Source organism: Pinus tabuliformis, chromosome 6 (genome assembly GCF_031772625.1).
Source record: "Pinus tabuliformis cultivar Carrire ecotype Pingquan chromosome 6, CPIR1, whole genome shotgun sequence".
In the NCBI taxonomy this organism is placed as follows: Eukaryota; Viridiplantae; Streptophyta; class Pinopsida; order Pinales; family Pinaceae; genus Pinus; species Pinus tabuliformis.
Window position 1 is genome coordinate 117,335,154 of NC_142292.1, and position 576,716 is coordinate 117,911,869.

At 40.2% G+C, this 576,716-nt stretch overlaps 1 protein-coding gene across 1 annotated transcript; it reads left to right on the forward strand.

Annotated features, from left to right (window-relative positions):
• Window positions 1-497,012: 497,012 nt before the first annotated feature.
• Window positions 497,013-500,767, forward strand: LOC149257622 (serine/threonine-protein kinase Aurora-2-like). Its single transcript, XM_089369938.1, has 9 exons — window positions 497,013-497,297; window positions 497,387-497,518; window positions 498,882-499,028; window positions 499,130-499,225; window positions 499,338-499,433; window positions 499,516-499,612; window positions 499,730-499,847; window positions 500,012-500,084; window positions 500,196-500,767. The coding sequence occupies exons 1-9, from the start codon at window positions 497,247-497,249 to the stop codon at window positions 500,301-500,303; spliced, it is 918 nt and encodes a 305-aa protein (XP_089226064.1). The 5' UTR covers window positions 497,013-497,246; the 3' UTR covers window positions 500,304-500,767.
• The last annotated feature ends 75,949 nt before the right edge of the window (window positions 500,768-576,716 follow it).

A 576,716-nucleotide genomic window follows, 5' to 3' on the forward strand; every position in this document is an offset into this window, starting at 1 on the left:
TATGTGATTTTCTTGGCTTAACAATTACTTCAATTTCAAATTTTTGGAAAAGTAGTACTATCTACAAATTCATTCTCGATACATAAGCTCATTGCTTGAGTACTTCAAAGATTTGTGGTTTATAAAGAATATAAATGAATTGGCCAACACATAGTGTCTAATTTTTAGTAGAATAAAAGTCAACCCTAAGCCTTATCTATCCATTATTGAGCATTTTCTCACATCTTTAACTAATTTTTGATTGGCATAGCAATTTCGGTAATCAAAGTTATATTCTCTTAGTTTTACAGGGAAAACTCCTACTGCCATGTTTGATGCATTGACATAGACGTGTAATTTCTTTAACTAGTATCAAAGTATGAATATTGGAACCTTAACTAATTTCTTCTTCAGAAGCTAAAAGGACTCGTGATCGTCGATGGTCTATGAAAAATATATCATTTTTCAATAGTTCATTTGAAGGGATTTTTTTTGTGGTCTATAATTACATCACATACTACTTAGAAGCACTAAGGATCACCTTGGTATGCCAAAATAGAAACCATTCCAAAGGCTAAATCTTAGTCTTGAGCTAGAATATAGAAAAATAAACAGAAGGTGCATAGTATGTTTTCCAAAACATGACCAAAATCTAGGTTGCATGACTTGATAAGAAAGCAAAAGAATAGACACAAATCATAAGCCTGCAGGTTATAGTAAAACAAAATATCTAACTGATATAAACTAGTAAACTTCTCAATCTAGTTGGATCCCTATAGGACCAAAAATCAAAGTCTTCATATTGCATCGCAACCAAGACTGGATCAAAGAGCTCATTGTCCTTATTCCAATGGCATAAACGATGCCTCAATCATACTTCATATGCGCAAGTTTTTTCCAGTCAATTTTTTTTTGTCAAACTTGGCTTTGAGCTAAATTTCGTTGCCCTCCAGATAAATTTGGAGTGATGCTACTTTTGGTAGAGTTACAAAATATAAATAGACCCTGCTCAACTTAGTGGCAGTAGAAATAGCTAATAGGGTGCTACCATGTGGCCCAATAGGATGGTGCGACGTGGCACCCCAAGAATGGCCAAAATGGACCTTAGCCAAACTAAATTTGGCACATCGTTATTTGTATGGCAGATTATTTAAAATTTGCAGACTTTTCAAATTTGTCACAGCTAAAGAGGGTTTGTCGAGAGTCAAACCCGCACCCTCCATGCAACCCTAACAGTCCAATCCCAAATGATGGTGGAAAACTATATACCACAAAAACTACAATCAAGGGCCAATCGTGTTGACAAATAGTGATATTTTAATTTGGAAACAAATGTTAACATGTTGGGAAGTCAAACCCGACCATGGTGAAATCAATGCCTCCCATGACAATCAACGGGCAAAGTTCCGGTGAACAACGGTTAACTGTTTTAATGGTCGTCCAATGATCAGAACATGGTAAGCCAACAATTAAGTTAATTTTTACAGTGGTATTTATTTTTTCAGTGAACCAACAATCTTGAATTAACTCATATACTTAACAGGACCAACGGTAACTAAAATGGTTATGTGGAACCATTACCTGGTGACAACCTTGGCTGCAAACTCCAAAACGATGAAATGTGATCGATGGTGACAACAGCAGTCAACATGGTTATAATCGGTGGTTGCAATAACCATTGTTATATGCGGAGGCCTATTGAAACAACAAATGGCCAAGTTATTACGATGACAATCAACATAGTTACACCAAATATGACCTTGTGGTCTGGAAAAAACTCCAAAGTGGCGAATCCCGATGGATTCGGCGGTCACAATAACCATTTTTATATGCGGCGGTCTATTGAAGCAACCAATGGCCAAGTTATTACGATGACAATCAACACAGTTACACCAAATATGACCTTGTGGTCTGGAAAAAACTCCAAAGTGGCGAATCCCGATGGATTAGTAGGTCGATGCTTTGGTAACAGTTAATGACAACCAAAACTTGGTGATAGTTACAACAAATGGTCAACATGTTTTATATTCCCAACGAATAAGAACAAAATAGACAACAGTTATATGTTTGGCCCATGTTTATAATTGTTACAAAAGCGGTCATAAATAATACCAACCATGGCTAAATATATTTAATGGTTAATATTATACCACCCCGATGGTTCAACCATATGTTATTTTAAAACAAAACAAGAGAAAGTGGATACGATAGGTGGAGAAAGGTTTGACCTTGGGCCACCTTGTTGACAAACAACCTAGCTTGCCATTGGGCCACAGGGGTGGAAGTTTGACAAGTCCACCGCCCAAGAAATATATAAATCCATTTTATTGCCATGTGAAGGGGGATCGAGGGCCAAATAAGCGGAGCCATGGAACTTTGTAGAGCGGAGTTCAAAAAACCTCAAACATGGAACCATGCACTAGAGGCAAAATCCTAACCCTGTGGAACCCTGACACAGAGAATATTCCCTGATGTTGAGAGGAATTTAAAAGATTCCCCGGAGGCCCATATTTGACAATGTCAGATTGGGTCAAGTTTAAAATACTCAAATTTCATGATTTTTCGTAAGGATCACAACAGTGTAGTCCATTTCTTCATTTGAGTAGCCCATTTTCAGGTCATTTTTTTATTGTGAGGTATAATGATGCATTTTGGCCATTTCCTTGTTTTTCTTCCAGCGAAAGGATGGATGTATGCTGTAGTATTTGGTGATATTTGTATGTTGCAGCAGGGCAACAAGATGTAACTCTTTGCATGGAATTCATCATTTTATCCTTTGCACGAAATTAAGGTGGTGTAGTGTTGAAAAAGGGCCAAGTTGACACTTTGTCGGAAAATAGTCATGTTTATAGGCATTGGTTTCAGAATTGTGAGACAATTATGATGATGATGAGTATGATTTGAATCTGACCAACATATTCAAGAGGATCTATTTCCACTTATGTGAGAATATCTAATTTATGCTACTTTTATGAGAAGTCATTCCTTTGTCTTGTCAAAGGAGAATGACTTTTTTAGTGAGAGTTCTTTGTAGTAGAACGTCTCTTTGTAGGAAAGAATTTTCCACTTGAGATGAGAGTTCCATCCTTGTGTTGAGAGATATTTTTCTATGTACTAATATTCCTTTATTGATATCAAAGAAGAGGCCTCACCACTATTGACCCAGGGCCCAAAGACGTAGCCCACACTGGACGAACTCAATTATCAAACTTTTTTGTGCGTTGTCTCATGATCACTTTTATGTGTCTTCTTCTTGGAGTGTTTGCACATGTAGTTTTTCATGCAATTATGAATACATTTTAGAATAAAATATTTTGGTTAATGCCCATAACTAAAAGATCCCGTATCAAGTTTGGTATTAGAGCGGTCTTCTTACTAATGTGAATTGTGAGTGTGAACAATAACTAGAGATTGGACATGAAGGTCGAAGAAGGACATTGGAGAATAACAAAGATCTCTACAAGGCCTTCTACAGGATGGCATACATGGTATACATATTGTTTGCAAATTATGAGAAGAAATTGGCAAAGGAGGAACTAAGAAGAAAAAAGAGAGAGCAGAGGATGATGCTCCACCTTCATCTTCAAGTGAATATTCTTCTTTTTCATCTTATTCTTATCATTTAAATGAGGAGATAATTAGAGCATTCGAGTAGATAATGAGAAAGAATGATTGAAATAACACATATTTCACACAAATGTATGTATGCGTTAACACACATACACACAAATTACATTCAACCATTACTCTATAATATAGAGTTTCTCAGATCTAATTGATTCCTGATTTAGGAGGAGAGGTTGAGAAAATTTCTCAACCATCACCAACAACTCACAAATAAACATTTTAGATATAGAATCTAAGTATTAACTCGAAGCATTGATGTAGACTTATACATGAACACAACAAAACACATATACAAACATAAACACATAGACGCAACAAAAATAAAACTTGCATTTCATTAATATTAAAGAACTGAAATATGCTTACATACAGAATGGAAATAAACTAGCTCCAACGATGGTAGCTTATTTCTGAGAAGAGATGTGGTGGCTACATGCCTCTGAACTGTGTTACAATAAGGCTCAAGGTATTTTTTATTATTGAACATAAAGGGAAAACCCTAAACAACCAAAACCCTAACCCTAGGAGATGGAATGCCAAGAGTTTGTGGGCCCCATTGGGGTTAGTCAGGCAGCCAACTTCTCGGGGTCATAACTTGGTCATATGATCTTTGTTTGGCACGTGCAATAACTCATTGGAAAGATATCTCCAATTACTATAGGATTTGTGGTAGTTGTAGATCTCAAAAAAACGTCGTTTAGGGGTCAAAACATCTCCGTAATTTTAGGACCCGAAAAATTACTAAAAATAGTAAATACCACTATAATCAAGGAAACAACTGACACCGACCAGAAGTCTGGGTGGAATAGGTGGGTGGCCACCAATATCTACCTGGATCAGTCCTCCCCCCTTAGGAATAAATGGTCCCTATTACGTGAAGATCCTCCATGAGGTGAGGAAATTTCTGTTGAACGTAGTCCCTAGTGAAGGAGTTGGCCTTGCTTTGACAACTCGATATAGTTGGATCCTTTGCTGGCTAGTGTTATTGATATGTGTGTCCATCATCCTATCAGTTGTGGCCTGATCGATGCAAATTGGGTTGAGCTCTGTTGGTGTCAGCTGCTCAGAAAATTCAGATGTGTTTAACAATGGGGGAAAGTATGGTCATAGTTGGTCCACATTGAATATTGGGTGGAGGCTAAGGAATGATGGAATGCTGAGATTGAAGGCTTTATCCCTACAACCTTGGTGATGGTGTACGAACCATATCAGAGCAAGAAAATTTTGCAGTGGGGTTGAGCGAGGTGCTCCTTCTGCAAATGTAACCAAACTTTGTCACCCACCTGGAATCTATGTGGCACCCGATGTTGATCATGAAGCTGTTTGTACTTAGCGTTGGCTCAGTCCAATATGTCATGGACCTACTGGCGGATGTGCTGAATGCGATCAATGAGGCTATTAGCCCTGTTAGCTTTAGTATAGACATGAGATGAATCTACCTGAGTAGCTGCAAATGGTATGGCCACATCAATGGGACATAGTGGCTGGAATCCCAACCGCACCTGAAATGGACTATGGCCAGTTAAGATATGGATAGATCTGTTAGTGTCGGTATCTTCATCCCTCCGTCAGAGATCAAATCCTCTTGTTGCATTGCATATTAGGTGTCCCGCCCAGTCAGCTGCATTCCATTAGGAAGCATGGATCATCTGACGGTAGTGGCTTCTCCTACAGTTTCCCTCATGTCATTTACCTGCTGGCTCATGTTTACTCATCAATATCATGTACTGTCACTTTTTGTCTTTAAAGTTTGCAAAAGTCTTTTCTAGGGTTTCATTGTCATTAGGTCTAGGGTTTCATTAGGGTTTCATCAAAAAGGGTTTCAAAATGTCCAATAACAGTCAGCAGGCACATGAGGAGGTTCCAGTATCAATAAATTTCATAATCAAGTGCTCAGAGATGTATTTTTCCTCAAAACTCTGTTTTGAGGAAAAACAGAGTATTTCAGATTTTATTGTATAAATTCATGTAATTTTATTTCCTTCATATGTAAATCACTTCACCTGCAACCCTGGTCACTTTCCCTAGCCTCAGTAGCTCCAATCCCCTGCAAAGCAAACAAACCACAAGTCATTCAGTTCATCACAAGCTCAAATAAAGTGAAAAAGCTCAAAAACAGAGTTAAAAAATAAGGTCATATTCCAAACTTTGTAAAAGTGGGTTTGTATGAATCAAATATTTAAAGCTCCTTGTATATAAATTATGTTTTCAATTCAAAAGCTCATTTTCATTCAAAAGACAAAGTTTGAGCAAAGCAAAGCCGTGTTTGTGAGCAAACAAGAGAAATTGGGAAGAAATTGCCTGAATTCAGAGGCGCGGCGCACTAGGCAAGTGGCGCGGTGCATATGGCCGCGATTTCCAGTGTAAAACTGAATGGGTGCAGCACATACAAAGGGCGCAACATGTTGGGTTTGAGGCGTGGTGCATAGAGCTGCCAAGCCCGGAATCTTCAGCAACTTCCTCAAATCGCCCAAAACACCCAAAATCCTCCAGTGAGCAAGTGCAGCTCTCCTCTTGGCTAGTGAAGGAATTTGTCATCAAGTTTATGGTGGTTGTGTGAACAAAAATCAAACCCTACCTCTTGCATTTCCCAAAGAAAACAACGCTTAGGATTTCTAACTATCATTTTGCTGCCACAATTATTTCTGCCACTTCTTCATTTTGCCACACCCTCACTCATTTTCCCAATTTATTTCCCTATTCCATAAACTCACATATTCCTAAAAATCATCTATCCCTATGTCAATTCCCATTTCCCAACTCCTAAAATACAAATTCCCAAACCCTAGCTGTTATCCCTAAAACTCCCATATCACTCCCTAATCCCCTGTTTCCCTAAATAAACCCTATCCTAACAGTCCTAAAATCCCTCATTTTTCCCTCCCTCTACAGTCCCTCATATCAATTTTCCCTTGGTGGCAGAAAAGCAAGAAACACCATAATTTTCCTATTTTTCATCAAGAAAACTCACTTGCTAGCAGAGATGGGATCTGATCCGTCATATTATCATGAAGAAGAGACACACAGTGACTCTCTCACAAAGGTACATGCACCCAGGAGACCTCATAGAGGTGGAAAACACATTCGAGAAGAACCTAACACTCTTGCTGAATTACAGGCCTGCCCTCTCGCCATCACTTGTTTCCAACACCAGTCCTGCTATGAATTTTGTGAGATGGTTGCTAGAATCCAATTTCATCATGAGTTGGCCCGTTTGTTTGTGCTTCATTTACATGATGGTCAAGCCACTCTAGCTGGTGTCACATTCACTTTAACACCAAAATCTATTTCACTAGCAACTGGTATTCCTAACATTGGAGAACAATGGAACAAGAGGCAACAAATTGACAGGCAACATTATGAACCATACATCAAGCCCGGTTATTTGAGACAACTCAGTAGAGTATTTCCTTTTCGGTACCTCAAAGATTCATATGCTCCTTTAATGAAACTGATAATGAAGTATTTCAGCTGTGAGGGCCGGTTTTCCCGTTTATATGCCTATCATATCAGGTTGCTGATGCATTTTACCAGGGTGAGGATGATGAACCTCCCCTACTTCATGTGCTGAAATATTGAGAAAATGACCACCCTAGTGCAACACAAGACTCCTCAGCAGCAGTTCAACAATATTTACCATTTTGCTCTCATTAAGATTGTGGTCATCCATCAGCTTGGCTTGCAGGGCATCACTTGGGAGGACTTCATTTCTCGTGAGTTTTTCACAGCTCCTCAGGGACCTCCTGAGGTTTTGCATGAGACAGGTGAACCTTCATATCAGCATGAGGGTCATGAGACATAGACCGCTAGTATGCCAGTGTTTATCACTTATCAGAAGGGCACTAGACGGTTGTTTGCAGTAGCTAAGCAAGTATTATCTCCACCCGGGGTGGAAGGGGTCTCGCTTCCGTCATCAGCACAACAGGTTCAGGACAAAGGCAAGAGGCCACTACAGGATGAAGGACCATCAGGTGAGCGGGAGACTGATTTCATTCTCATTGAGGGTGATGATACTGATATGGGCCTGCAAAGCACAAATCTCAAAGAAGTCATTCAAGAGCAGCAGGCGGACATCAATGCCTTGTCCCTCAACTTGGAGAGGGCTAAATGGAAAATAAAGTACCTGGAGCAAAGAAATAAGCAGCTTGAATATCAGCAAGCGATTATGGAGTTGCAAAACATTCGGGAGAATCACCAAGCTGCCCAAAGGAGGAGGGTGGAGCTCACTTCACTTGAGCAAGAGATCAATGCCGATCGGGAGTCATGGCTTGAAAGAGCCAATATCCACTTAGAGAGGTTGTTGGAGAAGTACAACAAGGAGAAGACATTGTTGAGACATATGGCATATCATTACATGGCGAGAAACAAAGCCTGCAAGGCGAGAATTAGGAGCTTAAAGGCAAAATTGAAAAGGGCATCAAAGAGGTGAAAGGAGCATGATAGAATTTAGATATTGGCTGAGGCTTCCTTGGCCCAACATAATGCTTGATGGAGAAGACTCAGCCCAAATTTCAAAAAATTTGGGGCACTTTTTGCATTTTTGGCACAAAAAAAAGGATTTTCTGCTTTATGCGCTGCGCCACTTGGTGCTCGCTTTTGATAGAAGCCTCCAAATGACAAAAACTTAGCATTTTTGGATTTGGCATGGAAAAATATGCTTTCCTACCAATGGTCAAGAAATTTGGACAGGTTTTGAGCCCTCAAAAAGGTCAAAAACACTCAAAAAATGACCTTATTGCCCCTATTTTGACACACAGGAAGTAGTGTTGGGAGAAATGACTTTTGGAGGGGAAAATGGAGGCCAAATTGGAAAATTCCACTTCGGTTGGAAAGTAGACAAGCAAAAATTTCCAACAAGCACACTTGGAGCGAATTTGGACACCAGGAAGGCCTTCAAAAGTGGCTCCAAACAGGCGCTATGCATAGAGAATCAGGCGCGGCGCATAGAGGAAATTTTGCTCAGTTTGACCAAGTATACTCTGTTTTTCGCCTAGCTTTGGCCAGTTTGACTTTTTCACCTTCTTAGTGTCAAATTTGTGATGTAATTTAATGTACATTGATGGATCATGATGTAAATATGTCAAATTTTCACTTATGGAGGTAGATTAATTTGTTAAAAAGTTGCTTGAAACTGAATGAATCAGTTCCCTTGTTTCTAGAGGCATGCTATTCCACTACCTGATTTCAAGTTCTCAGTTTAGAATTAGTTGAAACAACTCCTAAACATGTGAGCTCGACCCCTAGAGGCTAGGATGAGCTATGGTTTGTCTATATTATGTGGTTTTTCAATCATTAGCACGGTTGGACTTTTGAGAAAGCAAGGAGCTTCATTGTACACCCATATCAACATTTTGGCTAAGGAATTGAGACCAGGGTTTGCCGCACTCTTTGCGATCCCTGTGGCATTTTGTTTTGGTACAGTGCTTTTTTTTGTATTTTTGAATTTACTTATGTGTTATGTGTGACATTATCTATCTTGTTTCTTCCTAACTAAATCAAACAAGAGTGAAAGTAGAATCCATTGAAATTGCAGTGCTCTACTTGAGGTTTGCTTTAGTTTCTTGATGTTTTCAGTTGTTTGGAGAGGATCCATGGCTTCTCTTGCCCTCTTCAACTCCTCACCTGTCTAATCCCTCCATCTCATTCGATTTGAAGTGCCAAAATCAGTTGCCTACCTTGCCCCATTGAGATCTCTGCAAGACTGAGCCTCATTCCCTGCACCCAAAATCTGCCTTTCCATTAGAACCAACAAACACATCATTTTATTCAATCAAACCCTTTGCACATATACCTAGCCTAAGATCAGTAGTTATATCAGTCATCTCAAGCCTTTAGTGATCATATTTTGCTGAGATTGACCCGGAGAGAGCCCTCTCCCGACCTGGTAGGGCTAGCTACTAAGTTAAGCGTGGTTTGATGTTGGTCTTGGATCCTACCTTTCTCAGCCTGAGGTAAATCTAGGCACTAACAAGATCTATTTTCATTATGCTAGGCATAGGGGAGGATTTCATCCCATGTGCATGGATGCTTCGAGTTGTACATGCACAAAATGTGCATGATCATCCTATTGATGACCTTTGCTTGGCCATCAGTTTGGGGGTGGAAGGTCATGGACTTAGTGAGGTTAGTATCCAACATCGTCCAGAGGCTTTACCAAAATGTACTCAGGAACTTGTTGTCCCGATCTGAGATAATAGACTGTGGGATCCCAAAGTCTACACACACTCATTCAAAGAAGAGCTTAGGAGTGGATTTTGTTGTGATACTATTCTTAAAGGTTGCCAAAATGGCCATCTTACAAAATTTGTCGATGATCATGAAAACACAATTGTTGCCATGCTTAGTAGAAGGAAGGCTCAACATGTAATCCGTGGAGATGGATTCCCAATGCTGTCTAGGAGTAGGTAGAGGAGTATATATGACTTCCTTCTTGATGGTCGATTTGGCAATGGTGCATGCAACACAGGATCTGATGTACATCCCAACATTTTGTCGAAGGTTCAACCAATAAAAATATTTCTGCAACACTGACACTATTTTCTCTATTCCAAAATGTCTAATTCCTGACTGCAGTGTGCCTCCTAAATGATCTGTTGTACATGTTTCCCATAGGCAGTCCTTGGTTGAAAAAACTGCACTAGGAAACCAACTCAACCAGCCTTTAGGTTCAAGCTGGCCCTTGAATCATAGGGGGCTCCCTCACTGGTTACGAGGCTTTGTTTAACATTGTTCACCTGTCACTAAACAAAAACCTTTGAAGCACAATGGGCAGATTTATGGTTTTAATTGGGGATGGTTGGCGATCAATGATAATCCCTAATCATGATTAAAGGCCTCTCTCACAAGGTCCCTTCTGAAAGTGTCAGCTTCCAGCCTGACAAAATGACTTAGCTTTTTCAAGAATTATGGTAGAAGAATATAAGGAGATTCTTAATAATTAAGCAGTCAGACAGACTAATTAACAACTAGGGAAATTTAGATGTGTGTAGAAGATTTCTACAACCCAACAAAACATATTCAGGTAAGATAGAAGTACAAACAATAAAATCAGTTCAAAGAGGAACTAACTCAGACAAATAGTCCAATATACTAATCTCTTTAAATGATTATTAATTTGAAGGGGATTTCAGGAAGATTGAAACTCAACCTATCCTTACCCAGATCTTCTATAATGCTTGGAACATGTGTAGAAAAAAAATCATGGAAAACTAGAAAGACATACGAGAAACACAAAATTCTGTCATAACTGGAGCGAGGAGGCTTTCATTAGAATTCTACAAAAGAAGCTATTACATAGTTTAAGAGCCTTGGCATCAAAATCCCACCCTTGTTTATTACAAATAAAACAATATATAGACTAAATATCCCCTAAACTGTTACAATAATCCTGGAATGAAATTATGAATTGTATATTAAAAATAAATAATATTTCCTTATTAGTTGCAGGAAATCTGGAACTGTTGCAAGTATCTGCCTTGAAATCTGGAGTTGGTTGAATGACTGCTGAAAATCTGGAGAATGATCCTCAATCTGTTGATCTTTTGATGTTCTGAATGCTGATATCTCCATGCCTTTAAAATCTAGAGCTATTGTTTCCGCCATTTTCCTTTCAATTGATATTTATGTGCCTTGAAATCTAGGGTTTGTGAAGCTGTTGCTGAATATCTGTTTGGAATGCTTTTATGTCACTTTTTGATAATGCTTCACTAATTTCAAAATCATAAATGTTTTCAAATATTCTGTGAATAAATTTGGTATTTTCATGAATTTACTAAATAAATTCAGAAAGTATCTCCTCAAATAATAAATTTATGGATAAATTCATCCACTTATTTGAAATTATGTCATGTTTTTATTTCTCATGTATTTACAAAACTATGTGTGGTTTTGTAAATCCATGTCTTGTTTCTCCTTCCCTGTAAAAACTCATTTACTTTCACACCTGTAACTTGATTTCACCATGCCTCTAAATTATTTTTACTTCTGTAACTCTGACTTCAATTTCACATGTATTGACGTAAATATCTTTTTGTTCTCCTATACATTAATTTCATCAATATATGATTTCAAAGCCTCCCTTTATTCATTTTCATGCACCGAGAATTTATTTTACCTGTAGTTGTAACACATTAACTTGTAATTCCATTTTACCCACTTTGCCTTCCATCGTGAAATAAATTTATTTCATAATAGTATTCCTGCCATATAAAATTCTAATTAATACTGGGTATGGTTTTCGGGCCCCCTCCTTAGTGGTAAATGGTTTTGGACTTGGGGGGTCCGAAATCATGAGATGGTGACACATAGGTTTTCGGGCCCCTCCTTAGTGGTAAATGGTTTTGGACTGGGGGGGTTCGAAATCATAAGATGGTGACACATAGGTTTGGGAGAGCCCCCCATGTAAACTGGAAATGGCCAAGGGGGGTCCGAAATCACTTTTTAAACGTTGGATTAAATTACCCATATCTCAAGGCATGAAAGATAAGGGGAGTTTAATTAGTTAAATGCAGGGTGGGCCATAGGCTTTGACCTTTAGCTTTGAGTGTGCTTATGATTTTAGCTTATGATTAGGATTAAATTTTATTTTTTATAATATAATTTTAATTTTAAATAAATATTTTCATAAAAATATATAATTATATTTTTATAAAAATAAAAATAATTTTTAAAATTAAAATTATTATATATAAAAAATAAATAAATCATTCAAAAGCATAAAATTTATATATGCCCTCAGTATTTAACTCAGAAGGAAATGACAATTTCACACTGAAATTTTTTAATTTTCAGTGTGCCGAAATATGTTACAACATGATGTTGGCACAATCGCTTGAAGGAACACATAGGTTCCCAGGTGTCATAATAGTGCACCCTGGAGGTGAAAATCAGTTGATTTCCTTCCAGAAGCATCTGGTATGTGTTGCCGAATTATGGACCGTTCTTGTAGAGATGCGACCACCTCAAAGGCTTGTGTCCATAAGTGTCAAGCACAGTGGTCAGCGCCATGAATGGCAGTTGGCTGAGGTAGTTTGCAACATTATTAGTGTTGCACTTCTTGTACTTAATGTTCAAATGGATATGTTGCAGGTATGTGGACCATTTATGATGCCAACCGTTCTGCAAATTTTTTTGTGTTTGTATGAACTATAAGGGCCGGTGGTTTGTGTGGATGACCATTTCCTTCCCCAGAATGTAATGCTTCAATTTTCAGCATGCCTGCATAATGGAATACATCTCTTTATCATAGGCGGGATACTTTCAGAAAATGTTTGAAAGTGTCTCACCGTGGTATGCCATTGGATTCCCTTGTTAAGTAAGAATTGCACCAATAACATAGTCATAGGCATCTGTCTCAATCTCAAACACTTCTGCAGACCTCGTAATGTGAGCACTGGTGTAGAGTAGAGGTGATGCTTCAACTTGGAAAATGGATTTTGTTGGGATTCAGACCAATAGAACTTTGCTTTCGCTCCACCAGTGGTGACTTGACTCAAAGGCCGAGTGATATGAGAGAACCCCAACATGAACCTACAGTAAAAATTGACAAGACCCAAAAAGCTACGGAGCATTTTTAGAGCGGTTGGGGCTGGCCAATCCTGGATAACTTGTATATTGGTTAGGTCCACATGCACACCCCACTCATCAATGATGTACCCCAGATATTGAACCTAGGTCATACCAAAAGTGCATTTCTCCAAATTGGCACACAATTTGTGTTCTCGCAGGGTTTGCAGGACCCGTCGAATATGGTGGAGGTGACCTTCCCAACTATGACTGAAGATTAGGATTTCGTCCAAATACACTACCATGAATGAGTTCATGAAGGGCCACAAGATGTTGTCCATCAGCCTCATGAAGGTTGTCGGGGTATTCATCAACCTGAAAGGCATGACTAACCATTCAAAAAGGCCCTCCTTAGATTTGAAGCTAGTCTTCCACACATTAGAGGGTTTGATTGGTACTTGGTGATAACCAGACTTCAAGTCAATCTTGTTGAAATATTTGGCCCCCTTGAGCTAGTCCAGAAGGTCATCAATCTATGGGATTGGATTCCTATTCTGGACAATGATCTTATTTAGTGCTTGATAGTCAATATAGAGTCTCTAGGGCCCATCTTTCTTCTGTACCAACACGATCGAGCTCCCACAAGGTGATGAACTTGGATCGATGTTCCTTTTTTGAAACAACTCCTGAATTTTCCTCTTGATTTAATCGTTCTATAGAACAAAGCATTGATAGATCATTCTGTTGGGTAGTGGCACGCCTAGGGTCAAATAGATAGAGTGTTTGACCTGACAGTGTAGTGGTACCCCTATGGGCGATGTGAATATGTCCCTATATTCCTCCGTGACCTCGTCCATATGCTGCTACCATGTAGAGGAGCCCTGTCTGGAGGCTATGGATGTGGCCACAATCTTCTTCTTGCCCTGAGGGTGAATCATAAGGAAGAAATTTTTTCTAGTATGGATAATGATCTTACTGCATTGCTTTGCAGATATCAAAGAGACAACAGTAGGCAGTGCTACCTCTAGTATCATGTATAACTTATTGCCAAAAGAAATAATAATAGTGCAAGGCCTAGAATCATACATAACATGATGCTTCCACAAGTATGGTTGGCCTAATAATACATCACAAACTTCAAGAGGAGCAACACCACACAATACCTCATCTGTGAAGGGCTAGATGTTGTAGGGAGGCAACACTGTTGGCTGACGCGAAGATCTCATCCTTGGTGAAGCCACTTGATGGTGTATGATTGTAGTTTTGGTGTGGTTTGTAGGCCCAAATGGTTCATGACCTTTGTTGAAATGAAGTTCTTTTGGCTTTTTCTATCGACAATGAACTGCAACGTAGAACCCTTTACCCACATCTCTGAGTGGAAGAACCACTCCCCTTCCTCTGGATCTTCAGGTTCAATATTCTGGATCTTAGTGGTGGCTACGATGGCACTAGGCTCTACATCAATAATTTGATTCCCTTTTTCGTTCCCCTTGTTGGGTTCTGACTCAGATTCAGAACATGCATCTGATTCGAAAGCCTTCAGCCCAACCATTAGTGACTGTTAGGATCGACACTCACTAGTGTTGTGAGTGGGGCTCTTATGGAACTCACACCATTTCCCTATGTCCTTATTTGTCTTCGTGGTGTTTTTATTTTCTTTCATCTTTGGTGGGTTGTCTTGGGTCGCCCCGCCTTGGATTTGTCCTTTGTTATGAAGTTTGTGGGTGACTTTCCCTTGCTTCAAATTCACATATCCAAAGTCTCGCTTCTTTTATTTAAATTTCTACTCAATCTTGACAATGTATCAATAGGTGGCGCCAAGTCAGGATATTTGCAGGAACTCTATCTCATCTTTGAGGTACTTGTGTATACAGTCACAATACTTGAGTACCAAATTCCGCTCAGAGTCCTTGATACCCAACTTCGTGTGAAGGGTATGAAAAATACTTGTGAACTCTAATACATCTTTGTCCCTTTTGTTAAAATTATGAAACTATGGTTAAATTCCACTTTATACAGCTCATATGATGAAGATAATAATTGCAATAGATTCCTCTCTTCGAGAGGACCAAAATTGACCTAAATATCGCCTTATTTGGACAAGCAGAAGTTGATTTGTGAATTTATTTATTTACTCATGTATGTTGGATGAGGTCGACCCTAAGCATATGTATAATTGGAGAGGTATGCCTCAACATCAAGTGGAACCTATGGAAGCCTATATATAGAAGATACCTTAAGCTCATTTAGACACAATCATCAAGCAATCTCTTCTCTCTTTTATTGTTTGGTTCGCACAGGTCTGACGAAGAAAATCTCGCGGAAGGGTCTTAAACTACAGGGTTGAAGCTCGCACGTGTCTAGGGTTTTTGAGTCTTGGACGCACACTCGTAACTAAGGATTTTTATCCCTATATGCTTGCACAATATGGTCAAGGAAGTTTCCGGGAAGTCTCAGATGCTCATACACAGTGTCTAAGTGAGCGTCCGAGAGGCTAGGGTTTCCGCAATCTAGTTTGGTCCCCAAACACACACATCTAGTTCTCTAAAGAGTATCCAGATTAGTCTCAGACATTTGCACACAAAGTTTGAGGGAGTGTTCGAGAGGCTAGGGTTTTTGCAGTTTAGTTTGGTCCCCAGACGCATGCATCCATTTCTCCAAAGAGTGTCCAGATCAATCTCAGACACACATACACAATGTCTAAGCATGCGTATGGGACCAAAAGATGAAGTATCAGTATTCAGAAGATTTTTCTTAGTGAAAACCATATTCAACAATTGACTACAGTCCGTGACATTGCATTACAATCCTCAAAATTAGGGTTTTGAGTACAAGCATGTTTAGGGTTTTGAGTACTCCTTTTTTCTAAATCATTTGAGGACAATCTAAGAAGAAGAAGAATTTGCAAGGGTTTTCCTAGTAGTGGGTTTTTCCTTGGTCTCCGACCAATCTTGGTGTCTCTATGTGTGCATGATTTTTTTCTATTGTTCTTTTATGTTCAGGTGCATTGATGATGATGATATCGTTCTTGCTACATAGTTGCATATGTTGATGAATAATAATGTAAATCTAAATAATGTTATAATGTTATGGGGTGAACTTAATGTGTTAATGAAGAAATTCAATTATCAAAGCAAAGAACAATGTATCCCTATGAAAAATTAACATGGTATTAGAGCTGGGCTAAAGAAAAGCCATGGAGATCACCCCGATAATGACACCTTTAATGGAAGCAAGAATATGATGGTGGATACCTAAAAGAATTCCATGGTTTGAAGAAAACCCTAGGAGACTTTATTATTAGGATTAGGGTTTAAGAGAAACCCTGGTTTATGGAAACGATATGAGATATGAAACCTAGTATGGTCAATGTGAAGATGCTCAAGCACATGTGGAAGATTTTATAATCCCTAGTAGTCTTGGTTGGTTGATTACAGGTAACAATGTTATGTGGACTATGGATGGTGATGGATGGTTCTAGAGGGAGAGGATCACCTCTCATTGAAGATAAATATTTATTGACTTATGATGCCGCTTACTTTTATTTATACTTATGGATCTAATTATTATGTTTATTGTTTATAATTCTTGCATATGTATTTGAGTATATGGATGTTTCTAACCTCCTTAATGAGATGTGATGGGTTGATCATTCTTGAGGATCATTTGAAATGTAAGAAAGATGGCTAGAGCTGGAAAAGGTTATGAGGCACTATATGATGAAAAAGTGCTACAAGTTGCCTATGTCTAATGAAACGGTGCACAAGTAATACCACAAGGTATGTGTGGTATCTTTTATTTCAGCAGTAACATTGATGGCTAGGTAATCCCAAAGGTATTATGAGAATGTATTTTTCTTTAATGGCTCATACATGCATATGAAAGTGACTTGGATCTATGTTTCCTATGATGAAATGATGGACCTGGTGTTGAACATTTTGATATTATTGAATTCTATAAAACTACCTAATGTTGATACATTGATATACTTGATGTTTGGCTAACATCTATCTGTTGGATATCTTGATCCTATAAATAAGGCTATCACCTTGACTCTAGTAGATGATACTCTTGATATTTGACATGCATAAGACATTGTTATCACCAAAAAATTGATCATCTAGCCTAATTTATTAGATGGATCGAAGTACACCATGTAAAGCCAATTTTACCATAGTAAAATTGCTTTCACTGTGAGAAGTTACTTAATAAACCACATTTGTTAAGTAATTTATAGTTAAACCCATGAAGAATAATTAAATAAATCACTATTTATTTGATTTTCTTCTAGGAACAATTAATTAAACCATTGTTTTATTATTATTCCTTGTTATATTTGACCCAATCATGAAAAATAAACAGATAAATCATTAATTATCTTATTTTTCCACAAGAATAATTAATTAATCACTAATTAATTATTTTTCTTTGTCAAATTTGACTAAATCCCTTAGGAATAATTAAATAAATCCTTATTTGTTTATTATTCCTTAACTAATTCCTTGAGATGATAAACAAATCATTTATTTATTTATTATTTCTAAATAAAAGTTTAAATACTTTTTCCCTCCTAACCAAATATAATAAAATATTCCAAGTGGTTATTCCAAGAATGGGATCAATAATATTTTATTATTGCTCATTATTCGAGGATAACTTAATATTTTGTTATAAATAGAAGGGTTTTCCATTCATTATTCACTTTTGATTATTTTCATTGTTGCACTCACTGTTGTAACTCTGATTATTTTCATTGTCGCACACCATATTTTTGTTGGGTTTACACATTATAGAGGAGAGAGACTCTACATAAGCTGAAGATGTTTGAGGATAGCCAAGAACCCATCCCATAGAGGGGGGCCGGTAACATCTATTTGTTCCCTTAACAGGTGTTATAATAAAATTATACTTTACATATCTAGTTTCCATTGGATGATTGGAGTTATTACTCTTTCTTTTTTATGTTTAACTATGATTGTGGCATAGATCCGAAATTTGGTAGGTTTTGTTTCTATCAGTTGTTGTAGATATACAATGTTTAGTAGCCATTTATATTGTTGAGACTATTTGTCATCCACAATCTTAAGTGGGATCTTTTCGTACATCGTTGAGAAGAAAACACTACAACAAAATTGGTGACTCCACTCGTGATTTTATGATTGTTTCCAATCACAAAATTGGTGACTCCATTGGGTTTTATACTTCAGATCCAGAAATCTGGGTGACCTTCAGTTTTCAACTTAATGTTTCTTCTTTTTTCAATTATATTAATGTTCCCTAGTTTTTTAACCCTAGATCTGTTAAATTTCTGACTTCCACAAGCTTTATGGTCGTTTTCGCAGGTCACAGGAACCAACTGCAACAAAGGCGTCACTTTTTTCCGAGATTTGCCGACCGGGATCCATGGAGAAGAAATCTAAAGGCCAGAACGCTCTAAATAGACCAAAAAGTGCGATCCCTATAGAGAAACAGGTCAGTACCTGTGATTTCCGGGTTTTAAGTTTTTCTCAGATCTGTTTCTGGGTTTTGTAGGGACCTATCTGACCTCTGTCTCATCCCGCTTAGGCCTTGATCCACTCTAATTTACTTATCGAAGTCAAATTTAGCCTCCCCTAGGGATTCTAGTACGCTTCCACCTTTCAAGGAGGAGTTTATCTGAGTGAGTAGCTTGAGTTTATACATCCCTTTCAACCATATTTTCTAGATTTGTACCCCTTTGTTGCAGATCTGTTAAGATAGGTTGTTACCATCCATAGTTTCACACTTAAACTTGTTTGGTCATTTGCCTTAGGGTCCCATCGGTTGCCCTAGGTAATCACCAATCTCCCTATCTTTTTGCAGTGATCTTCCCCTCTGGTTTTTTGCTGTTGTTGCACCACTTTTCAGCAACTTAGTGTCACTTGTTCCTAGTCACACCAACATTCAAATCTCTTGACAGTTTCAGTGTATTTTCCATTGGTTTAGCCACCAATCAGCACAGTGTTTGCAAACCCAGTTTGGGTGGGGTTTAGTTAATTATTTTTCTATTCATTTTCTGTTATTAATTTCAGTTTATTTTCAACAAGATTTTTTCTTTTTTACAAACATGATCTAGGCTTAATCAATTAATACACTTACATGCACAAGCACACCTTAAGCGAAGGGCGCTTGGTTTACACTGCCAAGCCAAGACTTAAGATAATAAATTTATCTCCTCGCATCGAGACAAAGATATATTGCTAATCTCCCTTCACCATTTCCAAGTTTTGTGTGTCCTACCATCATTTGCGCCACCAAGGCGTGTGTCGTGGAGACTGTTAGGCCTTCACCCCAAGTTTTTGCTTGGGTGTATTACCCCTCCCCGCTGGGTTCGAGTTCATAGCCCTCCAAGTCCTCACACTGAATCTTCTCCTGGTCCTTCTGATTCCTCATCTAATTCTGAGCCTCCTTCACTACATATCGTCACCATGTCTGGACCCACAGCTAGTGCAGGAACCCAACCTAGTGTTGGCTTTGGTTCTATCCCGGTGGTCACATCAAGCAGAATAGTCTCAGGAACCATTTCGGCAACCCCCATGCTCCCCTTTATGGTTGGGTTAGGTCTACCAGATTTTAACCAGTCGATAAACGACCCCATACAAAATGATGTTGGTTGGCCCTCTATGTCGACTGAGCTTCCCTCCTACATCCCAATGTTTGAGGGTAATGCTAGAGAGGATCCTACCAACCATGTCTAATCCTTTCACATGTGGTGTTCGTCCAATTCCATAACCGATGACTCCATTCGTCTTTGGCTCTTCCAACTCACTCTCATTGGAGATGTTGCAAAACGGTATGTAGACCATCCCTCTACATCTCATTCTGATTTCATGACACTTGCTAAAGCGTTCCTTTCATATTTCTAGTTACCTCTCTGGTATGAAATCGGTACGTAGCTATTGACCACATTCTGTTAGTCCTCCACCACTCGCCTTTCTGACCATGTTCAAGAGTGGCGTCGAAGGAGGAGCACATGTCGTGCCCCCCCTTTTGAAGACTATGTCTATCTAGATTGGTTTCTTAGGAGCCTTTTATCTCCCATTGGAAAAGATGTCGCGTCCCATTTTCCTCAGATTGAGGAAGAAGCTCTCCAAACCGCTCTGAGATATGATCTGATTTATGCACAATTTGGTTATGTCTATATTGTCATTCCAGACCTCCCTTGTCCTGGAAGTGCCAATGCACCGGGGGCATCTCACGCCGCTGATGGTATCATTGGATCCCTTTCACACTCTTCGTCATATACTCAGCAAAGTTATAGCTACCCACAGGGGGGCACCAGTTCCTCCAACACTTATGCCCCTCCTGTTAGCCACATGTTTTCAGGGCCCCAACTAGTCTATCAAATTGTTGCTCCTCCTTATGCACAACCGAGCACTCTAGCCTATCAAGCATTAGCACCATAGCCTCCCATGCATCCTCAGCCCCAGAAGCCACCGCCCCCTCAGGGCCAGGTGTTTGTGTAGTAGAGTGCTACCAATCCCCAACATTCGAATAAAAAGAATCAGGGGAATGGTAACAAGGGTAACTAGGGTAATCAAGGTAACCAACCTAGTGAACCCCAGGGGAACTAGCCTAACACCAACAACCAGCAACAAGGCATCCATCCCAAGCAGAACAAGGCTATTCATACAAACAAGCCTTGTTCTTATTGTGGTGTACATGGCCACTACACACAAGAGTGTCCCTTATTACCCCAGATGCACCAAATGTGGGAAGCTCAAGCAACTTTTAGAGGTAAACAATCACCTCAGAATCCTACGCCAACCCAACTGGAAGTGCTCACAAATCCTTTCCCTCAGTAAGGATTTGTTGCTGCTCAACCTTAGCCAGGTCAAGCAACCCATCCCCCCCAACCTTCTGGTTCTGGTGACTACCAGATCCTCATGATGGATTTTGACGAGGTCAATGCCTCTAATCAACAGCCAACTCCTCAACACTCTGTTTGTTACCATCTCAGCCGAGTCATCCGGATCCACCAACCTAGGACCTCCTCCGTTTGTGGGTGCCTGTCATATGTTCCCTGTTATACAACAAAATGACTTCCTCATCAACTCAAAGGTGAAGGACAACATGACTGAAGCAAAGACAACAATTGCAAGCCTTGATTCCACACTAACGCTGGTTGCACACTGAAAACCTGCTTTATAAAGCTTGTTACCAAGCCTAAAGGTGCGTTAGTGACCCTACTAACTCAAGTTGTTAGACCAGGGGTAGCGTTAGTGAAACTAAGGGAAGTTCCAAGGGTCAAACCAACGAATTGACTCACAAATATCTAGATATTTGTCCCTAAATTTACTCAAGAAAAACAAGGAAACATCCAAAAATCAAACTATTTGGAGAAATTCCAAACAAAAAGGAGGCAAATGGGAAAGCGCTGAAAAGTAGAGCAAGTTCATTTATTTTGCCCTAGTGAACTCTATGAGGAGCTTGGCAACCCTAACTCGATTGCTACATAAGCAGTGAGAGGGTCATTGTGAAAGGGGTCAGAGCATTTGAAAGGATAGCCTACTAAGTTGTTGAGATCTATCTCATATCTGAAGAAGTGAGCTAGAAGGGAGAGAGAGAGAGAAGCAGAAGGGGCAAAGGAAGACTGATACAATGGATGGTTGTAATCACTCTTCCGTTATTAATACAGAACTACAGTTGTGTTCCCTACTCCATAGTGTCGGTAACATTGTTCATTAAGTTGTTCATTCGATACTTGTGTGTATGAGTAGTTTAGTTGTATGCAAATATATGTTCATTGTGTATTCATATATCAGTTTTCAGGTTGTATGCGGTGATTGTGTTTGCCTTTCCTTTGTGCAGGAATTGATTTGGAGCTAGCTTTGAGGGAGTTCCTCTTGGTTGCATTGCGATCTCCAAACAAATCTAGAAGGAGACTTGAGGTAATACTCTTTACATACTTTGTTAATTGATATTTGTAGATGAACATGTGTATAACTTGGTAGCTTCTGCAGATAATCTTACAGTCTGTCGAAGGTCCCGGGAAGGCCTTTGAGGGTAGTTTTCATTCTCCATACACCGTGCATTTTACCCCATAGCAGAATTGGCGACTCCACTGGGGACTATACATCTAGTTCCCGGTTTACCCAGACTCTTCTCGGTTCTCTCCTCCTTCTAAGAGCTCCCTATACTTCTTCAAATCCTTTTTTGATCCACCAAGAATCTTGCTGCATCTTACTTGTATACATTCATCTTAGAAACTGATCTTGAAAGCCCTTTGTTTGACTGATTTCCCACACTAATGTAGGTTAGCAGGCTACACAGAGCTTTATAAAGCATTGTGCCTGTTCACAGGGAGCGTTAGTGGACCAACTAACTCTCTGTAGCCACTATTACAGAGCGTTAGTCTCCCAATACCTTGATTTTCAGTAGTGTTTGTGGACCAAAAGGGATGGAAAATCTTCTCATGGGCTGAAATAAGATCTGTAACTGTATTTTGTTAGCAAAATTGGTGTCCTAGAAATTTATTTTTAGGAAAAAGTTTTGGTTTTTCTCTCTTAAAAAACATTTTTTCTGAAAGAAAGACTCATCATTTTCATTCATCCTTCTGTTTAAATAGTTATAAGTTGCTTCATTTTGGTTATAAGTAGTTGTTACGAAACATTGGAAAAGAATCCCTTGGTTATGCATGTGTTGAAAGACTGAAGATGCATGGAAGAAACTATGAATATGTGAAAAAGATGAATATGTAGAATATAGCTTGTTTGCATTAAATTGATTTTTTTTTTTTCAAAGCATTGTTTTTGCATGATTTATTGAGTCAAGAGTCTCACCATATTTCATACATCAAATCCCCTACCGAAGACAATAATCAAGTACACATAAAATTTACATAAAAATCAATCAGTAACTCTTTTGAGCAAACCAACATTAGCTAGGCTAGGATCTTGGGATAAGCATGTGAGTGAATTGCCCAAGGTTGAAAACCAAAACTAGTGTCATTAACGAGTGAAAAATTCCTTCTGCACTCATACTACTGGGACCACTCCAGTAAAAGCGGAGTGAAATATGAGACAACATCAGACTGTAATTGAAGGTAGCCCACCTTCTCTTACAAATCCTTTGGGTATTCTATGTATTGGGGGTCCCTTCAGGGATTTCGGAACTGAGTCAGGGACTCAGGTATCCTGCCCACACAATGTGTTGTCTACAACTATGTCCCCCCTGGTGGTGTCTGTGATCTGAGGTATCTCTAGTGGCCAAACTTATAGGGACTTACACAAGGTGACTGGGATGGGCTGTCCTGGTACCTAACATGGATGGATCTACTCTGTCTTCAGTTTTTGGGAGGGTGCTCATCTTCACAAGAGTACTTGGCCCCTCAATCTGAGGTTTGGGCGAAGCTCTAGAGTAACCGTAACCATACATTTGGCCATCCTTCTCTGTTATTCATTGAGATACTGGGTTTCATCTCCGGTGATCGGTGCTTATCAGACAAGGCAATTTCCCTTTGTTTGCTGATTGATATATTTAGTGTATTTTTTATATTTTTAGGTACCTGAGTGCTATCATTTTGAGACTTTAAACGAATATCATGATAAAATTTATTTGATAAAAATTAACGGTCACCGTGGCTACATTCGGCCCTCGTCGTCACTCCAGACGATTGTTAGGACTTCCTCCACTCATTGTGGAAGATCCACCGAGTTCCACTAAACCGAATTCCCCATCTTCGGGGGATCAGTGTCCTAGATCTCACACGGGATCTATGTGGACAACCAACGATTCATGTTTGCCAGAGGATTTCTTTCTTGAAGGATTTCTTCCTCCCTTTAACCCTCCGCTCATGAATCTGTTGGAACCTATCTTGGCTCCCGTGGTACCTGTACTTCCTGCTTCAGTAGGTGGAACATTTCCATCTATCTCGTTGATGACTTACGGGTTGTGGGACTTTAGGGACACTTTTGGTCCTTCACCACTTCCCCAGTCGACAGTCTCCACAACACCGGTAATGGTGAATCCCTCTATCCCGTTTATCCCAGGTACAACCACTCACATGATTCCCTCTACGAGTGGAACCAAGCAGATGCCGGGTTCCACCCCTAAGGTGTCAAACTGCATACCTTCGAAAAGTGCCACATACAGTGCTCCCTATAACACCCAATGTGGCACTATGGGCGTGATTCTCGTTTACCAACAATATGGTCAACCGCCAATGTACAGTTCAAACCCCTAGATTCATATACCTGGGGGGGTTCCCAATATGCACATTCCAGTAGGGAATGTAACAGTTCCCCCTCTGTTCTCAGGCATGCATGGTTAGTTGCTAATTGACATGAGAATTCCCTTTGTCAATCAAGGACAAATGGTCAGTTCTATGTCAGGCAGGAATCCTCAAGGGATTCCCAACCAATCCATGGGGGCACCCTACTCACATATTAAAATGAGTCAAGGGGGCACCGCCTATACTGGGGGAAATTCTATACCACAGTATCAAAATCCTCATGGAAAACCACTCTACAACACCATACCTCAAAGCACCTGCTCCTCAAGTCATCCGTCATCACCATGGTCCGAGTCAGGGGCACCTAACTCTCTTCCTTTCTTGGCAACGTTAGATATACCCGACTTATACAAGCTTACAAATGACCCCATCTATCACAACTTACAATGGTCGCCGATCCCGCATAAAATACCAACGGACATCCCAAAGTTCAATGGAAAACAAGGGGAGGATCCGGGCACCCATATCACCACCTACCATCTCTAGTGTGTTTCAAACTCTATGGTGGATGATAGTGTCCAGTTACGTATTTTTCCCTGCACCCTCACTAGAAATGTAGCGAAATGGTATATTGAGTTACCACACGCGTCAGTAAACACCTTTGATACTTTAGCGGTGGAATTCCTAAAACACTTCCAGCTTCCTATCCGCTATGAGATGGGGACAAATCTCCTCACTTCATTTCGTTAGGATACCGCCACCCAAATCTCTGATCATATTCATGAATGGAGACGTAGGCGGAGGTTAGTCAAAGCTCCCCTCCTAGACTTTCTCGTAACGGACTGGTTCTACAGGTCCTTACTCTTGCAAATCGCTAGAGATGTCGCTCTAGGTGGTGCGGTCACAGAAGACCAATCCATACGTCGTGCCCAGCACTTAGATTTGATATATTCACAGTCTGGCACTCTTTACAACATAATCCCCCATGCCCCTGGTAACCCCAATGCTTCCGCCACTCAACACCCCAGAGTGCACACTGACAGGATTGTCGGCGCAACCTCTGGGGCTGCTGTAAAACAACTCAGTGGTCACATTGCCAAGATGGCAGTGGACCCCTCTACCAATACGACTGCTCTTCCTGCCACTACGATAAACTCTGTGCAGTCTACGTAAAAATCCAGTGGAAAAAACAAGAAGACTAAGAAAAATCATGCTCCTTCTGAAGAGTAGTCACCCAAGTAGCCAAACCCAAAACAGAAGGCCGCTGCGCCTACTGATGAGGAAAAGGATAAACCCACCAGATATCCATGCAAACTTTATGCTGAAGACCACATGACCTGGCGTTGTCCACGACTTCAGGAATGCACAGACTACCTTGCCAAAAGGGATTCTAGTAAGGCCCTCGTTGTCCTTAGAAATTATTTTCCCACTCAACAACAAAAAAATCTTATTGCAAACCATCCGCAACCCCCGCAAGGGGACAACGATGGTTTGCATCATCCTTCAGCTGGTGAAGGATCTTCTACCATTTTCACATTTGAAATGGTAGAACTCGCCACAAGAGCCAAATCTTATGGAGCTCCTGGCGCTCTTGTAGCAAAACCTTCCTCAAGTCCAAACCCACCACTGCCCAACGATTTGCATATTGAAAGGCTAGTTGCAGACCTTGTAATTCAACCCCCAAAAGGGGAATTTCAACGCACAACGCACAATACATCTGCACGTGCCGCCCAACACTACAACATTGTAGAAGAATTGGCGCAAGCACCGTTGGCTATGTTGACGCTCGAAGTATTACAAACATGCCCAACACAATGGAAAGATTTGCTTTCGGCTATTGGTGGTATCGACCCAGAGGATTCCATGCTTGCTATTTTTTACATGGACAAGTGTAAACATCCCCTTTCTCACCAGCTTGCATTTCAGGTGCATATAAATTCGAAAGGTAAAGGTATACATAGAACTGTCATCGACGAAGGTGCTTCTACCTGCGTCATGTCGGCTTCATGTTGGCTCGCCTTGGGTTCTCCAACCCTATCCCCACCGTCGAATTCCCTTAAAGCTTTCGATGGCCACACTTTCATCCCAAAAGGTTACCTAGCTAGCTATCCCATCACCTTGAGTGGGAAAACGGTAACGGTAGATATTGAAGTCGTGGATCATAAACTCGACTATAATCTGCTTTTGGGCCGCACTTGGACTTATGCCATGAAGGCCATTGTGTCTTCGATCTTCCATATCATCCTCTTTCCCTTGGATGGAAAGATAGTGACAGTCGACCAACTGTCCTTTTGCACCCCAGATTACTCTCTGTTACCTAGCAGCTCCGTACCCCTAGTAGGTGGTGTGCCTGACTCTTACGTCAGTATCGGTACCGGTCTACTGAAGGATTCTTCCCTCATGGGTTGTTTCCCTCTTCAGCCATCGAAGGTTTCACAGATGGTCAATATGCTTTCATTTATTCCTCCTGAACAGACTAATCCATGGATCCTACCGGCTCCTTCAGACATTGACACATACGGAGAGAAAATGCCGCTATCACTAGCTGAATCGGCCTACCAAGCCATTCAATTTGCATTTGAATCTCCAGTCACTTTGGTTTCGGCCAACGGTACCACTGCCCCTCCCATAACTGCTCCTTATTTCGACCCACTCAATCAAGTCCTACCTATGGACAAAGCTATTAGAGAGATCACGCGTTTAGAAGAGTGACCTTGGGAGAATTCGCACCATCATGTTTCGATATCTAATTCAGACATGATTCCTCTTCAAATCTTGTCACCTAACGCACATGAGATCGTTTCCTCACCCTATACGATCCTCCAAAATTTGGAGGCGGAAGGAAATAGGGGAAATATTTCAAAAACATTGCTCATCGATATTTCTGTCATGATAGGCATCATGGGAAACATACAGATTGGAGCCAATCACAATCCTGAGGAAATTGTGAGCTTCACCTATCCGTTTAGGGACTTCCGCGATTTTTTTCCTTGGTCTTATGAGGAAATGCATGGCATAGATCCTTCTAGTTTCAAGCATGAGATGAAGGAAGATCGAGCGTTCTTTTTATGGTATTTTTCTTTCTCGTTAATCCAAAAAATCCATGATTCTCCTTCTTCGGTCTTGTTAAACTACCACGAAGAAGATTGAGCATTAATTTTATGGTATTTTTCTTGCTCGTTAATCCAAAAAACCTCGAGTCTCCTTCTTTGGGCTTGTTAAACTACTACAACGAAGATATTAGAGCACTTTTTGAGACATTTTATTGCTCTTTAAAAAATAGAAACATCTCCGAGTTTTCATCGTTGCGCTTGTTAAATCCATACAACGATGCTCTGAGAAACTCTTTTTTGATCTTTTTCCAGCTCATTAAACTGAAAAAGACTAAAGGAGCATTCTTTTTAGGTGCTTTTTTCTCACTCTTTAAACTGAAAAAATCCCGAGCTTTGTCTTCAGGCTCGTTAAACTTTCTAAAGATGATCCGAGCATTCTTTTAGGTACTTTTCTCACTCGTTAAACTAAAAAATTCCGAGTTTTTGTTATCGTGCTCGTTAAAAATATACAACAGCAACAAGAGCACTTTCTTTTTTGGGACCGTTTCTTGCTCTTAAATGGAAAAATCTCGGAGTTTTTCCCCTCCTTCGAGCTCATTAAAACTCTGAAGAAGGGATGAGCCGTTCTTTTCCCTCTTTTTCTCACTCACTAAACTGAAAAAAGATACCCTGAGTTGTCTTCATTTGACTCATTAAAATTTTTGATGAAGGTATTGAGTTTGTTGTCGCGTGACTCATTAAAAATTCACGACGAAAAACAAGTTTAGTCCGTCGCCTCGTACTCGTAACAAAATGAGGTCAACATGTATTGAAAATAGGTTTCTCTTTATTCGAATTCAATAGAATAACTAACAAAAAAGTAACTGATCTGGGTATACTATTAAACTTTTGTCGCACCTAGTTAACAACTATGACAAAGGGACCACCATGGAGTTTCAATTTACGATATTTTTAGACTCTCTAAATATGAAAAGACAACTGATTTGTTTAGTCTGGACTCTTTAAATTACACAGACAAGATATAGAGTCGTTCTTTCTACGATACTTTTTAGACTCTTAAAACATGAAAAAATCGACAAGTTTGCCTATCTGGACTCATTAAAATAATCAGATAGGGCAAAGAGTCGTTCTTTTTGCGGTCCTTTTCAGACTCTTTAAACATGAAAAGATTGATGAGTTTACCTTCTGGACTCATTAAATTAATCAGATGGGGAAAGTGGAAAATACAACTGTATTCCGTATTAGAAAGCGTGGTTTGGCAGCAGTCGTTCCCTTGAACATGGCACTCCCTCAGATAAACCTCCTTTTGATGGCCTCTCAATATGAACCCTACCATCCTATGAGTTTAGCCTATATACCCTGATGTAATTGCGTCTCTGTATCCTAACACTTTGTAGTGTTCATGAGTCTAGTGTTGTCTGGTTAAAACCATTGTCGTGCCTTCTATTGTTCAAGGGTTACCCATTTGTTTCCTCCATCAACCCATCAAACATATCCTTTCATCATGCCCTCCATTGTTTAGACCCAAATGCTCAAAAGATTCCTCAAAAAACAAAATCATTCTTGTCCTGTTTCGTGTCGATTGATGTAGGACACATTATTGCCTACCTTTCGACAGGTTTCTTCCTATCGACTTCAACACTCTATCTAGGAAGATAACCCAGAAACACATTCAGTGCCTTGGTACTTGCAGACATTAGTGGCAAGTTACCTTGTGTTTGATCAGGGGTTCTCATTATTGGCTCCTGGTTAAGCGATTCTATGGGTGTTCGACGACAAAGACATCTTTCACACTTGTTAGATTGCACTGTGCATCTTGGAGACCATCACCATTATCGGTGGCCTTCCTTGCGTCTGTTAACAGTCTCCATTATTGACTAGTAATCAGATGATTTCGTGCATGTTCAACATCAATGCATATTTTTCACATGTATCGATCTATGCTGTTCGGTGAAGCAGAAATCAAGACCTTGGGTAGAGGCTTGCATCATTCAGCCTTGTTTCCTCTCCCAAGCTGCAGATATTGTTTTTTGGAGACAACTGTTTCAGGATGATCCTATTATGACACTGGACCCGCATTGTGCTTATCGGTGGCCAGCATGGTCATATCTCTGTAGAGAAAATCACTCTGACATAGCTACTGAGCATGGGTATACCCGACTCAGGACATGATTTTAGCAGTTTTATATATATGTGTTGTATCAGGTTTTCCTTGCCGCCCAAAGCTTCTCTCTCTCTCATTTCGACAGAAAAATTACAGTTTTAGTAAAGTATTTCGGCCATCGTCTCTGCCTCTAATCTCATACTTTAGGGGGCATCTGTTATACAACAAAATGACCTCCTCATCAACTCAGAGGTGAAGGACAGCATGACTGAAGCAAAGACCACAATTGCAGGCCTTGATTCCACACTAACGCTGGTTGCACACTGAAAACCTACTTTATAAAGCTTGTTACCAAGCCTAAGGGTGCGTTAGTGACCCTACTAACTCAAGTTGTTAGACCAGGGGCAACGTTAGTGAAACTAAGGGAAGTTCCAAGGGTCAAACCAACGAATTGACTCACAAATATCTAGATATTTGTCCCTAAATTTACTCAAGAAAAGCAAGGAAACATCCAAAAATCAAACTATTTGGAGAAATTCCAATCTGAAAAAGGAGGCAAATGGGAAAGAGCTGAAAAGCAGAGCAAGTTCATTGCTTTTGCCCTAGTGAACTCTATGAGGAGCTTGGCAACCCTAACTCGATTGCTACATAAGTAGTGAGAGGGTCATTGTGAAAGGGGTCAGAGCATTTGAAAGGATAGCCTACTAAGCTGTTGAGATCCATCTCATATATGAAGAAGTGAGCTAGAAGGGAGAGAGAGAGAAGCAGAAGGGGCAAAGGAAGACTGATACAACTAATGGTTGTAATCACTCTTCTGTTATTAATACAAAACTGTAGTTGTGTTCCCTACTCCATAGTGAGGGTAACATTGTTCATTAAGTTGTTCATTCGATACTTATGTGTATGAGTATTTTAGTTGTATGCAAATATATGTTCATTGTGTATTCATATATCAGTTTTCAGGTTGTATGTGGTGATTGTGTTTGCCTTTCCTTTGTGCAGGAATTGATTTGGAGCCAGCTTTGAGGGAGTTCCTCTTGGTTGCATTGCGATTTCCAAACAAATCTAGAAGGAGACTTGAGGTAAATACACTTTACATACTTTGTTAATTGATATTTGTAGATGAACATGTGTATAACTTGGTAGTTTCTGTAGATTATCTTACAGTCTGTCGAAGGTCCCGAGAAGGCCTTTGAGGGTAGTTTTCATTCTCCATACACTGTGCATTTTACCCCATAGCATTCCCACCAGGAATCGTTCCTCCAGGTCTTAACCATCTAGGAGCTGTTCCATAGGGACATTTCCCTGTCTTGTTTCCTCCTCTGGGAACATTTTCTGTTCCTGTCATGGCTTCGCTGGTCCTTCCTAACATGACTTTGGGGATCCTAGTCTGGTACATTGATCCCCCAATGAACATTCCGCCTGGTAAGCTCAGACCATATCATGCTTTAAACTTGGTTCAACCGGTCCCTATGACCCCTACCACTTCTTCAATTCCATCACGACCTCAACAGGAATCCACTCCTGTTGCGAAAGCATCCAGATAGGGGGGCAAAGCTAAAAGGAAAGAACCTAAGAACAAGGCTCCCTAATCTCCTCCAGTCCCTAAGCCCCCAAAGCCAACACCCCCATGCGCTTTGTGTCAAGTTGTTTGGCATGCCACCAACAATTGTCCTGAACTTCCTCAACTTAAACCTTTGGTTCATGAAATGTTCCCTGAGTCAAATATCCCGAAAGTCCATGTTAACTTATCAGTCCCACCTAAGAAACTCAAAACACTACACACAAACCACCCTTGTGCCTAGTGTGATCATTATGGTCACTGTTCCCATTATTTCCCTTGTCTCGGTGAATTTCACGATTTCCTTGGGGCGATTCACGAATACAAGGCCACTCGTAGCGGATCATCTACTCCTCTACCCATGGATTCTGGCACCACTAGTCAACCAGAACAAGGAGACTTTGGCCCCACTATTGTGATCCCTCCCCCCAATGTCGAGATGACGGACACCACAAGCCATATCCTATAACTGTCATCATCCTTGAGTTCCTTGTAGGCAAACCTTTATGAGGTTTTTGCGCTCTCTTCTATTGAACCTCTTTTGACAGAATCCTAGGTCTCAACATCTGTAGGTCCTCCATCTACTAGCATGTCATCTACCATTCCAGATGACGCATATGTGAACCTCCTTTCTCAGGTTGACGTACCAGGTAATGCCACCGCATCATGTAGTCAGTGTTCCTCCCATCCACCCATCACCCAGCTTGATGAGGACACCATGGAAGCTATGTCTACCCTTGATTACCCCTACACTTAAGTAAGGGGACATTTATTTAGAGGATTTTGAGGGCCATTTCCTTCCTAATTCTCCCAATGCGCTCTACCTCAAGAAATTTTTCTCATATCACATCCATTTTATTTGCATGTCTTTATTTCTGCCATGAAGTTAGGTAGATTGCATCATCTCATCCATTGTATTTTGCACTTTTTAGATGGATCCATCATCCACACCGTATATTGGTCATGCCGACGGTGCAAGTCGCTTCTCCCAGAATCTATCCCTCGACATCCTGGGCCATTTTTACCCCCTTGCATAAGTTAGTCCTTTCTAACGGCATGTGCAATTGGACCTGCCACCAATAATCAGGCCGAATATGATGTAGCGATAGGTTTTTTAGGCGATTCCCTCGCTCATCACATCCTTCATCTTCATGTTCATTTAGATTCCTTGCTACTTGTCATACAATTGAATGGTATGTATCATGTACATAACCAAGTCCTATTTAGAAAATATCTACGAGTTAAGTTGTTGGTATGTGAATTTGAAACTATTAATTTCAGTCATGTTGTTAGAGCCCCAAATCACTATGTAGATACCATTGCAAACAACATTCTAGATTGGAATTTATCACATGTATGCCACAGAAGATAACCAAACAAATGGCGAACCATCATCGTCATCTCAAATTCATAACCATATTATGTATCATATAATTGTATGGATCCCTTAAATCTAAATACATCCATTACACCCATAGCATACTGGGGGGCACATAGGCCCCTACATCTCCTTTGGAGTACCTCATTCCAAGTTGGGCCGAGATGCTTGAATCCCTTTTTTGAGCACTTGGAACACAATGGAGCTCCACAAACTCCTCATTGTAGGGGGCATCATTCCCACCTTTTCATACTAGATCAGTATCCCATGCTTGGGGGCATGATTTTTTTTCCCCTGGCCATATTCTCAATTGAGTCTCGGCCTAGATCCCACCAAATCTAGGTATGGTCGATTATCCTCCCATTCCTTGGATAATTTGTCCTATCGGCCTCTCTGGCGAGCCATATGCACATCACATATTGTAGATATTTGATACCATCTCTTTAAATATTCTACTCTATGTCCACAGAGTCCCCATGTTTGACTTAGTGGGTGAGGATGATTCTAGACCTCCTTTAGTAGTTCATTCTCGTTTTCCTTAATTCTTCACTAGGAACCATCATTCCAAGAAGCATTAAGGCCATCTTTAGACAAGTAAGGCCACTTTCCTGAAATTTGTAGATCTTGATTCCGATGGTTGGTTTGTCTGCTATGATCTCCACAAGTTTTAGGGACTTCTCCTCCTCCCAAATTGGAGAGAAAACACCCTTTCATAGAAAAATCCCCAATTTTTCTATCACCCAATGTGACTAGACCATAGATTAGTTTTATGAACTGTTAGGACCGTTGGAAATCTCTGACCGAGCTCTATAATGGGTCTTCCTTAGTTTTTTATGATTTGACACTTCACCAAGAAACCTTTTTCCAAGAAAGGTCACTTCGTCACCTCTCAAAATCAAATTTCTTCATAAAGCAACACTTGTACTTTGAGGTCCACCTCTCTTAATACTTGTCGTACCACATGTCAACTTTTGTCATGAGTAACCATCATTTACTCATGTTTTGAAGGTCCCCACTGGGCCTAGTCTGTGTGGCAGCATCATTGAGTCACCCTTGTTCAGAGCATTCACAATGAGTCACCCTTGCACTCTTGGAGTCTATTTCATGTCCCATTATATCATGTCACAATATTCCATCCATATTTTCATACTGTTCATCCTGTGTTGCCCATTTTGGCCTCCAGTCATAATGTCCCCATCCCCTCCAGAGTTGAGTTAGTTGCTGCCAGGTCAACCATGCACTTTATGCTCTGACAAGGGTAGTCGTCAGTTTTTCCCTCAGTCCCACTTTTCCCATTTATCACTGGTGCAAGTCCATCAATCACATTACTATTTTCCCTCATGCTTTAGTCGAGGATCCTTATTGCCTCATCTATCGCGGGCCCTATTCTATCGACATTAGCTCATTTATTCCAGAAGAATGGCCTAGAGGGCAGTGTATCTTGGTTCCAGCTTCCATTTTTGTTCTGTGTCTCGGATCGAGTAGAGGGTCTCATTATTTCCCTTTGAATTGGTCAATTCATGTTCGTGATTGATACACTTGATGGTCTAGTGATGCAGCAAATTGTACTAGTGATTCCCGGGTGTGTGTGAGATGTTTCAGACCTCATGAGGGGGTGGCCCTTCTGGTAGCCCCCCACATGCCCAGATGCATACCTATTATGCTACATCCTCATATGAAATTCCAAAGAGTTGATGGGTTCGTTGCTACCGATCATAGTGTTCATAGCATGCACGTCTCCTCTAAATGATCCATTCAGTTTTGCAGAGCCCTTCCTTGTTAAACAGGGCTTCTCCAGTTGTTCTACCCTCCCTCCCACCCATTTTTTGAGGGAAGGGCCTTTGTATCTCATGTACTCAGATATTATTATATTCAGTCCTGGATCATGTTCTTCTAGGTGCATTATGTATATGGGACACATTGTATTATTTTCTAGCTTTGTTATGCCAATATGTCATGTACCATTCAGCATGTACTTCATTGCTCAGTTTTATATTCTCGGTGAACCATTATTTTTGTACTAAGTTATCTCGACGGGTATGGGTATGCCTCCCCCACCTCATTGAGGTTTGGTACCACAACATAAAAGGAGACTTGCATTAGTCTCGCCCCCTCTATCCCTATCCTCTTTCAATTCAGCTTTATTGGTCTCTCTCTCTCTCTCTGACTCCCCTGTGTTGTCTAGTGATTGTGTCTTTACAACGTACTTCGGTCATACGTTTTTCTCCTAACACTCATACATTGGGGGGCAATCTGTTATCACCAAAAAATTGATCATCTAGCCTAATTTACTAGATGGATCGAAGTACACCATGTAAATCCAATTTTACCATAGTAAAATTGCTTTCCCTATGAGAAATTATTTAATAAACCACCTTTGTTAAGTAATTTATAGTTAAACCCATGAAGAATAATTAAATAAATCACTATTTATTTGATTTTCTTCTAGGAATAATTAATTAAACCATTGTTTTATTATTATTCCTTGTCATATTTCACCCAATCATGAAAAATAAACAGATAAATCATTAAATATCTTATTTTTCTACACAAATGATTAATTAATCACTAATTAATGATTATTCTTTGTCAAATTTGACTAAATCCCTTAGGAATAATTAAATAAATCATTATTTGTTTATTATTCCTTAATCAATTCCTTGAGATGATAAATAAATCATTTATTTATTTATTATTTCTAAATAAAAGTTTAAATACTTTTTCCCTCCTAACAAAATATAATAAAATATTCCAGGTGGTTATTCCAAGAATGGGATCAATAATAGATATCATTTTTTTGGGATTCAACTGTGTTAAGAAAGTCATTCATTTATGACCATTTCCATGAGAGGTAGTCGTAACTGATTAATTTCTCATGATTTTTGAATAGTCCACTTAGCACTCATTGCATTGGGTGATGCTCATAGAGGTGAAGAAGTGGGATTGAAACTAGTGAAATGAATCACATAGCGTCAATCATCACTTCCGGGGCTTGCACTTCGTAACCAGGACTTCCCGGGAGGTCACCCATCCCAGATCGCCTCTGGCTCAAGCATGCTTAACTGTGGAGTTTTCCCCACAATCAAGCCCACTTAGCTTGCTACCCCATTTGAAAAACCTTAGCAATTATTGTGCCTCATCAACCATTCAAGTAGAGCTCCCTTCACTCTTATGTAATTAAGTATTGAGGGTCTTTTGCAGTGCATTATATTATATATCATTTTTTTGGGATTGAACTGCATTAAGAAAGTCATTCATATATGACCATTTCCATGAGAGGTAGTCATAACTGACTAATTTCTCATTATTTTTGAATAGTCCACTTAGCACTCATTGCATCGGGTGATACTCATAGTCCACTTATTATTGCTCATTATTCGAGGATAACTCAATATTTTGTTATAAATAGAGGGATTTTCCATTCATTATTCACTTTTGATTATTTTCATTGTTTCACTCACTGTTGTATGTTGCACAACATATTTTTGCCAGGTTTACACATTATAGAGGAGAGAGACTCTACACAAGCTGAAGACATTTGAGGATAGCCAAGAACCCATCCCATAGAGGGGGACGAGTAACATCTATTTGTTCCCTTTGAGAAGAAAACACTACAATAGACATGATGGATTTTACATAGAAGGTTAGCTCATTAGACATGATACTATTAAAAATGCTTGTGATAAGCATGACAAAAGCTAATGGAAAGAGAGATTGAAACTCTTTTTGTTTTGGTAATGTTTAATTGAATGACCTAACTTGGTCCTATTGATAATGATAAGAATGGTAACCATGATGATAGAGGTATAACTATGATATTGATATTCTAGATCTCTTACTACCTATGGTCATGTCTTGATGGCATATGGTAAAATTGAATGCCCTAACTTGATGGAGTGACCCGATAGAAAAGTGTTATTATGTTCATGATATGATGTCACATATGTCTGCTTCCCTAATCTTTCAAGTCTAACCTTGATAAAATATTGATGACATGATGTTGATGACCATGATATATATATGTTTATGGTCTAATAAATCTGCTATTGCGTGACTTTTGTAGAGACAGGTTGATGACGTGAATGAAGATGAATGAAGTAGATTCCCAATCAGAGGGAGATTCTCTTCTCAATATTCGTACTCACATTACTATTTTCATTCTATACTATTGAAGTATGACTTATGTGCATTTGACATTATTGAACTGCAACAAAATATCATATCTGAAGCTCGTACAAAAATTAGGGTTTATGTTCTGGACGTAGGCACAAAACCGAGAGATTTCCTCCTTGGATGCACACATGCTAAGGCCAACATAATGTCCAGGAATCTAAAGACACTCCCATGCTAACTTGAAGGGAGCGTCTAGGGGTTTGAATATAATTGATCATCATCTGAAGTTTTTTGACTTTGTCTAAACTATTAATTAAGGTGTCTCTGACATACTCTTCCACTGTAAGTTGATTTCTGAAGTTGTTGGGTTAAATTGATGATCACACAAAAATGAAGTATTGTGCATGAAATCATATGTTCACCTGGAAGATGTCAATACTACAGATGTGTTGTAGATAACAATGAGATCTGACAGAATGAAAATCTTGAATGTTTTCCATATATGAACACGAAGACTGAACTTGTGTTTGCAGGTGACAGGGACATACATATAGATATGTCATTATGTTTGAAGTTTGTGCTACAAGAGTTTGACATGATTTGGATGATTGATATATATGAGAAGTATTTGAAGTTTTAACATGATGCTTGACAATGACTTAGAACTTTGAATTGATGATTGAGATATGCTTTGGACTATAGATCTCTCTATGATAGAAAATTTGGACTTGACTTGATGACTAATGATTTGATTTGATGATTGTTGATTTGCCCTGATATCAATGCTATGTGGGCATAGTAACCTTCAATGACTTATGTGAGTATTTAGAAAAATGGTTTTGTATTGGCCTCCTTGTTCCTAGCACAATGGTTGAAGTATTGATAGTTGTGATTCAGTATGAAGATGAAACTTGCATATGCCTTTGTATCTAGTGACATAAATGACTTGTATTATGATCATGAGAATGACTTGATGAAGTTTGGATTGGTATTGCATGATATATGACAACTTGTTGGCATAATAATAAATGAAGTCAAGACTTGATATGATCTATACCTATCACCTGGTTGAAAGAACTGATACTGTGATATTGATGACTTTGATAATAGTTTTGATGTAGCTACTAAAATTTGATGAGCTGGCTTTGTTGATGTGATGTTACAACATTGATTTATGTAAGGCTGATTATGTTGGCTTAGTAAGGCATTATTCTTGCAAAGAGAATTGTGTGAAGCAATCTCCCCAATCCAGATATGTCCATATTTGATAGTTATCTGATGTAGTCATACTTCATGTGCATAGAACTTGAATAAATTCATGATTGAGCTGCTTCATTCACATAGAGTTGCCACCAAACATCCTTTGAAATATTTGCATGAGATGTTCTATTTTTTAGGCTAAGATATTTCTCCTATGATATGTGACTACATGGATGTATTGTTGTTAATAGAGATTATTGTTGATGAGCACATATGAGTGTTGCCTTAATATGAGATATGCCATGATATTATTGATGAAATGTCCATAGATTTACACTCGACCGAGATTGAGTATGATGTTGCTAGCATGGCTAGCTGTGAGGCAGGATGTAGAAGCTCCTTAGAGATCCATTTGATTAGGATCTGAATATGACATGAACACACTGCTATGAAAGAGAATCCCATATATATAATTGGGATTGAGATACTTCCATATTTTGAGACAATGCAAGGTTAGGCTTGTGATTGATACCTCCTAGAGAGGGATGATGATTAGGGTATCCTTTTGTGATTTATATGATTATTTATGATCTAACATGATATTTGATTTGATTTCATATATGAACAAGAAATAACTGCTATTGAGATAAGAAGATACCAGATTTGAGTATGATAACAACAACGCTAATTAAGGACATTGAGCCAACTCTTCCTCCCTGTATGAGGTCCCAAGGTGAGGAATTGAGATAGAGGGCTCCTGGGGTTGAGGGAAATCTGGAAAATAGGGTATGACCCCTATCTGTTACCCATAGGGTCAGATATGCTTCTCCCCTATCTTCATAGGGTCGGAGAATGTTGATCCCATGTTTGGTCTTTACAGAGTATACCCCAGTTGGCATCATACCCACAAACAAGGCTTGTCGGGAATACCACTCCTCGTTTGGACAACGGTTTGAGAGTGTACTTGGGGTGTACAAACCAATTCGATTATGATTCATGTGTTCTACCACATTACTATTCAGGGTGATCGATGGGAAGATCAGTAGGCAATAGGATGGGTTGAGATAACCCTATGTGGTTCTAGGTTGAGATTGAGCTCCCTGATGTGATTCCAAGGTTGAGATGTGCCCCCATATTTTTTTTGATATCCTATTGCTTGATATGGGGTTGTATATGTATATCTCCCCCAAGAGATTCTGTGTTGAGATGTGCTCCCTGATGTGGTTCCAGGTTGAGATGTGATCCTTGATGATATTCTCTCCAATGATGATTGATGATGATATTCCAGGTAGTAGCCCATTGGCAAAGATTTCGAGTAGTATCCTGATGGGTAGATGTTCGTATCTTAAGCTCCCCTCTAGTAACAAATTCTTCTTCTTTTAGATTTGAGAATGTTCAACATACGAGCATAAACAATCAAGAGATAAGCAGGAATAAGCAAGGGATATATCGAGATGCACATTGATGATTTGTGATGATGAGACACTTGAGATAGCCATGGCATGATGACTACATGATAGAGTTGATACGTGATGACACTTAAAGATACCAGAATGGCAAATTGATCGATGAAAAAACACTGGTAGGTGGAATTCTCCCTAGTTGAGAGGGAGTGTTAAAATTATGCAACTGGGGTCAAATCCCACTTTGGAAAACTCATATGATGAAGATAATACTTTCAATAGATTTCTCTTTTCAAGAGGATCAAAATAAACCTAAATATACCTTATTTGGATAAGCAGAAGTTGGTTTTTGAATTTATTTATTTACTCATGTATACTGGATTAGGTCAGCCCTAAGCACATGTATAATTGGACAGGTCGACCTCAACATCAAGTGGACCCTCATGGAAGCCTATATATAGAAGAGACCTCAAGCTCATTTGGACACAATCATAAAGAACTATCTTCTCTCTTCTATTATTTGGTTCACACAATTTTGACGAAGGAAATCTTGTGCAAAGGGTCCAAAACTATAGGGTTGAAGCTCGCACGTGTCTAAGGTTTCTGAGTTTGAGACGCACGCTTGTGACTAAGGATTTTCATCCCTAGATGCTAACACAATGTGGTCAAGGGAGAATTTGGGAAGTCTCAGACACTCGCACACAATATCTAAGGGAAGTATTCAGGAGGCTAGGGTTTCCTCAGTCCAGTTTGGTCCCCAGACACATGCATCCAGTTCTCCAGTGAGAGTCTAGATAAGTCTTAGATGCTCGCACACAATGTTTAAAGGAGTGCCAGGGAGGCTAGGGTTTTCACAGTTTAGTTTGGTCCCCAGATGCACACATCCAGTTCTCCAGAGAGCATCTAGATCAGTCTCAGATGCATGCACACAATGTCTCAGCATGCATTCAGGACTAAAAAATGAAGTATTAGTATTCCAAAGATTCCACTCAGTGATATCCATATTCAATAGTTGATTATAGTCAGTGATAATGCATTGCAATGCTCAGAATCAGGGTTTTGAGTATGAGCATGTTTAGGGTCATGTCATGTATGCTTTATGCGAACCTTAAAAAAACGTTGTTTAGGAGGTCAAAACAACACCAGAAGTTTAGGACCCAAAAAAATGTTAAAAATAGTAAATGCTGCTATAATCAAGGAAATAGATGAAACCGGTTGGAGGTCTAGGTGGAATAAGCAGGTGGCCACAAATATCCGCCTGGATCAAGTCCCCCCCCCCGCCCCTTAATACTTACATTACAAAAAACTATTAAACCACCCATAGACAACAAAATTCATAATCATTCTTTAAATGGTTTACAACTTCTAGATCAGCATGGGCTCCATCAAGTTGCCTCATAATCGTTAGAAAGGTGTAGTCAACTCTCGAACTCCTGAATCATGGACCTTCCAAAGTTAATTACTGAACAACATCCCAAACTATCACATAACGTCATGATAAAATCACTCCCACTTCTTCAACAAATGAGGGATCCTTCCCTAGATCCAAAACTACCAAATTATCTGGACAACCATCCATATTGTGCCGTTCACTAAACTGTAGTTGAAATAAAAGAGTTTGAGAGGTTCAATTTATTCATTGAACTCATCATCATCATAATTCAATGAATAATCATTTGTGGCTATGTTTATTTATTCTTTTACCTTCCCTTTTAACAGATCGTTGGCACGACTTTCACAATTCCATGCTGTATGCCCAATTTTCATGTAGTAGTAGCATTTAGGTTCACTTTTATTTGAATTTTTATTTCTGATCCTTTTCTTTGAAAACAATGAATTTTATATTTGATATTTTCCGTCTTTATCCTCTGGTTTTAGCCTCTTTTCCTATGCCAAAACTGTTGCGATTGTCTCATCTAATGTATGTGAATACATTTTACTTAAGGTGAAGATGGCATTACTAAAAATTGTAGGTAAACTATACAATAATATGGCTTTTATATATTCGTCTTCCACCTTAACACTTGCTTTGGATAACTGTTTCAAAAGGGACATTAATTTAATTACATGACTGGACATAGATGTCTCCTCATTCATTTTAAGTCTAAATAATTGTAACTTTATGGAAAATTTTGCATTTGTAGCTTTAGCACCAAATAGTTGAATAAAGTGTTCCCATATTTCTTTAGATTATTTAGTAAGATCAATATGATGCAACTATGAATTTGAAAGAGAAATTCTGATTATGAACTTTGTGATCTGTAAAATACCGTGGATATTACACTAGACAATTTGTCACAACAAATCTAATAATATTATATTAAAACTCTGAAAATTATACACTATTACAGTTTATTAAACTTTAAGATCTGTGATTTTAACTGTAATTAGTGCATGCATGCGAATGGAAATTATGCAGAAAAATAGAGAACAACAAAATAAGCACACACATGCACAAGACACAAGATATGCTCTTTGGGAAACTCTTTCAGGAGAAAACCCAACTAGAAGGTGACGCTTCTTCGCTCTCTTTCTCTGTCTAGAAATATGGCTGTAGTACAAAGAAGTAATGCTTGTGGCCCATGGGCTGCTACAGTTACATCCTCTATGTGTGCTCTACCTCCTATCTCTCCTGGCTATCTTTACTATGCTATGGAACAAAATGTTCTCGAAAGAATGGAATGCCTCTTCCTCTTAGTGGCCCGGTTATAACGCAACCCGATAGCCTACTGGTGGTTAAGTTTCACTACATCAACTCTTAACTAGAGTTACAAAATAGACTCTTCTAGAGTCTTTTATATCACAAACACGTGGCTATTCCACTTTCCATGAATAATGGGGCTGACGCACCATCCTCCCAAACTATAGGTGTGAAAACAAGAAGGTCAACTTTTGAGTGGCATAACTTTTGCATACAGACTCTGATTGACGCGCTTCTTGCACCGTTGGAAAGGCCTTTATGTGTAGAATAGCATGAAAATTTGTTACACTAAAGAAACAAAGTTTTACCCCAAAAAAATGTCATTTGATGCCTCAAAACGCTCCCAGAAGGTTTCAGGCCCTGTTTCGCCAAATTGGGTCCCGCCGGTAAAAATAGTCACATGAGTTGATTCCTCCACTTTTTCCACTCCAAATGCTTGAGATGGATGATGAACAATATAATGATCCAATTTGGATGACTTTGTCATCTCTACTTTCCCATTCAAATAACAGTTTGGCATCTGTAGGTTCCACTTTTGTACCCTTCACTATGCCCCAACATTTTTTATTCATTAATTTCATTTCTACTTTTACTTTCCATGTGTGGAAATTTAGATTGTTAATTTTTTATAAAACCATGAATTCCATGATTAAAGGGGAAATTAAAAACCAAAAATTACAATTGCTCCCCTCTAAAACTAAAAATGCTTTCCAATGGAAGTATAAGTGTTTATGCACAAACTGAAAAAATTCAAGAAAATAGGTGCTTACATGAAACACAGAGTATAGTTTTAGTGTACACGTGGTCATCAAAATGTCACTACAACTCACAATGGTCACACAAGATTTATATACACCGCATCTCCACCACAAAATTTAAATGGTAGGATTTGACTCGGCGTTTTTTTTTGAAGCAATCCAATATTTTGTTAACCCTACTTTCATTACAATGGATTTTGATGTGATGCACCCACCACTTATAAATCCCGTGCGTTCACTCAAAATATGGCACCAACACTTATTGTTCGTATGACTAGCTAAGGGAATGAAATGCAATGCATTCAACTCGACACCAACGATGGACATAACAAAATTGACAAATGACCAGTACTTGCAGACAAAACCAATTGGCTAAAGACTACTCTTCACGTTGCATTCCACTAATCAATGTCGCAGCTCCATGCTCTTTCCTATGCAGTCGTCACAACCCATTCTAGTTGTCTCTTTGACTCACAATGTTGAATGATAGATTGAAATACCAGTTACCAATCATAGAAGGGTCGCCAATCTTCTTCGATTAAACAAACATGCTAGATCAGGTTCACTAGTCTTCTGCAGATTACATACGCGATAGACAGATCCTAGTTGGGGCTCCAGTTCTGGACAAATTGGAAACTGGGCCTTCTCCACCACGATAATAACAACATGTCACTTCACACCAACTAAGCCCTCATGACCCTCACTATGATACCAAGAAAGAATGATTGAAAGAACACATATATTTCACACAAGGTATGTATGCGTTAACATACACACACAAATTACATTCAACCATTAATCTATAATATAGAGTTTCTCACATCTAACTGATTCCTAATTTAGGAGGTGAGGTTGATGGAATTTCTAAACCATCACCAAAAACTCACAAACAAAAATTTCAGATAAAGAATGTAAGTATTAAATCCAAGTGAATTCTAAGTTGAGGACAATGTTGCAAGAAGCAAAAAAGGAGCAACAAAGACTGTAACTTCAATTACAATCCATAGAAGAGGCCTTCGAAAAGTTGAGATGCAAAGAAGATTTAGTGAAGCCATCATCACCTGCTTCAGAATCGACAATTGAGGTAAACAATGTCAGTGACTCTTTAGTTTCATGTTCTCATTATGATGATGATTTTGGTGCTTTTGAAAATCACACTATAGGTATTTTTTAGAAGCTCATGAAGAATATGGGATATGAAAGCAAGGGCCTAGGATTTTTTGGCTAAGGCTTTTTGAATCCCATCCAAATGGTAGAACTACCTTGATATGAAAGATTGGGCTATTTCAGAAAGGAAGAGACATGAGATTCTTTAAGTGACAAGTCCGAGACAATGAAAATCACATCACACCATTCCAGTGATCATGATTGTAGACCATCTCCAAAAGGAGCTAAACATTTCAAAGGAAGAGCTAAGGCAATCTCTCCTCATCAGACTTGCACTAGAGATGATCGTTCAAGGAAGGTTATGTTGACCAGGAAGGAATCATAACATAACGATCTCACTCCACATCAAGGAAGAAAGAAGGATAGGAAAGTCTAGAGGAAGAAGAACCATTACATCCATTGTAACAAGTGTGGACATCAAAGAGCCACATGTTGGGATCTCCATCTAGATTTGCATCCCAAGAATATCCATCCAGAGTTGGAAGGCGTTTTAAGTATTTTGGCATGGGAACCACTGTAAATCACATGTTGGGAAATTGTTTGTAAAAGTGATGAATGTATAACATCACTTGTAAATGAAACATAGTGATATTTTGGCCTTTCAGTTGGATAGCATGGGGCATGGTCACTGTTGTAAACTTGACCATAAGTGTTGATGGGTGTGTGTTATATTCTTTCCATGACTAGTAGCATGTGTAGGGGGGTCACAGGGGGGGCGATAGCCCCTCTTGTTGGGGGTTTCAGGAGGGTGGTAACCCCCCTACATGGTGTTTGGGGCAGCACCCTCAGAAATTTTTTTTGGACCCTATATTTGGTGGGTGGACCTACCTATGGTTTCTTGCATGGGTTCTGCACATGGTTTTGGGCATGATGGTTTTCTGCCCATGGTATTTTGTAGATCCCGTCAAAGGAACTACGATTATGTTCTAATCCAGGGTTAATGGATTGAGGTTTATCAATGCTTGAACATGTATATATACATATTGTAACATTGAAAGGAAAATAACGAAAAATCAATCTGGTAGTCCTGTTTTGGGATCAAGGGGAAAATATTTTTGTATTTTTTGTGCTTCTCACCATTGTATATTTTCTATTTTTTAAGAATTCATTTGCAGGTAATTTTTGTACAAGGTTTAAACCTACAAGTGTGTTATAAACTCTTGGAAAGTATGGCTTTGTTTTGGTCTTATAAGTTGTACATGTATTGACAGCTATAGGTTTGCATATGGATACAAGTGTTAGTTTCATCATTCCAAGTTTTGAATTACAAAGGTAAAGGAAAGGGAAGGTGGGCTATCAGAGGTATCTGTTATGAAGATTGAGATTGAAATAATGTTTATGCTTTTGGAGGACCAAAAGCTCCTCAGTGGGGAGGAATTATTCAAGTGGATCCATACAGGCCTGAAATCAAAGTATTCAAATTGCATCAAAACTAGGACCACATCGAATAGATCCTTATCCTGATTCCAATGGTGCAGATGATGCCTCAATCCGACTTCGTATGTGCAAGTTATTATCAATCAAATTCTTTTGGTCAAACTTGTCTCTAGGCTAAATTTCCTTGACCTCTAGATAAATTTGGAGTGACACTAACTTTGGCAAAGCCACAAAATATAGTGGGAGCCCACTAAACTTAGAGGTGGTAGAAATATCCAATAGGGTGTCACCATGTTTTCCATTGGGATGGTGCAACGTGGCACCCCAAGAATGGCCAAAATGGACCTTAACCGGACTGATCCAGGTTCGGGTGTGACGAAGGACCCTTCCAAGACCTTTTACTTTCATCATGTGTTAAATTTCATTTTAAAGGAACATTAATGAAAACATAAGCGTTGATAACGGAGTTCATCTAGGAGGGACTACGTCTCCGGGCCCCGGTGTCAAGATGGTGTAGGCCACTGCATTACGTGCTGTCAATAATGATGATGTACACAAGAGATGATGTCGCGATCATACAAGGAAAAATGCCCTCATGCAAGAGTGGCTCTAAGAGATATTCCACTACTGGAATTCTCAATCAAAAGACTCCTATCAGTATGGCACAAAAACATGCATGATGAACATCCTGCCAACATGGCATAAAAGGGGTTTCAAAAAACAAAACATGCATGACGACAACAAGAGTATTCCAACAACATACAACAAGTTATCTCAAAGCATAACATGATGAGTAGTGATAGCAAGTACATCACATAGAAGATTCCGCATCAAATCAAGCAAGGATTCATGACAACATGTAATAAACAAGATCCTGCATCACCATCAATCAAGGATGTATGAAGCATAGGGCATAAAGAAGAAATACATGAACAAATAATATACCTCACAACAAAGCCATATGAATAAGTGGATGTTCATATCTATAGCGAAAACAATCCACGGTGAATAGCACTATTCACATTGTCGATGCGCAAGCAGGGCCTATCACCGATCTGGACTTTGGCTTCCCTTGCATCGATCGTTTTCTAGCTTGTCACAATCCGGGCATCTGAAACAGAAGTTGTCAAAAGTGCTGAAGCTTGCTTTGATCTCACAACATCGATCATACAAGAAGAAGACTGCTCTGGCTATCTGCAACATAGCTCTCTGGCTATCTGGTTTTGCAGTGCTTTGGCTATGTCATTGCAGCTCTACGGCTCTGCCTGACCCTCTGGTTCTTTGGCTTACCTTCTCGCGCTACCTTGATCAAGCTCTGTGGCTCTCTGCGGCGTTCTGGCCTTAGCTTCTCCGAGTGACTTGCAGGCATTGTCTATTCATCTCTATCTTAGTCTAGACGTCTCATCTTGTGACCCTCCGTTGGGTGCAGCCTCCTCATTGGCTCTCTGGCACGCAGGCTCTCTGGCCCTCTCTCTAGCCTCGGCTCTCTGCATCCATCGTGTTTTATAACACGTTTTGGGACAAGGTCGCATAAAAATAGGGGTCTGTTTTGTTTATAATAGAAGTCGTTTGCATAGAAGGATCGACGGGCACAACAAAAAGCTCAGAATAGCCTTTTTTTGTTAAACAGAAATACACGCAGAAACACTAAAAAACTAAAAACCCCGGACTTCAAATTTCATGAAATTAGGTCTATAAATCTATTGGGTTCGCGCTATATCGTTGTCGGCATATCGTGCTATCAATGGCCCTATATATCAGGGGATCTCTGATCACCAATCGTCGATACGCTGATCCGCCGATTGCTGATACGTCGATTCGCTGATCACTGATATGCCGATGAGATCTAGACCGTTGATTTGTTCCTTGATCAGATGGTCTAGATTGCATCGCATGTCACTATCGCATCACCCCTTGGTATCTGGGATCGCTGATCTCCCGGCCGTCAATTTAATCCTGGTCGTTGATATGTTTTACGATCTGACGACTGAGATCATGCGTCGCTGATCGCTATCAGATATCGCAATCGCTGCGGCCCAAGGGTTCTTCCCTTGTTATTCGCGGACGACGATCACCGATCGGCCGATAGTTATGATCGCCAATATCGCAATCGCAAGTGGGCACTCTGTTGAGTCCCAAACCTGCATCTTCCCTATATACCTTTTCAGCCTTCTTTTCCATTTACTTGATCCACCAAGTTGTCAAATCATTGCATATTAGTCTAAAAAGAGCTTATAAAATGGTTTCCTAACTATGTTTTGGCTGCTGTTTGATTTAGATTTTTGTTCAATCAGCTGCGGAAACTTGTCACTTTCCGCAGCCAGCTCAAGTTTCCGCAGCCATTTTGTTAAAGACTATGTTACAGGTGTCCAATGGAGAATTCGGCCACATGGGTAAGCTGCAAATGACATGTACATGGAGTGTGTCCCCTTGGTTTAGCCAAATCACTCACAAACAACCATGGTCAAAGACGGTCAAAGGAGGGGTCAAACCAAGAGTTTTGTGGTGGCACGGCTCTATTTTGCCCACGTGAAGTTTTGTGTGGCAAGATCCTCAATTTCCGGAGGTGTGCTAACACCTATGGAGCAATCCGTGAACCAAATCGAGCAACCACCACTCCATGGATTTATCTGTCATGATTACCATACCGCTAGATCTCAGGCCGTGGAGATTTACATGTCTGTTTGGCAGCATAGAATCTAGGAATCAGTTATAGCGTTTTCACTTATAAATAACACGTTAGTATACGCTTGACAGTTAGCTTTTGATATGTAATCTTGACTGTGTTTACGAGCCACTGTACCGTGCTCTATTTCTATGTTTTTACTGCACTTTAATATATGAGAAGACAGCATTCTTGAGTTCCATTTGTGACTGAGTATTGATTGGCTGAGGTTGCAAAGGGCCCCTGTACACCAAAGCTCTGTATCTACTATATAATTTCTCGCCTTCTTTCATTATGTTACTGCTTTTATAATTAGTTGCTTGTATATAATTCCTGATATTTATACTAACTGCTGTTTATCTTTTCTTTTATGCTTTCTCATGGTTGCTAGCTGATCAGTCTTTGTCTTTCAGGTTCTTGTAGGCAACCCGGGCAAATTACATAGTTTTTATGACTACTGACATGAGATCATCTTGTCCTTTCTGCTAATTCATTTACTGAGTTTTAATTCCAGCATTGTCATTTCTTTCAGTTTTGCTTTGCTTATTTACTTTTCTGCCACTTAGATATCATATTACTCATCTGTTTATGATTTCCTTCCTATAGCCAAGCGACTCAATTAGTGAGGAATCAGAATATTATTTGATGTAGTATGATTTAGTTTGCTTTCCTGCAAGTTAGTGATTAAATTACTTATGTCATTTTCAAGAATTGAAATATGAATGAGTAGTTAAATCTTAGTTTCTTTTTATGCAATTTGATTTCCTGCAATTTAGATATCATATTACTCAGCTTGTTTATGATTACTTCCTATAGCCGGAGCGAGTCGAAAGGTGAAGGGTCAGAATGTGGGTTGAAGTAGTGTGATTTAGTTTGTTTTGCTTTCAGTCTTTGAGTTGCTTTGAGTTCAGTTTTTATTTTCTTTTCATATAGCAGTAAGGATACTGGGCCATTGTCACTAGTTCACTGTTTTGGTACATTTTTATTTTCTTTTGAGAATTGATTTCATCATAGTCAGTTTGAAACCTTCTTTTTGAGAACTTTAAAGTTTGGAAAATCATTGTAGAAATCACCATTACCATCCATACTTGACTTTCAATTTCGCCATCTCACACTAGGGAATCCACAGAAGATAAACCCAAAAACAAACCAAAAACTCAAAAACGACAAAGAACTAAGAAATCGGTTATCTTGCATATACAGTGCACTTCACTTCAGCGGTTTACGACTCCCGGAATGACATTTTAAATAGAAATTTAGGACACACTAAATTGACCAAACACTCTCCCTGGGTCCCGATATCGTGTGCCTATCTTCCTCCGATTTGATATATCGGAGATCACCAATTGGGGGTTCTAAAGGCTCGGCCTTAAGTCCGCCCTTTGGACTCCTTCCAATGTGATTTTCCTTACAAGGTTTTAAACCCATTTTTATGAGAAAAATCCTTCTTTTTTCAAAGGAACCAAGGCAACTCTTTTCACGATAACTTCATCATCCGGACTCAGATTGAAGTGTCGTTTGCACCATTGGAATCAGGATGATGAGATCTACGCTCTGTTCTTGGGTCAACATCATTCTAAACACTTTCATTTTCAAGCGTTCATAAACCCTTTGTCTTGTATGTCTCTCTGGAGCCACTTGGATCAATCCTCCCCACTGAGGACCTTTTGGTCCTCCAAAAGCATGAAAAATAATTTGCAACTCTCTCTGTACCCTGCCTGCATCACAAGCATCCTAAAAAGGTATCGCTTCCATCTCCTTCACTTTTGTTCTTCGGAGCCTTAAGCGATGAACCAACACCTGCTACTTCTGCATCCTGCAGTACATTGTTTTGCAAATTACATGCTTGAATGACATGACCAATTAAAGACCCAAACATCCCATACTTGCCATGAGTTTATAACACATACTCGGTGGTCAAGTTTACAACAAGATGGATGCAATACCCCAGCTATGACAACAAGGCCAACCATCATGGTTGCTTCAAAAAGTGATGGAAAACACATCATCACTGCAACACATGATTTACATACATAAGGCCAAACACTATTGTGTCGACAAGTGATGGAAACAACATCACTTTCAGAGTGTAAAATACGACTCAAAACATGACCAGATATCATTGTTGCTGACCAAGTGATGGAAACGCATCATCACATTTACATTTTAAAAGGCAACAAGTGATTTACAAAAGAATGACCATGAAACGACAACATGTCTAAAAACCATTTCTCACTGATCAATGTGAATGGGTCACCTCCTTGAGGTGATTTTGCTTGTCAAACAATTGCTCTTCTTGGTTCATGCACTGACGCTTTGTCTTTAAGGCGCTGCTCTGGATGGAGCCTCCAACAAGTGGCTCTTTGATGGCCATTTCTATCGCAATGACTGCAGTAGGTTTTCTTCCTCCATATCTTCTTAACTTGTTTCCTTTCATGCTGTTGAGAGGGTCTTTCACGCCTCATGAGTGCTTCCATTCTTTTCCAACACTTAGAAAAGTTATGGTTAAGTAAACCACAATAGGTACATGTTTTTCGATGCCTTGAAATTTGTTCATTATTAACAACATGATCATAATCAAAATGAACACTCGAAGATCAAAAATGGTTATACCTTCCCTTGCTATCTTTGATGTCAGTATGGCGATGAGAGCTTACATCAGCTCTCTCCCTGCAATGGGCACTGCCGTGGGATGATGGGGATGTTTTCCCATCATTCTATTTCCTCGACGATGTCTCAGACGAATTTAACACCTTCGAGCACTCTCCTTTAGTGTACCTCGAGCCTGCAAATCAATGTTCGGGCACAACCTCCAAAGGTTGAGTCATGTCTTGGTTATTAACACCAAGTTGTTCTTTCTCCTCATGCCTCATCCTTGTAAGGAGCCTCATGTTTGTCCCTGTAATTTGGATCTCCAAATCTCCAATAGACATCATACTATGAGAAGATGAAACCAAAAGGAAATCAACATCTTTTACCTTCTCTTTCAATTTGGAAAGATCTGATGAGGGCTTCTCATCATCTGTTGTTGGTGGTTCGCTTGCTGTCTCAGTGCATTCCCCAACTTCTTTCCTAACATACCCAAGTCCTGCTTGATGGGGTAATTCCTCTACTTTGATGGGATTGACAATGCCTTGGCCATTAACACCCAAGCCTTTTCCTTCATACCCCATTCTCTTCAACAGTTTGGAGCCAATTCATGTGGTATGATTTTCAAAAACAGCGAAATAATCACCAGGAAACATACATGAAGATGGAGAACTACTTTTTACCTCACATGGGTCATGTTGCAGCTTTTCCAAGGCCTCATCCTTTGCTTGCAGCTGTCGTAGCAAACTTTTTTTTTCCTCTTTCTCTTCATGTAGACGCATCTTCAATTCATCATTCTTTGTTTGAAGTGTATGTTTGTTTTGCTTCAGTTCTTCCATGGCCTCCTCTGTGGCTTGCAATTGAAGCTGCAATCGCTCCTTTTCCTCTGTCTCTTTCTGTAGAGTTTCATACACAATTTCCAGTTTCTTGGAAATGTCAAGCATGGTATCGTACATCGCTCTTTCATCGTCTGTCATTTTTCACACTAAAATTCACATACACGTAAAGACCACTCTGATACCACTTGATCCAGGTCCAGGTGTGACGAAGGACCCTTCCAAGACCTTTTACTTTCGTGATGTGTTAAATTGCATTTTAAAGGAACATTAATGAACACATCTGTATGTGGAAAGAAGAGGAACATATCAATCATCAACACATGAAAACATAAGCGTTGATAACAAATTTCATCCAGGAGGGACTACGTCTCTGGGCCCTGGTGTCAAGATGGTGTAGGCTGCTACATTAGGTGCTGTCAATAATGGTGATGTACACAAGAGATGATGTCGCGATCATACAAGGAAAAAGTCCCTCACGCAGGAGTGGCTCTAAGAGATATTCCACTATTGGAATTCTCAATCAAAAGACTCCTATCAGTATGACAAAAAAACATGCATGATGAACATCTGGCATAAAAGGGATTTCAAAAAACAAAACATGCATGATGACAACAAGAGTATCCCAACAAAATACAACAAGGGATCTCAAAGCATATCATGATGAGTTATGATAGCAAGTACATCACATAGAATATTCCGCATCAAATCAAGTAAGGAATCATGACAACATGTAAACAAGATCTTGCATCACCATCAATCAAGGATCTATGCACCATAGGGAATAAAGAAGAAATACATGAATAAATCATATACCTCAAAACAAAGCCATCTGAAGAAATGGAAGTTCATATTTGTAGTGAAAACAATCCATGGTGAATAATTCTGTTCAAATTGTTGATGCACAGGCAGGGCCCATTACCGATATGGACTTTGGTTTCCCTTGCATCGATCGTTTTCTGGCTTGTCGCAATCCACGCATTTGAAACAGAAGTTGTCAAAAGTGCTGAAGCTTGCTTCGATCTCACAGCATCGATCATACAAGAAGAAGACTTCTCTGGCTATCTGCAATGTAGCTCTCTAGCTATCTGGTTTTGCAGCACTCTGGCTATGTCACTACAGCTCTGTGGCTCTGCCTGACCCTCTGGTTCTTTGGCTTACCTTCTCGCGCTGCCTTGATCAAGCTCTGTGTCTCTCTGCGACTCTCTGTCTTTCAAGCACTCTGGCCTTAGCTTCTCTGAGTGACCCATGGGCATTGTCTAGTCATCTCTGTCTTAGTCTGGCCGTCTCATTCTATGAGCCTCCGTCGGGCGCAGCCTCCTCATTGGCTCTCTGGAACTCAAGCTCTTGCGCACTCTCCATGTAGGTTCTCGGGCTCTCTGGAACACAGGCTCTCTGGCCCTCTCTCTAGCCTCAGCTCTCTGAATCCATCGTGTTTTATAACACGTTTTGGGACAAGGTCGCATAAAAATAGGGGTCTATTTTGTTTATAATAGAAGCCATTTGCATAAAAGGATCGACGAGCGCAACAAAAACCTCGGAATAGACTTTTTTCTATTAAACAGAAATACACACGGAAACACTAAAAAAATAAAAACCTTGGACTTCAAATTTCATGAAATCAAGTCTATAAATCTATCGGGTCTGCGTTATATCACTGTCGGCATATCGCGCTGTCAATGGCCCTATATATCGGGGGATCTCCGATTGTCGATCGTTGATACGTCGATCCACCGATCACCGATATGCCGATTAGATCTGGACCGTTGATCTGTTCCTTGATCGGATGGTCCAGATTACATTGCATGTCACTATCGCATCACCCCTTGGTATCTGGGATCGCTGATCCCCCGACCGTCGATTTAATCCTAGCTGTTGATCTGTTTTCCGATTCGGCGACTAAGATCGTGCATCGCTAATCGCTATCGCATATCGCAATCACTGCGGCCCGGGGGTTCTTCCCTTGTCATACACCAATGTCGATCACCGATCGGCTGATCGTTCTGATCGCCGATATCGCAATCGCAAGTCGAATTTTCTCGGGTCCCAATATCGCGCGCCTGTCTTCCTCTGATCCGATATATCAGAGATCGCCGATCGAGGGTTCTAAAAGCCCAACCTTAAGTCCGCCCTTTGGACTCCTTCTGATGCGATTTGCCTTATAAGGCTTTAAACCCATTTTTATGAGAAAAAGCCTCCTTTTTTCAAAGGAACCAAGGCAACTCTTTTCGCGAAAACTTCATCATCTGGACTCGAATTGAAGTGTCGTTCACACCTTTGGAATCAGGATGATGAGATCTACGCTCTGGTCCTAGGTCGACATCATTCTGAACACTTTGATTTTTGAGTGTTCATAAACCCTTTGTCCTGTATGCCTCTCTGGAGCCACCTGGATCACGAACACACCATTATTTATATGGTGGATTATTTAAAATTTTCATACTTTTGAAATTGTCCACAGCTGAAGAGGGGTTGGTGGGAGTCGAATCTACACCCATCGGGTGACCCCAACCATCCAACCCCAAATGATGGTGACAAACCATATAACACAACAAATATAGTCAAGTGCCAACGATGTTGACAACTAGTGGCATTTCAATTTGGAAACAAATGTTAACACGCCGGGTAGTCAAACCCAACAATGACAGAATAAATGCCTCCCACGACAATCAACGGGTGGAGTTCTGGTTAATAGTGATTAGTTGTTGTAATAGTCGTTCGGCGGTTAGAACATGGTAAGCCAATGATTAGGTTTATTGTTACAGTGGAATTTGTTGTTTCGAAGAATCGATGGTCTTGACTTGGCTGATATAGTTAACATGCCCGATGGTAATATGAAAAATTATGTGGAACCATTACCTAGTAATAACCTCAGCTCCAAACTCCAAAATAGTGATATGTGACAGGCGGTGACAAAAATGGTAAAAACGGTTAAAAACAATGGTCACAACAAATATTGTTATATGCGGCGGTCTATTGAAACAACCAATGACCAAGTTATTACAGTGAACAGGTGTTGTGGGGTTTTAATCCTGGGCCACCTTGTTCACAAACAAACCATCTTGCCATTGGGCCATGCGGGTGGGAATTTGACAAGTTTTCCACTTGACAAATATATAAACCCATTTTATTGCCATGAAAAGGGGTACTGAGGGCCAAACAAGAAGAGCAATGGAACTTTGCAGAGCGGAGGTTGTAGAACCTTGACCACAAAACCATGCACCAAAGGTGGAACCCTAAGTGTGGAACACTGACGCAAAGAATATTCCCTGAGGCTAATAGGAATCTTAAAGATACCCTAGAGGCCTAGATTTGATAGTGTTAGAATGGGGTCAAGTTTATACTCAAATTTTATAATTTTTCGCAAGGATCACAACAGTGTAAGCCGTTTTTTCATTTTAACAACCCATTTTCAGGTCATCTTCAGATTTGGAGGTATAATGATGCATTTGGGCCATTTACTTGTTTTTATTTTGGCCAAAGGATGGATATTTGTTGTAGGATATGTTGATCTTTGTATGCTAAAGTAGGGCAGCAAAATATAAAACTTTGCTGGGAATTCATCGTTTTAGCCTTTGCACGAAAACCAAGGTGGTGCAGTGCTGAAAAAAGGTCATTTTGACCCTTTGTCAGAAAGTAGTCATGTTTACAGTCATTGGTTTCAAAATTGTGAGAAGATAATGATGACGATGAGTATGATTTGAATCTAACCAATGGATCCAAGAGGACCAGTTTCTACTTATGTGAGAATTTACATTTTATTCCACTTTTGTGAGAAGTCATTTCTTTGTCTTGTCAAAGGAGAACAACTCTATGAGTGAGATTTATTTGTAGGAGAGACATTGCCACTTGAGATGAGAGTTCCATCCTTGTGTTGATAGATATTTTTCCATTTACTCATCTTGTTTTTCTGAGATCAATGGAGAGGCATCGCCAACCTAGGGCCCAGAGACATAGTCCACATTGGATGAACTCTATTATCAAACTTTTGTTTGCATTGTCTCATGATATCTTTTATGTGTATTCTTCTTTAAGTGTTTTCACATGTGGTTTTTCATGCTCTTTTAAATGCAATTATGAATACATCATAGAAGAAAATATCTTAGTTAATGTCGGTAACTGAAATATCCCAGATCACTTGTAAGATAAAGCAAACCTGAATTATTCATGCCTATGTATTGGAGGAGTTGGTGTTGTTAGAGGAGGTTGGTCTTGATCTTGTAGATCTTGTAGGAGGATGCATTCAATTATTTGTAGGTGATGGTCCATGATCTCATATAATAGATGTTGTCCCTCCATTTGTAGCATAATTTCATCATGATTAGTGTTTATATCGATTAGGACCTTACCCAACATCTCCTTAAATAAACAATGCAACTCCACCATGAGCCAGTATTGGTTGAGTCACCCTCTTTATGACCTAGGGGCTATATATAGTTGGATATATAGTTGAAAACATTTGTATTAGAGATGTCCTATTTCTTCTTGAACACCTCCTATTAAATGTCATCAATTTATTATCAAACTGTCAGAGAAGTGTGAACCCGATACCTATTTTCTACTGCCTCCACTCTTTCTTGTATGTGTGCATTGTTGATCCCACGAAGGCCTCCTGAGCCTTGTTGAGAGCATGCTCTCTAGAAAGACATGTTTGGATAGGATGGATCTTCGTAGTGGATCAACAATTCCAAACAAAGTATGAATTCCCAGTAGGATAAGAAAGACTTATGGGGGAGTGAAAACACTAAGGAGGTAGAAGCCACTTCACTTAGGTATGGACTTGGCTTGGGCATGTTGATGTGTTATGGAGAGACAAATTGTGCATAATTGACTCTAAGGGAATGTATTGCAAGGTCGAGAATATAGAAATTCTTAACATGAAATCCTTTTGTGTGCAGAGAGAGAGACATGAAAAATTAACAAAGTGAAACCAAACCAATTTCCAAGAGCTTGATGTTATATGTGATAATCTTGAGGAAGAAACAAGAAATGTACCATGCCTGGATGGCACAGTCCTTTATCAAAATGAAAAATAGAAACTTGTGTAATGATAACCCACTATTCTTGGTAAATGCCAAGCCTAGGTAAAATCATTACTGCTCTTGAATCCAAAAACATTCCCTAGCTTGGGGTGAGTTTATCCTTATGAATTTTGGAATAAACAAAGCTTCCAATGGAAATAGTCATCTCGAAAAATTTGCATATTATAAATTCAATTTGCATGAGCTTGTTGCATAACAACATCTACTAAATACTGATCATTAGTACTAACCATATGTTGATCCCAAACTTTAGTGTGTTAGTATAATGGCTAAGATTCATCCCATATGTCGGCGAGTTCATGTGGAGGACTCGTGGAGGTCGATGGCCCCCCGCCTTGCCATCACCCCTATCATATCCAACTAAAATGGGTAAAATCTCCTATAATGCTCTTGTGGTCATCCCCATTGGGGATCATCTAAAGGGAATGTTATATCAAAGTAGTGTTTAATGAACTTTTTATAGTATTGAGTGTGATCGAACAAAATTATTTTATGTTGTGGGGTGGTTGGCGGTTCTAGATAATAAATAATTTATCTTTTCCATATCAACTTGATTTATTATTTGCATACTACATGTTCAAGCGATATGGATATGGTTGTAGAAATGATACTATTTTTTATTTCAAGGATGCCTTGATTTGTCTACATATTTCTAACATGATTCTTAGCTAATAAGCATGAGCCTTGGGCAAGCTATGAATAGTTCAGTCATAAAAAAATAAAACCATAGTCATGTGGATGGATTCTTGGAGTTCCTTCACAACTAATCTTGAAAAGGTAGTAGGGGCTTTCATTAATACAAAGACAATCACTATATATATAAAAATGAACCAAATTTAATACCATATTTTTCTTTATCCCAATGTTCTTTTGCTAGGAACTTGGTTATAGCTAGAGAATCCATAAGGAGTAGCTTTCATGCCCTACTATTTCATCTATGTGTCATTTTGAAAATTGTTAGAAATGACACCGACTGTTTCTTTATTGCACCCTCTAAAGCATACACAAATTCATATCTTATTTAGATCATGCTTATTAGGTTAGACCACCATAATGCTAGCCCACTCGAATTTTTCTAAGGGGTAAATCATCCATGTTGCAAGCATATTCTCAATCTCTTATTATAAAATTTATTTCTTTTTTATTGCAAGTTTGTAGGGATGTTTCTTCTTAAGCTTTTCTCCCATTATTTTTAAATTTTCATCCCCCCATCTCTTTGACTAATCCTTTTAGCTCCTCATCGTTTGAGTGCAAACACATCTTGATATTCCTTCAATAAGTCGACTACCTCCTTTGTTCACTTGTTGGACCAATAGTCCAATTCCTGCCATTTTGGGTCTATCATCATTAGAATATATAATTCCATTGTATTTATTTCAAAAATCACACAAGGAATTCAATCAATTGTTCTTATTTGAGATACTCTCTTTATTCTTTATTATGTAGATATATTTCACTATTTTGTGTATCTCTACATGATTCTTTTCCCATATGAATCGCTTACCAACAAAATTTTTAGTCTCCATTTGAAACTTATTGATTATAAGAATGTATCCCCTATCATTGCCTAACATTATTCTATTTCATATTTAAGTCAATCCCATATCAACCTCCGACCTACATTTGTCCTTCTTGCTAAGTATAATTGATTTTTCAATAAAATTTCTAATCTCCTAGATTATAGGTGCAAGCATTTCTTATGTAGGGAGGAAAGATGTTTAATAAAAAACATTTCTCGTCTTATTCCCACTTCATGTTTATTCTTTCACTTACTCCACCTTGTCCCATTTATAGTCTATGTCCTTAAATGTACTTGGGAATATATGTGAACAAATATTTCACCATAGTATCTGTTAGGTTCCTATACCAATAGGTTTCATTTTTCATGATTGACAGTAGAAGAGCCAAATATGTTCATCCTTACATGCTGCAAAGGTTCCATATTTGTAAAACAGATCAAGAAAATTAAAAAATGAAAAGAGGGTATGCCCTAAAAGAATAATCAAAGGGAAAAATGAGTAAATTGGTCAAAAAAAATGATGAAAATGAACCCCAAACCAAAAGACCAGGAAAGTGTGCTAGTTTAAAATGCCACTACTGTTCCATTGTTGCAGGACTTCATTGTGTATAGATGGTTGATTTTTGATACAGTTGATGAATAGCCAGATAGTTCAATCCTGGCTAGATCATGTTTGGATTTACTTGTCTTTAGAATAGAGAATAAGGATCTATCCAAACAGCTCAAGCTTGGCAAATGAGTGAATAGGTAGAGAAACAAAGGAGCCCAACTGCTTAATCTGGGCCCTTGGAAGAGATAAGGGTAGACTTAGATAGGAGGGCAGTCAAAAGAAAAAGAGAAAAATCAAGGTTTGCAAGTTCAAGTGCACCCAATCAAAAGGAAGAAAAAATGCTAGGTGTTTTTAGGCTGGGTAGGCAGTTTGAGGTTGCAGAAGTAAGTTTGTGATCATTTTGGTATTATCAAGAAAGACTCATCTCATCAAAGACACAAGTACCATGGCAGTTGTTAGATTGTAGAACAGTGGAAGCATGACTAATTTCCCCTATCATTCCCCCAGAAATCATTTACTAACATCCCCTCAAGGACCTTCGGATCTGCCCAATAGTCCTACTTCACTTCATTTTATGAGAAATGCTAAGTTGAACTCTGAGTTTACTTAGTGAAAAGAAGCCACATTTCTTGTGTAAAAGATCTTACCATGTTTTTTATTTCCCTAAAAACCTAAGTTATTACCTCATCAACTTAGCATTTCCTATCCATAATATCATATTGACACTAACTCTATTACTTAGCTCCTATATCATTCCCCATCCCTATTTTACAAAAAACTATATTAAAAAAAAACCAAAAAATACCTAAGTATCCCTACCCTTGGCAACTATAGCCATATAAAACAAGTTTGGGAAATATTAAGTTCATTTGGGACTTTATATTAACCCTTCCGCATTCATAAAACCTTGGGGTTTATTTAACCTCTGGTTAAATAAATAACCACGCTAAACCCCCCCCACATAAACCTTTTGCTAACCGCCGCGCCCATATATATATCGGATTTCATTAAACTTTTGGTTAAATGAATAACCGTTCCGCTGTAACCAAAGTTTAAACCCCGCCGAAACATTATAAAATGTTTAAGAAATGTTTATATAATATGCGGGGCCCCTACCATAACCACCTGCCATCTGTATTACTCGACGACCGTCCGATCCCGCGCCCAACATCCAACGGTTGGCGATGATATCAGAAGCCCTTACCTGCTGAGAGTTAGCGTCTAGGGGATGGGCGGTATTGCTGCCGTACCCCTGCCACGCGTCAATCTCCCGACGTGATCGGAGCCCCCCCCTGCAAAACCACCCTGGGCCAAAGGCGGTGCGGGGAAAACCGCTTACTGCCCGCCACCTGCCCCCTGACGTCAGGCCCAAGTCACCCGATGACGTCGTGTCCACGTCGCCCGCAGCTACTCTGCACCACTGCCACATCACCTACTGACATCACCACCCCGCCACCGTGTCTACCACCATGTCATCATACACGTCAGCTGCCACGTCATCCTCCATACCCGCTACATGACAAAAATACGTCATGATGACGTCATCATAAAAAAGTGCCAAAAAGCGCTAAAATGTCCAAATCTTGTTAAAAGTCGTGAAAACGACGGTTTTTGTCTATTTCTGTTTATGCGCTAGTGGAGACGCTTGCATGCGATTTTACGATCAATCCGCCACCAAACGTGCACAGTCCATCACCCTGCGAATTTGGCTCTGTAGCTCGACCTCGCAGCTCGAGTTGCCCCTGCTAATTGCCCTCTGCACCATCAAAAACAGGTATTTACCCATTTGACCCCGAACCCTCTGCATTTCTAGTTTTTCTCTGTCTCTAAACCTGTAAAACCAATAAAATTGCATTAATCAAATCGCCATCCCTTGCCAAATCTATTGTTGCCGTCCCTGCTTAATATCCTCTCCACAAAACGGCCAATTTTACCCGTTTTCACGGTAAACCACACTCTTAAAACAAAAACGCAGTCCCGCACCCAAACCTGTGCATTGTATCTGTTGTTTTCGACCTGTTTACCATAAGAGCTCCTCAAATTCCACTTCCCTCTGCAAAGTTTCGCTCATTTGGCTAAAATTCAATCCCATTCCCTATGCCTTTTATTCACAGAGCCTGTAAATCCAGCAAATTTAGTCAAAAACCCTGACTAAACTCTGCAAAATTTGCTCTTTTACCATAAAATTTACACAGTAAGGCCATATCTATATCAAATTCTAGTCTGCCAGCTCCCTGACAAAGCTTCAAAGGCAGTTTTTACTATTCAGTTGTTGCACAAATCTAAATTCCAGATTACAGACACAGTCAAAGATGGCCACTCCAGTAGCCTTGAATATTACTCCTCTCAATGCACCCCACAAGGAACTAGAAGCATTACCTTTGGCTGATAGGGATCACTTTATTCAAGACTTGGTTGGTGACAGAAACCACCTGCAGATCTTCTGTCAGCTGAGGAATAGTTATTTGAACAACAGTGACATTTATGGCATTTGGGAATCAAATTTGCCCATATACTTCCTCCCTTCTGTCAATGTCTTCCTGGAAATTATTTGCCTCTGCTGTGAAAACTATGACCCAACTCAAAGGGCAGTCAAGTCTCCATCTGGGAGCATCCTCTTCCATATAGCTCCTGACTCCATCAATCAAATGCTAAACTTCAAGAAAACTCAGCTTCTGGTCCCTCTTTCTATGAAATTCCTGCTTGATGAAGGTCCCAAACTCTCCAGCTCAGAGATAGCCTGAATTGCCAAAGTATTCATGAGAGCAGACCGCCAGCCTACAGGGCCAACTCCTTTTTTTATAGCTCTGATACCACTTGTTATAAATCTGACCCAGAAATATTATAGATTTGATATGAAAATATAAGATAATGCAAATAAACCCATAAATAATATGAGATGCTTCTTTATTGATCAAACCCTTAAGGTAGGGCAACACCATACATTCACTCCTTAAGGAAGGAGAATACTCCACAAGCCATATGCCTGTTCATACAATAATCCTTGACTATTCTTGACATGGAGTCTCTAGCCTCTATATAGGCCTCATACATACAATACCATGGGTCATTACCATGGTTCCCTCGTACCATCAACTAATACCATGGGCCCATTACATTATTATTAACTACTTGTGGTCCCTTACATGATATGGGTTAACCACCTTATTTATTACTATGGCCCATCCCATTATTACATTATTACCTTGGGTACCTCCCTTGGTACCCCATATTATCCCCCCTAGGTATATAACACCTTTTCTTTATGTATGTTTCAATGAAGTGGGAAAATTACTAGTAGATATGATATCCTATGTTCTAGGTTTCAAGACAAGTGAACATATTGATCAAACCATATTGGTCTTGCTGTCTGCATTTAGCCCAGGACAGCCCCCTGCTGTCAAATACAATTATGCCAAATTCATCTCCAATAAGATACATGACCAACTAGTAAAACTGGATAGGGAGGGAGTATTTAAATACTCATCCTACATTTATCATCTATTCATGTATTATCAGCCAGACTCTTTCCAATGCCCCATCAAAAGATTGGACTCCAAAGGAGAAAGGAGGTTTGTGATTTTTTGGACCTCAGTCTTTCATGAGTCCACAACTCCCCTTACTCTTACTGTGAGTTCATTGACCTATTTGTCTATCCAGTCTCTTGCCTCCTGATGAGAACTCCTCCTGCTAGGCTATCCTATGACATGCAGAAAATATTGCAGCTTTCAAAGAACTACAGAATAGGTGATTGGTACTTTTACCAGAATCACACTGTCATTAGGATATATGGCTGTGAGCTCTGTCCCTACAGGTTGCCAAGATATGTGCCAATGAGACTGTTTGCCTTAGAATATTACATGCAATTTATCAACTTTGATTTAACTCATTTTCATAGCACCAAGAAAAAGGCTCAGTTAAAATTCAAATACCAACTAGGCCCCTTTGTCATGAATAAAAAAGAGGGATGGCAAGATGCTGATCAAATATTGGGGGAGAAATTCAGGTTAAAAAGAAGTTTTTGGTGGGTACCTTATGACCCAAATGGATTTATCAATGCCAGAAAAATAAAATATAGGCTTTCAGCCTATGAACATTGCAAAATCCCACAGATTGAACAATTTTCCAACCAAGATGAGTGGGTGGCAGGGACACTAGTTGAAGAATTCACCCAAGAAGAAATAATGGAGCAAAATGTAAAATATTTGGAAAAGACTCTTGACTTGGATTCTTTTGAGCAGGTGACATTCAAATTGCCAAAGCAAGTTGGAGAAGGCACATCAGCTGCTGCTCCACAAGCTGCCCAAGAAAGGTCTACACCAGCAACAAGGACAGCAAAGGGCAAGGAGGTAATTGATGCAGAACAAGAGACAATGACAGAACCGCCAACTACTTCAACGGAACAGAGTCAAGGGCAAACCCCTCCACTGCAGACAGAGGCTCCACAGGTACCAGCTTTACAGACTCCTTTTAATGAGGAGAGAGGCAAGAAACGGGATAGGGAAGAAACTACACATGCTAGTGGCTCAACACAGCAGCCAGAGGCCAAGAGGCAAAGAATAGATCCTCAAATTGAAGAGGAAATTAGTGAAGAAGTCATAGAGAGCCCAAGGAGGGAGAGGGAAACTAGTTAGCAAGCATCCATCAGCTCTCAAAGACAGGAAACAGAGAGGCAACATGGTATGGAGGTACCCTCCTCAAGGCAGCAAGGTTCACAACCATCTGGCATTAAAGGAACCTTCATGGAAATCAAGGCCCAAAATGAGATATTAAGGATACAGTTGTATGATTAATTTCTCAAGACAACACCCTCCAAACAACAGAGATTAATGGCAGCCTATGACATTAAGGAGGAGAAAATGATCTTAGCTCATTTCAAGCCTAAGATACCATAGCCACAAATAGTTGCAGATTACATAAAGACAAACCTGGAGGTCCTCGCCAAGGACATACACCCAATGGACCAAACTGAGCTACACAAGCAGACAGGCGAAATGGTCTATGCTACTTTAGCAGATAAGGCAATGCTGGCACACTAATTGAAAGAATCATTGAAAAATACAAATACTCAATTGGATTTGGAGAGAATGTCTTCACTGGCCAAAGACAACAGAATAAAGACATTGGAGGAAATTATTGTGGAACTAGGGCATGATCCTAAGCCTAAGGATGCCCAGGGCATCAAAGCCCTCATAAGGAAAAAAGAAGAAGATATTGCTGCACTTAGAAAGCAGCTAAGGCTACCTGCAACCATGCACCCTCAAACTACAGAACTTGTGCAAGAGAAAGAAGGTGAAGACACAATGGATTTGCTCATGAGGATGAATCAAAGGATAATTCAAATGGAGGAAGAGTTGGGGAAAGCATTGCAAAGCAAGCAAGGAGAGTCGATCTCCAAGCTATCGGTAACAGCTCCAACAGTCCCCACTGCCCTTCCCATAGTAGCAGCAGCAATTCCTCCTGTCATTCCAGCATCAACAACAGCTACATCAACTACAGATGCTACAACAGCAGCAACAACAACAACACCAGAATCTAGCTTAAGTATGGAAGAAATGATGAAAGTAGTCAAAGAGCTAGAAGTCCAAATGACAGAGCTGAAAGAGGCCAAGGAAAAGTTGGCCAAACTTGAAGTAAGCTATGACAAGTCCAAGGTAACAGTGGCTGAGAAAACAAGGGAAATAAAGGCCCTGGACAATAAAATAAAGTCCTTAGAAAAGGAGCTTACTCTAGATAGAACTCTGGCTGAAATCAAGAAAATTTTGTGGGCCAAGATTGGCCAATCTATCACTGACCAATGGCAATCAATCCAGACTATACATGAGCAAATAGATTTGATAGGCCAAGCTCAACTTGATACTCAAAAGGCTAGAGCAGCATTGGGAAACATGCCTGAACAGGCCAACAGAATGATTCAATTTTTGAATACTCATACCAAGGAACAGCTGGCAGCACTAGATATCAGGAACAGGACAGATACCATTTTGATAGTGAAGAAGGTGCTGACCCTGAGAAATTTTGTGCAGACTCTAGAAAGAAAGTGCCAGGAAATGCAGGCAGAAATAAATGACTTCAAAATAAAGTTTGCAACATTGCAGAGCAAAGGACTGCCCAACTTATTAACTAGCAGTGGAAGGCTGCTAACACATGAACAGTATGCCAACAGGGTGAATAATTATGTTGCTAATCAAATCACAGCATCCTCCAGCACCTCAGAAGAAACAGGGCCTCCCTCTGGACAGAGTCTTTATGATAAATTAGAAAATCTGTTCTACATTGAACATGAGATAAATCACCTTTTTGAGGTTCAGCCCAACTTTTATAGATATACTAAAGCTGATGAGACACGGATAAAAATACAAAGACATCAATTGCCTACAGAAGACTGGTGGCAGAGAATGATGGAAATTTTGCCAAGGTAATTTTGTTTCTATTTCCTTTTTGGTCAGCTACAGATCAGCAAATTCAAAGGCACGGGCCACTTGCCAAAGCGTAAAAATAGCAGAAAAATGGAGTCAATTTGGGACTGCAACTCATTAAATGAAAAACCAAGCACTGATGACAAGGCTAGGAGAGCAGCACAGCAAGACATCAAGGCAGCAAACGCAGGAAACACAGAGTAAAGACGCAGTCACCAGCCGACTCATTCAGTCCAGAAAGTCAAATATTTCTGACAAATTGGACAGCTAGCACACCAACATTTACTGTGGCATTTATTTCTCTCATTTACTTCTTCTGAAGAGTTGGTGAAGGGAGTTATTGCATGAAGACTTATCTACAAGATATTTTGTGTCTCATTTTTTGTATAAATACCTCCCCATAAAATGTATTTTGGGTTGGTGATTTTCTCTCTAGACTGCGCTGTAAATTTTGAGACCATCTAATACAAATGGCTGTTGAAGTTCACTGTTGCTGGACCATCTGAATGTGGATTTGATGTTCTGGGAACTGCTACAAAATTCCTGTGTCTTTCTATGGACCAATAAGTTGCTCTAACCTGCGTTTATGTTTTCTATGTTTGCAAATTTCATACATGTTTCATGATCTTAGTAACAGAGAAAAAGAATAGCCCAGAATTTGTTTAAATACACTCTGTGTTCAATCTCTGCTATTAATTATGTTTTCTTTAGAGTTTGTCATAAACATGAATTCTTAGCTGCTCCTGTTTTCACTAATCCTTTCATTTTGAATACTATTTAGGAATTCTTAATTGCTCCTTGATAATATTCATGCACCTTCCCTCTGCTAGCATAATGGAGGATTCTTGACTGCCCTTCATCCATTGGCTTACATTCCATGAACTTCCAGATCTAAAAATTGTTCCAAGACTAATTATCTTGCTCTGTAGCATTGCCCTTTAGCAAAGAAACACTTTCAGCAGTACATCATCATTGACCCCATTGCCCATTGGTATAAACTGTTTTAGACTTGCATCCCAACTCTATTTGATATCACCTTCCAACAAACTAAAAACCAAACCCTGTGCATCATAACTATCCTAAAACACTTCAAAACAAAGTTAAATTACAAAGAGAGAGACCTCTCTGGTTGCAGATTGGCTAGAATCTGCAGCTAAAAGATTGGTTAGTGGTTACCTCGGCCGTATTCCCTTCTGGAGGCAGGGAACAACCTAAGTGATAACATCATTGGCAACTCCAATGGGGACCTAAATGACTATTTGTAACTGTTGTCTATTTTCTAAAGCTACAGATGGAGCCTAAAGTTAGCCAGATAGCCTCTGAAACTGTTCTTGCTGTGCATTTACAGGAGTAAGTAAAAACTGCTTCAGTCAATCTCCAACATAGTTTTATGGTTTAAACAGTTTTTCCAAAGATTTGATCAGTTTCCCTATTTTAACATATTCAAAGGAAAGCCCAAAGCCTCCTATATTTAAAAGAATTTCCTGTAGAATATTGTCAAAGACGGTGATCTTTAAAACATTTCCAGAAAATACCAAAAACAAATTTAGAAGCTGGCTCCAAAGAAGAAAAGTCGTTACACCAGGTCAAACCCTGACCCGGATCCTCCAGCTATTTTCGAAAATCCCAAATTGATCTCTAAGACCCGTAGAAAACAAGAAAAACTAGAAAATACTACTGATTTAAACCTTGAAACAGTTCATCAAAACTATATCCAAACTCCTGCTAAAGCGTCAGTCCATCCTCACATTACTGTTGCTTCTCCTAGTTCTTCATCCACCTCTCAAAGCACCTTCTCCACTCCCCCATCCACTGTACATATTTCCACTCTTGTCCCTGCTGTTCTAGCTGTCTTATTTCTTCCTGTTGTCCCTTTTATCCCTGCAAATATGGCAAACCGTTATGCTCCTCTTCAGTTACCTGATAATCTTGGGGCTATGCCTCAGGATTATCAGAGCAAAATCACATATTTTGATGGTACTGGCTCCTATACAGCCCAGCAACACACTAAGAAAATGAAAGATTATTTTGAGAACTGTGAAATTGATGATGATGATGTGAGAATAAATATCTTTGTCCAAAGTCTAACTGGTGATGTAAGGATTTGGTTTAGAGCACTTGCTGCAAATTCTATAGTTGATTCAGAAGCTCTGTATCAATCCTTTTTAAACATATGGGAAAAGAAGAAAGACCCTTTACACATTTTAACATAATATGACAATTTGAAAAGAGGCCCACAAGAAACTGTCCAAGACTATTGTGCTAGGTTCAACAATGTCTATAATGCTATTCCTCAAAACCTTAAACCTCCACCTGATTTAGCTTTGATCAAATTCCCTGATGGATTTGATTCTGACATGGCATATCAACTGAGGGAAAGAGCCCCTCCAAGTTTAGTAGACATGCAGAATATAGCAGTTAGTGTGGAGGCAAACCTGATTGCTAAACGAAATAGGGCAAGATCTGAAAGAAGAACAACGTTCAAAGAAGAGCCTTTAGCATTTGAACAAAAATTGGATGCAATCATCAAAGGTATGGACAGACTTGGAGATAGGGTGGAAACCATTGAAAGAAAATCATCTTGGGAAGGTCAACCAAGTAACCCTGCAAGAAACCCAAACTTTAGAAAAAACCAAAATCCAAATGTTGGAAGGGCTGGCCCTGACTAGAACATCAGACCTCCATTTCAAGAGAACTATGCCGAAGCCTCAACATCTAGTGAACCAACCGAGGACACCCAAATCAATCTAATGGGATTAAACAGTGAGCAACAAATCTTCCTAACCCAAGATGACCAAGAAGCTCATAATTTCAATCAATTTCAAACTAAGTCCGGAGAGTCATTTGATTTCAGGGAAGGGTATGATGCAGCAGTCTATGAGGTCCATAAACAATACAAATTAAGAAGCAGAACCATAGATGTGCCTGAACCTGCCAAGCTGAAGGATACCAAACAGTCAAAGAAAACAAAAGATAAAGCTGTCCTGACAGAACTCCCTGCTAAAACAGACCCAAACCCAAAGGAAGCCACTGTTGAGGACATATCAGAGGTACAACCCTCAAAAAATCAGCCATACACAGCCTCTCCTCCAAAAGAAAATGTAACCAGCCCTCCTGAAAATAATTTCAAAATAGATTTACCTCAAAACAACATTTACAATGAAGAGAAGGTTACTGAAAATTCAGCTGAAAAGGAAAAGTTTGTTGTCCATAACACAAAAATTCAGAGAGAAAAACCTTTTAACTTAGAAACAAAAATAGGCAAGCTGAAAATAGCTATTCCTCTCTTTGAATTGGCTAAACATGAAATTTATAGAGAGCAAATCAATAGGTCACTCCAAATATCAGAGAATAAGGATGCATTCAATGTTCTAGATGATCAACCAGAACTGATTTTCGGTCCTGAAGTCAATGGTAAAACAGTAGATGGAGGAGTTCCTCCATTCTATGTGAGTTTAAACATTCATGACAAAGTGCTGCATAATGCAATGTTTGATTCGGGAGATTCCCATAACCTAATGCCTAAGTCTGTGATGGAAAGACTGGACCTAGATATCACAAGGCCATATAAAGATTTGTTCTCATTTGATTCCAGCCAGGTCAGGTGTCTAGGCCTAATTAAAGATCTTTGTGTATCCTTAGTCCAATATTCGGCCAAAACAATCTTGATGGATGTGGTGGTAGCTGACATTCCACCTACGTATGGCATGCTCTTGTCCAGATCTTGGGGTGCAAAACTCCAAGGATCTTTGCAGTTAGACATGTCCTATGCCACTATTTCAGTCTTTGGCCAACCGAAGAGACTATATCGGGAAACATTAATGAAATATGTGGTGAACAATCAAGAGAAACCCCAAAACTTCCCCATCTATTCGATGCATTCCGATATGGATTCATTCATTTTATATAATGTTGGGATGTATCCCAAAACTGATGTCAAAATCTTGAAAACAGCACAAACAGAAAGCATAAATGAACAATCTAGTGCCCAAGATCAAAAAAATCTTGATGTGATTGATACAACAAAGAAAAATGACATATCATATGAGTTACAAGAGCCAAATCTGCCCACTAAACAAGCTTCCAAAACCACTAAGGCTAGTCATAACCAAGAAATCTTATGGTACTTAGAGTTTGATGGCTCAGTAAACAAATTAGGAGCAGGGGCAGGGGTTTGGATACACAACATGCAAAATGACCATGCTGAAGGTCATGCATATAGGCTAAATTTCAGGTGCACAAACAATATGGCTGAATATGAAGCCCTTTTGTTAGGTCTCAAACTCATCAAAGGTCTAGGTGCAACCAAGGTTTCAATTCTAGGGGATTCAGATTTGATTATCCAGCAAATGAAGGGAAATTTTGTTACAAATGATCTTAGGTTGAGAGCTTACAGAGGGGCAGCCATTGAAATACTTAACACCTTCTCAGAATCTCAACTCACCAAAATTCCTAGAAAGCACAATTTACATGCACATAGCTTGGAAACTTTTGCCAGCACTTGCAAGCTACCATTTGAGCCCAACCACCACTTCACTGCTGAAATCAAACACAGACCTGCTGTCCCAGATAATGTCAAAAATTGGCAGGTCTTTGAAAATGATACACAAATAAATAATTTCCTCACTTTGAAAGAGGAATTTTCAAGTATAAACATTGATACTAGCACCATTGATGATCAACATCAAATAGACAGAATTGAGCAAAGTATATCAGCTGAAGTAGAAAATCTAATTTTGCATCCAACAACCTTTGACTGTAAAAATTTACAAGAGCTGAAGCAATTAGACCTTGATGAAATGGCCGAGGGAGAATCTGAAGTAATTGAACTAAAGGATAATTTTCTGCCCACAGGCCTAACTCCATTGGAAGATATATTTGATTCAAATGACATTCCTAGAAAGCCAAAAATGCAACCACTGAATGCAGAAATTGAGGACTGCAACATTGGAACCACAGAGAATCCAAAAATGGTAAAACTGTCCAAAACATTGCCCCCTGATCAGAAGCTGAAATACATTGAGTTGTTTAAGGAGTTCCAAGATGTCTTTGCCTGGAGCTATGAGGACCTCAAGTCCTATGATACCTCTGTCATTCAACATACTATACCTTTGAAAGAGAATCAAAAACCTTTTAAACAAAAGCTTAGAAGGGTGAATCTTGTCCTCCTTCCCTTGATTGAAAAGGAAGTTAAACGAATGTATGAAGCTGGAATCATTGCACCTATCAGGTTCTGAGAGTGGATTTCAGATCTAGTGCCTACTAGGAAGAAAACCGGAGAGATAAGACTATGCGTTGACTTAAGAAATTTGAACAAAGTCTCTCTCAAAGACCACTACCCCTTACCAAAAATGGATCATATCCTACAAAGGGTAGTGGGGGCTTCTAGGATCTCATTGCTAGATGGATTCTCAGGATTCAATCAGATCTTAGTACACCCGAATGATCAAGACAAAACTGCCTTTACAACACCTTGGGGAACCTTCAAATATGTGAACATGCCTTTTGGACTCAAAAATGTAGGGGCCATATTTCAGAGAGCAATGGACATAGCCTTTGCCAAAGAGATCCGTGATTTCTTAGTCATATACCTTGATGATCTCACTGCTTTTTCAAAATCAGACCAAAAACATTTAGAACATTTGAGGCAAGTATTCCTGATTTGCAGAAAATATGGCATATCATTGAACCCAAAGAAATCACTGTTTGGCCTGGAAGAAGGCAAACTATTAGGCCACATAATTTCAAAAGATGGCATTAGAATTGACCCGGACATAATACAGGCTATCCTCCAAGTGCCTCACCCAAGAAACATCAAAGAGCTGCAAGATTTTTTAGGGAAGATCAATTTCCTAAGAAGATTCATTCCCAATTTGGCCGAGCTAATAAGACTGTTGAATAATATGCTGAAGAAAGATTCTAAATTCAAATGGACCATGGAAGCTAAACAAGCCTTTGAGGAATCAAAACAGCCTTAACAAAAGCACCAGCCCTCACCAGCCCCAAGTTTGATAGAGACTTTATGATTTTTTCCTTTGCATCTCAGCATACTATTGCTGCTATCCTATTGCAGAAATATGACCAAGGGTGTGAGAAGCCCATTTCTTTTTTCAGCAAAGCACTTAGAGACGCTCCACTAAAGTATCAGATCATGGAAAAACAAGCTTATGCCCTTGTAAAAGCCATCAAAGATTTCAGAGTTTATATTTTGTATTCTCATGTGATAGCTTATGTCCCTAATGCCGTGGTCAAAGATATTCTAACTCAAGAGGGAATTGAAGGTAAAAGGGGTAAATGGATAGCCAACATCTTAGAGTATGACATTGAAATCAAGCCTACAAAACTCATAAAAGGACAAGGGTTAGCTAAATTAATTACTGAAACCAATTTCCAAGCCCTTGACATCAATGAATTGGATAACGAACAGGAGATGGCGACTCCACAGATCAATCAGGCCTTTCTACAATCACCTTGGTACGCTGATATATGTTTTATATTGTTAAACCTGCAAGCTCCTCCAGGGTTATCCAGGACTAAAAAGAGATTTTTGAAAATGAAGGCATCAAAGTTTTTTATTATAGAAAATGTTTTATTTTGGAAAAGCCATGAAGGTATTTCGCTGAATTGCCTAATTCAAGATGAAACTGACAAAATACTCAGGGAATTTCATGCAGGGGACTGTGGTGGACACTTGTATTGGAAGTCAACAGCTGATAAGATTCTAAGAGCTGGTTTTTATTGGCCCTCCCTGTTTGCTGATGTGAAATTTTTTTTAGTTTCATGCCATGAATTCCAGATCTTTGAAGGCAAGAGAAAGCTGTTACCTTTGCCCCTCAGGCCCATTTCAACTGAAAGACCATTTCAATGATGGGGTCTAGACTTCATTGGAGAAATTCATCCTTCCTCTTCTGGCCAACACAAGTGGATTTTGACTGCCACAGACTATTTTACCAAATGGATAGAAGCCATCCCTTGTAGGTAAGAAAATGACTCAATCATCATGCAATTTCTAGAAACCAACATCTTGTCTAGATTTGGTTGTCCGGAAAAGATTATTACTGACAATGCTGCTGCTTTCAAATCCAAAAGAATGATCAATTTATATCATAAGTACCACATTACCTTGGGCCACTCCACAGCCTATTACCCTCAAGGTAATGGCCTAGCTGAGTCATCCAACAAAAGTCTCATCAACATCATCAAAAAGGTCTTGGAGGAGAATAAAAAGAATTGGTATAAGAAGCTTGTAAATGCACTGTGGGCAGACAGATTGACCACCAAAAGATCTATTGGAACAAGCCCATATGAACTGGTTTATGGCCTGGAGGCTATGTTCCCCTCCTCCTTAGGAATCCCTATGATCAAGTTACTGCAAGAAATACAAGCAGAACCTAATGATATTCAGAGAAGGATCAATCAAACTATTCACTTGCAGCAGACCAGAGAGGAAGTATATCAGAGAAGTCAGGTTCTACAGGAAAAACTGAAAAAGATGTTTGATAAGAGAACCAAAGCGGAGGATTTCTTCATTGGGGATAAAGTGTTAAAGTGGGATTCTAGAAGAGAGGATAAAGGGAAACATGGCAAATTTGATTTTCTTTGGAAAGGACCATTTCTTATTCAGACTGTGCAAGGAAATAACACCTATTTTCTGAAAAGCTTGGATGGTACAGAAGCTGAAGAAGGCCCAGTTAATGGGCGAATGCTCAAACATTATTTTGATCCCCTTGCTTAGAGATAGAGGGGAGGGGTAGTTTTGTATGTAAATAGTTGTTTTTTCTAGCAATTTTTATTACAGCAATTAGATAAGGGATAAGATGCAGCAGATTTTGAGCAAAAATCAGGGAATTATACCACCTTTGTGTACCTCTTGAATTTACCAGAAAAGAACAAAAAAGAAAGACTTGGGAACTATAAAGAAGATGACAAACACTCAGAGAAACCAGAAAAAAAACAGAGCTGTAATTTTGCATAGATCAGCTCATGAGAAAAGCACACATGCCACAAAAGTTCAGATTACTTCTCTCCAGCAAAGGAGGAATTTTAGATTACAGCAAGAGGTGAAAATAAGGCCATCTGACCTGCTGTTCTTGGATTTTCACTAGGAAATGCCATCCCCAAGTGGAGCCACTGTTAGGTTCCTATACCAATAGGTTTCATTTTTCATGATTGACAATAGAAGAGCCAAATATGTTCATCCTTGCATGCTGCAAAGGTTCCATATTTGTAAAACAGATCAAGAAAATTAAAAAATGAAAAGAGGGTATGCCCTAAAATAATAATCAAAGGGCAAAAGGAGTAAATTGGTCAGAAAAAATGATGAAAATGAACCCCAAACCAAAAGACCAGGAAAGTGTGCTAGTTTAAAATGCCACTACTGTTCCATTGTTGCAGGACTTCATTGTGTATAGATGGTTGATTTTGGATACAATTGATGAATAGCCAGACAGTTCAATCCTGGATAGATCATGTTTGAATTTACTTTTCTTTATAATAGAGAATAAAGATCGGTCCAAAAAGCTCAAGCTTGGTGGATGAGTGAACAGGTAGAGAAACAAAGGAGCCCAACTGCTTAATTTGGTCCCTTGGAAGAGATAAGGGTAGACTTATATAGGAGGGCAGTCAAAAGAAAAAGAGCAAAATCAGGGTTTGCAAGTTCAAGTGCACCCAATCAAAAGGAAGAAAAAATGTTAGGTGTTTTTAGGTTGGGTAGGCAGTTTGAGGTTGTAGAAGTAAGTTTGTGATCATTTTGGTATTATCAAGAAAGACTCATCTCATCAAAGACACAAGTACCATGGCAATTGTTAGATTGTAGAACAGTGGAAGCATGACTAATTTCCCCTATCATTCCCCCAGAAATCATTTACTAACATCCCCTCAAGGACCTTGGGATCTACCCAATAGTCCTACTTCACTTCATTTTATGAGAAATGCTAAGTTGAACTCTGAGTTTACTTAGTGAAAAGAAGCCACATTTCTTGTGTAAAAGATCTTACCATTTTTTTTATTTCCCTAAAAACCTAAGTTATTACCTCATCAACTTAGCGTTTCCTATCCATAATATCATATTGACACTAACTCTATTACTTAGCTCCTATATCATTCCCCATCCCTATTTTACAAAAAACTATATAAAAAAAAAACCAAAAAATACCTAAGTATCCCTACCCTTGGCAACTATAGCCATATAACACAAGTTCGGGAAATATTAAGTTCATTTGGGACTTTATATTAACCCTTCCGTGTTCATAAAACCTTGGGGTTTATTTAACCTCTGGTTAAATAAATAACCACGCTAAACCCCCCCAACATAAACCTTTTGTTAACCCTCGCATCCATATATATATCAGATTTCATTAAACTTTTGGTTAAATGAATAACCGTTCCGCTGTGACCAAAGTTTAAACCCCGCCGAAACATTATAAAATGTTTAAAAAATGTTTATGTAATATGCGGGGCCCCTACCATAACCACCTGCAATCTGTATTACCCGACGACCGTCCAATCCTGTGCCCAACATCCAACGGCTGGCAGCGATATCGGAAGCCCTTACCTGTCGAGAGTTAGCGTCTGGGGAATGGGCGGTATTGCTGCCGTACCCCTGCCACGCGTCAATCTCCCGGCGTGATCGGAGCCCCCCCCCCCCCCCCTGCAAAACCACCCTGGGCCAAAGGCGGTGCGGGGAAAACCGCTTACCGCCCGCCACCTGCCCCCTGATGTCAGGCCCACGTCACCCGATGACGTCGCGTCCACGTCGCCCGCCGCTGCTCTGCACCACTGCCACATCACCTGCTGACATCACCGCCCCGCCACCGTGTCGATCACCACGTCATCATACACGTCAGCTGCCATGTCATCCTCCGTACCTGCTACACGACAAAAATACGTCATGATGACATCATCATAAAAAAGCGCCAAAAAGCGCTAAAATGTCCAAATCTTGTTAAAAGTCGTGAAAACGACGGTTTTTGTCTATTTCTGTTTATGTGCTAGTAGAGACGCTTGCATGCGATTTTACGATCAATCCACCACCAAACGAGCACAGTCCATCACCCTGTGAATTTGGCTCCGTAGCTCGACCCGCAGCTCGAGTTGCCCCTGCTAATTGCCCTCTGCGCCATCAAAAAGCAGGTATTTACCCATTTGACCCCGAACCCTCTGCATTTCCAATTTTTCTCTGTCTCTGAACCTGTAAAACCAATAAAATTGCATTAATCAAACTCCATCCCTTGCCAAATCTATTTTTGCCATCCCTGCTTAATATCCTCTCCACAAAATGGCCAATTTTACCCAGTTTCACGGTAAACCGCACTCTTAAAACAAAAACGCAGTCCCGCACCCAAACCTGTGCACTATATCTGCTGTTTTTGACCTGTTTACCAAAAGAGCTCCTCAAATTCCACTTCCCTCTGCAAAGTTTCACTCATTTGGCTAAAACTCAATCCCATTTCCTCTGCATTTTACTCACAGAGCCTGTAAATCCAGAAAATTCAGTCAAAAACCCTGACTAAACTCTGCAAAATTTGCTCTTTCACCATAAAATTTACACAGTAAGGCCATACCTATATCAAAGTCTAGTCTGCTAGCTCCCTGACAAAGCTTCAGAGGCAGTTTTTACTATTCAGTTGTTGCACAAATCCAAATTCCAGATTACAGACACAGAGCATTTAAAGATGGCCACTCCAGCAGCCTTGAATATTACTCCTCTCAATGCACCCCACAAGGAACTAGAAGCATTACCTTTGGCTGACATGGATCACTTAATTCAAGACTTGGTTGGTGACAAAAACCACCTGCAGACCTTCTGTCAGCTGAGGAACAGTTATTTGAACAACAGTGACATTTATGGCATTTGGGAATCAAATTTGCCCATATGCTTCCTCCCTTCTGTCAATGTCTTCCCGGAAATTATTCGCCTCTACTGTGAAAACTATGACCCAACTCAAAGGGCAGTCAAGTCTCCATCTGGGAGCATCCTCTTCCATATAACTCCTGACTCCATCAATCAAATGCTAAACTTCAAGCAAACTCAGCTTCTGGTCCCTCTTTCTATGAAATTCCTGCTTGATGTGGTCCCAAACTCTCCAGCTTAGAGATAGCCCGAATTGCCAAAGTATTCATGAGAGCAGACCGCTAGCCTACAGGGCCACCTCCTTTTCTCTATGTATGTTTCAATGAAGTGGGCAAATTACTAGTAGATATGATATCCTATGTTCTAGGTTTCAAGACAAGTGAACATATTGATCAAACCATATTGGTCTTGCTGTCTGCATTTAGCCCAGGACAACCCCCTGCTGTCAAATACAATTATGCCAAATTCATCTCCAATAAGATACATGACCAACTAGTAAAATCGGATAGGGAGGGAGTATTTAAATACTCATCCTACATTTATCATCTATTCATGTATTATCAGCCAGACTCTTTCCAATGCCCCATCAAAAGATTGGATTCCAAAGGAGAAAGGAGGTCTGTGATTTTTTGGACCTTAGTCTTTCACGAAGTCCACAACTTCCCTTACTTTTACTGTGAGTTCATTGACCTGTTTGTCTATCCAGTCTCCTACCTCCTGAAGAGAACTCCTCCTGCTAGGCTATCCTATGACATGCAGAAAATATTGCAGCTTTCAAAGAACTACAAAATAGGTGATTGGTACTTTTACCAGAATCACACTGTCATTAGGATATATGGCTGTGAGCTCTGACCCTACAGGCTGCCAAGATATGTGCCAATGAGACTTTTGGCCTTAGAATATTAGATACAATTTATTAACTCTGATTTAACTCATTTTCATAGCACCAAGAAAAAGGCTCAGTTAAAATTCAAAGACCAACTAGGCCCCTTTGTCATGAATAAAAAAGAGGGATGGCAAGATGCTGATCAAATATTGGGGGAGAAATTCAGGTTAAAAAGAAGTTTTTGGTGGGTACCTTATGACCCAAATGGTTTTATCAATGCCAGAAAAATAAAATATAGGCTTTCAGCCTATGAACATTGCAAAATCCCATAGATTGAACAATTTGCCAACCAAGATGAGTGGGTGGCAGGGACACTAGTTGAAGAATTCACCCAAGAAGAAATAATGGAGCAAAATGTAAAAGATTTGGAAAAGACTCTTGACTTGGATTCTTTTGAGCAAGTGACATTCAAACTGCCAAAGCAAGTTGGAGAAGGCACATCAGCTGCTGCTCCACAAGCTGCCCAAGAAAGGTCTACACCAGCAACAGGGACAACAAAGGGCAAGGAGGTAATTGATGCAGAACAAGAGACAATGACAGAACCGCCAACTACTTCAACGGAACAGAGTCAAGGGCAAACCCCTCCACTACAGATAGAGGCTCCATAGGTACCAGCTTTACAGACTCCTCTCAATGAGGAGAGAGGTAGGAAATGGCATAGGGAAGAAACTACACCTGCTAGTGGCTCAACACAGCAGCCAGAGGCCAAGAGGCAAAGAATAGATCCTCAAATTGAAGAGGAAATTAGTGAAGAAGTCATAGAGAGCCCAAGGAGGGAGAGGGAAACCAGTCAGCAAGCGTCCATCAACTCTCAAAGACAGGAAACAGAGAGGCAACATGGTATGGAGGTATCCTCCTCAAGGCAGCAAGGTTCACAACCATCTGGCATTAAAGGAACTTTCATGGAAATCAAAGCCCAAAATGATATATTAAGGATACAGTTGTATGATCAATTTCTCAAGACAACACCCTCCAAACAGCAGAGATTAATGGCAACCTATGACATTAAGGAGGAGAAAATGATCTTAGCTCATTTCAAGCCTAAGATACCACAGCCACAAACAGCTACAGATTACATAAAGACAAACCTGGAGGTCCTCGCCAAGGACATACACCTAATGGACCAAATTGAGCTACACAAGAAGACAGGCGAAATGGTCTATGCTACTCTAGCAGATAAGGCAATGCTGGCACATCAATTGAAAGAATCATTGAAAAATACAAATACTCAATTGGATTTGGAGAGAATGTCTTCACTAGCCAAAGACAACAGAATAAAGACATTGGAGGAAATTATTGTGGAACTAGAGCATGATCCTAAGGCTAAGGATGCCCAGGGCATCAAAGCCCTCATAAGAAAAAAGGAAGAAGATATTGCTGCACTTAGAAAGCAGCTAAGGCTACCTACAACCATGCACCCTCAAACTACAGAACTTGTGCAAGAGAAAGAAGGTGAAGACACAATGGATTTGCTCATGAGGATGAATCAAAGAATAATTCAAATGGAGGAAGAGTTGGAGAAAGCATTGCAAAGCAAGCAGGGAGAGTCGACCTCCCAGCTACCGGTAACAACTCCAACAATCCCAACTGCCCTTCCCACAGTAGCAATAGCAATTCCTCCTATCATTATAGCATCAACAACAGCTACATCAACTACAAATGCTACAACAGCAGCAACAACAACAACACCAGAATCTAGCTTAAGTATGGAAGAAATGATGAAAGCAGTCAAAAAGCTAGAAGTCCAAATGACAGAGCTAAAAGAGGGCAAGGAAAAGTTGGCCAAACTTGAAGTAAGCTATGACAAGTCCAAGGTAATAGTGGTTGAGAAAACGAGGGAAATAAAGGCCCTGGACAATAAAATAAAGTCCTTAGAAAAGGAGCTTACTCTGGATAGAACTCTGGATGAAATCAAGAAAATTTTGTGGGCCAAGTTGGCCAATCTATCACTGACCAATGGAATTCAATCCAGACTATACATGAGCAAATAGATTTGATAGGCCAAGCTCAACTTGATACTCAAAAGGCTAGAGCAGCATTGGGAAACATGCCTGAACAGGCCAACAGAATGATTCAATTTTTGAATACTCATACCAAGGAACAGCTGGCAGCACTAGATATCAGGAATAGGACAGATACCGTTTTGATAGTGAAGAAGGTGCTGACCCTCAGAAATTTTGTGCAGACTCTAGAAAGAAAGTGCCAGGAAATGCAGGCAAAAATAAATGACTTCAAAATAAAGTTTGCAACGTTGCAGAGCAAAGGACTGCCCAGCTTATTAACTAGCAGTGGAAGGCTGCTAACACATGAACAATATGCCAATAGGGTGAATAATTATGTTGCTAATCAAATCGCAGCATCCTCCAGCACCTCAGAAGAAACATGGCCTCCCTTTGGGCAAAGTCTTTATGATAAATTAGAAAATCTGTTCTACATTGAACATGAGATAAATCACCATTTTGAGGTTCAGCCCAACTTTTATAGATATACTGAAGCTGATGAGACACGGATAAAAATACAAAGACATCAATTGCCTACAGAAGACTGGTGGCAGAGAATGCTGGAAATTTTTCCAAGGTAATTTTGTTTCTATTTCCTTTTTGGTCAGCTACAGATCAGCAAATTCAAAGGCACGGGCCACCTGTCAAAGCGTAAAAACAGTAGAAAAATGGAGTCAATTTGGCACTGCAGCTCATTAAATGAAAAACCAAGCACTGATGACAAGGCCAAGACAGCAGCACAGCAAGACATCAAGGCAGCAAATGCAGGAAACGTAGAGTAAAGACACAGTCACCAGCCGACTCATTCAGTCCAGAAAGTCAAATATTTCTGACAAATTGGATAGCTAGCACACCAACATTTACTATGACATTTATTTCTCTCATTTACTTCTTCTGAAGAGTTGGTGAAGGGAGTTATTGCATGAAGACTTATCTACAAGATATTTTGTGTCTCATTTTTTGTATAAATACCTCCCCATAAAATGTATTTGGGGTTGGTGATTTTCTCTCTGGACTGCGCTGTAAATTTTGAGACCGTCTAATACAAATGGCTGTTGAAGTTCACTATTGCTGGGCCGTCTGAATGTGTATTTGATGTTCTAGGAACTGCTACAAAATTCCTGTGTCTTTCTATGGACCAATAAGTTTCTCTAACCTGCGTTTATGCTTTCTGTGTTTGCAAATTTCATACATGTTTCATGATCTTAGTAACAGAGAAAAAGAATAGCCCAGAATTTGTTTAAATACACTCTGTGTTCAATCTCTGCTATTAATTATGTTTTCTTCAGAGTTAGTCATAAACAGGAATTCTTAGCTGCTCCTGTTTTCACTAATCCTTTCATTTTGAATTGTATTTAGGAATTCTTAGTTGCTCCTTGATAATATTCATGCACCTTCCCTTTGCCAGCATAATGGAGGATTCTTGACTGCCCTTCATCCACTGGCTTACATTCCATGAACTTCCAGATCTAAAAATTGTTCCAAGACTGATTATCTTGCTCTGTAGCATTGCCCTTTATCAAAGAAACACTTTTAGTAGTACATCATCATTGACCCCACTGCCCAATGGTATAAACTGTTTTAGACTTGCATCCCAACTCTATTTGATATCACCTTCCAACAAACTAAAAACCAAACCCTGTGCATCATAACTAGCCTAAAACACTTCAAAACAAAGTTAAATTACAAAGAGAGAGCCCTCTCTGGTTGTAGATTGGCTAGAATCTGCAGCTAAAAGATTGGTTAGTGGTTACCTCAGCTGTATTCCCTTCTGGAGGCAGGGAACAACCCGAGTGATAACAGTATCTAATCCTTCTCCATTATTTTTCACATTCTTTAATATGGTTGTCTACTAGAAATACTCGTCTAAACATGTTGATTATGCTACTATTGTCAAGTTATCTCTACTCAATATTTCTTTAAATAAAATTAAGGATGCTTTCCATGTCCACAATCAATTAGCATATGTGCTCCTCAAATTCAAAACCTAACATATATATATATATATATATATATATATATATAGATATATATATATATATATATATATCTTCTTTGTGCTCTTGCATTGAACATGATCTCCTACACTCTTACACACTTCCACATGAATAACACGTGATTCTCTTTCTTCGAATCTCAAAGGCAAGAATCAATTCAATTTCATCTATGTGAGGACTAGATTTGAATGCTATCTAATTTTTAGAATTCACGTTTCTGTTATGAACATGATATTTCTAATGCTATCCTTGGGGATAAATTTAATGTTCCAACATTCTTTAGCCTTTTCTTCATAATTTTCCATTTTTCATTTGTAGAGATCAACATATAAGTTTTGTCACACAAACATAAGAGATACCAAATGTACCTTGGAATTATGTTTTATACTTTCTTCATTTCGATGTGAGATCTAATAATTTTTTAAAATGTATGTTTCATCTTCTAGAGGATCTAGTCGGGGCTTTCCTTCCTTGGGGTAAACAATCTTCTAGGGATAATAATTTGCTTCCCATTTCCTTTTATCTTATCTCTATTCTTCTACGAGGTTATCAATCTTACATATGCATTTCTTCCTTCTATTGGGTCAATGACTTCAAAATTGACTATTGATGCCATTCTTAATATAATAGATATTGCACCTTTTAGTAATCCAATGGGTTTGACAAATATTTGATCAACTAGCTTCAAAATATTCTTGATCTCACTAGGTGATCTCTTCCCACTTTTATCAAGGTAAACTTAGATAGTATGTTTACTGGAGATCTAGATTCCAATACAGTTTAAGGGATAAAATATCATTGTATTTCCAAGTCAAAACTAGGATCATTACCTTCTAATAACATTCTACCCTTTATTTAGTTGATAAAGATCCTTTATTACTTTTTCAGTAACCTCCTTATTACAAATTTTCAAAATATTTAGTGATCACCATATAATTTTTCATTCATATACATGCTTTTAGAGTGGAAAAATGGGAGGAAGCAACTTACAAGAGTAGTTTTATCTACGAGGCCTAGTTTGGAAAATTGTGGTTTGAAACCTTCTAAAGTAAATTTGTGGAATCAAACAATATTATTTGGGGTACAAAAACTCTCACTTGTTCCAAACCCTTTGGTATTTTTCTACACACAAATATCTTTGCAATGGTGCAAAAAAGATGTCAATCAGAGTTTGTATGCAAAAGTTATGCTACTTGGAATTTGGCCTTCTTGTTTAGCAACCATAATTTAAGAGGATGCCATTTGAGCCCCTACTACTCATGGAAAATGGGCTAGGCATTGAATACTACGAATAAGACTCTATAAGGGTCAAATTTCTAAGCCTAGAATGAGAGTTGAAGGAGTCAAACTTAAGTCCTAGTTGCCTATCGGGGTATGTTATAACTAGGCCATTAGGGGGAAAAGAGGTTCCATTCAATTTCAATTGTATCTTGTTCCATAATAGAGAAGAACAACTTGGGAGTGGGAGTGAGAGGGAATAATAGAGTGGGTTTACTATTTGTAGTAGCCTATTAGGCCATAGGTCTCAGGTAACTCCATAGAGAGTGGCTTCTCCTTTTGTACTTGAATTATTTCCAAACAGACAAAAGCGAGAATAATAACCTGACCTTATAGTTAGGTCTTTTATCATAAGGGATTATTAGAGCATATATTTTGTTCATTGTGGTTGGTGTGTGAATATATTTTATTATTCTGTATTTTCCTTATTTTATTTATTATATGGATAAGTTAAAAATGTAAAATAATAAATAAGGAATCTAAGGAAATTAGCCTTGATAGTGTAGATTTCAATCTATTTTTATCATATATGTTGTAATGATGATGAACTATCTAGTTGAATATCCATGACAAATTGTGGATCATATTGGTATTAAAGCATGATTTTTTAAAATTTTTGTGAGAATTTGCAAGGGACCCATGAACCAATTTAAGTAAGAAGTTGTAAACCCCCGATAATGGGTGATGAATATGTTCATAATAACTCTTGAGATCTAGAAAAGGAGATTTTATCAAGGCTAGAAACATAGTTCATTGATATAAGCCACAATATGAACCTCATTATGGTGGCTCTAGAAAAAAATCTTAGAATTAGGGAAGATGGAGGTTACAACTTAGGGTTCAGATTGGAGGGAAATTTGGGGATGAGGAATATTAAGAGGAGTTAAGGAAAGAACTCAAAAAAGAGTAGCAGAGTTTGAGTGCCATGAACCATTAATAATCCCTCTTCAGCATGGAAGCAAAGGTATACATCAAGCTATATTGAGGTGATATCAATGTTTTAAAATTAAGTCATTGGTTGCAACAATTATAAGTTTATTTGATTGTTCATCACATAGATATGGAACATAAAATATCATTTATTATATTGAAGTTAATGGGTCATGCCCTAACGTGGTAGGAAATCCATATGGAGACACTTAGGCTAGAGGACGACCCCCTAGTAAATAAGTAAGATGACTTTAAACCCCTCATAAAGCCCCAGTTATACCCTACTGGGTATGTAGAGGACCAATAGATCTGATCAAACTACTTCATGGAGAGGCAGGGGAAAAGTTTACAAGAGTACACCATTGGGTTTAGGAAGACGGCCATTATGCTTGGTATCTCTCACAAGAGCCCAAATATACTCCTTAAATATTTTGGTGGTCGACACAACCGGATATCTAAGTAGGCAATTTTTTTCAAGCCAAGAATTATTGATGAGGCATTGTATAGGCATGGTGCCTAGAAAACATAGGCCAAAAGAAATGGCATTCAAGTGGTTCAAAATAGAAAGAGCACTAGGAAGCTTTCATGGAAGGGAAGAAGAAGTGGAAAGGGGAAAGGACAAGAATATAACAACCATTGCACACTAGTGCAAGGATCCCAACGATCATTACAATTATTGCAACATTCAAGGGAACATAGGGGAGAAGTGCTAGAAATTACATCTAGAGTTGAACCTAAAGAACCAATTGAAGGATGGGAAGAAAAATAATATTCTCGCTACACATTTGAGCAATTGGATGGAAAGTAGATTTGATGTGGATGCGAATCTTATCTGAACCTCAGTGAAAAAAGGAGGTGAATTTGAGTATACTTCGTCATAATCAAGATAAGGAGATTCCAATCTCCTCCACATTAATATATAGGTCAAGAAGACCAAGATATATTCCCCATTTTACTCAAGTTCACAAACCAATCTCATAGTAGCAGGTTTGGTCAAAAAACTTGGATTGGAGGTTCTAGATCATCCTAGCCCATATCCATGGGGTGGGTAAATAAGGATGCGAAAATCAAGGTAACAAAATATTGTAGAATAAAATTTTCTATCATTGATGATTTTATTGACGTCTTAGAATTGGTTGTAGTTCCACTTAACGTATGTCTAGTTTCATTTGAGAGCCCCTACATGTGTATGCAAGATGCAATCTTCATGCGAAGATTCAACCATTATCACCTCATCAAATATGGTAAATCATTCATCATCAACACACAAGGGCAAGTCCAAGATTTCATAGGTTAGTTCCAACCAAGCTAAGAAATTGATCAGTTCTATCAAGAAACATATTTTACTATTTTTAAGAGAAAATTAATCTATTAAGGAGAAAATAAGGGCAACAACATCCCTATAGGGGTGTACTAAAGAATATAGACACCAATTGGAAGTGTTGCTATAATCATATAGGGGAGTGTTCTATTAACTTAAAGGGAAACCACACAAGGGGTAAGTGTAACACAAGATCCAATTGTTGTCATTACCTCCATGTCCAAATATTGGGTTATATAGATAATCCATTCTATAAGTAAGTGAAGTGAAGAAGTAGTTGCTAAACAAGGGTGTCATTTAAGTACCTCATCTTGTGGGTTTCCCATCATAATTTTGCATTGATTATAGGGCATTAAACAATATTATGCTCAAGAACAAGTACCCTTTCCTAGGATTGATGATTTGTTATATTAGTTGTAGCAAGTGAAATATTTCACCAAGATGGATTTAAAATTAAGGTATCACTAGGTGAAATTCAAGGAAGAAGACACCTTGAAGATTTCCTTCAAAAATATACAAGGTTTGTGTGGGTGCTTAGTAATGCTATTTGATCTATGCAATGTACTAAATACATTCATCAAACTAATGAATGATATATAGTGGCCTTATCAAGATTCATTTGTTATTATATATTTGGATGATATATTCATTTAGAGTGCTACATGGGAGGAGCACAAAACACACTTGATGTAGGTGCTATAGGCTTTGAAGAATCACCAATCATTGTAAAATCTCAAGAAATGTGAATTTGCACAATATTCATTTGTGTATTTAGGCTATGTAATTAGTGGAAAGGACCTTAATATAGATATTGTAAATATGGAGGCCATTATGAAGTGACCTATGCCTACAAATGTTTTTGAAGTTAGGAGTTTCATTGGAGAAACACAATAATTGAGGAAATTCATAACTTCATTTTCAATAGTATCTACACCTCTTGATGCTATAACAACGAGTGGAAAGAGTGTCTAATGGGAGGAGGGTCAAAAGAAGGCCTATGAAGAATTGAGAAAAGAAAATTAGTCAAACACTGGTTCTTGCATTGTAAAACTTGTAGTGGCCCTTCAAAGTGGACACTAATGTGAGTGGATATACTATGGGAGTGGTCTTGATGCAAGGGGGAAGGCATGTTCTTGATGCAAGGAGGAAGGCATGTATATTACCATTCTAAATTATTTCATGGGGTGATTATCAACTACCCTACCTATGGAAATGAGTTCTGTTCTATGGTGTAAGCTTTCAAAAAACGAAAACACTATCGTCCACACATACTACTAGCCACTATAGTACATGTAGTGCCAGAGGAAGTTACAACAGACCAAACACAACAAGTGGATGGGGTTCTTACAAAAATTTCATTTAGTGATTGGGCATAAGAAGGGAAAAACAAGTTGGTCAACATGATTTCAAGACCACACACATCAAAACTTACAACATTGGGGACTATGATGCACGTAGATCCTTTCATCCATGATGCATACAAAAAGAAATACATAGAGGATGAGGACTTCAAGAAGGTATTTCAACAATTATAGAGCCAGAGTCAAGCAAAAAAGGGAGATAAGACAATTTATTATCATCTCCATAATGGGTTACTCTACAAGCTCGACAAGTGGTGTTCCTAAAAGTGAGTGACCACAACTAATTTGAGAGGCTCACACCTCCAAGGTTGTAGGGAATTTTGGTACGAGGAATACCATGACCAACCTATAAAGGTATGCGTACTAGCCAGAGATACAAGAAGATGTAGCTTGGTTGATTAGAGGATGTATGCTTTGTTTGACCAAAAATCCTAGTAACAAGAAATATGATATATACCATCCCTTTTCTATACCCACTCCTCCTTGGGGAAGCATTACCATGGCCTTTGTGGGAGAATTTCCCACAACCAAGAAGGACACAATTACCTGTTTTTGGTAGTTGATAGGTTCAACAACATGTTCATTCTCATGCCCTGTAAAATGACAGTGAGGGGGAAAGAGTCAACAAACTTATTTTTGGAATAGGTCTGGGTGTAATTTGGGATACCAAAGATCATTGTTTTAGATAGAAACTCTAAATTTATTACTACATTTTAGGATTATATCATGAGAAAGGATAGACGTAAAGTTAAATAGGTCTACATTCTTCCATTGATAGATAGATGGGAAAATGGAAGTAGGTAAGAGGACTTGGGTGCAACTTTTGGGGGTTTACAACCAAAATTATCCAAATACCTAGGATGAAAATATGGTATATATAAAACACTCTTAAAAAAAAGAAATCCACACTTCTACTAGAAAGTCCCTATTTGAGAATTGTTTTGGATATTTTTCACCTTCACATTTGGATGTTGTATATAGAAAAAAATGAGGAGTGAGGGAGGATCTCATAGGTGATGAATAAGAGAAAAAAAAAGTTGAGAAAGTTAGGCAGATCCATTTTCATTACATGACACACTAAAGAATTTACAGGAAAATTACAAGGCTAGGCATGATAAAAAATGAATAGAGAAGTCTTTTAGAATGGGAGGTAGTGTGATGCAAGAACATCTTACCTCCAAGTCATAACACATTTTGAATATACCTAGGGGTATTTCATTTACCAAGGGAGTGGTTCCCTTAAGTTTGATTAGATCTATTTTCCTATATTTTCCTATAATTCTAGAAGAGTTGTATATGAGTGAGATGTAATTGAATCTTCTCTTTGATTATATTTTGAGAATGTTTGAACGAGGTCAGAGAGATATGAGGGAATATTAGATTTCTTGAGATAAATGTGTGGGTCTAGCGGATCTTAGAGATACAGGTTTATTGGGGATTTTATGGATATGAACTAAGTATGGCTTTAGAGTCCATTGTATAATTATGTGAATGAGAAGCATCGAGAGAGGTAGAATGAGTTAGAATGAGTGGAGAAAGCCAAATAGGTCTGTATCATGTGAAAAAAATGCCAATGAATATAGATCAGGCCTAAGAATTCTCAGGAAGGCATAAAGGATTTGTCTATAAATATTATGTGCAATTGTGTGGGAATTTGTTTAATATAGAGAAGAGACACTTTTTTGTGTTAGTGGATCAAAGCCTCTTTTCATGATGTGAATTTTCTCTCTGTAATATATGATAGAATTGAACACGATACAAATGGGTTATAGTTAAACTTGGGAAGTATTGCTTTAGGAGAGAGTGAGTAAGAAATATACATGGAGATTGCTGAATTCATTAGATTAAACTCAAGAGGGAGAGAAATTCATGAACACCCGATTGAACCAATGCAGAGGAGGAAAAAATACTTCTGAAACAAAATTGAATCATTTTCTTTACAATCAGATCAATTAATATTATTGATCATTGATCAATTAGAGTGATCAATGATAAAAAAATTGGGAATGATCATGATAAATCACAAAGGAGGAGTGTGTGCATCAAAGTCTTGTATAGTCCCTCTAAAAGAAGTTGTGAGTAACATAACCATTTTCCTTGATAATAGGTCAAAACTTAGTTTTAATTAATTATGCAAGAGTTCATTTTTTTTTAACACGGTCGAATACTGTTATATTATAAAAACTTCAGAAAAGGGACAAGTCCCATTACAAGTGCTTGAGGTAGCTTGGTGGAATTGGTACAAAATGGGCACGCAGTCCCTTGATCCAATTCGCTGTTCTTGTTTTTTTAAAATTTGAAAGACATAATGGCTATATTGCTGTAAGAACTGACCTAGGAGCAAACAGTATTTACAATGCATGTGAAATTATCACCAGAACTGGTTGACCGAGTCATCAGGCGACTGTTCTTTTTTATCGTTGTTCTTGGTGGATGCCTCCCCTTGCAAGCTTTGATTCAACGATCTTATGTGGTTGATTGCTTCTTCCAAGTGATTGCATTTCTCTTTAAGGCCTTCGATTTCCGCCTTCTGTTTTTCAAGTTTTTTCTTCTTAGATTTGTTCTCTGACTGGACTTCTTCTTTGAGTTCATTGAAATGCTTTATGAAACGGGCTATCATGAAGCAGTGCGCCTTGCAGAGGGTGCAACTGTTGTTGGTAATGACACGGTCCAATGGGTTTTCTGACATTGTTGAAGTGTCTTGAGTATGCTTGTTGTTCTTGATGCGGATTTTGATTAACTTACTCCAGAAGAGAGAATGAAGGTTAACAGAGATTCTGGAAGATGAAGGCAGGCGGGCCAGAGAATTGATGACGGAGGGGCAGTTCAGGAGGGAGAAGAAAAGGAGCAGAGCTCCAGAAAATTGTAAGAGCGGGGAGCAAAGGATCAGAGGGGGGGAGGAAGCGGCTTCTGAGAGGAGGATAAGGAATAGAGGAGGGAGCGAGGGGATGAAAACAGAGTGGATGAGAGACAGTGTGCAGCGAGACGAAAGCCAGCAGAATCGGATGAGGCTGATTCACAACTACAGACCAAACGTTAGTGAAAAATAAGAAAACACAGTCCCAGCAAATGGAATCGATGTTGAGGTTGCAACAAGATGATGGAGCTTAGTGAAAAGAGTCGCCTTCACTAAGTGGGCCCGCAGACTATTTTTGGCGCAAGTCTATTTTTAGACTATGTCTATTTTTAGACATATGGATCATGTCTATGGATTGCAGGTTGTTGTTTATGGATGATTGATCAAGTTGGGAAAAAATAGATGGACTTCTATTTTATGAAAGTGTGAGTGATCACAGTGTGAGTGATCAAAGTCTATTTTTAGACTGGCTGTCAAAAATAGAAAAGTCAAATATTATTATCTCACAATAATATTTGGACTATAAACTTAATCTTATTCTCTTGGAGCACTTCAGTTTGAGCTACAGAAGTGGCACATGCAGCTGTCAGAAGGAAATACGCTTTTCTTATGAGTCAGTTGAGTTGTTGCATGCATGACTTCAGTTAGAACTCAATCAGTTGAGTTTGGTGGAGTTGATTGTGGAGTTGATGGAGTTGTGTTCAGTTTAGCTTTGTTAAACTGGTTGTATTTAGTCTAACTGGCAAATAGACTAGAGATGAGTTGGGTGAATTAGTTATTAATTAATTCACAAGTTATTAACTCATAATACAACTAATGAATACATCAGTTAACTCAGTTGCATGTCAGTGCATGTTCAGTTCAACAGGGACAGGTGGTAGAGAATCAGATTGCTATCAGTTGTGACTATAGTTGTGCACCAGATCTTGCACAATCAAGGGATTGAGTATGCCAATGAGTTTGCTCACGTATTTTCCCACATTATAGCTTGTGATCATGTCCAAAAAAGCATGAGTGACCATTTTGCAGGTGAAAAACGAGTTTGGTGAGCCATTCTCATCAGTTCTTGAGCAGGAATTGAGCAGTGGAGGCAGGCAAGCAGTGGAAGAGATTTGGAGATCAGATCTGAGCTGTATTGTGTGTAACAGAGGTGGAGATACTTGTGAGAAGTATTATGCTGTGTAATGTTACATGACTCAATCATTAATATACAGATAGTTTGGGTTTTTAGCGAGATGCTTTCCCCAGGATACATACTGTGTTAATGTGTGAATGCTCTTGATGTTTTATTGTTATTGATGCTGCTATATTGATGATCAACGTAGAGGAGCTTATGTATTGTGTATGTTTTCCGCAATAGTACATGATCAGGATAATCTCCATTGAATATGTGTTAAATTATTCAAAATTTATACATGGTATCAAAGCTGTTGATCATCAGATCTACTATTCAGGAAGTGTTTACATTCTATTTCTCTAGGCAGAGCCTGTAATCGGGCCAGGTAGCCTCTGGATTCATCCTTCCTTTGGAAGGTGAAATATCCAGTAAAAGCCCATACAGTCAATCTCTGTACGAGAAATATTTTGTTCTCACGAATTCTAGATTTGAAGCAGTTGAGTTGGTTGCTGGTGGAATTCGAATTTGCAGCAGTGTTTTCTTGGTGACAACGCAGCAATGTCTTTCAACAAATTGCGCTTGGAGTATTCTCTTGAGGGCAGCTCAAACTATATTGCATGGAAGGATAGGATGGAGGCAGTATTGGATGATAACGGGCTGAAGGAGTTCATAGATACGGATATCCCAAAGCCTACTGATGCTGCTGAGGCAGAAGTTTGGCAAAAGAAGACCGCAAAATGTCGAAGGATTCTGTTGGAGGGCGTGAAGGATCACATTGTGTCCAGCCTCCATGGAAAGGCTACTCCATATTTGATGTGGAAATCATTAACAGAATTATTCCAAAGCAAGAGAGATCAGAGGAAGCTGGCGCTCAAAGATAAACTCAGAAACATCAAATGCGAGAAGGGTGACAGTATTCCCAAGTATCTCACGAAGTTCACTCAGTGTCGAGATGAGCTGGGAAGTGTGGGGGTTACTGTCTATGATGAGGACTTGGTGAGCTTGGCTCTCCTTGGTCTTCTGAAGAGTTGGCATTCCTATCAGGACTCTGTCAATGGTCGGGAGAAGTTGCCAGGATGGGAAAGATTATGGTCAGATCTTGTGCAGGAGGAGATCAGGCGGAGTACCAGGGATGGATCTTCGTCAAAGGGAGCTGATGAAGAGAATTGTGCTTTGGCTGCCAAAGAAAAGAAAGGGAAGAGCAAGAAAGCTTCTCAGTCTGGTGCGAAAGGCAAGAAGCAGGATATGTCCAAGGTGAAGTGTTTTCACTGTCACCAGCACGGACACTATGCCACAAATTGTCCGCAGAAGAAGAAGAACAAGCAAGCTGCTGGATCTGCAGGGGGAGAGGCCTTAGCTTCTCAGTTTGAGCTTGATTTTTCATTGATCACATGCTTGGTTTCAAGTGTGATGGGATCAGTGTGGTTCTTGGACAGTGGTGCGCCTTTTCACATGACGGGAGATAGAGATTTGTTCTCTGATCTGGAGGACAAGGATCTTGGAGTGCACATCGAGATGGGCGATGATGGTAGATACAGTGCGACCGGTATCGGTACCATTTCCTTTGAGAGAGAGTCTGGTAAACCCTTTGTATTGAAGGAAGTCATGCATGTTCCAGGATTGAAGAAGAATCTCATCTCAGTGGCGATGTTAGAAGACAAGGGGTATGATGTTTTTTTCAGCAAGGGAAAGGCCTTCCTGCGCAGCAAGACAACTGGTGAGACCCGGAAGATAGGGGTTCGAGTGAGGAACCTTTATTAGTTGCATGTAGATGGATGCGCAGCAATGGTAGTCAAGGCATAAGGATTGGTGAGCCGGGATGATGGCGAGTTGTGGCACAGGAGATTGGGTCACCTTCACCATGGAGCCTTGAAGATACTGCAGCAGATCACTACAGGGCTTCCTAAAGGCACACTTGCGCAGTCAGATCAGTGCAAGGGGTGTACTTTGGGGAAGTTTGTGAAAGCCACCTTTCACGAGAAGGATAGTCACGCCACGACGATCCTTGAGAGAATTCACACAGACGTGTGTGGACCTTTCTCAGTTGCTTCGACAGCAAAACACAGGTAGTATGTGATTTTTGTTGATGATTTCTCTCGTAAGTGCTGGATCTTCTTCATGCAGAAGAAGAGCGAGACATATTCAAAGTTCTGTGAATTCAAAGCACTGGTCGAGAAGGAGTCGGGGAAGAAGGTGAAGGCTCTTAGGAGCGATAATGGTGGTGAATACATCTCGGACGAGTTCAAGGATTTCTGCAAGGCAGAAGGGATTCGTAGAGAGCTCATAGCTCCCCATAACCCACAGCAGAACGGGGTAGCTGAGCGGAAGAACAGAACGATTGTGGGTGCTGCACGGGCAATGTTGCATGATCAGGGCCTACCCCTTCACTTGTGGGCGGAAGCATGCAATACAGCAGTTTATGTGCAGAACCGTTGTCCTCATAGGATACTTGGCATGAGTACACCCGAGGAGGCTTATTCTGGTAAGAAGCCTGATCTTTCTCATTTGAGGATTTTTGGTGCTAACGTTTACATGCATGTGACGAAGGATGCCAGGAAGAAGTTGGAGCTGACCGCAGAGGTTGGGATATTTGTGGGGTACACTGATACGCCCCACAACTATCGTGTGTATTTGCCAGACAATGGTAAAACTGTTGTGCGACGGGATATAAAATTTCAGGAGGAGAAAGCCATGAAGTGTTCGCTTGAGAGGGAGCTACACTTGCATGTAGATGAGGAGCTATTAGTTCCTAAGGATGAGCTTCAGGATGTGGATCAGCCACAGGACGAGGTTCATGGAGTGGAAGAGACCACTCATGCAGTGCCAACCATCAGAGGGCGAAAGCGCTTGACAGAAGCTGAGCGACTGGCTCAAGATGCAGAGAAAGTTGTAGGACCACCTACAGCCCAACGCAGGCAGAGACAGTCACCTGATCGGTACACTGGATACATGGCTCTTATGAGCAAGTGTGTTGTGACTGAGCCATCCTCTTTCGAGGAAGCTGTGGAGGATCCCGCATGGGTAGACGCCATGGTGGAAGAGTATTATTCTATTGTTAGAAACAGTGCATGGGAGATTGTTCCTAGACCGGAAGGGAAATCAGTGGTGGGTTCGAGATGGATCTACAAAGTTAAGCAGGCAGCTGACGGGAGTGTGGAGAAGTACAAGGCAAGATTTGTTGCCCGAGGCTTTTCACAGATTGAGGGGATCGATTATGAGGAGACCTTTGCACCTGTCGCAAGGTATTCTTCCATACGGACGATTCTTGCTCTCCCAGCACAGATGGGATGGCACATTCATTAGATGGATGTGAAGACTGCGTTCCTCAACGGAGTCATTGAGGAGGAGGTGTACATTGAGCAACCCGAAGGCTTTGAAGTCTTCAGCAGCGAGTCGCATGTGTGCAGGCTCAAGAGAGCGTTGTATGGGTTGAAGCAAGCACCACGTGCTTGGTACACACGGATAGACAGCTATTTCACAGAACTTGGATTCTCCAAGAGCGAGGCGGATCCGAACCTATACCAGATTGTGGTGGAGGGTAAGTTGCTTATCATTGTACTGTATGTTGATGATTTGATTCTAACGGGTGATGAGCTGTTGATACTGTCATGCAAGAAGGATCTTGCTACAGAGTTTGAGATGAAGGATTTGGGCCTCCTTCACTATTTCCTGGGATTGGAAATATGGCAGCGCAGTGGTGGACTGTTTGTTTCTCAGGGCAAGTATGCTCGGGAGATACTGGAGAAGTTCAACATGCATGGCTGCAAGCCTATTGATACTCCTCTTCCTGGAGGTTGGAGGAAGGAGGATGCCACTTCGAGAGAAGAAGTGGATGCCACTGTTTATCGACAATTGGTGGGGTCGTTGATGTATTTGGTCAATACACGACCTGATATATGCTATGCAGTTAACCAACTTTCACAAGCTATGGTTAAGCCTACCAAGCTCTTCTGGAAGGCGGGCAAGCATGTATTGCGCTACTTGAGAGGCACATTGGGATATGGTTTGTGGTACAGACAGGAGGATGAGGTGAAGCTATGTGGCTTCACGGATGCAGATTGGGCAGGGAGCCCAACAGACAGAAAGAGCACATCAGGAGGGGTCTTCAGTATTGGATCGACAATAGTTTCTTGGTACAGCAGGAAACAGATATCCATGGCACTCAGTTCAGCGGAGGCTGAGTATATGGCAGCAAGTTTGGCTGCATGCGAGGCTATATGGATGAGGAAGATCCTAGTTGGTTTGTTCGGTTCTCATTTGGATCCTACTGTGATTTACTGTGATAACCAGAGTTGCATTAAACTCTCGGCTAATCCTGTATTTCATGATAGATCTAAACATATTGACATTAGGTACCATCATATCAGAGATTGTGTGCAGCGGAGGATCATGTTACTTTCGTACATTCCAACGGAGGATCAGGATGCTGATATTCTGACGAAGGCTCTCACCAGGAGTAAATTCGAGTACCACCGAGGCAGGATAGGGGTTGCTGATAATCCATATCTTGTCGAGAGGGAGTGTTGAGATTGCAACAAGATGATGGAGCTTAGTGAAAAGAGTCGCCTTCACTAAGTGGGCCCGCAGGCTATTTTTGGCGCAAGCCTATTTTTAGACTATGTCTATTTTTAGACATATGGATCATGTCTATGGATTGCAGGTTGCTGTTTATGGATGATTGATCAAGTTGGGAAAAAATAGATGGACTTCTATTTTATGAAAGTGTGAGTGATCACAGTGTGAGTGATCAAAGTCTATTTTTAGACTGGCTGTCAAAAATAGAAAAGTCAAATATTATTATCTCACAATAATATTTGGACTATAAACTTAATCTTATTCTCTTGGAGCACTTCAGTTTGAGCTACAGAAGTGGCACATGCAGCTGTCAGAAGGAAATACACTTTTCTTATGAGTCAGTTGAGTTGTTGCATGCATGACTTCAGTTAGAACTCAATCAGTTGAGTTTGGTGGAGTTGATTGTGGAGTTGATGGAGTTGTGTTCAGTTTAGCTTCGTTAAACTGGTTGTATTTAGTCTAACTAGCAAATAGACTAGAGATGAGTTGGGTGAATTAGTTATTAATTAATTCACAAGTTATTAACTCATAATACAACTAATGAATACCTCATATAACTCAGTTGCATGTCAGTGCATGTTCAGTTCAACAGGGACAGGTGGTAGAGAATCAGATTGCTATCAGTTGTGACTATAGTTGTGCACCAGATCTTGCACATTCAAGGGATTGAGTATAACAATGAGTTTGCTCACGTATTTGCCCACATTATAGCTTGTGCTCACGTCCAACAAAGCGTGAGTGACTATTTTGCAGGTGAAAAACGAGTTTGGTGAGCCATTCTCATCAGTTCTTGAGCAGGAATTGAGCAGTGGAGGCAGGCAAGCAGTGGAAGAGATTTGGAGATCAGATCTGAGCTGTATTGTGTGTAACAGAGGTGGAGATACTTGTGAGAAGTATTATGCTGTGTAATGTTACATGACTCAATCATTAATATACAGATAGTTGGGGTTTTTAGCGAGATGCTTTCCCCGGGATACATACTGTGTTAATGTGTGAATGCTCTTGATGTTTTATTGTTATTGATGCTGCTATATTGATGATCAACGTAGAGGAGCTTATGTATTGTGTATGTTTTCCGCAATAGTACATGATCAGGATAATCTCCATTGAATATGTGTTAAATTATTCAAAATTTCTACAATCGATACCTCGCATATTTGTCGATGAGGAGCACCAGCAACTGAAGCACACAGGAGGCGACCTGGAGCAGGAACGACAAGAACAAGAGCCTTCGCCAAATAAATAGAGCACTTTCACCATGCAGGCGAGGAGATTCTGGCTGGACCAATGTGCCCCGGGCTGCTTATAAGCCCGCTCTTTCCTCAGAGCCTCAAAAGGCGGATCGAACTGCTCTGAATTGCTCCTGACCCAAACGTCAAGTCGAATTTTTCTTGAGTAGCCTCTGTGGATTACGAAATGACTGTTGCCTAAACTCTGAGTATTCTTCCCACGAGACTCTTCAAGCTCCGTTATCCAATACAGATTTCCTTTATGCCTGCAGATTTTCCTGACTGTTCTAAGGATATGGAATAGGATAATGTCAGTGCTAAGGGGATCGGACATCCTGCTGCTTTGTCTGAGGGGAGAGGCGATCTTTTTGTTGAGATGACTGATGGAACCGTGGATCACGTGCCCAACTGTGAGGCGGGACGACTTAAGGAATTGGTTTTTCATATGAATTATTGTTCTCTTGAACCTGCCCAATAGGTCTGGTTACTGCGTTATTGGCTAGAGAGTCAGCCTTGGTATTATAATTTCTCATGACATGTTTAAATTGGATGATCCCCAACTGTTTTGTGTTTTCCACGATCCTTTGCTTGATTCTATTGAGGGCCTAGTTTTTGAAATCACCCCCTGATTCCAAAGCTGTGATCAATATTGCCGAGTCGCCTATTATAACTGGATTTTTAGCTTGAAGATTTTTTAGGATACAAGTACCTAGAAGAAGACTATAGGCCTCAGCCTTGTTATTAGTCATATTACCCAGTCCCCATTCGTAGGTAGTGATGACTTTCCCATTTTGATCAGAAATTGTTCCCCCTGCTCTTGCTTGTCCGAGGTTGTTTTTGGAAGCGCCATCGAAATGAAGAGTAAAGGACTTTTGATCTTGAATCCACTGTTCTATTTCTTTTTGGGTTCCCCTGAGTTTCAATTTTTTTTTCTTTGTCTTGTCTTTGTTGTAGCTTGTTTATTCATTGAATAAACCAACAGAAATTTGTTGAACCATTCCTCCTCATCTTTCTGCCAGTTGGTGTGATCGATTTTATTTACAGAGTTGGCGCTGATCATTTCCGCAATTAGTCCCAGAGTTTTGGCCAGAGTGAGTGCTGGGTTTGGCTTTTGGTTTTTGAAGATGCAACTATTCCTGGAGAGCCAAATTTGCCAGCAAAGAGCAGATGGAATGCATTTCCAGAGTCGAGTGATTATGGATTTACCTTTTCTTGCATGGGGGTAGCCTTTTTCCCAGTTTTTGTTTAGAGTTGTGAGCTGATCAAAGTTTTCCCAAGGTAACCTCAAAGGACTAATGATTTGATGCCAGCAGTGTTGGGCAAAGGAGCATTCAAGGAATAAATGTTGACTGCTCTCCTCCTCCTTGCAGCAAAGGCAACACCTTGAAGGACCTTGAATCCCTTTTTTTTTAGATTTTCAGCAGTGAGAATTTTCCCTTTTAAGAGGGTCCACGCGAATTTTTTTATCTTTGGGAGGCATTCATTCTTCCAAACCGCTGACCGAAGATTCCAGTTTTATAGGTTGTTGCTAGATTGTAGGAGCTGGTACCCATCTTTCACAGTAAACTTCCCTCCGCTTGGATCCCAGATAAAGCTGTCTTGAGAGGTTTTATTTGTTGGGGCGGCTCCCATCAGCGTTCTCTTCAGGTCTGCCCACTGATTTTTTAGGTGATTTGGGAGAGAAAGGTCCTTCCAGGCAGACCAGTGATTTTGCTCCCAAACCGAAATGTCATATAAGGAGTTAAGGCTTTTTGCCTCCATCCAGATTTTCAGGGTTCTGTACTGCTGATAATGGCTTCTTGGCTCCGAACCCATTATTCTGTCAGTCCAGAGATTAATATCTTTACCATTTCCAGGGGACTTTGAAATATGATTTTTGATTTGGGGAATGACCTTTTTGATGAGTCTCCATGCTGGAGTGCAAGGTATTTCCGCGATCAGATCAGTGAGTATCTTAGAGTGCTGCCCATTGAGGTATTTTTTTTAAGGGCCTCGACCCACCAGCTACCTTTTTCCATTAGCATTCTCCACACAAGTTTAAAGCCCATTGCTTTATTTGTTAAACTTGGAATTTTGATAGATATGCCTCCTTTTTCAAAGGGAAGGATCACCTGTTCCCAGCGGACCAGACTGAATTTTTTTGTGTCTTGTTTCCCTCCTTGCCAGAGAAAGCCTCTCATAATTAGCTCCATTTGTTTATGGATGCTAGCTGGAGCCAAAGTGACAACATACTGATAAATAGGAAGGGCTGAAAGGAGAGCTTTGATGAGGGTGGTCCTGCCCACTAGATTTAACCACAACAGCCCCCAGCTTTGAAGATTCCCTCTTATTTTTTCTATCTGCTTGTTCCAAATCTCAGACTTGACCACTTCCTTTGCCAAGGGAAGACCAAGATAGGAAAAATGACTCCAGTTCCTTTGGACCGGGATATCCATGATTAGAGAGATTCTTTGCATTACTTGTAGTGAGACATTCCAAGTATATATTCTGCACTTTTTATTATTAAGCAGTCCCCTTGAGACAACCAAGAAGGTGTCCAGAATTCTCTTGAATCTCCTAGCTATTAAGCTTGAGGCTCCTCCTATTAGGAGAGTGTCATCGGCAAAGAGCGAATGATTGATTTCTTTTATTCCTCTCGCTATACTTATGCCTGTTATCTCCCTTTGTTTCCTTTGATTTTCCAGATGTATGCTTAAAGTTTCCGCCATAATGATGAAAAGGAAAGGTGAGAGAGGGCAACCTTGTCTCAGTCCACGGGAGCTTCGAAAGTAGCGGCTAGGCCTTCCATTGATCAGGGGTGCTGTCTAGGGATTTGAAATGATGTTTATAAATTTGTTAGAGATTCCAAACTTCCGAAGAACAGTTGCTAGGAATTGATGGTTGACCCTGTCAAAGGCATTTGCCATGTCAAGTTTTATGACCATGCCTCTTTCTTTTCTGTGTAAACTGTTGTGTATTGCTTCTTGGACCAAAATAACATTATCCGTTATTTGTCTTTTAGGGACAAATCCTCCTTGATTCTCTGAGATGAGAGTGGGTAAGAGCTTTTTCAACCTGTTTGCCAAGATTTTTGTGACAATTTTATAGGAAACATTACAGAGAGAGATGGGTCTGAAGTGATCAAAGGAGAGTGGGTTTGGTTCCTTGGGGATAAGCGCCAGATGGGAAGTTTTTGTATTTTCTCCCATCTTGGTTTTTTTGAAAATATTTTTAACCATCCTGATAAAATCTTTCTTTATTATATCCCAGTGAGTCCTGTAAAAAGAAATTGTGAAGCCATCAGGCTCGGGAGCCTTGTCCGGCTGCATACTCCACACGGCTTCTCTAATTTCTTCCTCCGAGACTTCCTGTTCCAACTCGCTGTTTTGCTGCCCACTGATTTTACATTCCACTGGAAGGAGAAAATCCACGCTGTCCAAAGTCTGAGTGTCAGCAGTTAAGAGAGATTTGAAGTGGTTGTGGGCTGCTTCTTTGATTTCCTCTTGCTCTCTTATTTCTTTCCCCTCAGCAGTGATTTTGTCTATTTGATTTCCAGCTCTTCTGAGCTTGAGATTGTTGTGGAAGAAAGATGTGTTTTTGTCTCCTGCTTTGAGCTAGAGACACCTCGATTTTTGTCTCAGCTCCTCTTCCTCAGTTCTGTTCTGCCTGTATAATTCCATGAAGATTTCTTTTTCCTGGGTTTGCTCTTCCTCTGATGTTTGTTGGCTTTCCTTTTCCTGATTCCATTTTTCCAACTTTCTATGCAGCTTGATTTTTTTGTTTTTCTCTATTGTTGCATACTCTTTTGCCCAATTTTTTATTGTTGTTCTTAAGAATTTTAATTTGGATTCCCAAACATAGTGGGGGGATCCAATGACTTCCATCTCCCAGCTGTCTTTGATGATCTTGCGGAAATCCTCCTTGCTGTCCCAATTTTTATTATATTTGAATGGGATTGGGCCAAGATTTCCTATTCTATCTAGAATCAAAACCACTGGCTTGTGATCTGAAGCTGTGGCATGGACGATCTTGCTTTTTATGAAAGAGAAACCTGCTGCTATACTTTCATGGATTAGAATCCTGTCAAGTCTTTCTTTGATATTATGAGTTCCTGCTCTTTTATTGCTCCATGTAAATTTTCCATTACATGGTGGAATATCAATGAGTTTATGGGCTTCTATTATTTCTTCCAGTGCAGCTCTTGATGGGTCAGCGAAATATTTTCCTCCCATCTTTTCTTCAATGTTTCTTATTAAGTTCAAATCACCTCCCAAAACTGTCTTACTTCTTTGACATTCCTGCAACTCTGATTTAACGGAATCCCAACAGTGTGCTTTGTCCCTGTAATGATTTGGAGCATAAATGTTTAGCACGGTGAATTCTTCATTTGTGGTTTTGTTTTTAAGATCAGTTCTGACCCACTAGTAGTTTGATTTTTGACTGATGAGGTCCCATTTCCTCTTATTCCACAAAGTGCCTATTCCTCCTTAGGCACCCAATGAGTCTGTTGCTGTTCCTTCGAAGCTTTTGTGTCTTTTTATGAATTTTTGAAAGTCTTGGTTGGACATTTTGGTCTCTTGGATCAGAAAGATATCTGGCTGTTCTTGACTGATGATATCCCAGGCTGCGTTGGATTTTAGAGAGGAGCCCAAGCCCCTGCTATTCCAAGAGACCAAATTCATTACTTATTGGATTTTTGGTGAGCCCCGCTCTTCTCCTTTATCTTTTCCCCGCTTCCTCTTTACTTGGCCAAAAAAGAGTCCATTGGTTGTTGGGTACCTGTGGCCATTTCTTTAGCTGCTGTTTCATCTCTTATTTCTTTATTCGATTTCCTGCCTGCTTTTTTGGTGGCTCTGAGTTGTTGCTTGCTTCTTTGACTTTGTTTCTTGTTAGTATACGGTCTATGGTTGGGGGGGGGGGGGGGTGAAGGAAGGATCTGGGAAGGGGAATGAATAACAGCTAGAGCATTGTCTTGAGAAGGAGAGAGGGGGGATGAAGGATCTTCTTCCTCCAGGGATTCGAAGGGGTTTGATGTAGAGGGTAAAGGCTGGGTCAAGATGGGAGGGGGAGAGAAGGTTGCAGCTTGGATTTCTGGGGGATGCTTTGGTTTTGGGCCTGTTTGCTTGGGGTTTGTTTTCTTTTTTTCACTTGTTCCCATGTGTCTTCACTGGCTTCAGCATTTTCAGTCATTTCATTTTCTTTTAGTTTGCTACACCTATTAGCAAAATGACCATATTCATGGCATACCTTACATTTGAACGGGATTTGTTCGTAGTCCAGCTGCTGAATATGGGTCCATTGGTCCACTTTGATCTTGATTGCTTCCGGGAGGCCCTTTCCTAAGTCGACTTCAACACAGATCCTTGCACATGCGTGCATGTTGTCCTTTGGTTCGCATCTATCGATGTATTTTCCAACAGTGTTCCCTATGGCTTTAACCGATTCATCTCCCCAGCAATGAAGAGGGAGGTGAGGCAAACGAACCCAAACCGGGACTGCATTAGGTATATCCATTTCTGGGTCGAAGTCAGGTGACCATCTGTTCAGGTAGAGACCTCTCGAGTCCATGAAGTAGGGACCATTTCTGAAGATGAGATTCCGGTCTTCTTTGGTTTCAAAGAGGAATGTGTAGTAACCTCTTCCACAAAATCTGATTGTGATTTTCCCTTGAATGTTCGCATTCCAGTTGCGCTCCACCCATTTCTGAACAGCTCTGGGAGAGGGCCATAGACCAGTAAATTGACCAACCAGACCTCTCTCTGCAAGAGAGATCGCTGCTTTCCTTGGAAGACTAGGAGGAAGAGAGATTTCTGGAATATCTGCCAGTTTCTTAACGAACTTTGAAGCTGTGGGTTTATTTCGAGTGGTAGCATTTTCAGAGATAAGAGAGGCAAAGATCTCAGCCTGATCTTCATTGTCTTGCAACTGGGAGGGATCAGTCCTAGCCATGGGAGCTAGAGAGCCGAAAAAAAGCCAGCAGCAGCACTGGCCGGAGGAGGAGGGCAGAGCCCGATTGCGGGGATGTCGGGAAGGAAGACTAGGAGCCCAGCAGCGGGGGCTGCCAGGCAGGAGGCCTGCGGAGGGCCACAGGAGCCGAGGATGTAGGGGCGTGGGAGCTCCAGTTCAAAAACGTGCGCACAGTTTTTTACAAATTGCAAAATTCATTTGCCACTTAAAATAGAATATTCCTTAAAATATCCCTAGAATATTTCGTTTCAGTGACCAATGGCAGGGCACCATGTGGCAAGCCCGGAGGCCGCCATGTGGCCTCAAGGTAACGGTTTATGGCATAACAAAATTTTGTTTGGAGGCGCGGAGGATCGAACCCACGACATCCTAACAACTAACACTGCGCCTTACCGTTAGACCAACCAAGCGGAAGTTAATTCTGCAAGAGTTCATTAATAAAAGGATGTTGGGACATAAATTTATCATTGGGATAGAGTTTTAGTGTTGGGATAAAATCTTGGAGAGTGGCAAGTATGAGAAATATTTTCGTCTCAGAGTCTGTCTCCTTGAAAGTTTCGAAGGGAGGTAGATTTTGCTTCATATTAAAATGACGAGGTGCAGGATTAAGTACCATGGTCATACATGTCGTCACCTAACCTTTATTCCATTACAAATCGAGTGCTTTATTTGTTAAATAAGGGCCCTAAAATATGACAATGACGAGAGGATGATCTAATAGTGAATGAGAAGATTGCCATCCCTAAATTCAAAGCAGAAGAGAAGGTCAAAAGTCAGACAAAATTTTAGTACCAAGATCATCAATTGACATGGCAGAGATGAATTTCACCATTTTTCTTAAAGGACTATTTGTCCCAACTAAATCATTCATCAACTAATCTAAAGGCTTTTGATGGAAGAGGCTTCAAGCATTGTGGAATTCTGAATTCGTTACAAGTAGAATTCAACGACAAGACAATATCGATAGAATTCAAAGTTATTGATGGTCTGTTAGATGATAAACTTCTATTAGGTTGTACGTGGGTTTGCACTATGGTTGTTGTTGTTTTGATGTATTTCAGAATGATTTCTTACCCTCATAAGGGAGGTATAGTATCAATTGATCAACTCTCTCTCTTTGCCACCAATTCTCAAGTTACTGGAAGCGTCCCTCTTGTGGCAGAAACCCCACATCCATACTAGCATGTCAAGGTGGGATCGCTTAAGGATTATTTCCTCATGGGAACCTTTTTCATTCCTCCTCCTTCTCCCAATGACTCTGTTCTGGTTTCCCATGTCAACATGATTTCTTCTTGCACTACCCCATATGATCCTTGGATAGTGCCAGATGAATCTAATATTGACACTTTTGGTGACCACAAGTCACCTAGCCCCATTGAGCTTGATAATGAAGCCATTTATTTAGCTTGTGCGACACATTATACTCTCTCCTCTTTGATCAATTGGGTTGGTCATTCCTTAGATTACGACACATCCTCTGACCCCTTCTCTCGTACATTTTTTACTGATGAGAGCATCATGGAGATCTTGATGCTAGATGAAGCACCATGGGATGACCATCATCATCGTTCCTCCTTGCCAAATTTCTTCGAGGATAATATTAGTGAATTCTATTGGCCTAATGTAATTGAGATTCCTGTGAATTCGTATCCATCCATGGTAGCGATAATGAGAAGAATTTGTCAATAATTGAAAATACAATTCCTTTCGATATTTTGATCAAACACAGAATTGTCAAGAACGTACATATCGATGCATCTTGCTCTCCCAATGATATCAATACTTATAAAGCCCTTTTCCAGGAGTTTAGATACATTTTCGCCTGGTCTTATGAAGATATATGAGGTATTGACCCAAACATCATTAAACATCATTGTACATGAAATTAGGACATATCCCGATGCTAAGCCAGTTCGACAGTGCCTCCGTCCGGTCCATCCCAAGAAGGTGGCTCTATTAAAGCTGAAGTTGAAAAAATTATACACGCTAGTTTCATCTACCCCGTACCTCTAACTGATTGGGTGTTAAACATTGTTCCTATCATGAAGAAACAAGGAACAATTCGTGAGTGTGTTGATTATAAGAACATTAATCGTGCTTGTCCTAAGGAAAATTATCCTACCCTGTCCAACGACCATATTACTGACGATTATGCTGACTGTGAAATATTTTCATTTATGGATGGCTTTTCTAGCTTCAATAAGATAAACATTCTCCCAATGGACCAACACAAAACCAAATTTATTTGTCCATGGGGCACATTTACATATAGAAATCTCCCTTTCAGATTGAAAAATGTTGGGGCTATGTTTCATAGGGAAATGAATTATGCCTTCCATGACATCAAACACATTATACAACCATATTTGGATGACCTACCTGCTCACTCGAAACATCGTGTTGATCATCCAATGCATCTTAAAGCTATGTTTTTATGTTGTTGGCACTATAAAATTATGCTCAATTCGCACACGTGTGTGTTTTGTGTAAGCTTTGGGTGAATTCTTGGTTTCATTGTATCAAACCACATAATTCATATTGAACCATTGAAAGTCTAGGAGATCCTAGATCTTCTTGCTCCTTCCTCTCTTCTTCAACTTCAACTACTCCAAGGGAAGGCTAACTTTCTAAGCGATTCGTTCCCAACTACAATGAATTGACCAAAGGATTTACTTGCTTGTTAAAGAAAGGGGTTACCTTCCATTGGGATTGTTAGTGTCTGCCAGTCACCATTGATCAAATGTACTCTTTCAAAGTTGTTGATAGGGTCCTAGGTCAAATTTTTATAGTTTCAAATGAGTTTTTATATACAAATTTGATCATTGGTTAGTATGTCTAGGTATATTACTGTTCCCATCATTTCATGGTCGCAAAATTCCATCTTGGTCATGCCATCACTCCTTGTGATAGGTCATCAATAAAGAGTCTTGGTCATCATTTCATGGTCATTCATACGGCAAAGGTCTAAAGGTCCAAATCATGGTTTTAGGTATTCATTTGGTGTCATTATTAGGTCATATCATCATTGTCATATAGGGGTCATGTCATCACCTCATGTCACCATTATGGAGTAGTAATTAGGGAAAAGTGTTCAAAGATTTCTCTAAGGTACTTTCTCCTCCTTATGAAGACATAACACTGCATAATAAAGTGACAAGTTGCTGCACACCATCCTACCATTCGGTTTTCCAAAACGTTAGGTGATGTCATTGCATGACCTAAGAAAAAAAGTGATTTCAATCTTATAAGAAGACGATTAAAATATTTTTATTATTCATTCCACCTTTATTGATCTCCTATCCATCATCAAATTGCATCCTAGCCACCACAACATCAACTTTCATCCTCAAAATACATTTTTCACCTCATTTGTTGCGTTTCTGGTAGGCCACGCTGCACTTCTGGCAGATTGTCGTGCTTTGGGCATTAGAGGAAAAAAAATAATTTACAAAGGTTCCATTCATAAATTTCAAGTTCTAGCATCTCTTTGATAGGTAAGTGGACACCAGTGACCTCTCACATTCATCAGTTTCTTCAGAAATGTAGTGGAAATCCCTCTCCTAGGGTTTTGCTGCACTTTTGTCTTCTCAGTGATTTTACTTCATTGCATTGGTAAAAATATTAGTTTTCCTACTTTACTATAATAAACCACACTCTACACACCTCCTCTAAGCTTTCCCCACACCCACTCCCTTCATTTCCCTTTTTTTCCTAACAAACTCTAGCCTACGCTGCGCTTCTGGCAGTTTCTAGGTTAGGACTGTGTTTTATACATTCCCACCCCTTCCCCTCACTCTTTCTAATAATTTCCACCTTTCTACACTCCCTAACACTTATCCCTACCTCCCAAAGTTTTCCCATTAATTTACATATCCCCTAACCCCTCTATTCCCTCTCCTCACTAGAACAATCCCTTTTCCCCTCTTTCCCTAAAGCAAACCCTACCCTTCCTTCCTACCTAACTAGGATTTTACCATGAAAACTCACACCATGGATAATGAGAAGAAATAATACAACAACGGAGGCCAAGTTTCCATATTTGAGCCGACTCACACCCATGAAACCATGGCCTCATCTTTCATCAAGAAATCCTTTCAAGATGTGGGTTGCCTAGGTTTTTGTGAAAGGATTCAGGAGGTAGGTTGCCATGTCAAGTTGGCAAGTCTTTTTTCCACCAACTTCAGGAGTGATAAGGTCAACATAGTAGGGGTTGAGTTCACTATTTCAGTAGATTTTATAGCCTCAGCCATAGTAATCCCTAACCATGGAGAAATCTGGTTTAAAGGGGTGGATTTGGACATTGAGAATCACAAGGTTTTCTTAAAGTCACACTACAAAAACGCTCCAACACACATATTTACTTTCAGACATTGGCTTGATAGGTATGCTCCATTGATGAAGATGATTATGAAGTAATTTCCATGTGAAGGGAGGTTTTCTAGATTGTACCAATATCACATTAGGCTGTTGATGCATTTCACAACAAACAAACCTCTCAATCTACCTCACTACCTTTATAGAAGCCTTGTCAAGATGACATAGAAAGTAAAAAGAAAAGGGAGAAATCACCAAGCAAACCTATTTCATCATGGCTTCGTAAAAATTATTGTTTTGCATCAGTTGTCACAGGTCAACTTATCTTGGGAGGCATTCATGCAGTTAACTTCTCTTTTGCCTACTACTAGTTAATCTAGCAGTCAAAGATCATCATTAGAAAGATCACCAAGACCTTAAGAAGTTGGATCTACAAGAAAACCAGTGACAAGGAAACCTAGGTTATAGGTGAGAAAAAGATACAACAGATGTAATAAGATTATGTTTTCTCCTGATAGTGTAGAAAGAGTCCAATCTCCTATTTTTGGACATGAAGCATCATGATGCACCTTTACATGAAGAAGAATGGGTACATTTTGACACTCACATGGAAGACTTAGAAGGGAATGAGAAAGAAAAATCACCTAAGCAAATCATCCAAGAGAAAGAGGAAAAAATTAGAGAGCTTAAGGATGACTTGGCAAAAGCAAACTTCATGATTGCATTCTTACAACAGGAGAACATGTAACTTAAGGTAAATCAGTTTTTGATTTCTAAACCTAGGGTTGATTTGGTGGAAGATGATGATAAAGGTAAGAGTGTGATCGATGTTGAGAAATGTGAAGATAAGGAACCTCATATCAAGCCAAGGAGGCCAAATACCATAGGACTAAGGAAGCAAAAAGAACAATGAAGTGAGCCATCTCCCCCTTAGGTCAAATGGACATTGAAAACAACATTGCAGCTAAGATTGAAAAAGATAAAGAGTTGTGGCTTGGTAGGATTAATGAGCACTTGGAGAACCTCCCGAGGAAGGCAAAAAAAGCCAAAAACCTTCATAGACACATTTCAAGGCACTACTTCTTCGGGAACCGGATTTGCAAAATTAGGGTTAAGAGTATGAAAAAGAAGCTGAAGAAAACCCTAAAAGAGATTAAAAAGAGAGACAATATTGATTTTCTTACTGATGCATCACTGATTGTCTAATCTATCACTCAAAATCTTAAAGGATCAATATAGAACAATTTTGAAGAAATTTGGGAAAATTTTGAGTTTTTATGCATTTTTGCAATTTTTGGCAATTTCATACTGCCAGAAGCGCAGCGAGGTCACTCCGCGCTTCTTCCCAGTGGCACTAAATGATTAATGTCTTACATGTTTGGAGAGATATTCGCTTGTACATGCCATATATATGATTTGTTTTCCATGTCATCTTGCAGATTGAGAGCAAAAATCAAAATACATGCCAAAAAACATGTTTCTGCCTCATTTTTGACCCCCTCGCTGCGCTTCTGGAATAGTCTTGGGAAAAGTGATTTTTAGCTGCCTTGGAGAAGTGTTTTTGCATGCTTGAAGCTTCGAGGGACAACTAGACATCCAGGTATTTCCATATTTACCTTCATTTCAGCAAATGGATGAAGAAAAGTCCCTCAAAATTTCCCTCAAACTTCATGTCGTGCTTCTATCAAATTCGTTGCGCTTTTGAGGAAATTCATTGTGCTTCTATCAACAAGCCAAATTTTCGATTTTCTTTGGTCAAATTCAAAGTTTTTTGATGTAATTAATCATCTTGGGTATTATTGTGATGTAGTTAAATGCCATTGAGCTGGTAAATGTCAAATTCATGTAGATTCCTGCTCATCAAAGCTTGTAAAGTCGAAGTGAATAAGTTAGGTCTAAATTGGGAGTTTGTTCTTAACCTCCCTAGTCTTATGTATGGTTGGAGATATTCTTGTAAATAGTTCCTATGATGGTGGATTCAACCCCTGAGAGGGGGGAACTGGTTTTTGGTCTATATGTAGCCTGATCTAAGTCATAGAGAGGGTTGGATGTTTGAGAATCATAGCTTGGAGCTAGTGTACACTTTCTTGTAGTAATACAACGAGAAATCATAGCTATTATCTTGGGATTCTTGTGGTATTCTTTATTGACAATGTTTTTATTTTTTTATCATAAAATTGAATATATATATATATATATATATATAGATATATATCTATATATATATATATATATATATATATATATATATATATATATATATATATATATATATATATATATTCCTTACTACCATATCTATGCTTTCTTGTGACTATCTCATAGGGGTTTAAGCATAATTCATAAGTTATATGCTCTGTTTTGATGAGATTTTCATGCTGGTGTTCTTTTTCTTCTGATGAGAGAATTCATGGTTACATGCTCATGTTGTCATTATGATGCATGTGTTGTACTTGATGGAAATCCACTTGTAGCATAACAACTCACTTGTATATGGTAACTAGATGAATCTACAGAAGAGATATTAGATGTGATAGAATGCATGACAGTTGTGACAAAATGCAGGGCAGTTCAAAGGAATCAGTTCAGAAGTAATGTACAATGGCAACTCTCTCAAATGACAGTTCACAGTGCAATAGGTTAACACCAAAGAATTACAGATCAGACTACAAAGAATGAAGAAAGAGAGGTATACGCAGGTTCATCTTGACAAATATCTGTATACACGCAGGTTCACTGAACACAAGTAGTGTATACATACACATACAATTTCACATAAGGAAAAGCGCATATATCTTGGAAAACTAAGTTTTTGTTCCATGGTATTTTGATCCAAGGTATTTAGTTTGAGTTATTGACCCTAGGTATTTGATCCAAGGTATTGGTCCTAAGTGGTTTTGGTCCATGGTATTGAGAAAGGCCTAAAACTATATAAGGAGGAGAAGATCATTAGGCCAAGGGTGCAAGTATTGAATATCTGATGAAGTGTGAGATCCAGTATGCAGGTTATCAGCTTATGGTGCTTTGTTTGATCTGAACCAAGGATGAACCTTAGCGGTTGATGGAGGATAAGATCTAATGATGGATCGGGATCTTAAGGCTTGAAATGAATTATCTTTATATGGTTTGATCATGTTTATTCTAGATCTGAATACTGACACATGTGTTGTTCTGTAAATGTTATGATTTGGGTATGACTGAAGTCTGGAATAGCTGCAAAATTATGAATTAATATTTACAGACATATACGCTGGTTGGCTTTGATAAAAGCGCGTATACATGCTAGTTCAACACATCTAAGTAGCGTATACATTATGTAATATGATATTTGAAGTTACAGGTGGATCTGACTATTGTTGCAGAATTCTGGGTTCTGCTCTGTGTTCTGGTGACTGCAGTTTGATGATAGTATATTGAATGTTCAGATTGATTGATTGTGATTTGCTTCAGTGACGATGGGATTTCAGTGATTCAGTTATGGGTGATTCAGAGATTTATGATTGAATTTCAATGATTAGTTAATGCAGATGTATTTGATGGTTGTAGTGCAGTGGTGATTGATTTTGAGCTTCAATGTTGATAATGGGTATAGTATGAAAATTAGATGAAATGAGGCTTTCATGTGTATTGTTGTGTACTAGGAGCATTAAGTATGAAAATTTATGAAACGTGGTCCCTAGAGGAAGAGAGAAAGTTGTAGCCTTCTGTAGGTCGGCGCCTACATACTAGTAAACATATCAGCTAGTACAAGAGCTAGGGGGTTGTAGATCCCTTCCAGTAGAAGCTGGAGAATGAGAGAAGGTAGTAACCTTCTATAGGTAGAAGCCTGCGTACTAGTATGAGTCTGCACTAGTACAATGTTGTAAACAAATTTTCTTATTATTAAAAGAAGACAGAGATGACAGCAGCAGGTGGTTTTCACCCACATTGGGTTTCCACCTTAAATCTTGGTGTTCATGTGTGTTGCTTATGTGTGATGGTTCATTTTGTTATTAACTACTCATGGTCACTATTTAATGTTTAATAAAGTACTGATGCATAGATTAAAGATCAACATATGATTAATTAACTAAATCATTAGTTTGCTGGATATACGTTTGTTTCCTTAAACACAGTTATGTGTACACGTAGGTTACCTTCATTGAAGTAGCGTATATAAATTTGAGTATGAAAAGAAAAAGATTATTGACTTGACTAATACTGATTCACCCCCCCTCTTAGTATTATTTCCAACAATTGGTATCAGAGCAGGTCCTTTGGTAGAAGCTTGATCGCTTGAAGGAGATCCATAGAAAAATGGGAAAGAAGCTAAAGAAGAAAGCGTCTAAGAAGAAGAAGACATCTCAAAGGAACTATGATAGTGGGAGAGTCGATTGGGGATTATGTGGAAGCAACTCTTCAGATTTAGAATCACCTCAGAATGAAGATGAACAAACAAAAGAACTATCAGGTATGAATTTGTTATCCTCTGGTGATACATTTCTCTATCCATTTGAAGATGATGAAAGTGATAGCGAAACAACTGAATTTTCTCTTATGGGTGAGAGAGAAAGATATCAAATAGAGGAAGAATTTAAAAGGTTCACAGACAAAATTAGAGATCAATAAGATCTATTGGACAAAAGGGAGTGTGCCTTCAAAGAAGAAGCTACCAAACTAAAGGCTCAACTAGAGGAAGGAAACAAGGAAAAGGAAGATCAATGTCAAAAGCTGTAGGATGAAGTGACACCATTAAGAAATGAAGTAAGTAAAATGAGCACAACAATCAAGAAACTCAAAGATAGATCTAGTTACTATGAAAGTCTTGAAGCTAAGATCCTCTCTCTAAAAGAAGATCTTGAAAAATCAAATAAGCAGAATGAATAACTACTCCAAGCTCTTGAAGAACAAGAAAACGAAGTTCTTGAATTAAGGCAACAGATGGAAGAAGGAAGAAAAGCTGAAGAAATCATGAAGAAACAGTATCTTGAAAAGGAAGAGAAATACCAAGTTGAGGTAAATATCCTAAAAGGTAAAATAGGAGAAAGGATAAGCTTTTACAATTTCAAGATAGTACTAATATTTTAGATGATATTCTCAGTAGTCAAAGGTCTCCTGCCATCAAAACTGGTCTTTTTTTTCATAAATTTGTTGAAGGTGAATCTAGCTCACAAAGTGAGGCAAGGAACTCTAATGCAAAATCTGAAATGCTCAACATGGAGATGAGAGGTCAATCCCGTCAACAACCAAGGAAAGAAATTCTTCTAAGAAATTCTTTTACTCCTAACTATGGAAGTGATAGTCAGTTATTTCCTCAAATGAATAATGTTGAATGTTTTATATGTCATAATCTTGGACATGTTGCAATGAGATGCGGAAGTAGAATGGTTCAAGACCATCACACAGAAAGATCATCAGCTTCCAGGTACTTTAAGGGATATTGTTTTTCTTGCAATATGTTTGGTCACAAAGCCATTGACTGCTATAGAAGAAATATGAAACATGTAAGATGTTATGCATGTAACAAGTTTGGACATATAGCAAAGGAATGTAGGAGAAAATTTTGGGCACCATACCAAAAGGAGAAAACATCATCACACTCGAAGATATGGAAGAAGAAGGAAGTACAGTCAGAAAAATGTGGCATGGCACAGTGTACAGACATGACAGACTCAGGGGAAGCCGAAAGTATGAAACTTCAATGTTCTAAATCTCATACGCAAGTTTCATGAAGACAAGTCGCGTATATACGTGAGTTCGAAGTTGCATAGTCGCGTAAATGTAGTTTGAAAAAAAAATGTTGTGGGACAGTCTCTAAAAACCTGATGTGATATGATTCAGACAATTATTAGTTATCTTTTCTGTCATAGATGACTATAGTTTGTGGATGTTATTTAGAAGTGTTTTGATCCTCACAAGTTGTTGATAACTTGATGTATATCTGATTAATGATGATGCCTTGATACTTCTTACTAATATATGCAATGATCAGATCTGACAGTGAACAGGTGGAATAGGTTCAGGGGGAGAACATGTTATGCTTCTAACAAAGCGTTGTTGGCATTAGGTTTAGAATTATTTGGTACCTAATCAATGATGATGGTGCTTATGTGGCTAAAGTGTTTAATTGATACATCTTTCTATGTGACAGTTATGAGTTGCCCATGATGAAATCTCAGATGATACTTGTATTGATTGGGGTTACATAATTGTTATTCAGATCAGATTTATGGATAATTGTAAATGAATTTTGATGATGCATATAGTACATATATGTTTCTTAAATGATGATCTTCATAATGACAAGGAGAAGTACAAAGCTTGAGTACACAACTTCATTATTTGATGATGAGCCAATTATTTCCTTTATGCTGCTGACATCATGTCTTCAAAGATGCATAAAGTTCATATCGTGCAGGATTCCTATGGTTCTTGTCTCTCACATGGTTGAGGATTGTTGCTGTTGATGATATCAAGACAAATGACCATGAGCTCATGATTTATTAGATACATATTGCTATCTCTTTGATGGATATACAGTATGCTGGATACAAGGATGATTACTTAAGTTGCATATTTATAAATATTGTTGGTTGGCCAAGAGAATGGTGTTATCGTAGGTCACATGAAGACATAGCTATTTGAAGACATGGATATTCAAAGACGTGGCTTACCTAGACACATAATGATGATGAGTTCTTACCTAATGATGAAAGGTTGATACTGTTAGGCCCCTATACTACTAGTGTAACCCCTTATTGTTATTAGTACAACCCACTTATTATATTGATGTACCCATCTAGTGCCCATATTTTTACTCTTGTGCCCCATAGAAGCCCACTATTGTTATTATTGTGCCCTTACATTATTATTGTTATGTCAGCTCTGATTATGTTATGACCCCTTAGCATCCTATATATAGAAAGGAGGAATTTTCATTTGTATCATCAAAGAATTGTTCATTTATGTAATGTAAAGGAGGTTTCCCCCTCGAAGAGGCTAAATTCTAAGGCGTTGATCTATCTTTTCTATCTTTTCTTGAGCTGGTTTCATAACATTTGGTATCAGAGCTTTGGATTCTAGGGTTTCGCTGCTCCAAACAGGTCATAGTGGAATTTTCGCTATATCTTTTTTTTCTGTGACGTTTCAGAAGTCGAAAAAAAAACCCATTTGAGAAGAAATGACACTGAACCTTGAGTCCGAATTTCAAATCTTTTCGCGTTATATTTGCGGAGATATGATCTGAGGAAGTTGGTCCTTTTGCAGACTCCTGAATTACATTCAAAACAGGTGACCTGGGGAAAATCGTCATAACTTTCTTTCTGAGCATCGGATTGAAATTTCGTAAGAAGGTACAAAAAGAGGACAGACTGTAGCTTTTTTTTATATATTTTTCAAAGTCAAAGGTCGAAAAATTGACACGTGGCACTTCATACAAGTTCATTATTTTGGAAAGGTCTATAATCAGGTCATCTTGGGAGATTGTGCATAACTCTTTCTTGGAGAATCCAATTTGGATCAGACTGGTGGCATTGGAAAGAGGACACAGAGGGCTACTACAAGTAGCAATTTAAGAACTTAAATATCTGACAATAGAGAGTTACAGTCGTTTCAAGATCGAGGTCCTAAAATCAAGAAAAATCAAGATGAGGAAGTTTGATGGCAAGGATCCGGTAAATTGGATACTTCAGATGGAGCAATATTTTGATCTACATGGTGTACCACTATTACAAAAGGTATGTATTGCATCTTCATATGTAGAACCGGATCAATTTTTATGGTATAAAGGGCTTTGTTCTCGTAAACAACTTGTTATGTGGTCAATTCTCACGGAGGAAATGATAGCACATTATGAGGATACAAAGAGCAACACCTTCTTTAGAGCAATACCACAACAATTGGAAAGAGTAAAAAGGCTTTTTGACATATTTGAAATTAAAATTATGGCAACAAGGAAGTCTAATCCTCACAACTATAAAGATGGACATGTTGTTTCTCCTAGCCTTCCACAACCTACAAGGGTTACACCACAACAATTGGAAGAAAAAAGAGAAAAAGGGCTTTGTTACAATTGTGATAGCAAATGCACTAAAGGTCATAAGTGTGTTGAGAAGAAATTATTTTACATAGAGTATGAAGAGGAGGAAGAAAAGGATCAAGAAACATCAAAAGAAGAGGATATATGCCAGGACCCGACCTCAGAGAAAGAAGAAATGAATCAGAACATATCTTGTAAACTATTGGCAAGAATGACCACTCCTCAAACTCTCAAGATAGAAGGACATATCAAGAAGGAAAAGGTGCAAGAAGTGAAAGATCACATCAAGAAAGAAGAAATGAATCCAACCATATCTTGTAATTCACTGGTCGGAATTACCACTCCTCAAACTATCAAGATAGAAGGACATATCAAGAAGAAAAATGTTCAAGAAGAGAAAGATCGCATCGAGCGTCAAGAAATGAATCCGACCATATCTTGTAAAGGATTGGAAGAAATTACCACGCCTCAAACTCTAAAGATAGAAGGACATATCAAGAAGAAAAAGGTTCAAGCAGTAAAAGATCACATCAAGCATCAACAACAAGTTCTCCAACTTTTAAAGGATAATGCCACTTCGGTGCAAAATCAAATGAAACAACAGGTAGATCAACATCATAGTGAAAAATGTTTTGATGTAGGCAATTGGGTATTTTTACTGCTACATCTAAAGAAAGCTATTTATGAGAAGGAAATGTTGGCAATACTACATGCACTTAAAAAATGGCGACCTTACCGAATGGGAAGACTCTTCAAGGATGAGGATGTGGAAGCATTGTTTTGTGCTATTTCTATTATCCAACCAGATTGGATAAACGAAGCAAGGGATGAATGGAAGAAGGACAAAGAAGTATGGCCACTTATTCAAAAGTTGCAAAATATCCCAATTCAAACAATATTGCCAAAAATTGAAGAGGAAGGAAAAATCATATTGGAACCTGGAGTAGTCACAAAAACAAGAACCCGACATCTACGAAATCGATCAATTTCAGAGTATCTCATCAAGTGGAAGAACCTACCTGCTGAAGATTCCACATGGGAGGACAAGAATTTTATACAGAAGCATTAAGAACTACTCAAGCGTCGAGGACAACGCTTTTTGAAGGAGAGGGGCATGTTAGGCCCCTATACTACTAGTGTAACCCCTTATTGTTATTAGTACAACCCACTTATTATATTGATGTACCCATGTAGTGCCCATATTGTTACTCTTGTGCCCCATAGAAGCCCACTATTGTTATTATTGTGCCCTTACATTATTATTGTTATGTCGGCTCTGATTATGTTATGACCCCTTAGCCTCCTATATATAGAAAGGAGGTATTTTCATTTGTATCATCAAAGAATTGTTCATTTATGTAATGTAAAGGAGGTTGCCCCCTCGAAGAGGCTGAATTCTAAGGCGTTGATCTATCTTTTCTATCTTTTCTTGAGCTGGTTTCATAACATATACTCACATATGTTGATTATCATGGTTGATGCTTGTCAGATGTGGGATGTTCCTTAGTGATGACACACGGTAGATATTTTAAGGGTTCTTGTAAAAGATCATAATGTGATGACTATGGTGTTTTCACATATGATATGGTGTGAATGATTTTGTGTTACTGCTTGGAGATATGACATATGCTGAGTTGATTCATGGAAGGTTATGATAAGGCTCTTTCTACTAAGGAAACGAAGCAAGTTGATCTTGATGAGATCAAGAGGATGAGTTGATATCTATATGCAAACATACTTTGTCACAAGTTGATGATATTTACACTGTCATATCTTGGGAACTAATGATGGACATATATAGGTTGCTGGTCTGGATGCTATTGACAGATGCTTATGGAGCAGATCATACATGGTGTATGATAGTTGCTGATGACTATCATGGTCTTGTTTAGATATTTGGTCTCTGTTATAAATGTCATGTATATCATTCGATGTAAAGGTCATATAAAGACCCATGATGTAATAATTTGTCTCTGTCTGTTGTAGTCTTTTGATGAGTCCCTTTTGATCATATGATGTAATTTGTAACCCCACTATGCATGGGAAGGATGATGTAATAATTGATATATTTTAGTCATGTATATCCCCACTTGGTTGGGAGGATGAGTCAAATTCAGTATATCCCCACTTGGTTGGGATATTGATATTTGTATGAGTCTTTGATGATAAGAAGGTCAAAGTCACTTAGTCGAGTGATAGAGTCATGTTATTCTTTTGGAAAATATATGCAGACTCTGCATGTGCTCAGGAGGAGCATGGATGATATAGTGCATCTCAACATGTACAAATGGGGAGTTTAATAAGAAAATTCAGCATGTGCTTAGGGGGAGCATGATCAATGTTTATATTCAGCTGTTCAGATATGAAAATCTTCTTTTCCCTTGATATCAAAGGGGGAGAATATCCTGGTGCGCCCTTTGCCCTTGATGTCAAAGGGGGAGAGTATTTTGGTATTGCTTGTTATCTCTAACAATTTCTACAACTTGTGATAATCAACACCAACATGGTTTCCATCAAGTCCAAAGGGGGAGATTGTTGGAATTATGATGCATGTGTTGTACTTGATGGCAACCCACTTGTAGTAGAACAACTCACTTGTATATGGTAACTAGATGAATCTACAGAAGAGATATCAGATGTGACAGAATGCATGACAGTTGTGACAAAATACAGGGCAATTCAAAGGAATCAGTTCAGAAGTAATGTACAATGGCAACTCTCTCAGATGACAGTTCACAGTGCAGCATGTTAACAACAAAGAATTACAGATCAAACTACAAAGAATGAAGAAAGAGAGGTATACGCAGGTTCATCTTGACAAATTTGCATATACACATAGGTTCACTAAACACAAGTCTCGTATATGTACACACGCACTTTCACAGAAGGAAAAGTGCATATATCTTGGAAAACTAAGTTTTTGGTCCAAGGTATTTGGTCCATGGTATTTTGATCCAAGGTATTTAGTCCGAGGTATTGACCCTAGGTATTTGATCCAAGGTATTGGTCTTAAGTGGTTTTGGTCCATGGTATTGGGAAAGGCATAAAACTATATAAGGGGGAGAAGATCATTAGGCCAAGGGTGCAAGTATTGAATATCTGATGAAGTGTGAGATCTAGTATGCAGGTTATCGGCTTATGGTGCTTTGTTTGATTTGAACCAAGGATGAACCTTAGCGGTTGATGGAGGATAAGATCTAATGATGGGTCAGGATCTTAAGGCTTGAAATGAATTATATTTATATGGTTTGATCATGTTTATTCTAGATTTGAATACTGACGCATGTGTTGTTCTGCAAATGTTATGATCTAGATATGACTAGAGTCTGGAATAGCTACAAAATTATGAATTAATATTTACAGACATATACGCTGGTTGGATTTGATAAAAGCATGTATACACGCTAGTTCAACACATCTAAGTAGCGTATACATTATGTAATATGATATTTGAAGTTACAGGTGGATCTGACAGTTGTTGCTGAATTCTAGGTTTTGCTCTGTGTTATGGTGACTGCAGTTTGAGGACAATATACTGAATGTTCAGATTGATTGATTGTGATTTGCTTCAGTCACAATGGGCTTCCAGTGATTCAGTTATGGGTGATTCAGAGATTTATGATTGAGTTTCAATGATTGGTTAATGTAGATGTATTTGATGGTTGTAGTGCAGTGGTGATTGATTTTTAGATTCAATGTTGATAATGGGTCTAGTATGAAAATTAGATGAAATGAGACCTTCATGTGTATTGTTGTGTACCAGGAGCATCCAATCTAAAAATTTATGAAACATGTTCCCTGGAGGAAGAGAGAAGGTTGTAGCCTTCTGTAGGTCGGCGCCTATGTACTAGTAAACATATCAGCTAGTACAAGAGTTAGGGGGTTGTAGTTCCCTTCCAGTAGAAGCTGGAGAATGAGAGAAGGTAGTAACCTTCTGCAGATAGAAGCCTGCGTACTGTTATGAGTCTGCACCAGTACAATGTTGTAAATATATTTTATTATTATTTAAAGAAGACACAGACGATAACAACAGGTGGTTTTCACCCACATTGGGTTTCCACCTTAAATCTTGGTGTTCATGTGTGTTGCTTATGTGTGATGGTTCATTCTATTATTAACTGCACATGGTCACTGTTTAATGTTTAATAAAGTATTGATGTACAGATTAAAGATCAAAATATGATGAATTAACTGAATCATTAGTTTGTTGGATATATGCTTGTTTCCTTAAACATAGTTGCGTGTACACGTGGGTTACCTTCATTGAAGTAGCGTATATAAATTTGAGTATGAAAAGAAAAATATTATTGACTTGACTAATACTGATTCACCCCCCCTCTCAGTATTATTTCCAATAGCTCATTCTGATCCTCTATCTATTAATCCCTATACCACAATGAAAACCTACTTTTGTCACTATGCATACCTACCTTTCCCCATTATATCTCTGCAATTGATCATTTGAAACCCTAGCCTAGTTCCTAGACCTATGAGCTTCATCCAAGAAACCCTAAAATCAAAACCAAGTGAGCTTAATATCTAGCCTAACATTTGATTTCCTCTCCAGTCACTTCATTGGCTGTGAGATTCGTGAGAGAACCCTCTCTTATTTTGGTAGGGCTAGCTACTAGATCCAAAGTTGGTTTGAGGTTACCTCCATTGGTCTCCTTTCTCAACCTTGGGACATTGAGGAGTGCTAACATTTTTGGCGACCATACTAGGGAACGAAGTGTCAAATATTCCCCAGGAAGATCATCAAAATTTAGATCTGATTTGCTGATGGTGGACAATGATCATACACAGGAAGGCTGAAATCATTCACCTAGCGACTCCAACCTGATTCAAAGACTCCACTGGCATCAAGATCCATAAATCAGGGTTTTATTGGTGATTCCACTGGCAGAAGTATCAATAGCCTAAAGGATGCTTTAGTTCATCTATTGTTCTCAAGATGGATTCAATTGCTAGAAGGTATGCTCCTATGAATCGTGCTCACATTCTTGGTTTTCCAAATCAAATTCCTTGCATAGATTGGCAAACTATTTTTCCCAATTTCATCTAATAAAATTTCATTGGCATATACATAAGCTTGGGATTAGTTTTCATGAGGATTGTTTGATGAAAATGTTTATGGCTACCCTGGAAGGGAAAGCAAGATCATGGTATGAAGGGTTAAATCTAGGTAGCTTATTCTCTCTTAAATATTTCCACACAACATTCTTTGAGTTTTATGGAAAATCTCATCATTCATTTTTGTTGTTTGAAGATTGTTGTGAATCTTGTGAAGATTTCATTCAATACCTTGAAGAGGATTTTGGTGATGAAGAGTGTATGGATTATGAGATCATAGAGGCCCTTTATGAATTTTCTTCCCAACAGAAAATAACAGAGATTAGCTGCTTTGATACAAAGGATCATTCACAACACACATCAACTCCTTCTTTGCTTGAAGATGAAACAAATTTGCATCCTAACAGTTAAGAAGAAATTGGTCCAAGTCATAATTTTGAAATTGCATCTACATAAAACTTAAGTAGTGAATCATATTATGGTAATGATCATCTACTTTTGCAAGGAAATAGTGAACAAGAAGTTATTTTCCTTGATTCTTGTGACTTTCAAATTGATATTCTTCCTGTTGAAGCACATGAGGAATCAAATATACTTGAAGTGGTTGTTGCATTTAAAGTTTTCCATGAGCATCCAAAACCTTGTCTTTTGGATGAGAGGTATGAAGATAGTCATTCACTTGTTTTTTCAGATTGTTCTTTCTCTGAGTTTTTATTTCAAGATCAGGTTTGTGAAGACCAAGATGAGGTTTTTGATGAAATGTATGAACAAGGATCTCTAGACATTCACCACTCATATGTCTCTCTAGCTCATCCATTTTCTGAAGCATTATTTCAAGGGAAAATTCATGCAAATCATAATTTTGAATTGGCATGTGTGAAGGTTTCAAACAATGTAATTATGGCAGAGAATAATCATCAAACATTGCAAGAAGATTATGAAGAAGAGAGCAGTGATAAAGAAGAGGTTGTTTTAGATCCTCTTGCACATGATTATCTTCCTCCAGATTCAAAAAATGAAGAGTGTGCTTGTATTTCTGCTAACTTTCAAGATATAGTAATGTTCTAGATTATTATAGACCCTTTTGCCAATTTGTTGCAACCATATGGGAAGATAAGTTTAAATTATATTTATGGATCATGGGAACATGTTCAGTGGACACTTGGAGTTGCTTATCTTTTGCTTTTTCTGCTTTCTCAAGGAAAGTGTGAGCAGGATTCAAGTAAGTAGCCATTTGCTAGATTGGTTACACTGGAGGGTCATATCGCATGATTGTATATATATCTTCAGCAGGTGGGCGGTTATCATCAAGATTTTAAGCCCGAGGTGAAGGTCTTAAGAACCCAATGGTCCGCTGCCATATTTAAGTCAAGTCAGTTTTAGTTTTCCTAAAGTTTAGTCAGTCAGTCAGTGATTTTAGTATTGAGTTTGGCTTTTTATTTTTGACTCCATGCCCAATGGATGAGGCTACCTGGTCTATGGTGTTCTTGACACCTCCTAAAGGAGCTTCCATTCCTAGTTGGAGCCAACGTTAATGTTTTTCAGTCACCAGTGATCAAATGTACTCTTTCAAAGTTGTTGATAGGGTCCTAGGTCAATTTTTTTATAGTTTCACATGAGTTTTCAAACAAAATTTCGATCATTTGTTAGTATGTCTAAGTATATTACTGCTCCCATCATTTCATGGTCACAAATTCCATCTTGGTCATGCCATCACTCCTTGTGATAGGTCATTAGTAAAGAGTCTTGGTCATCATTTTGGTCATCATTTCATGGTCATTAATACTGCAATGGTCTAAAGGTCCAAATCATGGTTTTAGGTATTCATTTGGTGTCATTATTAGGTCATATCATCATTGTCATATAGGGGTCATGCCATCACTTCATGTCATCATTATTGGAGTAGTTCTCTAAGGTACTTTTTCCTCCTTATGAAGATGTAACATTGCATAATAAAGTGACAAGTTGCTGCACACCATCCTACCATTCAGTTTTCCAAAAATTCAGGTGATGTCACTGCATGAACTAAGAAAAAAAGTGATTTCAAGCTTATAAGAAGACCACTCAAACATTTTTATTGTTCATTCCACCTTTATTGAGCTCCTATCCATCATCAAACTGCATCCTAGCCACCACAACATTGAGTTTCATCCTCAAAATACATTTTTCACCTCCTTTGCTGTGTTTCTGGCAGCTCGCTGCGCTTGGGTATTGGAGGGAAAAAAAGAATTTACAAAGGTTCTCTTCAGAAATTTCAAGTTCCAACATCTCTTTGACAGGTAAGTGGACACCAATGACCTCTCACATTCATCAGTTTCTTTAGAAATGCAGTGGAAATCCCTCTCCTAGGGTTTCACTACGCTTTTGTCTTCTCAGTGATTTTACTTCGTTGCATTGGTAAAACTCTTAGTTTTCTAAATTACTACACTCACCCACACTCTACACACCTCCTCTAAGCTTTCCCCACACCCACTCCCTTAATTTCCCTTTTCTTCCTAACAAACTCTAGCTTATGCTGCGCTTTTGTTAGTTTCTAGGTTAGGACCGTGTTTTACACATTCCCACCCCTTCCCCTCACTCTTTCTAAGAATTTTCACCTCCCTACACTCCCTAACACTTATCCCTACCTCCAAAATTTTTCCCATTAATTTACATAGCCCCTAACCCTTCTATTCCCTCTCCTCACTAGAACATTCCCTTTCCCCTCTTTTCCTAAAGCAAACCCTACCCTTCCTTCCTACCTAACTAGGGTTTTACCATGAAAACTCACACGATGGATAATGAGAAGATATAATACAACAAAGGAGGCCAAGTGTCCAGATTTGAGCCAGCTCAGACTCATGAAATCATGGCCTCATCTTTCATCAAGAAATCCTTTCAAGATGTGGGTTGCCTAGGTTTTTTTGAAAGGATTCAAGAGGTATGTTTCCATGTCAAATTGACAAGCATTTTTCCACCAACTTTAGGAGCGATAAGGTCAACATAGCTGGGGTTGAGTTCACTATTTCAGCAAATGTTATAGCCTCAACCACAGGAATCCCTAACCATGGATAAATCCGGTTTAAACGAATGGATTTGGACATTGAGAATTACAAGTTTTCTTAAAGTCACACTACAAAAATTCTCCAACACACATCTTTCCTTTTAAACAATTACTTGACAGGTATGTACCATTGATGAAGATGATTATGAAGTACTTTACATGTGAAGGGAGGTTTTCTAGATTGTACCAATACCACATTAGGCTGTTGATGCATTTCACAACAATCAAACCTCTCAATCTACCTCACTACCTGTATAGAAGCCTTGTCAAGATGACAGAGAAAGTACAAAGCAAAGGGAGAGATCACCAAGAAAACCTATTTCATCATGGCTTTGTCAAAATTATTGTTTTGCATCAATTGTCACATGTCAACTTATCTTGGGAGGAATTCATGCAGTTAGCTTCTCTTTTGCCTACTACTAGTCAACCTAGCAGTCAAAGTTCACCATTGGAAAGATCACCAAGACCTCAAGAAGTTGGCTCTACAAGAAAACCAGTGACAAGGACACCTAGGGAATAGGTGAAAAAAACATATAGTAGAGGTAAGAGGCTTGTGTTTTCTCCTAACAATGTAGAAAGAGTTCAACCTCCTACTATTGGACAAGAAGCATCAAGACATCATCATGATGCACCTTTGCATGAAGAAGAACATGTACATTTTGATACTCACATGGAAGACCTAGAAGGGCATGAGAAAGACAAGTCACCTGAAAAAATCATCCAAGAGAAAGAGGAAGAAATCAGAGAGCTTAAGGATGACTTGGCAAAAGCAAACTTCATGATTGCATTCTTACAGCAGGAGAACATGCAACTTAAGGTAAATCAATTTTTTCTTTCTAAACCTAGGGTTGATTTGTTGGTAGATGATGATAAAGGTAACCATGTGATAGATGTTGAGAAACTTGAAGATAAGGAGCTTGTTGTAGTGGCTACAACCACCCTCCAAAATTTTGGCTTGCACCCAATTTCGGAGCCTCCCTTGAGAGTTTCACTTGATGACTACACACCCTCAGGTTCACTCCGTGAGCCCGTGTGAGTCTTTGCATCCGCCTTTCTTGTCCATTTCATCCAAGTTTTTGTATGTTGGTATCTAAGTTATGCTTGTGACCATCTTCTGGTTATGCTCAAAATCTTCGCTTTGTGTGTGAAAGCATCTGTCGCACTCACACACAGAGTCACATTCATTGTGACACAAGCATCCTCACGGTTAATCAACGATTAATCACAAGTATCGCGCTTATCGCTTGCACTGTCGGTCAGTCATGTTGAACATGTGGGTCTGGATGATTTGAGTCATCTCGTCATGGAGTCATCTGAGTGTGTGTTTGCATGATCACATATGCATCTTTCGATCATTCACACACTTAGTCATTTTGTTGAAGTTTTGATGACTGGACTCCCCTTTGATAGCCAGACCATGACCCCACCATTGAATTGATCGACTATCACCCAGAACAACACAGAAGCACTAAGCAAGTCTTTCCAAGCTACGCTGATCACAAGTGATCCAATCAACTTTCATGCTGGCCACCCGGAGAGTCAGACCCGACAGTTACCTCGAGACTGACTCCCCTCAAAAATTGCGTAGAGGCTGACCTTTCCTACTCTTCTGACTGCGGAAATTGCTCAGACAGGTTGGATAGACAGCAAGTGCCCATCCCTATCCCCCTCAGAAAATTGCACAGTTTTCCCAGTCAATCCTCCTGACAGTCAACCGACTGATCATCCAAGAAATTGTGTAGTTTTCATGAGAAGGCCTTTTGCTTCCCAGTAGTCCGCTTAGCTCAGAAATTGCACAGAGATGATTAGTAGGCTGACCTCCTGGCCTCAGTGCAATTTCCCTCACCAGCAGCTCCTAGCAGCAGACTACCAGTTCCCTCCAGGAATTGCGCAGTTTCTGCTGCCAAGCTCCCAGCAGCTGACTACCTGTTCCCCTTGGGAATTGCAAAGTTTCTACTTCCAGTTCTCTCTAGTAATTGCACAGTTTTGGATTCCAGGTTCCTCCAAAAAATTGCACAATTTCTACCTGCCGATCCTCCAGAAAATTGCACAAATTTTGCCTTCCAACCTTGGTACCCGCTCGTTCAGGAAAATGTGTAGATTCTATCTACCTTTCCTTCCTGCAACCCAGACTGTCCCTCCCAAAATTTGTGTAGTTTTTCCTTCCAACTGAGCCAGACCTCACGGATAGTCACTGTCGACTTGGATTTCCCATCTTCATCACCTAGTGACTCTTGCACAGTTTTCATCAGTAGTTCCTGGAGCCATCATCCTGCCTCGCAACCTTGCTGCCTCTCTCGGTCACCTACATCCGAAATGATCATGTGTCATGGTAGACTAGGAGGTTTTTGGATTTTATGTTGATTCGTCATGAGTGACTGCAGGTATAGTCCACCAACAAAGATAGCGTGACGATGAATGAGATGAATGAAGGGAGCACATGCATAAGGATAGGCTCTCCAATGGACAAACAAATGATGCATGCGAAGCGATGTGCTCGCAAACAGATGATCATGCAAAGATATGTTCACTAACAGACAGACGAGCAAACAGGAAAGATGTGCTCATGGACGAATGAATAGACGAACATGCACCTTTTGCAAAGAAACGAACTTGTCAAGCCTTCCAACATACAAGCAAGGAGCAATGTGCCAAAGCAACATCAAGTGAACCAATGACCATCGAAGACTCCGCGCACCTTGCCATGTGGAGGAGAAGCTATGATAAACCATGAAGACATCCATCACCTAGCAGCACTACAGCTCAACATGCACTCTAGCAGCAGCATGAATGTACCAGCACTATCATGTCGAGTCATGTCATGAGTCATGTGTCCACATCTCCACATTGGGCCATGTTGTCAAAACAATGTAATGTAACGTGGAAGTCTAAGAGACCCACTTGTTGTACAAAGAGTCATGTAAAGTCAAAAAGTCATGGAAGTCAAACAGTAATGAGGGTAGTCGAACATCCACAAGGGTCAATTTCACCCTTGGATATAAATACCCCCTCATTTGTACATGCAAAGGAATTTTCACCTCAGCTTCTCCCACATAGCCAAGAGAGTCTGTAATATTTTCTTTGAGGAGTAAGTAGTGGTTCCAACACCCCACACTCGGGGTTAGTGATGTATGGTGTAACGATTTGTCTTGGAACTTTCACTTAATTCAGAAGCTTGCTAATAGGCCAACACGTTCTCACACATGTATTGTAACTGTTGCAAGACTAATCTTGAACACTTGTAATGCATATTTCTTTAACCTGTGTTGAACACTTGAACTATTTCACTTGTTGTAATACATAATTTGTTAATGGAAATGTGTTGTATATGATGTTAACGCCGTCTCGCCCATGGTGGCTATCTCCCCTGAAATCAGACAAACCTTTTACATAAAGCTTGTTGTAATAATGATTGCACTTGTTCGGACTCATCTGTTGAGTGTTGTACGTGTTATCTTACCTTGTGTGTTGTGACTGTCGCATCCGTGTGAAATGCTCCTCCGGAAGCTGTGCATGTCCTGTTGTGTTGTGTCTTCCTAGTCAAGTTGGGACTTCATCCCAACCAACTTGGGACTCACTCTCACCCTGTCCCCTTACAGTGAAAGAGCCATTGACACAAGTACACTAGCATTCACCAAGCACATGACCCTAACTTCTCAAAGGAAAATAATACCACTCTCCTGTGTTGACAAACAAGAGTTGAGGAAAATCCTTAAGAAAATGGAAACCATGCCATCATATCAGATGGGATTCCCACACGAAATGGTGTGAGGTCTAGTTGGGACTTCATACCAGGGTGATCCCCTAAATGTTGGCGGGTCCAGCACCATCAACATTTATGGCACTAGAAGGAGGGAAGCCAGTTGTATATAGTTTAATATCCCCTCACACTCATTTGTCAACCATATGGTCAAGGCAGTAACTCACACTCCCTCTCACCTACATGCGACTCTACAGTTGGTTACTCCTCACCTCCTAAGATTGAACACGAGATTCCATATCAACACCTTCACTCTGTCTGTCCCATCACTCACAAGTTCATGAAATTCAGACTGATCCCAGACATACAACATCTTCCATACACATAAAAGAAGTCAAAAGCCACTCCCATAGGAGTTGTCATATCATAAGTGGAAGAAGCAGTCCTTGCCACACTTGAAGGCTTGGTAGAAGCTATTGAAGATGGAGAGAAACCTCTGGTCTTCTAGCAAGGCAAAAAATACAATCTTGTGATCAGAATCTGGTACAGGAAGCAGAGGGAAAGATAGTGGAGGAGGCAGAGGTGGAGACGAACCGATAGATTCAGAGCTGGAACCATCAGGCTCCAAAAGAGAGGAAGAGGATGAAGAATAAGAAGAGATGGCTGACCCAAATCTTGAATGGATGACTCAGGGACCATTGGCTCTCTTGACTGTTCTACACAAGATTCTAAAGCGAGCGGAGAGAATGAACATCAAGTTCAACCCTGATAGTATAGTGAAGGCAGAAGACCACTTAAACAACTTCAACCTAAAACTACATATCCTTGAGGTACGATATGAAGACATATCATGTAGATTTTTCCCATGTACCTTGGATGGTCATGCAACTGCATGGTATCACAACCTTCCACCGAACTCTATACATAACTGGGGTGCATTCAAACGCATGTTCCTTGAGAAGTTCGTTGATGACAAGACCTAAACCATGCTACTCAAAGAGTTGGGAAGCCTCAAGATGGAGGGAAAAGAGAAAGTAAAAGACTTCAATCAGAGTTTTACATGCATATTGAACAAATTTGCAGTGGATACTAAGCCTCATGACTCCATCAATGTTGATTAGTACACGTCCACACTGCCAACCAGTATTGCGCAGTTTTTCAAGTGAGCTACGAAACCAACACTCTTGGAAAGTTGCAAAGAGGCTATCACTGTCGAAAAAGACCTGGGTGCAATCGGAGTCATCAAGGATGACAAATCAACGAAGGATTCCAAGGATGCAAGTAGGAAGCCCCAAGAAATGGCAAGTAAGGGCAAAGACAAGGAAACCACTGATATTGAGACCCTCACTCACCTTGTCAAGAACTTGACTATGGAAGTTTCCGATCTCAAACAATGGAAAACTGACACATTTGCAAGCAACCATCTGCCCAGACAAAGATAGGCAAATAGATCATCGAGCGACTCATCAAGCAACAACTAGTTTGCTTCAAAAATTGCACAGAAGCCTGTGTTCCAAATCAAACAGTGCGCAAGCTCTTGTTCAAATTGGAAGCGAGTCGTTAGCTCTATCTGCAGTCATACACTCGATGTGGAACAAAATATGTAGAAGCAACCGAAAGACACTGGCGATGACGAAGAGGTTGCACCTAATGAAACATCAAGTTTTGGGCATGTGGTGAATGCATATTAGTGCTCGCAAGTAATGTCAAAGACAAACACCGAGAAGTAGCCCCAAAAGAAAAATGATTGTTACAATCTTAGGAGTAAAGGGGCTCCCCCTACACTTGGGGAAATGCAAGATAAGGTGAGACTACTAATGAAAAAGGTCGATCCACCAACCGCCCCAAAGCAGAAAACACAAAGCAAGTATGGGAAGATAGCGACGGATAAGAGTACATCCATGAGCAGCAAGTTGCAAAACACTCCGCTGGACAACATGAACATCCATTCCACCCCAGACACCTCGGTGAGTCTACCACCTCTAGACTACAACATTGTTGATGACATGAAGAAAACTCGAGCGAACATCAGTTTTTTCGAGTTAGCCAAGGTCCAAAGTCAACGAGATAACCTACTGTGTGCATTGGGATGGATAACAATGGACAACGTAACCTCTACAAGAAAAGGGGAAGCACACCCCTTGGATCACTCTCCAATGCGCTCAAGACACTCTGGATGGAAGAAGCAAACTCAGGTTACCCTCCATTCCTACTTTCATTTGAAGTTTTTAACTACAATGTTCACAATTGCTTGGTTGATTCTGGCACGACAGCCAACATCATGCCGCTCTCCATTGCTAAGAAGATCAATGCACAATGGAGCGAAACATCCGTGTGAATCATCCAACTTGATCGAACATCGATACCAGCCATTGGTGAACTGCGAGATGTGATCATCTGACTATCTCATGACAGTCGAGTCCACCAATGCATCAACATAGTTGTTGTGGACATACTAGAAACCTAAGGTCTGCTACTCAGTAGAGACTAGTCCAACAAGCTAGACGAATATTTTGCTATAGACTGGTCTCACATGTGGCTTCCGTACAAGGTAAAATGAAGCCAAATTTGGGTTTTCTTCGAGAGGTATATGAAGCACAATGTCACTCCCCTTAATGGCGAGAATGAATCGTTGGCCTTCGCAGAACTAATGTTTGGCAAATGCCTCCTGGAAACAACATTGGAGTGTTATCCTGCACGGCCAGCTCCAATACCATTAGACACATAGTTGAGACTCCTTCCTTGCTCAAATGATGGTAATGAAACTTGTACAGTTCATTGTATCGATAACAACGGTAGTAGTAGTAGTACTAGCACACCAAACAGTCCGTGTACATATAAGCTGTGGGCCATAGATTTTGACAAAGCAGAGACACGTGATGGCTCAAGGATCGGGTGTATCACAATCGCCCAAAACAATAGAAAATGCATGATTTCAAGCCACTTAGAGTTCGAGTGCATGAAAAACACTGTTGAGTACGAAGCACTCGTATTAAGCTTATAGAGGACCATTAGTCTCAATGCGACCACACTCAAAGTAATACTTTACCCCGCGAACAGTGTTGATGCCTTAAAGGATATAACAATTGATGAAGGTAAGCACGATCAACCCCCGAAAATTGCAGTTGAGGGCAAGAAAGGCAACCTCATTCCCAAGGGTGGGGCTTCCCTCAACAAGCTCTATGGTTTGCAGAATTTCTGTCAAGGGCCAAGAAACAGCAGAACCCGCAGGACCACCACTATGAATGAACAGAGCAACCTAGGAACCTATCATGATCCGAAGATAGTCAATCTCGGTATAAGCTACACACTGCAACATCGACAAGTCTTTGACTGCTTGACCAAACAGTACCGGGATGAGATTGCACGAGCAGATGATGACTTGAGTACAAATTATATGCGAGCAATTCAACATGGGATTCCAAGTAAAAGAGGAGACAATCCATTACATCAAAGACCAGGTAAAAAACATATGTTGTTTGCATTCCTTATGTAGAAAAAATCGACTAAGATTTTGGATGGTTGGATTACTTGCAAAGTTTGTCATTATACTTATTTTTCTAGTTTAAATTCTATATGTAAGAAATCCGGGAAAATCTGCTTATACATTTATTTCAGAAACTTGAACCGTTCCTGGAATAAAAACAACTACCCCGTGCCATCATCCGAGCCTATGTTGCATGCAGTACTTGAAGTAGTAGTGTTCTCTTCACTTAAAGGTCTTTTCAAATGCCACCAGGTTCCGGTAGCGGAGCCCGGTGGACTTACACTAGTCCACGAGAAGCTTGGCCCACGCACATATCATTTGTGATCACTTGATGGGAGGATTGAGAACCTTCCTATCAACGACCAAGTTATCAAGCATTACCTTCAGTAGGTTGGGTCACACTTGTGCCATGTACATAGTCTGCTTATGCTTGTTGCTTTTGTCTTGTTTTCTTTGCTTACTATATTTGTTTTTACTTTGTTTTTTCTGCTTACTATTTTTGTTTACATTTGTTTTGTTTGCTTGGTATATTAATATTTTTGTTTCCGGAAATAAGTGCTGCCAACTACTACGTTATGGATTTTGAATAAGAGTATGTGGATGAAATTGAAGAGACTTGTGACATTGCAACACTTAGCCAGTCTTGTGTCCATCTTCTTTGTGCTTGGTTATAACCTTCAATCGATGAAGTCTTGACAGAAAATACAAACCATCTGCAAGGGAAGTTTTGGTCCAACCATGAACCTGTGTCCACACTGGGAAGCCCCATGCCTGTACTCAACCTTCTGCTCTATGTGTTCAAGCTCATCCAACTAGTAGAAATGAAGAAGGGGAAAATCTAAACGAGCAAACCTATGTCAGAGGTATTACATGCTTCTCTGAAGGAACAACCTCTTCTTCTCTCAATAAGTCAGGATCCCTCTTCCGCCCCAAAAATAAATAAGTGCCTATGCACAGTCCTCTTGAAAAATACAAAGGTGAAAGAAGAGAAAGGCTTCCTACGTAGAGAGGTGAAGCATGAAACTCCACCGGGGTACTGACTAGGCTCGCTGGCAGTGGAGAAATGTGTGTGTTCCTACGTGACTCCACCGGGGTACTGTCTAGGTCTGCTAGCAACGGAGCAACACCAGAGATGAAAACTTATACTCTAAAAATCTTCAACTCGCGAGCTAAACTACCCTTCCTAGATTTAGAACACTGAGATCTAAGTTGAACTTTTGATTGTGTTTAATTGATTTGGAAAAGGGTGAACCATGTATGTCCATGGGGTAAGTGGGGAAGCCAAAGTAACCCACACAGTGATTCAATACTCCCCAAAGGACCAAGGTCCTCTGCTAGCAATGAACCAAAATAGAGATGTTGGAGTTCTACTAGTGTGTCGCCAAGTGTTGTAGCGGCTACAACCACACTCCAAAATTTTGGCTTGCACCCAATTTCAGAGCCTCTCTTTGAGAGTTTCACTTAATGAATACAAACCCTCAGGTTCACTCCGTGAGCCCGTGTGAGTCTTTACATCTGCCTGGCTTGTCCATTTCATCCAAGTTTTTACATGTTGGTATCTAAGTCATGCTTGCGACCATGTTCTGATTATGCTCAAAGTTTTCACCTTGTGTGTACTTGTTATGTTCACTATGAAAGAATCTATCACACTCACACACAAAGTCACATTCATTGTTGCACAAGCATCATCACAGTCAATCAATGATCAATCATGAGTATCACGCTTGTTGCTTGCACCTTCGGTTAGTCATGTTGAACTTGTGTGTCTAGATGGTTTGAGTCGTCTCGTCGTCGAGTCATGTGAGTGTGTGTTTGCATGATCACCTATGCATCTTTTGATCATTCACACACTTAGTCATTTTGTTGAAGTTCTGATGACCAGACTCCCCTCTGACAACCGGACCATCACCCCACCATCGACTCGATCGAATGTCACCCAGAACAGCGCAGAAGCACCAAGCAAGTCTTTCCAAGCTGCGCTGATCACAAGCGATCCAATCAAATTTCATGCTGGCCACCCGGGGAGTTGGACCCGACAGTCAACCTGGGACTGACTCCCCCCAAAAATTGCACAGAGGATGACCTTGCCTACTCTGTTAACCGAGGAAATTATGTAGAAAGTTCAGACAAACACCAAGTTCCTATCCCTATCTCCCTCAGAGAATTGTGTAGTTTTCCCAGTCAGTCCTCCCGACAGTCAATCGGCTGCTCATCCAAGAAATTGCGCAGTTTTCATGAGCAGTCCTTCTGCAGCCCAACAATCTGCTCAGCTCAAAAATTTTGTAGAGATGATCAGCAGGCCGACCTCCCAGCCTCAGTGTAGTTTCCCTTGCCAGTAGCTCCTAGCAGCAGACTACCAATTCCCTCCAGGAATTGCGCAGTTTCTGCTGCTAAGCTCCCAGCAGCTAACTGCCTATTCCCCTTATGAATTGCATAGTTTCTGCTGCCAGTGACCCAACAACCAACTGCTAGTTCCCTCTGGGAATTGTGCAGTTTTTGCTGCTAGGCTCCCTAGAAGTTCCTCCAAAAAACTACACAATTTCTACCTACTGATCCTCCATGTAGCCAGACCTGTTCCTCCAGAAAATTGCGCAAATTTTTCCTTCCAGCCTCGCTGCTCACTCATTCTGGAAAATGCATAGATTCCGTTTGCCTTGCCTTCCTACAGCATGGACTGTCCCTCCCAAAATTTGTGCAATTTTTCCTTCCAGCCGAGCCAGACCTCGTGGACAATCACTATTGACTTGGATTGCCCATCTTCATCACCGAGTGACACTTGCACAGTTTTCATCTGCAGTGCCTGGAGCCATCATCCCGCCTCGCAACCTTACTGTCTCTCTCAGTCACCTGCATCCCAAATGATCATGTGTCATGGTAGAATAGGATGTTTTTGGATTTGATGTCGTCTCGTCATGAGTGACGACTGGTATAGGTCCACCAAAAAACATGGCGTGACAATGAACGAGATGAACGAAGGGAGCACATGTAGAAGAACATGTTCTCTAATGGATGAATGAATGATGCATGTGAAGAGATGTGCTCGCGAATGGATGATCATGTGAAGATATGTTCATGGATGGACGAACGAGAAAACATGCAAGATGTGCTCATGGACGGATGAATGGATGAACATTCACCTTTTGCGAATAGACGAACTTGTCAATCCTTCCAACATACAAGCAAGGATAAATGTGCCAAAGCAACATCAAGAGAACTAATTACCATCGAAGTCTTTGCGCACCTTGCCATGCAGAGGTGAAGTTGTGATACACCATGAAGACATCCATCACCTAGCAACACTACAACTCGACATGCACTCCAGCAGCAACACGAATGTACCATCACTGTCATGTTGAGTCATGTCATGACTCATGTGTCCACATCTCCACTATGGGCCATGTTGTCAAAACAATGTAATGTAACGTGGGAGTCCAAGAGACCCACTTGTTGTACAAAGAGTCATGTAATGTTAAAAAGTTATGGAATTCAAACAGTCATGAGGGTAGTCGAACAACCACAAGGGTCAGTTTCACCCTTGGCTATAAATACCCCTTCATTTGTACATGCAAAGGAATTTTCACCTCACCTCCTCCCACATAGCAAAGAGAGTCTGTAATATTTTCTTTGAGGAGTAAGTAGTGGCTCCAACACTCCACACTCGGGGTTAGAGATGTATGGTGTAATGATGTGTCTTGGAACTTTCGCTTAATTCAGAAGCCTGTTAACAGGCCAAAACAAATTCACACATGTATTGTAACTGTTGTAGGACTAATTTTGAACAGTTGTAATGAATGTTGCTTTAACCTGTGTTGAACACTTGAACTATTTCACTTTTTGTAATACATAATTTGTTAATGGAAATGTGTTGTATACGTTGTTAAAGTTGTCTCACCTATGGTGGCTATCTCCCTGGACATCAGACAAACCTTTCACATAAAGCTTGTTGTAACAACCGTTGCACTTGTTCGAACTCATCCGTTGAGTGTTATACGTGTTATATTACCTTGTGTGTTGTGACTTCCACATCTGTGTGGACTGCTCCTCCGGACGCTATGTACATCTTGTTTTATTTTGTTTTCCTAGTCGAGTTGGGACTTCATACCAACCAACTTGGGACTCACTGTCACCTTCTTCCCTTACAGTGAAAGAGCCATTGATGCAAGTACACTAGCATTTTCTGGGCACACAAACCTCACTTCTCAAAGGCAAAGTAGACCACTCTCTTGTGTTGACAAACAAGAGTTGAGGCAAATCCTTAAGACAATGGCAACTGGGCCATCATACCGGATGGGACTCCCACACCAAACGGTGTGAGGTCTAGTTGGGACTTCATACCAAGGTGATCCCTTGAATGTTGGCGGGTCCAAGACCGTCAACAGAGTCTCAGATCAAGCCAAGGATGCCAAAGAACAGAGGACTAAAGAAGAAAAAATAACAAGGAAGTGAGCCATCTCCTCCCTTAGGTCAAATGGACATTGAAACACCATTGCAGTTGAGATTGAAAAAGATAAAGAGTTGTGGCATGGAAGGATTAATGAGCACTTGGAGAAGATCCTAAGGAAGGAAAACATAGCCACAAACCTTCAAATACACATGGTGAGTCACTACTTCATCAGGAACTAGATTTGCAAAATTAGTGTTATGAGTATGAAAAAGAAGCTAAAGAAAACCCTAAAAGAGATTAAAAAGAGAGGCAATCTTGATTTTCTTGCTGATGCATCATTTATTGTCTAATCTATCACTCACAAGCTTAAAGGAGAAATATAGAAACAACTTTGAAGAAATTTGGGAAATTTTTGAGTTTTTGTGCATTTTTGTAATTTTTGGCAATTTCATACTGCCAAAAGTGCAACGAGCTCACATTGCGCTTCTTCCTAGGGGCACTAAATGATGAATGTATTATATGGTTGGAGAGCTATTCAATTTCACATGTCATATATACCATTGATTTTCCATTTCAATTTTCATATTGAGAGAAAAAGTCAAAATACATGCCAAAAAACATGTTTCTGCCTCGTTTTTGACCCCCTCGTTGCACTTCTAGAGTAGTCTTGGGAAAAGTGATTTTTTTCCACCTTGGAGAAGTTTTTTTTACATGCTTGAAGATTCTAGGGACAAGTAGACATCTAGGGATTTCGATATCTACCTTCATTTTAGCAAATGGATGAAGAAAAATCCCCCAAATGACCCTCAAACTTCATGTTGCGCTTCTGTCAGCAAGCCAAATTTTCGATTTTCTTTGGTCAAGGTCAAAGTTTTGTGATGTAATTAATCCTCTTAGGTATTATTGTGATGTAGTTAAACATCATTGAGCTGGAAAATGTCAAATTTATGTAGATATTCTCATCAAAGCTTGTAAAGTCAAAGTGAATCAGTTAGGTCTAAATTGGGACTTTGTTCTTAATCTCCCTAGTCTTAGGTATGGTGGGATATATTCTTGGAAAAAATTCCTATGATGGTGGATTCGACCCCTGAGAGGGGGAAACTAGTTTTTTGTCTATATATAGCCTGCTATAAGTCTTAGAGAGGGTTGGATGTTTGAGAATCATAGCTTGGATCTAGTGTAAACTTTCTTGCAGTAATACAACAAGCAATTGCAACTATTATCTTGGGATTCTTGTGGTATGCTTTATTGACAATGTTTTTCTCTATTTATCATCAAATTGAATATATATTTTTCCTTACTACCATATCTATGCTTTCTTGTGATCATCTCATAGGTGTTTAAGCAGAATTCATAAGTTATATGCTCTATTTTGATGATATTTTCATGTTCGTGTTCTTTTTCTTCTGACGAGTGAATTCATGGTTACATGCTCATTCTGATCCTCTATCTGTTCATCTCTATACCACAATGACAACCTACTTCTGTCACTGATCATACCTACCTTTCCCCATTATATCTCTGCAATTGATCATTTGAAACCCTAGCCTAGTTCCTAGACCTATGAGCTTCATCCAACAAACCCTAAAATCAAAACCAAGTGAGCTTAATATCTAGCCTAACATCTGATTTCCTCTCCAGTCACTTCATTGGCTGTGAGATTCTTGAGAAAGCCCTCTCTAATTTGGTAGGGCTAGCTACCAGATCCAAAGTTGGTTTGAGGTTACCTTCACCGGTCTCCTTTCTCAACCTTGGGACACTGAGGAGTGCTAACGGGGATGACATTGCCCAAAAGGCATTCGATGCCTTGAAAGATGTTCTGATTTGGGCATTACTTTTGTATCCCACAGATTACCAACGTAATTACTTCTTATACCTCGTCGTTGCAATTACTACCATCACTATGGTATTAGTCTAAGAGGACCATGTAGGGATCGAGCATCTTATGTATTACTTGATAAATAATCTCAATGATAATGAGATCAAGTATACTCACATAAAAAAGTTAGTTTTGGTGGCTTTCCAGGCTATCCAAAGGTTTCGTCACTATATCCTGCTTCACAAAAATATGGTTGTTTTCAACTTAAACTTGTTAGGTACCTATAATACTAGTGATTACCCCATTACTATTGTAGTTTTATCCCTTATTAATATTGTTGTGCCCCTATTGTCCCCATATTGTTATTACTATGCCCCATAGAATCCCTCTATTGTTATTTTTGTGCCTTTATATTATTATTGTTAGGTCGGCTGGGTTATATTTTGACTCCTTAGACTCCTATATATAGAAAGGAGGTTTTGTCATTTGAATCATCGAAGAATTGTTCATTTATGTAATGTAAAGGAGGTTTCCCCTCGAAGAGGCTGAATTCTAAGGCGTTGATCTATCTTTTCTATCTTTTTGTGAGCTGGTTTCATAACATTTGGTATCAGAGCTTTGGATTCTAGGGTTTCGCTGATCCAAACAGGTCATCATGGAATTTGCGCTATAATTTATTTTTATTTTTATTTTTATTTTTATTTTATTTTTTTATTTTATTTTATTTTATTTTTATTTTTATTTTTATTTTTATTTTATTTTTATTTATTTTATTTTTATTTTTATTTTTATTTTTATTTTTTATTTATTTATATTTATTTTTTATTATTTATTTATTATTATTATTATTATTTTTTATTTATTTATTTATTTTTTGGCGATGTTTCAGATGCTAATAAAAAAACCCATTTGGGTTGAAATTGGTCTGAAGCTCGGGTCCGAATTTCAGAGCTTTTGGTGCTATATTTGCAGAGATATGATTTGAGGAAGTTGGCCTTTTTGCAGACTCCCGAATTACATTCCAAATAGGTGACCTGGGGAAAATAGTCATAATTTTTTTTTTGAGCATCATATTGAAATTTCATAAGAAGTTACAGAAAGAGGATGGACTGTAGTTTCTTGTATATATTTTTCAGATCCTAAGGTCGAAACAGTGACATGTGGCACTTCCTACAAGTTCGCTCTTCTGAAAAGGTCTATAATCAGGTCATCTTGGGAGATTGTGCATAACTTTGCCTTGGAGAATCTAAATTCAATCAGACTGGTGGCATTGGAAAGAGGACACAGAGGGCTACTGCAAGTCGCAATTTCAGAACTGGATGATTCGAAATTACAGAGATACATCAGAGGCAATATCGAGCTCCTACAAAGTGAAAAAAGGTGTGTAGATTTTTTTAAATTTTTGCTTAAGCTTGGTTTGAAAAATTATTTTGAAGGAATTCAAAGGGCATAGTAGAGCATTATTATCAGTAACTGATGCCCCGAGGAAAGAAAATGCAAACACCTAGTAAGCAACCTGAAAGCTCTAGCATGACTTATGAAGAAGAGGAAGAAATGCAACATGATATATCAAAATTACGAGACCAAGTGCAACAAATGTCACTCACACAAAAAGTAACAGAATCTAAGATGGATGGTTTAAAGAAAGATGTAGAAGCTAAGATGAATGACGTGGAAGCTAAGATGGATGATTTGAAGATAGATTTGAAGACAGATTTGAAGACATGCATGGCAGATTTGAAGATAGATTTGACAAATTTTCTACAAGAAATACTTATTAATGGTGAAAGGGTAGTAAAGGAAACTCATGTTGAGAACAAAAGAAATGTTAATCATGATTTCATAAACTCTAATGTTGGATCAAAGACCCACCATATTCTAAAAATCGATATGAGGAATTTTGATGGCAAGGATCCCACAACATGGATATTACAGATGGAGCAATATTTCGATCTCAATAATGTGCAAAACACACAAAAGGTACATATTGCAAATTTATATTTGGAACCAAATCAGTTTGTATGGTGTCAATGGCTTTGCTCTCGTAAACAAATTATCACTTGGGCAATTTTTACGGAAGAATTGACAGCACATTATGAGGATACAAAAAGCACCACTTTTTTCAGCCAATTGATAAGTATCAAACAAAAGGGTTCAATAATGGAGCACATTGAGGAGTTCCAATAATTGAACATAAGGGTAAAAAATATTCTAGAGGAGCATAGGATTGATGTGTTCATAGGGACTTTAAAGGATAATATCCAACATGATGTTCACCTTTTGGAACCTGATTCATTAGAGAAGGCATTCAGGTTAGCAAGAAAAATGGAAAGCAAAATTATGGCAACCAGGAAGCATACCACTCACAACTATAAAGATGGAAGTGTTGTTGCCCCTAGTCTTCCACAACCTATAAGGTTTACACCACAACAATTGGAAGAAAAAAGAGCAAAAGGGTTTTGTTACAGTTGTGATAGCAAATACACTAAAGGTCATAAGTGTGCTGAGAAGAAATTATTCTACATAGATTGTGAAGAGGAAGAAAAAAAGGAGTAAGAAAGGTCAAAAGAAGAGGATATATTACAGGAACAAAGCCTAGATAAAGAAGAAATGAATCCAACCATATCTTGTAATGCATTGGCTGAAATTACCACTCCTCAAACCATCAAGATAGAAGGACAAATCAAGAAGAAAAAGGTGATAGTGTTGATTGATTCAGGAAGTACCCACAATTTTATACATTGTAAGATAGCAAAAGAATTGAATTGCTTCCTATATCCAGCACCAGAGTGTCAAGTGATGGTTGCAAATGGAGGAACGATAAATTGCTCTGGAAAGTGCCATAATATCAAGCTATCCATGGGAGAATATGTATTGACTAGCCCAATGCTTTCCATTCCAATGGGAGGTGCTGATGTTGTACTAGGAGTCCAATGGCTACAATCCTTGGGTACAATAGCTTTTAATTTTCAAGAACTTTTCATGAAATTTTTTGCGAAAGGAAAGGAAGTTGAATTAAGGGTTATTGTAGGGAAACCAGGAAAGATAATCAACTCTAACGGTATGACAAAGCTTCTAAAAAAGGAATAAAGAGGTGTAATTGCACAATTATGTTCGCTAGATGTTTCCACATCGAAATCATCTATTTCTCCAAATCTCCAAAAGTCTTGGACAATCATTCCAAGGTATTTGAGACTCCCAAAGGTCTCCCACCTATTCATGATCATGATCATGCTATTCATCTGATTCCAGGAAGTGTTCCTCCAAACATCAGGACGTACAGATATCCCTATGCCCAAAAGAGTGAAATTGAACGTATGGTTGCAGAAATGCTAGAGGCTGGTATAATTCAACCTAGTCAAAGTTATTTCTCTACTCCAGTAGTATTGGTGCACAAGAAGGATGGATCATGGCGCATGTGTCCAGATTATAGGGAGCTCAACAAGCTCACTATTAAAGATAAGTTTCCCATTCCTATCATTGATGAATTATTGGATGAATTGCATGGATCAATTTACTTCACCAAGTTGGATCTTCGTTTAGGATATCATCAAATTAGAATGAAGACTGAAGACATTCCGAAAACAACATTTAGAACTCATGAGGGTCATTATGAATTTTTGGTCATGCCTTTTGGCCTTACCAATGCACCTTCTACATTTCAAGGTTTGATGAATTCCATTTTCAAACCCTTCCTTAGAAAATTTGTGTTAGTATTTTTTGATGATATACTAATCTACAACAAGTCTTGGAAGGATCATGTTGAACATGTTGACAAGGTGCTACAACTATTGGAGGAGAAACAATTATATGCAAAAAGATCCAAATGTTTCTTTGGAGTACAAGAGGTGGAATATCTGGGTCATATTGTATCTCATGAAGGAGTTAAGGTAGACCCTAGCAAAATTAAAGCCATTAAGAAATGGAAAATCCCCACATCCATAAAGCATCTGCAAGGATTTCTCGGGTTGACAGGGTATTATCGCAAGTTTGTTAAGAATTATGGGAGAATAGCAACACCTCTAACAACATTATTGAAGAAAGATGCATTTTCATGGACTCTAGAAGCAACAAAGGCCTTCGAACATCTTAAAGAGGCAATGTGCCAAGCACCGGTTTTAGCTACACTGGACTTCACAAAAACCTTTATTGTGGAATGTGATGCTTCAGGAAATGGAATTGGTGCTGTTTTAATGCAAGATGAAAGACCCATTGCTTTTGAAAGTCGTCCAATCAAGGGAAAGTTTTTACACAAAGCTATTTATGAGAAGGAAATGTTGGCAATACTACATGCACTTAAGAAATGGTGACCCTACCTAATGGGAAGACACTTCAAGGTAAAAACGGATCATGATAGCCTTAAATACTTTTTAGAACAAAGATTATCCTCTGAAGAGCAACAAAAGTGGGTCACAAAGATGTTGGGTTATGACTTTGAAATCATCTACAAAAAAGGGAAGCAAAATGTGGTGGCAGATGCACTCTCAAGAAAGGATGAGGATGTGGAAGCATTGTTGTGCGCCATTTCTATTATCCAACCAGATTGGATAAACGAAGCAAGGGAGGAATGGAAGAATGATTAAGAAGTGTGGGCACTTATTCGAAAGTTACAACAAGATTCCAGTACATCTGATACATTTAGCTGGAAAAATGATTCATTATGGTACAAAGATCGCTTATACCTCTGTAAGAATTCCCAACTCAAACAAAAGATTCTTATGGAATTGCACACTTCTCCCTTAGGAGGGCACTCAAGATTTTTAAAAACTTACCACAGGGTTAAGAAGGAATTTTTTTGGGATGGCCTTAAATCAGATATTCAAAAGTTTGTGGTGGAATGTTTGGTTTGCCAAAAAAATAAAGTTGAAACAATTAAGACCCCAGGTCTATTACAACCTTTATCCATTCCAAGCCAACGTTGGGAGGAGGTTTCAATGGATTTTATCACAAGTTTACCCAAGTCTGAGGGAAAGAGTGTCATCATGGTGGTAGTTGATAGACTTACCAAGTATGCACACTTTTGTGCATTATCACATCCATTTAAAGCCAGTACAGTTTCTATTGCATTTATGGAAACAATTCAAAAGCTACATGGAAACCCAAAGATTATTGTAAGTGACAGAGATCCCATTTTCACTGGAAATTTTTGGACATAATTATTTTCTTGTCTTGGTACTCAGTTAGCTCATAGCTCATCTTATCATCCTCAATCTAATGGTAAAATTGAGATAGTAAACAAATGTTTGGAAGGATATCTTTGTTGCTTTGTATCTGATAAATAGACACAATGGGTCAAATGGTTGCCTCTAGATGAATGGTGGTATAACACTTCCTTCCATACAGAAACAAAAATGACCCCATTTATGGCTCTTTATGGATATCAGCCACCATCCATCACATCATATTTAAGATAAAATTCTAAGGTTCAAGCAGTCACATCGAGCATCAACAACAAGTCCTCCAATGCTTAAAGGATAACCTCGTGTTGGCACAGAATAGAAAGAAACAATAGGCATATCAACATCGTAGGGAAAGAAGTTTTGATGTAGGTGATTGGGTATTCCTACTGCTACAACCATATAAACAAATGTCCCTCAAGCAAGCTAAGAAGGATAATAAATTATCACCAAAGTACTATGGTCCATACAAGGTGTTGCAAAAGATTGGTACTATGGCATACAAATTGGAGCTTCCTGCAGCTTCTCGAGTGCACCCAGTTTTCCATGTTTTATGTTTAAAGAAGGTTATAGGCGACAAGCTCCCAGTTCAAACAATATTGCTAGAACTTGATGAGGAAGGAAAAATTATATTGGAACCGGAAGCAGTCATAGAAATAAGAACTCGACAGCTACGAAATCGATCAATTTTGATGTATCTCATCAAGTGGAAGAACTTATCTGCTGAAGATTCCACATGGGAGGATGAGAATTTTATACAGAAGCATCCAAAACTACTCAAGCATTGATGACAACACTTTTTTGAAGGAGAGGGGCATGTTAGGTCCCTATAATACTAGTGATTACCCCATTACTATTGTAGTTGTATCCCTTATTAATATTGTTGTGCCCCTATTGTTCCCATATTGTTATTACTGTGCCCCATAGAATCCCTCTATTGTTAATTTTGTGCCTTTATGTTATTATTGTTAGGTCAGCTGGGTTATATTGTGACTCCTTAGACTCCTATATATAGAAAGGAGGTTTTGTCATTTGAATCATCGAAGAATTGTTCATTTATGTAATGTAAAGGAGGTTGCCCCCTCGAAGAGGCTGAATTCTAAGGTGTTGATCTATCTTTTCTATCTTTTTGTGAGCTGGTTTCATAACAAAACCCCATGACATACATCTTGTCACAAAAATTGTTGGGGGGCAAGTACTCCAAATGGATTGTCATCCTCCAAGAGTTTGATTTGGAGTTCATCAAATCCAAGTTGAAGAAATCCTTAGTTTTTGTTGAGCTGATCTGTGAACTTCCCACTACCGATGCTGAACTAATGTTTGAAAATTCTATTCTAGATGAGCCATTGTTCCTGATCGAGTCATCTAACCCATGGTATGGATACATTATCGTATATCTCTAAACCTAGACTTTTTGGTCTGATACCTCTCGCTTTGACCAATGACGTATCTGATATCAATTTAAAAATTATATTATAATTAGTGACACCCTTTATCGTCGTGGTACTAATATGATTTTTCGAAGGTGCCTCACCCATGAGGATGCTAAGAAAGTCCTAAATGAATGCCATCCTAGGTCATTTTATGGTCATATGTCTGGTTATTCCACCGCACAAAAGATTTTTCATGTTAGCTACTTTTGGACTAATATTTTTCATGACTGTATCCTTGCGGTAAAAACATGTCATGCCTGCTAGATACATGATCATAAAACCCATAATCCACCTGCTCCTTTTCACCCTATTTTTGCTTTGGCCCGTTCGTGAAATGGGTAATTGACTTCATGAGATGTAACCCTCACTCAGTTGGGGGGCATGGAAACATCATTTTTGCCGTAGATTATTTTACCAAGTGGGTTGAGGAAATGCCTACATACAATAACACCGAGGAAATGACTGTTATATTCCTTTTTAATCATGTTACTGCAAGGTTTGGTGTACCATAGACTATAGTTACATACCATGGGAAACATTTTTGTAACTACATGATGTCTGAATTGACTTCTAAGCTGGGTCTCTCCCATGAGAGTTCAACTCCCTACTATCCTCAGGAAAATGGGCAAGTTGAGGCCATAAACAAAGTTTTGAAAATAATGCTTCCGTGCATGATAGGGGTCCATAAATCGGACTGGAATCTTATCCTTTATGAAACCTTGTGGGCATATCAAACCTTTGTTTAGACTATTATCAGGTTCACACCATTCCAATTAGTATATGGTATGGAAGAAATCCTTCCTATTGAGTGTGAAATTCCATCTCTGAAACTTGTTGTTGAGCTCCTCCCTGCCACTTTTATAGAAGAAGAGTGTCTCTTACATCTGATGCACTTAGATGAAACCCGACGTGATGCCACAATGGCTAATGAAGCCCATAAGAAACACATTAAGGCGCAATATGACAAGAATTTCAAGCCTCGTGTCTTCTCAGAAGGTGACCTTGTCTTGTTATATGATCAAGAGTCTAAAAAGTTAGGATCGGGGAAGTTCAAGCCAATGTGGCTAGGCCCATACATTGTTAAACATGTTCTTGCTAAAGGGGCCTATGAGCTTGTTGATTTCGATGGAGTTCCATTGGCGCAACCTAGAAATGGGTTGTACCTTAAAAAATACTATGCTTAATTTATTTTTGCGTAGTTCACTATGTACATGTTGTATATAAGTGTGTTGAGTGTGTTCCCTTCAGAGTTTCTTATGTTTTCTGTTAATCTTGTTTAGATTTGGTTTGTAGATGTTGACATCCCTTCTACCATATGTTGGTTATGCTGATGGCCCTAGTCGTAGTAAGCATAACCTTTCTTCCACAACATGGGCTATATATGCTCTGAATGGAGAGTTAGTGAGTTTACAAGGGATTTGTATTAGTTTCTCTACAATTAATATCACTAGAGCATAACACGGTGATCGAGCTATTGTTTGATGCTATTTCTTGTGGTATCTACGATGTAGTTATCAGACTTGACTCACAACTTGTAGTACTACATTTGACTAATGTCTATTCAACTAGAAGTCCAACTATGATTCATATGTTCTTAAGGGTTCATCTTCTGGAAATATATTTTGATTATATCCAATATAAAAAAATTTATAGAAGTCGAAACACATTGACAGATGCATTAGAAAATCATGTTTTATATAGGCATTTGAGACATATGTAAATTAAATTAAATTAACATCACATGCATTGAAAGAGATAATATAACCCATAAGAAACATCGATAGGTGGATAACTATATATATATGTCAAAGTTTGGTTTTACAAAAAACTGTGCCCGAAACGCATATGGCCACATGACCTATTATATCAAAAAATATACATGCACTCAAAATGTGACAATATATAACCTCCTAGTAGACCAAACATGATTCTTATGATAACAAGCAACTATGTAAGACATCTTGCACAGTAGCCTATTGATACAATCGGACACACCAATAGTATGATGTTGTAGTCTCATAGGGATTTGGTCAACCCTAGTCTCGACTATGCCCTGGGTCAACCCCTCCATGTGACGCTCGACCTCTGCAAGAGTCTCGACCACATTGAGATCCTACAATACCTCTCATCCCCTTGCAACAACCTATACTCTTACTGGTGCCTATTGCGAGTCTCCTTCACACTGAAGATAGGAGGAACCCATAGGTTGAACGGATCCAATTTTTGCATGTAAAAATCAATAGTTTAGTCTCATATACATAATTTTTTTTTGTAAAACTTTAATCTAAAAAAAATGATAAAAAAAGTTTTTGTTTTACCTATGGCACCGCATCGATCGCCATTAGGAAGCACAAGCTCTGGGTCTTAGTGGAAATCCATCCTTGTGTATGGATAGTCGTCAATCATAATGATTTACATGCACAACCATTAGAAGAAGAATGGTGTGAAGCTCATAGATTATGGACCTGCATGTTTGGACATGAAATCCACCCATCTCATCATCGGTGGGACTCACAGATCTGTGGGCTTGAGCAAGATATTATATGTTCAGAGAAATGGAATATGATCTAAGGAAAATGAATCAAAGTCGAACCATACCCAAAGTTCTTCAACCATCCATCCTTTGCCTTAGTAAGTTGTTATTTCATATTTTTGTTGGGTGTGGAGCCTGATTATCTTCTTTATTAAGAGGTATCGCTGTATTGGACCCCATTTCGTAATGTGGTGACAACGTCGCCCGTTTATGTGCCCTGCCAAGGGGGTCCACGGGGGGGGGGGTGATGATGATTCTTTAGAGGCCCCCCCCCCCCCCCCCAAATTTCCTTGTAAAATGTTGTAATTTCGTAGTCAATCCGGGCCATTCATTAGGAGGAAATATGACGGTAGAAGTTATGTTTAGTTTATTGGTTTTTTTCCCTAGAAGGAAACCCCTCTCAATATATGAGGCAATTGTATTGCGGCTATGTAGATCTGTATTCTGAGCAAGAAAGAGAGAGGAGATTGTGTGAGAGTGAAGAGGAAATTACAATGGATCTTTTTTTGGCTGTATCTCTTCATTTTGATGGATAATATAAAGGGAAGGACTAGCTATTTCTCCATGGACATAGCCCAAATTGGGTGAACCACGTATATCTGTGTCTCTCTTGTTTTATGTGTTTTTTGTGTTTATATTTCTGCAATACTTTATGTGTTCCATTTCTCTGTAATATATAATTTTCTAACAATTGGTATCAGAGCCGAAGGTCTACTTGGCTGATAAACTTGCAGGACAGAATGGTTCCTAGTTCGAGTGGGAGCAATGGCGGAAGATGGTAGGTCTAGGGTCAAAAAATTTAATGACAAAAACTACCTACTATGGAAGATGCAGATGGAAGATTACTTGTACCAAAAATATCTGTACCTAACATTGAGCAGAAAGGAAAAGAAGACAACGAGTATGATAGACATAGAATGGGATATTCTCGACCGAAAGGCACTTGGGATAATACGACTGTGCCTAGCCTCGTTGGTAGCATTTAATATTTCAAAGGAAATGACAATAGAGGGTTTAATGTCGACATTGGCCAAACTATATGAAAAACCCTTAGCCTCAAATAAGGTATTTCTTATGAAGCTTTTATTTAATATGAAGATGTCAGAAGGTGGATCTGTTGCTGATCATTTAAATGAATTTAATAAAGCTACCAATCAATTAAGTTCTGTAGGGGTAACTTCTGATGATGAAGTTAGGGCTACGTTATTTTTGTGCTCATTGCCAGAAAGTTGGAATGGTTTAGTTATGGCCATTAGTAACTCTATCTCTGGATCTAGTACTTTAAAATTTGATGATGTTGTTGGTGCAATCCTTAGCGAGCAAATGCGACGGAAAAGCTCCACTAAGACATCAAGTAATTCTTTGACTGCAGAGACTAGGGGAAGAAAAATGGAAAGAGGAAAGAGCCCAGGATATTGCAATAAGTCAAGGAAAGGTAGATCGAAGTCCAGATCAGGGATAGTGTGCTGAAAATGTAGGAAGAAAGGATACTTGAAGAAAGACTGCAAGTCTCAGAAGGGAAAAGAAGGAGACACACACCAAGAAAACAATCATGAAGCAAATGTGACAAGTGATGTGTTGCAAGATAATTTGATTCTTTCATTAGAAAATATTATTTATGCATGAGTGGTATATTCAGGGGCCTAATTCCATGCCACACCTGATAGGAAACATTTTCATGATTATGTTCAAGGAGATACTGGACAGGTTCAATTGGGTGATGATAAACCTTGTAAAATCATTGGAATGGGTACAATTTTCATAAAAAAAGAGAATGGAAACCAATGGCTATTGAAAGAAGTAAGGCATGTTCCAAATCTGAAGAAAACTCTAATTTCAAAAGGGAATTTGGGAGGTGAAGGTTGTGTAACAACTTTTACAGATAAAACCTGGAAGGTCACTAAAGGAGCCCTGGTAATTAAAAAGAGAGAAAAGATTGGTACATTGTATTTATGCAATGGTATTTCTAATTTTGTTAATGCTTTAACCTCTACAGGAGAAGATACGACATTATGGCATCATAGGCTCGGGCACATTAGTGAGAAGGTGATGCAGATTCTTCACTCAAGAAATTTTTTGTCAGGTTTGAAGCATTTTGATTTGGAATTTTGTGAGAATTATGTTTATGGAAAACAGAAGAGAGTCAGATTCCTCAGAGTTGGGAAATAAAAGAAGAGCGAAAAATTAGTGCTTGTGCATACAGATGTATGGCGACCTGCTCAAGTATCATCTTTCAGTGGCTCTCGTTATTATGTTACTTTTATTGATGATGCAACTAGAAAAACCTGGATTTATTGTATTCAAAATAAATTTGATGTATTTGATACTTTCAATAAATGGAAAGCTTTGGTTGAAAATGAGATAGGAAAAAGGTTGAAATGTCTCAGATCAGACAATGGAGGTGAATATTGCAGCAAAGAGTTTGACAAGTACTGTTCAGAGAATGGAATTCATAGAGAGAAGACACTTCCAAGAACACCACAAGAATGGTGTGTCAGGAAGGATGAGTAGGACAATCATGGAGTGTGCAAGGTGCATGAGATTGCATGCAGGATTTCCTTTACAATTTTGGACAGATGCTGTAGATACTATTGTTTATCTAATAAACAGAGGGCCTTCAAGTTCCTTGGATGGTGGTATTCCAGAGGAGGAATGGAAAGGTAAAAAGGTAAACTACTCATTTTTAATGACTTTTGGTTGTGAAGCCTTTGTCCACATTAAAAAATAAAATATAACAAAGCTTGAGGAAAAATCAAAGAAATGTACCTTTATTGGATATGGTGTTAACGATTTTGGTTATCATTTTTATGATTATGAAAAACACAAAATCATTAGAAGCAAAGATTTCATATTCAATGAAAAGGTTTTGAATAAGGATCAGATGTAGGAAAAGAAACAGGAAAAAGAAAACAAGGAATACACAGTGCTTGATGAGATCACAAAAAAAGTGAAGGTGCCTGGAAATCATAATGATCAACAACAACCACAACAACAACAAGCACCTCAAACACTTCAAAGTGGTGTTAGAAGATCTACCAGGATAAGTAGACCCCCTGAACGATACTCTCCTTCATTATATTATGTATTGTTGACTGATTTTGGTGAAGCAGAGTATTATGGAGAAGCAATGCATGTACAAACCAGGAAGAAGTGGGAGCAAGACATCAAAGAAGAGATGGACTCCTTAGTACATAACTAGACTTGGGACTTAGTCAGGTTGCCTGAAGGTAAATCAACATTGCAGAATAAATGGGTTTATAGGTTGAAGGAAGAATATGGAGGTAGAAAAAGGTATAAATCTAGACTTTTGGTGAAGGGGTTTGCACAGAAAAAAGGGTATATATTTTGATGAGATATTTTCTCCTGTTGTTAAAATGACTTCAATCAGAAATATTTTAAGTCTAGTAGCAGCTGAAGATTTTCATCTTGAGCAGTTAGATGTAAAGACAACCTTTCTCCATGGGGATTTGGAGGAAGAGATATATATGCCGCAACCACAAGGATATGAGGTCAAAGGGAAGGAGAAACTAGTGTGCAGGTTGAAGAAGAGATTGTATGACTTAAAAAGGGCTCCAAGGTAGTGGTATCTAAAATTTGACAGGTTTATGTTTGAACAAGGTTATACTAGATGTCACTCTGATCATTGTGTTTATCTCAAAAGGAAAAATGATGGCATCTATATTATATTGTTATTGTATGTAGATGACATGCTTGTTGCAGGTTTTAACATGTAGGAAATAAATGTGTTCAAAAGAAAATTGGCAAACTCATTTGCAATGAAGGATTTGGGTGCTGCAAAACAAATTCTTGGTATGAGAATAACTAGAGACAGGAAGAATCAAAAACTAACATTGTCCCAGAGTGAGTACATACAAAAGGTGTTGAAAATATTTAATATGTAAAATGCAAAATTCGTTAGTATACCTTTGGCTAGCCATTTAAAACTAATTAAGGAGGTGTGTCCCAAGACTTAGGAAGAAATGGCTTATATGTCTAAAGTTCCATATGCATCAACAGTTGGAAGCTTAATGTATGCAATGGTATGCACAAGGCCTAATATTGCACATGTAGTGGGAGTTGTAAGCAGGTACATGAACAATCCAGGAAAAGAACAATGGATGGTGGTGAAGTGGATTGTCGAGTATTTGAGAGGTACCGCAAATCAGGCATTATGCTTTGGTGGTTCAAACATTGCTCTACAGGGATATGTTGATGCAGATATGGTGGGTGATAGAGATAATAGGAGGAGCACCACAGGGTATGTGTTTACTATAGTTGGAACAACTATCAGTTGGGTTTCAAAACTGCAAAGTGTTGTTGCACTCTCAATGACAGAAGTAGAGTATGTTGCTGCTACAGAGGCTAGTAAAGAAATTATTTGGTTACGAAGGTTTCTGGATGAATTGGGTAAGAAGTAGGAGTTGGGAAGGTTATAAAATGACAACCAGAGTGCCATAGATATTACAAATAGCTCTGCATTTCATTCCAATACTAAATATATACATCTCAAGTACCATTTCATACTGTCAGTGTTGTAAGATGGACAATTGAAGCTGGAAAAGATACATGCTAGCCAGAATCCTGCAGATATGTTAACAAAAGTTGTAACCAAGGAGAAACTGAGATTTTGCTTGGTTTCAATTGGTCTTCAAGTATGATTATGAAGATGAGAAACAACCAAGTCCAAAGTGGAGTCATTTTCTAGCAAATGAAGTAGTGATGGAGTTTCTATAATCAGTCTCCAAGTGGGAGATTATTGGGTGTGGAGCTTTATTATCTTCTTTATTCAGAGGTATCGCTGAATTGGACCCCATTTCGTAATGTGGCGGCAACGCCACCCATTTATGTGCACCGATAGGGGGATCCAGGGGGGCAACGATGATTTTTTAGAGCCCCCCCTGGCAGGGGTTCAGGGGCAGCACCCCCGTAGCCAAAAAATAGATGTAAAATTGCCTTGTAAAATGTTGTAATTTCGTAGTCAATCTGGGCCATTCATTAGGTGGAAATCTGACAGTAGAAGTTACATTTAGTTTAGGGTTTTTCTCCCTAGAAGGCAACCCCTCGCTATATATGAGGGAATTGTATTGTGGCTATGTAGATATTTATTCTGAGCAAGAAAGAGAGAGGATATTGTGTGAGAGCAAAGAGGAGATTACAACGGATCTGCGATTGGTTGTATCTCTTCATTTTGTTGGATAATATAAAAGGAAGGAATGGTTGTTTCTTCGTGGATGTAGCCTAAATTGGGTGAACCACATACATCTGTGTCTCTTGTTTTATTCTTTTTCTGTGTTTATATTTCTGCAATGTTTTATGTGTTCCATTGTTTTGTAATATATAAACTTCTAACAGTTTTCTAGTACTTCCTTACTCTAGTTGAATATTGTAGGTTCTATGCACTCTAGATCATATTTCATTTGGGACCTATTGTCTAAATATAGGGTAACAATGTCGTCTAATCTAGCAATGATAAATAGGATTTTCCTTGAAGGTAAAAGGACCAAATCCTTTATCTCGATTTTCCCATCCTTGGTTGGTTGGGATCGAGGTCTACAATGTGTACTGATATAATCCTTGACTGTCTCTCCACCCATCCATGAACCAGATAACGAGATGGGGACACCTATTCTCGATAAACCTGTTAGGAAATATATGTCTTACACCTGTATGGTAAGCATGTGTGCTCCAAGCCTAAAATCCTATGCCTGAACATCCCATGCTTGAACAAGATACTCTAACAACTCCATCTATTGCCTCATCCCAGGAAGCCAAAAGAATTTCAGAAGCCCACAATTTCTTAATGCCTGGATAGTGGTTGGATCATTAGCTGCATTCATATCTTGTTCCTCATGTTCTCTTTCTCACCATATCAGAGCCATTTTGTTCCGATGGAAACCTGAAACATGACAAGAAGAATGATTATGGTAAACCTCATGCAAAAAATTGAGAGAGTTTTGAGTGATAAAGGTAAACAAATTTGTGAAATTCACCCAATGCACCCTACTAAGGGGAGACAATGCACTGCAACACCCTTGAAAGTGCAAATTTTTCTTGCTGAGTCCACCTTTCGACACTATTTGGGGGCAGTAAGGCTAGGGCAAAAAATTGAATCCCTAGTTCACCCAAAACTAAAAAAAAAATTACATGAAATGTAAAAACATAACCGCATAAAGCAAGAGGAAGGTGTGATCTCCTACCTAGAAGTGATGACACTCGAAATGATCCACCGAATTGGCTGCCATCAACTACAAAATATCCAGGGAAAAGAGCACTTATAACTCACTCATCAAGAGGTAAAATGTAATGTGGTAAAATTGAATTAGTTTTTGGCCATTTATGGTAATTTTCACAATTATTTTATTAATATTTTAATATTTTGACCTAAAAATGGCTTAATTTTATCATGAATTAGGTATTTTTATTCTTTTGGTTGTGTTCTTAGCAGGTTACTAGTTTTTTAACACATTTGATGATGTTTGAATCAAAACAAATAATTTTAACCAAAGATCATACTTTTATCACTTTTTTCGGGATTTGTTACGAAAAAGGAAACCCCTGGAGTCCTCTTTCATCTCTTTTCAGACTCCCAAAATATAAAAAGATTGCTGAGCACTTGTATTTTCAAAATTGTTAAAGTAAATGAAAAGACATCTACTCAGTATAAGTTTAACCCTTTTCTAGACTGAGACAGGTTATTTATGAAAAAGGAATACCTTAGTAGAGCATGGCTAAGAGGTTCTCCTTAGTATCATTTTCTTCCTTTTTAGACTCAAGAGACAAATTTATGAAAATGAACCTTTGGTGTTTTCTTTTTTTCCTCTTTTTAAAACTCTCTAAAAATGAAAAAGGAGTTGAGTTAGACCTTCAATGTGTTAGTGTCAGTCTTTCCAGCCTTCCTCCAGTGATCAAACGTGCTCTTACAAAGTGATTTTGAAGTGTCAAGGTCAAATTTTGTCATTTCAGTGAGTCTTCAAGCAAAATTTGGTCACTAGGCATTAGGTCTAGGGTTTGATCTCACTCTTTTCAAAGTTGCCCAAATGCCAATCTATGTCACTATTCAGCTGAGTCTATCATCATTCATAGGATTTTCATTATCATCTCAGTGTCTAATGAGTCATTTTACACCTTGTCCATGCTTCAGTTGCGCCTAGGTAAGGTCATTTTCCTCTCCTAGGGTTTTGAAGCCAATTTCTCTTGGACGGTCAAATCATCGGCAAAACTTGTATCCTGATGTTCATACACCTTCCCCTATCCTTAAAGTACCTTATCAAATGCTTCCCATCCCTTAGATCCGCCAAATTCCTCATTTTCGCACAAACCCTAGTTTCTTGCTACAACCTGGCAATTTTCTAGGTTGGGCCTGTGTTTTGCCCTTTTGGACCCCTTCCCCTCACTCGATCTCCGCGATTCCACTTTCCCCTGCTTCCTAACATCCCTCCCTACTTCCAAAAATTTCCCCAAGAATTTAGAAGCCTCTTATCCCCTTCATTTCGCTTCATTTCGACAAAATCCCTTGTTCCACACATCGGGATAAGTTTCACTCAAAAGCCGTTTCAGAGCAATCAAAGATGAATTTTGGAAAACTGAGAGAGTTTTTTGTCCAGGTGTCATGGTTTTAGAGAAATGTCAAAATTACAATCGCCAGATCCAAGGAGGTTGGCCAAGGCACTAAAACGACGGAAAAGGCCCGATCCACTCCAAATTTTGGCCAAAGCCTTTTTGACTGAGCATGGTACTTGATTGGGGACTCCCAGCCCAAATTTCAAGAAATTTGGAGAAAATTTTGTCAATTGTGAATTTTTTGTGCCAAACACAGGTTTTTGCCCTCAACGCGTAGCGCGCCGCGCGCTACCCTGAAGATGGGCAACTCCTTTTCATGAAAACTCAGCATTTTTGGATTTTTCATGCAAAAATACACTTGCTCAGCAATTGCCAAGAGATTTCATCAAGTTTTGAGCCTCCAGAAGGTCAAAAAACATGCAAAAAATGACTTTCTGCCACTTTTTTGACACACAGGAAGCAGTCTTGGGAGATTGCAATTTTGAAGGGGCAAATGGTCACCAAATTCAGAAATTCAACTTGGGTTGGAAAGTAGACATCCAGAAATTTCCAAAAAGCCCACTTTTGCCTCATTTTGACTCCAGGAAGTGCCTCAAAATTTGGCTCAAATGCGCGCTACGCGTTCAGGATTGGGGCACTACGCATCAGCACATTTTCTCAATTTTTCATCTACAGCTCAGGAATTCGCCCAGGTTTGACCAGTTTTGACTTGTGATGGGATTTTTCACCCTCTTTGATGTAATTGATGTAATTTCATGTTGACATGACACTTATTTACCTATTCTAGAAGATTCATTCATAAAATAGCAAACATTTAAAGAATGAATTGGTTTCCTAGCTTATAGAGGCAAGTTGTTTTGACTGCCTAGATTATAGTGCTTTGTTTAGAATTGGTTGAAACAGCTCCTAGGATGATGAGCTTGACCCCTAGAGGCAAGGGAAGAGGTTGGCTTGCCTATATTATGTATTTTCTCAATCATTTTCAGGGGTTGGAGAGGTTGGACTCTTGAGGGAGAAAGCTTCTATTGTATTACTCATTGTATCTCTGCAATTTTGGCAAAGGAAGAAAGACCAGGGTTTTGCAGTCCTTTTTGGGATTCCTGTGGTTACATGTATTGATGGTGTGTTTCTCTTTGTACTTGTAAGTTTGTTATGTGAATCATCTTCTTACTTTTCCTTCTGCAAATTAGGCAAATGAAGTGTTAAAGTAGAATTCATGATTGCCATGCTCTGCTTTTAAATTTGCTTAATATCAATGTTTTCATTTGTTTAAGGAGAATTCAAGGTGATTGCTTGCTCTCCTTAGCTCCTCACCAGTCATTCTCACCCATCCAAATCTTTCAAAGGCATCAATACAGTCTCCTACCTTGCCCCAAAGAACCCCCTGCAAAAACTGTGTCCAATCCCTGCACCCAAAATTGCCCTTCCCAACTTTCCACCGAAACCCTAAAAATCGCAAATCAAACCTTTTTATCAGTTTACTAGCCTAAAATCAGTGTTCTTTATTGGTTATCTCTGCCCGTTGAAGATCTTTGCCGAGATAGACCGGAGAGAGCCCTCTCCTGCCCCGTAGGGCTAGCTACGAGGCTAAGTGGTTTGATGTTGCCTTGGAGTTTGCCTTTCTCAGCCTGAGGTGAAATTTCAAGCGCTAACATATTGGCGACCATACTGGGGAGAACAAACTTGTCTGTGGATTGATGTGTTTGTTTCATAAGTCTTAGACGGAGCTTGAAGTTATGCCAGGTAGCCTTCGAAACGCTTTTGCTTTGCATTAGCGGAAGTAGATAAACGCTGCTTCAGTCCATCTCCGTGAGCTTGTGAAATATAGCACTTCATTTGCATTCTACCCCAGTACATTTGTAAACTCTGAAACTTTTGATGATAAGTTGAGAGTTTTCAAGGCTGAAATCATTCACTGGCGACTCCTTCACTGAAAAATCCAGAGATCAATGCTTCATGGTGACTTCACTGCAGGAAGATTAGTAGCTTTGAGATTTTCAAGATGGATCGAATTGCAAGAAGATATGCTCCCTTGATTCGAGATCACATTCCAGGTTTTTCGAATAAAATTCCGAAGGTAGATTGGTCAAGGAATCTGCCTACATTTAAAGATGATGGTAAGAAGGATGCTGCTCTTCATCTAGTTAGATTTCATATGCATATTCGCAAGTTGAAGGTGGATTTTCCTGACGATTGCTTGATGAAGATATTCCTGGCCACTCTGGAAGATGAAGCCCAATCCTGGTATGAAAATTTTCCGCAGGCCTATATTTACTGTTTAAAGGATTTTCATGCCTTGTTCATTGAAAGATATCAAGCATCTTATCCATCATTAAATTTGGTTCATGACTGTTGCAAACATGCTTCTACTTTTATTGAAAGCCTTGAGAAATATTATGAAGATGATAATTTTATGGATGTTGAGATCATGGAGGCTCTGTATGAGAATCCATTTCAGCCGCATAAAGAAAACTTAGAGAATTCCCATCAAGGTGATCAAGACATTTTGCAGCAGAATCAAGATCAGCAGGTTGAAGATAATATGGCTGAAAATGATGAAAGAGAGGGTTCTATTTCAGATCTGCCCACAGAAGAAGACAGCGTGCAGGGTAGTCAAGATTCATGTGATGCAATCAAGTCAACTATTTCAGATCAACATTCAGATCATGATGACCAAGAATACCTTGTGCCGAATCCTATAAAGAAAAACTTGGCTGTTGAGATCATTTGGCATGAAGAAAACAAAGTTACAAATCTAAGTGCTCCCATTTCATCAGAACAGAGTCTTCATGAGGAGGTCATTCAGTCTGCTCATGAACAGCAAGATGACCTACCATATTGTCAGACTACAGAAGATCAGAGCATACAGGATTACCTTTCATATTCTTCATATGTTTCATGTGCTGAAATGTTTTTCCAAGAAGAGATCTGCTCATCCATTTGTTCGGCGTTTTTTGAAGCTTATGAGCATACTTTTACTGAAGCACATGATGAAGGCAGATCAGAATTTGAAGCAAAAGACACCTTGTTCTTTCAGCAGGAGGTGGTAGTGGCAAAACTTCATGTTTTTCAAGATCCAATGGCAGCCCTGTTGCAGTCAGCAGTGAAAGTGATTATTGTTGTGTTCAGTGATGAAGGAGATCATGGTCAGCTATGTTTTTGGATGCCCAGTTACTAGTATCTATTGTTGATCATGAGATCTGAGTAGGAGAATCAGTCAAGAAGGCATCTGCTTGATTGGTTGCATTGGCATTTTGATATAGTTTGATGTATATTGTCTTGTAAGAAACATAGGTGGTTGTCATCATGATTTCAAATCTTGATGGACTGTTACCCTTCAATAAGCTTTGTAAGTTCTTGTTTTTGTTAAGTCAGTCATGAGTCATTTGTGAGTCAGTTTTCAGTCATGTTGGTTTCATAATTGTGTCGGCTTGAGTCAGGTTTCAGTCAATAAATGAGTCAAAGTCTTGTCTTGTTTGTCAAATAATGACTCCATCGCCCAATGGATGAAGGCACTGTCTAGCTCTTACAGAGATCTGTGGTTCTTGGCACCTCCAAGGAGCTACCATCCCCATTGGAGCCAATGTTAGTGTCAGTCTTTCCAGCCTTCCTCCAGTGATCAAACGTGCTCTTACAAAGTGATTTTGAAGTGTCAAGGTCAAATTTTGTCTTTTCAGTGAGTCTTCAAGCAAAATTTGGTCACTAGGCATTAGGTCTAGGGTTTGGTCTCACTCTTTTCAAAGTTGCCCAAATGCCAATCTATGTCACTATTCAACTGAGTCTATCATCATTCATAGGATTTTCATTATCATCTTAGTGTCTAATGAGTCATTTTACACCTTGTCCATGCTTCAGTTGCGCCTAGGTAAGGTCATTTTCCTCTCCTAGGGTTTTGAAGCCAATTTCTCTTGGACGGTCAAATCATCAGCAAAACTTGTATCCTGATGTTCATACACCTTCCCCTATCCTTAAAGTACCTTATCAAATTCTTCCCATCCCTTAGATCCGCCAAATTCCTCATTTTCGCACAAACCCTAGTTTCTTGCTATAACCTGGCAATTTTCTAGGTTGGGCCTGTGTTTTGCCCTTTTGGACCCCTTCCCCTCACTCGATCTTTGTGATTCCACTTTCCCCTGCTTCCTAACATCCCTCCCTACTTCCAAAAATTTCCCCAAGAATTTAGAAGCCTCTTATCCCCTTCATTTTGCTTCATTTCGACAAAATCCCTTGTTCCACACATCGGGATAAGTTTCACTCAAAAGCTGTTTTAGAGCAATCAAAGATGAATTTTGAAAAACTGAGAGCGGTTTTTGTCCACAACAGGCCAAGGAAGAAAAACCTCCTTCACTTTTTGCACAGGTGTCATGGTTTTAGAGAAATGTCAAAATTACAATCGCCAGATCCAAGGAGGTTGGCCAAGGCACTAAAACGACGGAAAAGGCCCGATCCACTCCAAATTTTGGCCAAAGCCTTTTTGAATGAGCATGGTACTTGATTGGGGACTCCCAGCCCAAATTTCAATAAATTTGGAGAACATTTTGTCAATTGTGAATTTTTTGTGCCAAACACAGGTTTTTGCCCTCAACACGTAGCGCGCCGCGCACTACCCTGAAGATGGGCAACTCCTTTTCATGAAAACTCAGCATTTTTGGATTTTTCATGCAAAAATACACTTTCTCAGCAATTTCCAAGAGATTTCATCAAGTTTTGAGCCTCCAGAAGGTCAAAAAACATGCAAAAAATGACTTTCTGCCACTTTTTTGACACACAGGAAGTAGTCTTGGGAGATTGCAATTTTGAAGGGACAAATGGTCACCAAATTCCGAAATTCCACTTGGGTTGGAAAGTAGACATCCAGAACTTTCCAACAAGCCCACGTTTGCCTCATTTGGACTCCGGGAAGTGCCTCAAAAGTGGGCTCAAAGGCGCGCTACGCGTTCAGGATTGGGGCGCTACGCATCAGCACATTTTCTCAATTTTTCATCTACAGCTCAGGAATTCGCCCAGCTTTGACCAGTTTTGACTTGTGATGGGATTTTTCACCCTCTTTGATGTAATTGATGTAATTTCATGTTGACATGACACTTATTTACCTATTCTAGAAGATTCATTCATAAAATAGCAAACATTTAATGAATGAATTGGTTTCCTAGCTTATAGAGGCAAGTTGTTTTGACTGCCTAGATTATAGTGCTTTGTTTAGAATTGGTTGAAACAGCTCCTAGGATGATGAGCTCGACCCCTAGAGGCAAGGGAAGAGGTTGGCTTGCCTATATTATGTATTTTCTCAATCATTTTCAGGGGTTGGAGAGGTTGGACTCTTGAGGGAGAAAGCTTCTATTGTATTACTCATTGTATCTCTGCAATTTTGGCAAAGGAAGAAAGACCAGGGTTTTGCAGTCCTTTTTGGGATTCCTGTGGTTACATGTATTGATGGTGTGTTTATCTTTGTACTTGTAAGTTTGTTATGTGAATCATCTTCTTACTTTTCCTTCTGCAAATTAGGCAAATGAAGTGTTAAAGTAGAATTCATGATTGCCATGCTCTGCTTTTAAATTTGCTTAATATCAATGTTTTCATCTGTTTAAGGAGAATTCAAGGTGATTGCTTGCTCTCCTTAGCTCCTCACCAGTCATTCTCACCCATCCAAATCTTTCAAAGGCATCAATACAGTCTCCTACCTTGCCCCAAAGAACCCCCTGCGAAAACTGTGTCCAATCCCCGCACCCAAAATTGCCCTTCCCAACTTTCCACCGAAACCCTAAAAATCGCAAATCAAACCTTTTTATCAGTTTACTAGCCTAAAATCAGTGTTCTTTATTGGTTATCTCTGCCCGTTGAAGATATTTGCCGAGGTAGACCGGAGAGATCCCTCTCCTGCCCCGTAGGGCTAGCTACGAGGCTAAGTGGTTTGATGTTGCCTTGGAGTTTGCCTTTCTCAGCCTGAGGTGAAATTTCAAGCGCTAACACACTGGACTCATAAGAAAATAAAACAATGATGGACTCATCGAACATGATTGGACTGAACTAGTCCTTCTTAGGGTTCATTAAAGATACTCAGAGGGATTCATCCAAAGGATGAACTTACAGATCAAGCATATGTTATCCTCCTCGAGCTTGTTAAAAAATAAAGAGGTACTGACTAGACATGGTCGGGGAAATTTGGAAAACAAGATACTCTACCTATTAATGGAAGTGAGTTGCTCGTGAACATGAAACTCTTCCACTTCATCTCCATGGCTTTTAGGTTGGGAAATATGATTGTATTTGTGGTTCATCACACCATATCAAAGCCTCTACTTTCAGCTTTGGGTCATTCCAACTCCATTCAATGTCGCTGATATGCTCAAGAGAGGTCCTTCAGTTGATCTGTGCTAAGATACTCTTAAGCCTTAATTCATGTATGTTGTTCCTTAACCAGTTCCACATCAACATCATTTTGTCTCGAATCATGATACCTGTTTCATGTTGTTAATGAGAGATACATCAAGGTCCTCTTGCGATGGGTCAATTCCTATCGACATCAACTCATTATCCAGGAAGTTGACTTAAACACTCCATTTTGTACCTTGGGGCTTGCATACATCAATGGCAAGTTTTGTCACTCTCGATGACAAGTTTTCATCTTGAATTCAAATCATTCATTCACACCATATAGATTCTAATGTTGTACCTTGAGAGCCATTAACATCATTGGTGTTTTTTCTTGCGTCTGTTAACAATTTAGATTACTAGTCAGCAATTAGATGGTGTCTGCCATGTTCGACTCCAGCTCCTTTATTTGCATGGTTAGATTCGTACATTGGACGATTAATTGAATGAGATAGAAGACCCTGGATCTAGTTCCATCCACTCAGGCTGCGATTTAAGGATTAATACAAGATTATAAAAGTATGATGGCTATGATCATATAGACAGTCATCCAAAGATGGGTCCACTCTCTGTCATTAGTGGAAAAACTTCTTGATCATTGTAAATATAATGTTAGCTTATGTGTTTGTAGTGACCAACCTAGGGTGCTAGATTAGGCTAAATTTATTATCGACCAGGGTAAGTAAACTTTGAGGCATGCGTCTAAAATCTATATACATAAAGGATTCCTAACTAAGTGTTCATTATGGTAGGTTACAATACTTCTTTACGGAAGGTTAAGATATGTTCCCTATCACCTTGACACTCAGGTCACCTAACTCATCTAACTGTCCTAAAGACACTGTGTATTACTAGACTGAGATTTTAATCCCCTTACAAGGATGCTGTGCAGAAAAGCCCTGTCTAGTTAACACTCAGCATTCATGAAAGATCAAAAGCATACTACAAATTTAAATACATGTAAACAGAGTCTATGAGGATGCTTTAAAAATATAACGATGGATAAGATCTCTTACAAGATATGGTTCAATGATCTTAACGATAAATCCTTTAAGCTATCACCATAAACACCATTCATAAGGATTGCAACAAAATTATAAGCATAACTCTAATCACTATGCATGCTATTCAATATTCAAAATCTGCTAATGAAATGAAAATGACAGTATACCAGTCCACGCAGGGCCCGTCCGCGTTTCAATGGTACACTAGAATACGCTCAAGTAACTAAGGTATTAACACATGAACAATATTATAATAAAATCGTGACTGTAATCGAGTTCTGGTATTAAGTTCTGAAGATCATACAAAAGCTTTGTTCTCAAAATGATATACAGAGATCACCAACCATGTAACTGTAACTATATCCGTGTTTTTAAAACAATTAATACACAGCTTTCATTTGGATTGAATGTACATTCACTATGCAGCTGTTTCCGCTTTTACTATGGAATGATTTTTGGGTCATTTCCATTCTAAACCGATTTCCAAAAAGAAACAAAATGAAACCTGTTTGGGAAACCTATGGCTGTTGCTGCCTTTGTCACCAAAAGGCTGGGGCTTTGACCAGCGTTGACCGCATAACCAAGAGTGTTTGATTTGCTATAGGATTGATGTTTCTCCATGCTTGTACATTCTAGTTTTCGTTCCTATCCCTTGCTTTGGCTTGCCTGTCATGCCACGTGTCAGATGATGAACCATTTACAGGATGTTGTGACTTCCTGTAACCTTTTTATTAAAAATTCCTAATTTCTAACATAAAAACTCATAAATTAACTTTAATGCAAACTAACAACTATAATGCTATTAATTAATCAATTTCAAGGAATATAAGGGATCTATGGAGGAAAAAGGTAGACAAATGATGTGTTTCAAGAAGAAAAAGATGGTCATGGAATGGTACCAACATCTCCCCCAAGCTTAATGAATTAGCATGCCCTCATGCTAATCCTGATGTGCTGCCTCTAAACTCTGTCCCTGCCTGCACCTCTGCTGCTTTCAACAATGCATCCATGTTCTTCTTAGCTTGGGCATCTTTCTGACTGTGGAGCTCATGCTTTAAACTCTTGTACTTCTCCTTGAGGGCTTTCTTTTGGTTATACCATTTGGTTGCCCACTTGCAAATGTCAGTTTGTTCAGCCTCGAGTTCCTTGATTTGCTCCCTCAACTTCTCATTTTTCTGTTGAGTCTCTTTACTCTGTGCTCTTAGCATTTCATTCTCTTTCTTGATGACTTTCTTTAGCATGTTGGCCTCCATCAGTTCTTCTTTTAACTTTTCAATTTGCTTTTCCAGCCTCTGTTTCTTAATGGTGGGTGGTGACTCTTTCTCTTGCCTATTGTTGCTCTCAACCTCCATCTCAGCTTCTGGTCCAGGTTGTGAGTGAGCACTGCTCTCAATGTCCATCGGTGCAGGTGCATTGATTCTGGTTGCTCTTATTGTGGCAAGGTCTTTTGTGCTCTCCTAGATCTTCTTGTATAGGTAGTAAAAATTTTATCTTGCTCCGCTTTCTGGGCATCCTCTTGTCTCATTTTCCTCGTCCTCACACTACTAATGGGTGGAGGTACATTGCTTGATTTGTGCACAGGAATCTCTTCATCAATGTCATGCATAAATCCTGAGTGCTCTTGCTGTTCTTGCTCATCCTCTTCATCTTTGATTTGGTTGGCAGCCAAGAATTCCTTCCACGTTTTCCCCCTTCTTTGTAATTCATACTCAATAAGAATTTTAATTAGCCTGAAATGATATAAGCTCTTGTCCTCATTACCTTTTTGCTTTTGGATGGTTTTCGACATTTTGGTTAAGCTCTGCAAGAGGAAATATGGTAAGCTAATAGTGCACTGCCCTTTCAAATGTAACAGTAGTTTGATGTGGTATAAATAAACTATGCTGTAGCGGCCCTCACAAGTAACAAATTTTTGGATGATATACACCATTTCGTCCCATGGATGCATCAACCAGCTCCTAGGGACACCTTTCTTCCAGTTAACGGATGAAACCCTCGATCTGGACATGAATTGGGTCCATGACTTTTCTTTGAATTGTTTTGTCTTGAAGTATTTCTCCCCTTCTGGGCTGATCCCTAAGGACTGTGCTATGGTGTCTTCTGAGACCCTGAATGAAAAATTACCTATCAAGGCTTTCTCCCCATTGAATGTAAAGGAAAATTATTTAGTTACTTCCTCATTGCTTCCATTAAACTTCTCCAAGAAGGGTAGCCATTGTTTTTCTTTTAAAATTGCAATGCAGTCATCGTGGTACTGAGAACTGTCAAATGTGCTTGGCTCTACCCTATTAGTCATTTTGACAGAGAAATTTTTTTCTAACCCTCTTCGTTTATGCTTACGAATTTAACAAAGGTATTTTGGTTTGTTACCTTTGTCTTTCGCTCCACACTGCTGACCTGGGGGTGCCCTCTGTTCTTCGAAACTAGCTCCTTCAGTGGCTTAAGCGATGGCCAGATGACCGTCTTGTAATTATGGTGGAGGTCGAAACTTGTAAACCCAAATGACTGTGTTTTCCTTGTTGCTGTTGAAATCACAGATGTCGAATTGCTAATATAGAACAACTGAGAATGAATTTTTTTTAACAACCGACTCGACTCAATTCATAGCATATTCATATTTTATGACAGAGGAGTAGCTGTACTAGGTCATATGAATACCATCATGAGAACGCTGGAAACATGTATGGAGTACTGAAGTATGATATCAGATAGTTGTTTGCATCAGTCGACTTCGTCGGGTGGTCATGTTATAATTTGGCCGATTCAAACATAATGAACAAAACCGTATAACATTTGGCTTTCAAACAGTTCACCACCTGTCCCTCGTTCATTGGTACTTGGCCGAATAGGGAGATGTTGGACCAGCAGTAGGGTTTGATTGGCCGATAAAGAGTTAATAACAAAGGCTGGGAGGGTGATATAAGAGGGGATTGAGAAATTGTATGGAGAGTATGGGAATTTTAAAAATCGTATAAATATGGGATAGGCTAGAGTGTTGGGAGATGATAGGGATTAAGAATATGATAAGGGGCGATAGGTATGTAGGTGTTTTTGAAATTGATCATAGCAGTCATAGTCATCACATTTAACATTAAAAATAATCTAAGAATTTAAATGTTAAAAATAAAGAATACATTACACTTTTATTGGTTGATCAAGCATTGAATTGGCATGCTAGGTAGGACTAGTCTTTCTTGACTAATCTTTGTTGTTCATGACAGGTCCCTCTGAGATGAATTTGAATGCAACAGGTCCCTCTGAGATCTGGAAAATGTTTAGCTTAGCTTCTTTGAAATCTTGGAAAAGAACTATATGTGTGCAGGTTCCTTGATCTTTGGTGTTTGATGAAGCCTCGGTGACAAGCAACCTTTGAATCTCTATTGAAACTTTGTTGAAGCTTTGCTGAAGTAACTTGAGATAACAGTCTCTTAACAGGTCCCTTTTATGTATGTTGAACAGGTCCCACTACTGTTGGTGCTGGTAACATGGTCTTCTGAATAGAACAGGTCCCACTGCATAGTGTTTTTAAACAGGTCCCTCTGATTAGAACAAAGACAAAAACAACTTCTTTATTGAAATCTGGAGTGCTGAAACAAACTCTTTGGAAATTTACTGTGAGGAGATGAGATAAGAAATCTTTGAGAATTTACAATGAGGAGATGAGATAAAAAAAAAGCAAAATGATAATGTTTCTCCCCCACTAAAGCTTTGACTTGTCCTCAAGTCATTATTCAATTGATGAATCAAACAAGAAACAAAAGAAAAGGAATTCTTACCAGCCAAAGAATTGGTTTTCAAGTAAGAATTCTGGGTTAGAGTGTGCCAGAGTCTGGTTTTCACATCTAACCCATTATTATTATTATTATTATTATTTTTAATTTTAATTTTTTTTTTTTAATTTCTTTTGAATTTCTGAATTGAAATGAAATGAACTAAGGCAGAGATACTACAGCTGAAGGCTGCAATATCTCAACCTCTCTTTGTTGAGATACAGTTTGAAGAAAATTTTGCTTGCTGATGGGCTTATTGTAAAGTTTCAAGCGATGACCATTGACAGTAAAGGAGTGGCCTTCTCCATCAATAGTAATGAGCTTGACTGATCCATTGTCATAAACTTGAATGATTTCGTATGGGCCCATCCAATGTGTGGTAAACTTGGCTTTATGATCTCTGAATTTAGAATCAAAGAGTAAAGCCCAGTCTCCTTCTTTGAACTGCTTCTTCTTGATATGTGCATCATGCCACTGCTTCCTTTGTTTTTGCATGAGGATTGTTGTTTCCTCTGCTTGCTGCCTCATTTCATCCAGCTGGTTCAACTGCTGAATTCTTTCTTGTTGTGCTTCATTCAGATCAATTTCCAAATCTGCAGCCATCTTAAAAGTATGTATTTGAAACTCAATAGGAAGCATTACCTCTTTGCCATACACCAACTGATATGGTGTAAATCCTGTAGTATTCTTCCACGTGATTCTATAAGCCCAGAGTGCATCTTTGAGCTTCTCTTCCCAATTCTTTCTGTTCATTGCCACAGTCTTAGTGATAATTCCTTCCAAAGTTTTATTTGTGGATTCCACCTGGCCATTGGCCTATGGATGGTAAGGTGTACTTCTTCTGTGCTTGATTTGATATTTTTCTGTGATGTCCTTAACTAACTTTGAAGTAAACTGAGTACCTTGATCAGTCACTATCTCCCTTGGTACTCCATACCTTACAAAAATCTCTTCAAAAAGGAAGTTTACCACTGTTTGTTCAGTTGCTCGAACTAGTGCTTTTGCTTCAGCCCATTTTGTTACGTAATCAGTACATACTAAGATGTACTTCTTACCATTGGAGGTTGGATTAATGGGTCCTATGAAATCTAGAGCCCATTTTTCAAATGGCTCTAGGTGCACTTGGGGTTGAAGTGGCATCTCATCTGTAGCTGTTGGCCTACCCATTCTTTGGCAGCTATCACAACTCTTCACGTACTTTTTGGAATCCTTAAAAATAGATGGCCAGTAGTATCCAAGACTAAGAATCTTGAATGTTGTTCGCTTAGCTGCAAAATGCCCACCACACGGTTCATCATGGAAAGATTTTAAAATATCAATTATCTCATCATTTCTTACACATCGTCTAATAATCATATCATAACCAGTGTAAAATAAATCGCCATTAATCCATGAGTATCGAGCACTTTGTTTGACTAGCCTCTTCTTTTCCTTTGGAGTAAAGTATGGAGGTGTTCTTCCTGTAGACAAATAATTGGCCAAGTCAGCATACCAAGGATTCACTATTGAAATCGCAAATAGATTTTAATCTGGAAATTAATCTTCAACCGGAACAACCTCACCTTGATTTTGCAGTCTAGAAAGAAAATTTGCCACCTAATTCTCCTTACCTGGTCTATCTAACACTGTGATGTTAAATTCCTGTAACAATAATAACCATCTGGTAACTCTGCCACTAGTTACTGGTTTATTCATTAAATTCCTAATGGCAGAGTGGTCAGTATGTACAAAAACTTCATAACCAGTTATATAATGTCGGAATTTATTCACAGCATGTATAATGGCAAGCATTTCTTTTTCTGTGACTGTGTAGTTTAATTCTGCAGGTGTTATATTTTTGCTAATGAAATAGATAGCATAATGACAAGACTCCTCTTTCTGGCCTAATGAGGCACCTACTGCAGTATCAGATGCATCTGTAAAGATGTGAAATGGTAGGTTCCAGTTAGGTCCTTTTAAGACTGGTGTGGTTGACAACTTCTTCTTGAGTGTTTCAAATGCTTGCTGGCAATTCTCATTCCAGTTGAAAAGTACATCTTTGGCTAGAAGTTTGAACAAAGGTGAAGCTATTTTACTAAAATGTTCAATAAACCTTCTGTAATAGCTTTCATACCCAAGGAAACTTCTTACCTCTTTTTGAGTCTTCGGAATTGTCAAATTGACAATGATCTGGATTTTCGATGGATCAACTTTAATGCCTTGAAAAGAAATATAGTGGCCTAATACTATCCCCTCATTTAACATCATAAAACACTTTTCATTGCTCAAGGACAGATTAGCTTCAATACATCTCTTCAAAACTTTTTCAAGGTTCTCTAATGCATGCTCAAATGAATCGCCATACACTGAAAAATCATCCATGTAAACTTCAACGCAATCATGAACTAAATCAGCAAAAATAGCTAATATAGCTCTCTGAAATGTAGTTGGAGCATTGCAAAGTCCAAATGGCAAAACATTATAAGCATAAGTGCCCCAGGGACAAGTAAAAGTGGTTTTGTCCTGGTCCTCTAAGGCTATCCTGATCTGGTTGTAGCCACTGAAACCATCAAGAAAAGAGAATGATGATTTCCCAGCTAATGTGTCTAGCACTTGGTCAATAAATGGTAGTGGGAAATAATCTTTGAGCGTTGCTTTGTTCAATTGTCTGTAATCGACACAAATCCACCACTTACCATTTTTCTTGGGCACTACTACCAATGGGGATACCCACTGACTATCAGAGATAGGATAGATAAAATTAACTTTCAACAGTTTTTGTAATTCCTCTCTAACAATATCTTGGAGCATGGGGTTCATTCGTCTCTGCGGTTGCCTCACTGGTTTAATAGTACTATCGGTATAAATATGGTGAGTGCATGTTTCAGGGTGAATCCCGTGCATATCGGTGTAGTCCCAAGCAAATGATTTATGGTATTTTCTCAATAATTGAATCAATTTCTCTTACTGAGATGAGTCTAGGTGAGTGCCAATATTCAGAGTTTTTCCTGGACTAATCTCTATGGTCTTACTCTGTGTGTTTGTGATGGATTGAATGGGAAATATTGTGTGGAATGTTGTTTGCAAAGATTGAATGGTGCATGTTTCCTGAAAATTTTGGGCTAAAATTTCATCTGCAGCATGATATTGGTCATTTCTCAAATTTTTAGAAATATCAGGTTGAGAAAGGAACAATTCTACCAAATCATCATTATTATGTTCTTGAAAATCATAGATTTGGTTGATGCTAAAAACATATTGTACTTCTTATTTGTCATTGTATTTATCGTCAAGCCATAAATTGTGTGCTACTGCTGGTGATTATGCTGATGGGTAAAGAGTGAGTTGTTTTCTTTCAGTTCCTCGTGAAATGATCATATTACCCGATCGACATCCTATGAATGCATCAGCAGTTGCTAACCATGGTCTACCAAGGATGATAGGGTGCCCTCCTAAATTTGATTTGGGTTGAAGAACTAAAAAGTCCACTGGATACTCCCAAGAGTCCAGCGAAACAATTATGTCCTCCAAAATCCCTTCAGGAATCACTTTAGACCTATCAGTGAGTTCTAAAACAATTGTTGTGTGCTGCAAATTTGTGAGCTGGAGCGTTTTCATGGTTTCAAGAGTCATGACATTTATTGCGGCCCCAAGATCTATTAAGGTGTTTGGAATATGTATGTTGTTAATGATTGTAGTGACTCTGGGAATACCAGGATCAACATACTTTTCCATTGAGATGGTGTTTGTCATAAGGCCAGCTAAATTTCCAATAACATGAATGGTTTGTGGGTCAACCCTTTTCCTAGTGGGCTTCTTAAGGCACATTTCTTTGATTGCTTTAGTATATATGGGAATGTCTTTTATGGCTTGTAGTAGTGGAATTTTTATATAGACATTCTTGAGCTCATCTAAAACATCAAACTGTGGTATAGACATTGGAAGTTTTGTTTGGACCAATTTTTCTGGAAAAGGTGGTGGATGCAATGGTTGCATTTGTTTATTTTTGGTGTCATCGTTTTGTTTTCTTTGATTTGAAGTTTCATTTTCATTTTATTCATTTTCTTCATTTTCTTCTTGTTTATCAGCTGTTGGAGATTCTTTGTGAAGTACCTTACCAGACCTCAAATTGATATTTTGCAAGGGTAATGTGGGATATGAGGTTCCCTCATCTACATTGTAGGCTGGTCTCTCTGCTCTGTTATTTGGATTTGGTACAGGTTGAGCAGGGATTTGAGTAGGTCTGGGAGGTTGTGAGTTAGATGGAAGTTGTAATTGTGGTGGATTTATTGGTGGAGGAGTAGGCAATGCTTGTTGAGTGGGTTGAGGTTGATGTGGGTAAACAACTTGCTGCTGAGGATATTGCTGATATGATTGAGGATATGGCGAGTATGGCTGATGATATTGTTGATATGGCTGCGAATATGGTTGGTATGATTGAGGATATGAATGATATTGTTGAGAGTATTGTTGAGATGGTCTCCATTGTTGTTGTGGGTAATTTTGGTGTTGCCATGGCATGGGTACATTCCATGAATTTTGAGCATACATCTGATCATGTACAGGAAATTGCAAATTTTGGTTTGGGAACATACCTTGAGGTGCTGGTTTTGGCTGCCATGGTCTCTTTGCGCCAATGTAATACACATTTTCCATATCTGCATTAGCTGCCACATTACAATTCTACAAAACCTTGACTTTAGAGCAATGAAATATATCATGATTTTCAGTACAAAAGGCACAAACTTGAATGTTTTCTAATGGGCAGTATTTTAAGGCATGTTTCTTCCGGCATTTTGGGCAAAAGATAGCCATCATCTGATCTTCCTCTTCTTGTCTCTTCTTAGCTTTTAGAGTGTCAATTTGGGTTCCTAAGGTACTTAATAGATCTATTTTGAATTCCTCTAACAGGTTCCCTATTTCAGCCCTTGTGACACTTGTTGAAGCAGATTTTGTGGCTTTGGATGATATGGTTCTTTTTCCAATTTTAGCTTTGCTCCTTGAATACTTTTCACATAACTCAACAATTTCTTCAAAAGATAAAGTAGAAATATCACCTTTTCCCATCAAGTTAAGATCATCTAAGTATTCCTCTCGAATGCCTTTCAAGAATATTGTTCGAATCAAATCAAGTGGCATGGTTCGGTGTTTTGATTTTTGTAAATTGTAAACAATCTGTTCTAAGTATTCCTCTAAATTTTCATCCTCTTGTTGGTTCATCCTAAAGATATCATATTTGGAATCTTTCAATCTATAATAAGGTTGGTATTTCTTTAGGAATATTCTTCCCATGCCATCCCAATCAGTTATTGCATGTTCACCAAGCCCCATGAACCATCTTAATGCTGATTCTTTTAATGTTGTTGGGAGGAGTCTAAGCCTATGGGCATCATCTGTGTAATCATAAGTTTGACATACAATGTCAAACTCAAACAAGAATGAATCTGGGTCTTCTGAAGCCATGCCATAAAAGTTTGGTAGCACAAATGGAGGTATGTTTTGCATTTTTATTTCATCATCTTCTTGTGGTTCTTGAATGGGAAATTTAAAGGTTGACTCTTCCTCGTCTCTTCGACCTTGATTTGGTACTGATCCATCTCCTTCCTCAGCCATTTTGATAGGTTCCTCTGTTTCTTGTTCAGTGTCACTTGTTTCAAAGAGAAGATTAAAAAAAGATTGTTGAGTCACTATGCTACTTTCTCCTTGTATAGAGGATCCAGGGAAGTGTTTCTTCTGTGATTTGTGTGCTGATAGAATTTGCCTCTCGATGAGTGTGAGTCTTTGCCCTGATTTTTGTTTATCCTCTAATTCTTGTATGGTGACTTCCTCAGCTGGTGTTGTGTGTTCAATGTTTCCTAAAGGGTCTGCTCCTGATGGTAGGTTAGTTTTTGGATGGGGGGTTTTTATGAATCTACCTTTATTATCTCTAGATCTAGGCATAAGTAAACATGACTTCTAAATCTATGTTTTTGCTTTGTTTTTGTTTATTTAAATTTTTATTTTTTTGAAATCCTCTAACTACGCCTCCCCGGCAACGGCGCCAAAATGTAGTGACCAACCTAGGGTGCTAGATTAGGCTAAATTTATTATCGACCAGGGTAAGTAAACTTCGAGGCATGCGTCTAAAATCTATAGACATAAAGGATTCCTAACTAAGTGTTCATTGTGGTAGGTTACAGTACTTCTTTATGGAAGGTTAAGATATGTTCCCTATCACCTTGACACTCAGGTCACTCAACTCATCTAACTGTCCTAAAGACACTGTGTATTACTAGACTGAGATTTTAATCCCCTTACAAGGATGCTGTGCACAAAAGCCCTGTCTAGTTAACACTCAGCATTCATGAAAGATCAAAAGCATACTACAAATTTAAATACATGTAAACAGAGTCTATGAGGATGCTTTAAAAATATAACGATGGATCAGATCTCTTACAAGATATGGTTCAATGATCTTAACGATAAATCCTTTAAGCTATCACCATAAACACCATTCATAAGGATTGCAACAAAATTATAAGCATAACTCTAATCACTATGCATGCTATTCAATGGTCTAGATGGATGTTGTTGGCCACCCACCTATCCCATTTGGACCCCCACAACTGTCTCTTTCAGTTTTTCTGTTTCCTTAATTATAGCACAGTTTATTATTTTTAGTAGTTTTTCGGGTCCTAAACTTCCAGAGCTGTTTTGAGGCCCTAAACGACGTTTTTTGGGAAATCCACCGCCAATGATTTTTCTACCTAAAAATCGTATTTTTCTTCGTACTCCTCGAAGAGATCTTTCCAACGGGCTATCATGCGCGTCAAACGGAGATAGTATGACCAATTTGCGACCCCGGGAAGTTGATGTACCAACTTACCCAAAAACGGGGCCCATAATTTGGCGTTTCATCTTCTAGGGTTAGGCTTTGGAATGTGAAGGGTTTTCCATTGTTTCTCAACAATAAATAGGCCCTCGAGCCTCATTGTAATAGAGGTTTTGGAGAACAATTCAGAGGCATGTAGCCGACACATCTCTTCTCAGAGATAAGCTACCATCGCCCTAGCTGGGTTATTTCCATTTCTATTTGTAAGCATATTTCAGTATTTTACAGTAATGAAATGAAGTATTACTTCCGCTGCATATTTGTCTTTATGGTTATCTCTGTATTTTATTGCGTTCCTGTTTAAATCTGGATCAGTGGTATCAGAGCGGTCTGCTTTTTCTCTGTTTTTCTTTGCATGTCCCTAATGAGGTCGGGATATAAGGAGTTAGGTATGGAACTGGTCGAACCTTTGCAAGACCAACCTCGCAAATCTCGACGACCTCCCATGGCGGATGAGAAGAAAAATAAGGGGGCAGGAGATCCTATCAAAATCTTGCTCGAAGAAGCCCTCGAGCGACAAAGGAACGCGATGATGGACAACTTTGCCCAAATCCTTCAGCAGCTACCTAGAGGCGACGCATCGGCTTCCAACAGCTACTCTGGAAATGCCACACTGTTTAAGGTACAAGTTAATTTTGAAATCCCCATCTTCGAGGGTCAAATAGACGTAGATTCCGTAGATAAATGGTTAAATATGCTCGATGGGTATTTTTCTATTCATGAATTTTCAAGTCGGGAAAAAATTGTTTTCGCTCTTCTCAAAGTAGCCCCCCACGTCAAGGACTGGTGGGAAACCTACTGCGAACAGAAGGATGAAAGTACAGGCTCACTGTTTTCATCCGCACCCACTTGGAATGACTTCCGGGATGCCATCAAGGAGCAGTACTACCCTGTCACAAGCTATGAGGACAAATACATCAAATGGACCACACTGCGGCAGGGACGAGACCAAGATGTGCTGGAGTTAAAAAGCATTTTTCATACCATTCGCACACAATTGGGTATCAAAGATTCTGAGCTGCATCTGGTACTCAAATACTGCGATTGCCTACACAGATACATCCAGGAAGAGATGGAGTTCTTGAACATCTCCTCACTCGGCACAGCATACCAATACGCTGTCAAAATCGAGCAAAAGTTAAAACAGAAGAAGCGAGACTTTGGATCTGCAAATCCAAAGCCCAAAGGACAAAGCCAAGGCGGGGTGACCCAAGACAACCTGTCGAAGCCGCAAGAAAAGAACAACACCACGAAGTCGAAGAAGGACACATGAAAGTGGTGTGAGTTCCACAAGAGTCCCACTCATAACACAAGTGAGTGTCGGACCAAGCAGTCGTTGGTGGCCAAGTTGAAGGCTTCCGAATTAGATGCATGTTCCGACTCTGATTTAGAGCCTGACAAGGGGAATGGCAAAGGGAAGCAGATCATTGATGCGGATCCCAGCGCCACTATTGCTACTACCAAGATCCAGAAAAATGAGCCCGAAGATCCAGAGGAGGGGGAACATCTTTTCCACTCATAGATGTGGGTGAAGGGTTCGCCGCTGCAATTCATTGTCGACAGTGGCAGCCAAAAGAACCTCATTTCAGCAGAGGTCGTGAAGCGGTTGGGCCTACCAACTACACCACACCCACAGCCGTACAGTATCGGTTGGCTTCACGAAGGACGAGATCTCAAAGTTCGCCAGCAGTGCCGCCTTCCCTACAGCATCAAGCTCTTCACAGACGAGGTATTGTGTGATGTTACACCTCCGGATGTTTGTGATGTACTATTAGGCCAACCATACTTGTGGAGGCGACATGCTGTGTATGAGTCAAGGCCTGGCACTGTCATCATTTCTTTGGATAATTCATTATACAGGATACCGGAGGTAGCCCCACCTACCGCCACCTCTTTGATCACTACTAAGAAAGGCAGCAAGCTCATCTCACAGACTAGGAAATTTACTTTCTGTCTGGTTTGCTCCCAAAGTAAGGGGAAGATCGTTGCTACATCCATGACCCCCGCGAAGGGTTCCTCCACACAGCAGCAGCAACAGAGGGATATAGTTGTGACAGAACACAGGAATAACTTCTCCTTACCTGGAGGGGTACCACACAAGTTTCAGGTGGGCAACAAAGTTTGGTTACATTTGCAGAGGGAGCGCCTTACCAGAACCCATCAGAAACTCAGACCACTTCGACATGGTCCTTACACTAGTAACAAGGCTACGGGAAACAATGCTTTGAAGCACAACATTCCTCCATTCCTTCGCTTGCACCGAGTGTTCAATGTGGACCGTCGCCGACCATGCTCCCCACCATTTCTGGACACATCAGAGATTGCAGAACAGCTCACCAGAGACCCAGCTCAGCAGAAGCTTCCTCATCTCAGGGAGGAACTCAACGCAATGGGGACCATTGCTTCCTAAGGGGGGAGGAATGATCTAGGTGGATGTTGGTGGCCACCCACCTATCCCATTTGGACCCCCACAACTGTCTCTTTCAGTTTTTCTGTTTCCTTAATTATAGCACAGTTTACTATTTTTAGTAGTTTTTTGGGTCCTAAACTTCCGGAGCCGTTTTGAGGCCCTAAACGACGTTTTTTGGGAAATCCACCGCCAGCGATTTTTCTATCTAAAAATTGTCTTTTCCGTCGTAGTCCTTGGAGAGATCTTTCCAACGGGCTATCATGCACGTCAAACGGAGATAGTACGACCAATTCGCGACCCCGGGAAGTTGATGTACCAACTTACCCAAAAACGGGGCCCACAATTTGGCGTTTCATCTTCTAGGGTTAGGCTTTGGAATGTGAAGGGTTTTCCATTGTTTCTCAACAATAAATAGGCCCTCGAGCCTCATTGTAATAGAGGTTTTGGAGAACAGTTCAGAGGCATGTAGCCGACACATCTCTTTTCAGAGATAAGCTACCATCGCCCTAGCTGGGTTATTTCCATTTCTATTTGTAAGCATTTCAGTATTTTACAGTAATGAAATGAAGTATTATTTCCGCTGCATATTTGTCTTTATGGTTATCTCTGTATTTTATTGCGTTCCTGTTTAAATTTGGATCAGTGGTATCAGAGCGGTCTGCTTTTTCTCTGTTTTTCTTTGCATGTCCCCAATGAGGTCGGGATATAAGGAGTTAGGTCTGGAACTGGGCGAACCTTTGCAAGACCAACCTCGCAAATCTCGACGACCTCCCATGGCGGATGAGAAGAAAAACAAGGGGGCAGGAGATCCTATCAAAATCTTGCTCGAAGAAGCCCTCGAGCGACAAAGGAACGCGATGATGGACAACTTTGCCCAAATCCTTCAGCGGCTACCTAGAGGCGACACATCGGCTTCCAACAGCTACTCCGGAAATGCCACACCATTTAAGGTACAAGTTAATATTGAAATCACCATCTTCGAGGGTCAAATAGACGCAGATTCCATAGATAAATGGTTAAATCTGCTCGATGGGTATTTTTCTATTCATGAATTTTCAAGTCGGGAAAAGATTGTTTTCGCTCTTCTCAAAGCAGCCCCCCACATCAAGGACTAGTGGGAAACCTACTGCGAATAGAAGGATGAAAGTACAGGCTCACTGTTTTCATCCGCACCCACTTGGAATGACTTCTGGGATGCCATCAAGGAGCAGTACTACCCTGTCAAAAGCTATGAGGACAAATACATCAAATGGACCACACTGCGGCAGGGATGAGACCAAGATGTGCTGGAGTTCACAAACATTTTTCATACCCTTCGCACATAATTGGGTATCAATGATTCTGAGCTGCATCTGGTACTCAAATACTGTGGCTGCCTACACAGACACATCCAGGAAGAGATGGAGTTCTTGAACATCTCCTCACTCGGCACAGCATACCGATACGCTGTCAAAATCAAGCAAAAGTTAAAACAGAAGAAGCGAGACTTTGGATCTGCAAATCCAAAGCCCAAAGGACAAAGCCAAGGTGGGGTGACCCAAGACAACCCGTCGAAGCCGCAAGAAAAGAACAACACCACGAAGCCGAAGAAGGACACAGGAAAGTGGTGTGAGTTCCACAAGAGTCCCACTCATAACACAAGTGAGTGTCGGACCAAGCAGTCGTTGGTGGCCGAGTTGAAGGCTTCCGAATTCGATGCATGTTCCGATTCTGAGTCAGAACCTGACAAGGGGAATGGAAAAGGGAAGCAGATCATTGATGCGGATCCCAGCGCCACTGTTGCTACTGCCAAGATCCAAAAAAATGAGCCCAAAGATCCAGAGGAGGGGGAACGTCTTTTCCACTCACAGATGTGGGTGAAGGGTTCGCCGCTGCAATTCATTGTCGACAGTGGCAGCCAAAAGAACCTCATTTCAGCAGAGGTCGTGAAGCGGTTGGGCCTACCAACTACACCACACCCACAGCCGTACAGTATCGGTTGGCTTCACGAAGGACGAGATCTCAAAGTTCGCCAGCAGTGCCGCCTTCCCTACAGCATCAAGCCCTTCACATACGAGGTATTGTGTGATGTTACACCTCTGGATGTTTGTGATGTACTATTAGGCCAACCATACTTGTGGAGGCGACATGCTGTGTATGAGTCAAGGCCTCGCGCTGTCATCATTTATTTGGATAATTCATTATACATGATACCGAAGGTAGCCCCACCTACCACCACCTCTTTGATCACTGCTAAGAAAGGCAGCAAGCTCATCTCACAGACTAGGAAATTTATTTTCTATCTGGTTTGCTCCCAAAGTAAGGGGAAGATCGTTGCTACATCCAAGACCCCCGCGAAGGGTTCCTCCACACAGCAGCAGCAACAGAGGGATACAATCGTGACAAAACACAGGAATAACTTCTCCTTACCTGGAGGGGTACCACACAAGTTTCAGGTGGGCGACAAAGTTTGGTTACATTTGCAAAGGGAGCGCCTTACCAGAACCCATCAGAAACTCAGACCACTTCGACATGGTCCTTACACTAGTAACAAGGCTACGGGAAACAATGCTTTGAAGCACAACATTCCTCCATTCCTTCGCTTGCACCGAGTGTTCAATGTGGACCGTCGCCGACCATGCTCCCCACCATTTCTGGACACATCAGAGATTGCAGAACAGCTCACCAGAGACCCAGCTCAGCAGAAGCTTCCTCATCTCAGGGAGGAACTCAACGCAATGGGGACCATTGCTTCCTAAGGGGGGAGGAATGATCTAGGTGGATGTTGGTGGCCACCCACCTATCCCATTTGGACCCCCACAACTGTCTCTTTCAGTTTTTCTGTTTCCTTAATTATAGCACAGTTTACTATTTTTAGTAGTTTTTTGGGTCCTAAACTTCTGGAGCCGTTTTGAGGCCCTAAACGACGTTTTTTGGGAAATCCACCGCCAGCGTTTTTTCTATCTAAAAATTGTCTTTTCCGTCGTAGTCCTCGGAGAGATCTTTCCAACGGGCTATCATGCGCGTCAAACGGAGATAGTACGACCAATTCGCGACCCCGGGAAGTTGATGTACCAACTTACCCAAAAACGGGGCCCACAATTTGGCGTTTCATCTTCTAGGGTTAGGCTTTGGAATGTGAAGGGTTTTCCATTATTTCTCAACAATAAATAGGCCCTCGAGCCTCATTGTAATAGAGGTTTTGGAGAACAGTTCAGAGGCATGTAGCCGACACATCTCTTCTCAGAGATAAGCTACCATCGCCCTAGCTGGGTTATTTCCATTTCTATTTGTAAGCATATTTCAGTATTTTACAGTAATGAAATGAAGTATTATTTCCGCTGCATATTTGTCTTTATGGTTATCTCTGTATTTTATTGCGTTCCTGTTTAAATTTGGATCAGTGGTATCAGAGCGGTCTGCTTTTTCTCTGTTTTTCTTTGCATGTCCCCAATGAGGTCGGGATATAAGGAGTTAGGTCTGGAACTGGTCGAACCTTTGCAAGACCAACCTCGCAAATCTCGACGACCTCCCATGGCGGATGAGAAGAAAAACAAGGGGGCAGGAGATCCTATCAAAATCTTGCTCGAAGAAGCCCTCGAGCGACAAAGGAACGCGATGATGGACAACTTTGCCCAAATCCTTCAGCGGCTACCTAGAGGCGACACATCGGCTTCCAACAGCTACTCCGGAAATGCCACACCGTTTAAGGTACAAGTTAATATTGAAATCACCATCTTCGAGGGTCAAATAGACGCAGATTCCGTAGATAAATGGTTAAATCTGCTCGATGGGTATTTTTCTATTCATGAATTTTCAAGTCGGGAAAAGATTGTTTTCGCTCTTCTCAAAGCAGGCCCCCACATCAAGGACTAGTGGGAAACCTACTGCGAATAGAAGGATGAAAGTACAGGCTCACTGTTTTCATCCGCACCCACTTGGAATGACTTCTGGGATGCCATCAAGGAGCAGTACTACGCTGTCAAAAGCTATGAGGACAAATACATCAAATGGACCACACTGCGGCAGGGATGAGACCAAGATGTGCTGGAGTTCACAAACATTTTTCATACCCTTCGCACACAATTGGGTATCAATGATTCTGAGCTGCATCTGGTACTCAAATACTGTGGCTGCCTACACAGACACATCCAGGAAGAGATGGAGTTCTTGAACATCTCCTCACTCGGCACAGCATACCGATACGCTGTCAAAATCGAGCAAAAGTTAAAACAGAAGAAGCGAGACTTTGGATCTGCAAATCCAAAGCCCAAAGGACAAAGCCAAGGTGGGGTGACCCAAGACAACCCGTCGAAGCCGCAAGAAAAGAACAACACCACGAAGCCGAAGAAGGACACAGGAAAGTGGTGTGAGTTCCACAAGAGTCCCACTCATAACACAAGTGAGTGTCGGACCAAGCAGTCGTTGGTGGCCGAGTTGAAGGCTTCCGAATTCGATGCATGTTCCGATTCTGAGTCAGAACCTGACAAGGGGAATGGAAAAGGGAAGCAGATCATTGATGCGGATCCCAGCGCCACTGTTGCTACTGCCAAGATCCAAAAAAATGAGCCCAAAGATCCAGAGGAGGGGGAACGTCTTTTCCACTCACAGATGTGGGTGAAGGGTTCGCCGCTGCAATTCATTGTCGACAGTGGCAGCCAAAAGAACCTCATTTCAGCAGAGGTCGTGAAGCGGTTGGGCCTACCAACTACACCACACCCACAGCCGTACAGTATCGGTTGGCTTCACGAAGGACGAGATCTCAAAGTTCGCCAGCAGTGCCGCCTTCCCTACAGCATCAAGCCCTTCACATACGAGGTATTGTGTGATGTTACACCTCTGGATGTTTGTGATGTACTATTAGGCCAACCATACTTGTGGAGGCGACATGCTGTGTATGAGTCAAGGCCTCGCGCTGTCATCATTTATTTGGATAATTCATTATACATGATACCGAAGGTAGCCCCACCTACCACCACCTCTTTGATCACTGCTAAGAAAGGCAGCAAGCTCATCTCACAGACTAGGAAATTTATTTTCTATCTGGTTTGCTCCCAAAGTAAGGGGAAGATCGTTGCTACATCCAAGACCCCCGCGAAGGGTTCCTCCACACAGCAGCAACAACAGAGGGATACAATCGTGACAAAACACAGGAATAACTTCTCCTTACCTGGAGGGGTACCACACAAGTTTCAGGTGGGCGACAAAGTTTGGTTACATTTGCAGAGGGAGCGCCTTACCAGAACCCATCAGAAACTCAGACCACTTCGACATGGTCCTTACACTAGTAACAAGGCTACGGGAAACAATGCTTTGAAGCACAACATTCCTCCATTCCTTCGCTTGCACCGAGTGTTCAATGTGGACCGTCGCCGACCATGCTCCCCACCATTTCTGGACACATCAGAGATTGCAGAACAGCTCACCAGAGACCCAGCTCAGCGGAAGCTTCCTCATCTCAGGGAGGAACTCAATGCAATGGGGACCATTGCTTCCTAAGGGGGGAGGAATGATCTAGGTGGATGTTGGTGGCTACCCACCTATCCCATTTGGACCCCCACAACTGTCTCTTTTAGTTTTTCTGTTTCCTTAATTATAGCACAGTTTACTATTTTTAGTAGTTTTTCAGGTCCTAAACTTCCGGAGCCGTTTTGAGGCCCTAAAAGACGTTTTTTGGGAAATCCACCACCAACGATTTTTCTGTCTAAAAATCATCTTTTCCATCGTAGTCCTCGGAGAGATCTTTCCAACGGGCTATCATGCGCGTCAAACGGAGATAGTACGACCAATTCGCGACCCCGGGAAGTTGATGTACCAACTTACCCAAAAATGGGGCCCACAATTTGGCGTTTCATCTTCTAGGGTTAGGCTTTGGAATGTGAAGAGTTTTCCATTGTTTCTCAACAATAAATAGGCCCTCGAACCTCATTGTAACAGAGGTTTTGGAGAACAGTTCAGAGGCATGTAGCCGACACATCTCTTCTCAGAGATAAGCTACCATCGCCCTAGCTCGATTATTCCATTTCTATTTGTAAGCATATTTCAGTATTTTACAGTAATGAAATGAAGTATTATTTCCGCTGCATATTTGTCTTTATGGTTATCTCTGTATTTTATTGCGTTCTTGTTTAAATCTGGATCATTCAATATTCAAAAGATGCTAATGAAATGAAAATGACAGTATACCAGTCCACGCACGGCCCGTCCACGTTTCAATGGTACACTGGAATACGCCCAAGCAACTAAGGTATTAACGCATGAACAGTATTATAATAAAATCGTGACTGTAATCGAGTTTTGGTATTAAGTTTAGAAGATCATACAAAAGCTTTGTTCTCAAAACGATATACAGAGATCACCAACCATGTAACTCTAACTATATTTGTGTTTTCATAACAATTAATACACGGCTTTCATTTGGATTGAATGTACATTCACTATGCAGTTGTTTCCGCTTTTACTATGGAATGATTTTTGGGTCATTTCCATTCTAAACCGATTTCCAAAAAGAAACAAAACGAAACCGGTTTGGGAAACCTATGGTTGTTGCTGCCTTTGTCACCAAAAGGCTGGGGCTTTGACCAACGTTGACCGCATAACCAGGAGTGTTTGATTTGTTGTAGGATCGATGTTTCTCCATGCTTGTACATTCTAGTTTTCGTTCCTATCCCTTGCTTTGGCTTGCCTGTCATGCCACGTGTCAGATGATGAACCATTTACAGGATGTTGTGACTTCCTGTAACCTTTTTATTAAAAATTCCTAATTTCTAACATAAAAACTCATAAATTAACTTTAATGCAAACTAACAACTATAATGCTATTAATTAATCAATTTCAAGGAATATAAGGGATCTATGGAGGAAAAAGGTAGACAAATGATGTGTTTCAAGAAGAAAAAGATGGTCATGGAATGGTACCAACAATGTTTATCATAGGTATGCTGCGCTCAACAAAGATATCATGATGAAATGTATTATAACAAATTATAATCTTGACTATTTGTTCTTAATCCAAACTTGTCATAAGGTAAAGAACTTCAGTCATAAGTCATTTTTTTCTGACTTTGCGCTTTAGGGGCAATCTATTATAGGCCATTTTGTTGCATCTAGTTAATAAGCCTGCAAACCAGATTAATCCACATTTGTGAACATGTTTTCATCATCCCTACATAAATCCATAAGCATGAACATTCCAAAAAGATTGAGTTTTTATGTCTAACTGCTCAAACTAATATTTTAAGACCCAACACACCCTGCCCCTTTAGAGACTTGAATTTAGAGCTGGTTGCTCCCTTCTGCACCAACGCTGGTTAGCAACAACTTTCTCCTCGCTGGGGGTTCGCTAATTCTAGAAATTCGGGAAAATTGAAAATATTTTTGAAGCCTCATATTCCAGAAGCTTCCAGGGGTTGCTTTAACCATTTACCTTGGATAATAAGCTTGAGTCCTATCTGATCCTACCTTAGAGAATTAACCTATTATCCATTGAACTCATCCTCCCCTCATAAGTGGATCTTAAGATCATTATGGTAAATCCTAAAATAGCATCCCTCTCTTATAAATTTATTTCCATCTTCAACATTAGGGTTAGTTTTTAGAGACTAATCATGCCCTCATGCTGCTGCCTTGAATCCAAGAGAGTCATCATCTTCATGCATTAGGGTGACATTGAGGTGTGCTTTGTGACAAGGAAGGATAGGTCAGTTTGGGGAGATATCTACAATATCAACTACTATTTTTGGTTGTAATTTCTCTCCTATTTCTTTTAATATAAAGAGTATATTGTTTTCCTATATGCGTGTTGTTACATCTACATTCATGTATTTCAATGCCTTACTGATTCATTGAATATATTAATTGAATTATGTTACATAGATGTTGTGGATCCTTGGATTGTTTTGGTTGTATGTGTAGGTTCTAATTATAGTAATCAGAGCTATGATTGGAGCTTACAAGTTGGGATGAAAGTAAATATTCGATGGATTCCAAGTAAGATTCTTTCCCATTCTTCAATTTCTCTAAGGGAAACTCTATATTCTTTGCATTATGTTGTTTTAGACTAGTCCACTAGGTTTAGGGAAGATACTTTTGTCCGCAATTGTAAATTATGCATAACAATAAGAAGAATACCTACCTCGTGGTCATTGCAAGCTTTCTTCTTCTCTTCACCTGTTCACTCCAACTCTAGCTTTAACTCTTGAAAGTAGAAGTTGCAAATTAGCTAAGACAAGCAAAGAGATTGAGATATTCAACACAATATTTTCAAATAGATCTAAATAAGAGATCAAGGAACCTTATTCTACACATGTATAATCAAAGACATGATGTATGGGAAAAATAATGCACTTTGTATTAATGATAACAAAGAAAGATTACAACCCTTATTGAGGATTTGATGTTGTAAATCTATCCCAACCTTCTCGTCCTTTATTTTCCACAATGATAAAGCCTTCAATCTCACCAAATGCATAAGGATGGATTTTGGACCTCCAAACTCAAACTGATAACATAAAGGAAAAATTAGAGTCTCCAAAAGCCAACATAGACTCTATAGCAGGTATTGCTTTTATAGGGAAAATGAGGAAGTTTTAGATCCACCATACTAGGGATAGATCCACTTTGAAAGGGGGTAAGTTCCATGAGATAAGGAACAAAGCCTCATTAGTAGGAAACCAATATCATATTTAACAAAAAATGGATGAATCAACTCCCGAAGCTTCTAGAGAAGGATGCTTCAAAATTTTATTTTATTTTTCCTCATTTCCATGTGTCATTACACTTTTAGTAAAGGGAACCTACACCGACCAATGCAAGTTGAATTTATGCATCATGCACCATCACATATTTTCATGAGGCTAAGTGCGATGGAGTCTTAAATTAGGGTTTTGGGCCAATCAAACCTAGGATTCTTATAACTTTTGGGAATAGTTTTGCTTTTGGCCTTGTTAGTGTCAGTGTCTTCACACTGCCATCAGTGATCAAAATATACTCTTTTGCATTTCATAGTAGGAGTCCCCTACTGATGAGTTTGCATTCCATTAGGTCATGGATTCACTAATGGTAGGGTTTACTTCAATTTTCCCTCATGATCTGTACTTGCTGATCCTCTTTCATATATTTCAGTCATGGCTCATGTTCACTTTGCAATTCATTTCATTAGGTCTTAGGGTTTCCTCCATGGTCAAATTCAATGATTTTATGCTAATAATGATCAGCAAGGACATGAGGAAGCCAATAATGATTGGTAAAGTCATAATTTATCATTTTGAAAGCCCAAGGTAGTTCTCACCTCAAAACTTGTTTTGAGGTGAAAACATAGTATTTTGTTTTTATCTTCATTTCTTATGTAATTTTATGTTTCCATATGTAATATTGGTTCCCAGCTTCTCCTAAGCATCTAATGATGTTTCCAAGCACCTGCCACTACAAAAATCAAGTCATCTTGAGCACCAATTCACCTACAAAAGCAAAAGAGAAACAAGCACTAAAACCCTAAATTCCTCTCAACTGAGCTAGGGTTGGATATGGGATCAGAGATATATGAGCAGAGGATGCATAAGGGATATCAGAAGTATGAGGCCATTTCATATCATCAAGCATTAGGTCTTCATCATTTGTCAAGAAGTCATTCCAAGGAACAAGTCATTCACCACACATAAGGGACGGTTTTTCTTCAAACTGTGTTTTTGAGCAATAAAAGATGAATTTGACAAAAGTGAGAGAGGTTTTTGTCCATCATAGACTCAAGAAGAAAAAAATCCTTCAATTTTTACACAGGTTTCATGGTTTGGGAGAAATATCGAAAACATCATTTGCCTTAGGAGGGTTGATGCACCTCTACAGTGACCTTCGTAAAATCAATTTTTCTCCTGGATGGAATGACCAAATGACTTGTTTGATGAGTCAACTGATAAGTAGACACAAAGACATTTCCAATGAGATATCGTGAGCTCAATTTGGAGTTGAGGAAGACCTTAAAAAGTTGACTGCAACAGCACTCTGCATTTAGGCAGCCTCATTCTGCACATTTTGACCAATCTTGGGAGATTGGACTTTTTACAGGGAAAATGAACTCCAAATTGAAAAATTCAAGATGTTCTGGAAAGTAGACTTGACAAGATTTCTAACGAGCTATCACACGCCCAATTTGGACGCTAGGAAGGCCTCCAAAAGTTTCCTAAGAAAGGAGTTGTGCTTTGAGAGGGTGGCACTGTACTTTGAGGGAGGTGTTGTGCTTCTGTAGGGTGGCGCTGTGCTTTGGCCAGAAAAGCCAAAAATCACTCCAAACTTCAAATTTCACTCAAATTTCCTCCAATTTCATGTTTTGCAAGTAAGTACTCCCTCCTATACAGTGTCTAGATTGCACATCTCATGTTTTGAACCTCTCCTCCATTCTTATTGCTAAACCCTAATCCTCCTCCATAAAACCCTAATCTCTTTGTTCATTTCACTAAAACCCTAATCTCTTTGTTCATTTCACTAAAACCCTAATCTCTTTGTCCATTTCACTGTTTAGCCTCAAAACTCAAGCCTTTCACTTATCATTTCCTCCATCCTCACCTACTTTTCATCACTTATATTTCAGTCCCATAAACCCTCCTTTCACCCTTACAGTTTGTGTCCTAACCACATACATTCACTCATAAACCCTAGGGCATACCCTTCACACCATTTACATTGTCCCATCTACATTGTCAACATTTGTGCAATTAAACAGTTAGTTCAATGGATAGAGGAAGTGATTCTGACTATGATGAAGAGACAACTGGGCCTTCAACTCATGTGGAAATAGGAGATGAACACCGAGAGACAAAAAATGTTGAGATATCGGTGTTCTTGACATATCAAAGAGGGTCAAGGAAGTTGTTTCCAGCTGCCAGGCAGGTGTTTACTCCACAAGGTGTGGAAGGGGCTTTGCCTTCTTCGTCAGCAAAACAGGTACATGTTGAGTAGTTGAGCAAAGGCAAGGAGAAGATACTAGAGGATGACTTGGATGATGACCAAGAGAGGGAATTTTAGTTAGAAGAGCATGATGATGAGCCACAACACCATACCCATCATGGAGTAGAGATCATTGATTTAGAAAGCCAAGATGAAACTACAGCTCAAAACATGCTTATGATGGAAAAGGATGCACACATTCGAATGTTGATGGACACTATAGCAAGGGGTAGATATATCATCACATATTTAGAGTAGGAGAACAAACAGTTGAATGATAAGCAGGTCCTCATGGAACTTGAAATTCTGAAGATGAAGAGGCAAAGTGACAAAGAGGCTCATGTCACTTTGACTTCCATTGAGCAAGAGATTGAAAATGATAGGGAAACATGGCTTGAGAGGGTCAACATACATCTTGAAGGACTAATTGAGAAGGCCAACATGGATAAGAAGATGCTCTGACACATGGCCTACCATTACATGACCCGCAACAAAATCTACAATATGAGGATTAAGAAGCTAAAAGCTAGGTTGAGGAGAGCCTGAGCAAGATAGATTGAATATGTTCACTGAAGCATCCCTAGCCCATCAAAGCAGCTGATGGTGGTGTCCCATGCCAAATTTGGGCAAATTTTGGAAAGTTTTTGCATTTTTGCAATTTTGTAATTTTAAACACAGAAATTTTGCCCAGAAGCGCAGCGCCACCGGCACTGTGCTTTTCCCTGGAGCATTAGATGGAGAAAAAGTTTTCATATTTGGATTCAAGAGGATGAGGACATGCATCCTGGAAATTTTCAGAAGTTTTGGAGCAAATCTAGGTCACCAAAAGGTCCAAAAACTACCAAAAAATGACCTTTCTGCCTCTTTTTGGACACACATAAGCAGTCTTGGGAGATTTAAGATTTGAGGGGGGAAATGACCTCCAAATTCAAAAATTCAAGTTGTTCCAGAAACTAGAGTTGAATACCTGTCCAATGAGCTATCCTGGGCTCAATTTGGTGAAGGGGAAGTCCTCCAAAAGCAGGTGGAAAGCGGTGTTGCGCTTTTGGCCAGTGGCGCTATGCTTTTGACCATTTTGCTCAGAAAATCAAAATTTCGCCTGTTTTGACTGGAATCTGATTTCTCTCTCCTCATGGTTGTTTTTACTAATGTAATTGATGACATGGTATGTAATTGTAATGGTAAAATAGTGTTAGAGGGTAGATTCATTAGTTAGAGGTGGTTTTGGAGCAAATGAATCAGTTTCCCTACTTATAGAGGCAAGTTGTTTGACTGCCTATATTCCTGGTTCTTGTTTGGAAATGGTTGAAACAACCCCTCTTCTCATGGATTCGACCCCTGATGGTCAGGATGAGTGGTTTTGATGTCTATATTATGTATTTTCTTTCTCATTTACAAGGGTTGGATACACTTGGATGCTTTGAACAATATTGTACATCATTGTAAGCAGTTGGCAAGGAAATTAATAGGAGTTGCAGCTATTTTTATGGGATACCTGTGGTATGGTGCTTTTTCATAGTTTCTTTTTTTCTATCAGCTTTTCATATGTTTTATGTATGCCACAATCTATTTCACTGCTTCTAACTATATGATATCAAGATAGATAGGTAGAATTCATTGTTTACAGTGCTCTGCCTTGGGAAACCATCCAGTATTCTATGTTTTTTGCTGTTTGAGAAGGATACATGATCTTTACATGCCCTCCTCAACTCCTCACTAGTCTTAGACATCTCACCTCACTCAATTTCAAGGGTAAAAGCCTATACCTACCTTGCCCCATAGAACACCCTGCATCCCGACCTAATTTCCCAGACCCAAAGCTGCATGGCTCCATTTGATCCAGCAAAAACACAACAAAATCAATAAAAAACCCTAGAGCTACTATACATAGCCTAAAATCCATATCTAATCCAGTCATCTTGACTAAGATTCATAAGGAGAGAGCCCTCTCCTGACCTGGTAGGGCTAGCTACCAGGTTAAGCTTGGTTTGTGGTTATCCTAGGATTGACTTCTTTCAGCCTAAGGTCAATCTAGGCTCTAACAGGCCTTATAGGGGATTGATGTAAAATGTAATGAATGATGAGAGATCGAGGTTTGGGGCCTTTTTACTAAGTTCAAAAAAATTATTTGTAATAGATTGCCCCATAAAGTACAATGTTAGAAGCTGTGGATGAGGTCTGAAGTGATTTACCATGTGAAAAGTTTGTATTGAGAGTCGACTAGTTATGATCTAACAATCATCAATTAAATGTTACAATACATTATCACTGTGATATCATCGCTAAGGTAGGAATACCCATACTTACCATATAAGACATTTTACATGTATAATGATCAAATTCATGTCCACTTATTATGCATTATGGACCCATGCTTGGATGAATTTCTGTGTCACCATAGCCATCATAGTTCCTAGATTTGTATATGAATCCTGAAGTCGTAGCCCAGATGGATGAAATTACATCTAGGGTCTTCCATCTCATCACTCGACAATACTAATATAACCATGTGAATAAATGTGTTGAAGTCAATAGGAAGCAATCTGTCGTAGGAGGGCCTTGATGTATCCCCCATCAACGACATGAAACAGAAACCAATATTTGAGACAAAATGTGATGATGCAAAGTTGGTTCAAGGATGGCTGACATGAAAGAAGGCTATATGTATTGCAAAAGATGTCAACTGAGGGCAGACTTCCCTTGAACATATCAACAACGTTTATATGGAATTGGAAGCATTGAGTCAAAGAACTATTATGAAGACTTTCAATAAGATGCAATCAACAAGGAGGCAACCATATTTCCCAACCCAAAACAATCATGAAGGTGAAAGAGTGTCATGTTCAAGAGTGACTTACTACCAAAAATTAGGCCTGATGTCTTTTTTTCGAGTATTTTTAACGAACCACGAGAAGAAGTGGTTTGGTCTTGTCATGCTTGATGAATCCTACGTTGTTTATGTTTTATGAGTCAGGCAAAGGGGTACCTCAAATTCTTTTTCATATTTAGAGATTTTGAAAAATAGGCCAAAAAGAAAACTCCGAGAGGTTCCTTTTCATGAATTTAGTCCCCTGGTCCCGAAAAGGCGTAAAACAATATCCAGGAGAACCTTTTAGTCATGTTTGACTAAATTATTCCTTTTCATAAATAGTCAATCCAATCCGTAAAAGGGGTAAACTTATACTAGGAAGAAGTCCTTTCATTTACTTTAACGAGTGCAAAAGAGACAAGCTTGACAATATTTTCATGTTTTGGGAGTCTAAAAAAAGCTTAAAGAAGACTCTAGGGGTTCCTTTTTCTTAAGTGCTAATGAGCCCGAAAAAGTGATACAAGTGTGCTCATTTTCCAAATGACCTGCGGTAAAAATTTGATTCAAAACCTGTGTTATCACTCCAAAATTTCTTGTAAGTTGTTTAGAAAAAAATGATAGAGGTAACCACAAACCAACTTTGGAGCTGAAGATCTAGCCTTCCTGATCTCAGAGAGGGCTCTCTCTTTATGATTTAACTTTGTTTTAGTTAATTGTTTTTAGGCTAGTTATGATTGTGTTGGGGTTTTTGATTTGAATTTGGGTGGTGGGATCACTTACTTAGATGAAAAAGGATTGTCTTTTACCATTGGGCTATGGGGTCAAATGTTAGACAAACTGGACTGGATCAAGCTTTAAAAATAGTGTCTATAGGGCAAGATAGGTGAGTTATTACAAATCTCAAAGGTTGGATGGTGAAATGGTTTCTAATCAGATCCAAGGAGCAATTAAGGGTTCCTTAGGCCGGATTATGAAGAGAATGAAAGAGGTCAACTGGGATGGGAGAGAAATTAAGGGTTCTCAAATCCGGATATCAGAGGAAAACATATAAATGACTAACTATGCAAAATAGAGTGTACTTAAACAAGTTCTGAGTTATATTTCCAGTTAATTCATTCAAATTTGAATAACATTTAAGTTTATGAAACACATAAGAAAGTAACAAAATCAGACAAAGAAGATACTTCACTGCAATAGCTCATCTCATGAATCCTCTAGTGCAATCTTTTTATTACTTGCTCCAGTTTGTTGACTTGAAAATTGGTACAATCACCCTTAGGTTTAAGATCAAAATAACTCTACAAATGTATAGCAATCCACACTCAATACTTTGAATTATGAAGTATTTATACAAAAAGAATTTACAAAATATCTCAAACTACATTGAGAACTAATCTAGGAAAAGGAAATATCTTCATGCAAGAAGATAGAGACAGCTATTGAACTGTTGTTTGTTGTCCCTGTTATTTAGGTTCTGTTGTCTTTTAGTCTTTGATATTTTTCCCTTTAAGCTGCTTGGTTGTTTGGTCTTCATGCTGGATGTCATATTTACTTATGACCTTTCATCTGATACACTTTCATCTGATACTCTTTGACCTTGCTGACTTGTCAATATCCTTTTACTGTGCTCTTTTACTTTTTACTGTACATTTATATTTTTATTATGTTTTTCCTACAGTAAATCATTTAGTTTTTCCCATGTCTCAGCATCTGGTAATTGGATATTGAGCATTTTTCGGTATATCTCATCTACCTCTGTGTATTTGGCAAAAGTAGGCTTATTGACAAAAAGGTGTTTTACCTCATGCTGGAGGTAAAACAAGTTTTCAAAAGTTTGGTATAATACTTTTCCTGTTGGTATGCCCCTCATGGATGAAGTGTTTACTTGATCTTTGGCCACTTCCCTGATCTTCTTATTGTAATCTTCCTATGTCATTAGCTTATCATTTATAACTAAGGGATTTGGTAATCCCTTTTGCCTCAAAAGTTCGAACTTAACCATGAACCTGTCAATGGCCAGTTGCATGGTTTGACACTTATCCTCCAAGTTCAACATCAAATTTCTCTTAGTGAGGACTCTTTTGACTTCCAAAATTGTACCTGTCCTGTCAGGTATCTCTAGTTCTTGCAGCTCATACTTGTTCTTGGAGTTGAGGAAATGGATGATCCTTGCTACTTCCTCTGGCATATCTCCAAGTTCTACTTTAACTTTCTGAATGGCTTCTGTAGCCTGCTTTATCAAATCAATTTGTTAAAAAATGACCTGGATGGATGGCCAAATATCATTGACAGAGTCAATGATATTGGCCCACAGTTGTTCCTTAGCCTGACCTAGAGGTTCATTCAGTGTCAGCTCTTTCTCCAGGCTTTTGATTCTTTCATTCATCCTTGTGGCCTTTTGTTGTTCTTCTCTGTGCATGATTTGGGCCAATTTGTAATCTGTTTCTAGGCTAGTGACCTTTTCCTTAAGTCTATTCATCTCTGTGGTCTGAATGGACATTTCTTCCATTGCTTTGACCAACCTGTTTGCTTCATCACCTATAGAGCTTGTTGCTGATGTAGTTGGTGTAGATGCCGGTAGTGTAGTGGCCATTGGAGTACTGGGAGCTAAGGATGCTGCCAAAGTAGAAGGTACATCAGTGGTAACTGTTGGAATGACAGTTGCAGGAGCATCATTAAGACTAGCCTTTTTAAGATGCATCAAGTTATCCAGTTCTTTCTCCATCTCCTTCAATTGATCATTCAGTTGCAGCACTAGGTCCATCATCTCTTCATGGTTGCTCTGACTTTCCAAGACCTCCTTTGACGGTGGGCATTGTGAATGAGGCAGCTTAAGCTGTTTCTTGAGGGCTGCTATGTCCTGATTCTTCTTCTTGATCAGCTATTCAGTAGCCTTAATGTCACTTGGATCATGGTCGAGTTCAATGACCAAGTCCTCCAATGATTTTATCCTATTATCTTTGGCCTGTGAGGAGGCCTTCTCCAATTTCTATTGGGCTGTCACATTATCCAATGAATCCTGCAGCTTGTGGGCAACCATGGCCTTTCCTATGAGGGTGGAGTAAATAATTTCTCTAGCCTGCTTATGGAACTCTATCTGATCAATGGGATGAACATCCTTGGACAACACCTCAAAATTAGTTTTCTTGTATTTTGCCGAGGTCTTTGGTTGCTGAATAGTGGGCTGCAAAAATGACACCTGCATCTTGCTTGCTTTGATGTCAAATGCTGACATCAATCTGGTCTGGTTTGGTGGTGTAAGCTTGAGGTATTGGGCATATGTCTCTGCCTTCAAATTTTCATTCCTCATCTTTATTTCCTTGAATCTATCTTTGATATCCTTTTCCCTATCAGCTAGCCTGAAAAAGGAAGAAACCTCCATACTCTGTTGTCTCTCTATCATCTGTGTGTTGGAGGTTGATGGCTGTTGTGTTTCACCTGATGCAGTTGTTTCTTTACTTCTCTACCCCATTGTCTCAGTGTCAGTTATTTCCTCTGAAGCAATGTTTTCCTCCTGTTTAGACACAGGATTCAATTTGGGCCTCTTTCTTAGCTCAAACAACTCATCAGTAGTCTCCATGGCAGAGCTGGATGCCTCTTCCCTATTCCTTTTAGGATTCTTCTCCTCATTGACTGGGGTCTAAAGCACAGGATGAACATTCATTGTTTCTCCTATTTCTGGAACTTGTAGGAAAGAGCTCTGGTCAAATTGTTTTTCAAGGTCAATCAGTGTGTTCTCAACATCCACAATTGTGTTGTCCATATCAATCAATGTGTTCTCCACCCACTCAGATTGGTTGGAAAACTATTCAATGTCTGGTCTCGGGTGGTGGATGTATGGTCCCAACTTGACCTTAAGTCTCAACTTGTTTATGACCCCATGAGGGTCATACTGCCATATGAAGCTGTTTCTAAATTTCATCTGTTGTAGTAACCTGTCGGCCTCTGGTCCAACCTCTCTATTGTTGCAAATGAATGGGCCTAATTAGTTTTTCACCTTGAACTGGGTTTTCTTCCTAGCAGATAGGAAGTGGACCTCATCAGAATTGATGATTTGTCTGAAATATTCAAGGGAAAATATCCTCATAGGGAGGTATTTTGGAAATTTATAAGGGGCTAACTGGCAGCCATAAATTCTGATCTCAGTGTGGTTCTGGTAGAGGTACTAGTCTCCCACCTTGCTATTCTTTGCCAATTGCAGCACTCTCTTGATGTCTTGGCTGATTCTAGGCTGAGTATTAGAAGTCAACATGTTCATGACTGGGTACACAAAGGAGTCTATGAAGTCTTTGTAGGTGAATGTTGTGGAAAACTTCTGGACCAAGGGTGTCCAGTAGACCACTAATCTCTCCTTTCCCTTGGTGTCCAATTTCTAGATGCTCACAGGGAACTTATCTGTCTAGTAATACAAAAACATATAAAACAATACTGAAGAGTATTTGAAAACTCTTTCAGTGGGTAGTCTAGTGAATTATTCATGGATTCTATCTTCAATGAACTGAGCATAATCATACATGATAGCAGGAGGCTTGCCTGGAGTGAAAATGGGTAGGAAGGCTAGGATGACCTCATCCACATGCTCATCTGATGTGTATCCTAGGATGCATGAGAGCATGGTGATTATTTGTCTGCCAGTTTCTGAGAAAATGGTGGTAGCATAGGGTGGGGTATCTGTAGGAGTATGGTGGTCTTCAATGTTAAAGTTCTGGAAAATTTTCTTGATTTTCACCTGGTCTAATGTGATGTACAAGTCCAATGGTTTTCCAATGGATAGGGGGGTCTGATTAGGGCTACATTGGATTTATAGCATTTGGTTGATTGACTCAGGTGTAATAGTGAATAACAATTGTTGATTTGGGGCAACAATAGCCCTTTGGCTAGGGATATAACAAGCATGACAAAAATGTACAATATCTAGGAAAGGGTGAACTTCTGGGAATGTGTATTTGGGTAAATTGGATTCCCAAAGGTTGATGTCATCTGCATGGTTCAAAAATTTGTCCTTACTCCAATAATGGAGCTTCAGAAGGTGGGCTGGAGTTGTAGTGTCTTTTATTTGGAAATCCCTATCTGCTAGGGCCAAATGGTCAATGTCCAGGTGAGGGGTTGACACAGGTTTGACATCCAGAGAGGTCTGGGCAGCCATCTTTAGGATAAAATGTGAGAATTAGGCTTGCACAGACTGTAGAAATGAAGTCTGAATAGGTCTGGTACAGAGATAGGGTAATTTGCACTTTGCAAAAGAGGGGTTTAGGTATTCTAGGGGAAATACTCTCAATTTAAGGGAAAGATTAATTAAATTTAATTAATTACTGTTTGAATTGACTGTATGCTTTCAAATTGAGATGGTCGTTCTGGTTTTTTGTCCAAATACCTAGAAATGGTGGTATAGGCTGCAACTGGTTTCAATGGTGGCTGTAGAGGGTACTCTGGCTTTAGCTGTGCACTGGATGGTTGAATTGGGCGTCTGGAGCGTGTTCAGGAGGTAATCAACAGTTAAGTTTGGTTGTAGAGGCTCAGGGTGGCGCAAGAAGGCTTAGGAAGCTTTCACAGAGCAAATGAATGAAAAGGGTGAAATTGAGCATCTTCGGCCTTTTAACCGGCAACGATTAGAATTTGCTGCCAAATTTCATAATGAACAGTGGGTGGTTTTGGGGGTCATCGCACCATTTTTGGTAGTTGGGCGGTATTTCCCCGAGAGCACACAAGTTCACCTAGTGTTTCCACATAACTGAAAGGGGCCCGATAAAAACCGCGAATCTCACGTGCTCTTGGGCGGGTAAAGTTAGGCAAGGGAATCAGTGCAATATGGATGTGCGCCGTCAGATTTGGGGGTGCAAGATCTAACAGTTGTCAAACGGTGGAGCTGCATGGAGGGAACTAGAGCGGAGATTTGCGGGGCCTGGGGGGTTAATTACAAATAATTGTAATTATTTAATGAATAAAGCGGGGATTAAACATATAATGCACGGATTAATGAAGTGGGACCAGGGTTAAATGCGGCGGGATTTGTTAACCGCACCAGGGTGGTGGGTTAAAAGGTTTTATGTTGAGGAAAATGTGAATTTTCAGAGTTAATTAAATAAAGGGGGGGGGGAAACAAAACTTAGGATAAAGGGGTTTTATGGGTTTTTTAGGTGAAATAGGGAAATTAATAAAGGGAAAATGATTTTTTCAAAGGGGAATGGGTTTCACACTAGGGAAAAGGGGTTTTGGGTTGGGAAATGACTTTTGGAAGGTAATTTGCTAGGGAAATGTGTGAAACCAAGGGGCAAAGGATCAAAATGAAGGGAAAAGGGTATTTTAACAAGAAATGATGGGATAATGGGAAATTACTAAGTATGTAGTGGAGGATGAAATGAAAAGAGGGGAAGTTAATTAAATCAGCTTTTGAACATCCTTTCACTTTCATAACTATTCCTGCACACTGAAACATTGGATTAAGCATGATAAATGTGTTTATGCTTCAATCAAATTTGTACTTCTGTAACCTTTCTTCTACTTACCCTTTACTTACCCTAACATTTTTTCTTCACTTTATTGGGTGTATTTAAGCTAGGTGACCCTTTCTTTCCCTTTTCTTTTGTGAAAAAAGCTATCTAATTCTAACCTTATATCTTCCAATGGCTCAGATTAAGCTTATGAGCACATTTTATTTCTCTACCTAACTACCGTTTTGCCAAGATTTAGCAGTTTGGCTAGAGCTTTATTCTCTAACTATAAACATGAAATTTAAAGCATAAGTTAGCCAAGATTAAATTATTTGACTATCATGGGTTGTGGCATTTATGACAAGCTGCACACAACCATTATTTTGCACAGTAAAGTAAAAAGTAGTGGCACTTAGACTTGCACACTTTCATGATTTGTTTTTGTTTGGGGTTCATATATATTTTCGCTTTTTTTATCCTTTCTTATTCTTTTTGTCCTTTGATATTTCTTTTAGGACATACCCTCTTTACAATTTTTTTTTAAATTTTTAATATGGAAAACATTTTGCGGAAAGCAAAAGTATGTACAATATTACAAGATCAACCACAGCCAATTCAAAATTATGAATCCTATTATTATGGGACCCTAACAACCTGCACAATGTCCTTCACATGTTATTAAACCTACTCAAAAGACAATAAAATGATTAAAAATATATGATATATGACATTAAATAAGTAAAAAATATTAAAAAATGACTTTTTTTATATAAAAAGGGTAAAAGTGATTTCATTTTTACCATTTGTCATTTTATCATTTTGAGAGCTTTAATAGGGTTTTTGCCTTGATTCTTCAGGAGTTTATTGTGGCCATTGTCATGGATGGTTTTCAGTGCCTTGTTCCAGGTAAGGGTTCTTTCCTTCCTCTACATATTCACAGTTTCCATTTTCCATTTTATGCATTTTTCATAGATTTTTAAGAAAATTTACCCTCACCAATCGCAAGTTCCCTATAGTGGCTCATTCATTTCCTTTCCATTCCATATTAATCCCTAACCTCTGTGCACTTCTCTGTAGGTATTATCCTAATGATGAGTCTATCTTTAGACTCAAAACACTGATAATTTTAAATGGCCACTGTGGAATTAGATATGAACACTCAAGTAGATGGACATTTTAATTATTACCAACAAATGTGGCTCATCGCTCTTGCCAATAAGAGTAACTGCAATGGGACACACTGTCCTTAAGAAGGAAGCACGATGAGTGTAGAGGGGTTTAATTTTTTTTAAATTTTAGCTATATTTTCTCCAAAATTTTCATGCTTGTGATCTAATGCATTTCTCCTTTGACATTTGCAGGTGTTTGGTGAAACGAAAATGGTGCTATCTTGGAGGGAAAGAGAACATGAGCTCCAAGATGTGATTACAGCAAATGACCCAGGGACAATACAAGCATTGAGAAATTGTGGTCTCTTGAAATATTTCTAGATCCCAGGAACGAGAACCCAGATGGATTTATTACAACTTTGGTGAGGTACTATGATCTACAAGGACTTAGAATCGGTGAAAATATAGTCACCATAGATATTGAAGATATCTATTTCTTGATAAGACTCTCACGAAGAGGTGCTCATATTTCTTTGTTTGGATATCGAAGAGGCAAAGAGTCGATGAAATATTATGTGGCTACTCATTGTGACAACTCTCAACCTAGCAGTGATGGAAAGATTGAGATAAAGGACATTCATGACCTTTGTTTTAAACTTATTTTTATTCACTAACACACATTTTGACGGTAGTGATACTCCTCATTTGGCCACAAAATCCCAAATTCAATATGCATTGGAGTTTTTGGAACCTACAATTTTCAATTGGTGTAAAGAGTATTGGCCAAATTGAAGGAACAACTGAATAGGGCAAAAACTAGGTGGTTAAACAACTATGGATATGGTTCCATCGTAGTTTCATTCGCTCTTGAGAGGATTCCTATATTACGTCCTCATAGGATATCACATGAGTTGCTTAGACCTAGAGAGCTTCACATGAAGAAATGGGTGGATATGATGGCTCGCCATGGAGGGGGACCTCTGATGAGGTTCACTCCTACATTCTTCAGATGGATGTGAGAGTAGTTGTGTAACACCCTTCTCCCACATTTACCTAATCTAACTGGCCAACCAAGGTAAACATGTGACAAAGAGTTACTATGATATGATTCAACTCCCCATGTATAGTTAAGGAAGTGGAACTGACAAGACAAGATCAATCTTACCTTCCTAAGGAGCTATGAAACCTTCAGAAGACAACCAACCCTTCCAGGTGCCCAACCCTTGAGAAAGCTTGATGCTTTTTTGAACTAAGACCCCCAGTCGCTCCCATGAAAAGCCCTTCATGCAATTGAGTCCCTCCAGCCACTCTCACAACAAGGCATCCATGCGATTGTGACTCTTTCTAGGAAATTTTGTGCCAGCGACCCTAAGTTTTGAGGCACGTTTTTAGGGCTAGGACTCAGGCCTCTACCCAAAACTTCATGAAACTTCCAAAATTTATAAATAACAATGAAATAAGGCTACTAATGCAAACACTTGAACAAGGACTTGACCTGACCCCTACCAACCATGATAGGAATTTTGTCAAACATATCATAAACATGTAATCTACAGGTCATAACAACAGATCTGAACATAGGGATCTCATACTTATCTGAGAATCATCAAGGAGGATTGATGTCTCCTCCCAATAGTTGCATTTTTATCTATTAGGTCATTCATTCATTAATATTTTATCTACTAACCAAAACATGATGAGAGCCATTCATCAAGATTGTCATAAAACATGCTTATAACCAACAAATAACCATAGATATATCAATGATGAAACAACCATTAAAGCCACATAATGACAAGCACATTTACTCATGAAATACCAAATGAAAAGGATCTCTTATTAACATATTCAAATCCAACCAAGTCAGGGACTTCCATGTACCATCCGACCATAGATTGGGCTGAACTAAATCTCTCTTTCAGTCAATTACCCCCGTGCCATATTCCAAGAATGAATGTGGGATCTCATGGAATAACCAATCAAAACAAAACTAGGGCTTCCAGAGCATTTGTCCAACCAAGGCTCTAGGAAATAGTAACTCAGCCCACAACCAAGGAACATGAGCGCCAACCAGAAAACAAAGATAAATCCCACAACATCATGGCTATCCAGGAAATGGAAAGGATAGGTAAAACCATTGTCAATCCAGGCAATCCTCCATGCCAATGAAAGATCATAACCAAGAAACCACATGCACGTCCCATGCATGTCAAAACTAGCAAGGAAATCATACATGCCATTGGGTCCCCTGCAAGAAAAGCCCAATGTAGATATTGATCTCATTGTCTTCTTCTGCTTTCTTGCTTTTCCTTTGCTTCCTTGCTCCAAATCCCAAGTATGCCACACTCCTCCAAGAATGCTCTAAGAAAACTCGTGTCCATGAGTAAGAGAGAAAGAGAATAAAAGAGAGAGATCCAAGCTAAAACTGAAAAAAGGTTGTGAACTGATCGTCAAAATCCTTTTTATCATTGAGGCCTCTATTTTCTTCATTTTCCTCTTCACAGGCAATGTGTGACCTTTCACCTTCATTTTCTCCTATTTTACATTATTTTCATAAATAAAATGGAAATTAATGCCTCATACTTTTCCAAAGCCTTGCCATTTCCCTTGCCAATTTCCATAGCCATTAATTAATCACAAGTGATCCCCGTCACTATGTTTTTGCCCAACATTCAGCTTGGAATACATGTCCCATGAACTTGGTTATTATTTTTCTTTTATTAACTTTATTACATGGATTTTAACCCAAGGTTGTTACAAGTTGACTATGGTCAAGGAATATCCATATGCTGGAGTAGATTTCAGAGTCGATCTAAAGCTTGTCCTACCTAAGGGTGAACAGTGGGATGATGCAAGTAAAAAAACACTATCATTTTGGGTTTTTAAGTTTTACACTTATTATTATTATTATTATTCTTATTTTTTATTTTATTTTATGTGTCAGAGACTAACTATTGGTTTCTTCATGCATACATTGGATTAATATGACCAATAACATAGTTACCAATCAAATGTGAACTATTACCTCAAAACAGGTACTCTAGCGCAAAAACACCAAAAAAATGAAAAAACAACCCAAAAATGAAAATTGTGTGTTAGAATGATGTGTTTTTTAAGGGTAAATTTTCAACATTTTTTTTTAAATGGAAGTAAAAACCATTTTTTTTGCAAAATGGATGAAAAAACACACTCAAAAAATAAGTGTTGATGCTGGAACAAAAAAAAATGGGTTTCAATTTTGACACTTTTTAGCAATGAAATTAAAGATAAAATATCTGGAATTTGAAAATCTGTAAAATGTCAACAATTCTCGAACATGATGTTAAACATAAAATATCATCTCTCAAATCATGATAATTCCAACAATTTCTATCCATGTTGTTAAAGATAAAATATCGTGACTCTAAAAAACCTTGAAATTGTAATTGTTTTCAACCATAATTGTAAAGATAAAATATCATGACTTAGAAAAACATTAAAATATTGACAATTGTTCAACCATGCAATTAAAACCAAAGATTTTGACAAAAAAATATTAAGTTTTCAAAATACTTCAAGCATGACATTATAGAAAAAATTTATGACTAAAAAAACTTTAAAAATGAACACTTGAATGAAAGATTTATTATACCAAGAGTAATTTATTTTTTAAATGCTAAATATATAGCGCTTTTAAAATCACAGTCTAAGACAACTTGATACATTGCAATAAAAATCTAAAAGTCAACCATCAAATTGACACGCGGTGTAGGTGAACTTGACCAATTATAATGAAAACGTAAATACCAACCATGAAATTGACACATTGTGGGGGCATATTCGATTCGTTATAACGAAAAATTTAAAATCAACTATCAAATTGCACATAATGGGATCAGGTTGCTAGACGAATATAGACACCGATATATATATACAAAAGAAAACAAAAATTCAAATATTGAAAAAAAATTAAAAAAATACAATTTTTTTTAAATAATAAGTAAAAAAAATAAAATTAAAAACATGATTAAAAAAATCAAAAAAATGATTTTTTTCAAAAATAGACATAATCTAAGAAAATAAAATAAAATTAACTAAAAAAAACAATAATATATATATATATAACAAAAAAATTAAAAATTAAAACAATTAAAAATTAAAATTAAAAAAAAATAAAAAAATTAAAAAAAAAAACCTACCCAAGGGTGGCAGGGTCGATTATGTGCAGTTTCATTCCTGCCCACCCCATGGCCTAACCTGCTCAGGGGTGGCAAGGCTTATTTGCAGCTATTTCCTAACCTGCCTAGGGGTGGCAAGGCTGATTTGCAGCTGTTGCCTCCCCGCCCAAGCCCACGCCCCACCCCACGTAAGGGTCGCAGGGCCGATTCCCGGAATCGGCCTTGCCACACCTGGGTGGGTTGCGCTGTGGGCTAGGCGGGGAGGCAGCTGTGTGTTGGGCCGCAGGGTGGGTGGGGAGGGAGATGCACGTAGATTCCTCCCAGCCCAGTGCCCCCCCGCCGGCCTAACCAGAAACGACCCTTCCACCTCCTCCCTGCAACCTAACCAGAATTGGCCCTACCACCCCTACGCGGGTTAGGCTGCAGGGTGGGTGGGGAGGCAACTGTGTGTTGGGCCGTGGGGTGGGTGGGGAGGAAACTGCACATAGCTACCTCCCCGCCTGTCACACCCCTATCCTGGCAGTGGTCTTTCAACTGCTTATAGGCAGGTGCGACACCGCTACCCACTTTCTTTTCACCAATAATTATGAGTATAGGCTACGCCTAGCATTCATCATTTACACAATGTAATAACATTTACATCATCATCATTTATCAATATGCACAATGGAAATACTTTCTTTTAATGGGAGGGGAAACTCCCAGATTAGAGTTTGCCCAATAATAATAATAATAAATTTTTTTACAAGTACATCCTTTGCCAAGAACCCCAAATTCACCTTAGCAAATTTGCCAAATTTCAACAACTCAGCCTGCTCGTTCAGCAACACCCTCGTTCTTCGTTTAGGGTCACCCATACTCGTGTCTTGTCATGTAGCTCACCCTCGGGCAAAGGCACCCACCCCACCGGGTCGAGTCACCCTCTGCACAACTCGTCACAATCCGACGACTTGCCCGTAGCTCGTCGCACCACCAACTCACCCGCAACTCCTCGCACCGACGCTCTCCACAACTCGTCCACACTGTAGACCTGTCCACCGGGCAAGAGCGCCCACCCCGTTGGGTCACCTTTTGCAACTCGTCTGCCGGGCATGAGCGCCCACCTGCAACTCATCTGCTAGGTAGGAATGCCCACCTGCAACTCGCCCCAAACTTGTCGGCCCGGAACCTGCGTTTATTTATCCCTTGGTTTGGTACTGCAACTCTTGGTTCGCCTACACCTTTCCTTTATTTTTCACCTCTTGCTCTTGCTCACCCAAGTGTTGCTCAATTTTTGTTTGCTTGAACTTGCTTGATGCCTTTCTCCACCAAGTCGTCATCAATATATACGAACTCGTCATGTGTCAAGGTGGGTCGGCCTACCCAGGCTGACCACATGACCTGCCTATGAAACTACCAAATGCGTTGGCCCACCAACTCGTCCGCTCCGCACATTGGCCCACCAACTCATCGGCTTCGCATGTCGACCCACCAACTCGTCGATTTTTTGACACATCATATAAAATTGTCGCGTGCGCCCATACTTTGCCAATTTTCCCAACCTCGGTTTTTTTACTCTCCAAGTAACTTGTCGCACCATCTTAACTCATCGTCGCACAACTCACCATCGCACACTTGCCGGGGCACGTTTAACTAAACGCACCGAGTCGTCGTTGTAAACTCGGCTCGTCGCATTTAACTGAATTTCGTCTCCCACCGTCGCTCGTTGCACATGAGCACGCTCAGCTCGTGGTCATGACATACTCCCCCACTTTAAACGGTTGTCGTCCTCGACAACTCCATCATACAACATCGCAAAGTGTTGCTAGCTCCAACATCTGCAAAATGTCCATGCTACCCATCTCTGCTCCATCATTGCATAAACCACCAAGGTTCATGACTCCATGAACATGAAGTCTCCTCAATCCATGATCATCAATCCACATCTGTCGCAAATCCACATGCTGCCCCATCATGGAAGGTTGGTCCCTCCAACTCGACTACATGCCATCGCTACAACATATATCGTGTCTGACCTCATCATGTATCATCATCATGTGAATCACTGCATAATAATCCATCCAACACAACATCTCAGTCATAACCAAGACATCTATCTGACACAAACTTGGTGCACTACATGCCCCCATGTCATCGAACTAGTTGGGTAGCTAATCCAACTGTAGTGCTCAACCCATGAGAATGAACCTCCTCAGGTCACCGTTGGTTGTTTCTCAACATCCTATCACAATCTCAACTCGATCAAGAATCCATCTCCAAGTGTAAAATAAGCCATGCTCAGGTCCATGACATAGTCTGTTACACAGTAATTTGTCACCGTTTGTCACCGTCCCTGTTACCCCTCTCCTGCACACTAGAGGACTCATTCCGGGACCTGTGAGAAGTGACATGACCTGAAATCACTTGCATCATATTCCTCTAAGTATGAGCTTCATATGCCCTGAAGACATCTCCTGCAAAATACCCATGAAAACAGCTCTTTTTGCATTAGCGCGGGTCCACAGTTCACTGCCCGCGCCAATGAGGGAAATCCTCTAAAAAGGGCGCGCCATTGGCGCTCTGTCTCAGCGTCGCACTCGCGCCAACCGAATTGAGTAAAGTTTTTAACCAACAAGCTCCCGAAGGTTCTCTTCAACCCATTCACCAACTGAATCTATGTTGAGCTAGGATGGTTTGGCTTCGAATCTTCATAGAAGGGAAAGTGGTTTGCCACCTTTCATGGAAGTTTCCAAGTGATAAAGCCAATCCCATGAATAATGTGGTTGATCCTATCTCTTTCTTCTCTATCTATAAAAGCTTGCCTCTATGCCTTGAGCAAGCTAGTTACAGTAGTTCTAGCCAGTAATTCCAGCATAGTGATAGAGAGTTTGGAGCTGCAAGAGCCTTCTTTGCACCCATAAGGCCAAATCTAAGTAAGGAGATTCTTGTCACCCAAAGAGAGAGAGGCTTGTTCCTCATCCCTACAAGCTTTGCAAGACTTGTGTAGCTGACTACCCAGCCAAAGGAGGATTTGACGTCAGAACAATGGTTGTATTCTTCTTTGTTATTTATTAATAATAGATGACTATCATTATGGTTCCACTCTCATTATCTTATGTTTGATGTTGAGTTATATCTTTTTTGACTAATATATAATTGCATCTACTAGATTTTATGCTTGTATTTGTGTTGTTCTTTGCATGTGCAGGTGTCCAATCACGGAGATCGTGGGGATCGTGACCGACCGAGGCAAAGGAATGAGGGCGACATCTCTTCTACGAACACTAGCGTTGGAATCCAAGTAGGTTCTCACCATCCATTTTTTATTTGCAATTAGGAACTTGCGTGATAGCATTGTGTGATTGTTGCTAGACCCGGTCTGGGCTAGTAGGGATCGTCTCTGTCCGCAGAGAGGATTTACCTCCACAACAATTTGGCGACTCCACTGGGGAACCTTGTTGTTTGATTTGTAAACTTTAGACGGAGCCTGAAGCACGGCCAGGTAGCCTTCGAAACGCTATTGCTGTGCATTAGCGAAGTAGATCAACGCCACTTCAGTCAATCTCCGGTTTGGTTTACGGACTAAACAACTTGGAGTTTGTCTTGTCTCTTTGGTTTCTCTTGTTTTGATTGCTTAGATAGCTTTCTGGGTTGGATTTCTTGCTGTCTCTTGCTTCCTGGTTTGCCTAGATACTGTTTTCAAGCCCTGGGTTGCTTGTTTTTGTTTTTGACTTAGCAAACTCGATTAGCGCGCTTTTTAGCCTTACAGTCGCGCCAATTGGCGCAAGTTGCTCAAAGACAACCCGCGCCAATCCTATAAAAGCGTGAGTTGCAGCCTGACAGTCGCGCCAGGCCTGTCAACTTTTCCAGTTTGCTTGTTTTCAAGCCCTCTGAGCTTGGATTTTTATCTTGCCACGTCTTTTTCGATTACTGGAGTGTGTTTGATCCTTGTTTGACTGGTTTTAGACCTCCATCCTTTGGGTGTTTGCCTTTTTTCTATCGATTTCACATTTTAGCCCTAGGGCATCTAGTGGCTTTGTGCATCGAGCCTTCCGTAGGAGTCTTGGGTTCTTTGATTGTCCATTCGACTTTGTGATTACCCTTTTGCACTTGATCAGTAGTTGTCAAAGCCTTTTATTGATATTCAAGTGATTTTCTACTTTTCCACTTGGATGTCGCTTGACTTCGTTTGGGCTTAGATTACATAGCTCATAGAGGTCTTTGTGTTCTCTTCTTGATCTGAAGGACTATTTTGGTGTTTTGGGGATTCGATTGTGTTCTCATTGAGTGAAATTTGTCTCTTTTGCTCGGTGTTACTATCTCTCAAAATTTGTTTAGTGCACTTTGCCATTAAAAAGAAAACAAACAATCTCTTTTGCGTTGAATTAGTTAATTGAAATTAGAAGCTTTTCATTGATTAGTGATTTAGAGAAAAAAAAAAAAGTTTCGTTTATTTGTCATTAGCTGCATTAGAGTGGTTCTTGATTGTTTGTGGTCATTTTGTTTGAAAAATTCTCAACTCTCTTGTAGTTAGTATTCATCGAACGAAATGATATTCTTTGGCATATAGTTTGCATTTAGGGAATTGTGAGAGATTACATACGGTAGGACCTGGAAATTGAAACTTAACTAAAGATCAACCATAAAATGAACTGAATGAACTTAAAAACGCATTGGAACATAACGCTCACTGATTAGAGGTCTAGGCTAGAGACGTGTTCCGGCGTCGTTAAACCTAGTCACTGTTGTTTCACACTACGGTTGGGTGATTCCTCCTTTTGTGACTCGATAGTGGTCTAGCACGGACTTGAGATCCCACGTACCGTCGCGTATATAGGGGAGACCCCACTAGGTTATCATCCTTTATCCACAGGAAGCCGCATCTGCCGCCTTACAAGCCGTAACGCACCGAACACAGCATTCGGGAAGATTGACTGTCGTACGGGAAGTCCTTGGTTTTCATATGACTGCCAAGGTGTATATGCAGTTTTGTAGATTTGTTTGGTAAACCCTTTGCCTAGTCTCTCCAGAGTAGTCACTTTTGATCCTTTTCGGACTCCTTAAAAGAAAAGGCTCACTTGAGCAGTTTGTCACTTCGGGCTCACAAAACATTCGAAGGCGACTAGAGTCACCTTTTTGTCCTTTTCTCGACTCTTAAAACATGAAAAGGTCAAGTTGTGTCCTTGCGTCTTAAAATTTATTTGGCCACGATTAACATTACCTGGTTAGATCTTGTGTGCGTTAGTTTGAGTAGGGTCCTTTATCGTTAGATTCCCTTAGGTTTTGTTTGAAGTTTGTCATCCTGGCTGAACCGTCGACTCCCGTTCCAAGTGATCAAGGGTCTCCGTCTTCCGTTGCTCCTGAGGTACCGGTTGTAAGTGATACTCTTCCTGTCATCCCGAGTATCCAACCGATCAACTCTCGCGCCCCGGACGACGAAGGTTACGAAATTCATTGGAACCCCATCTGGGAGCCTGACGAGGACGATATTCCTGTTACCCCCCCTGGTGTTTCGTCTCCAATGTCTACCTCTCACATGGATGAGACATCTCCTAGAGTAAGCAAGACACCTGTGTTGTCGAATATCGACACTCCCATCCCAGCTACTTCTCTGCTCCCCCCACGCTACCAGTCGTTGAGGGATAGGGTAAATGCCAGGATCCCTGCTTCGAGTATGTGGGACCCCCACATCACTCCCACCACGGGATCTTTTGTTTCACAAGTCCACACTACACCTGTCACTTCAGTTCCGACAAATCCAACTGTTTGTATAGCACATTCAACTCCGGTTGTTAGTGCCATTACAGCATCTTCAGCTTTGAACACTGGTGCTGGTCCCCCTCATGGTCAAGTGAGTAGTGGCCAGCCAGCACACACACCTAAAGTTATCCATCCTGCACAAAGTGCACCACCCTCTTCTGGTCCCGTCCCAGGAGGGGGGCCATATGATGCCTATGGACAAGCTGTTCAGGATCCGAATGCACAAGGTCCATTCTATTATTACGATTCTGCTGGTCAATACCTTCAGCTTTCTCAACCCTTGCCTACTCAACCTATTGTTGAGGTTTCGGTACCATTATCCGTTACTTGGAACGCCACCACTTTCCATGGGGCCCAAGTAAGGCATGCGCAGCTTCAGGGACCGCCTAACCAAGGCCAGCCATCTTATGTGCAAACCCCCCAAGGGCAGCAATATTATGGCCAGTCTCACCCAGGACAACCTGGGGGCCTACAAGGACAACCCTATCAGGGACAACCTTTGGCCACTGGTGGTCCATCTTTTACTTATCTGACTCAACCTTCTGGTTACCCGTCTAGACAACCAGGACAACCTTATATCCAACAAGGCCAACCTGGTATCCAGCAGGGTTATCCCTCTGGACAAGCTGGACAAACTTATATTCCACAAGGTCAACCGGCAGTCCAACAGGGGTACCCTTCTGGGCAAGGGGGGCAGCCTTACGTACAGCAGGGTCAACCCACTGCCCAGTCTAGTCATCCTTCTGGGCAAGCGGGTCAACCTTCTGCACAGCAGGGCCAACCCACTGCCTAGCCTAGTCATCCCTCTGGACAGGCTGGCCAACCTCAAGGTCAACCGGCCGTCCAGCCCGCTCAACCATCTGTTCCGCAAGGAAAACCCTCGGTTGCTCAAGGACAACCTGGTACCCAGCAAGCTCATCCTTCTGGGCAATCGGGTCCATCCCAAACCCAACCAGGCCACCCTTCTGGCGAGATGATCCAAGCTCAACCTGTTCAAGGTCATCCTTCTGGGCCCCAGACTCAAATTGGTTATCAAATGCAAGGTGGGCCACGACCCCAACCTTCTTACCAAGTGCAGCCTTCTTATCAGGCTCAGTATGGAGCTCAGCAAATGTATGGCTACCAGCAACCCCAGGGGCAAACTCAATTTACCCCTTATCAGAATTATCAACAAATGCAGGTCACTCCTTATCAGAATTATCAGCAACAGTATGTTGCACCTGCAGGTCAAGTTGCTAATCCTTGGGGTGCTGGGGGGCTGACCCAGGGTCAACTGTCTGCTTATGGACAGAATCCTTATGGACAGAATCCATATGGACAGAACCCCTATGGGCAAAATCCCTATGGGCAGAACCCTTATGGGCCAGGCCCATCCGGACAAAGTCCATGGGGGCAACCACCACCTGGTTGGAACCCTGGTACTACCTCTCTTCCACAGCCACAAATGTCCTTTAATCCTCAGTTGCCTTTCTTAGTGACATTGGAACTCCCAGATGTGTCCAAGTTGACGAATGATCCCATTCTTCATAATCCATATTGGCCACCAGTTCCAACTAAGATACCCGGTGATTGCCCGAAATTCGATGGCAAAGCTGGTGAAGACCCTCAAGCCCATGTCATGACCTATCACCTTTGGTGCTCATCCAACTCATGGCTTGATGATTCTATCCGGCTCCGCCTCTTTCAAAGGACTCTCACCGGCTCGGCCGCTAAGTGGTATATTGAGTTGAATCGCGGAACATTTCAAGATTTCAACTCACTGGCTATGGCATTCCTAACTCATTTTTAGTTACCCATTCGGTATGAGACAGGGACACATCTCCTTACGTATATCAAACAGGACACGGCCACGCATATATCCGATCATATACATGAATGGAGACGACGTCGTCGCTTGATCAAATTTTGGATTCCTGATCAGCTCCTGACCGATTGGTTCACGACTTCCTTTGTCCCTGCAATCGCGCGAGACATCGCCATGGGAGCTTGTGTAACTGAAGAGCAAGCTATCGCGCATGCTCAGTACCTCGACTTAGTATATTCTCAATCAGGTACTTTATATGATTATTTGCCAGACGCCCCAAGACCCGGAACATCCAAAGCTCCGCCAAAACCATCTGTTGACGGTGTTATTGGCTCTGTAAACGCATCTTCAAAGAAATCATCCGCGAACCCTGGGAAGCAAAAACAGAATTCTTCTAATGGAAACACTTCTCAGGGTCAATCTAATTCTGGAAGTACTTCCGAGGTTAACGCCGTTTAGTCCACCACGGCGGATAAATCCTCGAAAAGGAAAAAGAAAGGGAAAGCTAAAAATAAATCCGAACAGCCCAAACAGGACTCCCCTAAACCTCCACCCGAGGAAGGAGCCAAGCATAAACCCAAGTATCCTTGTCTTATCTGTGATGAGGACCACTACACTAAAGACTGCCCCAGGCGGTCTGAAGTTAGTCGATTGTTGAAAGGTGCTCCTTGGACTCCTGTTGTGCTTAAAGAAACCTTCCCTTCACAGCAAACTCAAATGGTGGTAGATCCATCGCAACCCTCTTCCTCATTTGGATCCCAAGTATTTATGGCTGGGACGATTCCCATCCATGTCACTACTCGAGCAAAAGAATATCCATCTCATGCCGGGAAAGAGCCGGAGATCCCCTCCAGCGCTCCTTCGTCTAGTTCGGGTCCACTCCACATCGAAAGACCTAGCACTGAGACGACTATCCGACCCCCTCCAAAAGGTGTACTCCGGAAGTCTTCTTACAACCCTAATGCTCGTGCTGCCCAGCACTACAGCATTGTTGATGACTTAGCTCAGGCTCCGTCTACTATGTCTGCCTTAGAAATGCTCCAGAGTTGCCCCTCCCAGAGGAAGTCCTTGCTATCGGCCATCGGTGGCATAGACCCGGCTGACTCGGATCTGATTTCTTTTGATCTCGAGGGCTATACTCCGAGACTACCTCACCAAATCGCTTTCCTTATACAGGTCATCATCAATGGTAAAACGATTCATCGTACAGTCATTGATGAGGGTGCCTCAACTTGCATCATGTCTGTTGCCTGCTGGAAAGCTATTGGTTCTCCAACACTGAGCCAGTCTCCTACGACATTAGAAGCCTTTGACGGAATAGAGTCCCATCCTTATGGTATCCTCCAACAGTTGCCCATCTCCTTGGAAGGGAAGATGGTAGAAGTGGAGGTCGAAGTTGTCGACCCTAATCTTACCTACAACCTCCTCCTCGGACGTAGCTGGACATACGCCATGCAAGCCGTGGCTTCCTCCCCTTTCCGTGTCATTCATTTCCCTCATCAGGGGAAGATTGTCATGGTAGACCAGCTTTCCTTCTTCATCTCTTCTTCCGAAGGCAATGTGCCTTTCGTGGAGCATACCTCCAAATCATTCGAGAGTGTGGGAGCTGGACTCTTTAAGGATCCCGCCCTAATGGGTGTCTTTCCACTTCCACCTCCGAATCTCGCCCCTATTAACATGATTTTCGTGCGTTCTGATCCGTGGGTCCTTCCTCCCGCTAATCAGATAGAATCCTGGGGCGATATGATGCCGTTGAGTCCTGCCAAGCTCAACTACGTCGAAATCATTGCTGCATCGGCTCCCCCTCCCGAACCTGCTCTTCCGAGCGGTGTTCCCGACTCATATGTTCATTTCCCTTGGCTTGGAGATGATGCTACTTCGGATCCACTAAAGGAAACATTTCCTTCCGATGAAGCCATCATAGAGACCATGTCTCTTGAGGAACCCCCTTGGTCAGATCATCACCACCGTTCCTCGTTTCTCCCTGCCCATCAGGAAATGATCGCATGTCTCGAACGGTTTGCTTCGTGTATCCCATTCCAACCCTTTCAAACACCTATTCAGATTTACCAAGTGTCTTCTGAAGGCAATATGGGAAACATTACGCAGACCCAACCCATCGACATCTCTGTGGAACCAGGGATTGTCGAGCATATTCATATTGGAGTCACCTGCACTCCAGAGGAAGTTCAACTTTACACCAATCTATTTCACGAATTTCGTGATGTCTTCGCTTGGTCCTACGAAGAGATGCCCGGCATTGACCCTAGCATCGTGGTGCACGAGATACCTACGTATCCAGGTGCTAAGCCTGTTCGTCAACGCCTACACCCTGTGCACCCCCGAAAGTCTGCAGCCATTAAAGCAGAAGTCAAAAAGCTTCTCAAGGCTGGTTTCATTTACCCTATTCCACTCACGGATTGGGTTTCTAATATAGTTCCTGTGAACAAAAAGCAAGGTACTATTCGAGTCTGTGTTGATTATCGTGACATTAATCGCGCCTGTCCTAAGGATAACTTCCCCACACCTTTCATCGATCAGCTTATTGATGAGTGTGCAGGAAGCGAAATCTACTCGTTTATGGACGATTTTTCTGGATATAACTAGATCAATATCGCGCCCGCTGATCAACATAAGACGGCTTTTATCTGTCCTTGGGGCACTTTTGCCTATAAGAAGCTCCCTTTCAGTTTAAAGAATGCTGGTGCTACCTTCCAACGTGCAATGTCCTATGCCTTTCATGACATTCGTCACATTGTACAGCCATACCTGGATGATCTTCCAGCTCATTCAGTCAAGCGTCAGGACCATCCTTCCCATCTTCGCGAAATTTTTCTCCAATGTCGACACTACCGTATTAGGCTCAATCCTCATAAATGTGTCTTCTGCGTTGAATCAGGTCGACTACTCAGGTTTATCGTCTCCCGAGAGGGCATCCGTCTGGACCCCCTCAAAGTCGAAGCTATTTTAAACCTTCCTCCCCCTGCTTCTTTGCGGCAGTTGCAGAGTTTGCAGAGTAAAGCAAATTTATTAAGACGATTCATTCCGAACTATGCCGAGGTGGCTAAGGGTTTCACACGGTTATTTAAGCGAGACACACCCTTCCATTGGGATGCTATCGCTCAAGAGTCTTTCGAGCGACTAAAGGGCCTCCTTGTCTCTGCTCCATTATTGCAACCTCCGAACTACCACCGTGATTATACTATGTATCTAGCTGCCGCCGATACCACTATTGGCATGGTTCTCGTGCAAGACGATGATGATGGCAATGAACATGTCATATATTATCTCAGCCGCAACCTCCTGGATACGGAAACTCGCTACGCTTACGTCGAGAAGTTGGCATTGGCCACTGTTTGTGCCATCCAACGTTTCCGGCATTATATCTTGTTGCGTACCACGACCGTGATTTCTGACTGCAACCCGATGACGTACATTTTGTCACGTCAGTTGCTAGGGGGCAAATACTCAAAATGGATCGTAATCCTCCAAGAGTTTGACTTGGAATTTACTGCTGCCAAGTCTAAGAAGTCCCTAGTCTTTGCTGAGTTACTCTGTTCTTTGCCGTCTCCTTCTGCACCCTCTCTTTCAGAAGATCATATCCCGGACGAAACTCTTTTTCTGATCAGCACCCTCGATCCCTGGTACGGGGATATTATCGTTTATTTACAAACATCCTCTTTCCGCCCCGCTGTATCCAAAGATGCTCGGCGGCGGATCCGCCATCAGTCTCAACCCTATCGTATCATAGGGGACACCCTGTACCGTCTCGACGTTGACTCCGTTCTTCGCCGATGTCTTACCCTCGAGGAAGTTGATAGAGTCCTAAATGACTGCCACTCTGGCGCCTGTGGTGGCCACATGTCCGAATATGCCACAGCTCAAAAAATCCTTCGCGCTGGTTATTTTTGGCCATCCATTTTTAAGGATTGCATTCTTGCTGTCCGCTCATGTCATGCATGCCAGATTTACCAGCAGAAGATGCATGCGCCACCGGCCCCGGTGCACCCTGTAGTGACCGTAGGCCCTTTTGCAAAATGGGGCATTGATTATACAACTTGTAAGCCTCGCTCGGCCGGGGGGCATGGGTTTATCATCGTTGTCGTTGATTACTTTACAAAATGGGTCGAGGTGATGCCCACATTAACTGAAGATGGTCATACAACGGCGCAGTTTTTGTTCAATCATGTTATTATGTGGTTCGGAGTTCCACAGGCCATCGTCACAGATCACAGAAAGCATTTCCGTAATCACATGATGACCGAGCTGACAACCCAACTAGGCTTACGACATGATAGTTCAACCCCGTACTATCCTCAGTCTAACGGCCAGGTTGAAGCCGTTAACAAGATTTTGGTTACGATGCTTCAACGTACTGTTGACATGCATAAGTCTAATTGGCATCTGATGTTGTTTCCCGCCTTGTGGGCCTACCGAACCTCTGTGAAGGATGCCACCGGTTTCACTCCATTTCAACTAGTTTACAAACTGGAGGCTACCCTTCCTATAGAATGTGAAATTCCTTCGTTGAAAATAGTCATCGAGTTGCTTCCCAACACTACTCCGGTAGAGGAACGACTTCTTTATCTAGAACGGTTAGATGAGACCCGTCGCTTAGCCTCTCTAGCCATCGAAGCTCAAAAGAAGATAGTCAAAACTCATTTTGACCATACCATTCATCCTCGTTCCTTTGTTGAGGGAGATCTAGTCCTACTATACGACCAAGCAAATGACAAGCTGGGGCAGGCAAACTCGAGCCCATGTGGCTAGGCCCTTACATTGTAAAGAGAGTGTTGCAAAAAGGGGCATACGAGCTAGTTGACTACGAAGGTAATCCTCTTGATAAGCCCCGCAATGGGCTGTACTTTAAAAAGTACTATGCATGATTCATGCGCTTCGATTTGTACATGCGTGTGTGTGTGTGTGTGAGTTTTCATGTTTTCGGTTTGGTGTGAAAGCGTGATTGCCCCTTATTGTGTCTTTTTGCTTCTTGTGCAGATTTCGGGTGCACCTTACATTGGTTTCGCTGATGGTGCCTGCTGCAGCACTCGTAATTTGTCCTCTGCGGTGTGGGTGATCTACGATCCTCACGGTGAGTTGATAGATCTTCAAGGTGTGTGTTTAGGCTGTACTACAAACAATGTTGCTGAACATAGCACTGTTATTGAATTATTAGCCGAGGCAATTAATCTCGGTATTCGTACATTTCTTGTTAACCTAGACTCTCAACTTGTCGTCCATAAGCTCAATGGGCGATATTCCGTCAGAGACCGTCACATTTTAAGGTTGTACTTACGTGTTAAATTGCTAGAAAGGAATTTTGACTTTATCACATATCAGCATATTCCAAGACGATTAAACACATTATCTGATGCATTGGCTAATCATGTATTAGATAGACATTTGCGTAATTTATAATCAAAACATTATACAAGCAAGCACATAAAAGCACAATAATAAACCATAAGCATATGTATATATATATATGTGTATCACAAAGTTTTGCACCGCGTGCATTACATAATCCAAAAATAATACATGTTCATCCTGATACATCCTGGGACGACATGTCCCTCAAAAAATATGCATGAAAAAGCCTAGGAGTCTATTCGCGGTGGTGCTCATGATAGCACGTCACCGCGCGCACCAAGCGTCTCAACAGACGATGGATGCGGGTCGGCACCCCCACTGTGTGCCTCTGGTATGCAAAAGGCACGTCCGCCAATCTGGCATAACCCGGAATCCCTTGGGTAAGTCCCTCGAGATTCTGCACCAGCTCTTCCCCCACGGCACCCCTTGCCTGAGGATCAGCTGCGGGTTGGCCCCTCCGCGCTATAGGAGACAAGCCGGCTGGTCGCTCTGGGCCCACATCTGCATATACATACAACTGTCATCAAAACATGCATGTATTGACAAAAAAAAAATGAAAATACATAAAACATCAAAAAGAAGGAGATCGTACCTAACTCCTCTTCCCACTCCTCTCCCTCTGGCAGTGGGAGGTCTGGATCCCCCATGAAGTTGGTTCCCGCGTATGGCCAATCCTCTACCATGATGAGCTAGCGGCGAAGCCATATGAAGAACTCGGGCCGCCAAGACATCTGCTGGCCCCCTCCTCCTCTGGGCATCAATGCTGCCCAGCGAGCCATCCTAGGCTCTCATGGCAATGGGTCCGCCACTACAACTCCCTGATACTGGAAGAGAGGTAATCGTTCCAAGAAGAACGACACCACAATCGAGCCATACCCGAACTGTTTCACTCCCCCGCGCTTACACTTTGTAAGCTGCCTTTTGATATTTGTAGTCACCGCTGTAGCCCAGTCAAAAATGGTGGGGCTGAGGCATTCTGTCGCTAGTAACAGATGATTCTTGCTCGCCTCGTGGGGCACCTGTACCCCAGCTGCACGCGTGATAGTGAACAGTATCACCTTAAGAACCAAATCATGGATGGTGGCGATATCCACCTTGGCACTGTTTTTCCCAAATTGTGCCTCTGGACACACTCGGGCCTTCACTTCACCTATTTTCTCTCTGGAAGGCCTGCTTCCGGTCAAAATAGGGCTCGCCCCTCTCCGTGACAACCCAGTAATGAAGTACACATCAGATACATCCAGCTCTAAGGTTTGATCCCGTAAGCGAAATACTTGGTCATCAACATCCCAAGCATCCACTATGAACTGTAATAGCTCCGGTTGAGCTCGCAGATAAGAGGTGAGGAAGAACTTCTTGAGACCACAGTCTCTCAAAGCATTCATACATCCCTCATCCGCTATGGCCAAGGCATCTACGGCATCATGCTCCCGTTCTTTCCATTCCACCACCATTTTTGCTTGTTTCCTGCACCCACAAGGATGAATAGATCATTATTGAAACCCTGGTAGGCTTACAAACCGGACAAATTTCAAAAATGATGGGAAAATTCAAGTAAAAAGTTAGGTCGCGCCAATGGCGCGGCACCTTTGGGCAAATCACCCCATTGGCGCGGACCCGTGCCGGATACCCGCGCCAATGGGGCGCAACCCTAAATTTTAAAATCCCCCTTGCGGAGGCTCAATTAGGGAACAAAATGCATAAAAAGAGTATGAAAATGGAGCTAAAGGAAGCGCCTCTTACCTGGAACTGGCGGAATCTCAAATGGTTGCACGGATTGGTGGTAATCACTGCTCGAAGTTCGCTCCCAAAATGGACCACTACTACTATGCAAGAGTTAAAAAGTAAAAGTAATTTTATTTTTTACATTTTCACCATATTTATAGACTTTTTTGACTTGTAATTAAGTGGTTTTTTGAGTATTTTAATATACTTTTGGTCGAAAATGGATTTTACGCTTGCTTCTGGTGCTATGACAGGTCCTTTTTGCAACTTCGATGGTGAAACGAGTTGTATTTTATACTTTTTCGGACTCGGTAAATACACGAAAAAGTCACTGTGGAGTCATCTTTCAGCTCTTTTCTGACTCGCTAAAAATGAAAAGATCGCCGAGTTACCTCTCTTGACTCGTTAAACGTAAATAAGAGGAGGTCATCTTTAAACCCTTTTCCGACCGTGTAAAAACGAAAAGATCGTCGGACCCTTGTCGTTTCAGGTTCATTAATGGTTAACGAAACGACGTGATGTTGATCGCTTTTTCACTTTTTCAGATCGATGTCACTATAAATGAAAAGTACTCCTCGATCGTAATGGTCGGGCGGTTCTTTCGAGCATTGTTTTATACTTTTTCGGGCTCGGGAGACACAACTTTACGAAAAAGGACCCCCCTAGAGTTTTCTTTTCTGCCGTCTTTTCAGACTCTCTAAACAGGAAAAGACGTCGAGTTCTTCCTTTGTCAGACTCATTAAAACTTAATGACATTGGATTCCGTCGAAATGACGCTCACAAGCATATGCTATCCCCGTCAAGCTTGTTAAAAATAACTGGGGTACTCGCCAGAAATGGTGGGGAAAATGGACCCATAATTATTGTCGTGTCGGTAGTATGTCACTCTTGAACATGGCACTAGTCTGCATTCGTGTCTGGGTGGGGACATCTCATCTTGTTTTTACACTTGCCTCCATGGGTTTGGGTTATCCTATTTGACCTCTCATCTGCTCATTGCCTTGTCACCATGACTTCTGCTCATTTGATGTCAAATACTGCCAAGTCCACTGTCGTGTCGCCAATATGTTCAAGAGAAGTTGACCTCTGCAGAATTACAACCTCCCTCTAATACCTCACATAATTTTGATTCACCACAACATTCTTCCTCTGTCTCGTGTCAATGACGTGGGAAACATTATGGCCCACCTTTGATCAAGGTCACTTCCTTTCAACTTCAGCTCATTATCCAGGAAGCTGATCTAGAGACTCCCTTCCGGTGCCTTGGAGCCTGCATGCCTCAATGGCAGGTTCTTCGTGTTCGACAAGAGGTTTTCATCATTGGCCTCCGATCGAATGATTCTACGGGTGTTCGACGCCAGCTCACTTATTCGCACTCCGTAGATTGTACCTATAGTACCTTGAGGGCCATTGTCATTATTGGTGGTACCTCTCGCATCTGTTAACAGTTTTCACTATTGACTGGTAATCAAACGATGTTCATGCATGTTCGACTTCAACTCATGTATTCGCATGCCTGAACTTGTACTTTGTTCGGGTCGAGATGGAGCGCAAGACCCTGGATTTTGTTTGTTGGAATCTAGGATGCGATTTGTGGATTATTATGATCATTACATGACTCATTCACTGGATGGCTGCGACCATGCCTGAGTCTATTTATCGATCCTCTCTGGATGGCTGCGTCCATGCCTTGGATCTAGATTATTATGTACTCTGTTATGGATGGCTGCGCCCATACCGCCTATATCATGTACTTGAGATATCAGTTGTACTTCTTTACGCAGGTTCTCCGGCGGTCATGTTTTCAGTCACGCATGTTCTTGTAAAGCATTTCACCATTCTCTCTCTCGGGCCTCATGCTTTAGGGGGCATCTGTTACACAGTAATTTGTCACCGTTTGTCACCGTCCCTGTTACCCCTCTCCTGCACACTGGAGGACTCATTCCAGGACCTATGAGAAGTGACATGACCTGAAACCACTTGCATCATATTCCTCTAAGTATGAGCTTCATATGCCCTGAAGACATCTCCTGCAAAATACCCATGAAAACAGCTCTTTTTGCATTAGCGCGGGTCCACAGTTCACTGCCCGTGCCAATGAGGGAAATCCTCTAAAAAGGGCGTGCCATTGGCGCTCTGTCTCAGCGTCGCACTCGCGCCAACCGAATTGAGTAAATTTTTAACCAACAAGCTCCCAAAGGTTCTCTTCAACCCATTCACCAACTGAATCTATGTTGAGCTAGGATGGTTTGGCTTCGAATCTCCATAGAAGGGAAAGTGGTTTGCCACCTTTCATGGAAGTTTCCAAGTGATAAAGCCAATCCCATGAATAATGTGGTTGATCCTATCTCTTTCTTCTCTATCTATAAAAGCTTGCCTCTATGCCTTGAGCAAGCTAGTTACAGTAGTTCTAGCCAGTACTTCCAGCGTAGTGATAGAGAGTTTGGAGCTGCAAGAGCCTTCTTTGCACCCATAAGGCCAAATCTAAGTAAGGAGATTCTTGTCACCCAAAGAGAGAGAGGCTTGTTCCTCATCCCAACAAGCTTTGCAAGACTTGTGTAGCTGACTACCCAGCCAAAGGAGGATTTGACGTCAGAACAATGGTTGTATTCTTCTTTGTTATTTATTAATAATAGATGACTATCATTATGGTTCCACTCTCATTATCTTATGTTTGATGTTGAGTTATATCTTTTCTGACTGATATATAATTGCATCTACTAGATTTTATGCTTGTATTGGTGTTGTTCTTTGCATATGCAGGTGTCCAATCATGGAGATCGTGGGGATCGTGACCGGCCGAGGCAAAGGAACGAGGGCGACATCTCTTCTACGAACACTAGCGTTGGAATCCAAGTAGGTTCTCACCATCCATTTTTTATTTGCAATTAGGAACTTGCGTGATAGCATTGTGTGATTGTTGCTAGACCCGGTCTGGTCTGGTAGGGATCGTCTCTGTCCGCAGAGAGGATTTACCTCCACAACATAGTCCATCATCCCATCTGCAACATGCTACCCATGATGCTAATGCCAATGTGTTGTCATACAGTCGCATTCATCCAAGCATCATCAACCTGTCAAGAAAAGAAGCCTCATCTCCAAGGCCCCTTATAAGGGTGGTGTAGTCCTCCTAGATATCAAGGACCTACACACACCTATCCTCCAAGGTCTATCTAGAAAGAAGGGCCAGGAAGTTTCCTCCTTGACTCTCATCCACCCATGTATCCGATTGAAACCGCGTCTTCAAATACTCATGCACAACTTCAATATCCTCATGTGTACAACCAAGCCTCTCAATCTTGTCTTTCATCAACTGAAAGTCATATATGCCCATGTCATACCTACAAAAATCCACTATGCCAGCCGGATCTCTACTTGCATAATCTTCCCCAACCACTACCTTAGAAGAAGTACTCGAACTCCCTTCATCAGCAACTCCATGGTGAAGACCCCTTGTAGAAGATGCATCTGTCAAGTGTCTCAAGATGTGTGAAACTACCTTTCCACCTTCATCTTTCCTTCTATCTCTTACAACAAAGTCAATTATCTTCCTTTCCTTCATTGTTTGAGTCATACCTCCAAGTTACCTTTGCTCCACATAATCATGCTTCACATTTGGATCCTTTGGGTACAAAGCCATCAGACCAATTCTTAGTCTATATCCCAATGATCTGAAAATGGGGACTAAAGGCTTCTTGTCAAGCTTACAAGAACCTATCCCACTTGCAAAGCTTATATATTCCCAAGATCTAGTGATTAACCAATTGCAGAATTAAAAGTGCTTGAATATAGGTGTATGCTTATGTTTGTTTTAAAATTGTTTATGTGCCTTAAGTTTATTTGCTTGAACTGATATAAAACATATAACAGCAAATAAAGCAGCAATGAAATGCAGCAACAAGCAAACACACATAACAACAATATAATATGGAGTTCACCCAAAACTCTTAGGCTACATCTCCTTGAGCTCTAGTCAACTCGACTAGGCTCTCTGGGATTATGGCAAAGTCCTTTTACAAGCTCCACGCTCAACTCCATTGTATTACATAGAAACAATGGGCTTAGAACACCATCTCATCCCTAGCTCTAAAGCTCTCAGGCTTTCTCGCTCTGGCTCTCGGCTCTCGGCTCTGGCTCTTGGCTCTGGCTCATGGTTCTGGCTCTGGCTCTGGCTCTGTCTTTGTCTCTCGCTCTTGGCTCTTGGATCTGGCTTCTCTAAGCTCTCTGTCGGCCTCTGCGTGCCTCTGTAATTCGCTTGACTTCCAAGCGATTCTTCAGCAACAACTCACTGTTGTCAATGGAGCTCTTTGGTACAATCGACCTCCAAGTGACTCACAAAACTCTCTGCGTTGCCTCAGCAATCGTGCTCTCTGGCTTTTGTGAGGCCTCTTCTGGCTCTGCCTGCTCTCTCTCTGCCTTTAATTGTGCTCTCTAGCTTCTTTGAGGCATTCTTCCAGCTCTGTAGCTTCCTATCCATTTCTCTGCGTGTAATCATTCCTCTACAGCTTTGCAGCTTCTTCTGCTCCTTGTCTCTTCGACTGGCCATCTAGCTCTGTGGCTCTATGGCTCTCTCTGCGTTACAAATGCATCATTGCCTGTAAAATGCCCACTTTCAGCGTGGCACAATGATCAGGGGTAGTTACAAAGGAATCGGGCCCTTTCTTCATGCGAAAACCTGAAAATGGAACAAAATTCCAATACACAGAGATTTTCTGAAAATACACTATCGGGCACGAAATCCTAGACTTCAAATTCTCTGAAATCACACTTATAAACCCTTTTAGGTCCACCTTTTATGGCTATCGCAAGCCCACCGTTGATCTATGTGATCTCCAATCCAATGGCTGACAATCCGTTTTGGGTGGCTTATGTGCGCAGAGATTACCCACCCAAAAAAGTGGTTTTCTCTCTCCTGCACCATGCCACGTGTCAGCCAATGTATGGGTTCGGGCGGAGCCCATCCAATACCACTTACTGCTTGAGGCCTGCACGAAATCCCGCTTACCATGGAACTCAAATAACCCAAAGCCGCATCTTTAAACCTTTCGGGTCTGACTTTATCACTTCAGGTCATTTCCTTTGTATTTCGGTTTTTATAGTGGAAAGGTGCTAATACACAGAAAATTTGAAAATCCTGGATTTCAAATTTTATGCAATCAGATCCATAATCCCTATCGGGTTTGAGTCCTAATTGCTAATCGCAATCGCAACGACCTAGGGGTCTGCCCTTTGGGTATGCCGACCGCCGATCCACCGACCCGCCGATCGCCAATATCACACCTCACGTATCGTATCAGCGGGGTCTATGCCTTCTGCTCCTCCAATCGCTGATCTCCAATATCGCTCATCGCAATCGCATTGTCGCATATTGCCCAGTCGCATGTCGTTATGCTTGGGGTCCCGATATCGGGTGAAGACCTACCTCCAATCCAATATATTGGAGATCACTGATTGGGGGTCCTTCCTGTTATCGGGAAAAGCGTATATTCAGAACGACCCTATCCCACTGAGTTGTGACAGTGACCTCAGAAACAAATAGGGAAAACTACTCTTGTATTCTCCTTTATGAACTATAAACGAAGAGGAATAGGATGAACTAACGTGTGTCTTGTGATAGTCCTTTGATCCAATCTCTCTCCTCTTTGACAGCTTCCAGTTACCTGCTCCCTTACTTGCCCAGCGTCACCAAGTTCCTGCAAGATCACAGAAGAAGGAAACTACACAAAGACATAGATTTATGTTCATAAAAAGCTTAGGATCAGATTTAAGCTAAACATACAAATATAACAAACATCAATGATATACAAGCATGTAGGAGAAACTCAAATAGTTTTATTGATAAAACAAGAAGATCCAGGAGGAGTTACAACCGATGATTCCTGATCCAGCATCAACCTCCCAGCATAGAATCCCCTCTTCACCTCCAACAAAGCATAAATCACCCAATACTCTGATATCTATCTCAAAACCAACAACAATTCTCTGCAATGTACAAAATTCCAGCCTTTGGATCTCTTGGTGAGGGATCCATATATAGATGTATGCAAAGAGGATGAGTCAGCTCATGAATTGATTAGTGGCTTCTCTCTGTCAGTTCTTGCTTCCACTTGGAGACTGAGAGCCTCTTACTCATCACTGGTCGAATTCAGTGAGGCAAGTGTCATTGGGAAAGATTCTGGAAGCTTCCACTGTCTCTCCACCTCGTGGAATGACTTTTCCACTTGTCATTTCCCACTCAACGCACCCTGGTAGTGCATTCAAGTGCGTTGCAACGCAGCTAGCTAGTGGAGCAGCTGAAATGATCCTGATTTGACTAGTTCTGAGCAGTTTCTGGTGGAGAACTTCTGGGAGAAGCTGTAATTTGTTGACCTTGTTTCTTTAGGAGCTGGAACAACACTTTTAGGGACTTAGGATCCCTTGGTTTATGGACATTTCATGCTTAGAGCTGTAAGGCACAAAAATGTCTATAACAGTTGCCCCCTAAAGTATGAGGCCGTTTATCGGGTGAAATGCTTTATTAAGAGGATCCGAAGTTCTTTCAATGCTGGGAGGAGACCTGTAATAAGATACAATACAATACATTATCTTCATACTATTTTCATGATCTAGCTAAGGCAGGCATTCCCATGCTCAGCTTTATAAATTCATTTTCATGTACATAGGACAGACAATCGTCTGATGGTAGACTGATGATTCTGATGAAGTCATCATCCTTTTGGTAGGATGATTATCTGTGCTGCAAAGCTGTACATTTCAATGTCTTTATTTTTCCTGAATATATATCGCAGCCCGGATGGATGAAACTAGATCCAGGGTCTTCAATCTCGTCCGATCTTCACTCGAAGTACAAGTCGATCCATGTGAGAAATGTTTTGAAGTCGAACATGGAAAGACATCGCTTGATTACCAGTCAATGATGTAAACTGTTAACAAGCGCGAGAGGAATCACCGATAATGATAATGACCTTCAAGGTACTGCAGTACAATTCACGTGGTGTGAATAAAGGACTTGGCGTCGAACACCATGCAAAATCTTTCGGTCGAAGGTCATTGATGTATACCTGTCGCCGGAAGTGAGAAACTTGCCATTGAGGCATGCAAGCTTCAAAGTACTAAAGGGGTTGTTCCTAGATCAACTTCTTGGATAATGAGCTGATGTTGACAAGAAGTGATCCGTCAAAGGAGGGCCTTAATGAATCCCACATCAATGACACAGAAAGGAGCAAATGATTTTGATGGAGGTGAAAACGATTTGGTGATATATGGTTCAGGGTGGCGGTCATGAAAGAATGAAGTATAATGTATGGTAGTGGATGGGACACGGGTGACTTCTCTGGATGACTTCTCTTGAACATGTCGGCGACACTTATGTGATGGATTGGGAGCATTTACCCCAAATGTGGATGGTATGGCGTGACCATGGTGATGTGACCGGTGAATGAAACAACCCAACCCGACTCAGGCACGGAGTGGAAGTGTCATGTCAAGAGCGACTTGCTATCAATAAAGTTTCTGAGTTTTCTTCCCAATTTTTCCCCAGTCATTGCTAACTAGTACCTCTTTATTTTTGTCAAGCTTGAGGAGGATAACATATGCTTGTTCTATAATTTGCCCTTCGGGCATACCCATCGCTATGTTTTAACGAGCCTAGCGATAGTGAAACTCGTTCTCGCCTAAAGACAAGTTTGTCACTATTGATCTTTTTAACGAGTCTAACGACAAAGATAACTCGGTCCTTTTCATTTTTAGAGAGTCTGAAAAGGTACGTAAAGGTAACTCCAAAGTTCCTTTTTCGTCATCTAATCCCTTAAGTCCGAAAAAGTATAAAACAATACAGAAGGGATGAATTTTCGATTAGCTTTAACGAGCCGAACAAAACAAGCGCTCGATCTTTTTGTGCAATAATCCCTCAGGTCCAAAAAAGATTAAAATCTAGAGGAGGGATAGCACTTCCTGTCGCTTTAACGAGCTGGAAGGCCAAAACTCGGCAATCTTTTCATATTTTACGAGTCAGTTGAAAAGAGCTTAAAGAAGACTCGTCTTCTGAGGAACGAGTGATAAAATGGGTAGCAACTGATTCCAGGTAAGGTTTGGAATTTTCCAATCACGGCAGTGTCACAAGGATGGCTTAGTGAAATCACTCTTCGCAGCTGTTCCTCAAAATGGGTAAACCATCAAATGGAGGTGAATGATCGGCCAATGGAAAAGTGGAGGTGACAGTGCAAACACGACCAAGGCTTTAATGGCTGAAAATGCTTCATTCACGGTGGTTATTTACCAGGGGATAGTTCATTTTTTAAGGAGCTTAAACGCGGGTGGAAACACTTGCTCGGACTTATGTTTATTTTTTAACGAGCTTGAACTATGCGCTAAAACTGCTCGATTAATCCAGTCATATGATAAGAATGTCTCATATAAAAGCGGTAATCTTTCGAGTGTTGCCTCATATCCTTTCTTTATGCAAGTTAGGAAACGACCAATCCTACGAGTTTAAAGGGTTAGAGGTCCTATAAATTTAAAAAATAAATAGTCGCTCTTCGCTTGCATTCCAAAAGGTTTACATGCCCCCAGGTATAAAACAGAGTTTCAAGGCTACCTCTCAATTTGTAGAAAAAACATTTGTTCTATCAGGAGAGGCCTACCTCTTACAGGTTACCCAAAGATTGTTCTATTTACGGTGTAAACAAAACACTTCTTCGGCGATGTTGCTCGAAATAAACAAAGGTGAGTGACGATGCCTGCCAACTCACATAACTTTGACAAGAGAATCTTATTCTAGAATAACCCCTCTTCCACTGACGGACGGGGTACAGACTAGTCATATTCTCCCGCGGAAACCTACTCTATACCCGAAGTTTTCCTGCCGAAGCAGACCAGGGTGCATGCCCCCTGGGTTTTAGTCATATCCCTCCGAATTACTCATGCTCATCGGGAGGACGGACTGGGGGTTGAGACATTTCTTGAGCGAAGAGACCATTTAGGGACGGTATATGACTATTTGCTATGCGTGATCCGGGAAATGAAAGCTGGTCCACGAGCTTGACCACTCTTCCTTCGTGCGGAAAACACATTACTCTAAAGAGTGAGGAGACAATGGCTCCCATGCAATAAATATAGTCTCGTCCAAGGAGTAGGTTATAATCCAAGGGTCCTTGAACTACCATGACGTTCATGTGAACTGTCTTCCCTCTCAATGTTATGGGCACATCGGGAAGGATCCCTAAAGGTCGACTGGTTCCTTTATCAAAGCCTGTCAGATTTCTCATTTCAGGCAACAGCAATGGCGAACCAAGCGCTCTCCAAGCAATAGAGGAAAGGATACTCACAGAAGCCCCCTCATCTATGATGGTACCAGCCATGACCATTCTGTATATTTGAACGATAATTCGGAATGGCATGCTTGCCGGTAGGCGGGGTCTGCCTAGTTGATTCCAGTCGAATGAGACAACTAGGTTGCTTGGAGGTGGGACCGAGTAGACGGCCGGGTATAGCTCTGACAAACTTCCTTCCTGCGGTAAAGGAATGGGTAAATTGCCCCCATGTTCGTCGGAGTCTGTGTTGATGAAGAGAATTTGGATGGTGTCATCCTTGTTCTCTTCAGTGACTGTATCATCTGAAGATAAAACCTCTGAAGGCAAGACCGGGTCAACTGCCGCCTCGACCTTTTGACTTTCGTCTGGTATGGATTTAGTTGGTTTATCTTCAATGATAGACGCTTCAGCCGACCACTTGAGCAGGCCAGCTGGATTCTCAACTAGTGATGGACTCGGCAAGAGTTTTTTATATCCAGGAGGAAGTCGTAACGGTGAAACCGGACGATCATCCAAAACTCTTTTAGCTTCGTCTAAGAAGGGACAACGGTGGAGGGCATGGTCGCCTTCGCACAGTTTACAAGGAAATCTAGCTTTCCCTTTTTGTCCTGGGGCTTCACTTTCACTAGTTGACGGTGTGCTTTCAACATGATCTCCAGAGGTTGATGACACCGGATTGTGCAAACGAGGAGACCAGTCCCTTAGTATCCGGGGGATGCAAGGACAATCTCTGTGACAGTGGTCTCCTTTGCAAATGACACATGGCGATTTAGGCCTGGTCGGTGCTGTGTGTGGATTTTCGTTAGACGACACTCGTTTTCCCCCATTCGCCCTTGGCTCCTTCTTCTTTTTCTCTTTCTTCTTCTTTTCTTTCTTCTCCTTAGGAACTTGGCTTTTAGCTTTACCAGTCCCGTCAAGCAAAGAGGAAGGAGGAGAGGAAGAATTAGAGGAAGTAGAAGGCTGGTGGGTAACTTTGGACTCATCTAATTGCTGATTCGATTGTTCAGGAATAGTGGTGTTCTGAACGACATTGGTTGAGAAGAGCCATACTGGCAAGCCAATTGTCAGTCCTGGAAGCGACAATGTGGCCATATGGGGCGCACCAACATCTCCCCAAGAGGAGAAGGGACTAGGATTTCCACCAAGGGGAATTCCTTGGTTGGTAGGCTCCATTTTCTCAACCCAAAGATCAACGTAGGAAAAGGGGATGAATATTCCATTTAAAATAAATTTTAACATGCTTTGACACAACTTGTTTTTTCAGTTTTTAAGAGTCGAGAAAAAACAAAAGATGACTCTAGTCTCCTTCGATTTTTAATGAGCCTGAAGTGACAAGTGCTCAGATGGACCTTTTCCATTAAGGAGTCTGAAAAGGAACGAAAGGGACTGCTCTGGAGGTCTAGGTAGAGGGAGTACCAAACCAATCGCAAAACTGCAGAATACTTTTTATGGTACGGCAGTCAATCTTCCCGAATGCTGTGTTCGGTGCATTGCGATCAGTAGGGCGGCCGACACGGCTTCCTATGGATAAAGGTTTTATGCCTATATGGGTCTCCCAATATATACTCGACGGTACGTGGGAGCACAAGTCCGTACTGGCACTTATCGTCTCAAAGTGGAGGAATCACCCAACCATCAGTGAGGACAACAATTACCAGGCTTTACGACGCCGGAATACGTCTCTAGCCTAGACCTCTAAATGTTGTGTGTTAAGTTACAAAGCGTTGTTAAGTTCATTGAATTTATTTTAGGTTGATCTTTCTTATGAAGTTTGCCTTTTGGGTTCACCACAAGATGTAGATGTAATTCCTAAAATGCAATCTAAAGATGATAAGCAAGCTTTTATCTCTTTTCAGCAATGAAAATCCTAGCTACAAGGGGAAAAGAAAGACACAATCTTTTCTCAAAGAGCAAAGAGCACACTGTAAATGCACTTTTCCTAAATCAAGCCAAACAGACTGTCAATATGCAAATGCACATGTGCATGTATTTGTTTTTCACTTTCTTAATATTGATGCCTAAAAAGAAAGTTGTTGTACAAATTTGAATTCGTTTTCAAGTGAAAAACACAAACAAGCTTCTTTTCGAAATCAAAAGGTAGAGACGATTTCGACACTTTATGATTTTGAAATAAACACTTGTTTCGACACTAGAAATTCACAAATTCAAGCCAAAGGCAAAAGTAAAAGCATAATCGACTGTCAACACCAAATAAACTTTCTCCTAAGATCAAAATCGACACTTACGACAGATCTAAATCCAAGGACGACAGTATGACTAGTCTACTTTTGCAATGGGAAACTGTAAATGACGTAACAAACACACAAAAACAAATACAGTTTCTTTTATGCAACTGAGGCGGAATTAAGGCAAAGAAAAGGGGCTTTTAAACAGACACACACACTGATCACAGGCTGCAAAAATCAGAGGCAAAACTGGAAAAAATGAGCAAAGAACCTCAGCTGCACAGGGCTAAGCTGATCAACACACCCGGTACACAGAGAAATTGGATTGCAACGCAGGTTGCCCTCTCGGGAACTGCGCTGAAATGCAGAAACTCTTCACAACACCTGCGCTGGGGTAGAAACGAGAATTCTATCCAGGTTCTGGGTCACGATTTGCAGTTTAATCTATGGTTTTTGGCCGAGTAAAAGCAATCAGTAATGTACAATCAGAGGGTTGATTTAAAAGAGGTTTAAGAGCTATCACAAAGGGTAATCAGATCATTTGTGAATCAACTGTTCAGATCATAAACAGATCCAATGAATGGATTGAAGTAGCAGATGTCTACTTTGCATTTGTAAATGGCAAATGCAGTTCGATTCGCTACTTCTAAGTTTATGAGATGAACAACAAGAGAAACACAAACAAACTAACTAGACACGATCCCCAGTGGAGTCGCCATTTTGTTATCGGGAAAAGTGTCTATTCAGAACGACCCTATCCCACTGAGTTGTGACAGTGACCTCAGAAACAAACAGGGAAAACTACTCTTGTATTCTCCTTTATGAACTATAAACGAAGAGGAATAGGATGAACTAACCTGTGTCTTGCGCTAGTCCTTTGATCCAATCTCTCTCCTCTTTGACAGCTTCCAGTTACCTGCTCCCTTACTTGCCCAGCGTCACCAAGTTCCTGCAAGATCACAGAAGAAGGAAACTACACAAAGACATAGATTTATGTTCATAAAAAGCTTAGGATCAGATTTAAGCTAAACATACAAATATAACAAACATCAATGATATACAAGCATGTAGGAGAAACTCAAATAGTTTTATTGATAAAACAAGAAGATCCAGGAGGAGTTACAACTGATGATTCCTGATCCAGCATCAACCTCCCAGCATAGAATCCCCTCTTCACCTCCAACAAAGCATAAATCACCCAATACTCTGATATCTATCTCAAAACCAACAACAATTCTCTGCAATGTACAAAATTCCAGCCTCTGGATCTCTTCGTGAGGGATCCATATATAGATGTATGCAAAGAGGATGAGTCAGCTCATGAATTGATTAGTGGCTTCTCTCTGTCAGTTCTTGCTTCCACTTGGAGACTGAGAGCCTCTTACTCATCACTGGTCGAATTCAGTGAGGCAAGTGCCATTGGGAAAGATTCTGGAAGCTTCCATTGTCTCTCCACCTCGTGGAATGACTCTTCCACTTGTCATTTCCCGCTCAACGCACCCTGGTAGTGCATTCAAGTGCGTTGCAACGCACCTAGCCAGTGTATTTGGGTGCTTTGCAACGTAGCTAGCTAGTGGAGCAGCTGAAATGATCCTGATTTGACTAGTTCTGAGCAGTTTCTGGTGGAGAACTTTTGGGAGAAGCTGTAATTTTTTGACCTTGTTTCTTTAGGAGCTGGAACAACACTTTTAGGGACTTAGGATCCCTTGGTTTATGGACATTTCATGCTTAGAGCTGTAAGGCACAAAAATGTCTATAACACTTCTGCCTTTGCGTTAAGTCCATCCCTTTTCACATTTGTGATGCAATTCCCTTAGGGAGCCTTTTAGGCCATTTTTAGAAGAAATTCCTCCTTTTCCAAAGGACAAAGGCAATCTTCTTTCTGCGATAACTTCTTCATCCAAAGTCTATTTTATCCCATTCAAGTTGCAGTAGATTCAAAATGAGAAGATATATGCAATGGGACTATTTCCAAGAGCATCCTTAGACTTTCATTTTCCTCTGTGAGGAACACTTTAGACTTAGAATTCTATCTTAGATCCATTTTGGATCACCCAAGCAACTCCTCCTATTCATCGGAACCATAATAGTTTGTCCTCCAACTATAATGAAGAGAATATCTCAGTCCACCCTTGGTATGGCTTGTGCAGCCTTCAAAAAGTCCTACCCCAACACCATAGTATGATCATCCAAGTCGATCACCGTTAAGTCCAGCTTTCCAAACCATGAACCCACTCTTACCTGAGTGTCCTTCAAAACACTTGTCACAGCTTTCATGGTAGAGTTCACTGCTTTGAAAGCACTCAACTCTCTCCCCACTTTAGCTTTCTTCCCAAAAGATGTTGCTGCTTTCCTGCTAAGGAAGCTATGAGTAGCCCTCGTGTCCACCAATGCAACAAACTTCTTTCCATGTATGGTTACCTGCACAAAACTCAACCTTAAGGCATCGCCATCCTCTCTAGGCTTTGTCTTGTTTACCTCTGCAACCTTCTTCAATAGTTCAGCCTCAGAAGAGTCTTTCAACTTAGGTTTCGAACTGAATTCCTTCTTAAGGTATTTTAGTGCCCTATTCAGATCATCTAAGCAACTCGATCCTAGTGCAGCTTGAGCTTCATCAAGCTTCTCCTCCATCGCTTTTTGCTTAAGTGCACCTACTTGGCACACATTGACTTCTTCCGCTCAAAGTGACCCAATCATCTGAACATCTTCCTTCATGGTTCAGTGATAGTCCCCAAGTATATCAATGTAATTGATATCATCTTCCTCTATCACAATGGGCTTTCGATCAAGAAATTCCCTCTTGATTTCGTCCTCAATTCCCTTGACTTTCACCTGCAACATGGTGCTTTTCTCCCTTAGTCAAACTTGTTCATCCATGATTTCTTGGATTCTTCAATCACCCTGTCATATCTTCTTATCAAGTTCATCGATTTCTGCAGTCCTTCCATGAAGATTACCCAAGTCCTTCTGCATGTCCACTATCTTATCCCCCATGTGTATCAAGAGTTCCCACTCTTGCACAAGAGCTTCATAGCATTTTTGCGTCTCGTCTTTCCAATAATCTTTCATGTCTTCAAGTTTTTGAAATGCTCTTTCAACTATCTTCATCCATTTGGAAAATCTTCAATACTTTCTTTACCCTCAACAGTCATCAGCTTCAAAACCCAATACCAACTACTACCAACATATATCAACTGTCACGAAGTTTTCACTTCAGTCTGCAAATCATTCAAAGCCCGCGAAATCTAGACCACTCTGATACCAACTGTCATGCCCCTATCTTAGCGGTGGTATTTCAACCACACATAGGCAGGTGCGGCACCATTACCCACTTTATTTTCACCAATACTTATGAGTACGGGCTATGCCTAACATTCAACACTTAGTTATTTTTCTTCAATTCTACTAAGAATTCATCATTTACACAACAAAATAACATTTAGATCATCATCATGTATCAATATGCACATAAAAAATACTTTCTTTAATGGGAGGGGAAACTCCCAGATTAGAGTCTGCCCAATAATAATAAAATAATCTTTTACAAGTAGATCCTTTGCCAAGAACCCCAAAATTCACCTTAGAAAATCTACCAAATTTCAGCAACTCGAGTTGCTCGTTTAGTAGCACCCTCGTTCTTCATTCAAGGTGGCCCATGCCCGTGTCGTGTCGTGTAGCTCACCCTCGAGCAAATGTGCCCACCCCACTGGGTTGGATCGCCCTCCGCACAACCTGTCACACTTCGACAACTTGTTCGCAGATCATCGCACTGGTAGCTCGTCGGTGGCTCGTCATATAGATAACTCATCATATCGACGACTCATTGCATTGACGCTCTCCGTAACTCGTTTTCATCACAGACCTGTCCGTCGGGCAGGATCACCCACCCCGTCCGGTCATCTTCCGCAACTTTTCTGCCAGGCAGGAGTGCCCACCTATAACTTGTCCGCTAGGCAGGAGTGTCCACCTGCAACTCACCCTGAACTTGTCTGTTCGGAACCTATGTTTCTTTCTCCCTCAGCTTGGTACTGCAGCTCTTGGTCTCCCTACACCTCACCCTTACTTTTTCACCTCTTGCTCTTTCTCACCCAATTGTTTTTCAATGATTGTTCGCTTGAACTTGTTTGATGCCTTTCTCCACCAAGTCATCATCAATATACACAAACTCTTCATGTGTTAAGGTGGGTCGACCTACCCAATATGACCACATGATTCGCCCATGAAACTACCAAATGATGCATCATCCCACCAACTTGTCCACTCTGCACGTTGGCCCTCCAACTCGTCTGCTCTGCACTTCAGCCCACCAACTCATCAGTTTTTTGACACCTCATTAAAATCGTCACGTGCTCCCATACTTAGCCAATTTTCCTAATCTTGGTTTTTCGACTCTCTAAGTAACTCATCACATCGTCGAAACTCATCGTCGTATGAATCATCGTTGCACATTTGCTAGGGTGTGTTTAACCGAACACACCCACTCATATTCGCAAACACGGCCCATCACATTTAACCGAAGTTCGTCTCCCACCATCGCTTGTTGCACATGAGCACGCTCAACTCATGGTCATGACACCGCCTGTCACGACCACGAGATGAGCGCGCTCATATGTGCAACGAGCGACGATGGGAGATGAAATTTGGTTAAATGTGACGAGCCAAGTTGGCGATGATAAGCGAGTGCGTTCGGTTAAACATGCCCCAACAAGTTTGCGACGACGAGTTGTGACGGTGCGACGAGCTACTTGAAGAGTCGAAAAATTGAAATTGGGAAAATCGGCTAAGTATGGGGGAGCATGTGCAACAATTTTGATAGAGGTGTCGAAAAACCGAGGAGTTGGCAGGCTGATGTGCAGAGTGAATGAGTTGGTAGGCCGACACATATTTTGGCAGTTTTATGAACGATTTATGTGGTTGGCCTGCGCAGGCCAACCCACTTTAACTCTTGAAGGTCACGTATATATTGGAGGTGACAACTTTGCGGAAAGGGGGCATCGAATCACGCAAGTTCAATTGATAAAGAAACACTTGGGCGAGCAAGAGAAAGAGCAGAAAAGGAAGGGCAAGGTGTAGATGGATCGAGGGCCATAGTATCGAGCCAAGGCAAATGAAGTTGTAGGTTTCGGGTGGCTATTCTGGATGGATGAGCCGCAGGTGGGAAATCTAGCCCAACAGATGAGTCACAGGTGGGTGCTCCTGCATGACTTGATAGGAAAGATGCAGTGGTAGGTCCTGCCCGACCTAGTGAACGAGTTGCGGGGGATGACCTAAGGGTGGGCACCTCACCCATGGATGAAGTGTGGAAGGGAGACCTGATGGAGTGGGTGCTCCTGCCCAACGGCGAGCAGCGAAGGATGACATGGTGTGGGAGCTCCTGCTGAAAACAAGTTGCGGAGGATGACATGGTCGTGTGGGCACTCCTTCCTAGCGACGAGATGAGGAGGGCGACATGAGGTGGGAACCTCTGCTCAGACGAGCTACACAACATGATATAACGTTGACACTACTGAATGGAAGGGCGACCCGTCCCGGTGAGGTGGGCGACCTAACACGGGCAGGCCAAGTTGCTGAAATTTGGCATATTTGCTAAGGTGAATGTTGGAGAGGTAAATCCCCTCTACGGATAGAGGCGATCCCTACTAGCCCAGAATGGGTCTAGCAACAATCAATCAATGCGACTGTGCAAGTTCCTAATTGCAATTAAACAAGAGGCAAAGAACACCTACTTGGATTCCAACGCTATTGTTTGAAGAAGAGATGTCGCCCTCGCTCCTTCGCTCCAGCCGGTCACGATCTATCACGATCTCCGTGAATAGATACCTGCACACATGAAGAGACAGACAAACACAAGCGTGAAATCTAATAAAAGCAACTATACATCAGTCAGAAAGGATGTAATTCACATTTAACCATTGCATAGACAAATGAGAATGGAACCATAACAGTAGTCATCTATTATTAATCAATAATCAGAGAAAGATACAACCATTGTTCTGACGCTGAGTCCTTCTCAAGAGGGTCCAGCCAGCAAATCTCATAAGCATTCACCCAAGAGGTAGATCTCCCAAGTCAAGCAACTCTCTCTCACACAAAACTCTAAGACTTCACAACCTTTCTCTAGCTCTCTAGCAATCCACACTTTATCACACCAACTACCTACTAGCAGCAGCACACAAAAACACTATGAATTCCTTGATGTCAAAAACCATTCCCCAAAACTAGCTGCTCATGGCAATGGTAGAGGTTTATATAAGAGAAGGAGTCTCCATGAAGGGTGGAAGGATAAGCTTATCCCCAAGAAAGGTGGCCCATATGACGAACAGACATGCCATAGAAGGGAGGGCGATACTCACAAGGCCAACAACCAGGTCTGGAGTCATCTGGAAGGTTGGCTGTTAGAACAAATTCGCCCAAACAGGATCAGCGTGGATTATAACAGGACTAGCGCGCTGACGTCGCACCTCAATAACTGAGAAGGCCATGTCAGCACGACTCAATACAAAGGCAAGACGCGCTGGCTAATGAAATTCGATCAACGCGGAAAACAGGTGTACTTCCGTGCTGGCAGCGCATTTGGTCTGTTATGGAGCGCCCATCAGCGCGGTTATTTGGACAAAAGTCGCACTGATAGAAAAAACTTTGGCAAAGTGGGTTATTTGGCCAGTTTAGAGAGCATGAGCATGATGAATTTGATTTCATGACACAGTAGGGATACTGACAGGATGACAGTGACAAATTGCTGTGTAACAGATGCCCCCTAAAGCATGAAGCCCGAGAGAGTGGGAGGGGTGAAATGCTTTACAAAACTGCCGAACTGGAACACCACCAGGAAGGACCTGCACGTATGTACAACTGATAGCTTGATTACATGTAGTCTAGGCATGGGCGCAGCCATCCAAAAGACATATGAAGAAAGGTCTGTGGTATGGACGCAGCCACCCAGCTGAAGAGACCATGACGATAAAAAGGTATGGTCGCAGCCATCCTAAAAGACTCAGGTATGGTCGCAGCCATCCATCAACGAGTCATGTAATATGAATCCACAAAAATCGCAGCCTGGCTCACAACAGACTAGAACCAGGGTCTTGCGCTCCATCCCAATCTGAACAAAGTACAGGTTCAAGCATGTGAATACATGAGCTGAAATCGAACATGCATGAACATCGTCTGATTACCAGTCAATGAGGAAAACTGTTAACAGACGCGAGAGGGGCCACCAATAATGACAATGGTCCTCAAGGTACTATAGGTACAATCCACGGCATGTGAATCAATGAGCTGGCGTCGAACACCCGCGGAATCATTCGATCGGAGGCCAATGATGAAAACCTCGCGTCGAATACGAAGAACCTGCCATTGAGGCATGCAGGCTCTAAGGTACCTGGAAGGGGTCTCTAAGTCACCATCCTAGATAATGAGCTGAAGTTGACAGGAGGCAACCTTGATCGAAGGTGGGCAATAATATTTCCCACATCATCGACACGAGACAAAGTAAGATTGTTGTGATGAATCAGAAGTATGCGAGGCGTCAGGGATAGATTGTAACTCTGCAGAGGTCAACTTCTCTTGAACATATCGGCGGCACAACGACGGACTTGGCAGTATTTGACATCAAATGAGGAGAGGTCATGGTGACAAGGCAAATGAGCAGATGAGAGGTCAAATAGGATAACCCAAACCCACGGAGGCCAGTGAAAAAACAAGATGAGATGGTCCCACCCAGACACGAAGCAGAGGAGTGCCATGTTCAAGAGCGACATACTGCCGACACGACTACGATTACCATTCCATTTTCCCCACCATTTCTGGCAGGTACCCCGATTATTTTTGGATGACAAGCTTGACGGGGATAGCATATGCTTGAAGAGGTGTCATTTTGACAATGTCCAATGTCATTAAGTTTTAACGAGCTTGACAAAGGAGGAGCTCGGTGTCTTTTCCTGTTTAGAGAGTCTGAAAAGACAGCGAAAAAGAAAACTCCAGGGGGGGTCCTTTTTCGTAAAGTTGTGTCTCTCGAGCCCGAAAAAGTATAAAACAATACTCGAAAGAACCGCCCGACCAAAATGATCGAGGACTACTTTTCGTAAATAGTGACTTCGACCCAAAAAAGTAAAAAAGCGGTCAGAAGCACGTCGTTTTGGAGCCAATAACGAGTTCGAAACGACAAAAACCCGGCAATCTTTTTAGTTTAAACGGTCGAAAAAAGAGCTTTAAAGGCGACCGCCTCTCATTCCTTTTAACGAGTCAAGGGGAAACTCGGCAATCTTTTCATCTTTAAACGGTCGGAAAAGAGCTGAAAGCAGACCTCCATTTTTATTCTCTTTAACGAGTTAAAAAGGGAAAAATACTTGGCAATCTTTTCACATTTTACGAGTCAGAAAAGAGCTTAAAGGTGACTCGTCCTAGAGGAACGAGTGGTATAAAAGGTAGCAACTGGTTCCGGAAATGGTGGAACTGCTCAAAACATGTAATGTTCAAGAGGCTGGCTAATAAAACCACTCATCGCTGCGGTTCCTAGGAAAGGAAAAACAACCAAGTGAGAGCATATGATCAGCCAAAGAGATGGTAGCAATGGAATGAAACAACCAAGGCTCATCGAACAGAATTCAGCAGATAAAAATGGCAATCACGAGATGTAATTCGGGTATGGGTTCATTTTTACACAAGCTTGAACCATGGAGAACTCTGCTTGGATTTGTTTTCATGTTTACACAAGCTTGAAACGAAAAACTATGCTTGTTATAAGTTCGCATGCCCCTAGCATAATAACGCAAATCGAGGTACATGCCCCCCCAGCTTCATTGCATTCAACAAAGTGGATGGAATGAAGGTTTACTCTCGAGATCTAGGAAAGACTCGACTTGTATCTTACGAGATCTTAATCAAAAGACTCGATTTGGAAAGGGGGTTGTTTCATTTTTTAATGAGGTTGACATAGTAAAAGAACTATCCTCATAACCCTTGTTGCGTTTTTTAATGAGGTCGTCACAAGATCAAAACTATCCTCGGACTAAGCCTAGTTTCATGTTTTAAGGAGCTTGACACCGGAAAGGAACTATGCTCCAACGAGACCTAATTTCATTTTTTAGGGAGCTTGACATAGGAAAGTGAACTATGCTCCGCCCGAACTTCATCATAATGAACAGGAAGTCGGGGCTTCCAAGAGTGGCGCTCCCGGTGGGAGGTCAATATCTCGGAAGTCAGGACCCAATGCCCCCAGGACACTATGCACGACGGCGACATTGCTGGATATAGGCACGGGGGAGGTGGCCACGTAGTTGATCTGGGGTGAGACAGATGCAACAGGTGGATGAAAACCAGGAGGGAAGGACAATTGTGCCAGAGGGGCTTGTGGACGAACGAACGATAATTGATCGATCGTCACTATTCTTCCATCGTGTGGAAAGAAAACCACACGGAAAAGTGAAGAAACAAGGGCTCCCATGGCATACACATAGTCACGACCAAGGAGAAGACTGAAGTCTAAAGAACCTTGGGTAACCGAGACGTCTATATAGACGGTCTTGCCTCCCAAAGTAATAGGAAACTGTGGAAGGATCCCTAATGGTTGACTCGTTCCTTCGTCAAAGGCGGTGAGATTCGGTGCGACAGGTACAAGCGATGGGGAACCCAAAGCCTGCCAAGTAGTAACGGGCATAAGACTAACTGATGCGCCTTCATCCAACACAGTGCCAGGCAGCGCCATATGGGAGGCATAGGCGGTGACCCAGAAATGCACATGGGATGGAAGGGGAGGGGTAGTCAAACAACTCCAATCGAAGGAAATGACCGAACTACTTGGTGGGGGAACCATATGGGTGCCCCCCTGCTCGGAAGGAACCGAATCGGGATTCTCCGGAGAGGTTGGGACGGGCAAACCATTATCAAGCTTAGGAGAATTCGATGAGACGAGAAGAACATGGGAATTTTGCTCTTCCGAAACAGGGTGGTCGACAGGAGGTGGACTCCAGTCAACACTCTTTCCAACCAATGGTTGGTCTGGAACAGGCTGGACACAGCCAGGTTCGGGAAGAGGGGCCTGGACAAGAGAAGAATGTGAACCAATCTCATGGTCGGGAGGCGAATGATCTACAGCTGCAGAAAGACATTGATATTCAATGGGGAGTTGGGGTGAAGGAGCTGGGAGACTTTCCAAAACAGTGGAGGCTTTATCCATGAGTGGACAAAGGTGAAGGGGATGATTGCCTTCACAAAGTCTACAGGGAATTCGAATCTTCCCTTTTCCCTTGCCATTCCCAACTGATGAGGTAGCGTCGCCGTGAGCTTCAGAGGACGATGAGGGGCGGGCCGGATCGTGAGACCAAACTTCTAATACCCTGGGAATGCCAGGACAATCACGAAGCAGATGGTCCTCCCTGCATAATCGACAAGGAAACTTAACCTTCCGCGGAGGAGCAGAAGGTGACCCGACTTCAGGTGTACTGGAGTGGATAGCTGGACTTGAGAGGGGGACTGTGTGTGTAGGCTCTCCCTTAGGGGACTGCTGCTTCTTGGTCTTCCTCTTCTTCTTCTTAGCCACCTGGTTACTCACATGGAGAATTTCACCAGGCGAAGTAGAAGAGGACGACGTAGAAGTAGGCATCGAAGGGGAGAGATCCACCTTAGGATCAACATGATGTTGTTCAGGTGGAGGGACTGATGGACTAACAACCGATACAGTAGGGACCAAAGAGGTTGAAAACAACCACACAGGCAACTCGACAGTTAACCCTGGTAGGGACAACGTCGCCATATACAGAGCACCAACATTCCCAAGAGGAGGGAATTGTCCTGGATTCCCATCAGAGGGGGAACCTGGGTTAGTGAATCCTGGAAAAGTTGCCATAGCAAACGAAAACGAAACCTACTCAAGCTAACGCACACAAGATCTAACCAGGTGATGTTATCGTGGCCGAATAAACTTTTAAAACACAGGAACCAAACTTGACCTTTTCATGTTTCAAGAGTCGAGAAAAGGACGAAAAGATGACTCCAGTCTCCTTCGAATGTTTAATGAGCACGAAGTGACAAGACGCTCACAGGCACCTTTTCATTTAGGGAGTCCGAAAAGGATCAAAAGTGACTGCTCTGGAGACTCTAGGTATAGGGTTTACCAAGCGACCTGTAAAACTGCTTATACACCTTAGCAATCGTATGAGAGCCAAGGACTTTCCGTACTGCAGTCAATCTTCCCGAATGCTGTGTTCGATGTGTTACGGTTCACAAGGCGGCAGACTCGGCTTCCTATGGATAAAGGATAAAAGCCTAGTGGGGTCTCCCTATATACGCGACGGTACGTGGGAGCACAGTCCGTGTTAGACCACTATCGAGTCACAGAAGGAGGAATCACCCAACCATAATGTGAAACAATAGTGACTATGTTTAAAGACGCCGGAACACGTCTCTAACCTAGACCTCTAGATGTTTGCGTTTAGTTCCAATGCGTTTTTAGATTCATTCGGTTCATTTTATGGTTGATCTTGAATTAAGTTTCGATTTCAGGTCCTACCGTGTGTTCTCTCACAATTACTTAGATGCAAACTACATGCCAAAGAATACCATTCCGTTCGATGAATTCTAGCTATGAGAAGGTTGAGAGTTTTCGATCAAACAAAATGAACGCAAGTAATCAAACAATCTAATGCAGCTAAAGGCAAGGAAACGAAACTTTTCTTTTGAGAATGCAAATCAACGAAATGTTCTTTTCCTTTTCAATTATTGAATACAAAGATACTAGTTTGATTTTTTTTCAATGGCACAAAGCACCTAAAATGAATTTTGAGGAACAAGAACACCAAGCAAAAAAGGATAAAATCACTTAATGAAAGCACACAAAGTTCCCAAGACACCAAAACAGTTTCTCCAAATCAAAGGAAAAACAAAGGCTTGTACGAGCTATGTGATCTAAGTCCAACAAGGCAAAAAGGAATTCAAGCAAGAAGGAAGCAAGTGTGAACTGATCGATCCAAACAATCGTAATCTATGCTTGGTAGTGAAGAAATCGAATCAACATAAAAAAGTGGTTCAATAATCGACACTAAAAATCAACCAGCAACAAGCAGTGAAAAAGCCTCAAGCAAATCAATAAGAGGGTTGTGGATGAACCTTGAATAGACAAGTAACCCAAGCAAATGGTTTCTCGATGAAACTTCTAAAGGGCTAGGTCACATGGTCAAAAAAACACAAGACTCACTCGAATGAAATCAAAGAGAGAGTGCCCCTAACCAAAAGTAATCAAAACAAGCTAATGAGGGACAAGAAACAACAGGGGATAAGAAAGATTGGTGAATTCAGGGGATAAAGTTATAAAAACAACTTTTCAGGAGTCAGTGCAAGTTTTACACTGAGAACCCGAGATGATCAAGGGTCAGCGCAACTTTTACACAGACCACCCGCGCTGTCAGCGCGACTTTTGTCCAAAAAACCGAGCTGATCTCAGAAAAACACAGTCGTCGCGGGAATTAAGCTAGAAACCCAAGGTCAACGCGGGTAGAAAGCTAGCAAGTAGCGCTGACATCGCGACTATAAACGTCTTTTCCGCGCTGATCCGATTTTCCAGGATTGTCGCGACTGTTAGGCGTATTTACGCGATGAACAGGATGTTGCAAAAGGGTGAGCGCGATGTCAGCGCGACTGTTAAAATTAAATCCACGATGGAGCTCAAAAATAGTGACAGGCAAATCAAAACTCCCAAATCAAAACAGCCAATCTTTCAATCAAATAGGGGCATTTCCCAGATCAACCCAGGAAACGCAAAAGACTGATAATTAATCCCCAAAATTTCAAAAGAGACCAACAATCAAACTCAAGACAAAGATGAACAAAAAGGACAAGGGTTGGCTCCCCAGCAGAGTCGCCAAATTGTTGGAGAGGTAAATCCCCTCTACGGATAGAGGCGATCCCTACTAGCCCAGAACGGGTCTAGCAACAATCAATCAATGCTACTGTGCAAGTTCCTAATTGCAATTAAACAAGAGGCAAAGAACACCTACTTGGATTCCAACGCTATTGTTTGAAGAAGAGATGCCGCCCTCGCTCCTTCGCTCCAGCCAGTCACGATCTATCACGATCTCCGTGAATAGATACCTGCACACACGAAGAGACAGACAAACACAAGCGTGAAATCTAATAAAATCAACTATACATCAGTCAGAAAGGATGTAATTCACATTTAACCATTGCATAGACAAATGAGAATGGAACCATAACAGTAGTCATCTATTATTAATCAATAATCAGAGAAAGATACAACCATTGTTCTGACGCTGAGTCCTTCTCAAGAGGGTCCAGCCAGCAAATCTCATAAGCATTCACCCAAGAGGTAGATCTCCCAAGTCAAGCAACTCTCTCTCACACAAAACTCTAAGACTTCACAACCTTTCTCTAGCTCTCTAGCAATCCACACTTTATCACACAAACTACCTACTAGCAGCAGCACACAAAAACACTATGAATTCCTTGATGTCAAAAACCATTCCCCAAAACTAGCTACTCATGGCAATGGTAGAGGTTTATATAAGAGAAGGAGTCTCCATGAAGGGTGGAAGGATAAGCTTATCCCCAAGAAAGGTGGCCCATATGACGAACAGACATGCCATAGAAGGGAGGGCGATACTCACAAGGCCAACAACCAGGTCTGGAGTCATCTGGAAGGTTGGCTGTTAGAACAAATTCGCCCAAACAGGATCAGCGCGGATTATAACAGGACTGGCGCGCTGACGTCGCACCTCAATAACTGAGAAGGCCATGTCAGCGTGACTCAATACAAAGGCAAGACGCGCTGGCTAATGAAATTCGATCAGCGCGGAAAACAGGTGTACTTCCGTGCTGGCAGCGCATTTGGTCTGTTATGGAGCGCCCATCAGCGCGGTTATTTGGACAAAAGTCGCGCTGATAGCATAAACTTTGGCAAAGTGGGTTATTTGGCCAGTTTAGAGAGCATGAGCATGATGAATTTGATTTCATGACACAGTAGGGATACTGACAGGATGACAGTGACAAATTGTTGTGTAATAGTGAACTTTGGGGTTCTTGGCAAAGGTTGTACTTGTAAAAATATTTGTAAAATACTATTTTTTTATTATTGGGCAGACTCTAATCTGGGAGTTTCCCCTCCCATTAAAAGAAAGTATTTCTACTGTGCATATTGATAAATGATGATGATGATGTAAATTTTATTCCATTATGTAAATGATGAATGCTTAGTAGAATTGAAGAAAAATAACTAAGTGTTGAATGTTAGGCATAGCCCATACTCATAAGTATTGGTGAAAAGAAAGTGGGTAGCGGTGCCACACCTACCTATGTGCGGTTGAAAGACCACCGCCATGATAGAGGCGTGACAGTTGATATCAGAGCCCTAATTTATGGAAGTGAAGCATATATCTCTTGGTAACAGGGATCATAATTTCTACAGGGCTTTGGAAAGTTTAACAGAGACAAGTAAAGGGTCAAGTTGAACGATAAAATAAGTTTATGGTCTCAACAAGATCACAAGTGAAGATGATGGCGGATCAAGTGGAAGAACCTCAAGTTACGACGGGGGAATCTATCAAGGATGCTGAAAGAAGTTTCATGGATAGGATAGTGGATAAAATGGAGGAATTAACTTTTGATATAGCTTCGGTGAAGGCTGACTATGCTGAACATAAGGATATGACAACAAAGTTGCAGGAAGAGCATACAGAGTTGAAGGAAGATTTTGAAGACCTCAAAATTCGACACGAGTATACAAAATGGATGTATGCACAAACAGAGAAAGAAGTCAAGGACATTGGAGCTGCAAGGGATCAAGGTCTGGCATAAATCTCAAAGCTGCATAAGGAACTTGACGATGTTGGGAATGAGATAACTATTTTGAAGAAAGCAGTTGGGCAAGGATCTGTTGGAGGAGTTGCCCATGTGAAAGTCAAATAACCTAAATCTTATGATGGGATGAGGAGTGAGAAAACTCTTGGAAATTTCTTATGGGATATGGAGCAATACTTGGAACATTTGGGTAGACCTGATGATGAGGCCAAAGTAAAGGTATCTTCTCATTTATTGATGAAAGATGCTAATATGTGGTGGCAAAGAAAGATGGACCAGATTGCCACTGGTGAGGAAAATGAAATCTCTTCATGGGATGACATGAAGAAAGCTTTGGAGACTCATTTTAGCCCAAAATATGAGACTTGGGATGCAAGGACGAAGATAAAATATATGAAGCAAACAAGGAGCCTACAAGCATATCAACGAGAGTTCTTGAATGTAGTCTTGGAATTACCTAATATGGCAGAGAAAGACAAGGTATTTAATTTCATCATAGGATTGAAACCTTGGGCACACAATGAGGTGAAGAGGTAGAAGATCAAGACACTAGAGGAAGCGTTTGCAACAGTTGATTGCTTGGTAGAACATTATGATGAAGGAACCAAAGAACAAAAGAAGAAGAGAGATAAATTGAAAGAGAAGTCTACGAAAGAAGAGCCTTTGAGATCGAATGACAAGTCGAAGATGAAGAAGCCTCTGAAGTGTTGGACTTGTGAAGAACCACATACGGTGAAGAATTTTCCTTCAAGAACGAAAGTGGAAGCTGTAGCACAAGCCGATGCGAAGAAGAAGAAAGAAGAAACTTCCATTGGAGTGATGCAGATTTTGGGAGCTGCAGTAGCTATGGAAGTGGTCTCACGACGAGATCCTGAAAGGAACAAGTTGGAATATGTGGAGATGAAGATTGGGAATGACACTATTCTCACTATGGTAGATAGTGGTGCAACTCATAACTTCATGAGTGAAGATACTGTGAGGAAGATTGGGCTGAAGTTTATACTAGTTCAAGCATAGTTGAAAGCAATGAATTCTCCACTAGATTCAGTGATCGGTGTAGCAGAAAAAGTTGATGTGAGCATAGGTGAATGGACTGGGAAAGTCGACTTCACAATTGTGCAGATAGATGACTATGAAGTTGTACTGGGTATGGAATTTATGAAATAGTTTGAAGCTATGATAGTGCCTCACTTGAAGAAGTTGTACATTTATGACGGGCGTGATGATGATCCCATTGGTGTACCAACCATAGGAACTACAACAGCCAAATGTAAGTTGACAATGATGAATGTGAAGGAAGTCAAGTAAGATGAAGAAGTCTATAAGAGGTTGTCTTGTATAGAGGAAAAACTTATGGAGCAGTCACAGGTGATTAGAGCATTGTCTGATAGTATCTTGGATCTATCAAGCAGACTAGAGGCAGTGGAAGGAGTTGGAGATGCTAGACCTGAGATTCAGATGGAGAGTCGGGAAGCATACATGTAGATATTGGAGGAGGAAGATCCAGATAAGTGGATTGAGCTATTAGCTGAGGAAGAGGGAGAGCCTTCGGCCTCCACTTCCTCCCTCTCTTCTTAGACTGACATGGGGATGAGGCTCATTGTTAGCTGCTCATGGCAGTGAGTCTCCAATGTTTTGAGCAGACATCTGGGGTGAGATGGACATGATTGGTAGCAGTGTGCAGAGATGAGTCATGATGATGTAGGAGCATGCGTTCTTATGGAGGTGATGTACGGTTGGATTAGCTACCCAACTAGTCACCAACATGAGGGGTACCAACACATGATTTTCTTGCAGAGTTTGGCATATCGATGGCATGAGGCAGGTCAGAGGTGGACACATTTGGATACCCATATATATGGATTTGCAGTCTTAGCGATGGTGGTTGCTGAGATGGTGTTGTCGAGGATGACAACCGTTTAAAGTGGGGGAGTATGTCATGACCACGAGCTGAGCACACTCATATGTGTGACGAGCGATGGTGGGAGATGAACTTTGGTTAAATGTGACGAGCCGAGTTTGCGATGATGAGTGGGTGCATTTGGTTAAATGCGCCTTAGCAAGTGTGCGATGATGAATTCTGTGACAATGAGTTGCGACGATGCGACGAGCTACCTGGTGAGTCGAAAAACTGAGATTGGGAAAATTAGCTGAGTATGGGGGAGCACATGTAATGAGTTTATAGAGGTGTTGAAAAATTGACGAGTTAGTGGGTGGATGTGCGGAGCGGATGAGTTGGTGAGGCAACGCATCTTTTAGCAGTTTTATGAACGATTTGTGTGGTTGGCCTGCCCAGGCCAACCCACCTTAACTCTTGGAGGTCACATATATATTGGAGGTGACGACTTGGTGGAAAGGGGGCATCAAATCAAGCAAGTTCAAGTGATAAGGCAACACTCGGGTGAGCAAGAGAAAGAGCGAAAAAGGAAGGGCAAGGTGCAGTTGGACCGAGGGATTGTAGTACCGAGCCAAGGCGAACGAAGTTGCAGGTTTCAGGTGGCTATTATGGATGAGTGAGCCACAGGTGGGTGCTCCTGCTTGACGAAGGAGTCGCAGGTGGGCGCTCCTAGCCAGCGGACGAGTCATAGTTGGGTGCTCTTTCCCGATGGACGAGTCGCAAGTGGGTGCTCTTACCTAGCGGACGAGTCCTGGGTGGGTGCTCCTACCCGATCTGATAGGTGAGCTATAGTAGGTGACCCTACTCGGTGGACGAGTCCCAGGGGGCGCTGCTACCTGACCTGACAGGCGAGCTGCAGTGGGTGCCCCTGCCTGACCCAGTGAACAAAGGACGGAGGACGACCCGACATTGTGGGCACTCCTGCCCAGGGGCGAGCTATGGAGGATGACTCGAGGGTGGGCACCTTTGCCCACAGACGAAGTGCAGAAGGGAGACCCGGTGGAGTGGGTGCTCCTGCCTAGCGGTGATTTATGGAGGACGACACTGTGTGGGTGCTCCTACCTAAAATGAGTTGTGGAGGATGGCACGGTAGTGTGGGCGCTCCTAACATGCGACAAGTTGTGGAGGGAAAAACGAGGTGGGTGCCTCTACCTAGGCGAGTTGCATGATACGAGAAAATGTGGGCGTTGCTGAACGGAAGGGCGACTCGACTTGGTGAGGTGGGCGACCTAACACAGGGAGGCCGAGTTGCTGAAATTTGGCAGATTTTCTAAGGTGAATTTTGGGGTTCCTCGCAAAGGTTGTACTTGTAAAAATATTTGTAAAAGATTGTTTTATTATTGTTAGGTAGACTTTAATCTGGGAGTTGCCCCTCCCATTAAAATAAAGTATTTCCATTGTGCATATTGATAAATGATGATGATGTAAATGTTATTCTGTTGTGTAAATGATGAATGCTTAGTATAATTGAAGAAAAATAACTAAGTGTTGAATGTTAGGCATAGCCCGTACTCATAAGTATTGGTGAAAACAAGGTGGATAGCGGTGCCGCACCTACCTATGTGTGATTGAAAGACCGCCGCCAGGATAGGGGCGTGACATCACCCCACCCGCCCACGTCCTAACCCACCCAATGGTGGGGTTTTTTTTTTTTTTTTTTTTTTAATTTTATTTATTTATTTTAATTTTTTAACTTAATTGCCTTTTTTGTTTTAATTTATTTTATTTTTAATTTATAGTTTTTATAATTCTTTTTCGGCATTTTTTTTTTAATTTTAATTTTTTTATTAATTTTAATTTTTAATTTTATTTTTTTTGGTAATTTTTTTTATTATGCGGTTTTATTTTTATTTTTAACTTAAAAAATGTTATATGTTTTGTTTTTTTTAATGCTAAATTTCAATCTTTTTTCTTTAAATTATATGTTTTTTGAAATATTTTTATCTATTTATTGATATTTTTAATTTTTAATTTTTTGGTGAATTTTTTTATGTTTACAATTTTATTTTGTTTTTTTAACATTTTTCTTTTGAGTTTTCTTTGTCATGTTTCTTTTTTACCAACACAAAAATCACCAACATTTAAAAAAAAATCCACTTAATACATTAAAAAATTTAAAGTGTAAAAAATAAACCCTCTAAACAAAAAGGGTTGATGTTGCATTAACACTTTTCAAAATCAAGATGAAAATCACTAACATTTAAAAAAAATGTTCAATACTTGATACATAAAAAAATTTGAAGTGTAAAAAATAAGCCCTCTAAAAAAGGTGTTGATGCTACATCAAGACTTTTCAAAATCAGCATGAAAATCACTAACATTAAAAAAAAATGTTCATACTTGATACATAAGAAAGCTTAAAGTGCCAAAAATATGCTCCAAAAAAAGGGGTATTCTAAATCACCAATTTTTAAAATCGGGTGATTTTTTGCTACCTCAAAAAAACGGGTACTAGGTAATTTTCTTGTTTTATAGGTAAGTATGTTCAATGGGCATGTCACCAGTTCATCGATGGGCACAACCGCAGTTTTGACAGGGTGGAGCAGAAGTGACAGATCCAAATTTACCAAAGACATTCGTTGAATTCGAGGCTCATGTGGAGGGTTTGATCCATAACATTCTGAATGCAAGGATTGACGATATCCCAATCCGCCTACAAAGGTATACCATAGGGGTGTTGAAGAATCTAGGGAAAACTAGTTATGATAGAATTCTTCTATTGAATGATAAAAATTTGTGAAGCACTTTTACTTTTTCCTATTAGCTTGATCTTCTTCTTATTATTAGTGTATGTTCTTTAAATTCATCAAATTGCTACCAAATTACAAAATACAAGAACACATGATGTTGGCTCTCTGCCAGGGCAAAACCTCTCTCTCTTAGAGAGGAAAACCCTTTCTCAAATTTCTCTTATTGAAGCTTCTATTGAACAATGCCAAACCCTAGACCCTTGACAAGAATATCCTCCAAGCACAAGTCAAGCCCTTTGTTCTCCTTCTTCTGACACTTCTTCTTCTGACACTTCGTCCTCCTTCTTCTGGCACTTCGTTCTTCTTCTGAAAACTGATGATAGTCCTTGTTATGCTAGCTCTAGAAGAGATACTTCTCCTTGGTCCTTAGTGGACTCTTTCACATATGAGGAGAACCTTATCTCTTGCCCAACCAAGCTCTTTCTTGAGATATAGTTGCAGACTTGATATGACAGCAGTGCAGCCCTATTTCTTCGCACGTGTGAGAGGATTCCTTATGTGATTGTCCTCTTCCTTCTTCACTTGAGTGAGCTCCTTCTTCTCTTGAGTGAGAGGCCTTATAGGCCTAGTTATCTAGCCCAAACAATGAGATATGGATTACTGTAGTATAGGCCTTCTATGACAGTAGAGAGACCCTCTATATCTTCACATGTGTGGTTGTAGTAGGCCTTAGGACAGTCCTCTAAGGCTCGGTATATTTCCTTCTTCCTTTGTTGCAATAGAGGCTCTTTTCGATGCTTCTTTTCTACCATTAACTCGTCTTCTTATCTTACTAATTTCAGAGGTGAGTGAGTATGTTATAGTGGAGTGGACAACCTCTATATATAGAGGACTGTCCCTCCTTTTAGGCTGAATAGAAGGCTGACTTGTGGACAATTTGCAGGCCGACTTGTTATGCTTGCTTCAGATGGCTTCTTTGGTGGTGTAACATGCTTGAAGGAGCTTCTTTGATGGTGGCTTTGCATAGCAGGGGACTTGACTTTTATTGGAGGTATTCTATTGAACCTAATACATGGTGTAACATGCCCTTAAGTCTTTCAACATTTCTTTTTGACTATTTGAATCACTTATAACACTTAACATGTGCTAGAGCTATTTCAATGAGCAAGACTCATTGACATATATTATAAAAATAATATTTCTTTTCTTGAATAAGTACAAATATCAAAAGTACATTTATGAATATCAAACCTAGTTACACTTCCTTCAACACTCCCTTTTAACTAGGGAGGTATTCATACAACATTACAAGGTGTTTGGCTATTATCAATTTATGAAGAATTCACATAAGAGAAACCAATTTGCAATCCATCTGTTATAGCATCATATCAATCAACATTGTCATAGTGCAAGGCCTTGACTAACAACTCCATATCTTTCTTTATTTTCTTCTTCTTAGATAGATTGGTCAACCACCTTATGCTCCTTATGAGAGCACTTCATTTCTTACTTCTGGAACTAGTCAACATTCCTTCTACACTAGCTTCTTAGTCAGCAATCTTATACTCCTTATGTGAGTATTTCTTTTGTTGACCTTCATTTCATTGTAGTACATGCCTTCGAGCATGTTATTGGTGAAAGAGATTCTTTCCTATTTGATCATGTCATAGAACTATTCCCATGACTCAATAATATACAAATGATAACATGACTAAACTTTGATGCCTACATACCTCATCTTGATTCTCCTTTGATCATCTTAGCTTCATTTGCTTGCCCTTGGTGTAGCCCTTCTTACTTAATCTTAGCTTGCCTGCACATCATCCTTTTCTTGAATCCCATGAATGAGATTCACAATGAGACATCTGCTTTTGTTTATGAATCTTCTTTTGAAGATTCCATCATAGGATCTTAAAGACCCTTACCCTGCAAATGTTTCTTTCCTTTTAATGACTGTTACACATTATTTTGTTACACCTCCTACACTTCCTTGTGACATACCCCAAAGTTCCCGAGAAAATGACTATTATGCAGTGTACTCATTCGTATATGCATCTCAGATCCTCCCTAAGACATTGATTGGAAAATGCCTTGAGCTTCCCCTGAAGGAAAGAGCTCTTAAACCTTAATTTGAGAATCATTGCTCTTATGAGGCTAACAAAAATGATGATCTCCTGTTGCACTAGACTTGAGACGTGATGGTGTCACTCTGTTCACTTGTATACCTGCAATGATCCTAAAAAGGAAATTTTCCCAAAGAGGATGAGAAGCTTCCAAAACGACGAGATGAAGGTTGTTTCATGTAGATGAGGTCGAATTCTCCCAACTTGGCCTATTGGTCTTATCCCTATGAGATACCTCCTTGAGATGAGAGCCTACTCCTATCTTTGGAGAGATCCTAACTCCCTTTCCCATATATTGATCCTCTCCCATTCCCAAATGGTTGGTTAGGTTAAAGGTTGGTTGGTCTATGCCTATTTGTACCCTTATGCTAAGATTGTGCCTATATGCTACTCGTTTGGCTTAGAGAAGGAGTGCTTGGAGATATTAGCTTTGACTTGGATATTCATTCAAGGAGAGCCTATCAACATCAAGGCTTGGTTGTATGCTTTCCCTTATTTTATATTAATATACAACTACTGGTTCATTTTCCCTAAATGTGTATGCTCATGTATCATTTAGCTTTTCATGCCTTGTTGTGTCTTGATATCTTGTGCAGGTGCATAAATGCTGAGAGCAATAGGAACGGACCCGTGATGCAAGTGATTCAAGGTCTTCAACAAAGCAGATCGACATAGCATTAGAACGAGGTAGGTCTTCTTCTTCGTCTATCTTTTCAATTGCAACTTAGGAAACTATCTAGTAGATTGTCACTTCGGTTGCTAGACCCACTCATTGGGCTAGAGGGATCATCTCTATCCACATAGAGGATTTACCTAGACAAAAAAATGGCGACTCCACTGGGGAAGCTATAACCCTTTCCATTCAATCCTTCACCTTGAATTTGTGATGAGTTTGACCAACCGTTAGTTTTCTAGCTTGTTTGCTTTTCTGTAACTATTTTCACTTGCTGGTGATTGCTTGAGGACATTGATTTTTGTCTAGTCTTGAAGTCTTCTTATTTTTTCTTCATTTTTCTCGCCCATCGTGGGTTTGTCCCTGACAGTCATGATGGCATCGAGGATTTTCTAAGTACAGTAGCGATTATCGCTTTTTTGCCTATGACAGGTGCCATGATCCCAGAGTATAAGAGAAAATAGGGTTTCTTCTTCTTGTTTCCAATATTTGTGTCCTCTATCAGTGATTTTCCAGAGTGCCTATGGTGTTTTTGATTGTTTTCTTGATTAATTTGCAAAATTTGTCTCATTGGTTTTGAAGTGAAATCTGATTGATTTCTAGGTTTTCTAGTCAATTGGTCATCACTTGTTGCTTGTTGGTGTCATTGAGATGTTTGTTTTGCTGATTGATTGAAGGTTGTTTTATGTGGAAATCATTGAAAACATCATTTTGCATTTGTTTTAGCTTGTATTTCGAAATTTAATTTTCGTGAAAATGCATTATATTAGTTGCATTGAAAAGTTATTTTTTGAGATTCATCATTGAAAATAGATCACATTTTTCAGTGATTGAAAGCTAACAACTGTATTAGGTGCATCAAATCATTCAAAATGGAAAGAAAAGCATGATTCATATAAATGCATCTTAGTAAAGTCAAAATTATTTTGCTTTCGAAAAGTTGCATTTAGGATAGTTAGAAGACAATCATTTTTACTTTTGACATTGCATTTGGAAGACAAAAGTGAAAGGAAAGTGATTTTCGTTTCTTATAGGATCACATCTTGGCATTGCATTTAGTGAAATGAAAGATTAGATTTCGTTTTCACATTTTGCATTGTGAAAGTTAGTGGAAGGCATTTTTCATGATGCATTTTGTTTGATGCATTATTGGTTGAAATTTCTTCCCTTGATTAGTCTAGCTTTCATAGAAACAATTATTTTTCCTTTTCTCATATAGTTGCATCGTAGGTGTTTATGTGACTTTGTTTTGAGCCTTAAAACTGAAACGTAATTGAAGATTAACCTTAAAATCTATCAATTAATCTAAGGAGCATTTGAAACGTTAAATCTCATACTTATTGGTCTAGGTTAGAGACGTGTTCTGGCGTCTATAAAACTCAACAGCTATTGTTCACTCTTGCATTAGACAGCGCTAGCACAAACTTGTGCTCCCAATACAATTGAGTATATAAAGGGTTACCCTCATAGGTTGAAAACCTTTATCCATAGGAAGCTGAGTCTACCACCTTGTAAACATGATACACCGAACACAACATTCAGGGAGATTGCCTGCACGTACGTCAAGTCCTTGGTAAATTTATTTGCTGAGGTGTATATTGCAGTTCACGGTTACTTGGTAATCCTTTTTTTTCTAGAGTACTTGAGTAGTCATTTCGATCTTTTCTGACTCCTTAAATTTTAAAATTTCATTGAGCACTTGTCTTTTGAAGCTCACTAAACCAGCAAAAGCAACTAGAGTCACCTTTTTGTCCTTTTCTCGACTCTTAAAACATGAAAAGGCAAAGTTTTTGTTTCAAATTCTAAAATTAATTGACTGCGGAACAACATCATTCTTATGGAAATACTCCTTAGTAGATCTTAGGTTGATACCAATGGCACCATTTCCTGAGTCTACTAGTCAAGGAAACCCCTTTGACATGAATCCTAGTCCTTTTCATTCTTTTGGAAATATTGGTGCTCCCTATATGGAACTATTGTCCCTTCCTGGATTGACCATTGGTCTGCAAGTTTGGTTGTTTTTGACCTCGGTGGTTCCGAGTGTCCAAACTGATTTTCAACTGATTTCTCCACCACCTGAACAACATCAACCTCATGTTGATCCTAAAGTTAACCCCTTTCCTTCTTCGCCTATTTCTTCACCCCGTTCTTCCTCTTCGCCTGGTGAAAGTCTAGATTCTAGTAACCAAGAATCTATGAAGAAGAAGAAGAGGACGAAGAAGAAGAAGAAAAATAAGAAAGGTGGCAACCAAACAACTATTGTTACAGATGCAATTAATGAAGAAAAATATTCCAACCAATCTGAGAAAGTAAAATTTCCTTGCATGTTATGTAAGGGTGACCACCTTCTTCAGAATTTTCCTGGTATTCCCAAGGTCTTAGAAGTGTGGTCCATAGGTTCACATTGACCTTTTTCATCAGCCTATGGCAATCATGTTGATGACAAACCCTCAACTAGTAATAGTAAAGCCTATGGGAAAAAGGGAAAAGTCAAATTTCCTTGTAAGTTGTGTGAAGGTAATCATCCCATTCACCTTTGTCCTCTTATGGATGAAGCTTCCAAAGAGTTGGAAAACCTTACATCTTCTCAACCTCATCTTTTGACTAGGTATCGAAAGCTTTCCCCTGATCCTTCACTAGTTGATTTGATGATTAATCAAAGTTCATCTTTGTTCAACCCCACTCTCTCTGAAAGTGAGTCTCGTGAGTCCATTCTTGACCAACCATTGGTTGAGAAAATGGTAGACTTGGCTCCACCTTTAGTTAACCGTACCTTTCCGGTAGAGAGTGAACCTCGTACTGCTCAGGTTCTTTTGGTTTCTTCAGTTTTGAATGAACTGGAGGGAAATCCTCTCGTTCCCGAGGTGCATGAGAGAAATTCTCTTGTTCCCATAGAGCAAGAGAACAATTCTTCCATTCCTACGACACCCCCTCCAAGTAGTTTAGTGACTTCTTTTGATTGGAGTCGACTAACAGGATATTGCCTTCCGTCTTATGTGCCTTTCCATATTACAGTACAAGCTTACCATATGGCCATACCTGGCACAGTCATAGAGGAGAGTGCTTTTGTTAACATTCTATCCTCAGCTGCTTGGCAAGCTTTAGGTTCTCCTCAGCTTGTCCCCATCACCGAGAATCTGTTAAATTTTAACAGAGGAACCAGTCAACTGTTAGGGATCCTTCCTAAGTTACCTATTACTTTGGGAGGAAATATTGTCTATATAGACGTGATGGTTGTCCAAGGCATGTTAGATTTTAATCTACTCCTTGGTTGTGACTATGTTTATGTCATGGGAGCTCTTTTATCTTCTCTCTTTCGAGTGATGTGTTTCCCACATGAAGGAAACATTGTGATCATTGATCAACTTACATTCATTGGTCCTGGATCAGCTCCCACTTAACCATCATTCCTAAATGGTTCTTATGTGTAAGCGGTATCACCCCCGCCACAGGCTAATTACGTGGCCACATGTTCCATGCCCACATCTACCGGTGATCTAGTAGGTGATGTAGTACACCATGTACTGAGCGCATTGGAGCCCGAGTTTTCATTTGGATCCCTGGACATGTATTCCTTCCAGTGTGTTGTTCTTCCATCTAATGAGAACATCTTGGAATCCATGGCCTCTTTTGGTCTTTGATCAAAGGAATGGAGCAAAGTTCCTTGTCTTGTGTCAAGCTCCTTAAAAAATGAAACAAAGTAATGGAGCAAAGTTCCTTGTCTTGTGTCAAGCTCCTTAAAAAATGAAACAAAGGGTATGAGGATAATTCTTTTACTATGTCAACCTCGTTAAAAAATGAAATAGGTTCCCATGAGGATAGTTCTTTTACTCTGTCAACCTCTTTAAAAAATGAAACAAGGTGTTATGAGCATGGTTTTTTTACTTGTGTCAAGCTTGTTAAAAAATGAAACAAATCCCCTTCCAATTCAAGTCTTTGATTAGATCTCGTAAAATCCCATTCGAGTCTTTCACTTGATCTCGTAAGTGAACCTTCATTCCATCCACCTGTTAGTAACCAGTAGCCTACTTAGGTGCATGAGATAAAGCTTTGGGGGCATGTACCTCGAATTGAGTCATTAAGCTGGGGACATGCAAACTCATCTCAAGGATAGTTTATGTTTAGTCAATTTAGTGTTGTCTAAATTGCTATCATAAATTGTCAACCCGGGGCTCGTAAGCTGATGAAGTGAAGTGTACAGTATGTACTTAAGCAACCTTTCCTAGTTCTTTTTGTCGTTTTTAGATGATGTTTGTGGTTGATTTAACTTCCTAAGATGGAGTGATGGATTTATAAACAAATGAGTGCGAGTGTGTGCATATGGTGGTTTCTAAATGCTTCTAGAACTTTTTAAAGAGAAAACTTGAAAAGTGACTTGCAATGGAATTGAAACTTCAAATGAAAGCAAAGCATTAAACAAAGTGACTAATGGAACTAGTCCACTATCTATGCTACTGATAAGAACCAAAAATAGCATCTATGTTAACTCAATGGAAAGTGAAAGAAACTACTTTAACTGCAAAACTTAAATGACAAATCATAACACTTCATTCTTGCTTAACACTCTGCCTCTAGCTATAATTGTTCATGTGAAAAACAGTTAAGAAGAAATCAGTAATATGAGTCAAAAAGCTAATCAAACCAAGCTGCCACTCAATGATATTTTGGTCCAATAAAGGTTAGTCGATTATGATCCACTCAACCAGCTAAAGATCAGCTACGCAGAGATGAGCAAAAACAGTCTTCTTATATTAAACCAGCATGTCAAAATACAGTCAAAAAGTGTTGTAGAAACAGACTTTAAAACAGAGTTTGATAACCAAAACAATTACAGCAATTACAATATTGAAAAGCTAATCTCTAAGCATTGGCAAACGCTTTATTTATAGGCACAGGGACAAACTGTCCTCTGCGTAAACTAAGCAACTACAGTCTTAACTAATTAACTACGCAGCAACACGCAGGCAACTCCTTGCACGATTGGAGGAAACGGTCATCATGGGGAGTAAATCTATGGTTAGATCCTGTCCCTTGCTGTCTTCGTGGCGTGGAGGAAGTGCCAGCTGTGGTTCCGTGTCTCAGTTGCTCACGCAGAGCCGTGCCACCGTCTGGAACTTAACTGTTTGATCGTGGGTACTCCTGCGTTGACCGGGGGCATACGTGACTGATTTGGCCCAACCAATAGCATACGAACCATGTAGACATCCATACCAACGTGCCCATGTGGCCTGTTCCTGGAGAAGACACGTGGAGTATAGCAAACAACAAAAAGGCTGCGGAATCTCTGAACAGCTGTGGAATTGTTGAACATGTAGCAAAATTCTAAACAAACAGTCAATCATTAGCACAGTCAACAAATCATGTTAAAAAGACATATAATGCAATGAATTGAACAAGTTTATGGAGGAAATGATGTCAGAAGAGAGAAGTGAATAGGGAAAAGCTGTTGGGAGGATAGGTAAATGGGTGCAAGGTTGAGGCTCAACAGTTTATCTTTGTTTCAAGCTTGTGTAAAAATGAAACCAAATCTAACCATAGTTTGTTTCCATTTCAAGCTTGTGAAAATATGAAACCATCTTCAAGTATCCTCAATCATAGTTTCTCGTGTTTCAAGCTTGTGTAAAAATGAAACCATGCCCATTATACACATCGTGATTGTTGTTTTTATTAGTCGATTTTTGCTAGATGAGCCTTGGTTTGTTCATTCCATCGTCACCATATCTTTGGACGATCATTCACTTTCACTTGGTTGTTTTACCATTTCCTGAGGAACATCTACGATGAGTGGTCTTATTAGCCAGCCTCTTGACCATTACATGTTTTGAGCAGTTCCATCATTACTAAAACCAATTGCTATCCTTTTGTACCACTCGTTCCTTTAGGTAGAGTCCCCTTTCAGCTCTTTTCAGACTCCAAAAATATGAAAAGATTACCAAGTAATTTCCTTTTCAAACTCATTAAATTAAATGAAATGAGGTTGTCTCAGTGTAAGTTTAACCCTTTTCCGGACTAAGATAGACTATTTACGAAAAATGTACACCTTGGTCGATATGGCTAGGAGGTTCTATCGAATATTGTTTTCTACCTTTTCGGATTCAAGAGACAAATTACGAAAAGGGACATGATAGAGTTTTATTTTTCATCTCTTTTTCAAAATCTCTAAATAATAAAAATATATCGAGTTATTCTTTTGTCGGACTCGTTAAAAATTAAAAGACGAAAGACTTATCATCATGACATGCCCAAGTTTCTCCTTCCTAGGACTCGTAAAACTTACTAGGATGGATTCATCTAAAGGATGAACTTATACGACAAGCATATGGTATCCTCTTCAAGCTTGTGTAAAAATAAAGAGGTACTCACTAGAAATAGTGGGGAAAAAGTGAAAGTGAAACATCTCTTGTATAGGCAGCATGTCACTCTTGAACATGACACTCATTTGCATCTCGTGTCAGGTTTGGGATATCCTTGCTCAGTCACTTGTCTTTCTGGGTTTGGGTGATCCATTTTGCCTCTCATCTGACTATTCCACTTCGTCATTATGACCCTTGGTCCTATGTTGAGTCAAATGCTGCCACACTCTAGAGTCATGTCACCAATATGTTCAAGAGAAGTCCTATATGCAGTCTATTACCTATACATTGTTTGACTATTTGCTATAATCTTGGATCTTACTCATTTCATTCCACTTTATTCTTTGTTTCATGTCAATGATGAGGGACTCATTATGACCCTCCTTCGACTGGTCACTTCCTGTCAACTTTAGCTCATTATCCAGGAAGAGGACTTAGAAATTCCCTTTCAGTACCTTAGAGCTTGCATGCCTTAATGGAGAGTTCTTTGCATCCGATGATAGGTTTTCACTATTGACATTCGATCGGGTGATTCCATGAGTGTTCAACATCAACTTCATTTTCACATTCATGGATTGTACTATCATACCTTGAGGGCCATTGTCATTATGGGTGGTTCCTCTCGTGCCCATTAATGATCCACAACAATGGCTGGTAATCAGGTGGTTTACTAGCATGTTCGATTGTGACACATTCATTCGCATGTTATAATTTGTACTTTGATCGGGTTTGGATGGAGCGCAAGACCCCGAGTTTTGTATGATATAACTCAGGCTGCGTGGAGTTATGTATTGTTTATGATTGTACACATGTTTCTTCTATATAGATGATTGTGACCATACTGTGGGACTTTACATTTATGATGATCCTTCTATATCGGATGGTTGCGTCCATGCCTTGGATCTTAGATTACAGATGATCCTTTTGTATTGGATGGCTGTGTCCATACCGTGGATTCATGTTTTGACATCAAATATGTATATGTATATGCATCCTTGACTTACAGGTCTCTTGGAAGTGTTTTTCGTTGTCCTTGCAAAAGCTCGTAAATCATCTCAGCCATCACTCCCTGTTCTACCTTCATGCTTTAGGGGGCATCTGTTACACAGTATTTTGTCACGGCTCCTCTACTTCCTTGTGACATACCTCAAATTTCCTGAAAACATAACTATTATGCAATGTACTCATTCATATATGCAGCTCAGATCCTCCCTAATACATTGATTGGAAAATGCCTTGAGCTTCCCCTAAAGGAAAGAGCTCTTAAACCCTAATTTGAGAATCATCGCTCTTATGAGACTAAAATTAGAGATGATTGCTTGTTGCACTATACTCGACCCGTGATGGCATCGCTCTATTCACTTGTATACCTACGATGATCCTAAAAAGGTAATTTTCCTAATGAGGATGAGAAGCTTCGAGATCTAGAAGCTTCCAGACCGACAAGCTGGAGGTTGTTTAGTGTAGATGAGGTCGAATTATCCGAACTTGGCCTCTTGGTATTATCCCTATGAGATACCTCCTTGAGATGAGGGCCTAATCTTGTATTTTGAGATATCCTAACTCCCTTTCCTAGCCTATATATTCATCCTCTCCCATTCCCAAATGGTTGGTCAGGTTAGAGGCTAGTTGGTCTATGCCTATTTGCACCCTTATGCTAAGATTGTGCCTATATGCTACTCATTTGGCTTGGAGAAGGAGTGCTTGGAGAGATTAGCTTGGACTTGGATATTCATTCAAGGAGAGCCTATCAACATCAAGGCTTGGTTGTATGCTTCCCCTTATTTTATATTAATATACAACTACTGGTTCATTTTCCCTAAATGTGTATGCTCATGTATCATTTAACTTAACATTCCTTGATTAGTTAAGTAGGTTGCTTTTGAATATGCTATTTGTATTTTCATGCTTTGTTGTGTCTTGATCTCTTGTGTAGGTGCATAAATGCTAAGAGTAGTAGGAACGAGCTCGTGATGCAAGTGATTCAAGGTCTTTAACGAAGGAGATCGAGATAGCATCAAAATGAGGTAGGTCATCTTCTTTGTCTCTCTTTTCAATTGCAACTTAGGAAAGTGTCTAGTATATTTTCACTTCATTTGCTATACCCACTCATTAGGCTAGAGGGATCGTCTCTGTCCGCAGAGAGGATTTACCTAGACAATAATGATGGAGGTATTTCTAAGATTTTAATCATGATCAATTTTTCTTTCATTGTGAATGAGGTCTTATTCTAAGTATTCTCCTTCTACATGAATATCTTGAGCCATATCTACCATGCTCCTATATTTTAGAAGATATTTCTCACCATGCATTTTGTTCTCATTTATAAATTCTCTTCCTACATGGGTATCTAGAACTCCATGTACTCCTTGCCTCTATATTCTAGAAGATGTTTCTAGTCATGCAATTTTATTCTATTCTTACATGCTCCTATCCTAATCAAAACTTTGAAAGAAGATTTTAATTAAAGAGATTGACTTAGTCATAATAGAGATTAGAAGGATCTTCCTTCTTTTGATTCTTGTATTCTTCTTTCATTTCTTGAGTCACATGAGCTTCTTCCATTTTAATTTTTTTTTGTTGTTGTCCTTCTTAATCTTAGGACAATTCCTTTTTTAGTGTCCATATTCTTGATATCCATAGCATTGGACTTTGGACATATCTTTGTTGTTTGTTCTTCGTGGACCAAATTTGCTAAATTTACCCTTTCTTTTGGCCATGGTAGCAAATGCTTTCTCCTTTGATCTAACATCTTCCTTTGCTTTAAGTTTGGTTTCCTATGTCTTACATAGAGACCACATTTCACTGAGTGTGGTTGCTTCCTTCTTGGCATATACGCTTGATGTGAAGTTGCCTCAATGCTCAGGTAGAGCATTGAGTACTACAATTGTCATCTCTTTGTTAGACATGACTTCTCCGAGCTCTTGAAGTTGATCTCTCATTTCAGAGATTTTCATGAAGTAGGGAGCTATTCCTTCCTTTGTTATTTTCATCTTGTACAATTCATTCCTTAGAGGTCTTACTTCTCTAGTTGTGGATACCGAGAATAACTCTACTACATTATCATTAATTTCTTTTGATGTTTCAATTTGGAGACATAAGGAATGAGAGAGTCTTTGATTGATTCTATTAGAATCCTTTGAGCTCTTGTCTCATGCCTATTGTACTTAGCTAAAGCTTGAGTTTGTTCCTTAGCATAGATAGTGATATTCCCCTTGACATGTTCTAGGATTTCATTCTCCTTGAGAAGTAAATTAGTCCTCTTCTTCCATGCAAGAAAGTTATTGGTACCTACCAATTTGTTGCTTTCCTTGCAAAAAGACATTGATTGATCTGAGAATCACCCTATGAGTGACCTCAGTTAAAGACTTATTAAAAAAAAGGTATTATAGACTCATGTGTTGGTGTGTGTTCTGTGTTATTGAAACAACGGATCGATCAGATTGCCAATACACAGACATTTAAATGGAAAGACAGCAGAGAAATACAATAAGCAACACAAAGACACAAATAGTTTTAATAAGGAGTTCACCCTATTCTCCAGGGCTATGTCTCCGGTCCAGCTTCAGTGGTGGCCTTGTTTTATTGTGTCTTACAGCAGAGATATTACAATACAGGGACTCAATGTGAGTTCTCCTAAAGCATATTTTTGCTTGGTAGGGTGGTTCTTGGATTCCCCAAGCCACTCGGAGTACACAGACTCTTATTCTTCCTACCAGCTCTGTGATCCTTGGTCTACAGTGGAAAGAGCCAACTGTGATGCTCAATTCTGATAGATTCCTCTATGGGAAGGCTTGAATCTTCAAGCTCTCTGGTGCTCGACGCTGCCTGTGGTCAGCTCGGCCCTCTGTCTCCTCTGCTCGGATTTACTGTTCTATGTGTTCAGTCCTCCTCTCAAGGTTCACTATTCACTGTCTCTCTTGGTCGCTTGGACTCTTCTCAATTTTTCCTCTGAAATCTGAATTCGATTGTCTCTGTTCATGGTTTTAGTCATTCGATCCTCGGCCTGTTCGGTTCCTCTCCCGCCTACATCGATTCTGCTACCGCCTGCGTGCTTGGAGTTCCTTGTTCGCCGTCAGCATGAACACTCGGGGAGTAGCCACGTGTCCCCATTGGAATAGCACCAACATGTTCGTCGATTCGCTTCTTTCTCCACCGTGGCAGTCAACGGATTCCAAATCCCCTTAAATTGCGGCTTAATTCCCTGTCGATTCCACTTCCATCTATCGGGCGCAATCTCAGCCGTCCGATCTAGGCTCCTCAAGATCCGACGTCATTCGCACATCGAGCATGGTTGACTTGCTTGACCAATAACACGCGATCACGACAGTTTTTCTCTCACCTCCGCTGCCACGCGTCGATCACTGAGTGGGATCACTCCGTTCTCCTCGAAAACCTCTTACCGTTCAAGGGCGCCCCGATCAAACCGCTGTTTCCAGGTCGTGGGTCCCACCATCATACGTTGACGCTTTTCGTTTCTTCGCCCATGGTCCTCTGGCTCCCAACGTGACCGAGTGCTTAAGGCTCTCCATTTCAGCCCTATTTTCCCAGCGAATCGTGCATCAAAAATCAGCTCCTTTTCCCGTTCCAAGGCTCCTAGGGGCTACATCGACCTCCTGTGTAGTCTCCATGGGCCTCGGTCAGCGCGCTTTGACCGAGGTCCTTGTCGTTCCGCACCGGCTGCCATGGCCACTGGTTTGGGGTGTTTTCGATTGCTGTTTTGGATTCTTCAAGGATTTGTTTCAACCTGATACAGTCATGGTTCTTGACAGTCGTTTATGGATCCAATTCGGATCACGGCCTCCCTACTGAAAAGCTTTTGGACCACCAAAAGTTGGTTTTCTTCAAGCATCGACTAAGTGAGGAAACTGTTGTCTCACTTGTCCAATCTCAATCCACTTCGCACTGCTCAGCTTCGAACCTTTAAGCCCAATCCTGAGGTATTCCACCTATCCACTATGCGTCGTCCTTACCTTCCTATCCAGCATTGTATCTTCCTGCAACTCATTTAGATATTCAGGTAGTAGGTCATCAACAGAAGTCAATTGACTATGCTCTTCAAGGTCCTCAATCATTGAAGGTTCAAACAACCTCAAGCAATCTGCATTCACGACTGAGTAGATGTGCATGTAAGCTGGTAGATCAAGGCGAAAATCATTCTCACCAATCTTCTCAAGTATTTTGAAGGGTCCATACCTGATAGGTTTTAGCTTCTTGCCTTCACCTTGCATCCTGTCCTTGCTGATATACAGCCAGACTTGGTCTCCAACTTGAAAACTATGCTCCATCCGATGCTTATCATGCCTAGCCTTGTATTTGGCCTAGCTCTTTTCCAGCTGTTCCTATACTACCTGGTGGATCTCCTGGATCTGTTCAATGAACCTAGTTGCCCTATCCACATCACTTTGTCTATCAACCATGGTATCTTTACCAAAGACAAAATCCAAAGGAGACCTTGGTATGAAACCAAAGCAGGTCTCAAAAGGAGATCTTTCTGTAGAAGAGTGTTTGGCTCTATTGTAAGCATGTTGCACATAGCACAATTGCTCATCCCAAAGCTTAGGATGTTTGCTGCAATATCCTCTCAAACTGGATCACTGTCCTGTTAACTACTTCTATCTAGCCATCTATTTGTGGATGAAAAGTTGTGCTTTTCTTTAATTTGGTGTCCATTAGTTCCCACAGACTTGACCAAAACTTCCCCACAAATCGGGTGTCTCGATCAGATACAATAGAATTGGGTAATCCAAAATGAACCCATACATGTTCAAAGAATAATTTTGCAGTTTGTTCAGCTGTAATCTGTTTACTATAGGGTATCAAAATACACATTTTGCTGAACCTATCCACAACAACATATAGATAATCATGACCTTTCCTAGATTTGGGCAGTCCTCCAACAAAATCCATGGAAATGCTTTCCCAAGGGTGAGAAGGAACTGGAAATGGAATGTACAAGCCTAGTTTTCTGTTGTTGGGCTTGCTTTTAGCACACATAGCACACCCCTTTACATATCTAGAAATTGTCTCACTCATTTTTGGCCAATAACAGAACCTTTGCAGTTGTGCAACTGTTTTACTTACCCCTAAGTGACCTGATATCAGAGAAGTGTGTGCTTCCCTAATTATCTTTGCTCTCTCAGTTTGTGGAATGCAGAGTTTCCCACAATGATATAAGAGTCGGTCCTTCACATGATAGTCCAATTCTTCTACTCTTTTTCCTTGACTCAAAGTTTCATACACATCTTTAAAGTCCATATCTTGAGCATACTGTTCTATGTAGCTTTCATGCAACACAGAATTATTCTTAAGTATGGTAGATTCATTTATAATGGGTCTAGATAACATGTCTGCAACCTTGTTATGTATGCCCTTTTTATATCTGATGACTAAATGAAACTGTTGTAGAAAACCCATCCTTCTATAATGTCTTGATTGTTGCAACTTAGTTTGGGAGTGTAGATATTGGAGTGGCTGATGATCAGTATGTATTACTGTTTCTTTGCCCATTAAGTAATGTTTCCACTTTTTCACACTCTGAACTAATGCATACAATTCTTTATCATAGGTAGGATAGTTGACTACTGTAGGATTAAAAGTCTCAGAATGATAACATATGGGTTTACCGTGCTATGTCAACACTGCTTCCATGGCATAGTCACTAGCATCAGTTTGGATCTCAAATGGTCTTTGTAGATTTGGCAGTGCTAGTACAGGTGTTGTACTAATTTTTTCTTTCAAGGTGTCGAAGACTTTCTGCTATTTGCCTCCCCACTAAAACACTTTGTTCAATCCTGTCAAAGCATGTAAGGGAGTTGCAATTGAGGAAAAATTTGAAATGAACTTCCTCCAATACTGTGCTGCTCCTAAGAAGCTTCTCACTTCTATAGCAGACTTGGGTTTAGGCCAGTTTATGATGACTGGCACTTTAGAGGGATCTATTCTCAATTCACCTCCCCCTACTATATGACCCAAATAATTTAGAGAGGTTTTGCCAAATTCACATTTGGAGAGTTTAACATAAAGTTTTTCTCTTTTCAAAACATCTAATGTCTGCTTAACATGCTTTAAATGTTCTTCCCACGTTTTACTAAAAATCAGAATGTCATCCAGATACACAATAACAAAATCATCAAGAAAAGTTCTGAGCACATCATTCATTAATTTCATGAAAGTAGCAGGGGCATTGGTCAAGCCAAAAGGCATAACCAGCCATTCATACAATCCCTGCTTTGTTTTGAAAGCAGTCTTCCATGCATCTTGCTCTGCAACTCTGACCTGATGGTATCCACTGTGCAAATCCAGCTTGGTGAAATAAACAGCTTCCTTCAATTGATCTAAAAGATCATCTATGCGAGGAAGGGGATAACAATTTTTTATTGTTATCTTATTCAGTGCTCGATAATCAATGCACATTCTCCATGAGCCATATTTCTTTCTCACCAAGACGATCGGTAACCCACATGGTGATGTGCTAGGCCTGATGAACCCTTTCTCAAGCAACTCTTGCACCTGCTTCTTGATTTCAGCATTCTCTAAAGCATATAACCTGTACATCCCAATGTTAGGCAAAGGAACATCTTGCTGAAAAATAATATCATGTACTATTCCCTTTTTGGGTGGCAAACCTTGAGGTTCTTGAAACAAGAAATCATACTCTGAAACAATCTTTTCTATATCAGCTTGCTGATCAGAATTACAGCCCTCAAATACATTGGTTTTATCAATTTTCTTTTCCTTTACAACCATTAGTAAGAACTGTTTGCATGAATTTATCATTCTTTTCATCTGTCCTGAGTTTATGAGAGTATAATTATTCTTGAGCTTATGAGCTCTTACAAAGTATTTGATTCCATCTTTAACAATAGATACTTTTTCTCAGATATGTAGAAAATATCCTTTCTATCATACAAGTAAGGACTTCCTAAAACAATTCCACATATATCCAAAGGAATTATATCTAACTCAACCTCATCTACAAATGCTGACCCAAAAGAAAACTTGAGTTTGCACTGTCTAGTCACTTGTAGTTGTGCTTTATCATTCAACCATCCTAATGGGTTTGGATTCTTATGAGGTATAGTTGCTAATCCCAATTTCTTTACAATTGCTTCAGAAATTAGATTTACTTGTGAGCCACTATCAAACAAAGTATCAATCTTTTGATTTTTGGAAACAACTCGAATATGGAAAAGCTCGTGTCTTTTTCTCTCATGTTCTTCATCAATAACAGATTGAGCAGAATTACTTGTAGATGCTTCAGAATTCTTACCTTTTATACCTGTGGCTCCAATGATTGTTTCATCTCCCGAGTTTGACCCAAAATATTTCTGAATAGCTGCAGAAACTTTCTTCTTCTTGTCCTTGGGCTTCTTAGGCCTCAGCTCTAGATGCAGAATCCAACAGTGCTCATCATCATGCCCCTCCGTTTTACAGTGGGTGCATGAAGCTTTGCCTTTTTGTGCAGTGTTAGCCTTCCTTGCTTTCCACTTCTGCTTTCTTTTCTCCTTTCTCTTGCTTACAGTGGGTTGGGATGGTCCCCCAACTTCTGGATTTCCATTCTTTCCTCTAGCTTCTAGATGAGTAGCTTGTACAGATACCTCATCTATACTAGTGGGATTAAACATGAGGATGGTATGCCTCATGTAGCTGTGTAGACCACCATTGTACTTCAAAAGAGTTTCCGGTGAGTCTAATGAAATACCCAACATCAATGCTCTCTTTCTAAACTCTTGAGTATACCCTTGTACACTTTTCCCTTTCAACTGCCGAAGAGTTTGCCAACTCATCATGGCTTGTTGCATGTAGGCCAATGGATAGAACTGCTTTTTGATGGCAGAAACAAAGTCACTCCAGACAGAGATGGTCTTACCATGCTTCTTCATATCAGCTTGGGTTCTGCCTTCCCACCAAACCAAGGCAGTGCCTCCTAGGCGTAGGCTTGCCAGCTGAATCTTACTCTTGTCTGAGTCTATGTTTTGTACCCTGCAATACACATCAATTTGTCTTATCCAATTGTCCAATTTTTCAGCATTTAGCTCTCCATCATATATAGGAAAATCAAATTTAACATCTAACTTAATCAAAGATGCTTTCTTATTATGCACAGGGCTATTAGGAGGTGTGAGAAAGCTTTCCTCTTTCCCCTTTCCTTTGGAGTGGTCATGGGAATGAGATTCATCTTCTTCTTTATCTTGCTTAGAGCCTGATGAATCTTCACCCTTATTCTTTCTAAAGTCCCTATACATTTCTTCTACCATAGACTTTATATCTAGGAAACTTTCTATGAATTGAGGGTCTGGCCCTATAGAACCTTCTTCTTACATTGTCTTCCGAGAATAGACTCTCCCAATTTCAGGATTAGTTTCCACCAACTCTCCTTCTCCTAATTTGAGCTTTGATCTAGTGAGCATTCACAACTAAGCCAACGCAAGCTTGTCTAACCTTGCAGCCTAGAGCTCTGATACCACTTGATCTAATAATCACCCTATGAGTGACCTCAGTTAAAGACTTATTAAACAAAAAGGTATTACAGACTCATATGCTGGTGTGTGTTCTGTGTTATTGAAACAACGGATCGATCAGATTTCCAATACACAGACATTTAAATGGAAAGACAACAGAGAAATACAGTAAGCAACACAAAGACATAAACAGTTTTAATAAGGAGTTCACCCTATTCTCCAGGGCTACGTCTCCGGTCCAGCTTCAGTGGTGGCCTTGTTTTATTGTGTCTTACAGTAGATATATTACAATACAGGGACTCAATGTGAGTTCTCCTGAAGCAGATTTTTGCTTGGTAGGGTGGTTCTTGGATTCCCCAAGCCACTCGGAGTACACGGACTCTTATTCTTCCTACCAGCTTTGTGACCCTTGGTCTACAGTGGAAAGAGCCAACTGTGATGCTCAATCCGGACAGATTCCTCTATGGGAAGGCTTGAATCTTCAAGCTCTCTGGTGCTCGACGCTGCCTGTGGTCAGCTCGGCCCTTTGTCTCCTCTGCTCGGCTTTACTATTCTCTATGTTCAGTCCTCCTCTCAGGGTTCACTGTTCACTGTCTCTCTTGGTCGCTTGGACTCTTCTCAATTCTTCCTCTGAAATCTGAATTCGACTGTCTCTGTTCATGGCTTTAGTCATTCGATCCTCGGCCTGTTCGGTTCCTCTCCCGCCTATGTCGATTCACCTACCGCCTACGTGCTTGGAGTTCCCTGTTCACCGTCAGCATGAACGCTCGGGGAGTAGCCACGTATCCCCATTGGAATAGCGCCAGCCTATTCATCGATTCGCTTCTTTCTCCACCGTGGCGGTCAACAGATTCCAAATCCCCTTAAATCGCAACTTAATTCATTGTCAATTTCGCTTCCATCTATCGGGCGCAATCTCAGCCGTCCGATTTGGGCTCCTTAAGATCCGACGTCATTCGCACGTCGAGCGCGGTTGACTTGCTCGACTGATAATGCGCGATCATGGCGATTTTTCTCTCACCTTCGCTGCCATGCGTCGATCGCTAAGTGGGATCGCTCCGCTCTCCTCCAAAACCTCTTACCGTTCAAGGGCGCCCCAATCAAACTGGCGGTTTCTAGGTCATGGGTCCCACCGTCGTACGTTGGCGCTTTTCGTTTCTCCTCCCACGGTCCTCTGGCTCCCAACGTGACTGAGTGCTTAAGGCTCTCCATTTTGGCCCTGTTTTCCTGTTCTTGGGCTCCCAGGGGCTACATCGACCTCCTATGCAGTCTCCATGGGCCTCGGTCAATGCACTTTGACCGAGGTCCTCGTCGTTCCGCACCGGCTGCCATGGCCACTGGTTCGGGGTGTTTTCGATTGTTGTTTTGGATTCTTCAAGGATTTGTTTCATCCCGATACAGTCATGGTTCTTGACAGTCGTTTATGGATCCAATTCGGATCATTGATGTATATTCAAAAGGGGACATATACTTACTTAATAGATTTTGAGATGTAGTGGATTTGATTTCTCCTTGAGGACTTGATGGCTTGCTTTCCTAGGATCTTGATGTTCTTCAAGTTGCCTTCTCCAAGTGGACTTGCTTGATGATGAGACTTGTTTGATGATTTGTGGCTTGATGTAGGTCCCTCTTTGATCTACTCTTCTTTGTAGGTTCCTTTATATAAGGCTCTTCTTCTAGATTTGTAGTCTCCCGTGATGAATGATAGATGATAGACCTTCTTGTCCTTAATATTTAGAGACTTCTTGGCTTGATGGTTCAACTTTTGTAGATGTACTTCCTTGATGAGTGTTATTGAGATGCCCTTTCCTTGATGTGTCACCTTCCCTCTGATACCATGTTGAAGAATCTAGGGAAAAATAGTTATGATAGAATTCTTCTATTGAATGAGAACAATTTGTGAAGCACTTTTACTTTTTCATGTTAGCTTGATCTTCTTCTTGTTATTAGTGTATGCTCTTTTACTTCATCAAATTGCTACCAAAGTAAAAAAGACAAGAACACAAGATGTTGGCTCCTACAAGGGCAAAATCTCTCTCTCTTAGAGAGGAAAACCCTTCCTCAAATTTCTCTTATTGAATCTTATATTGAACAATGCCAGACCCCTGACCCTTAACAAGAATATCCTCCAAGCACAAGTCAAGCCCTTTGTGCTCCTTCTTCTGGCACTTCATCTTCCGGAACTTCGTCCTCCTTCCGACACTTCGTTCTTCTTCTGGCAACTGATGATAGTCCTTGTTATTCTATCTCTAGAAGAGGTACTTCTCCTTGGTTCTTAGTGGATGCTTTCACATATGAGGAGAATCTTATCTCTTTCCCAACCAAGCTCTTTCTTGAGATATAGTTGCACACTTGATATGACTATAGAGCAACCCTATTTCTTCACACGTGTGAGAGGATTCCTTATGTGATTGTCCTCTTTCTTCTTTGATTGAGTGAGCTCCTTCTTCGCTTGATTGAGAGGCCTTATAGGCCTAGTTATCTAGCCCAAACAATGACATATGGATGAATGCAGTAGAGGGTTTCTATGATAGCATAGAGACCCTCTATATCTTCTCACATGTGGTTATTTTAGACCTTAGGATAGTCCTCTAAGGCTCGGTATATTTCCTTCTTAGTTTGCTGCAATAGAGGCTCTTTTCGATGCTTCTTTTCCACCCTTAAATTGTCTTCTTATCTTGTTGATTTTAGAGGTGAGTGAGTACGTTATAGTGGAGTGGAAAACCTATATATATATATCTATATATATATATATATATATATATATATATATATATATATATATATATATATATATATATATATATATATATATATATATAGGACTATCCCTCCTTTTAGGTCGACTAGAAGGCCGACTTGAGGAAATTTTGCAGGCCGACTTGTTATGCTTTCTTTGGATGGCTTCCTTGGTAGTGTAACATGATTGAAGGAGCTTCTTTGATGGTGCCATTGCATAGGAGGGAACTTGACATTGCTTGGAGGTATTCTCTTGACCCTAATACATGGTGTAACATGCCCTTAAGGATTTCAACATTTCCTTTTGACTATTTGACTCACCTATAGCACTTAACATGTGCTAGACCTATTTCAACGAGCAAGAAACTCATTGACATATATTATAAAAATAATATTTATTTTCTTGAATAAGTACAAATATCAAAAGTACATTTATGAAGACCAAACCTAGTTACATTTCCTTCAACAAGGGGTGCCAACTCAGATTGGCTGACTGTTGCAATGGGTTTCCCATGTTGTCATTTGTTACCATGAACATCATGATTAGTGTCTAGGGCTTTTAGAGCCACATTTTGGTTTTTTGCATGTATTGGAATATTATAGGCTATGAGCGATATGTGTCTTAGACACAATTTTTGTAAAACTAAAAACACTATTTACAGTATCTATCTATGGATATTTTCTACTTATTTTGCTTTCCTGTATAATGTATGATGATTATTATATTTTTACAAATGTTGCAAATGTTTATCTAAAACATAATTAACTAATGTGCCTGTTAATGTATTTATACGTCTTGGAACATGTTGATATTTAATGTAATCAAAATATCTTTCCAAGAGGCGAACTCTAAAAAACATTCGTAACATACATTATTCAAATGTAGTACCACGAGTTTAAAATCAAGCCTGATAACCAAACAATGAATACCACGTGAAATACATCAGATATTAGCTTGATCACTGTGCTATACTCAACGATATTATTAGTTGTGTGACCGATACATATTCCTTGTAGACTTATCAACTCATCAGTAGGAGCATAAATTTCCCATGTTGCGGAAGAAAGATTCTGAGTACTATGGCTAGCACCATCAACATAACCAACATAGAGTTGAGGGAACACCGACATCTTCAAACCAAATGTAATACAAGATAAGCAAAAGTAGTAGAAAAACTCACAAGAAAACCACACTACAAACACACCAACAAATATGTACAATATGTACAAAGTAACTATGTAGAAGAAACTCTAGGCATAGTAATTTTTCAGGTACAACCCATTACGAGGTTGCGCCAAAGGAACTCCATCAAAATATACTAGCTTGTAGGCCCCTTTTGCAAGTACATGTTTGACTATGTATGGACCCAACCACATGGGCTCAAGCTTCCTAACTCCTAACTTGTTGCTTTCTTGGTCATATAGAAGGACCAAGTCACCTTCTGAGAAGACATGAGGTTTGAAATTCTGATTAAATTATGTTTTAATGCATTTTTTATGATCCTCGTTAGCTATCACAACATCCTGACGAGTCTCATCTAAATGTTCTAGGTGGAAAAAATGTTCCTCCTCAGTAGAGGCAACAGGAAGAAGCTTGATGGCTAATTTCAATGATGGGATTTCACATTCAATAGGAAGAACAACTTCCAAACCATACACTAATTGGAATGTTGTGAATCTAGTTGCAGTACGAATGGAGGTACGGTATTCCCACAAGGCCAAAAAAAGAATGGTGTGCCAATTCGATTTGTGAATCCCTAACATACATTGAAGCATCATTTTCAAAACTTTAATGATAAATTACACCTAACCATTGTTAGTTTTTGTAGCATCAGATAATGTTATAGTCTTGGAGAGATTAAAACACAGGAGTTCTCTAAAACCCATAAATCGTTTATGAAAATTCCACCTAGAGATAACTCAATTAAATTAATTGACAATCATTTAAATTTTTCTTAAGTCTAACTTAGGAGAACTGGTTAATTAATAGTAATTAATTGATAAAGGTGATAATTCTCTAGAAACTAACATGGATTTACTTGAAGATGATATCATCCATCGATTAAGTTTCAATCTTGGTCATTGGATTCCCAGTTGGAGATTATAAGAAGAGGTAATTGGGGAAATGGAGAGAGATACATCACAGCGAGTGAGAGCCAACATTAGGAGGTCCTTGGGTAGTTTGAGCTAGCTAGCATCAGAGTTAAAGCTAGAGAGAGGATGCAAGGCTAGAGAGGGGAAAATACAATGATCTGAAGGACTATTTTCTAGTTCCAGAGAGGCAATAGAGGAGGACGAATTATTTCTCCTGGAAGCAGTGTAGGGTCTGCACATTTGCTTTAATGAGCAATTCAATTTTGCTGGAGAGGAGGTCGTTTCAATTTCCAGAAGCTTGGAGGATTTTATCGGAGGCATGAGAGATACTTTCCTAGTTAACAGTAGGCAGGGAAACTTGATTAGCATTAGTTTCAGGTGGAGCATGTGATAGGATGCGTAGAGATGATGCAGAGCCTACATAAAGGGTTTGAATGACTAGCTTTTTAGTTGTCAGTTTGAACCAAGATTGCTTGGAGATGAGGGTAAATTCCCTTAAGGTGATTTTCCAGTATTTTTCTCAGGTTGGATAGCCAATTGGGCATCCAAAATTATTTTACTCATAATTCATTGTTGCATAATAATAAAACCCTTAGTTTCTACACCAATTTTCCCACATTGGTTTTTTCTAGGGACATTTGTCCAAAAATAATTGTGTCATTTTTATGTGTTTGTGTGTGTGCTGGCATTTTCCAGTTCCTATTTTTTCTTCTGCATTATTTTATTTGGTGAAGAAATTGTAGTGTGATTAATTGGATATGAATTCAAAAAATTAATAAATTGTTAATCAGTTAGGAGAATTAATTCCAGTTGCAAAATTTCAAGGAATTTTCACAGTCATTGGCCTGTGGGTAGTAGGGATTCGAGTTGTTATGATGTAATCCCAACTTGATGGTCAATATTGACATCATGTAGTTACAAAAATGTTTTCTATGGCCCATGACAATGGCTTGTGATACACCGAATCTCACAATAACAGGTTGAACACAAAAAATGCAGCAGTTTTTCTGCTATTGTCAAATGACCTCGACCCATTTAGTGAAATAATTGACTGCAATGATAATATAAACATGAACCTTGACCAAGAAAGGGCTACATGTCATAAATTAGATACCCCATTTAGAGAATGGGCCAATAGTGACAACTGGGTGTAACCGAACGGGTGGAGCATAAGCTTTTCCAATATAGATCTGGCATGCATGACACTTTTGTATGACCAATATACAGTATGTGAACATGGTAGGCCAAAAGTAACCAACATGTAGGATTTTATGTGCAGTGGCATAACCAGACATATGTTTGTTGCATGCTCAAGCGTGACAATCATTAAGGGCTTTTTCAACTTACTTATGTGTGAGACAATGTAGAAAAGTCGTGTCAACACCGCGATGATAAAGAGCATCACTGATTATAATATAGTGTCTAGCTTGATACCAAATACGACATCACTCAGAGCAAGTTAATTCAGGCAGAAAATTCTGGGTTTGGAGATAAATGATTATATCCCCATTCCACTAACCAAATGAGTTGATCATAAACAACATCTTGTTAGGAATAATATCTTCACCAATTGTTTCTACATTAGGGTGGGGAAAGCTACATATCAATTCGGCAAAGAGTAGCGATTTCTTAGATTTGAATTTGAAAAATTCCAAATAGAACTCATGGAGGATCATAATCCACTTCGATTACATGGGCCCAAGAAGTTCTCGTGATAGTATATAACTCATGGGGTTGCAATAAGAAACAACAGTAGTGTTGCAAAGCAATATATAATGGTGAAATATTTGAACAACATGTACAACTACTAAAGCCAACTTTTCTACATGTGAATACTTGATCTCGATATTTGTCAAATTTCGACTCAAGTAATAAATTACATGGTCATCACCCAAGTTGTCCTCCTGTACTAATACCATAGCGATAGTAGTATCAGATGCAGTGAGATATAAGAAGTAATACTGGTGGTAATTAGGGGGATGCAACAATGATGCATGAGCTATTACATTTTTCAAGGCATTAAACACTTTTTGGGCAGCATCATCCCAATGGAAGGGCACCCCTTTTTTCAATAGTCAGGTAAACCCCTTAGTAATTTCTACATACTTAGGGATGAACCAGTGTAGAAAGTTTTCTTTCCCTTGTAAACGTTGTATCTAAATGAGGTTTAAAAGAGCAGGAAAATCGAGGATTTGCTGAACCTTCAATGGAACGATGTAGATACCATTCTTAATCACAATGAAACCTAGGAATCAACCAAATTTAAAAAAACATAGACATTTATGTGAATTCAAACGTATTTTGTAATGTTTACATCGTAGGAGAATCACTCTATGATGCATAGGGTGATCTTGAAAATCTTTTCAATGGGTGGGAATATCATCAAGATACGACTGCACGATGTGCTTAATATCATGAAAATTGTAATTCATAGCTCGTTGAAAAGTTCCCCCAGCATTCTTTAGTCCAACGGGGAGTTTTGATAAGGAATGTTCCCCACGAATAGATGAACATGATTTTATGTTGGTTGGAAGGGAGTATATTTGTTTGATTGTAGTCAGAAAATCCATCCATAAATGAGAAGATTTCGCTTCCAGCACAATGATCAATAATCTTGTCTATAAAGGGTGTTGGATAATTGTCCTTAAGACAAGCTTCATTAATGTCCTTATAATCGACACATACTCGATTATATTTAAAACCTAATAAGTTAATGGAATAGGATATGTAAAACCAACATGTAGAAGGTTTTCAACTTTTTCTTTGATTAGGGAAACCTTCATCGGGTGTACTGGACATTATTGTTGTCTACCAAGCTTTGCATCTGGGTACGTCTTGATTTCATGTACCACAATGATCGAGTTTATTTTTGGAATCTCTTGATAGGTACACACGAATATATCATGAAATTCTTGAAATATGGCCTTATAAATTTGAATCTCATCAAGAGAACAAGAGGCTCTTTTGTGAACATTTTCAAGAATTATGGGCTTCACCGAGATGTTGAGTGGATTGGTTTCCTCGATATTCCCCAAATTATTTTCAGAAGTGATTTCATATATGGAAATTTAATTTTTAGGATGCTTGGTAATCTCAAGTGAAAATAATTCATCAAAACTATTCCCAAGGATTTCCAACTTAGGTAAAAAGGAGGAACGATGATTATTATTGTCCCACAATTTCTCATATGACAACATGATTTCCATGATGCTCTCATTAGTAGGAAAGACATATTTGAAAGGGTCAGAATGTGAAATAGAAATTTATCCTAAATCCTAAGAATGTTCATTAACCATGTTCACTTGGATGTTTGTTTGATTTATTGTTGGGCAGGCCAGGTGAATAACTTCGTAGGCTAATTCAATAGGGTTGAGCAGCACGTGGTCACTGAAAGAATCACTATTAGAGTCATTAGGTACTATCCATGGATCATATGGTTGTTGACATGGGGCAGTACTAGACATGATCATGTTGACAGGGGCGACCGTGGTAGAAATGTCAGGAGGTGGAAGGACAAAAGTCCCCATCAAAGATGAATCTTTTAATAACCCTTCCCAAACAATATCGTAAGAAAGTGACATTTTATCCACAAGTGGAATATTTCCAATGGTTTGGGAATCAAAAATGTAAAAAGCAAGTTTCTCAACAGTCACGATATTTCCTTGATGAGGGAAGAGGATCATTCAAAAATACGACGAGGGCACAAATGCCATAGCGTATGTCCAATTACAACCTAGTAGGAGGTTATAGTCTAATGGTACATCGATGACTTCTACCTCTATTGACACCATTTTACCTACTAATTTGATGGATAAAGATTTCATGATTCCATAAGGTTTGAATCCTCTCCCTTCAAAGGCTTTGAGGGTCGTTGGAGACTGATTGATCGGTGGAGAGCCCAAGGATTTCCAACACAATAGCAACGTGATGAAAGTGGAAGAAATTTCATCCATTACTATTTAAAACACGTTCTTGCCTCTGAAAACAACTTGAATCATGAACGCAAGTTGATGTGGAAGTTGTGGTGTATGGTTTTCTAAATTAAAATAATCAGGCCTGAATCCAAATTATCCACCCCTCGAATTGTTTTCAATAACAATTTCCTCTGTGCAAGAAAATTTTGGAAGACTTCAAGGGTCGACATAGCCAAAGGAGCCTGGGTTAGATCTTCGACTATGTTGTAGTTATGGGGAACTCTCACATGATGATTAAATGATGACTTATGAATAAATCCTTTAGGAGGAGGTTTAATTTTCATTTCAATAGTTGGTCTCTTAATTTGTAGAGGACTAAAACTAGTTGGAGTAGAAGTGGAAGGTTGATCAGTAATGTTTCCATTTGGGGAATTCAAGGAACCATAATTCTTATTCCAAGTAGCCACCAAGACATCTTCCTAACACATCAGTATGTTGGAATAATTTTGGGAAGAGGAGGATGGAGCTTGTGTAACCATTTTGGTCTCCTAATTCAGGAAAGGATCTGTTAACACTATAGGTGCAATAGCACAACCTTTAAGAATCACTTGATTTCTGCATGGTGCAAACATTCCTTGGTGAAATTATCCTCATTGCAAATGAGACAAGGATAATGTGGTTTGTGTTTCTCGTCAGGAGACTTGAGTTTTTTCTTTGCCCTGTGGAGGGTGTTCCTTTTTGGCTTTTCCTTTACCCTTCTTTTTACTTCTTGGTTGTTGATATTTTCCTTTAGTAGATTGAACGAAATTAATCTTGGAAGTATTCATAGGTGCAGGAGGAGAAGGGATTTGAGTGGTCATAAGAGAAAGCTTTATATTGGATTGAACGGAGGGCTTATTTGTTGTTTTATGGCCAATGGAACTAGTCATGCCATCAACGACATGCGATTGCGTCGAAGGAGTGGATGGAACAATGTAAGATGGTCGCGAGGTATCAGGTATTTTCTGGTAGAGCATGCCTGATTGGGTATAAACTAGGTCTAAATATTGAGCATGAGCAATAAATTGCTCTTCAGCAATGACTCATCCCTTGGTAACATCCTTAGTTATATCAAGTGATTTAACAAACTATTCTCCTAATAACTAATCTGGGATATATGTTTTAACCAAACAATGACAACGTCACCATTCATGTATATGATCATATATGTGAGTAGAGTCAGATTTTTTTAGAGAGGTTAAAATCTCTATACCCATTTCATGTTGTTGCTAATGCGTTGAAGTTATTAAATGAAGCTCTTGGTAATGTGACATACCATTTTTCTACCGAACCTGCAAGATTTCCTTGGAAAAGACAGAAACAAATAGAATCATTATTTAAGGCGTTCGGAGAAAACCATAAATGATAAGTCATAATATGGTTTGATGGGTCTTCCCTTAGGTTTTCGTTGAATTTGGGAATATCGCTTGACAACTTAGCTGGAATAGATGGCCACCAAGGAAAATGATATATTGGATCATTGGTAAGTCGAGAGAGGTTTGGTAACTCTAACATTGTGATAAATGGAAACTACCTATTAAAGTTCATTTGAGGGGGATGGTAACCTTGTGAAGAAAGATTAAATACTAGTGAAGGATATCCTGGGTAAGGTGGAATGGGTTGGGCCATCGAGATTTGCATTCCACTAGGTTAAGTAGTGGTTTGAAAAGCAGGATAACTCTGACCAAGTAGGCCTTGATAAGGTGGAAAATGCGGGCCTTGGATGTATTGTCCTTGATGAGGTGCCTGTAGTATAGTTGTCGGTTGTCCAACGGAGACTTGTGGTATACCTAGAAAAGGTTGTCCATATGGAATCTGTGGTATGCCCTGAACAAGTTGACTAACTTGTACATGAGGCATAATCTGACCAAGTTGACTAGACGGGGTCTATGGTATACCTTGAATAGGCTGGATATATGGTATTTGAGGTATCCCTGGTACTGGCTAACTTTTTTGTGCTTGAGGTATGGCCTGAATAGGTTGAATAGCTTGTACTTAAGGTATAACTTGGACATGTTGACTAGTAGGAATGTGAGTTGAAACTTGACCAGGTTGACCAAAAGAAACAAGAGAAACATTCCAAGGAGTGTTTTCCATTCCTGTAAATAGGGCACCAATAGATTAAGGAATCATAAAAGATGGAGCACCGACTTGTAATATTTTCTCAAGATATGGGAACATACCAACAACAGGTTTCCCCTCAGTTGGAGGATAAGGGTTATAAGAAGGCCATTTCCCCCCAGCGGGAGGATACCTATGGTAAGATAGAATGGATCTTGTGGGTTTCCTATTCCACTAAGGAACAAACCATATTTCTAATCCAAAGGATTTTGAGGCACAATAGATTGAAAAAGTTGTGTGGTACTTGATAAAGATGAACCAGATGGTATTCCATATGAAGAAGGTAGTTCAGAAGTCCAAGGACTACTTGAAACTATGGAAAACATTACTAACAACGATTGATATCCAGGTGGTAATTATGGACCACTGTAAATATAAGTTTCCAGTGAGGTGTTGAAGATAGAAATCGATGTAACTTCAATTGATTCACTCATAACAACAGACACAGGTTGGGTGGTTTTTGTTGACTCTGTCATGATTGGATTTTCCAAATGAGTGTGTGCGTGAATCCTCCTCTGAGAATTCATGAAAGAATTATACCAAGTATTTTGACGTCATGGAGAATTATATAGAGGATTCAGACATAATTGAGTATGAGGTGTATAACTAGGAAAATCCTCACAAAGGAGGAAAATCCTGACGCAAAGGTATTTGAATAGGAGATCGATGACTAAGAGAATATTTTTTAGTATTGTCATCTATACTCAATAAACTAGGTGGAATTACTTTTGTTTCACTACCCAAAGATGGAATTAGTGGATGAGATAAACGCAGAGGGGTAGAAGGATAAATTTCTGAAGTTACTTTCTCGATAACACTAGGTTCTTCTGGTTGAATTACTTTAGATTCCAAATTTTCCGACTCTACAGTTTCAAGTTCTACAACTTCAAGCTTAGTTGTTTTTAATTCAACTTCACAGGTTTCAAAAACTTCTAGTTGAATAGTTTTGTCTGCCTTAGACTCTAACTCACTAGTTTTAGAAGATGTAACTTCAGGTTTGGTAACATTAGGAAGTGATGATTCAAGTTGGGTAATTTCTGATGTAGTTTTAGATGGAGTAGCTTCTGATGTACCATATGTGGTAGATTGCAATTTCTTATGTTTACGATGTGTTGATTTACTGGGTGTTACCTCTGGGGGTAAACCTTGCATTCTACGTGAATAATGAGAATGGTCTTCCACGGTTAATTATCTAATTAAATAGTAAACTTAAAAAAGAAATGGGTATCTAGGCATAAAAGGATTACAGGTCATTGTGAATTGCAATATATAGTTAGGTACGTGCAGGCAATCTCCCTTAATGTCGTGTTCAGTGTATCACAAATGAAAAGGTTATCAACTCGGTTACCTAGGGATGGTTTGCAACCTAATGGGGACTTCCAATATATACCTGAGGGTATGTGGAAGAACATTCTGTGGTAGTGTTATCTAATGTGTAATCATACGATGGGAGCATTCCTATATACTCATCGTACATGGATCACCTTCATATATACCCAAAGGTACATGGAAGAATGATCCTATATACTTCAAAGTACGTGGAAATCGACCATCTCCAGAATGTAACACAAATGGTTAATGACAACTCCTATGTTTAGAGACATTGCTACACATCTTCTAGCCTAGACCAACTAAATGTGTTTTTGATGTTTCTTAGATTCATTGGTAAATTTCGAATGTTTCTCTTGATTAAGGTTTTTGTTTGATCGTAAAAAAAAAACATTCACCTGAATTCTAAAATGCAGCTAATATGAGAGAACTCTTTTCAATTCGATGAATATCTAACTAGAGGAAAGGAATAGGTTCCAATTCAACAATGCAGAAAACAAATATTCTAAAAAATACCTTCAAAGACACTATTCCAATTTCACAATTTCAAAGCCCTAATGAACAAGAAAACTAAATTATTTCCTTTTTTAATGTAAAGAGAATTGAAACTATGACTAGATTAATGAAACAAAAGAAATTCGGTCAAATAACTAATGTAACTAATGAATCAATAATAAAGCCATATGTGAAAAGCTTTAATGGACAAGAAAAAATAAATTTCCTAACAAAGAGAAATAAAACTCAAATTCCATACAAATTTTTGGATTAATAGAGAATAAGATAGACCAAAGACTCAAAAAACCACAGAAAAAAAGACAAATTGCAAAGCAAGGAAGGAAAGCATTAATTTGTACATTTTCCAAGAATCAACGCAGGTAATCAATAGGAACCAGTGCGATGGGTCGCACTTACTAAACCAAAAATTTGCAATGAAACACACTATAACAAAAAAGAAAGTGTGTTGGATCTGATTCACACAAAAAAGAGGAGAAAACCTTGATCAAGGTCAAAATTCAATTTTCTAAAGTCAAATTACATTCCGAACAAGACAAAAAATGTTGAATACAAAGGTATTAAAGGGCCATAGCAAAGAAACCCACTGAAGAACAACTATGTCCCAAATGGAGTCACCAAGTTGTTCTCCGAATCAATCCCTTAACCTAGAAACAACCAAAAAACCTACACTATCTTTCCCTAAAGATATTTGAAATATAAGAAGAAGACCTACCTAGTGTTCAATGCAATATTTCTTCTTCTCTTCACCCATTCACTCTAGCTCCAACTTTAACACCCGAAAGTAGAGCCTTCAAATTAGCCAATACAAGAAAACATATCGAGATATATAATATGATATATTCAAATAGGTCTAAATAAGATATGAAGGAACATGAATTACCTTGGATCTCTCGATATTCTGAAGGGTGGGACCTCCAACGAAGAGATCATATCCAGATTTGTCTGCCTTCCTCAAAACATAGGCACTAAGCCTATGAATGGGTCATTCTCAACCTATCTTCCTGATCCTTGCATAAAACAATGCTTTTGGATCCAAACCCTGCATCAGCTGTGTGATATCCTCCCCTTTAATGGCATTAGGCTTTAAGTTCGAGGATTCTTCTACGGATGTTCTGGTATCATAGTATATGTAAGGCAGTGGAAGGTGAAGGATGGATATGGTGTCATCTGTGTTTTGCAGAACACACTAAATGTAGGAGGAAAAAACAAACCATATGAGAATAATAAACGGACGGATCTCCAACAAAATTTTCCCCAAGGATCCCAGATCCAAATTTTTATCAGATCACTAAGTGGAAAAACTATTTGTATGAGGGTTTGGAACTGGGAGCAGGTACAAACTCTGAAACAAAATATTCAAGAGAAAATGGGTATCCCAACAAAACCTGATATATGCAGGGAAATCAATGCAAGAGGACTTCAAGGTGCAGGATTATGGCATTGGCCTTGATGTGACCATCATCCTTAACTTGAGACTTCTTGGAGGATGTCCTAGATCCAACTCAAAAGGCCCAGTTTCATTCAAATATATAGTCAACGGGAATAAAAAGCCACAAAAACAACCAAAGCAGTCCTCCACCCTTCCTGGTCCGTATATCGTGGAGCAGATGATCCAGGTACCAGTGTTGACGGTCAACTTGACTGAGGTAAACGAGATTTATGCATAATTCCATTCAAGAGTAGTTATATGTAGATTTAATGGCTTTTGACCCAAATCAGAGGCGTTACACCAATGGATCTACTCTACATGGACAAAAAACTATGATATACATCTATGTTCTAGGGGTTTTTTCATTGTAAAGTTTGATACAACAAAAGATAAGGATTATGCATTAAACGAGGGACCATGGTTTTGGGGCAATGCAGGCCTATTCATGACTCCTTGGTTTCCAGGTTTTGATGAAAATACCATGGTGGTTTCCAAAATTCCAGTATGGGTTAGGTTACATAATCTACCATTGCATTTCTGGCACCACAAAGTATTAGAAGGGATTGGGAATTCATTGGGAAGATTCTTAAAGGTGGATGCAAAATGAGTTTCAAAAGGCATCTTCACCTTTGCTAGAATCTGCGTAGAGGTAGACCTTAGTAAAGGTTTACCTGATCGCATCTTGTTGCTTCACAACAATCTGCAGTGGTCACAACCCCTTGACTATGAGAACACGACCTTTTGATGTTGCACATGTTTCCAAACCGGTCATCTTCAAAGTGCTTGTCCTCAAGTAAAAAAAGACCCCAAAAGGAAAAAGCGACAACCACAAAAGCCAAAAGGTTGGCAATTTTCAGAAAATCAGGAAGCAAAAATAGAAGGACTGGAAACTACAGAAAATACCTCAAACATAAATGATCAGAATTCTCAGGACACTCCACAGAAGGAAGAGGTCGAGAACAACTCTGCTTTAGTTCCAATATCTTCAGCTCAACAGAAGCAGATTACTTCTAAAAAAGAAGTAATTGGTACCAAACGAACTCATGTATCAGAAGGTTCGGACTCAGAAAAAGAAGTCCCAACAAATGTAAAATAAACTCAAATGACTATTGTATCATCCATGCCCAACTCTAGTGGTTGGTGGAAAGTGGAGAAAAAGAAAGGTATGAAAGAGTAGTCTAGTATAACTCTTCAATGAGTTTTTATTGATCTTGGATACCAAGATCTGTTGTTTTTATGCATATGCTTTTTAGCATCTACAATATGTAATTTTGTTCAAAATGAATAAAATTGCGATTTTTCATTGGGAAAAAAAGAGGCCAAGGAACCTTATTCTACACATCTATAATCAAAGACATGTATGGGGAAAAATGCAGTTTGTATTAATGATAACAAAGAAAGATTGCAACCCTTGTTGAGGCCTTGACATTACAAATCTCTCCTAGCCTTCTCATCCTTTCTTTGCCACAATGATAAAGCCTTCAATCTCATCAATGCATAAGGATGGATTATGGACCTCCAAACTCAAACTAATAGCATAAGAACATAATCAAAGTCTCCAAAATCCAACCCAAACTCTATAGCAGGTATTTCTTTTATAGGGAAAATGAGGAAGTTTTAGATCCACCATACTAGGGCTAGATCCACTTTGAAAGGAGGTAAGTTCCATGAGATAAGGGATAAAGCCTCATTAGTAGGAATTCAAGATCATATTCAATAGAAAATGGATGAATCAACTCCCGAAGCTTCTAGAGAAGGAAGCTTTAAAATTCTATTTTATTTTTCCTCATTTTCAGGCATCATCGCAATTTCAGTAAAGGCAACATGTTTTTATCTACGTAATTTCCACACAAGCAACATGCACCATCACAAATTGTCATGAGGCTAAGTGTGATGGAGTCTTAAATTAGGGTTTTGAGCCAATGTAATCCAGGATTCTTATAACTTTTGGGAATATTTTTTCTTTTGGCCTTGTAGGGGATTGATGCAAAGTGTAACGGATGATGAGAGATCCAAGTTTGGGGCCTTTAGAATAAGTGCGACAAAATGCCCTGTAACACTCACAATACATAATGTTCCTCTTACACCTATCAACACTATGAAATTGATTGAATGTTAGTGTGGTAAAATTTCATAATTATGGTTATGGATGCATGAAATTTCATACTTGAAATACTAATAATATTAATAATAAAATTAATTTCCATGATGGGGGTGGTCAACCATGTGGCAAATGAGATCGGGGGGGCGGGGGCGCCCACCACCACACTGGCGCTTAATGTTATTAAGAGGGGGTTGGCATGGCCTACCCCTCCATGCATGAAGCGTGTGAATGCCATTTCACTATTTTAATGGCTAGGCACGTTTTGGATCCTTCCTATACTTTTTATGTGTTATGAGGTGGTGTATGAGTTGTGTGTGTGTGTAATTCCCCTACCGTGGGTGGGATTTCCCTACCCCCTTCAAAGCTTGGAAGGATTGTATTTCCATGTCCGTCAGCTAAAGAAATGGATTGGGAAGTGGGAGTTTCTGGATTGAATTAGAATGTCATATGTTTCATTGCCATTGTGTCTCATTGGGGCTTTAATTCCTTACTTTTCTAGGTGGATTTGTAAGGTGAATACTAGACTGGAAATTGAGAAGTTGGTAGGACCATAATCCATGGCTATAAGTGGGTAATATCTTTCTCTTTTCCTAGTATACTAATTTCTTTGGATTTCATCTATTGCTAGTACGGTATGGGTTTTTATAAAGGACCTTTGTAGGGACCTACCATTGCTTTGTGTCCTTTGAAATTTGGGGTTATGCTATCTGCAGAGTTGGATTATATCCTTGGTATTTTTGTTGCTCAATAAAGTATTATGTGGAAGATATCTCCTGGCAACTTATTTATTAAGCAAGTTTGTTTCATAGTTTATTATTATTATCATTTCTCATACCTATTTGCATAGTTTGGGTAGGAATGGTGGTGGGTAGACGGTATCTGGTTAGAATTTGTATCAGGAAAGGGATGGGGGGTGTATACTCTCCCAATTATCTTGAAGCATTATTTATCCCAGATGGGTTATTACATGGTTGAAGTCTTTGGAATTGGTGGATTATCTACTTTTGGTATTGTGTTGGTTTATTACTTGTTTTAGTATGTTGTAACGATTGTAACACCCTCCAAAACATTGGCTTGCACTTAAATTTCGGAGCCTTCCTTAGTCTTTCCCTTTATTCTTGCAAACACTTGAACTCATTTCATGAGATTTCCTAGTCTTTTCACCCCTTTTGCTTGTTCGATCAACTGTCATCTTTTCGCATGTTTGATTGTTTTATCATGCTTGTGGTCATTTTCTGGTGATTTCGAAGGTTGGTCTCTGTGTATTCAAGTTGCCCTAGATATGTAAATATTTTTTGCAATCATACACACAATTTTAAGCATTGTCACACAAGTGTCATCACGATCATCCTAAAGTCTATCTCAATTGTTGCACTTGTCGCTTTTTGTTTAGAATAGTCACACAGCCTTTGTCTTGTTGTTTCGGTGGTCTATGTTGTCTTGTTGTCAAGGTATGCTAAGTGTGTGATCACAATTTCAAGTTCCTCACAATTTCTCTTTCCTCCCATACTTAGCCATTTCTCCGAAAATCCTCCTGACCGAACAACTCACTTTCACCAGACCCCGAATGAACTACGCACTGCACAGTCTCAGCCCTCAGTGATGCAACCTTGCTGCCTGGAAATATGCAGTGCGTAGTCACCATCCCACAGGGAATTTTCACTGTGCAATTCCGGAACTAAGAAACCTCCCTTCATCCCAAGAATTTCATAGTAACTTATCCCAGCCTAACCTGAACTACAAATTTCACAAGATCAATCATCAAGCTTCCTCCACACCTGTGGAACTCCACGATGTGTAAAGAGCTAAGTCTTCCTTACCTCCCATAATTGTGTAGAAGTGTCTCCCTAGTGTCCTCCCTTAGTCGAGACTCACCAAGTCCTTCTTTGCCTCTGAAAACTGCGCAGATTTGCCTCCTAGGATCCCATCCTACATCAGCCATTGATTGTCTCCAACTGTACAATATTGTTTACCAGTGGCCCTTACACAATTTTTCCTGGCAATGAGGACTGTGCTCAAGAGTTCCTCATCCAAGCCTGAGTTGTGCTCTACATAGTCTCAGTGACTAGCCTCCCTCCCTGTCACCTAGAACTGCACAATGCACAGTTACTAGGCCCTCTTTCCTAGCTTGTCACCTGTCTTGGGCCTAGTCCATGGATAAAAATGCATCATCTTAGACTAGGGAGTTTTTTGATTTGATGTCGTCCCATCATGAGTGAATTGCCGAAACAGGTACATTGTTAGATCATGGCGAGATGATGAAGAAGGAGCGAACATGCTATAAGACTCACTTACAACTGGATGGACAAAGAATCTTATCAAGTACAAGCAAAGGGAACACATGCATGTAACCACCTCTCAATACCAAAGATCATTGAAGACCCCACATCATCAAGCTATGTAGAGGAGAAGAGAAAGAACATCCAAGAACACATCTATCACTCATGAGCAAGGTTGACTTGACATTTCCACCTCAACAAGCTAGTCCATGTCAACAGTGTCATGTCAAGTCGTGTCATGAGTTCTCAAATTCCACATCACTATTATGAGAAATGTCTATTTCAAATTGAATGTAATGTAAAGTGGAAGTCCAAAGGAAACACATGAATACGAAAAGTCATGTTAGTTGAAAAGTCATAGGTAGTTGAACTGTCATGAGGGTAGTCAAAGATTCACAAGGGTCAAGCATCACCCCTTGGTTATATATACCCCCTCATTTGTATGAGCAAAGGGATTTTCACCTTGGATCCTATCACAAAGCATAGAGAGTTTCAGTTAGTTCTTTGAGGAGCAAGGAGTGGCTCCAATGTCCCACTACTAGGGCTAGTGATGTATGATGTAAATATGTGTCTTGGAAATTTTTCTTAATACATAAGCCTTTTCAGGCCAACATGTTTCCATGCATGACTTATGGATGTTTGTAAGACTATTATATGAGCATTTATAATTCATTTTTGTTTCACATGTACTAAGATAGTTGAACTATTTCGGTTGTTTTAGTGTGTATCTTGTTGGGAATGTGTTGTATTGGTTGTCACTGTTGTCTCATCCTTTTCGACTATTCCATGGGATACTAGACATACATTTCTTGCCACTTGTTTATAACAACCATCACATTCGTTGTGGGCTATTCCGGCTGATGGTAGACATATCTTTCCCTGTTCTTTGGTTTTAATGACTACCACATCTGTTGTGAACTATTCCGCTAGATGTTGGACAAACCTTCATGGTTCACATGTTTCTCTTCTTGGTTGGTACTATTATCTCTCACTTAGAGGCTCATTTTTCTCCCCCCTTTTGTAGTAAGAGAATCTAGACACAATTACATCACAACTCACCTTGCTTTTCGAAGGTACCATTACAACACTGTCATGTACTGATAGCTAGAGTTGAGGCAAATCTCTAAGTATGTGGAAACTAAGCCATCATACTAGATAAGACTCCTACATCAAATGGTGTGAGGTTTAATTAGGACCTCATATCAGGTAGATCCCTTGAATTTTGGTGGATCCAGTACTATCAACATTTTTGGCGCTAGAAGGAGGGCTGCTAGTATTTTATGGTTGCTTGTCCTACCGACCCAACTCATCCATCTTCTGGTCAAGGCAGTAACATTCACTCCCTCTACCCTACCCGTAACTCTGAAGTTGGTAATTCCTCACCTCCCGGGCCTAAACATGAAATCCCATACCATAAAATCTGGGCTCTCCATCCCATCACCTGTCAATTTTCAAAATCTATTGGACTAATTCCGACAGTGTACGCTCTTCAATATTCTCAAAAGAAGAACAAGACTACCCCCAAAAGAATAGTATTTACATATGTTCAAGAAGAGATCATTGCCACCCTTGAATAGCTTGTAGAAGTTGTGGAGAAAGAAGAAGAACCTCCACTCTTTCAAAGAGTAGAAGAAGGTAACACCTTACTCTCAGGTTCAAATTCCAGTGGAGGAGGTGGAGGGGAAGGAAATGAAGGAGGAGGAGAAGAGGAGGAACCAATAGATTTAGAAGAGAAACCATCATATTCAGATTCACAAGAGGAAGACAACGAAGAAGACAACATGGCAGATTAGAATATGGACTAGATGACTTAGGGCCCATTGGCACTTCCAGGTGTCCTGCACAAGATGCCAAGGAACACAGAGAAGCTCTTAAAAAAATATGACCCTGACAAGATAGTGAAGGCAGAAGATCACTTAGACAATTTCTACCTACATCTATAGACACTTGAGGTACGTTATGATGAAGTTTCATGTAGATTTTTTCCATGTACCTGGGATGGTAGAGCAGCTGTATGGTACCAAAACCTTCCTCCAAACTCCATCTAAAATTCGAGGGCATTCAAAAGGATATTTCTTGAGAAAGTTTCTAAAGATAAGACCCCTAACATGTTATTGAAGGAGTTGGGTAGTCTCAAGATTGAGAAGAAATAAAAGGTCAAACATTTCAATGATAGGTTCAACCGTATTTTGAACAAGTTCTTGGAAAACACAAAACCTCATGACTCCATCACTATTCACTACTATACTTCTGCCTTGCCAAGAAATATTGCACAATTCGTCAAGCGAGCTATGAAACCAACTTTAACATAAAATTATGAAGAGGCTATTGCTGTGGAGAAGGACCTGCGCGCTATTTAAGTAATTACAGACAATGAACCCACTAAGGACTCCAAAGAAATGGGTAAGAGGTCTCAGACCTCTGTGAGAAAGGCCAAGGAAAAGGAAACAAATTATATTGAGATCCTTAGTCATCTCTTCAAGTCCCTGACTACCGAAATGGCTGATCTTAAACAGAGGACAAGCGAGACTACCATGAGAAGTAGACCCTCGAGGTACCCGCAAAGGAAGAACGCAACTTCTAGCAGCAACAACAACCATCTAACCAAATTTGTGTAGAGCTCCAACATGGTTATGAACATTGAGAAAATCAACACGGATTCATACTTCAGGTTCCACCACATTCATCATTCGGAAAAAAAAACGTGCTCAAAATGGAACCATGGAATGAGTAGTATTGTTGTGCAGTTGTTTAACACAACTATGTTTGAGGAACAACTGAAGCGTAATGAAGAAGAAGATGCTACTACAACTTACGAAGCTCCAAGCACTAGGCATGTAGTAAACATGTATTAATATATGCTCACAGCCCAGAAAAGTACCACCGATAAGGAGCCTCCGAGTGACGGTTTGACCTAGAAGAAAAATAACTGATACAACTTGAGAAGTCAAGGGGCCACCACTATGATTAAGGTACCAAAGCAGAAATTCAGAGAAAAATTGTCAAGGGAAATTGGTCCTCCAGTTGACTCAACACAAAACAATTAGAGCAAGTCCAAAAAGACAGCTTCAACGAAAAGTGTTTCCACGAGCAGTAAAGACAAAACCATTCCACTGGAAACCATAAATTCAGTTCCACCCCTGGACACCTCGGTGAGTCTTCCCGCCATAGAGTATAACATTGTAGAAGACATGAAGAAGGTTCGTGCAAATATTTCTCTGTTTGAACTTACAAAAATCACAAACCAGCGGGACATTCTTCTGTGGGCACTTGGGAAAACTTCTACTGGTGATGCCACCTCTTCAAAGAAGGGATCTAGTAAGTCTCATGACACTCTCACATCTGTTCTTAATGCACTCTGCCTAGAGGCGAACTCACTCTGCCTGTCATTCTTGCTTTCATTTGAGATATTTAACTTCAATGTTCATAACTTCTTGGTTGATTATGGTTCATCAGTTAATGTCATGCCACTCTCTATGGCCAAGAAGATCAAAGCTCAATGGACTAAGAGAAATTCACAAATCATCCAACTAGACAAAACTTGTGTTCCATCAATTGGTGAACTCAAGGATGTGATCATCCAACTATCATATGATGAATGAGTTCATCAATGCATCAATATTGTAATTGTGGACATCCCAGAAGCATACAGGGTATTGCTGAGCAAAGACTGGTCAAGCAAGCTACAAGGATACTTTTCCACTGACTGGTCACACTTATGGCTTCTGTATAAGGGTAGGAAAAACCAGATCCAAGTACTATCAAAGAGATACATGAAGCACAATGTGACTCCCTTGAATGGACATAATGAGTTGTTGGATTTCGCAAAACCTTGTTTTCAATAATTATTTTCTAGAGACACAGTTGGGGTGCTATCTTGCAGAGCCATCCCCTATCCCACTAGACACATAGTTGGACCTCCTTCCATGTTCAACTAGCAGAAATGAAACTTGTACAATAAGTAGTGGTAGTAGTAGCAATAGTACTAGTGTGGTAAGTTGTCCCTGTACAAATGATATGTGGACCATGTACTTTGACAAATCCAAAACACAGGAGGGCTCTAGAGCTGGTTTTATTTTCATAGAACCACTACAGAGAAACCATTTAATATCTAATCACTTGGAATTAGAGTGCACTAATAACACCATGTTAAACAGTAATTTGTAACTAACCCTGCATTCCCTGATCCTGGACATTGTTGGTCCATGTTACTAACATCTGTTCTCTGTCATGTTGCCAATTATGTGTCAATACCTTCTTTGTGATCTCAAGAAGAATGTCTCTGTTCATTATCCCTGAAGCAGACCCTTTTTTACCTAAGTTCATGGGTCATCGTGGGTCAAAAGTTGTCCCACCCGCGAAGGTGGTCAAGTTTGCACTAGCCCTAGCGAAGTTTTCGCTCTATCCCTGTGTTGCACCCGTGATGAGCTACTTTTGGCAAGTTTTTTAACAACTCGTCGAAGCTTCGAGATGAAACTTCTTCATGGGTGGTCCTAGGACTGGTTGTTGGGTCAGTTGAGCTCGCCTCTCTCCTTTGGTATAGTTGTTCCACCTTTTGTGCAACCTCCTGTTGTGGCCATCAACAACCCCCCTCTTTGTTTAGTATTAGCAATAACACTAAGCAAATGGGGACCCTTAATAAAAAATCCAAAAAACATTTTTATAAAAAAAAAATTGTATTTAACTCCTTAAAACTATATCGCATCGCGAGAAGAGAATAAAGCATTTCCTTATGAGCATAATAAACTGCAAAGAAGCGACGCGAAATTCATCGCATCGCATACATTATGAAGCGCTCTTAAATGAAAATCTTAAGAAATCTCCGACGGCCGATGTGCGACGTCGCATAAGCAGCACACAATGATTGAATGACTAAACGCGATGCTGCGATTTGCGATAAATGCGATCTGCGATGCTGCGATCTGCGATGCCGCGATGCTGCGATTTGCGATAAATGTGATCTGCGCTAAGCTGATCATGAAGCTCTGCGATGACACATCTTGATAACGCGATCCGCGATGCTGCGATGCGAGTCGCAGAAATCACCCATCGCAAATTTTCCTCGGTGCAGTATTCAAGGAAAGCTGTCCGTAAACCAAAAATTGGGCGCGCGCCTTAAAAGAAATTAATGAATGTACGCCAAAGTATTCAAGAAGGACAGTTTTGTGTTTTTCGAAGAGTCAGTTCGCTATGGGTGTCATAATTTCATACATTTCTAGAGCTTAGAGCTTTCGTGTCAATATTTATTATCATTACTCTTTTCCTTTGTGTGAACTGCAGAAATGAAAAACAGGAAACAATATGAAGCAATGAGCAGGAAACATCTAAGGAAAAGGGGAAAGCGTCAATGCTCGGAGAACAGAGAAGAGATGCCTTCATAAACGGATGCCGCATGCAACAGAACCACAGATTCCAGAGTATCACTCAACAGATGCTGATGTCAATAGGTGATTCAACATTCAGGGTCAGAAAGCTCATAAAAGCAGCATGTTTATGAAAAATCCTGAAACTTCTACCCAGTGAAGGAAAAAGCGCTAAAGGCGGAAAATGCACCAGAAAATACCGGAACAAAGAACGGAGGCATTTTTCGATGCGCGATTAGCGCCTAGCACTAATCGCACATCGCTAAGAAAATTGTTCAGAAAGAAAAGTCCCTAACTTGCTTAGTCATTCGCAAGGCCGGAAACTGAGATAGCAAAAGCAGAAGCAGTTTGAGAGAAATTTGGGTTATTACCAAGTATACATGCAGTAAATCCACCTAGCCAAAGGAAGATTCTCAAAAATATCTTCTAGTTTACTAAAAAGTGGTGCCAGCACTTGCCATTTCTATTTTCATAGCTCAAACAAAAGCAGAAGACGACCAGCCGACTCTTCCCAGGCGAATGTTGCATGCTCGCAGCACTGAGGAGCAAATAGAGAAATAGTTAGGAATTAAATTCAATTTTTAGAAATAGTTTTGCTTAAGAAAAAGGGCGGTCATTTAAACCGTATCCGAAATTTATGTAATTAAGTTATTTTAGTTAGCAGTATTTAAACCCTTCTCATGCATTTGGAGAAGGGTCCAGAAATTTGTCAAAAAACTTGTCCTCAGAACATGCACTTTTGCACCCTCAGAGGGGGTTTTGATGAATGGATGGATCAAGGTTTAATAAATGTTTGCATTTGATATCTGCTACTGATGTTGCACTTCTGTACTCTTAGTAGATGTTAGAGCAAGGAGAGATAAATCATTGTTGTTGAAGCTTATGAGTAGAACCAGTCATAAATGGTACTTTTATCTCTTAACCATTTCTGCTTATATTCTTAAAGTGATATACAGTTTTTGTTGTTTATATGTTATTGCATGAATGTGTGAGTTACCATTTGCAACTTTTGTACGGTGGAGCCATTTATTTATGTCTGATATATGAATAACTTATTATGCGATATGTTGTTCACAACTGTTTTGCCTAACTTTTTATGCAAAGTGGTTTATCTTAATTGATTTCCATTCTTATGATAGTTGAATGATCTTTATTACCAGTTATTGTTTGAAATCTCTTTAGATCGCATAATAGAAGAAATACACCCCAGGTTAGCATAGATTAGATGTGTTGTTTTTCATTAGATTACAATAGCATAGAGTTAATTTAAAAGTTTGAATTAGATTAGCTTTAAGTATTCTTAGATCAGCAACATCCAACTCTGCACACACACACACACACCCTTAGATTGGGAAACTGGTCCCATTATCCCCAGTCGGACCTGCTATACCAAACGGATAAGGAGCTGCCAACCAAGGTCCGGACCGGGCGGGTATCCCCCTTGTTGTCGACTCGATTTTTGGGGCTTCAACATATTTGGCGCTAGAAGGAGGGCCTGAACTATGAATGGCACCTAAATAAAAATCTAAATACCATTCTGAGAGTAAATCGCCCTCACCAACTCCCCCGACTTCCCCACTACGCTTAAATCCAGAGTCAGAAGTCGCTCGAGTATTAACCGCTGCTACATACCCTAATATTTCAGACCGATCGACCATTCAGCCTCCTGAAGTTCAAACTCTGATTCACAAACTTCAGAGATTTTCCATTTCTACTCAGAAGTCTGATAAATCTCAAAGCAGCGTGACTTCGCAGTACAATCCTGCTCATCCCCTGACCAGATTAAAGAGTGAAAAATTTGGCATCCAGCCAACTGAATTCCCTCTCCCCACCAGGAAAAGAGCAAGGAAAACACCACAAGAGTCTGACAGTGAGACCCTTTCATCTACATCGTCCATTTCAACTCCCTCACCGTGAATTCAGCCACCCACACCTTCATTCCAAACCATCATCCATCCATCTTCCACAACCCCTCTTCTTCAATCATCTAAGATCATAGTATCCTCATCTTCCCAGCCACAGGGATCATCTTCTGCACTTTCATTCACTAGCAACTCAACGATGGCCCAGTCTCCATGGAACAATCCTGGGGCAGTTTTAATGCCTCCACCCTTGAGTCAAATACCGGCCCATCCTGAGAAATGGCTACCCAAATTCAATCCAGAAGCAGGCATGCTAGCAGAAGAACACATAAACAATTTCATGCTTTCTGTCAATCTCAACGGAGTTACTAACGAAGATGTTGTTGTTCGGCTTTTTCCCTATACAATGCAAGGAACAGCCAGGTCATGGTACTTTTCATTACCCTCCGGGTCTATCACAAGTTGGGACATTTTCCAAAGTCAATTCCTGACCAAGTTTGGTGATGACAGATCAACGGCAACGTTAATCAATGACCTATCCAATCTTAAAGCCGAGGCTAGAGAACCCATCAAAGATTTCAATTTACGGTTCAATAAGATCCTCAACAAAATTCCCACTGCTTCCCAACCCAGCGAAGAAGTACGATGTGAATGGTATATTACGGCCTTACCATCAAACTTAGCAATCTTCGTGGATAAGGCAAATAAAACAACCTTAGTTGAAAACTTGACAAAGGCAATAGCAGTAGAGAAACGCGTAATAGCCCTGGAAAAGAGATCTGCGATAGAGGAACGCAAGTCTAAAAAAGTCACCTTCAAGGAAGACTCCAAGAAGAAACAAATGAAAGACCCTTTCGATTTGGAAGGATTGCAAAAAGTATTAAAGACCATGTCCAATGAGATAATTGACATAAAAAAACAAGTAGCAGAAACTTCTTCAAAAAAGCCCTACAGAGCTTTTAAAAGAGGTCCTTCAATGGATGTGAAACCACCCAACGCTATTTCAAATGTCGAATCCGAAGAAGAGGAAGAAGAAGAAAGTACCATTGGAGGGCAGACTGATGACGAAGAAGTTGTGGAATTACAAGGAATGTGGGATTTCATCCTCCCACAAGAAGAAGATCAAGAAGCATTTCCGGTTAGCACACGAAGCAAAAATCAACTTGATCCTCCCCAAACTACCCCTAAGCAGAAGAGCGCAAGCTCTGCAATAAAAGATAAAGTCGCAACAAAAAAAACGACCACTAAAGTGACTCAACCTAGCCCGGTCCAATCAGATCAAACAACTCCATCAAGAACACTGATAGTGTCGGATGAAATGGAATACAATATTATTGACGACATGAAAAAGACTAGGGCTAATATTACCCTTTACGAATTGAGCAAATTGAAACATCAACAGAAGATAATGATGAAAGAATTACATGTCGTGCCTATTACATCTTTGCCTACAGTTGTAGCTTCCCACAACATGGGAAGACCTCCAACCAACATGATCAATAAGATTGATCCAAATGACATCGCCTTGATTGGAGGAAGATCAAGGTCTCACACTCCCCCTTTTCTTCTCACTTATGAAATTTTCAATAAAAATGTGCACAATTGTTTGGTAGATTCTGGTGCTTCAACGAATATTTTACCCAGATCAATATGTGCCAAGTTAAATGTTCAACCACAAAAATCCGCAGTGCGCATAGTTCAGCTTGATCGATCTCAAGTCGAAGTGATTGGTGAACTTAATCAAGTAACCATAAGATTGTCATCCAACCCGAAGGTATGTCAGGTTATTGACATTCTAGTGGCTGATATCCCAGAATTCTATGGCTTGATTCTTAGCAGGGATTGGTCCGAGAAACTCCATGGATACTTTTCAACCGACTGGTCACACATGTGGTTACCCTACAATGGTAAACCGAATCAAATAAAGGTTGAACGAGAGTTACACCAGAAGTACATAGTAACGGAATTGGAGGGAGAAAATGAAGCAATAGTGTATAACAGCAGTATCATAGGCAATTACTCGGTAGATTCTTTTCTCGGCAATTTCAATGCTCATACATCACCTTACTTAGAAAATTCAGTTTTATCCCAAGTCAAATTTTTTTCCCAAACTGATAATTCAAAGTGTGTTAATTTTGTAGATAAACCTGTAAATACATCTTTGTTTTGGAAATTATATTTTGATGGCTCTAAATCTAATGAAGGAGCAGGAGCAGGATGTGTTCTGATTAGTCTAGAAGGAAATAAGACCATGCTTACGTGCAGACTCAAATTCGATTGCACAAACAATACAGCAGAATATAAGGCCTTGGTGCAAGGCCTATACAAAGCAATCGGGTTGAATGTCAAGTATCTTCAAGTCTTCGGAGACTCTGAGATTGTCGTCAAACAGGTACGTAACACTATTCATTGCCTATCAAGTCATTTAAAACACTATCAATCTTTAGTACAAGATCTGACTGAGCATTTCATAGCATTCAATATTTCTTCAATCCCAAGACTCCAAAACGCAAGCGCAGACCTTTTGGCTAACGTAGCCTCTAGGCTTATTCCCTCCGAAGAGTTTAGTCCAGATAGATTCTCAATAGAATTAATCTTTAGACCATCCATCCCTGACAACATTACAAATTGGAGAGTATTCAATGATGATCTTGACATTGTAAATTTTCTCACTTCTAAAGGATCCTACTCCAATCAGATAATTGACGAAGACCATCACGATCGACAAATACAACAAAATGGCACTGATAATGCTATACCTAAATCGGTGGTTAAGTTAGAAGACTTATACGATTTGAAAAATCGGTTTAAAAGGTCTGCCAATTCAAAGCTCTACAGTTCGACTCTGAACTACGAATTAGTAAACCTAGGGACTGATGATAAACCACAAAACGTTACTCTAGGCATAGGCCTGGCCCCGGAAGAAAAACTAGCGTATATTCCTCTTTTGAGACAATATAAAAATTTCTTTGCCTGAAATTACGATGAGCTGAAGACGTACGACACTTCTATCATTCAGCACACTATTCCTATGATTGACAACGAAAAACCTGTCCAACAAAAATTGAGAAAGATCCACCCCAATTTAGAAAATCAGATAAAAACTGAGCTAAACAAGTTATTAAAAGCCAGAATAATTTTCCCCGTCAGACATTCCAAATGGGTTTCCAATATGGTACCCGTTAGAAAGAAAAACGGAGATATTAGAATCTGCATCGATTTTCGGAATCTCAACAAAGCCTGTCAAAAAGACAATTTTCGTCTCCCACCTATGGAGTAGATATTACAGGCAGTAGCAGGCTCAGAACTGATGTCTTTCATAGATGGATTTTCAGGATATAATCAAGTGCTGGTACATCCCGATGATCAGTTGAAAACCACATTCAGAACTAAATGGGGCACATACGCATATCGGAAGATGCCATTTGGTTTGATCAATGTCGGTGCTACATTTCAGAGAGCCATGGACATCACATTCAAGGGTTTAGTCAATAAATCCGTAGTAATTTATTTGGATGATATAACAGTGTATTCCAAGAAGCGAAGCGACCATCTCAGAGACTTAAAACAGATCTTTCAACGATGTTTAAGGTATGGGATTTCACTTAACCCAAAGAAATCTTTTTTCGCATTAAGTGAAGGAAAACTTCTAGGATTCATAGTGTCAAAATCTGGTATTCACATTGAGCCTGACAGAATCAAAGAAATTTCTGAAATATCCCTACCTCATAATAAAAAAGCCATGCAATCTTTCCTTGGTCAAATCAATTTTGTAAAGAGATTTGTCCCAGATTTTTCACGAATTGTGTCTCCTTTGCAAACCATGATTAAAAAGAATTCAAATTTTAAATGGGGTCAAGATGAACATGAAGCATTCAACCTGATCAAACAAGCTATTATTAATGCTCCATCTTTAGCAACCCCGAATTTTTCAGAATCTTTTATCTTATACACATTTGCTTCAGAGAAATCTTATGCTGCGATTCTAACTCAAGCAAATCAAGAAAAAGCGGAAGCTCCAATTGCGTTTTTTAGCTAAAATTTACAAGGTGCTGAACTCAATTATTCAGACGTGGAGAAACAGGCCTATGCTATTTTCAAAGCGGTCAAATATTTCAGACCTTTCTTACTTAAAACCCATACTAAGATCATAGTACCGTTTCCAGCAGTAAGAAATCTTCTAGTACAAAAGGATGTGGGTGAGAAAAGAGCAAATTGGATCACTGCTTTACAAGAATACGACCTTGAGATCAAACCAGCGAACATTGTAAGAGGTCAAGGCTTCTGCAAAATGTTGGCTGGAGCATCACAAATTCCTGAAGTCCCATCTGAAGAGGTACAAATGTATGAGGTAAGCCTAAACGATGCAGAATCATTATACGCTGATATCATTTATTATCTTAAGAACGGGTATGCTCCATCACACCTGGATCACACTAAGAAAAGAGCTCTGAGATTGAAAGCTAAACAATATCAGCTCATAAATGATGTTCTTTTTATAAAGAATTATGATTCTGTTCTTCTTAGATGTCTTGAGAAAACTGAAGCTGAAAAGGTTTTGCAGGAACTCCACGATGGACCAGCGGGCGAACACTACGCCGGAGATGCTACTGCACATAAGATCTTACGCGCAGGATATTACTGGCCTACGTTGTTCAAAGACTCACATAGTTACGTGAGGAAATGTCAAGTCTGCCAAACAACTGCTGGAAGACAAAAGAAGTCGTCCCTACCACTACAGCCGGTAAACATCGAGCAACCATTCAGTCAGTGGGGCTTGGACATAATAGGTGAGATCGTTCCTCACTCTTCTAAGCAACATAGATACATTCTCACGGCAACAGATTATTTTACTAAATGGGTAGAAGCAGTTCCTCTCAAGATAGCTAATTCTGAAAATATCATTGAATTCATAGATCAATTTATAATCACTAGGTTTGGATTGCCAACGGCTTTAATGTTTGATAATGCATCATACTTTTCTGGAAATGCAATGACTGAGTTTGCACTTAAAAGAGGATTCAAACTAAAATATTCGGCCAATTACTATCCGCAAGGTAATGGGCTAGCTGAGTCAACAAATAAAAACCTAATCAGGATTATTAAGAGAACAGTTGACCAGAACCAAAAGAATTGGCACAAAGCTTTGGTAAATTCTCTATGGGCAGATAGAATAACAAAAAAAGCTTCAATCGGCACTTCTCCCTTTAATTTAGTTTATGGGAAAGAAGTGGTTCTTCCAACTCACTTAGTCGTCCCCTCTTTGTCTTTAGTACAATACATCGATGAAGTATCTACTTCCTCCATACAACTAAGACAAATGGAAATAATTAAATTAGAAGAACAGCGAGAACAAGCTAAGAAAACCCATGCTCATCACCAAGCGCTGATAAAATCCTCTTTTGATTCAAGCATAATGACCAGAATTTTTTTTCAGATGGGAGACTTAGTTTTGAAATGGGATAAGGCTCATGAAGAAAAGGGCAAACATACGAAATTTCAAAAGATGTGGCTTGGTCCTTTTCAGATTATTGAAGTCATAGGTCCATCAACGTTTGTGTTGCAGGATTTAGCAGGTAGAAGGGATTCTTTGCCTGTTAATGGACAAATCCTTAAAATATATTTTCCATAGAAGATTATTCTTCTATTTTGTAGAATAGTTTTGTTTTTTTTTTTCTTTTTCATAATAAAACCAGTTGTAAATGGTTACTACAGGTATTCATGGAAAAGACACCAATTCTCTTTCAAATTTTGAGCTTTTCGCTTGTATAAATAACAAAAATTTTCATAAATCTGATCTTTATTATAGACAGATAGAGTTAAAAACTTTGGCCTAGATATGATACTAGTTTCAGCTTCAAAAATTTGATGAAAGCAACCTTTGGTGAAAAATTGTTTTATATCAGCACAATGAAAGGTATCAATAATAATATAAAGATTCTCTGTAAAACTGCTGTTTTCAAACTCTATTATTGTCGTCCAGAGCTTTCTTAAGGAAAACAATGATTTCCTCCCTGTTAAAGAAAATCGCAGCATTCAGAGGAACAATCCAAGAAGCACTATATCTCAAAGAATAAGAGGTCTCATCACGAGCCGGCTTATCATGATCATAGATATTATAACTCACTAACTTTGCCAAACACTGTCCATCAAAATAGGGCAATGACTCAAGATCATTGAAATCAAAAGGCAAGGGGTCTCGTCACAAGCTAGCTTGTTCAGCGAAAGTGTAAATCAAGTGAATGACTGTGTCATAATTTGGCTACCAAACCAAGACATTGTTCTTTGAGAATAAAAAAGGAAAAAGTGTCAATGTGGATTTTTCTTCGAAGGTTGTAGATAGCCTTAAGCAAGATAAAGGATCATCGCTGGGTAATAGGTAACCCTGTCGAGGCTATGGACGCCTGCTGGCAGCAGAGGCTCTACCTACGACAAACGAGCATATTTTAAAGCCGGCACACAGAGAAGGCTTTATTTTATCTTTAAAAGACCAAGTAATGGCTGATGTAAATACAAGGACAAAGCCTGAGGAAGCAAACATTTAGAATAGAAAAAGGTTGAAACAAAATATCATTAATAGGATAAGGCATAATGTACTCTATCTGTCCATAACGAAATTTAGACTTATGAAAATTTTTCTATTTTGGAAGTTAAAATTCAATAGAAAAACAGAGATAACTGGTTCTTCTAGGTGAATCGCCATTGTTGTGGCCATCAACAACCCCCCTCTTTTTTTAGTATTAGCAATAACACTAAGCAAATGGGGAACCTTAATAAAAAATCCAAAAAACATTTTTATAAAAAAAAAATTGTATTTAACTCCCTAAAACTATATCGCATCGCGAGAAGAGAATAAAGCATTTCCTTATGAGCATAATAAACTGCAAAGAAGCGACACGAAATTCATCGCATCGCATACATTATGAAGCGCTCTTAAATGAAAATCTTAAGAAATCTCCGACGGCCGATGTGCGACGTCGCATATTGCAACGTCGCATAAGCAGCACACAATGATTGAATGACTAAACGTGATGCTGCGATTTGCGATAAATGTGATCTGCGATGCCGCGATGCTCCGATTTGCGATAAATGCGATCTGCGCTAAGCTAATCATGAAGCTCTGCAATGACACATCTTGATAACGTGATCCGCGATGCTGCGATGCGAGTCGCAGAAATCACCCATCGCAAATTTTCCTCGGCGCAGTATTCAAGGAAAGTTGTCTGTAAACCAAAAATTGGGCGCGCGCCTTAAAAGAAATTAATGAATGTACGCCAAAGTATTCAAGAAGGACAGTTTTGTGTTTTTCGAAGAGTCAGTTCGCTATGGGTGTCATAATTTCATACATTTCTAGAGCTTAGAGCTTTCGTGTCAATATTTATTATCATTACTCTTTTCCTTTGTGTGAACTGCAGAAATGAAAAACAGGAAACAATATGAAGCAATGAGCAGGAAACATCTAAGGAAAAGGGGAAAGCGTCAATGCTCGGAGAACAGAGAAGAGATGCCTTCATAAACGGATGTCGCATGCAACAAAACCGCAGATTCCAGAGTATCACTCAACAGATGCTGATGTCAATAGGTGATTCAACATTCAGGGTCAGAAAGCTCACAAAAGCAGCATGTTTATGAAAAATCCTGAAACTTCTACCCGGTGAAGGAAAAAGCGCTAAAGGCGGAAAATGCACCAGAAAAGCCCGGAACAAAGAACGGAGGCAGTTTTCGATGCGCGATTAGTGCCTAGCGCTAATCGCGCATCGCTAAGAAAATTGTTCAGAAAGCAAAGTCCCTAACTTGCTTAGTCATTCGCAAGGCCGGAAACCGAAATAGCAAAAGCAGAAGCAGTTTGAGAGAAATTTGGGTTATTACCAAGTATACACGTAGTAAATCCACCCAGCCAAAGGAAGATTCTCAAAAATATCTTCTAGTTTACTAAAAAGTGGTGCCAGCGCTTGCCATTTCTATTTTCATAGCTCAAACAAAAGCAGAAGACGACCAGCCGACTCTTCCCAGGCGAATGTTGCATGCTCACAGCACTGAGGAGCAAATACAGAAATAGTTAGGAATTAGATTCAATTTTTAGAAATAGTTTTGCTTAAGAAAAAGGGCAGTCATTTAAACCGTATCCGAAATTTATGTAATTAAGTTATTTTAGTTAGCAGTATTTAAACCCTTCTCATGCATTTGGAGAAGGGTCCAAAAATTTGTCAAAAAACCTGTCCTCAGAACATGCACTTTTGCACCCTCGGAGGGGGTTTTGATGAATGGATGGATAAAGGTTTATTAATGTTTGCATTCGATATCTGCTACTGATGTTGCACTTCTGTACTCTTAGTAGATGTTAGAGCAAGGAGAGATAAATCATTGTTGCTTGAAGCTTATGAGTAGAACCAGTCATAAATGGTACTTTTATCTCTTGACCATTTCTGCTTATATTCTTAAAGTGATATATAGTTTTTGTTGTTTATATGTTATTGCATGAATGTGTGAGTTACCATTTGGCACTTTTGTACGGTGGAGCCATTTATTTATGTCTGATATATGAATAACTTATTATGCGATATGATGTTCACAACTGTTTTGCCTAACTTTTTATGCAAAGTGGTTTATCTTAATTGATTTCCATTCTTATGATAGCTAAATGATCTTTATTACCAGTTATTGTTTGAAATCTCTTTAGATCGCATAATAGAAGAAATACACCTCGGGTTAGCATAGATTAGATGTGCTGTTTTTCATTAGATTATAATAGCATAGAGTTAATTTAAAAGTTTGAATTAGATTAGCTTTAAGTATTCTTAGATCAGCAACATCCAACTCTGCACACACACACACACCCTTAGATTGGGAAACTAGTCCCATTATCCCCAGTCGGACCCGCTATACCAAACGGATAAGGAGCTGCCAACCAAGGTTCGGACCAGGCGGGTATCCCCCTTGTTGTCGACCTGATTTTCAGGGCTTCAACACCTCCCTAAGGGATAAGATCTTCCTCCCATCTCTTATGGAACCTCTCCCTCCTATAAATGTCTCCTGCATGAACGAGATCAGCTAGCTTGGATGTAACTTGATGATAGCTAGATGCAATTTGGTAGCTTCAGGTTCCTAAGAGAGGAGTAGAGGTATAGAGTGTTATTAGAGTGTGGAAGTAGCCTCACATGTAATTTTTCTTGAGATATGTTTGAGTAGAGTTGGCTTGAGAATTTTCTAGCATCAACCTTTTGAATGAAAGAGAGAGTCATTTGTTCCCTTGGGAGATGGTTCACAAGTGAATGCTTACGGAGACATGCCGACAGGACCCTTCGAGGAGACTTATGACGTCAAGGCTCGGTTGTAAGTTTTACTTTGATTTATATTAATACAAATCAATAACTTGTTTGATATATCGTATGTTGAATTGTATGTCGATAGCTTGAGGCTCCTTGACTCTTCAAGTAGATTGTTTGGTCATTTTCTATTGCATTTGTGGTGTTTCTCTACATGTTATTTTCAGGTATAAGTGACTAGAAGAATAATAGTTGTATCAACACGACGAGGACATCATCAAACGACGGACTAAAGGTAGGCCTTCATAAGACTAACTTTCTAAGAAAATTTGCTTTTGTATTGTCTTTGCGGTGACTAGACCCACTCTAGGGCTAGAGGGGTTGCCTCTGTCCGTAGAGGGAACTTGCCTGTGTCACAAGTTGGTGACCATACTGGGGAGCCTTCATATTTTGTCTTTTGTGTTGATTGGTTTTGTTTGTTTATTGTCTCCCTTATTATTTGGGTAGCATGATCTATTCTGGAAGTTATTAGACTATGCTTGTAGCCTTCCCACTCTCATGAGTGATAGATCTGGCCTTGCTCCAGCCAAACTTTCATTTTTTTCCTTTGATCTAAGGTCGTCGCTATTTATTTTTCGACAGTTGTGAAGTAGTCACGTCTGTGCTATTTCCTAGGTTGCACCTTTGACTGTCTGGTGTAGTTAAATGTCCTAACAGTCGCAACGAGTCCTAAAATCGGCTCGGCGTAGCTAACTGGTGTACTTTCGTGACGATGTCGCAAAGTGCTTCGTTAGAGGGGTGCGGTGATTTATTGTTGGCGCATGTTGTTAGTTTTATACTCGTGACGGTTCCTTTATGTTTCAAATATTGAATTTGGTTGGTTGATTGGCCAGTGTGTTCTATCCTTTGAGATCGTTTTTTGCCTTTTTATTGCATCAAAAGTGTTGGTTGTTATGATTTTCGATTCCAGATTTCAAGTTTTTTGAAATCCTTCCTCTTGAGTCATGTGACCTAAATACCTTAGTTTTTCTTGAATGATTGGTTTGCTTAGGTCGCTCATTCATTGGGATCTTTAGACTCTGCTTGGCATAATATTTGACTTTGATTGAGGCTTCTCCCTATTCATTGTTTATCATCTTCCTGATTGGTATGTGACGTTCTGTTACCAAAATTTCACATCTTTCTCGTGCAGTTTCCATCCTTCACTTGGCATAAATCACATTGCTTCCCCGTCACTGAGACAACTTTCTAGTTTTGCAAAAAGAAATATCTCCTTAGCTTTGAGTCTTTGCTTCATTTTGCATTTAGTTGCTTATCATTTATTTGAAAAAATAAAAAATTTCATTCATCTTGTATTAAGATTTGAAAGACGATTTTTTTCATTAGTAGATTCTTGAGATTAAGACATTGAAAAGCAAAAAGTGTGTTTTCCATTTTCTTGTTTGGATTTCTTGCAAGTTTGAGTAAACGGTAGAAGTATTCCTTTTCCTTGATTGGTTTTCTTTCTTTCCATTCAGTTGTTGTGCATTGAGCCTCTCACTCTTCCTTAGCTAGTTGTTCATCCAACGAGAATGGTCTTTTTGCTGATTTAGTTGCATTCTAGGAGTTTTGAAGATACATTCGATAGGGCATTAAACCGAGACTTAATTCAAGATTAACTATTAAAATTTATTGAATAAACTTAAAAATGAATTGGAACCTAACACTCACATATCTAGAGGTCTAGGCTAGAGACATGTTCCAACGTCGTTAAACCTAGTTGCTATTGTTTTCACTAAGGTTGGGTGATTCCTCCTTTTGTGATTCAATAGATACCAGTACAGATTTGTTCACCCTGTACCGTCACGTATATATTGGTAGATCCCACTAGGTTATCATCCTATTATCCATAGGAAGCTGAGTCTACTGCCTTACGAATCGTAACGCACCGAACACAGCATTCAAGAAGATTGACTGTCGTACGGGAAGTCCTTGGTCATTTCTCTTTCATTTTATTACCAAGGTGTATATGCAGTTTTACGATTTGTCTGGTAAACCTTTTGCCTAGAATTCTAGAGTAGTCACTTTCATTCCTTTTTGACTCTTTAAAAGTAAAAGGATCATCTGAGCACTTGTCCTTTCAGGCTCATTAAACTTCGAAGGAGACTAGAGTCATCTTTTGTCCTTTTTCTCGACTCTTTAAACATGAAAAGGCAAAGTTTCGTTCTGATGTCATAAAATTTATTTGTCCACGATAACATCTTACTTGTTAATCTTGGTCACATCGTGGATAATATCTTGAAAGGTTTTTGCAACACTATTGATTATATCTTTTCTCCCGCACCTTTGAGTTTAGGCCATCCTGGCGGACTCACTGAATTCATCATCCTTACCAAGTGACAGAGAGCCCCTTTCTTCTGTCTCTTCTGAGGTATCATCTGTTATTGGTACTCTTCCTATTATTCTGATTGTTCATCCCCTTGCCTCTCGAGCTCCGGGTGAGGAACCTTTTGATATCAATTGGAATCGTCCTAACGTTTTGGAATTTTTAGACAAGGATCTTCTATCTACTCCTCTTAATGCTTCGGTCCCTATGGCTTCTTCTGACATGGACGAGTCAAGTCCCGTTTGCAGTCAATAGAGCCTTTTGTCGATCGGGGAACATCAGTTTCTTTCGGAAGGTTTCCCTTTCCACACCACTCCAAATGTTTCATTACCCCTTTGCTATCGTGCTTTGGCTGACCTAATTGGTTCTACATCTCTACATCGGAGCTCTGTATGGTCTCATACTACCATTCTAACTTTAGGACCTTTCATGTCTACTGAGTCGGCTTTGACTTCCATTACTCATACATAGTTTACATCAAATATGTCCATTCCATTGATGCCCACTGTTTGTATGGCATCTTCAGCTCCTTCAGTTAGTGCGATTACCACATCTTCAATGGCCACTACTATTACTGGGATATCTTACGGACCCATGGATGATGGTCCTTCACCTCTAGCCTCCAGAGTTAGCCAACCTATGGGTAGTGTGCCTATCTCCTCGAATTCCATTCCGAGGGGATTGTCTTATGATCAATATCGGTTTTTTCTTCAAAATCCAACTTATAACCCTCTAGGTTCTCAGCAGATGTCTATTCCACATAACCCTCTGCACTATTTCAATCACCACAGATCCCATATATATTATGCTGGACCTCTTCCTCAGACGACTCCAGTTGATAGTCAAATTCCATTGTCGGTTTCCTGGAATCACACTACTTACCATGGCTCGCAAGGAAAACCCGTTCAGGGACAACCTTATGCCTCGGTAGGGAAACCTTTGGGTCCGCAAGGACAACCCTTTCAGGGACAACCTTTAGCCCAAACAGGTTCATCTTCGGTGTATTCGGGACAACCTCTATTATCCCAAGGCAAACCTTTTGGTCAAGCAGGTCAGCCTTAGTTCCAACAAGGCCAGCCTGCTGCTCAGCAAGGGCAACCTTTTGGTCAGATCAATCCAGCTAGTGGTTAACCTGGTGTTAAAATGAAAACTAGACCTCATGCTCAAGCTGGTCCCCAACCTCAACCTGGTCCCCAGACTCAATTTGGATTCCAAACCCAACCCGTCTATCAGATGCAACTTGGGCCCCAAGCACAGTTTGGGCCTCAGTTTTAGTACGGTCCTCAAGTACCTCAGAAACCCCAAGGGCAACCTCAGGGTACTCCATATAAGAACTATCAACAACCTCAAGTTAATCCTTATCAGAATTTTCAACAGCGCTATGCTTCCCCTATTGGTCAAGATAGTCATCAATGGTTCGCTTGGAGGTCAAAATCCAGGTCAACAACCAGGGTATGATTTTAATCCACCAAACTATAACCCTTATGGAAAAAATCGTCCGGGAAAAAATCCATGGGGGCAACATGGCCCTGGTTGGAACCCTAATGCTGGTCCTTATCAAAGACCTACAATGTCTTTCAATCCTTAGTTACCATTTCTTGCAACTTTGGAGCTGCCCAATGTGTCGAAGTTAACCAATGATCCTTGTTACACAGTAATTTGTCACCGTTTGTCACCGTCCCTATTACCCCTCACCTGCACACTGGAGGACTCATTCCGGGACCTGTGAGAAGTGGCATGACCTGAAACCACTTGCATCATATTCATCTAAGTATGAGCTTCATATGCCCTGAAGACATCTCCTGCAAAATACCCATGAAAACAGCTCTTTTTGCATTAGCGCGGGTCCACAGTTCATTGCTCGCGCCAATGAGGGAAATACTCTAAAGAGGGCACGCCATTGGCGCTCTGTCTCAGAGTCGCACTCGCACCAACCGAATTGAGTAAAGTTTTTAACCAACAAGCTCCCGAAGGTTCTCTTCAACCCATTCTCCAACTGAATCTATGTTGAGCTAGGATGGTTTGGCTTCGAATCTCCATAGAAGGGAAAGTAGTTCGCCACCTTTCATGGAAGTTTCCAAGTGATAAAGCCAATCCCATGAATAATGTTGTTGATCCTATCTCTTTCTTCTCTATCTATAAAAGCTTGCCTCTATGCCTTGAGCAAGCTAGTTACAACAGTTCTAGTCAGTAATTCCAGCATAGTGATAGAGAGTTTGAAGCTGCAAGAGCCTTCTTTGCACCCATAAGGCCAAATCTAAGTAAGGAGATTCTTGTCACCCAAAGAGAGAGAGGCTTGTTCCTCATCCCAACAAGCTTTGCAAGACTTGTGTAGCTGACTACCCAGCCAAAGGAGGATTTGAAGTCAAAACAATGGTTGTATTCTTCTTTGTTATTTATTAATAATAGATGAGTATCATTATGGTTCCACTCTCATTATCTTATGTTTGATGTTGAGTTATATCTTTTCTGACTGATATATAATTGCATCTACTAGAGTTTATGCTTGTATTCGTGTTGTTCTTTGCATGTGCAGGTGTCCAATCACGGAGATCGTGGGGATCATGACCGGCCGAGGCAAAGGAACAAGGGCGACATCTCTTCTACGAACACTAGCGTTGGAATCCAAGTAGGTTCTCACCATCCATTTTTTATTTGCAATTAGGAACTTGCGTGATTGTTGCTAGACCTGGTCTAGGCTAGTAGGGATCGTCTCTGTCCGCAGAGAGGATTTACCTCCACAACAATTTGGCAACTCCACTAGGGAACCTTGTTGTTTGATTTGTAAACTTTAGACGAAGCCTAAAGCACGGCCAGGTAGCCTTCGAAACGCTATTGCTCTGCATTAGCGAAGTAGATCAACGCCACTTCAGTCAATCTCCGGTTTGGTTTACGGACTAAACAACCTGGAGTTTGTCTTGTCTCTTTGGTTTCTCTTGTTTTGAATGCTTAGATAGCTTTCTGGGTTGGATTTCTTGCTGTCTCTTGCTTCCTGGTTTGACTAGATATTGTTTTCAAGCCCTGGGTTGCTTGTTTTTGTTTTTGACTTAGCAAACTCGATTAGCGCGCCTTTTAGCCTTACAGTCGCGCCAATTGGTGCAAGTTGCTCAAAGACAACCCGCGCCAATCCCATAAAAGCGCGAGTTGCAGCCTGACAGTCACGCCAGGCCTGTCAACTTTTCTAGTTTGCTTGTTTTCAAGCCCTCTGAGCTTGGATTTTTATCTTGCCACATCTTTTTCGATTACTGGAGTGTGTTTGATCCTTGTTTGACTGGTTTTAGACCTCCATCCTTCGGGTGTTTGCCTTTTTCTATCGATTTCACATTTTAGCCCTAGGGCATCTAGTGGCTTTGTGCATCGAGCCTTCCGTAGGAGTCTTGGGTTCTTTGATCATCCAGTCGACTTTGTGATTACCTTTTTGCGCTTGATCAGTAGTTGTCAAAGCCTTTTATTGATATTCAAGTGATTTGCTCCTTTTCCGCTTGGATGTCGCTTGACTTCGTTTGGGCTTAGATTACATAGCTCGTAGAGGTCTTTGTGTTCTCTTCTTGATCTGAAGGACTGTTTTGGTGTTTTGGGGATTCGATTGTGTTCTCATTGAGTGAAATTTGTCTCTTTTGCTCGGTGTTACTATCTCTCAAAATTTGTTTAGTGCACTTTGCCATTGAAAAGAAAACAAACAATCTCTTTTGCGTTGAATTAGTTAATTGAAATTAGAAGCTTTTCATTGATTAGTGATTTAAAAAAAAAAAAGTTTCGTTTATTTGTCATTAGCTGCATTAGAGTGGTTCTTGATTGTTTGTGGTCATTTTGTTTGAAAATTTCTCAACTCTCTCGTAGTTAGTATTCATCAAACGAAATGATATTCTTTGGCATATAGTTTGCATTTAGGGAATTGTGAGAGATTACATATGGTAGGACCTGGAAATTGAAACCATAAAATGAACTGAATGAACTTAAAAACGCATTGGAACATAACGCTCACTGATTAGAGGTCTAGGCTAGAGACGTGCTCCGGCGTCGTTAAACCTTGTCACTGTTGTTTCACACTATGGTTGGGTGATTCCTCCTTTTGTGACTCGATAGTGGTCTAGCACGGACTTGAGCTCCCACGTACCGTCACGTATATAGGGGAGACCCCACTAGGTTATCATCCTTTATCCACAGGAAGCTGCGTCTACCGCCTTACAAGCCGTAACACACCGAACATAGCATTCGGGAAGATTGACTGTCGTACGGGAAGTCCTTGGTTTTCATATGACTGCCAAGGTGTATATGCAGTTTTACGAATTTGTTTGGTAAACCCTTTGCCTAGTCTCTCCAGAGTAGTCACTTTTGATCCTTTTCGGACTCCTTAAAAGAAAAGGCTCACTTGAGCAGTTTGTCACTTCGGGCTCACAAAACATTCGAAGGCGACTAGAGTCACCTTTTTGTCCTTTTCTCGACTCTTAAAACATGAAAAGGTCAAGTTGTGTCCTTGCGTCTTAAAATTTATTTGGCCACGATTAACATTACCTGGTTAGATCTTGTGTGCGTTAGTTTGAGTAGGGTCCTTTATCGTTAGATTCCCTTAGGTTTTGTTTGAATTTTGTCATCCTGGCTGAACCATCGACTCCCGTTCCAAGTGATCAAGGGTCTCCGTCTTCCGTTGCTCCTGAGGTACCGGTTGTAAGTGATACTCTTCCTGTCATCCCGAGTATCCAACCGATCAACTCTCGCGCCCCGGACGACGAAGGTTACGAAATTCATTGGAACCCCATCTGGGAGCCTGACGAGGACGATATTCCGGTTACCCCCCCGGTGTTTTGTCTCCAATGTCTACCTCTCACATGGATGAGACATCTCCTAGAGTAAGCAAGACACCTGTGTTTTCGAATATCGACACTCCCATCCTAGCTACTTCTCCGCTCCCCCATGCTACTAGTCGTTGAGGGATAGGGTAAATGCCAGGATCCCTGCTTCGAGTATGTGGGACCCCCACATCACTTCCACCATGGGATCTTTTGTTTCACAAGTCCACACTACACCTATCACTTCAGTTCCGACAAATCCAACTGTTTGTATAGCACATTCAACTCCAGTTGTCAGTGCCATTACAACGTCTTCAGGTTTGGACACTGGTGCTGGTCCCCCTCACGGTCAAGTGAGTAGTGGCCAGCCGGCACACACACCTAAAGTTATCCATCCTGCACAAAGTGCACCATCCTCTTCTGGTCCCGTCCCAGGAGGGGGACCATATGATTCATATGGACAAGCTGTTTAGGATCCGAATGCGCAAGGTCCATTCTATTATTACGATTCTGCTGGTCAATACCTTCAGCTTTCTCAACCCTTGCCTACTCAACCTATTGTTGAGGTTTCGATACCATTATCCGTTACTTGGAATGCCACCACTTTCCATGGGGGCCAAGTAAGGCCTGCGCAGCTTCAGGGACCGCCTAACCAAGGCCAGCCATCTTATGTGCAAACCCCCCAAGGGCAGCAATATTATGGCCAGTCTCACCCAGGACAACCTAGGGGCCTACAAGGACAATCCTATCAGGGACAACCTTTGGCCGCTGGTGGTCCATCTTTTACTTATCTGACTCAACCTTCTGGTTACTCGGGGAAACCTGGTACCCAGCAAGGTTACCCGTCTGGACAACCAGGACAACCTTATATCCAACAAGGCCAACCTGGTATCCAGCAGGGTTATCCCTCTGGACAAGCTGGACAAACTTATATTCCACAAGGTCAACCGACAGTCCAACAGGGGTACCCTTCTGGGCAAGGGGGGCAGCCTTACGTATAGCAGGGTCAACCCACTGCCCAGTCTAGTCATCCTTCTGGGCAAGCGGGTCAGCCTTCTGCACAGCAGGGCCAACCCACTGCCCAGCCTAGTCATCCCTCTAGACAGGCTGGCCAACCTCAAGGTCAACCGGCCGTCCAGCCCGCTCAACCATCTGTTCCGCAAGGACAACCCTCGGTTGCTCAAGGACAACCTGGTACCCAGCAAGCTCATCCTTTTGGGCAAACGGGTCTGTCCCAAACCCAACTAGGCCAACCTTCCGGCCAGATGATCCAAGCTCAACCTGTTCAAGGACATCCTTCTGGGCCCCAGAATCAAATTGGTTATCAAATGCAAGGTGGGTCACGACCCCAACCTTCTTACCAAGCGCAGCCTTCTTATTAGGCTCACTATGGAGCTCAACAAACGTATGGCTACCAGCAACCCCAAGGGCAAACTCAATTTACCCCTTATCAAAATTATCAACAAATGCAGGTCACTCCTTACTAGAATTATCAGCAACAGTATGTTGCACCTGCAGGTCAAGTTGCTAATCCTTGGGGTGCTGGGGGGTAGACCCAGGGTCAACTGTCTGCTTATGGACAGAATCCTTATGGATAGAATCCATATGGACAGAACCCCTATGGGCAAAATCCCTATGGGCAGAACCCTTATGGGCCATGCCCATCTGGACAAAGTCCATGGGGGCAACCACCACCTGGTTGGAACCCTGGTACTACCTCTCTTCCATAGCCACAAATGTCCTTTAATCCTCAGTTGCCTTTCTTAGCGACATTGGAACTCCCAGATGTGTCTAAGTTGACGAATGATCCCATTCTTCATAATCCATATTGGCCACCAGTTCCAACTAAGATACCCGATGATTGCCCGAAATTCGATGGCAAAGCTGGTGAAGACCCTCAAGCCCATGTCATGACCTATCACCTTTGGTGCTCATCCAACTCATGGCTTGATGATTCTATCCGGCTCCGCCTCTTTCAAAGGACTCTCATCGGCTCAGCCGCTAAGTGGTATATTGAGTTGAATCGCGGAACATTTCAAGATTTCAACTTGCTGGCTATGGCATTCCTAACTCATTTTCAGTTACCCATTCGGTATGAGACAGGGACACATCTCCTTACGTCTCTCAAACAGGACACAGCCACGCATATATCTGATCATATACATGAATGGAGATGGCGTCGCCGCTTGATCAAATTTTAGATTCCTGATCAACTCCTGACTGATTGGTTCACGACTTCCTTTGTCCCTGCAATCGCGCGAGACATCGCCATGGGAGCTTGTGTAACTGAAGAGCAAGCTATCGCGCGTGCTCAGTACCTCGACTTAGTATATTCTCAGTCAGGTACTTTATATGATTATTTGCCAGACGCCCCGAGACCCGGAACATCCAAAGCTCCGCCAAAACCATCTGTTGACGGTGTTATTGGCTCTGTAAACGCATCTTCAAAGAAATCATCCGTGAACCCTGGGAAGCAAAAACAGAATGCTTCTAATGGAAACACTTCTCAGGTTCAATCTAATTCTGGAAGTACTTCCGAGGTTAATGCCGTTCAGTCCACCACGGCGGATAAATCCTCGAAAGGGAAAAAGAAAGGGAAAGCTAAAAATAAATCCGAACAGCCCAAACAGGACTCCCCTAAACCTCCACCCGAGGAAGGAGACAAACGTAAACCTAAATATCCTTGTCTTATCCGTGATGAGGACCACTACACTAAAGACTACCCCAGCCGGTCCGAAGTTAGTCGATTGTTGAAAGGTGCTCCTGGGACTCCTGTTGTGCTTAAAGAACCCTTCCCTTCACAACAAACTCAAATGGTGGCAGATCCATCGCAACCCTCTTCTTCATTTGGCTCCCAAGTATTTATGGCTGGGATGATTCCCATCCATGTCACTACTCGAGCAAAATAATATCCATCTCATGCTGGGAAAGAGCCGGAGGTCCCCTCCAGCGCTCCTCCATCCAGTTCGGGTCCACTCCACATCGAAAGACCTAGCACTGAGACGACTATCTGACCCCCTCCAAAAGGTGTACTCCGGAAGTCTTCTTACAACCCTAATGCTTGTGCTACCCAGCACTACAGCATTGTTGAGGACTTAGCTCAGGCTCCGTCTGTTATGTCCACTTTAGAAGTGCTCCAGAGTTGCCCCTCCCAGAGGAAGTCCTTGCTATCGGCCATCGGTGGCATAGACCCAGCTGACTCGGATCTGATTTCTTTTGATCTCGAGGGCTATACGCCGAGACTGCCTCACCAAATCGCTTTCCTTATACAGGTCATCATCAATGGTAAAACGATTCATCGTACAGTCATTGATGAGGGTGCCTCAACTTGCATCATGTCTGTTGCCTACTGGAAAGCTATTGGTTCTCCAACACTGAGCCAGTCTCCTACGACATTAGAAGCCTTTGATGGAAGAGAGTCCCGTCCTTATGGTATCCTCCAACGGTTGCCCATCTCCTTGGAAGGGAAGACGGTAGAAGTGGAGGTCGAAGTTGTCGACGCTAATCTTACCTACAACCTCCTCCTCGGACGTAGCTGGACATACGCCATGCAAGCCGTGGCTTCCTCCCTTTTCCGTGTCATTTGTTTCCATCATCAGGGGAAGATTGTCACGGTAGACCATCTCTCCTTCTTCACCTCTTCTTCCGAAGGCAATGTGTCTTTCGTGGAGCATACCTCCAAATTATTCGAGAGTGTGGGAGCCGGACTCTTTAAGGATCCCGCCCTAATGGGTGTCTTTCCACTTCCACCTCCGAATCTCACCCCTATTAACATGATTTCCGTGCGTTATGATCTGTGGGTCCTTCCTCCTGCTAATCAGATAGAATCCTGGGGCGATATGATGCCGTTGAGTCCTGCCGAGCTCAACTACGTCGAAATCGTTGCTACATCGGCTCCCCCTCTCGAACCTGCTCTTCCGAGCGGTGTTCCCGACTCATATGTTCATTTCCCTTGGCTTCAAGATGATGCTACTTCGGATCCACTAAAGGAAACATTTCCTTCCGATGAAGCCATCATAGAGACCATGTCTCTTGAGGAACCCCCTTGGTCAGATCATCACCACCATTCCTCGTTTCTCCCTGCCCATCAGGAAATGATCGCATGTCTCGAATAGTTTGCTTCGTGTATCCCATTCCAGCCCTTTCAAACACCTATTCAGATTTACCAAGTGTCTTCTGAAGGCAATATGGGAAACATTACGCAGACCCAACCCATCGACATCTCTGTGGAACCAGGGATTGTCGAGCATATTCATATTGGAGTCACCTGCACTCCAGAGGAAGTTCAACTTTACACCAATCTATTTCGCGAATTTCGTGATGTCTTCGCTTGGTCCTACGAAGAGATGCCCGGCATCGACCCTAGCATAGTGGTGCACGAGATACCTACGTATCTAGGTGCTAAGCCTGTTCATCAACGCCTACGCCCTGTGCACCCTCGAAAGGCCGTAGCCATTAAAGCAGAAGTTGAAAAGCTTCTCAAGGCTGGTTTCATTTACCCCATTCCACTCACGGATTGGGTTTCTAATATAGTCCTTGTGAAAAAAAAGCAAGGTACTATTCGAGTCTGTGTTGATTATCATGACATTAACCGCGCCTATCCTAAGGATAACTTCCCCACACATTTCATCGATCAGCTTATTGATGAGTGTGCAGGAAGCGAAATCTACTCGTTTATGGACGGTTTTTCTGGATATAACCAGATCAATATCACGCCCGCTGACCAACATAAGACGGCTTTTATCTGTCCTTGGGGCACTTTTGCCTATAAGAAGCTCCCTTTCGGTTTAAAGAATGTCGGCGCTACCTTCCAACGTGCAATGTCCTATGCCTTTCATGGCATTCATCACATTGTACAGCCATACTTGGATGATTTTCCAGCTCATTCAGTCAAGCGTTAGGACCATCCTTCCCATCTTCGCGAAATTTTTCTCCGCTATCGACACTACCGTATTAGGCTCAATCCTCATAATTGTGTCTTCTACGTTGAATCAGGCCGACTACTCGGGTTTATCGTCTCCAGAGAGGGCATCCGTCTAGACCCCCTCAAAGTCGAATCTATTTTGAACCTTCCTCCCCCTGCTTCTTTACAGCAGTTGCAGAGTTTGCAAGGCAAAGCAAATTTCTTAAGACGATTCATTCTGAACTATGCCGAGGTGGCTAAGGGTTTTACACGGTTATTGAAGCGAGATACACCCTTCCATTGGGATGCTATCGCTCAGGAGTCTTTCGAGCGACTCAAGGGTCTCCTTGTCTCTGCTCCATTATTGCGACCTCCGAACTACCACCGTGATTATACTCTGTATCTAGCCGCCGTCGATACCACTATCGGCATGGTTCTCATGCAAGACGATGATGATGGCAATGAACATGTCATATATTATCTCAGCCGCAACCTCCTGGATACGGAAATTCGCTACGCTTACGTCGAGAAGTTGGCATTGGCCACTGTTTGTGCCATCCAACGTTTCCGACATTATATCTTGTTGCATACCACGACCGTGATTTCTGACTGCAACCCGATGACGTACATTTTGTCACGTCAGTTGCTGGGGGGCAAATACTCAAAATGGATCGTAATCCTCCAAGAGTTTGACTTGGAATTTACTGCTGCCAAGTCTAAGAAGTCCCTGGTCTTTGCTGAGTTACTCTGTTCTTTTCCGTCTCCTTCTGCACCCTCTCTTTCAGAAGATCATATCCCGGACGAAACTCTTTTTCTGATCAGCACCCTCGATCCCTGGTACGGGGATATTATCGTTTATTTACAAACGTCCTCTTTCCGCCCTGCTGTATCCAAAGATGCTCGGCGGCGGATCCGCCATCAGTCTCAACCCTATCGTATCATAGGGGACACCCTGTACCGTCTCGGCGTTGACTCCGTTCTCCGCCGATGTCTTACCCTCGAGGAAGCTGAGAGAGTCCTGAATGACTGCCACTCTGGCGCCTGTGGTGGCCACATGTCCGGATATGCCACAGCTCAAAAAATCCTTCGCGCTGGTTATTTCTGGCCATCCATTTTTAAGGATTGCATTCTTGCTGTTCGCTCATGTCATGCATGCCAGATTTACCAGCGGAAGATGTGTGCGCCACCGACCCCGCTACACCCTGTAGTGACCGTAGGCCCTTTTGCAAAATGGGGCATTGATTATACAACCTGTAAGCCTCGCTCAGCCGGGGGACATGGGTTTATCATCGTTGCCGTCGATTACTTTACAAAATGGGCCGAGGCGATGCCCACATTAAATGAAGACGGTCATACAGCGGCGTAGTTTTTGTTCAATCATGTTATTACGCGGTTCAGAGTTCCACAGGCCATCGTCACAGATCACGGAAAGCATTTCCGTAATCACATGATGACTGAGCTGACAACCTAACTAGGCTTACAGCATGATAGTTCAACCCCGTACTATCCTCAGTCTAACGGCTAGGTTGAAGCCGTTAACAAGATTTCGGTTACGATGCTTCAACGTACTGTTGACATGCATAAGTCTAAATGGCAACTGATGTTGTTTCCCGCCTTGTGGGCCTACCGAACCTCTGTGAAGGATGCCACCGGTTTCACTCCATTTCAACTAGTTTATGGACTGGAGGCTACCCTTCCTATAGAATGTGAAATTCCTTCGTTGAAAATAGCCGTCGAGTTGCTTCCCAACACTACTCCGGTAGAGGAACAACTTCTTTATCTAGAACGGTTAGACGAGACCCGTCGCTTAGCCTCTCTAGCCATCGAAGCTCAAAAGAAGAGAGTCAAAACTCATTTTGACCATACCATTCATCCTCGTTCCTTTGTTGAGGGAGATCTAGTCCTCCTATACGACCAAGCAAATGACAAGCTGGGGGTAGGCAAACTCGAGCCCATGTGGCTAGGCCCTTACATTGTAAAGAGAGTGTTGCAAAAAGGGGCATATGAGCTAGTTGACTACGAAGGTAATCCTCTTGATAAGCCCCGTAATGGGCTGTACTTGAAAAAGTACTATGCATGATTCATGCGCTTCGATTTGTACATGTGTGTGTGTGTGTGTGTGAGTTTTCATGTTTTCGGCTTGGTGTGTGTTAGTGTCGGTCTTGAAAGCCCTCCATCAGTGATCAAAAAGCTCTTTGCATTTGCATTAGTAGGTGTCTCATCAGTGTCAAATCTTGCATTCCGTTAGGCATGCCATAAACCTGATGGAGGAGTTGGTCCATTATACCCCTCTTGGCTTTGCTGGATCAGGTCATATCAATTGTTAAGTTTTTTCAAGCTTGTCTTGATGTGTCTTAATGTCAAAATCCTAGGTCTAGGGTTTTGGTCATTTGTCTCTGCAAGGTCATGTCTCTGAAAATCCATGAGTGCTCAGCAAGCCAGAGGGAGGATATTTTTATCTTGTACAGTGAATTTTCACCTTGGATTTAAAAACTCTGTTTTTAAAGCCAAGGTCATTTTTTCGGTTTTTGTAAATAAGTGATGAAATTTCAAAAATCTTCAGTGGACAAAATGCAACCCTGGTCCCCTTGTCAAGGTCCCTCAGATGATCTACCTGCAAAAAGAATCAAGTCAAAGCACTCAATGAGTTAAATTCAGGATAAAGGAAACCAAAGAATCAGTGTTTTAAAAAGTGTCAAAAATAAACTTTATAAAGTGGGTTTATGGATGAAATTTTTTCAAATGGAGTTTATAAAGGTTCAACTTCCCTCCTTTTACTCTCATTGTGCATCCCAACGCTTGAAAGAGAGGGTTGAGAGAGTGATTGGAGAAAGGAGCAAAATTACAGTGATTTCGGGCAGCAGAGTGGTGCGCGACCCGTCGAAGGAGGTGCGCGACCTGTTGGGCAGTGCGCGACCCGTCCAGAACTCCTCCGCAGTTCAGAATTACTACGGGCGCGACCCGTTGGGAGGTGCGCGACTCGTTGGGAGGCCTGCGCGACCCGTTGAACCGCTTGCCTGCAAACTTCAACAAAATTCCTCAATCTCCCTTCAAATCATCTAAATTGGTCGAGGTAGGCTCTTTACACATGGTTTTTGAGGATGGTGATGAATATAAGGCTTTATGCTATGATTTTAATCTCAAATCATGCAAATGAAAAGACTTATATGGCTGCAATATTCATGTGCAAACTGTGCTAGGGTTTATGGTGTTTCAAGCTGCTTTTCCTTTGGTTTGTTTCCCTCTCTTCCCTCTTGCTCACATTCATATGTACATCTCATTTTCCCCCATGTCATTTTATAAATGAAATGAAAATCTTTCCCCATCCCTAATCACTAAAAATAAAAAAATCCTACCCCTCTCCCAAAGAATCAAAAAACAAAAATTCAAAACCCTAATTCCCTTCTACCATATGCATGTGCAAAATAACAGAAACTGTTGGTAAATATGTCAGCATATTTTGTGCATGGTTTCCCTTTTTTCCCCTATTAAACATGTATACATATATTCCCATGTTCACTTTTATGCATGTTTTTCCCATATGCAATAATCTTTGTAAATGATTTCCCTATTACAAATATGTCTTCCAAAATGCATAAGGATTTGCAAACTTTCCCTTGAAATTCCCTATTATTTTTATATATTCCCATTCCTGGTTAAAAAGTTCCCTCCCCTAACATTCCCCTCATGTCTTTTTCCCCTTGAAACAGCATAGAGTTCAGCACTTTTTGCAGGCAGAGACAGCAGTTCAGTTTGTCCACTTTGCTCCAAAACCATGTCAGAAACTGAAACTTATGAGCAAAGTGATGACCATTCATCATCTATAGAGGCTGAGGTACAGAGGAGGCCTCGTAGAGGAGGAAAGGGAGGACATCATAAGCGGGAGGAGCCTACTTCTTTGGCAGAATTACAGGCTTGTCCTATGGCAGTGACTTGCTTTCAGTACATGTCTTGCTATCAGTTTTGTGAGAGGATCTCTTGGATTCAGCACCATAGAGAGTTGGCCCACCTCTTTGTTTTACAGTTGCATAATGGACATGTCAACCTGGCAGGGGTAGATTTTACATTGACTCCCGAGGTGATCTCACAGGCTACAGGGATACCGAATGTGGGTGAGGTGTGGCCTAAACGCAGATTGCTAGATTTTGTTCACTTTGAGCCCTATGTCCGGCCATCATTCATGAGACATATGTCGGGTGTTTTTCCATTCAGATTTCTCCGGAGCGAGTATGCTCCCATCATGAGGCTTATTATGCACTATTTTACCTGTGAGGGCAGATTTTCACAGGTGTACTCTTATCACATTCGCCTTTTGATGCATTTCACCCAAGTGAGGATGATGAACATCTCGGTCTTCTTCTTTCATAACATTCAGAGGATGGTGCCCATGTTGCAGAAGAAGACCCCGGCCCAGCAGTACAGGAGCTTATGTCATTATGGTTTGATTCAGCTCATAGTTTTGCATCAGTTGACTCAGCAGGGCATCTCATGGGAGGAGTTCATTTCCCGTGAGATTTTCACAGCATCATCCCAGCCACATCCTGAGGTCATTCGGGAGGAGGGAGGACCATCTCAGCAGCCCGATATTCCGGTCACTCGACATGTCAGTTCTTCACCTCAGCTTACCTATCAGAAAGGCCCGAGGGCCTTATTTGCAGCAGCCAGGCGAGTACTATCTCCACAGCAGGTGGAAGGGGTCTCGCCTTCATCGTCAGCACAGCGAGTGTTATCTCCACATCAGGTGGAAGGGGCCTCGCTTTCTTCACCAACACAGGTACCAGAGAGGGGCAAGCAGCCCATGATTCATGAGGGTCCATCAGGAGTTCCGGACACCGAGGTGATTGATCTTGAGGCCAGTTCTCCTAGCCGAGAGGCAAAGGAGATCATTCAGCATCTCAGGGCCGAGAATGATGTTTTGCAGAGGAGACTTGAGGGTGCCCAATGGACCATCACCTACCTGGAGTAGCGGAACAAACAGCTAGAGGAGGAGAAAGTTCTTGATGAGCTATGGAGGATTCGTAGTGACCGAGTCCTAAACCGAAGGAGGCCCGGTGATCCTTTGCCTGCTGACCGTGAGTCTATGCTTATCCAGGTCAATGCACATTTAGAGAGGCTGTTGGCTAAGGCCAACCAAGAGAAGAAGCTGCTGAGAAACATGAAAAATCACTATTGGGCAAGGATGCATGTCTGCAAGGCAAAAATGAAAGTTTTTCAAAGGAGGTTGACCGAGGCACTAAAACGGAGAAGAAGGCCAAATCCCCTCCGTATCTTGGCTGAGGCTTCACTCAAGGATCATGGCACCCACTAGCCTAGCCACAGCTCAAATCCCAAAAAATTCTGAAAATTTTGGGTAATTTTGATGATTTTTGGAAATTTACAGGTTTTGCCTCCTCAACGGGTCTCACCCCGCGCGCGACCCTTCATCAAGGCAACTTCATTTTGCAAAAACTTAGAATTTTTGGATTTTTCATGCAAAGTTACATATGCCTGTGGATGGACTTGAGTTTTTATGGAGTTTTAGGCCTCCAAAAGGTCAAAATACATGCAAAATTTGACTTTCTGCCCCCTTTTTGAGTTGCAGAAACCAGTCTTGGGAGAATTAAGTTTTGACAGGGAAAATGACCTCCAAATTCAAAAATTCTAGTTGGGTTGGAAAGTAGACTCACAGACCTTTCCAACAAGCCGACGTTTGCTCAATTCTGATACCAGGAAGGCCTCCAAATAGAGCTGCCAATGTGCGCGACCCGTTGAGAAAATGTGCGCGACCTGTTGAGGAAATTTTGCCAGATTTGACCAGTTCAGCCCAGAAAACGCAGTTTGGCTCCAGTTTGACTTTTTGAGGTTGATGGTGGTCCTCTTGGATGTAATTGTGACACTTTTTGGATACTTTTACTCTTGTTTAACTCTTCTAGAAGATTCTCTCATGTAAAGGGTAAAAATTGAATGTATGAACTGGTTTCCAAGTTTATAGAGGCAAGTTGTTTTGACTGCCTATTTTGTAGTGCTTAGTTTAGAAGTGGTTCAAACAGCTCCTAGGATAGTGAGCTCGACCCATAGAGGCAGGGAAAGAGGTTAGATCATCTATATTATGTACTTTCTTGCTCATTTTCATGGTTGGACTCTTGAGGGAGCAGCAGCTCATTGTATTATTTCATTGTATCTCTGCAATTTTTGGCAAGGAAGACCAGGGTTTTGCAGTCATCTTTGGGATTCTTGTGGACTCATGTGCTGATGGTGTGCTTCTCCATGTTATTGTAAGCTTTGTTATGTGATTCATTTCCTTTCTATACTTCTACATATTAAACAAATGAAGTGTTAAAGTAAGAATTCATGCTTGCCATGCTCTGCTTTTAAGTTTGTTTAATTTTGATGTTTTCTACTATCTAAAGAGAATTCAAAGTCGTTGTTTGCTCTCTTTAGCTTTCTCTCTTTCACTCTTGACCATCCACTTCAGTCAAAAGCATCAACACGGTCTCCTACCTCGCCCCAAAGACTCCCCTGCAGAAACTGTGTCCCATCCCCGCACCCAAAATTGCAATTCCTCAATTTGCCACCAAAAACCCAAAAAAACCCCAAATCAACCTTTTTAATCAGTTTACTAGCCTAAAATCAGTGTTACCTTGTTGGTCATCTCATCCCATTGAAGATCTACCGAGATTGACCGGAGAGAGCCTTCTCCTGCCCCGTAGGGCTAGCTACGAGGCTAAATGGTTTGATGTAGCCTTGAGGTTTACCTTTCTCAGCCTGAGGTGAAATTTCAAGCGCTAACATACTGGCGACCATACTGGGGAGAACATCTAATCGTTTGCTCATTGACGTGTTATTTCATAAGTCTTAGACGGAGCCTGAAGTTACGCCAGGTAGCCTTCGAAAACGCTCTTGTTTTACATCAGCGCAAGTAGATAAACGCTGCTTCAGTCAATCTCCGTGAGCTTGTGAACATAGCACTTCATTGACATCCTACCCCAGTATAATTGTTAACTCTAAACCGTGGGTGATAGGTTGAGAGTTTTCACAGGCTGAATGCTTTTTCTTTCCTAGTATTTTTGAGAAAACAAGCTGGCTACAGATCCTAGACCCATTTTCAGATTTCATTCATGCCCAGCTATCTTTGATTATCTTGAAGATTTAGATTTTGACGAAAATTTTGAGTTATCTCTGTTTAAAGCTAAGTCTGAAAGTGCTCTCGATTCTCTAGTTCTTGACCCTGATTTTGCAGCTGCTATTGAGCTTGAGAGACATAATAAATTGGTTGATAATTTCATCTTAAGACATCTTCAGTCAAGTGTTCATGCTGCTACCCTTGCAGATTTTGTTGAGAATATCTCTGATCACATTGGATCTACTATCACGGCTCACGAAGAATCTTACCCTCCATATGTTTCAGTTTCACCTATAATTACCTATCCCGAATCAACAGTTGGTTCTCCTCCTTCTTCTCCTACACCTCCGACCCCTCCAACTCCACAAACTACACCTCCTCTTGTTATAATCCCTGCTATCACAGCTCCTCCACTTCATACTCATCCTACTCCCCCACCTAGAGCAATGGCTGCCCGGTTTGCCCCATTGGTTTTACCTGCAAATCTTCATGATATGCCAGCTGATTACCAAAGTAAAATTCCCATGTTTGATGGCACTCCACAAAGTATTACCGCTCAGCAGCATATTGACAAGATGACCACATTCTTTGATCTATATGAGTTGGATGAAGAAGATGTTACCATGCGGCTGTTTGTGCAAACATTTGCAGGAGAAGTTAGAAAATGGTTCAGAGGGTTGACAACCAACAGCATTACTACTTTGGAAGCACTTCAGAATCAGTTTTTGGATCGGTGGGAAATCAGAAAGGATCCGCTTCAAATCAATTCCGAATACAACAATCTCAAGCGTAGTCCGGGTGAGTCTGTTCAAGATTACATAATCAGGTTCAATACAGTTTATAATGCTATTCCCGATGATTTGAGGCCATCTAGAAAGTCAGCACTTCTTAAGTTCCCGGATGGTTTTGATCCGGAGATGGCCTATTCATTGAGAGACAGAGATCCGCCTACCTTGGAGGAGATGCAGAAAATTGCTGTCAGCGTTGAGGCAAATTTGAATGACAAAAGAGCAAGGATGAAGGCAGAAAAGCGAGTCACAATCAAGGAGGAAGTATCCACATCAAATCAGGTTCTTCAGCAGGTTGAGCAGATAAAGAGGGCACTTGAAAAGATGACTATTGACAAGCCGGAGCCGCAGATTCATAATCCCAATTTCAGAGGTCAACAGCAGCAACAATATAGGATCAAGCAGCGCGAAACAAAGGCACAAGACACAGCATCTCAGCAGCAAATGAAACCACCTTTTCAGCAGAATTTTGTTAGTCAAGAATCTGAGGATGAAGGTGATAATGTTGGAGAGGAAAATCACTTCTTCACTCCTGATGATATGCCCACATATATCACGGAAGAAGATGAGTTGGTGAGTAATTCTGTCTTTCCCCAAGATGAGCATTATATTTTGTCAAGCGATACGATACTTGAAGAAGAATCTGAAGAATATCAAAGAGGATACTTAAATGCTTTATCAGCTCAGCAAGGACAGCAAAGGCAATTGAGAAACCGAGCTATTCCCATAAATCCTGTGCAGAAAAAGAAAGACATGGCAGCAAAGAATGATTCGGTTTCCTCAAAAGGAAAAGACATAGTTGGTCCTTCAACAACTCCATCATCATCAGCAGCTAAGATAGATCAGCCATCAAATGCACCAAAGGATAAAGCTGAGAAAAGAGATAGTCCGGCAAAAGAAGGTGAGAAGCTTCCAGTTTTCAGTTTGGAGAATGAGATTGCAAAGGTGAAGATATCTATTCCTTTGACGGAGGTCATGAAGAACGCCACTTACCAAGGCCAAATTTCCAAGTTGCTGAATTTTGATCCAACGCTAGACATGGTGAATGTACAAGATGATCAGCCGGAGTTGATCTTTGGGCCAGCTTTGAATGGTGAGTCTCCCGAGAGTGATGTTCCTCCATTTTATATCAGTTTGCGATTGCATGAGTTTGTGCTGCACAATGCTATGTTTGACTCGGGAGCTTCACATAATTTGATGCCGAAAACAATCATGGAGAAGCTGGGACTTGACATCACAAGGAAGTATCATGATTTGTATTCGTTTGATTCCAGCCGGGTAAGATGTATTGGCTTGATCAAAGACTTGGTGGTGAGTCTAGATCAAATTCCAGCGAAAAATGTTTTGATGGATGTGGTGGTGGCGGATATTCCTCCGCGGTTTGGCATGTTGCTGTCGAGATCATGGGGAGCCAAACTCAAAGGTACACTTCAGCTAGATTTCTCATATGCTACAATTCCAATTTTCGGTCAAATGAGGAAGTTATATCGGGAGCAAAAGATGAAATACATGATCACTAGTAAGGAAAAGCCCGTCAATCATCCTGTAAATTATGTACAGACCGATTTAGAATCTTTTGTTTTGTTTGCAGAAAATTTCAATGAGGTAGATAGTCAGTTAGTTCAAGTAGAAGATATACCAGATATTTCAGAAAATTTCAAGGAAGTTTTGAGAAAGGAAAGTGAAGAAAGGTCTGTTGTCATAAGGCCAATTGCAGAAATAAATGGGCAGCAAGCAGAACATGAATCAAAATCAAATTTTCAGCACTTAGAAGATGATGAGGATGGTCTTTGAACCATGGATTTTGACGGTGCAGTAGGCAGCGATGGTGCTGGTATAGGTGTGTGGATTCGAAGCCCATTCTCAGCCCAAAATCAAGTTCCAAGCAAGGTATGGGTATGTTCTTATAAATTGGCATTTGATTGTTCAAATAATGAGGCGGAATATGAAGCTCTTATTGCTGGTCTGAAAATCCTTCTGAAGTTGAAGGCAAAGAAGATAGCGGTATATGGCGACTCCGAATTAGTTATCAAGCAAGTGAAAGGTGAATTTCAGACCAAACATCCTCGCATGAGAGCATATAGGAATGTTGTTTTGGATATTTTAAAGAGGTTTTCTGAACATACTTTGACATGTGTGCCCCGGATTCAAAATGGTGTTGCGGATGCATTGGCTAAGGCAGCGAGTAATCTGAAAATTCCCATGAATTCCAGCAATAAGTTTGAAATATATGTGAAGCATCGTCCTACAGTTCCAGATAATCAAAGGTGTTGGCAAGTTTTCGAAGATGATGAGGAGATCAAAGATTTTCTGCAAGTTGAGGGTAAATTTGAAGACATTTCAATAGATACGGAAGCTGAAGGAGTGAATCAGCTGGATGTATTGCAGCTCAAGGACAATCACATTCCAAAAGGATTGATTCCTTTGGAAGAATTGTTTGATCAGGATGATGTGGCCCGCAAGCCAACTTTGAGGCCTACGGATGAAGGAGTTGAAGATGTAAATCTTGGGACAGCTGCAAATCCAAAGTTGGTGAAGCTTTCAAAAGCCTTGCCGCCTAAGGTAAAGCAAGAGTATATCAGATTATTGTCTTTGTATTCTAATGTTTTTGCATGGGACTATTCAGATTTGAAAACTTATGACACAAGCATTATTCAGCATACCATCCCCATAAAGCCAAATCAAAAGCCTTTCCGGCAAAAGTTGAGAAGAATTAATCCTAAATTGTTGCCATTGATTGAGAAGGAAGTCAACAGGTTGTATAAGTCTGGAATTATAGTGCCAATCCGGTTTTCTGATTGGATTTCCAACTTGGTGCCCGTGAGAAAGAAAACCGGTGAGATTCGCTTGTGCATAGACTTCAGAAATCTGAACAAGGTGTCATTAAAGGACAATTATCCGCTGCCCAAGATGGATCACATATTGCAGCGGGTAGTGGGGGCATCTAGGATGTCATTGCTTGATGGTTACTCCGGGTACAATCAGATTTTGGTGCACGAAGATGACCGTGACAAGACAGCGTTTACTACTCCATGGGGTACATTCCATTATGCCAAGATGCCGTTTGGATTGAAGAACGCGGGTGCCACATTTCAGCGGGCAATGGACATGGCCTTTGCAAATGAGAAGGATGTCTTTTTAGTTGTTTATCTTGATGATTTGACCGTGTTTTCTAAATCAGATGAAGAGCATTTGTTTCATTTGACTAAGGTGTTTGAAAAGTGCAGAAAATATGGTATCTCATTGAATCCGAAGAAGAGTCTTTTTGCTATGAGTGAAGGCAAGCTGCTGGGCCATATCATTTCTAAAGATGGCATTCGTATAGACCCTGCACGAGTGGAAGCAATTCAGCAATTGGAGCAGCCCCGTAGCAAGAAAGAGATTCAGTCTTTCAATGGTAAATTAAATTTTCTGCGTCGTTTCATTCCTAATCTTGCTGAACATCTTAGAGAGATAACCAATATGCTCAAGAAGGACAGCGATGTTAAATGGACCGAAGAGGCGGTGAAGTCTTTTAATTTGATAAAGGTAATCTTATCTTCAGCCCCAACTTTGATTAGCCCAGATTATACACAGGATTTCATTTTGTTTTCATTTGCTTCCGAGCATACATTGGCAGCCGTGTTAATGCAAAAGAGAGATGGAGTTGAGAGGCCCATAGCTTTTTTCAGCCGCATCATAAGAGACGGAGCACTGAATTATAATATCATTGAGAAGCAAGCATTGGCACTGATCAAAGCATTGAAAGATTTCCGAGTTTACATATTGAATTCACATATTTTAGCATATGTTCCTAATGCAGCTGTGAAGGATGTTTTAGTGCAAACGGAACCGGAAGGAAGAAGGGGTAAGTGGATCGCTGCACTCTTAGAGTATGATGTAGAAATTAAGCCTACTAAATTGATTAAAGGTCAAGGTCTAGCTAAGTTGATGGCTGAAACAAATCTTCACGTCCTTGATATCAATTTGATTGCTGCCTTGTCCGATGAAGATGAAGAAAATTCAGTTCTACCAGTGTCCGATATCTTTGTGTCTTCTCCTTGGTATGCTGATATAGTTTATGTACTTCAAAATTTATCTTCACCTCCTGGAATGCCTAGAAACAAAGCTAGAACATTGAAACTAAAGGCTGCCAAATTTTGCATTATCAAATCTGCACTTTATTGGAAAGATCCCGGTGGCATCTTGCTGAACTGTTTGGTCGAAGAGGAAGCTAAGACAATAGTTGATGATTTCCATAAAGGTGACTGTGGGGGTCACTTATTTTGGAAGACCATGGCTAATAAGATTTTGAGAGCTGGTTTCTATTGGCCTTCTTTATTTTCTGATGTGTATAAAGCAGTAAAGAGTTGTCATGAATGTCAAATTTTTCAAGGAAAACAGAAATTACAGCCTTTGCCTCTCAAGCCGGTTGAAATCAGCGCACCATTTCAGCAATGGGGCTTGGATTTTATTGGCGAAATCCACCCAGCATCTTCCGGGCAGCATCGATGGATCTTGACCGCTACAGATTACTTCACAAAATGGATTGAGGCCATTCCCACTCGGCAAGCTACGGACTTGGTAATTATCTCCTTTCTTGAGAATAACATCTTGTCACGTTTTGGTTGTCCACATAAGTTAATTACAGATAACGCAGCGGCATTCAAATCGAAGAAGTTGGTTGATTTTTGTTATAAATATAACATCATCTTGGGGCATTCAACCGCCTACCATCCGCAAGGTAATGGGCTGGCCGAGTCTTCAAACAAATCTCTAGTGAACATCATAAAGAAATTGCTGGAAATAAATAAGAAGAGCTGGCACAAGAAGTTAATAAATGCATTATGGGCTGATCGGGTAAGTCAAAAGAAGTCAATTGGTATGTCACCTTTTGAACTTGTTTATGGAGTAGATGCAGTGTTTCCTACTTCACTTAGTGTTCCAGTAGCAAAGTTGTTTCAAGAAGCTAGTGGTGAGGAGGATCCTATGCAACAGCGGATCAGTCAAATGATTCATTTACAGCAGACACGAGATGAGGTTCATCAGAATTCCCTTAAGTTGCAGGAGCGCATAAAGAAAATCTATGATAAAAAGGCCAAAGCTGATGATTTTCAGATTGATGATGTTGTGTTGAAATGGGATGCCCGCAATGAAGACAAAGGGAAGCATGGAAAATTCGATAACTTATGGAAGGTTCCTTATAAAATTGCAGCATACCGTGGTCCAAATGCTTTTCTTCTCAAAGAAATGAACGGTGAGGAATGTATTGGTGGGTCGGTGAATGGCCGGCTGCTCAAAAAGTATCATGCTTGAGCATTTTCTGCTCTAATCACTCTCATTGTAAGTACCATTTTATTTTCATTCTGCAGCAAGTGTGAAACTGATCTCTCATCTTCAGTTTGGGGCCCGCGGTGAAGGCTATAATTTTGAAAATGGTGATTGGTTGGTGTGAGTTTTACAAGTTGTTTCAGTCAGTTCATTTTCTGCATAAAGTAAGTGAGTTAGTGTCAAAGTCAGTCTAGGATTTCAGTCAATTGTCCAAGTCAAATAAAGTTGTTTTTAAATTCGGTCATATGTGAATAAGTTGACTCCATTGCCCAATAGATAAGGCACTGGTCTGCTCTCCCAGAGGTCTAAGGTTCTTGGTACCTCCAAGGAGCTACCATCCCCATTGGAGCCAATGTTAGTGTCGATCTTGAAAGCCCTCCATCAGTGATCAAAAAGCTCTTTGCATTTGCATTAGTAGGTGTCTCATCAGTGTCAAATCTTGCATTCCGTTAGGCATGCCATAAACCTAATGGAGGAGTTGGTCCATTATACCCCTCTTGGCTTTGCTGGATCAGGTCATATCAATTGTTAAGTTTTTTCAAGCTTGTCTTGATGTGTCTTAATGTCAAAATCTTAGGTCTAGGGTTTTGGTCATTTGTCTCTGCAAGGTCATGTCTCTGAAAATCCATGAGTGCTCAGCAAGCCAGAGGGAGGATATTTTTATCTTGTACAGTGAATTTTCACCTTGGATTTAAAAACTCTGTTTTTAAAGCCAAGGTCATTTTTTCGGTTTTTGTAAATAAGTGATGAAATTTCAAAAATCTTCAGTGGACAAAATGTAACCCTAGTCCCCTTGTCAAGGTCCCTCAGATGATCTACCTGCAAAAAGAATCAAGTCAAAGCACTCAATGAGTTAAATTCAGGATAAAGGAAACCAAAGAATCAGTGTTTTAAAAAGTGTCAAAAATAAACTTTATAAAGTGGGTTTATGGATGAAATTTTTTCAAATGGAGTTTATAAAGGTTCAAATTCCCTCCTTTTACTCTCATCGTGCATCCCAATGCTTGAAAGAGAGGGTTGAGAGAGTGATTGGAGAAAGGAGCAAAATTACAGTGATTTCGGGCAGCAGAGTGGTGCGCGACCCGTCGAAGGAGGTGCGCGACCTATTGGGCAGTGCGCGACCCGTCCAGAACTCCTCCGCAGTTCAGAATTACTACGGGTGTGACCCGTTGGGAGGTGCGCGACTCGTTGGGAGGCCTGCGCGACCCGTTGAACCGCTTGCCTGCAAACTTCAACAAAATTCCTCAATCTCCCTTCAAATCATCTAAATTGGTCGAGGTAGGCTCTTTACACATGGTTTTTGAGGATGGTGATGAATATAAGGCTTTATGCTATGATTTTAATCTCAAATCATGCAAATGAAAAGACTTATATGGCTGCAATATTCATGTGCAAACTGTGCTAGGGTTTATGGTGTTTCAAGCTGTTTTTCCTTTGGTTTGTTTCCCTCTCTTCCCTCTTGCTCACATTCATATGTACATCTCATTTTCCCCCATGTCATTTTATAAATGAAATGAAAATCTTTCCCCATCCCTAATCACTAAAAATAAAAAAATCCTACCCCTCTCCCAAAGAATCAAAAAACAAAAATTCAAAACCCTAATTCCCTTCTACCATATGCATGTGCAAAATAACAGAAACTATTGGTAAATATGTCAGCATATTTTGTGCATGGTTTCCCTTTTTTCCCCTATTAAACATGTATACATATATTCCCATGTTCACCTTTATGCATGTTTTTCCCATATGCAATAATCTTTGTAAATGATTTCCCTATTACAAATATGTCTTCCAAAATGCATAAGGATTTGCAAACTTTCCCTTGAAATTCCCTGTTATTTTTATATATTCCCATTCCTGGTTAAAAATTTCCCTCCCCTAACATTCCCCTCATGTCTTTTTCCCCTTGAAACAGCATAGAGTTCAGCACTTTTTGCAGGCAGAGACAGCAGTTCAGTTTGTCCACTTTGCTCCAAAACCATGTCAGAAACCAAAACTTATGAGCAAAGTGATGACCATTCATCATCTACAGAGGCTGAGGTACAGAGGAGGCCTCGTAGAGGAGGAAAGGGAGGACATCATAAGCGGGAGGAGCCTACTTCTTTGGCAGAATTACAGGCCTGTCCTATGGCAGTGACTTGCTTTCAGTACATGTCTTGCTATCAGTTTTGTGAGAGGATCTCTCGGATTCAGCACCATAGAGAGTTGGCCCGCCTCTTTGTTTTACAGTTGCATAATGGACATGTCAACCTGGCAGGGGTAGATTTTACATTGACTCCCGAGGTGATCTCACAGGCTACAGGGATACCGAATGTGGGTGAGGTGTGGCCTAAACGCAGATTGCTAGATTTTGTTCACTTTGAGCCCTATGTCCGGCCATCATTCATGAGACATGTGTCGGGTGTTTTTCCATTCAGATTTCTCCAGAGCGAATATGATCCCATCATGAGGCTTATTATGCACTATTTTACCTGTGAGGGCAGATTTTCACAGGTGTACTCTTATCACATTCGCCTTTTGATGCATTTCACCCGAGTGAGGATGATGAACATCTCGGTCTTCTTCTTTCATAACATTCAGAGGATGGTGCCCATGTTGCAGAAGAAGACCCCGGCCCAGCAGTACAGGAGCTTATGTCATTATGGTTTGATTCAGCTCATAGTTTTGCATCAGTTGACTCAGCAGGGCATCTCATGGGAGGAGTTCATTTCCCGTGATATTTTCACAGCATCATCCCAGCCACATCCTGAGCTCATTCGGGAGGAGGGAGGACCATCTCAGCAGCCTGATATTCCGGTCACTCGACATGTCAGTTCTTCACCTTAGCTTAGCTATCAGAAAGGCCCGAGGGCCTTATTTGCAGCAGCCAGGCAAGTACTATCTCCACAGCAGGTGGAAGGGGTCTCGCCTTCATCGTCAGCACAGCGAGTGTTATCTCCACATCAGGTGGAAGGGGCCTCGCTTTCTTCACCAGCACAGGTACCAAAGAGGGGCAAGCAGCCCATGATTCATGAGGGTCCATCAGGAGTTCCGGACACCGAGGTGATTGATCTTGAGGCCAGTTCTCTTAGCCGAGAGGCAAAGGAGATCATTCAGCATCTCAGGGCCGAGAATGATGTTTTGCAGAGGATATTTGAGGGTGCCCAATGGACCATCACCTACCTGGAGCAGCGGAACAAACAGCTAGAGGAGGAGAAAGTTCTTGATGAGCTATGGAGGATTCGTAGTGACCGAGTCCTAAACCGAAGGAGGCTCGGTGATCCTTTGCCTGCTGACCGTGAGTCTATGCTTATCCAGGTCAATGCACATTTAGAGAGGCTGTTGGCTAAGGCCAACCAAGAGAAGAAGCTGCTGAGAAACATGAAAAATCACTATTGGGCAAGGATGCATGTCTGCAAGGCAAAAATGAAAGTTTTTCAAAGGAGGTTGACCGAGGCACTAAAACGGAGAAGAAGGCCAAATCCCCTCCGTATCTTGGCTGAGGCTTCACTCAAGGATCATGGCACCCACTAGCCTAGCCACAGCTCAAATCCCAAAAAATTCTGAAAATTTTGGGTAATTTTGATGATTTTTGGAAATTTACAGGTTTTGCCTCCTCAACGGGTCTCACCCCGCGCGCGACCCTTCATCAAGGCAACTTCATTTTGCAAAAACTAAGCATTTTTGGATTTTTCATGCAAAGTTACAGATGCCTGTGGATGGACTTGAGTTTTTATGGAGTTTTGGGCCTCCAAAAGGTCAAAATACATGCAAAATTTGACTTTCTGCCCCCTTTTTGAGTTGCAGAAACCAGTCTTGGGAGAATTACGTTTTGATAGGGAAAATGACCTCCAAATTCAAAAATGCTAGTTGGGTTCGAAAGTAGACTCACAGACCTTTCCAACAAGCCCACTTTTGCTCAATTTTGATACCGGGAAGGCCTCCAAACAGAGCTGCCAATGTGCGCGACCCGTTGAGAAAATGTGCGCGACCTGTTGAGGAAATTTTGCCAGATTTGACCAGTTCAGCCCAAAAAACGCAGTTTGGCTCCAGTTTGACTTTTTGAGGTTGATGGTGGTCCTCTTGGATGTAATTGTGACACTTTTTGGATACTTTTACTCTTGTTTAACTCTTCTAGAAGATTCTCTCATGTAAAGGGTAAAAATTGAATGTATGAACTGGTTTCCAAGTTTATAGAGGCAAGTTGTTTTGACTGCCTATTTTGTAGTGCTTAGTTTAGAAGTGGTTCAAACAGCTCCTAGGATAGTGAGCTCGACCCATAGAGGCAGGTAAAGAGGTTAGATCATCTATATTATGTACTTTCTTGCTCATTTTCATGGTTGGACTCTTGAGGGAGCAGCAGCTCATTGTATTATTTCATTGTATCTCTGCAATTTTTGGCAAGGAAGACCAGGGTTTTGCAGTCATCTTTGGGATTCTTGTGGACTCATGTGTTGATGGTGTGCTTCTCCATGTTATTGTAAGCTTTGTTATGTGATTCATTTCCTTTCTATACTTCTGCATATTAAACAAATGAAGTGTTAAAGTAAGAATTCATGCTTGCCATGCTCTGCTTTTAAGTTTGTTTAATTTTGATGTTTTCTACTGTCTAAAGAGAATTAAAAGTTGTTGTTTGCTCTCTTTAGCTTTCTCTCTTTCACTCTTGACCATCCACTTCAGTCAAAAGCATCAACACGGTCTCCTACCTCGCCCCAAAGACTCCCCTGCAGAAACTGTGTCCCATCCCCGCACCCAAAATTGCAATTCCTCAATTTGCCACCAAAAACCCAAAAAAACACCAAATCAACCTTTTTAATCAGTTTACTAGCCTAATATCAGTGTTACCTTGTTGGTCATCTCATCCCATTGAAGATCTACCGAGATTGACCAGAGAGAGCCTTCTCCTGCCCCGTAGGGCTAGCTACAAGGCTAAATGGTTTGATGTAGCCTTGAGGTTTACCTTTCTCAGCCTGAGGTGAAATTTCAAGCGCTAACAGTGTGAAAGTGTGATTGCGCCTTATTGTGTCTTTTTGCTTCTTGTGCAGATCTCGGGTGCACCTTACATTGGTTTCGCTGATGGTGCCTGTCGCAGCACTCGTAATTTGTCCTCTGCGGCGTGGGTGATCTACGATCCTCACGGTGAGTTGATAGATCTTCAAGGTGTGTGTTTAGGCTGTACTACAAACAATGTTGTTGAATATAGCGCTGTTATTGAATTATTAGCCGAGGCAATTAATCTCGGTATTTGTACATTGCTTGTTAACCTAGACTCTCAACTTCTCGTCCATCAGCTCAATGGGCGATATTCTGTCAGAGACCGTCACATTTTAAGGTTGTACTTACGTGTTAAATTGTTAGAAAGAAATTTTGACTTTATCAAATATCAGCATATTCCAAGACGATTAAACACATTATCTGACGCATTAGCTAATCATGTATTAGATAGACATTTGCGTAATTTATAATCAAAACATTATACAAGCAAGCACATAAAAGCACAATAATAAACCATAAGCATATGTATATATATATGTGTGTCGCAAAGTTTTGCACCGCGTGCATTACATAATCCAAAAATAATACATGTTCATCCTGATACATCCTGGGACGACATGTCCCTCAAAAAATATGCATGAAAAAGCCTAGGAGTCTATTCGCGGTGGTGCTCATGATAGCACGTCACCGCGCGCACCAAGCGTCTCAACAGATGATGGATGCGGGTCGACACCCCCACTGTGTGCCTCTGGTATGCAAAAGGCACGTCCGCCAATCTGGCATAACCCGGAATCCCTTGGGTAAGTCCCTCGAGATTCTGCACCAGCTCTTCCCCCACGGCACCCCTTGCCTGAGGATCAGCTGTGGGTTGGCCCCTCCGCACTATAGGAGACAAGCCGGATGGTCGCTCTGGGCCCACATCTGCATATACATACAACTGTCATCAGAACATGCATGTATTGACAAAAAAATGAAAATACATAAAACATCAAAAAGAAGGAGATCGTACCTAACTCCTCTTCCCACTCCTCTCCCTCTGGCAGTGGGAGGTCTGGATCCCTCATGAAGTTGGTTCCCGCGTATGGCCAATCCTCTACCATGATCAGCTAGCGGCGAAGCCATACGAAGAACACGGGCCGCCAAGACATCTGCTGGCCCCCTCCTCCTCTGGGCATCAATGCTGCCCAGCGAGCCATCCTAGGCTCTCGTGGCAATGGGTCTGCCACTACAGCTCCCTGATACTGGAAGAGGGGTAATCATTCCAAGAAGAATGACACCACAATCGAGCCATACCCAAACTGTTTCACTCCCCCACGCTTACACTTTGTAAGCTGCCTTTTGATATTTGTAGTCTCCGCTGTAGCCCAGTCAAAATGGTGGGGCTGAGGCATTCTGTCGCTAGTAACAGATGATTCTTGCTCGCCTCGTGGGGCGCCTGTACCCCAGCTGCACGCGTGATAGTGAACAGTATCACCTTAAGAACCAAATCATGGATGGTGGCGATATCCACCTTGGCACTGTTTTTCCCAAATTGTGCCTCTGGACACACTCGGGCCTTCACTTCACCTATTTTCTCTCCGGAAGGCCTGCTTCCGGTCAAAATAGGGCTCGCCCCTCTCCATGACAGCCCAGTAATGAAGTACACATCAGATACATCCAGCTCTAAGGTTTGATCCCGTAAGCGAAATACTTGGTCATCAACATCCCAAGCATCCACTATGAACTATAATAGCTCTGGTTGAGCTCGCAGATAAGAGGTGAGCAAGAACTTCTTGAGACCACAGTCTCTCAAAGCATTCATACATCCCTCATCCGCTATGGCCAAGGAATCTATGGCATCATGCTCCCGTTCTTTCCATTCCACCACCATTTTTGCCTGTTTCCTGCACCCACAAGGATGAATAGATCATTATTGAAACCCTGGTAGGCTTACAAACCGGACAAATTTCAAAAATGATGGGAAAATTCAAGTAAAAAGTTAGGTCGCGCGGTTGGCGCGACTGTTTCTAAAACAGTCGCGCCAATGGCGCGACACCTTTGGGCAAATCACCCCATTGGCGCGGACCCGTGCTGGATACCTGCGCCAATGGGGCGCAACCCTAAATTTTAAAATCCCCCTTGCGGAGGCTCAATTAGGGAACAAAATGCATAAAAAGAGTATGAAAATGGAGCTAAGGGAAGCGCCTCTTACCTGGAACTGGCGGAATCTCAAATGGTTGCACGGATTGGCGGTAATCACTGCTCGAAGTTCGCTCCCCAAATGGACCACTACTACTATGCAAGAGGTAAAAAGTAAAAGTAATTTTATTTTTTACATTTTCACCATATTTATAGACTTTTTGACTTGTAATTAGGTTTACAAAGTGGTTTTTTGAGTATTTTAATATACTTTTGGTCGAAAATGGATTTTACGCTTGCTTCTGGTGCTATGACAGGTCCTTTTTGCAACTTCGATGGTGAAACGAGTTGTATTTTATACTTTTTCGGACTCGGTAAATACATGAAAAAGTCACTATGGAGTCATCTTTCAGCTCTTTTCTGACTCGCTAAAAATGAAAAGATCGCCGAGCTACCCCTCTTGACTCGTTAAACGTAAATAAGAGGCGGTCGTCTTTAAACCCTTTTCCGACCGTGTAAAAACGAAAAGATCGTCAGACCCTTGTCGTTTCAGGTTCGTTAATGGTTATGAAACGACGTGATGTTGATCGCTTTTTTACTTTTTTAGGTCAATGTCACTATAAATGAAAAGTACTCCTCGATCGTAATGGTCGGGCGGTTTTTTCGAGCATTGTTTTATACTTTTTCGAGCTCGGGAGACACAACTTTACGAAAAAGGACCCCCCTGGAGTTTTCTTTTCTGCTGTCTTTTCATACTCTCTAAACAGGAAAAGATGTCGAGTTCTTCCTTTGTCAGACTCATTAAAACTTAATGACATCGGATTCTGTCGCAATGATGCTCACAAGCATATGCTATCCCCGTCAAGCTTGTTAAAAATAACTGGGGTACTCACCAGAAATGGTGGGGAAAATGGACCCATAATTATTGTCGTGTCGGCAGTATGTCGCTCTTGAACATGGCACTAGTCTGCATTCGTGTCTAGGTGGGGACATCTCATCTTGTTTTTACACTTGCCTCCATGGGTTTGGGTTATCCTATTTGACCTCTCATCTGCTCATTGCCTTGTCACCATGACCTCTGCTCATTTGATGTCAAATACTGCCAAGTCCACTGTCGTGCCACCGATATGTTCAAGAGAAGTTGACCTCTGCAGAATTACAACCTCCCTCTGATACCTCACATAATTTTGATTCACCACAACATTCTTCCTCTATCTCGTGTCGATGATGTGGGAAACATTATGGCCCACCTTTGATCAAGGTCACTTCCTGTCGACTTCAGCTCATTATCCAGGAAGCTGATCTAGAGACTCCCTTCCGGTGCCTTGGAGCCTGCATGCCTCAATGGCAGGTTCTTCGTGTTCGACGAGAGGTTTTCATCATTGGCCTCCGATCGAATGATTCTACGGGTGTTCGACGCCAGCTCACTTATTCGCATGCCGTAGATTGTACCTATAGTACCTTGAGGGCCATTGTCATTATTGGTGGTACCTCTCACGTCTGTTAACAGTTTTCATCATTGGCTGGTAATCAGACGATGTTCATGCATGTTCGACTTCAACTCATATATTCGCATGCCTGAACTTGTACTCTGTTCGGGTCGAGATGGAGCACAAGACCCTGGATTTTGTCTGTTGGAATCCAGGCTGCGATTTGCGGATTATTATGATCATTACATGACTCATTCACTGGATGGCTGCGACCATGCCTGAGTCTATTTATCGATCCTCTCTGGATGGCTGCGTCCATGCCTTGGATCTAGATTATTATGTACCCTGTTATGGATGGCTGTGCCCATACCACATATATCATGTACTTGAGATATCAGTTGTACTTATTTACGCAGGTTCTCCGGTGGTCGTGTTTTCAGTCACGCATGTTCTTGTAAAGCATTTCACCCCTCTCTCTCTCGGGCCTCATGCTTTAGGGGGCATCTGTTACACAGTAATTTGTCACCGTTTGTCACCGTCCCTATTACCCCTCACCCGCACACTGGAGGACTCATTCCGGGACTTGTGAGAAGTGGCATGACCTGAAACCACTTGCATCATATTCCTCTAAGTATGAGCTTCATATGCCCTGAAGACATCTCCTGCAAAATACCCATGAAAATAGCTCTTTTTGCATTAGCACGGATCCACAGTTCACTGCCCGCGCCAATGAGGGAAATCCTCTAAAGAGGGTGCGCCATTGGTGCTCTGTCTCAGAGTCGCACTCGCGCCAACCGAATTGAGTAAAGTTTTTAACCAACAAGCTCCCGAAGGTTCTCTTCAACCCATTATCCAACTGAATCTATGTTGAGCTAGGATGGTTTGGCTTCGAATCTCCATAGAAGGGAAAGTGGTTTGCCACCTTTCATGGAAGTTTCCAAGTGATAAAGCCAATCCCATGAATAATGTGGTTGATCCTATCTCTTTCTTCTCTATCTATAAAAGCTTGCCTCTATGCCTTGAGCAAGCTAGTTACAGTAGTTCTAGTCAGTAATTCCAGCATAGTGATAGAGAGTTTGAAGCTGCAAGAGCCTTCTTTGCACCCATAAGGCCAAATCTAAGTAAGGAGATTCTTGTCACCCAAAGAGAGAGAGGCTTGTTCCTCATCCCAACAAGCTTTGCAAGACTTGTGTAGCTGACTACCAAGCCAAAGGAGGATTTGACGTCAGAACAATGGTTGTATTCTTCTTTGTTATTTATTAATAATAGATGACTATCATTATGGTTCCACTCTCATTATCTTATGTTTGATGTTGAGTTATAGCTTTTCTGACTGATATATAATTGCATCTACTAGATTTTATGCTTGTATTCGTGTTGTTCTTTACATGTGCAGGTGTCCAATCACGGAGATCGTGGGGATCGTGACCGGCCAAGGCAAAGGAACGAGGGCGACATCTCTTCTACGAACACTAGCGTTGGAATCCAAGTAGGTTCTCACCATCCATTTTTTATTTTCAATTAGGAACTTGCGTGATAGCATTGCGTGATTGTTGCTAGACCTGGTCTAGGATAGTAGGGATTGTCTCTGTCCACAGAGAGGATTTACCTCCACAACAATCCTATACTTCATAATCGATATTGGCCGCCTGTTCCAACCAATACCCCTGGTGACTGTCCTAAATTCGAAGGCAAGTCCGGCGAAGACCCCCAGGCTCACGTCATGACTCATCATCTTTGGTGTTCGTCTAATTCCTGGCTTGACGATTCTATTCGTCTCTGTCTTTTCCAACGAACCCTCACTAGTTCCGCTGCAAAGTGGTCATTGAGCTCACTCGTGGGACTTTCCAAGATTTCCATTCTCTTGCGATGGCATTCCTTACACATTTTCAGTTACCGATTCACTATGAAATAGGAACGCATCTTCTCACGTCTCTCAAACAGGACACAACTACTCACATCTATGATCATATTCACGAATGGAGAAGGCGTCGTCATTCGATCAAGTTTTGGATCCCTGATCAACTATTGACCGATTGGTTCACTACCTCTTTTTTCGGTCCAATAGTTAGAGATATTGCAATGGGGGCATGCGTTACTGAAGAGCAAGCCATCACGCGTGCTCAATATCTTGACTTGGTGTATTCCCAATCTGGCACATTGTATGACATCTTGCCTAATGCTCTGCGACCTGGGACTTCAAAACCTCCATCGACACCTTCTGTCAATGGTGTTATTGGTTTCGTTGCTCAGTCTTCTCGAAAGTCTTCCATGACTCCTGCAAAGCAGAAATCCATTGCTCCTACTGAAACTACTTCTCAATCCCCATCCAATCTTGGGAAAACCTCAGAAGTTAACGCCGTCCAGTCCACAGCGACAGAAAAAACTTCGAAGGGTAAGAAGAAATGGAAAGGTAAAAATAAACTTGACATGCCCAAGCAAGAACCTCCTAAGACTCCTACTGATGATGGCTCTAAACGCAAACCTAAGTATCCTTGTCTTATCTGTGATGAGGATCACTTCACTAAGGACTGTCCCTGATGGTCTGAAGTAAGTCATTTGCTTAAGGGGACTTCAGGGATTCCTGCTGTACTTAAAGAACCTTTTCCTTCCCAACAAACTCAAATGGTGGACCAACCCCAGTCCTCTTCCTCTTTTGGCTCCCAACTTTTTATGGCTAGGACTATCCCTAATCATGTGAGTACTCGATCAAAAGATTATGCTTCATCCGTTGGGAAGGAACCTGAAGTACCTTCTAATGTTCCTTCATCCAGTTCTGGCCCTCTTCATATTGAATGGCCCAACACTGAGTCTGTCATTAGACTGCCTACTAAGGGAGTTCTCTAGAAATCTTCCTATAACCCCAATGCTCATGCCGCACAACACTATAGTATTTTCAAAGACCTAGCCCAAGCTCCTTCGGCTATGTCCGCATTGGAGGTTCTCTAGAGTTTTCCTCCCCAACGGAAGTCCCTACTATCTGCCATTGGTGGCATTGATCCGGCTGATTCTGAGTTAATTACATTCGATCTTGAAAATCATGTGCCACATTTGCCTCATCAAATCACTTTTCTCATCCAAGTCATCATTAACTCGAAGAATATTCATCGCACTGTTATTGATGAAGGCACCTCAACTTGCATCATGTCTGTTGCTTGTTAGAAGGCCATCAGTTCCCCATCTTTGAGTCAATCTCCCAATACCTTGGAAGCATTTGATGGAAGAGATTCTAGTCCATTTGGTATTCTCCCGTGCTTGCCTATTGTTATGCTCCTATACCAATAGGTGTCATATTTCATGATTGACTGGTTAAAATCCCTAATATGTTCATCCTTTCCCTACTGCAAAGGTTTTCCATATTTTGAAAAAATCAAAAAATTAAAAAATTAAAAGAGGGTATGCCCTAAAAGAAAGATCAAAGGGCAAAAAGAAAGAAATGGTCAAAAAAGAAAAGAAAGGAACCCCAAATAAAAAGGACCAGGAAAGTTTGCAAGTCCAAATGCCACTACTACTTCACTTTTTGTAAATAAAGTATCATGTGCAGTTTGTTGAACTTCATGCTGCAGTTGATGAATGGCCAAACAGCTTAATCTTGGCCAGTTCATGTTTCAATTTCTTGTTTTAGTGATAGAGAATAAAATCTGTCCAAAATGTTTAATCTTGGCAGATAAATAGTTAGGTAGAGAAGCAAAGGAGCTCAACAGTTAAATCTGAGCCCTTGGAAGTTACAAGTGTTGATTTAGATAGGTTTGTCATGCCGAGAAAAGAAGATTGTTTAGGGTTTACCAATTCAAGTGCACCCAAAGAAAAGGAAGGAAAAATTTTAGGTATAATAGGCTGGGTAGGTAGTTTTGATGTTGCAGAAGCATGCTTATGATTAATTTTGTCTCTCAAAGATGTTCATCTTATTGATATCATAAGTACCATGGCAACTGTTTGGTTACAAATCAAGTGAGGCATGACTAACTTCCCTTCACACTTCTCCCAAATCACTTACTAATTTTCCCTAGGGTGTTGAGAGCTGCTTAATATCCCTCTTAAATCACTTCATCTCATTGCATAAAAGGCTTAAGCAAAATCACATTTTTGCTTAGGCACAAAGCAACATTTCTTGTGTAAAACCCTTTTCATCGCCTTAGCCTAAGTTTCTTAACATTAGACTTAGTGCTTATTTTTTCATCATTACTCATATTAACTGTTAACATGATAAGTATTAAATCCCTTATAAATTCCCCTTCCCCCGTATTAATATATCTATACAATAAAAACCCCAAATTTTATTATCCCCACCCCCGGCTAAATTATAGCCATATGTCAATGTTTTACAGGGGATTCAAGGTTTATCCGAAACCTTGTGAATAACCCTATCGGCGCGACCTCGGGATTAATTAACCACCCGGGTTAATTAATAACCTAACTAAACCCTCCCCGCGTGCAAATGTTGAAAGTTAATTAACATCTGGTTAATTAACAGTCTAATCACCCCGTAGCCAATCAAACTTCCCCCGATATATTTAAATCAACGTTTATTATATATTGGGCCCCGCGCCGTAACCCTGAGCCACCTCCGACCTCCGCCAACCGTTAGATCTAGGCCCGCTCATCCAACGGCCCACGATCATATCGCGACGCTCTCCGCCACCGAAGTTTACCACCCAGGGAGTCGGCGGTATTGCCGCTGTACCAGGGACACGTGGCGCCCTCCTGCCATGCTCGCGGCCCCTCCGCCCGAAACTGCCTTAGCTCATAAGCAGTGCGGGCCAATACCGCTTACCGCCCTCCCGCTGACGCCATCGCCACTCACCGCCACATCATCCTACCGTACCCCCGCGTCATGAAAAGACATCATATCCCGATGATGTCATCCGACCAAAAAGCGCCAAAAGCCCTACGAAAGCCAAATTTTGTTAAAAAGTCGTGAAAATGTCATTTTCGCCCATTTTCATTCGTTTTTATCTACGAAATTGTTTCATGCAAACTACGTCCAAGCAACTGCTCGAGCATACAGTCCACCACTCAGCCAAACAGAATCCAGCATCCTACTCCCTAGCTCGTCGGTCAACCTGCAATTGTACTGTTCGCCTCTAAAAAACAGGTATTTATGCCAATTTTCCTCCCAAACCTGCAATTTCATTTTTTTCCCTGTGAATTTTACCTATAAGAGCTAAATTCAAGCTAACAATAATTCATAGTTGCCATACAAGGACACCAGAACCACTGTTGCTTTTCCCATTTCCCTACAGAAGCCTGACCATCAGTTTAAAGATACAAAAACCAAAAATGGAAGCTCCTGTGGCCCTCAATGTGGCACCCCTCAATGCACCTCACAAAGACCTAGATTGGTTGCCCTTGGCTGACAGAGATTTTCAAATTAAAGAGTTATCTGGTGATATGAACCATCTCCAAGCATTCTACCAAATTAGGAATAGTCATCTGAGTAACTCTGATATCCTTGGAATATGGGAATCTAATCTCCCCAGGTATTACCTTCCCTCAGTCAATGTGTTCCCAGATATTATTCACCATTGTTGTGCAAACTATGACCTTGTCAGTAAAGCAGTTATGACCCCTTCCCAAACTTTTCTCTTCTACATAACTGTTGAATCTATCAATGAGATGTTACACTTCCATCCCACTCAGCCCCTTGCTCCTCTTTCCATGGGATTTTTTCTTGAGCAAGGCTCTCAATTGCCCAATTCAGAAATAACCCGAATTGCTAAAATATTCATGAAACCTGATTGCCAGCCCCAAGGCCCACCTCCCTATGTGCATTCCTAGTTTACTGAAATAGGCAAGCTTATCCTTGACATGATATCCTATATCTTGGGATTCAAAACCAGTGAATTTGTTGATGAGAACAACTTAGTTATGTTGTCAATGATTACTCCAGGATAGCCCCCTGCTGTCAAATATGATTATGCCTCTTTCATTGCCAATAAAATCAATGAGCAATTCATAAATCTGGAAAGAGAAGGAGTCTTCAAGTACACCTCTTTCATATATCACCTTCTGCTATATTATCAGCCAGACAGTTTTTCATTTCCCATTAGGAAATTGGATTCCAAAGGAGAGAGGAGGTCTGTGATCTTTTGGACCTCAATCTTCCACAATGTTTGTGAATCCCCTTATACCTACTGTGAATTCATTGACTGGTTTATACATCCAGCCTCCACTCTATTGATAGGAGCTCCTCCTCCTAGGCTCTCTGGGGATATAAAGAATATTTTACAGCTCTCAAAAAACTACAGAATAGGTGACTGGTACCTCTACCAGAATCATACTGAAATCAGAATATATGGTTGTGAACTGTGCCCTTATAAGCTGCCCAAATATGTGCCTATGAGACTGTTTTCACTGGAGTATTTCAGGCAACTTATCAATGCAGATTTAACTCACTTTTGCAATGTAAAGAAAAAGGCTCAGCTGAGAATAAGAAACCAATTAGGCCCTTTTATCATTAACAAGAGGGAGGAATGGGAAGATGGGGAAGATCTTAAATTGAAGAAAAGTTTCTGGTGGGTGCCATATGACCCAAATAGCTTTATAAGTGATAGAAAAGTAAAAAACAGGCTATCGGCCTATAAACATCATAGGATCCCTGAAATAGAGCAATTTGCTAATCAGGATGAGTGGGTAGAGGGTACATTAATAGAAGAACTTACTCAGCAAGAAATGATGGAACAAGCTATGAAAGAACTTGCAAAGACCCTTGACCTGGACTCTTTTGGACAGGTATATTTCAAACTGCCTCAACAAACCGGAGTGGGTACATCCTCTGCTGGAACTTCGTAGCAACCTGTACAAGAAACCAGTGCACCAGTTATAGGGTCTTCTAAGGAAGTGGCAGACATAGAGCAGCAAGTAATGGCTGATCAGCAGGGGCGAATCCCCGCAGTCCAAACCAAAGCAACAGAGATTCCTGCATTATAAACTCCTATAAATGAGGGAAAAGGCAAGAAAAGAGATAGAGAAGAGGACACACCCATCAGTGGACCTCCAGAACAGCCAGGTGCAAAAAGGCAAAGATTGGATCCTCTATCTGAAGATGAAATCATTGAAGAAACAATAGAAAGTTTAAGAGGTGAGAGGATTACCCAGGAGACTTCCCCAGTGGTGGACACATCAACCAGCTCACACAGGTAGGAGCTACAAAGGCAGCATAGTGTGGAAGTTTCATCCACTAGGCCACCAAGCAAGCAAACCTCTGACATCAAAAGAACATTCACAGAGATAAAGGCTAGAAATGATCCGCTGAGGCTGCAGATTTACAATCAATATCTTAAGATGACCCCCACAAAACAGCAAAGATTGATGTCAGCATATGACATAAAGGAGGGCAAAATGATCATGAGTTATTTCAAGCCCAAGGTGCAGCAACCACAATCAGCAGCTGACTACATCAGGACAAATCTGGAGGTCTTGGCCAAGGACATTCATCCAATAGACCAGATTGAGCTGCACAAACAAACTGGAGAGATGGTATACTCCACACTAGCTGATAAAGCTATGCTGGCTCATAAATTGCAAAATTCCTTGAATAATACCTCTGCTCAATTAGACTTAGAGAAAGCTTCTTCTCTAGCAAAGGACAACAAGATCAAATCCTTGGAAGATATCATCATTGAACTGGGACATGATCCCAAAAATGCCAAAGGCATAAAGGCACTGATGAAGAAGAAAGAAGAGGACATTGCTGCCCTCAGAAAACAACTTAAAATGCCTCCTTCTATGCATCCACAGACTACAGATGTTGTGCAGTAGAAATCTGAAGAGGACATGATGGACCTGCTCATGAGGCTGAATGAAAGATTGAGCGAGACAGAGCAGGCATTGGAGAAAGCTCTACAAGAAAAGAAGAGAGAGTCGACCTCTCAGCCACCTGAAGTAGCTCCAACAGGCACTACTGCCTCCTCCAAACTTATAACAACATTGCCTCCCACTGTCCCGGCATCAACAATAGAGGTCATCACAGGAGCAACATCAACAACAACAGCACCTGGTAGTAGTACTACTATGACTACAGAACAATTAACAAAATCCATGGAGGAATTGAAACTCAAAGTGTCTGAACTGAAGCAAGTCAAAGAAAAATTCGCAAAAGTAGAACAAAGTTATAATAAATCCAAGATTAATGTGGCAGAGAAAACAAGAGAGATCAAAACATTGGAGAACAAGGTAAAAGCCTTAGAAAAGGATCTCTCTCTGGATAAACCTCTGGCAGAAATCAGAGGAATTTTGCGAACCAACATCACCCAATCCCTTAGTGATGTATGGAGGTCTATTCAAACTATTTATGAGCAGATTGACTTGATAAGAGTGGCCCAAGTGGAAATTCAGAAAACAAGAGCCTTATTGGGACAGATGCCTGAGAAAGCTAACAGGATAATACATTTTTTGAACACCAAGACCAGTGAAGAACTGGAAGCACTGGACATTAGAGATAGAACGGGCACCATTCTAGACATCAAGAGAGTTCTAACTATGAGAACTCTAATGCAAAATTTGGACAGAAGATGTCAGGACATGCAAGTAGAGATTGATTCTTTCACAGAAAAGTTTACAGTCCTGCATCAAAAAGGTTTGCCAAGTCCTTTGGGAAGTAATGATCGTCTGATGAAACATAAAGACTATGTATATAAATTAAATACATATGCTATTGACCAAATTAATGCATCTTCAAGTACTTCAGGAGAGAAGTCACTTCCATCTAGCCAGCCCCTCTATGACAGCCTGGAAAAATTGTTCTACATAGAACACGAGGTGAAGCATCTATTCACCATCCCACCTAATTTCTTCAGGTACACAGGGACTGACGAAACTTTGAGGAAGCTGTAGAGACATAAATTACCAGGACCGGAGTGGTGGCAAAGCATGTTATAAATCCTATAAACTTATCTTTGGTCAATTGAAAATTTCGGACCATCCACTATAACGCAGAAGACAGGAATGAATCACACTCATGCAGGTCAAAGCGCATCACAACAGGGTCAAATAAAGTTTGGCCAAAGCAGAGTAACCAGTACGGAGTATCAGCGGAAAACAACTGGGAGCCAACTTGCAGCACCTACCTCCAGTACATCTCATAAAGGCGGAACAACCAGCGCAGCATGAATTTATTGCATCTATTTATTGTCTCCCTGTCTTCGAGACTGTCTGTCTCTATCTGTGTAAAAGAAGAATTAATTGTCAGCAGATATTACTTCTATCACATATTATGTAAGATATTTTTATGTTTTTTGTATAAAGACCCCGCTAGACGAAGTATTAGGGGCTGGTTGGTTGATTGGGGAGAATTCTCAAACTTTGCTGTAATTCTGAAGTTTTTGGAATAAAAAAGGCTGTTGGAACCATTTTTGTCTGGCTTACTGAATGAGGAATTGAGGCTGAGGACCATTTTACATAATTCTTGAATCATCTTATGGATCAATAAGTCTCTTCTAACTTGTATTTTACAGTTTCTGTGTTTACTATATCATCTATGTTTCATGATCTAAATAATAGAGAAAAATAATAACTCAGAATTTGCTTGATTGCACTATGTGTTCAGTCTTTGTTATTATTAATGTTTTCTGCAGAATTAGCATAAACAGTGAATTCTCAATTGCTCTTGTTTCCCCTGATTCTTTCATCTTGAATATTTTCTAAGGAATTCTTAAATTGCTCCTTAGCAGTAATCATCCATTTTCCCTCTATCAACATGATGAAGGATTCTTAATTGCCCTTCACCCATTAACTCCATTCCATCTGATTCCAGCCTATAAATTGTTCCATATTTGAGTACCTTGCTCTATGATACCTCCTCTAATAAGAAACCTAACCCAGGAAGCTATCCTTATTTGACTCCATCATGCCCAATGGACTGAAATGCTTTAGTTTTACCTCATTGTTCTATTGAATCCCCGTCCCTCCAACCAAAACTCAAAACGAAACCCTTGTACTTCATAACTAGCCTAACACATATCAAAACAAAGTTAAATCATAAAGAGAGAGCACTCTCTGGGTGCAGATTGGCTAGAATTTGTATCTAAAAGATTGGTCTGTGGTTACCTCGGCCGTATTCCCTTTCTTACAACTTTTGGGAACAACCTGAGTGATAACATCATTGGCGACTCCACTGGGGAACCTAAATAATTGTTTGTTACTATTGTTTATTTCTTAAAGCTACAGGTGGAGCCTCAAGTTAGCCAGGTAGACTTTGAAACTACTTTTGCTATGCAATTGCAGGAGTAAATAAAAGCTGCTTCAGTTTACCTCCAGTCTATTTTTAGGCTTTGAACAGTTGTCTCAAATACTTGATCAGTTCCCTGTTTCAATAGATCTTTAGGAAAATTCAAAACTCCCATATTTAAAACTTCCTAGAAAGATACTGTCAAAAGTTGTATCCTTCAAATATTTCAAGAAAAACCAAAAAATATATTCAGAAGCTGGCTCCAAGGAAGAATATCAGTTACACCAAATCAAATCCTGATCCAAATCCCCCACCTATCTTTGATAATCCTAATCTGATTCTTAAGAACCTTAGAAGCTAGCAGAGCCAAGAACATTTTGCTAGTCCACACTTTGACACACATCAGCAGAACCCTATCCAAACTAAGCTTACTTCTGGAAAATCACAAATCCATTCTGCCATTACTATTGCTTCTCCTAGTTCACCATCAGCACTTCAAACCACCTTTTCCACTCTTCCATCCACAACTTACATTTCCACTGTTATCCCTGCTCTTCCAACTGTCACACTTATCTCTGCAAACTTGGAAAAATGATATGCTCCCCTGCAATTACCTGCAAATCCAGGGGCTATGCCTCAAGATTATCAAAGCAAAATCACCTATTTTGATAGTACTGGCACTTACACAGCTCAACAACATACTAAGAAAATGACAGATTATTTTGAAAACTACGAAATTGATGATGATGATGTCAGAATGAAAGTATTTGTTCAAAGTTTAACAGGAGATGTTATAACATGGTTTAGAGCACTCCCTGCAAATACTATTGCTGACCCATAATCCCTTTATCAGGCCTTCTTGAACAGATGGGAAAAGAAGAAGGATCCCCTACACATTTTATCAGAATATGAAAACTTGAAAAGAGGCCCACAAGAAACTGTTCAAGATTACTGCACCAGATTTAACAACGTATACAATGTTATTCTTCAGAATCTCAGACCTCCACCAGACTTGGCCTTGATCAAATTCCCTGATGCATTTGACTCTGACATGGCATACCAGCTTAGGGAAAGAGCTCCTCGAAGCTTAGAAGACATGTAGAGTATAGCTGTCAGCGTTGAGGCCAACCTGATTTCTAAACGAGCTCGAGCTAGAGCTGAAAGGAGGATGCCCATCAAAGAATAACCTTCTGCCTTTGAACAAAAATTAGATGCCATTATTAAAGGAATGGATAGACTTGGTGATAGAGTAGAAACCATTGAGAGAAAATCCCCTTGGGGTGGTCAACCAAGCAATACTGGAAGAAACCCAAATTTTAGAAAAAATCAGAATCATAACACTGGAAAGGCTGGCCCTGACCAAAACATTAGACCTCCATTCCAAGAAAACTATGTTGAAGCTTCAACTTCTAGTGAACCAACAAAGGATACTCGAATTAACTTAATGGGGCTCAATAGTGAACAACAGATTTTCTTGACCCAAGAAGACCAAGAAGCTCATACTCTTAATCAATTCCAAATCCAATCAGGTGAATCATTTGATTTTAGGGAGGGATATGACACAGCCATCTATGAAGTCCACAAGCAATATAATCTGAGGAGCAGAAGGATAGATGTCCCTGAAAACAATAAACAGAAGGATACTAAGCAATCTAGCAAAGCTAAAATCAAGAATCCTCCTATACAAACCCCTCCTAAAACAATTCCTAACCCAAATCATCCAACAGTTGAAGATATATCAGATAATCAACCACCTTACACACAGCCTTCAACTTCCATTCCTTCCAAAGAAACTGTGGAAGAACTCCCATAAATTGATTTAGAAATAGCTTCGGCCCATAACAACACTCCTGAAAAATAAAAACACACAAAAAATACAGCAGAAAAAGAAAATTTCACTGCCCGAAATGAAAAAGTACAAACAGAAAAACCTTTCAGCCTTGAGACCGAAATAGGCAAATTAAATATAGAAATTCCATTATCAGAATTGGCTAAACACGATGTCTATAGAGAACAAATCAGCAGATCACTTCAAATTTCAGAAAACAAAGATGCAGTAAATGTCCTTGATGATCAACCAGAATTAATTTTTGGCCCTGAGGTAAATGGAAAATCAGTAGATGGAGGGGTTCCTCCTTTCTACGTGAGCCTGAATGTTCATGATAAGATACTCCATAATGCAATGTTTGATTCTAGTGCTTCTCATAATTTAATGCCTAAATCTGTAATGGAGAAGTTGGACCTAGATATTATCAGGCCATACAAAGACCTGTTCTCTTTTTATTCAAGCCAGGTCAGATGTCTAGGATTGATCAAAGATTTATGTGTATCATTAGTTCAATACCTTGCCAAGACAATTTTAATGGATGTAGTGGTAGCTGACATACCACCAAAATATGGCATGTTGTTATCTAGATCGTGGGGTGCAATGCTCCAGGGATCTTTACAATTGGACATGTCCTATGCCACCATTTTAGTATTTTGTCAGCCAAAGAGATTGTACCGAGAAACCCTAATGAAATATGTGGTCAGTAGCTAGGGGAAACCCCGGAATTTTCCCATCTACTTCATGCATTCTGACATGGACTCCTTCATCCTATACAATGCTGAACTTCATCCTTCAACTGATGTCAAGGCTTTAGCATTAGTACAAGAAAAAATCATAAATGAAAGACCTAGTGCTCAAACCCAAGAAATTTCTGAAATAATTGATATAACAGACACACAAAGGAAACCAGATGAAACCAAAGATCCAGTTTCCCTAGTAAACAAATTTCCAAGACTCCTGATACTAATAATGAACATGAGATCCTTTGGTATTTAGAATTTGATGGTTCAGTCAATAAACTAGGAGTAGGAGCAGGAATTTGAGTACATAATATGGAAAATGATCATGCTGAAGGACATGCATACAAGCTGAATTTTAGATGCACTAATAACATGGTTGAATATGAAGCCCTCTTGCTAGGACTCAAATTGATCAAAAGTTTAGGGGCAGTTAGGGTATCAATTTTGGGAGATTCTGATTTAGTCATTCAACAAATGGAAGGGAACTTCCTCACAAATGATCTCAGATTAAGATCTTACAGAGGAGCAGCAACTGAAATACTCAATACCTTTCTGGAAACACAATTTGCATGCTCACAGTTTGGCAACATTTGTCAGCACTTGTAAACTGCCATTTGAACCCAATCATCAGTTTATAGCTAAGATTAAACACAGGCCAACTGTACCTGACAATGTGAAAAACTGGCAAGTGTTTGACAATGACACTCAGATTAATAATTTCTTGACCTTAAAAGAAGAATTTTCCAGCACTAATATGGACACGGGCACTGTTGGAGAAGTTGATCAAATAGACAAAATTGAAACACACATTTCAGCTGAAACTGCAACACAAATACTACATCCAACAAAATTTACCAGTAAAGAGTTGCAAGATCTTAAAGAAATAGGCATTGGTGAGGCTATTGAAGGAGAATCTGAAGTTATTGATTTAAAGGACAATTATTTTCCCACAAGATTAACTCCTCTGGAAGATCTCTTTGATTCTAATGACATTCCAAGCAAGCCCAAAATGCAGCCTCTAAACGCAGACATTGAGGACTGTAACATAGGAACTGAACAAAATCCTAAAATGATAAAATTATCCAAAACTTTGCCTCCTGACCAAAAGCTTAAATATGTTGAACTCTTCAAGGAATTCCAGGATGTTTTTGCCTGGAGCTATGAAGATCTCAAATCTTACGATACTTCTGTTATTCAACATACAATACCCCTCAAAGAAAATCAGAAACCTTTCAAGCAAAAACTTAGAAGGGTCAATCCTGTACTACTTCATTTAATTGAAAAAGAAGTCAAAAGAATGTATGAAGCTGGGATAATTGCACCTATCAGATTTTCAGAATGGGTCTCTAATTTAGTGCCCACTAGGAAGAAAACAGGAGAAATCAGACTGTGTGTGGATTTAAGGAATCTAAATAAGGTTTCTTTGAAAGACCACTACCCCTTACCCAAGATGGACCACATTTTACAAAGGGTAGTAGGTGCCTCTAGAATTTCACTGCTGGATGGGTTCTCAGGCTTCAACCAGATTTTAGTTCACCCTGACGATCAGGAAAAAACTGCTTTTACAACCCCATGGGGAACTTTCAAATATGTGAAAATGCCATTTGGACTCAAGAATGCAGGGGCAACTTTCCAACGCGCAATGGACATAGCTTTTGCTAAAGAAATTCATGATTTCCTAGTCATATACCTAGATGATCTCACTGTGTTTTCCAAATCAGATCAGCAGCACTTAGATCATCTAAGACAAGTATTTTTAACATGCAGAAAGTATGGTATTTCCTTAAATCCTAAAAAATCCTTGTTTGGTTTAGAAGAGGGCAAACTGTTAGGTCACATAATCTCAAAAGATGGCATCAAAATTGATCCTGACAGAATACAAGCCATTTTACAAATACCCCACCCTAGAAATGTCAAAGAACTTCAAGCTTTCCTAGGGAAAATCAACTTTTTAATAAGATTCATACCCAACTTAGCTGAATTAATCAGATTGCTGAATAATATGCTGAAAAAAGATTCCAAGGTTAAATGGACATTAGAAGCTAAACAAGCATTTGAAGAAATCAAAATAGCTTTAACCAAAACACCAGTCCTTACAAGCCCAAAATTTGACAGAGACTTCATAATCTTCTCATTTGCATCAGAACATACTATTGCTGTAGTTTTGCTACAGAAAGATGATCAAGGATGTGAATAACCCATAGCCTTTTTCAGCAAGGCACTCAGAGATGCACCACTAAAATACCCAATCATGGAAAAACAGGCTTATGCACTTGTGAAAGCCATCAAAGATTTCAGAGTCTACATATTATACTCTCATATAATAGCTTATGTGCCAAGCACTGTTGTCAAAGATATCCTGACCCAAGAAGGGATTGAAGGCAAGAGAGGTAAATGGATTGCTACTATATTAGAATATGATATTGAAATAAAACCTACAAAGCTTATAAAAGGACAGGGATTGGCTAAACTCATGACTGAAACTAATTGCCAAGCCCTGGATATCAATGAACTAGATAATGAATAGGAGATGGCGACTCCACAAATCAACCAGGCCTTCCTAGAATCACCTTAGTATGCTAATATATGTTATGTATTATTAAACCTGCAGGCTCCTCCAGGGTTATCTAGAACAAAGAAAAGGTTTATAAAAATGAAAGCTTCAAAGTTTTGTATTTTAGATGGTGCTCTTTTTTGGAAAAATCATGAAGGTGTTCTATTAAATTGTCTAATAAAAGATGAAGCTGACAAGGTACTCAAAGAATTTCATGCAGGGGACTGTGGTGGACATTTGTACTGGAAATCAACTGCTGACAAAATTCTAAGGGCTGGATTTTACTGGCCCACCTTGTTTGCTGATGTCAAAAAGTTTGTTACTGCTTGCCATAAATGTCAAATTTTTGAAGGCAAGAGGAAACTTTTACCTCTACCCCCTAAACCAATTTCCATTGAAAGACCATTCCAACAATGGGGCTTAGACTTCATTGGGGAAATTCATCCTCCCTCTTCCGGACAGCATAAATGGATCCTGACTGCCACAGATTATTTCACCAAGTGTATAGAAGCCATCCCTTGTAGACAAGATAATGATTCAGTGATCATTCAATTCTTAGAAACCAACATCTTGTCTAGATTTGGTTGTCTTGAAAAAAATATAACTGATAATGCTGTTGCTTTTAAATCCAAGATAATGATCAGTTTCTGTCACAAATACCATATCACTCTAGGCCACTCCACAGCCTATTACCCTCAAGGTAATGGTTTAGCTGAGTCCTCCAATAAAAGCTTGATCAGTATTATTAAGAAAGTATTGGAAGAAAACAAGAAAAACTGGCATAAGAAGCTTATAAATGTATTATGGGCAGACATGTTAACTACCAAGAGATCCATTGGAACTAGTCCCTATCAGCTTGTCTATGGTATAGAGGTTGTATTTCCTTCATCTCTAGGGGTACCTGTAATGAAATTATTGCAAGAAGTTCAAGTACAGCCCAATGACATTCAAAGAAGGATAAATCAGACTATACATTTGCAGCAAACTAGGGAAGAAGTCTATCAAAGATCGCAAGTATTACAAGAGAAACTCAAGAAGATATTTGATAGAAGGACTAAGGCAGGGGATTTTTTCATAGGAGACAAAGTTCTAAAATGGGATTCCAGAAGAGAAGATAAAGGAAAACATGGGAAGTTTGACTTCCTATGGAAGGGACCTTTTATTATTCAGGCTTCACAAGGCAACAATACTTACTTTCTGAAAAGCTTAGATGGGACAAAAGCAGAAGATGGACCAATTAATGGTTGGATGCTGAAACACTATTTTGATCCAGTTTGTTGATACATCCTATCTCCGACCTGTACATAGTAAGTTCAGTTTCTGCAGACTATTACAACAATAAGAATAGGAAAGAATGTGCAGAAATTTTGAGGAACAGTCAGGGAATTTTATCACTTTTGTGTTTTGCCTCATTTTTAGTTTATCAGAAATTGTAGAAGGACACTTGGGAGCTAAAAACATAAGAACAAACATTCAAACAAACTATACAAAGTAGAGGTGCAATTGTTTGAATCAGCTCAAGAGAGATGTATATATTTTACATGGTCCTCTGTACAGTTTTGTTTACTTACAGCAAAGGAAGGTTTTAGAATGCAACAAGAATTATACATAAGGCCATCTGACCTGTTGTTCTTGACTTTTCACCAGGAAAATCCATCCCCAAGTGGAGCCAATGTTATGCTCCTATACCAATAGGTGTCATATTTCATGATTGACTGGTTAAAATCCCTAATATGTTCATCCTTTCCCTGCTGCAAAGGTTTTCCATATTTTGAAAAAATCAAAAAATTAAAAAATGAAAAGAGGGTATGCCCTAAAAGAAAGATCAAAGGGCAAAAAGAATGAAATGGTCAAAAAAGAAAAGAAATGAACCCCAAATAAAAAGGACCAGGAAAGTGTGCAAGTCCAAATGCCACTACTACTTCACTTCTTGTAAATAAAGTATCATGTGCAGTTTGTTGAACTTCATGTTGCAGTTGATGAATGGCCAAACACCTTAATCTTGGCCAGGTCATGTTTCAATTTCTTGTTTTAGTAATAGAGAATAAAATCTGTCCAAAATGTTTAATCTTGGCAGATAAATAGTTAGGTAGAGAAGCAAAGGAGTTCAACAATTAAATCTGAGCCCTTGGAATTTACAAGTGTTGATTTAGATAGGCTTGTCATGCCGAGAAAAGAAGATTGTTGAGGGTTTGCCAGTTCAAGTGCACCCAAAGAAAAGGAAGGAAAAATGTTAGGTACAATAGGCTGCGTAGGTAGTTTTGATGTTGCAGAAGCATGCTTATGATTAATTATGTCTCTCAAAGATGTTCATCTTATTGATATCATAAGTACAATGGCAACTGTTTGGTTATAAATCAAGTGAGTCATGACTAACTTCCCTTCACACTTCTCCCAAATCATTTACTAATTTTCCCTAGGGTGTTGAGAGCTGCTTAATATCCCTCTTAAATCACTTCATCTCATTGCATAAAAGGCTTAAGTAAAATCACATTTTTGCTTAGGCACAAAGCCACATTTCTTGTGTAAAACCATTTTCATCCCCTTAGCCTAAGTTTCTTAACATTAGACTTAACACTTATTTTTTCATCATTACTCATATTAATTGTTAACATGATAAGTATTAAATCCCTTATAAATTCCCCTTCCCCCGTATTAATATATCCATACAATAAAAACCCCAAATTTCATTATCCCCACCCCTGGCTAAATTATAGCCATATGTCAATATTTTACAGGGGATTTAAGGTTTATCCGAAACCTTGTGAATAACCCTATCAGCGCGACCTCAGGATTAATTAACCACCCAGGTTAATTAATAGCCTAGCTAAACCCTCCCCACGCACAAATGTTGAAAGTTAATTAACATCTGGTTAATTGGCAGTCTAATCACCCCGTACCCAATCAAACTGCCCCCGATATATTTAAATCAACGTTTATTATATATTGGGCCCCGCGCCGTAACCGTGAGCCACCTCCAACCTTCGCCAAATGTTAGATCTGGTCCCGCTCATCCGACGGCCCACGATCATATCGTGACGCTCTCCGCCGCCGAAGTTTACCGCCGTACCAAGGACACGCGGCGCCCTCCTACCATGCTCGCAGCCCCTCCGCTTGAAACCGCCTTAGTTCATAAGCGGTGCAGGCCAATACCGCTTACCGCCCTCCTGCTAACCCCGCCCTCTAACGCCATTGCCACGTCACCGCCACATCATCCTCCCGTACCCCCGCGTCACAATAAGACGTCATATCCCAATGACGTCATCCGACCAAAAAGCACCAAAAGCCCCGTGAAAGCCAAAGTTTGTTAAAAAGTCATGAAAATGTCATTTTCGCCCATTTTCATTCATTTTTCTCTACGAAACTGTTGCATGCAAACTACGTCCAAGCAACTGCTCGAGAATACAGTCCGCCACTCAGCCAAACAGAGTCCAGCGTCCTGCTCCCTAGCTCGTCGGTCAACCTGGAATTGCATTGTTCGCCTCTAAAAAATAGGTATTCACCCCAATTTTCCTCCCGAACCTGCAATTTCATTTTTTCCCCTTTGAATTTTACCTATAAGAGCTAAATTCAAGCTGAAAACAGTTCACAGTTGCCATACAAGGACACCATAACCACTGTTGTTTTGCCCATTTTCCTACAGAAGCCCGACCTTCAGTTTAAAGATACAAAAACCAAAAATGGAAGCTCCCGTGGCCCTCAATGTGGCACCCCTCAAGGCACCTCACAAAGACCTGGATTGGTTTCCCTTGGCTGATAGAGATTTTCAAATTAAAGAGTTATCTGGTGATATGAACCATCTCCAGGCATTCTACCGAATTAGGAATAGTCATCTGAGTAACTCTGGTATCCTTGGAATATGGGAATCTAATCTCCCCAGGTATTACCTTCCCTCAGTCAATGTGTTCCCAAATATTATTCACCATTGCTATGCAAACTATCACCCTGTCAGTAAAGCAGTTATGACCCCTTCCCAAACTGTTCTCTTCTACATAACTGTTGAATCTATCAATGAGATATTACACTTCCATCCCACTCAACCCCTTGCTCCTCTTTCCATGGGATTTTTGCTTGAGCAAGGCTCTCAATTGCCCAATTCAGAAATAACCCGAATTGCTAAAATATTCATGAAACCTGATTGCCAGCCCCAAGACCCACCACCCTATGTGCATTCTTGGTTTACTGAAATAGGCAAGCTTATCCTTGACATGATATCCTATATCTTGGGATTCAAAACCAGTGAATTTGTTGATGCGACCAACTTAGTTATGTTGTCAATGTTTACTCCAGGATAGCCCCCTGCTGTCAAATATGATTATGCCTCTTTCATTGCCAATAAAATCAGTGAGCAATTCATAAATCTGGAAAGAGAAGGAGTCTTCAAGTACACCTCTTTCATATATCACCTTCTGCTATATTATCAGCAGACAATTTTTCATTTCCCATTAGGAAATTGGATTCCAAAGGAGAGAGGAGGTCTGTGATCTTTTGGACCTCAATCTTCCACAATGTTTGTGAATCCCCTTATACCTACTGTGAATTCATTGACTGGTTTATACATCCAGCCTCCACTCTATTGATAGGAGCTCCTCCTCCTAGGATCTTTGGGGATATAAAGAAGATTTTACAGCTCTAAAAAAACTACAGAATAGGTGACTGGTACCTCTACCAGAATCATACTGAAATCAGAATATATGGTTGTGAACTGTGCCCTTATAAGCTGCCCAAATATGTGCCTATGAGACTATTTGCACTGGAGTATTTCAAGCAACTTATCAATGCAGATTTAACTCACTTTGGCAATGTAAAGAAAAAGTCTTAGCTGAGAATAAGAAACAAATTAGGCCCTTTTATCATTAACAAGAGGGAGGCATGGGAAGATGCTGATAAGATATTAGGGGAAGACCTTAAATTGAAGAAAGTTTCTAGTGGGTGCCATATGACCCAAATAGATTTATAAGTGACAGAAAAGTAAAAAACATGCTATCGGCTTATAAACATCATAGGATCCCTGAAATAGAGCAATTTGCTAATCAGAATGAGTGGGTAGAGGGTACATTGATAGAAGAACTTACTCAGCAAGAAATGATGGAACAAGCTATGAAGGATCTTGAAAAGACCCTTGACCTGGACTCTTTTAGACAGGTATCTTTCAAACTGCCTCAGCAAACCGGAGTGGGTACATCCTTTGCTGGAACTTCACAGCAACCTGTACAAGAAACCAGTGCACCAGTTACAGGGTCTTCTAAGGGCAAGGAAGTGGTAGACACAGAGCAGCAAGCAATGGCTGATCAGCAAGGGCGAATTCCACAGTCCAAACCAACGCAACAGAGATTCCTGCATTACAAACTCCTCTAAATGAAGAAAAAGGTAAGAAAAGAGACAGAGAAGAGGCCACACCCATCAGTGGACCTGCAGAACAGCCGGGTGCAAAAAGGCAAAGATTGGATCCTCTATCTAAAGATGAAATCATTGAAGAAAAAATAGAAAGTTTAAGAGGTGAGAAGGTTACCCAGCAGACTTCCCCAGTGGTGGACACATCAACCAGCTCACACAGGCAGGAGCTAGAAAGGCAGCATATTGTGGAAGTTTCATCCACTAGGCCACCAAGCAAGCAGACTTCTGACATCAAAAGAACATTCACAGAGATAAAGGCTAGAAATGATTCGTTGAGGCTACAGATTTACAATCAATATATTAAGATGGCCCCCACAAAACATCAAAGATTGATGTCAGCATATGACATAAAGGAGGGAAAAATTATCATGATTTATTTCAAGCCCAAGGTGCAGCGACTGCAATCAGCAGCTAACTACATCAGGACAAATCTGGAGGTCTTGGCCAGGGACATTCATCCAATAGACCAGATTGAGCTGCACAAACAGACTGGAGAGATGGTATACTCCACACTAGCTGATAAAGCTATGCTAGCTCATAAATTGCAAAATTCCTTGAATAATACCTCTGCTTAGTTAGACTTAGAGAAAGCTTCTTCTCTAGCAAAGGACAACAGGATCAAATCCTTGGAAGATATCATCATTGAACTGGGACATGATCCCAAAGATGCCAAAGGCATAAAGGCACTGATGAAGAAGAAAGAAGAGGACATTGTTGCCCTCAAAAAACAGCTTAAAATGCCTCCTTCTATGCATCCACAGACTGCAGATGTTGTGCAGCAAAAATCTGAAGAGGACATGATGGACCTGCTCATGAAACTGAATGAAAGATTGAGTGATACAGAGCAGGCATTGGAGAAAGCTCTACAAGAAAAGCAGGGAGAGCCGACCTCCCAGCCACCTGAAGTAGCTCCAACAGTCACTACTTCCCCCTCCACACTTATAACAACATTGCCTCCCACTGTCTCGACATCAACAATAGAGGTCATCACAGGAGCAACATCAACAGCAACAGCACCAGGCAGCAATACTACTATGACTACAGAATAATTAATAAAAGCCGTGGAGGAATTGAAACTCCAAGTGTCTGAACTGAAGCAAGTCAAAGAAAAATTGGCAAAAGTAGAACAAAGTTATGATAAATCCAAGATGAATGTGGCAGAGAAAACAAGAGAGATCAAAACATTGGAGAACAAGGTAAAAGCCTTAGAAAAGGATCTCTCACTAGATATACCTCTGGAAAAAATTAGAGGAATTTTGTGGACCAACATCACCCAATCCCTTAGTGATGTATGGAGGTCTATTCAAATTATTTATGAGCAGATTGACCTGATAAGAGTGGCCCAAGTGGAAATTCAAAAAACAAGAACCTTATTGGGACAGATGCTTGAGCAAGCTAATAGGCTAATACATTTTTTGAACACCAAGACCAGTGAAGAACTGGAAGCACTAGACATTAGAGACAGAACAAGCACCATTCTAGACATCAAGAGAGTTCTAACTATGAGAACTCTAATGAAAAATTTTGACAGAAGATGCCAGGACATGCAGGTAGAGATTGATTCTTTCACAGAAAAGTTTACAGTCCTGCATCAAAAAGGTTTGCCAAGTCCTTTGGGAAGTAATGATCGTCTGATGAAACGTAAAGACTATGTATATAAATTAAATACATATGATGTTGACCAAACTAATGCATCTTCAAGTACTTCACGAGTGAAGGCACTTCCATCTGGCCAGTCCCTCTATGACAGCCTGGAAAATTTGTTCTACATAGAACACGAGGTGAAGCATCTGTTCACCATCCCACCTAATTTCTTCAGGTACACAGAGACTGACGAAACTTTGCGGAAGTTGCAGAGACATAAATTACCAACACCGGAGTGGTGGCAAAGCATGTTAGAAATCATATAAACTTATCATTGGTCAATTGAAAATTTCGGACCATCCACTATAAAGCAGAAGACAGGAATGAATCACACTCATGCGGGTCAAAGCGCATCACAAAAGGGTCAAAGAAATTTCGGCCAAAGCAGAGTAACCAGTACGGAGTATCAGCGGAAAATAGCTGGGAGCTGACTTGCAGCACCTACCTCCAGTACATCTCATAAAGGCGGAACAACCAGCGCAGCATGAATTTATTGCATCTATTTATTGTCTCCCTGTTTTCGAGACTCTCTGTCTCTATCTGTGTAAAAGAAGCATTAATTGTCAGCAGATATTACTTCTATCACATATTATGTAAGATATTTTTATGTTTTTTGTATAAAGACCCCCCCAGATGAAGTATTAGGGGTTGGTTGGTTGATTGGGAAGCATTCTCAGACTTTGCTGTAATTCTGAAGTTTTTGGAATAAAAAAGGCTATTGGAACCATTTTTGTCTGGCTTACTGAATGAGGAATTGAGGTTGAGGACCATTTTACAAAATTCTTGAATCATCTTATGGATCAATAAGTCTCTTCTAACTTGTGTTTTACAGTTTCTGTGTTTACTATATCATCTATGTTTCATGATCTAAATAATAGAGAAAAATAATAACTCAGAATTTGCTTGATTGCACTCTGTGTTCAGTCTTTGTTATTATTAATGTTTTCAACAGAATTAGCATAAACGATGAATTCTCAATTGCTCCTATTTCCCCTGATTCTTTCATCTTGAATATTTTCTAAGGAATTCTTAATTTCTCCTTAGCAGTAATCATCCATTTTCCCTCTGTCAACATGATGAAGGATTCTTAATTGCCCTTCACCCATTGACTCCATTCCATCTGATTCCAGCCTATAAATTGTTCCATATTTGAGTACCTTGCTCTGTGATACCTCCTCTAATAAGAAACCTAACCCAGGAAGCTATCCTTCTTTGACTCCATCATGCCCAATGGACTGAAATGCTTCAGTTTTACCTCACTGTTCTATTGAATCCCCATCCCTCCAACCAAAACTCAAAACGAAACCCTTGTACTTCATAACTAGCCTAACACATATCAAAATAAAGTTAAATCATAAAGAGATGGCCCTCTCTGGGTGCAGATTGGCTAGAATCTGTATCTAAAAGATTGGTCTGTGGTTACCTCGTCGTATTCCCTTTCTTACAACTTTTGGGAACAACCTGAGTGATAACACCTATCACCTTGGAAGGGAAGACGGTTGACATCAAAGTCGAAGTTGTTGATTCTAATTTGACTAACAACCTTTTGTTGGGTCGAAGTTGGACCTATGCAATGTGTGTCGTGGCTTCATCACTATTCTGCGTGCTCCATTTTCCTCATCAGGGAAAGATTGTTATGTTCGATCAGTTTTCCTTCTTCTCTTCCTCTTCCTCGGACAACAATATTCCGTTTGTGGAGCATACCAGTATTCCCTATGAGAGTGTGGGTGCTGGAATTTTTAAAGATCATGACCTTATGGGTGCTTTTGCACTCCCACCTCCTAATGTCACCTCTATCAATATGATCTCTATCTATCCTGATCCCTGGGTGATTCTCCCCTTATATCAGGTGAACTCATTGGGTGATGTTATGCCATTGATCCTTGTGGAGCTTAACTATGTTGAAATCGTTTCGGCTTCAGTTTCATCTTCTGAATCTACCCCTTCGAATAGATCTCTTGAGATGTATGTGCAATCCCCTTGGCTTGGAGATATTGCTTCTCCTAGCCCTTTGCAAGAAACATTTCCTTCTGCTGAGGCTATTCTTGAAACTTTGTCTTTTGAGGATCCTCCTTGGATCGATAGTCATCATCACTTTTTTTTTCTTCCTGGCTTTGGGGCAATGATTTCCTGTCTAGATACTTTTTCTTCCCATAATCCTTCCCAACCACTTCAGATGCCCATCTTAACTCATAAGGTTTTTTCTGAGGGGAATATGGGAAATATTACGCAAACCATGCCCATCGACATCTCTGTTAAACCAAGGGTTGTTGAAAATATTCACATTGGCATGACTTGTTCTCCTGAGGAGATCCAAATTTACACCAATCTCTTCCAAGAGTTTCGCAACGTGTTCGCTTGGTCATATGAATAAATGCCCAGTATTGATCCAAGTATTGTGGTACATGAGGTACCTACATATTATCCAAATGTGAAACCAGTTTGCCAACATTTATGTCCCATGCACCCAAGAAAGTCAGCTGCCATTAAGGGAGAGGTTGAAAAACTTCTCAAGGCTGGGTTCATTTACCCTATTCCACTGACAGACTGGGTATCTAACATTGTCCCTATGACCAAAAAGCAAGGCACTATTAGGGTTTGTGTTGATTATCGTGACATCAATCACATATGTCCTAAAGATAACTATTCTGATCCCTTTATTGACCAACTTATCGAAAACTGTGCTGGGAGTGAGATATTCTCTTTTATGGATGGCTTTTCTGGCTACAACCAGATCAATATTTCGTTTGCCGATCAGCACAAAACTGCCTTTTCTATCCGTGGGGTATTTTTTCTTACAAAAAGATCCCTTTTGGTCTAAAGAATGCCGCACAACTTTCCAATGAGCAATTTCCTATGCTTTTCATGACATCAGACAAATTATTCAGCCTTATCTGGATGATCTTCCAGCTCATTCAGCTAAGTGTACAAACCATCCAAACCACCTCTACCAGATTTTTCTTCGTTGTAGATATTACTATATTCATCTCAATCTGCATAAATGTGTCTTCTGTGTCAAATCTGGCAGACTCCTTGGGTTTATCTTTTCTAACAAGGGTATTCATCTTGATCGACTCAAGGTCGAAGCTATTCTGAATCTCCTACCTCCTACTTCTTTGCATCAGTTACAGAGCTTGCAGGGGAAGGCTAATTTCCTACGTCATTTTATCCCTAACTATGCCGAGGTTGTTAAATCTTACACATGTCTCCTTAAGCATGACACTCCATTTATTTGGGATGACATCGCCCAAAGGTAATTTGACCAGCTCAAGACACTTCTTGTTTCTATTCCCTATTGCATCCACCCAACTATCATCATGATTATTCGCTTTATCTAGTTGTCGCTGATAGTACCATAGGTATGGTTCTAGTCCAAGACGACGACGATGGTTCTGGGCATGTCATATATTACCTTAACCGCAACCTTCTTGACACCGAGACTCGCTATGCTTATGTCAAGAAGTTAGCCTTGGTAGTTGTTCAGGCTGTTCAACGTTTTCGTCATTACATTTTGTTGTGCACTATGACCGTGATTTAAAATTACAACCCGATGACGTACATTCTGTCACATCAATTGATGGGGGGAAAATACTCAAAATGGATTTTTATCCTTCAAGAGTTTGATTTGGAGTTTACCACTACCATGTCTAAGAAGTCACTAGTCTTCGCTGAGTTGATTTGCTCATTACCGTCTACTTCCACTCCCTCTCTGATAGAGGACCGCATTTCGGATGACACCCTTTTCTTGATCAGTACCCTCGATCCCTGGTATAGTGACATTATTGTTTACCTCCAAACATCTTCATTCTGCCCTGATTTGTCCAAGGATGCTCAGCGATGCATTCGCCACCATTCTCAGCCCTATCAAATTGTTGGAGACACTTTATACTGTCTCGGTGTTGATTCAGTTCTTCGTCGCTGTTTGACTTTCGAGGAAGCTGAAAAATTCTTAAATGACTACCACTCTCGTGCCTATGGTGGTCATATGTCTAGTTATGCTACTGCCTAAAAGATTCTTCATTCTGGTTACTTTTGGCCATCCATTTTCAAAGATTGCATTCTGGCCATCCGCTCCTGTCACATGTGTCAAATTTACCAGCGGAAGATGCGAGCTCCACCTTCCCTTTTGCATCTTGTCATTATCGTCAACCCTTTTTCTAAATGGGGCATTGATTTTATGACCTATAACCCTCGCTCGGCTGAGGGGCATGGGTATATCATCGTTGCCGTCGATTATTTTACGAAATGGGCCGAAGCAATGCCTACATTGTCTAATGACGGTAAGATAGTTGCACAATTTCTGTCCAATCACATAATTACCCAATTCGGAGTCCCTCAAGCTATAGTCACTAATCATGGTTCCCATTTCCATGGTTATATGATGATTGAGTTGACAACCCAGTTAGGCTTGTGTCACGATAGTTCGACGCCATATTAACCTCAGGCCAATGGCCAAGTCGAGGCAGTAAACAAAGTGTTGGTTATTATGCTTCAGCGTACCATTGGAGTGCACAAGTCCAACTGGCATTTGATGTTGCTTTCCGCTCTATGGGTCTATCGTACTTCAGTTAAGGATGCACCTAGATTCACACCATTTCAACTTGTTTATGGTCTGGAAGCTACCCTTCCGATTGAATGCGAAATCCCTTCTCTCAAATTAGCTATCGAATTGCTACCAAATACTACTCCGATGGAAGAACACCTTCTTTATCTAGAACAGCTTGACGAGACTCATCGACTTTCTTCTTTAGTCATTAAAGCACAAAAGAAGAGAGTGAAAACTCACTTCGATCAGATAGTCAACCCACGTTCTTTCATGGAGGGGGATTTAGTCCTGCTATATGATCAAGCTAATGACAAGCTGGGGGTAGGAAAATTTGAACCCATGTGGCATGGGCCCTATATTGTCAAACGTGTTTTGAAAAAAGGGGCCTATGAGCTAATTGATTACGAAGGAAACCCTCTAGATAATCCTCGGAATGGGCTTTATCTCAAAAAATATTATGCATGAGTCTTTCATGCATTTTTGTGTACATAAGTGCGTTTTTCATTTTGTACATGTTTGGCTTGGTGTGTAAGTGTTTGCCGCTTATTATGTCCTTTTTGCTTCTTATGCAGATGTCTGTCGCACCTTATGTCGGTTTCGCTGATGGTGCCTGTCGCAGTACTCAGAATATTTCCTTCGTGGCATGGGTTATCTACGATCTTCACGGTGAGTTGGTAGATATTCAAGGTGTTTGTCTAGGATGTACTACGAATAATGTCACTGAATATAGTGCATTCATTGAATTACTGACTAAGGCTGTTTCCCTCCATATTCGTGCATTGATCGTGAATCTAGATTCACAGCTTGTTGTTCTTCAACTCAACGGGCGTTATTCCATCAGAAACCCTCAAATTTTAAGGTTGTATTTATGTGTTCGTTTACTGGAAAGGAATTTTGATTATATTACATATTGACATATTCCTAGAAGACTAAATACATTAACAGATGCATTGGAAAATCATGTATTAGATAGACATTTGCGACATTTATAAAAGCAAACCATGAGACATAGTAAGTTCATAAAACAAAACATAGGTATGAATATATATATCTTGTGTTGCACATCGCAGTGCTCAAAAAATATATGTTCGGGTTACATCGCAAGACAACATGTCTCTCAAAATTGCAAAAATTAAACCTAGGAGTCTAATCTGCATGGTGCTCTCTATAGCACACAACTGCTCGGACGACATGTCTGAGTAGTTGGTGAATCCTACCCGACACCCCTGTTGTGTGTCGTTGGTACCGTCGAGGGACATCCTCGAATCTCACTCAGTCTGGAATCCCCTCCGTTAACCCTTGCAGGTCACGGGAAATCTCGTCCTCTACATCTCCACCAGGGGGAGGGATCTCGAACTCTGCTCAACTCTTTAAGCAATCAGAGACAAAACTGTAGGCCTTTCCAACCCAACATCTGAAAAATTGAAACATAGTGATTAGAACATATGAAAAATGATAAAAATTACAAGATATTTAAAAAATCAACAAATGAATTTGTTACCTCTGTTATCCCAGTGTTCCCCAGAGGGGAGTACTAAATCTCGATCATCCCTGAAATCTATCCCGACATATGGCCAATCCTCGACAAAAAATAGTTGGCGATCTAGCCATTGGAAAAACTCAGGTCTCCAAGACATATGTTGACCGTCGCCTCCTCGGGGCATCAGCATCACCCACTGAGTCATCCGTGGCTTCAGCGGAGGTGGCCATGCCGTGACTTCTTCCTGTCTCTGGAAGATAGGAAAACGCTCGAGGATGAATGATATGAGAATAGACCCATACCAAAACTGTTTGACGTCCCCTCGTCGGCACTTTGTTAATTGTTGTTTTAAGTTATCTGCTGCAGCCTCGGCCTAGTTAAAAATGGTGGAATCCAAACAGTCGGCTACCAACCAGAGTTGAGTTTTGGTGGCCTCATGTGGAACATGTGAGCCAGCTACTCTAGTAATGGTAGAGAGGAGAACTCAAAGAGACAAGTCACTAACTATTGCGATCTTGTTTTTCCGCCCTTATCTGACTTCTTCGCCTTTGGACACACACTTCCGATAAGCATATCCATGGTTTCTCCAGTGATATGGGTCTCGGTCATGCGGGGCCTTTCCCCCCTCCGTGACAACCCTGTCAGGAAATAAATGTTTGCTACCTCAATTTCTAGCTCCTGCCCTCGAATGTTGAATTTCCCCTCATTCGGATCCCACTTTCCAACAAGATATTAGAGTAGGTCCAGTTGCACCCTCAGACAAGGCACCATGAAGAATTTTAGAAGCCCGCAATTCCAGAGCATGTCCAGGCAGTTTTGATCCCCCATGGCTAATTCATCATCACCGTTGTGCTCTCGTTCCTTCCACTCAATCACCATGGTTTTATCCTGCATACACACATAAGCGATTATAAGTGCTCCATTTGTGCTTAAAATCCCATGAAATTGCTTAGGTTTTGAGAAATATTGAAAATAGGTGCTCGTCGTGCCTATTTTTCTAATAGGTGTGCCGAGGCAAAATACACCGTTTTGAATATTCAAGATCTTCGCAGCTTTTCAGTGTATAGTCGCGAAGACCCTATTTTTTCCCTGTTGAAGATTTTGGGTCATCGCGGTCCTGAGCTGGCGACTTGCGACGACCGCCGCGCATATGTTTATCCTAAAATCCTCCTAAATGGCGGCTAATACCACCAAAAAATGAATCACAATCTATCTAAAAATGCAGGGAATCGTGTAGTGCCTACCTGGACCGGACGAATTTACCGATAAGGTTCTGATCTTCCTCTAGTCGACCGTCGAAATCACGAATGCGCAAGGGTAAAATTTTCACTCTGAGGTAAGCCTGTGAAAAGTAAATTGATTTTTACCTAATGACTCTTTTTATAATCCTTTTTTAAAATTAGGGTTTTTTATCTATTTTTTGAATCTTTCATGTATTTTTATATCGAAAACAGATCATACACTTGTTTTTGTGCAGCGACAAGCTTTCCCGAACTCTGGTGATGAATTTGCAAGTTATATTTTATACTTTTTCAGACTCAGTAAAACACGAAAAAGTCCCTTTTGGAGTCACCTTTAAGCTCTTTTCTGACTCTCGAAACATGAAAAGATCATCGATCTCTTATCACTTTGAACTTGTTAAAGGCTTCGAAGTGTCATCTACCCAGTATAAGTTTACCCCTTTTACGGGTTGGGATATATTACTTACAAAAAAGGTATATGTTGATCTCTCGCGGTCAATAGGTTCCCTTGGATATTGTTTTCTACATTTTTAAATTCAAGGGACAAATTTACGAAAGGGACTTTTGGAGTTTTCTTTTCTGTGTCTTTTTCAAACTCTCTAAATATGAAAGACTCTGATTTTTACCTATGTCGGACTCATTAAACCCTAATGACATTAGACTTGTCATTATGATGAGATCAAGATTCTCCTTCCTAGGGCTCGTTAAAAACTGACTAGGTCGGATTTTTCCGAAGGAAAAACTTACATTACAAGCATATGCTATCCCCTTCAAGCTTGTGTTTCAAAAAATAATTGGGGTACTCACCAGAAATGGTGGGGGGAAATTTGGAAACATTCTGTTTGTTGTGTTAGTTATTACGGCAGCTTGTCGCTCTTAGACATCGACACTCTTTCTGCTTCGTGTTGGGTTGGGATATCCTCATTCTATTGTTGGCCTTCCAGGTTTTGGGTTATTCATTTTGCCTCATTCCATCTGATCCTTGCTGCATCATCATGACCTTTGATCCCTTGGTACCAAAATGCTGCCAAATTCCGGAGTCGTGTCGCTGATATGTTCAAGAGCTTAATCCTTCTGCAGTTTGTAGCCTTACACACCTTCCTCAGGTTCTCTGTCTCATCCACATTCATCTTGTTCCTTTGTCTCGCGTCGATGATGTGGGAAACATTATGGCCCTCCTTCGACTGGTCGCTTCCTGTCGACTTCAGCTCATTATCCGGGAAGTTGATCTAGAGACTCCTTTTTGGTACCTTAGAGCTTGCATGCCTCAATGGCAAGTTCTTCGCATTCGACGACAGGCTTGCATCATTGGTCTTCAATCGAGTGATTTCACAAGTGTTCGACTTCAGATCATTCTTCACACTTTGTGGATTGTACTAGCAGTACCTTGAGAACCATTGACATTACTGGTGGTCTCTCTCGCACTTGTTAATAGTTTACATCATTGGCCGGTAATCAAGTGATTTTCTAGTATGCTCGAGTTCAGCACATTTATTCGCATATTAGAATTTGTACCATGATAAGGTTGGGATTCAAGACCCTGGGCACTGATTACACAAGTCCAGGTTATGTGGATTGATTTATACATGACTATTTTGATTCAATGGCTGCCACCATACCTGAGTCTCTTTTGTGGTCTTTCTAATTGGATGGTTGTGTCCATACCACAGACCATTTATGTTTATCTTCTGGATGATTGCACCCATGCCTTATACACATGTATTTCCTTTCAATATGTACTCATGTATTAGGGATATCAGTTGTACTTGCGTTGGAAGTTCTCCGCGAGGATGTTCTATTTCAGTTATGGATTCGTAAAGCATTTCACCCCTCCCACTCTCTTAGCCTTCATGCTTTAGGGGGCATCTAATACACAGTAATTTGTCAGCGACCTTGCATTCTCTGATCCCAGACACTGCCGGTCCATGTTATTGACATCTATTATGTGTCATGTTGCCAATTATGTGTCAATACCTTCTTTGTGATCTCAGGAAGAATTTCTCAGTTCATTATCCCTGAAGCAGACCCTTTTTTACCTAAGTTTCTGGGTCTTCACAGGTCATAAGTTGTCCCACCTGTGAAGATGGTCAAGTTTTCACTAGCCCTAGCGAATTCTTCGCTATGTCCCTGTGTTGCACCTGCAACAAGCTACTTTTGTCAAGTTTTTTAACAACTCATCAAAGCTTCGAGATGAAACTGCTTCATGGGCAGCCCTAGAGTGGGTCTAGTCACCGCAAAGACAATACCAAAGCAAATTTCCTTAGAAAGTTGGTGTTATGAAGGCCTACCTTCAGCCCTTCGTTCGATGAAGTCCTCGTCGTGTTGCTCCAGATCTTGTTCTTCTAGTCACTTCTACTTGAAAACAACATGTAAAGAAACACCACAAACGCAATAGAAAATGACCAAACAATCTACTTGAAGAGTCAAGGAGCCTCAAGCTATCGATGTACAATTCAACATACGATATAGGAAACAAGCTATTGATTTGTATTAATATAAATCAAAGTAAAACATATGACCGAGCCTTGATGTCGTAAGTCTCCTCGAAGGGTCCTGTCAGCATGTCTCCATAAGCATTCACTTGTGAACCATCTCCCAAGGGAACAAATGACTCTCTCTTTCATTCAAAAGGTTGATGTTAGAAAATTCTCAAGCCAACTCTACTCAAACATCTCTCAAGCCAAATTACATGTGAGGCTACTTCCACACTCTAATAACACTCTCTAGCTCTACTCCTCTCTTCGAAACCTGAAGCTATCAAATTGCATCTAGCTATCATCAAGTTACATCCAAGCTAGTTGATCTTTGTCGGTCCATGTTACTGACATCTATTACGTGTCATGTTGCCAATTATGTGTCAATACCTTCCTTGTGATCTTAGGAAGAATGTCTCAGTTCATTATCCCTGAAGCAGACCCTTTTTTACCTAAGTTTCTGGGTTGTCGCAGGTCAAAAGTTGTCCCACTCGCGAAGATGGTCAAGTTTGCACTAGCTCTAGCGAAGTCTTCGCTTTGTCCCTGTGTTGCACCCACGACGAGCTACTTTTGGCAAGTTTTTTAACAACTCGCCGAAGCTTTGAGATGAAACTGCTTCATGGGCAGTCCTAGGGTTGGTTGTTGGGTCAGTTGAGCTTGCCTCTCTCCTTTGGGATAGTTGTTCCACCTTTTGTGCAACCTCCCTAAGAGATAAGCTCTTCCTCCCATCTCTTATGGAACCTCTCCCTCCTATAAATGTCTCCTCCATGAATGAGATCATATAGCTTGGATGTAACTTGATGATAGCTAGATGCAATTTGGTAGCTTTAGGTTTCTAAGAGAGGAGTAGAGGTAGAGATTATTAGAGTGTGGAAGTAGCCTCACATGTAATTTGGCTTGAGAGATGTTTGAGTAGAGTTGGCTTGAGAATTTTCTAGCATCAACCTTTTGAACGAAAGAGAGAGTCATTTGTTCCCTTGGGAGATGGTTCACAAGTGAATGCTTACGGAGACATGCCGACAGGACCCTTCTAGGAGGCTTACGATGTCAAGGCTCGGTTGTAAGTTTTACATTGATTTATATTAATACAAATCATAGCTTGTTTCCTATATCGTATGTTGAATTTTACGTCGATAGCTTAAGGCTCCTTGACTCTTCAAGTAGATTGTTTGGTCATTTTCTATTACGTTTGTGGTGTTTCTCTACATGTTGTTTTCAGGTATAAGTGACTAGAAGAACAAGAGCTGGAGCAACACGATGAGGACTTCATCGAATGACGGACTGAAGGTAGGCCTTCATAACACCAACTTTCTAAGGAAATTTGCTTTGGTATTGTCTTTGCAGTGACTAGACCCACTCTAGGGCTAGAGGGGTTGCCTCTGTCCACAAAGGGAACTTGCCTATGTCACACACCAAAAAGTATAAAGCCATCAACCTCAATGTTGTTGTCTTGAAAGTGGTAAGTGACTTTGAAATCATGGTGCTTCAGGTACATAACACTATACACTATGTGTCACCTTGTCTTAAGAGTTATCAACAAGAGGTATGGCATCTCATTTCTCATTTCCAAGTTTTCAATATTATTTCAGTGCCAAGAATGCATAATGTAGTTGCAGATGCCTTGGCAAACGCAGCTACTAGGATGTTACCGTTAAGGGACAAATTTACTATTGAAATTTTGTACAAACCATCCATCCCAAGCAACATCACTAATTTATGCATTTTTTATGATGATCAATAAATACTGCATTTTATGGCCAACACTGACGTATTTAACAACACAACAATCGATGAGGACGAGCATGAGCAGACTTTGCAAGACACGGCTAGTACAAACAAAGGTAACCTCAACCCCAAGGGTGTGATATCATTGGAAAATTTTTATGACCTGTAGAACCATTTCCAGGGACCTATGAATGTTAAGACCCATAGCTCTACATTGTCGCATGAGCATATCAATCTGGGAACAGGAGAATATCCGAAGTATGTGAATCTCGATACTTATTGTACACCACAAGAGCAACAAGATTTTATCTGCCTATTCAAGCAGTACCGTGATGTATTCACGTGGATGTACGATGATCTTAAGACATATGGCACACAAATAATCTAACATGTGATACTGATCAAAGAAGGGACCAAGCCTTTTCAATAGAAACTAAGGAAAGCTCATCCAACACTTGAACCCCTCATACAAAAGGAATTGACAAAGTTGTTGGATGCTCGGATCATCTATAAAGAGTGACATTCATCTTGGGTATCTAATCTAGTCCCTATAAGGAAGAAGTCCGAGGAGAACTGCCTATGTGTAGATTTCTGCAATCTTAACCATGCCTCAGACAAGGACAATTACCTAGTGCCTTCCATGGAGCACATATTGCAGACAATATCTTGGGCAGATATGTTTTATTTGTTAGATGGTTTCTCAGGTTATAACCAGGTTCTGGTAGTAGAGCTTGACAAACTGAATACTGCATTCCATACCAAGTGGGGTACATTCACATTTCGCCAAATGTTGTTTGGGCTCGTTAATGCATGTGCAACATTTCAACGTGCAATGGAAATCACCTTCTGCAGGCTTATCAGATAGAGTGTAGTAGTTTACCTCAATGATGTAACAATGTTCTCAAGACAACAGTCAGACCACCTGTGCCACCTCAAGAAAAATTTTGAGCGATGCTGAAAATATAGGGTATCCTTGAATCCAAAGAAGAGCATCTTCATAGTGTCCTTGGGTAACCTACTTGGACACATCATTTCTAAAAGTGAGATCAAGGTAGATCCATACATGGTTTGGACCATCACACAGATTCCCCACCTCGTGAATAAGAAAGCCACACAATATTTCTTGGGGAATATCAACTTCCTTAGAAAATTCATCTCCGACTATGCTCAGATCATCAAACCCATACAAGAGATGATCAAGAAGGACACAATCTACAGTTGGGGAAAAAGGGAAAATGACGCGTTCACCTGTATAAAGCAATAAATAGCATAAGCACCATTGTTGTATAACCCAGACTTCAACAAATACTTCTTTCTCTACAGTTTGGCTTCCGACACTTCTCTCACTGTTGTTCTCACTCAGAAGAACGAGTTAAACAATGAGAAACCCATCTCCTTCATGAGCACGAGCCTGCAAGGACCAGAGCTCAACTATCCTATTGTGGGCAAACAAGGTTATGCAGTATACAAGGAGGTGGAGCATTTTAGACCCTACTTTTTGAAAAACCATTGTATTATATTTGTTCCACACCGAGTAGTTAGATCACTGCTTTTTCAGCAAGAACTGGATGAGAGAAGGGTGAACTGGATGACTGGATTACACGAATACGATCTTGACATAAAACCAGTTCACACCATTAAGGGTCATGGTCTTTGTAAGTTAACAGCAAAAGAATTCAATGCACAAGATGAAGAAGAAGAGTTCGCAGGCTGGGAGTAAGAAATAGAAATGTACAATGTTGAGCAAGCCTCTCCCACTTTGGACAGAAACTCTTTGTACACAGATGTGTGTCGGTACCTTGAGCATGGCACTATGCCCTCTCATTTTCTATGTGGTAGAAGAGGGAAATACAACTCAAAGAATTATCATATCAACTAGTGCATGGGGTTCTATATAGAAAGAACCACAATGGGATATTTCTCATGTGTCTGGAGGCACAAGATTCAGACAAGGTCTTACGTGATCTCCATGATGGGCTAGCCTGGGGACACTTCACGAGTAACACCACATCACACAAGGTCATGTGGGTTGGTTTCTACTGGCCTACCCATGCCTACACCCACAAGTGTCCAGTCTATCAAAGGTGTGCCAACAGAAATCAGAAGTCAGCAACCCCGTTGCAGCCGGTTGTAGTGGAAGAACCATTCCAACAGTGGGGCTTGGATATCATTGGGAAAATTTTCCCACATTCATTGAAGCAACACCACTATATTTTGACTGCTACATGTTACTGAAGGCGGTAAACAAAGGCAGTTCCACTAAAACAAGTGAATGATCAGGAAGCCATCAAATTTCTATAGCATAATATCATTTCCAGGTTCGGCATTCCTACGTCACTTGTTTTTGACAATGCAACATACTTTTATTCATTAAATATTTATGAGTTTTCATTGGAAAATGGTATTGTCTTGAAACATTTTGCTAACTATTATCCACAGGGGAATGGTCTTACTGAATCCACCAATAAGAACCTCATTCGTATCATCAAAAGGACCATATTCTCAAAGTAGTGAAACTGACACTCCACTTTCGTGAATGCTTTATGGGCTGACCGAGTCACACCTAAGCCTTCTTTGAATACTTTACCTTACTTCCTGGTGTATGGTAAGGAAGCCATCCTCCCACCGAACATCTAATTGACTACTTTCCAGTTGTCCCAAGAATCCTAAGGCAAGCCATGTCTCTTAGTTCATTGTAGGATGGACACTTTACACAAGCTACAGGAATAAAGGCTGAAAGCAAAAGAAAAAATTTCACTCCATCAGAACCATACCAAGAGATGGTTTGACATGTCATCCGAGGGGAAGACTAGATTTAGTGTGGGCGACTTAGTCTTGAAGTCAAAAAAATCCCATGAGGACAATGGCAAGCACACTAAGTTTCATTCCCTATGGATTGATCCTTACATAGCCCACGAAAATCTTGTCCAATACACGTATCATCTCCAATCACTTGACGAGAAGATTGACTTTCTCCTTGTCAATGGCCAAGACTTAAAATTTTACTTTCAATGAGATATGGGGTTGTGCCCCACACTATGTATATAGTCTTTTGATTGATGTTATGTTTTCTTTGGTTTTCTTTTGTTTTTCTTATGTAAATAAGTGTTGCGCCTTACTACGTTTTGGATTCCAAGTGTGTGTGTGGTTGAAGTTCAAAGAGTATTGTCACACTACAGCCATTGGCCAGTCCCATGTCCATCATCTTTGTATTGGTTGTAACCTCTAGTCGATGAAGTTCTACTGAAAAATATGATCCATCTGTAATTATAGTTTCGGTTTAACCATGAACCTATGTCCAACCTAGGAACCTCATGCCTATACTCAGTTTTTTGCTTTGGCGTTTTCAAGCTAATCCAACTAGTAGAAATGGAGAAGGGGAAAATCTAAATGAGAAAACCTAAATCAAAGGTATTTATATGCTTCTCTGAAGGAATAACCTATCATGCTTTCAATACATCTAGATTCCTCTTCTGCCCCAAAATAAATAAGTGTCAACACATAATTATCTTTTAAAAATTAAATAAAGGCGAAAGAAGAGAAAGGCTTCCTGCGCAGAGAGGTGAAGCAGGAAACTCCACTGGGGTACTTTCCAGGCTCGCTGGCAGTGGAGCAATGCTTATGTTCGTGCATGACTCCGTAAGGGTACTGTCCAAGCCAGATGGCAGCAGACCAACGCCAAAGATGAAGAACTTTTTTCTGAAAATCTTAAGATCACAAGCTAAACTACCCTTCCCAATTCAAAATATTGTGATTCGGTTGAATCTTATGTTTCGTTCAATTGAGAAGGTACAGAGGGAACCATGTCCACCCATGGGGTAAGTGTGGAATCCAAAGTAATCTGCACGATGAATGAATACTCCCTAAAGGACCAAGGCCTTGCACTAAAAAAATGAACCAAGACAGAGAAGTTGGTATTCAACCAATGTGTCGCGAAGTGTTGTAGTAGATGCAATACCCTCCAAAATTTTGTCTTGCACTTAAATCTCAGAGCCTTCCTTGGTATTTCCTTTTATTGTTGCAAACACTTGAACTCATTTCATGAGATTTCCTAGAGTCTTTTCACACCTTTTTCTTGTTCGATCAATTGTCATCTTTTGGCATGTTTGATTGTTTTATCATGCGTCTGATCCTTTTCTAGTGATTTCAAAGGTTGGTCTATGTGTATTTGAGTTGTCCTAGCTATGTAAACATTTGTTGCACTCATACACAAAGTTTTAAGCATTGTCGCAGACGTGTTGTCACTATCGTCCTAAAGTCTATCTCAAGTGTGACACTTATCGCTTTTTGTTTTAGAACAATCACACAGAGGGTAATGCTTTGTCTTGTTGCTCTAGTGGTCTATGTTGTCATGTCATCAATGTATGCTAAGTGTGTCATCACAATTTCAAGTTCTTCACAAGTTCACTTTCCTCCCACACTTAGCCATTTCTCCGAAAATCCTCACCAAACAACTCACTTTTAACGAACCCCGACTGAACTATGCATTGCGCAGTCTCAGCCCTCAGTGATGCAACCTTTCTTCTTGGAACTGTGCAGTGTGCAGTCACTATCCCCTAGGGCAGTTGCACTGCGTAATTCCAGAGCTGAGCAACCTCCCTTTATCCCCAGAATTGTGCAACAACTCCTCCCATCCTAACCTGAACTGCGCATATCACAAGATCAGTCTTCAAGCTTCCTCCATGCCTACTGGAACCCCACAATGCACAGAGAACCAAGCCTACCTTTCCTCCCAAAACTATGCAGAATTGTCTCCCCAGTGTCCTCCTTCAGCCAAGACTCACTGATCTCAAGAACTGCGCAGACCTGTCCTCCAGGCCTCTCTGCTGCACAATCCTACCTTGCCTCTGAAAACTATGCAACTCTACCTCCGAGGGTTCCATCCTGCATCAACCACTGACTGTCTCAACTACATAATCATGTCTCCCAGTGGTCCATGCATAATTTTTCCTGGTAGTAAGCATTGTGCTAAGGAGTTCCTCAGCCACGCCTGAGCTATGCTCTATGCAGTCTCAGTGACCAGCCTCCCTCCCTGTCACCTGGAACTACGCAATGTGCAATTACTGAGCCCTCTTTCCCATCTTGTCACCTATCCTAGACCTAGTCCATGGATAAAAATGCACCATCTTAGACTAAGGAGTTTTTGGATTTGATGTCGTCTCGTCATGAGTAAATTGCAGGAATAGGTGCACTTTTAGAGCATGGAAAGACAATGAAGAAGGAACGAACATGCTAGAAGACTCACTTATAGTTGGACGAACAAAGAAGCTTATCAAGTACAAGCAAAGGGAACACATGCATGCAACCACCTCTCAAGACCAAATATCATTGAAGACCCTGCATCATCAAGCTATGCAGAGGAGAAGAGAAGCACATTGCTAGGTTATGGTATGTTCTATGCTTATAACAATTTACTTATCTTTCTTATTTTTTATCCACAGATTAGCAATCACATGTACATAAAGTAAAGTGCAGATAGAACATTAAACAATCGACAGAAAACAAGCCAAGACAAGAGACACAAGATGTGGCTGCTAGCCAGGGACAAACTCCAATGTGGGGAAACCCTTTGATCAAATCGTCCTTTATCTTCAATAATACAGCAAAGAGAAATAGTACATAAATCTGATTTACATCAGCAGCAACAAACCCTAGATCAGTCCCAAACTAGGGCAAAAAATATCTCTCAAACCGACCGTTGGATCGGCTTGATTCCACCACCATAAATGCGGCCTTCATAGGAGATCCAGATGGACCTACAGCGTAGTTCTGAGGAGGGAGTCTTCTGGTCAACGCTAGTCAAACTTTGGTTCTGTAGTTGCTGCCCTAAAACTACGTCCTTCCTTCCACATGTGTGAGAGAGAGTCTCTTTTCTGCGCAGTAGAGAAGAGCCTCTTTTCTGCGCAGGAGAGAGAGAGAGATGTGATGAGATGAGTGAGTGAAAATGAGGAAAAGTCCTCCTGTATTTATACACAACTGTTGATGTTTGAATAGATGCGACTGTTGGGCTTCTGAGCCTACATGAGTTGTAGGTCGGCTTGATAATTATTCCATAATCAAAATAAATTCATATCTCCATAAATACTTATTGGAATCGGATGATATTTAGATCAATCCTACACCTCTTAACGAGAGGAATCTAATAAAAATATTATCAGCTAGGAATAAGATGACCCACATGGAGTTTGGCCCTAGTTGCCAATTTTAACACTCCCTCTCAACTAGGGAGAACTCCATCTACAATCTGTCTGTCGGTCACTACTATTCATCCATCAAATGCACTGTCATATACAACTTGACCCCTGCTTTGCTCTACTCTATCCTACCTGCTCTGGTATGTTCTGCCTACTCTGCTCTACTCTATCCTGCCTACTCTGGTATGTTCTACCTGCTCTGCTCTGTTTTGTTCTACCATGTTCTGATCTGCTTTTCTCTGCTCTGTTTTGCTTTGCTTTGCTTTGTCCAAATTATGAAGAGGAAGAAATGATCGAGGATGTATCATACTGACTCAAAGTCAATCTCAGAGTATGTACCACTAGTCCCAAACCAGTCTCAACCAACCCGAAGTTAGCGTCATAGTGGGTACAACTCCTACCACTGGTCCAAGACCAGTATCATCCTCCACTAACTCAAAGTCAGTCTCAGAGTGTGTACCACTAGTCCCAGACCAGTCTCAACCGACCCGAAGTCGGCGTCATAGTATGTACCACTCCTACCAGTGGTCCCAGACTTGTCCTTCACTGACCTGAAGTAAATCTCAGAGTATGTACCATTGGTCCCAGACCAGTCTCAACTAACCCGAAGTCAACGTCATAGTGGGTACAACTCATACCACTGGTCCCAAACCAGTATCATTGATCCCAGATAAATGGAGGTCATCCTAGCATAGGGAGTATGGTAGATACGGCGATGTGTCCATCGGTACTACTATGGTCCCTATCCTCATTTCCTTGCTCATTGATCAGATGAGAGGTACTTCCCATGAGTCCCAGACTGCATGGGTAGGATGCCTTGATAGGAGAACTTAATCAATCTTGTCCTCACAGGAGAACTAATCATCCTGCTACATAAATTCCATGGAGAACACATCATCCAGGCCTCACAGGAGAACTAATCATCCTGCTACATAGTTGTCATGGAGAACACATCATCCAGACCTCACAGGAGAACCAATCATCCTGCTACATAGTCGCCACGGGGTGTACATGTATACCACCAGGGGATGGTGAATCACCCTATGGTCATATGTCGCTCCAAGAAGTACCCCGCACCCCCCTGGAGCTCCCAGAGCTCAATGCATCATACAGGACCCTCATCAGAGGGTCTTTGAATGACACCAAGTCGTTCTCAAAAAGTCAAAAATTTGACCTTTCCTAGGGGCTTTGTCAGAATGTCGGCGACCTGTTCATCTGTATTGATATGTTGGAGCCTTATAGCTCCTTGCTACACCATATCTCGAATATAGTGGTACCTAATATCGATATTCTTGGAGCGATCATGAAATACGGGATTCTCTGACAAACGAATCCCACTCTGGTTGTCACATAGGATCACGGTGGTATCCAATGTAAATCCAAACAACTCACTGAAGAGCTTTCGCAACCAGACTACCTCACAGGAGGCCATGCTAGCAGCAATATACTCTGCTTCGGCGGTGCTCAAAGCCACTGACTTCTGCTTCCTGCTCATCCAGGATATCGAAGCAGATCCCAAGGAGAAACAACACCCGGAAGTGCTCTTACGATCCTCCACATTGCCTGCCCAATCAACATCAGTGTATCCAAGTAGTCTCACATCTCTGGCAATGTATCTTAACCCATAAGTGATTGTGCCATGAAGATATCTCAACAGATTCTTGGCACCAATCCAATGTATGTGGTGAGGTTCAACCATATGTTGACTCAATGTGTTGACTGAAAAGCATATGACTGAACAAGATTTCACTAAGAACATTAATGCTCCGACGAGTTGACGATACTTGGTGGCATTTCGCAAAAAAGGTCTAGTAGCACTACTGCTTAACTTTTTGAAGTCAAGCTCCATCGGGGTAGTTACGGGCTTGCAGTCCACCATATCGAATCTTTCCAGAATCTTCACCACATATTTTCCTTGATATAGGAAAATTTCCCCTGGCTTTTGCCACACTTCAAGTCCTAGGAAATAATGCATTAGTCCTAGGTCCTTCATTTCAAATTCAGAAGCCAACTCCCTCTTACATTTGTGAATGAGAGGGTTTGCACCTGTTAGGAAGAGGTCATCCACATACAGCACTAGTATGAGAGGTTTTTCATCTACAACCTTAAAGTAAAGGTTAGGATCGACTGCACTCCTAGTGAATCCCAACTTCATCAAGTAGCTATCAATCCTCTCATACCATGCTGGGGGTTCTTGCTTCAGCCCATAGAGAGATTTCTTCAACCTGCATACATGATATTTTTTATTATAAATCTCAAATCCTTCGAGTTGCTCCATGTAGACCTCTTCTTTGATGGAACCATGCAAGAACGCGGTCTTGACATCCATCTGATGTAGGTTCCATCCTTGTGAAGCCGCAAGGGCTATGATCGAGTGAATGATCGTATATCTGGCAACAGGTGCAAATATCTCATCATAGTCTATACCTTCCTTCTGGGAGAAACCAAGAGAAACAAAATGTGCCTTATACTTTTCCATACTTCCATCTGTTGCATGCTTTATCCTGTAAAGCCATTTAAAAGTGACAATTGTCTTGTCCTGGGGTCTGGGAACTACTTCCCATACATCATTCTTCATAATAGACTCATATTCTTCGGTTATAGCATCCTTCCATACTTGATGCTTGACAGCATCTCAGAATGATGAAGGCTCATTTTGTATGATCGTGCTCATGATGGTTAGGTATCCCTGATACTTGTTAGGTTTCTTACTTTCACGAAAGGTTCCTCGAGGTGCAACATGTCCTTTAGCATCATCAAGTATCCCCCTAAGCCATGAAGGCCTCTTCCTAGAAGAGGAAGGCTTAGGTGGATAAATAGGCTTCATGGGTTCCTCCACATCAGGCATTGTTACATCATCTGCCCATAGAAACTTCATAAGTCTTTGATCATGGAGCATGGCATGGATAGCTTCCACAATCGTACAGTTCTTCCTTCTCACCACACCATTCTACTCAAGAGTATATGATGTAGTAGTCTCCCTCTTAATGCCAGCCTCATATATGCCTGAGTGAACCAACTGTAATATATCGGAGGTCTTGCTTTGGCTTGAGGGGAATGGTCCCCTTTTGAGCTTTCCTTTAGCACATCCTGGACATACACCTTCTTTCTCTACTCAGAATTCGAGCATCCCTGTCACCATTTGTCTTACATCGGGTAGAGCTTTATAATGAAGGTGGGCAAACTTCTGATGCCAAAGTTCAAACTGAAGAGATGTGTTATAAGGCATGACACGTAGTGGACTTCCATCGACCTGATATAATGAATCAACATGAAACCCAAGAATAAAGGCATCTTTAACATTATTTTTCCATACATGTACCTTGCCATTGTTGAAGGTCACCTTGTAGCCTTTGTCTTCCATTTCCGAGATGGACACCAGGTTCTTTTTGAGGTCAGGTACATATAATACATCCTGTAAGTGGATCATATTACCTTGATTCAATTTTAGAGAGACATTGCCTACACCTTTCATGGGATATTTCATATTATCTCCAAGGAAAATTTCCAGGTTAGTTTCTTTCTCTATCAGATTATGGAGAACTTATTTGTAACCAGTGAAATGCCTTGAGGCACCACTATCAATGAGCCAAATTCCCATTAAGTCCGAAGGAGTAGAGGTAGATAGAGAAGTTGGTATATAATATTCATCCTGCTTATTTTCAACAATGTTGGATTCATTCCTGGAATTTCTAGCCTTCTTGAATGGTTTTCCTCTTCCTTAATTTCCAGCATTCCTTTTACCTTTGCTATTGAATTTTTCATTCCTTTGAATGCCATGAGAGGGATTTTGATCATCGTCCCGGTGTCCTTTCTATCAGGGCATTCCCTTGCATAGTGACCTGCTTTATCGCAAATGTAACATCATCCTTTTCTTCCACCCTTAGGTCCAGCCTTTCTTTTTGATTTAGTCCTGAAATTATTTCTATTCTTAGCATGAGAAGAAAAGGTAGCAGGAGGACCTTTAGGTATGGGCATTTCTTGCTCTTCTACCCTTTTTTCTTCTTGAATGCATCTAGCCATTAATTCCTTGAAACTAGGAATTACATTATTGTTCAGAAGAGTAGTCCTGAACACATACCATTCGAATGGTAATCCTCCAAGAGTCGTGAGTGCCATTTCCCTATCAGTAATAGTCTCCCTAATAGATAGGAGATTGTTCCTGATTTTGGTGATCCTTAATAATTATGCTTGCATACTCTCATATTTACCCTTCTTAATTTCCTTCATATTATTTCTAAGAAACAAAACTTGATTTGCATCATTAACTTTAAATAAAATCATCAGTCTAAAGTATATTTCCTTGGAGGTGTTCAAGTCAGAGATGTAGGCCACCAAGCGCTTATCGATAGAGTCCCAGATGATCTTCTATGTTTTGACTTCTCTGGTTTTCCATTTGTTCCTGGCAGAAGCGGATGCATTTGATGGAGGCTCAACAATATTTCCTCTCACATGGTCCAACACTCCTTGATCTTCTAAGGTTAGATCGATAGACATCTTCCATCCGTGATAGTCAGCTTTCTCATGGAGCTTGTCCTCGACAGGAAGGAGTGATGAGGACCCCATAGTTCTTTTAGGATAGCCTTGCCAATATTCTCTTCGGTGATTTCTCTTGCTCTTGCTCGGGCTTTGTCTTCACCTCAGCTCTGATTCCATGTTGGGTTATGGTATGTTCTATACTTATAATAGTTTACTTATCTTTCTTATTATTTATCCATAGATTAGCAATCGCATGTACATCAAGTAATGTGCAGATAGAACATTAAACGATCGACAGAAAACAAGCCAAGACAAGAGACACAAGATGTGGCGGCTAGCCAGGGACAAACCCCAATGTGGGGAGACCCTTTGATCAAATCTTCCTTTATATTCAATAATCCAACAGAGAGAAACAATACATAAATTTGATTTACATCAGCAGCAGCAAACCCTAGAGCAGTCCCAAACTAGGGTAAATAATATCTCGCAAACCGACTGTAGGATCAGCTTGATTCCACCACCATAAATGCGGCCTTTAGAGGAGATCCAGATGGACCTATAGCATAGTTTTGAGGAGGGAGTCTTCTGGTCAACGCTGGTCAAACTTTGGTTCTACAGTTGCTGCCCTAAAACTACATCCTTCCTTCCACATGTGTAAGAGAGAGTTTCTTTTCTGCACAGTAGAGAAGAGCCTCTTTTCTGCGCAGGAGAGAGAGAGAGATGCGATGAGATGAGTGAGTGAAAATGAGGAAAAGTCCTCCTGTATTTATACATAACTGTTGATGTTTGAATAGATGCGACTGTTGGGCTTCTGAGCCTACATGAGTTGTAGGTCAGCTTGATAATTATTCCATAATCAAAATAAATTCATATCTCCATAAATACTTATTGGAATTGGATGATCTTTAGATCAATCCTACACCTCTCGACGAGAGGAATCTAATAAAAATATTATCAGCCATGAATAAGATGACCCACATGGATTTTGGCCCTAGTTTCCAATTTTAACACACATCCAATAACACATCTATCACTCAACATTAATGACGTCTTGACATTGCCACCTCAGTAAGCTAGTCCATGTCAAGTTGTCTCATGAGTTGTCAAAGGCCACATCACTATTATGAGCCATGTCTATTGTAAATCAAATATAATGTAAAGTGGAATTCCAATTGGCACACATGAATACGAAGAGTCATGTCAGTTGAAAATTCATAGGAAGTTGAAAAATCATGAGGGTAGTCAAAGGGTCACAAGGGTCAAGCATCATCCCTTGGTTATATATACCCCCACATTTGTATGAGCAAAGGACTTTCACTTTGGATCCTCTTGCAAAGCATGGAGAGTTTTAGTCATTTCTTTGAGGAGAAAGGAGTGGCTCCAATGTCCCACTACTGGGGCTAGTGATGTATGATGTAAATGTGTCTTGGAACTTTTACTTAATACATAAACCTTTTCAGGCCAACACGTTTCCATGCATGACTTATGAATGTTTGTAAGGCTATTATGTGAGCATTTATAATTCATGTTTGTTTCACATGTACTAAGATAATTGAACTATTTCGATTGTTTTAGTGCTTATCTTGTTGGGAATGTGTTGTATTGGTTGTCACTATTGTCTCATCCTTGTGGACTATTCTACAGGAAACTAGACAAAACTTTCTCGCCCATTGGTTATAATGAATGTCACATCCATTGTGGACTATTCTGCTGGATGGTAAATATATTACCCTCTTCTTTGGTTTTAATGACTATCGCATCCGTTGTGGACTATTCCACTGGATATTGGACAAACCTTCCCAGTTCACGTTTGTCTCTTCCTGGGTGGTACTATTACCTCTTACTTAGAGGCTCACTTTTCTCCCCACTTTTGCAGTAAGAGAACCTCGACACAATTATGTTGCACACTCACCAGACACACTCACCTTGATTTTCGAAGGTATCATTGCAACACTCTCATGTGCTGATGGCCAGAGCCAAGGAAATTCTCTAAGTTTGTGGCAACTAGGCCATCATATCGGATGGGACTCCTACACCAAATGATGTGAGGTCTAATTGGGACCTCATACTGGGGATATCCCTTGAATGTTGGAAGATCTAGTACCGTCAACATAGTCATTATGCCATGTTAAGATATATGTGGTTGTCGTGGGGCTTGTGGATGTGGCCAAAAATCTAGTCGCATGCCTAGTCGCAGGTCGAAGAGGCAGTGACTACTTATCACCCTTTGACCTCTCATAGTACTCAAGAAAAGATTCAACGGCTTGAGAATCATATTTCTCAAGATTGGTAGGCTTATTCAGGCTCAAAAATATTAGAAGAGGTTTCTCGTTGGCTTCCTGACCCTAGTCACACTGGGGGAAGAAGGAATGAGTACATGAATTCTATTATTCTCCATTAGCAAGTAAAGGCCCTACTAAGACGAGTTTTAAAGGAGAAACATGAGGATAGGAATGCCATCATTTCCTTTTTGAATGATATTTAGTGGAATCGATGTAAATAAAAAACATGCCTTAATAATTTGAAATATTACTTAGCTCACATGGAGAAACACATCTAATGTGAGTTTAAGCCTTCAATAAAACCTGGTGTAACACCCTCCTCCCACATCTACCCAAGTAACCGACCAACCGGGGTAAAGTTGTGACGAGAGGCTACTATGATGGGATTCAAACTCCTATGTGACCTTAAGGAAGTGGAGTTGATGGAAACACAACATACATACCTTCCACATCAACAAGAGGACTCCCAGGAACCATCCCAACCTTTCTAGTAACTAGCCCCTAGGTCCCACTGAGTTTTTAGACCAATTAACTCCCAAAATCTCCCATGCTATGGGCATGCTAGTGTCTCGAGGGCTTTGGACGCTCCCATGACATGGCATGCCAGTGTCCAAGGACTATTTTTCTTAGTGTTGTTCTAGCCTCCCCGAGATTTGAGCCATTTTTTCAGACCTAAAGCCCAAGTCACTGCCCAGAATTAAATGACACCTTCAAAACAATAAGATAACGAGGGAATGATTCTATAAATGCAATTAATTGGACAAGGGCTTGATTGGGCGCCTACTAGCCATGACAGGCATTTCATCAAACATATCACAAATATGTAGTCTACAGGTGTAAACACAATATTTAAGCATAGGGGTCTCATACTTATCTGAGAATCACTAAGAAGCATTGTTCCCTTATATCATTAGCTGCATTATCATCTATTAGGTGATAGATACATTATTCATTCATTTACAAGTAAAAACATGATGAGATCCATACATAGCCACTATCATAAAACATATACACAACTAGCATAATAAAACATAAATACTAAGGAAATCACAACCATATGATCCACATATAAACCAATATAATACTCATAGAATAACAATGATAAATGGCCTCATATTGATGATGCAAAATCCAAACCTGATATGGTACTACCGCGTTCCACCTGACCATAGAATGGTTGAGCCAAATATCTCTTCAACCATTTGCCCCCGTGCCATATTCTAAGCATGAACGTGGGACTCAAACCGAAAGAACCAACTAGGGCATCCCGAGGCTAAACCACCTCACCCTCATCAATAGAAACTAATATTCATCATAATCCATCCTGGATCACTAAGCCAACACAATAAACATGTAATAAAAGGCTTTACCATGATCTCCACCAGATCACTAGGCCAAAAAAACCATGGATGCCACCATATTTCTGCACCTACACCGTGAGGAATTTTCCTGTCTCCTAGTCTCTAAAGCTTTACTACAATCCACATCGGATCACTAGGCCCTAAACCTTGACCCACTCTCCAGGATTTACCACATATCCCATCCTGGGATTACTAGGCATAGCACCCACCTCTTGGCTTTACCACATATCCCTTCATTCACTAACAAGGATTCCTAGGCCCACCGAGGCAACACACAATTTGGATTTACCGTAACCCACAGTCTGGTTCAGGGGTCACTAGGCCATGTGGTCTATCATTTAGAGATCCACCTCACTCAGATTTGAATCCATACGAAAATCTAGCTCGACCAAAACATGAGAACCCCATCACACCATGGTTATCCGAAAATGGAAAGGCTAGGATAAAAACAATGTCACACCTAGAAAAACCCATGCCATAACAACAAAAGAACCACATTCAAAACCATGCATGCCAAATCTAGCAAGGAAAACACACATTCAAATTGATACCTACAAAGAATATTGTTATAGCCTCTTGATCCTGCTCTTCCTTGCTTGCTCCTTCCTTCCTCTTGCCTTTTTTTCCTTTCTTGATCCAATGTAAAACCTAAATGCCTTGCCAACTGATCCTCATAAGCCTTTTTATCAATGAGGCCTCTATTTTCTTCTTTTTCAATTATTTTCCTCCTCACATGCAACCTGTGACCTTTCACCTTCATTTTCTCCTAATTTCCATTATTTTCATAAATAAATGTGCCAAAAATGTCATTTTCCTTTCCAAAGCCTTAACCATTGCTTTTGTCAATTTCCTTTAGCCATAATAACCAAAATGAACACCCACTAGGAGATTTTTTCCCACCATTTAGCTTGGAATACGTGTCCCATCAACCATGGTCTTATATTTTACATGAATTTTTAACAAGGGGTGTTATAGAACCCTCACCCTTGGGGGAACATCATCCTCAGTGTTCAATGACACCTATAAACCAACAAACCACTGAAAACAAATCATACTACCTATGGAGATTTATAACACAACTCATTGCAGTATTTACAATGACATCCTGTTGAAAACATGACATACATACAGTTTACTAGAGCTTTATAACACAACTCATTACAGTATTTACAATCCACATATATTATACACATTTTATTTAACCAATAAATAACCCTAATGTCTATGTAGCTTTATAAATCCAGCTCGATATAGTATTTACAATAATATATACATTTTCTCAACCAACAAATCAAAGGATATGATGTTTGCATTCTCAACAAGGGAATCCAAAGGCTCACACCTCCACCCTCAAAGTAGTACCAAGATTCACCTCCTTCCCAGGAAGTCCAGAATCCACTGCAAGATCAAATGTCCAACGTTATAATCCTGCACCGCTTGTCCTCTTAGCGAATAATTATCAGTTCATTGTTCCAGGGTGCACTCCCAATGTGCATATGATTCCATCTAGAAATGCTAATGACCAAAAAAATATATATCCCCGACCTTCCCTTCTCTGCTACACAATCCCTCGGGCAATCGGTCACTCCCTTCTGTGCAGTCACTCACCTTCCGAGTTCCCCGACATCCCCTATCCCGGGTAATCCATCCCTTCACAAGGCTTCCTCGCATCTGAAGGTCAAACAACCAAGGCATATACCTCCCTCAAAACCATCATACTGGTCATAACATGCTTATTGAAATCAATGGACACTATTTGGTACCAGTGTCCCATAATGGCCTTGCTACTAAATGCTTTACCATCATACTGCTACCCATTCCAATTTATTTCAATGCTACTACTAATTCTTGCAGTCGATTTCAACCACCCAACTGGGAATTTCCATGCTTTCATGTACCAAGCACATAATTTCCATTAGATTCAAAATAAATTGCAATAACTTCAAATCATACCTCATTAGTGGTCTGTCAACAAGGTACACTTGAAATTCCGTTCGCTTCCTGTCACAACAAGTAAAACTAGCATCTTTGACCAAATCATCATGTATAAACATATCACATCAGGTTAGCTCAAAACACAACTATCATAGATCAAAATCATAAATTACATGTAATCATCATAAATCAGAATCATAGATCACATGTAATCAACATAGACCATAATCATAAATCACATGCATAATAAAACTTAAATAAAATGTTGATACTTATCCTTTAATCAATCCTTAGCTTCTACCTTTTTCCTTATTCTGTATGCACACCATATCAGTTGGCACACCCAACAAACACCCAGTGCCTTCTCCTCAACCATTTGCACATAAACATAGTGTGCATCACACATATACAACCACACACAACATACAACACCATGCAATACATGCACCTACACATACACATACACCCAATGTACAACACAAAAAAATAAATACACCTACATCACGTGTACACCATTACATAAGACATACACCTACATCCGATGTACAACATAATACATATACATACATAGAGTACAACGCAATGAATACACATGTCATAATACCACGACTACACTTTGCACATATATAGTACCGCATGTACACAACACAAAATGTATGACATGCACACAATACCACATGTACACTAGTACCACCTATACAAAACACCACCTGCACAAAGTGTGCACAGCATCACATGTACATGACACCACCTACAAAACGTGTACACAACGCCATATGTACACCGCACCACCTGTATAATGTGTACACAATACCACATGTACACAACACCACATGCACGACATGTACACGACACCACATGTACACAATGCCACATGCACGATGTGCACACAACATCACCTGCACCCGACACCACATGTACAACATGTACAGTCATGCACACAACACCATATGTACATAGCACTACATATACAACATGTACATAACACCATATGTACATAGCACTACATATCCAACATGCGCACAACACCATATGCACACAACGCCACATATCCATCATGAGCACAGTATAATATGTACACAACACCACATATCTGACATTTGCATAGCACCATCTACATCTAACACTACATATGCAATACTCACACAACGCTATCTATACCACCCTGTGCATAACATTGCATAGAAAACATGCACACACACACTATATATATATATACAACATTGCATGTGCACAACATCACAAATGAAACATGTACAACATATACAACATATGCACAACACTAGTACAACACATTCAAAACCACACTGTCTCTGCCATCCATGCTTATCCCAACATCCCATAGACCATACTGATTTCATTTCATTGATGTATCCCTCGATATAGCCTGTCCATAACATAGAAATAATATAATCACATAATATCAATTCATAACCACATGATATTGACCTCGTATATTCGTCATGAATACTCTTCCACTTCATTCCTCATAATCCAAGAACCTCTTCATGTCATTCACCTTGTTACACAGCATTTTGTCACTGTCCCTGTACTCCCCATTCCATGATCCTGGAGGACCTCTACAGTGAACCCTACATGCTTCCCCTTCATGAAGAAACTCCCATTGTGCACCTCTTCATGAGCAAAACAATTCCCTTTTGCATCATTTCCCAGAAATCTTCTGTTTTTCCCAATTTACAAGACCGGGGCTAATGACCAATGTCCTCCTCGCACCGATATGCAGGGATTAACACTGTCCCTAGCGCTAACTGGAGCAACTAAGCCTTGTTCTAGTCACGCCGATCCTCTTTTGGAAAGTTTTTTAAATAAGGAGCCGAAGCTTCTAGCTCTAGAAGCTTCGTAACAAAAGTCTAGTAAATGGCTTGGCCGGATGGAGTCGAGGATGTTAGTTTGGGCTCCTTTCCCATATTAGGATGGAACTACCTCAAGAGATAAGACCTTCTCCCATGAGAAGAGGAACCATCTCCCATCCATTCATGCTATATAAACCTCCCTTTTTCCCAAGCACAAGCTAGTGTTAATGTTGGTGTGCTAGTTCTAATTAAGTTTGGAGTAATCAGTGAGTTATTCATAGTTGTAGCTCTCTAGTTGTGTGTGAGGAAGAAGTTTGAATTTGGTTTAGTGTGAAGACTAAAGGGAAGGGCCTTAAAACTATCATTGTGAGGCCACCATGGAATGCTAACGGAAGTGTGTGGGAACCTAGTTTTTTCGGAGGAGAACAAAAACATCAAGACAACGGTTGTAATCTCTTCTTGATTTAATATATATGCAACTATTGATTGATTTCCTACATAATGTGTCATCTCACATGTTTATGGCTTAATGCTTCTTGACTTGTCAAGTAGGTTTAATTACAATTTTTCTATTATCATAGTTGTTGTTTGCTTTTGTTTACTTGTTTCAGGTGTTCGAAGAAGGAAACGGGAGATAGCTAGAGTGAGCAAGCAAGGTCATCACCAAATGGGATAAGCATACTAAGAGGTAGGCCCTCTTAATTGGTTCTAACCTAAGGAAATATTCCATAGAATGTCTTGTTTATGGCTAGACCTGCTATCAAACTAGAGGAATTGTTTGTGTCTGCACTTAGAATTTTACTTCACCACAAACTGGCGACTCCGCTGGGGAACCAATCCTTCTGTTTGTTTGATTGAGAATTTCATGGTTTTGTGTGAAATTTTCTAGTTTTTCCATTTCCCTTTAGCTCTATCTATTTGCGTTGCTTATTACTCCAGGTTTGAAATTCACAGTAGCAAATTTGGTCCCAACTTTTGAAAATTTTTATTTTTTTCTTTGCATCCTCGCTTAGTGCACTTATTTTGCTGACAGTCATGCCGATCAACGCGATATGCTGAGAAACAGTCACATTGACCCCCTTCTGGTGCTTGTTGTCAATTAGGTAGTCGCACCGATGCTTGTAAGTGAAGATTAGGGTTCACCCTAGATCTTGGCCAGTGTGTCTTGCTCTCTTGATTTCTACCTTGTAAGTTGTTTAGACCATCTTCTCCTGACTGGAAAGCTGCTTTTCATTTGGTTTATTTGCTTGTTGATTTGCCTTCTTTTCGCTTGATTTCTTGAGTCATTGGATGGTTTGTGTCCCTAGGGCATCTAGGTTGTCATCCATTCAGTTGATTGTGAACTCAGTAAGTCAAGTTGTTGGTGCATTTACTCCTTGCATTTCGTTTATGGTCCTTCTATGGCTTTGACCTCCGTTACACAAGTTTGAAAAGTTTCGTTTGCTTGTCTAAATGTCTCTTTTCCGGCATAGATCACATTGCTTGTCTTTTTTTTGGTGAAGTCGTTGCATCATTAGTCTAAAAGAGATTCTCTTTTCATGTTTTTCATTTGCTTCAGAATCGATTTTCTTGAAACTTTTCATTGGAGTGTTTTATGAGAAATTCATCTGGTCATTTCATGAAAAGTATAAAATACTAGTTTGTTGCATCAATATGTTATGGTAGTTAGCATCATTGAAGACTAGGATTGCATTTGCATTTGAAAAGAAAAAGAATTCTCTTTACTTCTAAAAGGACTATTGGAGTGTACCTATTAGGAAATTAGGAATTGGAATGAATTTTTCATTAGTTTATTTTCTCGAAAAGTGAAGTGTAAAATCATTTTTCTTTCGGTTGCTTAGTTGTTTTCATTTGGTTTTGTTTTCTACCCTCTCTAGTGTAGACAATTCATCGAATTGAAAGGGTCTTATCTCATTTAGCTACACTTAGGGATTTTCGAGTCACATTGCTAAGGCCTGAAAACCGAGACATAATTCAAGATAAACCTTAAAATGAACTCAATTAACCTAAGGCGCATTTGAAACCTAATGATCACATCTAGAAGGTCTAGGCTAGATATGTGTTCCGACGCCTTTAAACCTAGCAGCTATCGTTAGCTTCTACACTAGACAACGCTAGTACGGACTTGTGCTCCCTGTACCGTTGAGTATATAAAGGGAGACCCCTCTAGGCTGAAATCCTTTATCCATAGGAAGCTAATTCTACCGCCTTGCAAATGTGATACACTGAACATAGCATTCGGGGAGATTGCCGATTCGTACTTCTCAGTTCCCTGGGAGGTATTCTGCAGTTCACGGTTACCTGGTAATCCTTTTTACCTAGATCATCCGGAGTAATCATTGGATATTTTTGACTCATTAAACTTAAAATATCATTCAAGCGCTTGTCCTTTCAAGCTTGTTTCCAATCGAAAGTGATAGAGTAATCTTTGCATCTCTCTCGACTCTTAAAACATGAAAGAGCACCAGTTTATTTATGCGTCATAAAAAATTGTTGCCCACGATCTTATAACATCATGTTAGTCTTTTCTAGACCAAATCATGAGTTTTCCCTAAAGTATATTTTAAAGCCTTGACCTTTTCTTGTTAACTAAGACAAGGTCATCGTGGCTAAACCATCTTGTTCACCTAGTTCCTCTTCCTCTACTTCGTATGAAATATTGTCTGAGGAACCTTTTCATAAATTACCAGAGTCACTCAAGGACCAAGGTGTTGAACTTAGAATCGTTATGAGCATTCAACCTTTGTCATCTCTTCCTCCGCGTGCTTCAGATACTGGGTCACCTACTGATATTGACCTGGAATCTCTGGACATTCCTGTCTAGACTCCTGAGAGTTCACCGACTATTAACGGTCAGCTTGGACTGGTTATATATCCTCTGAATCCTTTGTTCAACCCTGTTGTGATATCACTGTAGTGTCCGTACAGTCCGTACGATCAGCCGGGTGTTCCTTTGGAATTATCCCCTCATACATCTTCGGTTGTTCATCGTCATTTGTTCCCAGCTATGGAACCCAAAGGCGACGCTCAGGTTACCTCTCTGGATCAATCAGAAGTTTCTACTCCACACAGTGTTGAAGAGGAAGAACATCAATTCCCTCCTGAAGGTTTCCCCTTCACCGGGAGCATTCCCATCAGTGTGTATCATGATTTTTCACTTAATTATGTGACTTTAGCACAATTGGTCTCAGGTACACTGTTATAGGGAAAAGTGTCTATTTAGAACTACTCTATCCCACTAAGGTGTGACAGCTACCTTAGAAACAAACAGAGAAAAACTACTTTTGTATTTCCTTTATGAATTATAGATAGAGAGGAATAGAAAGAACCAACCTGTGTATTGCGCTAATCCTTTGATCCAATCCCTCTCTTCTTTGATGGTCTCCAGCTACCTGCTCCCTTGCATGCCCAGCTTCACAAAGTACCTGTAAGATCACAGAAGCAGAACACTATACAAAGACATGGATCTATATTCATAAACAACTTAGGATCATATTTAAGTTAACCATACAAATGTAACTAGCATTAATGATACAAAAGCATGGAGGAAAACTCAAATATTTTTTATTGATAAACAAGAAAAGATCCAGGAGGAGTTACAACCAGTGGTTCCGACCCAGCATCAACCTCCCAGCAAAGAAGCCCCTCTTCACCTCAAACAAAGCATAAATCACCCAACAATCTGATGTTTGTCTCTAGAAACCAACAGCAATTCCTTACAATATGCAAAATTCCAGCCTCTGGATCTCTGGGATGAGGGATCCATATATAGATATCTGTAAGGAGGATGAGTCAGCTTGTGATTTGATTAGTGTCTTCTCTCTGTCAGTTCTTGCTTCCACTTGGAGACTGAGGGCCTCTTACTCATCCTTGGTCGAATTCAGTGAGGCAAGTGTCACAGGAGAAGATTCTGGAAGCTTCCATTGCCTCTCCACCTCGCGGAATGACACTGCCATTTGTCATTTCTCGCCCATCGCACCCCACAGAAGGGAGTTTTGAAATGCAACGCACCCTCACAGTGTATTTAGGTGCAATGCAATGCACTTAGCCAGTGGAGCAGCTGAAATGATCCTGTTTTGACCAATTCTGAGTAGTTTCTGGTGGAGAACTTCTGGGAGAAGCAGTAATCTGTTGACCTTGTTCCTTTAGGGGTTAGAAAAAAACTTTTAGGGACTTAGGAGCCCTTGGTTTATGGACATTTCATGCTTGGTGTTGTAGGGCACAAAAATGTCTATAACAGTTTCCCCCTAAAGTATGAGGCCGTTAACCTTTTGGTGTCGGGTGAAATGCTTTATTATGAGGATCCGAAGTTCTTTCAATGTTGGGAGGAGACCCGTAATAAGATACAATACAATACATTATCTTCATAATATTTTCATGATCTAGCTGAGGCAGGCATTCCCATGCTCAACTTTATAAATTCATTTTCATGTACATAGGACAGACAATCGTCTAAGTGTAGACTAATGATTCTGATAGAGCCATCATCCTTTTGGTAGGATGATTATCTGTGCTGCAATGCTATACATTTAATGTCTTTATTTCCCTGAATATATATCGCAGCCCGGATGGATGAAACTAGATCCGGGGTCTTCAATCTCATCTGATCTTCACTCGAAGTACAAGTCGATCCATGTGAGAAATGTTCTGAAGTCGAACATGGAAAGACATCGCTTGATTACCAGTCAATGATGTAAACTGTTAACAAGCGTGAGAGGAATCACCGATAATGATAATGATCCTCAAGGTACTGCAGTACAATTCACGTGGTGTGAATAGAGGACTTGGCGTCGAACACCACGCAAAATCTTTCGGTCGAAGGCCATTGATGTAAACCTGTCACCGGAAGTGAGAAACTTGCCATTGAGGCATGCAAGCTTCAAAGTACTGAATGGGGTGTTCCTAGATCAACTTCTTGGATAATGAGCTGATGTCGAAAAGAAGTGATCCATCACAGGAGGGCCTTAATGAATCCCACGCCAATGACACGGAACGGAGCAAATGATTTTGATGGAGGTGAAAACGATCTGATGATATAAGGTTCAGGGTGGCAGTCATGAAAGAATGGAGTATAATGTATGGTAGTGGGTGAGACACGGGTGACTTCTCTGGATGACTTCTCTTGAACATATCGGCGACACTGATGTGATGGATTGGTAGCATTAACCCCAAATGTGGATGGTATGGCATGACCATGGTGATGTGACCGGTGAATGAAACAACCCAACCTGACTCGGACACGGAGTGGAAGTGTCATGTTCAAGAGCGACTTGCTACCAACAAAGTTTCTTTGAGTTTTCTTCCCAATTTTTCCCTAGTCATTGCTGACCAGTACCTCTTTATTTTTGTCAAGCTTGAGGAGGATAACATATGCTTGTTCTATAATTTTCCCTTCGGGCAAACCCATCGCTATGTTTTAACGAGCCTAGCGATAGTGAAACTCGTTCTCGTCTAAAGACAAGTTTGTCGCTATTAATCTTTTTAACGAGTTTAACAACAAAGATAACTCGGTCCTTTTCAATTTTAGAGAGTCTGAAAAGGAACATAAAGGTAACTCCAAAATTCCTTTTTCGTCATCTAATCCCTTAAGTCCGAAAAAGTATAAAACAATACAGAAGGGATGAATTTTCGATAGTTTTAACGAGCCGAACAAAACAAGCACTCGATCTTTTTGTGTAATAATCCCTCAGGTCCAAAAAGATTAAAATCTAGATGAGGGATAGCACTTCATGTCCCTTTAACGAGCTGGAGAGGCCAATGGCTCGGCAATCTTTTCATATTTTACGAGTCAGTTGAAAAGAGCTTAAAGGAGACTCGTCTTTTGAGGAACGAGTGATAAAACGGGTAGCAGTTGATTCCAGGTAAGGTTTGGAATTTTCCAATCACGGCAGTGTCACAAGGATGGCTAGTGAAATCACTCTTCGTAGTTGTTCCTCAAAACGGGTAAACAATCAAATGGAGGTGAATGATCGGCCAATGAAAAGTGGAGGTGATGGTGCAAACACGACCAAGGCTTTAACGGCTGAAGTGCTACATTCACGATGGTTATTTACCAGGGGAATAGTTCATTTTTTAACGAGCTTAAATGCGGGTGGAAACATTTGCTCATGTCTTATGTTTATTTTTTAACGAGCTTGAACTATGTGCTAAAATTGCTCGATTAGATGGCCTTGTTTTGATTTTACCATAAATAGCTTTGTCCTTTCAAAGATCGTACTGTATTTTCAGCTGCTTCATCAAACTAGTAAGAAATGAACAATATATGCTTGAAAACGAGTTAGAACACTAATATTTTACTTTGAACTACGTGAAAGTAATGAAAAAGTGTTTTTTTCCTCTCATTTTACCATTCATTTGAACTTGGTTTGTTGGAGCTTTGGAGGTGCTTTTCCCCCTCGATTTTCATCAGCTGATTTCGGGTGATTCTGTGGACGATTCTTGGCACCGTCTGGACCAGGTAGGAGCTAAACCTGAGCTCTTTCATTTCATGGTTTCCATTTTGCATTTTGAGCTTGATTCCTAGCTTTTCTGAGTCCCTGGGGTTTAAAGAACTCGTTCTGCCATCAGCGCACCCTCAGTGTATCGAAAACTGCATTGGATGTTGGCCTGTCTAAAGGCCATCTGACATTCAACGCACCTTGTTACACTAAAAAATGTCACCTTGACTACTTACAGTTAGTATGGCTCAAATCAACAGTCATGCTACCCTCTTAGGCAAGTCTCATGCCTCTGTTATCCATCTCAAACTCAAAGAAGAGAGAAAGTCTTGTAAAAACTATGTTTATCTCTGGGGTCGCAGGTTCTCTCTAGCCTTACCTGCGGGGACGCTGACCATGTTCACAAAATCTGCGTCCATGGACGCTCTGTATGTTAAGGGACAGGTGCGTCCCTCTGTAAAAGGCAAAATGCGCGAGTTTTATCTTGAAAAAGTTACTTGTGGTTACTTCTAGAACATTCTAGAGGTCGGTTTGATGAAATGGATGCGCCTCCAGTTGGTTCATGTATCTCTATTAAGGGGGAACTTATCCCATCAATAAGGGAGCTATCCCACCCAAAGAGGGGGATGATCCCATTGATAGTGGACCTGAATAACCTCTTTACAGCACTATAAATAAAGACATTGAGCCAGAGGGAGAGGAGGTTGGAGCTATACATTTTCTTTGGGTAAATGCTGCAGGATTTAGGTCTTCCATTAGAGCCTTTGTGAGGAGAGATTGTCTTCACTTGATTCTACTTGGGAGAGGGTGAGCTTTGTCAAAGTAGAGGAAAACACTTGATGGACCCTGGGAGGAACTTGCACAACACCAAGGCCAGGTTGTAAGAGTTTCTTTGTTTCGTTATTAATACAAACTGGTTTATTTTTCTCAATAGCTTGTGTTAATGAGTTATTTCATGTGTTCCTTGGTCTGCATGTTGAATATATGTTTTATTATATGAAATGCAAGTGCTTGGTAATTGTTTGATTGTTTGTGGTTGCAGGAATTGACTTGAAGGAGGAGCTCATCCGGATCGTCAAGAACGGACTTCAACAACAGCGTTTTGGAATAAGGTAAGCCTAAACACTTGTAGTTTTCATGTTGTAAAAGGTGTATTTAGAGAAAGATCACTCCATTTTGTCTTGTTTGTCATTAGAATGTCTTAGACTTCTAGGAAGGTCAGTTGTGTCCGCACCCTTGACCAATTCCGTGTGACAAATTGGCGACTCCACTGGGGATAGTTTCCATTAATGAGAAAAGTCTTTTCCTTTGAATGAACTTTGCTCTGAGAAAATTGGTTTATTTTTCTGGTTTTTGGCTGTGTGAACTTGTCTCTGGGTGGGTTAGCTTAGGATTAGTTTTATTTTGGTTTTTCTTGAGTTTTTCAGAAGGACGCACCCTCTGAGTGCTGCACAGTGCGTCCCTGGACGCACTTTTGCTGTGTGCACAGAGCGGGCCCGCACCTGTGCTAACAGGTTGCCTGCGTCCCCTGCCAAAATTTAAGAAAATTCCATTTTTTGCCCTTTTTGCTCTTAGATTTTGTTTTTTCTTAGTTTTTTCTGCCTAGATTCATCAGTCCCTTGTCCAGAATCTTCACCTAAGCTTGTTTCATTGGCATTCCTGCTTTAGCTTTCATCAATTGGGTGTTTTGAGTCTCTTTCTTGAGAAATTCTTGATTTGTTTTCCTTTGATCATTACTTGGAGGTTTCTCTCAGTCCTTTCACAATTTTGCATCTTTTTGCTTCTGTTTTTGCAAAAAAAAAATTCCCCCTCATTCGCCGGGGGGGGCTAAATTGTGTATGAGTGTTAATCGCCTTTAAGTGTTTTTATTTTTTGATCTTTGGAACTCTCACCCAATTTTCTCGACTTGCACTTGATTGGTTCTTAGATCACATTAGAATCATCTTGTGTTTGAGAATTCTCTTGCATAGATCACATTTGCATAATTAGAATTCTCCTTTTCGGAATATGAATGAAAAATGTGCATAGATTACATTTGCATACTTTTCAAGTGAATTGTGCATAGATTACAATTGCATAGTTTACATTCTGAAGAAATCAATTGTAGATTTAGATCAGCTTTCTTTGATTTGAATTTACACGAAAATAAAAATAAAAAAAGGGTTTGGAATTGATTTGCATTAGTTTTTCTTGATGAAATTAGTGCATTAGAGAATTTGTTATATTTTCTCTTAGTGATCAGTTTTTTGCATTGTTGGAAGTGAATGGAAACTCTCTCCTTACTTTAATTAGGATTCATCGAATTGAAAGGATTACATTATCATATTCGATTGCATTCAGTTGAGTCGGGTCATAACACCATTGGTTTCGCATCCATTTACCCATTTGAGTAATAACAGCCTTAATAACACAGCGCTTAATTAAAATTCATCTAGTAATTTTTACATTTCTAGGGCTCTGAAGCACCAACATAGCTTAGGCTAGTGTCTTGGAGTAGGTGAGTAATTAACTCTCCAAGACAGTAAAACCAAACAAGTAGTCGATCTTGTGATAGAATCAAATCCAATTGTTACATTTACACTCTGGGAAAGCTCCTCTTAAAGGAGAAGCACGAGCTCGTGTCCGAACCAGTGAGGGGATCATTCCCCCCTCGTTGGGAACGACGCCAGACAGTACGTATTACAAACGGTAAACCTCGGATTAACCATTGTCGAGGAGCCACGGGTCACTTATCGGTAAACCTTGGATTACTGTCAAGGAGCCGGTAAAGGGATTGAGCTTGCTACTCTGCCCTTGCGTGCTGTCGGAGTTTAGACTGTTCCCCCAGGTGTACTTGTGGCCGTTGGTAACCTTAGTGACCATAATCTTTAGGATTCTACCCAAGGTGACGGTGGAGGGAAGGTCCCACTGTACCTGGAGCAGACGTCGGCTATACTCACTTGGATTTTCTGGGGGGTTCACTTCACTCGAGACGGTTAAAGTGGAGGAACTTGGTCCAGTCTATTCATTAAGCATGTTGTCGGGGTAACTGTTCCACCCACTATTTCTGTACTGGATTCTGCGATGTTGGGCTTCATCACCAACTAGTGTTTTCGGTCCGGAAGGCTACTGTTTGTGTATGGTTTGACACCTAGATTTGATAGCATGTGTTAATTTGTTTGTTTTTACTTTTAGAGACCATAGGTGTGAATTGTGAATTTTAGTTGTTAAGTGTGAATTGTGAATTGTTAATTTTAGTTTAAAATTGTTAATAAAATTCACTGAAGTTGAATATAATGGCAAATGTTCCGGAATTTATCAACCTAGGAACCCCTCCTAATGAGAATCCTAGTACTTTTCCTTACTTTGGGAATGTTGGTCCTCCTTATATGGCTACTTTGTCATTACCTGGATTTACAATAGGTTTACCGATATGGTTATTTTCAACTTCGTTGGCCCAAAATACTCCAATTGTTCCATCTCAACCGGATGCTTCACCTCAACAGAGTTCACCATCTCAACATCACCAACCTTCTGTTGACCCTTTACCTTCTTCGCCTAATTTTTCTTCCTCCATTTCTTCCTCTTCGCCTGGTAAAAGCCTTGATGTTAGTAACCAGGAGGCTAAGAAGAAGAAGAAAGGGAAGAAGAAGAAGAAGAAGAAGAAGCAAGATAAGAAAGAAGTCAACCAACCAACCATGGTTGTAAGTGTTAGTTGTGTTGAGGAAAATTCCGACATGCATCGTAAACCCAAATACCCTTGCAGGCTTTGTAAGGGTGACCACTTCCTTGTCAATTGTCCTGGTATTCCAAAGGTCTTGGAAGTATGGTCAGAAAAATGTTGGAAATAATACTGAGAGGGGGGGTGAATCAGTATTATCAGATCAGATAAAACTTTTCAATTTCATACTCAGAAACATATACGCGACTTCAGTTAAGTGAACCCGCGTGTACACGCGACTGTGTCTAATGCAACTAGCGTATATCCAGAGATCTTATGATTCAGTTAATCTTATCTTCAGTAAATGCATCAGAACATTATTAAGCATATTAACAGTAAACAGGTGCAGTATAACAGAACAGATCATCACACAAAAGCCACACACATGAACACCATGATATAAGGTGGAAACCCAATGTGGGTGAAAACCACCTGCTGCAATTTGTCTCTTTCTTCTTTAATGAGAACTTCTTTTACAATGTACTGGTGCAGTCCTTTACCAGCACGCAGGCTACAACCTGCAGAGGGCTACAACCCTCTTAGCTCTTGTACTAGCCGATCCATTTACTAGTACGTAGGTGCCTACCTACAGAATGCTTCTTTACTCGTTTTCCAGCTGCTAGTGGAAGGGAGCTACAACCCCCTGCCTCTTGTACTGGCTGATATGTTTACCAGTACGTAGGTGCCGGCCTACGAGCTACCCGGGACCACGTTTCATACATTTTCATACTGGATCCATAAGACAATCATCATTGTAGTACAACCTGCATCATTAATCACTGAAACACCCAATTCTGAATCACTGTAACCCTATCAACAATAACCAGACAATCATAGCAACAACCAGATCCAGCTCCATATTCAAATATCATACTTCACATTGTATACGCTACTTGGATGAACCCAACCTGCGTGTATACACTCTTTTACCAAAACCAACTCGCGTACAGATCTATAAATTCAACCTTAAAACTCTGCAGCTATATCAGACATCAAAACATACCCAGATCATAATAATAAACATGCGTCAGTAGATCTAGTCTATCCAGAGTCAAACCATATGAAGATAATCATTCCATCATTCATCATCCTCCACATGGGTGAAACCTTGGTTCAGATCACCAACCCATAACCAGCACTTGGATCACACACTTTCTCAGATCTTCATCACTCACACTTGCTCTCTTTGGCCTAGTGATCTTCTCCTTATATAGCCTTAGGCCTTGCTCAATACCAAGAGCCAAAACCATAGTAACACAATACCATCAACCTCGAAACTAGGGATCGACACGTCCGTCGAGACACCATGGTCCAAAACCATAGGCACAACTTCCAAGGACTAACTGCCACTGACCAAAGGTACGTTTTCACATGTACGCGCTTTTACTGAAGCCAACCTGCGTGTACACGCTGATTCTCCTTGCTGAACCTGCGTATATCTCTTTCTTGTCCTGCTGTACTGAGATCTGTCCACTAGTTAAGTTGCCATCACCTGTACCAGTCTCTGAGCACCTGTACCAACTTCTGAGTGAGTTGCCATCACCTGTACCAGTCTCTGAGCACCTGTACCAACCTCTGAGTGAGTTGCCATCAAGGACAACACTTGAATCATAATGCCAACAATCTCCCCCTTTGGACTTGATGGCAACCACCACACCAAGTCACTCTCCCCCTTTGACATCAAGGGCAAAGGGTGGACCAAGATATTCTCTTCTTTGGTATACCTTCTACTGTCCATACTGCTGTCCATACTCCCCCTGAGTACATGCTGAAATCTCCAAATGTGCTCCCCCTTTGTGTATGCCAAAGTGTACCAATCTATCCATCCTGCTCTTGCTGAATTGTGCTGTTCATGCTCCCCTTGACTGTAGGCAAGATCTGCAAAAGATGTTCTTCAAGAAGAACAAAGACTTATACATTATAGAAGACCTTCCTATCACCAAAGACTCAATACATACATTCATCACCCAACCTAGTGGGGATTTGACTCATCCACCTAACCATGTGGAGATACATTAAGAGTTTACTCATGACAATACATAAACATTTCATCATTCATCCCAGGCATAGTGGGGAAACCAACATAGGCCGTTACATGACCTTGACATCATAAAAGAGATATCACAAAGAGATACATGACATAGTGATGAAATATCTAGACCAAGACTTATGAAAGCCACCAGCAGCATCATGATCTGTACCATAAGCATCAGCCTGCAATACCATTCCTAAACAGCAAGATGTATCATTTAGCTTCATAGACTTTATCAACAACTTCTAACCATAATGCCAACAATGAATTATTTGAAGAATCTGCTCCCCCTGAGTGTGAGCCAACCATGTCTGAACCATTTCCTGAGTCTGTTCTGCTGCCCTTTCTCCATATACGCGACTTTTCAGCCTGTAACTCGCGTATATACGCGGCTTTCCTTCATGAAACTTGCGTATGAGAATTAGAACACTGAAGTTTTACACCTTCAGCTCCCCCTGAGTTTGTTATGTCTGTGCTGTGCTGAGTACCCTGTGCTGTGCCATATTTTTCTGACTGAACTTCCTTTTTCTTCCATATCTTCAAGCATGTTGATGATTTCTTCTTATCATGAGCTTTGTTCCTGCAATCTCTTGCTTTATGTCCAAACTTGTTACATGCATAGCATCTTACATGTTTCATATTCCTCCTGTAGCAATCAGCAGCTTTGTGGCCAAGCATATTGCAAGAAAAACAATATCCATTAAAGTACCTCGAATGTGATGATCTTTCTGCATGATGGTCTTGAAACCTTCTTCTTCTACATATGGCTGCAACATGTCCAAGATTATGACATACATAACATTCAACATTATTCAGTGGAGGAAATAATCGTCTATCACGTCCATAGTTAGGAGTAAAGAATCTTCCTTGAGGAATTTCTTTCCTTGGTTGTTCCTTGTTGGGCATTTCAGATTTCTCATTAGAGTTTCTTGCCTCACCTTGTGAACTAGATTCACCTTCAACATATCCACGAAAACCAAGACCAGTCTTGATAGCAGGAGATCTTTGACTATGAAGAATATCATCCAAGACTTTAGTACTATCTTGAAATCGTAAAAGCTTATCCTTTTCTTCTATTTTACCTTTCAGGATATTTACCTCAACTTGATGTTGTTCTTCCTTTTCAAGACATTGCTTCTCCAAGGTCTCTTCAGCTTTCCTTCCTTCATCCAACTGATGCCTTAGTTTGAGGATCTCGTTTTCTTGCTCTTTATTCAGTGCTAGCAGCATTTCTCGAATTCTGGAGGCACATTCTAACTGATCTTCTAATCTGATGATTTCTTCCTTGAGGGCATTCTCCCTTTTGCTAGGTAGATCTTGTTGATCTATGATTTGATCTGATGCTTCATTTGCTTGTCCATCTTCAATCTGAGATGCTTCAGGATCTGAACACTTGCTTCCACTCAACGGCAGGTTGTCATTTTTCCTTTGAGCTGTCTTCTTCTTCTGACGTGCTTTCTTCCCCATTGTTCTACGAATCTCCTTCAAGCGATCAAGCTTCTCTGAAGGACCTGCTCCGATACCAATTGTTGGAAATAATACTGAGAGGGGGGGGTGAATCAGTATTATCAGATCAGATAAAACTTTTCAATTTCATACTCAGAAACATATACGCGACTTCAGTTAAGTGAACCCGCGTGTACACGCGACTGTGTCTAATGCAACTAGCGTATATCCAGAGATCTTATGATTCAGTTAATCTTATCTTCAGTAAATGCATCAGAACATTATTAAGCATATTAACAGTAAACAGGTGCAGTATAACAGAACAGATCATCACACAAAAGCCACACACATGAACACCATGATATAAGGTGGAAACCCAATGTGGGTGAAAACCACCTGCTGCAATTTGTCTCTTTCTTCTTTAATGAGAACTTCTTTTACAATGTACTGGTGCAGTCCTTTACCAGCACGCAGGCTACAACCTGCAGAGGGCTACAACCCTCTTAGCTCTTGTACTAGCCGATCCATTTACTAGTACGTAGGTGCCTACCTACAGAATGCTTCTTTACTCGTTTTCCAGCTGCTAGTGGAAGGGAGCTACAACCCCCTGCCTCTTGTACTGGCTGATATGTTTACCAGTACGTAGGTGCCGGCCTACGAGCTACCCGGGACCACGTTTCATACATTTTCATACTGGATCCATAAGACAATCATCATTGTAGTACAACCTGCATCATTAATCACTGAAACACCCAATTCTGAATCACTGTAACCCTATCAACAATAACCAGACAATCATAGCAACAACCAGATCCAGCTCCATATTCAAATATCATACTTCACATTGTATACGCTACTTGGATGAACCCAACCTGCGTGTATACGCTCTTTTACCAAAACCAACTCGCGTACAGATCTATAAATTCAACCTTAAAACTCTGCAGCTATATCAGACATCAAAACATACCCAGATCATAATAATAAACATGCGTCAGTAGATCTAGTCTATCCAGAGTCAAACCATATGAAGATAATCATTCCATCATTCATCATCCTCCACATGGGTGAAACCTTGGTTCAGATCACCAACCCATAACCAGCACTTGGATCACACACTTTCTCAGATCTTCATCACTCACACTTGCTCTCTTTGGCCTAGTGATCTTCTCCTTATATAGCCTTAGGCCTTGCTCAATACCAAGAGCCAAAACCATAGTAACACAATACCATCAACCTCGAAACTAGGGATCGACACGTCCGTCGAGACACCATGGTCCAAAACCATAGGCACAACTTCCAAGGACTAACTGCCACTGACCAAAGGTACGTTTTCACATGTACGCGCTTTTACTGAAGCCAACCTGCGTGTACACGCTGATTCTCCTTGCTGAACCTGCGTATATCTCTTTCTTGTCCTGCTGTACTGAGATCTGTCCACTAGTTAAGTTGCCATCACCTGTACCAGTCTCTGAGCACCTGTACCAACCTCTGAGTGAGTTGCCATCAAGGACAACACTTGAATCATAATGCCAACAAAAAATCCCATCAACTTTCCGTTGATCCATCAACCAGTGATAGTCAGGTTCCTGGGAAAAAAGGTAAAGTTAGGTTTCCTTGTAAGTTATACAAAGGGAGTCATCAAACTCACATTTGCCCTCACATGGATGAAGCCTCAGCATTATTGGAAAACCTTACTGTTCCACAGCAAGAATTTCCAACTGGTTACCATAAACTTTCTCCCAACCTACCGTCAACTGACGGAGTGATTGATCTAAATTCCAGTACAGTCGATCACACTCTCCCATTGGAGAGTGAAACTCATGTCACTCAGGTTGATGATCCATTAGTTGATCAAGTGGTCGATTCAATTTCACATTCGGTCGATCACACTCTCCTTTTCGAGAGTAAATTTCATACCGCTGATGTTCTTCTTGTTACATCGGATTCTTCTATGCCGGGGAGCATTTCACCTGTTTCTACAGAACCCCCTCCAAGTACTGAGGTCTTTTCCTTTGATTGGAATAGACTGATAGAACCTCGTCTTCCTTCCTCCATCCCTTTCCAAATCATTGTCAAGGCTGGTGGTAGGGACATACATCGTACTCAGGTAGATGAAGGTGCTTCTGTTAGTATTTTATCCTCAGCTGTTTGGAAAGCTTTGGGTTCCCCTCAGCTTGCGCCTATTATGCAGAATCTGAAAGCTTTTAACAGAACAATTAGTGAACCTTTAGGGATCCTTCCTAAGTTTTCTATTACCTTGGAAGGTAAAACTGTCTGTATTGATCTTATGGTAGTTCGAGGTCCCTTGGATTTCAATTTACTCCTTGGGCGAGACTATGTTTATGCAATGAAAGCTGTCGTATCGACACTCTTTCGCGTGATGTCTTTCCCTCACAATGGCAGTATTGTGACTGTAGACCAGCTTTCATTCCCTAGTCTTGTCTCAACTACCAATACTATGACACCCCTAAATGTTCCTGATTCTAAAGTGGTATCTACCCTGCCACGGGTTAATTATGTGGCAACTGGTCCCATGTTTTCAGTTACCGATGTAAGTGAGCCTCTCACTGTTGATTTAGATCCGGTAATTGACATGGAAAACTCTATGGGATTACTTGAACACGATGTTCTTATCCCTTTTGAGTCCCTTGACATGTGTTCCTTCCAAAGAATTGTTCTTCCTTCTGATGAAGATCTCTTGGAAGCCATGATCAAGGTGTGTCCATTGACATGTCTTTCTTCCAGTTAGAAGCCATGCTCAGTGTTTACGAGGATAGTTTGTTCCTCTCTCAACCTCGTTAAAAAATGAAATTGGATGTCGTGAGGAAAGTTCCTTTTACTGTGTCAACCTCATTAAAAAATGAATCAGTGTGTGTGAGGAAAGTTCCTTTTACTGAGTCAACCTCGTTAAACAATGAATCAGTGTGTCCGAGGAAAGTTCCTTTTACTGTGTCAACCTCGTTAAAAAATGAATCAGTTGGTCCGAGGAAAGTTCCTTTTACTGTGTCAACCTCGTTAAAAATGAATCAGTGCGTACGAGGATAGTTTTTTCTTGTATCAACCTCGTTAAAAAATGAAATGGGCTAGCATGAGGACAGTTCTTTTACTGAGTCAACCTCATTAAAAAATGAATCAGCTAGATTTTAGGATATGTAGGTAGATTGTAGAAAGTAGGGTCTTGAGGACAGTTCCTGTTACTGAGTCAACCTCATTAAAAAATGAATCAGGTTTGAGGATAGTTCCTGTTACTGAGTCAACCTCGTTAAAAAATGAATCAGGTATGAGGATAGTTCTTTTCTTGTGTCAACCTCTTTAAAAATGAAACAACTCCCTTTTCAAGTTAAATATTGAAATTAAACCTTCATTTCATCCAGCCGGTTGAATGCAATGAAGCCTGGGGGGCATGTACCTCATTTCGCATCATTATGCTGGGGGCATGCGAAATTTTTGAGCATAGTTCCTTGTCTTGTGTCAAGCTCGTTAAAAAATGAAACACGGGTAGGTTAAGTAGGTAGATTGTAGAGAGTAGTCATGAGCATAGTTCTTTGTCTTGTGTCAAGCTCGTTAAAAAATGAAACAAGGATTTTAGAGCATAGTTCCTTGTCTTGTGTCAAGCTCATTAAAAAATGAATCAAGGTTTTTTAGAGCACAGTTCCTTGTCTTGTGTCAAGCTCGTTAAACAATGAATCAAGGTTTTTTAGAGTATAGTTTTTTGTTAGGTAGATTGTAGAAAGTAGTTATGAGCATAGTTCCTCGTCTTGTGTCAAGCTCACTAAAAAATGAAACAACTCCCACAAGTCTTTCCAAAATCTTGAAAGTAAAGCTTCATTCCATCCACCTCATTGAATGCAATGAAGCTTGGGGGGCATGTACCTCGTTTTGCGTCATTATGCTGGGGGCATGTGAACTTATAACAAGCATAGTTTTTCGTTTCAAGCTTGCGTAAACATGAAACCGAATCCGAGCATAGTTCTTTTCCTGTGTCAAGCTCGTTAAAAAATGAAACAAATCCTCCTCTAATTAAGTCGAGAGTTTGACTAGATCTCATAAATGTTAAGTTGTATATTTAGGTTAGTTATTTCAGTTTTTTACGTAATTTTAGGTCGGGTCTTTCAAATGATCTCGTACTTGAACCTTCGTTTCATCCACCGTAGTTGAATGAAATGAAGCTAGGAGGGGCATGCGCTCTAGAAGTTACGCTTAGGGGGCATCAAGCACAGTTTTCTTTTTGTTTCAAGCTTGTGAAAAAATGAAACTACTTTGAAGCATAGTTTTTATCTGTTTCAAGCTTTTGTAAAAATGAAACCTATCTCGAGTCAATTTCAGTTATTTTCAAGACTCGTTAAACTCATGAAAATCTCGAGATTATTTTGCTATTTTTCATTCTCGTAAAACAAATGAAAATGCCGAGTTCTTTCCATCATTTCCTGCTCGTAAATTAAATTGAAAGTCGGCCATATGAGTACATTTTTATCATTTTTTCGAACTCGTTAAAACTTACGAAAAAGTGAAACCTCAGAGTCATCTTTTAAGTCCTTTTCTGACTCCTAAAACATGAAAAGATCGCCGAGCGTTTCTTTTACACTCGTTAAAACGGAATTAAAAGACGGTCCCCTTTTAGCTCTTTTCTGACCGCAAAATCAGGAAAAGATTGCCGGGTTTTTGTCGTTTCAAACTCGATAAGGAAATAAAACGACGTGTCCTTGATCGCTTTTTACTTTTCAGGTCAACGACACTATTATGAAAGTACTCCTTGGTCGCAAGATCAAGCGGTTCCCCCAGGTATTATTTTATACTTTTTCGGGCTTGAGGGACACAAATGTACGAAAAAGTTCAACGTGGAGTCTCCTTTAGTTTTTCAGACTCTCTAAAATTGAAAAACGTCGAGTTTCTCCTATACTGGGCTCGTTAAACATTTCACAGTAAAGGACCTGTTCAATTACAAACAGGAACGAACCACTCCTTCCTAGGGTTCGAATTTAAACTAGGTTGGACTCGTCCGAAGGATGAGCTTATAATCAAGCATATGTTATCCTCCTCAAGCTTGTTAAAAATAAAGAGGTACTTGCCAGAAATGGTGGGGGAAAAGAGAGAAGAATGAACCTGTTTGTCACCTTTTGTCTCAAAAGAAACTTTATTACCACTCTTGAACACGACACTTTTTCATTCACCTGGGTTGGGAAATCTTTTACCTCACAGTTGATCAAACCACTTTGAAAGTCTTTAACCGGGTTCCGGGGATTAACTTTGAGTTATTCGTCACCAAGCCATCTGTCGTGTCGTTATGTGTTCAAGAGGTCTGCAAGCAAAAAACTTTCATCTGCAAAATACTTGTCATCCATTTGACCATCCCTGAGTCAGTCCTTACAGCAACATTTCTTCAACTTGAACAATGATTTCGTGTTGCGGGCTTGCCTGCAACGGGTCGCTTTCTATCGACATCGACACATTATCTAGAAAGATGACTTAGGAATCGATAGTACCTTGAAGTCTGCATGCATCAATGGCAGGTTTCTCGCCTTTGACGTCAGTTTACATCATTGACTTTCGATCAAAGGATTCCGTGAAGTGTTCGACATCAAAACATCTATTCACATTTCACGGGTTGTACTTGGTACTTTGAGAACCATTGACATTACTGGTGGTTTCTCTCACGCTTGTTAACAGTTTACATCATCGACTGGTAATCAAGTGGTTTCTAACATGTTCGACATCAACTCATTTAATCACATGCTTAGAATCGTACCAATTCGGGAAGTAGAAGTGAAGACCCTGGATCTAGTTTCTACCATCCAGGCTGCGAGGAGTTTTGTATTCATTATCTATGTAGACTAATCATAAACAGATGGCTGCATCCATACTGTGTCTACAAAAGTCTATAAAAATGATGTACTGCAAGATCATTCCTCTATCAGAGTAGTTAGTCCTTTAGTTAAAGTTTTGAATCTGAGTATGGGAATGCCTACCTCAGTGATGATATAATCTTATACATGTATTTTGTGTTGAAAATTGCAGGTTCCAACCAGGTCATCCACAAGACAATCCTTGAAATGATAAAGCGCTTCACCCTTCCTAGAATTACAAAACCCTAATCTATTCCAGGCTTCGCACTTTAGGGGGCAATCTGTTACACTAAAAAATGTCACCTTGACTACTTACAGTTAGTATGGCTCAAATCAATAGTCATGCTACCCTCTTAGGCAAGTCTCATGCCTCTGTTATCCATCTCAAACTCAAAGAAGAGAGAAAGTCTTGTAAAAACTATGTTTATCTCTGGGGTCGCAGGTTCTCTCTAGCCTTACCTGCGGGGACGCTGACCATGTTCACAAAATCTGCGTCCATGGACGCTCTGTATGTTAAGGGACAGGTGCGTCCCTCTGTAAAAGGCAAAATGCGCGAGTTTTATCTTGAAAAAGTTACTTGTGGTTACTTCTAGAACATTCTAGAGGTCGGTTTGATGAAATGGATGCGCCTCCAGTTGGTTCATGTATCTCTATTAAGGGGGAACTTATCCCATCAATAAGGGAGCTATCCCACCCAAAGAGGGGGATGATCCCATTGATAGTGGACCTGAATAACCTCTTTACAGCACTATAAATAAAGACATTGAGCCAGAGGGAGAGGAGGTTGGAGCTATACATTTTCTTTGGGTAAATGCTGCAGGATTTAGGTCTTCCATTAGAGCCTTTGTGAGGAGAGATTGTCTTCACTTGATTCTACTTGGGAGAGGGTGAGCTTTGTCAAAGTAGAGGAAAACACTTGATGGACCCTGGGAGGAACTTGCACAACACCAAGGCCAGGTTGTAAGAGTTTCTTTGTTTCGTTATTAATACAAACTGGTTTATTTTTCTCAATAGCTTGTGTTAATGAGTTATTTCATGTGTTCCTTGGTCTGCATGTTGAATATATGTTTTATTATATGAAATGCAAGTGCTTGGTAATTGTTTGATTGTTTGTGGTTGCAGGAATTGACTTGAAGGAGGAGCTCATCCGGATCGTCAAGAACGGACTTCAACAACAGCGTTTTGGAATAAGGTAAGCCTAAACACTTGTAGTTTTCATGTTGTAAAAGGTGTATTTAGAGAAAGATCACTCCATTTTGTCTTGTTTGTCATTAGAATGTCTTAGACTTCTAGGAAGGTCAGCTGTGTCCGCACCCTTGACCAATTCCGTGTGACACACCTGGAACACTGCTGCAGGTGCGTTGGGCGCAAAAATGGAATTTGATGCACAATTTTTGATGGAAATTTTTGCCTGTTTCTCACCAAAATCAGGACCTAACTCCTCTCTTGTTTGTTTTTAAGAGATTTTTGGAGTAAGATGACTATTACATGGCGAGAACGTGAGCATGAAGAAGAGGACATGCTTGCCCTACATGATCCAGTTACAGTGAACGCGCTGCGGAACTGTGGCTTGCTGAAGTTCTTCCGCATTTCTAGCATGAGACAGCAGATCAACTTACTGCAGTATTTGCTCGATGCTTGGGATCCTACCAATCAGGTTTTCCAGATCAGGGGCAAATCTATCCCCTTGACTGTAGTAGACATCTATTTCTTGACTGGCTTGTCAAGGCGGGGTGCCCCCATCTCTTTGTCAGGTTCGGCTCGAGGAGGCGATTCTGTGAGAGATTATGTCCGCTGGTACTGCAGAGAAGGATCTCAGCCGAGTAAAGACGGCAAGATCATCATCCGTGATGTCACTGACAGGTCCCTCAGGACTATTCTGTTTACTTTTGGTAGGATGGCTGGTGGTGCGGCTCTTCATGTAGCCAACCGATCTTACATGCAGCATGCCTTGGAATGCCTCCAACTGAAGGTGTTCAACTGGTGCGACGCAGTACTTCTTGTGATGAAAGAACAGTTGACCAAGATAAAGAGCGGGAGGTTGAAGAACTTTGGGTATGGTTCTATTTTGACCACCTTTTCCTTGGAGAAGATACCACTGATGCAGCCGCAGTACATTGCACTCGATTTACCTTCTCCTACTGAACCATGTATGTAGAGATGGGTTGACCATATGTCTAGGCATGCTGGCCGGTCTCAAATTTCATTTTTTGATACCTTCTTCAGGTGGTTTGATCGTCAAGAGATGGTTTATTCTGAGTATCCATATGCTGGCATGGACTTCCGGGGTGATCCAGATTTTGTATTGTCGGACGGTGAGCAGTGGGGCGCCATTGGTAAAATCTTTGACCATATTCCTGTTTATCGTTTTTTTTTGTTTATAATGTCCTTGTGCTTTATTCTATCAAGACTTTAATCAAACTCATGTGTACATGCAGATGTTGGTCCCATTCGTCCAGTAGTTCGCCTGAGAGTACCAGCTGCTGCCCCAGCAGGAGAGGCCGTCGGAAGGGCTATTCTTCATGACCTCGATGTGGCCGAGACTCTCACAGCATTACAAGAGTAGGTTGAGGGCCTCACCCTCGGTATTTCAGATGTGAGGACCGACGAGCTACCTTTGCGGTTACAGTGGCATACTATTGGGGTGCCCAGACAATGGACTCGTCTCTTACGCATGATCGCACAGGCTGTCACTTGCTATCACGAGCATCATTAGACTAGGGTGCCCCCTAGCACTTTGAGTTTTTGGGTCATTTGACCGATTTTTTCTTGGTTACAGAACATTATGTGTAAACCATAAACAGTTATATATATTTTTGATTTTCGAAGTTTTACTTTGGTTAAGTTACATGATCCAAATGCAAACATTGATGGTATGTTTCTTTTTATAAATGTTGCAAATGTCTATCTAACACATAGTTTGCTAATGAGTTAGTTAATGTGTTTAAGTTTCTGGAAATATGTTGATATTGAATAAGATCAAATTGTCTTTCTAAAATCTTAACCCTTAGGAACATGCAATAAATAGCTGGGTTTCAGACGGAATATATACCATTGAGTTGTAGTATTACGAGTTGTGAGTCTAGCCTGACAATTAGTCGGCGTATACCATGTGTGATGGCATCAGAGAGAAGTTCTATCAACGCGCTATATTCAGCGATGTTATTCGTTGATCGACCAATACATACACCTCTGAAACTTACTAACTCGCCGCTTGGATCAAAAATGGCCCAGGCTGCAAAGGATAGGTTCCGCGAACTACGACTCGCTCCGTCGGCATATCCAACACATGACTCCAACAGATTTGACATCTGCAACAAATGTAAAAAGATGAATTACTTGACCAAAATAAACACTTTAGCGAAAACAAAACATAGCAAAAGCATATTGGTTACCATTACGCATAGTAACGCTTGAGGTACAACCCATTACGAGGTTGTGCCAGTGGAATTCCGTCATAATCCATTAACTCGTAGGCTCCTTTTGCTAACACTCGTTTAACAATATAGGGGCCCATCCATAAAGACTTAAATTTACCTGCTCCCAATTTATTGGATTCTTGGTCATAAAGCAAGACCAAGTCACCTTCTGATAAGACACGGGGTTTGACATTTTTGTCGAACTGCGCCTTGACTCGTTTCTTATGGGCTTCATTAGCCAAAGCGGCATCATGACGGGTTTCATCCAATTGGATTAATTCCAAGAAATGAGCTTCTTCTTCTGAAGTTCCGGGGAGGAGATCAATTGCGAGTTTGAGAGACGAGATTTCACACTGGATCGGTAAGACTGCTTCCAGGCCATATACCAGTTGGAAAGGTGTGAACCCGGTTGCATTCCTTACCGATGTTCGGTGAGCCCACAAAGCTGAGTACAGGATTAGGTGCCATTTTCTTTTATGAACTCCAATCATCCTTTGCAACATGCGTTTGAGGACCTTGTTGATTGCTTCAACTTGTCCGTTGGCTTGCGGATAATATGGAGTAGAGCTGTCGTGAGACAACCCTAGTTTGGCAGCTAATTCGACCATCATGTGATTGCGAAAATGCGATCCATGATCTGTGACTATAGCCTGTGGCACGCCGAATCTAGCGACTACATGATTGAAAAAGAAGAGGGCAGTTGTTTCACCAGTATTATCTAATGTAGGCATCGCCTCGGCCCATTTGGTAAAATAGTCAACTGCGACTATGATGTACCCATGCCCCCCGGTCGAGGTGGGGTTACATGTCATGAAATCGATGCCCCATTTGGCGAACGGCCCAACAGCAACTATTGGTTGCAGAGGCGCGGGTGGTCTTCTGGTTTTGCTATCGAAAATTTGACAAGCATGGCAACTTCTGACTGCGGTTATGCAATCTTTGAACATTATTGGCCAGAAGTATCCTGCTCGTAAGATTTTTTTTTGCACCGTAGCATATCCAGATTGATGCCCCCCGCATACGCCTGAATGACAATCATTCAGCACTTTTTTCGGCCCCCTCATGGGTGAGGCACCTTCTTAGAACTGTATCGATACCACGACGGTAAAGTGTATCACCGACGATCATGTAGTCTTTTGATTGGTATCGAATACGTTTTTGTTCGGAGTGGGAGGTGTTTGGCCTGTATTTTTGGGTTTGGAGATAAATGATTATATCCCCATACCACTCATTGCTTGCAGATATCAGAAACAAGCTTTCATCCACGATTTTTTCTTCTGATGTTTCATCGTTGGACGACGATGGGAGATCGCACAATAATTCTGCGAAAACTAGAGCTTTCTTTGACTTGGATTTTACAAATTCCAGATCAAACTCTTGTAGGATTGCTACCCATTTTGAATATTTGCCTCCCAGCAACTGTCGCGACAGTATATAAGTCATGGGGTTGCAATCTGACAGAATGGTAGTTTTCCGAAAGAGGACATAGTGTCGAAATCTCTGTATCGTTTGAACAGCTGCGAGTGCTAGCTTTTCAACGTAAGAATATTTGCTTTCTGTATCATTTAAGTTTTTACTTAAATAATATATAGCATGTTCAATTCCGTCGACTTCTTGAACCAAAACCATTGCGATGGTCGTATCTGTTGCAGCCAGATACAGGTTAAAATCTTTTTGATAATCAGGGGCGTACATTAATGATGCTTTCATTAGGGAATCTTTTAAAGCATCAAAGGAAGCTTGCGCAACCTGGTCCCAGACAAAGGGTACTTCCTTTTTCAAAAGACGTGTATAACCTTTAGCAAGTTCGGCGTAATTTGGAATGAACCTCCTCAGAAAGTTCGCTTTCCCTTGGAGTTTCTGAATCTGAAGCAAATTCGAAGGTGGAGGCAAATTTATGATTGCCTGGACCTTACATGGGTCGAGACGAATCCCGTCCTTTGAGACTACAAAGCCAAGTAAACGACCAGAACTGATGCAAAATACACATTTGTGTGGATTGAGTCGTATCTTGTAGTGTCGGCAACGTAGAAATATCGCTCTTAAATGCTGCGGGTGATCAGTCCACTTTCGCGAATGAGCCGGAAGGTCGTCGAGGTATGGTTGAACGATGTTTTTGATGTCATGGAAGGCATAATTCATTGCCCTCTGAAACGTCGCCCCTGTGTTCTTTAAACCAAAGGGTAATTTTCAATATGCGAATGTGCCCCACGGACAAATAAATGCAGTCTTTGACTGGTCCTGTGGGCGGATATTTATTTGATTATACCCGGAGAATCCATCCATGAATGAAAAGATTTCGCATCCGGCGCATTCATCAATTATCTGGTCAATGAAGGGTGTAGGGTAGTTAACTTTTGAACAAGCTTGATTTACATCCCTATAATCGACGCACACTCTAATTGTTCCTTGTTTTTTCATAACAGGGACAATATTCGATACCCAATCGGTTAGAGGAACCGGGTAGATGAAACCAGCATGGAGAAGTTTTTCAACTTCTGCCTTAATGGCAGCGGCTTTTTTGGGGTGCACCTGCCGTAGCCATTGTCGTACCGGTTTGACATCTCGATACATCTTAATTTCGTGTTCAACGATACTCGAGTCAATGCCCGGCATTTCATCATATGACCAAGCAAAGACATCTCTGAATTCGCGAAAAAGAGTGTTATATATCTCTAGTTCTGAAGGAGAACAACATTTGCTGACATAAATATTCTCTACAACATCTGTTTTGGTCGAGATATTTATGGCGATAGTCTCTTCAATATTGGACAAGTTTTGCTCAGAATCCACCGTGTTTACAGTATTTGATAGGAATTCAAAAACTGAAGGATGATACAGGTCATCTTGATTATCTTCTCCACAATCCGGAAGAAGGGAACGATGGTGGGAATCATTCCATGGTGTCCCTTCAATTACCGTAGATTGGACAATTCCTTCGTCGGTGACATGCACTCGCGACCAAGGATCTGAAGGGGTACCATATTCTCTAGACATATCTATCCAAACACTTGATGAGCGTTGATTTGGGTTTGCCTCCCATGCTAGGAACATTGATTTCTACAATATTTCCGTTGGGCTTGGGGGAAAAACCACTGCATGATCCATGTTGATATCGTTTTCTGAGATCTTTTTAGAAGATATCATGTTGCAGGTTCCTATCGACGCTACTTCCGCCAGATTGATTGGAGGTGGAAGGGCGAAAATTCCCATTAGTATAGGATCTTTTAGTAGGCCTACCCCGATATTCTGAAGCGAATGGGGGCTTCCATGGATCATGGGAAGGCTTCCAGCAACTTGAGAACCATTGGGGAGGAAGTTTTGTTGATCGACGATTGCAATCCCTCCTTGAAAGGGAAATGCAATCTTTCTAAAATAGGTCGACACAACAGCTGCCATGGCATATATCCATGGTCTTCCTAGTAGGATGTTGTAATCAAGATTCCCGTCGATGACTTCAACATCTATTTCTACCATTTTCCCTCCTAGTTCAACTTTCAAGTTACTTAGGATACCATATGGGGTATATGTCCTTCCGTCGAATGCTTTTAATGTCGTCGAAGATCGCGACAAGGTTGGAGATCCTAAAGTTTTCCAGCAACTCATCGACATAATGCATGTAGATGCTCCCTCATCAATAATTGTTCGATGAACAATTTTGTTGAGGGCTTTCACTTGAACAAGGAAAGCTAGTTGAGCTGGTAACTGAGGATCATATCCTTTATGATCGAAGGATACAAGATTGGAATCCTTTGGGTCTATCCCACCAATGGCTGATAATAAAGCCTGCCTTTGGGATGGGAAATTTTGTAGTACTTCAAGAGTCGACATAGCGGATGGCGATTGGGCCAAATCTTCCACTATATTATAATGCTATGCCGCTCTAGCGCGGGGATTAAATGTTGACTTGTGTACTACTCCCTTTGGCGGTTTTATCGTCAATTCAGGAATGGTAGGTGGTGCAACTTCTGTCGAAGTTGTTGTCGAACTACTAGGTTGATCTTTATCCTTGTTGTCCGATAGCTGTGGATTCCCGTAATATTTGTTCCTTGTCGATATCAAAGCATCATTTTGCTGTTTTGAAACCGACAACATTAGCACTTGAGATGGGGAAGCATTTCCGCTTTCAACCAGATTTGTTCCTGGATTTGGAAACGGATCAGTTAACACTGCTGAGGTTTTCGAATTCTTAAAGAATTTTTTAACCTCAGCTCTGTGTGGAAAATTTGCGGTCCAATGATCTTCATCGCATATCAAGCATGGATTTTTTGGTTTCCTATCTCCAGGAGGGTTTGAAGAAGATTTTTCAGGTGATGATTCCTCCTGTTTCTTCTTCTTCCCTTTGCCTTTTTTCTTGCTCCCTGGTTGTTTGGTTTCTTTGCCTTTATCTGTCGATACAGCATTTACTTCCAAAGCAAGAAGTTCGTCTTTTGCATTTTGACCTGAAATATTATGGGCCTTTTTGGATGTAGCCTTTGTCGATTTCGTGTCTGTTGTGCCAATCACGCCATCGCCGGCATGAGAGTCATTGTTCGATTTAGGAGGAGGAGGAATTGAGAATTCCGGTCTAGGGGCGTCAGGTATTTTATCATAGAGCGTGCCGGACTGAGTGTAAATCAAATCCAGATATTGTGCACGAGCGATAACTTGCTCTTCTGTTACGACTCCCCCCTTTGCCACATCTTCCATGATGGAAGGTAGTAATGACTTGATAAACCATTCAGCTAAGAGCTGATCGGGGACATACATTTTTACCATTCTACGACGACGTCGCCATTCATGTATATGATCAGATATGTGAGTGGCCATCGTCTGTTTGAAATTGGTAAGAAGTTCTGTTCCCGTTTCGTACCTTATTGGTAACTGAAAATGGGTTAAAAAGGTTGTGGCTAAGGTGCTGAAGTTGTCGAACGAAGCTCTAGGCAATTCGATGTACCATTTTGCCGCCGGACCTGTTAACGTCCTCTGAAAGAGGCGAAGTCTTATCGAATCATCATTTAAGGTGTTTGATGAACACCATAGATGAAAGGTCATCACATGATTCGATGGATCTTCACCCGGATTTCCATTAAATTTAGGAATATCTGATGGAAGTTTATGCGGAATCGCTGGCCACCAAGGGGCGTAAGCAATTGGATCGTTGGTTAACCGGTTTAAATCAGGTAACTCCAAAGTTTCCACAAAGGGTAACTGCTGATTCAGGTTAGGCGAAGCATACCCAAGATAAGATGGGATTGCCTGAGCAGTTGGTCTTTGCATACCGGCATAATGCATTTGATGCTAGTATGTTTGGTAAGGTTGGTGGACATGACCATTGTAAAATGGTTGATTTTGACCGTTTTGAATGTACGGCTGTCCACTGTTAGCAAAGATTTGTTGCTCAGAACCTTGGTATACTTGTTGGAATTGCGGTTGTTGGTATTGCACCAGCCATGGTTGTGAAGCCATGTGTTGTTGCCCTATACTAACAGTCTGACCAAGATGAGGGGTAATTGTACCCGTCTGAACCTGTGTCGTTCCCCTAGTCGGCGATTGTGGTTGAGTCGCAGGGTCAAAGGGCTGTTGCATTACAACCTGAGAAACCTGAGGTTGGCATACAACAGGCAGCGCTTGAACTTGCGACACCGTCACAATAGCTGGCGTAGTTGGGATATTCGACATAGGTACGCATTGTTGCATTGAGTATACAACTCTTGGTTGTTGAGGTAGTATAGGTACCCAACCACTTGAGGTAATTCCAGTATAACCTGAATGTTGTTGTGAACTCCCGTATGGATATCCTCCCGGAGGGGATAATGAAAGGGTATACTGCCCCCCATACAGTGGTAATCCAGAACTCAAGGGAATTGTTTGCCTTTGGGGGCCGGACTGCCCAAATTGACCTCGAAATGGATCAATTTGTTGAGACTCAACATATGAGTTTCCGGATATTATTCCAGATGAACAAACAGGAACGGACCATACTGTCGAAATGGCCCCTGAGTGGGCTCCTTCTAGCGGCTGAGAGCTAGTCGGGACAGATGGTATACCGGCGAACATTGTCAGAGTGATAGCAGGGAGTTCTGCCGTTGCTGTGTCAGACGACACAGTCCTAGATGTTGATGGTTGTTCAGACATTTGTAGTCTATCCAAAAGATTACCTAGCGATTCTATAGGAGCTTCCGCTGGTGGTAGACTAACTTCTAACGAAGAAGGATATAGAGGGATCCCGACTCCAAAGTGCGTTGGAGTACTTGTTTGAGGATCTTCTACAATTTCTTCTATGGAAATTAGACCAGGTGGAAGGGGAAGACCGTCAGGTCCGTAAAATATTTCTGGTGCCGAAGAAGGGGTGAAATCGGCAGCGACAGATGTTTGAAGAGCAAGACTCTCCGAACCGATTATAGATGGAACTGGTTCGGTAACACAAGTGTTTACTCTCAGACGAGGATCAGTATCACTGTCCTTCTATGGCTGCTGAACTTCTTCTGTAGAGGCAGGGATTCCAGAAATGTTTGGAGTAACCGGAGTCTCTGATGTCGTTGGAACACTTGTTCTAACTTTAATAAGAGATTTGGAACCGGTTAAACGAGTTCGCTTTGTCCGTACTGGCTTCGATTCCGGAGACAAAGACGGTTGACTCGTAAGCCTCCGCGAACGACGAGGTTTCAATTGACTTTCTTCCACGATTGCGGATTACTCGATCAACTAAAATAAATGGGAAGTATGTTTCCGAATTAAATGAATTTTAGACGCTTTGACACAACTTGTTTTTTCAGTTTTTAAGAGTCGAGAAAAAAACAAAAGATGACTCTAGTCTCCTTCGATTTTTAATGAGCCTGAAGTGACAAGTGCTCAGATGGACCTTTTCTGTTAAGGAGTCTGAAAAGGAACGAAAGGGACTGCTCTGGAGATCTAGGTAGAGGGAGTACCAAACCAATCGCAAAACTACAGAATACTTTTTACGGTACGGCAGTCAATCTTCCCGAATGCTGTGTTCAGTGCATTGCGATCGATAGGGCGGCAGACACAGCTTCCTAAGGATAAAGGATTTAAGCCTATAGGGGTCTCCCAAAATATACTCGACGGTACGTGGGAGCACAAGTCCGTACTGGCACTTATCGTCTCAAAGTGGAGGAATCACCCAACCATCAGTGAGGACAACAATTACCAGGCTTTACGACGCCAGAATACGTCTCTAGCCTAGACCTCTAAATGTTGTGCGTTAAGTTCCAAAGCGTTGTTAGATTCATTGAATTTATTTTAAGTTGATCTTGTTTATGAAGTTTGCCTTTCGGGTTCACCACGAGATGTAGATGTAATTCCTAAAATGCAATCTAAAGATGATAAACAAACTTTTATCTCTTTTGTGCAATGAAAATCCTAGCTACTAGGGGAAAAGAAAGACAGAATCTTTTCACAAAGAGCAAAGAGCACACTGTAAATGCACTTTCCTAAATCAAGCCAAACAGACTGTCTATATGCAAATGCACATGCATGTATTTGTTTTCGACTTTCTTAGTATTGATGCTAAAAAGAAAGCTGATGTACAAATCTGAATTTCTTTTCAAGCGACAAATATAAACAAGCTCTTTTTCGAAATCAAAAATAGAGATGATTATGACACCTTACGATTTTGAAATGAACACTCGTTCTTGACACTAGAAAATTACAAATTCAAACCAAAGGAAATAGTAACAGGATAATCGACCATCAACAGCAATCAAACTTTCTCCTATGATCGAAACCGACACTTGCGACAGATTCAAATCAAAGGATGACAGTACGACTATGCTAATTTTAGAAAGGAAAACTGTAAACGACTCAACAAACACACAAAAACATCTACAGTTCTTTTGTACAAAGGAGGCGAAATAACAGCAAGGAAAAGAGGTTTCAAACAGACATATACTGATCACAGGCAGCAAAATTCAGGGATAGAACTGGAACGAATGAAGCACAGGAACCACAGCTGCACAGAGCTAGTCTGATCAGCGCACCTGTAACACAAAGAATCTGAAATGCAGCGCAGGTTGCCCCTTCGGGAAGTGCGCTGAAATTCAGGATCTCTGAACAGTACCTGCGCTGGGCCAGAAACGAGACTCTGTCCGGGTTTCAGGTCACAGTTTGCAGTTCAGTCCTTGGTTTTTGGTCGGTTAAAAAGCAATCAGTAATACAACAATCAGGGGTAGATCTAAGGAGGATCTAAGAGCTATCACAAGGGCAATCAGACAGTTTGTGAATCAGTTGTTTAAACCATAAACAGATCCAGTGAATGGATTGAAGCAGCAGTTATCTACTTTGCATTTGTTATGGCAAATGCAGTTCGAAAGCTACTTATAAGTTTATGAAACAAACAACAAAGAATGATACACAAACAAACTAATTAGACTGTCCCCAGTGGAGTCGCCATTTTGTTACAGGGAAAAGTGTCTATTTAGAACTGCTCTATCCCACTAAGGTGTGACAGCTACCTTAGAAACAAACAGAGAAAAACTACTTTTGTATTTCCTTTATGAATTATAGATAGAGAGGAATAGAAAGAACCAACCTGTGTCTTGCGCTAATCCTTTGATCCAATCCCTCTCTTCTTTGATGGTCTCCATCTACCTGCTCCCTTGCATGCCCAACTTCACAAAGTACCTGTAAGATCACAGAAGCAGAACACTATACAAAGACATGGATCTATATTCATAAACAACTTAGGATCATATTTAAGTTAACCATACAAATGTAACTAGCATCAATGATACAAAAGCATGGATGAAAACTCAAATAGTTTTTATTGATAAACAAGAAAAGATCCAGGAGGAGTTACAACTAGTGGTTCCGACCCAGCATCAACCTCCCAGCAAAGAAGCCCCTCTTCACCTCAAACAAAGCATAAATCACCCAAAAATCTGATGTTTGTCTCTAGAAACCAACAGCAATTCCTTACAATATGCAAAATTCCAGCCTCTGGATCTCTGGGATGAGGGATCCATATATAGATATCTGTAAGGAGGATGAGTCAGCTTGTGATTTTATTAGTGTCTTCTCTCTGTCAGTTCTTGCTTCCACTTGGTGTTGAAAAGTGTGCAACAAGAAATGCTTGTTGAGATTGCAACAAGATGATGGAGCTTAGTGAAAAGAGTCGCCTTCACTAAGTGGGCCCGCAGGCTATTTTTGGCGCAAGTCTATTTTTAGACATATGGATCATGTCTATGGATTGCAGGTTAGACCTCAAGTGAGTTGAGTTTAGTGGACTGGAGGTACAGTTGATGGAGTTGTGTTTAGTTTAGCTTTGTTAAACTAGTTGTATTTAGTCTAACTGATCAATAGACTAGAGATGAGTTGGGTGAATTAGTTATTAATTAATTCACAAGTTATTAACTCATAATGCAACTATAGAATACATCAGTTAACTCAGTTGCATGTCAGTGCATGTTCAGTTCAACAAGGACAGGTGATAGAGAATCATATTGCTATCAGTTGTGACTATAGTTGTGCACCAGATCTTGCACAATCAAGGGATTGAGGATGCCAATGAGTTTGCTCACGTATTTGCCCAGTATTGTAGCCTTTGCTCACGTCCAACAAAGTGTGAGTGATTATTTTGAGGTGAAATACGAGTTTGGGAAGCCATTCTCATCAGTTCTTGAGGAGGTATTGAGCTGGAGAGGCAGGCAAGCAGTGGAATAGATTTGGAGATCAGATCTGAGCTGTATTGTGTGTAACAGGTGGAGCTGGTACTGGATTGCTTGTGATAAGCATTGTACTTTGTATTGTTACATGATTCAATCAATAATATACAGATAGTGTGGGGTTTTTAGCGAGATGCTTTCCCCGGGATACATACTGTGTTAATGAGTTTGATTGATGCTTCTATGTGTGCCTGTGAATGTTTCTGCTTCTGTAAATTGATGATCAACGTAGAGGAGATTATGTATTATACATGTTCTGCTTATAATTGTATGATCAGGATAATCTCTGTGAATATGTGTTAAATTATTCAAAATTTCTACACTTGGAGACTGAGGGCCTCTTACTCATCCTTGGTCGAATTCAGTGAGGCAAGTGTCACAGGAGAAGATTCTGGAAGCTTCCATTGCCTCTCCACCTCGCGGAATGACACTGCCATTTGTCATTTCTCGCCCATCGCACCCCACAGAAGGGAGTTTTGAAATGCAACGCACCCTCACAGTGTATTTAGGTGCAATGCAACGCACTAAGCCAGTGGAGCAGCTGAAATGATCCTGTTTTGACCAATTCTGAGTAGTTTATGGTGGAGAAATTCTGGGAGAAGCAGTAATCTGTTGACCTTGTTCCTTTAGGGGTTAGAACAACACTTTTAGGGACTTAGGAGCCCTTGGTTTATGGACATTTCATGCTTGGTGTTGTAGGGCACAAAAATGTCTATAACATACACCTAGTGCCTCATCACTTTATCACAACCCTGTTTGGGCATCTAGAGTCATGCCTACTATAGGTCCGTTCATTTAGAACCAGACCTCCCAACAGGTCGTCACCTCAGTCTCGGTGCAACCCACCATTCCAAACCCTCTTGTCTCGTCTGTCCCAGTCACCCGTCCAGTTCAGCCAACAGTCTTGAGGCATGTTACTCTCAATTCTTTGATCCCTCTAGTAAGTGGACAAGCTGTGCCACAGCCTGGGGGGCAGAATATGAGTGTTTCTATGATGTCAGGCACAACCAATGTGAATAGCTCACAAGTTCACATGGTTGGGATGAACCAACCTTCTTCTGGTGTTATCAAAAACCCTACTGGTCCTGCTAGATCAAGCAATGTCTAGTACCAACAGGTCAAAAATCCCATTCATCCGCCTAGGTCAAGCAATTTTCAGTATCAGTAGCCTTATGAGGCTCAGGTTCAGTACCAAACTCCTTATGTTCCATATGGTTCTCAAGGAATGGTTAATTTGCCTTACTTCCTTCAGTCTGGGCAGTATGTTTAGCCTGACCCATCCGCTTTTCAGGGTGGCTATGGCTAGATACAATTCACAAATTTCCCAGGAACTGTTCAAGTATCTCTGCAGTAGCAAGGACAGCCTCTGCAGAAACAAGGGAAACTTTTGTTGCAACAAGGGTTGTTCGCGCAACAGCAGGGGTAGGTAATTTTGTAGTAAGAACAGCTGCAACAACCGTAGGGGCAACCCTCGCAACAGTTGTAGCAAACCGTGTAGTAGCAGATGCAGTATGCTCTGCAAACCTCCCAGCCTATGTCTTCGCAAGGCCAACCTCTGTAGCCACAGGGACAACCTTTGCAGCCGCAAGGTCAATCCTTGTAGCAGCAGAGCCAACTCAGGCAGCAATAACCCTTACATACATATCAACAAGGTCAACCCTTGCAAGGACAAGGCCAAGGTCAAGTCCTGCAACAGCAGGCCAAAAATCCTAATGTCCTAGGGCAACAAGTACATAATCCTTTTTTCCAAGGGTAGCAGGTCCAAAATCCCTATGTCCAAGGATAGCAAGTGTAGAATCCTTATGTCCAAGGACAACAGGTCCAAAATCCTCTTGTTCAGGGGCAGCAAGTTCAAAACCCGTATGTTCAGGGACAACAGGTGCAATATCCATATGTCCAAGGTCAACAGGCTCAACAGCCTCTTAACCTGTATGTTTCTTATCAGCAACCTATGGCCAGACAGTTCCAAGGTGTTCAAGGTAAAAATCCTCCCTACGGCCAAGGTAACCTACAGTGGGGGCAGAATCAAATGCCATATGGCCAAAAGCCTCCACTATGGGGTAAAATCCTTACCAGCAGGGATGGGCTCCTCCAGTTGGACCTGCTTATCGACCTCCAATGCCTTTCAATACTCAATTGTCATTCCTGGCCACACTAGAGTTTCTAGATGTGTCTCGACTCATGAATGATGTAATTCTTCATTCGTCGTTTTGGCCTCTGATTTCCTCCAATATCCCTAGCGATTGTCCCAAGTTCGATGGGAAAGCCCAAGAAGATCCTCAAGCCCATTTGATGACATATCACCTCTGGTGCTCTTCAAATTCCTACGTTGATGATTCTATTCGTCTCTGTCTTTTCCAACAAACCCTTATAGGTGTTGTAGCCAAGTGGTACATCGAGCTCCCTCGAAGTACTTACCATGACTTCAACTCTTTAGCCATGGCCTTCCTCACGCATTTCTAGTTGCTGGTTCGCTATGAAACTGGCACCTATTTGCTCACATCACTTAAGCAAGATACTATGACACACATCTCCGATCACATCCATGAATGGAGATGTAGACATCGCCTGATCAAATTTGAGATTGTTGATCAGTTGCTCACCGAATGGTTTACCAAGTCATTCATCGCTCCAATTGCTCACAATATAGCTATGGGTGGATGCATTACCAAAGAACAAGCCATTGCTCGTGCCCAGTACTTAGACCTTGTTTATTCTCAATCTGGCACTTTATATGAGTTATTACCCGATGCTCCACGGCCATCATCCGACCCAATGACATCGAAGTCACATGCTACACCTCCTGTTGATGGAGTAATTGGTTCAGTGTCCTAGACCCCTGCAAAACCTTCTTCCAAATAGAAGTCGGTCTCGAACACTGCTTCCAATAGTTCCTCCTAGAATCCACCTGGCCCTGGTAAAACCTCAGAGGTCCACATTGTCCAGTCTACCACAGTGGACAAATCCTCAAAAGGTAAGAAGAAAGGAAAAGGCAAGGGTAAAGCCAATGCCCCAAAACAGGGTCCTCCCAAGTCATCTGCTGGTGATTCTTCCCAACGGAAGCCTAAGTATTCGTGCCTCATTTGCAAGGAGGACCACTATACTAAGGATTGTCCACAAAGGTCTGAAGTTAGTCATTTTCTCAAAGGGACCCCAGTTGTCCTGAAAGATCCATTTCCGTATCAGTAGACTCAAATGGTAGACCAACCTCAATCATTTGCTTCCTTAGGATCTCAAGTGTTCATGATGAGTACGCCTATTAATGTGGCTACTAGATCAAAAGATTATCAAACTCCTGCTCCGACAGACGGGAAGGAAAAAGAGGCCCCGCCTCCTTCTTCGGCCTCGAGTTTTGGCCCTTTTCATATCGAACACCCTAACCCTGATTCCACCAGTTGACCACTTTCTCGAGGTGTGCTAAGGAAGTCCTCATACAATCCCAACACTCAAGCTGCTTAGTGCTATAATATTGTTGAAGATTTGGCTAAGGCGCCATCAACTATGACTGCTTTCGAGGTACTCCAAAGCTGTGCGTCTCAACGAAAATCCTTGCTGTCGGATATTGGGGGCATTGATCCTACTGATTCAAATTTGATATGTTTTGATCTAGAAAACCACGTTCCACGCCTGCCTCATCAGATTGCCTTTCTCATTCAGGTAATCATCAATGAGAAAACCATTCATAGGACTGTCATCGATGAAGGTGCTTCCACCTGCATCATGTCAGTCACTTGCTGGAAGGCAATTGGTTCTCCTACTTTGAACCAATCCCCTAACACTTTGGAAGCTTTCGATGGGCATGATTCGCGACCCTTCAATGTCTTACCCAACCTTGCCATTACTTTGGAGGGCAAGACAGTACACGTCGAGGTAGATATTGTTGATGCTAATCTCAATTATAATCTTCTACTCGGATGGAGCTGGACCCATGCCATGCATGCTGTAGCCTCCTCCCTATTCCGCGTGATTTGTTTTCCTCATCAAGGGAGGATCGTCACAGTCGACCAATTGTCTTTCTTTGCCTCTTCCTCCTCGGATGGCAATGTTCCATATGTAAAGCACACTGGTGCTCCTTATGAGACTGTGGGGGCAAGACTTCTTAAAGATTCTACCTTTATGGGAATTTTTCCGCTCCCACCTTGTCATGTTGCCTCTGTCAACATGATCTAGGTCAAATCTGATCCTTGGGTCATACCTTCACAAGATCTTGTTGATACCTGAGGCGAGGTTATGCCACTTAGTCCTGCCAAAATCAATTATGTGGAAATCATTTTGGCCTCAAGTTCCATATCCTTTAATTTTCCTATTTCAAGGACTTCCCTCGATACGTATTCTCAATCCATGTGGCTTGGTGCTTCGAAATCTCCTGATCCCTTAGCTGAGACTTTTCTTGCTAACGAGAGTATCATGGAAGTAATGTCTCTGGAAGAAACACCTTGGAACGATACTCATCATTGTTACTCATTCCTGCCTCGCCCGACAGTCATGTCTACGTGTCTTGAGGCGTTCTCTTCTCTGCTGCCTATTGACATGTCAGTTTCTCCTGACATCACCAAGACCTTTCAACTAAGGGCACCTTTATCCCCTCATGGATTTAGGTTTTTTCTCTCTCCTCGATTTTTTTACCGATTTCCCATTATTTCAATGGGTTTGTCATCTGAATCGTAACCCTCCCTTGCCCAAGGGGCATGGGCTTAAAGCCTTATATGAGTTCTACTCTATTATTTGGCCAAGTCGATGCTTACTCGTCATGTCAGCGGTAAAACTCCGATTTTCATCTGTGTTTATTGATTACCCGAGTCCGAGCATGGACTCTCTCAAAAAGTACTATGCTTAGGTCATCTTGCATGGTTACTTGTGTACATTAGTGTGTCATTCATTTTTGTGTAGTGTGGTTTGGTGTGTTAGTTTTCAAACAACTTTCCTATTTACTATGTTTTTCCCTGCTTTGCATATGTCTGTGACTCCTCACATTGGTTTCGTTGATGGTGCTTGTTGTAGTACCCAGAATCTATCCTTCACGGCATGGGCCATTTATGACCCTCATGGTGAGTTGATTGATCTTCAAGGTATTTGTTTAGGTCGCACAACTAATAACATTGTTGAATACAACACAGTCATCGAATTGTTGTCAGAAGCCATCGCTCTTGACATTCGAGAATTGGTTGTCAACCTGGATTCACAGCTTGTTGTCCTTCAACTCAATGGGAAATATTCCGTCAGAAACCCTCAGATATTGAGAATGTATCTATGTATTCGTCTACTGGAAAGAAATTTTGATTACATTACATATCATCATATTCCTAGATGCATGAATACATTGACAAATGCATTAGCTAATTATGTGTTGGATAAACATTTACGGCACATGTGAAAAGCTAAAACAAATCATTTGTACCATAATTAGCAAGAAAATATAGTATATATATATATATATATATATATATATATATATATGGTGATAATGTTTGATACATCAAAACCCCAAAAAATAATATGTGTGTTCAAATAACATCAGTGGCTCGCAAGCCTCACATATCCCTAGCACGCAGGCCTAAAAAATATGAATGTTGGACCTAGGAACTAATCAGCATGGTGATCGTGGTAACATGAAACTGCTCATGCAACACAAGTCAGCAATCGACGGATCTGGTCCGATACCCCCACCGTATGCCTCAGGTACTTGCATGGGATGTCTCCCACCCAGGAATACTCTAGGATACCACGAGTCAACCCCTCAAGGTTCCTCGCGATCTCCTCCTCGTTGTCACTCCCCTCCTAATAAGGAGCGACATCAAACTAGCGAGCGATGCGCCTGGCTATCGGGGACATCCCGACAGGACGCTCTGGTCCAACATCTGCATTGATAAAACAAAATGTTATAAACACATATATATCAAAAAAAATTGAAAAATCAAAAAATTAAAAATTGATTTTTTACCTTCATCGTCAAAATCCTCCCCATCTGGTAGTGGCATGTTTGGATCTCCATGGAAGTTGGTACCGTTGTATGGCCAATCCTCCACTACGATCAGTTGTCATCATAGCCATGAAAAGAAGGCAGGCCTGTAGGACATATGTTGGCCCCTAGTGATCCTAGGCATCAAACGACTCCAACAGACCATCCGTGGGTCTCGTGGCATCGGCGGATCTACCTCAGTCAGCTGGTACTAGAACAACGGAACCTGTTCCAAGAAGCAATTCACAAGTACAGATCCGAAGAAAAAATTCTTTAGATTCCCCACCTTAGCTTTTGACAGCTAGTGTTTCATGTTGATCTTCATGGCTTCTGCCCAATTGAAGATCGTCAGTGTTGTACAGTCGATATCATATAGAAATTTTGACTTGTTAGTCTCGTGCTCTGCTTGGGACCTGGCCACTTTGTTGATAGTCAACAGTAGCACTCTCAGTGTCAGATCTCGCACAATGGCAATCTCAACCTTGCCGCTCTTGGATTTAATGGATTCTGGGAAATGTTCGACAAGTAGTTTGGATATGCTTGCCCCAATTGGCCATGACCCATATAGGTTGGATGGTTCCCCTCTTTGGGATAGTCTTGTGATGAAGTAGAAGTCTGAAGTTTCCAACTCCAGCTCCTAGTCACCAATGATGAATATTTCCTAGTTTATGTCCGAGAGACTAATCAGGTATTGAAGTAGCCTAGGTTGAGCCCGCATCCCTGGTGTGAGAAAGAACTTAAGGAGCCCACAGTTCCTCAAGGCATCCAAGTAATTTGGATCATTCATTGCCTAGGTGTCCACATCTTTGTGCTCACGTTCTTTCTAGTCTACCATTTTCGACGATTCTTTCCTGCAAAAACCATGTATTCAAGTCAATAATCATTTTTGGCAAGTAAAATTTGGATTCAAATGGTGGATTTGAGAGGAAAATGGTTTTTTCTTTGTTCATGGTGCCGACGCGCCTATTTTAAAAACAATTGTGCCAACGGCGCCGTTGGGCGTTTTAGCAACCCTCAGCCGGCGTGATTCCGTGCCCGAAAATCGTATCGACCGAGGGCGAATTATTTTTTCCAAAACCTCCCTCATAAATCCAAAAAATGGATAAAAACAGGAATAAATAGTATGGAAATGGAGCTTAGGGACTTGGCTCTTACCTGCAACTGGCGGCTCGGTGAATGACCTCCCGGATCTCCCGCAATCTGCTCCAGAAAAATTAGGGCAAAAGTGGGTAAAAAGTTTTTCACAACAAGGTAAAATGGTAAATGGTAAAAAATATTTACTTTTCCCTCCTTTTATTCAGTTTTTCATAAAATGTTCTGGTTTTTGAGTATTTTTTACCTATTTTGACTCAAGAATTGGATAATGCACTTTACCTTTTTTGCGCAACAACAGATGATGGATGTTCGACGATGGTGTTGAGTCACGTTTCAGCTCTTTTCTTGACTCGTAAAACTCAAATGAAAAGATTGTTGAGTATTTTTCCCTTTTGACTCGTAAAAGAGAATAAAATGGGGGGTCCGCTTTCAAGCTCTTTTCCGACCCTTTAAACACGAAAATATTGTCGAGCTCTTGTCATTTTGAACTTGTTAACGGATGTGAAACGTCATGCACCCAGTATACGTTTACCCCTTTTTCGGGCTGGGATGCACTATTTACGAAAAAGGTACTCCTTGACTAAAATGGTCAAGCGGTTCTCTCAAGTATCATTTTCTACCTTTTCGAGCTCGAGAGACACAAATATACGAAAATGGACCATGTGGAGTTTCCTTTTCCATGTCTTTTTCAAACTCTCTAAACATGAAAAGGATACCGAGTTGCACCTTTGTCAGACTCGTTAAAATATTAAACGACATCGGATTTGTCACCATGACGAACATGAGCTTCTCCTTCCTAGGGCTCGTTAAACTTACTAGGTCAGATTCATCTGAAGGATGAACTTACAATGCAAGCATATGCTACCCCTTCAAGATTGCGATTAAAAAATTAATTGGGGTACCTGCCAGAAATGGTGGGGGAAAATTTGGAAACCTAATTAGTTGTGTCGGCAACTCACTCTTGAACATGACACTTTCTGCTTCATGTCGGGTTGGGATATCCTCTTTTTTATTGTTGACCTTCATGGGTTGGGCCATTTATTTTTTCCTTCCATTTGATCTCTGCCACGTCATCATGACCACCAATCCTATGGATCCAAAAGCTACCAAACTTCTAGTCATGTCGCTAATATGTTCAAGAGTCGTCCTTCTGCAATTACACTTACCCTTGATTCTTTGTATCATCAAAAATAATTTGCATCCCTTTATCTCATGTCGATGATGTGGGATACATTATGGCCCTCCTTTGACACGATCGCTTCCTGTCGACTTCAACTCATTATCCAGGAAGTTGACCGAGAGGCTCCCTTCCAGTACCTTAGAGCCTGCATGCCCTAATGGCAAGTTCTTCACACTCGATGACAAGTTCACATCATTGGCTTTCGATCAGGTGATTCCATGGGTGTTCGACCACAGTTCCTTTATTCACATTCTATGAATTGTGCTGATAGTACCTTGAGGACCATAGTCATTATTGGTGGTTTCTCTCGCACTTGTTAACAGTTTACATCATTGGCTAGTAATTGTAGAATTTTGTAGAATTTTTCTACAAATCAGCTAGCTCTGATACCATGTAGAACTTTTTCTACAAATCAGCTAGCTTTGATACCATGTAGAAATTTCCCACCTGTAGATCACCTGGTAATGCAATGTACTAAAGCAAAACACTTGATCTACTTCTACAAACAATTTAGCGAAAGCTTAATCGAACATGAGCAACATCAATAAGAACACATATAACTGATAAGAAGGAATCAATCACACATAACACAGAAGAATTTACCCGGGGAAAGCCTCAGCCTAAAACCCCAACTCTGTATTATCATACAAGTGGAAATATAGTTCGGATTACACAAAGCCTTAGCTCGGAAGCTATCCAGCTCTCAGTACAATCCCTCTGCTGCTCATAGACAGTCAAAGGCTTCTCAGAAACCTTCTCCTCTACCCCCAAGCCTCCTATTTCCTTGTGCAGTTTTCCTTGGGGTCTAGTGCTGCCACCTGTGTGAATTGGCCTCTTCACACACTCAGTGACCTTTGATCTAACTACACAAACCTGAAGGAGATAAATCCTTCTCATGGATGAGCTTCCTTTATAAGAAAAAAAATTCATCCAACTGATAGTACATTGTCCCTTCTTTGATCTCAACTTGGTCTCTGTCTAAACTGAAATGCATGAGTTATTTAAGTTATAATATTCAGTTATCTAAAAATACCAGTTGTTACATGCATGCAAGCATTAACAAATTGAATCTCATTAATTTAACAACTTGTTAAATTAATCTAACTGGACTTGACTCAGTTAATTGAGCCAACTAATTACAACTCATCATCATCCTTTAACTGATGGTTGAATCCCTCAATCAAAGGAGAAACTGTTGCATATCCTCACATAGAATTCAAGTTCATAATTCCTTAACTAATTAACTCAAACTGAATTAATTAATTAATTTACAAACTATTGTTAATATCAAATTCGAATTTTACTTCCTATTTCTAGTCTAGGGACTTACTAAAATAGGAATCCACACTAAACTGCTAAAAATATAACTTCTATTTTTAGCACTTCCATTTTTCATTCCCTGTTGCCCAATCCAGCACTGGTACCCAAACTGCTATTTTTAGCAGTGCTATTTTTGACACTTTTATTTTTAGCAATTTCTTGTTGCCATTTTCAACAGTAATCAAGCAATTTTCTAGCATGTTCAACGTCAACACATCTATTCACATGTTAGAATATGTACTTTGGTCGGGTCGTGTTGGAGCGCAAGACCCTGGGCTCAAATTAAAAAAGTCCAGGTTGCAAGGCGATGTGACATGATCATATTGATATACATGTCTCTCTCATATGGATGGCTGCGACCATACCTTGGTTTTGATGTGATCCTCTTTATTGGATGGCTACACCCATACTTGGATCCATTTGCATGATCTTTCTCTGGATGGCTGCATCCATCCCACGATTCATGTATCATTTGACAGAGTTTTCAGTTATGTATATGTATCTGTACTTGCTTGCAGGTTTTTCGATGACAAACTCCGGTTCCCTGCACTGATTCATAAAGCATTTCATCCCTCACTCTAGTTCGGCCTTCACGCTTTAGGGGGCATCTATTAAACAACATTTTTTCATTATCCCTGTACTCCCCATTCCATGATCCTGGAGGACCTCTACAGTGAACCCTACATGCTTCCCCTTCATGAAGAAACTCCCATTGTGTCCCTCTTCATGAGAAGAACAATTCCCTTTTGCATCATTTCCCACAAATCTTCTGTTTTTCCCAGTTTACAAGACCAGCGCTAATAACCAGTATCCTCCTCATGCTGATATACAGGCATTAACACTGTCCCCAACGCCGACCGGAGCGACTAAGCCTTGTTCTAGTCGTGTTGATCCTCTTTTGGAAAGTCTTTTAAATAAGGAGCCGAAACTTCCAGATCTAGAAGCTTCATAACGAAAGTCTGGTAAATGGTTGGGCCGGATGGAGTCGAGGATGTCATTTTGGGCTCCTTTCCCCTATTAGGATGGAACTACCTCAAGAGATAAGACCTTCTCCCATGAGAAGAGGAACCATCTGCCATCCATTCATGCTATATAAACCTCCCTTTTTCCCAAGCACAAGCTAGTGTTAATGTTGGTGTGCTAGTGCTAATTAAGTTTGGAGTAATCAGCAAGTTATTCATAGTTGTAGCTCTCTAGTTGTGTGTGAGGGAGAAGTTTGAATTTGGTTTAGTGTGAAGACTAAAGGGAAGGGTCTTAAAACTATCATTGTGAGGCCACCATGGAATTCTAATGGAAGTGTGTGGGAACCTGGTTTTTTCAGAAGAGAACAGCAATGTCAAGACAACGATTGTAATCTCTTCTTGATTTAATATATATGCAACTATCGATTGATTTCCTACATAATGTGTCATCTCACATGTTTATGGCTTAATGCTTCTTGACTTGTTAAGTAGGTTGAATTACAATTTGTCTATTATCACGGTTGTTGTTTATTGTTTTTTACTTGTTTCAGGTGTTTGAAGAAGGAAACAAGAGATAGTTGGAGCAAGCAAGCAAGGTCATCACCAAACGGGATAAGCGTACTAAGAGGTAGGTCATCTTAATTGGTTCTAACCTAAGGAAATATTCCATAGAATGTCTTGTTTGTGGCTAGACCCGCTATCGGGCTAGAGGAATTGTTTGTGTCCGCACTTAGAATTTTACTTCACCACAAATTGGTGACTCTGTTGGGGAACCAATCCTTCTATTTGTTTGATTGAGAATTTCATGGTTTTGTGTGAACTTTTCTAGTTTCATGGTTTGAAATTCACAGTAGCAAGTCTAGTCCCAACTTTTGAAAATTTTTATTTTTTTTCTTTGCATCCTTGCTCAGCGCACTTATTTCGTTGAGTCGCGTCGATCAGAGTGATATGCTGAGAAAGCGTTGACCCCCTTCTAGTGCTTGTTGTCAATTAGGCAATCACATTGATGCCTGTAAGTGAAGATTAGGTTTCACCCCATATCTTGGCCAGTGTGTCTTGCTCTCTTGATTTCTGCCTTGTAAGTTGTTTAGACCGTCTTCTCCCTGACTGGAAATATGCTTTTCATTTGGTTTATTTTCTTGTTGATTTTCCTTCTTTTCACTTGATTTCTTGGGTCATTGGATGGTTTGTGGCCCTAGGGCATCTAGGTTGTCATCCATTCAGTTGATTGTGAACTCAGTAAGTCAAGTTGTTGGTGCATTTACTCCTTGCATTTTGTTTATGGTCCTTCTATGGCTTTGACCTCCATTACACAAGTTTGAAAAGTTTCGTTTTCTTGTCTAAACGTCTCTTTTCCAGCATAGATCACATTGCTTGTCTTGTTTTTGGTGAATTCGTTGCGTCATTAGTCTGAAAGAGATTCTCTTTTCGTGTTTTTCATTTTCTTGAGAATCAATTTTCTCGAAACTTTTCATTGGAGTGTTTTATGAGAAATTCATCTTGTCATTTCATGAAAAGTATAAAATTCTAGTTTGTTGCATCAATATGTTACAGTAGTTAGCATCATTGAAGACTAGGATTTCATTTGCATTTGAAAAGAAAAAAGAATTATCTTTACTTTTGAAAGGGCTATCGGAGTGTACCTGTTAGGAAATTAGGAATTGGAATGAATTTTTCATTATTTTATTTTATCGAAAAGTGAAGTAGTGAAAAATCATTTTGCTTTTGGTTGCTTGGTTGTTTACATTTGGTTGTGTTTTCTACCCTCTCTAGTGTAGACAATTCATCAAATTGAAAGGGTCTTGTCTCATTTAGCTGCATTTAGGGATTTTCGAGTCACATCATTAAGGCTTTAAAACCGAGACATAATTCAAGATAAACTTTAAAATGAACTCAATTAACTGAAGGCACATTTGAAACCTAACGATCACATCTAGAAGGTCTAGGCTAGAGACGTGTTCTGGTGTCTTTAAACCTAGCAGCTATCGTTAGCTTCTGCACTAGACAGCGCTAGTATGGACTTGTGCTCCCCGTACTGTCAAGTATATAAAGGGAGACCCCTCTAGGCTTAAATCCTTTATCCATAGGAAGTCGAGTCTGTCATCTTGCAAACGTGATACACCAAACATAGCATTCGGGGAGATCACCCTAACATGTCACAACAATGATTTGGGAAGCCCGTGTTCAATGAATTACAAATAAATAGAAAACATATCATTTTCTACCATGCTAACCAATTTCATGTTGATAGATCAATTTGATTGAGCATCCTCCTCTTCCACAAGTGAGAGCAATTGATTTGATTGAACATCCTCCTCCTCCATGATAGCTCGTGTGAGGCAAAGATGATGTTTTTAATCTTTTTTTTCATCGATGGGTCAAAACAATGGATATATATATATTTGGGATAGACTTTGGCTTCTATAAGGGTATTTTCTTTGGAGAGTTGAGTAACTCGAAGTACGTGGGTCATAAATTTTAAAATTATTTTAAAAAATTGGAAAAGTGGAAAATATGAAAACTAAATCTTAGTGTTATAGTTTAATAAATTAAAATAATATTTAAAGTTTAGGCATGTGATTTAGGATAGTTTTATATAGTGTTGTTTACCGAGGCTACAATTTTGTTTCGACAACAAATTTCTTATCAGAATCTAATGATTTTTTCTTCTTTATTTTTAAATTTAACTGTGGGGTGTTTAAATGATTTTTTTATGACAAAAATGGATTCAACATCATCACGAACCCCTGGGGGACCCAAAATCCTGAAGCTTGATAATTGTAACTAGGTTTTCAAAAAATTTCACTGGATTTTCTCGAAATTGTTTGGTCAATTTAGTATGTTCTAAATTGCTGATTAAAATGTCAATCCGGGATTCGTAAACTGACGAAGTGAAGTGTATTATATGTACAAGATAACCATTTTCTTAGTCTTTTGTCGTTTTTGAGTTTTTTTAGTTTGTTTTTGGATTTATATTTTATGGATTCCCTAGTGTGTGATGGTGAAAATGAAAGTTAAGTATGGATGGTAATGGTGATTTCTACAGTGATTTTCCAAACTTAAAAGTGTTCAAAAAGAAAGCTCTAAAATAACTGTAATGAAATCAATTCTTAAGAGGAAGTAAATGTATCAACCAGTGAACTAATGACAATGGCCCAGTATCCTTACTGTTGTATGAAAAAGAAAGTAAAAATTGAACTTAAAGCAACTCAAAGACTGAAAGCAAAGAAACTAATTCACACTACAACTCTTCTGATCCTTTACCCTTCAACTCAATCTCCCTTATGGGAAGAAATCATGAACAAGTTAAGCAATATGATATCTAAATTGCAGGAAATTAAATTGCATAAAGGAAACTAATCACACTACTTCAACTCTTCTGATCCTTTACCCTTCAACTCAATCTGTCTTATGGGAAGCAATCATGAACAAGTTAAGCAATATGATATCTAAATTGCAAGAAAGCAAACTAAATCACACTACAATAAGTAATATTCTAATTCCTTACTAATAGAGTCACTTGACTATAGAAAGAAACCATAAACAAATGAGTAGTATGATGTCTAAGTAGCAGAAAAATAAATAAGCAAAACATAATTTGAAAAATGACAGTGCTGGAATTAAACTTCAGAAAATGAAAATTAGCAGGAAGGACAAGATGATCTCATATGTCAGTAGTTATCTAAAAAAATATGTAAATCTGCCCGGGCTACCTACAACAAAACCTGTAAAAGAAGCATTGATCAGCTAACAATTAGAAAAGAAGCATAAAGGAAATATAGACAGCAATGATCATTAGAACAGCACACTATATATACAAGCAATGATTGAAAGAAAACAGTAAATGAAAGCAAGTAGAAACTATACAAGGCTCTGGTGTACAGGGGCCCTCTGCAACCTCGGCCAGTCAATGAACAGTCACAAAAACGAGCTCAGGAAAGTAGTCTTCTCATGTATTAAAGCAACAGCAAAACACGTAAAACAAAATACAGTGGGGTGATAACAACAGTCAAAATTACATCTCAAAAGCTTTTCTTTTTTTTTTCACACAACGTTTATCAACGCGTTATTTATAATGAAAAGTGTTGTAACTAACTCCTAAATCCTATGCTATTAACTGCGTTGCCAGAGACACGTAGATCTCCTCAGCCCGAGATCTAGCATAATGGTCATCATGTCCATTAAATCCTCGGAGTGGTAGCTGCTGGATTCAGGTTACGGGGTTGATCTCCAGGTGTGCCGATATCTCCATGAGCTGAGGACTGTGCCATGTAAACCTTCACGTGCTCAAAACAGAGACGTGCCACCGCTAAATTCCTTGGTTGGCTTTGCCTTTGACCCTTGTTGACCGTGACCGTTTATGGATGATTTGGCTGATCTGAAGGGACACGTTCCATGTACATGTCACCTGTAGCTTGCCCATGTGGCTCGTTTCTTCATAGGACACCTGTAGCATAGCCTTTAACAAAATGGCTGCGGAAACCTGTGTTGGCTGCGAAAACTGACAAGTTTCCGCAGCTGCCTGAACAAAAATCTAAACCAAACAACAGTCATAAGCATAGTTAGAAAACCATGTCAGAAGCTCTTTTTAGACTATAATGCAATGATTTAACAACTTGGTGGATGAAGTAAGTGGAAAAAGAAGGCTGAGAGGGTGTATAGGAAGGTGCAGGTTTGAGGCTCAACAGAAATCATGCCAGAATTTCTATTGTTTTTGGGGCAAAATTATGGCCTATTTAGACTACATGATTTTATATTTCAAAAAGATTTTTTCTTTAAATTTTGTTGCAAGGTTAATGAAATTAAGCGGTGTAAAAATATTTTAGAATTTTCGATAAATAAAAAATTTAAACAGTAAATAAATAGGTGATATTTATTTGATGTATGTTTCAAAATTGGTCAATTTGGATTTATTCAATTATATGAATATAAGAAAGATATATGTATGTGAAAATAAATAATTAATAAGTATGTCCTATTAATTTGATCTATGTTGAAAAATATTTGATTCTTTTATTTTTACTTAATTATGTTGATAGGTGTCTTTATTTTGGGAAAGGGCAAGCATTATTTTAATTTAATTAAAAATAATTATTAGGTGGATGGTAGGGATTTAACATCCATGGAATATTTTAGAATATTCATAGTAGTGTACACAAATCAATGGTTGAGATTTATCTCCAAAGTCATTATGTCCTTTTACTCTTTTAATTAAACTGATAGATTAAAAAAAAATGTCACATGAACAAGTGTCATATGAAGTGAGCTATGGTTTTTTGGGTATGTGGTATTGATAAGCCATGGTATTTTCCAATGGTACTGTAATAAATCATATTTATAGATTAAGAATCTCCATGGTAAAGTGAGGTTGAATTTCCATGGTTAAGAATCTTATTCCACACACATAAACACACACAGATATATACATAAAACTTTTATTTATAGATAATAAACAAAGGTTGCATAAGTATATGTCAAAATCATTCTAGTGGCCCAAGGCCCCGCTACAATACACAAGTTCTCTGTTAGTGTTCTTTACAAAATATTGTATCATCAACATTATTTGAATATTGATTTATGACCACCAAAATAAAATAAAATAAAAATAGTCCTCCACAAAAAGACAAGCAGCAAAGCTGCCTATACATGTTCATCAAGCATCCTAAATATCAAAGTAAAATATCTAATGCATAGAGAATACTAATCCATCAGATATATGCAATAAGAGAAGTGTAGAGTGCTGCGTTTTTTAGTAGTTTTCCATATCCAAGGGTCAAGAAAAAAACTATGTTTCCTATCATTCTTTAATTTGAGTGATTGAGCATGTGCCTTGGTTCATACCCAATCAAATTTCCGGAAGCCTATATGTTTCCTCACTCCTATGCTTGTAAATGTGATCAAAATTAACATGTCAGACAAAGGTAAGTTTTTGTTCGATTGTCTAAAAAATAGGAAGAAGAGTGTATTTCCTGATAGTTGTTGTTCCTTGCATCCATTTGATGACAACTTGAAATTCTACGTAGATACGAAGAGATAATACATCATGTAATTATGCCAGAAGAAGGGTAATATATAGTGCAAATAGCTCAACATAGTTATTTGAGGCATTTCCAATATTTGTTGAGAAAGAGAGACAACATGAAGCTGAAATATGCAATATGCACTTAGCCCCTCCTATATAAAGGGAGCCTTGTGCTACTCCATAAAAAAAAAAATCTCAAGGTAAATTTGTTTTGATGTCCACAGGTGCTGAAGGTACATAAGATTCAGTTAAACAATATCGAGAGTACGAGGAAGCAATGGCTAGACTTTGAGATGAAACTTTGAATGTGTTTGGAGCTCTGTTTTCAAATATAGTTGTGTTCCTTTCCAACTAGGTTTATAAACACTGCACATGGGTATCTATTTGAGATTTTTAGGGAGTTAATGAGAAGTCCAAGATAGAAGACTTTGACTTATCTCCTCTACTCCCCAGCTAGTAGATCTGTTACCAAGCTTTTTTATGTCCTCCCAAATTGTTGTTGTGAATGGGTAGGAAATGAAAAGGTGGAAAATGGACTCTAAATCCTTCCAACATAAGGGGTATATACTAGGACCTTGGAAGGCTCTTATTTTTAAGATATCCCAAGTGGGCACTCTTTTCCTTAGCATGAGCCACGCCAACAATTTCGCTTTGGGTGGGTATTTTAGTTTCCAAAGTCCCCCCCCCCCCAACCATGTGGGATTTTCTAGGCCTTGACATTGAGAGAGATATCCATATTTTGGAACATATCTACCATTTGGGTTGGGGGTTTATATTATCTAATCCTCTTAGTCTAATAGAAAAATATTGTAGAAATTTAGAGTTCTAAGATATTGATTCCATGATTTCGCTTCATCCCCTTCTGGGTGCAGATTATTGAAAGTCAACCAGGTATGAGGGCCCAAGTGAGTATGATTATGAGAGATTTGATTTAGAGTAAAAAATACTACTTTAAACGATTTTTGAATGATAAGGTCTGAGATATGAAACCAATGTTGGATTCTAATGAAGGGATCTTTCCCTAGTAGTACATTTTCGTTTTTTCGAATCTTCTAGCATAAGTGATCACCAATGATATGGAATTCCTTTGTAATTCCTTTCCATATGATGGAAACAACATTTTGAGTTTTTTGGAGGACCTTGTCTATGCTAGAATAAATTGAGGCCTACTATATTTTTGATACATTATATGAGACTAGAGGCCTTCACCTTGAAAGATTCTCCGTGCACCCTTTATTGCAAGTGCTTTGCAAATATAGGTAAACATTTTATACCCTGGCTACAAAATGATTTTGGGAGGCTAATGGAGTTCCATGCGGTTAATGCAAAGGCTATGTTATCTTCTTTTATAGACTAGAGGAAGTGTAGAGATAATTGTTTTATTCGATGTAAAATTCCCAAAGGAATCCAGGCCAAAGAATCCCAGTAGACTAGGATGGCTTCCACCATTTTATTACATAGCACTAGTCTCTCTACTCAAGAGAGCCATTTGTTAGTCCACATTCTGATTTGTTTTCCAAAATTTTCCAAAATCTAAGAACAACCATCTTTGTTATAGCTACACGACTTTAGAGTGAACTCCACATGTTTGAAACCTTGGATAATTCCTATGACTGGGGAGGAGAAAAGTCCTTCAATTGAGATTTTTTCATTTCTTGAAATTCCCCAACCATATATATAATACTTTTGATTATGTATAACCATACCCATAGATTGGATGAAGAGACCTAATAAGGATTGCAAGGCACAAATATGGTTGCCCAACTATCTAAGAAAATGAGGACATCATCCACGAATAACAGATGCATGAGGTGGCTATTTGGAGTGATGCTCTAGGGAGATGTTTGAGGATGGGATTTCCTTTAGTCTCATGGCAATAAGATTTGTGATGATAATCTAAACATAGTTGTAAATGGAGATAGGTCTAAACAGGTCAAAGGAGTCCACATTATTAGCTTTCAGAATCAAGGCAATGAGGGTGAAGTTAAAATGAGCAAGGATGTGTCGAGATGTCCTAGGATACTCAATAAATGATAAAAGATCATCTCCAATAAAGTCCAGACAATGTGAATATAATTCATTTTGGAGTCCATCCGACCCAAAACTTTTACCTTTTTGTAAGCTTTATAGGAATATTTCCAGCTCTAGTCTAGTGACCTATGCCCTAATGGCTTCATTTTCTTCTTCATAAACGAACCTAGGGAATAATCATACCACTATAATGATTTATTCAATAGTGGCTCTATGTTCTTGGTGGAAAATATATGTGAAATAAGAACATCCCTCTGTGAAAATACATGAGAAGGAAGTGGATAAAATACTATCAACTCCTTTGATCCCCCATATAGTATTAATGGATTTTCTGTTGTTGGCCACTTGATGAAAATGTTTTGTATTTTCATCCCTTTCTTGTAGCCAAAGGTATCGAATCTCTAATCACCATTCCTTCTTGCATTCAATGAGGGCCTTCCTTCTGAACCTTTCTAGGTCAAGAACTATGTCCTTTAGATCCTTTAGTCCCCTTGTTGAAGCATTAAGGCCAAATAAGCTTGTAATTGAGATTCAACATTAGAGAGAGATTTGGAGTTCGACACTCTTTTTTTCGTGGCCCATTAAATGATAATACCCTTTCATTTTTTTAAGTTTCACTAAAACTCGATTAAAGGAGATTCTCAAAGCCTTCGAGAGTAGCAAATTCAACTTTCTTTTAGAAGGTTTATCAAAGTTGAATCCTCTAACCAGGAAGGATTTAGTTTGAAGGGACTCGATGGATTAGCAGGAAAGGGTTCTAGTTCCAAAAGAATGGGAGAGTGGTCTAAGTCTCCTCCCACTGAAGTCCACTCCTTGATCTTAAGGCTAGATTCGAGCAAGGCATCGAAGATGAGGAAATAGTCCAATTTGCAATTCTACATAACCCTAATCTAATGTTGGTCCATCAATTGGGGTAGGATGTCACATGATACAAGGGGATCTATAAAAATTCAATTGACGAAGAAGGTCAAAACCTTTTTACTGGAGGAGTTGGTCCATCAATGTGTGGGATTGTTAGGATAAATTTTATTTTTATTTCCATGTAATCCATTAAATATAGCTATTTTTTGTATTTTCTTAAATATGTTCCCAGTTTGGCTTGTCTAATATTGTCCTTGTGGATTTGGAGTGATGTCGCATTATATTTATCATTGTTTGAAATTAATAACGACATAGAGAGGACAAGTTAAAATTGCAGAGTTCATTGTATCGATTTCTGTGAACCATGTGGATTGATTTGACTGGTTTTTTTTCTATTTCTTTTAATGATCAACACAATTAGAGTAGGGTCACAAGGGGTTTTGTGGATGTGTCTTAACCTCTATATAATCCTTATAATAAGCCTACAGTTAATATTTTATCAAAAGAGAGGGGAAGGGGTCGAGACTTAGTTTTTCTTTGAACACTTGACAAGAACAAAAATTTTATTAGAAGAGAGTGGAAGGGTTCGAGACAGTTTTTATTTGACAACTTGACAAGGGTTCTTAAGTTGACAAAGATGGAATTTGTTATATATTGGAGAATTCCTGTCCCAAGACAAATTCCCCAAAAGAAATCAACCTGGAAGATATTACAGGTGACTAGTTTTTAAATCGACAAGACAAATTTTGGAGGAATCGTAGTTGACGAGAAATTTCCCATCCTGAAGTTTGTCTCCTTGGTGATTTCAAAGGTATCCCTTTTGCGTTGATTTAAAAACGTTGGGGGTTATAGGGTCAATAGTTGATGGTAATTGGAAAAATGACAATTGACAGAGAAAAATCTCCTTCCCATAGGTTTAGTTCCCCTGGAAACACAAGCAGGGTTTCCTCGAGAAATACAAGTGGGAGACTCGAAACAATACCATCGGGGTGACTTAGTATTAATTCACCGGGGTTGAAATCTTGGTCACAGGGTTGTGGTCATATGGCTCTCCTTGTAAGTATAGGTGTTAAAGATTAATTCACCCACACATGCATATTGTATTGGTCTTGGCTTCGGTCGTTATAAGTTTTAGATATGGTGGTTCGTAAGGTATTCCTCCCTCTCCCTTAGTTTATATATATTATAATATACATACTCCTCCATCACATAGGTTGGGATTTTGGTGGGGTTTAACTCCATATTTGGTATGTGACACATATATATCAAAGTTTTTATCTCAGTGGTTTTATAAAGAATTCCTCCCATCCATATATCCCCTTGCCCTGCATCATTTGGTATCAGAGAATATTTTGCATCTTCTCCAAGAACAAATAATTGATTATGGCTCTTAGAGTTGACAGAGTTGGAAGAGGAGGATGTAGAGAAAAAAGTTATGTAGAAAATGTTGAGGTGATGCGAGTTATGCAACGATTGGAATAAATAATGGAGGCCATGGAAACACATAGACAAATAGATATTGAAGTTGGAGATGTATGTGAGGAAGAAGAAGAATCACAACAAGAAGAAGAAGTAGTTGAAGAACTAGCAGAATTTAAGGTATTAAATGAAATTTTGGGATTTGTTTCAAGGGCTAAGACTGAAGTATTTACCTATACTGGCAATATGAATCTAAAGGAGCTTGGGGATTGGATCACAAAGATGGACAAATTCTTTGAGTATGAGGAGATGGACGAGGAGAAGAAAGTCAAATTTGTTGTCACCAAATTGAAGGGACACACAACTCTATGATGGGATGGTGTGTAGGTTGAGAGGAAGAAGAAGAATAAGCAAAAGATCCAAAGCTAGGACAGTATGATTACAAAGCTCAAAGGTAATTTCTTTCCCAAATATTATCGAGTCACTTTATTTAGAAATATGTGAAATATTAGACATAGGTTAATGTTTGTAAGGGAGTATACATAGGAGTTTTAGAAGGTGATTATCATAGTTGGATATGTAGAAGAGTCTACGGAGAAGAAAACTAGATACATAAATGGTCTTCGATTAGATATCCAGGATGAAATCAATGTGTTATCTCCAAAAATTGTATAAGAGGCATATTAACTAGATTTGAAGGTTGAGGAGAAGCTTGCAAGAAAACAATCTGGTAGAGGGAATTTTTTTGCAACAGTAAGAGGACAACAATCAAATAGAGGAATATCTACAACACAAAAGAAAGGAGCTAGTAGCTCAATCTCACAACTACAGCTAGAATGAGACTCCAGAGGTTGGAGATCCCTTTCCAGAGGATGAGGAAGAGGTAGAGGAAGAGAAATTCAGTGCTATGGATGTGGATAAATTGGACATATGGCATATGAATGTCTCGAAAATAGAGACACAATCTAGAGAAGTATTTTTTTGCCCCAAAGAAAGAAGGGGACCCAAAGGTACAAGAGGCAAAAAATGTACCAGATACAAGAGAGTCTCTATTACTTAAGAAGGTGTTGTTAAAGCTAGAGAAAGAAGTTATTGAACCAACTCATAGGAAGGCCTTGTTTAGTACTTTTTGTAGGGTCCAAGGGAAATTCTACAAAGTGGTGATTGATAGAAACAACACAAGAAACATGGTGTCTACAAAAGTTGTGGAGAAGTTTAATTTGAATATGAAGCATCCAACACCCTATAACGTGTCATGGCTTCAAAAAAGTCATCAACTGTTGGTGAATGAACAATGTGAAGTGGAGTTACAGATAGGCAGCTATAAGGACAAAATCCTTTGTGATATCATGCCAATGGATGTGTGCCACATTATATTGGGAAGACCTTGGTAGTTTGACAAAAGTGTTATACATGATGGGAAAAATAACACTTACAAAATTCCAGAAGGATGGCATAAACCATACCTTGTTTCCATTGCAGGAAGAAGGGACATCAAAGAATAATGAACCAAAGGTAATGTTGCTGAGAGGGAAATAATTTTTGCAACAGATGGAGGACAATGAGGTAAAATTTTCTTTAGTTTGCAAGCCTAGAGTAATTCTTACTTCAACTACTATTACAAACTTTCCTTTTGAAATTCAAGACATGTTGAATGAATATAGTGACATTGTAGTAGATGACTTGCCTAATGAGTTTCCACCTATGAGAAGTATAAGTCATCATATTGACTTGATACTGGGAGAAAGTATACCAAATAAGGCTACATACAAAATGACCCCTTGAGATTATGAAGAAATTAGAAAGAAAGTGTAGGAGTTGCTAGATAAGGGACTGATTAGAGAAAGCCTTAGTCCATGTGTAGTGTCGATAGTGTTGAGCCCTAAGAAAGATGGTGGTTGGTGAATGTGCATAGACTCTCGGGAATTGAATAAGATTACAATCAAGTACATATTTCCTTTACCCCACATAGATGATTTGTTGGATTTTCTAAGTGGAGCTAGTTGTTTCTCTAAGATGGAGCTAAAGAGTGGATACCATCATATCAAAATTAGAGAAGGAGATGAGTGGAAAACAACGTTTAAAACAAATGATGGGTTTCATGAATGGCTGGTTATGTCACTTGGACTGTTTAATTCATCTAGTACCTTTATGAGATTATGAATGAAATGTTAAAGGAATTCATAGGAAAATTTGTGATTGTATACCTAGATAAAATTCTAGTGTATATTTGGCCTAATATGAACACTTGAGGCATTTGAGGTATGTTTTAGAAAAATTGCAGCAAGAGAAATTGTTAATCAATTTGAAGAAGTGTTCATTCTTTAAGACAGATCTTGTTTATTTGGGCTTTGTCATATCTAAAGATGGATTAAAAATGAACCCTGAGGAGGTAAGAGCTATTGTTGATTGGCCCTCTCCGAAAAAATCCTTTTTGAAGTTAGAGGTTTTCATGGTTTGGTTAGTTGTTACAGGAAGTTTATCAAGAATTTTAGCATGATGAGTGCTCCAATTGTAGAGACTATAAAGAAGGATAAACAACCATTCCAGTGGACTATTGAAGCTGAGAATGGATTCCAATTGTTGAAGAAGAAGATCATAGAACAACCTATTTTGGTGTTTCCAAATTTCAACAAACCTTTCCAAGTGAAGTCTGATGCAAGTGGAGAATCCATTGGTGTTGTACTAAGTTAGGAATATAAACCTATAACATATTTCAATGAGAATTTAAATGAGTCAAGGAAGAAGTGATCTTCCTATGACAAGGAGTTTTATGTTATAGTCCAAGCCTTGAAAAAGTGGAGGCATTACTTGATGTCTAAGGAGTTTTTTTTGTACACAAACAATCATGCTTTGCAATACATTATGCAATAGCCAAAATTAAGCCAAAAGCATGTTAAATGGATAGAGTATTTGCAAAGTTTCACTTTTGTTTTAAAGCATATTAGTGGCCAAGCTAATAGAATTGCAGATGCTTTGAGCAGGAAGAATTTAATAATGCAAGAGAGTCAAGTCCAGGTTATGGGGTTTGACTTCATGAAGGAGTTGTATGAGGTTGATGCAGACTTCAAGGAAGCCTACAAAGCCTATAAAAATTCAGCAACCTAAGATAGAAATCAGTGGCTTGATTATATGCTACAAGATAGCCTACTATTTGAGAATAATCAACTTTGCATTCCAAAGTGCTTAATGAGGGGAAAATTTATCAAAGAGAAGCATAGTGGAGGTCTTGGTGGACACTTTGGACATGAAAAAACATATGAGCAGTTGAAGCATTTCTATTTTTTTCCAAAGATGAGGATTGATGTGCATAAGTTTGTGAACAATTGCAAAATTTGTGAGCATGCAAAAGGGAAAAGCCAAAACACAAGGCTTTATACACCATTACGAATTCCAAATAGATCTTGGGATTAAGTGAGTATGGAATTTGTATTAGGGTTGACAAAGACCCAAAATGGTAATGATTCAATATTTGTAGTAGTGGATAGATATTCAAAGATGGCCCATCTCATTCCTTGTTTTAAAACTAGGAATGCCACCCATATCGCTAATATGTTTGTCAAATAAGTGGTAATATTGCATGGAGTGCCCAAGCATATTGTCTCTATAAAGACATGTGATTCTTGGGGCAGTTTTGAAGGAGTTTATGGAAAATGCTTGGGAAAGAGTTAAGTTTCAGTTCAACCTATCACCCTCAAACAGATGGAAAAACTAAGGTACTTAATAGGAGTTTGGAAAATATCTTAAGAACATTGTTTGGAGATAATCCCAAATAGTGGGATAAAGTGCTAGCCGAGGCTGAATTTTCCTACAATGATTCACCAAACAAAAGTTTGACCAAATTCCATTCCAGATTATGTATGGAATGCATCCAAGAGGAGTTCATGAGATTAGAAATTTGGGAAGAGTTGAACAAAGGATTGTAGCAGGTGAATATTCTTTCAAAGGCATGCAAGAGATCCATGACAACTGATGAGCCCCAAATTTGGTAACATTTTGGGCTCATTTGGCCTCACTACCCTTGCTCAACCCTTCATTTTTCATGACTTATGCATCATTTTTTAGTATATTTATGTTGTTTGTACGAATGAAGGGCAGTCACTATTCCTAGGTGGCTAATACATGTTTATTTCAGGTTTTTTGACATTAAATGGAGCAAAACCACACAAATGAAGGCAAGGAGACAGCCAAGGTGGCATTGAGGTTTTGTAGGAAGGTTGTCCACGGCATTGAATGGCCTTCCTCGTGATCTCCACCCACAACTCCGAGCTCCAACAGCTATCACCACCGAGCTAGAAGGTAGCCAACGGATTCTAAGGGAACAGCAGTTTACTTTTAGTTGGTCAGCCAAGCCCCACTAATTTAGGAGGCCAGCTTGGCCCTCATAATGTATAAATATTGAGGCTGTAGCCTTCGGGAAAAGACTTTTGAAACTTTGTTGCAGATTCCGAATTATGAGCTATAGCCCTGTTTTGCTCTTTGTAAGCCATTTTTGGCATGTTATCAGACTTTTGACTATTATCTTTTAATGAATAAGCAAGCAGATTTGAGGCAGCTCTGAGTTCTTAAAGGAGCTTAAGCTCTCAGGGTTGGGCCCAACCTGAGAGCCTAAGGCTTCCTTCCTTTGTATTGTTACCTTTCTTTCTTTCAGCATTATATTTCCTTTCCTTTACATGCACTTGGAAACACAGTTTGCTGATTCGAATTTCTTGGTGTGGTTACATAGGTTAGTTTTATGAACAAAGTTGCTTCAGTAGTTTAGATTAGAGTAGGGAGATTGAAGTTAATCTGAGTTCCAAAAAGGGTTGAATGCACACTCACTTTCACCTCTGTTTGGGGACTGGGAGTGCAGACCGTGCCAACTACCAAAAACACAGTTTTACATGTTCATGCAAGCTTTAACGTAATATTTCCGTTTGTAGAAGTGTCCATGCATTTAGATCTTGAGCAATAACTCTTTGTCTCAGCACCATGCACGATTTTCCATTAAAAACGACATTGTTGTTCTTTGGTTTCTAATAAAACAGTTAGAGTAGGTTGATGACATTTCGGTTATACGCAAGACAGGGGTGATTTGTTTCATTTACACTGCGCAGCACCACTCCATCATTTCCTTATCCTTCTAAGCCGTGCCTAGGCCATTTACTTATCTCCCAGTTAGATCATTTGCCTCTCAACTCTTCTATCATCCACGTTGTTTTATCTTTTCAGCCTTCCATTACCTCTACCCTCCTCTAGACCAACCAGCTTTACACACCCCCTCTCCATCTCATCTCTCTGTCCATAAGCCATCACAAGCTCCCCTCCTACCTCCCTATCCACCCATACAGCTCATTCACTCATCCATCACCCAAAACTCCGATTGCAGAACATCCTGTAGAAATTACGGGACTTCCTGTAGAAATCCTGAACTTCCTGTAGAACCCCCTGCAGACATCCTGTAGAAGCTTGCAAACACGGTTGCCAGGCATCTGAACTTTGTGAACTTCTGTGGAATGAAGTTAGGGATCCCTTGGACCCTCTCAGAGTCCTTCTGACCTTTTCCAAGCCTTCCTCCCCTTGATCTACCCCTGCACAGTCAAGATCCAGTAAGAAGCACAGTCATAATAACTCCAACAACTTGAGCAAAAATACAAAAACATGTTCTCTTCAAATGAAAGTAGCTTAGACACATGCATCTCATCTCAATAGAAGTAATGGCATCACTTTTAGAAGTTGCATTCCCACCATTGCATCATAAGGATTAAGCTGGTAGAATTAGGGTTTACTAGGGTTTCCATGTTTTGTTGGCTTTCAGTTCATTCTTGCAGAGTAGGTTAATTCCCTTTGAGATAGCTTTCGTTCATCACTTAAAAAGCTTCTTCTGAGAACATATAGAAGTTGGCTTGAGCCCTAGCGGACTTGTGCCAGCTGACCAAGTGACAGCTGCGACAAGAGCTAGTACTTGTGCATACAGCACCGCCGCTTCCAAGTTTGTTACGAACTACCGGGTTGATAAAATTAGAGAAGGAAGCTCCAAGAGTTGTAGCATTATTGCTACAATACTGGAGCCCGCCATCTTTTTGGCGCCGTTGCCGGGGAAGCGTCAGAGTATTAGTAATTGTTGCTTTTCTTCTATTTTCCTACTCTTGCCTTCTGCCAAGTAGTTTATTTCATTTCCTTTCTGCAAAAGTAGCATAGACATTTCCTGCTTTCATAGATTAATATTTCAATTCCGCAATTTCATTTTTGCAAGCATAGATTAGCATTTCCATTCCTGCAATTTCATTTGATCAAAGTAGATTAGTTCTTTCCTGCTTTCATTTCAATTCTACATTTTCATTTCAGCAAGATAGTTAGTTGTAGATCAATCTGTTTCAGTTTTTGCAGGTACCAGAGGAAAAAAAAACAAAAGCAATCAAAAGTCTTTCCATTTCATGCCTCGTAGGAACCGTGATAAAACAGGCAAATTCTTACCCAACACCCCCACCACATCACTGAGCCACCCTTCTCTCTTCTTTGGTGACAGTGATCCTGAAGAACCTATAGGCGAACCTCCTGAGATATACGAAGATCCTATAGCAGAAGAAGAGTTAGAGACCATCCCATCTGAAGCTATGGCTGACAATAGAGGAGAAGATGAGAGAATAGAAGGTGCCTTCCCCATCCGAGAGACCAATGGAGACATGAAAATGAAGAATATTAGCCCCTCCGCTTTACCCCACTTCCATGGACTGACTACTGAAGACCCTGATACCTTCCTGTTTGAGTTTGTTGTCCTTTGTCGAACCTATGACTATACTGAAGATGAGCAGAAGCTGAAACTCTTCCCTTCAACCCTTAAGGATGTAGCATTACGCTGGTTCATGGGCTTACCTGGGAACAGTATCACCACTTGGGCTCAGATGCAGCAAGCTTTCAATACCAAGTACCGGGACTACTGTAGGTCCAAGGAAACCAAGGGAGAAATCTTTCGGATGACCATGGGAAATGATGAGTCCTTAGAGGATTACGAGGAAAGGTTCCAACTTAGTTATAAACGGGCCAGGTGCACACTTGACCCTGAATCCCTCAAGTTGGTCCTGCTCCGAGGAGTCCCTGAAGACCTCTTAGATACCCTTCACATGTTAGCTGGAGGAGATATTTACCAACTGCCTTATGAGGACATAAAGACTGTGTTTAGAAACCACTCTAGGGCAGCCCGGAAACGAGGTAGAGGAAACCTCCTCTCAGCTGGTATTCCTTTCTCCAAACATGAGTTTGCAAATCAATTAGAGGATCTCAAAAGTGAGGTGAGACAGACCATTACCATGCAACTTGATACATTCAGGATCCAGCAGAAGAAGGAAGAAGCTGAGAGGGCCTTGGCTATCTTCTGCCCTAGGTGTACAAGGAGACATCCTAAGAACGAATGCCCATTACATTCGGTTGAAGTATGTTTCGTTTGTGAGGAGGACCATCCCACAAATCAATGTCCAACCCTACCTGGGCTTAAAGCCATGTATCAAGGGACAGAAGCCCCCACCGAACCTCTCTATTTCCTCAACCAAAGGAGGCCACAAGGACCTAGACCTTACCAGCAAGGGATGCAAGGGGCACCCCAAGCTTATTACAGCCCCAACCAATCTACTCCTATGCCTTCCTGGGGTCCCCCTGCTCATCCTTCCTGGTCTGTGCCCCCTCCATGGTCTTATCCACCTTAGTACCATACTCAACCCACTACTCATTCGTATCACTCACATGCCCAGCCACAGCCTCAGTGGAATGCACCTCAATCGGGGTGGAGGCCCCAGTACAACACTCCTCCCGCCATTTTGCCTCCACCACCAGTTCAACCTCAACCATTACCTCCTGCTCCTCCAAGGCAACCTCAAATGCCTGCTCAACCGAACCCGAACCCCAACAACAGACAGGCCCAGCAGGTATACACTGGGGAAACATCATGCCCTACCTATGCTGTGGAGATCCAGGAGATCAATCTGCGATCTGGAAAGACTCTTCCGGATCACCAACCTCCTCCCCCAGAGGACGAGGAAGACAAACAGGAAAGTGAGCCAAAGGCTATTCCACCCTTTCCTGAGAGACTAACAGCCACCACACAACCCAACCCAGAGGAGGATGAGCTTCTGGGAGAGCTCAAGCAGTTGTGTGTGAAAATACCACTTCTCCAAGCCATCAAAGATGTACCGATATACAACAAACTGGTTAAGGAAAAGTGTTTCAGACACCCAGGCAGGCGAAAGAGGGATGCTTCAACCATCAATGTCATAGGACAACTGTCTGACCTTATGATGGGACAAGTCATCTGCCCAAAGTACCTAGATCCTGGGAGTCATGTAGTAGATGTCCACATCAATGGCACCATCATACCTCACACCTTGATTGATCTGGGGGCTGCCATTAATGTGATGACCAGGGATACCATGCTCAAACTCAACCTTCAGGGTTCCTTGAGGAAGACCTCGACAGTCCTACAACTAGCAGATCGCTCCACCGTGACTCCCGAAGGGATTGTGGAGGATGTCTTGGTCTCTGTTGACTCTTGGGAATATCCTGCAGATTTCTTGGTGCTGCAACCAAAGGCAAAGCTCACTGGATATCCTCTTATTTTGGGAAGGCCTTGGTTAGCCACTGCAGATGCTTACATAAGTTGCCGTGCAGGAAACATGACCATCAAAAATGGTCCTATGTCCAAGCAGCTAGTCCTATACCCTCCTGCCCAACCCTCATTAGAGCATGACTTACCACTTTGGTTGGAGGAAGGAGAAGAGGATGAGGTGTACTCAGCACCTTTGTGCACCCTAGACACCACTAGAAGAGACCCCCCAACCGAGGATGACTTGATTGAGACCTTGATCCAGAATCCACCTCCCAGTGCACTATCCTTAGAGAAATTGGTGGAGGATGCCCAAGCCAGCGCCCTAGTGGATCTTTGTGTGACCAACCCTGTCACTCCCAGAATCAAAAATGTGGAGTTCGGCCCTGAGAGAACGTTAAAGATCAGCTCCTCCCTATCTCCTTCCCAGGAAAAGGAGCTGTGTAGCCTGTTGGACAATCATCTAGATGCTTTTGCTTGGAGCTATAAGGAGATGAAAGGAGTCCATCCTTCAGTCTGTACCCATCACATATACATCAAAGAGGACTGTAAACCGGTTAGGCAACCCCAGAGGAGAATGAATCCAGCCCTTAAGGACACTGTCAAGGAAGAACTGCAAAAACTGTTGGATGCCGGATTCATCTACCCCATCTCGGATAGCGAATGGGTGTCCCCTCTGGTGTTGGTTCCCAAGAAAAATGGGAAGTGGAGAATCTGTGTGGACTACCGAGAACTGAACAAAGCTACCAAGAAAGACCATTTCCCTCTACCTTTCATAGACCAAGTGTTGGATGGATTGGCAGGAAAGAAGTTTTTCTCTTTCCTAGATGGGTTTAGCGGGTACAACCAAATCCAAATCAGCCCGGAAGACCAAGATAAGACCACCTTCACTTGTCCTTGGGGTACCTTTGCCTACCGAGTTCTTCCCTTTGGGCTATGCAATGCTCCTGCTACCTTCCAAAGAGCCGTCTTGAGCATCTTTTCTGAACTGGTCCATGATGCGGTGGAAATCTATATGGATGACTTCACTCCTTATGGGTCCAACTTCCAGGAAGCATTGTCCAATCTGGGAAAAGTCCTAACCAAATGCATTGAGATGAACCTGTCCCTTAGTCCTGAAAAATGTGAATTCCTGATAACTGAAGGGACCGTGCTAGGCCATACCATTTCTTGCCAAGGGTTACAGGTGGATCCTAACAAAATTTCTCTCATCAAGAAGGTTCCACCTCCTCAAAAGGTAAGGGATGTTCGGAGTTTCTTAGGATTAGCAGGGTATTACAGGAAATTCATTAAAGACTTCAGCAAGCTAGCCTCACCATTGTTTGGCTTGTTGGCAAAAGATGTGGAGTTTAAATGGACTGACGATTTTCAGAGGGCTTTGAATGAATTAAAGGACAAGTTGGTGTCTGCCCCAATCTTGAGAGGTCCAAACTGGGCCCTACCTTTCCACATCCACACTGATGCCTCGAACAAAGCCATAGGGGCAGCCTTAGGACAAGTTGAACAAAAACTTCCGTATGCCATTTACTTTGTCAGCAAAAACTTATCCAAAGTAGAACTGAATTACACTGTAACCGAGAAAGAATTCTTGGCTGTGGTCCATGTACTGAACAAGTTCCGACATTATATCACTGGCTATCAAACATTTGTACATACTGATCATGCTGCAATTAGATATTTAATGAATAAACCAGATGTGAATGCCCGTATTATTAGATGGTTACTTTTGTTGCAGCAGTTTGATTTGACCATTGTTGACAAACCAGGTAAAGAAAATGTTGTTGCTGACTTTTTATCTAGATTGGACTTTTCTGCAGATGAGGATGGAACAGTGGATGACCAGATGCCCGATGAACATCTGTTTGCTATTTCAGTACTCTCTCCATGGTTTGCTAATATAGCGAACTACCTTGTTTCCGCACAGTTCCCTCCGTACCTGTCCTCAAGAGAGAAGAGCAGAATCGTCAGAAAAAGTGCCTCGTTCACTTGGATCGGGGGCAACCTGTTCAAGCTTGGCCCTGATCAGATCTTAAGGCGTTGTGTAAGGGAGGAGGAAGTCTTTGATATCCTCCTCACTTATCATGATGGACCTTGTGGAGGACATTTTGCAGCAAAGAGGACCGCCTTCAAAATCTTGCAGGCAGGCTATTATTGGCCCACACTTCATCAAGATGTCAGAAGGTATATCAGCCAATGTGACCAATGCCAAAGGATGGGGAAACCAACTCAAAGGGATGAAATGCCTCTCCAACCTCAAGTGACTCTTGAGCCATTTGAGAAGTGGGGTATGGATTTTGTGGGTCCCATCAACCCTCCTTCGAGGCAGAGATCTTACATCATTGTGTGCACCGACTACCTGACAAAGTGGGTAGAAACCAAGGCAATCAAAGCAGCAACAGAAGAAAAGGTGGTTGAGTTCTTAAGGGAAAACATCTTCTACAAGTTTGGCTACCCAAGAGAGCTAGTCACCGATCAAGGAAGCCAGTTCACATCCAACTTAATTGAAGACCTACTAGCTCATCACAAAATCAAGCATAGGACTTCCACCCCCTATCACCCTCAAGCAAATGGGTAGGTGGAAGTCACCAATAGAGCATTGGAAGGGATCTTGACTAAGGTGGTGAGCAGCAGCAGGAAGGATTGGGCAGATCGCCTAGTTTAGGCCACATGGGCTTACAACACCACTTGGAAGACCACAACCGGCTTCACACCTTATGAGCTGGTCTATGGGAAGAGAGCCTTGCTGTCTATCGAATTTGAATACAACACCTTGAGGATGGCAGCTCAGCTGGACCTAGACCTCAGCCATGCCCAACAAGAAAGGTTATTGCAGCTGAATGGATTGGATGAGCACCGAATGCAGGCCCTTCTTCACACAGAAGTGGTTCAACTTCAGAGGAAGGTGTGGCATGACCAACACTTCAATGACAAGCAATTTCAGCCAGGAGATTGGGCACTATTGTATGATTCCAGGCATAAAGATTTCAAGGGGAAGCTGAGAACCAGATGGCTGGGACCATATGCAATAGAGAAATGTCATGACAATGGATCTGTCCTCATTCGGACCATTGACGAGGAGGCCATCCCCATGCTTGTCAATGGGCATCGACTGAAAATCTACAGGAAACCTCTCTCAAGACAAGAATTCATTAAAACTGTGGAGAAATCAATGCTGGTCATAGAGAAGGGTTCTGCCTCTGTTTTGGGCATACCCTGAAGATCTTAAAAAAAAAAAAAAAAAAAAAGAGAGACAAAATAAAGATCCTTGGGTGAAAACCTCTCTGAGGCTCCCAAGGCAGATGGTAGGGGTGAAAACCTCATTGAGGCGCCCCTGTTGTCTTTCAAAAAAAAAGAGAAAAAATATGAAAAAGACCCTTGAGTGAAAACCTTTCCGAGGCGCTTGAGGCAGATGGCAAGGGTGAAAACCTCATTGAGGCACCCCTGCTGTCTTTCAAAAAAAAAAAAAAAAAACAGGGACAGCAAGTTCACAATATGGTAATGCATGCAGGTTGCAGGTTTATGAAGGAAGAAGAGGTCCCTCAATTTGAAGACAAGGGTCCATATCATGCTGCCAGAAGACCCTACCAGCACCTCCTCCGAGAACACTCATCTTCTCCAAGGTATGGGCACGATTTCATCACAGCTTAGCCTTCTACAGGAAGTTACAGACTTTCTACAGGAAGTTACAGACTTTCTACAGGAAGTTCTGTATTTCTACAGGAAACTTCCTGTAGAAGTTTTGGACAGCCCAGAACTAATTGTATGAGGAGATCTAACGACCAAGGTCTGGTATGGATGCATGCAAGCTACTATTTTCTCCCTCACACACTGCTGTCACCTCCTTCTACCACCCCTGTTGACATGCAATGAAGATACCTACACAATCAAAGCAGATCAGTGAATTATCAAGAGGAAGCAATTCTGAAATGAAAGAAGACGCTGAGATGCCATGCAATACTCAACCCAGCTATCCAAGGGCCCTGCGAGCGTGATCGTGATGCCACTGTCTTCATCGTTCATCATGCACCCAAGGAGGACAAACTACTACAGGACATCCTACAGGAATCCCGTAGCAGTTTAGCCAATTAGAGTGTACACCATTCGATCGCCTGCAACATGCAATAATAAAGCGGGCACATGCAGCAGAGTCATACGCTTCATCATCAGCAGCAGCAAGCAAATCCGGACCTGTGCAAATAGCAGCAGCAGCAAGCAAATCCGGACCTGTGCAAATAACAGCAGCAAGCAAATCTAGTCATCGTCGTCCTGAAGCCTGGAAAAGCATGTCGCGGCCGCACAGGTAAGTGCCTCGCCCTTTCTTTCGTCGAATTACATGAATATTACTTTGAAATGTTTGCAAGCATGAAATGAACGGGTTGAGCAGTTGCATGGCCATTCAACTGGCCACGTCGACCAGTCAGCTGGTCTAGTCGGATGTGTAGAATGGTGGCCGTGGAAAAAGAACGGGTAGTGGACACGTGAGAACCGTCCAGTCGGGGAGAAGCGCGTTTTAACAGAAATGGCAGTGGCAGATCTGCGGGGAATGATGCGGCAGTAAGGGAACTTACAGAAGAATGATTGAGTGACGTCGCCCAACAGTCCGGCAGGGACAGCTCACCCCCGCGCCACGAATTCCGCCGGATTCAAATCTAATCGGCTAGATTGCCACCCCACGCATTTATCATCAGCCGTTTGAAAGTCGAGTGAGAATCCGCATTCCTCTGAAGCTCGACACTCCAAGCCTTCAGCCGTTCGAACGTCTGATAGCAGCATAGAAGGCGCAGACCCACTGCAGTATCCTCCAGAATTCGTGCGCTGCTTCTACAGGAAAGCTACTTCTACAGGAAATTGGGTTCCTCACGTCAAAAGGTGGCGGATTAAAAAGGTAAGCCTGAACCTTCCATGCAATTGGTTTCAAGGGTGGCAGAGTCGATGTTCTACAGTCTGGTCGTAAAAAGAATTGCAAGTATTGTCTGTCGTTTGCATGAATTGTCGTCCTATAGGATGTGAGTTATAATTAAGCCGTGTTAAGGCTCATCGGGAGATAAGTTTTCGTGAATTGTATGTGTGGCAGAGGCGTAATTCTACGCTCTATCCCAGTAGGCCAATTTTCTTCCGCACTCGCCACCTCCAGCTAACGCAGCAGTTTTTCACCATGCCGGGTGGGTTCATCAGAAGGGAACCAATCGACTCAACAAAGCTAAGAGAGAATCCTGAGGTGGTGGAGCTGTTCACGCAAGCGCAATGGATGTCGTTCTGCGACAAATTGCAGGGCTATGACGATGAGGTGGCAGAGGAGTTCTTGCAAGCTCTGAAGCCGAAATCCAAAACATTGGCCACCGTCAACTTCAGGGGTTTGAGTCTCAGACTCACCCCACAATTCATCAGCCGAGTTACTGAGCTCCCAATGGGATTACCATGGGATAAAGAAGAGAGGAAATTGGGCCAGAAGGCTAAGAAGGAATTCTTCCCCCCAGAGGAGGAATTCTCAGAAGATAAAAACGGGGTTCGTAGAACCAGCTTACTGCCACTTTGGAGTGAAGTTAGCCTCCAGATTATGAAGTACATCACCTGCGAAGGTCGGTTTAGCATTATATATGGGTACCATTTTCGGTTACTCACGGAATTAAGGCATCAGATGGACCTACCTGTAGAAAACAAACTAAGTATCCCCTACTTTCTACTACAGTCTATGATTGAATGTGCCACCAAGTTGAAAGAACGCACACCAGACCAGGTAGCCCACCATGGCCTCATTAAACTCCTCGTTGGAGGATGCGCTCCACACATACAAGGTTCCTCTCTCATGGGAAGCCTTCAGGAATTTGACCAAGGATGGTGATATAAAGATGTTGACCGAAGAGCTCGGTTCATCCAGCAGTGAGGAGAAGGAGTCAGTGCCCGCAGGGAAGAAAGAAAAAGGCCAGAAGACCACGACCACGGAGCAGAAGAAAGAGCAAAAGAAGAAACAAGAGAAAAAGGGTGCCAAAGAGAAGGATGACACACCCATGTTGACGGCCAGAGAGAAAAGATTACAAAGAAGAGTGGACAAGGCTGAGCAGGTCCACGTCAGCAAAGGCACCTCGACAGCAGCCGCAACCAAGTCAAAAAGTAAAGCACATCCAGCAAAACAAACTAAAGCGGTGCCACCTGTTTCTACAGGAACACCAAAACCGGCTTCTACAGGAAGCCAGAAATCAACTGAAAAAAGGTCTTCTACAGGAAGCCTTGAGAAAGTGAAACCCAAGCAGAAGAAAGCTGACATTCTTGCAAGGGAGGCAGCAACCGTGCTGGCCGCACTCAGTACACCTCCTAAGCCAAAGGAGAAGAGAAAAAGGGAGACCCCTCTATATTTCAAAGCTAGGAGAAGTGTGAGAATAAAAACGGGCAAGCCACAGCCTCCATCCACCAGCCCAATCACTATAGAGGATGCCCCTACTTCGCCCAAGGAGAGGTCCCCCTCAAAGATATCAGTCACCTATGAGAGGGGGAGCCCGAAGAAAACTACTTGGAAGGATAGGTTGGACCAGTTGGCCTCAAAAGCCCGGCTACAGGATGCTGAGGATGCTCTACAAGAAACCTTAGCCCGGCTTAAGGAGACCGAGAGGATGGAAGGAGAAGCACCCTCATCACCACCGAGGGAGGGCAAAGTAGAGCCACCAAAAGAAGTAGAGAAAGAGCATATTCCAGAGCCTAGCCCTCAGCCAAGTCTGAGTTCATATTACAACTTCTTAGAGGCTGGCAAAATTATACCTCAGAAATTCACTGTGCCACTGTTCTTTGCATTGGAGGAAGAGCGAGTACGAACCCACACGTGGATGAAAATAGCCAAATCAAAAGGTGTGGCAGACATAGGCCCCTTGGAGGAACAACTCAAGGAGGCTAGAAAGGAATTGGCTATGGCTAAACACGTGGCAAATTGCCAGCGAGTGTTCCTACAGGAAGAAAACGAAAAGCTTAGATTGCAGCTACAGGAGCTGAGGACAGGAACAGGTACATCCTCCGGGGACACCACAGCAGAACAGCAAGGCAAAAAGGAACTGCAAACCGGTCTTGGGGAGCCAACCTTGCATCTACAGGAAACAGAACAGCAAGCACAAATTGAGGTGCAAGCTCTCAGACAACAGCTGCAGCAGAAAGAGGCACAATTGGCCTGCATGGCCAGTTGGGCCATGGATGCTATACAATGCAGAGAGCCGGCCAAATCCTATGGCCTGTACCTGAAAGACCAATGGCTACAATTTCAAATCAATACCTTGGCGCAAAGGGGTATCTCTCAGCTCCAAGACCCACAGCAATTCACTGAATTATGCAGTACCAGCTCATCAGAGGATAAGGCCAAATTAGCGGAGTTCTACCTCCATAATTTGGCCCTGCCTAATGTAATTTCATGGGATCCCAATACGGCCTTAGGAGATATGCAATTAATGGCATTTGCCTCATAGTTGAACCATGAGGACAAAAGAGCAGCAGAAGCCAAAGCGGTCATGAACCGAGAGATGAATGAGCCATTGCTAATTAGAGCAGAACCAGGGGATCCAGTTGCACTAATCTCGGCACACCAACACTTGTCCACCGACCCTCAAGCTTCATTGAGATATATGAATCAGCAGGCCCAGGCCATAGCGCATTTTGAGGACATGGAGAGACTGTTAGGAGACAACTCTATCAAAGCTTGCACCCGCCGATGGAATACATTGGCCCACAGTCTGAAAATCAGAGAGTATCATACCCCAACTCGGATGAGGGAAGCTCTAGTACGGGTGGCCCTCTATAAGAAATCCATGCAAAACCTCCAGGCCAGCTGGATTGGCCTCAAGCTAAGCCCACCAATGCTGCTAGGATTGATGGAAGGCAGCACAGAGAAAGATGATAATGAACAGTGGGAAGAGGTGAACAGAAAGGCTGGGTTCCATATCAGCAAGGAGGACACTACTACAGAGGCTTGGGATGTAAGGGTGGCAGTAAAGGCAATGAAGGATGAGGAGCTGGATTAGTTGCTCAAGGATGAGCAAATATTTTAGCTGGGGGGTGATGATGAGCCCCAAATTTGGTAACATTTTGGGCTCATTTGGCCTCACTACCCTTGCTCAACCCTTCATTTTTCATGACTTATGCATCATTTTTTAGTATATTTATGTTATTTGTACGAATGAAGGGCAGTCACTATTCCTAGGTAGCTAATACATGTTTATTTCAGGTTTTTTGACATTAAATGGAGCAAAACCACGCAGATGAAGGCAAGGAGACAGCCAAGGTGGCATTGAGGTTTTGTAGGAAGGTTGTCCACGGCATTGAATGGCCTTCCTCGTGATCTCCACCCACAACTCCGAGCTCCAACAGCTATCACCACCGAGCTAGAAGGCAGCCAACGGATTCTAAGGGAACAGCAGTTTACTTTTAGTTGGTTAGCCAAGCCCCACTAATTTAGGAGGCCAGCTTGGCCCTCATAATGTATAAATATTGAGGCTGTAGCCTTCGGGAAAAGACTTTTGAAACTTTGTTGCAGATTCTGAATTACGAGCTATAGCCCTGTTTTGCTCTTTGTAAGCCATTTTTGGCATGTTATCAAACTTTTGACTATTATCTTTTAATGAATAAGCAAGCAGATTTGAGGCAGCTCTGAGTTCTTAAAGGAGCTTAAGCTCTCAGGGTTGGGCCCAACCTGAGAGCCTAAGGCTTCCTTCCTTTGTATTGTTACCTTTCTTTCTTTCAGCATTATATTTCCTTTCCTTTACATGCACTTGGAAACACAGTTTGCTGATTCGAATTTCTTGGTGTGGTTGTTGGAAATAATACTGAGAGGGGGGGTGAATCAGTATTATCAGAACTATAAAACTTTTTCAATGCTCAGAAACATATACGCTACTTTTGTTAAGTGAACCAGCGTGTACACGCAACTGTGTCTAAGGAAAACAGCGTATAACCAGAAATCTTATAATTCAGTCAGTTTATCTTCAGTTAAGTGCATAAGGACATTATTCACCATATTAAGAGTAAACAGATGCAGTAGAACAGATCACACAAAAACCACACACATGAACACCATGATATAAGGTGGAAACCCAATGTGGGTGAAAACCACCTGCTGCAAGTCGTCTCTATCTTTCTTTAATATGAAACTTCAGTTTACAATCATTTTGTACTGGTGCAGCCTTATACTAGTATGCAGGCTACAACCTGCAGAAGGCTACAACCTTCTCTCGTTCTCCAAACTTCCTTGGAAGGGAGCTCCAACCCCCTTTGCTCTTGTACTAGCCAAGATACTAGTACGTAGGTGCTGGCCTACAATCTTCTTTCTTTCAGGTACCACCTTTCATACATTTTCAGACTGGATATTCCTGAAGCACAACATTACAATCTGAAGACCACAATTCATTCAACTTTCACAACAAATCATTGAAGCACAAAATATCCAATACTAGCATCATCAATCACTGAACCACTGAAACCCTGTCAAACACCAGTTACCAGAACACAGAGCAGACTACAGAACTCTGCAATAACAGTCAGACCCAACTGTAACTCAAAAAATCAAGCTCCAAAATATATACGCTACTTCAATGAGAGAAACCCGCGTATACACGCGCTTTTACCGAAGCCAACCTGCGTACAGATCTAAAAATAAATTCTCTCAACTTGCAGCTGTACCAGACATCAGTTAGACCCAGAACATAACATTGCGTCAGTATGCAGATCTAGAAATACGCATAATCAACCATATCATAATAGTGCATTTCAAATCATTAGATCCCGATCTATCCTTAGATCTAGTCTTCCATCAACCGAAGTGATCTCTCCTTAGCTTAGATCAAGCAACCCAGAACCTGCATACCAGATCTCTTTCTTCTTCAGATATTCAAGCCTTTTCAAGATGATTTGCCTAATGATCTTCTCCTCCTTATATAGCCTTAGGCCTTGCTCAATACCAAGGGCCAAACCATAGAAATCCAATACCATCAACTTAGAAACTAGGGATCAACACGTCTGTCGAGATACTTTGGTCCAAATACATAGGCTCAAGTACCGAGGACTAACTACCATGGACCAAAGGGAAGCTTCCCGACATATACGCTCTTTTATGTTCATATATCTGCGTGCATACGCGCCTCCGTATATATATAACCTGCGTATACGCGACTTAGTATGCATATAGACTGCGTGTATACGCAACTTGGACTTGATTAACCTGCGTATATGAGATTTCTCTTCATTCTGTAATCTGAACAGAGATCTGTCATCAAGGAGAGTTGCCATCAAGGACAACACCTGTATCAAAGCGCCACACCTGTGCCAAAATGCCAACAATCTCCCCCTTTGGACTTGATGGCAACCTCAAGATCCTTAGAATCATTCTCCCCCTTTGTCATCAAGGGCAAAGGGCTGTGCTCCCCCTGAGTACATGCTGATACCTCTGCTTGGCTGTGCTGAATCATGCTCCCCCTGACTGTAGGCCAGATCTGCAAAAGATGTTCTTCAACAAGAACCAAGACTTATACACCATAAGGGACCTTCCTATCACCAAAAGACTCAATACATACATCCATACTCCCTACCAAGAGGGGACACATCAGAAACAACCAATTATATTACATCATTCATCCCAGGCATAGTGGGGAAACCAACATAGGCCGTTACATGACCTTGACACCATAAAAGAGATATCACAAAAGAAATACATGACATAGAGACAACAGATCTAGACCAAGACTTATGAAAGTCACCAGCAGCATCTGATAAACATCTTTTAGATCAGCAACCAGGATTTCTTTCTGAGCTCCTTCTCCTGAAACCAATAACCAAAACATCTAAATGCCAACAATGCTTTATGAGACTTTTAAGCTGCTCCCCCTGAACCTGTGCCTGCTGCACCTCCTGAAACTGTGTCTGAAGGATTCTGACATACCCATCTCAGACCTTTTCAAACCAGAGTTTGCCCTTGCTGCTCAGAACTCCATATACGCGATTTATCCTGCACAAACCAGTGTATGGACGCGGATATACTCTCTGCAACAAGCGTACACCATACACGCGACTTTCCCAGCGTAAATCGGCGTGTATACGCGTATATACCTTACGTAACTTGCGTATACCAACTTTTCTGTAGAACAGACAAGCTTCAACAGCAGGATGAAGCATCAACTACTCCCAGCTTTTGTCTGAGATATTCAAAAGTTTCCCTGGGTAGTGGTTTTGTGAGAATATCAGCAACTTGTTCCTTAGAAAGAACATACTCCAACTTGACCTTCTGCTCAAGCACTTGTTCCCGGAGAAAATGGTACTTGATAGGTATGTGCTTGGTCTTTGAGTGCATGACTGGATTCTTTGAAATGCTGATTGCACTTGTATTATCACATAAGATAGAGACTGGTGGAGTGCAAGTGATTTGAAAGTCCTGCAAGGTCTGCATCATCCAAAGAAGTTGTGTGCAACAAGATGCCGCAGCCACATATTCTGCTTCAGCTGTAGATAAGGCAATCGAACTCTGTTTCTTGCTGAACCAAGATACTAATCTAGAACCCATGAAGAAAGCACCACCACTTGTGCTTTTCCTATCATCCACACTTCCAGCCCAATCTGCATCTGTGTAAGCATGAAGAGTGAGATCTGTATTTCTAGGATACCATAAGCCATAGTTTTGGGTCCCTTGAAGATACTTGAAGATTCTTTTGACTGCCTGAAGATGAGTTTCCTTTGGGTTGGCTTGAAATCTTCCAACAATTCCTACTGCATGTGTAATATCTGGTCGGGTACCTGTCAAATAGAGCAAACTCCCAATCATGGATCTATAAGTGGGTTGGTGAACTGCTGCTGATTCATCATTTGCACTGAGGCTGCATCCTGTAACCATGGGTGTACATACTGGCTTTGACTCTTCCATGCCATACTTCTTCAAGATCTGCTTGAGGTATTTGGTTTGAGACAAGAAGATACCTCCTTCATTTTGTTGAATTTGCAATCCAAGAAAATATGTCAATTCTCCAAGTAGTGACATTTCGAATTCTTTCTGCATAACCGAGGCAAAGTTTTGACTCATAGTCTCTTCATTGCTGCCAAAGATAATATCATCTACATAAACAACAAGAATTAGCAATTTGTTATTTTCAACTTTTATATAGATATTGCTATCTGCTGATCCTTTTGAAAAGCCTTGTTGGTGAAGATATTTGTCCAACCGATAGTACCAAGCCCTTGGAGCTTGTTTGAGTCCATAGAGAGCCTTTTTCAATCTGCATACAAGGTTTGGATCATTCCCAAGAATGAAACCATCTTGCTGCTCAATATATATTTCTTCTTCTAAGTCTCCATTCAGAAAGGCTGATTTCACATCCATTTGAAATACCTTGAAGTTTTGAAAGCTTGAGAGAGCAAGGAACATTCGGATAGCCTCAAGTCTTGCCACAGGAGCAAAGGTCTCTTCAAAATCTATTCCTTCTTGCTGTGCATACCCTTTACAAACAAGTCTGGCCTTGTTCCTAATTACTTCTCCATTTTCATTCAATTTATTCTTGAAGACCCATTTTGTTCCTATTACATTTTTATCTTTTGGTCTAGGAACTAATTCCCAAGTGTTGTTCTTTTCGATCTGCTCAAGTTCTTCATCCATTGCTTTGACCCAACATTCATCCTTGCATGTCTCTTTCACATTTTGTGGTTCAGTGGAGGAGAGTAATGCCAAATAGCTTGAAGCTTCTGCAAGTGTCCTTCTTGTTTGTACTCCTGCTTCTTTCTGCCCCACAATCTGAGATTCCGGATGATTCTTTTGAACATATCTGGATGGAGTCTTCTCTTCTATTCTTGTCTGCTCCTCTGGTTCTTCTTGAGGTTCTTCTTCTTCTTGAGGTTCTTCTTCTTCATCATTCCGTCTTTGAGGGTAGCCTTCATCTTCTTCAATGTCTTCATGATGAACTTGCCTAGGAATATATCCCTTCTCATCAACCACTACATCAATGTTGTCAACAATTTTGCCAAGTCTTTTATTGTAGCACTTGTATGCTTTGCTATGTGGAGAATAACCAAGAAGAATGCCCTCATCTGCTCTTGGTTCAAGTTTGCCAAGTTGCTCATCAGTATTTTTAATATAACATTTGCTCCCAAAGATTTTGAAGTGCTTCATCGAAGGAGTCTCACAACTCCAGAGCTCATGAGGTGTTTGAGTGCTGTTTACTCGGACATTTGTTTTGTTAAGAATAATAACCGCAGCATGTGCAGCTTCACCCCAGAAGGTTGCGGGAGTACCTGATTCATCAAGCATAGCACGAGCCATTTGTTGGATTGTTCTGTTCATTCTTTCCACAACCCCATTTTGCTGAGGAGTTCTAGCTGTAGAGAATTCTCTTCTTATCCCATGTTCTTCACAGAAATCGAAAAATTCGTTTGAGGTAAACTCCCCACCTCTGTCAGATCTGAGGCACTTAATTTTGTGTCCTGATTCATTTTCAACCAAGGCTTTGAAGGATTTGAATTTTTCGAATGCTTCATCTTTGTGCTTCATGAGCCCTAACCAAACAAATCTGGAGAAATCATCAATGAATAATATCAGATATTCTTCTCCTCGAGGTGTCCTCTTCCTAAATGGACCACATACATCTGTATGGACTAGCTTGAGAGGCATGCTAGCTGATCCTTCCTTCTCTGGAAAGTTAGTTCTGGTTTGCTTTCCAAATTGACAAGATTTGCATATGGTATTGTCTGGAATTTTGATATCTGGAAGACCACGAACTGCCTGATATTTGCATGCTTTCCTTATTTGTGAAAAGCTTAGATGCCCCAACCTCCGATGCCATAGCCAATGTTCATCATCCTTGCTTAAGTAGCATTGTTGTCTTTCCTCAAAGATATATAGATTATTTGGTGTCCTTCTTCCTTTGATCACTGTTTTACCTGTATCAAGATCGCGAACACAACATCCATTTGATCTAAATATTCCCTCAGTTCCTTGATCGCACATTTGACTGACACTGAGAAGATTATGCTTCAATCCATCAACATATAAAACATTTCCTGCTTTGACCTCCTCTTTCAACGGAGCAACACCTTTTCCTTTTATGGCTGCAAAGATATCGTTCCCGAAAGAAACTTTCTTCCCCTTTTCTAATGCGGTATATGACTCAAGCTTTTCTTTGTCCCCTGTCATATGCTTCGAACATCCGCTGTCAATGTACCATAGACTTTCTTGACCTTCTGCATAAAAGGCTATCCCACATCTTTCTGGTTGTGATTCTTTTATTCTCCATGTTCTAACATTTGAGGTTTGTTCCTTCTGAGTTGTCTTCCGGAACCTACTCCTGCATTCAGAGTCTTCATGACCAAAGTTATTACAAATAGAGCATTCAACTTCATTATCAAGAACCGAAAAGTTGTTATAAGTCCTTTTCATGGTTTCAGTCATTCTCCCTTGTTTTTGAGCTTCTCTAGTCATGATCGTTTTGTAGGCAACACATTGAGCTGCTTTGTGACTGAAGTTATGGCAAGAAAAGCATTGGCCATTAAAGAAACTTTTGCGATAATCAGATCTATCATCCAACCGATTGTAGCTTCTATTCATTCTTGGAGCAAATTGGGAAGATTTTACCTGTGGCTGATTGTAGCTTCTGTTTAAGGCAGTTTGTCCCTGAATTTCTTGATGGTCTTTATTTGTTCTTGAGGTAAACTGTCTCTGATTCACCTGATGACTTTTATTTGGCCTTTACTCGCTTCTCCTTGCTGCATCAAGATAACTTTTAGAAGTAGAGGCTTGCGATGTTTCTCCATTATATCCAAGACCTGTCTTGATCAGAGGAGATCGCTGCACATTGATAATCTCATCCAAGGTTTCAGATCCTTTAACAAACTTAAGATTAATTGCTTTGGTTTTCTCAATCTCCTTTCTAAGACAAACAATCTCACATTCCAATTTTTCAAGATGTTTTTCCTTTTCAGCTAGTTGACATTGTAGAGAATCAATAATAGCACTCTTCTCTTCTAAACAAACTTTGAGATCTTTCATTTCATCATAAAAGCCTTCTACATCTATAGCATCCATGTAGTCATCATCTTCAAAAGCCATTAAAAGTTTATATCTATTACCTTGTTCATCTTCATCACTATTTGAAAATCCATCACTATCTTCATGAGTGTAGTAGCTTTTCTTCTTTTCATATTGTTTCTTGTTCCATTTAACAGGTTCCTTTCCCTTGTCATTCTTATCTTTGTGAGGACATTTGGCAGCATAATGACCTACTCTTCCACAAGCAAAGCATTTAAAAGGTAACTTACCTCTGAACCTTCCAGAACCCCTTTGAAGATTTCTGACGAAATTTGATTCCTCTTCTTCATCTTCTGGCAGGTGACTTGCTTCATAATAATCTTCTTTGCCTGAAGCCTTGAAGGCAGCTTCTCTTCTGTCTGCTGGACCTCCCTTTCTCATTTCATAAGCAGTTAGAATTCCGTGAAGCTGAGACATAGTAAGAATTTGCAAATTTTCTTTTTCTTCTATGGCAGATACTTTAGATTTAAACTTGGGGGACAAAGATCTTAGAATCTTTTCAACCACAATAGCCTCTTTTATTTCTTCACCCAAGTTTTGCATGCAATTGACAATCTCATCTACCCTAAGGAAGTAGTTAGCCACACTTTCATCATTGTACATTTTGAGAGTCTCATACTTAATCCTGAGAGTTTGAAGTTTAGCACGCTTTACCTGATCGTCTCCTTCATAGCTCGTGACCATTTTGTCCCATATTTCTTTTGCAGATTTATAGTGCATTACCTTCATGAATTCTGATTGAGAGATGCATCCCAATAGAGTATTGACTGCTTTCACATTTGTTTCATATTTCTTTTTCTCGGCTGGATCTGTAGGAGTAGCTGAAGGAAAAGTGTAGCCTGTTTCTACGATGTTCCAAACTTCTGTACCAAGAGATTGAAGATATGCAGTAACTCTTACCTTCCAATAATTGAAGTTTGTCCCATCAAAAACCGGTGGCCTGATTGATGCTTCTTTCTCGTAGTTGCTCATGATGATCGATCTACCTTCAAGCGGTCAAGCTTCTCTGAAGGACCTGCTCTGATACCAATTGTTGGAAATAATACTGAGAGGGGGGGTGAATCAGTATTATCAGAACTATAAAACTTTTTCAATGCTCAGAAACATATATGCTACTTTTGTTAAGTGAACCAGCATGTACACGCAACTGTGTCTAAGGAAAACAGCGTATAACCAGAAATCTTATAATTCAGTCAGTTTATCTTCAGTTAAGTGCATAAGGACATTATTCACCATATTAAGAGTAAACAGATGCAGTAGAACAGATCACACAAAAACCACACACATGAACACCATGATATAAGGTGGAAACCCAATGTGGGTGAAAACCACCTACTGCAAGTCGTCTCTATCTTTCTTTAATATGAAACTTCAGTTTACAATCATTTTGTACTGGTGCAGCCTTATACCAGTACGCAGGCTACAACCTGCAGAAGGCTACAACCTTCTCTCATTCTCCAAACTTCCTTGGAAGGGAGCTCCAACCCCCTTTGCTCTTGTACTAGCCAAGATACTAGTACGTAGGTGCTGGCCTACAATCTTCTTTCTTTCAGGTACCACCTTTCATACATTTTCAGACTGGATATTCCTGAAGCACAACGTTACAATCTGAAGACCACAATTCATTCAACTTTCACAACAAATCATTGAAGCACAAAACATCCAATACTAGCATCATCAATCACTGAACCACTGAAACCCTGTCAAACACCAGTTACCAAAACACAGAGCAGACTACAGAACTCTGCAATAACAGTCAGACCCAACTGTAACTCAAAAAATCAAGCTCCAAAATATATACGCTACTTCAATGAGAGAAACCCGCGTATACACGCGCTTTTACCGAAGCCAACCTGCATACAGATCTAAAAATAAATTCTCTCAACTTGCAGCTGTACCAGACATCAGTTAGACCCAGAACATAACATTGCGTCAGTATGCAGATCTAGAAATACGCATAATCAACCATATCATAATAGTGCATTTCAAATCATTAGATCCCGATCTATCCTTAGATCTAGTCTTCCATCAACCGAAGTGATCTCTCCTTAGCTTAGATCAAGCAACCCAGAACCTGCATACCAGATCTCTTTCTTCTTCAGATATTCAATCCTTTTCAAGATGATTTGCCTAATGATCTTCTCCTCCTTATATAGCCTTAGGCCTTGCTCAATACCAAGGGCCAAACCATAGAAATCCAATACCATCAACTTAGAAACTAGGGATCAACACGTCTGTCGAGATACTTTGGTCCAAATACATAGGCTCAAGTACCGAGGACTAACTACCATGGACCAAAGGGAAGCTTCCCGACATATACGCTCTTTTATGTTCATATATCTGCGTGCACACGCACCTCCGTATATATATAACCTGTGTATACGCGACTTAGTATGCATATAGATTGCGTGTATACACAACTTGGACTTGATTAACCTGCGTATATGAGATTTCTCTTCATTCTGTAATCTGAACAGAGATCTGTCATCAAGGAGAGTTGCCATCAAGGACAACACCTGTATCAAAGCGCCACACCTGTGCCAAAATGCCAACAGTGGTTACATAGGTTAGTGTTATGAACAAAGTTGCTTCAGTAGTTTAGATTAGAGTAGGGAGATTGAAGTTAATCTGAGTTCCAAAAAGGGTTGAATGCACACTCACTTTCACCTCTGTTTGGGGACTGGGAGTGCAGACCGTGCCAACTACCAAAAACACAGTTTTACATGTTCATGCAAGCTTTAACGTAATATTTCCGTTTGTAGAAGTGTCCATGCATTTAGATCTTGAGCAATAACTCTTTGTCTCAGCACCATGCACGATTTTCCATTAAAAACGACATTGTTGTTCTTTGGTTTCTAATAAAACAGTTAGAGTAGGTTGATGACATTTCGGTTATACGCAAGACAGGGGTGATTTGTTTCATTTACACTGCGCAGCACCACTCCATCGTTTCCTTATCCTTCTAAGCCGTGCCTAGGCCATTTACTTATCTCCCAGTTAGATCATTTGCCTCCCAACTCTTCTATCATCCACGTTGTTTTATCTTTTCAGCCTTCCATTACCTCTACCCTCCTCTAGACCAACCAGCTTTACACACCCCCTCTCCATCTCATCTCTCTGTCCATAAGCCATCACAAGCTCCCCTCCTACCTCCCTATCCACCCATACAGCTCATTCACTCATCCATCACCCAAAACTCCGATTGCAGAACATCCTGTAGAAATTACGGGACTTCCTGTAGAAATCCTGAACTTCCCGTTGAACCCCCTGCAGACATCCTGTAGAAGCTTGCAAACACGGTTGCCAGGCATCTGAACTTTGTGAACTTCTGTGGAATGAAGTTAGGGATCCCTTGGACCCTCTCAGAGTCCTTCTGACCTTTTCCAAGCCTTCCTCCCCTTGATCTACCCCTGCACAGTCAAGATCCAGTAAGAAGCACAGTCATAATAACTCCAACAACTTGAGCAAAAATACAAAAACATGTTCTCTTCAAATGAAAGTAGCTTAGACACATGCATCTCATCTCAATAGAAGTAATGGCATCACTTTTAGAAGTTGCATTCCCACCATTGCATCATAAGGATTAAGCTGGTAGAATTAGGGTTTACTAGGGTTTCCATGTTTTGTTGGCTTTCAGTTCATTCTTGCAGAGTAGGTTAATTCCCTTTGACATAGCTTTCGTTCATCACTTAAAAAGCTTCTTCTGAGAACATATAGAAGTTGGCTTGAGCCCTAGCGGACTTGTGCCAGCTGACCAAGTGACAGCTGCGACAAGAGCTAGTACTTGTGCATACAGCACCGTCGCTTCCAAGTTTGTTACGAACTACCGGGTTGATAAAATTAGAGAAGGAAGCTCCAGGAGTTGTAGCATTATTGCTACAATACTGGAGCCCACCAACAACAACATCAAATAAAAAACCAAAGAAAACTTGAAGAGGAGAGAACAAAGTTTTGAAGTAAGCGGTTTAGTTTTAACACATATAAGGAAGGAGAGATTTCCTAGAGGAGAATATAATAAATTAAAATTAAAGAAAATTGGCCCTTGTAAAATCCTCAAGAAATTCTCAACTAATGCTTATGAAATAGAGTTGCCACCAGGGATTGGAATCTCTCCCATTTTCAATGTTGCAGATCTATAAAAGTATAAATTAGATAAAGTAGTACAAATAACAAATGATAGTGGCCAACAACAGATTCAATGGTGGAAGTAGTTACCAACAGCAAAGCCTTTACAGGAAGAGAGGATTTTAGGCAAAAGATTGATCAAGAAGACAAGGGGAAAGGAGTGCTACGAGTACCTAATCAAGTGGAAAGACCATATAGTTGATACTACTTGGATGATTGCCACATTACTATCAAAAGGTAGCAAATATGTTGAAGACCTCATGGGCAACAACCCATGAATTCTTTGTTCCTTAGGAGTATGATGCAGGTGCATCCGTAAAAACTCAATTGACCGAGAATTTCAGAACCTTTTTACTAGAGGAGTTGGTTCCTCAATGTGTGGTATTATTAGGCAAAATGTTCGTTTTATTTCCATGTAATCCATTAAATATAGCTATTTATTGTAATTTTTTAAATATATGCCATGTTTTGTTTGTTTGATCTTGTCCTCATGGATTTGGAGTGTGATGCATATGTATTTAGCATTGTTCGAAATTAATAAATACAAAGAGAGGACAAGAAGGCTTTTAAGTGTGTAAAATTGCAGAGTTCGTTGTAATGATTCCCTGTGAACTGTGTGGATTGATTCGACTGCTTTTTTTTGTTTATTTTTATGATCGATGCGATTAGAGAGGTGTCATAGGGGGTTCTGTGGATGTGTCTAAACCTTTGTATAATTCTTGTAATGTAATGTTGCCTAATAATAATAATAAATAATATAATATAATATAATATTAAAATATAAGTAAATAAATAATAAACAATAACAAAAAGATAATAATGGTAAATAAATAGTAAACAATAAAGAAAAGATAATAATAGTAAATAAATAATAAATAATAAAGAAAATATAATAATAGTAAATAATAATAAATAATGAAGAGCATATAATAATAATACATAAATAAAATAGTAAATAATAAACTGGAGTTCTAAATAAATATATATATAAGTAAACTATAAAAATAGTAAAAATAAGTAAAGTTAACAAAAAATAAAAAGGAATAAAATAAGAAAGAGTTAAATTAAGAGAAATATTAAATTAAGTAAAACTTAAAATAAAGAAATAAAAGTTGCATGTTGACACATAGAATGTGTGCATGTGGACACATTTCCATTTTTTGGTCTATTTAATGGACTATGAGGAGGATGAGATTCATCAATTCTCTTGGGAGAAAAGTGTTCCAAGACAAAGGATTCCCTTGCAGTATTACATTGATTGAGGGCTCGGGGCTGGCTAGATGTAGAAATATTATGCACAGTTGAGCCTATGGTTGGGTGGAGAGTCGTCCCCAAAACTTTGTTGCAGTTAGCAAGATTCAACAACGTTCAAATTTTAAATTATAAGTAAGCAATATTGTCGCTACAGGTAAGTCGTCTTTTCTCATGTTTTTCCAAAAATTCTATGCTAATTAGTTGAATAGTTTGTGTGTTGATTATTAATTGCATATTTGATATAATTAGTTGCATATTTAATTTTGGGGTTGTTACATATGGGTTGTTACATAGGGCTAATTTATGTGACGATACTAAAGAGTCTCTCTCTCAAGTGGCAATTTCTCTTAAGGATATTGATGAACATATTGAGCAACATGATTGGTATGGGACATGATGATGACCTATATCATTTTAAAAGGGTAAGATGGAAAATTATGAACCAGAACGCTTAAACAGGGTAAGTTGACAGGTGATAGACTAAGGAAATGTTTGAAGGTAAATATTAAAGATAATAATTGTCTATCATTGGCAAAGGAGATACATTTTGTGATAAGTTGAGGCTTAAAGACTAATGAGAAAACAATTAATGTGAAGAGTAAGAAGTTGGTATGCCATTGATGAGTTATGTATTTGGATTAAATGAGTCAATGTATTGGAAATGAAACAATGATTTAAGGAATGATGGTAAGGCTAGTAATAGCTTAACTAGAGATTAAGGCTCTAGATGGTGAAACTTACATGTAAAGAGACTATATAAAAAAAATATGGCATACAAATAGTGTGGTTATGCTTATCTTGTAAATTGTGAACTTTCCTAGTTTAAAGAACAACAAATGATTACTAAAAAGTAATTGGTATCTTAATGAAAACATGGCATTAATAGTATTGATGAGATAACCTAGATCCTAGATGGATGTTGAATAATTCTATTTCATAGTTGGTATTCATTGTTTATTGAAATAAACGAAATTGAATTTTTGATGAATCGTGAGTTTAAGAAAGTCAAAGTTCAGTGGGACCAATATAGCCCTAGGTCAGCTACCTCGGAGGATACATATGCTATTTTTCATGACTTTCCTTATCTATTTTATTAAACTGTATTGTGAACTAGATAGGATTTCATAACTTAGCTTGGATAGATACTTTTGTGAAACATCTAAATCAGGTCATATTGTTTAAATTTTTTGATACATAGAAATCATAGGATATGATTTCAGTTATGGTTTCAATTAATTGTTATGTCAACATAGGATTGTTGAAGTATAATGTTGGTATGAGGTTTCATTATATGATGGTATGAGAATAATGATGCACATGTGGTTCTTATTTATATGGTTGTTACGATAATGATGTTGTATGCTTATGATGAATATGATAAGCATAGGGATTATGATGTTATGTTGAGTTATATTGACATGTGGATCATTTATTATGTGATGATATGTCTTTGATGTTAAAGGTTTATGTTATAGCTGAGGAGGATATTATGATGTAAAGCACGTGGTAATTTTATGTGGATTTATAACATGCAAAATTTTCTAATAACAATGACGTTATGTTCTCATGATGGCATGCAAGACTTGGCATGTAGATTATTTTCTATGATACTATGATGTTATAGCTAATGCATTGGATGTATGTTGAGATGTGGTGATTGACAGGAAATCTACAAATTGGTAGAGAGGATCAATTTATTTTATTATCTTGTGGGAGCCCATACCCGCGAGGGAGAATATGTAACACCATATGGGTTGGGGACAAACTCAATCTGTTAGGTCCCTATAATACTAGTGTATTCCCTTATTATTATTGTCATTGTAGCCCCTTATTGTTATTTTTGTGCCCATGTTGTCCCCATATTGTTATTATTGTACCCCATAGAAGCCCACTATTATTATTGTTGCACCCTTACATTATTATTGTCATGTCGACTTTGATTATGTTATGACTCCTTAGACTCCTATATATAGAAAGGAGGTCTTGTCATTTGTATCATTCAAGAATTGTTCATTTGTGTAAAGTAAAGGAGATTTCCCCCTCAAAGAGGCTACTTTTGAAGTCATTGATCTATCACTTTCTTCTATTTTGTGAGCTGGTTGCATAACAATTGGTATCAGAGGTTTGGATTCTAGGGTTTCGCTGCTTCAAACAGGTCATCGTGGAATTTTCACTATAACTTGTTTTCTACAAAGCTTCAATGTTATCACTTAAGAAATGATCTCTAAATTCGGAGCATCAATTCTATCCCAAAGGATTGGTGTTAGTCTTGGTCTAGTCTTTCCATGGTTGATTTAGTGTCTAAGATCTAGAAAAGAGTCTTGTTGGTATGGTCAAATAGGGTCAACACTCCATTCTTGCCCATCACTGGTCCCACATCACACATTATTTCCATGTGTCAAGCTTGTGTCAAGGTTTACATTTTACATTTTTTCCTAAGTCATAATGTTAGATGGTGGTTAAGTCACTTTTATGGTTTTTATAGTCTAAGTCATAGGGTTATAGTCTCATTTCCATCATCAAATAAAGCTCAACAACCTTGTTTTACACTTTATGGATCTCATATCATGTTTTGAAAGTCATGTGTTTAGCCATTTTGGAAAATTTTTGAAACTTGCTACGAATCCACGTTTTCGTAGCGCAGACAGTGTAAAAAACCAGTTTTTCACTACGAAATCAATGAACTAGGAGTTTTCGTAGCGCGCTACGAAACCCCTGAAAAAGCTTGTTTCAGCATAAAAAACTCTGTTTTCTGTGTTTACTAGTCAACTTTCAGAAGGGGTCCTGAGCAGCTGAGAACTCAATTGTGAAAACTAAAAGAGGCTTTTCTTTCCAACATTCCAAACTACAAAAACCTCTTTCAGTTTCTTCAAATTCGTTCTGAGGTGGGAGGAATTTATGGTTAAACTTGCGCTACGAAACTGTTGAAAGTTAAGCTTTGTCTTCTAGTTTTAGCAGTCTTTTTCAAGATTATTTTTTGGTCACAGGAAAAGGTATTTTGTAATTCTGAAGGAGGTTTCTCTTCATCAACTCTCCAGATACAATAACCTATCTCACTTTCTTCATAAGTGTTTTCAGTTGGGAGATAATAAGCTTTATTTGAGACCCTAATTTCAAAGAACGGATTTTTCCTGTTTGACACGTGATTTTCAATGATAGATTTTGGACATTTGGAGAAGTGTTTTAAAAAACCAAGAGAGGTTTTTCTTCTAGACGGCATGGAATACAAAAAAATCCTTCAGTTTCATAAAATATGTCATGAGTGAGAAGATAAGGGCTCTGTCCCACGTGCCAGTTTCAAGGATCCTAAGCCTAAAAATAGGGAAACATGTTCCCTAATTTCTAGGGTTTGTCATCAGCAGTCAGGTGACAACGTGGGAGGCTTCATCAAATTAGACTTCATGAGGTTGCAACTGTCAAAGAATGCATTTAAATGTTTAGATAAGGTTGTTGTAATCATAATAAGGAGTTACACTCCTAGTTGTATTAGGCCTCTAAGACTGCTAGTTAGCTGTCAAATGCATTTAAAGGTTTGTTTTATGGTTAGAATAGGTGTCACTGATGGAAAATTCGAATTCTCTTGATGAGGGATGAAGTAATACATATTGTAAATGCTTTATATAGAGCAAGAGGTCGAATTCGCAAAGGGTTGGAGATTTTTTGGCTCAGCTGCTGCTCTATGTGCAGACTGTGTATATTTTTAACCTAATGCAGAATTTCTACTTAGACAACTCAAGATTCATGAAGAGTTCTTGTATGTTCTTGTTTTGATGGCATCTTCCAATAATTACATTGTAGTGAGGTTTACTTATGATACTCAGAATTCATCAATGATGCTCTGACTTCCTTCATAGATAAACTAACTGTGTTTCACTGTTTTATATTTGCATTTCTGCACTTGAACTCTATAATGCCTTGACTTCCATGCTAGGTAGAATGTTTTGGCTTCACTACTCAGGATTCAAAGAGAGTTTTTAATGTCCTATTGTCTCATGGCTTTCCTCTTTCAATTACTTGCAGTGGTATGAATACATGTTACTTAGAACTCATCAATGATGCTTTAACTTCCTTCATGTATTTATAAACTGTGTTTCCTTGCATTGTATCTTTGTTTTGTTGATGTATAAAAACTTTCTATGCCTTGACTTCATGTTAAGTTGATCTTGTTGTGGTACTGAACATACTTTGACTCCATAGCCCAATGGTAGCCAACCTTCATCTTTCAACCTATAAACATATACAATCACAAACCATAGAGTTAGTCATCTATCTTATTCTTTAATCAAAATCATTAACCCTTTGAGAGAGCCCTCTTAGGCTGAGGAGGCTAAGCCTCAGCCAAAAGTTTGGTTTGAAATAGTTACTCAAAGTCTTCCTGATCAGCAGCCTATCAGGGATGGGCTTTGTGATAACATTTTGGTGCGTCTGCCGAGAGTCTGAAGATTATTCATTCCCGAAATCAAGAAGCTGAACTTTTGAAGGTAGTAGGAGTTTAGAAAATTTTTGAGGCTGCAACTACCTTGGCGACTCCACACATCGAATAACAAATTGGAAGGTGACTCCACTGCTAAAAGATCAGTAGCTTGATGAAGTTTCAAGATGAGTTCCACTGCAAGAATGAATGCCAGGTATGCCCCTATGAATCTGTCTCATATCCCTGGCTTTCCAAATCCTATGCCAAAGTTTGATTGGTTAGATGATCTTCCAATATTCAAAGATGAAAAGAAGGAAAATGCTACTCTTCATTTGGTTAGGTTCCATATGCATGTATGCAATCTTAAGGTTCAGTTCCCTGAAGATTGTCTCATGAGGATGTTTATGACCACTTTAGAAGGAAAAGTGTGGTCTTGGTATAAAAGCTTAGAAAATGGTTCAATATATTCACTTGCTAATTTTCATGATGAATTCTATGAGATGTATAAAGAATGTCATCCTTCCTTATTGCTGCTCAAAGATTGCTGTAAACATTCTTTAAGTCTTATTCAGTATTTGGAGGATTTTTATGATGATGATGAATTTATGGATGAAGAAATTTTAGAGGCTCTTCATAACAATACATTTCAACACCAAAAAGAAAGGATAACATCCCATGAAATGCAGCATGAAAAGCAGTAGGGGTTTACTTATGAAAATCATATTACATCCTCCGAGATTGATGTAGAGATGCAGCAAACTTGCCAGTCTTTTGATCATAAAGAGTATGAAAATGATTACAAACACCAAGAAGAAATGCTGGAAGAAATTTTTTATAACCCTCAAGAAAAGGAAAAGGTTGTTCATTTTTGTAATTCCTTGCAGCAGCTTACATCAAAGAGTGATCATAATAATGACGAAAATTACATTGTTTGTGGGAATCATTCAGAAAAGCAGTTGGATAGCATATCAAATAAAGGTTGTGTGACTAAAGATCAGTTCTTAGAAGTAATAGGATGCTATGAGAATCATCAAACTAACCATGTGTTTTTTGACCCTATAGCTAACTACATGGAAAAGATTTACTGTTCAGGCTTCCAATTATATTTTCATCTTGAAGAACAGTTACACCTCATGCTTCCTTGGTTATTTCAATATCTGATTTATTTTTGCTTCAAGCATAGTCAAGAGATTCAAGTGTCAGATCAGATCGATGACTAGCTTCATTGGAAGTTTCATGTTCCTTGAGCTACAAGTGGAGATTGCAGCTGATAGGGTAGGTAGATGCAAATAAGCTCAGGGTAGGTTGACTGAGCATCTATTTCAGTAGGTGCAGTTTGAATTATTCTTGCAAAAAAATCATTAAAGGCTTGAGGAGCAGATTGGGTAGAAGTTCAGAGTTTTATTCTAGAGAATGGATAGCGGCACTGGAGCTACAAGTTCTTAGTGTACCACAGGGGCACACTATCCCAAGTGGAGCCACTGTTATCACTTAAGAAATGATTTCTAAATTCGGAGCATCAGTTCTATTCCAAAGGATTGGTGTTAGTCTTGGTCTAGTCTTTCCATGGTTGCTTTAGTGTCTAAGATCTAGAAAAGAGTCTTGTTGGTATGGTCAAATAGGGTCAACACTCCATTCTTGCCCATCACTGGTCCCACATCACACATTATTTCCATGTGTCAAGCTTGTGTCAAGGTTTACATTTTACATTTGTTCCTAAGTCATAATGTTAGATGGTGGTTAAGTCACTTTTATGGTTTTTAGAGTCTAAGTCATAGGGTTAGAGTCTCATTTCCATCATCAAATAAAGCTCAACAACCTTGTTTTACACTTTATGGATCTCATATCATGTTTTGAAAGTCATGTGTTTAGCCATTTTGGAAATTTTTTGAAACTTGCTACAAATCCACGTTTTTGTAATGCAGACAGTGTTAAAAACCAGTTTTGTGCTACGAAATCACTGAACTAGGAGTTTTCGTAGCGCGCTACAAAACCCCTGAAAAATCTTGTTTCAGCATAAAAAAATATGTTTTCTATGTTTACTAGTCAACTTCCAGAAGGGGTCCTGAGTAGCTGAGAACTCAATTTTGAAAAATGAAAGAGGCTTTTCTTCCTAACATACCAAACTACAAAAAGCGCTTTCAGTTTCTTCAAATTCGTTCTGAGGTGGGAGGAATTTATGGTTAAACTTGCGCTACGAAACTGCTGAAAGTCAAGCTTTGTCTTCTGGTTTTAGCAGTCTTTTTCAAGATCAGTTTCTGGTCACAGGAAATGGTATTTTGGAATTCTGAAGGAGGTTTATTTTCATAAAATCTCCAACTACAATAACCTATATCACTTTCTTCATAAGTGTTTTCAGTTGGCAGATAATAAGATTTCTTTGAGACCCTAATTTCAGAGAATGGATTTTTCTTGTTTAACACGTGTTTTTCAAGGACATATTCTGGACATCTGGAGAAGTGTTTTAAAAAACCAAGAGAGGCTTTTGTTCTAGATGGCATGGACTAAAAAAAACTCCTTTAGTTTCATAAAATATGTCATAAGTGAGAAGATAAGGGCTCTGTCCCACGTGCCAGTTTCAAGGATCCTAAGCCTAAAAACAGGGAAACATGTTCCCTAATTTCTAGGGTTTGTCATCAGCAGTCAGGTGACAATGTGGGAGGCTTCATAAAATTAGACTTCGTGAGGTTGCAGCTGTCAAAGAATGCATTTAAATGTTTAGATACGGTTGTTGTAATCATAATAAGGAGTTACACTCCTAGTTGTAGTAGGTCTCTAGGACTGCTAGTTAGCTGTCAAATGCATTTAAAGGTTTTTTTTATGGTTAGAATAGGTGTCACTGATGGAAAATTCGAATTCTCTTGATGAGGGATGAAGGAATACATATTTTAAATGCTTTATATAGAGCAAGAGGTCGAATTAGCAAAGGGTTGGAGACTTTTTGGCTCAGCTTCTGCTCTATGTGCAGACTGTGTATATTTTTAACCTAATGCAGAATTTCTACTTAGACAACTCAAGATTCATGAAGAGTTCTTGTATGTTCTTGTTTTGATGGCATCTTCCAATACTTACATTGCAGTGAGGTTTACTTATGATACTCAGAATTCATCAATGATGCTTTGACTTCCTTCATAGATAAACTAACTGTGTTTCACTATTTTATATTTGCATTTCTGCACTTGAACTCTATAATGCCTTGACTTCCATGCTAGGTAGAATGTTTTGGCTTTACTACTCAGGATTCAAAGAGAGTTTTTAATGTCTTATTGTCTCATGGCTTTCCTCTTTCACTTACTTGCAGTGGTATGAATACATGTTACTTAGAATTCATCAATGATGCTCTAACTTCCTTCATGTATTTATAAACTGTGTTTCCTTGCATTGTATCTTTGTTTTTTTGATGTATAAAAACTCTCTATGCCCTGACTTCATGTTAAGCTGATCTTGCTGTGGTACTGAACATACTTTGACTCCATAGCCCAATGGTAGCCAGCCTTCATCTTTCAACCTATAAACATATACAATCACAAACCATAGAGTTAGTCATCTATCTTATTCTTTAATCAAAATCATTAACCCTTTGACAGAGCCCTCTCAGGCTGAGGAGGCTAAGCCTCAACCAAAAGTTTGGTTTGAAATAGTTACTCAAAGTCTTCCTGATCAGCAGCCTATCAGGGATGGGTTTTGTGATAACACTTCAGAAGCTGAAATTAAAACTCATTTGAGCCAAAATAATGATAAATCTCGTGACCAAATTTCAAATCTTGGCTTCCTATATTTTCAGATATATGAACTGAGGAAGTTAGGGTTTTTGTAGGCTCCCGAATTCGATCTAAAAAAGGTCACCTTGAGAAAATCGTCATAACTTTCTCTCTCAGCATCGAATTCAAATTTCGTAAAAAGTGACAGAAAGAGGATGGATTTTAGTTTGTGGGGTACCATTTTCAGAGCCGAATATCAAAACAGTGAGACATGATACATCGTACAAGTTCACTCTACTAAACCAGTCTATAATTAGTTCATCACGGGAGATTGGGCATAACTCTTTCTTTGGGAATCAATTTGCGATCATACTTGTGGGGTTGGAAAGAGGATGCTGAGGGATATCACATGAAGAAATTTCAGAACTTGGAGATCCGAAATTACAGAGTTACAATCATTTCAATATCAAGCTCATACAAAGCGGAAAAACAAAAAAGGTGTGTAGTTTTTTTTTAATTTGCATAAGTTTTGTTTGTGAAAGTAGTTTGAAGTGATTCAAATGGAATTTTGAAGCATAATTATCATTCATTTATGACATGAATAAATAAAATGGAAACACCTAGTAAGAAACCTGAAATATCTACTATGACACATGAAGAAGAGGAAGAAATACAACATGATATATCAAAATTATGAGACCAAGTGCAACAAATTTCACTCTCACAAAAAGTAACTGAAGCTAGGATGGATGGTATATAAGAAAAACTTAAAGGCAACATGGAATATTTGAAGATATAATTGACAAAGTTGCTACAAGAAATGCTTACTAATGGTGAAAGGGTAGTAAAGGAAACTCATGATGAGAAAAAAAGAAATGTTAGTCATGATTTCATAGACTCTAAGGCTGGATTAAAGACCCACCATGTTCCAAAGATTGATATGAGGAAGTATGATAGCAAGGATCCTGTAACATGGATACTACAGATGGAGCAATATTTTGATCTCCATAATGTGCAAAACACACAAAAGGTGTGCATTGCAATTTTATATTTGGAACCCAATCAATTTGTATGGTATCGATGGCTTTGATCTCGTAAAAAAATGTCACTTGGGAAATTTTTACAGAAGAAATGATAGCACATTATGAGGATACAAAAAGCAACACATTGTTTAGCCAATTGATAAATCTCAAACAAAAGGATTCAATGGTGGAGCACAACTATAAAGATGGAAGTATTGTCTCTCCTAGCCTTCCACAACCTACAATGTTGACACCAGAACAATTGGAAGAAGAAAGAGCAAAAGGGATTTGTTACAATTGTGATAGAAAATACACTAAAGGCCATAAGTGTGCTAAGAAGAAATTATTTTACATAGATTGTGAAGAGGAGGAAGAAAAGGAACGAGAAACATCAAAAGAAGAGGATACACACCAGGAACAAACCCTAGAGAAAGAGGAGATGAATCTGACCATATCTTGTAATGCATTGGCTGAAATTACCACTCCTCAAACTATCAAGATAGAATAACATATCAAGAAGAAAAAGGTAATAGTGTTGATTGATTCAGGTAGTACCCATAATTTTATTCATTGTAAGATAGCCAAGGAATTGAATTGCTTCCTATATCCAGCACTAGAGTGTCAAGTGATGGTTGAAAATGGAGGAACCATAAATTTCTCTGGAAAGTGCCATAATATCAAGCTATCCATGGGAGAATATGTGTTGAATAGTCCAATGCTTTCCATTCCAATGGGTGGTGCTGATGTTGTACAAGGAGTCCAATGAATACAATCTTTGGGTACAATAGATTTTAATTTTCAAGAACTTTTCTTGAATTTTGTTTCGGAAGAAAAGGAAGTTGAATTAAGGGGCATCACAAGGAAACCAGGAAATATAAACAGTTCTGACAGCATGACAAAGCTTCTAAATAAAGAACAACAAGGCATAATTGCACAATTATGTTCGCTAGAGGTTCCCACATCAAAATCATCTATTTCTCTAGATCTCCAAAAAGTCTTGGACAATATTTCCAAGGTATTTGAGACTCCCAAATGCCTCCCACCTATTCGTGATCATGATCATGCTATTCATTTGATTCTAGGAAGTGTTCCTCCAAACATCATTCCTTAAAGATATCCCTATGCCCAAAAGAGTGAAATTGAACGTATGGTTGCAAAAATGCTAGAGGTTGGTATAATTCAACCTAGTCAAAGTTCTTTCTCTACTCTAATAGTATTGGTGCACAAGAAGGATGACCATGGTGCATGTGTCCAGATTATAGGGAACTCAACAAGTTCACTATTAAAGATAAATTTCCCATTCCTGTCATTGATGAATTATTGGATGAATTGCATAGAGAAATTTACTTCACCAAGTTGGACCTTCGTTCAAGATATCATCAAATTAGAATGAAGACTAAAGACACTTTGAAAACAACATTTAGAACCCATGAGGGTCATTATCAATTTTCGGTCATGCCTTTTGGCCTTACCAATGCACCTTCTACATTTCAAGGTTTGATGGATTCCATTTTCAAACCCTTCCTTAGAAAATTTGTGTTAGTATTTTTTGATGATATACCAATCTACAACAAGTCCTGGAAGGATCATGTTCAACATGTTGACAGAGTGCTCAAACTATTGGAGGAGAAACAATTATATGCAAAAACCTCCAAATGTTTCTTTGGAGTACAAAAGATGGAATATTTGGGTCATATTGTATCTCATGAAGGTGTTAAGGTAGACCCTAGAAAAATCAAAGCCATTAAGGAATGGAAAATCCCCACATCCATAAAGCATCTGTGAGGATTTCTCAGGTTGACATAATATTATCGTAAGTTTGTTAAGAATTATGGGAGAATAGCAACACCTCTAACAACATTACTGAAGAAATATGCATGTTCTTAGACTCCAGAAGAAACAAAGAACTTTGAACATCTTAAAGAGGCAATGTTCCAAGCATCGGTCTTAGTTACACAAAACTTCACAAAAACCTTTATTGTGGAAAGTGATGCCTTAGAATGTTGTTTTAATGCAAGAAGAAAGACCCATTGCTTTCGAAAGTTGTCCAATCAAAGGAAAATATTTACACAAAGCTATTTATGAGAATGAAATGTTGGCAATACTACATGCACTTAAGAAATGACGACCTTACCTAATGGGAAGACACTTCAAGGTAAAAATGGATCATGATAGTCTTAAATACTTTTTAGAACAAAGATTATCTTCAGAAGAGAAGAAAAAATGGATCACAAAGATGTTGGGTTATGACTTTGAAATCATCTACAAAAAAGGGAAGCAAAATGTTCTTGTAGATGCACTCTCAAGAAAGGATGAGGATGTGGAAGCATTTCTTTGTGCCATTTCTATTATCCAACCAGATTGGATAAATGAAGCAAGGGATGAATGGAAGAATGATGAAGAAGTGTGGGAACTCATTCAAAAGTTGTAGCAAGATCCCAGTACATCTGATACATTTAGCTAGAAAAATGATTCATTATGGTAGAAAGATCACGTATACCTCTGTAAGAATTCCCAACTCAAACAAAAGATTCTTTTGGAATTGTACACATCTCCCTTAGGAGGGCATTCAGTATTTTTAAAAACTAACCACAGGGTTAAGAAGGAATTTTTTTGGGATGGCCTTAAATCTGATATTCAAAAGTTTGTGGCAAAATGATTGGTTTTCCAACAAAATAAATTTGAGAAAATTAAGGCCCCAGGTCTATTACAACCTTTATTGATTCCAAGTTAATGTTGGGAGGAGGTTCCAATGGATTTTATCATAGGTTTACCCAAGTCTGAAGGAAAGAGTGTCATCATGGTGGTAGTTGATAGACTTACCAAGTATGCACACTTTTGTGCATTATCTCATCCATTTAAAGCCAATACAACTGCTATTGCATTTATGGAAAAAATTCAAAAGCTAAATGGAAACCTAAAGATTATTATAAGCGACAGAGATCCTATTTTCACTGGAAATTTTTGGACGTAATTATTTTCTTGTCTGGGTACTCAGTTAGCTCATAGCTCATCTTATCATCTTCAATCTAATGGGAAAACTGAGATAGTGAACAAATGCTTAGAAGGATATCTTCGTTGCTTTGTATCTGATAAACAAACACAATGGGTCAAATGGTTTCCTTTGGTTGAATGGTGGTATAACACTTCCTTCCATACTGTAGCAAAAATGACCCCATTTATGGCACTTTATGGATATCATCCACCGTCCATCACATCATATTTAAGAGAAAATTCTAAGGTTAAAGCAGTGGAAGATCACATTGAGCATCAACAAAAAGTTCTCCAACTCTTAAAGGATAACCTCACTTTGGCACATAATAGAATGAAACAACAGGCATATCAACATCACAGTGAAAGAAGTTTTGATGTAGGTAACTATGTATTTCTACGAATACAACCATACAAACAAATGTCCCTCAAGCAAGCTAAGAAGGATAATAAATTATCACCAAAGTATTATGGTCCCTACAAGGTGTTGCAAAAGACTGGTACTATGGCATACAAATTGGAACTTCCTGCATCTTCCCGAGTGCATCCAGTTTTCCATGTTTCATGCTTAAAGAAGGTTATAGGTGACAAGCTCCTAGTTCAAACAATATTGCTAGAACTTGATGAGGAATGAAAAATCATATTGGAACTTGAAGCAGTCACAAAAACAAGAACTCGACATCTACGAAATCGACCAATTTCATAGTATCTCATCAAGTGGAAGAACTTACCCACTAAAGATTCCACATGGGAGGATGAGAATTTTATACAGAAGCATCCAGAACTACTCAAGCATTGAGGAAAACACTTTTTTGAAGGAGAGGGGCATGTTAGGTCCCTATAATACTAGTGTATTCCCTTATTATTATTGTCATTATAGCCCCTTATTGATATTGTTGTCCCCATATTGTTATTATTGTGCCCCATAAAAGCCCATTATTATTATTATTGTTGTGCCCTTACATTATAATTGTTATGTCAGATATGATTATGTTGTGACCCCTTACACTCCTATATATAGAAAGGAGGTCTTTTCATTTGTATCATTCAATAACTTTTCATTTGTGTAATATAAAGGATGTTTCCCCCTCGAATAGGCTACTTTTGAAGTCGTTGATCTATCTCTTTTTCTATTTTGTGAGCTAGTTGCATAACACAATCAACACTACATATGTCAATGGTTCCTTTGGTTTGTATAAATCTTGATGGATAGCTCTTGAGGGGCTATGGGACCATCTTGAGGAGGCCAAGTGCTTGATATTGTAGGCCAAGTGTCTGATATTGGAATGGGATTTTGAAGACTAGTGAGGGTGTAAGGACTTTGATGCCTGGGGCAGTGCACCTTAATGAGTGTGGAGGGAGTGAGTCAGCCTTGCGAGATGCCCAGAGTCATTGAGTACTAGAACCGGATGCCTTCCTTGGGGCTTATGGGGTTTAAGCCTTGGGGCTAACCATAGGATATGGTATAAATTGATGAGTCTTATTGTTATATGGAATTTGTATCTATGGATAAACACATTTTCCCTAAGTGGGTAGCTACACTTAGAACAACAGAAAGAAAGTAGTTTAACCTTTTCCTATAGTAGGTAGATGAGATGAAGGAACTTACTTGTAATGTTTCTCTTCCTTGATCCCCTTTGAATTGCTCCTATCGCTCCCACATGAACTAAATCCACTCAATTGGTACCTATGTCAACAAAAACAGAAACGACAACGATCAAAGCATACATGATATATCTAATATAAATCAATTGAATCGACAACATTGAAACACATAATCATCATATATATGAACAAGAATATGAGAAAATGAATAAACAACTTTATTAATGTAGAAGGAAGAGTTTCACCCAATGCAATTCGATATCGTGTCACTCATCCAGCTTCAGTCCAACCCTCGTCACACTAAAAGCACACCAATCCAACAGCATAACATTACTTGACATGAACTCAAATCTCAAACCAACAGTATTTCCTTACAATCTTCAGATTCTAGCCCCCTAATCACTATGAAGAATGCTCAATTTATAGAGAAATTGAGGTGGTTTTGTCATAAATTGGGTATTGAATGGCCTTCCAAAATTGGAGTTAGTTTCCATGGAGCAAGAGATGAGAGGATAGGAGGTTAATTGATCCATAGCCTATCCAAATTCGAGCTCATAGGATGAGATAAAAGATTGGATCCTTCTAGAATGATCTAGAATCAAGGAATATTCCTAGAACCCTATGCAAATTTCGCTCATTCTTGCCTAGTGCAGGTGTAAGTGGGTCTAAGTGGACTGAAGTGCGGGCCTAAATGGGCCTACCTGCATTGCAGCGCAGTCACCCCTGACCAAGGTTGCGCTGGTGTCCAAGGAGGCATTTCAGCAAGGCTTCAAGCTAGGAAACTTTCATGGATGGAAGGATCCAATGTGATGACTTGTCTAGGACATGTAACAACTGAATTAGGGTTTGATGAGCCCTAATTGTACTGATCTAAATGTCGGGAGTGATGTGCCCAAATAAACCTATAACAGTTTCCCCCTAAAGCATGAAGTCGAAAATGATAATGTCGAGTGATATGCTCTACGATGTGATGAGGAGGATCTAAAGCGAACGGTGACTTGCATCGATTACAATACATAATATCATGATATCTTTGAATTTTTCATGAATTACTGAGGGAAGGCATACCCATACTCAACATATAAACTTTTCATTACATGTACATAGATCATATAGTCATCTATAGATATAGACCCATGATAGGATGGCCATCTGTGTAAAGCCATCGTACAGATGATTTAGTACTCTCCTGAAATCGCAGTCCGAATGGATGAAACTAGATCCGAGGTCTTCTATCTCATCCAATCGTTCACTCAAGTATGAGTCTAACCATGTGAATATGTGATCTGAAGTCGAACATGGGAAGACATTGTCTGATTACCAGCCAATGATGTAAGTTGTTAACAGATGCAAGAGAGATCACTGATAATGATAATGATTCTCAAGGTACTATAGTACATTCTGCATGGTGTGAATAGATGTTTTGACGTCGAACACCATGCAAAGTATTTCAGTCAAAGGCCAGTGATGTCCACCTGTCGCCAGAAGCGAGAAACTTTCCATTGATGTATACAAGCCTCAAGGTACTGGAAGGGTGTTTCTAAGTCAACTTCTTGGATAATGTGTTGATTTCAACAAGAAGCGACTCGTTGCAGGAGGGCCTTGATGTATCCCCCATCAATGACACGAAACAAGTGTAATGATTTTGAAGACAAAATTTGATTGACAACACAAGGTTTAGGAATGGCGATCATGAAAATGAAGGTTTATAAGTATTGCAAAGGATGAAGTTTACAGAGTGACTTCTCTTGAACATGTCAACGACACTGAATGAATTGGCAGCATTGAACCAAAACCGAAGTTATGGATGGTGTGATAGACCATAGGTATGATAACCATCAAGTAGATAACCCAATCCAAATAGTCACAGAGATGAAGTGAAAGTGTCATGTTCAAGAGCGACTTGCTACCATAAAGTGATTTATCCCTTTTCCCATTTTCTCGAGTCATTGCTGACCAATGCCTCTTTATTTTTTTAACAAGCTTGAGGAGGATAACATATGATTGTAGTATAATTCCACCCTTTGGGTGAATCCATCGCTATGTGATGTTTTAATGAGTCTAGAGAAGGTGAAACTCGGTCATGTCATGATGGACAAGTTTGTCGCTATTTGATGTTTTAACGAGTTTAAAGACAATGAGAACTCGGTCCTTTTCATGTTTAGAGAGTTTGAAAAGGGACAAAAAGAATACTCCACAAGTTATTTTTCGTAAATTTGTCTCTCAAGTCCGAAAAAGCGTAAAATAATACAAGAGAGAACCTATTTACCATGCTCGATCAGCATATTCATTTTTCGTAAGTAATATATCTCGGTCTGAAAAAGGGTTAAACTTATACTGAGTAGATGTCATTTCCAATCCATTAACGAGCTGAAAAGTACAAGCGCTCGGCAATCTTTTCATATTTCGAGAGTCTAAAAAGAGCTTAAAGAGGACTCCACTTAGAGGAACGATTGGTGTCTAGGATAACAACTAGTTCTGGTGATGTTCGAACTTCTCAAAACATGTTGATTTATGTGAAGAGGCTGGCTAATAAGACCACTCATTGCAATTGTTCCTCAAAAAGGGTAAAACAACCAAGTGAAAGTGTATGATCGGCCAAGCAAATAGTGACGATGGCAGGAGAAAAACCAAGGCTCATTGTTATAGACATTTTTGGGCACTACAACCCCAAGCATAAAATGTCCATAAACCAAGGGCTCTTAAGTCCCTAAAAGTGTTGTTCCAACCCCTAAAGGAACAAGGTCAACTAATTACAGCTTCTCCCAAAAGTTCTCCATGAAAAACTACTCAGAACTAGTCAAAACAGGATCATTTCACCTGCTCCATAGGCAAAGTACGTTGCATCTCACCTAAGTACACTCAGTAGGTTCATTGCATTTCAAAAAGCCCTTCTATGGGGTGCAATGGGCGAGAAGAGACAAATGGCAGTGTCAATCCGCGAGTTGGAAAAGCATGGAATCTTCCAGAAACTTCTCCTGTGACACTTGCCATTTTGAATTCGACCAAGGATGAGTAAGAGATCATCAATCTCCAAGTGGAAGCAAGAACTATCAGAGGGAAGACACTAATCAAATCACAAGCTGACTCATCTCCCTTACAGATATCTATATATGGATCCCTCATCCCAGAGATCCAGAGGCTGGAATTTTGCATCTTGTAAGGAATTGCTGTTGGTTTCTTGAGGCAACATCATAGTGTTGGGTGATCTAAGCTTTGCATGAGGTGAAGAAGGGCTTACTTGCTGAGAGGATGATGCTGGGTCAGAACAACTGGTTGTAACTCTCTTGGCTCTTTCTTGATTATCAATAAAGCTATTCAAGTTTTCCTCCATACTCTTGTGTCATTTATGTTTCATGCATTTGTATGGTCAATTTACATCTGATCCTAGATTGTTTATGATAATAGATCCATGTTCTTGTATAGTGTTATGCTGCTTTGATTCTACAGGTACTCTGTGAAGCTGGGTATACAAGGAAGCAAGTAGCAAAGGACTATCAGAAGAGAGAGGAATCGAGCAAGGAACCAAGCGCAAGACAGAGGTTGGTCTCCTTTATTCTTCTCTCATCTATCTTTCATAAAGGAAAACGAAAGTAGTTTTACTTTGTTTGTTTCTAAGGTAGCTACCACACCTTAGTGGGATTAGCAGTTCTGCATAGACACTTTTCCCTGTAACACTCATCTGACGGAAGAGGTTGATAGAATGTCAATCACAAGGGTTAAAATGGAGATGGGTTCATTTTTACACAAGCTTGAACCATAGGGAACTATGATTGGATTCAGTTTGATTTTTACACAAGCTTAAACCATGAAAAAACTATGCTTGAGATTGGTTTACATGCCCACAACATGATGACTCGATTCTAGGTGCATGCCCCCCGAGCTTCATTACATTAACCTAAGTAGACTACTCGTGGCTATCAGGTGGATGGAATGAAGGTTCATTTATGAGATCAAGTGAAAGACTCAATTGGGATTTTACGAGATCTAATCAAAGACTTGAATTGGAACTTTTCTCTAGGGGACCTTGTTTCATTTTTTAATGAGCTTGACATAAGACAATGAATTATGCTCAGATTCCTCGTTTCATTTTTTAACGAGCTTGACACAAGACAAGGAACTATGCTCTGAGACCTGTTTCATTTTTTAATGAGGTTGACACAGTAAAAGAACTGTCCTCATATTCCTTGTTTCAATTTTTAACGAGCTTGACACAAGACAAGGAACTATGCTCATACCCTTTGTTTCATTTTTTAACAAGCTTGACACAAGACAAGGAACTCTCCTCATATTCCTTGTTTAATTTTTTAACGAGCTTGACACAAGACAAGGAACTATGCTCATACCCTTTGTTTCATTTTTTAACAAGCTTGACACAAGACAAGGAACTCTCCTCATATTCCTTGTTTCATTTTTTAACGAGCTTGACACAAGACAAGGAACTATGCTCATATTCCTTGTTTCATTTTTTAACGAGGTTGACACAAGAAAAGGAACTATCCTCATATTACTTGTTTCATTTTTTAACGAGCTTTACACAAGACAAGGAACTATATGCTCATACCCTTTGTTTCATTTTTTAACGAGGTTGACACAAGACAAGGAACTCTCCTCATATTCCTTGTTTCATTTTTTAATGAGCTTGAAACAAGACAAGGAACTATGCTCATATTCCTTTATCATGACCCATAAGAGGTCATGAATTCCAAGAGGTTCTCATCAGATGGGAGAACAATCCTCTGGAAGGGATACATAGCAAGGAATCCATTAGAGAGATCCAGTTCTAATGCCCCCAATACATAATGCACAACATCATGGAATTGATCGTCAATTGATGTAGGAATGGAATGGGTTGCCACATAATTGACCCGTGGTGGGGAAGATACCATTGGGACAAAAGGACAATTTAGGGAAGATGGTTGACTGGAAGCCATATTTGGACCGGGAAATGAAAGCTGCTCAACAGTGACAATTCTACCTTCATGCGGGAAACACTTCACTCAAAAGAGTGTTGAAACAATAGCTTCCATGTCATAAATATAGTCACGCCCAAGAAGTAAATTATAATCTAAAGGGACTGGGACTACCATCACATTGAGATAACAATTTTTCTTCCCAAAGTAATAGGCAACTGAGGAAGGATCCCTAATGGTTGACTAGTTCCTTTGTTAAAAGGCAACAAATTCTGGGTAACAGACACAAGTGGCAGCTAACCAAGCGTTTACCAAGCAGTGGAGAAAAGGATACTCATAGATGCACCTTCATCTATAATAGTGCCATATACAATCATATTATAAACATGTACTATGATCTGGAAAGGCACATAAGAAGGAAGACGACATCCTGTCAGTCGATTCCAATCAAAGGAAGTGACCAGACTACTTAGAGGGGGTACCGTAAGAATGGGAGAATTACCCCCTTGAGTTATGAGAACAGGAGGATTTTCCTCCTGTCTTGATGGAATAGGAGGGTTGTCTCCAAGCTCATTGGAATCTGAAGAAACAAAAAGAACCTGAGTGGTATCATACTCACTCTCTACGGGAAAGGTACGATTAACTGAAGGTGAAATCAGGTCAACAGTTTCCTTGACTTGTGATCGGTTAGGTATAGACTCATGGGATTCACATTCAGAGAGAGTGGGTTTGATCGACGGTTGATTTGGGTCAGTCATTTCATCAACTAGTGAAGGATTAAGGGGGAGTCTCCTGTAACCAGATGGAAGTCACTGCGGAGAAGCAGGATAGTTATATAATACTTTTTGGGCTTCATCCAGATAGGGACAAAGGTGAATGGGGTGATTCCCTTCGCATAACCTACAAGTAAACTTAACTTTACCCTTCTTTCCAAGAACTTTAATACCACTAGTTGATGGTGTGTCACTAGCATGATCTCTAGAATTTTATGACACGGGATGATATAAACGAGAAGACCATTCTTCTAAGATATGAGGAATACCATAACAATTTCGAAGAAGATGGTCTCCCATACAAAGTTTGCAAGGATATCAAAGTTTGTGAGGCTTATCGGACAATTTCTCATTAGAAGTTGCATTCGAAGCAATGGTTGCTTGGTTGCCCCCTGCTGAATTTTATTCTTTTTCTTCTTCTTCCCTTTCTTCTTCTTCTTATCCACCTGGTTACTAGTGTCAATACTTTCACCAGGCGAAGAGGAAGAAGGGGAGGAAGAAACAACCGATGAAGAAGGTAAAGGGTCAACTTTAGGATCAACTGGAGGTTAATTTTGTCCAAGTGGAGTACTAAATTGCAGAGAAATCACAACATTTTGAACCAAGGAGGTTGAAAACAGCCATACTGGCAAGCCAATGGTAAATCCCGGAAGGGATAATGTAGCCATATATGGAGCACCAATATTTCTGAAAGGAGGAAAGGGACTAGGTTGAAAAGGAATTCCTTGATCGGTGGACTCTAGAGTTGTTTCCATATGTCTCAACCTAAGATCAACTAAGGAGTGACGTGGAAGATGTTATCTGTGGTCAATTAATTTTATTTTAATCAAAATAACATAATAAAACAAAATAGGGATAATCTAGGCAAAAGAATTACCAAGTAATTGTGAAATGCAATATACTGCCTCAATAAACCAAGGACTTAACATACGTGTAGGAAATCTCGCTGAATGTTGTGTTCGATGTATCACAGTGTACAAGGCGGCCGACTTGGTTACCTAAGGACAGATAGAAAACTAATGTAGTCCTCCCATATATACCCGAAAGTACGTGGAGGCCAATTCGTGTTAGTGCTGTCTACTGCAAAACCGCATAGTGAGAGCATTCCTTTATACTTTTTGTACTATAACACCGCCCGATATACCCGAAAGTACGTGGACGAGATACGATATACTTACGTATGTGGAGTGAGGTATCACACTCGGAATGTATCGCAGACCATTAGCAATAGCTGCTATGTTTAACGACGTTAGAACACGTCTCTAGCCTAGACCTCTAAATGTTATGTGTTAAGTTACAATGCTCCATTAGGTTAATTGAGATAACTTTTAAGTTGATCTTCTTAAGAATTTTCCTTTCAAGGTTCACCACGTGATGTTCTTGAAATTCCTAGAATGCAACTATGATGAGAAACATTCTTTTCATTTGATTTGAACAATGAAAACCTTAACTAAAAGGGATAGAGCAATCAGAATCTTTAATCAAAGAGCATAGAGCACATCTAATGCAACTTTCCCTATACTATTCCTACAAGCACACACAAACCTCTAAATGCATAATGCATGTTTTTCTTTTCATTTCCCTTAATGTTTAGATGAACAAAAGGAAACTAAATGCACAAACAATCAATCAATACTTTTCGCAAGAAACGAAGACTTTACGATAGTTTATTTTTCAAAGAAATGAAGACTTTACGACACTTCCTTTTCAGAAAATACTAATCGACATAAGCTAACTTTGACAATGAATTGATAATGATAAAGAAATCACTTAAGAAACACTAAACAATCAAGTCCAAAGTAGGGCTAGGAGAAGAAATACAAATTGATTTCAAAACCATAGAAAACATTGATCTTTCAGCAAACAAAATCAGAAGCAACTTTTGAAAAATCAAGCTAAAGGTGGGTTTTTCAGCCTAAGAGGGATTAGCGCAGCCCAAACGGGAGACAATGCGCTTCAGTGCACTGTCTCTAAGACAAGGGTGCTCTACAGCACACTGTGTCAATACCAAGACTGCGCTGGTGCCAGAGAGCCCAATCAAGAGACATCTAATCACAATTTTTTGACCAATCACTCCCACTTGAACTAAATCCGCTCAATTGGTGCATGTGTCAACAGAAACAGAAATGACAACGATCAAGGCATACATGATCTATCTACTATAAATTAATGGAATCGACAACATTGAAACACATAATCATCATAAATATGAACAAGAATATGAGAAAAGGAATAAACAACTTTATTAATGTAGAAGGAAGAGTTTCACCCAATGTGGTTCGATCTCGTGTCACTCATCCAGCTTTAGTCCAACCCTCGTCACACCAAAAGCACACCAATCCAACAGCATAACATTACTTGACATGAACTCAAATCTCAAACCAACAGTACTTCCTTACAATCTTCAGATTCTAGCCCCTAATCACTATGATGAGTGCTCAATTTTTAGGGAAATGGAGGTGGTTTTGTCATAAATTGGGTATTGAATGGCCTTCCAAAATTGGAGTTAGTTTCCATGGAGCAAGGGATGAGAGGATAGGAGGTTAATTGATCCATAGCCTATCCAAATTTAAGATCATAGGATGAGATAAGAGATGGGATCCTTCTATAATGATCTAGAATCAAGGAATATTCCTAGAACCCTATGCAAATTTTGCTCATTCTCGCCCAACGTAGGTGTAAGTGGGTCTAAGTGCACTGAAGTGCAGGCAGCTTGAATGGGCCTACCTGCATTGTAGCACAATTACCCCTGACCAAGGCTGCGCTAGTGTCCCAAGGAGGCATTTCAGCAAGGCTTCAAGCTAGGAAACTTTCATGGATGGAAGGATTCAATATGATGACTTGTCTAGGGCATGTAACAACTAAATTAGGGTTTAATGACCCCTAATTGTATTGATCTGAATGTCGGGAGTGATGTGCCCAAATAGACCTGTAACACTTATGCCCGGTTCCGAAAGTGGGAAAAATGACAAAGATTCTTTGGGATTTCCCAAGCATTGTGGAAACTTTTGACGTCTGCTGGTTATACTAGTTCATTAGAGAGTGTAGAGCAAACATGACGTAATAAATAAATAAATAAAATATTAAATGATTCAAATTAACTTCGAGATGAAATTCCTTAAAGAGGGGAAGTATGTAATGTCCCCTAACATTAATAATAATAATAAATAATATTAAAATAATATAATATTAAAATATAAGTAAATAAATAATAAACAATAAAGAAAAAATAATAATTGTAAATAAATAGGAAACAATAAAGAAAATATAATAATAGTAAATAAATAATAAAAAATATAAAAATAGTAAATAGCCCGAGTTGAAGGAGAAGAGGCTGAGATGGCTAGGGTTTCTGGACGCCTGAACACCGCTGCCACACTACAGGAGAAGGATGGGGGTGTGTTAGCAGCTAGCCCCTTCAGGAAATCGGCTGCAAGGCTGCCGAAATCAAATACTCGGACATGGAGTTGGTTCCGCGGCGGGCCGAATAACAAAGCCCCTGTGGCGGATCGATCCCCGGCGGCAGGTCGACCTTCATACAGGTCACGGACGCATCCACTGTCTTAGGGTTTATCCTCCCAAGTGTCGTCAAAACCCATCAAATCTCGACATGGCATGGGTGATGCAGCCCGTCTCGGACCAGATCTGCAAACCCACCCTGTTTCGGTTACGCTTAAAGACAACGGGGAAATGTCCAGGTTGGGAACGGCCATTCAAACAAAGGATGAACAGAACGACGCGCCATTACCTCCCAGTCGGCCAGATCCAGCAAAGCTAGGGTTCCACAAGATCGATTCACTTCGCAGGGACGCAGATCTGGTTCAGCAAGGGCTCCACAAGACCGACCTAATCCGCACGGATGCAGATCTGGTCCAGATTTTCATCAAATTGATTGAGGGCAAACACTTCTGCATGCGGCTCAGCAAGGCAATGAGCATCCATGCGCTAAAAAAGGAAATACAGGGTCGCCTTGGAACCCCAGCACGACTTCAAAACCTCATATACTCAGGGTACAGTATGCAGGACAACAAAACCCTCCAGCACTATGGCATTGCCAAAGATTCAACCATTATCCTAACTCTCCGACTGCGTGGCGGAAGCTCTGGAACCAGCTCTAAAAATACAGGTTCCTTTCGAGATGCAGTAAAAGGGAAGGAAAAAATGAAAAATAAAGCAGCAACACCATCAGAGTTACCAGGACCCTACATTGTTGAACAAAAGCCAGAATCACCAACTCTACAAGTATCTATGCCAGAGGTAACTAGCTTACACACCGATTTATCTAATAATGCAGTTATTTGTAGATTTAATGGTTTCTGGCCAAAATCAGATGCCCTGCACCAATGGATATTCTCAACATGGACACCTAACTGTGAAATTTACCTATGCCCCAAGGGGTTTTTCATAGTTAGATTTAACACAGAACAAGAAAGAGACAGCATTATCAATCAGGGGCCTTGGTTCTGGGGCAGTGCTGGCCTCTTCACCACCCCCTGGTTCTCTGATTTCGACGCTAATACAATGATAGTCTCAACAATGCCTGTATGGGTAAGGCTACATGGGCTCCCACTACACTTTTGGCATCAAAAAGTGTTAATAGCCATTGGGAATTCCCTAGGGAAATTCCTAAAAATGGATGAAGACAGAGCTATCAGGGGAATATTTACATTTGCCAGAATATGTGTAGAAGTGGACTTGAGTCAGGGGCTACCTGACCACATCACGTTGAACTTCAACAATACTCAATGGATACAACAACTTGACTACGAGAACACAGCATTCCGGTGCAGGAGCTGCATGCAAACAGGGCACCTTCAATATGACTGCCCATTTGCTCGAAAGGACCCCAGGAGAACCAAGAAACAACAAAAAAAGCCCAAAGGCTGGCAGCACACCGACCCATTGGAAGAAGAGGACATAAATGTGGAGCCCACAGAGAACCAGACAGAACCAGACTCTCAAATGAGACAGAAACAAACTCAGGAAGTGAATGCCCCAACTACTCATATGGGGCCGCACATTTCAGATCTGCATCAAGAGTTACAAATGGAAGTAAGTGGCATCAAACGAACCCATGGCTCAGAGGGCTCGGAATCAGACAAAGAACTTCAATTGATCCCAATGGAAAACCAGCTAGCTATTATTACACCCACACCTGACTCTGGAGGATGGCGTCGGGTGGAGAAGAAGAAGGGAAGAAAAGTTTAGGCTTGCTGGAACATATTATTTTTCTGTTATTCTATCTCTGTTGGTTCCTGTCATTACAGGAACAGTCATCTGCTAATTTGTGTTATTTCTCTGTTTGCTGCCTGTCATTACAGGAACAGCCATCTGTTTCACTGTTTGCTGCCTGTCATTACAGGAACAACCATCTGCATATGCCTCTTGGCATCTACAAAATGTAATTTTATCAATATGAATAAAATTACGACTTTTTTCTACGGGAAAAAAAGAATAGTAAATAGTAAATAAATAATGAAGAGAATATAATAATAAAAAATAAATAAAATAGTAAATAATAAACTGGAGTTATAAATAAATATATATAAAAGTAAACTATAAAATAGTAAAAATAAGTAAAGTTAACAAAAAATAAAAAGGAATAAAATAAGAAAGAGTTAAATTAAGAGAAATATTAAATTAAGTAAAACTTAAAATAAAGAAATAAAAGTTGCATGTTGACACATGGAATGTGTGCATGCATACCCCTTTCCATTTTTTGGTATATTTAATGAACAACGAGGATGATGAGATTCATTCATTCCTTCATCTATTCTCTTGGGAGAAAAGTGTTCTGAGACAAAGGATTCCCTGGCAGTAGTACTTTGATTGAGGGCTCGAGGGCAACCAGTTGTATAAAGAATATGTGCATCTAAGCCTATGGTTGGGTAGAGATTTGTCCCTAAAACTTTGTTGAGGTTAACAGAATTCAATAACATACAACTTTTAAATTACAAGTAAACAATATCCTCGCTACAGGTAAGTTGTCTCTGCTCGTGTTTTTCCAAAAATTCTATGCTAATTAGTTGAATAGTTTGTGTGTTGATTATTAATTTAATATTTGATATAATTAGTTGCATATTTAATTTTGTGGTTGTTACATGTAATAAGCCCGCAACAAAATTTTTCTCAAAACAGAGTGGAAGGGACCGAGACTTAGTTTTTCTTTGAAAACTTGATAGTGGCTTGTAAGTTGATGAAGACATAACTCGAGATCTGTTGAAGAATTGTTGTCCCGGGATAGATTCCTAGGAAGAAATCACCCTAGAAGATTCTACAAGTGACTAGGTTTTAAATCACTAGGGTACTCGGCTTCAAATCGTTGGGACAAATTTTGGAGGAACGACAGTTGACACGAACTTTCCCATCCCAAAGTTTGTCTCCCCACAGATTTTGAAGGCAAACCTTTTACACTAAGTTAAAAAATATCAGGGTTCTAGGGTCAACACTTGAAGGGAATTGGAAAAGCAACAACGGATAGAGACAAATCTTTGTCCCAGAGGTTTAGTTCCCCTAGAAGCACAAGTAAAGGTTCCCCAGAAATACCAATAAGGGACTCAAAACAATACCACCTAGGTGACTTAGTATTTCACTGGGGGTTGAAATCCTAGTCATATGGTTGTGGTCTTATGGCCCTCCTCATAAGTATAGGTGCTAAAGCTTAATTCGCTTGCATATGCATATTGTATTAGTATTGGCTTCGGTGGTTATAAGTTTTGGATCTCGTGGTCTGTAAGGTATTCCTCCCTCTCCCCTTGGTTTATATATATTATAATATGCATACTTCTTCGTTACATAGATTGGGACTTTGGCAGGGTTTAACTCCATATTTTGTCTGCGACACACACACACACACACACACATATCAAAGTTTTGAACTCGGTGGTTTTATAAAGAATTATTCCCATCCTTAGCCTATATTATAAATTTTTTGAATCCAATGATTATATATGTATATATATATATATCCCCTTAGTTTGCATTATCATTGAGTCCTAGACCATCCAATGGAGTGATAAGATAATCGCTTTAGCTGAAAGGACCCCAAAATTCAGAATTCCCCAAAATGAAGTTTAGGTATCCACCAAGAAGGACTTTTACAAAGTTAAAATTAGGGCACATAGAAAATTTTTCCCAAAATGATTTCTTGTCTACATAGGATCCACACAAGTTGATATAGATGAAGGATGTGTCAAGATCTAAAGAGATAAGAACTAGAACTTGCCTTTATTTTATATACCAAGCAATCGAGAGGCAACTGAGACAATAATTCCAACTAGAGATGAGATCTCTTGATTACCCACAACATTTGTGGCTAAGAAATCCTAATCAAGGAGCATAGATGAGCCTTTTGATTACGTATTTTCTCGCAAGGTTGGAAAGACCCTAGCAATTTAGTGAGATAATTTTCATTAGTGATCACAAGAGGGCTAGAAGCTCTAACTGCCCTTAAGATAGCAATTGATTTGTTGATTGGATTTCAAGGGAAGCATGATTTTGAGCCTTCGAGAGGAGGAATTTTCGACCTTGGGGATTAGATGAATGTAGGGGGTCCGCAAGGGTACCCAGCCCTCTAGTAGTATCAATAATCATCAAGTTAGAAGAGATAGAGGAAGGGGATGGGGAATATTTTAAGGAGGAATGAAGATCGTATTGTAGGAGAGGAGGAGGAGAAATAGGCCCGACTTCAAGAGAAGGGGGGTATCGAAGGGAGAGGGAGGTGATAAAATAAAGAGAGAGAAAAGATGGAGAGGAGGGGGCAAGGGAGAAAAGAGGATGAGAGAAAGGGGAGGAGATACCAGCACGAGGCTTGAGGTCTCCAACATGGAAATCATCCATCAAAGAGAAAGGAACATCACTTGAATGAAAGGAAAAAATTAAATGACATGCTAAAACTTCAAGGATCGAAAAAGACGTAGCATTCATACTTGTGTAGGGTGAGTCCTATAAAAGAGGAAGAGAACCACCTTTCACCAAAACATGCTATCCTAGAGGAGACATTGAAGCAACATTGACCTGATAGCCTGACGAGGGAGGGCTTTTCTAGGGTTCCTTGTCCTTATCTCATTCTAGTGGCTACACACCTTGAGGGGGAGCAAGATATTGGTGCCTATCATCTTCTTTAGAGGGGCTTGGAGGAGATCCAAGAGGCAAGATTGAGTACGACACACTTTTTCTCACCTATTTTTCCCCTGGATCTTCTCAATTTCACAATCCTTGTTGAGATGTCCATGGGCATGACAATGTGCACACTTAAAGGGGATACCTTCATAATGAGTATTCTGGTGGTGAGTGATGTCCCCCACGCTTATCAAAATAGACTCCAAAATCCCTTAGAAACGTTTAGGCTGACTAGGATGCGAGTAATTTCCATGTGCCTAGTTTGTAGGTAGGAGAAATCAAGATCATAATAAAAGTCCAAAGTATTAACAACCTCTTTAAATTCACTTTCAAACCAAAATATAAGCAATGAACTGAGGAGATGGACCTAAATATGGAAGATAATGAGCTTCTCCATGCGAGCATCAAAGTTTAATGACCATTTATTCATGGAAAGGGCTTGAGAGCCCCAGGATCATTTCCCATAAATTATTTTTTCTACAACTTCCTTCGACGAAGTGAGCCAGCCCATCCAACCTTTCATAAGAATCATGCACTAAGGCATGTACCCAAGGAGCTATTTGAAATTTTATTTTGTCCATGTCTATAGGACAACCATGGACATATGTTTGTTGGAAAAATAACCAACCACTACTGATATATCCATCTTATGGATGTTATTGAGTTGGACATCCTTCCTAAGTACAAGGCACATCTCCTTTGACTTCCTTTTTATGCATTTATGGTTGTGCTTCTGAGGATCGCCAATAACAAGTGCCTAAGGTGTTAGTTGTCTTTGAGGGAAACCACCACCACTAAACATTTCTAGGTTAGTAGACTATGTATGAAACCAAAATGCAGGGATGAGTCACATAGTGCCAAATAATCCACGTGATAATCTCAAGGTTGAAAACCTACCAACTTTGGTGATGGTCTCAAGATAGTAAAATTCAACAAAGATCACAAAGATAGAGAGGGGTCTAGGGAAGGTAACAATGGGTAGGTAGGTGGTACCGATGAGCACGAGGGAGAGAATTTAATGTAGGTATTAGGGTCTACAACTAAAACCACGATGAGGATTATTGGGGTATCTAATCCCATTTTCTCCCCTAGCTTTTGTCTCTCAGTGTCAGTGTCAGCCCAACACCATATCAGGAAGAGAGCCCTTAACCTAAGACATAGCCTGCAAGGAGTTATGTGGTGTAAAATCTAACAATATAGAGTATTGTACCACTATTCAAAGGCGGTGATCCAACTCAACTATGAGAGGAGCAAAGTGTTCAAAAGAGGTGACTGGATCAAACCAAATGATGGCTCCTTCCCAAGAATCTGATGAATAATTGAAGAGATCATTGTATACTTGGTCAGGCCTATGATGTGATGAGGAAGGGAAAGAGTACACAAAGAAGAAACCATGGCTATGGTCTTTCTACCCCCGATGTTGGCAAAACCCTAGGTTGCAAAATCCCTCCATCATTCCTCGTCAAACAATATACTATATATTTATGTATGTGTGTTTGTTTTGATTATAGAGAGAGAGAGAGAGAGAGAGAGAGAGAGAGAGAGATTTAGTTTTTATGCTTTTTTAGCAATATATCACGAAGTAAGTGTTTGATGCTTATTATTGATTGATGCCTATCAACATTTACCAACCATTTAATTTATATGGTTGTGCTAGTTGTATGAATATGATAATATTTAAATTCAAATATTTAAAATGCCACTTTAATAATAATGGAATCTCCTTTAATGTAAGATTAATAGATCATTGTCCATGGTAGAGTCAATAAGCATTAAGCTATCATTAAATCACTAGCAATGTGAAATTTTTCTAGTAATTGTAAATGTACATGCTATAATCATTGAATATATCAATTATTAAAAAGAAAAACACCTACAATTTGTGTATCTTCATAGTAAAATGTATTCTCATATTTTTAAGGGAAAACTTGTGAGAAACATTTTGGTAACATATAACTATGGACTTAATGAAGAAGTCATACAAAGTTTCGAGACTCATTTCTAACATGTTTAGTTAGCACAATTTTTGACTTTTATTATTATAAATTTCACAATTTCTTCAATAAACATCAGTGAAAAATACAATTGACTTCCTTTTCTAAGAATTCAAAAATATTGAATGCAACCCAACATCCTAAAAGGATTGCAATGTCTCCTTTTCCATAATCTATCTAATCTTAATTCCCTTGAGCAGTTTCTTCATCAGTTTTAGGGTAGGCTAGTTATTATGTATTTTATTATTATTTCTAGCATTGTTACTATTAGAATACATTATCATGATTTATGCACAACAAATATACATTATTTTTCTGCAAAATCAATTAAGGTCTATAATAGTGAATTGACTTAACCATAGGCATTATGGATCATTGGAATCTGAAGATTATTTTGTTTTCATATACTCACCATACTATGAGATTAGAAAGTGATAACTCTTTTCCTTTTTAAAAACTCACAAATTTAGAAATGTCTAGCCCATTTCTTTTGAGACATAATTACCCTATGCCATCATCTTACATAAAACAAATATTGAAAATTAACTCATATTAGATTAATTAATTTTTGCTTCTGACCCAAGTACCCATGACCAACTTACTAACACAATCAATAATTGTGTTAACTCACACAAATCCCTTCAACTCATGACCATACTTTAATTCATTTTCAACACCAAATTGTAGAAGAGATGTCCCAAGATATTGTGAATTAGTTGTGACTATGTAACTCTTCCTTGTACTTAATTCTTATTCAAAACTTTTTCTTTAAAGAGTTTTTGGTTATATTTTATTTTGTTGCAAGGTATTTGCATTTCGATACTTTTCTTTAATATATTTTATCTAATTTTATAATTCATTTTTAACATTCAAAATTAAAATAATATAAATAAGTGTAAAACTCTTTCATTTAATAAATATTTCGAAATTGATTTTAACATAAATCTAAATTTGGATGATTATAGAAATAAAAGAACTTTGGGGTTGGAAAACATTTTATACTTTTCAAAATACGTGTAGAGAGACAGAGTTATGGGACTGGAAAACTACTCTAATTCTTTTTGGTTTTTTTTAGTTCTGGTGATTCTCTACGGTTGTGAACTGTGGACCAACAGTGCATCAGACATGCAGTGGAAACAAATTGAGAAAATTCAGAAATGTCTAATTACAAACAAATTCAAAATTAAAAGTGCAGTTCTTTATGCTATCTTATTAAGTAAAACAAGGGTTGCTCTTATTGAAGCAATTGCTATGGTGCGAGTCATAAGGTATTTAAAAAAAATTGAGCAAATGGAAGAGGGCAGATGGCCTAAGGTTGTGTTTAATGACATATTGTGCAAAAGAAAGAAGACTTGGATGCGGCAAAATAACAAATGGTTTAGTAAATGGGGTATTTGCTTGAGCATGTGTCCCACAAACAGTAAAGAGATAAAAACTTTTGTTATGGATAAGTTCCACAAACGTACTTGGGAGAAGGAGCTAGGGAGAAAGAAAAAAGTACTATATTGAAGAGTTTAATCTCACTCATAATCATCAACAAAAAGCGTACATAGGGGCCAATATTTCTTGGAGAGCCAAAATTCTTATTGCTCAACTAAGGACTAATTCTTATCAACTCCGTTGTGAAACAGGGCGCTAGAAAAGGCCAAAAGAAGTGTGGAAGGAAAGAGTATGTATTTTTTGTTCTTCCGGAAAAGTGGAAATAGAAAAGCATTTCATTTTAGAATATGAGGCCTTTAAAGACAACAAGGAAAGTTATGCAGATATTCTAGCAGTTGGCACTTGGGATAATCTATTTAGTGAGGGTTTGTTGAGAAGTTGGGAGCATTTATTGTGAGACTTCACAAGTAAAGGGCTGAATACAAGAGCTAGATGGATAAACAATTTGTCCCATATACTATCTTTAACTTCTTAAACATTAAACTAATTTCTTTCTTCTTTTATTTCGTTAAATATATATATACAACTCATTACCTTTTCTTTAATATATTATTTTATCTAATCTTATAAATCAATTTTAACCTTTTACAAACATTATTAATAATAATAAATTCCCACAATTTACGAGTAAATAATATTGTTTCTAGTAAGTTATTATAATTTTATAACCTTCCGCTCTCTTAGTTTTATTATAATTTTAAAACCTTTCCTCCCACTTAGTTTTATTAAAATTGAACGTGATTTTTTTTAAATACTAAAAACGAATACACTCTTTTTTATTGTTAATCATTTTTAATTAAAAATCTCTTAACCGTTAACATAGTATATACAACATTTTTTCGAATTTATCACTTAAATAATATCCTTATAAAATTTGAATACAATTTTATTAAAAAATATAGAAACTTTCGCGTTAATGAAGTCAGTCACTCTCAAGTCTCCAAAAGTTCAATTAATAAACTTTAATTGATTTTATATGTAAATATTACTCCAATATAAATACCTTATAACAATGACCTTTATATGAAACTGTGCATTTCCTTGGTAAGAATGATAAGAATGATTAAGCAAACATTAAAATATATTTTAATGGTGGAAATTAATCTTCATAGGTTATTTAAAAGACGGATAGGTTTTACCACCTTCGGAAAAAAAAAAAAAAGACGGATGGAAAGCCCCTGCAAGGTACCCACATGAAGATGCTTTGACCATTGTCAGAAGCATAGACAAGGAATCTTGGAGCTGCATCCCACAGATTCCCCTTCTTTTTAGCGAGTCATAGTGGTGGGTTTTTTAACCGTTGGGAGATGGGTTCCACCATAGCTAAAGAGGAACGTCTTTTTAAAATGTTTAAACGTTTGTATTTGGCAAGTTGAATAAATCGGCAACCAGATTCCTGGGACGATGGAGTTTTAGTTGGATTGAATTTTTGTGGGTTTAGAATCAGAGAATTCGACCGTTAGCCTGGATCAACAGTCAGCCCTCTTGTTAGCCTCCCTTCCCTGATTTTCCTATTCTCATTTGATTGTTCTATTTATCCCCTCATCTGGGCTGATCTCAGATTGCCTTCCAACCAACCCATTCATTCACATTGGTAGGTATTCAAGAATGGTGATGGCTCCAGACGTCAATGCCAATGCCAACCCTGATGGAACAATGGTAGGGATTGATTTCTTTGAAGAATGAATGAATATAGCATTGGTTTATTATGGATTGGGTTTTTATTTTGATTGTGGATCGCATTGCAGGCTCAGGTTCCTCAGAAGAACGAGGAGGATGCTAAGAAGGATGAAAGACGCTGGACTCTCAACGATTTCGACATTGGGAAACCTCTGGGCCGCGGCAAATTTGGCAATGTATATCTTGCCAGAGAGAAGAAGGTTAGTTTTTTGTTCATATCCTTTTTCCTTTTCTTTCAGTCCTGGCAAGCACTGTCATTCTTTCCCATTCGTTTAAGGAGTCAAATATGACAATGTTGAGGTTTTGGAAAGAGGTTTTTTCATAGGTTTTAGGTGAATGGTGTAATGGGCTAAAGGAATAACTTCAGATCTCCCCTGGTCTTTTCAGTTTTTGTTATTATGCATTAGGATTACAACATACAGGCAACTTTGAGTTGTAAGCCTGGTGGATTCATGTACGAATCGTGATTGCGTTACCCAGGTTTACGAAATTTCAAGTATTGTATGCAAGCCAGGGCTTTAAACGCGTCTGCACCTGTGAAATTCAATAGGATATGGAGGATGGGATTGGATGCAGCCCAACAGAAGACACCCTGGACTCCTGATCCAAGGTGGTTTTAAGATGTGCTGTGGGATCGAAAGGGCCTTTTCTCCGTCAGAGCATGTAGATAGGTTTTACTACTGGTCTTTTACCATTAGCAATTTAGCAGGATGCTCTAGGGTCGCATCCACTAAACACCATAAGATGTTTGGAGTCGGGTTGGAGAATTTCTGTAGTTAATCCGGGATTATTCCTTGTCCTGTCAGACACCCCTATGTAGGCAAGCGAGGGCTTAAAATGCGTCCGCATCTGTGAAATTCAATAGGATATTTAATTAGTCTCAGTTAATGATGGGATGCAGCCCAACTGAAAAAACCCTGGAGTCCTGATCAATATGTGCTATGGGATCGAAAGGGCCTTTTTTCTCTCAGAGCATGTAGAGAGCTTTTACTACTGGTCTTTTATCATTAGCAGGATGTTCTAGGGTTGCATCCATCAAACACCATAAAATGTTTGGAGTCGATTTGGAGAATTTCTGCAGTCAATCTGGGATTATCCCTTGTCTTGTCAGGCCCCCTATGTATTCCGGGCCAAGGGGATGCCAAACAAGTGCAGCGCTTGCATTAGAACCGCAAGTCTCACCGTCACAAATTAAAAAATCAATGCGTAAACCCTGATGCTGTTAACCTCATCGTTAGATGGCAAGATTCCCAACCAGGTGTATCCTTCAAAAATGGGTGGGCTTTGTAGGAAATCTTGCAAATAGGACAGGTTAATCCCATTACTAATCTACCATCAACACACACACAAACAAACAGAAATACCCTGATAGAAAATAAAATTTGTAGGAAATCTTCCAAATAGGACAGGTTAATCCCATCACCAATCGACCATCAACACACACACAAACAAACAGAAATACCCTGACAGAAAATAAGAAATGTAGAATTTAAAGTTTGGTCCAAAAAAATTTCGTTCATGTCTTTGATCTTGCCTAACCTCCCCTGTATTTTGTGTAAACAGAGTAAGTATGTTGTGGCTTTGAAAGTTCTCTTCAAGAACCAACTCCAGCAATCTCAGGTAGAGCACCAGTTGCGAAGAGAAATTGAAATCCAGAGTCATCTTCGGCATCCCAATATACTCCGATTGTTTGGTTATTTTTATGATCAGGTTCGGCCTCTGTCACATACACGAATCTGCGGGATGTGATTCATGTGATGAAATTTTTTTGCTAATTTGTATTCATTTTTGTGATTTTTATTTCTGTTCAGAGTCGTGTCTATCTGATTCTTGAATACGCTGCAAAAGGTGAGCTGTACAAAGAGCTTCAACGCTGTAAATGCTTCAACGAAAAGCGGGCGGCCACTGTAAGTGCTGTAGTTTGTGGCATCTTATTTTCTTTGTTTCTATTTGGTAATTATTCTACTATTTGATCTAGTATTCTACTGTTGAATCTAGTAACTCTATTTTATTATGCAGTACATTGCCTCATTGGCACGAGCCCTGATCTATTGTCATGAAAAACATGTGATACACCGGGACATCAAGCCAGAGAACTTGTTGGTTGGCATACAGGTATTTGTCTAGTATACAATGAATTTAATATCCATATCGAATATGTAAGTGAGGATGTCTGATTCTGCAAATTACTCGTCAGGGTGAACTCAAAATTGCAGATTTTGGATGGTCTGTGCACACTTTTGATAGAAGGCGAACCATGTGTGGAACCTTGGATTACTTGCCTCCTGAAATGGGTATGTTCAAAATCCATGATCTTCATTTCATGATCTTACATAGCGTCCGTCTTTTAATTTATACACTATACATAATGAAGCTTAAGTTTGCCTCTTTCTGCGATGTGTCTATTCCAGTGGAGAACAAGGAGCATGATGCTGGGGTAGACATTTGGAGCTTGGGAGTTTTGTGTTATGAGTTTCTTTATGGGTTTCCTCCTTTTGAAGCTAAGGAGCATTCAGACACTTACAAAAGGTTTGCGAGAGCATTATACGTGCTTTTTTTCCTTGTTTGTTTTCCTGTTTTAAGCCTTATGAAACTTTCCTTGGTATTGAAGGTCTGCAGGATTTTTAAATTGGGTTCTTAGTTTGCTTATTTTGAATCCTGAAATGGATGTAATAGGAAAATTTTTTGTGCAGGATTGTCAAAGTTGATTTGAAATTTCCTCCCAGGCCTTTTGTCTCCGATGCAGCCAAAGACCTTATTCGTCAAGTTAGTGTACATTGCCTCTGGATTTATGTAAATGCATTTGTAAATATCTTATGATATCTTACTGATCATGGGTTTTTGATATCTTACTAATTATTATACTCTCTCCTGCAGCTTTTGGTGAAAGACTCTTCACAAAGATTGCCCCTACTTAAAGTTCTTCAACATCCCTGGATTTTTCAAAACGCTGATCCTGATGGCGTTTACAAGACAGGACATTGAAGAATGTAGTGATTGTTGCTTCATCTCTGGATTGTTCAAACTGCTGATCCTGACGGTATTTACAAGGCACCGCTGCATTGAATAACGTACTGATTGTTCTACATGAAGTTCTCCAACAGATCTGAGTTGTTCAAAATGCTCATCCCCATGATAGTGTTTACGAGGCACTGTATTGAAACAGAAGTGTTATTAAACCATTGAGGTAGTCATTAGCTTGCACTAGGTGGATGTTTAATCCCTCGTGTTGTTGAAGAGTGCTTCTAGTGGGTTACCGGGCATTCTGATACTATGTAAAGCCCTTTCTTGTATTTTATTCTTTTCAAATTCATTGAGCGATGTTTTTCCTTCACTGTCCTCCGAACTGGGAGACAGGAGGCTTCGATGTGTGAATAACACTTAGCAATTTTATTATTCTTTAAAAAATGCATACAGGAAGATCTTGCAATTTTAGTAATGTTGAGATGCCTTAATGCATGAGTGTATTCTGTATAATTCTTGCAATTTTAGTCTTGTACGTTGTTTGCTTGACCCTTCAATTGGAATCCAAAACTACTCGCTCTGCAAGCCATATGGACACTGGAATAGAGTTGTTCCCAAGTTTACAGAGTCTTTTCTTGTTGAAATATAATGTTCAAAGTAAAACATGAACTCCCTTCTATAATACAGAGGATGTGAATATCAGATGACCAATATTTGAACCTAAGAATCGGATTTCTTGGGTGGAGGCTAAATGTAGCGGTAACACCGCTAGTTGGACTGATGACGTTATTCTCCATGAAAATATATAAAATTTGACCAACTGTAGCACGTTTTGTCTGAATTTGGTCCGATGACATTCTTCTCCATCAAAATAAATAAAATTTGAACAATTCTAGTCTGAATTTGACAGATGATATTCAATGTTCAAATTCCATGCGCTGGGCTTATTGGACGCTCGCATGGCCCATTAAATACACTGATCATTATTTGCGAAGCACTTGTTAGATTCTATGTAAATGTGTTTCAGTGCTTACCTGGAATCCTATGTTACTTCGACCCAGCAGTTTTCCAAAAATCCTTTTGATGGGAAAGTGACTTAAGATGAAGAGGTTTTTCGAGTTTTTGAAGTAACGTTTGAAGAAAAAGTTTGCAAATACCATTTTAAGTTTTTAAAGGAATTTTGGGAGAAAATTTTTGTTAACACCATTTTGAAGCACTTTACCAAAATCTTTTTGATGGAGAGTGACTTACTTAGATAGATGGAGAGGGCATTTTGAGCTCAAGAAATCTTTCACTTAAAAAGTTTTACAAACCATTTTGAGCTTTTTAAAGGAATCTTTGAGAAAATAGTTTGAGAAACCATATTGAGTTTTTAAGGGAATTTTTGAGAAAAAAGTTTGGCAAATCATTTTGAGTTTTTAAAAGAATTTTTGAGTAAAATTTTTTTCAGCATACAATTATAATATAGAGAGATTTTATTTGGTAGGAGTAAATTAAGAATGATAAGGAGAATATATGAAACTGGATAAAGTTAGTTGTCAATTGTTTAAATATATGGTAAGAAAGTGAAACATCGATTTTGTTTTTAACTGTGTAATGTATTTGAATGTGCATATTTTCACAGTTAGAATTCATGTTGTCAATTTTTTTATTTTTATTTTTTTTTGGAGAAACTATGTAGTGAACAAACAAGGAATTTGTGAAGTTTTCTTTTTCAAAGCAAATTATTGATCACTTTGTTTGTTTGTTTGGTTTTTTTTTATATGAAGGATGTTCAAAAGATTGAAACAATATTGTCCCTAAACACAAACACAATCTAGAAAAATAGAAAAATGTTAGTTAAATAGATGATGTAATTAGCAATATCCTAACAATCTCCCACTAGGTATTGACCAAGGTTTAATCCCCACCTTGCCTTTACACTATTAGTTACCTCACCTAAAGTAGTGGAATTTCACCCTAACATGCTATGTCCATGGATGGAACTCAGGGGTTTTTTCTTTTCTTTTGCCAAAGCAATTGCACTCTAATTGTCACAAGAAATAGAATTAAAGATCCACTTCACATCTTGTGAACCCTTGTCCCTCAATATATTTCTCAAACCATTGGTACCATTGTCTTGGATATTGCTTCAAGCCATACAATGATCTCATCCATCAAGAGGCACATGTCTTCTCTCCCTTCTTATACCACAAATCCTTTTGGTTGCTTGTCAAGATTTCTTCTTTGAGGCCACAATGAAGAAAATATCTTCACATACATTTGCTTCACATCCTAATCATAAGCATTTGCCAACGACAACCTAGTAGCAGCCATCTTGGTCATTAGAAAGATAAGTAGTAGTTATGCCAACAACATAATAGAGGTCATCTTGGCCATTAGAGAGAAGGTATCCTCATAATCCACACCCTCTACTTGAGAGAAACCATTTGATACCAAATGAGTCATATATTGCTCCACAAAACCATATTCACTGTACTTGGCAAGGATAGGCAGAAAACATTGTCACACCTGCAAAAACCCATGCCATGACATAAAAGAACCACATGCAATACCATGCATGCCAAATCTAGCAAGGAAGCCACACATGCAAATTAATACTTGCAAAGAATCTTGTTGTAGGATCCTGCTCTTTCTTGCTTGCTTTTTCCTTCCTCTTTTCTTCTTTGTCTTTCTTTCTCCAATGCCAAAGTGCTCCAAGAAAACTCTAAGTGTCCAAGAGTGAGAGAGAGAGAGAATAATGAGAGAGCTCCAAAACTAAACTGACAAAAAGTACCAACTAATCCTCATAAGCCTTTTTATCAATTAGGCGTCTATTTTCTTCATTTTCCATTATTTTCCTTCAATTTCCTCCTCACATGCAACATGTATGTGACTTTTCCCCTTCCTTTTCTCCTAATTTTCATTATTTTCATAAATAATTGTGCTCTTAGCCATTGCCTTTGCCAATTTCCTTAGCCATAATAAACCAAATGAACACCCCCTAAGATGTTTTTCCCAACATTTAGCTTGGAATAAGTATCTCGTCAACTGTGGTTAGTATTTTTAACTTTTATTACATGGAGTTTTCACCAGGGTTGTTACAGAACCCCTCCCCCTTTGGGGGCACCGTCCTCGGTGTTCAATCACCATATAATTCAGCAAAACTGTTGGAAAGAAAACACATTGTTCATGGAGCTTTATAACATAGCTCAATGCGCAGTATTTAGAATGATCACCCCGCTAAAAGCAAACCAACATGACAACATAAAAACATGACAAATATAATGACATGACACTCTTACCGTTTATTGGAGCTTTATAACATAGTTCATGGCAGTTTTTACATCCACATACATATGTACATATATCAAAACATCACCCAAAACATGTACCAAAACATATTATACCAAGACATAGCCCAAAATTGCTTTGCCTCAACCGGCAAACAATGAAGGATACATAGCCCACATTTGATCCGCCATCTCCCATTTAGCTTCATCAGGCCCAAAGTGCTACCACTGCACTTTAACTTGCTCGATTGCTTGGTTCCAGAGCATAAGCACCTTTTTTATGCAATGTACACTGAGGTTTCGGCTGGAATTCTCCATTTGGTTCTACCTGTAATACAAACCAGTGCATCAAATGATCAGCATCTTTAACGCACTTCTTAAACAATGACACATGGAAAACATCACGGACTTTCACTGTCGGAGGCAGTGCAATTTGATAGGCTATTGGCCCAATTCTCTTAATAATATTGAAGCGTCCACAAAACCGTGGTGCCAGCTTAGCACATGATCCAATTCGCAAGGATCTCTTCTTTGGTTTGATGTGCAATTACACCTATTCCCCAACCTGGAACTCCTTGAACAACCTGTCCCAATTTGAATAGCTCTTTTGGCTATCTTGTGTTGCCTTTAGATTCTTCTTTATAACCTGCATCGCATGTTCTATGTCTGCCAACATGTCTAGTACAATCAACACCCTGTTAACTGGATCGCTCCAACTGATGGGACTATTGCAACTACGCCCATACAATGCCTCAAACAGACTCATCTTTAAATACTCTTGATGCTCATTGTTGTAAGCGAACTCTATCAGTGGGAGATACTCTTCCCACTTTCGTTGTTGATGCATTACGTACATCCTCAACATGTCCTCCAATATTTGGTTGACCTTCTCTATCTATCCATATGTCCATGGATGATAAGTTGTACTGAAGGCCAACTTTGTGCCCAAACCTGTAAACTTAGAATCGAACTTTGCATTCCTGTCTGACAAAATCTTCTTTGGAACTACATGCAACCTGACCACATCTCTAATGAATACATGTGCTACATTGCTAGTTGAGAAGGTAGACTTCATTGGAATGAAGTGTTCAACCTTTGTCAACTTGTCCACAACAATCGTGATGGAATCATGTTGTCTCACTGTCCTCGACAAACCTGTGATAAAGATGGAAATGACCTCCCATTTCCATTATGGAATCGCAATCAGATGTAACAATCCACTTCGATGCTTACACTTTTCCTTCACACGCTAACAATCGAAACACTTAGCCACAAACTCTACTACATCCTTCTTCAAATTCATCCAATAATAAATTTTCTTTACTTTGTTCAAAGTCTTCTAATAGCCTAGGTGACCTAAATATGGTTTCACATGAAACTCCCTCAAGATCACCTTCTTGAGCTCACTATTGTCTTGCACATAAATCCCGTCTTTGAAACTAACCAATCCATCTGTTGTAAGGCAATAGTCCCCATCTGGTGCACATGTATTTGTACCACTACCTGTTCTTGTACCTTCACTACCATTTGTACCTATACTCGTACTACCACATGTACCTATCCCTGTACCACCACATGTACATGTACTCTGCTACAACCTGTGCATAATATCCATGTACCTAACATCCTGTTGTCCTGCCTACAGGATCCTATCTTGTAAGTTCCATAGGAGCTCATAGCTACTAAGTGATTTACCTGCATCTGCCCGCTAAGAGCATTTGCCACCATGTTCTCCTTTCCTTTGATGTACCTAATCTCTAAGTCGAACTCACTGATCGTGGCCAACCATCTAGCCTGTCAGGCATTCAGATTTGGTTGGTCAAACAAATACCGCAACCCATTGATCACTCATTAGTACAAACTTCTAGCCAAGAAGATAATGCCTACACATTTCCAATGCATGTATGATCGGTGCTAACTCAAGATTACACACCGGGTAGTTTTTCTCATGCTTGTTTAGTTTTCATGACTCGTAGCATACCACTTGTCCATCTTGCATAAGGACCCCACCAAGTCCTCTCTTGCAAGTATCTATGCATACTACAAACTCCTTGTCTGAATATGAAATTTTTAACACTAGAGCTTGTGTCAACCACTGCTTAAGCTGCTCAAAACTAGTCTCACACTCTTCTGTCCATTCAAACTTCTTACCTTTCCTCTGCAATGATGTAACAGGATAAACAATATGTGAGAAGTTCCTGATGAATCTCCCGTAATAACCTGCCAACCCCATGAAGGATCTCACCACATCTACATTTCTAGGAGTTTCCCACTCCATGATGGCCCTTATCTTTTCTAGATCAATGCCCTCCTTGGAGACAACATGTCCCAAGTAATGTACCCCAGTCTGGAAGAAACTCCATTTGCTGAGCTTAGCATACAACTGAAGCTCTCTCAACAATCTCAACGTTGCTGTCAACTGCTCGATGTGCTCTTATTTTTAGAATATATCAATATGTCATCAATGAACACAATAACAAACTTGTCCAAATAAGGACACAACACATTGTTCATCAAACACATAAATGTAGTTGGGGCATTACTCAAACCAAAAGGAACTACAACAAACTCATAATGCTCATACCTTGTCCAGAATGTGGTCTTGTAGATGTCCTCTTCTTTTATGCATACTTGATGGTATCATGACCTCAAGTCAATCTTAGAGAACATTGTTGCTCCCTTCAATTGATCAAACAAATCATCAATCTTCAGTAATAGGTACTTGTTCTTGATGGCCGCTTTGTTCAACTTCCTATAATCAATGCATAATCTGATAGTACCATCTTTCTTCTTCACAAACAATATTGGTGTGCCCCAAGGTGATACGCTTGGCCTAATGTATCCCTTGTCCAATATTTCCTTCAACTACAGCTTAAACTCTACCAACTTAGGCGTTCTCATCTTGTAATGTGCTTTTGATGCTGGAGTTGTCTTTGGCACCAACTCAATAGAAAAGTCTACCTCCTTGTGAGGTGGAAACTCTGAAATGTCCTCAAGAAATACATCTTGGAACTGTTGTAGAATTGGGTACCTTCTCAACACATTTGCATCCTCAACTTCCTCACATTTGTCACTAGAAATGTGTACTGCAAATAACAACACCCTTTTCTGCAACTACGCTTGGCCTGCATAGTTGTTACCATCCTAACTGATGTAGCTTTCTTCTTTCCCTGTAAGAATCTTGGTTCCCCATTGTCATCTGGACACTTAATGACTTTGTCATAACAATCCACCTTGGTTATATGAAGGTACAACCAATCCATGTCCAAAAACAAACTGTATGATCCCAACGGTAATACATTCAAATGTGTTATAGTAGGCATACCCTTCAAATCAAATACACAAGCTCTTACCCAATGGTGAACTCACTTTTTGTACCTATAGCCAACTGCACTAACCAATATTCTACATGCAATTCCTTGCTCAAACCACACTTATCCACCAAGTCAGGACTAACATAGTTATAATCAGACCCAGGGTCAATCAAAATAGAAATAACTTGATCACAAAGCTTACCGTCCATCTCAATGATATATGTCTGGTTCTTTGCCTGTCTATTGTCCACAGCCGCATACATACAAGCAATACTTTGCCCCACATCCCCAACAGTCTGTGCCTCATGTGCATTGTATATCTTAGGCCTACCACCCTGATTATGCAAACACACTCTCCTAAGGTGTTCCTCACCACATGTCCAACACTCCAACCGTCCAATATCATTACCTTTTGTTAAATTATGCTATGTTCTATGCCTAGAGCAGTTTACTTATTTTTCTTCTTATTAGCCACAGATTAGCAATCACATATACATTAAGTAAAGTGCAGATAGAACATTAAACGATTAATAGAAAACAAGCCAAGACAAGAGACACAAGATGTAGCGGCTAGCTAGGGACAAACTCCAATGCGGGGAAACCCTTTGATCAAATCTTATTTTATCTTCAATTGTTCAGCAAAGAGAAATAGTATAAAATCAGAACTTTGTAATTTTATATCAGCAGCAGCAAACCCTAGATCAACAAAGTCAAACTTGGTCAAATGAGTTGAAATTGACCTCCAATATGCTTGGTCAATTTCCGATCAACTAGCCCTCGAACAGCCTTAAGAAATAGCCCTTGAACAACCCCAAAAACACAGTCAAACTGTAGTTGATTGAAGTCAACTTGTTGCCCCAAACTAGGGCAGTCAACATTGGTCAAACCAGAGGTCAGATCACCTCGGTTTGCATGCCAAAAGCTGCGGCCTGCCTAGGAGAGGCAGCCACACCAAAACCGCACTCCTAAATGGTCAACGCTAGTCAAAGAGATGACCTGCAGCCTCTGCGTCCTTCTTTCTACGTCTACCTTTCCCTGCTGCGTCCTCTTTTTCAGCCACACATGTGAGAGAGAGAGAGAGGCTCCTTTAATGCGTAGGAGAGAGAGAAGATGACTGATGAGATGAGTTCCAAATGACTCAACGTCTCTTGTATTTATATGAAACGCTGGGCATGTGTGCCACACACTTAGCTGCTGGCCAACCTTGACAATTTGTCAAGTAATTAGAAATAAATTCATATCTCCATAAATACTCATCGGAATCAGATGATCTTTAGATCAATCCTACACCTCTCAACAAGAGGAATCTAGGAAAATTATCAGCAGCCATAAATAAGGTGAACCACATGGAGTTTGGCCCTAGTTGCCAACTTTAACACTCCCTCTCAACTAGGGAGAACTCCATCTACAATCCGTCTGACCGTCGCTACTATCCCATCCATCAAATGCACTGCCCTGCACAGCTTGACCCCTGCTCTAATCTGCTCGAACTATGAAGAATAAGAAATGATCGAGGATGTATCATACCATCCTCCACTGACCTGAAGTCAGTGTCAGAGTGTGTCATACCACTCCCACTAATCCTAGATCAGTATCATTGATCCCAGATCAATGGAGGTCATCCTAGCATAAGGAGTACGGTAGATACAACGATGCATCCATCGATAGTACTACTATGGTCCCTAACCCCATTTCCCTGCTCATTGATCAGATGAGAGGTACTTCCCATGAGTCCCAGATTGCATGGGTAGGATGCCTCGACAGGAGAACTAATTATCCTGTCCATAGGAGAACGAATCATCCTGTCCAATAGACGCCATGAAGAACTAATCATCCAGGCCCACAGGAAAACGAATCATCCTGTTCCACAGTCGCCACGAAGAACTAATCATCCTGGCCCACAAGAGAACTAATCATCCTGTTCCACAGTCGCCACGGAGAATTAATCATCCTATTCCACAGTCGCCACGGGGTGTCATAGGGGAAGGTTGAACCTTTCCCGTGTACATAGTGCACCACCAGGGGATGGTGAATTGCCAAGTGGTCGCATGTCACTCCAAGAAGTACCCTATGCCCCCTGGAGCTCCCAGAGCTCAATACATCATACTCGACCCTCATAAGAGGGTCTCTGAATGACACCAAGTCATTCTCGGAAAGTCAAGAATTTAACCTTTCCCAGGGGCTTTGTCAAAATGTCGGCGACCTATTCATCTGTATCGATATGTTGGAGCCTTATTGCTCCCCGCTGCACCATATCTTGAATATAGTGGTACCTGATGTCGATATGCTTGGAGCGATCATGGAATACAGGATTCTCTGATAAACAAATCTTGCTCTGGTTGTTACACAGGATCACGGTGGTATCCAATGTAAATCCAAACGGCTCACTGAAGAGCTTTCGCAACCAGAGTGCCTCACAGGAGGCCATACTAGCAGCAATGTGTTCTGCCTCGGTAGTGCTCAAAGCCATCGACTTCTGCTTCCTACTCATCCAGGATATCGATGCAGATCCCAAAGAGAAACAACATCCTGAAGTGCTCTTTCGGTCCACCACACTACCTCCCCAGTCAGCATCAGTAGATCCAAGTAGTCTCACATCTCCGGCAGTGCATCTCAACCCATTAGTGATCGTGTCACGAAGATATCTCAACAGATTCTTGGCACCAATCCAATGTGTGTGGTGAGGCTCAACCATATGTTGACTCAACATGTTGACTGCAAAGCATATATCTGGATGGGAGTTCACCAAGGACATCAAAGCTCCGGCGAGTTGATGATACTCAGTAGCATTTCGTAAAACAGGTCCGACAGCACTACCGCTTAACTTCTTGAAGTCAAGCTCCATTGGGGTAGTCACAGGCTTGTAGTCCACCATACCAAATCTCTCCAATATTTTCACCACGTATTTTCCTTGAGATAGGAAAATTTCCCCTAGTTTCTACCAAACTTCCAGTCCTAGGAAATAGTGCATTAGTCCTAGGTCTTTCATCTCAAATTCAGAAGCCAACTCCCTCTTACATTTGAGAATGAGAGGGTCTGCACCTGTTAGAAAGAGGTTGTCAGCATATAGCACCGGTATGAGAGGTTTGTCATCTTCAACCTTAAAGTAAAGGCTAGGGTCGACTTCACTCCTAGTGAATCCCAACTTCATCAAGTAGCTATCGATCCTCTCATACCACGCTCAGGGTGCTTGCTTCAGCCCATAAAGGGCCTTCTTCAACCTGCACACACGAGATTCTCGATCATGAATCTCAAATCCTTCAGGTTGCTCCACATAGACCTCCTCTTTGATCGAACCATGTAAGAACGCAGTCTTGACATCCATCTGATGTAGGTTCCATCCTTGCGAAGCAGCAAGGGCTATGATCGAGTGGATGGTGGTATATCGGGAAACAAGTGCAAATATCTCATCATAGTCCATACCTTCCTTATGAGAGAAGCCACGAGCGACAAAACGAGCCTTATACTTTTCCATACTTCCATCAACTGCATGATTTATCTTGTAAATCCATTTCGAAGTGACAACTGCTTTGTCCTAGGGTCTGGGGACCACATCCCAAACATCATTTTTCATGATGGACTCATATTCCTCGGTCATAGCATCCTTCCATACTTGATGCTTGACAACATCTGTGAATGACGAAGGCTCATTTTGGATGATCGTGCTCATGATGGTCAGGTATCCCTGATACCTGTTCGACTTCTTACTTTCACGGAAGGTTCCTCTGGGTGCAATGTGTCCTTCAGCATCATCAAGTGTCCTCCTAAGACATGAAGGCCTCTTCCTAGAAGAGGAAGGCTCTTGCGGAGGAGGATCAATAGGATCCATAGGTTCTTCCACATCGGGCATCGTCTCATCTTCCTTTTCCTTCGGTTCCCTGGTGTCAGCTTCTTTAGATCCCCTTAGAGTAGGAAGATTGTCTACTTTGCTAATATCCATATCTTCATCAAAGGTGACATCATGACTAATCTCGACTTCCATTTGACCAGCCACATAGATTCTATAGCCCTTAGTATTTTCGCTATAACCCACGAAGATTCCTTTCTCTCCAGATGCAACCAATTTATTCCTTTTCTCCTTTGGCACATGAAAATATACAGGGCTTCCAAAAATTCTAAAATGAGATACGTCAGGTTTCTTACCAGTGAACATCTCTTTAGGTGTCTTGGAACCCAATGCTTGATGAGGGCATCGGTTTTGTACATATATGGCAATATTTGCAGCTTTGGCCCATAGAAACTTCGGAAGTATTTAATCATGGAGCATAGCACGGACAGCTTCCACAATCGCACAGTTCTTCCTTTCCACCACACCATTTTGCTCAGGAGTATATGGTGTAGTAGTATCCCTCTTAATGCCAGCCTCTTTGCAAAATTCATGAAACTCATTGGATTCATATTCAATCCCATTATCAGTCCTTAAGACCTTGATCTTCTTTTCGATTTGATTCTCGATCAAGGCTTTGAAGTGCCGAAACTAGGAGAACACTTCATCCTTCTTTTTCAAGAAGTATATCCAAGTCTTGCAAGAATAATCATCCGTAAAAGTGAGGTAATATAAATATCCTCCCAAGGAGTTCACAGGAATCATACCGGATATGTCTGAGTGAACCAACTGCAATATATAGGATGTCTTGCTTTTTTGGCTTGAGGGGAATGGTCCCCTTTTGAGCTTTCCTTCAACACATCCTAGACATACACCTTTTTTCTCTAATCTGAACTCAGGCATCCCGGTCACCATTTTTCTCACATCGGGTAGAGCTTTATAATGAAGGTGAGCAAACCTCTAATGCCATAGTTCGAACTGAAGAGATGTGTCACAAGACATGACACCTAGCGGACTTCCTTCGACCTGATATAATGAATCAACTTGAAACCCAAGAGTGAAAGCATCTTTAAAGTTCTTTTTCCATACACGCACCTTGCCATCGCTAAAGGCCACCTTGTAGCCTTTGTCTTCCATTGCTGAAATGGACACCAGGATCTTTTTGAGATCAAGTACATATAATACATCTTGTAAATGGATTGTATTTCCCTAATTCAATTGAAGAGTGACATTCCCTACGCCTTTCACGGGATATTTTGAATTGTCCCCAAGAACAATTTCCAAGTTGGTCTCCTTCTCTACCAAATTAGAGAGAGCTTCTTTGTAACCAGTGAAGTGCCTTGAGGCACCACTATCAATAAGCCAATTTCCTAGTGGGTCCAAAGGAGCAGTAGTAGAGAGAGCCACTGGTAGATAATATTCATCTTGCTTATTGTTAACAACGTTAAATTCATCCTGGAGTTTCTTGCCTTCTTGAAGGGTTGTCCTCTTCCTTGATTTCTGACATTTCTTTTACTTCTACCATTTGACCTGCCATTCCTTTGATTTCCTTGAGAGTGATTTTGATCATCATCTTGGTGTGAGTCCCTTTTATCAGGGCACTCCCTCGCATAGTGGCCCATTTTACTGCAATTTTAACATCGTCCTTTTCTTCCACCCTTTAGTCCAGCCTTTCCTTTGGATTTAGCCCCGGAATTGTTTCTTCTTTTAGCATGAGAAGAAAAGGTAGAGGGATGGCCTTTAAGTGTGGTCATTTCTTGTTCTTCCATCCTTGTCTCTTCTTGAATGCATCAGGCCATCAATTTCTCAAATCTAGGAATTACGTTATTGTTGAAAAGAGTAGTCCTGAATATATACCATTCAGGTGGCAGTCCTCCAAGAGTTGCGAGTGTCATTTCTCTGTCAGAAATTACTTCCTCAATATATAGGAGATCATTCTTGATCTCGGTGATCCTTAAGAAATATGCTTGTATACTCTCGTCTTTGCCCTTCTTAATTTCCTTCAGCTTATTTCTAAGGAACAAAACTTGATTTGCATCATTAACTTTAAATAAACTCACCAGTCTATCGTAGATCTCCTTGGAGGTGGTTAGCTCGGAAACATAGGCCACCAGGCACTTGTCGATAGAGTCCCGGATGATCTTCCTTTCTTTGACTTCTCCCTTGGTCCATTTGTTTCTAGCAGCAGCGGATGCATTTGATGGAGGCTCAACAATCTGGCCTCTCACATGGTCCAACACTTCCTGCTCTTCTAATGTTAGATCGAGAGACATCTTCCATCTGTGATAGTTAGACTTCTCACGGAGTTTGTCTTCAGCAGGGAAGTGTGCTGAGGACCCCATGACTTCTTTAAGATAGCTTTAACAGCCTTCGGTGATTGCTCTTGCTCTTGCTCTTGCTTGGGCTTTGTCTTCACCTCAACTCTGATACCATGTTAAATTATGGTATGTTCTATGCTTAGAGCAGTTTACTTATTTTTCTTCTTATTAGCCACATATTAACAATAACATATACATTAAGTAAAGTGCAGATAGAACATTAAACGATCAACAGAAAACAAGCCAAGACAAGAGACACAAGATGTGGCGGCTAGCCAGGGACAAACCCTAATGCGGGGAAACCCTTTGATCAAATTTTCTTTTATCTTCAATAGTTCAGCAGAGAGGAATAGTACAAAATTAGATTTTATATCAGCAACAACAAACCCTAGATCAGCAAAGTCAAACTTGGTCAAATGAGTTGAAATTGACCTCCAATATGCTTGGTCAATTTCTGGTCAACTAGCCCTTGAACAGCCTAAAGAAACAATGCTTGAACAACCCCAAAAACACAGTCAAACTGTAGTTGATTGAAGTCAACTTGCTACCCCAAACTAGGGCAGTCAACACTAGTCAAACTAGAGGTCATATCACCTTGGTTTGCGTGCCAAAATTTGCGGCCTGCCTAGGAGAAGCAGCCACACCAAAACCGCACTCCTAAATGGTCAACACTAAGTCAACACTGGTCAAAGAGATGACTTGCAACCTCTGCATCCTTCTTCCTGTGTCTACCTTGCCCTACAGTGTCTTCTTTTTCAGCCACACGTGTGAGAGAGAGAGGCTCCTTTAATGCGTAGGAGAGAGAGAAGATGAGTGATGATATGAGTTCCAAATGACTCAACCTCTCTTCTATTTATATGAAACGTTGGGCATGTTTGCCACACACTTAGTTGTTGGCCGACCTTGACAATTTGTCAAGTAATTAGAAATAAATTCATATCTCCATAAATACTCATTAGAATCAGATGATCTTTATATCAATCCTACACCTCTCGACGAGAGGAACCTAGGAAAAATATCAGCAGCCATGAATAAGGTGAACCACATAGAGTTTTGCCCTAGTTTCCAATTTTAACACCTTTGCTGCTATTGTGATCCATGTCCCTATCTAGCTGCATTAAACTTCTTTTGAGGTGCCACATTTTCTTTTTCCCCTGCATTTTGAGGTCTTGCTCTCTTAGGCTTCCATTTACCTTTACCTTCCTCTTTCCCTTTCCATCCTTGTAGAGATTCATTCTTACACTTTGATTATTCATAACAACGCTTCAATTTCCCAATGACTTCCTCAAGTGACCAAGGCTCATCATACTCAATCCAATCTCTAAATGCTAATGGAAAACCACTAACAAATCGTTGAACTTTAGCCTTCTCATCTTTAAGATACGGTGCATACCTCAATAGCTCCAAAAACTTGGTCATGTACTCTTCATCTGTCATTGACCCCATCTTTAGCTCATAAAATTCTTGGCCTTACTTTCGTAGTACCTTTTTGACAAGTATTTCTTCCTGAAAAGTCTCTTGAACTCATGCCAATTCAAGTCCTTCGTCCTGATGTCTTTGACCCGCTTCACGTCTTCCCACTAGATGTATGTTTTACCTTTCAAGCTAAAGATAGCAATTTTGGCCTTCATGTTATCTGTTTATTATGCAACTCAAAGAATTTGTTCATCCCAAGTATCCAAGCCTCTACATCTTGTGGCTTCTTCACATCTCCATCAAAAGTAGGTGGCTTTTGTTTCTTAAACTCATCTGGCAAGTATCCCATATCACTTCTCACGTATGGATGATAATGATGATGATCATGATGTCTATTCGAACCAGAACTAGAATAGTACTTGTACTCATCACCCCTCCTATGCAGTGTGTCCAATAACCTACCATCTCTCACCGTGTTATCTTTATCTGACCTGTGTCTACCAGGAGACCTACTGCCATATGTCCCATTAGTTTTGTCCTCGTGTCCATGGCTGATCCGAAGTGGCCCTTGTCATTGCAATTCTGACAAACTCTGAAGGAGTATTGCATGAAACTCTACTTGTTTCTCTTGTGCTTGTATGATCCTGTCATTTTCTGCCTTACAACTCCTTATTTCTTCAAGCTTCTCAATGTGTTTGTCAAATCAAAAGAGTGGTCACCACACTACTCATCTAATTCATAGGGAGAATCTTTGTAGTCTACCATCTTTCTATTCATTTTGATCTTTCTCCTGTAAGGCATAATATGTCAATGAAACCAAATCATAATAAACCAACGTACCTTAGTATAATTTTGGGAGGATACCTCATCTTCAAGATCATCCAAATCAGTGGGATACATGTATAGACATAATCATAACAACATATAAACTTATAACAACTAAGTGCGCCAACACATAAAATAATTCTATCTAGAGTCCAAACACTACTGCATGACCATATCACTACACATATTATGACTTCATGCATGATGACATCAACTAGATCAATGTACGTGGACAATACACAATCATAAACATAGACGATACACCAGCGTACATGCAGACAACACATCAGCATAAACATCTACAACACACGCACATAAACACATATAATCAAGCATAATGGAAAATACTTGTAACAACAAGTAGCAACATGTAACCAAGCATACAAGAATGATACATGTAAGCAACATATAACAACATGTATCCAATCATATACTCATGATGACATACTTCATAGCAATATCCTCTTTCAAATGGTGACATCACTACAACCATCACTGACACCATGCATGTGCAACAAGCAAATAGATCACAAGAATGATTAACACACAAGCGAACGACATGAATGCTTGGACAACACACCGCTTATCCAGTCCGAGAGGTGAACCATGCTATGATACCACTCTGTAACACCCTCCTCCCACATCTACCCAAGTAACCGATCAACCGAGGTAAACATGTGACGAGATGCTACTATGATTGGATTCAACCTCCTAGGTGATCTTAAGGAAATGGAATCGACGGAAACACATCATACATACCTTCCACATCACCTACAGGACCCCTAAGAACCATCCCTACACTTTTGGTAACCAACCATTGGGTCCCACTGAGGTTTTAGGCCAATTCACTTCTGGACGCTCCCATGATATGGGCCTAATAGCGTCAAGTAGGCTTTGGACGCTCCCATGACAAGGCATGCCAGCGTCCAGGGAGTATTTTGCTCAGTGTTGTGCCAACATCCCCAGGATTTGAGCCACTTTTTCAAGCCCAGAGCCCAAGTCATTGCACAGAATTGGATGACACCTTCAGAAAAAAAATATAACAAGGAAACAATGATGCAAATGCAAACAATTGAACAAGCCCTTAACCGAACCTCTACTAGCCATGACAGGCATTTCGTCAAACATGTCACAAATATGTAATTTACAGGTGTAAACAACAAATTTAAGCATAGGGGTCTCATACTTATCTGAGAATCATTATGAAGCATTGTTCCCTTATATCATTTGCTACATTATCATCTATTAGGTCATAGATACATTGTTCATTCATTTACAAGTAAAAACATGATGAGATCCATACATAGTTGTTGTCATAAAACATATACATAACCAACATAATAACAATAGAAATACCATGAATACATCAGCCATAGAATCCACATATAAGCCAATACATTTACACATGAAAAACCAAGGGAATAAATTTCTCATTAATGAATGCAAAAACCAACCGGGGATGAGACTACCACGTTCCACCTAACCATAGATTAGTTTAGCCAAACCTCTTTTCATCCAATCACCCCCGTGCCATATCCCAAGCATGAATGTGGGACTCATAACCAACCGAAAAGAACCAAACAGGCATGGATGCTACCAGAGTTCTACACCTACACCATGAGAAATTTTAGTGTCCCCTAGTCTCTCAGGCTTTACCGTAATCCACAGTCTAATCCAGGGATCACTAGGCCCTACATCGAGACCCACTCTCCAGGCTTTAACGTACATCCCATATTGGGACTACTAGGCCCAATTGAGAGAAATCCACCTCTTGGATTACCGTATATCCCACCATTCACCTGCAAGGATTCCTAGCCTCACCAAGCCACACAATCCTGGCTTTACCACAACCCATAGTCTGGCTCAGGGGTTACTAGGCCAGTGGCTTTACCATGATCCACAGTCCGATTCAGGGACCACTAAGCCATGTGTTTGTCATTTCGGAGATCCACCCCACTTAGCTTTGAATCCATCCAGCAATCCAGCTCAACCGAAGTATGAGAACCCATCTCATCAAGGCTATCTGGAAATGGCAAGGATAGGATGAAAACACTATCACACCTGGAAAAACCCATGTCATGACATAAAATAACCACATGCAATACTATGCATGCCAAATCTAGCAAGGAAATCACACATGCAAATTAATACTTGCAAAGAATCTTGTTAGCTATCATTTTTGGGATTCAACTGCGTTAAGTAAGTCATTCAAAGTATGACCATTTCCATGAGAGGTAGTCGTAAAGTGACTAATTTCTCATGATTTTTGAATAGTTCACTTAGCACTCATTGCATCGGGTGATGCTCACAGGGGTGAAGAAGTGGGATTGAAACTAGTGAAATGTGGAGAACGAATCACATAGCATCAATCATCACTTCCGGGGCTTGCACCCGGTAACCCGGACTTCCCAGGAGGTCACCCATCCCAGAACTCCTCTGGCTCAAGCGCGCTTAACTGTGGAGTTTTTCCCCACAATCAAGCCCACTTAGCTTGCTACCCCATTTGCAAAACCTTAGCAAGTATTGTGCCTCATGAACCATTCAGGTAGAGATCCCTTGACTCTTTTTGAATTTAAGTATGGGGGATTTACGCAGTGCATTATATTAGCTATCATTTTTGGGATTCAACTGCGTTAAGTAAGTCATTCAAAGTATGACCATTTCCATGAGAGGTAGTCGTAAAGTGACTAATTTCTCATGATTTTTGAATAGTTCACTTAGCACTCATTGCATCGGGTGATGCTCACAGGGGTGAAGAAGTGGGATTGAAACTAGTGAAATGTGGAGAACGAATCACATAGCATCAATCATCACTTCCGGGGCTTGCACCCGGTAACCAGGACTTCCCAGGAGGTCACCCATCCCAGAACTCCTCTGGCTCAAGCGCGCTTAACTGTGGAGTTTTTCCCCACAATCAAGCCCACTTAGCTTGCTACCCCATTTGCAAAACCTTAGCAAGTATTGTGCCTCATGAACCATTCAGGTAGAGATCCCTTGACTCTTTTTGAATTTAAGTATGGGGGATTTACGCAGTGCATTATATTAGCTATCATTTTTGGGATTCAACTGCGTTAAGTAAGTCATTCAAAGTTAAGAATCTTGTTGTAGTTGCTTGATCCTACTCTTCCTTGCTTGATTTTTCCTTCCTCTTTCCTTCTTTGTCTTTCTTTCTCCAATGCCAAAGTGCTCCAAGAAAACTTTGTGTCCAAGAGTGAGAGAGAGAGAGAGAGATAATAATGAGAGAGCTCCAAGGATGAACTGACAAAAGGCACCAATTGATCCTCATAAGCCTTTTTATCAATTAGGCCTCTATTTTCTTCATTTTCCATTATTTTCTTTCAATTTCCTCCTCACATGCAACTTGTGACATTTCCCCTTCCTTTTCTCCTAATTTCCATTATTTCCATAAATAATTGTGCCAAAAATGCCATTTTGCCTTTCCAAAGCCTTAGTCATTGCCATTGCCATTGCCAGTTTCCTTAGCCATAATAAACCAAATGAATACCCCCTAGGATGTTTTACCCAACATTCAACTTGGAATAATTGTCCCATCAACCTTGGTTATTATTTAACTTCATTACATGGAATTTTCACGAGGGTTGTTACAAACTAACCCATGTTTTCATACAATTTTAAATTATCTACCTTTGTAGCTCTTTAGAAATGGAAACTATCAGATTCTCCCAAGAATGTAGAAGAATACAAGGTAAGGCTATGTAGCATTTATTGTCCTTTACTTCGTCATAGATGGTCTAGAGCTTATTAAGATCGAAGGAATTAATATGACCTATAATCTTATAACCATGATCCTTCATCTTCAAAGTGTATCGCTTCACAAGATTACGACCAATCAAGGTGATTACCTTATCATTCTTCTTAAACCAATCCTCCCAATAGCTCTAAATGTCTAGATGTCATTTTTTCTACCACGAATATCTTCTCAACCCTTCATTGGCCTCAAAAATCACTATCAAACAACATAGTACTATATAGATTGAGAACCTTAATTTGGACAATCATATCTATCTAGCTTTCCAATCAAGGCCTCAACAACCAAATATTCCATGAATCAAATTTCCTCGGCATGGCAACAAAGGCATCCCTTTGAAGGTAATAATTGCTTTGATACTAATTTCTAAACCTTGTGAGAAACCTAGAACAACTAGAGAAGAGTCTACAACACAAAGATTTTCAAGAAAGTGAAATTCAAATTAATAAAATAAACATCACAAAGAAGCCCACACAACAACAAATTTGTATTCCTCTTCTTGGGCAAGAGGTTAAATTGTAATCACGGGTAGTATTTGAGTCCTAAGTATGTGGTCCAATGGTTAGGTGGGGAGGTTTGGTCCCCACAAGTCTTGTGGTCCAATCTTGGGCAGGACTATGTATGCCTGAGAGTTGCTCCAGACACGATTTCTTCAGTTGAAAAAAAAACAAGGGTAGTATTTTGTCTCATAAATGGGATTAAGGTTTGATGCTACTAGAAAGCACATGACTACACTAGAGGTGGCCTTAATAATGACCACAAGGGATAATGACTATCTTGCAAATACTATATAGGATGAAATTACCTTTTGGTCTTGGAATAAGACCTAGAGCTATTTACAATTGGCCATATCTTGCATTCCTCCGATGCAAGGAAACATGTTAACAACCTAAGATCTAGAGGCATATGATAAAAGTTAAAGTTTTTCCCCTTACAACCACCAATTGGTCATTTCAGGTGGCATGGTTTTTCTTGAATAATAATGATGAGTTAGCTCACATTCATAGATAATAGTTAGTGATGGTTCTCCTCACTGCTAGTTGATAATTGAGTTATGATAGGGTTTGCGACCTTAAAGAAAACAACAAATAACTTTTTATGTTCTAGGGACATCATTGTTTTCCTTGTTTTCTTTTCTTCTTATAAATTGTACAAAACATAGAAACACACAGCCCCTAAAATCATGAATATAATTTGGAAACAACTCTATTTTGAAAACACAAAAATGCAATTTGAAAATTTCTTTACATATTGTATGAATGAAAATTACTTATTGTATAGACATAACCAACAATATCCTAACAATTTAAGATCTTAACATCTCTTTTACCAATAAAAGTGAAAAATAACCATACCAATTGATTTACAAGGGCATAGCCTAGCTTATAGAAGAAATGGTTTTTTTCAAGGCATTTTTTCTGGTTAATTTTAACAAAAATCAAACGTAGATTTTTAAAAACTTGAGTTTAAGTTGTTTAATATATAGAATTTGAGTTCCCTAGGGATTTTTCAGAGTGTTGAATTCATTTATGCATTCAAAAAAATATTTTATACAACAAAAAATCACAATCTTATTTGAAATTGTATTGTCGGATTCCAATGAAAATGGTTACTTCATCTATAAGTTAGACTATGCCATTTACAAAACATTTTACACACATTTATGATGATACTCAATTGCAATAAAAAAATAGCTCACTAACAAACCTACAAAACACATTATATCCAACTCTCTCATCCATAAATAGACCACCAAAAAGCATACCCAATATCTTTTAAATCCTAATAGTACCTACATTACATACTATTATTAATCATATTTTAGGAAGCCTTCATTGAAAAGGAAAAAGAAGAAGAGAAAAAACCTCATATTTCAAATATTTTACAACCATTTAAGCCATCATCATTGGCATTCCACCTCTAACAAATGTGGTTTTAATGGAAGGTTTGAAATCATCTTCTTGCACAATTTTATTGTATAGGGAGAAAAGTGTCCCATAACTCTAGGTCCAAAGTTTAATCTTAAATCTTCCTTCACTAAAAAATCTTGTAAAACTAAAAAAAAACAAAGTTGCCACTTCGAAATAGCCTTTTGTGAAGGATGCCTAAAGAAGTAAATGTTGTTCAAATTAATAATGATATTTTTTTAATCTTCATTGAATCAAATATATTAGATTAATTTTTTGTATTGAGAAACAACAATTCCAGGGTATTTAAGCCATTAAAATGATTTAGAGATCATATTGAGTATGGGCCACATCAACTCTTAATATGATTAGATTTTTTATATCCACAAGACTGTGAACCAACAACCTTCACACAAATAGTGACTTAATAGAACACCCTATCATGGATTGTTCTATATCTCATAGGTACTTACACGAATAAATAAATAATTAACGTTGGTTTGACCCACAAAGGGTTTGAACATTGAATATCATGGGTTACATAGTACTTCATAGTAAGGTCATCACCAATTAAGCTAACCTTCATGGGCACTTACATGAATACAATTAAATACAATTACATAATATAAATTTATTTATTTATTTTCCAAAGAAAAAATCGTAAATTTATTCAAGGAACAAAATTACATTTTGCGACTGTGGTTAAGCATTCGATTATATAAACTTTTTAGCTAAGAAATAAAAATAAAACTGCAAATAAATAAATAAATTTGTTGGGGTTAAGTGTGATGAAAATCACAAAGTTCCCCTTTCTGCCCTTCTTTTTTGAACCTTTTTCCAGACCTCACAGTTGTGATCAACTATCACCACAACCAATTAATTTCCAACAACCGATAAAAGGACTTCTTTGTTTGAGTCTTAACTCTCAAATACATGGGTTTTTTTTATGCGCCCCGTGCCTTTTCATTGGGTGTTTCCTTGTTCTACTGCTCTGATGCTTTCATCTCTACTGATTTAGTGCCCTTATGGATGTGGGTTGTGGTTCCTGATCGATTCACAATTTCTCCCTTTGCTTGATTTCCATGTTGTGTCTATGCATCCATATTTGGATTGTTCTCGATAGTCTCTCCTTCTTCTTCATCTGGAAGGTGAGCTTCAAATACTTGTCATCCATTTGGTTTATGGGTCTGCCTCTTTTTCTTTTTTGAGATATTTTTTGTTAAGGGGCATGTATTCTGCAAATGTCTTGTTTGAAAACAAATTCAACATCTAAATGTCATGTTCTCGTAATCTAAAACCTAGGTCCACAGAAAGTTTTTATGTTTAAGATGGATGTTGTTGGAGAGGTAAATCCCCTCTACGGATAGAGGCGATCCCTACTAGCCCAGCAAGGGTCTAGCAACAATCAAACAATGCTGCTATGCATGTTCCTAATTACAATTAAACAAGAGGTAAAGAGCACCTACTTGGATTCCAGCGCTGTTGTTTGGCGAAGAGATGTTGCCTTCGCTCCTTCGCTTTGGCTGGTCACAATCCTCTGCGATCCCCGCGAATAGATACCTGCACACACGAAGAGGAAACAAACACAAGCGTGAAATCTAGTAAAAGCAACCATACATCAGTCAGAAAAGATGTAATTCACATTTAACCATTGCAAGTACAAATGGGAATGGAACAATAATAGCAGTCATCTATTATTAGTCAGAATAGAGAAGAGTACAACCAAATGTTCTGACGTCGGTAACCTTCTCAGGAGGGGCCAGTCAGCATGTATCTCAAGCATTCACCTTTGAGGATGATTCTCCCAAGACAAACAACTCTCTCTCTCACACAAGCAACACAAAACAACCTTCCCTAAGCAATCAATCACTTCCACTCCTAGCACACCAAATACCTATAGTAGCAGCAATCTGAGCACTATAAGCTCTATACAATCCAAGCTACGTCTAACTATCCAAAAACTCTCTGCCCATGGTAATGGTGAGATTTTATATAGGAGAAGGAGTCTCCTATAAGGGTGGAAGGATGAGCTTATCTTCAAGGGAAGTTGTTGGAAAGGGTCGAACGGACATGCCATAGAAGGGAGTCGACATTCACAAAGCTAACAACCAAGCCTGGAGTTATCTGGAAGGCTGGTTGTTTGAACAAATTCGCCTAAACTGGATCAGCGCGGATTATGAGGAAACTGACGCGATGTCGCCGCGTCCACATAACTAGGACAGTCATGTCAGCGCAGAAGAACACGGGAAAGGCGCGCTGGCGACCAGCGCGGAAAAGTGATGTCCTTCCGAGCTGGCAGCGTGCGGGATACACTATGGAGCGCCAGTCATCGCGAGTATTTTTCAAACAGATGCGCTGATGAACAAAACTTTAGGAAAAGTGGGTTTTAGGGCTAGTTCAAAAGGCATGAACTTGATTATTGTGAATTCTTGACACAGTAGGGTGACTGACAGGGAGACAGTGACAAATTACTGTGTAACAGATGCCCCCTAAAGCATGAAGACCGAGAGAGTGGGAGGGGTGAAATGCTTTAAAACACACGCCGAACTGGAACGCCACCAGGACGGACCGAAATATCTCTGATAATCAAGTACATGCAGTCTAGGCATGGGCGCAGCCATCCAAAAGACATGCGAAAAGGTCTGTGGAATGGACACAGCCACCCAGCTAAAGAGACCATAATAATGACAAGGTATGGTCGCAGCCATCCATGAAGACTCAGGTATGGGCGCAGCCATCCATCAGTGAGTCATGTAATGATCATCCACAAAGCGCAACCTGGACCATAACAGACAGGGATCCAGGGTCTTGCGCTCCATCTCGACCCGAACAAAGTACAAGTTCAGACATGTGAATACATGAGTTGAAGTCAAACATGTATGAACATCGTCTGATTACCAGTCAATGATGAAAACTGTTAACAGATGCGAGAGGTACCACCAATAATGAAAATGGCCCTCAAGGTACTATAGGTACAATCCGCGGCATGTGAATCAATGAGCTGGTGTCGAACACCCACAGAATCATTCGATCGGAGGCCAATGGTGTAAACCTCGCGTCGAACACGAAGAACCTGCCATTGAGGCATGCAGGCTCTAAGGCACCTGAAGGGAGTCTCTAAGTCACCTTCCCGAATAATGAGCTGGAGTCGACAGGAAGTGACCTTGATCGAAGGTGGGCCATAATGATTCCCACATCATCGACGCTAGACAGAGGAAAAATGATTTGTGTGAGATAGCAGATGAGGTTGTATTATTGCAGAGGTCAACTTCTCTTGAACATATCGGCGGCACTGTAGCGGGTTTGGCAGTGTTTGACATCAAAGGAGCAAAGGGGATCGTGATGATGGCAATGGGCAGATGAGAGGTCGAATAGGATAACCCAAACCCACGGGGGCCAGTGAAAAACAAGATGAGATGATCCCACCCAGACACGAAGCAGAAGAGTGCCATGTTCAAGAGCGACATACTGCCGACACGACTATGATTACTGTTCCATTTTCCCCACCATTTCTGGCAGGTACCCCGGTTATTTTTGGATGACAAGCTTGACGGGGATAGCATATGCTTGAAGAGTGTCATTTTGACAATGTCCGATGTCATCAAGTGTTTAACGAGCCTGACAAAGGAAAAACTCGGCGTCTTTTCTTGTTTAGAGAGTCTGAAAAGACAGCAGAAAAGGAGACTCCAGGGGGGTCCTTTTTCGTACAGTTGTGTCTCTCGAGCCCGAAAAAGTATAAAACAATGCTCGAAAGAACCGCCCGACCATTACGATCGAGGAGTACTTTTCGTAAGTAGTGCCTTCGACCCGAAAAAGTAAAAAAGCGGTCGGAAGTACGTCGTTTTGGAGCCAATAACGAGTTCGAAACGACAAAAACCCGGCAATCTTTTTGAGTTTAAACGGTCGAAAAAAGAGCTTTAAAGGCGACCGCCTCTCGTTCCTTTTAACGAGCTGAGAGGGGGACTCGGCAATCTTTTCGTTTTTAAAACGGTCAGAAAAGAGCTGAAAGCAGACCTCCATTTTTATTCTCTTTAACGAGTCAGAAAAGAGCTTAAAGGCGACTCATCCTAGAGGAACGAGTGGTATAAAAGGTAGCAACTGGTTCCGGAAATGGTGGAACTGCTCAAAACATGTAATGGTCAAGAGGCTGGCTAATCAAAACCACTCATAAATGCGGTCCCTCAGGAAAGGTAAAACAACCAAGTGAAAGCATATGATCGGCCAAAGAGATGGTGGCGATGGAATGGAAACAACCAAGGCTCATCTAACAGAATTCAGCGGATAAAAATGGCAATCACGAGATGTAAATCGGGTATGGGTTCATTTTTACACAAGCTTGAACCGTGGAGAACTTTGCTTGGATTCGGTTTCATGTTTACACAAGCTTGAAACGAAAAACTATGCTTGTTATAAGTTCGCATGCCCCCAGCATAATAATGCAAATCGAGGTACATGCCCCCCAAGCTTCATTGCATTCGACAACGTGGATGGAATGAAGGTTCACGCTCGAGATCGATGAAAGACTCGACTTGTATTTTATGAGATCTTAATCAAAAGACTCGATTTGGAAGGGGAGGTGTTTCATTTTTTAATGAGGTTGACACAGTAAAAGAACTATCCTCATGACCGTTGTTTCATTTTTTAACGAGGTCGCCACAAGATCAAAACTATCCTCGGACACCTAGTTGCATTTTTTAAGGAGCTTGACACAGGAAAGCGAACTATGCTCCGACCAGACCCAGTTTCATTTTTTAAGGAGCTTGACATAGGAAAAGAACTATGCTCCGTCCAGACTTCATCATAATGAACGGGAAGTGGAGGCCCCCAAGAAAGTGGCTCCGGAGGGAAGGCCGACATCTTGGAAATCAGGCCCTAATGCCCCCAGGACACTATGCACGATGGTGTCATCACTGGGTACGGGCACGGGGTAGGTGGCCACGTAGTTGATTTGTGGCGAGGCAAATGCAACTTGTGGATGAAAGCCAGGAGGGAAGGACGAGTGCACCGGAGGGGCTTGTGGACGAACGAACGATAATTGATCGAACGTCACGATTCTTCCATCGTGTGGAAAACAAACCACACGGAAAAGTGAAGAAACAAGGGCTCCCATGGCATACACATAATCACGACCAAGGAGAAGACTGAAGTCTAGAGAACCTGGGGTAACCGAGACGTCTATATAGACAGTCTTGCCTCCCAAAGTAATAGGAAACTTCGGGAGGATCCCTAATGGCTGACTCGTTCCTCCATCAAACGCGGTGAGATGCGGTGCGACAGGTACAAGCGATGGGGAACCCAAAGCTCGCCAAGTAGTAACGGGCATGAGACTAACCGATGCTCCTTCGTCTAACACAGTGCCGGGCAGCGCCTTATTGCAAGCATAGGCGGTGACCCAGAAAGGCACATGGGACGGAAGGGGAGGGGCAGTCAAACGACTCCAATCAAAGGAGATGACCGAACTACTTGGTGGGGGAACCATATGGTTGCCCCCCCGCTCGGAAAGAACCGAATCTAAATTCTCCGGAGAGGTTTCAGGAGAACCTTTATCAAGCTCAGGAGAATCTGAGGAGACGAGAAGAACATGAGAATTTTGCTCTTCCGAAACAGAGTGCTTGAGAGGAGGTGAACTCGAATCAACACCCTTTCCGACCAACGGCGGGTCTGGAACAGGCTGGGGACAGCCAGGGTCTGGAACCCTGGTAGGGACAACGTCGCCATATACGGAGTACCAACATTCCCAAGAGGAGGGAATTGTCCTGGGTTCCCATCAGAGGGGGAACCTGGGTTAGTGAATCCTGGAAAAGTTGCCATAGCAAACGAAAACGAAACCTACTCAAGCTAACGCACACAAGATCTAACCAGGTGATGTTATCGTGGCCGAATAAACTTTTAAGACACAGGAACCAAACTTGACCTTTTCATGTTTCAAGAGTCGAGAAAAGGACGAAAAGATGACTCCAGTCTCCTTCGAATGTTTAATGAGCACGAAGTGACAAGACGCTCACAGGCACCTTTTCATTTAGGGAGTCCGAAAAGGATCAAAAGTGACTGCTCTGGAGATTCTAGGTAAAAGGTGTGCCAGACTTTTCGCAAAACCACAGAATACTTTTTAGGGTACGGGTGGTCAATCTTCGTGAATGCTGTGTTCACTGCATTGCGAATCGTAAGGCGGCAGACTCGGCTTCCTATGGATCAAGGATAAAAGCCTAGTGGGGTCTCCCTATATACGCGACGGTACGTGGGAGCACAGTCCGTGTTAGACCACTATCGAGTCACAGAAGGAGGAATCACCCAACCGTAATGTGAAACAACAATGACTATGTTTAAAGACGCCGGAACACGTCTCTAACCTAGACCTCTAGATATTTGCGTTTAGTTCCAATGCGTTTTTAGATTTATTCGGTTCATTTTATAGTTGATCTTGAGATTAAGTTTCGATTTCAGGTCCTATCGTATGTTCTCTCACAATTACCTAGATGCAAACTACATGTCAAAGAGAATCATTTTGTTCGATGAATTCTAGCTATAGAAGGGTAAAGAGATTTCAATCAAACAAAACGAACACAATCAATCAAACAGCCTAATGCAGCTAAAAGCGAGGAAGGGAAACTTTTTCTTTTGAAAATGCAAATCAATGAAACATTCTTTTCCTTTTCAACCTTTTTTAAAAGCAAAGCTACTAGTTTGATTTTCTTTCAGTGACATAAAGCATCCAAAATAATTTGGAGGAACTAGAACACCAAGTAAACTACTTAATGAGAGCACACAAAGTTCCCGAAACACTCAACCAAAGTTTCCAAATCAAAAGAAACAAAGTAATGCACGAGCTATGTGATCTAAGCTCTGCAAAACAAGCAAAGATTGCAAGCAAGGAGGAAGCGAAAAGAGACCACTCGGAAACACAATCCAAAACACTCCAACAATCACTGGACAAATGCGAAAACAAGTCTAGAACCAGCTGGTCAAGCAAGCAAACAGAAATCCTACGGTAGGCTTGACACACACACGGCCTCTAGATGTCCTAGGGCTTAGAGTGCGAAATCAATAGAGAAAAGCAAACACCCGACGGACGAGAGTTACGACCAGTCAATTAGGGACTCAACACAATCCAGCAATTGCAAAAGTAAGGATGGCAACACGAACCAAGCAGCGAAAGCAAAAGAAGGGAAGGTATTTGCAAACTCAAGAACTGAGCAAAAACGAAACCCTATGAAGCCAGGCTCCGCAATCAAGCAGTTTAGAGTTCAGACAGTGAAGAGCAAGTCACAAAGCAGGTGGAGAGAAGAAGGGATAGTCAAAGCAAAAGGTTCAGGGGGCTAATTTGGTCAAAAATGAATTTTACAGGATCAGCGCGGGTAGCCTTCAGCAACTCAGCGCTGACAGGAGGAGCCCTTTAGCAACTTTGCGACGTCAGCGCGGAAGAACAGGAATAAAGCGCGCTGTCTCGGAAAAACGAGGTCAGCGCGGAAATAAAACAAACAGACGCGATGACGGGAAATACAAAGAAGCGGGGGCGCGATGTCAGCGCGGAAGGACACGAATAAAGTGCGTTGTCTCTGAAAACGAGGTCAGCGCGACTGTTAGACGTACAGGCGCGATGGAAAGAAAACCAAAGAACAGGGTCGCGATGTCAGCGCGACTGTTTGGAATTAAAACGCGCTGAAGATAAAAAACAAGCAAGGCCAAAGCAAAACTTCCCAAACCAAAAGCAACAAGCCTTCTAACAATCAAGACACTTCCCAGATGTACCCAGAAAGTTTATAAGCAGAGAGACAATCCCGAAATCTCGGAAAAAGACCAATCAAAGTCAAACACAAAAGTGGACTCAAGAGACAAAAAGGCTGTTCCCCAGCGGAGTCGCCAAAATTGTTGGAGAGGTAAATCCCCTCTACGGGTAGAGGCGATCCCTACTAGCCCAGCAAGGGTCTAGCAACAATCAAACAATGCTGCTATGCATGTTCCTAATTACAATTAAACAAGAGGTAAAGAGCACCTACTTGGATTCCAGCGCTGTTGTTTGGCGAAGAGATGTTGCCTTCGCTCCTTCGCTTTGGCTGGTCACAATCCTCCGCGATCCCCGCGAATGGATACCTGCACACACGAAGAGGAAACAAACACAAGCGTGAAATATAGTAAAAGCAACCATACATCGGTCAGAAAAGATGTAATTCACATTTAACCATTGCAAGTACAAATGGGAATGGAACAATAATAGCAGTCATCTATTATTAGTCAGAATAGAGAAGAGTACAACCAAATGTTCTGACGTCGGTAACCTTCTCAGGAGGGGCCAGTCAGCATGTATCTCAAGCATTCACCTTTGAGGATGATTCTCCCAAGACAAACAACTCTCTCTCTCACACAAGCAACACAAAACAACCTTCCCTAAGCAATCAATCACTTCCACTCCTAGCACACCAAATACCTATAGTAGCAGCAATCTGAGCACTAGAAGCTCTATACAATCCAAGCTACGTCTAACTATCCAAAAACTCTCTGCCCATGGTAATGGTGAGATTTTATATAGGAGAAGGAGTCTCCTATAAGGGTGGAAGGATGAGCTTATCTTCAAGGGAAGTTGTTGGAAAGGGTCGAACAGACATGCCATAGAAGGGAGTCGACATTCACAAAGCTAACAACCAAGCCTGGAGTTATCTGGAAGGCTGGTTGTTTGAACAAATTCGCCTAAACTGGATCAGCGCGGATTATGAGGAAACTGACGCGATGTCGCCGCGTCCACATAACTAGGACAGTCATGTCAGCGCGGAAGAACACGGGAAAGGCGCGCTGGCGACCAGCGCGGAAAAGTGATGTCCTTCCGAGCTGGCAGCGCGCGGGATACACTATGGAGCGCCAGTCATCGCGAGTATTTTTCAAACAGACGCGCTGATGAACAAAACTTTAGGAAAAGTGGGTTTTAGGGCTAGTTCAAAAGGCATGAACTTGATTATTGTGAATTCTTGACACAGTAGGGTGACTGACAGGGAGACAGTGACAAATTACTGTGTAACAGATGTGATCAAGTAGACATTTATTGAGGTATATATTGTGAAAATTCCCACACTATGAAAGAACCCCTATTGCAACAAATTTGAATCTACTTCACCTACTTAATTTCTTTAAATTACATTCGTCAAGTTATTCTTCTAAATACTGAATCAAATTCCTTTTGCAGCCTACACTAATTAAGTATTTGATCTCATGAAATAGAAAACAGAGAAAATAACAAGATACATAGGACACACTTATTTTTGGACACAATAGTCCCTGGAAAAACCGATGCAGCAGTTCTGAGGGTTTATTAGTATGCAAGAGAAACATCTAAATAAAAATCTAGGATGTTCATCTATCAATCCTTTACAGAGAAAATACTAGCAAAAAGTCTGAGTGAGTTTTACCTCACTTCACTCGGCAGAATTCTGACTGATTCGGCACAAGGCTGGCTAACCCTAGCTATTTCTTCCTTGGCTCTATGTCACCTTCTTTGCCCTCTGCGTCAGCTCTCCCAGTTGTTACGACAGTTCTCGACAGTAAGCTTTTCTGTGTCAGCTCTCCCGGCTACTGCATTGCCTCTCTGCAAGCTCTCTCCACCTCTTAGTTCTATATTTTCTAGAAAATCCTTCTCCCAGATTCTCTCTGCCCCTCAGCTACAAGATCTCCCCAATTTATTTTCCTCCCGAGAACTTCTCACCTCAGAAAATTGATTTCCTCAATCTCAGTGTGTGTGTTTTCAAATGAACCCCAAGCCTCTATTTTATACTTTTCATGTTGAGTCTTCAACGGATGAGATTAAGTCTCTAATCAATGGCTAAGATTAAAACATGACTTGATCTGCCTTCTAGATCATTCTCACCCATATTTTAATTAATATCCATTAATATTTTAATTTCCCTAAGTTTAGACTTAAGAACTCCATTAAAAATATTAATTATTTTAATAAAATACAATCCGGGAGGAATTTCACCAAACGGTTTATGGGTTCTCTAAAACTCATGTGCCTTAGCCTCTCCACCAATTTTCAAGGCTAGAGCATTTCTGATGCTAGAGGAAAGTGCTCTAGCAACAATGTCCACTTGCATGCTGCTCCGTTTGTGAAGCACCTCCTTTATGTATTACTCTTCCACCAACATTGTGCTACTTCTGCTACTGTATCGCTGCCCATGACACTTCCACTTCCACTGCTGCATCTGTACTACATCTCCCTCTCAAACGTTACATCTGATATGTTGTTAACACTGCATTTTCTATGCTGCTAACACTGCATCTGCTATGCTACTAACACTGCATGTGTACTACAACTCAGATGTTGAGAGAAGCAACTGAAAAAAAATCCAAAATTAAGTGAACTTAACTGTGTTCATCATAATACAATGAATGTTGGAATTTGTCTGCTGCTGATTCTGACCCTCTGAATCTTTTGCGCTGATGCTGACTCCTACACTATGCCAACTGCACTGCTTGCAACCTTGCTTTGAGTTGATCGGTCTCTAGTCCCCAGCTACTGCATCTGTCCTCCAAACAATCCACTGCATCATCTGACACTAAGTCTATCTCGCTACTGCTAAATCCTGGGCTCTCATAGAAAGGAATTGATCTAAGAGGTGGACTCCTCAAGGATCCTGCCCACATGTAGTCCTCCCAACTACAGCTCAATATCCCCCATCTCCCGCCTAGAAATGCATGGGCACTCATGGAAAACTCATCCTTGTCAATATTTGTTGAAGAAGCCTTAAGATCATGTTTCTCATCCTTATCCTTTTTCTTCAAAGGACACTGGGATGCATAGTGACCCATGTCGCCACAACTGAAACATTTTACCTTCGAAATGTCATTCTTTCGCTTTAGCTTCTGCTGTCCCTTTGATGCTAGAGTTGCATTCTCCTCCTCCTCCTTCGTCTTTGTGCCACTCCCACTACTGCCATTGAGGTTGACCTTCACTAGGTCCCTCCTTAACTCCTCCTGTTGAAGAGCCGCCCACATCTCCTCTCATGATGGACGAAAACTTGCCATTCATCAGAGACTCCATTCAGGGCTATCATCACCATCATGGTTGGCTGAAGAGTGGACCCTACTGCAGTAAGCTGGTCTCTAGTGTCCTGAAGATGTTGAAGATAGAGGTTCACATCTTCTCCTTTATGCATCGAAGTTCATTGCAACTTCTACTCTAAGTACATCTTCCGTTGTTCGAAAAAGCCCTCATACAGAGAAGCCAAGGATTCCCACATATCCCGGGCTATATCGTTACCCTGCAAGTGTGAGACCACATGATCTCGAACTCCATCGAGAATGAACCTCTTTGCCTTCCCATGCTCGGCTTTGTACTTCTTCTTTTGATCGGTTTCAGCAAGAACATCTACAACACTATTGACGTAGACCTTGAGATCATATTCCTCCAGAAAAGCTAAGATTCTGGTCTTCCATGTGACATAGTTGGAAGCTCCTTCCAACCTGTCCTAATCTCTGAGCCCATATGATGCCATCTCACCCAACTGTCGAATTGACTCCTCTAGTCACTTCTTAGCACTGCTCAGCTACTCAACAACTGAGAAATTCAAACTTTTTGGTGGAAAGTTCTCTGAGGAGAAAAATCCCCTTCTACATGTCTTCATTCTTTTCCAGTAGATTTTTGCCCCGACAAAAACTACACTCTTCAAGTACTACACTGAGGCTCTGTGTCACTCCCTCTGCCTCTGCAAAATCATGAATAGGAAATCGTACCTCTCTGTCGTCTCACTCACAGAGAGATTTCCTTGGATTTGCTTCTCGGCAAGGACTACACAATCCCTTCAAAGGGATTTGAATTCCTGCCAAGTGTAGCTTTCGACCTCACTGCTTAGCACCAGATCAACTCTTCCTGTTTCAAAATCAACGCTTTGATACCATGTGAAAATTCCTACACTCTGAAGGAACCCCTACTGCAACAAATACGAATCCACTTCACCGACTTGATTTCTTTAAATTACATTCATCAAGTTATTCTTCTTAATACTGAAGAAAAATACTTCTACAACCTACACTAATTAAATATTTGATCTCATGAAACAGAAAACAGAGCAAAGAACAAGATACATGGGACACACTTATTTTTGGACACAATAGTCCCCGGAAAAATCCAATGTGGGAAAACCAGTGCAGCAGTTCTGAGGGTTTATTATTATGCAAGAGAAATATTTGAATACAATCTAGGATGCTCATCTAACAATCCCTTACAAAGAAAATACTGGTGGAAAATCTGAGTGAGTTTTACCTCACTTCACCCAGTAGAATTATGGCTGATCTAGCACAAGACTGGCTGACCCCAACTATTTCTGCAATGGCTTTACGTCAGCCCTATGTCACCTTCTCTACCCTCTACGTTTGCTCTCCCGGCTATTTCAATAGTTCCTGACAGTTTCGGTTGTTCCGACAGTTCTGGATTCTGCGTGACAGACATCTTTTCTGCGTCAACTCTCCCGGTTGCTCACTGCCTCTTTGCAAGCTCTCTCCGCTTCTTTGTTCTGTATATTCCAGAAAGTCTTTCTCTCGGATTCTCTCTACCCCTCAGCTGCAAGGTCTCCCCAATTGATTTTCCTCCTGATAACTTCTCACCTCAAAAAATCGATTTCCTCAATCTCTCTATGTGTGTTTTCAAATGAACCCCAAACCCCCATTTTATACTTTTCCTGTTGAGTCTTCAACGACTGAAATTAAGTCTCTAATCAACAATTAAGATTAAAACATGACTTGATCCACCTTCTAAATCATTCTCACCCATATTTTGATTAATACCCATTAATAATTTAATTTCCTAAGTTTAGACTTAAATACTCCATTAAAAATATTAATTATTTTAATAAAATACAATCTGGGTGGAATTTCACCAAACAGTTTTTGAGTTCTTTAGAACTCATGTGCCTTAGTCTCTCCACCAATTTTCAAGGCTAGAGAACTTCCGATGCTACCAAAAACCAACATATATCAATGCAAATTCCGGCAAATGTAAAAATACATTTTTATTTTTATTTTCCTGTCAAAATCCATCTTGTTGAATTCTCCCACAGTTTTTTCAATATCCTTTATAACCTTATGGTGTTATAAAGGAAGAGGGAGATTTGGTAATCTCACCGAAACCGACATTGTTGTAACCACCATCCTTGTGGCATCAAAATCTGGTAACCATGGGGTAATGAAGAGCCCAACTCTACCTCAAAACCATGACCCTCCATTTTGGACTTTCTCCAGATCTTTCAATGTATCAAATTGGACTATGAAAAAACCCTTGGAACATAAGTAGATATCACAGTTGGGTGCCCAATAAGAGAAAACCCACTAGTGTAAGTCTTCAGAGCTTGCTTAGAAACCATTAAACCTGTATATTAATGTCTCAGATTGAAGGTCAACGAAAAGTGAGTTTACCTTTGGATGTTTAACTTCGATGGTTGGTGTTTGTTCCGTTTGTTCAACAATGTAGGGCCTTGGCATATCTTGGATTTGATTGGCAAGAATGGTAGCCTTCCCTTTCACTGCATCCTTGAAAGAGACAGATCCATTAGAGTTTCTAAATCCTATAGCTCCACCTCTCAGCCTCATATTTAATATAATGGTGGAATTCCTTACAATGTCATAATCTTGCAGCTAAAAAGAGTCCTATAAAAATTTCCCCTCATATAACAAACTTTGAAAAGTTACTGGTATACTCAATTTGTTTTGTTCTGAATGCTCTCAATCTGAGCCCAGGATCTAGAAGATAATTCTTATCATTTAAATGTTTTAAGAAGATTTGGTATTTTCCATTATCTACCTTTACTTTGACCCGATATTGACCAGATATGGGGGTAAAAGATAGAGAGGTGTCCCGTAGGAGGGCAAAACCCCTTTGTAAATCAAATCTGCTGCATTAGGCCGCTCTTTCGACATATGCAGATCCCACAGAACAAAACTCTACACACCTAAAACCACGAGTCGAGAACCCTTCATGGCTTTTACCGCCTCCATCCATCCCTCCGCAAGCCACAAAACCCTCTCGCCCCTGTCCACGGCCAAATCTGCCGAACATAAAGAGTGTGTCGTCGCAACTTTTCCATGCATGCAATATTTCTGACGGAGGTGCATTCCTCGAGGCACCTGTTGGATGGATAATCCTTGGATCCATAGTCACATAGACACTTGTAGTAGACAACCTCCACAGATTTATACCCACGCATATCTTCTATATTTTTAAGCACTGGTTGCCGGAGAGCTGCCATATCTCCAGAGACATAGACAATAATGAGCCCCTTCCATTATCATGTGGAGAAGTGATCTCAGCTTCCCCTTCCATGGATCTCTTTCGTCCCCTGAAACAGGCTCCAGGATAGTGGCTACATTAGTCAATAGTCTGCAGGAAAACCCCTAACTCTCGCCATCACTCCCAAAAAAAATATTTATGTAAATTTATTATCTCAACATTGTTTCCCACAAAGGCTATATAGTAACTATAGTTTAATGAAACAAAAAAATAACAAGGGAAAAAATTTCATCACAAAAATAAAACAACTAAATAAATATTATATTGTTAAATATCATTACAAAAATTAGAAATATGTTTAATTCATATATCTATGTGTGTGTTTTTTTTATTTTTTATTAATATATATATAATTGTATATAATAAAATCTATTAAAATAATAGAAAAAATAGAAAAAGAAAAAAATCAAAAAGTTAAATAAAAAGGAAATAAAACTTGAAACACAAAATTAGTAACTAATAGAAATAAAAGTTACTAAATAATCCATAATAAGATTTCAACAAATCACCTTACAAATAAATAAATTTCAATAATAATAAAAATTGGATTTCTTATGTTAAACTATGGACAAGCACAATAAATTTTTGGTCAAACACAAACTAATACCCAATGAAAAGTGAAAGGCAAAAGTGAATTTGTTAGTATCATAAAATAAGTATTTTTATGTTTAGGATGAAATTTGCTACTATTAGGATTGTGGGAAACTGAGTAACCTTAAATTGGGCCTCCATCCTTAATTACTCCCTATAAAACTTGAACTTAAAACCTAATGAATTTTAAATTCTACATAAACCAAACCAACTAATCTAAACCTCATAAAAATACTAAATAAATATGTAATAATCTGTCTTTGTCTTTTTTAGTTTTCAGTGTATTGCTAAAGAGTGTATTTAGATGAGCATGTACATAACGGCAGTAGTCTAACTAGGTTACAATTTCGCCTGGAAAACAATGGAAATTACAGTAGGATTGTTTAGAGCTGCCAGGATTTTGGGTGCCTTGGGATTGGTGCTGAATCCATTTCTACCATAAAAAAATATTCAAACACTCCCAAAATTAAATTTCATTTCACTAAATTTTGGTTGAAAACCATTCAAACACCCCCAAAATTAGATTTCTTGAATTTCTTTCTGTGAATTATTTTCTCTGAATTCCGATGAAAACGATATAAACACTCCCAAAATTAAATTTCTTAATTTTTTACTAAATTTCAGCCAGAATTCACAGTAAGGAAGAAATTGTCGCATGTTTATTTGCGTTAGGGGCAAAAATTTAACAGAGCAAATAACGTCTAAGATAGTGATGTAAGAATGACACAGATCAACAGAGATCAATTATATGGCGCCAATAATATGCTTGTGAATCCTCAATAACCCCTTCTGTTTCTCAGACGACTCTTCCCTGGCAAATGTAGAACAGCCTTTTTCTTATTGCTGTTATCTGTGAAATCAAGAAGTTCAGATGATGAAATACGTGTGTTTCCCCACGTTCAATCACAGAGTCAGGCGGCATAAATTGGTCAATCAGAGAACTCATGCGTATGACACAGTTGCCTGTTTTCTCATTTCTAGCCTCCCTCTCCTCCTTTGTCACTTTTAACTTTGGAGGCCGAACTGCTTCTGTTTCTTGAGGCTTAGCAAATGGAGGTGGAGGACGTACCCAATTTCTACCATTCAAATTATGCAGATTATTGCCTGGATCATTGACTGCGCCGGAGACAGGATTGCTAGAAGATTTTTCAGGCATACTGCATTTATCTCCTCATCACAAGATTCCGTTGAAGTTATCCTCACACTCATCTCAGGCTGAATTTTAAGTGGCTTAAATTCTGATTCATTCCTTCGTGGCCGCCAGGGGTTAGTCTTGTCCGATGCACTGACAGATACTGTAGTGGATTTAGTTTGCATAGAAGCGAAGCCATTACCCACCAATTGTGCTCCTTCACTGAGTCTCGAGGAGTTTACTGTTTTGAAATACTGAGCTGTGTATACTGTTCCTATTTTCTACTCGGAGGACTGCTTCCCAGGACTGTTAAAGTAGTCAGAGAAAATGCCTTGCGCTTAATTGTATACGGTTGCTAATTTCAACTTGGAATTGCTTCCCAGTGTTGTTAGCGTAGTTTGAGAAAATGCTTCGTGGATTGTAGATTTCTGAAAATATAACATAAAAATGTTTAAAAAAATAATTTAACAATTTGTTGAATTGTTGAATTGTTGAATTGAGGCTTCTGTGATCCATATCAAATTTACTAGAGATTTTTCGGCGTAAATCACAAGATATAGCATTTGTTTTGTGATTTAGGCCGAAAAGTAAATTTAACAACTTACTAAGAAACAGGGCATTCAAGAAAACATGCAAACCCTAAAAAATAATTTAACAACTTACTAAGAAACAGGGCATTCAAGAAGACATGCAAACCCTAATGTATAAATCTCAGAGTATGCCAGTGTTCAATATAAAACTGTTGCGGAAGTGATAGAAATAAGCAAGGTCAAAATGCAATCAACCTTTGGTCTTGGTTGTAATTTAGGATGGGATGCAGGTTGAATTGGACTTTGGAGGCTTGTCATTTACTTTCTGCATATTAATTCAATCAGGCAACTCGCTGTACTGAGCAAGACAGAGATAAAGACAAACAGGAGATGGAGAATCCAACCTGAATCCTTGGAGGCTTATCACCTTTCTCTACCATGGCCAAGACTTGCACACAGAGACACTCAAGTAGCTGCTTATACGCTTGCTAACATAGCAGTTAAGATGCATAATTCTATTAAAGAAGTCTACATTGGCCCAAAATGGTACAAAACTATGCCTAGAAAATGCACCGGTGATAGACAATCACCTTACTCTACCATGGCCAAGACCTGCACACAAAGACACTCAAGTAGTTGCTTATACGCCTGCTAACATAGTAGTTAAGATGCATAATTCTATTAAAGAAGTCCACATTGGCCCAAAATGGTACAAAACTGTGCCTAGAAAATGCACTGGTGACAGACAATCACCTTACTCTACTATGGCCAAGACCTGCACACAAAAAGACACTCAAGTAGCTGCTTATACGCCTGCTAACATAGCAGTTAAGATGCATAATTCTATTAAAGAAGTCCACATTGGCCCAAAATGGTACAAAATTGTGCCTAGAAAATGCACCGGCGACAGACAATCACCTTACTCTACCATGGCCAAGACCTGCACACAAAAAGACACTCAAGTCGCTGCTTATACGCCTGCTAACATAGCTATTAAGATGCATAATTCTATTAAAGTCCACATTGGCCCAAAATGGTACAAAACTGTGCCTAGAAAATGCATCGGCGATAGACAATCACCTTACTCTACCATGGCCAAGACCTGCACACAAAAAGACACTCAAGTAGCTACTTATACGCCTGCTAACATAGCAGTTAAGATGCATAATTCTATTAAAGAAGTCCACATTGGCCCAAAATGGTACATAACTGTGCCTAGAAAATGCACCAGTGACAGACAATCACCTTACTCTACCATGGCCAAGACATGCACACAAAAAGACACTCAAGTAGCTGCTTATACGCTTGCTAACATAACAGTTAAGATGCATAATTCTATTAAAGAAGTCCACATTGGCCCAAAATGGTACAAAACTGTGCCTAGAAAATGCACCGAGTTTGTCCAAATCACTCTGTAAAATTAAAAGATAAAGAGGTACCGGTGGAAATGAAAGAAAAATGAATAAGAATGGTGAACTAAGAAGATAAATATCTAAAATTCTTATTTTTATGATACAAAATGGATTTTAAAATTTTGGTTTAAAATAGAATTAGTAAAAGTAGATTTAAAAACGGATTAATCAAAAAATTGATTGATAAAAAAAATATATATAAAAAATATTTGGGTTTAAAAAATATGTGTGGGGTTTTTATGAATTTAAACTATTATACAAAATAGGTAGAGTTTACAATGTATATATTGAGTAAAACGGTATATAACCAAAAAAAACTATAAGTACAATATATTTTTGAAAAAAAATACATCAAGAAGAGGTTCTAAATGGCCTTTATAGGCCAAAAAGAAGAATAGTACTAATGAATAACTGTCATTTGGACACTAGAATTTGATTATATGGTAGAGTCATATGCATCTTCATCCTTTACATTCTCAACATGACTAGACTTTATAATGGGATTCCATTTTGATTCCCCTGGCTTTGAAGGTAGTGGTACTCGTATAAAGTTTAGATCCCCTTACCATGGAAGTGGGTTCAAGTCCATCCAAGGTTGGTTTTCATTGTTAAATGTTGGTGGTTGAGTCTTCAAACCCCACTTTAAGAAGGGATCAAAGATATCCAAGACTATGCTCCTTGATTTAGGAATCATGTTCAACAACTAGTTATGCCTCAACCTAAGGTTGCACTGAATATAGACCATATCATTCAAACATTTTTTTTCCAAATGATTTGCCTTTTTGGTTTCTATACACGCAAAAGACACTCCAATTGCATGACACCTAGAAGCACTACATGCATGGCCCAAATTGAAAACATTTGCAAATTATTGCTCCAGCAATGAAAGTGCCACCACCAATAGGGCTATAATAAGAGTTGAAGACAAATAAGCTTCAATGAATAATTTTGAAACTTTGACTCAACTTTTGCAATCAATAATAGAATTTGAAAACTTTGAAATTTCTTATCCAATGGATACCTTGATCTGCTTTGTATAACAATAAACATACCAAGGTACAAATATTCTCATTAAAATGTGAGAGCTTACTATGTATCTCATCTTGTATCTCAAGATTAGGACTATGCACTCAATGCATTTGTACAATAATTCTTTTACTGTAAAAATAAATTGAATTTTTTTGCTACAAAAGAAATCAAACTGAGATCAATGGACACAAATTTCTTCTACTCAATCTGCAGGAAGGAAAACATAAAATAGAAACACATGCAATCATTCACTCACAATGATCACAATATTTTCACTGGGGAGCCCAACTGGGAAACCCCCCACCCCCTCCCCCCTCCATTTGTATTAATTCAGATGAGAACAATGATCTATTACAATGACAGCTTCAATCCTTGAAGCTCAACCAGCACTGCAATACTGATCTCCTCCTCTTGAGTCTATTATGCCCAATACTTAGGCAAAATAGGCCTCTTACTTCCTCATATTTCCTTGCCCAAATCCTCCTCCTAAAAAATAGGGAAAGCTCCTATTTGCTTGCACAATTCCCAAGAGGAATGCCTCACCTACTACATGCAAACATTGTACACTCACTAGTATACAATAATAAATACAATTATGTGTTTTCCCTCCACTCAACTAGGCAATTTGAATTGCATGCATGATTAAAGTTGTTTTTAGTAAATTGATTAGTTAACTGAGAGATCAATGAGTTAACAATAGTTACAACTACTCAGCTAAATTCATACTGACTTTATTCATGACTAAAGCTCATAAAACTTAGTTTCACTAACTATAACTCCACTAGATTGCTAGATCTTAGCAATCAACTCATGCACAACTCTACTTCTTGCCCACAAACTCGAATTGACTGACTTAGCTAAGTGACTTGGCATGTCACTCTTACTAACTGCAACTCAAGTCATCTTGTTGATGTGGAAATTCAAATTTCTCCATTTGACTAAGGCACAAGTCAAATGAAGAATTTTCTTGTTACAATCATAACACTCCCTCTTAGCAAGAAAATGATTCTTGGAAGAACCTTGTCTGCTTGGGCCTGTCTTCAACTCTACCAAGTTCTCTGTTGATGCAGTTGCTCCCTCTCAACTAGAAGAATTTTATGCTTTCCTCTGCGGAACCTAATATGAAGGCCTGTTATTTCTCATAATGCTCTGTGATTCCATCACCTCTCTATTTTGTACAGACCCTGCATTTTTTATCAAAGTTGCTCCTCTGAAACTATTCATCTCTAGCTCCACAATATTCCAATATCAGCAATCACAACTCCTTTTTGTGTCACTAAACATTGGCTCACTTATCTTCCCACTAGCAGCCTTTTAGCTCCATTAAGAAGTTTTTACATAGGGTCTCTTGGATTTACCTTGAACTAAGGCTCCATCAGTTTTCCTCCTAACAGTCCATGGATCCTTTCATGCATATTGTACTTGAGGTCTTCAAGTTGTTGCATACTGCATACGAAAGTCACTGTCCACATGTTAAAATTGGAAACTAGGGACAAACTCCATGTGGGTCATCTTATTCATGGCTGATAATATTTTTATTAGATTCCTCTCGTCGAGAGGTGTAGGATTGATCTAAAGAGCATTCGATTCCGATAAGTATTTATGGAGATATGAATTTATTTTGATTACGGAATAATTATCAAGCCGACCAACAACTCATGTAGGCTCAGAAGCCCAACAGACGCATCTATTCATCATCAACATTTGTATATAAATACAGGAGGTCTTTTCCTCATTTTCACACTCACATCTCATCACATCTCTCTCTCTATCTCTCTCCTGTGCAGAAAAGAGGCTCTTCTCCTACTGCGCAAAAAGGGACTCTTCTCTCACATGTGTGAAAGGAAGACACAAAATTTAGGGCTGCAACTGCAGATCGGAAGTTTGACCAATGTTGACCATCAGACTCTTTCTCAGAACTGCTCTGTAGGTGGAATTGACTCTCCTCAGAAGGCCGCATTTTTTGGTAAAGGAATCAAGCCGATCCGACGGTCGGTTTGAAAGATATTGTCTACCCTAGTTTAGGGTTGATATAGGGTTTGCTGCTTCTGATGTAAATCACATTTATGTACTATTTCTCTCTGCTGAATTATTGAAGATAAAGGAAGATTTGATCAAAGGGTTTCCCCATATTGGAGTTTGTCCCTGGCTAGCCACCACATCTTGTGTCTCTTGTCTTGGCTTGTTTTCTATCGATCGTTTAATGTTCTATCTGCACTTAATGTACATGTGATTGCTAATCTGTGGATAATAATAATAAAAAGAAGTAAACTGCTCTAAGCATAAAACATACCATAACTTAACACCACAACTACGTTTGTGAATAGTGTTCAACTTTCCATATCTTCCATATGTTTATGACATATCAACTGTTATTGTCACTCTTCTTTGGGCTTTCAAATATGCCCACATATAATCACTCCTTGACTAATCTAGGGCTCCAAAGAACACTACCCTATTTTTGCAATTTTTTCCTCAAATTGCCCAGATCTAGGGCTCTTTAGGTCTTCCTTATTTTCTCTGATTTCACATACAAACTTATCTGTGTGTGTTGGTCCTTATTTTGCTCACTACTCTATCCTCAATCCATAAAATAACATGATTCTTGCACTGAAGAAATTCATGCACTCAAATTCCTGCACTTGTAGAATTCAAATTCCTGCACCACAAATCTGCTATTCAAAATTTCTAAGAGATGATCAGGAACCTAGTTTCTATGTAGTTTTCAATATCTCTGATACCATGTAGAAATAGCTTGAAATTTGCAACTGCTAATGCAATCAGAATGAGATCAATAGACACAAATTTCTTCCACTCAATCTGTCAAAAGGAAAACATGCAATAGAAACACATGCAATCATTCAATCACAATCAACACAGTGTTTTTACTCGAGAACCCAAATGGGGAAAACCCCTCCTTTGTTTGTATAAATTTAGATGAGAACAATTGATCCAGGTGGATATTAGTCTCTGTTTGTATAAATCTAGATGAGAACAATTGATCCAAGTGGATATTGGTGGACACCCACCTATTCCACTTTGACCCCGCCATTGTTTTTTTCAGTTTCCTTAATTGTAGCATAGTTTACTATTTTTGGCAATTTTTCAGGTCCTGAACTTCTTGAGCTGTTTTAAGGCCCTACACGACGTTTTTTGGGAAAATCATCGTTCTCAAAATGTAAAACTTAACTTGAAATTTAATGCCAGTAGTTGTAGTCCTCAGATAGATCTTTCTAACGAGGTATCATGTGCATCAAACGAAGATTGTATGCCAAAATAACGACCCCGGGAAGTTGATGTACTAATTTACCCCAACGGAGCCCATAGTTTGGCGTTTCATCTCCTAGGGTTAGCTTTTTGGATGTTTGGAGTTTTCCATTGTTTCTTAATAATAAATATGCCCACAAGCCTCATTGTAACACAGTTCAGAGGCATGTAGCAACCACATCTCTTCTCAAAGATAAACTACCATCGCCCGAGCTAGTCTTATTCCCATTCTGTTTGTAAGCATATTTCAGTTTTTGATATTAATGAAATGAAGTGTTATTTTTGCTTCATCTTTGTATTTATGGTTATATCTATAATTTGTTGCATTCTTGTTTAAATTCGGATCAGTGGTATCAGAGTAGTCTGCTCTTTCTTTGTTTTTCTTTGCATGTCCCCAACGAGGTCGAGATATAAGGAGTTAGGGCTTGAATTGGTCGAACCTTTCCAAGACCAACCTCACAAATCTTGATAGCCTCCCATGGGGGAAGAAAAGAAATATGAGGGGGTAGGAGATCATCTCAAAATCTTGCTTGAAGAATCCCTTGAGTGACAGAGGAACGCGATGATGGACAACTTTTCCCAGAACCTTCAGCGGCTACCCAAGGGCAACACATCTACCTCCAGCAGCTGCTCTGGAGTGCCACACCCTTTAAGGTACAAGTTAACTTTGACATCCCCATATTTGAGGGTCAGATAGATGCAAACACTGTAGATAAATGGTTAAATATGCTAGAAGGATATTTTTTTTGTTCATGATTTTTCCAGTCAGGAAAAGATTACTTTTTCTCTTCTCAAAGCCCCCCCCCACGTCAAGGACTAGTGGGAAACCTACTGTGAGCAGGAGGATGAGAGGGAACACTCACTTTTTTTAGCCACACCCACTTGGAATTCGTTCTGGGATGCCATCAAAGAGCAGTACTACCCTGTCGGGAGCTATGAGGATAAATACATAAAGTGGACCACACTGCGATAGGGAAGGGACCATGACATGCTAGAGTTTACCAATGTTTTTCATACCCTTGCACGAAGTTTGGTATCAAGGATTCTGAGAAACATTTGGTACTCAAGTACCGCGGTTGCCTACATAGGTACATCTAGCATGAGATGGATTTCCTGCCCAAGGACTTCTCCAATGGCTGTATCTGAGGCATCTGATGATATTTGAAATGGCAACTCCCAATTTGGTCCTTGAAGGACTGGGGTTGTGGACACAAGTTGTTATGAAACCAGCTCACAACAAGATAGAAAAGAGAGATCAACGTCTAGGGGCATGCCATGATCTGAAGTCATGCTAATCATTTTCCCTCATGTCCAACTCATGCTGGCCCAGGTCTTTTGTCAATAATCACCAAAGTCCAGGATAGTCAAGGTCTGGTCCTTACTAGACAAAGTCATTTTCTATGTTTGGGTCTAGGAATTCATCAATTTGGTCTTTGAAACATGTCCAGTAAAGCCATGCAAGCCAGAGGGAGGCCCTTACATAGGTATGGTTCAGAGAGCTTCATCGTCACATGGATAGACTTCGACTCTTCTTCAAAACTTTGTTTTGAAGAAAAGTCAAACAAGGTCATTTATGACAAAATTTTCCAAAAAATCGCCAGTTGACTTTTCAGATGCAGTCATGGCTTCCGTGGCCAAATGCTCTGTCATACAGTCCCTGCAAAGATGTGTTGAAAATTTCATCTTTTGAGCCAAAATGTCAAAGGGAAAGTGAAAATCAGTGTGTTCTAAAGTCAATGAAAAAGTGCAAAACACAACATTAGAAAAATGGGTTTTCAAGGAAGAAAAAATTAAACCCATCTCTTCCAAGCCTATATATACTTGTTTTTGCCCAAATCAAAGGCATTGTGCTCTTGCAAGACTTGGAGAAGGCATTGCAAAGGTGTGAGTGTGAGGTTGGAGAGTTTGAGTGAGCGGAAGCAGGTTTTGGAGGGCGCGGCGCACATACCCAAGGGCGCGACGCACTCACCGGGCGCGACGCTAAAATTCTAGAGCTCCAAATGAGGAATGGCTTGTAGATTTGGATTCAGCATGGAAAATTATGACTACTGGTGTCCGGGCAAGAAATTTTGGCAAGGTATGAGTGTCCTAAAGGTCGAAAAACACCCAAAAATGGCCTCTCTGCCACTTTTTTGACACACAGAAAGCAGTCTTGGGAGAATGGAGATTTGGAGGGGAAAATGAGCACCAAATTTGAAAATTCTAGTTGGGTTAGAAAGTAGACAGGACAGGCTTTCCAGCAAGCCCACTTGGGCACATTTTGGACACCTGAAAGTGCCCCAAAACAGGCCCCAAAGTAGCGCGACGCACAGAAAAAATGGCGTGACGCACAGAGGAAAAAATTGCCAATTTGCTTCCGTTTCGCGAAATTTCGGTTCGCGACTTCTCCAAGTGGGCCCGCTCATATACACTTCGGTTTTTTGGCACCAAAGGCGGCATTTAAAGAGTTTTTTCTCCAGATTGACTTCTACCCAAGTGGCGAAGGAAGGCAAACGGTCACCCAAAGCCAAATGTCATGTTTGCAACGCTGCACCTGTAGCTGATGGCTGGCTCTCCATCTCCATTTTGCAATGATTCGAGTAACTCCCAAACCATTGGGAATTCTATCTCTTCCTTACACATTCTATATATTGTATGCAAGTTATTTGCAAAAGGTTGGTTGGCTTGTAACTTCTGGGAGACTGTGGGAAAGAAACTTTGTTTCTTCACTGTGTATTTTTGGCAGAGAATTAATGAAAGGCAACGGCTCTGTTTCATGAGATTCTTGTGGTTGTGAGTGTAGCAAATGTGTCTCTTACGCTTTCATATGTATTTCGTTATGTGAAATTTTTTGAGTGAGATTAGGTAGAATTCAATTTTATTGCTCTGCCTGTCGGAAAATTTCATGTCCAGTGTTATTCTTCTGTTGAAAAGGATTCATGTCACTATGCCCTTTTCACTTTCTTCAGCAATTTATTCATGCCGCAGTACCTCAAACTAAGTTGTTACATTTTCCTCCTACCTTGCCTCACGGAATAATCTGTGCCTTTGTATTAAATTCTCTGTTCTTTGTTGAGCGCCGGTCCCATAACATCCCAGAAGCTCGGTCATTCATGAAAATTGTTTCCCGAATCCCTATTCACTTACTAGCCTAAGGTAAATATTTCATTGTAAGTCATCTCAGACCATTTTGCTTATATATTCACTGAGCGTGACTCGGAGAGATCCCTCTCCTGTTCTGGTAGGGCTATCTACCAGACTGAGCGTGGTTTGTGGTTACCCTAATTTTTGCCTTCCTTCAGCCTAGGGCAGATTTAGGTGCTAACATAGTGGCAACTCCACTGGGGAAAAAACTGAAAATCAAATCCCCTAGTTTCATAATAATTCTAAGCTTCTGGATGATGAGCTTAGGATTGGAAAGGCTGAGTAAGTTGGTTGTGTCCTGTGATTTTTCTCAATAGCACGCTGGCTTCGAGACGATATACCAGAGCAAATCCAGACCCGGATCCTCCTCATATCTACGAAAACCCCAATTTGATTCCGAGACTCCTTCGTCAAGAAAGCACCATAACTCCCGTGTTCAAATCCTATTCATGTCCCGACATTTTTAAGTATCTGGAAGAGCTTGAGTTTGACGAACGGTTTGAGATATAATTGTTTGAGTCTAAATCCGAAAGGGCCGTTGATTATACTGTCCCCAATCCCCAATTTCTTGTGGACCTTGAAACAGAAAGAGCTAATCGGTTAATTGATAATTATATTGCAACATGGCCCCAAACCCCAATTGCTAGCCCCTTGCAAACTATGCACACTCCTCCAACACCTCCAAGGCCAAATCCACCGAGAGTGATGGCTGCCCATTTCGCACCCTTTGTTCTGCCCCAAGTTCTATATGATATTCCTGCGGATTATCAAAGTAAAATCCCATTTTTTGATGGCACTCCTAACAACATTACTGCTCAGCAACATGTAGACAAAATGGCAGACTTCTATGAACTCCATGAGATCGATGAGGAGAATGTGGCAATGAGACTCTTTGTACAGACATTTGCAGGTGATGTGAGGAAATGGTTTAGAGGTTTGCCGGCAGCAAGTATCACTACCTTGGTTGAACTACAAAGACAATTTTTGAACCGGTGGGAAGTGAAAAAGAATCCTCTTCAAATTCTAGCTGAATATGAACAAATCAAACGAAACGCTGGTGAGTCGGTCCAAGACTATTGTGTTAGATTTAATGCAGTCTATAACGAAATTCCAGATCATCTAAAGCCACCTGTGGGACTAGAAATGATGAAGTTTCCAGATGGTTTTGATGCTGACATGGCGTACCAATTAAGAGAGAGAGAACCGGCCACAATGGAAGACATGCAGAAAATTGCGGTCAGCGTTGAAGCAAATCTGTTGTCCAAAAGAGCTAGAGCGAAAGCAGAGAAGAAAACCGCTGTGAAAGAAGAATCTTCTTCAATGGATCAACTTCTCAAAAAGGTAGAGCAGATGCTTGAAAGGGTAAAAATTGACAAGCCAGAGCCACAAGTTAGGAATCCCAACTTTCGTGGCCATCAGCAGCCACAATATAGAATAAGACAGAGAGATCAACGAACTCAAGAGCAGACAGCACAACAGCCGGTACAAACACCTTTGCAGCAGAATTTTGTGCATGGAACGGAGTTAGATGAGGACGGGAATGTAATAGGCGAAGAAAACCACCTTTTTACTCCAGATGAGATGCCTACTTACATTACCAAAGAGGAAGAATGTGCAGTGAATTCAGTTGCACACCAAGACACTGATTTTATTCTAGCTAGCGACACCGTTTTGGAAGAAGAATTAGAAGAATATCAAAGGGGATATATGAATGCTTTGTCCGCACAATAGCAGCGATATTCACTTAGAAATAGAGATGTGCCGGCCAAACCAATTCAGAAAAAGAAGGAGGTTGAAACAGCAAAAAATGATTCATCAGCTACACAAAGAAAAGGAAAGGAGGCGATTGGTCCGAAGAGCAGCAAATCAAAATCATCAGAACCGTCACAGCAGCAAGCAATATCAAAGGAAAAGGAAAGGAAAGAGATCCCAGTCAAAGAGGTAGAAAAGACCCCCGCTTTTAGTTTAGAGAATGAGATTTCTAAGTTAAAGGTATCCATCCCCTTGACTGAAATAATAAAGAACAACAGTTATAGAGGACAGATTTCTAAGATGTTGAATTTGGACCCAATGTCCGACATGGTAAATGTAGAAGATGATCAACCTGAAATTTTTGGACCAACAACGAATGGTGAGTCTCCTGATAGTGATGTGCCACCCTTCTATCTCAGTTTACGATTGCATGATTTTGTGTTACACAATGCCATGTTCGATTCCGGAGCTTCTCACAATCTCATGCCCAAGGCTATCATGGATAAGCTTGGTCTGGACATCACCCGGAAATATCATGATCTCTATTCATTCGATTCCAGCAGAGTAAGATGTATAGGACTCATCAAAGACTTGGTTGTGAGTTTGGATCAGCTTCCTATGAAAAATGTTTTGATGGATGTGGTGGTAGCAGACATTCCTCCAAGGTTTGGCATGCTTCTTTCCAGGTCTTGGGTAGCGAAATTGAAAGGGACACTACAGCTGGATTTCTCCTATGCAACAATCCCAGTGTTTGGACAAATGAGGAAATTATATCGGGAACAAAAAATGAAATATATGATCACAAGCAAGGAGAAACCTATAAATCATCCTATTAACTATGTACATACAGATTTAGAGTATTTTGTTTTGTTTTCAGATAGTTTAAATGATATAGATAGTCAGATAGTAGAAGAAGATGACATTCTAGAAATAACAGAAAATTTCAGAGAAATTTTGAAGAAAGAAGGACAAGAAAAGCAGCAAAATGTTGGGAAATCCGCTGAAAGTAATGGACAGCAAGTAGACAAGGCACGACAAACAGATTTCCAGCACTTACAAGAGGAGGAAGAAGGCTTGTGGACCATGGATTTTGATGGAGCAGTAGGAAATGATGGAGCTGGAATTGGTATTTGGGTACGCAGTCCTTTCTCCACCCCAAACAAAGTGCCTAGCAATGTGAGGGTTTTCTCTTACAAGCTCGCCTTTGAGTGTACAAACAATGAAGCTGAATATGAAGCTCTGATTGCTGGCCTGAAGATTATTAGAAAGCTGAATGCAAAAAGGATTTCGATAAATGGTGACTTCGAATTGGTAATAAAGCAGGTCAGAGGTGAGTATCAAGCAAAACATCCTAGGATGCGGGCCTATCGTAATGCAGTTTTAGACATCTTGAAGTTATTTTCAGAATACACCTTGACATGTGTGCCTCGTATACAAAATAGTATTGCTGATGCTCTTGCCAAGGCAGCGAGCAGCTTGAAGATCCCCATGAACTCCAACAATAAATTTGAAATCCATGTCAAGCATCGTCCAACCATTCCAGACAATCAGCGATATTGGCAAGTGTTTCAAGATGATGAGGAGATTAAGGATTTTCTGCTAAACAAAGGCAAGTTCAAAGAAACCTCAATTGATGTAGAAAGTGACGATGGTAAAGGGAATAGTACAGATGGAGTGCAGATCAATGAAATGGACGTATAACAGCTGAAGAATAACATCATTCCTAAAGGCTTGATACCTCTAGAAGAACTTTTTGATTAGGATGATGTAGCCCGCAATCCAACATTGCAGTCAACAGAGAAGGGTGTAGAAGAGGTCAACATCAGTACAGCTACCAATCCAAAGTTGGTGAAATTGTCTAAAGCATTACCGCCAAAGATCAAGGACAAATACATCAGTTTGATGGCTTCATTTGTAGATGTGTTTGCTTGGGACTATTATGATTTAAAGACCTATGATACAAATATTATGCAGCACACAATACCCATCAAGCCCAATCAAAAACCATTTAGACAGAAGCTGAGAAGGATAAATCCAAAGTTGCTGCCATCTATCGAAAAGGAGGTAAACAGGTTGTACAAGTCAGGTATCATTGAGCCCATCAGATTTTCAGATTAGATATCTAACTTAGTGCCTGTACAAAAGAAGACTGGTGAGATCCACTTGTGCATTGATTTTAGAAATCTAAATAAAGTCTCATTGAAGGACAACTATCCACTGCCCAAGATGGACCATATACTTCAGCGAGTAGTGGGGGCATCTCGTATGTCACTGCTTGATGGTTATTCTAGATATAACCAAATTTTTGTCCATGAAGATGATAGAGACAAGACAACATTCACCACTCCATGGGGAACCTTTCACTATGCCAAAATGCCCTTCGGTTTAAAGAATACAGGTGCCACATTTCAGCGAGCAATGGACTTGGATTTTGCAAATGAGAAGGATGTGTTTTTGGTGGTGTACTTGGATGATTTGACGGTATTTTCCAAATCTGATGAAGAGCACATGCATCACCTAAAAATTGTCTTTCAAAAGTGCAGGAAATATGGTCTATCGCTGAATCCTAAGAAGAGCTTGTTCACCATGGAGGAAGGCAAATTACTTGGGCACATCATTTCAAAGGATGGCATTTGTATAGACCCAGCACGTGTGCAAGCAATTCAGCAAATCGATCTGCCTAGGAGCAAACAGGAGATACAATCATTCAATGGTAAAATGAATTTTCTGCATCGCTTTGTGCCTAATCTTGCAGAACACTTAAGAGAAATGACCAACATGCTTAAGAAGGACAGCCAGGTGAAATGGACAGAGGAGGCTGTAAAATCTTTCAACTTGGTCAAATTGGCTCTTTCTTCAGCTCCAGTTCTAGTCAGCCCGGACTACACTCAGGATTTCATATTGTTTTCATTTGCTTCTGAGCACACTATGGCAGTGGTATTATTGCAGAAGAGAGATGATCATGAAAGACCCATTGCATTCTTCAGCAAGGCTATAAGGGATGCAGCTTTAAAGTACAACATCATTGAGAAGCAAGCCCTGGCATTGGTGAAGGCATTGAAGGATTTCCAGGTATATATCCTACATTCTCACATTCTGGCCTATGTTCCTAATACTGCTGTAAAAGATGTTTTAGTGCAGACCGATCCGGAAGGGAGAAGAGGCAAATGGATTGCAGCCTTGTTGGAATATGATGTGGAAATAAAGCCTACAAAGCTGGTCAAAGGACAGGGGTTGGCAAAGCTAATGGCCGAATCAAACTTGCATGCCTTGGACATAAATCTGATCGCTGCCATGTCCAATGAGAATGAGGAAATATCATCCGTTCAGGTATCCGAAATGTTTGCTTTGTCCCCATGGTATTCAGATATAATATATGTGCTGAAAAATCTGTCACCACCACCCGGCATGACTAGAAACAAAGCGAGAACACTCAAATTGAAGGCTGCCAAGTTTTGCATTTTGAATTCTGCACTGTATTGGAAGGATCCCGGTGGCATTTTGTTAAATTGTTTGGTGGAAGAGGAGGCAAAGAAAGTCATGGAGGATTTCCATGGAGGAGAGTGTGGTGGTCACCTTTTTTGGAAGTCAACAACGAACAAAATTTTGAGAGCAGGGTACTACTGGCCTACTTTGTTTGCTGATGTGTATAAGATGGTCAAGCGCTGTCATAAATGTCAGGTTTTCGAAGGAAAACAGAAGTTACAGCCTTTGCCACTTAAGCCTATTGAGGTGAGCGCTCCTCTTCCAGACAGCATAGATGGATACTTACAGCAACTGACTATTTCACAAAATGGATTGAGGCAGCTCCCACCAGACAAGCTACAGACACGGTAATCATTTCATTTCTTGAAAATAACATCTTGTCTCGCTTTGGTTGTCCAAACAAATTAATCACCGATAATGCAGCAGCTTTCAAATCAAAGAGGATGGCAGAATTTTGTCATAAGTATCACATCATTTTGGGTCATTCAACTGCCTATCATCCGCAAGGCAATGTATTGGCGGAATCTTCGAATAAATCATTGGTCAAAATCATCAAGAAGCTGCTGGAAATAAATAAAATGAGCTGGAATAAGAGGTTGGTCCATGCGCTTTGGGCATATCGGATCAGTCAGAAAAAGTCCATTGGTATGTCACCGTTTGAGCTCGTTTATGGAGTTGATACAGTATTTCCCACCTCTCTTGCTACCCTGGTGGTTAGACTTCTTCAGGAGGCCGGCAGCAATGAAGATCCCATGCAGAGAAGGTTGAATCAAATGATCCACTTGCAGCAAACAAGAGAAGAAGTTTTCAAGAACACATCCAAGTTGCAGGAGAAGATAAAGAAAATCTATGACAGAAAAGAAAAAGCAGATAAATTTCAGTTGGATGATGTGGTGCTGAAGTGGGATGCAAAGAATGAAGAGAAAGGCGAGCACGGAAAGTTCGAAAATCTTTGGAAAGGTCCTTTCAAGATTGCAACCTATAGGGGTCAGAATGCCTTTCTTCTGAAGGAAATGAACGGGAAAGATTGTCCTGAAGGGCCGATCAATGGTCGGCTGCTCAAGTGGTATCACTGCTGATCTACTAACGCTGCTTCCACTGTCATTGTAAATACCATTTTTATTTCAGTTTGGTTTCAGTTTGTAAAGTTAGTTTTTGAGTTATTTCAATGTCAAGTAGAGCCAATTTCTTGGTCATTTCAGTTTCATAAATAAGTCAGAGCCCTGCGTTGTTTATCGAAATGATGAATCCATAGACCAATGGACAAAAGGCACTGTCTAGCTCCTCCAGAGATCTGTTGTTCTTGGCACCTCCAAGGAGCTACCATCCCCCATTGGAGCCAATGTTAGAGTCGGTCTGGTCAGCCCTCCATCAGAGATCAAAACTCTTTGTGCATTTCAATTTTAGATGTCCCGCTCCATCCACCCAGCTACATTTCGCTAGGGGCATGCCATGATCTGACGGAGAAAGTCATGCTAATCATTTTCCCTCATGTCTTGCTCATGCTGGCCCAGGTCTTTTGTCAATAATCACCAAAGTCCATGACAGTCAAGGTCTGGTCCTTACTAGACAAAGTCATTTTCTATGTTTGGGTCTAGGAATTCATCAATTTGGTCTTTGAAACATGTCTAGTAAAGCCATGCAGGCTAGAGGGAGGCCCTTACATAGCTATGGTTCAGAGAGCTTCATCGTCACATGGATAGACTTCGACTCTTCTTCAAAACTCTGTTTTGAAGAAAAGTCAAACAAGGTCATTTATGACAAAATTTTCCAAAAAATTGCCAGTTGACTTTTCAGATGCAGTCATGGCTTCCGTGGCCAAATGCTCTGTCATACAGTCCCTGCAAAGATGTGCCGAAATTTTCATCTTTTGAGCCAAAATGTCAAAGGGACAGTGAAAATCAGTGTGTTCTAAAGTCAATGAAAAAGTGCAAAACACAACATTAGAAAAATGGGTTTTCAAGGAAGAAAAAATTAAACCCATCTCTTCCAAGCCTATATATACTTGTTTTTGCCCAAATCAAAGGCATTGTGCTCTTGCAAGACTTGGAGAAGGCATTGCAAAGGTGTGAGTGTGAGGTTGGAGAGTTTGAGTGAGAGGAAGCAGGTTTTGGAGGGCGCGACACACATACCCAAGGGCGCGGCGCACTCACTGGGCGCGACGCTAAAATTCTAGAGATCCAAATGAGGAATGGCTTGTAGATTCAGATTCAACATGGAAAATTACGACTACTGGTGTCCGGGCAAGAAATTTTGGCAAGGTATGAGTGTCCTAAAGGTCGAAAAACACCCAAAAATGGCCTCTCTGCCACTTTTTGGACACACAGAAAGCAGTCTTGGGAGAATGGAGATTTGGAGGGGCAAATGAGCACCAAATTTGAAAATTCCAGTTGGGTTAGAAAGTAGACAGGACAGGCTTTCCAGCAAGCCCACTTGGCCACATTTTGGACACCTTCAAGTGCCCCAAAACGGGCCCCAAAGTAGCGCAACACACAGAAAAAATGGCGCGGCGCACAGAGGAAAAAATTGCCAATTTGCTTCCGTTTCGCGAAATTTCGGTTCGCAACTTCTCCAAGTGGGCCCGCTTATCTACAATTCTGTTTTTTGGCACCAAAGGTGGCATTTAAAGAGTTTTTTCTCCAGATTGACTTCTATCCAAGTGGCGAAGGAAGGCGAATGGTCACCCAAAGCCAAATGTCATGTTTGCAACGCTGCACCTGCAGCTGATGGTTAGCTCTCCATCTCCATTTTGCAATGATTCGAGTAACTCCCCAACCCTTGGGCGTTCTATCTCTTCCTTACACATTCTATATATTGTATGCAATTTATTTGCAAAAGGTTGGTTGGCTTGTAACTTCTGGGACACTGTGGGAAAGAAACTTTGTTTCTTCACTATGTATTTTTGGCAGAGAATTAATGAAAGGCAGCGGCTCTGTTTCATGAGATTCTTGTGGTTGTGAGTGTAGCAAATGTGTCTCTTACGTTTTCATATGTATTTCGTTATGTGAAATTTTCTGAGTGAGATTAGGTAGAATTCAATTTTATTGCTCTACCTGTGGGAAAATTTCATGTCCAGTGTTATTCTTCTGTTGAAAAGGATTCATGTCACTATGCCCTTTTCACTTTCTTCAGCAATCTATTCATGTCGCAGTACCTCAAACTAAGTTGTTACATTTTCCACCTACCTTGCCTCACGGAATAATCTGTGCCTTTGTATTAAATTCTCTGTTCTTTGCTGAGCGCCGGTCCCATAACATCCCAGAAGCTCGGTCATTCATGAAAATTGTTTCCCGAATCCCTATTCACTTACTAGCCTAAGGTAAATATTTCATTGTAAGTCATCTCAGACCGTTTTGCTTATTTATTCACTGAGCGTGACTCTGAGAGAGCCCTCTCCTGTTCTGGTAGGGCTAGCTATCAGACTGAGCGTGGTTTGTGGTTACCCTAATTTTTGCCTTCCTTCAGCCTAGGGCAGATTTAGGTGCTAACAGAAACCAGCTCAAGAAAAGATAGAAAAGATAGATCAATGCCTTATAATTCAACCTCTTTGAGGGGGAAACCTCCTTTTCATTACATAAATGAACAATTCTTGGATGATACAAATGAAAAGACCTCCTTTCTATATATAGGAGTCTAAGGAGTCATAACATAATCAGAGCTGACATAACAATAATAATGTAAGGGCACAATAATAACAATAGTGGGCTTCTAAGGGGCACAATAGTAACAATATGGGCACTGCATGGGTACATCAATATAATAAGTGGGTTTTATTAATAACAATAAGGGGTTACACTAGTAGTATAGGGGCCTAATATGCCCCTCTCCTATAAAAAGTGTTGTCCTCAACGCTTGAGTAGTTCTCGATGCTTTTGTATAAAATTATTGTCCTCCCACGTGGAATATTTAGCGGGTAAGTTCTTCCACTTGATGAGATACTCTGAAATTGATCGATTTCATAGCTGTCAAGTTCTTGTTTCTGTGACTGCTCCAGGTTCCAATATGAGTTTTGCTTCCTCTTCAATTTCTGGCAATATTGTTTGAATTGGGATCTTTTGCAACTTTTGAATAAGTGGCCATACTTCTTCGTCCTTCTTCCATTCATCCCTTGCTTCTTTTATCCAATCTAGTTGGATAATAGAAATAAAACAAAACAATGCTTCCACATCCTCATCCTTTCTTGAGAGTGCATCTGCAACAAAATTTTGCTTCCATTTCTATAGATGATGTCAAAGTCATAACCCAACATATTTGTGACACATTTTTTCTTTGCTTCTAAAGATAATAGTTGTTCTGAAAAGTATTTAAGACTATCATGATCCATTTTTACCTTGAAGAGTCTTCCCATTCAGTAAGGTCGCCATTTTTTAAGTGCATGTAGTATTGCCAACATTTCCTTCTCATAAATAGCTTGCTTGAGACGTAGCAGTAAAAATACCCAATCACCTACATCAAAACATTTTTCACTACGATGTTGATCTACCTGTTGTTTCATTTGATTTTGCACCGCAGTGGCATTATCCTTTAAAAGTTGGAGAACTTGTTGATGCTTGATGTGATCTTTCACTACTTGAACCTTTTTCTTCTTGATATGTCCTTCTATCTCTAGAGTTTGAGGAGTGGTAATTTCTTCCAATCCTTTACAAGTTATGGTTGGATTCATTTCTTGATGCTCGATGTGATCTTTCACTTCTTGAACATTTTTCTTCTTGATATGCCCTTCTATCTTGATAGTTTGAGGAGTGGTAATTTCGACCAATGAATTACAAGATATCATTGGATTCATTTCTTCTTTCTCGATGTGATCTTTCACTTCTTGCACCTTTTTCTTCTTGATATATCCTTCTATCTTGAGAGTTTGAGGAGTGGTAATTCTTTCCAATGTTTTACAAGATATGGTCTGATTAATTTCTTCTTTCTCTAGGGTGGGGTCTTGGCATATATCCTCTTCATTTGATTTTTCTTGATCCTTTTCTTCCTCCTCTTCATATTCTATGTAAAATAATTTCTTCTCAGCACACTTATGACCTTTATTGCATTTGCTATCACAATTGTAACAAAGCCCTTTTTCTCTTTTTTCTTCCAATTGTTGTGGTGTAACCCTTGTAGGTTGTGGAAGGCTAGGAGAAACAACACTTCCATCTTTAGAGTTGTGAGGGGTATGCTTCCTAGTTTCCATAATTTTACTTTCCACTATGTCACAAAACCCTTTTACTCTTTCCAATTGTTGTGATGTTGCTCTAAAGAAGGTGTTGCTCTTTGTATCCTCATAATGTGCTATCATTTCTGTCACACGGAATGAGTCGTTCTTGCGGACAAGATCGACCTCCCTAGTATCTAAAGATATCTAGTGACAAGCAAGCCAATCAAATCCTATCTTTCTCTAAATATGCAATTTATAAACAAAGGCAAACAAGTGTTTTAGGCCTACCTTGGGTCCAATGCAAGTTTGTGGAAGCCTCGCTCCTTTGATCCAAATGAGCTCCCTTATCACGAATCTGCAAACACAAACAAGCACACAAATTAAATAGCACCTGAAAAGCCAATGTAATAAAGCATACTTAACACAATGATCAAGGAATTCATGAAACAAATGACATAAGACAACTTGTTGAGAAAAATGAATCCGATTGTATTAATTCAAATCAAAGAAGAACTTTACAACCTGTGCCTTGATGCTGTACAAGCTCCTCCCAAGGTCCAGCAAGAAGTCTCCTCTACTTTGACAAGTTTCACTCTCTTCCCAATGAAGCCAAAAAGGTATGTGATCTCTCCTCTCAAGCTTAACTAGGAAGTCTCAATTCCACCAGCATTTACCCTCAAAAATGTTCAGCTTCTAACCTCCCTAGCAACCAGCCCAATGCCTTAATTTATAGTGCAATGGAGGGAAGTTACTAGGTCCTCCTTCAAAGGGATAGCTCCTCTCATCAAGGGATTAGCTCCTTCTCTTTTGGGATGCATGAACCACCTAAGAGCGACCAATACACGTCAAAATTCCTTCTAGAATCATCTAGAATTAACCCAAAGTGAGTTTTTTAGAATAAACTTGCGCCTTTTTTACTTTCACAGGGGTCCGCACCCACTCCTTTAGGGACAAAGCGGGCAGGTCCGTAGTTTTTGTGAACAGGGGGTGCGGGACCGTAGGCAACAGTGAGAGAAAGTGCAGAACCAGAGATTTGTTGATTTTTAATGTCTTTCTCTCATTTTCAAAGCTTGACTTGAAGAGCTGAGGTCTGAGACTTGCTTAGGAGGACAGTACAAGTGATGATAGACCCATACTGACTGCAAATAGTCGTGGTGACAATATTTTTGTGTAACAGATTTCCCCCTAAAGTGCGAAGTTTGTAGTAGATGAGGATTTCATTTATCATTTAGGAAGAGTGAAGTACTTTATCATTTCAAGGATCATCTTGTGGAGAGCCCAGTTGGAACCTGTAAAAGCATTCAATGCAAAATATATATATGAGATCATATCATTGCTGAGGTAGGCATTCCCATACTCAGATCAAAACTGACTAGAAAACTAACTACTGCTCTGATATAGGAATGATCTTGTAATACATCACAAGTATAGACACATGTAGACATAGTATGGACGCAGCCATCTGTTTATGAATAGTCCACAATATAATGAATACAAAATTCCTCGCAGCCTGGATTGTGGAAACTAGATCCAGGGTCTTCATTTCTACTTCCCGAAATAGTACGATTCTAACCATGCGAATGAATGTGTTGAAGTCGAACATGGTAGAAACCACTTGATTACCAGTCAATGATGTAAACTGTTAACAAGTGTGAGAGAAACCACCAGTAATGTCAATGGCTCTCAAAGTACCCAGTACAATCCATGAGATGTGAATAGATGTGTTGATGTCGAACATGTCATGGAGTCCTTTGATCGAAGGTCAATGATGCAACCTATCATCGAAGGCGAGAAACCTGCCATTGAGGCATGCAGATCCCAAGGTACTGACGATTTCTAAATCATCTTTCTAGATAATGAGCTGAAGTCGATAGAAAGCGATCCGTCGTAGGCAAGCCCACAACACGAAATCATAGATCAAGTTGAAGAAATTTAGTTGCAAGGACTGACTCAGGGATGGTAAAGATGGATGACAGATTTTTTGCAGATGAATGGCTTATTGGCACTGACCTCTTGAACACATAAGGACACAACATATGGTTTGGTGACAATTGACCCAAAGTTAATACCCAGAAACCGGCTAAAGACTTTCAATGTGGTTTGATCAACTGTTAGGAAAAGGATTTCCCAACCCAGGTGAATGAAAGTGTCGTGTTCAAGAGTGATTACAAAGTATGACAAACAGGCTCATTTTTCTCTCTTTTCCCCCACCATTTCTGGCAAGTACCTCTTTATTTTTGACAAGCTTGAGGAGGATAACATTTGCTTGATTATAAGCTCATCCTTCGGATGAGTCCAACTTAGTTTAAATTCGAACCCTAAGAAGGAGTGGTCCGTTCCTGTTTGTAATTGAACAGGTCCTTTACTGTTAAATTTTAACGAGTCCAGTATAGGAGAAACTCGGCGTTTTTCAATTTTAGAGAGTCTGAAAAAACTTAAGAAGACTCCATGGTTGTCCTTTTTCGTGAATTTGTGTCTCCCAAGCCCGAAAAAGTATAAAATAATTCTTGAGAGAACCGCTTGATCATTACGACCAAGGAGTACTTTTCGTAATTAGTGCCTTTGATCCGAAAAAGTAAAAAAGCGATCAATGACACATCGTTTTATAACCAATATCGAATTTGAAACGACAAAAATTTGGTAATATTTTCATGTTTTTACGGTCAGAAAAGAGCTGTAAGTGGACCGTCTTTTTAGTTCCGTTTTAACGAGTTTAAAAAGAAAAACTCGCCGATCTGTTCATGTTTTAGGAGTCAGAAAAGAGCTTAAAGGTGACTCTAAGGTTTCACTTTTTCGTAATTTTTAACGAGTTCGAAAAAATGATAAAATGTACTCATATGGCCGACTTTCAATTTAATTTACGAGCAAGATAAGACGGAAATAACTCGGCATTTTCATTTGTTTTACGAGAATGAAAGATAGCAAAATAATCTCGAGATTTTCATGAGTTTAACGAGTCATGAAAATAACTGAAATTGACTCGAGATAGGTTTCATTTTTACAAAATCTTGAAACAGAGAAAAACTATGCTTCAAAGTAGTTTCATTTTTACACAAGCTTGAAACAGAGAGAAAACTATGCTTGATGCCCCCTAAGCATAACTGCTAGAGCGCATGCCCCCCCAACTTCATTTCATTCAACTAAGTACATTAATTAATAGCTGGATGGAATGAAGGTTCAGTTACAAGATCATTCGAAAGACTCGACCTAAAACTATAAGAAAATTATGCAAAAAACTGAAATAACTAACCTAAATATACAACTTAACATTTATGAGATCTAGTCAAACTCTCGACTCAATTAGAGGAGGATTTGTTTCATTTTTTAACGAGCTTGACATAGGAAAAGAACTATGCTCAGATTCAGTTTCATGTTTACGAAAGCTTGAAACGAAAAACTATGCTTGTTATAAGTTCGCATGCCCCCAGCATAATGACGCAAATCAAGGTACATGCCCCTCAAGCTTCATTGCATTCAACCAGGTGGATGAAATGAAGGTTTACTTTCGAAATCTTGGAAAGACTCGTGGGAGTTGTTTCATTTTTTAAACGAGCTTGACACAAGATAAGGAACTATGCTCATAACTACTCTCTACAATCTACCTAACAAGGAAGTATACTCTAAAAAACCTTGATTCATTTTTTAACGAGCTTGACACAAGACAAGGAACTATGCTCTTAAAAAAAACCTTGATTCATTTTTAACGAGCTTGACACAAGACAAGGAACTATGCTCTTAACTACTCTCTACAATCTAGCTAACAAGGAACTATACTCTAAAATCTACTTGATTCATTTTTTAATGAGGTTGACTCAGTAACAGGAACTATCCTCTAGCACCCTGTTTCATTTTTTAACGAGGTTGACACAGGAACAAAACTATCCTCGCACTCACTGATTCGTTTTTAACGAGGTCGACACAGTAAAAGGAACTTTCCTCGAACCAACTGATTCATTTTTTAATGAGGTTGAAACAGGAAAAGAACTGTCCTCACACTCACTGATTCATTTTTTAACGAGGTCGACACAGTAAAAGGAACTTTCCTCGACTTACTGGTTCATTTTTTAACGAGGTCGACATAGTAAAAGGAACTTTCCTCGAAACAACTGATTCATTTTTTAACGAGGTTGACACAGGAAAAGAACTATCCTCATACTCACTGATTCATTTTTAACGAGGTCGACACAGTAAAAGGAACTTTCCTCGAAACAACTGATTCATTTTTTAACGAGGTTGACACAGGAAAAGAACTGTCCTCATACTCACTGATTCATTTTTTAACGAGGTCGACATAGTAAAAGGAACTTTCCTCGAAACAACTGATTCATTTTTTAATGAGGTTGACACAGGAAAAGAATTGTCCTCACACTCACTAATTCATGTTTTAACGAGGTCGACACAGTAAAAGGAACTTTCCTCGAACCAACTGATTCATTTTTTAACGAGGTTGACACAGGAAAAGAACTATCCTCATACTCACTGATTCATTTTTTAACGAGGTCAACACAGTGAAAGGAACTTTCCTCGACTAACTGATTCATTTTTTAATGAGGTTGACACAGGAAAAGAACTGTCCTCACAACAGCCTGTTTCATTTTTTAACGAGGTTGATACAGGAAAAACTATCCTCACACTCACTGATCATGGCTTCCAACTGGAAGAACCACATGTCAATGGACACACCTTGATCATGGCTTCCAAGAGGTCTTCTTCAGAAGGAAGAATAGTTCTCTAGAAGGAACACATGTCAAGGGACTCAAAAGGGATAAGAACATCGCGTTCAAGTAATCCCATAGAGTTTTCCATGTTAATTACCGAATCTAAATCAAAGGAAGATGAGCAAACAGTGAGAGGCTCACTTACATCGGTAACTGAAAACATGGGACCAGTTGCCACATAATTAACCCATGGCGGGGTAGATACCACTTTAGAATCAGGAACATTTAGGGGTGTCATATTATTGGTAGTTGAAACAAGACTAGGGAATGAAAGTTGGTCTACAGTCACAATATTTCCATTGTGAGGGAAAGACATCACGCGAAAGAGTGTCGATACGACAGCTTTCATTGCATAAACATAGTCTCGCCCAAGGAGTAAATTGAAATCCAAGGGACCTCGAACTACCATAAGATCAATATAGATAGTTTTACCTTCCAAGGTAATAGAAAACTTAGGAAGGATCCCTAAATGTTCACTAATGGTTCTGTTAAAAGCTTTCAGATTCTGCGTAATAGGCGCAAGCTGAGGGGAACCCAAAGATTTCCAAGCAGTTGAGGATAAAATACTAACAGAAGCACCTTCATCTACCTGTGTGTGGTGCATGTCCCTACTACCAGACTTGACAATGATTTGGAAAGGGATGGAGGAAGGAAGACGAGGTTCTATCAGTCTATTCCAATCAAAGGAAACGACCTCAGTACTTGGAGTAGGTTCTGTAGAAACAGGTGAAATGCCCCCCGGCATAGAAGAATATGATGTAACAAGAAGAACCTTAGCGGTATGAAGTTCAGTCTCTAAAGGGAGAGTGGGATCGACCGAATGTGATATTGAATCGACCACTTGATCAACTAATGGATCATCAACTTGAGTGATATGAGTTTCACTCTCCAATGGAAGAGTGGGATCGACTGTTCTTGAAATTAGATCAATCACTCCATCAGTTGACGGTAGGTTGGGAGAAAGTTTACCATAACCAGTTGGAAATTCTTGCTGTGGAACAGTGAGGTTTTCCAACAATTTTGAGGCTTCATCCATGTGAGGGAAAATGTGAGTTTGATGACTCCCTTTGCATAACTTACAAGGAAACCTAACTTTACCCTTTTTCTCAGGAACCTGACTATCACTGGTTGATGGATCAATGGAAAGTTGATCAAATTTTTCTGACCCTACTTCCAAGACCTTTGGAATACCAGGACAATTGATAAGGAAGTGGTCACCCTTACAAAGCCCGCAAGGGTATTTGGTTTTACGATGCATATCAGAGTTTTCCTCAACACAACTAACACTTACAGTCGTAGTTGGTTGGTTGACGTCTTTCTTATCTTGCTTCTTCTTCTTCTTCTTCTTCTTCCCTTTCTTCTTCTTCTTAGCTACCTGGTTACTAGCGTTAAGGCTTTTACCAAGCGAAGAGGACGAAATGGAGGAAGAAAATTAGGCGAAGAAGGTAAAGGGTCAACAGAAGGTTGGTGATGTTGAGATGGTGAACTCTGTTGAGGTGAAGCATTCAGTTGAGGTGGAACAATTGGAGTATTTGGGGCCAACGAAGTTTAAAATAACCATATTGGTAAACCTATTGTAAATACAGGTAATGACAAAGTAGCCATATAAGGAGGACCAACATTTCCAAAGTAAGGAAAAGTACTAGGATTCTCGTTAAGAGGGGTTCCTTGGTTGGTAAATTCCAGAACAGTTGCCATTATATTCAACTTCAGTGAATTTTATTAACAATTTAAAACTAAAATTAACAATTCACAATTCACACCTAACAATTAAAATTCACAATTCACACCTATGGTCTCTAAAAGTAAAAACAAACAAATTAACACTCACTATCAAATCTAGGAGTCAAACCACACACAAACAATAACTTTCCGTACCGAAAACACTAGTTGGTGATGAAATCCAACATCGCAGAATTAAATACAGAAATGGTGGTTGGAACAGTTACCCCGACAACCTGCTTAATGAATAGACTGGCACAAGTTTCTCCACTAAACCGTCACGAGTGAAGAGAACCCCCCAGAAAATCCAAGTGAGTCTAGTCGACGTCTGCTCCAGGTACAATGGGATCTTCCCTCCACCGTCACCTTAGGAAAGAATCCTATGGATTATGGCCACTAAGGTTACCAATAGAAACAAATATACTTGGAGGAATAGTCTACAATCCGATACACACGCAAGGGCAGAGTAACAAAGCTCAATCCCCTTGAAGGCTCCTTGATATAATCCAAGGTTTACCAACAAGTGACCCCAGGCTCCTCGACAATGGTTAATCCGAGGTTTACTGTTTTTAATACGTGAATATCTTCTATCGTTCCCAATGAGGAAGGATTGATTCCCACACTGGTTCAGATATGATCTCGTGCTTCTCCTTTAAGAGGAACTTTCCCAGAGCATAGATGTAACAATTGGAATTTATCTCCTACCGCAAGATACAGCTACTTGTTTGTTTTACTGTCTTGGAGAGTTAACTAAAACCTATTCCAAGACACTAGCCTAAGCTAGATTGGTGGAAAGAGCCCTAAAAATGTAAAAATTACTAGATGAATTTTAATTAAGCGCTGTGTTATTTAGGCTGTTATTACTCAAAGGGGTAAATGGATACGAAACCAATGGTGTTATGACCCGACTCAAAACTGAATGCAATCGAATATGATAATGTAATCCTTTCAATTCGATGAATCCTAACTAAAGTAAGGAGAGAGTTTCCATTCACTTCCAACAATGCAAAAAATTGATCACTAAGAGAAAATATAACAAATTCTCTAATGCACTAATTTCATCAAGAAAAATTAATGCAAATCAATTCCCAAACAGTTTTTTTTTTTTTTTTGTATGTTAAAAACAAGCATAAAAATATGTAAATTCAAATCAAAGAAAACTGATCTAAATCTATGATTGATTTTTCAGAATGTAAACTATGCAATTGTAATCTATGCACAATTCACTTGAAAAGTATGCAAATGTAATCTATGCACATTTTTCATTCATATTCTGAAAATGAGAATCCTAATTATGCAAATGTGATCTATGCAAGAGAATTCTCAAACACAAGATGATTCTAATGTAATCAAAGAACCAATCAAGTGCAAGTCAAGAAAATTGGGTGAGAGTTCCAAAGATCAAAAAAATAAAAACACTCAAAGGCGATTAACACTCATACACAATTTAGTCCCCCGCCGGCGAATGAGGGGGAAATTTTTTTGCAAAAACAAAAGCAAAAAGATGGAAAATTGTGAAAAGACTGAGACACACCTCCAAGTAATGACCAAAGGAAATCAAATTAAGAATTTCTCAAAAAGAGACTCAAAACACCCAATTGGTAAAAGCTTAAAATATGAATGCCAATGGAATTAACCTAAGAAAAGTTCCTGACAAGTCACGTGCAGATCTGGGCAGAGGCTAAAAACACATAAACAAGCTGACTGAAAGAGAAAATCTTAAGTTTTTCAAAATTTTGACAGGGTCCGCAGGCCCGCAGTTCACACTGGTGCGGGACCGCTCTGTGTGTAAAGCAAAAGTGCGGATAGGTCCGCACTGTGCTACAAGCAGAGGGTGCGGTCCTCTCCCAAAAGTATGAAAAACAAAAAATAATTCAAGATCTACTAAACCTACCCAATTCCACACACATCAAGCCAAAAACAGAAACAAAAACACAGTTTCTCAAGTCAAAGTAAAAATAAGGAAACAATCAAGTCCCCAGTGGAGTCGCCATTTCTGTCACACAGAATGAGTCGTTCTTGCGGACAAGATCGACCTCCCTAGTATCTAAAGATATCTAGTGACAAGCAAGCCAATCAAATCCTATCTTTCTCTAAATATGCAATTTATAAACAAAGGCAAACAAGTGTTTTAGGCCTACCTTGGGTCCAATGCAAGTTTGTGGAAGCCTCGCTCCTTTGATCCAAATGAGCTCCCTTGTCGCGAATCTACAAACACAAACAAGCACACAAATTAAATAGCACCTAAAAAGCCAATGTAATAAAGCATACTTAACATGATGATCAAGGAATTCATGAAACAAATGACATAAGACAATTTGTTGAGAAAAATGAATCTGATTGTATTAATTCAAATCAAAGAAGAACTTTACAACCTATGCCTTGATGCTGTACAAGCTCCTCCCAAGGTCCAACAAGAAGTCTCCTCTACTTTGACAAGTTTCACTCTCTTCCCAATGAAGCCAAAAAGGTATGTGATCTCTCCTCTCAAGCTTAACTAGAAAGTCTCAATTCCACGAGCATTTACCCTAAAAAATGTTCAGCTTCTAACCTCCCTAGAAACCAGCCCAATGCCTTAATTTATAGTGCAATGGAGGGAAGTTACTAGGTCCTCCTTCAAAGGGATAAAGCCCTCCTTCAAAGGGATAGCTCCTCTCATCAAGGGATTAGCTCCTTCTCTTTTGGGATGCATGAACCACCTAAGAGCGACCAATCCACGTCAAAATTCCTTCTAGAATCATCTAGAATTAACCCAAAGTGAGTTTTTTAGAATAAACTTGCGCCTTTTTGACTTTCACAGGGGTCCGCACCCACTCCCTTAGGGACAGAGCGGGCAGGTCCGCAGTTTTTGTGAACAGGGGGTGTGGGACCGCAGGCAACAGTGAGAGAAAGTGCGGAACCAGAGCTTTGTTGATTTTTAATGTCTTTCTCTCATTTTCAAAGCTTGACTTGAAGAGCTGAGGTCTGAGACTTACTTAGGAGGACAGTACAAGTGATGATAGACCCATACTGACTGCAAATAGTCATGGTGACGATATTTTTGTGTAACAATTTCCTCCGTGAATAGTGACCACGTAACAAGTTGTTTACGAGAACAAAGCCCTTCATACCATAAAAATTGATCCGATTCTAAATATGAAGATGCAATACATACCTTTTGTAACAGTGGTACACCATGTAGATCAAAATATTGCTCCATTTGAAGTATCCAATTTACCGGATCCTTGCCATCAAACTTCCTCATCTTGCCTTTTCTTGATTTTAGGAGCTCGATCTTGAAACGACTGTAACTTTGTACTTTCGGATCTTTAAGTTTTGAAATTGTGATATATAATAGCCCTCTGTATCCTCTTTACAATGCCACCAGTCTGATCCAAATTGGATTCTCCAAGAAAGAGTTATGTACAATCTCCCAAGATGACCTTATTATAGACCTTTCCAGAAGAGCGAACTTGTATGAAGTGCCACGTGTCACTGTTTCAACTTTTGGCACTGAAAAATATATACAAGAAACTAAAGTTTGTCCTCTTTCTGTACCGTCTTACTAAATTTCAATCTGATGCTTAGAGAGAAAGTTATGATGATTTTCCCCAGGTCACCTGTTTGGAATGTAATTCAGGAGTTTGAAAAAAGACCAACTTCCTCAGATCATATATCCGCAAATATAGCGCGAAAAGCTCTAAAGTTCGGATCTGAGGTTCAGCGTGATGTCTTCTCAAATGGGTTTTTTTTTATCTTCTGAAACGTCGCAGAAAAAAAGTGATAGCAAAAATTCCACGATCACCTATTTGGAGCAGCGAAACCCTAGAATCCAAAGCTCTAATACCAAATGTTATGAAACCAGCTCACAACAAGATAGAAAAGAGAGATCAACGCCTTATAATTCAGCCTCTTCGAGGGGGCAACCTCCTTTACATTACACAAATGAACAATTTTTGGATGATACAAATGAAAATACCTCCTTTCTATATATAGGAGTCTAAGGGGTCATAACATAATCAGAGCCGACATAACAATAATAATGTAAGGGCACAATAATAACAATAGTGGGCTTCTATGGGGTACAATAGTAACAATATGGGCACTACGTGGGTACATCAATATAATAAGTGGGTTGTACTAATAACAGTAAGGGGTTACACTAGTAGTATAGGGGCCTAGCACAAGTTTCTTCAGATCCTGGAAAGCACGTTCACATTTTTCTGTCCAAAGAAAGTAAACATTCCCTGTTAGCGCATACATATGTGTAGCAATATGCAAAAAATGTTCTATAAACCTCCTATAATAACCAGAAAATCCAAGAAAACTATGTACCTCCGTTTGAGTGGTAGGAGTGGGAATTAGCAAAATTATTTGGATTTTGGCTGGGTCTACTTGAATGCCAGCTGCTGAGATATAATGTCCTAGAATAAGTCCTTCAGTCATCATCATATAACATTTTTCATGGCTTAAACAAAGCCTGGTAGCAATGCAGTGTTGTAGGACTTTTTCCAGTGTATGTAGTGCTGGATCAAAATCATCTCTGTATGGTGTAAATTCATCCATATATACTTCAAGTCCTTCATTTATTAAGTCTGCAAAAATGTTGAGGATAGCCCTTTGGAATGTGGCAGGAGCATTGCATAAGCCAAAAGGTAGAACTCTGTAGGCAAATGTTCCCCAAGGACAAGTAAAAGTGGTTTTGTCTTGGTCTTCAGGGGCAATCTGGATCTGATTGTATCCACTGAAGCCATCTAGGAAGGAAAAGAATTTCTTTCCTGCCAAAGTGTCTAATACTTGATCAATGAATGGAAGAGGGAAGTGGTCTTTTTGTGTTGCTTTATTTAGCTCTCTGTAGTCCACACAAATTCTCCACTTCCCATTCTTTTTTGGTACCACCACAAGTGGAGAGACCCATTTACTATCGGAGATAGGGTAGATGAAATTGACATCTAAAAGTTTTTGAAGTTCAGCTTTTACCACATCTTTTAGATGAGGATTAAGTCTCCTTTGAGGCTGGCGAACAGGTCTCGCATCTTTTTCTATGTAAATGTGGTGTGTACATAATTGGGGATCAATTCCTTTCATATCAGGGTAGTCCCATGCAAATGCTTCTTTATATCTCCTCAATAATTGGATGAGCTTCCTTTCTTGTTTGGAGGTGAGGTTGGCATTAATGTTTAAGGTCTTTCCTGGTTCAATTTCCACAATTTTACTATTTGCAATAGAGGTAATAGGTATTGTTTGATCATGTGTATCTTTAAGAGGATCTTCTTCTAATTCGTTATCGAATGCTGCCTCTATCATGTGACATTGTGTGTGGGATCTGAGTTTAGTTTGACTAATAAAATTATTAATGGCATCATCTTCTGTTTGGTCTTTGAAATCAAGTGCCTCTTGTATAGTTAATGGAGATCTAATGTTGTCAGTAAGGTATGATACAGGGTGCTTATTAGTTTTCATTATTGTGACACTTGGCTGCGCTGGAGGATATAAAGCTAAGTTCTTGATATTTGCTCCTCTGGTTATGGTCATATTACCTTGTCAACAACCAATATAAGCATCGACAGTTGCAAGCCAAGGTCTACCTAAAATCAATAGATGTCCATCAAGTCAGTTTTGGGATTTATTATCAAAAAATCGGTCGGATACTCCCAAGAGTCAACAGATACCATAATATCATGTAGTGTGCCTTCTGGCCTAACCACAGATCGGTCAGCCAGTTCTAGTAAAGTAGAGGTAGGTTCTACAGATGTAATGCCTAGCTTTTGGCAAGTAGTAGTTGTTAAGATATTGATTGCAGCTCCTAGATCAACTAAGGCATTGGAGAAGGTTTGACCATAAATTTGTACGGTTACTATTGGATTTCCTGGGTCTTCGTATTTAATGGGTGTTTCTTTTCCTGATAATAAGTCAGATAGAGTGCCAACTACTTGGACTCTTGGATTGTTTGTTATATTCCTCCTTGGTTTCTTTACACATAATTCTTTGATAGTCTTTGCATATATCGGGATGTCTTGAATGGCTTGGAGGAATGGAATTTTTATGTACAAGTTTTTTAATTCTCCCAGAATGTCAAAATCAGGATATTGTGTAGGTCGAGGTATGATTAATCGTTCTGGGAATGGGGGAGAGGATGTGGTTGCTTGATTATGAATTTGTTGTCTATTCACATCCTCTTCTTGTGACGGTTGTTCTCTAGGTAACTGATTTTCAACATGAACTATCTTATCTCCCTCGGTTTCAATAATACGCCCAGATCTTAGCTGAAGATCATTACACTCCCTCAGATCGGCTCCTATTTCTGGTGTTTCTACTATTTGGACAGATTGGACCGGTCTGTTATTTGGATTAGGGTTGGGTTGGGCTGGGAGTTGCAGTCTCAGGTTAGACTGGGAGTTTTGTTGTAAGGCTGGCAGTGTAGGTTGAGGGAGCGGAATGGTTCCTACTAGCTGATGCATCGGTCTTTGCCAGTTTGTCTGCCAGGCTTGATTTTGTGAAGTAGGAGGGGTCCATTGTGCTGGATATGCGTTACTTTGCCAATATGGTGGGGCATAGGGAAAATTCGGCCAATTGGATTGGCTTGCTTGATTCGGCCACGGGGTTGATGAAGGAAATGACTGCTGTGACCAATTCGGAGAGGGGGGTTGATTTTGCCACATATTATATTGTTGAGCATGATACTGTGGAGGCTGAAAAGAAGAAGTTGGGTCTGAAAACATACCAGATTGTCGCGGCTGCCATTGATGGTGCTGATTGAGTAGATACACCGACTCTGGCTCTTCTTCTGCTTCCTTGTATACTACTTTTAATCCGGGAAGTGAGGGACAACTTTCCGTAAGGTGGTCTTTTGTGCAAATGGTACAAATTTGGACTGCATCTAGTGGACACTCCTTATGGCTATGTTTCTTCCTACATCGGGGACAGAAGATTGCCAAATTTTGTTCTGCCTCCACTTGCTTTTGTTTGGCCTGCATAATATCAAGTTGTGTTGTTAGTGTCCCTAGTATATCAGTTTTAAAATTTTCCAATAAATTTCCAATTTCTGCACGCGTTACTCCTTCTGCCGAAATTCTATTATCTCTTACAAACCGATCATGTTCTGTCGGTTTTAGTCTTGTGCTGCCTCTCGAGCTCCTGATACATAAATCAATAATGTCAGCAAAATTTTCCTGATAAATATCTCATTTTCCCATAATGTTTAATGTTTCAATCCATTGTTCCTTCATTCTTCTAATTAATGTTGTTTTTAACACATTATCAGGTAAAGGTAGTGATGCATAAGGAGATCTTTGAAGATTATACTGAAAATGTTATGAAACCAGCTCAAGAAAAGATAGAAAAGATAGATCAACGCCTTAGAATTCAGCCTCTTCGAGGGGGCAACCTCCTTTACATTACATAAATGAACAATTCTTGGATGATACAAATGAAAAGACCTCCTTTCTATATATAGGAGTCTAAGGGGTCATAACATAATCAGAGCCAACATAACAATAATAATGTAAGGGCACAATAATAACAATAGTGGGCTTCTATGGGGCACAATAGTAACAATATGGGCACTACATGGGTACATCAATATAATAAGTGGGTTGTACTAATAACAATAAGGGGTTACACTAGTAGTATAGGGGCCTAACATGCCCCTCTCCTTCAAAAAGCATTGTCCTCAACGCTTGAGTAGTTCTTGATGCTTCTATATAAAATTCTTGTCCTCCCATGTGGAATCTTCAGCGGGTAAGTTCTTTCGCTTGATGAGATACTCTGAAATTGATTGATTTTGTAGCTGTCGGGTTCTTGTTTCTGTGACTGCTCCAGGTTCCAATATGATTTTTCCTTCCTCTTCAATTTCTAGCAATATTGTTTGAATTGGGATCTTTTGCAACTTTTGAATAAGTGGCCATACTTCTTCGTCCTTCTTCCATTCATCCCTTGCTTCGTTTATCTAATCTGGTTGGATAATAGAAATAACACAAAACAATGCTTCCACATCCTCATCCTTGAAGAGTCTTCCCATTCGGTAAGGTCGCCATTTTTTAAGTGCATGTAGTATTGCCAACATTTCCTTCTCATAAATAGCTTGCTTGAGATGTAGCAATAAAAATACCCAATCACCTACATCAAAACATTTTTCACTATGATGTTGATCTACCTGTTGTTTCATTTTATTTTGCACTGAAGTGGCATTATCTTTTAAAATATGGAGAACTTGTTGTTGATGCTCGATGTGATCTTTCACTACTTGAACCTTTTTCTTCTTGATATGTCCTTCTATCTTTAGAGTTTGAGGAGTGGTAATTTCTTCCAATCCTTTACAAGATATGGTTGGATTCATTTCTTGATGCTCGATGTGATCTTTGACTTCTTGAACATTTTTCTTCTTGATACGTCCTTCTATCTTGATAGTTTGAGGAGTGGTAATTTCGACCAATGAATTACAAGATATGGTTGGGTTCATTTCTTCTTTCTCGATGTGATCTTTCACTTCTTGCACCTTTTTCTTCTTGACATGTCCTTCTATCTTGAGAGTTTGAGGAGTGGTAATTCTTGCCAATGCTTTACAAGATATGGTCTGATTCATTTCTTCTTTCTCTGGGGTGGGGTCCTGGCGTATATCTTCTTCTTTTGATGTTTCTTGATCCTTTTCTTCCTCCTCTTCATATTCTATGTAAAATAATTTCTTCTCATCACGCTGATGACCTTTAGTGCATTTGCTATCACAATTGTAACAAAGCCCTTTTTCTCTTTTTTTCTTCCAATTGTTGTGGTGTAACCCTTGTAGGTTGTGGAAGGCTAGGAGAAACAACACTTCCATCTTTATAGTTGTGAGGGGTATGCTTCCTAGTTTCCATAATTTTGCTTTCCACTATGTCACAAAGCCCTTTTACTCTTTCCAATTGTTGTGGTGTTGCTCTAAAGAAGGTGTTGCTCTTTGTATCCTCATAATGTGCTATCATTTCCTTCGTGAAGATTGACCATGTAACAAGTTGTTTACGAGAACAAAGCCCTTCATACCATAAAAATTGATCCGGTTCTAAATATGAAGATGCAATACGTACCTTTTGTAATAGTGGTACACCATGTAGATCAAAATATTTCTCCATCTAAAGTATCCAATTTACCGGATCCTTGCCATCAAACTTCCTCATCTTGTTTTTTCTTGATTTTAGGAGCTCGATCTTGAAATGACTGTAACTCTGTACTTTCGGATGTTTAAGTTCTGAAATTGCGACCTATAGTAGCCCTCTATGTCCTCTTTCCAATGCCTCCAGTCTGATCCAAATTGGATTCTCCAAGAAAGAGTTATGCACAATCTCCCAAGATGACCTAATTATAGACCTTTCCAGAAGAGCGAACTTGTATGAAGTGCCACGTGTCACTATTTCGACCTTTTGCTCTGAAAAATATCTATAAGAAACTACAGTCCGTCCTCTTTCTGTACCGTCTTACGAAATTTCAATCCTATGCTCAGAGAGAAAGTTATGACGATTTCCCCAGGTCACCTATTTGGAATGTAATTCAGGAGTCTGCAAAAAGACCAACTTCCTCAGATCATATCTCCGCAAATATAAGGCGAAAAGCTCTGAAATTTGGACCCGAGGTTCAGCGCGATTTCTTCTCAAATGGGTTTTGTTTTAGCTTCTGAAACGTCACAGAAAAAAGTTATAGCGAAAATTCCACGATGACCTATTTGGAGTAGCGAAACCCTAGAATCCAAAGCTCTGATACCAAATGTTATGAAACCAGCTCACAAAAAGATAGAAAAGAGAGATCAACGCCTTAGAATTAAGCCTCTTCGAGGGGGCAACCTCCTTTACATTACATAAATGAACAATTATTTGATGATACAAATGAAAATACCTCCTTTCTATATATAGGAGTTTAAGGGGTCATAACATAATCAGAGCCGACATAACAATAATAATGTAAGGGCACAATAATAACAATAGTGGGCTTCTATGGGGCACAATAGTAACAATATGGGCACTACATGGGTACATCAATATAATAAGTGGGTTGTACTAATAACAATAAGGGGTTACACTAGTAGTATAGGGGCCTAAAAGAAAACGTTCCACATACTCCTCTAATGTTTCATTTGGTCTAGCTACCATCTGGAATATTTCGTCTTTTAGTTCTCTAGACCTGCAATAGTCCTGATATTTTTTTAGAAAAGACTCTTTCATTTGATCCCAGTTATTTATAACACCACCACCTAGTCCCATGAACCATCTTAAAGTAGCCCCTTTTAATGTAGAGGGAAATAATTTCAGTTTCTGGGGGTCGGTGGTGTAGTCATATCCCCTACACAGCACATCGAACTCAAATAGGAATGCATCCAGATCCTCTGATGTAAGACCGTGGAATGTGGGGATATGCTGAAGAGGAATTGCTTTCATAGGTGCATTTGCTGCAGTATCCACGATGGGGTATTGCAATGTAGAGGTTTGGGTGTTTGGCTGGTTTTGGGCCATTTGGTCAAATATATGCCAATAACCTTCTGGGATATCTAGGAGGGTATTCCTAGGTTGAGAGGGAATGGCTTTAACAGGAATGGTTTTAATAGCACTTCCTTTATCTGGGATAATGAGAGTGCCTAATGTCTAAGGAGATTGAGTTTCTTCAACTTCGTTATAAATGATTTTTGCAGCACTTCCCTTATCTAGGCTGCTTAATGGCTGAATTGCCCCAAGAGGAGACCTTGGTTCCTCAGTTTCTCCTGTCTCTCCTCTTCCTTCACAAAGGTTGCTAAAATTCCCTTCTTGCAATAGTTCTGGGCTAGAATTTTCAATTTCTTGAAAATCTTGCTCTTCGGTTTGACTATGCACCTCAGCAAAGGCTACAGATGGTGATCCTGTGGCCTGAAGGGAACTAGTAGGCTATCTAGAAATAACTTTTCTGGGTCCTACTGAAGGCTGAGATTCTGCTTTCTTGAAGATTTCGTCTATAAAGGTTGATCGGCCAAGGGTCACCGGCCCCTTAGCTTTTTCGGGCTTGGGTAGAGGTTTGGAATTCTTTTCTGGCTTTTTCTGCTTAGTCATGCACACAAATCAACTGCTAGATTCTACCCAAACAAAACAACAACAAATCTGCAGGAAAGTGGGTAGGGGAGCAGGGCTTTTACATGCTCCACACGTAGGTTCTTACCTTCCGTTTTTAAAACCCAATTCTTCCCTAGCAGGCTCTTACACTACTCTGAAAAAGAGACAAATGGCTACACTCTTTCCCCGGCAACGGCGCCAAAATGTCGAGTCGTAAAAAGGGTCTCTTTCACCTCTAATTACCTCACATTAATTTTTCAATCCAAGAACGTTTTGTTATTTCAAAGAGTGTCTCAGTTTGAGGCTATCATTTGCCAAAGTAATGCTAGTAGTATAGTGCTCAAAAATACAAGAGTAAACGGATGCTTGTTTACAGCAAACTACTTTTAAAGACTAAACCATGCATTTAGAAAACTAAGCAATTTATCAGTCAAGGGTTCAGTAACAGTAACTCATCCCTTTGTAAACTGATGGAACCAAAGGAAATCAGGGAACAGATCATCGATCTGGGAACCAGACAGTAAATGTCAATGCCCACTACAGTCTCAGATCGTTCTACACACCGAAGCAATAATAACGCAAATAACAGGAAATGGAACAGTGACTAGGAAACTGTAACAGCAACTGAGTTTAATAAGCAGCAACACCTTAGTCTACAAGAATAAATGCAACAATCGTGTCCTACAGAAATCAAATGGAAATCCCCTACCTTTAAGGATGAATCGAACAGCACACGAAAATAGAACAACACTGATTAATGATGGAATATGAAACAGCGCTTGAAAGCCAAATACAAATGCACAATAACTTAACACACAGCACACCTTAATAGTAATCTGATCTTGGTAATCCAATTATCAGTCTTAGTTATAAGGAATACGACTGTATTTTGTAATGGAACAACAACGTCAATAGATTCAACAATCGCAATGAAATATAATCTCTACAACACGGATACTCTGTAATTGAACAACAACAGTATTCTGTAAAAACCAGTTATATCAGCACTTAAAGGAACAGCAATGCGTTGCAGATTCGATATGATATTTCTGTCTCAGAAAGTGAGATTACTCAATAGATCAAACGTAACAGAGTTGTGATGTAAAATAACAGAACATACCAAATTACCGAATAAAGTTGATAAGCAAAACCACGCATAAACCAAAAGTAATAGTACAAGAGCAAGTGTTCCACCAGGGCCGGGCCCTTAGCCTCCAGGGGCACACCGCTTGAGGTTATTCCAGGATCAAAGATGAAATAGTAACCAAGTTTGTATTAATGAATTAAACAGAATTACAACGGATCACTTCTCAATGAGAGTCGATGATCAAAGTCTCAAATTCAAGAAAAGTTACATAGAAACATCACAGACTATCCCCCCGGGCTAACGGTGCTGCCCCTTTTTATAATGGCGAAGGCGGAGATGTCTAGGTGCAAAAATAGTTAAAGCAGTGATCCCTCAGGATCAAAGGATCCTGAGGGATTCGCCAAACTGTTGACTCTCAGTTATCTCTTTACTTTCTTGCGCCAAGCTGCTATCTCCATTTCCTTTCCCTGGTTGATATGCTTTAATTTGGTTGGCCTTGTTTGCCTGTGGTTCCCTTCCAAAGAGACAACGGTTAACTTGGCCCTATCTTTTTATTTGGGACGACAGTCTTTCGTTTTTCCCTTTTCCTGCATAAGAAAAGACAATTGTCAGTGTTTTCGTTTTGCACATTAATCTTACAGATTTTGTCATAATTTCTTATTATCTACCTAGTTCATGATGCAAAGGGTTTGTAAGTTTGAATGAAAAGATGCCAAAATAATCACCAAAAACATACCTTCTTTAGTAATCCACACTCTTCTTCTCCTCCCAGGCCTCTTGAAATATTCCTCCTTGATAATATTATTGTAAATGGGAACATCCTTGATGGCCTAGAGAAAGGGTATTTTAACACACAAGTTTTTCAATTCTCCCAATAGTTCAGCCTCTTTTGGGGTGTGTTGTTTAGGGTATACCAACCTTTCAAGATAATGAGGTGCAGTGGATTGAGGTACACTCTCTTCCTTCTCTTCTTAAATTTCTTCAAGTGGAGAAGGTGGGTGATTATCTGGTAGCACCTTCCCAGACCGAAGGTTGATCTCTTGGTTTTCCATGGCATAAGCAGGATAGGGTGTCTCCCCACTATAAACTTGTTGTGTCTGCTTATTGTTTGGGTTTGGATTGGGTTGAGCAGGCATTTGAGGTTTTTTAGGTGGATTTATGTAAGGAGGTTTTGGTTGAGATTTAGGTGGAGGAATTAAAGTAGACGATTGGGTGGTTTGAGGCCTCCACCCTGGTGAGGGTTGCCCCATTAGGAAGGTTGGGGCAGATATGGATGAAAAGGAGGGTTGATAGGTTGAGGAGGATATTAAGGAGCATAAGACCAAGGACGAGGTGTCGACCATGAAGAATGAATGGAAGGTTACCAAGGCTGGAAAGGTGCATTTTTATTTGGATTGTAGTGAGGATAATTTGCACCTTGAATACCTTGTTGATATGGCTGAGGACCTAGGGGTCTCCTTTGGTTATTGAAGCACAAATTCTCTGACCCACCTTCTACCCCTCCT

Coding starts and splice junctions, on each gene's coding strand:
- LOC149257622 (XM_089369938.1), top strand. CDS start 497,247: ATGGTGATGGCTCCAGACGTCAATGCCAATGCCAACCCTGATGGAACA. Junction 499,434..499,515: donor ACTTGTTGGTTGGCATACAG/GTATTTGTCTAG, acceptor ATTACTCGTCAG/GGTGAACTCAAAATTGCAGA. Junction 499,613..499,729: donor TTACTTGCCTCCTGAAATGG/GTATGTTCAAAA, acceptor TGTCTATTCCAG/TGGAGAACAAGGAGCATGAT.